At 37.5% G+C, this 446266-nt stretch overlaps 7 protein-coding genes, 1 long non-coding RNA gene and 3 pseudogenes across 16 annotated transcripts; 4 read left to right on the forward strand and 7 right to left on the reverse strand.

The window, feature by feature from the left end:
- Positions 1-10567: 10567 nt before the first annotated feature.
- On the reverse strand, positions 10568-16200 carry LOC118894161. Its single transcript, XR_005019661.1, has 3 exons — positions 16115-16200; positions 12607-12710; positions 10568-10604 (listed from the first exon to the last, which is right to left on the reverse strand). It is a non-coding gene; the product is annotated as an uncharacterized LOC118894161 (long non-coding RNA).
- An 86-nt stretch (positions 16201-16286) lies between these two features.
- RPL24 (ribosomal protein L24) lies at positions 16287-21018 on the forward strand. Its single transcript, XM_036849996.1, has 6 exons — positions 16287-16426; positions 16558-16633; positions 17171-17281; positions 19657-19793; positions 20210-20273; positions 20894-21018. The coding sequence occupies exons 1-6, from the start codon at positions 16422-16424 to the stop codon at positions 20972-20974; spliced, it is 474 nt and encodes a 157-aa protein (XP_036705891.1). The 5' UTR covers positions 16287-16421; the 3' UTR covers positions 20975-21018.
- A 2155-nt stretch (positions 21019-23173) lies between these two features.
- Positions 23174-53376, forward strand: ZBTB11 (zinc finger and BTB domain containing 11). 3 transcript variants are annotated; one of them, XM_036849993.1, is made up of 11 exons: positions 23174-24640; positions 30726-30961; positions 31595-31826; positions 40118-40959; positions 41161-41340; positions 44823-45068; positions 46627-46771; positions 47465-47582; positions 50199-50357; positions 50467-50642; positions 51215-53376. In XM_036849993.1, the coding sequence occupies exons 1-11, from the start codon at positions 24331-24333 to the stop codon at positions 51730-51732; spliced, it is 3162 nt and encodes a 1053-aa protein (XP_036705888.1). In that variant the 5' UTR covers positions 23174-24330; the 3' UTR covers positions 51733-53376. The 3 variants fall into 3 exon arrangements, with proteins under 3 accessions (XP_036705888.1, XP_036705889.1, XP_036705890.1); XM_036849994.1 differs by lacking the exon at positions 23174-24640 and adding an exon at positions 25171-25659; XM_036849995.1 differs by lacking the exon at positions 23174-24640 and adding an exon at positions 29548-29566.
- A 9175-nt stretch (positions 53377-62551) lies between these two features.
- LOC118894342 (PEST proteolytic signal containing nuclear protein) lies at positions 62552-86328 on the reverse strand. 2 transcript variants are annotated; one of them, XM_036850505.1, is made up of 5 exons: positions 86175-86328; positions 81158-81372; positions 78266-78340; positions 74749-74804; positions 62552-62680 (listed from the first exon to the last, which is right to left on the reverse strand). In XM_036850505.1, exons 1-5 carry the CDS (start codon positions 86299-86301, stop codon positions 62647-62649), a joined length of 507 nt encoding a protein of 168 aa, XP_036706400.1. In that variant the 5' UTR covers positions 86302-86328; the 3' UTR covers positions 62552-62646. The 2 variants fall into 2 exon arrangements, with proteins under 2 accessions (XP_036706400.1, XP_036706399.1); XM_036850504.1 differs by lacking the exon at positions 62552-62680 and adding an exon at positions 71779-73575.
- Positions 86329-96021: 9693 nt separating this feature from the next.
- Positions 96022-97757, reverse strand: TRMT10C (tRNA methyltransferase 10C, mitochondrial RNase P subunit). Its single transcript, XM_036849497.1, is given in 7 exon segments — positions 96022-96610; positions 96612-97224; positions 97226-97267; positions 97269-97420; positions 97422-97543; positions 97546-97674; positions 97677-97757. Coding segments are annotated over 7 exon segments (1263 nt in total). The 5' UTR covers positions 97732-97757; the 3' UTR covers positions 96022-96460.
- Positions 97758-116606: 18849 nt separating this feature from the next.
- LOC118894726 (putative protein FAM172B) lies at positions 116607-129159 on the reverse strand. Its single transcript, XM_036851228.1, has 3 exons — positions 128639-129159; positions 127495-127612; positions 116607-118465 (listed from the first exon to the last, which is right to left on the reverse strand). Exons 1-3 carry the CDS (start codon positions 128995-128997, stop codon positions 117371-117373), a joined length of 1572 nt encoding a protein of 523 aa, XP_036707123.1. The 5' UTR covers positions 128998-129159; the 3' UTR covers positions 116607-117370.
- Positions 128484-282143, forward strand: SENP7 (SUMO specific peptidase 7). 6 transcript variants are annotated; one of them, XM_036851222.1, is made up of 24 exons: positions 128484-128596; positions 140107-140159; positions 158926-159024; positions 187008-187105; positions 199923-200120; positions 208665-208859; positions 231036-231151; positions 242025-242206; positions 243980-244319; positions 245150-245307; positions 248563-248709; positions 252948-252981; positions 260436-260615; positions 261804-262066; positions 263763-263896; positions 265304-265420; positions 269540-269662; positions 273710-273802; positions 274435-274559; positions 275547-275599; positions 277249-277292; positions 277389-277457; positions 278114-278264; positions 280351-282143. In XM_036851222.1, exons 1-24 carry the CDS (start codon positions 128557-128559, stop codon positions 280486-280488), a joined length of 3150 nt encoding a protein of 1049 aa, XP_036707117.1. In that variant the 5' UTR covers positions 128484-128556; the 3' UTR covers positions 280489-282143. The 6 variants fall into 6 exon arrangements, with proteins under 6 accessions (XP_036707117.1, XP_036707118.1, XP_036707120.1 ...); XM_036851223.1 differs by having other exon boundaries at positions 245150-245301; XM_036851225.1 differs by lacking the exon at positions 208665-208859.
- Positions 138413-138496, reverse strand: LOC118895076 (annotated as a pseudogene).
- On the reverse strand, positions 175333-175782 carry LOC118894727 (annotated as a pseudogene).
- Positions 282144-284398: 2255 nt separating the features above from the next.
- Positions 284399-355884, forward strand: IMPG2 (interphotoreceptor matrix proteoglycan 2). The gene is made up of 20 exons (XM_036849694.1): positions 284399-284483; positions 284941-285192; positions 299705-299871; positions 302404-302435; positions 302540-302563; positions 309898-309947; positions 311054-311136; positions 316131-316292; positions 320471-320529; positions 322988-323008; positions 330205-330449; positions 331941-332026; positions 341472-341775; positions 342897-344191; positions 344807-345026; positions 349910-350120; positions 351428-351616; positions 352982-353180; positions 353673-353752; positions 355637-355884. The coding sequence occupies exons 1-20, from the start codon at positions 284399-284401 to the stop codon at positions 355647-355649; spliced, it is 3777 nt and encodes a 1258-aa protein (XP_036705589.1). The 3' UTR covers positions 355650-355884.
- Positions 355885-411379: 55495 nt separating this feature from the next.
- LOC118894030 lies at positions 411380-412179 on the reverse strand (annotated as a pseudogene).
- Between the last annotated feature and the right edge of the window lie 34087 nt (positions 412180-446266).

Here is a 446266-nt window from a genome sequence, read left to right on the forward strand (position 1 = left end):
GAAAGAAATAGAAACTATAATCTTCAGAGAAGATTTGAAGGAGGAAGTGAAACGGAGCTAAAGCTTAAAAGATGGGTAGACTCTAAACAGTTCAGGATTATATAGAAGACGAAAAGACAGTACAGGCTGCAGGTGGAGGCAGGTAATGAAACTAACCTGATAGCACCACACAATGTAGAAAGGGAGCTTCCAATTTCTACTGCCCACTCCTTCCTTCCCTCTTATTCTGAATTCCCCTCTTTCTGAAACAGCAGTGTCCAAAATCTCTGATAATTTCTGTTTGAACAAAATCCCCATAACTCACACTTCTAGGTTTCCAGGCAATTGATTCTGTGAGCATTCCCTCCTTCCTGAGTCCTCCTCCTATCTCTCTGACTACACCTGCTTCAATTCTTTTTTTTTTTTTTAACTCTGTTTCCCACTGTTTTAGTCTGAAGACAAATTTCTTAACTCTGAAGAGGGAATTAAGACTAGGAATTTTTTTTCTTCTAACCAAGAGACCCCTTACCTAGAAAGTACAGTCTTACTATATAGGTGTAAGAACAAAGCAAGCCTAAATTCTGTCTCCTACTAACCTTTGTTCCCTGGAACAGCTGGTGAGGACTGAGGCGAGTCTCCAGCTCAGGGAGAGAGAAAGGGTTTACAATTCTCTCCAATTTTGCAGGGTAATGACTTGGGAGGGGGGCGTCCTGGATGCCCAGAAGGTACCTGAGGAGCACAGCTACCTGCAAGTTTACATCAATAGCAGAACCAGAGTTTTGTCTGGTTTGTCTGACCTGGGATCCTGAGGAAAGGGCCAAAGGATTCTCTTCATGGGGTTAACTGAGTATAGTCATAGCTCTTAAAGAGAGTGGCCACAGATCCTGGGCACAGTCCCACATGCCCAAGTGTGCCAGCAACCCTTTAAAATCATACCATGGAAACTTTTGTGCTTCAGATACAGCTTTTGCATCTAAAATCAAATTGCTACACTTTAACTAAATTGCTTCATTTTGTGTATATGTTAAACCGTGCACTGCACACTCTGATCAATTTCCAATCAGTCTACTAACCAACACCATGAACTTCTCAACAAGGTAGCATTTTTTGGCAGGCTCAGGCCCCACAAGAAAGACTTTCCCTCCTGTCAGCACAGTGTACTTGATCTCTGCAACAGCTGATACCCCTGACTCATCTTTCCTATCTCTAATTCATCTGCCCACTGCTACTGGCATGATCTAAGTAAAACAACACCTTTTATCATATTAATCCCCTCCTCAAAAACTTCCCTCTTGAAATTTAACTTTCCAGGGCAACCATAATCTGGCCTCACCCTACTTCCCACCATTCATTCCACTAGTTTTCACTTGTGCTTTTGACTGAGGGAATGACAAAATGATACTTGTGTTTTAGAAAGGTTAAACTGCTCATGAAACAAGGATGAATTGAAAAGTAGAATAGTGGCAGGAAGGAGACTGTTGTAATAGTGGATGGTAACCTTTAACAGAGCAGTTTCAGGAGAGTATTATGTACAAGTTTAGATAACGTGAAGTTAAGAGACTAGGTAGACAGAAAACTGGAACAACATTTTGGATAGTGCAATTTATCTTGACAAAATAAAGGAGATTTTCTAATTAGGATGAAATCTTATGTTTGAAAGAAGTAAATATAATAATAACTTTGAAGTTTTAAAGTTTTAAAACTAAGAAGTTATTAATCTAAAGAATTTTGACACTAAAGATTTTGGAAATGTGCCTTTTTTTTACAATAAAGTATTTTATATGATTTATGTGATTTTTTTTGTGATTTATATGAAGGTTTAGGTGTACAAAATCAAAAGTTTTCTTCTCTGGTTAGTATTCATTGGTAGACTCTTATGGTCCTGCTCTCTTATCTATGACCTGTGACATGGATGGAGAGACTACCAACTGTGAAAAAACAGTTCATGGGTGTCAATGAAAAAATTAATCAACAGTCGACCTAAGAAAGAAGTGGAAAATTTTATTCCAGTCAACCTGATGATTGTAACCCAGAAAGCTCTGAGGACTATTCTGTCCATTAGAGGTCAAAGCATGGTTATGTTGCAGGAAGGGGGACCTCTTCCAGGGCCTGAGAGAGGGCTCTTGTCTAACACTTGGAAATGAATTGTCTGAGGAGACACACATGCTGACAAAGCAGGAGACTTTATTGGGAAGGGGCACCCGGGTGGAGAGCAGGAGGGTAAGGGAACCCAGGAGAACTACTCTGCCATGTGGCTCGCTATCTCGGGTTTTATGGTGATAGAATTAGTTTCCAGGTTGTCTCTGGCCAATCATTCTGACTCAGGGTCCTTCCTGGTGGCGCACGCATCACTCAGCCAAGATGGATTCCAGCGAGGACGATTCTGGGAGGTCAGTAGGACATGTGGACTTGTGTCTCCTTTTGACCTTTCCCGAATTCTTCCAGTTGGTGGTGGCTTGTTAGTTCCATGTTCCTTACCAGGTCCTCCTGTTTAAGATAACTCATGCAAATGGTTACTGTGGTGCCTGGCCAGGGTGGATGGTGTCAGTCAGTGTTTCCCCTAAAGTTATATAAGTTTTTGAGACAAATTAGGTATTATTGACAGTTTACACAATCCAGATCTACAGTACAAAGCGAGTACTTTGTACTCACAGGGGGCCATCGTGGCCCCTTACAAGATTAAGAGGGAAGGTTATCTTCTAAGGAGTTGTGACCTTGTGTGAGATTAAGAAGGAAGGTTATCTCCTAAGGACGTCTGGTTAATGCAGATGCACAATACACCCTAAAGGGGAGGGAGGAGGCCCAAACAGGCAGTGAAATTTTTATGTTTAAAATTTCTTGTCTTGCCATAAAATATGAATTTTATTTCATCACGGGTTATCTAGAAGTCCCAAATGAGCATTAACTTTCCTCATTATTATTTATCGTTATTTAATAGGTGTTACACACACAATAATAAAAACCAAACAGTGCACAAGGTTATACACATAGTTTCAAGTGTTTTGTCCCTGCGCTTATCTAGAAGAGGAGATGCAGCTCTTTCAAATTACCGAAGTGGTCTGTAAATCAAAAAGTTTAGAACCACAGTGAAAGAATTTCAGTAATAAAATTTACAACAATATTTGGATGGAGGGGCTAACTACTCTGCCTTTTTTATTTTTTATTTTTTTATTTCTGGCTGCATTGGGTCTTTGTTGCTGCACGCAGGCTTTCTCTAGTTGCAGCGAGAGGGGGCCACTCTTCATTGAGGTGCACGGACTTCTCATTGCGGTGGCTTCTCTTTTTGCGGAGCATGGGCTCTAGGCGCGCCGGCTTCAGTAGTTGTGGTTTGTGGGCTCTAGAGCGCAGGCTCAGTAGTTGTGGCACAGGGGCTTAGTTGCTCCGCGGCATGTGGGATCTTCCCAGACCAGGGCTCAAACCCGTGTCCCCTGCATTGGCAGGCAGATTCTTAACCACTGCACCACCAGGGAATCCCCTGCCTTATTATTATAAGGAGGTTCTAGCTGGGCTTCTGTCTAGACATTAGTGCTGAACAAATAGGAAGCTCTCTCTGGGAGAGGAAAATAAAATAGTTTGGGGGAACCAGTGAATGACTGTCTCCACTACCCCTCTGCATGTAAACTACCAGCCCACCATTCTCCAATGTAGTGAGATTTCAGGAAGGCGAACAGAAGAGTCTTAAAGAATTGATCCCAAATAGCATGAAATGTCAGGGCCAAAATAATTTAGAAGAGTTAGCCATCTCAAGATGAGATACTAAATATTTTATTTTATTTTCCCCCATATACCATATCAGCTAATATCTGAGAAAAAGAAGAGGTGAAAGTAAAAATAAATTTCAAGAATAAAGCCACTGTCACATATATACAATGGAATATTACTCAGCCATAAAAAGAAACAAAATTGAGTTATTTGTAGTGAGGTGGATGGACCTAGAGTCTGTCATACAGAGTGAAGTAAGTCAGAAAGAGAAAAACAAATACCGTATGCTAACACATATATATGGGATCTAAAAAAAAAAAAAAAAGGTCATGAAGAACCTAGGGGCAGGACACGAATAAAGACACAGACCTACTAGAGAATGGACTTGAGGACACAGGGAGGGGGAAGGGTAAGCTGGGACGAAGTGAGAGAGTGGCATGGACATATATACACTACCAAATGTAAAACCGGTATCTAGTGGGAAGCAGCCACATAGCACAGGGAGATCAGCTCGGTGCTTCGTGACCACCTAGAGGGGTGGGATAGGGAGGGTGGGAGGGAAGGAGATGCAAGGGGGAAGAGATATGGGGATATATGAATATGTATAGCTGATTCACTTTGCTATAAAGCAAAAACTAACACACCATTGTAAAGCAATTATACTCCAATAAAGATGTTAAAAAAAAAAAAAAGAATAAAGCCCCTGTGAAATAGTTTTCCGGTGACTTTGCCTAACTAACTGGGAAGAAGTTGACTTTTGTTTAAAAGAATAATCAAGGAGGGACTTCCCTGGTGGCATAGTGAAGAGCGCAGGGGCCCGGTGTTCGAGCCCTGGTCAGGGAACTAGATCCCACATGCATACCGCAACTAAGAGTTCGCACGTCACAACTAAGGAGCCCACATGCTGCAACTAAGGAGCCCTGTAGCCACAACTAAGACCCGGTGCAACCAAATAAATAAATAAATATTTTCTTAAAAAAAGAATAATAAAGGAATCCTTGACAGCTTTATTTCATCATCTCTTTTGAAGTGCTTCTAAAAGGCAGTGAAACCTATATAAGTGATTCATCATATTTCCAATTGAAAATTAAACGAATGTTTAAATTAAAAAATTGTAATTTTAATTTATATTTGGAAGACTCTGAGTGCTTAAAAGCTCAAAAATTTCATCTTTATAAGAGTGGTAGTTTTACTCTCTACCCCACCCCCCCCGACTTGATTCATTTTTTAAAAATAAGTGGTGTAGGGACTTCCCTGGTGGTCCAGTGGTAAAGAATCTGCCTTCCAATGCAGGGGACTTGGGTTTGATCCCTGGTCGGGGAACTAAGATTCCACATGCTGCAGGGCAACTATGCCCGCACGCCACAACTACTGAGCTCATGCGCCTCAACGAGAGAGCCCGCGTGCTGCAGACTACAGAGCCCACATGCCCTGGAGCCTGCACACCACAACTAGAGAGAAAACCCACACGTCACAGCTACAGAGAAGCCTGTGCACCACAACTAGAGAAGCCCGCGCACGGAATGAAAGATCCCGCACCCCTCAACGAAGATCCCGCGTGCTGCAACTAAGACCCAATGCAGCCAAAAAAAAAAAAAAGAAAAAAGTGGTATAATGGTTAATTTCATGTGTCAACTTGGCTGGGCCACAGTGCCCAGATATATCATCAAACATTATTTTGAATGCCTTCTGTGAGGGTGTTTCGGGATAAGATTTACATTTAAATTGGTAGACTTTGAGTAAAGCAGATTGCCCTCCATAATGTGGGTCAGCCTCATCCAATCAGCTGAGGATCTAAATATAACAAAAGACTGACCTCCCCGGAACAGCGTGGAATTCTCAGGCAGTCTTTGGACTTGAACCGCAACACTGGCTCCTTGCCGAGTTTCCAACCTGCCAGCCCACCCTGCAGATTTTGGAAACCCCAGCCTTCACAATCATGTCAGCCAGTTCCTTAAAATAAATCTCTTCATATATATATATATATATATATATATATACTATTGGTTCTGTTTCTCTGGAGAACCCTGGCTAATACAGGGGGAAGAGAGGTAATCAACTTCCAAGTAGCTTTTAAATACTAAAGCCTTCATTTTGTAATTATATGTGATGGTCCACCTCACTTGGGGCTCCACTGACATCAGATAGAGGTATGAAAAATTTAGTCAGATCTGAAAAAAATTTCTCTGAAGAGAAAGAAAATTCAGAGTATTGGTTAATTATGTGTCTCTCATATATGGCATACACCAGTGTAGCTGATATAAGTGATCTAACTACAGTAATTATCAGAATAGCTTTCCTACACAGTTGCTTGTGCACAGAACGTTACACAGGTTTTCAAACCTAATTTAATTTGCAAAAAATAATCTCCAGGGACTTCCCTGGTGGTGCAGTGGTTAAGAATCTGCCTGCCAATGCAGGGGACACGGGTTCGATCTCTGGTCTGGGAAGATCCCACATGCTTCAGAGCAACTAAACTCATGAGCCACAACTACTGAAGCCCTCATGCTCTAGGTCCCATGTGCCGCAACTACTGAGCCCACGTGCTGCAACTACTGAAGCCCAAGCGCCTAGAGCTCATGCTCCGCAACAAGAAAAGCCACCGCAATAAGCCCTCGCACGGCAACAGAGTAGCCTCCGCTCTCTGCAGCTAGAGAAAGCCTGAACGCAGCAACAAAGACCCAACTCAGCCAAAAATAAAATAAAATTTTAAAATAATAATAATAATCTCCAAAGGCGTCTAAATATATCTTTAGATTTTCTCTTTGTCCTTCAGGATATATTTTCTATTTTAAAATAATGTAGCATGCACCAACTTTAAAAAAATGTTACTGTAAAAATCTTAGACAATACAGGCAAGCAAAAAAGTAAAAATAACAATCTTCCATAATTCCCCTATGCAGAGATAGTCACTGTTAACATGTTGTGTTTCCTTTTAATTTATTTTTATCTATGGGACTATATCTAGATTCCCTGCCTCCCGTATTATTTTTTAACAAAAATGGATATATACTGCACATAGATTTGAGACTGCTATTTTCAGGTAATATGTTTGTAAATTTCCCTGTGACCTATTTTTGGTTATCTCATGCACTTTTAAGAAATTTACCTTTTCTTCCTTTCCAGTTAAGAGAGGATATTATTGAACAGAAATATATAAAGTATATTACTACACTGAGGAATTCAAGTATATGTCTTAACTTTTTCTCTTCTGAAATTGTACTTTCAAAACTTTGAAATCACTAAGATTTTCACATTTAACTACAACACAAAGTCTGTAATACAGAAGGAATATTAATAATCTCTTTAAGCTAAAATACAAATTCCCTTGGGACTGACATATACACACTACTGTTCTTGCCTCAGCACAAAAGAATTCGGAGATGAAGTGATAGGTAAGAAATGGATTTATTTAGAAAGAAACACACTCCACAGACAGAGCGTGGACCATCTCAGAAGGCGAATGAGCCTCGAAATATGCTGTGGTTAGTTTTTAATGGGCTGGGTAATTTCACAGGCTAATGAGTGGGAGGATTATTCCAATTATTTCGGGGAAGGGGTGGGAATTTCCAGGAATTGGGCCACCGCCCACTTTTTGACCTTTTATGGTTGGCCTCAGAACTGTCATGGCGCCAGTGGGTGTGTCATTTAGCATGCTAATGTATTACAATGAGCATATAATGAGGCTCAAGGTCTACTGGAAGTCAAAACTTCTGCCATCTTGGACCCAGTTGGTTCTAACCAGTCTTTGTCATGTCCTATGGCTATATCATTGTTTTAAAGGTTGTGCCCTAATCCCCTTCACTCCTGTTTCACTACTATATATAAAATAGATAACCAATAATGACCTACTGTATAGCACAGGGAACTCTATTCTGTAATGACCTATATGGGAAAAGAATCTAAAAAAGAATGGATATATGTATATGTACAAGTGATTCACTTTGTTGTACACCTGAAACTAATACAACATTATAAATCAACTATACTCCAATAAAATTTTTAAAAAATAAAATAAAATATAAATTTCCTTCCATGAAATAATAAATTCAAATGAAATAATAAACTCAAACATCTACTTTACATAGATATTCTCTAGCAAAGGTTGGCAAACTACAGACTATGGGCTGAATCCAGCCTGCTGCCTGATTTTGTACAGCCTACAGCTAATATGGTTTTTACATTTTAAGTGACTGGGGAAAAAAATAATAGTAATATTTTATGACACATAAAATTATATGAAATTCAAATTTCAGTGTCCATAAATAAAATTTCATTGGGATACAGTCATATTTATTTACCTATTGTCTACAGCGGCTTTTACACTACAATAACGGAGTCCTCATGACTGAGACCATATGTAGCATTCTTAGCTCTTATTAGTGCTGCTACACACTACAAATCACAGTAACACATTTTTACTTGACAGCATTTCATGTGCCATGTGTATCACCATACTCTGACATTTTATTATTAGTTTTATGACCAGCATATACCTAGCATGTCAAAACAAAAAAAGAAAATGGTAAGCTTAAAATATTCCATCTTTAAGATACTGTGAACTGCAGATTATTTTGTTAACAAATTAGATGGCAAAGCATTATGTTTATTATGCAATGAACCTATATGCTAAAAGAATACATGTTGACATTACCAGACTAAGCAGTCATCACAATATTCAAATCACAGAAAACAGAAAAGTTAGAAAAATTAAATAGAATATCTCATCATAGTAAAATTTCTTCACCAAAAAAAAAAAAATAAAGAGAGAGAGAAAGAAAATTAGGCTGCAACCAAAGTAATTTCCAAGTGGCTCATTTGTTAGGCAAGCAAGGAAAGTCATTTACTTATGGTATGTTAATTAAATGATGTTTGACTGCAGCAGCTGAAGAAATGTATCCAGAAAAAATAAACTTCTTTAAGATCATTAGCCTTTAGGTAAGAACAGCTGCTTAAAGTGTTGAGAACACTGGGAACAACATCAATAGTCAATTTAAATTATGTAGTGAAGGCTAGTTATTTTGAATCATTTTCCTTGGCTCTTAACGAGTTGACAGGTGTTATTGAAACTGCTCCTTTGTTCTGTTTATTCAAGGAGTCAATTTTTCAAGTGACTGAAGAATTAGCCTTTATGAATAGGCTGCATTGAACAGGTGAGAATATTTTTAAAGAAGTTGAGAAAACACTAATTCAATACACCTAAGTGGAATCTGTTTTAAAAAGTAGAAAAAGCCTTAGTTTGACAGATTTACAACACTTGTGAAAATGTAAGGTGTAAAGCCTATGGTTATAACATCATTGTATTATTAATTAGCAGATTCTTTGTGGAAAACATTTGAATCCACCATGTGTTGAGCCAGTGGTGTCAACAATAAACTTCATTTGTTCTTATGGGTTTACCATCATCAGCCCATGAATTTTTGTCAGAAATAACAGCTGAATATCCTGACTTGCCCTACCTCACAGTGTTTGATGACTTACCAGTGGTATCGTTTTATCATTATTATTAATTTTTTTTAGCTCAGGGCCAAGATTGAAATTTTTTCAAATGAAAAGAACCTCCCTTAACCACTATTATGGAACACTTACTGAATGGCTTTAGGATTCGTTTTTTGCTAATTTTGATCATGTGATGATGCTTCTTAACAAACTCAAGCTAAGCACAATGCAGCACTTACATGCAACACTTATTCTGTGGTAAAGTCATTTCAATAATCACTAACATTATTTGATTCAGAAGTTAAAACAAAAAGGAAGCTGTCCATTCTCAAACAAATTTGCCGTGGTTATATTTTTCGAGCTCAAATTACAGTTTTAGCAGTGTTGTTGATACCTCAATGCAGATGCAAAGAAAATTTCTATGTTTCAAGACCCATTTAACTGTGCATTTTGGAGCTTTCACTTAACTTTCAATTGGAAATAATTAATCTGACATGCTAAAAGGAAAATATCAAGAGAATAGTCTAATTCTATAATTGCCTTCCAAGAGATTAATATGTTCAATTTAAATCATATGTCCTTGGATTGATGGCAGTACCTGTCAGGGTGAAAAGACATTTTTCAAAGATAAAAGTTGTAAAATCTCATTATAGATCAGGATTAACAGATTAATATTTGCAATTGATTTTGATGATAGGGAAATGTTAAGAGAAATGTTATCCTCCCCCTCCCCAAAAAGAATTTCATTCTTTTCTTTAGTAGATCTGTTTTACAAAAACGTATTCAATATTATTATATTTTAAATTTTGTCAATGAATATATTGTGGAAATTGGTTTTCTCTCTTGTTATATAAATACTTATATAAACATTCTCAGTTTTGCCTCTTAGCCCATGAAGCCTAAAACACTTAATATTTCCAAACCTCTGTTCTGGAAGAAATAAAATCTGAGTAGGAAATTAGCCAGTGAAAGGGAGGAAAGATTCCAGCCAAAGAAGACAGCTTGGGCACATGCGTGAGAACCAATAGAGTATGTGAACAGTACTAAGCAGTTATTGCATTCTGACTCTTATAAACACCATGCTTCGTTCTTCTTGCATTTTTGAGCCAATCGGTAATACCAGTTTCTTCCAGAAGATGGCTCCCTTCATTTAGCCAAAATTTTATTATGAAACATTTCCAACATACAGAAAATTTGAAAGAACTTTACAGGGAACACTCATAAACCCACCACTCTGATTCTCTTGTCAACATTTTATTATACTTATTTTATCACATATATATCCATCTATCCCTCCCCTCCATCCATCTCGTTTTTTGATGTATCCCCCTATATACTTCAACAAGTATTTCATTAATTAGTGTTCAATATTTATTTAGTTTCCTGTTTTTTTAAATAATATTTACGGTAATTCCCTGGCGGTCCGATGATTAGGATTCCGAGCTTCCACTTCAGGGGGCACAGGTTCAATCCCTGGTCGGGAACTAAGATCACGCATGCCGCGTGATACAGCCAAAAAAAAAAAGATATAAAGTAAAATTTACATGCAATACTCAAATCTTAAATGAACATTCACTGAGTTTTGACCAACTGTGTTTAATTAACCCAAAATCCATAAAGACACAGAACATTACCATTAAAACAGAAAGTTCTCTCATACCCTTTCCCATTCAATCCTTCCTCTCCCACCCAGAAGCAACCACTGTTCTGATTTTTTTTTTCCACCATAGGTTAGATTTGTATCGTGTAGAACTTGATACATACAGAATCATACAATATGTACTTTTTTTTTGGTAAGGCTTCTTTCACTTAGCATAAGGTTTTGGGGACTCATGTTGATGTGTAAGTCAGTAGTTTATTCCATTTTATTTCTGAGTAGTAGTCCATTATATGAATATATATTATAGTTTGTCTATATATTCACATTTGATGGGGCACCGAGAGTGTTCCTTGTATGTATTATGAATAAAGATGATATAAACATTCTTGTATAAAGTGGGTTTTTTGTTTGTTTTAAAAATTTTTTTAATTACAAAATAATACAGGTGGTACTTATTCTTCCTATTTTCAGGATTGAATTGTGGGACTTAAATCTTTCAATCCCAAAACACTTTATAATTGTTTGAAACTTTTTATCATGGAAAAGTAATTAAAAGAGTACATAACAGGACTTCCCTGGTGGCACAGTGGTTAAGAATCCACCTGGCAATGCAGGGGACACGGGTTCGATCCCTGATCTGGGAGGATCCCCCATGCCGCGGAGCAACTAAGCCCGTGCACCACAACTACTGAGCCTGCACTCTAGAGCCTGTGAGCCACAACAACTGAGCCTGTGTGCTGCAACTACCGAAGCCCACGCGCCTAGAGCCCGTGCTCCACAAAGAGAAGCCACCATGATGAGAAGCCCATGCACCGCAATGAAGACCCAACGCAGCCAAAAATAAAGAATAATAATAATTTTTTTAATAAAAAAAAAAGAGTACGTAACTATATAGAGACTATTGTGATGAGCTCTCCTACACAACACCCAGTTTCAACTACTATCCACTTCTGGCCAATCATTTTTTTCATCCATGCCCTTACCCACTAGTCCCTCCCTCAGATTATTTTAAGGCAAACCCAGCCATCCTGCTATTTTATCTGTAAATATTTAGTAAGTATCTCTAAATATCAGTATAAGAACTCTTTTTTTTATTAAACACAGACAGTACAATTACAATATCTAAAGAATTAACAGTACATCTTAATATCAAAAATCCAGTCAGTATTCAAATTACCCCTATGGTCTACCCAGCTTGGTTGTTCAAATCAGGCCTCAGTTAAAACTCATATGTTGCAATTAATTGAGGAGGCTCTTAAATTTTTTTTTTTAATTTTTATTTATTTATGGCTGTGTAGGGTCTTCGTTTCTGTGCGAGGGCTTTCTCCAGTTGTGGCAAGCGGGGGCCACTCTTCATCGCGGTGCACGGGCCTCTCACTATCACGGCCTCTCCTCTTGCGGAGCACAGGCTCCAGACGCGCAGGCGGCATGTGGGATCTTCCCAGACCAGGGCTCAAACCCGTGTCCCCTGCATTGGCAGGCAGATTCTCAACCACTGCGCCACCAGGGAAGCCCTTAAATTTTTTTTAAACTATAGGCAGAGCCAGCTTCAAGTTGTGCAACCTGTGCAGTCACACAGGGTCCCTTGCTCAGGGGTATCCCATGCTTGGAGTTTAATGCTCTGCAGTCGCTGTCTTGAAAGTCTTAATAATCGTATCCTTGCATTTGTGTTTTTTAAGTGAAGTGTAATGGGACAATAGAGCATGTGCCTGGGGCTTGGCACCTCAGCTCTCTTGTGGGCCCACTCCCTGCAGCCTCCTCTCTTTCTAGGGATGGGTTCCAGAGGGCCACTGGTTCTACAGTCCCTTGACTCACTCCTTCCCCTCCCCCTCAGCTCTCTCCAAAGCAGGCAGCACCATCGTGCACTGTGCCAGTTTGATATCTACCCAGGAGGATGATGGAAGGAGATGGCTGGCTGATCTTCCCAGCAGCACTGAGGCAGTCTGTTGGTCCGGTGCCTCTAAGGAGGGGGACCTGAGAGCAGGTGGGCCTGGAATGTTCAAGCACAATGTCAAGTCACAGGGTAGGACCCTGGGCACCTATGAGGGGCTGCACTGGCCCAGCGAATGTCCGTGCCTGAGAGAACATGAAATTAAATAGCAATTGAAAAAATATCATGAAAGGTTGAGAGATAGATTGCAGAAGAAAGGAAATAGCTTATTTTAGTACTTTAAGGACATCTTTTTCCTGCTTTTTGACAAAGGGACCCCATACTTTCATTTTACACTGGACCCTGCAAATTATTTATATAGCTGGTTCTGTTCATTTGTTCTTCTCTCTCTCTCTCTCTCTATTTTACATGATGTTGAAGAAATTAAGTCATCCTGTAGATGCCAATTGCAACCATGTGGAGTCATTTCACATGTTCCTCTGTCCCCTATAATTTATATAATTGGTAGTTAGATATGAAAACTTGAAGACATCATAGTTAGCAATGTCCTCCAGGTGTCAGCAGAGTCTGGCTCAGCTGCTGAGCACCACCTCACTTAGGTCATGAACTCCCTGGGTCAACCCACATCTGCTGACTAAGCAAGGTGGGGGTATAAAGAGAATTGATCATTTGACTCAAAAAGGGATACTGTGACAGGCAATAATTGTTCCAGAGCTCCTGGCAGGGTTGACTGAGGTTTAGTTGGGCCAGTAATGCATTTGCCTTCTTCTGCCTAACATTGCTTCCTCCTTCCTTTCATAGGACCTGGTCCCTAATAAATACCTTTTACTCTAAACATAGTCTCAGTAAGTGCTTCCAGAGAAGACAGCCTGTGACAGTAGGTGATACTATCCCACATATTCTATTATCACCTATAGATCCATTACTCCTAAAATACATCCTATTCCAAACACTCCTCTAAACTTGTTTATCTTTCCACTACACAGCTCCACCTTAACATCCTGCGGGCATCTTGAACTTGGTCTTTCCCAAACTGACCCTTTCCTCACAAACACGCTCCTTCCTCTTATCTGTCTTCTTTTGACAAATGATACCGCTATTCACTAAGTCTCCATCTTCAAATTTTCCTTACCTCCTGCATTACCTATTGCTATGTTAACAAATTATTCCTAAAACAAAGTAGTTTAAAACAACAAACATTTATGATCTCACCGTTTTTTTGGGTTAGGAATTCAAGAGGGTTTACCTGGGTGGAAACTGGAAGAGCAAGAAACATGTTCTACCCCAGAGCCTCCAGAGGGGGCACAGATGGCTTGACTTCAGCCTAGTGATACTGATTTCAGACTTCCAGCCTCCAGAACCATAAGAGAATACATTTGTCATGTTTTAAGCCATCAAGTTTGTGGTTATTTGTTACAGCAACCACAGGAAACTAATACAGCAGGAGACTATGTATAAAAGGTGAAGAAACAGTGAAGAGAATGCTCTGTTCTCAGGAAGTATATAGAGGCCCAGAAAAGCACCAGTTTTGGAGTGAAGCTGTGTCTTTTGCCTATGAAAGAGAAAGGATAAAGTCTGCAAAAATTTATGAATGGTGTTGGAAACTGTGCTTTATGACACTATATAAAATGCTTTTAGGGGTTTCTGTATAATTTCTTCTTATCATAAGAGTGTTTTAACACAATGTAAGGTGTGATACATACAGAGTGTTATAAAGAACCCTGAAATGCCAGCTCCAGGAAAGAGTAAAAGAGCTAAAATCCGTAAGACCGAGTTTCCTACTTTTCCTCCACGGATCTAGTCAGACCAAAAATAATTTCGAGGACCGACAGAACAAAATCTTCCTAAAATGCTTGGGAAGGGACTATAAATTCTGGGGTTCTGTGAAGTAAACAGATCCAAATTCCTGCAGGTAGATCTTGGCTCCACCCTCTACTCACATCCAGCTGTGCCTTGTGGAGCTTGTAGAAGCCAGGACTATTCCAGAAAGATTTTTTTTTTAAGTGATCAAACTACTTTATCACCAGTAATTTAAAACAAAGAAAGTTAGAAGGATGTCAGAGTCAAGTTCAAAAACCATGGAAGCTGAGGTATCCATCTGCCTGTAGTCTATTTAGACAAGGTCTTCTAAGTATACCAGACACTCTCAACAGCTGGTCAGAGTTGGTCAGGCTGTCAAATTCCTTCCCTTTGCTTCTTTGGTTTTTCAATTCCATTCAGAGCTCTGTTCATTCGTTCTTGAGATTGTTTCCAACATATGTGCAGCTTTCTTAATATCAGTCAGCCACCTTGTTGGACTTTTCAAATCTCTTCAAGCACCTACTTGCAGAACTTTTTAGGGTGAGTTGCATATATAGAGAGTGTCCAGAAGAGGGAAATTTCCTACTCCACCCATTTAGAGTTCTTGTGGCTGGACTAATAATAAAATCAACACACAACAGATTAACAGCAGAAAAAGAAAATTAAACAAATTTAATTCATGTGCACAGAGATCGCATAGAAATAAGTCCTAAGTAAGAAGTTGCAAAAGCAGGCAACTTTTATATTTTTTAGACAAAGGAACAATAATTAGTAAGGAATTTAAGCAAAGTTTGGGCTTTGGGTAGTAAATTAGTAAAGAAGTATCAAAGTTTGTTTATACAAGCTTCTGTGCCCTGAATTCCCTATCTCTGGTAATAATGATGTCTTCCTATCTTCTGGTACAGTACAGCGAGAGAGTATGAGAGATTTATTTCCTGCTTTCAGGGGGACAGAGAGGAAGGTCAAAGTATCCCTCTTGCACCTACCGGTTCTTAAGTAACCTGAATGCAAAATATCCACTATGCCATTGAGGCATACTTTGGAGCAGCCTGACAGTGGGCTCCAACAACAGCATGAATCGATCATTAGATTTGTTTCCTAGTCAAGTACTCCAGCCTCCCACACAATTCAAGGATTGTCTTTTGCCACTCCCCATCATTTGCTGAAGTACCGAGCATTACAGAAGGGGTCAAGCGATCCAGGCATCGGCCTTCCCCGTGGGCCGGGCAGAGCTGCCTTCTGCAGAGAAGGGCTTTACCGTTTCCTGAGCAACCACCGGCCGCTACCCCCACACCCCCGCCACTAGGTAGCAGCCGGCAGCCTGGCAATCGATCTCCTCCGCCACCTGCAGTCGTCATCTGGCAATGCTTCGGCGCGTACTTAATAGAGATTTTGTAAACTGAATCAATGTATGCAAATGCTTTAGCACGAGTCCTGGCACACAGAAAGAGATCACTCAACAAACGTTGATTATAATTAATGCAAAACGCCATGAAGCACAATTCCATTTGCACGGCCTCAGAGACAGTTCAGATGTCCTTATTTTTTTGCAAATGTGGAAACTATTACAATTTAATTTTGTTAGTTAAGGAAATGGGCCAGCACAGAAGGCAAAATATGATTTTAGGTTTTACCTAAGGGGTATTCATCTATGCATCACTAAACTATAAGAGGGAGGGGAGAGAGGAGCCTCTTCTCTTTACCTCACGTTCCCTGCAGTAGGACGTAGCTCTAGGAGAGACGACAGAATGACTCAGAAAGCAACTGCCTGCCTGTCCCTCCCTCCCCGCCTGTAGAGCCTTAACGGCCTCTAGCGCCGTTACTCCAGAGGGAGCCGGCAGCCGGGGAACTCTAGACTTTTCGCCCCGGCGAGGTGACGTCATCACCGAACGCCGGGGTTAGGGAAGAGAATTGTGGGAGGAGATTGCTTTCCCACGACCTTATAAGGGCTCTTCCCATGATCCTTTTCCTTTTTTTCGCCATCTTTTCTTCTCGCCGGCACTAGCAGCAATGAAGTAAGCAGGAACCCTACATCCCAATCCGCTTGCATCTTCGGGCAAAGGGCCTCTCCGGCATCCCAGGCGTGGCTTCTCCTTTCCGAAGATATCCCCCACCCCACCTGATGGGCTTTCGCTTTTCGTTACAGGGTCGAGCTATGCAGTTTCAGCGGGTACAAGATCTACCCAGGACACGGGAGGCGCTACGCCAGGACCGACGGGAAGGTGAAAGGCCGCGTGGGCTAAACGCACCTTGTGCTTCTAAGGAAAGACCGGTCTCATTCAGTCTAGGCGGGATCCTTCACCACATCACTCTTGGTCCCTGAAAAGCTTGTTCCGGGGACCCTGTGTGCAATGAGTGTTAGGATCAGAAGCCTCTAAGGAAATCAGTCTTGAGCTTTGATCGAATGTAAATCAGGTCGGAAGTTAGGAGCTTGTGTAACCTTAATGTTCCAGTGTAAAGGCAGTGGGCCACCGGGGTATTTGGCTATTTTATGGGCACCGGGTCCTCTTGGAATCTCGGGAGGGACAGGAGTTAGTTGCCTTCCAGAATTTGACACCCAACTCTCTGCGTTATGAACTTAGGTTTGTCTGCTCGAGAAAAGACAGGGCGAAACGCAGAGACAGTTTCCTGCCAGTTCTGTGATACAAGCCTTTTGGTCTGTATGGGCCTCAATTTTGTAAAATGAGAGGATAGAATTAGAATGTTAATTTACTAATAATTTCAAGCTCAAGACTCCTACTTTGAACTTGTCACGACAGGTTTTCCAATTTCTTAATGCAAAATGTGAGTCGGCATTCCTTTCCAAGAGGAATCCTCGTCAGATCAACTGGACTGTCCTCTACAGAAGAAAGCACAAAAAAGGACAGTCGGTAAGTTAAATGCACTTTCATGTTGTTGAAACTCTGAGCATCATTTACTGCTTTTTAAAATTGAAATTAAATGAGACAGTATGTGAAAGTACTGCTAACTGTAAAGCATCAAACAGTGAAGTGAAAATGATTGATATAAAGAGTGCCTCCTTATACATCTTGGGCTCACAGTAAAAATATCGAGTTGAAATTTGAAAGCATCCCCCTTCCAGAGTTAGATAAATTACATTAAGCTCACTTGGGTTATAGCTCACCATGGAAGTGTTTAAGATGTTCAAGTGGGTGGCAACTAAATAGTTCTATGGAAACTTGGTATTGGTTATAATGCTTATAGAATTATTCCCAATGTAGGTATCATATTGTGGAGTCTTCCAGCATATTAGTTCTTAAAACTGGTTGTGTTTTTTGAAGTGGTCTTTTAGGTTGTTGAAAGAGATTTTTGAGAAGGGGTTTGAGTGCCATGGCAAGAGAATTAGTATTCAGGAGGCTTGTGAATATTTAGTGAGCGAGCACCTCCTGGGTGAAAGACATGGCTAGGGTATTATGGGAGTTCAGAGGAAGGAAAAATTCTAAATAGGGGGATGTGACATACCCAGTAGGATGGCCATTATCCAAACGGGGGTGGGGGTGGGAGGAATTACAGATGTTGGTGGGGATGTGGAGAAATTGGAACCCTGTGCATTGCTGAATGAAGATGGTGCAGGCACTGTGGAAAGTGGTTTGGCAGTTTCTCAAAAAGTTAAAGAGAATTACCATCATATGATCTAGCAATTCCATTTCTAAATCTGTATATATGCAAAAGAATTGTAAGCAGGGACTTAAACAGATTACTTGTACACTGATGTTCATAGTGCTGTTATTCACAATAGCCAAAAGGTGGAAACAACCAAATGTCCCATCAGTGGATGAATGGATAACAAAATGTGATAAATACATACAGTGAGATATTATTCAGCCTTAAAAAGCTGACAAGCCTGACATTATGCTAAGTGAAATAAGCCAGACACAAGAAGACAAATATTGTATGATTCCACTTTTATGAGGTACCTAGTTGTGGACAAATTCATAAAGACAAAGTAGAGGTTACCAGGCAGGACTGGGGGGAAGGTGGAATAGGAAGCTATTATTTAATGGGTGCAGAGTTCATTTTGAATTATGAAAAAAGTTCTGGAGATGGAAATTGATGTTTGCACAATATTGCAAACGTGCTTAATGCCACTGAATTACACACTTAAAAATGCTTTAAAATGGTCAACTTAATGTTATATATATTTTACCACAATAAGAAAAATATTTTTTAAATGGATTTGAGGTAAGAAAAATATAAACAGGTAAATACTGGCATTTTCTACAATAAAATATCACCTCTGTAAAAAGTTTAAAGTATTGGTAAAACGAGCATTTTGGTTAACCACAAATGTGCCCTCTTTCCTCCATATGTCCTGTTTAAAATTTTTAAGATATTTTGCATATCCCTGCTTTAATAAATAGTTTATTTTTTCTTGGACTTAGAGATGCACGCAAGATCTTTTTCCTCATAAGCACTGTAGCATAGGTTCCAGTATAGAATCTGCAGCAGATGTTTGAATTGTACTGTCTTGATTCCCAGACATTCCCTAACATTTGGTGGCTTTCCTGTCTTAAATCATCTTCTAACTTGACTATTTCTCCCAGTGTCAGTACTTGGAGTAAAAACAAAATAGAGTTGAGGTTTGATAATTTTTTTCCAAAAGCACATTCTTAATCATAAACAGTCTTGTTGAGATCACTTTTAAAGTACTATTCAGTTAACTTCCTTAGAGTTTAACTTTCTGTCTTTCTAAATAAAGTAGTAAATAATGGCCAGGATTTGTAATAGATGGTTTAACCAATCCATAATTGGAAAACTTATCTGTGTATTGCAGCATTTTATATATAGATCCTTTAAAAATATATATTTGTATGTATATTTCATTTCAAATAATTGCATGGATTATTTTTGGTTGATTTTTTTTTTTTTTTTTTTTTTGCTGCGCTGTGCAGCATGTGGGATGGATCTCAGTTCCCCAACCAGGGATTGAACCTGGCAGTGAAAGCCCAGAGTCATAACGACTAGGCCACCAGGGAACTCCCTGGTTGAATATTTCTGTGGTCTGAATTGTGTTCCCCCCAAAATTCATATGTTGAAACTGAGCCTCCAAGGTTATGGTTAGGAGGTGGGACCTTTGAGAGGTGATACAGTCATGAGGGCAGAGCCCTCATGAATGGGATTAGTGCGCTTATAAAAAAGGCCCAAGAGAGCGCATTTGCCCCCTTCTGACATGTGATATTTCATTTCTCCCTGACATTAATGAAGCAAGGTTGCTAAGTGTGGTCCCCATCTTTTTGTTCTGTAGGAAGAAATTCAAAAGAAAAGAACCCGCCGTGCAGTCAAATTCCAGAGGGCCATAACTGGTGCATCTCTTGCTGATATAATGGCCAAGAGGAATCAGAAACCTGAAGTTAGGAAGGCTCAACGAGAACAAGCTATCAGGTGAGGAAGCTTTCATTATGAGCATTTCAGCTATTGGAATGGATTTTAGGTTATGTTTGGGTTTATAGGCACAGGAATCAATCTCACGTTATTTTGTGTTGTGTTACTTGCATCTGTATAGGAATTGTCAAATTGTAAATACTCATGTTTAATAATACAGAAGTTTATACTATAGTCTAAACGATTTGTTGAAATTCTATATGCAATTATAAAGATACTATACAATTTCTAACAAATGTTAAGCTGACTTGGTGGTTAATGACATTTGTTAATAAATCCTTGGGATTTATCATACAAATAATTGCAGGTGGGGAAGGAATATGTTAATTCTACTTTTCCCAAACACTAGCCTCCTGTTAATAAGCTATACCCTTAAGGAGTAAAGTGCTTTGCTTAAGGTATTTTTAACCCAACAGGGCTGCCAAGGAAGCAAAAAAGGCTAAGCAAGCATCTAAAAAGACAGCAATGGCTGCTGCAAAGGTAATTGTGGGATTGTCTTGGATTTCTCATTTAAAGCAACAGAACGATTTATTTTTAATCCAAATTGTGGTAAATGAAAGTTTCGGTTTTTAAGGAATTTAGTGCAAGGCTCTAATGGTGTCCATAATTGATTTCTGAGTGATTCAGGTCTCCAGAGAGGTCCCTTTGCTAAAGCCAAATGAGTATGTTAGTGCTATATAGAAATGGGAAAGGGGAAAATAAAGGTGTTTTAAAGTTTATTTTGAAATAATTCTAGATTTTCAGTAAAATTTTCTATAATTGTACAGAATTTACCCAGCTTTAACAGTGTTAATTTCAATAACCATAGTAAAAATTTCAAAACCAAAAAATTAGCATTGGTCCTTTTTCTGTTCTTAGGATACAATTCGGGATCCCACACTGCATCTAGTTGTGTCTCTTAACTCCTTCAATCTGATATCTTTGTCTTTCGTTTATATTTCATATAAAGGTGGACTTTATAATATTAGGAACACAGATAATTAGGAAAGCAATCTAGGATACAAACAGAATCTGGGCATAAGAGAGCAGTGATTGGGGGGAAAAAAACAAAACAAAACCCCACATGGAATAATGCCACATAACATGTTGTCTTTTTACAGGCTCCCACAAAGGCAGCACCTAAGCAAAAGATTGTGAAGCCTGTGAAGGTTTCTGCTCCCCGTGTTGGTGGAAAACGCTAAGTTGGCAGCTTGGATTTTTAAATAAAGATCTGACTATAACTAGATTGTGGTGGAATTTTTACTCCTAAATTAGGCATGTTCAGCCTACACAGTAATAGCTAAACTACACAGTTAGGAATTTAAGAGCTAGGTGGGTTTTTTTGGATTTTTGTTTTAATAAATTATTTATTTATTCATGGCTTCATTGGGTTTTCGTTGCTGTTCGTTGCTGTGTGTGGGCTTTCTGTAGTTGCAGTGAGCAGGGGCTACTCTAAGTTGTGGAGCATGGGCTCTAGGCGTGTGGGCTTCAGCAGTTGTGGCGTATGGGCTCAGTAGTTGTGGCTCGCGGGCTCTAGAGCGCAGCCTCAGTAGTTGTGGCGCATGGGCTTAGTTGCTTCGCGGCATGTGGGATCTTCCCGGACCAGGGATCGAACCCGTGTCCCCTGCGTTGGCAGGCGGATTCTTAACCACTGCACCACCAGGGAAGTCCAAGAGCTAGGTATTTTTTAAAGAGTTCATTTCTTGGGAATAGTGCCTCCTAATGTAAGCCTCTTGGAGAGATGTTAAGCAAGATGATGTAAATAAAATAAGATCTATATGGTTAAATGCAAGCTTTGCCCAGCTGAGGCTATAAGGGCACGTTACAGACTGCATTGTCTAAACTTTTTTGTTACATAGCTACAAGTACTAGGATGTCGCATAGATTTTAGCCAGGTTGATTGCTAAAAGATGCATTTTTTTCTTCTGTCTGCAGAAAGTAAGCCTTCTTAATGAGTTATTTTCTTGTTAAATTACCCTTCTCCATAATAGACACATTTATTTCATATTGGGGATGCCTTTTGGTTCACTAGTATCTCACCTTTTAACCATTAGCTTATAGCTGAGTTAAAACTACTTAGAACTATCACCTGTATTTTAAAAACATATATGAAAAAAAAGGTCATGCAGCTGTGAACAGAGAAAGCTTAAAAGCCAGTCAAAATACCCAACGTGAATGCAGAGCTACATGTTCTTACTTTTGAACAGAATAAAATGTCCCCTTAAAAGCACTGCTTTTTTGGTCTAAATGCCTTAAAATGGAACTACCCATTCTGATTACCTTTGAGTCCTGAACAGCTTGCAGCTCAGGACAATATAAACACTAAATACTTGTTCTCACAGGACAGCAAGTTTAGCTTTTCTCAGGAAGACCACTGGACCGCGTGTAAAACATTTCACTGAAACATTTCTCTGTATTGGCCCAAAGGCACAGAAGAGAATCCCAGGTTTTAATGGGCTTCTCAGGGCTTTCATGGGGTGTGTTTTGATAGAAACTGATTTGGGTGTGGAGGGATTTCAATTAACTTAGTTTCTCTTAGCGATGTCCACAACTTGTTTACTTAAAATTTTAATCTACTTACATTTATTTTTTTTTTTAAGTGTTAGTTTTCTTTAAAGGTTTATTTTTAATTTTTATTATTTTTTTGGCTGCATCGGGTCTTAGTTGCGGCATGCGGGGATCTTTTGTTGCAGCACGTAGGCTCTTAGTTGTGGTGGTGGGTTTTCTCTAATGTAGCTGTGGTGCGCAGGCTCCAGAGTGCATGGACTCTAGTTTGGGCAGGCAGGCTCTAGTTGAGGTGGGCGAGCTCAGTAGTTGTGGCACGCAGGCTTAGTTGCCTCGCGGCATGTGGGATCTTAGTTCCCTGACCAGGGATCGAATCCGCATCCCCTGCATTGCAAAACGGATTCTTACCACTGGACCCCCAGAAAAGTCCCACATTAAATTTAGTTTTAAAGGAAGTCTATTTCACAGCAAAACTGGTGGTGCTGGCCCAGCACATATACATCCCTTGGAGGGTGGATTTGGAAATCCATTCTGGGTGCCCCACCCCTTGGGAGCAGGGGTGTGTCTCTATCTTCTAATTCCTCCCTCACCCAGCTGTAGTCTGTGGAATGAGTGGCCCTAAGGCCTGGTAGTTCTATCTTTCCTCAGGGCCTGGGAGCTCACGTACCTACAGCTAGAATATTCAACTGCCTCAAACAACCAGGCCGTTTGGAAATTCCTGCAATCCCCACCCCCCAAGTGCGGGGGTACTGAACGCATCCCGCTTTTTTGTATGTTTTAATTATTTCATTTATTTAGGCTGCGCTGGGTCTTAGTTGTGGTTCGTGGGCTCCTCTGTTATGGCATGCAAACTCTTAGTTGCAGCATGCATGTGGGATCTAGTTCTCTGGCCAGGGATAGAACCCGTATCCCCTGCATTGGAAGTACGGATTCTTAACCACTGCACCACTAGGGAAGTCCCGCATCCTGCTTTTTGAGCCCACTGTTTTCACCATCTGTCCTCACCTATTTCCAAAGGGTCACTACCTCACTCAGTGACTGCAGACTCTAGGCTGGGAGAGGAGAGGGTTGGCCCAGAGTTTTCAGGCTCCAACAAAGCACCGCGCAGTCTGAGCCGCCTCGGCCTTTTGTGCGTTCACTATATGTTGGGTGTAAAATGGAGAATTTTTTCCTCTAAGTTTATGTAAAAATATATGCAAATAAAGCTGTAAGAAAACACTGCTAGCTGCTCTTCCTCACCCCTTGCCAACATGACTACCTTCATAGGTAAAAAATCGTCAATACATAAACTGATCATTCCAGAAAAATGACTTCCATGGGTAGTTAGGAACAAGCAGTTGCTTAGAAATTACATTAACTCCTATCACGGAGGGACTTAGATATTATAACACTCAACTGGAAGCTACATTTCCACGTGAAAGGGCTTTCTTTGGTCTTACATCCAGTGGCTAATATTATACTAGGGGCCTCAAAATCTGGCGCTTTTATGTTGTCGGGTGTCTCAAAACGTAGGCGGGGTCAAAAAGACTCCTTTACACCTTGGGGTATCTCCGACGGGATTAACAACTTCCCACCACCGCCTCCTACACGTGCTCAGATCATGGGAAAGAAGGGAAAAACAAAAAGGGAAACTGCCAGGACTTAAGATGTCTGCTCAAAACCACTTCGATTTCCCAGGAAGGGCCTACCCGCTTCCAAAATGTCCGTCCGCAGTCCTAACGTCACTTGGTCGGCTAGATCAAGCCAGAAAGCCATTGCGCTCCAATCAGGGCTTAGCCCCCTCACCCACTGCCCTTGATTTCCGTCACTTCCGGTGGTGCAGCAGCCATTTTGTCAGTCGCCAGCGGATCCCGCGCGCTGGAGAAGTGCAGTTCCTCTTGGTTACCAACTCGTCCGTTCTCCCTCCGTGGTGCGGGCGCCCTCGAAGAGCACTCACCACAGACACAGCCAGTCCTCCCTACAGTGCCGCCACTGCTGTTGCATCCGCCCGGAACTAGTGCGCTGTCTTCCTCCCTTGCCACTGACAGGCGCCCTCGGGGAGCCGCCGTCAGCGATGTCAAGCGAGGAAAGCTACCAGGCCATCCTGCGCTACCTGACGAACGAGTGCGAGCCGTACGCGCCGGGCACCGAGGGTAATGTCAAGCGTAAAATCCGCAAGGCGGCCGCCTGCTACGTGGTGCGCGACGGAACGTTGTATTACCAGCGGCGGCAGCGGCACCGCAAGACCTTCGCCGAGCTGGAGGTGGTGCTGCAGCCCGAGCGGCGCCGGGGGCTTATCGAGGCTGCGCACCTGGGCCCGGGCGGCACTCACCACACCCAGCATCAGACCTGGCACGACTTGTCCAAGACGTACTGGTGGCGAGGTAAGACCTCGCCCGCGGTAAGGGGGAGGGCGGGCGGCTTGCTCCCAGGAAAGGCCCGCAGCCGGAGGCGAGCCCGTCTGAGCACCCGCAAGTGTGAGGGTCCGGCACCCTCCTCCCGGACGCCGCTCGCGGGCTCAGCTTAGCCCGTGCCCGGCGGCGGAGCAGCTGCCAGGCGGAGCCGAGAGGGTGGGGGACGCGAAAGGAGCCGCACTTCCCACAGGAAGGAGGCCGGGGAAGCTGGGGGCGGGCCCTGGCCCGGGGTGGGGCGAAGGGGGCTTCCCCGGGGGCCGGCCCAGCCGCGGGGAGGGGCCGGGACGCGCGGGGTGCGCTGGGCCCGCCTCCTTCGGCGGCGCGGGAGGCGGTGGCTTCTTCCCTTCGCTGACGCTTTCGGGCGGCCGTTGCAGGTGCTGTGTGTGGTGCGTTTTAAAATCCTGTTTGTGCGGATGGTTTGGGAGCGGCACGGTCCGCCCAGAGCCCGGCCGCTTTCTGCCGTGCGTTCCGCTAGGGTGTTGGCCAGAGGGTTTGAGCTTCTGCTGATCCGCTTGCCGGGGTTCGTCTTTGTGCTACTGCGGCGTGAATAAGGAATCATGCAGTTGTGTGCAGAAGTGATTTCGAGTGACTGTATGGAAACAGTCATTTGAGCCTAGTTTTTAGGACAAGAATTTTAATAGCAGGTAGTCTCAATTCTGGGTATTTTAATATTCTTCCCTTCGCTGTAGTGAAGAGCGATTTGGAAACTGTGAGGCACTATGTATACCCAGAAAAGATGCGGTTTCTGGGATTGTTATGGTCCTGGAGTGTGGCTGTAAAGTTTGACTCCTTGGGAACCAGGTTAGGGGAGGAGAGAAAGGGTCCTTCGGGGTTTTTGTTTTTGTTTTTACCTCCCTCACGCTCCAAAAAGTTGATGAATATTCAAACCGTTCGGTTATAATTAGTAAAAGTTTGCAGGCCTATAGAAGAGGTTTCTTCAGTAAAGATTCCGTATCGTTTTGCAGAAATTAACTTATGGAACTTAATCTGTGAGTAAGGAAGTTAGACTACTGAATATGAACTTTGCTGGATAGGTCTTTTTGCTTCTTAAATAATTCTTTCGTGTTTTCAAAAACAGTCCAGCTCTCTATGTTCTTCTTAAAAGCTTTTCCTTATTTTATATTTTAAACCAATATCTGAATTAAATTCCTATAAAGAGACATGACTGAAGGGTAAATATGGAGTAATTGCTGCATTTTGTTAGGATTGATTTGGTCAGACATAGTTTTGTTGAACAAATGTCTCAGGTTTAATATTTTATGACATGTTAAAACGATAATTATAGCTAAAGATAACAGGGATCAAGCTTTTACATGCAGGCATAGTGCTGAGCACTTAATTTATTTTTACATAGTATTTAATCCTCATCAAACCTTTTAAGATGGAAACATTTATGTCTGTTTTACAGATGGGAAAACTAAAAGCACCAGGAGCTGACCTTTGGGATTTCAAACTTTTCTTAACCACTATTATATGGTGCTAAATGGGCTTAGTGTTCAGAATTTTCCTTCCCTAAATTGATTATCTGTGAGTGATATCTAATCCAGTATTTTGTTTGTTTGATTTTTGTTTTAGTGGGCAGTGTCTTAAAAGACAAAAAAAACCCTGAGACTGTGTTGATGTTTATTTTTTTTAATGAGAGATACATTTGTGGATAAGTAGACTTTTGAAGTCCTTAATTGTCCAGAACAGCTGTTCTCTAAGTTTGGTACTAAACCCCTGAACAGGGAGGCCCTGAGATCCTTTCAGAGAATCCCCAAAGTCAAAATTATATTCATAATAATACTAAGGCATTATTTGCCTTTTCACTTATTGTATCACAAGTACACAGTGGCGTTTTCCAGAGGCTACATGACGTGATAATATGGCAATAGATTGAATGCATATATGATAGTCTGTCTTCTGTTAAATCACACATTAAAAAGACTTGCAAAAATGTAAAGTAGTGCACTTTTCTCACTAATTTTTTTATGTTTTGGTAAATAGTATTTTTCATATAAATGCTATTTTTGTTAATATGTAATGGGTTTATGATACTATTTTATATCATTATTTTTATTATTTTAATATTTCTTCATTTAAAATGAGAATTCATAGTCAGTAAGCATCAGAGGAGTTTGCCCTCGATTATTAGCTATTCATTTTGATGTTTATTACATTAACACTTTGCTCGTTTTACTTGTTTGTTATAGGCCTATTAAAATTAACAACATTGGGGACTTCCCTGGCGGTTCAGTGGTTAAGACTCCACGCTTCCACAGCAAGGGGCGTGGGTTCAATCCCTGGTTGGGGAACCAAGATCCCGCATGCTGCTCGGGAGTGCCAAAAGGAAGAGAAAAAAAAAATTAACAATGCTGCATAGACAGAAAAATAAACATTCTTGGACCTGGAACTGATAACTGATAAAACATTTTTAACTATCAGTTTTTAATGTGTCATACACCACAAATGGACCCTTTTTATAATAAGCATACTCCAAAGCCCTGGAGATGTTTATCTGGGAACTAATAAGATCTAATCAGTGTAGATACCAAGAAAAAAATGATTCCAAAGTCAGAGATAGTTTACTGGGATTTATTATTTACGCTGCTTTTTCTAGAATGTTGCCATCATAAGCACTGCCATTATATCCTGGTAATCAGGCAAGTTTGTAGCAACTTCACTTGTTTGAGCGCAGTGAAAAACTGGCTCAGTGCCTAAAGTTGACATATAGCAAATTTATTTCAGAATGTAAAATGTTAATAGTCTCAACCCCTTATTTTATCCTGTATTGTAGTTATATGCTGGAGTTTCCAAATAAATGACTCTCTCCCCTGCCTCAGTCAAATGCTGACTCATGGGGATCTACAATTAATGCAAAATGTGAGGAGAAAATTAAATTAGTAGGAAAAAAGATTAAACTAGGAAAATTACGTAATAGGTTAAATTAGCTACCTGCAGAGGTTCCTACCCTAAGAACTGATTTGTTTTATGGGGATAAATTGATGCTGCCGTTATCTAATCTAGAAGAGGAGGGTGTAATTTCTGAAAACCCAGCAAGAACTGGGTCTATGTTAATACAGCTGTAACTGACCACTTTGTAACCTCTTTGAAAAAAAAAAACAAAAAATCTGAATGACTAATATGCGTGGAGAAATAGAAATAGGAGCCACTATTCTCTGGGCCTCATCACTGATCGGGAGGGAGAGAGGTTCTTGAACAGCTAACAGGAGCAAATTGTTCAATTTGGCAGATCTCTAGAGTAGGGGTTCTCAACCCTGGACAGTTTTGCCTCCCAGGGAACATCTGACTATGTCTGGAGACAATATTGGTTGTCATAACTGGTGGTGGTGTTTGAGGGGCTGCTATTGACATCTGGTTAGGTAGAGGTCAGGAATGCTCCTAAACATGCCACACTGCACAGGACAGGACAGCTTACTCACCCCTCCCTGCCCCACAACAAGAATCATCTGGCCCAAAATGTCAACACTGCTGAGGTTGGGAAACCCTGCTCTAGAGTGAGAATCTGTTCCTCAAGTTGTTTTATCAGAGGTTGTTTACCCACTAAGTCTATGCTCAGTAAAGAACCTCTTAATGCTAATTTGGTATTTTATGTGGACTTTTTTTTTTTTTTTGGGCTGCGTTGGGTCTTCATTGCTGCGCGTGCGCTTTCTCTAGTGGCGGCGAGCGGGGGCTACTTTTGGTTGCAGTGCGCAGGCTTCTCATTGTGGTAGCTTCTCGTTGCAGAGCACAGGCTCTAGGCGTGCAGGCTTCAGTAGTTGTGGCACGTGGGCTCAGTAGTTGTAGCACATGGGTTTAGTTGCTCTGCAGCATGTGGGATCTTCCTGGACCAGGGCTTGAACCTGTGTCCCCTGCATTGGCAGGTGGATTCTTAACCATTGCGCCACCAAGGAAGTCCCCTACATGGACGTTTTTATGGAGGTTGACCATTGAGCATCATTTAACGCTTATGTAGTAGTTACCTTGTCTCAGACACTGTTCAAAGTGATTTATAAATATTAACATTTTATCATTATAACACGCTGTGAAGGTAAGTGCTGTTATCCCCATTTTGGCACAGAGAGGTTAGGTGACTTGGACATACATGGTCACAAAGTTAGTCAGTGGATTCAAATTTTCCTACATAAAGTAATTGCTACTCCTTGTGGTAATTACCCACTCTTAAAATAGTAAGTTAACTATGTTTATGCCTTTATGTCTTTTCAGTGATTAATTTGAGTCAGATTCTTTCAGCTTAATCAGCTCTGGGCCAGCTAAAGAGGTCAGGTTCCTGAATCTGTAAAGCTAGATTTAAGATGGATCCCATCAAAACACTAACACTCGAATTTCGAATTAAAGGACTTCTAAAATACGATAGGATGATTTTTCATACAGTTGATCGACTGTCATACATTAATACCTTTTTTTTCTATAAATTTATTTATTTTATTTTTATTTTTGGCTGCATTGGGTCTTCGTTGCTGTGCGCGGGCTTTCTCTAGTTGCAGCGAGCGGGGGCTACTCTTCGTTGCGGTGTGTGGGCTTCTCATTGCAGTGGCTTCTCTTGTTGTGGAGCAAGGGCTCTAGGTACGCAGGCTTCAGTAGTTGTGGCACGAGGGCTCAGTAGTTGTGGTACGCGGGCTCAGTAGTTGTGGTACGCGGTCTCTAGAGTGCAGGCTCGGTAGTTGTGGCACACGGGCTTAGTTGCTCCGCGGCATGTGGGATCTTCCTGGACCAGGGCTTGAACCCGTGCCCCCTGCATTGGCAGGCGGATTCTTAACCACTGCACCACCAGGGAAGTCCCGAGAATATAAATTTCCGAATTTATTAGTCCAGTGTGTACTTTTTTTAGTAAGTATGGGATATAATACAACTTGAGAAATACTGCTTAAATACTATCTGAAGGTTGAAGTGCAAGTAAGTTGGTATAATTTATCATCTTGAAACTCTTTTCAGGAATTTACTATATACCTCTGTATCATTTTAGCTAATTAACAGCCTTTTCATTTGCATTTTACTTGGGGGTTGTAGGGGAAGAAGTTTCTGTCACAGGGATGGATAAATGTATTCCTGGGTAAGTAGCATAATATCCTGAAAGTCACATGACTTCTGGAGGCCCACTTATGCAGTTTACTAGATGTGACTTTGGACAAGTTATCACTTAGGGCTTCATTCTCCTTGTCTGTAGGATGGGAATTAATTGTTCCTCCCTTACAAGTATGATGGAGAGGGGGGAGTGTGTGTAAAGTGTTCCTCCCTGCTTCCTACCCCATCCCAGCATGTTGAGTTGAAAGTTGAAATTCAAAATAGGGTTTTATGAGTGGCTCGTGTATAATCAACTTTTGATAGATTGTGTATACTGTTATTTAATAAAACTCTAAAAGCTCATAGCTTTCAAAGACAAGAGATATATTTTACACTCATTACAAGTTTTGATGTGGTCCTTTTCAGGTTGCAGATTGGCTCCACCTGTTTTTTTCATCTACATTTCAGGCTAAAGGACAGTATCCATCTGGGACATGCTGCTCTTTGACAGAGGGGACATAAGTCAGGGAACCGATGGGAAACATTGCTTCTTAAAGCTTCTAGTGACACATGGCATCCATCATATTCATTCATATTCCATTGATCAAAGCTAATTGCATGGTGAAGCCTGATGTTAGTAAGGTGGAGAGTTATTAGCGTGAACCACATTATTATATTACTGTTTATGAAGGTCAAAAACAGTTGAATATTGGCAATTTCATATAGTTCCTATTGCACGAGTGAGTTGAAACTCACATGGAGATGGATGGTGCTACATAATCGTACAGTGAGTAAATGAGTAACTAAGAGTGAACAACAAAACAGTCTGCCTCGGCATGGAGACAAATCGTCATTATAGCGTGTCTTTGAAAAAAAATGTATCTTAAATTCTAAATAATTCACTCTACATACTTCATGGGCACGTGTGTGTCTGTATACATGCACTTGAATATACATTAGTATACACAGATTAAATAATGAACAGTATAATCTTCAGTTTTCACATGAGAGCAGTATTAAATTTAACTAGTTAATTTTTGTTTCATTGTAGGTATATTAAAGCAAGTCAAAGATTACATTAAACAGTGTAGCAAATGCCAGGAGAAACTAGATCGATCCCGTCCTATATCAGATACTTCAGAAATGTTGGAAGAATTGGGACTAGACCTTGAATCTGGAGAAGAAAGTAATGAATCAGAGGATGACCTGAGCAACTTTACTTCGCCTCCAACTACAGCTTCCAAGCCTGCAAAAAAGAAGCCAGTATCCAAACATGAACTTGTATTTGTAAGTGGAACTTTCCATTCAGCTTAACATTTGTAACTAGTGTGTTAGTATTTATAGTCTTAACTGAATTTTTTCTGAAACCACTAAAACTGCTTTCCTTTTGGCACTGTCATTGTCATGTTGTTACATGCCCTAAAAGTTTGCTAATACTGCCTCTTCCTTAATCATAAATATTCCTGTTGTTTCTTCTCATCAGAATGTAACTTGTTCGTTTGTTGTTAATTACTCCTCCTCTCTTCTCTTTAATAGTATATTGGTACAGGTAGACAGAATACATTTCTGGAAGCAGTTTCTGGGTCATGCAGCAAGGTAAAATTAAGCTGACTAGGTCTTTGTTTTTTGCCTGCATTCGTTTCTTATATCATCAAATAAATTTCTGACTAATAAGAGGAGGCAGCAAGAAGTGAGGTGCAGATTTTCATTGGGTCAAGTAGAATGAACATAGCAGAAGACAGTGAGAACAATGTATCTTTTTATTTAAATACATAGGTAATAAAGAATATCAGGTTATTTCTTCATATTAATTAGTGGAATCTTTTATAAGGGAATAATGTGTCTTGTTTTAAATTCTGTTAAGGGTAAAAATACAGATGATATGTAATGCAACTCTTGGTCTCAAACTTATTTTGATAGGTTGACACCAAAGGAGTGGTGAAACGTTCTTCTCCAAAACATTGTCAGGCTGTCTTAAAACAGCTGAACGAACAGAGACTCTCTAACCAGTTCTGTGATGTTACTTTGTTAATTGAAGGAGAAGAGTACAAAGCTCATAAATCTGTTCTGTCAGCTAATAGCGAATATTTTCGAGATCTTTTTATTGAGAAAGGAGCTGTTTCCAGTCATGAGGCAGTGGTGGATCTTTCTGGTAAGAATTTTCTGATATTCGTGTTTTTTGTTCATAAGTATATACTGGAAGAGGGGTGTGTATATCTTACAAACTCAGGTTTTATGCTCAAGTGGGAGAAGCCCACTTACAGAACAGACTAAGCTGAACTGTAAGGTCCTCCGTTTTAGTAGGGTTTCCAAGATAGAGTTATGAAAAGGCTGTCATTTCCTATCACTACCCGTTAGGGGAGACGATTGTAGCAGTAGTAGAATTTCTGGGATCTACACTGTTAAAAACAGTTTGAGAGAAATCCATAATTGCACCAGTGTTATTACACTAAGTAAATATATTACTTTAAAATTGACTGCCTGAATCTTATGTTGTGCAACATGAAATTGTAGAGCACTTCTGTAGGTCTGTTGTTTTTCATTTTTTAAGATTAATATTCGTCATTCATTAGATTCGATAATCAAATTGTCAATATAGAATAATCAGAATTCCAGGTGTGGTTTTTTGGTTTCTTTGGGCCTGCTGCTGTTGTTGTTATTATTGTAAATGGATAATTTGACTTTCTTTTGGCCTCACTAGAATTTATGTATTGGCTTAGGAGTCAACAAATGAAAATTTAGGAAGCATTAAAATAGGTAACCTTATTTATACATTTCCTCATAATATTAATTTGCTGTAACTCTTGAATTACTGACACCACTGTGTGAAATGTCATTTCCTCTTTCTGAAACAAAAAAGTGACTTTATCCAGGTATATAAATACTTACCTAGTTAACCACTGATCCTTTTCTACCTTATACTGTTAAAACTCACCTTCTCTGGAAAGACAAATTCATATATTTTTCCTTAACAGTAGCTATATGTTTAATTACTAAAAAATATTTCTCAAGCATCCATTGTGTGCAAGGAACTGGCCTGGGCTATGGGGATACAGTGGTGAACAAAAACTTTTACAGAGCATAGAGTTGCATTACATTCTAGATTTGTGATATTTACTTTGGTGACTCAGAGGAGAAAATACATCTTATTCTGGGCCATCTGAATAATAAAACCTATCACAAGTGTAGTCTTGATGTGTTAGCTTTGGAATTTTTTCCTTATCTTTCATGCATCTGAAGCAGAAAGAAGAGTGTGTGTTGCTCTTTTCCAGTTTCTCAGCAGCTTATAATAGCAAATGAAATGTCTCCAAAATAACTGCAGCACAGCATCCTATTATTCCAACAAAATATCTCATTTATTCTTCACTCCATATGCTTATTTTTATATATTGTTCAGGAAATAGAGTGTAAACCAATAGCAGGTGAAGTAGACATTGTTAAAAGTTTTGTTTGATTTTTAAATATTCAGTAGATAGACTAATTGTAAAATATGTGTAAAGTATAAAAAAATGATAAAATCTACATCTGTTTTCTAATTACCTAGTTTAATGGTTGTTGAATTCATCAGTGTTTTCCTTTATGTTGTTTATGCTTTAAAAAAAAATTCTTCCCTACTCAGCCGTAAAGATATTTTCATATACTGTCTTATAGTTTTTCTTTCTTATTTAACTTTTAATCTATTTGGAATTTTTTTTTTGATGGTGTGAGATAGGTGTTTGATTTCATTTTTTCCCATTTTGTCTCAGAACCATTTAGTGAAAACTCCCTTCTCTTCCTACACATCGGCCATGCAAATTCTCTTAAAAAACACATTTTCACATGTTTGGTACTGATTATAGGCTTTTTTCCAATCTATTGGTTGTCTCTTCCCACAATATTATTGCTTGGTCTTAATTACCTTAGCTTTATAATAATGAAAGTCTCCCACCTTAATTATTCAGGTGGGTCTTAGTTATTCATAACTCTTTGCTGTTCCATATAAACTATTAAAGCAGCTTGTCTGCTTCCACAAAAAGAAAAAAAATGTATTTTGTTAGGGATTACATCGAATTGATAAAGTTTTAGAGGTTTTTCCATAAAAGTCTTTTGTTAAAGTCCACATCTTTTGTTAGATTATTCTAAGGTAGTTTATACTTTTTGATACTATTATAATTTTTTTCTTAAAATTATATTATTTCTGATTTATTTTTGGTAACTGTTGATTCTATATACAGTAGTACTGTATATAGAATCAACAAAGTAGTACTGTATATAGAGTACTGTATATAGTACTGTATATAGTAGTACTGTATATAGAATCAACAAAGAATCTATAGATAAATGTCTGAATGACTACTAGTCATTCAGACATTTATCTATACTCTTTGAGATTTTCCATATAAAACAAATATTGAATATATTAATATATTATCTGCTAATAGTACTGTTTTTTTTTTCTACCTTTCCAGTCCTTATATTTTGAACTTCTTTCTTCTCACTTTACAGTGCCGTTTAGGACTTCAAAAAAAAACCCAGCAGTTAAATAGGGGTAGTGATAGAGGGTTCACTTATTCCCATGGTAAAGAAAGACATGGGAATGCTTTTTTTTTCTTTTTTAACCATGAAGTATATTATTTGGTGAATGTTTTAAATAGATTACCCTTTACCCCCTTTAACATTAAGGAAATTTCCTCTGAAATAGGTAGATGTGGACTTAACCACATACTTTTTTCTGTATCCGTTGAGACCATCTTTATTTATTTCATTCTGTTAATGTGGGAAATTACATTGGTTTACTAATGTTAACTCAATTTTTCATTCCTGAGATAAATCCAGTTTAGTCATAATATATCTTTTGTACAAACTACTGTGTTTGGTTTAGAATGCTAATATTGTTAGCCTGTTTCCAAGTGTATTCATGAGTAATTTTCCTTTTTCACACTGTTTCTGTCATGTTTTGATATCAGAGTTGGTTTAGTCTTATAAATTGTGTATTCCCTCCAATTTTTTACATGCACTGAAGTAGTTACTATGAGATTAGAATTATTTGTTTCTTGAATATTTGGTAGAATGATGGCTAAAATTGACTGGACTTTTGGGGGAAGATTTTTAGCTACTAATTCGACAAGTTTAATGGTTAGGGAATTATTCTGTAGGTTTTCTATTTCATCTTGAGTAATTTGTAGAAAGTTTTGCCATAATATGTCCATTTTATCTAAATTTTCAAGTTTCTTGGCACAATTTTTTTTTTTTTTTGTCGGTGCCGTGCGGCCTGCGGGATCTTAGTTCCCCGACCACGGACTGAACCTGGACCTTCGGCAGTGAAAGCGCAGAGTCCTAACCACTGGACTGCCAAGGAATTCCAGCACAAAATTTTTAATATTCCCTTCTAAATGCCTCCAGTGACTGTAGATTTGTCTCTTTCATTCCTTGTGCCTTCTCTCTCATTTCTAAATTTTTTTTACTAGAGGTTTACTGACTTTTTTAAAAAAAGAAGTTGGCAGACTATAGCTTGTAGGCCAAATCTGGCCCACTGCCTGCTTTTGTAAATAAAGTTTTATTGGGAGACAGCCACATCCATGTATTTACATATTGTCTGTGGCTGCTTTTGAGTTTACAAGGGCAGAATTGAATAGTTGCTACATAAACTAGTGACCCACAAAACCTAAAATATTTGCTTATCTTGCTCTTTACAGAAAAACTTTCCTAAGCCCTATGCCAAAGCATAATTTTTTAAATGTTAAAAACCTAACTTTTATGCAAATACTATAGTACAAGGTTTTATATGATTAATTTAGGAAACCAGTAAGATGTTAAAACTGCTTCTAATAGAATTCTGAAGAAAAGATTTGTATATATTGTCTTTCAACCAGAGGAATGAATTTGCTCAAAATGAATTTGCTAATAGATTGGTTAATATCCTACAGAGAAATAAACTGTAAGTTTTGGAGTTATCTTTCCTACCCTGATAGAAAAAGCTTCTTAATCTTTCACATTTCATTTGCGTTTGCAATTACTTTTCTGTAAGTTAATTTTTACAGAGTTGTAAAATAGTCAATAGCAGTCAATCAGTGGTGCCTGCTCAACACTACTTTTTTTTTAAATTTATTTAATTAATTAATTTATTTATTTATTTTGGCTGCGTTGGGTCTTTGTTGCTGCGCGTGGGCTTCCTCTAGTTGCAGCGAGCAGGGGCTACTCTTTGTTGCGGTGCGCGGGCTTCTCATTGCAGTGGCTTCTCTTGTTGTGGAGCATGGGCTCTAGGCACGCAGGCTTCAGTAGCTGTGGCACGTGGGCTCAGTAGTTGTGGCACATGGGCTCCAGAGCACAGGCTCAGTAGTTGTGGCACACGGGCTTAGTTGCTCCATGGCATGTGGGAACTTCCCGGACCAGGGCTTAAACTGTGTCCCCTGCATTGGCAGGCAGATTCTTAACCACTGCACCACCAGGGAAGTCCCTCAACACTACTCTTAAAGAACACCTGACTACAAGGATATATTATACAGCACAGAAAATATAGCCAATATTTTATAGTAACTATAAATGGAGTATAACCTTTTAAAATTGTGGAACACTATGTTGTATACCTGAAAGTTATATAATACTGTACATACACTGTACCTCAGTAAACAAAAACACAATATTTTTGCCTGATAACCAAATTTTTCTTTATTGAAGTAGAGTTGGTTTACAATGTTGTATTAATTTCTGCTGTACAGCAAAGTGATTCAGTTATACATATATATACATCCTTTCTTAATCTTTTCCATTATGGTTTATCACTGGATATTGAATATAGTTCCCTGTGCTATACAGTAGGACCTTGCTGTTATCCATTCTATATATAATAGTTTGCATCTGCTAACCCCCAACTCCCACTCCATCCCTCCGCCACTCCCCCTCCCCGTTGGCAACTACAAGTCTGTTCTCTATGTCTGTGAGTCTGTTTCGTAGACAAGTTCATTTGTGTCATATTTTAGATTCCACATAAAACTGATATCATATGGTATTGTCTTTCTCTGTTTGACTTACTTCACTTAGTATGATAATCTCTAGGTCCATCCATGTTGCTGCAAATGGCATTATTTCATTCTTTTTTATGGCTGAGTAATATTCCATTGTATATATGTACCACATCTTTATCCATTTATCTGTCAATGAACATTTAGATTGTTTCCATGTCTTGGCTATTGTAAATAATGCTGCTGTGAACATAGGGGTGCATGTATCTTTTTGAATTATAGTTTTGTCTGGATATATGCCCAGGAGTCGGATTGCTGGATCATATGGCAACTCTATTTTTAGTTTTTTGAGGAACCTCCATACTATTTTCCATAGTGGCTGCACCAATTTACATTCTCACCAACAGTGTAGGAGGGTTCCCTTTTCTCCACACCCTCTTCAGCATTTGTTATTTGTAGACTTTTTGGTGGTGGGCGAGGGGGTGGCACTGCATGGCTTGTGGGATCTTAGTTCCCTGACCAGGGATCGAACCAGCAGTCCTCATCAGTGAAAGCGCGGAGTCCTAACCACTGGACTGCCAGGGAATTCCCATTTGTAAACTTTTTAATGATGGCCATTATGACCAGTGTGAGGTGGTACCTCAACTGTAGTTTTAATTTTCACTTCTCTAATAATTAGCAATGATGAGCATCCTTTCTTTCTTTTTTTTTTTAATATTTATTTATTTATTTGGCTGTGCCAGGTCTTAGTTGCGGCATGCAGGATTTTTAGTTGCGCCATGCAAACTCTTAGTTGCAGCACGTGGAATCTAGTTCCCCAACCAGGAGTCAAACCCAGGCCCTCTGCATTGCAAGTGTGGAGTTCCAGCTACTGGACCACCAGGGAAGTCCCTTGAGCATTTTTTCATGCACTTGTTGGCCATCTGTGTGTCTTCTTTGCAGAAATGTCTATTTAGTTCTTCTGCCCATTTTTTGATTGGGTTGTTTGTTTTTGTTGTTGTTGTATTGTGTGAGCTGTTTGTATATTTTGGAGATTAAGCACTTGTCGGTCACATCTCTTGCAAATATTTTCTCCCATTCCATAGATTGTCTTTTCATTTTGTTTATGGTTTGCTTTGCTATGCAAAAGCTTGTAAGTTTAAGTCCCATTTGTTTATTTTTGCTTTTATGTCTATTGCCTTGGGAGACTGACCTAAGAAAACATTGGTACAATTTATGTCAGAGTATGTTTTGCCTATGTTCTTTCCTAGGAATTTTAGGGTGTCATGTCTTTTTTTTTTTTAAATAAATTTATTTATTTATTTATTTATTTATTTTTGGCTGCATTGAGTCTTCGTTGCTACGTGTGGGCTTTCTCGAGTTGCGGAGAGCGGGGGCTACCCTTCGTTGCGGTGGGCAGGCTTCTCATTGCAGTGGCTTCTCTTGTGGAGCACAGGCTCTAGGCATGCGGGCTTCAGCAGTTGTGGCACGCAGGCTCAAATAGCTGTGGCTCGCAGGTTCTAGAGTGCAGGCTCAGTAGTTGTGGCGCATGGGCTTAGTTGCTCTGCGGCATGTGGAATCTTCCCGGACCAGGGATCAAACCCGTGTTCCCTGCGTTGGCAGGCAGATTCTTAACCACTGTGCCACCAGGAAAGTCCCGCCCCTTTTATTTTGATTAAAATGTTTTCCAGAGTGTGTGTAGTGTACATAAAAAGACTAGGAGTAAAAACAAAATACCAAAATTATCTTGTGGCAGTAAGATTATGAGTGATTTTTTTATCTTATTTTCTTTTGTGTTTTATAGCACTTTACAGTAAACATTTGACTTGTATCTTTGGGAAAAAATGGTTTTTGATATTTAAAGTTACTTGGAGCAGTGTTATTTCTTTCATGGAAAATTTTTCTTATGACTTCAACTTAGAAATTAAAAAGGTACTAGGTAAAAGACCAAAATACATTATTTTGTTGGTATCTGTTGTTGTTGTTGTTTTTTTAAGAAATATTCTTTCTTACCTCAACCTTATTTAACTCGGTTTCATAATTTGTAGCAGTATTAATATGACCTCAGCCTGCTTGATATCAGCTTTCCTAGGAATGGCTGAATTAGCTATGATGGTCATGTTGATGTGTAGTCTCCCCAGCTTTCAACCTGAATCCTAATAGATCTCACAGTTTAAGGTTTCCCTGTATGCTTGTTACTTGTTTATCCACTATTTGCCTATGTAAAAGGACCACATTTTATGTATCTGGAGTCAAAACTGAAAAACACAGCAAGCATGAGTTTTTTGGTTTTGGGGGTTTTCTGGCCATGCTGCATGGCTTGCGGGATCTTAGTTCCCTCACCGGGAATTGAACCCATTCCCCCTGCAGCAGAAGCACAGAGTCCTAACCACTGGGCCAGCAGGGAATTCCCAAACATGAGTTTTTAAAAGGTTGCTTTGGCTCCCTGTATTTTAATAAAAGATCTCTTAAGATAAATTATTATATGAGAAAAGCAAGGCACAGAAAAATATGTGTGGTATAACACCTACTATAAGAAGGAGGCATAAGAGTATTTGTTTGACTGTATAAAGACTCTAAAAATCTGTACAAATTCTTAATCATTTCTGGTTATGGAGATGGAGTTCGACTTATCACTGTGTAATCTTCTGATTTTTGAATCATGTGAATATTAAAAATGGGTTTTGAAAGTGAAGTACTGAGAACTTAGAAATAAACTGATCTTATTTTCTCACATAAAATGAGAACCTGATACCTCATGTGTATAGTAATTGTCTTATTCCTTAGAACAAAGATAAGCAAACTATAACCCAAAGGCCGCCAGTCCTCCTTTCCCTCCCTTTTTCTGAATTAAGTTGTATTGCACCACAGCCATGCCCATTTGTATACATATTATAATATATGGCTTCTCTTTCCAGCTACAATGGCAGAATTAAGTAGTTGCAATAGACACTTTATGGCCTGCAATCTTTATTATCTAATTCTATACAGAAACATTTTGCTGACCCTCTGCTGTAGACCTTGTTTTAAAGTTTTTAGTAGTAGAACCCTCTGTTCACAATCAAATTTTTATATGGACTTCTATTATTAAAATATACAGCTACACTTACTGCAGTGAGGTTAGGGGACAGGTTGGTTGAACCCTGCCTACTCACCTGCCTCCCTCTCTTTTTTTACCCTCCATTCTCCAGCAGATGATTCTTGAGGGGAATTTGAGGAACCCCCGGGGTTCTAAGGAGTACAGTTTGAAAATGACTGCCTTACAACAACTCTTTGAGGCAGTAAGTGTGATATTATTTTCTATTTTAGGTATTGAGAGACTCGGCTCATAGAAATTAGTCAGTCAAGGCTTAATAAGCAACCAGAACTCAAAACAAATCCAGGATATTTAATTGCAGAATAAATGGTCATCTTTGCCTTTACATTCTATTTTATATTGTCATAATCATACAGTAATTGTTTCTACAAGGTGTTTTAGTGGTGATTTGACTTTTTTGTCTTTCACCTTTCTTGTTTCACATAGGCTTTTGTAAGGCAAGCTTCCTTCCTTTACTGGAATTTGCCTACACTTCTGTGCTGAGTTTTGACTTCTGTAGCATGGCCGATGTAGCCATCTTGGCTCGTCATCTTTTCATGTCAGAAGTTTTAGAAATCTGTGAAAGTGTACATAAGCTAATGGAAGAGAAGCAGCTAACAGTATACAAGAAGGGTGAGGTACAAACAGTTGCATCTACACAGGACTTACCAGAACAGAATGGAGGTACAGCACCTCCTGTGGCTAACAACGAGGGAACCGCAACAACTTCATCCACTGAACTTGGGGATTGTGAAATCGTACTGCTGGTGAATGGAGAATTGCCAGAGCAGAATGGAGAGCTAGGACAACAGCCTGAGCCCCAGGTTTCTTCACAGACCGAAGCTGCTCTGTCACCTGTAGGCTGTGTCACTGATTCCCATTCTGAAATGGAGTCTGTTGATCTAGTAACAAAAAACAGCCAGACAGAACTAGAAACTTTAAACAGCAGAGAAGAGGACGCAGTCTCTAATACTCATCCTAAGCTTTCAAAAGAGAATGTAATCAGTAGCTCTCCAGAAAACAGTAATATGGGAAATGATACAGCAACAGAGGATATCTGTGCTGAAGATATTTCAGAGCATAGGCAGAACCTTGGCCAGTCTTTAAAAGATCAGGAAAATCTAGTTGAACCGACAGCACAGACAGACCATAGTCCCGATGATGATGATACTTACAGAAGCAGGCTTCGGCAGCGTTCTGTTAACGAAGGGGGATATATCCGACTACACAAAGGAATGGAGAAGAAGCTGCAGAAACGGAAAGCCATTCCCAAGTCAGCAGTTCAACAGGTAAGGTGAAAAAAGAGTTTACCTTTGTAGTTTTAGCTTTAAGTTGAAAGCATTCTGCGGTTATACTTATGGTGATAATTATCTTGGGGGGAAGGGGAGTGGATGCAGGAAAGCAATTTAATGTTTTAAATACCAATATTAAGATAATGTGAATTTGAGATAGTTAATTTATTTAGATTGTGTTTTCTGTTCTTTAATTAGGTGGCTCAGAAATTAGTTCAAAGAGGAAAAAAGATGAAACAACCAAAGAGGGATGCTAAAGAGAATACCGAAGAAGAAGCATCCCATAAATGTGGGGAATGTGGAATGGTTTTTCAGAGACGATATGCTCTTATAAAGCACATACTGAAACATGAAAGAGCTAGAGATTACAAGTGTCCAGTAAGTATCTGGAAAGCTAATTATAGATGGCTCTAACTTCATTATAAATAGAATCCAATTTACTGCTTCATTATTATCCTGCCATTTGTGTTCTCTCTTCTCTCTGTCTCCCTTATATTGCCGTAAGAGTTATCTTCTGATTTGTACATGTCATGTTCTTGCCAAAAAATGTTTACCTCTGCTTCTTCTTGATACCCTAGTAAGACAACAGTAAAATGATCTTTTTAAAAAGCTCATAGAAAGGCAAAAAGAACAGGAGACCTTAGCAACCAAATTCTGGATTCTGATAAATAGATGGAGTGTTTTTTGTTTGTTGGCTGTACCGTGCAGCATGCGGTATCTTAGTTCCCCGACCAGGGATAGAACCCGTACCCCCCTGCAGTGGAAACACAGGGTCTTAGCCACTGGGCTGCCAGGGAAGTCCCTAGATGGAGTCATTGATTCAGCAGATTTGAAAGGGCTCATTCCCAGGCTTTCAGTGTGGAAAGCTAAGAATCAATCCAAATTGTATTGCAGAACTACCAAAAGGCTCAGAAATTAATGGTACTAGCTACCTTGAAAGTAGAGATGAGTCTGGTTGTTAGAAAGTCTTTTTTTTTTTTTTTTTTTAATTTATTTTTGGCTCCGTTGGGTCTTCATTGCTGTACGTGGGCTTTCTCTGGTTGCAGCTAGCGGGAGCTACTCTTCGTTGCGGTGCGCCGGCTTCTCACCGCGGTGGCTTCTCTTCTTGCAGAGCACGGGCTCTAGGTGCGCGGACTTCAGTAGTTGTGGCTTGCAGGCTCCAGAGCACAGGCTCAGTAGCTGTGGCGCACGGGCTTAGTTGCTCCGCAGCATGTGGGATCTTCCTGGACCAGGGCTCGAACCCGCGTCCCCTGCATTGGCAGGCGGACCCTTAACCACTTTGCCACCAGGGAAGTCCCTAGAAAGTCTTTTTAAGAAGTATGGGGCTTCCCTGGTGGCGCAGTGGTTGAGAATCTGCCTGCCAATGCAGGGGACACGGGTTCGAGCCCTGGTCTGGGAAGATCCCACATGCCGCGGAGCAACTGGGCCCGTGAGCCACAGCTACTGAGCCTGCGCGTCTGGAGCCTGTGCTCCGCAACAAGAGAGGCCGCGATAGTGAGAGGCCCGCGCACCGCGATGAAGAGTGGCCCCCGCTTGCCGCAGCTAGAGGAAGCCCTCGCACAGAAACGAAGACCCAACACAGCCAAATAAATAAATAAATAAATAAATAAATAATAATTAAAGATGCTAATAATTTAAAAAAAAAAAAAAAAGAAGTAAGTAAATCGCTACCACCATGCCTTCAGCCAAAGATCCATCTTCTACTCTCTGAAAAAGATAAAACCCACAACTGCTCTAGGGAACACTGTGAATAGTGAGGGTGAATGTACTATATACCAAACAAGGGAATGTAAAAACGTATATACTGAATATTGAATCTTTTCAAGCTCTCTTTCCCTACTCAAGTTCCAGAATGTTAACAACCAAACCCTTAATCTTAAAATAGAAGGATTTCTTAAAGGTGAGAAATCCGAAGTCTAACAAAAGATCTAAAGATACTGCTCATTAAAGCCTGTGGTTGACAATTTACTCCTCTGCTTACACACAAGTTCCAATCAGTTTTTAAATGTCTTATTTTGAAATGTGAATAGACATCAGGTATACAGACTCACGACAAATATTTCAAGCAAAAAAACAACTTTGAGGAATCCAAGACTATGCAGTTAGAAGAAAACTCAAAGCGCCCCCCCCCACACACAACCCAAACCACAAACTATGATTTATATTAGAGATAAATTTAAAAATTACATCAATAAAACAACAACCATGTATTGTGTTTTTAAAAGGACACATCAAGAGAACAGAAGAGTTTTTCTTAGGAATAAAATACATAATAACACATATAAAAATATCAGAAAAGTTAGGAAATACAATTGACTAAATCACTCAGAAAATAAAGCAAAAGACAAGGTAAAAATGGGAGTGAAAGAAATTTTAGAGGATTGGTCTAGGTTGTCTTCTAATATCCAGATAATTCCAAACAGAGAGCATGGAGAGAAAGAAATCATTAATGCAATGAAAAAAAATTGAGAACTTGAAAATAGAAGTTTCCTTGTTAAAAGAGTGCATTGAATGTCCAGAATCATGGGTGAAAATAAATCTATACCAAGATATATTATGAAATTTCAGAATCAAGGTACAAAGAAAATCTTATAAATTACAAGAGAGAAAGGATAAGGGTCAGAATAGCTTCAGGCCTTTCAGCAGCAACAGTGGAAGTTAGAAGACAAAGGCACAATATCTTTAATATCATAAAAGGAAATGATTTCTAACTTGGAATCAGTAATCAAGCTATATTTATGATGGTAGAATAAGAACAGTTTCAGACATGCAAGGTCTGCAAAGTTTTACCTCCCGAACTCCCTTTCTCAGGAAGCTGTCGGCAGAGGTATTCCTCTAAAATGAGCAAGACATGGGAAACGGGAAACATGGGGTCCAATCTGTAGAGTCCAAGTGGGGGAAACAACCGCCCCAGTTTGGAACACCAACATAGTGCTTTGACAGCGATCTCCCACAAGGTGATGTGTTTTAAACCTTCTCTCGGTAGACAGTTGAGAGAAAGGTTTGATGATGAATTAGCGGTAAATACAAAGAGAAATAAAACGGAAAAGGAAACGAAAGGAAAGAGAATCATACTGTCTGTATGGTCCAGCTGTAATAACATGTACGTCATCCAAATAATGTAAGCACTGAAATTGATCTCATCAAAATGATCATAAAGCTGTATTGAGAAAGTATGGTAATGGGAAGGATCATGTACGTGTAGAGAGTGGAGAGGTAAAGGAGAGAGTCACTTCCTATTGTTCATATTACTCAGAATTACAGAGATAATCATTAAGAAAGAGTCAAAAAAGTAGAGGTAGTGAACCAAAAGGCCAGTTTTATTTATTAAAAAAAAGTTTTGTAGATCATGACTATATATAACTCTGATTTTAAAATAAAGAACAGAAGCTTTCAGGAGTACTCAACAAGTACAGGGTAAAACCCAAGCACTATCACAGTTTTATCTTCCTACTTTTTCCAGCCCCTATTTTTGCTCTTCCTAACGACTGTTAGTGCTCATATAATAATAGTATTCTTGTCTTTGTCTGTATCTTACCATTCCTTCAAGACCCAGCCTCGGTGATGACGCCTTTCCTTATACTCTGATTATTCCCTCTTAAGTATTGATCTTTCAGCTATTTACATATAAATCCTGTTTTTGTGGTTAGATTATAAACCTTTGCAGAGTAGAGGCTGGGTCTGTCCCTTTCATTTCTATAGTGTGGTACCTAGCATATTGTCTTTTACATAGTATATATGTTTATTGAGTGATATATAATTGTAACAAAGATATGGAAAGTTGAAGTACGAGTTGAGTTTCACTTAACATTTGTGATGGAAATACATTCAGGCAGAATTTTGTTTACTTTTTCTTTTAGTTGTGTAAGAAACAGTTTCAGTACAGTGCCTCCTTGAGAGCACACCTTATTCGACATACCAGGAAAGATGCACCTACTTCATCCTCTTCCAGTTCTGCATCTAATGAGGCATCAGGATCATCGTCTGAGAAGGGCAGAACCAAACGAGAATTTATATGTTCGATATGTGGAAGGACATTACCTAAATTATATTCTCTTCGAATACATATGTTAAAGCACACAGGGGTAAAACCACATGCATGCCAGGTAAAGCCATTATATTTATTTTGTTATTTAAAGAAGGTTGGAACATAACCGGTGATAAGACTGGTTGATTCTGGAGTCACATCACTTTTGTAAAATGTCATAGGAAGTCCATAACTTTTTCAGTTTGTTGCCTAGGTCAAGGGTGATTCCCAGTTCTGTTCTTTAATTTGTCTGAAGTTGTAACTTGAAATTAATCTATTTAGGATGTTCGGGAAACTTGCTAGGATTCAGAGTGATACTGGGTGAGAATAACCAGTTCATCATCTCAGTCATCCCTTAATGTTCAGTAGGACCAACCTGGCTTGGGAAGGAACCTGTTAGTTAAACACATCTTAGCAGAAATTCTGCCTAATCTATGTGTCCTTCTCTAGAACTGAAGACTAAATGCCAAAATGTGATTCCTGGGTAAAGAATCCTGTGATAAGCCAGCTTTGGGCTATTTGCAACAGTGAAAAATTTCTAGTAGCACCTATAGCCTTGCATATAAGGATGACCCACTATTTTTATTAATAAGTGGTTTTGGAACCAGTGAAATTTTTAATGTTTTTCTCTCTCTCTTTCGTTTCTTAAGCTTCGTATTATAAGAAAAAAGAATGTGAGAGAGTAGAATAAACCCTCATGTGCTCTTCACCCAGCTTTAGTAGTTATCAACACATGGTCAATCGTGGGATTTTTTTTTTTAATTTTTAAAAAATTTTTATTGAAATATAGTTGATTTACAGTGTTAGTTTCAGGTGTTAAGCAGAGTGATTCAGTTATTCATTTATTCATTCATCCATTCACTCTTTTTTAGATTCTTTTCCATTATAGGTTATTACAAGATATTGAGTGTAGTTCCCTGTGCTATACAGTAGGTCCTTGTTGGTTATCTATGGTCAGTTGTATTTTATGTGTACTGTCACTCACTCCCTTACTTCCCCCTCCCTTCAGTTATTTTGAAGCCAAGTCCTAAGCATCATTTTATTCATATATTTAAAAACTAAGTGTTAATTGGGCCTCTGGTCTTCTAGTGTAGCACTACTCAAAATGTGTGGTCCCTAAAAGATAAGTGCAAAGATGGAGAGTAGGCATGTAGAAACTGTCATGGCAATTTGATATTGTGACATTTTCATTGTGTTTAACAAAAATCTCTCTCTAATAGATTGGGGAAAGAAAAAAACTGGCTCTTCATCATAGAGAGTTTAAGAAGCACTGTTCTAGTTGGTATAGCAGGAATTGAGTATATTGTTCTTGATTAAGCTCCCATGTCTCTTTTAATATAAGGTATATTGTTTACCAGTCTCACAAAGGACAGTATGAGGTTCTTTGGGGTACTGTTTTGAGTTCTTCCAGTGATCTCATGGGTGTAAGAAAAATAGCAATATTTGTTAACTACTGAATCAGAAGATGATCAACCAGCTAAAATCCTTGGCCCTTGTATCAACTTTAACTTTGTCATTTTGTTTATAATTTAAGTTTTTAATTTAAAATAGCATACTAGATTCTGTGTCCTCATTCTTCAGAAACAGCCCTTATCTCTTTTTCTGTTTTACTGGTTTAAACACCTGTGCTCTCTTAGGTCTGTGGAAAGACTTTCATCTACAAGCACGGTCTAAAATTACACCAGAGTCTCCATCAATCACAAAAGCAGTTCCAGTGTGAACTATGCGTTAAGTCATTTGTTACCAAACGGAGTCTTCAGGAACATATGAGTATTCACACAGGTAATGAGAAACTTATATTGACATAGTTACATGTTATATACTATTAATTTACTAGTATATTGATTCTGCTGTAAGATGACTGTATGTGTGCAGTTTTTTATTAATGAGAGTAAAAGTTTTCTTGTTTTTTTGTGTGTTTTTTTTGAGAGTAAAGTTTAAAAGTTGTTCTTATATCTAGTTTTAGAGCTATCTTACTTGTGTAAAAATTTTGTTTCAGTCAGTGCAGAAAAATGTGTACTGAGTATTAAATCCAGGCACCTAAAGAAATGGTCTTGCTTTTAAAAAGTTAAGCAATAGACAGATGTAACTGTCAACGTGGTATTTGGCTTATAATTTTTATTAGAACTTTTAGTCCACGTATACTTATTTTCATGTGTTTAAAGCAGTTACGTGGAAAATGGCCGATGAAGGGTAGATAATCTGCTCTTGAACTTGTATACAACTCTACACTGTTATAACCCAGATGATCATGCAAGCCTATCACATTCTGTGGGTAGTAGTAGTAGCCGCGCTAGTACTCTAGTTGAGAGAAAATAGGGATTTTGACATAGTTTGTTGTTCTTAGAAGGTGGATGCCAAATGTTATAGCTTCCGTGCCCACTTGATACAATAACTTCTGAAATACAACGTAAAGCATTCTGTTGGAAGAGCACCTGATTGCTGGATTTGTGACGTGGTTTTTATTTTTTATAGGAGAGTCCAAGTACCTTTGCTCAGTTTGTGGAAAGTCTTTTCACAGGGGCTCTGGGCTCAGCAAGCACCTAAAGAAACACCAACCAAAGCCTGAAGTTCGAGGCTATCATTGTACTCAGTAAGTATTTAATATGTGAACCATTCAGCTAATTTCCTTGTGTTCTTACTCAGTTTATTTGTAAGTTGTTTCAAAAGAAAATATTTGAGGTGACTATAGTTGATAACACTGTATAATATGATTGAATTTTGCTAAGAGAGTAGGAACTTGAATATTCATATGTAATTATATGTGCACACACACACGTATATATATCTGAGGTGACGGATGTGTTAACAAATGGGAGGATTCCTTTCACAATGTATACATATACTGAATCACCACATTGTACACTTTAAATATCTCACAATTTTATTTGTCAGTTACACCTCAGTGAAACTGAAAAAGGAGAATACTTGAAGATAATATTAAACTGTTATTTGTTTACTCTTGATTTTAATCAGTTTGTTTTTGTCTAGATGTTCCTAATTATTTATGTAACAGTTTTATTTAGACACAAATTTCATACCATACAAATCACTCATTTTAAATGATTTAAAGAAGTTGTTCAAATGTGCAACCAGTTCTTTCCTACAGTAGGGACTGTAGGAAAGAAGGGTCCCTTGGTGCCAGCCAGAGATTCTTCCTAGGCAGTTCCTCGGAAGTACTGGGCCCTCTGCTCGTTTCTCCCTTCTTCAGATTCCTTTTTCCCTCTTTTCATTTTCCAGAGCCTCCTGAAATCTTTTTTATAATTGAAGTAAAGTTCATATAACATAACATTCATCATTTTAAAGTGTTCAATTTAGTGGCTTTTAGTACATTCACAGTGTTGTGCAAGCATCACCACTAATTCCAGAATGCCTTCAATACTCAGCCAGGCAGTTTACAATTCTGCCTTGGTCTTCTCTTTCTGTTTGTGCAGAGTCAGCCATTGGTGAGAGTATAGAGCCTTTTCAGGTCTTTTCTGAGCATGTGCCCAGCACTGGGCAGATATTTGGACTTCTAGATTCCTGGGAATATGTGAGAGTTTTTCAAAGCTCTTATTCCTCAAAACATCTCAGTCTCCAGCCTTTTCCTCCCAGGCTTTTGGTTTGGATGTTGTTTGCACCGAACTGCTGTTCCTTGCCTCAGCAGCTGTGGCTAATACATTTGCCTGTAAGTGTTTCCAGCCATCTACTCCCCTCTCCCCCCCACCCCTCCCCGAGTCTTCAGCCCTGGAAGAGTTAGGGTAAATACAAGCAAGCCCTTTGAGGGGCAACTTCAAGGAGTCACCAGATAGCTCAAAACTACAGTTCTGTGAGAATAAGTTCCTCTGGTACTAGGAACCCATAGCAGAAATGCAGTCTGTCTACTGAGCTGAGGAGCCCGGGGATGGGGCCAGGGTAAGCTGAAATTCCACAAAGCTCTCTTACCAAGATTCAGCAATTTTTTTCTTGATTAAATATTTACCTGGTCACTGTAAACTTTTAATTAGTTTCCAGAGGTCCAATAAAATTGATTCTGACAGTTTTTGCCCATTTGTTTACTGCTTTCACATAGGGATGGGCTTTTGGAGTTACCTACTCTGCCCTATATGCTGATGTCACTCTATAATCAGTCTTATTTTAAAACAAAGATAGTTTATTATTCGTACATTTTTAGTTGCAAGTATAAGAAAACCCAATTTAAACTGACTTGAGGGCTTCCCTGGTGGCTTAGTGGTTGAGAACCCGCCTGCCAACGCAGGGGACACGGGTTCGAGCCCTGGTCCGGGAAGATCCCACATGCTGCGGAGCAACTAAGCCTGTGCGCCACAACTACTGAGCCTGCGCTCTGGAGCCCGTGAGCCACAACTGCTGAGCCCACGTGCCACAATTACTGAACTCTGCGCGCCTAGAGCCCATGCTCCACAACAAGAGAAGCCACCACAATGAGAAGCCTGCACACCGCAAAAAAGTAGTAGTCCCACCGCAACAAAGAGAAAGCCCGCGTGCAGCAACGAAGACTCAACACAGGCAGTAATAAAAACAAATAAATAAATTTATTTTAAAAAATTAAAAAATAAACTGACTTGAATGAAAGTCGAGTCTAGGAGTCTGAATGGTTTAATGTAAACTGGTTTCAGATTCATTAGCACTTGATGTCTCTGAGACTCCGTATGGACAAGGCAGTGGCAATGATTTCAGCCTCACATCCTCTCACCTCCCAAATTGTCAAGCTGCTTTTCTCGTAGTTCCTATAAAAGCCCTGAGGTTCACTACCATTGGATCTGGTTAAGGCGTTTGGTTTTCTGTGAATCAATCACTGTGGCTAAGAGAATGCTGTGCTCTGATTGACCTAGGCCTAAGTCAGTTGCTCCATCCTTATGGTCAAGAGTGAGGCCTACTTCCAGCAGATGGACAGAGACTGGGAGTGGGTGAACAGGGATGTAAAAAGGGGAGATCAGATGGGGCTGAGGAGGAGACAGAAAATAATAACACCTATGATAACCTTTGGGAGCTGTGCAGGATTCTTTCTAAAATGTTTCTAGTACTCTGCAGCTAAAAGAACTTAAGATCCTGCAGCCTTGAAGCAAGATTGGAATAGTAAGAGTTGTTTTTGTTTTAAATTGGGATCATCTTGTGGAGTTCTAGAAACCCAAGAGTATACTGATTTCTTGGAAACTTCTTTTAAAAGAATAAGATGATCCAGTTGGGTGAATGAACTTTGTTATTGCAGATGTGAAAAAAGTTTCTTTGAAGCTAGAGATCTTCGCCAGCACATGAACAAACATCTTGGTGTGAAGCCATTCCAGTGCCAATTTTGTGATAAGTGCTATAGTTGGAAGAAAGATTGGTATTCCCATGTGAAGTCTCACTCTGTCACTGAGCCTTACAGGTGGGTAAATCTGAGGAGGATCTGAACTTGAGATATAAATGTACTTGGATTAATTATTATGGGTTCTGGTGCTTTGGAAAAAATAATTTGGGTTTTTCCTTTATTTTAGGTGTAATATATGTGGCAAAGAATTTTATGAAAAGGCATTGTTCAGAAGGCATGTAAAGAAAGCTACCCATGGAAAAAAAGGAAGAGCGAAGCAAAACCTGGAACGGGTGTGTGAACAATGTGGAAGAAAATTCACTCAGCTGAGAGAGTATAGGAGACACATGAACAACCACGGAGGTAACTATACTTCGTATAGTTTTATATATATATAACTTTCAATAGACTAAAAACCAGTCCAGTGGTGATTCTCCTTTTACCATTCCTCTTGCCTATTATCTCGCTTTCCTTAATAAGAGATTAATCCCATATTGTGGAAGATTTATTCAAGTGATAGAGGTTATCCTGAACCTGACTATCTAATTGTTGTATAGATAGACAGATTCCTGTTTTAGTGAGCTTAATATTCTATATCAATATTTTAATGCTGGAATGGACTACTTGAAGCTTCTGGTTTTTTATCCTAGGATTATAGGATTGCTGTGAAGGCTAAAAGAGACTATTCACAGAATCTCAGGATTGTCTCTCAGTAACTTCTGTCAATGGGAACATCTTTAGAGAGATTATATCCAGAATCTACTTTATTCTAAGAGAAACCATTCGGTCCTAATTAAAAGATCGCCATAGTCAAGATAGAAAGGTTTATGGGCTACTGTACTTAAAAGAAAAGCATTATTTATCAGGAAGCTGTAATATATTTTGGTACTTGGACCTCACCACACATACACCTCTCTTCTTTTTTTTTTTAATAGGAGTTAAGCCATTTGAGTGCTTAACATGTGGAGTAGCTTGGGCTGATGCCCGATCTCTAAAACGCCACGTCAGAACACACACAGGTGAACGGCCCTATGTCTGTCCCGTATGTAGTGAAGCCTACATAGATGCTCGAACACTCCGTAAACATATGACTAAATTCCACAGAGATTATGTGCCTTGCAAAATTATGCTGGAAAAAGATACCCTTCAGTTTCATAACCAAGGAACTCAAGTGGAGCATGCTGTTAGCATCTTAACAGCAGATATGCAGGAACAAGAAAACAGCGGTCCTCAAGAACTTGAAACTGTGGTAGTGACAGGAGAAACTATGGAAGCTCTCGAAGCTGTTGCAGCTACTGAAGAATGTCCGTCAGTATCTACACTTTCTGACCAAAGTATTATGCAAGTGGTTAACTATGTGTTAGCACAACAGCAAGGACAGAAGCTATCTGAAGTTGCAGAAGCGATTCAAACTGTTGAAGTAGAGGTGGCCCATATTTCAGAAACAGAGTGAATGTAGTAATGGAGATGAACAGAAGGGACATCTCACATAAATTGAACTCACAGAACATTTGTTTACAGTGCTATGTGGCTGTCCGCCTAGAGTTTGTATGTCAAGGCTCTGGGCTGTTTTGGTGGTGTTTTAACATTTCTAAACGGTTTGTCTGGCTAATGGGTTCTGTAGAAAAGTCCATTTACTGTAAAGAAATTGAAAACAAATCTATTTGATGGCAGTGGATTATCATGGTATAGTTTTTATGAATTAATGTTTATAAAGAACTGTACTAAATAAATTAAAAACTGTACAGTTTCATTTGCATTTTGACATTATTATATACTTTGAGTTTAAAAGGCTGTACTAATTGGCTTTTCTTCTCTTTTATTCTCAAAATATAGAGGTTCTGTGATTTCATTTGCCTTGTTTATGGATTAAAAATTCTAATATAAAACATTTTAGTGCGATACATAAGTATATTACATTTTTTTAAATGCTTCAAATCTGTGATTCTTGACTTACTATTTATTTTAACCCCTTATAAAGTCAGGGATTCTTTATTTTAAAGCACTTAATAAGTTACATGTTGTAATCAAGTTTGCACAGTGTACTTAATCTATATGGGGAACCCTTAAATGAATAGCTGATTTATTAAAATGCATGAAATGCCTATTAAAGCCTTACTCTACTATCCTTCAAGGCAAGTAAATTGACCATGAGCAAAGAACACTATTATTAAACTCTGTTGATGGGAAATTTCTCCTTGATAACATAAGATAATAAATGGGAAAAAAGAAGTTAAAACTAGGTTTGGTATGTTTGCAGCTTTTGTATCATGTTTAATTGTTCAATTTTGTTGAAAAACTGCAGTTTAGAAGTAGGATAGCGATATAGACATCTGCAGTGGTCCTGTGGATACCATGTAATTGTCAAGTAATTTCAGAATATTGAAAATTCTTCAGCCCTCATTACAGTATACTAGTTAAAGAAATTGATTATGGCCCACCAAATTGTTAAAAGTAAATTCTTCTTAAAAGTTGCCTGAGAGTTAAATTAATTTGTATGTTTGATTTTGAAATTCCCACCTCTTTAAGCTATCCAGTTTTCTCGTTTTTCAAAATAACCACGGGGAGATGCCACATTTCTCTCCTGGGAAACTGCCACTCAAGCTGTAATTGTTAAAATTAAACTTCTAAGTATTAGAAGCTAATATAAGTTGTAAAATTAAGATACAAGCAAATCACATGTAAGTCATTCCTAAAGCACAAGAAAAGAATGTGCCTTGATGTACATATATTATTAAGATGCTTATTCCAGTTTACTTTAAAAGTGGCTTAAAAGATGGAGAATAAATGTGATGCCATGCATGCATTATACCTGTATATGTAATATTTGCATTTGCAAATTTCCCATTGTTTCAATAGCTGTGTGGCTGACTTTCAGTTTTAAGTGGATTAACATACAGTCTATAACTTTATAATGGCTGCTTGTTTATCATATCTTTCAGTTAGTGAAAATGTATTTCAACCTGACAAAAATTTGGAATTGTGTTTTTATGTTCCCTTGTCACCATTGTTATTAGATTTAGTTAATTGTATAAGACCCATTAATGTATGTCATAAATATGTAAATAAAAGACGTTGAATCTTGTTTAAAGCATAAGCTTTGGAGTTGAACTTGTCACTATTTTCAGCTCATAAATCAGTTGCTGTTATTTGATATGTTATTGTGAGTTAATCCGTTTTTAAAGGGGAGGGGAATTGAACACATTAAAAAATAAGCATTGACGGAACACATAATACTATTAAGACTTATTACACTTAATCTTTTTTTTTTTTTTTTAATCATTTATTTATTTTTAGCTGTGTTGGGTCTTCGTTTCTGTGCGAGGGCTTTCTCTAGTTGCGGCAAGCGGGGGCCACTCTTCATCACGGCGCGCGGGCCTCTCACTATCGCGGCCTCTCTTGTTGCGGAGCACAGGCTCCAGACGCGCAGGTATTACACTTAACTGTACTACTTTTAATTTTGTGGTTAGATTAACTGCCATCTTTGGATAATTTAAATGTGTTTAGAGAATTACATAAATTACATGTAGAAATAAGTGTTAAGTTTCCAAAAATTCAGTTTTATATTTCCATGGGGAAAATTCTCTATTTCGTTTATAGTAATTCATTTTTAGAAGCACACATTGATTTGTTGTTGTCAGATGACTTCCTTCCTGATTAAATCTGCTTGTTACTGCTGTTTTATTAAAAGCCATTGGTTGTTTACGTAATTTCACAAGGTTACCTAAACTGATAAATTTAGAGTTAATCCAGACCTTCAGTGTCTTTTTTTAAAAAAATAGCTTTGACGTAAACCGTGCATGATGCTTCCCACTCATAATTGAATCAGGACATTTAAACCTATAATCTTCATGGAGGTTCCTAAACAGGGGTTTTACATCTGTTTGGAAAATAAAAACAGTCTTTGTCTCCCTTGATCTTACAAATTTATCAGTTATAGTTTGTAAAGGCTTGGAGCAAAGATGCATAGATAACTTGTTTAATTATTTTAAATATACCAGTCTTATAGTCTATTATCTGAAGTTTTGAAGTTGAATACTGCTGTTTATTGGATTTCTCCAGAGTTTTATAAATGTTAGAGTATAAGCGCATCTCCAGTAGGGCCTTATCTTTGGAATCCTGCGCCACCTGCCTACGCTGAAAAAGGGTCCTCCCAGATCAGTTTTATGTTTGCTTTTGTTAAGATTGTTCCAAGAGTATCCATGGCTAGGTACTATTTTCATATTAATTTCTCAAACTCTGGTTTCCTAGACCAGCAACTGTAAATTTGAACTTTAGACCAGTGTGAGAACAAGGTCATTGTTCTAAATCTTAAAGGGAGGCTGTTTGCCCACCTCGTGCCCAGTCTGGGACAGACAAGTATCTTTGCCTGGGTTGGTGAATGGAGTTTTTTTCTGGCTTGTTCTTTCACCGAAGGTGTAAGCTCTTCAGTGGTTCCAACCCAGCTTTGTGTGGAATTCTTAGTTCCAATCTATGTGGACCTAAATCCTGATCTCTTGTCACTTCTGGGCTTTCAAAAGCCAACGCCTTTGAAACTGACAGTCCCATCTATCACAAGGCTACTACAGTTCCAACTCAGTTTCCTCTGATTCGGGGACCCTAGCACATTCTGTTTCTTAAAGTCTTAGTACTACGATTTTCTTTTTTTTTTTTAATTTTTATTTGGCTGCGCCAGGTCTTGGTTGCGGCCTGCAGGCTCTTAGTTGCAGCATGCATGCAGGATCTAGTTCCCTGACCAGGGATTGAACCCAGGCCCCCTGCATTGGGAGCGTGGAGTCTTAACCACTGGACCACCAGGGAAGTCCCACTATGATTTCAAAGGAGTTTGTTTTAGCAGAGATGTATGGGTATTTTAGTCTTTTCCAAATCCTGGAAAACAAATAGTGTTGTTTCTTTAAATATTTTTCTCCTCTGGTTACTTTTCTTCTTTATTTCTAAGAGAAAGTTTTATTTCTACCCTCAATACCTGTCTCATTCTCTCCTTTTTCTCCATTCCTGATAACCTTCTGGGAGTTGCTCAACTTCATCTTTAACTGTTTTTTTAATTGAATTATCTATTGAATTCATTTTAAAATTTATATTTCTTATACTAGCATTTCCACTTAGTTCTTCGTAGGTGCTTATTCCTGCTTCTCTTTTCCATTCTTCTTTCCTTATCTTGTTGATTGGATTTATTGTGCTCATTTGAATTCTTACTGTGTTCTGTGTGCTCTACAAAAAAACATTACTTTCTGTGAATATACCACAACTTGACCTTTCTACCACTGATGGATGTTTGGGTTATTTTCAGTTTGGGGTTATGAAGAATGCTGCAAGGCCCATTTTTATCCTCTTGGTATATATATGAACATGCATTTCTGTTGGGTGCATAACTAAGTGGAATTTGAGTCATTCGGATTTGTGGATGTTCAACTTAAGCAGATAATACCAAAATATTTTCCGAAGAGATGGTGCCATTTTACATTCGTCACTGCTGGTTGCTTCACATGCTTGCCAAGTGCTGTTGGTCTTATTACTTAGCGCTCTGCAAGGTCTTCTAGTACAATATTAAATAGCTGTTGTGTTTGCCATCTTTGTCTTTTTCCAATCTCAGAGTGAAAATCTGACATTCACATGGTGGGGTAGATGGCTTCACGATGGGGGCTTATTGCCAGAAAAAAACAACCATGTGATTAGAGGGTTGAAACTTTCTGTCCCACCCCCTGACCTCCAAGGTAGGGGAGAGAAGCTGAAGACTGAGTTCACTCACTATGGCCATTAATTCATTAATTTAACCAATTATGCACTGTATATAATGCAACTTCAACAAAAACTTGAAGAGGCTCAGAGAGCTTCCTGGTTGGTGAGCATATTGAGGTACTGGGTGGGTGGCACACTCCAACTCCACAAGAACAGAAGCTCCAGCACCCCTCCCTCCCAGACCTTGCCCTATGGGTCTCTTCCACTTGGCTATCCCTGAGTTGTATCCTTTATAATAAAATTGTAATTGTAACTATAGCGCTTTAAGTGAGCTCTGTGAGTTGTTCTAGTGAATTATCAAAGGGGGATAGAAGCCCCTAAATTTATAGTTGGCCAGGCAGAATTGCGGGTGGTTTGGGGATATCCAAGACCTGCTGCTAGCATCTGAAGTGGGTGCAGTCTTGTGGAATTGAGGCCTTAACTCATGGGGTATGTGCTAACTCTGGGTAGTAATGTCAGAATTGAATTGTAGGACACCCAGCTGTCAGAGAATTGGTGCTGAAACATTCCATCCACGTAGAGGATTGGTCTGAATCGGAGTGTCAGAGATCAAGTGGGGTTAGAGGGGGTGATGTCCATGTGGGAGGTTAAGGCAACCTAGGCAATGGGTGGTTGGTTATATAGAGAGGATGAAATACGTAAACACTAAGGATGTTGAAAGCCAGCATTTTTGCTGTCAGAGAAGGGTGTCGCAAAGGTAGAGAGGGAGATGATGAAATATGAAGTATTGGTTAAATTGGCAGTTGTCAGACACAGAAATGCTGTGTAAATGTGTGTATATGTATATATGTGTTTGTGTATACATGCATATATTCTCAGGTTGTTTATTGAGATGGCCTGGGAGCAGTGATACCCACCAGAAGTGATTACACCTGGTACTAAGTATTGGTTTCTAAAAGCCATTCCCCAATAGAACAAACTAGGGCTTCTTGGGGAAATGGCTAATTTCAGGGCTGGGTCAGGAAAAGTACAAAATGAGCCTGGAAAATCTTCTGTCAGAAAGCAAGTAGATGCTCAAAGAATGATGGGGACATATCAACAGGGCACAGAAGTCCTCGAAGGGACTTCTACTGGCCAAACCATGGCAAATTGAGTGAGCATAATAATAATGATAGTAACAGATTATACACCATCAAATAAAATAGGAAACCATAAGTCCACTATCAGGAGTCCTTAAAACCATCCCCAGGTTCAGTGATTCACCATGAGCACTCACAGGAACCAGCACATACACATATACTCAAGGCTCTGATTTATTCCTGAGAATGGATATAAAACAAAATCAGTGATGGGAAAAGGCATATGAGGCAAAGTCCAGAGGAAACAAGCGTAAGTTTCCAAGAACCCCAGTGGAGCCATGCTTAATTCCTCCAGCAATGAGTTGTGACGACACACGTGTGAAGTGTTATCTATCAGCAGGCTCATTAGAGACTCAGAGCCCAAAGTTTTTACTGGTGCTGGTCACATAGGCACCCTCTGCATAGCACATTCCAAAATTCCAGACTCCCGGAAGGAAAGCAGTTGTTCAGCGTAAACCACATTGTTTGCATAAGGAGTTTAAGCACAGGGAGCCACACTTTTTAGGAAAGGTTTTGTATCAGTGTAGGGAACTGTTTACCGTCAAGTTTCCAGATGCCAGCCAAAGGTCAAACTTTGGCCTTAACAGTCCTCTTAGCAGGACTCTTTAAGGCTCAGACCTGCTATATTAACTCTTCTCTTCACAAACAGTAATACAAATAAATGAAAGAATAAATTGAGGGACTTCCCTGGTGGCGCAGTGGGTAAGACTCCGCTCCCAATGCAGGGGGCCCGGGTTCGATCCCTGGTCACAGAAGTAGCTCCCACATACCTGCCGCAACCAAGAGTTTGCATGCTACAACTAAGGAGCCCGCCTGCTGCAACTAAGACCCAGCGCAACCAAATAAATAAATAAATATTTTTAAAAAAATAATAGAAAAGTTGAAGAGGAGCAGGACATTTCCATAGTTCCCCCCACAAAATACTTATTAATATTACAAAGGAGAAAAGAGAAACTTCATGGGGGACAAGTCTGACAGACACCTTAATCAAGTAATCAAAGTGATCATGGTCAGTAATAGGATAAATCAAAATTGTGTACCACTTATATAGAATGCAATTAGAAGAATATAACATCATGTGATATTTCTGTCAAAAATGCATAACTTTAATCATGAGGAAGCATTAGACAATCCCAAATTGAGGGATATTCTACCACGTAACTGGCCTGTGATATTCAAAAGTGTCAAGGTCACACACACACACACACACAAAGACTGAAGAACTGTACCAGACTAAAGATGACTAACCAGTCATGACAACAATGCAGTACATGATTCTGAACCAGATTATTTTGCTGTAAGGCAATTGGTGAAACTTGAAAGCGGTAAAAAGATTAGATGGTGGTATCCTATCAATGTTAATTTCCTGACTGTATGCAGTTATGTAAAAGAATGTGCCTATTTATAAGAACACTTAATTCAGATGTGATGTGGCATCAGATTGACAAGTTACTCTCAAATGTCTCAAAAATTATTCTACTTGTAATTTTTCTGTAAGCTTGAGATTGTTTCAAGATAAAATTATCTTTTAAATGAGTTGGAGGATTGACTTCTGGTACGACAGATGAGGCACTCTGCTGATATGTTTCCCAACGAAACTGTAAAATTGTGAAAACAAAAACAACCATTTAAGGGGTCTGGAAATAGTCCTAAGGGCCAACAGCAAATGAGGAACATCTATTCAAGAAGAATCTATGAGAATTCATTAAGAAAGGCAAGAGTCTGTGGTATTTGCATATGATATCACTTATATGTGGAATCTAAAATATGACACAAATGAACTTATCTACGAAACAGAAAAAGACTCACAGACATAGAGAACAGACTTGTGGTTGCCAAGGGGGAGGAGAGGTGGAGGAGGGAGAGTGGTAGTTAGGGATAGTATATATAGGATGGATAAACAACAAGGTCCTACTGTGTAGCACAGGGAACTATATTCAATATCTTGTAATAAACCATAATGGAAAAGAATATGAAAGAGAATGTATATATGTATGTATAACTGAATCGCTTTGCTGTGCAGTAGAAATGAATACAGCATTGTAAATCAACTATACTTCAATAAAATAAATTTTTAAAAAAGTGTCTGTGGTATTTTTTTTTTAATATTTATTTATATATATTTGGTTGCACCAGGTCCTGGTTGCGGCAGGTGGGCTCCTTAGTTGTGGCATGCATGTGGGATCTAGTTCCCTGACCAGGGATCGAACCCGACCCCCCTGCATTGGGAGCATGGAGTCTTAACCACTGCACCACCAGGGAAGTCTTGCGCCTGTGGTATTTGAACAAAGACCACTCCTTCCCTTCCCTGTCTCAGCTCAGTAAGGTGGCAACGCCACGCCAGACTGCTGCATCCTAGAATACCAGGCTCCCTTCCCATCAGCTCCCAGTTGCAGAGTGGTCCTCCCAGGAAGTCCAGGCCGTCAGTCTTTCTCATCCTTTTCCCAGCTACTTGTTGCTGAGATAAGGCCTGAGCAAGTGTGGTTGAGAGGTTCCTTCTCAACCAGGAAGGAACCTCTGGGGGTTCCTTCTTCCACCCAGCCCCCACCTGTGGAACAGAGGTTCTACGTTGGGCAAAGTGAGCTGAGAAGACAGAGGCCCTGCCCGCCCTTGTGTCTGTTCATGAACTGGCGGTTCCGTGACAGGAGAGGCAGGCCGAGAAGACCTCAGGCTGCAGCCACCTCTTGGCCAAGAACTCAGCTTGCAGAGAAGGGGTGTCACTCAGAAACTTGCCATGGTCTTCACCTCCAGTTCCAGAATCCTGGCAGAGACTGCCTGGAAGTAGAAGCAGACTGCCGAAAGCTCCTAATCTCTTCCCAAAGGGCTGACTGCATTTGCAACTGAGTCTGAGGATATTGAGGCCTAAGGGGTCCTCTCAAGCACAGTGGGTGGCAGTTAAGGCAAGAGGCAATTGAGAGGAGATTCAAGATATAGGATAAATTGTAGGCCTGCTGGTTTGTAGGAGAGAACTAGGGAAAAAGACAGCTGAGGGGAACCCTCCTGGAATCAGAATGAATATCAAACACTGACCTCAGGAATTATTATTGCAGGGACTTCCCTGGTGGTCCAATGGGTAAGAATCCGTCTTGCAACGCAGGGGACGAGGGTTTGATCCCTGGTCGGGGAACTAAGATCCCACATGATGCAGGGCAGCTAAGCCCACGCACCACAACTACTGAGCCACATCTAGAGAGCCCACGTGCTATAGAGCCCATGCACCATAACTAGAGAGAAGCCCACGCACCGCAACTACTGAGCCCATGGGCCACATCTAGAGAGCCCACGCACCACACTAGAGAGAATCCTGCACACTGCAACAAAGAGCCCTCGTGCTGCAAGTAAGACTCGATGCAGCCAATAAATAAATAAATAAATAAATTTTTTTAAAAAAAGGAAATTATTATTGCAAAGGAACCAGAGTTTGACTGAATTAGCTAGTTTGAACACCAAATTATTGCTCTAATAATCTAATCCCAGGGTATTATTCAAAACAAATGAGCAATTAGCAAGCAATTAATGGAGTTTAACAGCTCAGTGTGATCATGGAAACAGAGGAAGAGAACAGTACTAAAATAATTGTCATCCCAAGGTGACTGTTGGCGTACTGAGAAAAATCAGAGGCTTAGACTATCGGAGGGAAAATAGACTTCACTAAAATAATCCAGCCAGTCACTAAACAAACAAACAAGCAAAAAACAATAACCAAGCCTTGGGAAGGGTGAGGGGCATGGGATCAGTACCCCGACTTTCTACAATATATTATCTAAAACATCTAGTTTCCAACAAAAAATTACAAAGTATGCAAAGAAGCAGGAAAGTATTCCCCGTACACTGGGGGAAAAGTAGGCAACAGAAACTGCCTGTGAGAGTAACCACCTGACAGATTTAAAGAAACAGAACTAAAGAAAGCCACTGTCCTAGTCTGTTTGGGCTGTCATAACAAAATACCACAGGCTGGGTGGCTTAAACAACAGAAATTTATTTCTCACAGTTCTGGAGACTGGTAAGTCCAAAATCAAGGTGCTGGCAAGGTAGGTTTCATTCTGAGTCCTCTTCTCTTGGCTTGTAGGTGGCCGCCATTTTGCTGTGTGCTCCCATGACCTCTTCTAGAAAGAATATTCTGGTATCTCATCTTATGAGGACAGTTTTTCTATCTGATCAGGACCTCACCCTTATGATCTCATTTAACTGTAGTTACTTCCTTTGAGGCCCCATCTCCAACTACAGGCACACTGGGAGTTAGGGATTCAACATATGAATTTGGGTCGGGGCAGGGGTAGAGGGGACACAGACATTCAGTCCATAGCAACAGTGACTAAACAAGCAAAGGAAGGTGTACATATATCACATCAAATAGAGACTAAAGAAAAAGGAAAAAAAGAACCAAATAAAATGATTTGAAAAGTAAAATAACTAAAACAAAGGAACTTCAAGATAATTGGACAGAGATCATGCAAACCAAAGAACAGAGAGGAAAAAGAATGAAGAAAATGAAGAGCCTCAGAGAAATGTGGGACATAATAAAATGTACTAATGTATACATAATAGGAGTACCAGAAGGAGAGAAGAGAGAGAAAGAAGCAGAAAAAAAATTTTTTTTGAAGAAATAATGATTGAAAACTTCCAACATTTATTGAAAAATAATAACCTACACATCCAGGAAGCTTCATGAACTCAAATCAGAATAAACAGAAAGAGGGGACTTCCCTTGCAGTCCAGTGGTTAGGACTCCACGCTTCCACTGCAGGGGGCTCGGGTTCAATCACTGGTTGGGGAACTAATCCCCCAGGCTGCGCAGCGCAGCCAAAAAAAAAAGAAGAATAAACATAAAGAGATCCACAAACAGACTCATCATACTAAAAATGCTGAAAGTCAAAGACAAGGAGAAAACTGTAAAAGCAGCAAGAGAAAAACAACTTGTCACTTACAAAGGCACCCCAGTAACAGATGACATCTCAGCAGAACAACGGAGGACAGAAGCAGTGAGATAACTTATTCGAAGTACTCAAAGGAATAAACTGTATACCAAGAACCTTACATCCAGAGAAGCTATGTTTCCAAAGTGAGGTTAAATACTTTACCAGATAAACAAAAACTGAGAGAATTTGTTGCTAACAGACCTGACTTTATAAGAAATACTTACAGGAAATTCTTTAGGCCAAAAGCAACTGAACTCAGATGGTAATTCAGATTCACATAAAAGAACAAAGAGCACCAGTAAAGGTAGTTATGAAATTTTTTTTTAATAAATTTATTTATTTTTGGCTGCGTTGGGTCTGGTCTTTGTTGCGGTGCGTGGGCTTCTCATTGTGGTGGCTTCTCTTCTTGCAGAGCACGGCTCTAGGCACGCGGGCTCAGTAGTTGTGGCTTGCGGGCTCTAGGTGCATGGGCTTCAGTAGTTGTGGCATGTGGGCTTAGTAGTTGTGGCTCGTGGGCTCTCGAGAGCAGGCTCAGTAGTTGTGGCGCACAGGCTTAGCTGCTCCGTGGCATGTGGGATCTTCCCGGACCAGGGCTCGAACCCGTGTCCCCATGCATTGGCAGGCGGATTCTTAACGACTGCACGACCAGGGAAGTCTGGTAGTTCTGAAATTATAGCAGGTTGTATGCACAATTATTCTCCTTTATTCCCTTAATTGATTTAACAAGCAGTTGTAATAAAGTAATGTGTAGAATGTATTACTGAGCCAATAACATATAGAAATGTAATATATGTGTAAAATATATGCCAATAACAACACAAAGGAGGTAAGAGCAAAAAGGTATTGGATAAGGGAGTGGCTATAGATGGTAAAGTAATAATTATAATAATGTATTGTCAGGGTTGTAACATTAATACATGTAACAGGTGTAACAGGACCACAGAAAAGGGGACAAGAGAACAGAATAGAGCTATATAGGATTAACCTTTCTATATATAACAAACTAAGCCAGTATAAATCTGAAGCTCATTCTGATAAGTTAAAGTGTATATGATAAACCCTAGAGCAATCACTAAAAACAAAAAAGAAAAAATCATTAAAGAACTTAAAATGCTACATTAGAAAATATTCACTCAATACAAAAGAAAGCAGTAAAGGAGGAATAGAGGAACAAACAAACAAACAAAAAACCCGACATATAGAAAACAAAAGTAAGGGTCTTCCCTGGTGGCGCAGTGGTTAAGAATCCGCCTGCCAATGCAGGGGACATGGGTTCGATCCCTGGTCCAGGAAGATCCTACATGCCACGGAGCAACTAAGACCGTGCACCACAACTACTGAGCCTGCGCTCTAGAGCCTGTGAACCACAACTACTGAGCCCGCGAGCCACAACTACTGAAGCCCGCGCGCCTAGAGCCTGTGCTCCACAATGAGAGAAGCCACCGCAATGAGAAGCCCGCACACGGCAACGAAGAGCAGCCGCCACTCACCGCAACTAGAGGAAGCCCACGTACAGCAGCGAAGACCCAATACAGCCAAAAATAAATAAATAAATAAATGTATATATAAAAAAAGAAAAAAAGTAAAATGGCATACAAAAATACAACTACATCAATAAAACATTAAATGCAAATAGACTGAACAATCCAATCAAAAGGCAGAGGTTGTCAGACAGAATTAAAAAAAAATAAAACCATGATCCAACTGTATGCTGTCTACAGGAGACACACTTTAGATTCAGAGATACAACTAGATTAAAAGTAAATGGATGGGGACTTCCCTGGTGGCACAGTGGTTAAGAATCCGCCTGCCAATGCAGGGGACACGGGTTCGAGCCCTGGTCCGGGAAGATCCCACATGCCACGAAGCAACTAAGCCCATGCACAACATCACTGAGCCTGTGCCCTAGAGCCCACAAGCCACAACTACTGAGACTACATGCCACAACTACTAAAGCCCACGCGCCAAGAGCCTGTGCTCCGCAACAAGAGAAGCCACAGCAATAAGCCCGTGCACCATAATAAAGAGTAGCCCCCATTCGCTGCAACTAGAGAAAGCCTGCGCGCAGCAATCAAGACCTAAAGCAGCCAAAAATAAATAAATAAATATCCCTGTATGAATGTGGATTTGCTATTTCTTCTGCTTTTAATTCTGGCAATTTTTGCTTTATACAGCTTGAAGCTATTATTAGTTGCATATCATATAGAATTGTTTTCCTGATGAGTTGAACCTTTTATCATTATGAAAGGATAAAGTAAAGTGCCTCTGGTAATGCTCCTGGATTTAAGTCTATTTTGACTGAAATTAAAAGAGCTACATCAGTTTTTTTGGTATTCATGTGGTACATTTTACCATCCTATTGCTGTCAACCTGTTCATATCCTCATACTTAAGGTATGTCTCTTGTAAACAGTATATGGTTGTCTTTTTTTTAATTTTGGCCACTCCATGCAGCATGCAGGATCTTAGCTCCCTGACCAGGGATAGGACCCTTGCCACCTGCAGTGGAAGCATGGAGTCCTAACCACTGGACCACCAGGGAATTCCCTATGGTTGTCTTTATAAAAAAAAGGTCCAGGCCACCAATCTTTGTCTTTTCATGGGAATATTTAGTCCAGTTATAAAACATGACATAATTACTGACATATCTGCATGTAAATCTGCCATTTTAGTTTGCTTTGTTTTCAGTCCTGCCTGTTCTACATTTCTTTTCCTTTTCTGCCTTTTTATGGTTTATTTTTACTTATTTTTTAAAAAGTATTTATTTATTTATTTTGGCTGCACCAGGTCTTAGTTGTGGCGTGCAGGATCTTTAGTTGTGGTATGCAGGCTTCTTAGTTGCAGCATGCATGTGGGATCTAGTTCCCAGACCAGGAATCAAACCCGGGCCCACTTGCATTGGGAACGTAGAGTCTTACCCACTGGACCACCAGGGAAGTCCCTACTTTTCTGCCTTTTTAAAACACTCCATTCCCCTCCTCCCATTAGCTTGTGCGTTATATATTCTTTGAACTATTATTTTAGTAGTTAGCCTAGACATCACATTAAAGTTCTTGGCACAGTGTCTTCTACTTCACAGGCATCCACTTCATGAGCTGTAGGCCATGTAAGTTCAGATACATATCAACCCTTTCAACAGATGTGAAAACAGACAAAAGAGGCAGATTTATCAACTCCCACACCAATGGTACCCAATACAATTAGGCCTCATGTTGACCCCATTTCCCCTTGAAAACCCTCTGTGGATTTCTGTCATCATCTGCTTTCCTAAATTCTGGCTGGAGGTTTTTCTTAAACTTTAAAAGTTATCCTGTATATATTTGTCCATTATTTTTCCTCTTTAACATCTACCATTCTCCTAGGTACCTAAGTCCAGACCCCTAGTCATCTGGATGCTTCCATTTCTTCTATCATTGATTCAACCACTGAATTCCTTAGCAATGTCTCTGATCTGTTACTTCTATTACATTACCGCTAATTAATGTTAACATATTACTCTAAGATTTTATAAACTCATGCATGTAGTGTATTACCATTATCTTGGTTTCCTAGCTCCCATGCTGGCCCTGTTTTCCTTTCTGTCTTACACACATTACTTCCAGATTAATATCTGAAATTGCTCTTAATCTTGAAGCTTCTGAGTTTTCTAATGGCTCTATGTCCATAGCAAGGAAATCACAATAGGAGTGAAAGTAACTAACTCTGTATGTGAAGAGATCACTGTTATCAAAATCTTTCTCCATTTCAGCATGGTGGCACTACCAGCAGCCCTTATTTTAAGGGTTGGCATGGCAGACTTCCCTGGTGGTCCAGTGGTAAAGAATCTGCCTTCCAATGCAGGGGACGCGGGTTCGATCCTTGGTCAGGGAACTAAGATCCCACATGCCGAGGGGCAACTAAGCCCATGCGCACCACAACTACTGAGCTCCCGCACCTCAATGAGAGAGCCTGTGTGCCGCAAACTACAGAGCCCACGCGCCACAACTAGAGAGAAGGCTGAGTGCTGACAACAACAAAAAAGATCCTGCATGCCTCAGTGGAGATCCTGCGTGCCGCAACTAAGACCCGATGCAGCCAAAAAAATAAAGAATAAAAAAATAAAATTAAATAAATAAATATTAAAAAAATAAAAAGTTGGCACAGAATAGCAGCTGCTTCTTAAGTTCCTCTACTGGAGAAAGCAAGGACTGTAGTAAAATTCATACTTAAGATTCCCAGTTTTCTTCCTTGGAGCATCTCATAGTCAGTGTCCACTGTAGAATTCAAATGAGATAGAATGAGAAGAAACACCTGTTTAAAATTACCTGGGAAAGGGACATTTTCATCTCAAAGTGGCCCTTTGAGAATATAACTACACTTAAATCCTGTTTTGGGAAACTTGTTGGTATGGTTATGTATGTAACTGTCTATACACAGATTAAATTAATATTCACACACAGCATTACGACAGTGTTGTTAGAATATTTGGGGGGTTTTATATCCAACTCAGTATTATTTATATTTATGGTTAAGAGACATACCTTGTGAATCTGAGTCAAACCACTGCTCACATCTTGTTTTTTTTTTAAAGAAAACTTTATTTTTTTAAAGAGCAGTTTTAGGTTCATGGCAAAACTGAGTGGAAAAGTACAGTGTTCCTATATACCCTCCTCCCCACATGTACACCTTTTCATTCTCAATTGCATCTTCAGTTAGATTTGCTTTAATGATTTGCAAGTATTTTATCATCTAATTAGTCCTTGCTTCCTTTCCATATTACTTTCTTTGCAGTACTTGATGTAAGTGTCCTGCTACTTGTTTTGATCTCTTTTCCTTAAAGTTAGGATATAATAGATTATATATTCCATAAATACTTAGAAACTTTGTTTTCTTTTCAGTCATGGTTACATGGGTAAATTCATAGTTTCTATTGATCTAACCAAGTTTTACATCAACTGTGGTTTAGTCATGGAATTCTAAAAGCAGAAGTAAAATAACTCCAGGTGTGTGACTAGCATAAGATCAGGACAATGCTGGATTCTGAGTGAAATTCTTTTGTGGTGTATTTGGATGACATACCAATCAGTGATATAGATGCACCAGCATTCAGAGGTAACTCTTCTTGCAGTAAAGTTATAGTGGTCATCCTTGATATTTTACATAGTACACAACAGTTTTTTTTTTTCCTAAATACTAAGCTATGTAAATTCAATGGATACCACAGATAAAATGGTCCCAAAGAGGACTTATACTTAGAAAAAAACCAAAAAGTATTTAGAACAGCACATTTGTATTATATTTAAAAAGTACAAGATGTGAATAAGAGTTCTATGTCCATGTGCAATAATTAAGTAGGTGTCTATTGTGATGTGGCCCAAGGTCTTTGGTCTGAAAAAGTTCTCACATATCTGAAGCCCTAGCATGACAGCTAATTTGCCTTATTTAGAGATACCTCTACTCCCCACTCAGTTCTCCAATTATCAAAGTAATGTAGGATCAATGTAGGAAATTTGGAAAGTATAGGAAAATGAAAACAAGTAAAAAGTGAAAAACTAAAACCAATAATTATTGCTGACAATGGATTCTTGTGGGGGTAAAGGGCTACAAATCGCCAGGGACTTTTCATGAACAAGTTGAATAAGGAATTTCCAAAATTTGTCTTCAGTGTGGTGATGGGCAGCTTGGTGTGCTGTTCTTCCCTGCAGCCAGCAGCTGTACCTCCTCAAAGATCTGAATTTCAGCCTCTGGGCCCCTCCTCTAAGATGTTGTCTTTCGCTTGTTCACTTATTCCCTTAGCCCTGTGGGTGGTGGTTTCTTCCTGCAGTTGCTACTTCTACTACACCGGAGAGTTCTCATGTTAATTCTATATATTACAGTTTCCCCTCATTGATAAAATGCTGAAAAAGCTTTCAACAAAATTCAACATCTATTTCTGATAAAAGTACTTAAGAAAATTAGGAATTGATGGATATTTTTAACATGATAAAATATGTAGTCCTAAAGCCAGGATCTTATTTAATAGTAAAATGCTGGAGACATTTCCACTGAGAAAAAGACAAGGATACCCATTTATTCTACTACTATTCAATACTGTATTAGAGGTATTAAGCAATGCAATTAGACAAGAAAAATAAATTGAGGCACAAAAATTGATAAAGTAAAGCCATCTCTATTTGCAGGTGATATGATGGTACACCTGGGAAATTCTTGAGAATCGATGATAAAACTCAAACAATAAGGAGTTTAGTAAGATAGCAAGACACAGAATTAACGTACAGAAATTGTCTTCATATCTTAAAACAATAATCAGCACAAAATGATAGAGAAAACCTCATTTCAATAGCAACAAAGATGATTAAATACTTAGGAAGAAGCTTAACAAGAAACAGGCAAAACCCACATGAGAAAAAATTTAACACTCCCCCAAAACAAAAAAGCAGACTGCTTCTGATTAGGATGGCTTAATATCATACAGATGTGTTAACTAAAATTAGATCTTGATCTCACAAATGCTCAAGAATATACTCCAAATGGATCAGGAGTCTGTTTAAATTTGAAAATGAAACAATACAAGCACTAGAAAAACAAGGGTGAATTTATCTTTAACCTCAGTATAGAGAAAGGCTTTCTAACTATTAACAAAACTGAAAGGCAATAGAGATGAATAAAATTCACTACATTACAAAAAAAGGAAGCTTTTTGTATTACAAAGAACACCATAATCAAAGCTGAAAGACAATTAATAATCAGGATAAACTATAACATATGTATAAAGAGTTAATATATGACGAATTCTTAAAATTTGAGAAAGGACCAAAAACCCAATAGTAAAGTGGGAATGAAATAAACAGACTATTCATAAAGATATTCAAATGGCCCTTAAACATATGAAAAGATATTCAACCTCACTCATAGCTAGAGAGATGCAAATTAAAACTACTCTAACATGCCATTTTTTAAAACCTATCAGATATGGCAAAAATTAAAAAGCATGACAAACACATTCTGCTGGCAAGGCTGTGGGAAAAGGCATTCATATATTTTTGGTGGGAAAACAAACTGGTACAATCTTTTGTAGGAGAATTTGGCGATATCTAATAAGAGTAGATATGCACTTATATTTTGACCCAGCATCCTACTTCTTGGAATTTACCTGAAGGAAGATACATCCCAACGAGAAAATACACCTGCACAGGTTATTCGATTACAGCATTGTAATGGCAAAACATTGTAAATGACCTAAATGCCCATACAAGTAAGAGTACTTGTATTGACTATGGTATATTCACACAGTGGAGTACTATGTAGCTGTTAAAATTTTTTTTGAGAAAGATCTCCATGAACTGGTATAGTTTCCAGGGTATACTGTAAAGTGAAGAAAAAAAAAAAGGATAAAAGAATAACTGTAGTATATTACATTTCATGTAAGAAAAAAGGAGAAATAGTAAACAGCCATCTATTCATTTATTTAAAAGGAAACACAGGAAGGATAAACCAGAAACCAGAGATGGATTACCTATAGGGAATAGGTGTAAACAGGATAGAAAGGACAGGAGGAAGAGAATGAGGCAGAAAGAATAGGAAGGAGTGACACTTTTTGTATAGTTCCAACTTTTAGACCTATGCTATTTCACATACAAAAAAAATTAACAAGGAATGAGCAGGAATTCATTATGAAACACAAACAAAACCAAACTGCATTACAAATGAGTAACACAATCATACTGAAAGGGGGAGCAAAGAACTAACCTACATAACTTCGTAAAATAGTATTTTGATTACGTACTCTTAAGACCAAAAAGGAAAGGAACTATATACAAATACTGCACTCTGGTTAGTAGTTTTTCATAGGGAAATATATGAATTAATTCTGAAACTTTATGTGTATTCTAGAAATTAAGCAAATAAGTGAACAGATTATACATAGTCAGATTTCTTACTGTTGGACAAGAGTATTAAGTAGAGAAAGGAGGAAGACTAGAATGAATCTGGTGTTGGTCTGGTAATGGAAGTATCTATATGAACTCATGGAGATACATACAGTATACACATACATACACACACACATATAGATCTAGAAATTGATATAGATGTATATACATACATACATTTTCTAGCTCTGTCAAGTAGGCTAGAAGCAATGACACTTCAGTACCAATGAGTACACTTAGTGCAGATTTTGGTTCTAAAAGGAACCATGGATGCTTAGAGAAATCACTGATTCCAGGGTTAAAGAAGAGAAAATATGAGTCCAGAATATCTTCTGGTGCCAGAAATTAAAGATGTATTTACAAAAAAGAATGGGGACATGTCAAAAAGACACAAGGGTCAATGGGGAGGGGTTTGTGTGGGCAAATCTGGGACATTTTGAGTAACAAAATATATGATAGTAGTGCGTTATAACCTATAGAATAACATAAGAATACATGGGCCCATTATCAATACAAAATTGAATAAAGAATGGAGAAGGAAATTTCCTCACAAAATTTGAACTACAAAGAATAGAAGATGAAAATAGAAAAATCATCATTCGGCAAATCCTAAACTAACAATTGTTTCAGTAAAGAACCATGGGGGAAACACCCAAAAAACAAAAACCATGAATGTCTGCCAATTAGTGGGCAAAAGTATGAGAATATGATACTTACAAGAATTTTCCCATAAGATACTAATTACAAATGGAAAATTTACAACTTTGACATTGGATATAGCTGGCAGATAGCACCCTAACCAAGTGATCAAAATTAACATCACTAGTAAGAGGACAAATTGACATCATGTGCTTGCTGATACACTGAAGACACATCCGTTTTGTCTTATTGTTGCCAAAAATGCATAAACTGAATTTAATTGTGAGGAAACATTAGGGAAATCCCAAATTGGGAGATCTTCTACAAATAATTGGCCTGTACTTTTCAAAAAGCCTAAGGTCATAATAGACAAACACTGAAGAGTCCCAGATTAAAGGGGTTTAAGAGAGATGACAACTAAACAATATGTGATAATGTAGTGAATCTTCAACTAGGGAGATGTTAGTGGAGCAAATGGTGAAATTTGAATAAGGTCTGTAGATTAATAGTGTAAGGTGATATAATATTTTAATAATGTTAATTCCCTGATTTTGACAATGTCCTGTGGTTGTATGTTATCATTTGAAGAACATGGAAATACTTCATTATATTTTTGCAATGTTTTTTGAGTCTGAAAGTTTTTCAAAATGAAAAGTTAAAAAAAATTAAAAAGAAGTATCTTCATCTCATCAGGGAAGTAACTTGAACAATCCCTCCACAATATATCAAGCTAACCTTGATTATTAGAGTTAAGAAAAAAACATTTGAAATTCATAGCCTTCATTTGTAATTAGTCTAACTAGAAACAAACCTTAATTTTAAAATGTAGTTCAATCTTTTCATTTACTAACACCTGACCTATAGGGCAGCAGCATTATAAACATTAAGAAAATATTTAGAGATAATGGATGGCAGACACAAGTAAGAGAATACCTTCTAACACTTAGGGATTTTCAAAGGTATGCCTCAGCAGGATTTTCTACAGCACATAATAGATGATACTTTGGCAGTAGAGGAAAGGGAGGATTTGGATTAGGTCTTTTTCTAACCTGAGATACTGTAATGTTCTAGAACTATGTGCTAAGTTAGGTAGACTCCAAAGAGCAATTTAAAATCTCCCATTACTCTGGCCAACAATCTGGGCAAGAGCATCAATAACATCTGTCTCTTCTTTGCTTAAAACAAACCCAGCAACAATTAAGTGTAACAGAAAATAAGAACACTGATAGAGTTTGACAAATTTATTGGTATTTTAGTAAAGACATTCATCTCAGTCGTTTTGGGATATTATTTCAACATAAACATTAAAATGAACAAAAATGGGAAGTTTGCCTACGTTAAAGCAAGTTAAATTCATGTATCTTGATATAATTAAACCATGTAAGTAAGAACTAATCGTTCTATATACATTTCCATTGTTTTACTTGGGGCTTACTCTAAACTCAAATGCAAGTGAACAAAGTATTAGGAATATATACAGGCTGCTTCTCTGGAGTTATTACCTATTAAAAGAGCTCAGCGAGTAGTTATCACCAATTAAACAGTCTGAAGCTGCCTCCAAATCTAACATTGTAAGAGTTTTCAAGGAAATCATTATACTATATGTTTCTTTTATGTGTGACTATGCTTTTAAAGATGTGTTTAACTGTCACATTAAAAAAAGAATTCATATACAAAAATACAAAATAAACACAATCCTACAACACAAAGATTAACAAAGTATATGTGGTCAAAGATTCCATAAAATATGTTTAAAGATGCATTTTCTTTCCTTTTATTTTCAGTATCTAAAATGTGCTTTTGAGAGGCCACTGGTTAATATGTGTACAGTTAAAAGAAACCATATTATTGTGCTAAATAAGAATTCCTGTAATAAGTTCAAATCAAATTGGATTTCACAAGTTAGTAACATAAAATGCTTTTGATAAAGTTACAGAAAGTGCATCTTTCTTATTTTCCATCTTCATACAATGTTGCCTTTTTTTTTGGTGTTTATATCCTTTAAAAAATAAGAACAGCCAAATATTTAACTATTATGTACATTTAAATTTTTGGTGGTGGTTTGTTATTTTAAAAGAAACAGCTTCCTTATGATTTGCCTGAAGATCTGGTGGAAATGCTTACAGGAACTAGCTAATAACAAAAATCAAGAGAAGCACATTCAAAATACTGATTTACTTTGGTAGCGAATGGTTGTTCTTTGAAGACTATCAAAGGTAGACAAGACCCTCTAAAGTGAAGTGGGCTATTTTAAATACTCAACAGTTTACATAAAATTTTAAAATGTTCTTTTTAAAGAGCTAAGCATCTGTATCCACTGATAGCAATGCAATAACTAGTTTATGATGATTCGAAACAAAACAAATGCCCATTAGGAAAAAAAAAAAGCTGTATTTTCATTTTTATCTAATTTACTTTCTCAGTCAATAGTCCAGCAACATTTTCCTCCCAATACAATACTCCCTTCTCTATAAGGCTGTTCCTGGGAGCCAGACTTTAGGTTAACAAGGGAGTTAAGTTAGAGAGTAACTGCCTACAGTTTAAATAGACAACTTTTTGCTTCCCTCTTAATGTGCTAGTAGTTGTGTCTAAAAAAATATGCAATTCTTAGAAAGGTACCATTTCTGATTTTTTTAATCATCTATAACCTTCGGAAACTAATCACATGAAACTACAAAATTAGCAAATGTCTTGAAATCTGTATATAAAACATAAATTACCTTTAATTTCAAATTCTCATTTATTAGTGTACCACTCAATCTTTAAAAAAAGAAAAAGAAAAAAAAAGGCGGCTCCAAAGATAGTCTTATACCATTCTTTAAAAAAGGAAACTGTTCCTTTTAACTTTACACCCACCCCATACCCCAATTTCAAAACACATCATTTAATTGTCTTGGTCATGGACATTTCCAAGATGAGATTTTATATTTCGCTCCCATAGCTTCTGGTTATCAGAAAACCCATGCTTTCCTTTATTGAAGGAATTTGGTCCTGCTGATGTTGGTGTATCCCTGTGTTAAAAGAAAGGAAACTTATTTAAAATGTTATATAATGACTTTCGGGCCATGTTTTTAACTCATTCAAAACACATTTGTTTAGCACCTATTATAAATGCAGGCCAAACATCAGAAGCCTCTACAGATCTTTTTAAAAATACCCTTTACACAGACCCTGTCCTAAAATTTCAGATTCAGTAGGCCTGAGGAGGAGCCAGGTAAATCTGTAGTTTTAACAAACATTTAAGGTGATTCTGATACGCAGCAACCACTATAGTGGCAACCACTAGAGTTTTAAAAACCGTTGCTTGTAACCCATTAACAGGGTCATCAAATCAATTTGGTGGTGGCTTGCCATCAGCATTTATAAAAAATGAAACAGAAGATGTCATTTTATGAACTTCTGTTTCAATTTTAAATGTTTAGATATATGAAGATATATGTATCCTGGGTGTTTAGATTTGGTTATAATGCCAGATGTATTTCTTACTTTAGGTCCCAGTCCGAAAGGGAGGCAGGCAGCCAGCCACTGGGACAGTTCCCGTTTGAATCATAGATGAAGTCTGAAGACTGATGCTTGAAGACTCAGCACTTAATTCTTTGGGATAATATATACATTTGGTAGAAGTGGGGATATAGTATAGGTTGTTTTGAAGCCCAGCTTTCTTATTAGCCTCTAAGTTATCCATTTACGCATACAAAGACAGGAAACTGAACATCGTGTTAACGTGAAATAAATGTTATTTCCACAATAACAGAAACAATGGAGGAAAATTTTAAAATGTTTTTGTCTTCTTTTTATATTTGGCATCTAAATTACTAAGGAAAATGGGACACATACAATCAAGATTAAGTGGTGGGAATATCTTAAGTGAGATGAGTGAAAGCCATTTTTTTATACCTGAAAAAAACTTTTAATTTAAATTTTATATCAGAAATATTTCTCATAACTGTTTATCTGAAAAAATTTAGACTACATGTATCTGAAAAAAAATCGCATTAAATTATTGTTATTTTTTCTTAAAATACTAATTTTCTTTTACCAGGAGAGTAATCTCAGAAAACAAAACTCTTTTGCCCAAATATGCAAGAAAAGCTTGAACACTAATAGATTATGTGCAATTTGCAATTTATTCTTGCTCTTAATTCACTATAATTTTCTACAATATTATACAAAAATTATAATACCTTCCAATATTTTTCATCCTCATCTTTGCTTCTGGAGGCATTTCCTCTGGTTCACTCTGGAGAAAAAAGTAAGATAGAAACAGAGATGACTGCATGTAGATAGAGCTGACCCTTGCACAATGCAGGAGGATTAGGGGCACTGCCTCCACAGCGCCACAGTCAAAACCCCGTGTGTAACTTTATAGTTGACCCTCCATAGCCGCGGTTCCACATCTGAGGATTAAACCAACCTTGGGATAGCACGTTACTGAAAAAAATCTGTGTATAAATAGGCCTGTGTAGTTCAAACCTGTGTTGGTCAAGGGTCAACTATATTGAAATCACTTGATTACCAATAATGCTAAATTTTATATCTATGTCTGAAATTTTGGTGAAAAGAGAAAATCATTTATCTTAACTACATTAAAAAAAACCCCTCATGCTTCTAGTGTGCTGATTCTGCATAAAGAAAAAAAATCTGGTAAAAACTTGATATTCTAGGGACTTCCCTGCCAGTCCAGTGGTTAAGAATTCCGTGCTTCCATTGTAGGGGGCGTGAGTTCGATCCCTGGTTGGGGAACTAAGATCCCGCATGCCGTGCAGCGTGGCCAAAAAACAAACCAACAAAACACAAGAACAAAAAAACCCCCCAAAACAAAAACAAAACCCCCCAAAAAACTTGATATTCTAGAACTAAAACTATTTGTTTACTATAAGCTACACGTTGTGTTAAATGCTTTAATATGCACTATCTTTGAAAACCCTAACAATCCTACAAGGTGGGTATGAGTATCATCGTTCACATTTTGTAGGTAAGGTAAACAAGGTTAACTTGTCCCAAGTCACAAAACAGCTAGACGCCAAAGCAAAGGCTCTTAACCATTTTACTGTATTGCTCCTTCTCAAAAATGTCTCCTTTACTGAAAAGACATCTTGAAAGCTCATTCTCTACTACTTTTCCAGTTACAGCTCGTGGAAAGATATATGACAAGTGTCTTTCAGATGTTTTTAAGTATAAATGTTACTGATGAGCTAAATATTATTTTTTACACAGTCATCTGCAAGATCCAGCTTAAAGGGATTTCTACTGGTCAAATCTGGGAAAATTTGAGCATTATAACCTGTTAAATAGAGCCTACACTTATAAAAGCTCTTTCTTATGGTAAGAGACAATTAATAAACATAGAAGGGATGAAAGAATGAAAAAAATCACCATTCGGCAAACATCATAATAATTGATTCTGGTAAGAATCATCAATGAATGTTAACACTCATGAGTGAACACTTAAGAAATTATGTATTTTCACATATTCTTTTTTAAAATTTTAGTTATTTATTTTTGGCTGCGTTGGGTCTTCATTGCTGTGCGCGGGCTTTCTCTAGTTGCAGCGAGTGGGGGTTACTCTTCATTGAGGCGCACGGGCTTCTCATTGAGGTGGCTTCTCTTGTTGTGAGCATGGGCTCTAGGCACGTGGGCTTCAGTAGTTGCGGCACGTGGGCTCAGTAGTTGTGGCTCGCGGGCTCTAGAGCGCAGGCTCAGTAGTTGTGGCACACGGGCTTAGTTCCTCCGTGGCATGTGGGATCTTTCCGGACCAGGGCTCAAACCCGTGTCCCCTGCATTAGCAGGCAGATGCTTAACCACTGTGCCACCAGGGAAGTCCCCTTCACATATTCTTAAAACATATCCCCACAAGATAAATTTTAATTATAAAAGATAAAACAGTAATTTGACAGTAGAGAAATCTGGCAGACATCACTTTAACTAAATGATCAAAGTTAACATTGCCAGTAATGGGATATACTGACAACATGTGCTCCTGATATGATGCATTGAGAACTTGGCATCACTTCTGTGGTACGCCTGCCAAAAGGAATGTGAATCTAATCATAAGGGAACATCAGACAAATCCAAACTGAGGGACGTTCTACAAACTAACTGGCCTGAACTCTTCAAAATGTTAATGCCATGAAATACGCAGAAAAACCCAGGAGTTGTCCAAATTAAAAGAGACTAAAGAGATACAACTGAAAAAGTATTTTTAAATTTCAAAATTAACTAAATGAACACACTCTTTGTACAATATATTTCAGGCTTAGATATATATCCAAGGTTAATTAATATGTTCTGCAGAAAAAGGAAGAACCAGATGAAGATTTTATTTCCTTTTTTTTTTTTTTTGGCTACACTGCGTGTCATGCGGGATCTTAGTTCCCTGACCAGGGATCAAACCGGTGCCCCCTGCAGTGGAAGTGCAGAGTCTTAACCACTGGACTGCCAGGGAAGTCCCAGATGAAGACTTTAGATGCATGTGTTCTTTTACCTAAGAGACAAGTTTATCCCTACCAGTCATTACCATCTTATAGCAGAAAGAGTGTTGTCTGAACCTGTCTAAAATTTCTTTAAAAACAGGGAAAACAGTAAGGTATGATGCAAAGAACATAGGACAAGAAACCAGAAAGCTCAGTTCTAGTTCAACACTTGTGCACAATACTTATGCACACTTAATTTCTCCATTTGGAAAATAAGAATAACCATATCACACAATTCACAAGGATATATGGAGGATAAAATAAAGTTGTGTGAAAAGATTCAAATTGTTAGGCGTTCAAAGCAAGCCATTACTATTATGTAGGTGCTTACTATTTCCAGCCTCTCTACTTCTGCACATGTTGTCCCCTTCTTCCTACATTGTCCTTTCCTGATTAACAATCTGTACAAACCAAAATGCTACCTAATCTCTCTCTTTTTAAAAATTAATTAATTAATTAATTTTTGGCTGCACTGGATTTTCGTTGCTGCAAGCGGGCTTTCTCTAGTTGCGGCAAGCAGGGGATACTCTTCGTTGCGGTGCGCAGGCTTCTCATTGCAGTGGCTTCTCTTGTTGCAGAGCACGGGCTCTAGGTGCACGGGCTTCAGTAGCTGTGGCTCGCGGGTTCTAGAGTGCAGGCTCAATAGTTGTGGCGCACGGGCTTAGTTGTTCCGCGGCATGTGGGATCTTTCCGGACCAGGGCTCAAACCCGTGTCCCCTGCACTGGCAGGCGGATTCTTAACCACTGCGCCACTCTGGAACATATACATATTGACTAGATCTTTTGGCAGAATCACCTGCACTATTGTTATTCCTCATGGGGATACAGGAAGAAAGCACTATAGCTGCCTTTTAAAGCTGAACACATGCATAATGTCTCACTGAAGACTCCAACTATAAAAATTATTGAAGATAGCAGTATTGAATTTTTCTTTTTTTAGATCCTACATATTTCACAGCACATATATATATTATTACTACTAATAAGCATTTGTTGATTTGATTAAGTTCCTTGCCCCCCTAAAGTCAATAATATTTTAAATAATCCCACAACCAAATTAAATAAACAAATATCCAGATTTTGCAATGTCATTTAAAAAAAAACAACAACTGTTCAGAGTTGCAAAAAAAGTTCACTAGTATCATTAGTACAACTTGACAATTTGCCACTAACATCTTTCTTAAAGAACTTCTTAAAGTAAAACAAACAAAACTAGGTATCAACTTACATCTTCATCTTCATTAAAAGCTGCTGCTACTGAAAGGGTTTTTGGAGCAAGAGTTGGAACGGTTTCCTTAGGTTTCTGAAGAAGAAACATTAAAAAGAGTATAATATAATGCTTACACACGCTTATTTAATGATAAAAATAATTTATCTTCAAAGATTCAACTTTATGTTTTCATAGAAACATATAGTAAGGAACTAAGAACAAACATTGGAGAAATCTACTTTCTTTTTGAAAATGTGGGTTATCAATGGGTAGATTTTACTTTATTAATTATATGTCCATTTGTTTTCATTCTGTAAAAGATTTTCTAGTTAGGGTCTATAATTTAATATCACTTAGCTAAAAGGTACCTGGTACAGGTAAGAGAAAATGAATATTAATACCTGCCCATAGTAACATTAAAATTAAGCACAGTGTGCCTTGAGAAAGACATGAAGACCCATCTTTCTCTACTAGCTAGCTGCCTACTGGACAGCGCCACTTAGAGCTCCCAGGGGTACTGCAGTGCTCTTTAAGTGCTCAAGCCAGAAAACCTTTTCTTCAACTTGCACATTTTATTGTAAGGTCCTGTTAACTAGATCTCTATTAAATAGACTTAAATCTCCCCCTGCCTTCCCAGCTTACTACCACACTACCAACACTATGGCCCCTTAGCATTACTTGCCTGAACTGCTGTTAGAAATACCATCTCCCCACCTTCTGTGTTTATTTTCCTCTAATTCTCTATACTGGTACCAGAGTAATGTTTCTAAAATGCAAATCTGTTTAAGGCTCAAGACTCTTTATAATGATTCCATGGCTCCTCTAGAACCCAAAGAATAAAACCAAACTATATTATGGAGTACAAGTCCTTTATGATTTGGTCCTGTGGTCTTATTTGGGGGGCTTTTTATCTCTGCATTTGCCTACCAAACACTTCCTAACTATGAACAATTTCCTGAATGCATCATGTGGCTTCACATCTAAACTGCCTTTGCATAAAAGTCTTTTTTTTTTTTTTTTTTTTGGCTGTGCTGCACGGCTTGTGGGATCTTAGTTCCCCGACCAGGGATTGAACCCGGGCCCACGGCAGTGAAAGCACCAAGTCTTAACCACTGTACCACCACGGAATTCCCTGCATGAAACTCTTTTTATCTGAGATGTCCCTTTGCCTCTTGCCTGCACTTAACCCAACTCTAGCATCACCTCACCAGTAAAATCTCTGAGCTGCTGAAACAAAATTAACTATCCCTTCTTGTATAACAGAAACACTTTTTATAAACAATGTTTGTTTCTGAAGAAATAAAAATGTCCATTTGGAAATTATGCATAGTGACTCTAGAAACACCCTTTACTCTTAAAGATGTCACGTATTTGATGTTGTACATAAACATAAGACACAAGTAAGCATTTGTTGGTTGTTTGACTATCTTTTCGCATCATATAATCAAAAGCAACAGTTTCAACTATTTTCATATCCTACACCTCACTTCGCCAAGATTATGTTTACACTTTGGTTTACTTTATGAAAAAAGGTTTTTTGTTTTCTAAAGATTAAAGTTTTACTGAATAGGCCTTTTCAAGCATAACCCTCCCAACTAAAATGATCAGCAATTACTAAATCACGTCAATGATCTAGCAAAAGTAGGGATATGGATATCTGATTTAGGAGGTGTGTTCAAGCACCGTAAAATCTATTATCAAGGGGAACACCTGTATGAGAAATGTACATGAGAACCACATGTTTAATGACTATCAAAAAAAGTAAATATCCATGCAGGTAGGCCTATGCAACTTTATAAAAAACATATTAAACCAAAAGAATCAGCTCAAATTGGGAGAGGAGTCATGAAGTAATGAAATTACAAGCTGAATGTCTTTTGTTCACACTAAATTTTTTAGAAAAAGGAAGAAAAGGAAAAAAGCAAAACAGCATAGGGTGGGAGTAGGGGTTCTGAGGAATGGTAGCTTTTTTAAAACTAGAAGTATAGCTCAAACACACTGACTCTAGTAGGAATCTGATCCATATCATATTTTTAAGATCTTTGAATGACATCTAATGAAGAAATCAAGCTGTATGCATCCAGGCAACTGAGAATTAATTTTCACAGAACAGACATGAACAAACAACTTAAAAGCAATTTTAGGATTATTCTCCTTACACAAGAATGTAACCATCTTCTAAAGCCAATAGCAATACACTATTCAAGTAAGTTTCTTTTTCTTAAAGATCTGTTTAGTTGAACCACATGAAATTAACACTTCTGTAGATCAGAAATAGTTAAATCTCTAAACTTCATACGCTTCAACCTAATACTTCAAATACTTTCCAGATACTCCAGGAAATTAATTAATAAGTGTTAATTCAAGGTTTACATCTTAAAACAAGGAATCAAAAGTTGATCTGTAAAGGACTACTATCATAGATTATAATACTCAATGTCCATTTGTAGCTTCAAAGTAAGGTAATCAGGAAGCTCTTATTAAGCAATACCTTACTAACATTAATCTTTTAAAATACAAATAAATGATTTCTAGATATTATTTTTAATATCACTGGAATTAAAAGATAAGAAAAATAAACTGAAACTCTAAAAATATTTTTGAGGTCTTGCTCAACTTAGGAAATTCTAAGGTATTATTACTTTATAAATCATACAGTCCCTATAATAGTTGTTCCTTCTCATATTCCAAACCCTTTTTAAAAACAGCTTTGTTGAGTTATAATTCATCCAGACCTTTCTTGAATATAGAGCCACTAATTTCTTAAATACTTACATGTAATAAGTTCATGCACCAATGTATCTTTTTATACATCTTTGTATACTTAATTTATCATAATCCAATAAAAGCAGGTTTCGAAAACAAATTTTCAGACCCATTACAAATATAATATATAAAATAACAACTCACACTTGAGCCAAGTTTGATGGATATGGCTGAGGCTTTCTTTGTCATCTGACTACCTATGGCAAATCCAAACTTGGAGATCTTTGTAGGCTTTGTTGGGAGGTCTGCAGCTTCTTCTTCAGCTGATCGCTTCTCAGCGCTGCGACTGGAATTTTCCCCTCCATTACTGGAAGAAACAGTCTTAGTTTTCACAGGTTTTTCTGCTTCTTCTTCAGGTCCTGGTGAAGTCGAAACAACTTACCAAGATGAGCTATTTTTACTGAGCAGATTGATGGGAGCAGCAACCTCAAAAAGCATCGTTATAAGGAAGATACCTCTGCAGTTGTCACCTACTGAACCCAACAGTCTCTTCCACTGTTTGTTAGAGTATACAGCAGGAACTGAGATTGTGTGGCAGTAGAAGAGGCTCCCATGAATTAACTAGCATAAAATACAGAGCAATTTAAAATTATAAATATAGAGTTCACAAAAAGTAAGACCCTTCAACTAAACACTGTAAGTTGTACAATAATCTAGTTATTTGTGGAATTTTTTTTTTATAAATTAAGATCTATAAATTCTATACAAACTGGTTTGCTGGCAGTTAGTCACATCATAGGATAATACATTTGACTAATAAAAAGTCTAATATTCTTCAATAATGTACTACTAGTTATACAAAGTACCCTGTTATGAACAGCCCATTATTACCCAAACTACAGTGTTAGTACAGCCTGGAGTAATCTTCTTGAGTGATGTGTTCTTCATGAACATTTCACACAATCTTTAGTTAGAAAGGAACTTCAAGGAAGACTTCAAGGTCATCCCCTCTTGAGTAACTGCATTCTACTCTCAAAGCTTGATTAACATCTGTTTAGGCTACTCTTAATATCAACAACTATATTTAGGTTTATATATTATTTTTTCTCATGAAAGAAAGATGAGCTAATGATAATTTCAAACAGAAGGCATACATATGTAGATATGGAATGCAAGATGTCTTTCAGTAATTTTGCTTCTTTATATTAATAAATGAAATCAGTTCTCATCTTGAATATCTTAGGTCTGTTACACATGAAGGCTATTTAAAAACATATTGGGAGGTAAGACAGAAGGCTGGCTGATTATTAAATATTTTATTTTCTTTCCCAAGTTTACCAATTTACTCTATAGAATGTATTCTGCTACACTGGATGAATAGTTTATGGAGAAAGAGAAGATTCTCTAAGGGATGGCCCTGACAACAGCTAAGAAAACAAGACAAAAAGCTAGAATGGGTAGAAAAGGGGAAATCAAACAGACTGACAAGTAATGAATTAAAAGACAGGATGTTATAGATCCCAATCTATATAGTTTTGGAATGATGGGGTAGCTAAATTAATAAGCACTTTGAACAGAACATTTTATTTTGTTTACAGGAAAATAAAACGAACTCTTTATTACCTTTAGACAAGAGGTGAAAGTTTTAATAACAATGTAGGGGAGAAATTAAGCAGGATTAGGTTTTGGGATTTCCCTAGGAAGCAAAGACAGCACTGGAATAGTTGTCTGAGGTGCCATTCACTTATTTAGACATAAAATTAAAAAGCACCTGAAGAATGTAAGATTGCTATTCAATATTTGAAATTTAGAATTTAGAATTTCTTACAAAAAAGACAGTATTATGCAAACATTTTTTCAAAGTCTACCACTAAAAGCATTTATGCTAAATTTTATTCTGTATTCTATGTATAGTTTTAATCAAGTATGAATTTTACAGTAAAACCCAAACAGTAATAACTACTTCTTCTTCGTGACTGACACACAGCTAAAACTGGAAACTCACTGGCTCTACGTATCAGAGCATATAGAAACACATAAAAAAGCCACTGGATTTACATATAGAAGCAATCTGTACACTAAAGGCACAAGTCTGTGTAAACACAAAGTCTGAAAAACATCAAAACAAATAGAATAAAGAACATTTAGTCTTGATTTTAGTGTAACTCTGCTCTTTGAACTGTGACTCAAGGGTTATAATTAGTCAAAATTTCTGGTTCTTTTAAAACCTATCTTTTCTTAATTCTAGGTCTCCTTTTACCCAGAAAATAATTCTGGAACAAAGAATCTAGAAAAATCAAAGCATAAATACGACAAAAAGTGAAAAACATAATTCTTACTATAACATTAATAACAAGAATCAAGTGCGACAACTAACTGAACTAGTATGTGCCAACACATGAAACACAATACTATCTGTCCAATCCTATGATGCTTAGGGAAGATTTCTATAGTGAATGCTTTAGAAAAATGTAGCATGAACAGGGGAGTTGGGAAAACTACTCTACCATTAATTAAGTAATCAACTGTCAGCAACTCAATTTTATTCACATCTGTGGTTCTGCCGTCTGAAGAGGCAAACTATCAAGACCATTAAAGTGTTTTAAAGTCCATTAAGTGTTTTCCTTTAAATACAACATGTACTACTTTAGTTTGTATTAATTCTAAGCAAACAAAATGTGTAGATTAATGTGAAATCAAATTACACATGGTACTAGCATTTTGGGGGAGGAGAGGTGGGCCTTGGAGTACAAAGGTACCTTACTTTGAAAAAAATTACCCAATAAGTTTTAAGTCCATAAGGATACCCTTCATGACACATTGGCATTCTGGTAACTTCTTCATCTGAAAAAAGGGTACATACCTATCTCTCTAACAGGACATATTCAAGAACCTCCTGGCACAATAAATGTCAATTTCATTAAAGTAGTTTTAGATAACCTAAAATAGCCCGAGGTGGGCATGATTACAATATGACTAGCTCTTCTCTAAAGCTTCTACTTATTTCAAGGAGCTACAAAAATTTAACCAAAGGGAGGGAAAAAAAATCTACCTAAAGCCTTACCCTTAATATTATCCCTTCTCTTTAAGGTGAGAGCAGGTAGTTCAAGTAAGTAGCTTCTCTTATTAACATAAATTCATGTTAACTATGTTAACTCATTAAAAAATACTTATATTTCCAACTTACTGGACTGTTCAATAGGAGTTAAAAATCAGAATAATCTCTAGGTAAGCCCCCCAAGACAAACTTGATACTGTTTTAAAACAGGGCCTATTTGCTGTAAAATTATCAATTTAGCAATATCCATGGTATGAATGTTTTAACTATGACTTCTTTGTACAATTTCATTAAAAATATCTGACATTCAAAATGGTTTACATGTAACAGTAGTATTTTCTTTCAAAGGAAGGCACACCCAAGGCAAATTATGTAGATGTTATTAAGGGATATTACTTATTCTAAGTCACCAACAAGGAGACAATAATTTTTGATAGCAATTAGCAAAGATAACTTTATATCACCCCTTCACAAAAATATGCTAAAGTAGAAACATCAATATTCATACTACAGAGCGAATTATCCCTAACTGAAAGGGTGGTGGACAAATTATATAGTGGAATTATGCTGACACTTAAGGTACATTTTTTTTGTTTTGTTTTGTTTTTTTGGCCACCCGGCATGCCTTGTGGGACCTCAGTTCCCCGGTCAGGGATTGAACCCCGGCCAGGGCAATGAAAGCCTGGAATCCTAACCACTAGGCCACCAGGGAACTCCCTTAAGGTACACTTTGGCTCACATTAAACACATCTCAGATACTCAGTCAAGACAGTTAGAAACCCATTCTAAAAGTTAAAAGGTAGTCTAAAAGTCAGATAAGATTCTTCAGGCTACAGATCTTTGTTTTTCCTCAAACTACTAATTTTTAAATGTAATTTTTCTTGATAATTTCCAAGACAATTTTTGACGAAAAAAAAAACCGCTAAGGAGGTAGCACTAAATGGTTTAAACTGTTGCTTCATAAACTATTTTACTAGTAAAACAACAATAACAACAACAACAAAAAACAAGACGGGAGGGGAGTGAGAAGGGGGAAAGGAGTTTGGGCTCAACTAATGGCACCGTACGTGTTTTTTAAAAAGGAATTTCTGGGTCCAAAGTAACCGAACATTACACTTTTCTCAATTTTTGTTCCCAAGTTAAATCACATTAAACTTGTTAGGAGGTCCTAACAGTTGCCTTCATATACTATTAATCTTCTGTATTTTCTCATATTAAATACTTTAAGGGATAAGACGTGAAGAAGAGTTAAGAGTGTGGTACTTAAAACGTTCTAAAGACATTATGCTCAGCTCGCACGTGTTAAGTCACTAGCCTTGTGAGGACAAAGGGGCGGGAGGGCTGGAGAGATTACAGGATGTTTCTTTTCCTTAATGCACAAGACCCAAATTTAGAGGAGTGGAGGTGACAGAATAAAGATAGCTGTAACCTGAGTTTACATCGTAACAAAATACAGGAAGAGTCACACTAGCCTATTTAGCCACCTAAATATCTGGCGTGCAGTTAGCTGGCAACAGCCTAGCACAGAAAAGGCAGACAGTTCAAAGAAAGGCAACTAAACCGTAACCCTAGACCCGGCAGATTAAACCAGGAGGCAGGCAACGGTATTCCTCTTTCCCTCCATCGCCTTGACCCATCCCATTACAGGATCAGAATTAGGCTTGAAAATAAAGGAAAGAAAAAGGCCAGGGTAGTCCACCTCCTCAGTGAAAAGGGAGCAGCAAACTAACTCCTAAGTGTAACTGAGAGGCCGGCACCGTCGGAAACTCGGCCTGCGGCCAGTTCCTGCCGCCACTGCTCGGTGACTCGCACTGAGCGAGCGCCCGGGTGCGTTTTGTGTGACTACGTCCGCACCGCCCTCCTAGTCCCACCCCGAGTTCGGTCCCCCTTTCTGGGGCCCATCTCCCTTCTCTTCGGAAGCAGGGCCTCCGCTGGGGCTAGGAGGTGACGAACAGTGACCGGCTCTCCCCCGGCAAGGAGGCGATGTGGGCCCGGATGCCACCGGGCCGCACCGGGCGTGCCCAGGGCTTGTCTGGGCCCAGCACCTGGCCGGGTGAGCGCCAGATCCGCTCTTCTCGCCCCGGCCTACTCCCCCCACCCCGGGGAGCTCAAAGAAAGGCCCAGAGCATCCCACGTAGCCCGCGACGCTGGGGTTATGTTCACCTCCGGCGGCTCCAGCTCGCTGCGGCTTTTCAGGTTTCTCCTCTCCCGCCTTTCCGTCCGCCATTTTCCCCGCCGCGGCCTCCCCTGCAGCCACGCCAAGGACGTCACGGCCCCGCCCAGCAACCATTGAGCTTCGGAGCCCGCCTTGGAAGCGGCAGCCTAGAGCGGCTCTAGAGAGTGAAGGGCCTCTGGGAAACGGAAATGGATATGATATCATCGGCGAGCATCCTCTGAGGGAAGGGCGGGGTAGGTTGAGCGGTCCGAGGACTGGTTAGGGACTTGACTAGAGGTGGGTTAGATTTTCATGGTTTACTGGCGGATTCAGGGAAGTGAGGGGAGGTGGGATCATAACCCTGGAAACGTTGGTGAGCTCAGGTGAGGTTTCTGCAAACTGGCCGACCGAAGCTAGCCAGGCTCTTTCATTCTGTCTGGTTTGCTAGATCACGTGTACCCACTCAAAAAAAAAAAAAAAAAAAAAAAAAGGACCGAATTCTTATTCCTACCTAAAAGCAAAATCAACGTTTATCGAGCGCCCTCTTGTGTCAGACGCTATCTCGTTTAATCCCCACAATAGTCCAATGCGGAATTGCCCTCTTTTAATTAGCTGTGAGAGTTGAGGCCAAAGAAAAATTTGTCTAAGGTCGCGTAGGCAAGTGGTAAAACTGATTTTTCTACAAGCTGCAATTTCTGTGTCAAGAGAAGTTACTTTGTTACGTGAAGACCACAGTAGTTTCTGCCTTAGTTAGAAACCTTTAGTGTATCCCCAGAGTTTGCAGAATGAAGTCCAAGCGTTATATTGGGCCCCAGCCTAACTTTTCAGCTTCATCTTCGCTTTTTCTCCATATTTATACTGCCCTCTTGCTATACGGGGTCGATTCCTTGCCTAGGGAACTGTAGTTTCTGGGTTTGCAGTACAATATACAGTGAGTGTTACAGAAGTTGGTCTTACGGAGTCAGAACTTGGGTTGGAATCCCTTTACTGGCTGAGTAAACCTTGAGGGTTTCTTACTGTCTACAGACCTATGTTTCCTTCTCTATAAAATAGAAATAATAATAGTACTTCCTCAAAGGGTGGTCCTGGGGATCAAATGAGATAATAAATTCCATATACCATTCTTTGATCATTGTATACTTCCCTCAATATGTGTTAAAAAGAAAAAAAAGTTCTCCCTAGGTGGCTCAAAAATTCCTTGACCACAGAGACCATTAAAAAAATTTTTTTTTTCTTCACAGCAGTTTGTATTGCACATTTCATATATGAAAGGTGCTGAGTATTTGTGAATGGATGACTCCTCAGGCTCCGAGTCTGGAGAATGCAGAAAGAATCAAAGTGTGTTTCCCACGACAGAAGCAGGGTGGTTTGCTGATACGGTGATTTGGTGATTTGAAGTCCCTGGTGCACCATGTATGACAGTATATGTAAAAGTGCCCAGCAAACTATTTTACATAGAATAGGTAATTCATGTTTGTTTTATTTTTCCTAGATGTGATCTTCAAAAGTTACTTAATTGCTGAGTCTCTTTTTTTTTTTTTCGCCCATACCAAGCGGCTTTCAGGGGTCTTAGTTCCCCGACTAGGGACTGAACTCAGGCCCTCTGCAGTGAAAGCGTGGAGTTCTAACCACTGGACCGCCAGGGAATTCCTGAGACTCTTACTTTTAATCATTTTTTAAATGGAGACATAGGGACTTGCCTGGTGGCACAGTGGATAAGACTCCATGCTCCCAATGCAGGGGGCCTGGGTTCCATCCCTGGTCAGGGAATGAGATCCCACATGCCGCAACTAAGGAGCCTACCTGCTGCAACTAAGGAGCCCACGAGCTGCAACTAAGGAGCCCCCTGCCACAAGTAAGGAGCCTGCAACTAAGACCTGGTGCAACCAAATAAATAAATAAATAAATGGAGACATAAACATGTGATTTTTATTTGTAATTATGTATGTATTTACTTATATATGCTTTTTTTTGAGTTTTTATGTGTATCCATTTATTGATTGCTGGGAATACAGCTTATTGAGGATACATGATATGATGCTTATATTTTTAAATGAGAAAAATGAAGTTTAGAGAGGTCACATACAGCTATCCAGTTCCATATATCACACTGCAGAAGTTAAGGATGCAAGATATTAATCCATTCACTTGTCTGTTCCATGAGGTCATATTGTGCATATCTTGCTCACCATTGTTTCCCTAGGACCTAGATTATACCAGTTTTCAATAAATATCAATTGAAGAAGTGATGCATGCAAGCTTCAGTAACCCCCAGCAAATGGGTTAATGGATGAAAAGGCAGTGGAGTGCAGGGCAAAGAGCAGCAGCATTGATTGCATCAGACAAAACCGAATTTAGATTATAACCCTGCCATTTGCTAATCTGTGAGTTTGAACGGATAAGGTAATCTTACTGAATATATTTTAACTATAAAAATGTACTAATACTTATAGGGTTAATGAGAGGAATAAGTGTGATAATACAGGTAAAATTTGTAATACAGTGCCTGGCTTGTGGCGGGCACTTGCTTAATAGTAGCTATTGTTTGCAGTCTCTAAAGAGCTATTCAAATAACGAGTAAACAAAATGGAATCAAAAATGAAAATGGAGAGTAATATAGACAACTATTATTATAATTTATGTGGGTTTTTAAAAAATTATTTATTTTTGGCTGCGTTGGGTCTTCATTGCTGTGCACGGACTTTCTCTAGTTGTGGCGAGTGCGGGCTACTCTTCGTTGCTGTGCGCAGGCTTCTCGTTGCGGTGGCTTCTCGTTGCAGAGTATGGGCTCTAGGCGTGCGGGCTTCAGTAGTTGTGGCACATGGGCTCATCAGTTGTGGCTCACGGGCTCTAAAGCACAGGCTCAGTAGTGGTGCACAAGCTTAGTTGCTCCACAGCATGTGGGATCTTCCCGGACCAGGGCTCGAACTGTGTCCCCTGCATTGGCAGGCAGATTCTTAACCACTGCGCCACCAGGGAAGTTTCTATTATTGTAATTTAAATGTGTAATTTGTGAGGTGATAGTTATAATATCCAACATATATTTTTGCTTACTATATGCCAAGCATAGTCTGCAATTTTTTAACATGAAATCAAGTACATTAAATCATCACCCTATGAATTAAGTGCTACAATTACTTTATTTTTATAGAAGAGGAAACTGGGACACTGAAAAGATAAGTAAGAGGTGGAGCCGAGCCTGGAATTCAGGCACAGAGCTACAACAAATTAGAGAGGAAAAGTGACTAATCATGGTTTCACTAACCTTGTTTTTGTTTTTTAACTTTCAAATTTCTTTACAGCCCAAATTAAGATGAAAACATATTTCTATTCATCCAAGTAATCCAAAACACTCATTCACTGGTTAGATCAGGGTTGGCCCCATGACCCTGTAATATTAAATTACCCAGTTGGGCTGGAGCTATCTGATGTTGTACCATGAAATACAGAAACAGCATTGCACTGGGTGTCAAGTGACAGCAGCTCATGGGCATTGTTTTGTGTGAGTGTGTGCGCTTACATTTTTTAATTTTAATTTTTATTTAATTTTTGTTTTTTTTCAAATTCTTTTCTAATTTATCACTAACCTTGGTTCTTAATTCAGCCTGTAATCCCATTATATTTCCCTATACCATTCTCAAGATTTAGTATACATCAGAATCATCTTTTTTTGGCTGCGTTGGGTCTTCGTTGCCGTTCGCGGGCTTTTTCTAGTTGCAGCAAGCGGGGGATACTTACTCTTCGTTGCGGTGCACGGGCTTCTCATTTCGGCGGCTTCTCTTGTTGCAGAGCACGGGCTCTAGGCGCGCGGGCTTCAGTAGTTGCAACATGCGGGCTCAACAGTTGCGGCACGCGGGCCCTAGAGGGCAGGGCTTCGATAGTTGTGGTGCATGGGCTCAATAGTGGTGGCACACGGGCTCTAGGGTGCTCAGGCTTCAGTAGTTGTGGCGCACGGGCTTAGTTGCTCTGCGGCTTGTGGGATCTTCCTGGACCAGGGATCGAACCTGAGTCCCCTGCATTGGTAGGCGGATTCTTAACCACTGTGCCACCAGGGATGTCCCTGAAAGGCTTCTTAAAACAGTTAAAACTGGTGCCACGGACAGAGTTTTTGATTCAGTAGACTCAGTGGGTGGGGCCCCCAAATTTACATTTCTAACTAGTTCGCAAATGATGAGGCTGCTAGTCTGGGGACCACACTTTGAGAACCATGACCCTAATCCACTCACTTTCCTAGACTATTTCCCACTTTCTCTGCCCTCCCCTCAATTGATGACTTTGATTCTTATTTTCAGTAAGAAAATAATAGAAATCAAAACAGAACTTCTGTATATTCTCACCATATCTGTGGTGTGGTACCTGCGTTTGTACCTAGATTTTCTGTCTTCTTTTCTGTTACTAATGCAGTAAATCCCATCTTTCTTGCTTATACAAGGTCTCACTCCACTGTTTTATCAGATCCTCCCCACCCCGCCAACTACTGGATCATTTCCAACAGCAAACATACATGCTTTATATCTCCCATATCTACAAAACAACTATAGCAAAATTAAAAACTCTTCTCTTGATCTCATAACTCCCTCTAGCTCCTTATTACTATTCCCCTTCATATAGTAACTCTTTAAAAGGATTGTTTATACTCATTGTCTCCAATATCTCTTTGGTATTTGGTACCTACTCTGCCACCATCCTGGTCCAACTCACTATTATCTTTCACCTTTGTTTCTGCAGTAGCCTCCTAGCTGGTCCCTCTCTCTCATCTCAATACAGCAGCCAAAGTGACCCTTTTAAAATGAATCAGATTGATTGACTTAATAAATTTTAAGGTGCTTGTTATGTGCCAGGCACTGTACCAAGTCCTGGGGATACAGCAGTAAATAAGATAGAAAGGGAGTTCCCTGGTGGCTAGTGGTTAGGATTCTGGGCTTTCACTGACAAGACCCGGGTTCAATCCCTGCTTGGGGAACTGAGATCTTGCAAAAATTGACACAACATTGTAAATCAACTGTACTTCAACAACAAAAAAATTTTTTTACAGACTTCCCCTGGTAGTTCATGGGTAAGACCCCACGCTCCCAATGCAGGGGGCCTAGGTTCGATCCCTGGTTGGGGAACTAGATCCCACATGCATGCTGCAACTAAGAGTTCGCATGCCACAACTAAGAGTCCACATGCCACAGGGAAGATCCCGTGTGCTGCAACTAAGACGCGGGTGCAGCCAAAATAAATGAAAAAGAAAGAAAGAAAAGAAAGAAAGGAAGAAGAAAGGAAGAAAGAAAAGAAAAGAAAGAAAAGAAAGAAAGGAAAGAAAGAGTAGGCAATTTTAAAAAATGTTAAAAAGGACAGAAAAAAAAAATCCCTGCCCTCATGGAGCTTGCATTCTAGTCATCCTGTTAAAATATCAGGAACGTGTCACTTTTTTGCTCAAGACCATCTGATCTTCCCATCTTATTCAGAATAAAAACCAAGTCCTTACAATGAGAGGCTTACATGACAGACCCCTAGCTACTCCTCTGACCTCATCTTTATCTCTCTTTACCACTCTGCTTCAGCTACATTAGCCTCCTTGTGTCTTGAACCCTCTCTCAGGGCCTTTGCACCATTGTTCCCCTTTACTGGAAATTCCCTTTCCTCGTATCGCCATAGCTCACTCTCACTTTCTTCAGGTCTTTGCTCAAATGTCATCTTCTCAGTCTTTGTGCAAATTAGAAAAGGGATACCCTGTTATTGGGTGCAATCTTTTAAGCACTTGGCTTAATGGCAGATAGTACCTGTGTATGAAGAAACAGTGCTTCTTCTAGCAAACATGGCCCTGCCCAGAGTGCATGGCTTGGAGAGGGTTGTATGGGTGTTCTTGCACAGTGAGCAACCTACTTAGAAGACAGTCCCCAACCACCTTGTATAAAATGGTATAATGCCTCCCCACTACAGCATTCCCCTTTCTCCCTTAACCTTCATATTATTACCATCTGACATTTTATATTATTTATGTCTTGTCTCCTTTCTGCCTGCAAGAATTTATATCCATGAAGGCTGGGAATATTTTGTATTCCCACTGCTGTATCACCAACACCTAAAATGCTTCTGGGCATGTAGTAGGTACTCAATAAACATTTGCTGAATGAATGAATGAGCCAATGAGGAAGATAACCTGCTAGACTGGGAAAAGTAAGACAATTGCTGTGATATGGAAATCAAGGAAGTTTTTCAGGAGGGAAGAGTTCAGTGAGATATTCATGGTCTTTTTTAATTAGTAAAAAGTGGCCACTGAATCTGGCTGGAAACAATACAACTTACGTAAGCACAGATCACAGTTTTATCAAGCAGTACTCAAGCTGCACAGTTCGACATGGCAGCCACTAACTACATGTGACTATTAAGCACTTGAAGTGTGGTTCGTGCAACTGAAGAACTGAACTCAATGTTATTTAAGTTAAAACACCGAAGCAGTTAGCTTTTGTTAAACACAATTCTGTCGTTTTGGTAGGATTGCATTTTACTTTAACAATTGAAAATTTAGCATTCGTATATTTTTTCTTAAAATGAAAAGGTTTATTTAGAGAGATACACACTCCATAGTATGAGCTGTCTCAAAAGGCGAGAGGTGGCCCCAGGGCACGGGGTCATCTAGGAAAATGAGAGCAGTGCTGGGAGACATATACTCCACAGAGTATGGGCCATTTCAGAAGGCGAGAGTAGCCTAGTATTCATATTGATGTGCTATAGGGCTTCCCTGGTGGCGCAGTGGTTGAGAATCTGCCTGCTAATGCAGGGGACACGGGTTCGAGCCCTGGTCTGGGAAGATCCCACATGCCGCGGAGCAACTAGGCCCGTGAGCCACAACTACTGAGCCTGCGCGTCTGGAGCCTGTGCTCCGCAACAAGAGAGGCCGCGATAGTGAGAGGCCCGCGCACCGCGATGAAGAGTGGTCCCCACTTGCCGCAACTAGAGAAAGCCCTCGCGCAGAAATGAAGACCCAACACAGCCAAAAATAAATAAATAAATTAATTAAAATATAAAAAAAAAATGTGCTATAACCATTAAAATACGACCAGATTCTGAATGCTTAGTTTGAAAAATTGAATATGAATGTAAAATCTCATTAGTTTTTAATAATGAATACAAATTGAAATAATAGTGTGGACATATCAGTTAAATATATTAAAATTAAGTTCACCTTTTATCTTTAACATGGCTACTGGGAATTTTAAAAGTACATACGTGGATTGCATTATATTTCTATTAACAGCAGTGGTGTAGAGGAAATGGAAACTGTGTTCTGAATACTTACTTGAAGGATCTGGCTTAGAAGTTGAACTGTGTAATACAGTAGGGATAATAGTAGCAAACAAAGACTTCTTTTTAAATTGTTTAATTATTAAAAGCTGGGAATTTGGTAGCATGTTTGAAAAGAGCAAAGGAGAGAACTAGAAATGTTACTACATGAAAACATGTCGCTAATAGGTAAGAAGGGGAAGATGATTAGACCATAGGAAACAAGTTACCTTCAAAGAGAAAGAATACTATAGAATAAATTATTGGGTGTTTAAGATAAAGAGAAAAGCTGTTACTTCCTAATTCACGCCCAGGAAATCAGACCATCTAGTTTGGAGAAACTGAAGCAGTATCCGAGGTTCTGCTAAATTCCAAATTCAAAAAAATTTGTAAAATTAAAATCAGTATGAGCTCAAACTGTGGATGAGCTTGCCACTGTGATTCATCTACATAAGAGAGCAGCAGTCGTAGAAATCAGTTACTGCTTGGCTATTGCGAAGGAAAATAATTAAGAAGAAAAATTCTAGTGTTGCACCACTGAAACACCTTAGCATATTTTTTTTTAATAAATTTATTTATTTACTTATTTCTTTTTGGCGGCATTGGGTCTTCGTTGCTGCGCACAGGCCTTCTCCAGTTTACCTTAGCATATTGTTACACAGAAATACGAATGTATTCCTCAAAGGGACACAATAACTTGCATATACCGTATTAGAAATTCTATATATTTTGAATATAGTCTGAATTAATTAGTTTATATTTACTTAGCACTTATGTGCCAGACACCATATTAAATGTTTTATATGAGTCAAGAACCATTTCTAATATCCTTTTTATAGATGAGGAAAACTGAAATTTCAAGAGATTAATCAATGTAGGCAATGTCAGAACCCGTAAGGGTGGAGCTGGAACCCAGAGAGCAGGGCTGGGACACAGGAGACTCGTGAGGTGCACTAGGAGCCTTGTTTGCTTTCCTCTAGTGCCAATCCTGTCAGGCAATCCTAATCCCTTTTTCTTAACCACTACGCTATTTTACTTTCCATGTATCTCAAGTATTAGCACCTTGCTACTCAGTAGGGTCTTAAGAGTTGAAATTCATTCATAATGCACTTCTCATCAATTCTAAGTTTACACATCACCTTTTCAAGGCCTCTCCAGATCCCCTGAGTTTAGGTTAGGCATCTCTTGTTTTTCCATTGCATTTTGTACTTGCCTTATTATAGAGGGCATAATTTATAGGTTAAAGTCAGACAGACCTTTTGAATTCTGAGACGATACTTAAAGGCTCAATTATTTTGAGTAAATTTTCCTTATCTATAAAAAAGGTGTTAATGATAGTACCTAAACTTAGTTGTTTAAATTCATGTAAACTGCACAGTAACTATTTGGCACAGAGTAGGTACTTAGTATTTGGTAAAAGATTGAGTCCTGCTTTAAGAAATGTATTGGATAGCATACCACATTCATGCTAATGTCCAATTCAGAAACCAGGTAGAAACATTTGGCCATACATTTCTATTTCCCATGTTTTCAAACATTTTAACGGTGCAAGAAGTCTACAACGAATATGGTTCCTAAGTTCATTTCTGTATGCTTGGCTTCCTTCACAGAAAAGGGCATGGCCACTAGAGCTTCCTACCTCTCAAAGTTCAACCACTACAAAGGAATTAACACAGGCTATCTTGAGAAGTCCAAAAATCTGTAAAAGGATTCTGACTGGCCTGTCTTAAAGTCAGATGCCCATCTCAAAGCTTGAGTCTTTTTTTTTTTTTAATTTTATTTATTTATTTTTGGCTGCATTGGGTCTTCGTTGCTGCACGCAGTTTCTCTAGTTGCAGCGAGCGGGGGCTACTCTTCATTGCGGTGCACGGGCTTCTCACTGCGGTGGCTTCTCTTGTTGAGGAGCACAGGATCTAGGCACACAGGCTTCAGTAGTTGTGGCTTGCAGGCTCTAGAGTGCAGGCTCAGTAGTTGTGGCGCACAGGCTTAGTTGCTCCGCAGCATGTGGGATCTTCCCGGACCAGGGCTTGAACCCATGTCTCCTGCATTGGCAGGCGGGTTCTTAACCACTGCGCCACCAGGGAAGCCCTGAGTGAGATGTCTTTTTTGAGATAATCAGTTGTGGCCAGGGGAGCAAGGTCTGTAAAAATATGGCAGCTTCCATTCAAATCACATGGCTGGAAAAAAGGAAGTATTTCCTTGAAAACAAAAGCCATCTACATTACAACAGGGAAGTGCTGTAGTAACACTCTTCAAATAAACCCTTTTCTTCTAAGAGGACAAGAAATGAGCTTTATCCCCACGAACCCATTTTTCATTACCCACCACAAACCCATATTTTCATTATACAGCCCAATCTCATGACATGCCAAGGGATGTCTTTTTTCTTTAACCAAGACTCAGTTAAACGATATACCTTAGTGCCTATGACATGCCCAGCACTGTACCCAAATGTTAAATAAATGAACCGCCACCTGAAGTTTCATCAATTTTCGATGAAAGGGTAGTTGTTGTCATGGCTAAAAGAACATTAAGAAAGGAAATGCAGTCTGAGACTCAAAGTAGTCATAAAAAAGCCACACCAATGGTACAATTATTTTACTGGGCTCAAACAAACATGGACAACTCTTTTTACTTTCTAAGATTCTTTTTACAGTAAACAAAATATATTTCCAAAGTTTTACAAGATATTTAATGGAGAAAGATAATACTTCAGTTAGTTTGGAAAGACAACCTTTAAAAGAAAGAGCAAGTGAATTCCATTCAGGATGAAACAGACTAACAGAACTGTATTCCTAAGTGGTGGTGGTGGGATGAATTGGGAGATTGGGATTGACATTTATACACTAATATGTATAAAATGGATAACTAATAAGAAGCTGCTGTATAAAAAATAAAATAAAATTCAAAAAAAAAAAAAAGAAACAGGGAGTGTGAGTATTACTGTGCTACGTCAGCAGAGGCTTCCTAAAAATTCAGCTGATTTTGGGAAAAAAATAAAAAGAACTGTAATCCTAATCCATTACTTTTTTAAGCTGTCAATATTCTCATTCAAGCTACCTTTTCTGTGTCTATCTACAGAGCCTCTTGGAAATGAATTAAAAGTCTTTGACTTCATTCTGTTGAAAAACTCTCGAGAATGCTGAGAAATCTCCAGATAACCAGTATGTTTTTCTCCTAGGAACGAACTTCAGAGCCTCTTCCCAACTACCAGTGTTTTTCAGACATAACAAAATACGTATCATTTGATCTAAGGTGAGATTTTTGGTGCCAGTGTCCCACTGCAAATATTTATCTAATGGAAGGCATTCTGTTGCCAGCTTCAGCCGTTTTGCTTTGGCTAGGGATGTGCCTGGCTGCATATTCTTATCAACAAAAGATCCCACTACATAAATTTTGTCATGCTTGAAAGTAGTCATAACGTTGGGAGAATCTGAAGTTAAATATATAATACTATCCTTTGGAAATAAATCTACATGAGACTTTTCTGTTGCTGTTAAAAGCAATTTGTTCCACTTTTCTCCATAACGTTTAACTAACTCTCTATAGTAGGCACCACCTGTTTTAAGACTGCAGAAATAAATATGGAAAGGATCAACATTTCTTCTGTTCCATCCTTCACTTTCTAAAAGTTGGGAAACAGCATTCTGCAGTTCTTTTGGTTTCATATAGTCGTCATAAGCCATGTCAAAAACCAAAGGTTGTCCAAACTGCATGGCCTGGGCACCCTTCCAGCCCATTGCAATATCCATATTCCTGTCCCAAAGTCGTAGAAACAGAAAGTTTGCTGTTTATCTTCCTAGTGGTTTCTGGTAGCTGATCTTTTTTATTGTTCTTTTGCTGCTATTTTCATTTCCTTTTTTATTTGCTTGGCTTTTTTCATTTTTTCCTTAATATATAAATATTTTAAATATTTTCTTTTTGATGATTTAGAAACACATTCCATAAACGGTTTGAGCTCTTCTTCACTGATGTGTTCTGGTTACTTCTCTGCGAAGCAATCTCCACATCTCAATTAATTCCCTGGTGGCAGCTAGAGGATCGTCATCCTTGCTACTTGAGACTGTTGAAACACCCTCTTCTTGCACACTAGATTTCATTGTAATTTCCACCTATCCAACTCCAGCTCTTCAGGAGGTGATGTACTCTCCTTATTAGGATAGGACACAGCTGGTATTTTGGAAGACATGTATCTCTGCAGAGTTGTTGAATATAAAACCCTTTTCTTCCTATGAGGGTAAATGGCACCAAAACTCTGGCAAAAGGTCTTAAGAAGGTGATACTGACACTCATTTTGAGGAAAACAGGCCTGTAAGAAAAGCCCTATAAAAAAAGAAAATGTAATGAAAGTTAAAAACCTCTCAAATAACTGTGCAAGTATAAATTTGAGATACCAAAATGCAATCGATTTCTGAAACATAAAGTGGAATCTTAGTCCAACTTATTTTTGCACCATTAATTTTTCTTAGACTCCTGTGGCCTAGAGCCTGTGATCATTCACTAGGCAAAAAGTTTAAAACTTATTTGGGTTCTTATTTTAGACATGAACTTCACTTTTGTTTTAGGCAAAAGGATACCTTGAAGATCCTTTTCAGATTTGTATCTAGGGACCCAGAAGATCAATGTTACCGGATAACAAAGCTATGTACCACTATATGGCTGAGATTATGGTGCTGTATTCTTCTCCACTTTCTATTAAGCCCAGATATAGACCCAAACACAAGATCCTTAACAAGCAATACATGAAGACAAAGGGCAGAAAAGTTACAGAAAGTGGCAAATAGTAAAAAGCACTTAGCAGCTGCTGTACCAATGCCCTTATATGTTTTCAAAACAGAAATACAGAGAGATCTACTGATTTAAAAAAAAATAAAACCTCCCTTCTCCAATTTAGACTTTACAGCAAATAATGTTATTGCCAAACAAAATATCCAAAATTAGGGCAAATATATATAAGCTCCACAATTTTATCCTAAAGGTCTGGATGTCCACAAAACAATGAAGATGCTTAAAGACGTGAAACTAGTGCTGGACTTGAAGCAAAAAAAGGAATTCAACTTTCACAAAATGCAACTAAAATACTTGAAAAGTTCCTTCTTTCCTTGGCTTCATTTAATGACGCTGCATGCTCCTGGGTCTCTGACCTGTGCAATGATGCTCCGATCCATTCCCCCCACACCCCCAACACACACAAGGTCGATGTGCTTCTGAGTTCTGTCCTTAGCCCTTTTTTCAATCTAAACATTTTCCCTATGAACTCTGATCTACCTCCTTGACTTTGATCACCATGTATCAGATGACACCTCAAATGCAACAAACTGAAATCTCTCTCCCTTCCCTTCCCAATCTGCTTCTCCTTCTGCATTGTTTCAGGGAGGACACTACTATCCATCATGTGCTGAAGGCAGAAACTGGGAGTCATTCATAACTGTCCCCTCTCACACCCCTCCATTCCTAATTTGGGTATATTCATTTAGTTTCTAAATACTTCTCTAATCCAGTCACTTCTCTTTAACCTCATTTTCTTATCTTTTTTTTTTTTTTGGAGGCAGGGGCTGCGCCGCGCAGCTTGCAGGCTCTTAATTCCCCGACCCAGTGATGGAATCCGGGCCCTCTGCAGTGAGAGCACGGAGTCCCAACCACTAGGCCGCCAGGGAATTCCCTCAACCTCATTTCTTAACTGTATCTCCTAGCCTCTAGATTTGCTCTCCCTCATCTCTAAGCCATTTGGAGCTAGTGCAGATCTGATCAATACACTCACATCATCCTCAATGTGTATTTTTAAACTCACTGCTGCCAGGTTAAAGTCTAAACTTATATATGTGGCTTATAAAGTTTTTCACAAAATCACCATTTGCTTACCTCTTCAGCTACATCTCTAGCTATCTGTCACCTCAAACTTTAGATCAAGTATTCCTATTAGTTCTTTTAGCACCCTGTACTTCTGCACCATAGTGCTTGTAACACTGCACTGTAATTGCCCTGGCTACTTATTAGCCCCACTATGTGGTAAACTTTATCAGGACAAGGACTGTATTTATACTAACATCGAACCCAATGTTTGGCAGTATATAGTTCACATTTATCATTCAAGTATTTTTCGATTAAATACTCCGGGTCAATGCTTCTCACATTTAAAACACGTTCAGACACCTTTTAAAGAAAATACATTTTCCTTTAGAATCCTCGAAATATTTAACCGAGAGTTCTCAGCCCCAATACGACAAACACTGATTACGGAAAAAGTCTTTTGAGTTTTGTCTTTGTAACTGGTAAATATTTTTAGGATATCAAAGAAACAAAACCCCCAAATATTTAAAAGGGGAACAAGGATATCATTTTGGGAAACACTGCTCTCGTCCCAGGTATTGTACTTATAGTTTATTAAATCACTGGGTTTCCTCTTACCTGTGGGCCTTCTTAGCGCACAAGTTCCAGTATGCGTATGTTAGATCTCCCGCGTCCTCCCACCTCACCACACACACTGGGAGACACGAAACCCGCCCGTACCAGGAGTGCAAAGACAGTGGCTCCCGCCGGTGTAAACCACAAGGAACCCCAGAGGACGCAGGATTCGGCCAGGAAATGCTGCCCACGGATCCGCGCTGCACCTGACCCACAGCTTAACTATCACTCTACACAGTATCCGTCGTTGACCCGAGACCCGCAGCCGGAAATCCCGCCCTCTCCTTCCGGCGCTGCCATATGACGTCACGCCAAAGGGGCAAGCCTTCCGGCCTGAAAAGCAGCACTGTCGTGCAACGCAGCCTGAAAAACATTCACTGACAGTAGCAATACAAAGACCGTTGAGACCACATTGTGAGGTTTGGGGGCTGAAGCCAGGTGAGAGTGGGTAAGGGATGAGTGGAATATGAGAAAATGGAGTCATTAAGGTTAAACGTTTTTATGAATCTTGGCAGAGGCAATATTCGGTAGGCTCAGCCTCCGGTGTGGTGTCCAGGAAATTTTTGTTATTTTTACTGTTCCTGGGAGAGACTTGACCAGCTGATAGGATTGTTAGCAAAGGAATAAGGAAAGAAAGGATGAGAAGGGTGAACTTCCTCAGAAGATTGAAAGAGATGGGATTCAGAGGACAGATGGAGGGAACTGGTCTTGGATAGGAGGAGGAAATACCACTTCCTTTGTAACAGGAAGAAGGGAAGAAACTTAGGTGGGGATGGAAGCCAGTTTGTAGATATGGCAGTTGTAATTTGAGAGTTCCCATTTCTGTGAAAGAGGTAGTCTGCTGAGAATCTCTGGAGAGCGAAGAATGGGAGAAGGTTTGAAATTATTATGAAGAGTGAATGTGACACACTCAGTGATGGAGAAGTTTTTCACATATTGCAGTATAGGGAAGTCATTCTGGCTTATACGTGGTTCTGCCTGAACTTTGTGTGAACTAAAACACAGCCTGACTTATGGCCTGTCAAACACTTATACAGCACATCTACTTTAACCATTAAGATAAAGAATGTCCTCTTCGAAGATAAGGATAAATAGCTCTCTTCCTGTGGCATCCATTAACACTTTCTTGAAGATAAGGTTCCCTTCCCGGACACCAGGGTTATGCTGTCTCATTGAGTACATACTAATCTGTCTCTTTTGAAACCTTGAAGGAATGTACCCCTGTCATGTTTGATGTATGTTCTTTGTTTTAATAGTAAGGTTTGAAACTGTGCTGAAAACCGTGCTTCAGTGGAGCAGATCCTTGGAGCTACTGAGAGGCTGCCTCCCAGGCTATAGTCCTCAGTTTGGTTCTAATAAAACTCTTTTCTATTCCTTATTATAGTTTGATTGTTGATTATTTGTGTCAACAATAGAAGCAGAAAGTAGAATTGTGTTTACCAGGGGCTAGGAGGGTGGTGGTGAAAACAAGGGGTTGTTTAGTGGGTATAAGAGTTTCAGTTTTGCAAGGTGAAAAAGTTCTGGAAATCTGTTGCACAACAGCACGAATATACTTAACACTACTGAGCTTTAAAATTGTTAATACGTGCTGTTGAATTGCACACTGGGGAAATAGCCCAGTATTTGGGATTAAGACTGTCAAGGCTGGCTAGGTCTGAATCATCGCTCGCTCTCTTGTCCAGTGGGGACTTAACAAAAACTTTCAGACTTCTGGTTTGGGAGGTTAGATAGGTTTGTCTTTGGATATGTAAACAGTTGATTGCTAAATTTGGTCAGATTTCTCCTGACTGGCTCTTCCTAAATTCTTAGGATACGTCCTGGTAAATTACACTTTGTGAATTAATTGTCATATATGTAATTGTTGCATTTTGGATGTACCTAGTTTGATAATTTTTAAAAAATATTTCCATTTAAGGTATCTGTTTGCAGGTCAGAAAATGAGAAAATGTAATTGTGTAATGCTCTGAAATGTAAAAAAAACAAGCTGTAAATAAAATCGACTAAATCCAAAAAAAAAAAATTGTTAATATGGTAAACTTATGTATTTCTTAAAATCACAATTAAAAAATGAAAGAATGAAGTGTGAGCTGACTAGGGAATGACAGTCATGTTGTTAGGCAGTGTTTATGGTCTAATTCAGTTTGGGGGTCATGAATTTATAGTGGTATCAGTCTATCTTATATGATCCCCCCCCCCATTTTGCCAACACTGCTAAGTGCTAAGAGGTCCAGGTACAATTAAGCTTATAGAAGGGAAATGGGGTAAAGTTGTTAAAGTTATTGGCATCAGAGTTGCTGCACGAGTGGCCTACAGAGCCTCAGGTGCATAATGAGAGGCCAGTACAGTAATGATAGAACATGGGATGAGAGACTGATAGAAAGTAAATACACAACTGGCCAGAGGTTTCAAAGGAGATGAGAAACAGGTTAGTAGGTGTAATTGAGTAAGCAAACTGAACTGATAGGACATTGCAGAAGAGTCAGGTATCATCTGCTTTCGTGAATGTTGTGGTGGAGCAATATGTATTTGGTAATGCCAAGATTCAGGCCATGACCACAAGAGTGTGTGGCAGGAGTACAGTGGGATGCGTCATGAGAGATCATCTAGGAATCACAGGGTATAATTATGGTATTGTTTTTGCTTCAAAACTCAATTTTGTACTCAGTATTTAGGAACATTTGAAGTTTCTCTTTTCCTTTTGGTGTAGGCATATCTGTCTTATGGTTTGCTAAAATTAGGGAGGCCTCTCCTTTCTGGGCCAGACACTATTTTGATTTTTAAAAATTTAATGAGATGAAAGTTTTAGGACACTTGAAAGTCAGAAGCCAAACAAAAGAATTTTCTGTCCTTTCATGCCTTACAAAATTTATCGCTATGCAATACCTTGGCCACTCCTCTCTCAGCCTGAAGGTGGTGTCTTCTATTATCTAATTGTTCTATGATTTAGGAACTGGGATGTATTATTTGGGAAATACAACTAAAAACAAGATCTCTCCCAACTCAGAAATCCTCTCCACAAAGGTAGTAGAGAAAGAAAACACTTATGTTTGAATAAGCATTAAACCAGAATGTGGTGGGCATCACAGGCAATCTGCGGAAGAGATTGTGAAGAGAGAAAGGGGAATCTCACCCCCTTATATAGCCAGATACACCCCATCACATATGTGTTTTCAAAGTAAACAATAGTCCTGAAGTAAGAGAACCTGAGAGCATATTTGTCATGCATAGTTCATCCTAACTTTACCATGGTAATTGGGGAGGTCACTTTTGTTAGTTAATTGGCTTTATCCAGAGAAAAAACAAACCTCATCTTTCTGACAGGACATAGTTTTGCTAACTGGAGAAAGGCGTCCACCAAAGTTAGGCTTGTGCCCTCTCACAAGAACTGTGAGATAGGGGAGCTATCTTCCTTGATCTTTGCATTTCAAAAAGATGGCTTCCAGGCTTCCCTGGTGGCGCAGTGGTTTAGAATCCGCCTGCCAATGCAGGGGACACGGGTTCGAGCCCTGGTCCGGGAAGATCCCACATGCCGCAGAGCAACTAAGCCCGTGCACCACAACTACTGAGCCTGTGCTCTAGAGCCCATGAGCCACAACTACTGAGCCCGCATGCCACAACTACTGAAGCCTATGCGCCTAGGGCCTGTGCTCTGCAACAAGAGAAGCCACCGCAATGAGAAGCCCATACACTGCAACGAAGAGTAGTCCCCGCTCGCCGCAACTAGAGAAAAGCCCTCGTGCAGCAATGAAGACCCAACGCAGCCAAAAATAAATAAATAAATAAAATTTAAAAAAATTAAAAAAAAATCAGTAGCCCTGAGAAAATTATATATATATAAAAAATGGCTTCCAGGTTCTTGAAGAAACATTCCTGAGTGGTGAGATTGGCAGGAGGCTTATTTAGACATTATAATTTAGCCATTATAAATATTTACATACATTTGAAAAGGATGAAGAAAGAAATTCTGAAAGAAAAGGGAGAGGGGGAGAAACGCCTTCCCTTATTTTCAACAAGGAGAATTACATCTCTTATTTTTAATTTGTATTTGCCCTTAAATTATGTGGTAGAAACTGAAAGTATTGGTCTTGAAAGGTAAGTGAGACACACCACTTCCTTTCCTACAGGAGGGAAAGACAAATGTTTCAGTGCACTTGGATCTTTGGGACCGTAAAACATGAGCTCAGTCAACAAACCCCTTTTGTTGCTTTCCTCAGGGGAGGAACTTTGGCCCAGATGATAATCCAGATGATAATCCATCATAACTTTTACCTCACATGATATAGACTTAACGTTATTACCTCCCTGGCCACCCCTAATCTTCCTAACAGTGGTTCACAAAGTGTGATCCCCAGACCAGCAGCATCAGTATCACCTAGGAACTAGTTAAAAGGCCAATTTCGAGGCCCCACCTACCAATTCTACTGAATCAGAAACTTTGGCAGTGATACCTAGCAGTCTTTAAGACCTCCAGGTTATCCTGATGTACTTTAAAGTTAGAGAACTGCTGCTTTTGAAGAAGCATTGAAAAGGAAGTAAGAGAATTTCTTGTTGTCTTCTTTAACAGAGACTTCCCACAGCGAATTCGCAATATGTTCTCTTTTTTTGTTAAAATTTAATATGTTTAGTCTAGTATTGGGAGGTGACACACAAATCTTGGTGTACTTCGCTTACAATGATCATAGCCTATTACCTCTATTTTCCACAAGAAGGGGAAAAGTTATCACATACTGATGTCACAAAGTCTTAGGATTTCCCTGCAGTCCTCCCTTATCAGTCTTTTCTCTATCAGGACACATCTCTGGTCTGCAGCTTATAGCCAAAAATCTGGAGATATCTTTTTTGTCTTCAAGCTGCTAAAATAGAGCAACATCGGAAGTCAGAGTAAGGGAATAGTTTAGGGTGACCCTAGGAGAGAAAATTAAAATAAACTTTATTTTCAACACAAGTATTTGTGGCAAAAATTCTGATGTCTTGCAGAGAAAGAGAAAACCAGTTTCTAAATACACAGCTGTTTATCAAAACAAGAAAAACTCAAAAAAAAAAAAACAAGAAAAACTTTAAAACAGGATAAAAATGCTCCCAGACCAAGATAGTCTTATAAGCAACAGTTGAGTTGAGCTGCTATACCATTAATTTCAGTTGGCATCATTTCTGATGTGGTACTCTAAAATATGTCTCCAAATTCTTTGACACTGTCTCACGAGGTGGAGTCTAATTCCTCTTCCCTTGAACTTAGTGACTCATGTCCAACAAATAGGAAAAAAGTAGACCAGTATGCAACTTCAGAGAGTAGGTCATAAAAGGCGGTGTAGTTTCTGGCTTGCTTATTCACCTGGATGATTCATCCTGTGGGAAGCTAGCTGCCATGTTGTGAGGACATTCAAGTAACAAAGACTCTCCTTGACCAGACTTTAGTTAGGCTCTTCTGAGCCCTCTCCTGGGATTAGTCCTTGACCTTGACCTTCTGTGAGATTGCATAGGTCAATCTTAGCAAGAATCCTGCTAAGTCATCCCCCAACCTTGATATCTTATCAGGTTTCTCACTCCTCACTCTTCATATCTAAGCCCTTGTCCTGTCTTTAGCAAGAATCTCTCTACCCTTGAGGTCTCCTTTTAGTTTTCCATCCACTGATATCCCCACCCTGCTTCTTGGCTATAAATTCCTAGCCATCTTTATTGTTTTGGAGTTGAGCCTTATCTCTCTTCCCTATTGCAATGTCCCTAACTACAATAGTCTTGAGTAAAGTCTTCCTTACCGTTTTAAAAAGTGTCAGGTTAATTTTTTTTTAAACATCTTTATTGGAGTATAATTGCTTTACAAAGGTGTGTTAGTTTCTGCTTTATACCAAAGTGAATCAGTTATACATATACATATGTTCCCATATCTCTTCCCTCTTGCGTCTCCCTCCCTCCCACCCTCCCTATCCCACCGCTCTAGGTGGTCACAAAGCACCGAGCTGATCTCCCTGTGCTATGCGGCTGCTTCCCACTAGCTATCTATTTTACATTTGGTAGTGTATATATGTCCATGCCACTCTCTCACCCTGTCACATCTTACCCCTCCCCCTCCCCATATCCTCAAGTCCATGCTCTAGTAGGTCTGTGTCTTTATTCCCGTCTTGCCACTAGGTTCTTCATGACCTTTTTTTTTTTTTTTTCTTAGATTCCATATATATGTGTTAGCATATGGTATTTGTTTTTCTCTTTCTGACTTACTTCACTCTGTATGACAGACTCTAACTCCATCCACCTCACTACAAATACCTCCATTTCATTTCTTTTTATGGCTGAGTAATATTCCATTGTATATATTTGCCACATCTTCTTTATCCATTCATCCGATGATGGACACTTAGGTTGCTTCCATGTCCTGGCTATTGTAAATAGAGCTGCAATGAACATTTTGGTACATGACTCTTTTTGAATTATGGTTTTCTCAGGGTATATGCCCAGTAGTGGGATTGCTGGGTCGTATGGTAGTTCTATTTTTAGTTTTTTAAGGAACCTCCATACTGTTCTCCATAGTGGCTGTATCAATTTACATTCCCACCAACAGTGCAAGAGTGTTCCCTTTTCTCCACACCCTCTCCAGCATTTATTGTTTCTAGATTTTTTGATGATGGCCATTCTGACCGGTGTGAGATGATATCTCATTGTAGTTTTGATTTGCATTTCTCTAATGATTAATGATGTTGAGCATTCTTTCATGTGTCTGTTGGCAATCTGTATATCTTCTTTGGAGAAATGTCTATTTAGGTCTTCTGCCCATTTTTGGATTGGTTTGTTTGTTTTTTTGTTATTGAGCTGCATGAGCTGCTTGTAAATCTTGGAGATTAATCCTTTGTCAGTTGCTTCATTTGCAAATATTTTCTCCCATTCTGAGGGTTGTCTTTTTGTCTTGTTTATGGTTTCCTTTGCTGTGCAAAAGCTTTTAAGTTTCATTAGGTCCTATTTGTTTATTTTTGTTTTTATTTCCATTTCGCTAGGAGCTGGGTCAAAAGGGATCTTGCTGTGATTTATGTCATAGAGTGTTCTGCCTATGTTTTCCTCTAAGAGTTTGATAGTGTCTGGCCTTACACTTAGGTCTTTAATCCATTTTGAGTTTATTTTTGTGTATGGTGTCAGAGAGTGTTCTAATTTCATACTTTTACATGTACCTGTCCAATTTTCCCAGCACCACTTATTGAAGAGGCTGTCTTTTCTCCACTGTATATGCTTGCCTCCTTTATCAAAGATAAGGTGACCATATGTGCATGGGTTTATCTCTGGGCTTTCTAACCAGTTCCATTGATCTATGTTTCTGTTTTTGTGCCAGTACCAAACTGTCTTGATTACTGTAGCTTTGTAATATAGTCTGAAGTCAGGGAGCCTGATTCCTCCAGCTCCATTTTTCGTTCTTAAAATTGCTTCGGCTATTCGGGGTCTTTTGTGTTTCCATACAAATTGTGAAATTTTTTGTTCTAGTTCTGTGAAAAATGCCAGTGGTAGTTTGATAGGGATTGCATTGAATCTGTAGATTGCTTTGGGTAGTAGAGTCATTTTCACAATGTTGATTCTTCCAATCCAAGAACATGGTATATCTCTCCATCTATTTGTATCATCTTTGATTTCTTTCATCAGTGTCTTATAATTTTCTGCATACAGGTCTCTTGTCTCCTTAGGTAGGTTTATTCCTAGATATTTTATTCTTTTTGTTGCAATGGTAAATGGGAGTGTTTTCTTAATTTCACTTTCAGATTTTTCACCATTAGTGTATAGGAATGCAAGAGATTTCTGTGCATTAATTTTGTATCCTGCTACTTTACCAAATTCATTGATTAGCTCTAGTAATTTTCTGGTAGCATCTTTAGGATTCTCTATGTATAGTATCATGTCATCTGCAAACAGTGACAGCTTTACTTCTTCTTTTCTGATTTGGATTCCTTTTATTTCTTTTTCTTTGCTGTGGCTAACACTTCCAAAACTATGTTGAATAATAGTGGTGAGAGTGGGCAACCTTGTCTTGTTCCTGATCTTAGTGGAAATGGTTTCAGCTTTTCACCACTGAGGACAATGTTGGCTGTGGGTTTGTCATATATGGCCTTTATTATGTTGAGGAAAGTTCCCTCTATGCCTACTTTCTGCAGGGCTTTTATCATAAATGGGTGTTGAATTTTGTCGAAAGCTTTCTCTGCATCTATTGAGATGATCATATGGTTTTTCTCCTTCAGTTTGTTAATATGATGTATCACGTTGATTGATTTGCATATACTGAAGAATCCTTGCATTCTGGGAATAAACCCCACTTGATCATGGTGTATAATCCTTTTAATGTGCTGTTGGATTCTGTTTGCCAGTATTTTGTTGAGGATTTTTGCATCTATGTTCATCAGTGATATTGGCCTGTAGTTTTCTTTCTTTGTAACATCTTTGTCTGGTTTTGGTATCAGGGTGATGGTGGCCTTGTAGAATGAGTTTGGGAGTGTTCCTCCCTCTGCAATATTGTGGAAGAGTTTGAGAAGGATAGGTGTTAGCTCTTCTCTAAATGTTTGATAGAATTCACCTGTGAAGCCATCTGGTCCTGGGCTTTTGTTTGTTGGAAGATTTTTAATCACAGTTTCAATTTCAGTGCTTGTGATTGGTCTGTTCATATTTTCTATTTCTTCCTGGTTCAGTCTCGGTAGGTTGTGCATTTCTAAGAATCTGTCCATTTCTTCCAGGTTGTCCATTTTTTTTTTTAAAGATTTATTTTATTGATTAATTGATTGATGGATTGATTGCTATGTTGGGTCTTTGTTTCTGTGCGAGGGCTTTCTCTAGTTGCGGCAAGCGGGGGCCACTCTTCATCGCGGTGCGCGGGCCTCTTACTATCGCGGCCTCTCTTGTTGCAGAGCACAGGCTCCAGACGCGCAGGCTCAGTAATTGTGGCTCACGGGCCCAGTTGCTCCGCGGCATGTGGGATCTTCCCAGACCAGGGCTCGAACCCGTGTCCCCTGCATTGGCAGGCAGATTCTCAACCACTGCGCCACCAGGGAAGCCCCCCAGGTTGTCCATTTTATTGGCATATAGTTGCTTGTAGTAATCTCTCATGATTGTTTGTAATTCTGCAGTGTCAGTTGTTACTTCTCCTTTTTCATTTCTAATTCTATTGATTTGAGTCTTCTCCCTTTTTCTCTTGATGCGTCTGGCTAATGGTTTATCAATTTTGTTTATCTTCTCAAAGAACCAGCTTTTAGTTCTGTTGACCTTTGCTATTGTTTCCTTCATTTCTTTTTCATTTATTTCTGATCTGATCTTTATGATTTCTTTCCTTCTGCTAGCTTTGGGGTTTTTTTGTTCTTCTTTCTCTAATTGCTTTAGGTGCAAGGTTAGGTTGTTTATTCGAGATGTTTCCTGTTTCTTGAGGTAGGCTTGTATTGCTATAAACTTCCCTCTTAGAACTGCTTTTGCTGCATCCCATAGGTTTTGGATCATTGTATCTCCATTGTCATTTGTTTCTAGGTATTTTTTGATTTCCCCTTTGATTTCTTAGTGATCACTTCGTTATTAAGTAGTGTATTGTGTAGCCTCCATGTGTTTGTATTTTTTACAGATCTTTTCCTGTAATTGATATCTAGTCTCATAGCATTGTGGTTGGAAAAGATACTTGATACGATTTCAATTTTCTTAAATTTACCAGGGCTTGATTTGTGACCCAAGATATGATCTATCCTGGAGAATGTTCCATGAGCACTTGACAAAAATGTGTATTCTGTTGTTTTTGGGTGGAATGTCCTATAAATATCAATTAAGTCCATCTTGTTTAATGTATCATTTAAAGGCTTGTGTTTCCTTATTTATTTTCATTTTGGATGATCTGTCCATTGGTGAAAGTGGGGTGTTAAAGTCCCCCACTATTATTGTGCTACTCTCAATTTCCCCTTTTATGGCTGTTAGTATTTGCCTTATGTACTGAGGTGCTCCTATGTTGGGTGCATAAATATTTACAATTGTTATACCTTCCTCTTGGATCGATCCCTTGATCATTATATAGTGTCCTTCTTTGTCTCTTGTAATAGTCTTTATTTTAGAGTCTATTTTGTCTGATATGAGAATTGCTACTCCAGCTTTCTTTTGATTTCCATTTGCATGGAATATCTTTTTCCATCCCCTCACTTTCAGTCTGTATGTGTCTCTAGGTCTGAAGTGGGTCTCTTGTAGACAGCATATATATGGGTCTTGTTTTTGTATCCATTCAGCCAGTCTGTGTCTTTTGGAGGGAGCATTTAATCCATTTACATTCAAGGTAATTATCGATATGTATGTTCCTATTCCCATTTTCTTAAATGTTTTGGATTTGTTATTGTAGGTGTTTTCCTTCTCATGTGTTTCTTGCCTAGAGAAGTTCCTTTAGCATTTGTTGTAAAGCTGGTTTGGTGGTGCTGAACTCTCTCAGCTTTTGCTTGTCTGTAAAGGTTTTAATTTCTCCATCAAATCTGAGTGAGATCCTTGCTGGGTAGAGTAATCTTGGTTGTAGGTTTTTCTCCTTCATCACTTTAAGTATATCCTGCCACTCCCTTCTGGCTTGCAGAGATTCTGCTGAAAGATCAGCTGTTAACCTTATGGGGATTCCCTTGTGTGTTATTTGTTGTTTTTCCCTTGCTGCTTTTAATATGTTTTCTTTATATTTAATTTTTGATAGTTTGATTAATATGTGTCTTGGCGTGTTTCTCCTTGGATTTATCTTGTATGGGACTCTCTGTGCTTCCAGGACTTGATTAACTATTTCCTTTCCCATATTAGGGAAGTTTTCAACTATAATCTCTTCAAATATTTTCTCAGTTCCCTTCTTTTTCTCTTCTTCTTCTGGGACCCCTATAATTTGAATGTTGGTGTGTTTAATGTTGTCCCAGAGGTCTCTGAGACTGTCCTCAGTTCTTTTCATTCTTTTTTCTTTATTCTGCTCTGTAGTAGTTATTTCCACTATTTTATCTTCCAGGTCACTTATCCTTTCTTCTGCCTCAGTTATTCTGCTATTGATCCCATCTAGAGTATTTTTAATTTCATTTATTGTGTTTTTCATCATTGCTTGGTTCCTCTTTAGTTCTTCTACGTCCTTGTTAAATGTTTCTTGCATTTTGTCTATTCTATTTCCAAGATTTTGGATCATCCTTACTATCATTATTCTGAATTATTTTTCAGGTAGACTACCTATTTCCTCTTCATTTGTTAGGTCTGGTGTGTTTTGACCCTGCTCCTTCATCTGCTGTGTGTTTTTCTGTCTTCTCATTTTGCTTATCTTACTGTGTTTGGGGTCTCCTTTTCACAGGCTGCAGGTTCGTAGTTCCCGTTGTTTTTGGTATCTGTCCCCAGTGGCTAAGGTTGGTTCAGTGGGTTGTGTAGGCTTCCTGGTGGAGGGAACTAGTGCCTGTGTTCTGGTGGATGAGGCTGGATCTTGTCTTTCTGGTGGGCACGTCCACGTCTGGTGGTGTGTTTTGGGGTGTCTGTGGCCTTATTATGATTTTAGGCAGCCTCTCTGCTAATGGATGGGGCTGTGTTCCTGCCTTGCTAGTTTTTTGGCATAGGGTGTCCAGCACTATAGCTTGCTGGTCGTTGAGTGAAGCTGGGTCTTGATGTTGAGATGGAGATCTCTGAGAGATTTTCGCCGTTTGGTGTTACGTGGAGCTGGGAGGTCTCTTGTGGACCAATGTCCTGAAGTTGGCTCTCCCACCTCAGAGGCACAGCCCTGATGCCTGGCTGGAGCACCAAGAGCCTTTCATCCACACAGCTCAGAATAAAAGGGAGAAAAAAATAGAAAGAAAGAAAGAAAGAGGATAAAATAAAATAAAGCTATTATAATAAAAAATAAGAAAAAAATTATTAAGAAAAAAGTTATTAAGAAAAAATTTTTTTTAATTTTTTAAAATAAATTTATTAATTTTTTATAATTAAAAATAAGGAAAAAATTAAGTAACAAATTTATTAAGAAAAAAATTTTAATTTTTCAAAATAAAAAAATGAAAAACTTATTACGAAAAAAATTTTTTTAATTTTTAAAAATAGGAAATAAGGAAAAAATTATTAAGAAAACATTTATTAAGAAAAAAATTTTTTTAAGTACCAAAAAAAAAAAAAAAGGACGGACCGAACCCTAGGACAAATGGTGAAAGCAAAGCTATACAGACAAAATCTCACCCAGAAGCATACACATATACACTCACAAAAAAAGGAAAAGGGGAAAAATTAATATATCCTGCTCCCAAAGTCCACCTCCTGAATTTGGGATGATTCGTTGTCGATTCAGGTATTCCACGGATGCAGGTACATCAAGTTGTTTGTGGAGCTTTAATCCGCTGCTTCTGAGGCTGCTGGGAGAGATTTCCCTTTCTCTTCTTTGTTCATACAGTTCCCGGGGTTCAGCTTTGGGTTTGAACCTGCCTCTGTGTGTAGGTCGCCTGAGGGCGTATGTTCTTTGCTCACACAGAACGGGGTTAAAGTAGCAGCTGCTTCGGGGGCTCTGGCTCACTCAGGCGGGGGGGCGGGAGGGGTACGGATGCGGGGCGAGCCTGCAGCGGCAGCGGCCGGCGTGACGTTGCAGCAGCCTGAGGCGCGCAGTGCGTTCTCCCGGGGAAGTTGTCCCCAGATCATGGGAGCCTGACCGTGGCGGGCTGCACCGGCTCCCGGGAGGGGCGGTGTGGAGAGTGACCTGTGCTCGCACACAGGCTTCTTGGTGGCGGCAGCAGCTGCCTTAGCGTCTCATGCCCGTCTCTGGGGTCTGCGCTGACCGCTGCGGCTCGCGCCCGTCTCTGTAGTTCGTTTAGGCGGCGCTCTGAATCCCCTCTCCTTGCGCACCGCGAAACAAAGAGGCAAGAAAAAGTCTTTTGCCTCTTCGGCGGCTGCAGACTTTTTCCCAGACTCCCTCCCGGCTAGCACAGAAGCCCAAGCCTCGGATCCCAGCCCCCACCCGCCCCGGCGGCTGAGCAGACAAGCCTCTCGGGCTGGTGAGTGCTGCTTGGCGCCGAGCCTCTGTGCGGGAATCTCTCAGCTTTGCCCTCTGCACCCCTGTGGCTGCGCTCTCCTCCGTGGCTCCGAAGCTTCCCCCCTCTGCCACCCGCAGTCTCCGCCCACGAAGGTGCTTCCTAGTGTGTGGAAACCTTTCCTCCTTCACAGCTCCCTCCCACTGGTCCAGGTCCCGTCCCTATTCTTTTGTCTCTGTTTTTCCTTTTTTCTTTTGCCCTACCCAAGTACGTGGGGAGTTTCTTGCCTTTTGGGAGGTCTGACGTCTTCTGCCAGCGTTCAGTGGGTGTTCTGTAGGAGCAGTTCCACGTGTAGATGTATTTCTAATGTATCTGTGGGAAGGAAGGTGATCTCCGCGTCTTACTCTTCCGCCATCTTCGCTAGCCACTACCCAGGTTCATTTTTTAATAGAAGCAGCCTATGGAAGAAGTCCATATAGCAAGTTACTGAGGCCTCCTGCCAACAGCCAGCCCAACTTTAGATCACTGCAGCTTCAGATAGTCTTTTTAAAAAAAGATAAATTTATTTATTTATTTGTTTTTGGCCACGTTGGGTCTTCGTTGCTGTGGGTGGGCTTTCTCTAGTTGTGGCGAGCCGGCACCACTCTTTGTTGCGGTGCGTGGGCTTCTCATTGTGGTGGACTTCAGTAGTTGCGGCACGTGGGCTCAGTAGTTGTGGCGTGTGGGCTTACTTGCTCTGTGGCATGTGGGATCTTCCCGGACCAGGGCTCGAACCCGTGTCCCCTGCATTGGCAGGCAGATTCTTAACCACTGTGCCAGCAGGAAAGCCCTTCAGACAGTCTTGAGTGTGCTCTTCTGAGGGATCCTGGACCAGAATCACCCAACTAAGCTGCTCCTGAATTCCTGACCAACAGAAGCTGTGAGATAATAAATGTTTGTTGTTTTAAGTCATCAAGTTTTGGGGGTAATCTAATATATAGCAATAGATAACTAATACATCTGACTACCACATTAAATAGTAAATTGGGGGTTATGAGAAATATTAACGTTCAGTTAGTTAAATATAAGACAAAATAGTTTTTATGGCAACACTTTTTTTTTTTTTTTACTTTTTTGGTGCTTTTCACAGTAAGTGCATTAAATACATTCTAGATAGACTATCTGTGTTGGTAGAGACTTCTAAAGCTCAACTTATTTACACAATGGGAAATGCAGGCTGGAAGAGTAACTGGTTTATTCAATGCTAGGAGTCATTTATTTTTATTTTTATTTTTTATATTTGGCTGCACCTCATGGCTTTCGGGATCTTAGTTCCTCAACCAGGGATTGATCCCAGGCCTGAGGCAGTGAAAGCGCCAAGTCCTAACCACTAGACTGCCAGGGGATTCCCCCTGGGAGTCATTTAAAATCTGCATATCCTGATTTACAATTCAGTGCTTTTCGTTTTTTTTCATTATGCCACTCAAGACATGGTCCAGAAAGAGAAATTTGAGATATTATGTCTATACTGTTAAGGAATTGTCATAGTCTGTTCGGGCTGAGTATCATAGACTGGGAGGCTTAGACAACAAATATTTATTTCTCACAGTTCTAGACGCTGGGAAGTCCATGATCGAGGCACCAGAAGATTCAGTGTCTGGTGAAGGCCTGCTTCCTGCTTCATAGATGGCTGTGTTCTCACTGTGTCTCACATTGTAGAAGGGAGCTTTCTGGGGTTTCTTTCATAAAAGTACTAATCCCATTCGTGAGGGCTCTACCCTCATGACCTAATCACCTCCCAAACACCCCACCTCCTAATACCATCACATTGGGGATTAAGATTTCACCATGAATTTTGGTGGGGACACAAACATTCAGTCCATAACAGGAATTATAGTGTTTACTAGGTTAAAAAAACACTAGGAGGGACTTCCCTGGTGGTCCAGTGGTTGAGAATCCACGCTTCCACTGCAGGGGGCACGGGTTTGATCCCTGGTTAGGGAACTAAGATCCCGCATGCTGCATGGAGCAGACAAAAAACAAACAAAAAACAAAACCCCCAAAACTAGGAATAAAAACACTAGGAAGACACTAGAAAGAGCTATGTACAGAAAAATTTGTATGTCCTATTAGATATGGCAGAGTCAGTTTTTCAAATGTAACATCTATAAGATGTTATGGAAAAGCCCAAACAAACTTCTTGGCCAACTCAATATTATACATAAATAGAGATGCAACAAGGATTTATTGTATAGCACAGGGAATTATATTCAATATCTTGTAATAACCTATAATGGAATATAATCCTCAAAAAAACTGAATCACTGTGCTGTATACCTAATACTAACCCAATGCTGTAAATCAACTACACTTCAATTGAAAAAAAGTATTAAGCATTTCTCAAACTACTGCCAAAATTATTTTGGTCCCCTGGCTTCCAAGCTTGTTCTCCTTCTAATCTATTCTCTAAACTGCAAATGGGATATTCTTTATAAAATGTAAATCTGATAATATTCTCCTGTCTAAAACCATCCAATGGCTTCCATTGTCATTAGAATAAAGTAAAAAAATTTTTTTTTAAAAATTTATTTATTTTTGGCTGCGTTGGGTCTTCATTGCTGCATGGGCCTTCTCTAGTCGCGGTGAGCAGGGGCTACTCTTCGTTGTGGTGCGTGGGCTTCTTATTGCTGTGGCTTCTCCTGTTGTGGAGCACGGGCTCTAGGCACACGGGCTTCAGTAGTTGTGGCATGCGGGCTCAGTAGTTGTGGCTTGTGGGTTCTAGAGCGCAGGCTCAGTAGTTGTGGCGCACGGGCTTAGTTGCTCTACGGCATGTGGGATCTTCCCAGACCAGGGCTTGAAGCCGTGTGCCCTGCATTGGCAGGCGGATTCTTAACCACTGCGCCACCAGGGAAGTCCTAAAGTAACAATTCTTAACATGGACATTGCAGCCTTGAGTAAGCTGCCTGTTTATTTCTCTAACTTAACTTTGCAGCTACAGACAAAACCTCTCTCCTTTACCAAATCAGAGTCTGGCTCCTCTGAGCCCTCCTCTTGACTGGGCTCTGACATTGGGCTCTGCCCTTGGTCTGCTTAGTCCAGTTTTAGTAGGAATTCTGCTGAGTCAGTTAGTGAAAATCTCACCTTTGGTATCTGAACGTCCTCTATTATATCTGATAAAATTCCTCATCCTCCACTGTCAATATCTTACCACCCCTGGCCCACCTTCAGTAAGAATCCTGTTGAGTCAGTCTAGCAAGAATATCTATTATCCCTAATGTTTTTACTCAGTAGTTTTCCATTCACTGACCCTCACCCTGCTGCTTGGCTATAACTGCCCCACCCCACCCTTGTCCTTGTTGTGTTTGGAGTTGAGCCCAATCTCTCTCCCCTACTACAAACCCCCATTGCGGCAATCCCTTTTGAATAAATCTTCCTTACTGTCTTTAATGCATGTCATGAATAATTTTTTCTTTAACACTACTACCCCATAATCTTTTTATTTATTTATTTATTTATTTATTTATTTATTTATTTATTTATTTATTTATTTATGGCTGTGTTGGGTCTTCGTTGCCGTGCGAGGGCTTTCTCTAGTTGTGGCAAGCCGGGGCCACTCTTCATGGCGGTGCGCGGGCCACTCACTATTGCGGCCTCTCTTGTTGAGGAGCACAGGCTCCAGACGTGCAGGCTCAGTAGTTGTGGCTCACGGGCCTAGCTGCTCTGCGGCATGTGGGATCTTCCCAGACCAGGGCTCGAACCTGTGTCCCCTGCATTAGCAGGCAGATTCTCAACCATTGCGCCACCAGGGAAGCCCCCCATAATCTTTTAGTTCCTGCTGAACTGGACTTCTTTCTCCTGCCTCAGGACTTTTGCACATGTGATTCCTTTGCCTATGACTTCGTTTTTCCAGATAACTACTACTGTTCTTCAAACTAGGCATCATTTTCTCAGGGAGTATTCCCTGAACCCCAAGGCTATTAGCTCTTATGCTAGATGTTCCATGACACCCTTTATTTATTAACACTCTTCACACTTGCAATTTGTTGTTCATTGTGAACTCCAAATAAGGTAAAAGGCAACGTTGGCCTTGTTTGCCAGTGTGCCCAACACTAGTATTGACTAGTACATAGTAGACACTCAAATATTAGCTGAAGGTATGAGTAAACACACACACGAGATCAACAAACTTAAACAAAAAAACTCACAAACATACAAAGAATGGAGTTGCTTATGATGTTTAATTTTTATGTTCACTTATATTTTTAATATAGCATTAATAATGCAGAAGTCAAAGATTGACTTAGTCTTTAATTTCTATCAACTACAGTTTTGGTGTCATTCTATAAAACTGAGAAATCTTTTCAAAAGAAGATCCTCTAACTAGACTACTCTTAATTTGACTAACACTGTAAAATATTAATGATAGTACTGACTGACTTCCTGGTTCATCAGTAGGCTACTGAAGAGAACATACTCACTTTTTAAAAAAGTTAACAAATCAAATTTCAAGCCAGAACATACTGCCTATGAGTTAGAAGTTTTCTTTTTCTTCTAGCATCTACATTAGCAAAGTTTCAGTGGGACAAAACAACATTAGATGGCAAAAAAGTAACTTAAGCACTTTGCTTTCTTTTTGTGGAGCTTCTAGTTACTATGGGCACTCGAGAGAAATTAATAGCTGCTTTGGCTTTCAAAGCTTTTCTAAAGTATTTAAAAATTGACTGAAGGCTAGAGGAAGGGGCTAAGTTGTGTTTTTCTGTACCAGCAGAAACCATGGGAAACTCCTTTTTCAAAACAGTAGCTGCAGGTTTATCCAAAGGCTTTGGACTTGTCACCCATTCACGGCAGTGGTGCTTTATCCATGCTAATAACTGGATGTCACTCCCCAGCTGGTGTCCCACGTGATGTTCAGAGTCAATAAGTGCAACAGCATATACTTTGCTCATTACTTCCCACTTTCTACGAACAAGCAAGTCCATAAAAACCAAGCCTCCATAACCATGTACAATGAAGGCAACATCCTTGCCTTCAGCCTTTGAAATGAAGTAATCCCAAATATAAGCCATGTGTTCTTCAGGAGTGTTGCTGCATCTTTTTGGAATACATTGGAGAGACTGCTGGAGAGATAAAAAGTTCTCAGTCTGAACCATTTTTCTGGAAGAGGACTCAACATTTTGTGTTAAAAGGCCTTTCCACTCTTTTTCTGTCTGTAGGTCCACAAAATTGTCATTGGGGTTTAGCACAATTACATCATAATGTGCCTGCAATGCCATTTGAATACATGGTATCTGACTTCCATGTTGGAGACCATGATGTATTACTGCCTGCTGACTCCACTGACCAGCTCTAAAGACCCCACGGTCTTGAAGAAGGACAAGAAGAGCAGAATGATGATTTGTTAATGCTCTCTCACTCATGAAAAAGAAGCTTTTTGGTTCCTTATCAGCCTCTGGTGGGATATATACTTTTTGTAATTTGCACACTTTTTCCAAAAGTTCATAAATGTATTGTTCAAGCAAGTGGCCAAGGGCCTGGTAGCGCTTGCTATTCCTCTCCAGGACATTTTTATAATAGTTAAAGACAAAAGGCCTATGTGTCTCAGTGTGTCTCAATTCAGCTTTTTCATTGAAGTCATATTTAAGTTCCTCTAGTAAATCAGATTGTTCGATAAATTTTCGGAAGCTCAGTTCCTGAGTCACTGGTAACCACTGAAAGTAAAAAGCAATATTATGTCAGTACCAGAAAAAATAAAATAAAAATTTCATCTTGCTAAAGTCTTCCTGTGGGAAATCATACTGAATTAAGTACTTTAAGAAGACATTAACATTATGGTAAAGATTTTAACTCAAAATAATTGTGAACGATGCAAAGTAGTGAGAAACTGAATACACTAAATGGCAATGGCCAGACCGTATATAAACCAGAACTCTGACCCACAACCTGCAGCAACTTGCCCAGGAAGCCAATCCCTTATCTGTTGATCCAATAAACAGCCCAGGAAGCCAGTCTTATAAGTCAGAATCTCAGGAAGTTAGACTGCTACCTCAAGTGACAATCTGAGAAGCCAAACAATAACTTCTGTTACAATGGGTCCAAGATGGCCAAGACTTGATTAATAACTTAGAGCTTCCCTAATTTTTATCCCTGCTTCCAACTTAGGACCCACCAGAGAAAGCCAATATGCACCCCTAAACAGCCACATAGGATGCCTCCCTTCTAGTTACCCTGCATTCAGCTTCCTCATGCCAACAGTGTCCAGTCAGGACATACCAGCAGCCTTCCCTTTTTTTTCCACTACAAAGCTTTCCCACTCCTCTGCCTGCCTTTGAGTCACTGCCAAAATGCAAGTGATGGTGGCTGACTCCCTTGCTATAGTGAGCTCAGAATGAATAGGTTTTGCTTTTCTCATTTGGTTGGTCTTTATCTCCACAGTAAGCATTCAAACATTTTTGCTATTAAATAAATGGCAGGGGATGGCAGTAGAAGTGAAATGTGAACCAGGCAGTGTAGATGATGATCAATTTATCTACTAATAGAAGATATGGTTATTCTGATATTTGAAAATAAAGAAAGTGACTGAGAAGTGAACTTAGTTATTGTCAACATAGCCCAAAGGGAAAAGAAAAGACTTTGAAGGGTTAAGTCCTGGGAAAAAAAAATCTCAAATAGACTCTATTCTGAGGCAAACAAACAAACAAAAAACAACAAAAAAAGTTAAGTGGCTTGTGCCAAACAACTGTTAAATAAATGATTGGGTACCGAGGCTATCTGACTCCAATTCATGTTCTTAACAAATTCATTAATACTCTCACACCTTAATTTCTTAACACTCACACTGGCAACCACAACCTACTTCCAATAAATAGCACTCAAAATGATTTTCAGTGCCACTCAAGCTGCTATCAAGGCTTAAGGCAAAATCAAAATGGTGCTTGCTTGCTTTGATTTCTTAACTCTTTTCTCACTTTCTGAATCTTATTCCCTGATTCCCAATTAATACTTTATGAAGGTGTTTGGTTGTTCAAAGCATCCAACCTATCTACACTGCTCTCTATTCTTTAAAAACTTTTTTCCCTACAGTGTTGCTGATCTCAGGTGCTATTATGTAATTAATATATTTTCCTAGAGTGTAAATGACAGATAGGAGCCTCTGGAATTAGACTGATTTAGGTTTAAATCCTAGCTCCAAATTTTACGTCGAGTGACTTTCAGCAGGTTTCTTAACCTCTATGAGTTTCAGTTTCTTCAACTTGTGAGTCTTAGTTTATGTTATCTAAAATAGCAATCATTATTACCCTCTATCCTGCTACTCTGCTTTATTTTTCTTCATAGCCTACATTACCACCTGATATATAATTGTTTGTATATTTAAAAATTATCTGTCTCCCCTCACTAGAATAAAAGCTCTATGAGAACAGGAACTTGGTTTAATTAACTGCTGTATCTGCAGTACTTGGAACAGTGTCTGACAAATACTATATAAATATTTTTTGAATGCATAAATGCAAAATAAGATAACATCATTTATTTCACAAGGCTGCTGTGAGAATTAAATTAACTAATATAGGTAAAAACCATTTTATGTACTGTCTCACACATGGAAGTTTCTGTAAAGATAGGATGATCTTCCTTTTTGAGAAGTGTGAAATATAAAAACATATATCTCTTGTCCAGCCTTCCTTATTCACTCAACACTGTGATTTTTACCCACATTAATAAACATAGTCCTAGGTCATTCATTTTATCAGTTTATAGTGTTCCATTGCTTGAATATGCCATGGTTTGTTTAACCATTTTCCTGTTGAAGAATATTTAGGTTGCTCCAATTTTCCACTATTATAAACAAAGCTATAACAAACATTCTTATAGCCATATTTTTGTGCACATATCAAGAGTTTCTTAAGGCAATATACCTAGAAGTGGAATTTCTAGGTCATATCAGCATCTTCCATTTTACCAGATATTGCCAAATTGCTCTCCAAAAAGGAGGGTCTATTTTATACTTTGGCATGGATGAGGAGGTTTGCCTAGAAAAGCAGTAATCTCTTAGATCTAAAAATACTTTGTTTATTCAGGTGCTGTGCTGGAAACTGCCTTTTTCTCTACTGAAATAAAGAGAAAGATACTGAATATTTAAAACTCAATGAACTAAACCTAAACCAACTAAACTAAACTAAACCAACGAACTAAAGAACCTTGTTAGCTAACTTTTCTTTCAATCAGAGAGTAAAATAAAATGAGTGTTTTCTAATAGCACATAGTATATGGCATTCAGTTACTCTTTTTCACCTTTAAGTGCTTTTGTACCTAGTTGTTTGAGAAACAATTCTCAGGGGAAAAGAATGGGAGTTTGCAAACTGGAAAACCCAAATGGCACACAGATATATAAAGGACAGGTATAGGTGGGGTGAACAGGAGCAAGGTGCAGAGTATCCTGTAGAATGAAAAGGTAGACAATTCTTTAGAATTTATTGTAGCATATTTTGCTTGGTTAATATACTCAAACTTGTAACTCTCATATCTAGCTGTCTACCTGATATATTTACTTGGATGTCAAATAGCCATTTCAAACTTAACACGTCCAAAGCACTCCCTTCAATCTACTCTCCCTCTAGTCTTTCCCATCTTATAAATAACTCCATTCTTTCAGTTGCTTGTGCTGCAACCTTCCTTCCTTTCTCTCTTTCACACTCCACATCTGATCAATCAGCAAATCTGTAGGCTCCCTTATTTGAAATATATCTCTAATCTAACCACTTGTTACCTCTCCACCTCTACGGCCCTAGCCCTAGTGCAAGTCACTATCAACACTAACCTTCATTATTAAGCCTCCTATCTAATCTCTTTGCATAAACTCTTATCTCCTGGTAGTCTGTTTAACACATAGCAGCTAGACCGATCTTTTCAAAACATCTAAATTGGATATCACACCCCTGTTCAAAATGCTCCATTGTCTCCCCTCTTACTCAGAATAAAAGCCTAAGTTCTTACCATGGCCTACAAGGTCTCCCATGACCCTTAGCTCTCCAAGGTCATTTCCCTCCATTTCTCTCACTTGCTTACTCATCTAGTTACATCATCTGGCTCTTAGCTCTTTCTCAGGTGTCATTTCCCACCACTCTCTTGCTTACTTCACTCTAGCCACACCTGGCCTCTTTGCTGCCAACTTGTAAAGCAAGCTCCTATTTAAGGGCATCCCCCTTGCTATGCCCACAGATTGGGACACTCTTCCCCTAGATATCTATAGGGCTTCATTTCCTTCAAGTTTCTGCCCACCTGTTATCTGATCAGAAAAACTTTCTCTGAGCATTCTATCTGAAAGGGCAATCTCCTCTAATCCTTCCTTACTCCCTGTCTATCTATGATGCTTCATTTTTCCCTCCCTTCCTCCTTCCTTTTCTTTTATTTCTTTTTTGGGGGGATTTTTTTTTTATTCAAACAGAAAGTCACAAAAATTATAATCATCCTCATCAGTTCACTCAGTTTTCTTCCTTTTCTTTTTTTTTGCACTTATTACCAATTGACATATACTTGCTTACTGTCTGTTCCCTCCCATTAGAATATAAGTTTGGGACTTCCCTGGTAAACCAGTGGTTAAGACTCCGTGCTTCCACTTCAGGGGGCATGGGTTCAATCCTGGTCTGGGAACTAAGATCCCACATGTTGTAAGGCACGGCCAAAAAAAAAAAAAGTTCCATGACAGCAGAGACAAGGACTTTGTTTTGTTTTGTTCAGTTGTTCTTGGAATAGTGCCTGGTGAATAGTAGGCACTTAAACATTGTTGTTAGAATTTTACAATTTTTGCTAAGGGCATAAGAAAGCAAAGAGAAAAATCCTCTAGCTTTATACACAGGAGAAAGATGCACACAAAGCTTTTGAAAAATTATAGAGGCTCCTTCTATAATTCTAAAGTTAATAAATGTTGATTTGTGATTATTCTTAGAGACTATCCTATGCATCTATATATATTTATTTTCTCTTTTGCAAATCAAGATGGTCCATTAAAATAAAGGAGAGAAACTGTTTTATATACTTCGTTTTCTAAAGAGTGGGTTGGAATAAGATAACTTAGCTTTAAGAATAAGATTGTGGGACTTCCCTGGTGGCGCAGTGGTTAAGAATCTGCCTGCCAATGCAGGAGACACAGGTTTGAGCCCTGGTCCAGGAAGATCCCACATGCTGCGGAGCATCTAAGCCCGTACGCCACAACTACTCAGCCTGTGCTCAAGAGCCCGCAAGCCACAACTCCTACGGGAGCCTACAGCCCGTGCTCTGCAACAAGAGAAGCCACCGCAATGAGAAGCCCACGCACCTACAACGAAGAGTAGCCCCCGCTCACTGCAACTAGAGAAAGCCCGCGTGAAGCAACAAAGACCCAACTCAGCCATAAATAAATAAATAAATAGAATAAGCTTGTCAGAGCTGCAAGGGATTTTATTGATATTCTTAACTAATATGTTTATTTTATAGAGAAGTGAGGCTTTCAAAGGTAAACTGACATGCCCAAAATAACTCAGGCAGCTCTACAAACCTGAGAGAAGATTCATTTTTTACCAGTGATTTTAAAAATGCACAGTATTTTTCATTCATTCACCAAAAATTTGGTGAGGGGATTTGTTAGTCACTTAGTTTTCTATATCGAATAATCTAGTCATTTTATGTTGAATGAAATTTTAAGAAGGGAAAAGAGTATATAATCATTAATAAGAATTTCAAGTTAGGTCCTTTTAGTAACCTGGATTAGGTGGTGACACTGCTGTTATAGCCATGCCTAGAGCAAAACATAATTATTTTAAATTATTTAACTAATTGTGGTAAAATACATTAAAAAATTTACAGTTTTAACCATTTTTACATGGGCAGTTCAGTGGCACTGAGTACACCCACATTGTGTGCAACCATTAATACCATCCATCCATCGAACATTTTTCATCTTGAAAAACTGTAACTCTGTACCCAGTAAGCTATGATTTTTCATTTCCCCTTAGCAGCAGCCCCTGGCAAATCTTTCTACTTTCTATGAATTTGACAAGAAGAGGGTGGGTGGGGCAACAGAATCACAGATGCAAATAATTTTAATTAGCTTACTTTGGTTTTAACGAACTCCTTCTCTAGGATCATAAAGTGGTTGTATTTAACAATATTTTACATTCTTTACAAGTGATCAGTAAGCTTTTATGAAAATATAATTTTACAACCTGAGAAGTTAGGGTCTAACCCCAGGTTACACAGTAATATACCCTATTACAGTAATTACAGTCCTTTGGTGTATTTAAGAAAGAGGTCCTGTTGTATATCCTATGACATTAAGAAGCACAAATGAGTGATACTTCACTAAGAAAATGAAAAAATATCTAAAGATACTTTTTTTCAATGAACATGTTTTTATTTACTTATATATTTAGAAAACCAAACTAAACCCAAACAAAAAACCCCTGGAAAACATCTTTTAAGAATTACTGTTTTGGTAAAAAGCAGCACTATTTTTATTTTCCCTACACATAAATGCAATTATGAGGGTTTTTTCAGAAAAATAATTATGCCTGTATAAAATTCCATTTAGTAAATTGTAGAAAATAATAGAGCTTATGAAATTTTATATGTAAAAGATTCAAAGAAGAGCAAACTAAATCTCTTCCCCCTACCTACCTCTCCCCAGGAAAGACTAAAGAAGATTAATTTAAGCCACCTGAGGCAAAGACAGAAACTAGGATATTAGTGATGGAAAGAAAAAAATCAGGTGTTAGAAATCTTGGGTTGCCCAAATTTGAGTATGTAACAGAATCTCCTAGGAAAGTTTCTTAGAAAACTAATTTAGTGAACTATCATAAAGACACCCTTGTAACTACCCCAGGTTAGCTTTGCGAGCCCCCCCCTAAAGTGCCTTCAAGTGCCCTCTCCCTCCAAGAGCAAGCACTCCAGACTTTTATAGAAATCAATGCTTTCTATTTCTTTATGGTTTTATCTCCTACGTACACAGCCCTAGGACCTATAGTTTAGTAGTTGAGTTTTGTTCTTTTTTTTTTTTTTTTAAACTTGATATGCCTTCCTGGGAAACTGAAATTCTGACAGCTAGGTTTTGGATTTACGGACTTTGCCCAATCCTAGATCCTATGCTTCTTGATTGGGATTATTCAGAGGTAAGTGGGTACCAAAAGATAAAGGATAAAGATGACGAAACTACCTAAAGCTTCAATTTTACTAAATAGTAACATAAAATGAAATTTTTCTATTAAAATCAACCAAATGTATTAAGGCATAGAAATGCTAAATAAATATCACATTTTAAGACAGAACACTCTAAAGAAGTTAGTGTTGGGGGGGAGGGATAAATTAGGAGTTTGGGATTAACATATATACTACTATATATAAAACATAACCAACAAGGACCTACTGTATAGCCCAGGGAATTATACTCAGTATGTTGTAATAACCTATAAGGGAAAAGAATCTGAAAAAAAAAATAGGTGTATACCGTGTTTTCAATCTTCAGCTGGGTCTGGGACACCAGGCCCTGTCCCAGATGCTGGGGACACACATAGTACCTGCCTTCCAGGAGCTCCCTCACTCCTGTGAGGTCCAGAGAGTCAACCCCACTAATTTCAGTCCTTAGCTCAACACTGTTGCCCCTGTACCTTACTCATTAAGAGCAAAATAAATTTGAATGCATGAGTTAAAAAAAAAAAAAGATGTATATGTATGTATAACTGAATCACTTTGCTGTACACCTGAAACTAACACAACATTGTAAATCAACTATACCACAATTAAAAAAAAAATGAAGAGCAAATCAAAGACTATGCAGCCAAAAAAATCAGAAAAAAAGTATTAGAGGTATGCCATGAAGTTAATACAAATATAATTTTTTCTGTAAAAAATATATTAATCTAACATAAAAACCGAAAAAGAAGATAGTGGTGTATGTACAGGATACCTGGGGCTGAGCCCCAGAGCCAAATGACAGTTTAAGGAACTTAGGTTATTAAAGGTTTGTTCTATAGCCTCCTGGACAAGAGATTACCCATCTCCTGCTTAAATACCTCAAGTTACTGCAGGTTTTCATAACTTCTAGGAATAGGCTATTACACTGTAGGGCAGTTAAAATTGCTCATTGTCTTAAAAAGGAAGATACCCTTGAAACAAAAAAACCTATAGTCATTTTTCATGAATCATGTGTTACTTCCTTTATATCTAGAAGAAAAATTCTTCACATAAGAATTCTCAATATTTTAAGGATAAGATTCAACTACTAACAAAAATGAGGCTAATAGCAACATGACACAGTGCTCCAAATATCTTTGCAAAATCTAGGCTTTCCAGGAGCCCATGGTAAGGAATTCCAGATTTTAATTTCTAAAACAGTTTAGGAAGTCAAGATGTACCCAGTGCCCAACGAAACCTGTTTATACTCAGATTGTACTTAAAGTTAATTCACCTGTGAAGAGAAGGGTCTTTTTTTAGATTTCGTTAAGCTCTCCTCAAAGAAATTGTTAATTAAGGGGTAAAATAAAGGGTTGATCAATTTCACACTGCCACTATGTCTTGAAACTACTAAAAAACCATACCCACTGCTTTTAATAGTATAGTTAGTCAAAACAAAAATGTAATGAATACCTAACTTAAACACTTTATATGCACTTTTAACACTCAATAAAGAACCATACTCATTAAGATCAAACCATTCCATCCTCTCCTATAAAATACTGGGCTGATGAATTTCTAATCTCAAATAATCTTAATTTAAAAGGCTCTATACAGTGTGAGCTAAACATACATAAAAGAAATGACCTTATCTACAAACATACTAAGAGAAGAGAATCATTCACTTTTTTTGGTCTTTCTTCCTTATTTTAAAATAAGGAAGCTTTCTCCTGAACATCATAAAACACTATAAAAGATTGTGTAATTAGTCTTTCATAAAAGGAAAAGTAAGGTTGTTAAATGACTCCCTCAAAAGTAAAAAACTGAACTTTTTAGTCCTATAGTTGTTTGCAATACAGTCAACTATGTAGTAGAGATTGTTAAAGCTAAAACAATAAAAATACTGGTTTAAAAAGCAAATTTGAAAATAAAAAGCAAATTTAAAATTCTTGAGCTTAAAGGCCATTTATCTTCAAATATGTTATTCAAAACCACCTCCAATTCAAAGAAACAGACTGACCCACTAAGTCTTTATTAGCAGAAATGCTGTATTTGGTTCAATGACAAGTTTAAATGACATATTTGCAAGCTGAATGATATGATTATTTCTTATAATTTCATTTCTCACAGGTTCACCTCTTCTAAACTTTAAAACTTCTTTTAAGGAAGCTGTCAGTTTGGACTGAAATGGATTAGGCCTACTTACAATTTCCTTTTTTATGTTTCCATCTCTTAGCTCTATTTCCATCATTTGCAGTTAGTTTGTTTCCTATAATATTGGCTGATGAATTGAGCCAGTATGATTCTTGAGTTAAATCATTCAATTAAAAGAGTTGATTTATGAGGAAACTTAAAATTCAGATATTTTTCAGTAGGCAGTGTTTTTATTTGTTAAACAGAAATAAACTAGAGCCTCTAAATGAAATCCTTCTAGTGAATTTCATTCTCATCAAGCCCTTAAGTATTTCTGCTTTTCAGCCATTCCTGCCCTGTAAGACACTCCCCCCGGCCCAACAGGCATCATCACCTGGAGGCTTACTTCTAGCTCCGCACAGACCACACTGTAATTAAGAAGCAAGGCTCAAGAAGCACGAACCTGGGCTCTGGTAATGAGTTGAACGAGTCCCTTTACCGGCCTTGGTAAAATGGGGGAGGACGAGCGGATGTTAAACTGTTGGAACATTCCAGTATCATTTTTCCTCTGGAGCGCTCTGCTGAATTTTGTTAAACTTATTGTGATTAAAGCTTACACAGTAAAAAAAAAAAAGTTATTCAAGTATGTACATTATGGCTAATAAAGTAGGACAGTTTTCTAAACTGATGGGTCCTATGAAAGGACTAAAAAAAAATCAGTCTACAAGTACTAGTCGTTGAGTTCGAGGTCAGGGTTATTCCTTTAAGTACTGTAATAAAAATTAGCGGCACAAATTCGTTTACACCCACCCACTTTCTAGCATCTCAGCATTTTATGTTTTAAAAAATTGAGCTGCAGCTTATCTTTTTTCCTGGCCTTTAAAAATGGTGAGTTTGAATTTTGAAGAGATCCTTTCTATTACTCTGACATTTTCTCCTCAGCTGACCTAATTGATTTCCACTCCAACTGCTAAATCAGCAGCTAGGTTATTGATTTTTGTCGTCTTAAAATCTTTTTTTCTGAGTCTGAGGAAGCGCCTTGAGGACAAATATATGGGAGAGTCCATGAGGAAAGTAGTAGCACAAAAGGACTAATGTTTTGTTCTCATATTGCCGGGGTACCCTCGCGGGATTCAGTGAAGTGGAGGAATTCCTAGTTTCCCCGGTTTAGGTTTTAGTCAACTTAATCTTCAAAGTCAACAAAGCCTTGACGATCTCGGGCTAAAACCTAGCACCAAGTCTCAGTTTCCAACAGGGGATAAGATAACGAAAAAAGCGTCACTTAATAAGCACTTGCGGTGGTAGCCCGCAGAGAAAACTACTCCCAGAAAGTGATTTCCGGGTGGAGGTGGGAGGGGTGGCTAATTTCCGGTCTGAGGGCCGGCGACGGCTCTTGCGCAAGCGCAGTTCACATTTTCCTGGCTTTTTTTTTTTTTTTTTCCCCCCCTCTCCCCTCCCCCTACCTTCCCCAGCCTGAGGGGTCTTGAGGTGACAGCGACTGCGATTCCAGCAGGAGGAGGAGAAGATGGACAAGGGGAAGGCCGGGCGACGGCGATCTTCATCCGGTGAGAAAGGGTCGGAGGAGGGCTGAGCATATTGTCTCCTACCTCGGGCAAAGGGGGGGAACAGGCGACGACGGGTGCTGCGGCCCGGAGCTGCGAGGGCTCCGGCTCCGGCTTGGGCTCGGGCGGGGGGGAGGAGAGGAGGTGAGGGGAGTGGGGAGTGGAGTGGGGTGGAGGGGCGCGCACAATGGAAGGTTCCCGGGTCTCTCGGGCCCCTGCGAGTCGAAGACCCACTCCGAGCTGTCATCAAAGCCTCGGCCGCTCTTCACCCCGTCACCCCTTTCATTTTCGTCCTTCTCCCGCGAGCACCCTACTTGGGTCTCATCGGCCTGCTGCTCTTCCCGGTTGGCTTGCCGCTCTCCTGCCACGCCTTCCTCGTAATTCCACCAATGTTCCAGTTTCATTTCCAGCTTCTCAGCGTCTTGGTCCTACTTTCCTCTCTTCCTTTGATTCTCGACTTTGGCTCTTTCTCCCCCCTGTACCTCCTGGCAGGTAAAAGCAGCAAAGAAGGAAAGGCGGGGCATGTTAATTGACATTTCGTTCCTCGTCTAAGTGCTGCAAACAACGTGTCTTGCTTGGTCTTCTGAGCCGGCCCGCTTAATAACCTTTTTCTTTTCTAGCCACCCCCTTCTTCCAAAAGCGATTCAAAAGTCGAACAAAGGATTTGAAGCCATGTTTCGTTGTGTTTTTATTCTCAGCGCGTTTTTGTTTTTGAAATTGTTTTGCGGCTTAAATGACTCTTCAGTTTTGGGTACTACATCTTAGAAATACAAAAGTGGAGTTGTAAGACGCGAGGTCGAGCCCCTCCCAGTCAGCAAGTTTTTGTCAAAGATCTCATCCGTTAAGGGTACCGCAGTTTCTGTGTTAAGTCCTGTGGACTTACCAGAGGAGGAGGGAACAAGGGCTCTTTAATAAGCTTACACTCTAGTACACTAACATTCAGTGAATCAATTATTTCATTTCATTTTCTTATTTATTATTGTGCCGTCTGTTGTTGCATAGACAGTCTATGCAGTCTATTTAGACAATTCTAAATTTATTTAGGAGTGCCCTTGTGGCAGTGTGCCTCAAACTTTTTTGGCCGCAAAGGAGAGTGAACATGGATCTCCGGGACATTGCCTGAAGTAGCTGAAAACCTGAAATTCCTCTTCATAAGCAACCAGTATTACCATTTGTGTGTGTGTGTATTCTAGAGATATTCTTTGCCGTTGAAAGTATGTGTATGTATTATATATATACATATATACACACATATGTATGTATGTATATGCCTCCAATAGATCGGTGTTTGTTTTAATATACTTTTTTCTCCCCTAAAACCTTCAAGTGAAATTGACACATAAGGAATATGCACAATGTTTATCTGGTGTCATTTGTGTGCTTCCTCACACAGAACTTTAGGGGTAATAATACCTCAGTTTAACATGCACAGCCTTTTTTCAATAAATGCATTTCTCCTTGGCTTAGTACATTGTTTTGGGGGTAAGGGCAAGATATTAGCCTTGTCCTTCAGCAAATCCCATCCTCTTTACCTGGTTACACTTAGATTTATTTATCTATTTATTACAGTTAATTTGGTGCAAGTAGTTGTGGGAAGTAAAATTTGAGAGTAAAATTGTTAATTCTTAAAAGACGTTGATATTTATGTGAGCTATCCCTCTGGAGAGGATTTCTTTTTCTGCTGACTTCCCTTTTGGAGCTGTCCTTTCTGAAAAGTAATTGTTAATGTATAGTAAAAACCATTCTCAGATCTAATATTAACTAGCTGTTCTCCAGTATTCATCTGGTTTTAAGAGATGAATATTAATTTTTAAGAATGATTCTTTTCTTAATAGCGTATATTTAATTTTCTCACATAGATTCTCAGAAATAGAACAATCAGTTGGCTTAAAGGGCTTCTGAATTCTTTGTGACATTTGTGTGCATGCAGTTGCCATTTCATTAGGAGGGTTGCTAACTGGAACTTGAATGACTGGAAGTGACATTTATGGTCGTGAGAATTTCATAAGTACCCAAAGGTAAAATTTTGATTAATAAAACAGGAAGAATTCTAAGTTAGAGGTATAAGGAAGGCGGGTAGCAGTAGAGAGAGAAAACAAGACATGAAGTTTCAAGTTTCCTCTGTGAGACCGCACTAAGTTTTCCTAAACTTTCTCCTGAACAAGGAAGAACTATGAAGGGTTGCATAGTGTATTGCTCAAAACTCCTTTAGTTGCAAGTAGCAGAAACCCAATTCCAGCTGGTTTAAGCTAAACAAAAAAACAAGCATTTGTGGACTCACGTAACTGACAACTGTAGGAGTTGGATGGCTTCTGGCATGGCTGTATCTGTTTTAGGCACTGGTTCTCAAGGTATGGTCTGGGAACCTCTGGGTTCCCTGAGTCCCTTTTGGATCTGTGAGCTTACACCATTTTTCATAATTTTAAGACATTGTTTGCCTTTCCCTCTTAATCTTCTACCTGTGTACAGGACAGTTTTCCAGAGGCTACATGACATGTATCACAGCAAATTGAATGCAGAAGCATATAGAGGAAATCATCTGTCTTTTATTAAGTCAGATGTTAAAGAGAGTTGCAAAAAGTAAAATAATGCCATTCTTCTCAATGTTTTGAAACTAAAGTTATTTAAAAAATATTTTAGTTATGTTAGCATGCATTGCGTTTATTGTTTAAAATGAGTTAATAAAGAAAAATTCTGTAAGTAGAAGAACCACAAAAACTCTGATTACCCTACTTTTCTGGAATGTGGCCATGAATCAGGAATCAAGCATAAAACACCTCTAAGCATGAGAGGAGAAATCACATGGTTTGTATGTTAAAGTTCACTCATGAGAAGCTTCTGAAGGCTTTCTTCCTATTATATTGAATCTATGTGTTTAAGTTATTTATCACCCCAATAAAGATGAATATCTTATTTCCAGGTTTCCAGCATATCAAAGCAGTGAATTAGATGGGGACACAGATAAAAAATTATTGGCACCAGAGACAGGTCTAGTGACAGTTGAATGAAATAATAAAGTGCATGGGTCATTCAAGGGAGAATGACCATTAGAAATGTTTAACAACAACAACAGAAGTATAACAGATATATTAGAGTCATAGATCACAACTTCCAAATGAATTTTTGAATTAAAACAGAAAAGTTGATGTAAATTTCAAGTTATCAACTGTTCAGGCAACAACCTTGGAGATCTGTGTTCATTCTCATTTGCAGTTAAGGATAGATAGTTTTTTATAGTACTTAGGTACTAAACAGCGTGCTAAGAATTTTACAAACGTTATAATTCTTTCAAAAACCTTCTGAGGTGGTTATTATTATTTCTGATATACAGATGAGGAACCTGGAATTTAGGGAGGGTAAGCAACTGTTAGCAATACAAGAAGCAGAACCAGGATTCAAAATCTGGTCTTTCTGATTACAAAACATATAATTTAAATCTTTTTTACTGTCATAGGATGTTAGTGAGCCTTACTTGGAAAAAAGGTTTCATGGACAAATAAATGGGACAACTGTAGTTATAAGAAGATATTATTTACTGCAGGATTTTTCAGAGCTTTTGCTATGCTACTGTACCTCTGCCTCTCCAAGAGATTGACTGAATGTGCATTGTTTTTCAGACTTGCTTGATTTTGAAACTCTTCCCTCCTCCCCCAGTTTCAGCTTGAGGATCTAGTGTCCCATGATGATACACCTTTCTTTTTTCAGTAGGTCTGGGTGATGGCTGCATATTATGCAGTGTCTGATGAAGCATAATTGAAGTTCAAAACCAGAATCTACAATTAATCATGGTAAAACTACTTTATTTGCAGTGATGTTAGCTGAAGCCATTGGAATGGATAGAATTACCCACAGAAAAAGTATGCAGTGAGAAAAGTCTTGAATCACATATATTTAATTTCAAAGTAAGGAGGAAGAGACACTGGTGAGCAGTTAGGCAGATTAGAAGGAGTTTGATAGGTTTGGGAAGCAAGGGAGAGTGAATGCAATGTAAATCAGAGAGTTAAAGCAGTATGAGGATGCTGGATTTGGCAATTAGTAGGTCACTTTTTTTTTTACCACTGATTTTAGTAGAGCAGTAGGGACAAAAGCCAGATTTCAAGAGGCTAAATGAATGAGTGGTGGTGAGGAAATAGAAGATGAGATGTGAAGGAAAGATTTTGGAACAAGCTTGAGTATGAAATTAGGTAGAAAGGATTATTTAAAAAAGACTATAAAAATCAGGTTTGTATGGCATGGGAAAGGGTTCAGTGGAGAGAGAACGATATCAGGTAGGAGATAATTGATAGGGTGAGGTCTTAGAAGAAATGGGGGAGGATAGACTCAGGACAGTTTGTTAAATAAGACTTGCATAAAGGTGGGAAGATGGATAAAGATACAGATAAATTTTGAGAAGTTAAGGATATTGCAATCATGGCTTCTAAGTGAAATAGGCAAGATCATCTTTTGAGAAAGAGGGACTTTCAAGTGGTATTGGGAGCTCAAAACAGAGTAGGAGGTCAATTAGGGATGAATAAAAGAGCTGTTAACTAATTTTGAAAAAGTATTTGTTAAAACACGTGTGAGTCTGTAGATAGTACCAGTTGTGGTTACTACAATTATGTGACTTTCTTTAGCAGTGCTAATCAGTCCAGGAGCAAGAATTTGGGGGGAATAAAAGAATTTAGTTTTACTTAGGGTTAAAGGGTATTATACGATGTGGGGGTAAAAAATGGGATCAGTGCGAGTGAGGAAATGGAAGGGTTAAAGGACAGTATGTTGTAGAATGAGAGGTTCACATTTGTGAGCTTGAGAAGTGTAACCCTGTTAAATCCATTTGTGAATGCATGTTGTTGAAATGGGAATGTGATGTGAAGAAGTTTGTTGGACTAGAGTAAATTAAGATGAGTCCATTGTATTGAGTGATTTGATTTATGAAAGTTTTAGAGCTTCGGTATGATGGTAGGTTTTAATGATAGAGAGGAAAACTATGAATCAAGTATCAGAATATTCTAGGAATGTTGGAGAGGGTCTTGGGTCAGTACATGGCAATTACAATATGGGTGAGGTAATAATACATACAAGTTTTGGGAATTTTAAAGGAGGAATTATTGCAATAAGGATGAATATTAATTGGAAGTGGTGGCTGGGGCAGGAGGTTGTTAATCCCTTCCCCTGTTTTTGTAAGTGGGAGAAGACTCTTCTTGAGAGAGTCTTAAAAAAATAGTGTAGTAAATAAAAAGATGTATGATGTATAATTTATGTAATAAAAAGTGTTCAGTTAAACTAAGGTGGAGGAAATGTTCAAGGAGAAGATTCAGAATTTAAGGAAATTGTATTGACTTTGGAAAGGAATTTGGTGGGCTGGGGAAGAGCTAGAGAAGAGTGTAGATGAAAACTATACCTCAATAAAAAGGAAAACAAAACAGAGAATATTAAAAAGACATGTACTCAAGGGTCAAATTAAAAAAAAAAAGAATGTAGTGGAAAGGGTAGAGTGGCATTACCTAAGAGATGAGAGAATAGCAAGGTAATAAGCTGTAGGGATTGAAATCTAGGGTGGTGAATGTGATTCCCAGGCCTGGTGATAGAAGGCAGAGGATTGGAAAGTAGATTAGAGGGGGGATATGGTAACACAGGGAGTGGGTTATGTATAGGACTGAGTAGCTCTAAAGATTCAGACTGGAACTTTGCTGTGATGGTGCTGTCTCAAACCTGCCTCTCAGATGTATAACTCTAATGTGAGTCTTCAATAATTTAGGAGGCTGGCTAATGTGAGCTGCTTCATCACATGTACCTATATTGATAACTCACTTCTTGGCTGCACTTAGCGTTGCACTGTCCTTCTACCCATTTCTCCCTGTCTAAAACTTGTTATCTAAAACTTACTTCAAAGCCCAGTTCAATTGTGCCTTTTCAAGAACTATCTCCTAATTAACTCAAACTTAAAAAATATTCCTATTTTTGAACTTCCATGGGTGTTTGCACCTCTTATTTGATGTTCACCAGATTCCATCATATATTCTAGCTTGCTGAATTGTTTAATCTCTGCTGTTATACTGTTAACTATGTGACAAGGACTGTCTTATTCATTTCCTATCCTCATAGCATCCAGCATGCCTAGAGTGTTCTGGTTAAGAATTCCACCTCTGGAATCAGACCAGTGATGGATTAACATGGTGACCTTGGGCAAGTTATTTGGATTTTTCATACCCAAATTCTTCATCTATAAAATGGAGATAATGCCATTACTGAACTCACAAGACTTTTGTAAGATTAAATAAAATAATTTGTGTAAAGTACTTAGCATAGTGCCTGGCAATGGTAATTACTGTTATTTAAAATAAATGTTTATGTAATATATGAATGAATGGTTCCACAAGCTCCTTGGGAAAAAGTCATGCTTTCTGATTATTTGACATATATATATAATGGGAATAATCAGAGCGATTTTTCTGTATGCTAATGTAAATACATTAAGCTTTCTTAAAGAGGGGTATTTTAGTATAAAATATTGTAATAATAATAGTTATTTATTTTGCAGTATTTGCCAGACATACTCTAAATACTTTAATATAGACGATCTCCCTTTATTTTGAAATATAGTTGATTTATTGTGTTAGTTTCAAGTGTACAGCAAAGTGATTCAGCTATATATATGTTTTTCAGATTATTTTCCATTATAGGTATTACAAGATATTGAATATTGTTCCCTGTTTTATACAGTAAATCTATTTTATGTGTAGTAGTTTGTATCTGTTAATCTCGTACTTGTAATTTATCGTTCTGCCCACTCTCTTTCCCCTTTGGTAACCATAAGTTTGTTTTCTATGTCTGAGTCTGTTCCTGTTTTGTATTCAGATTCATTTGTATTAATTTTTACATTCTGCATACAAGTGATATCATATAATATTTATCTTTTTCTGACTTATTTCACTTAATATGATATTCTCTAGGTCCATTCATGTTGCTGCAAATGGCAATATTTCATTCTTTTTTATGGCTGAGTAATATTCCATTATATGTATGTATATATATATATATATGTGTGTGTGTGTGTGTGTGTGTGTGTGTGTGTGTGTGTACACACCACATCTCCTTTATCCAGTCATCTGTTGATGGACACTTAGGTTGCTTCCATGTCTTGGCTATTATAAATAGTGCTGCTATGAACATTGGGGTGCATGTATCTTTTTGAATTAGAGTTTTCGTCTTTTCTGGATATATGCCCAGGAGTGGGATTGCTGAATCACGGTAGCTCTATTTTTTGTTTGTTTGTTTTTTAATTTAATTTATTTATTGTATTATTTTTGGCTGCGTTGAGTCTTTGTTGCTGCGTGTGGGCTTTCTCTAGTTGCCGCGAGCGGGGGTTACTCTTCGTTGCAGTGCATGGGCTTCTCATTGCAGTAGCTTCTCTTGTTGCAGAGCATGGGCTCTAGGCGCGTGAGCTTCAGTAGTTGTGGCACGCGGGCTTCAGTAGTTGTGGCTCGTGGGCCCTAGAGCGCAGGCTCAGTAGCTGTGGCGCATGGGCTTAGTTGCTCCATAGCATGTGGGATCTTCCTGGACCAGGGCTCGAACCCATGTCCCCTGCATTGGCAGGTGGATTCTTAACCACTGCACCACCAGGGAAGCCCCTCTATTTTTTGTTTTTATCTTTTAATTATTTAAAAAAATACTTATTTTATTTATTTATTTTGGCTGTGTTGGGTCTTAGTTGCAGCATGTGGGGTCTTTGTTGTGGTGCTCAGGCTTCTCTTCTCTCTAGTTGTGGTGTGCGGGTTCCAGGGCATGTGGGCTCTGTAGTTGTGGCGTGTGGGGTCCAGAGCGCGTGGACTCTGTAGTTTGTGACACGTGGGCTCTCTCGTTGAGGCATGCGAGCTCAGTAGATGTGGCCCTGTGGCATGTGGGATCTTATTTCCCCAACCAGGGATTGAACCCATGTCCCCTCCATTGAAAGGAGGATTCTTTACCACTGGACCACCAGGGAAGTCCCCATTTTTTGTTTTTAAAGGAACCCCCATACTGTTTTCCATAGTGGTGGTACCAACTTACATTCCCACCAACAGTGTAGGAGGATTCCCTTTTCTCCACACCCTCTCCAGCATTTATTATTTGTAGACTTTTCCATGATAGTTATTCTGACTGGTGTGAGGTGATAACTCATTGTGGTTTTGATTTCCATTTCTCTATTAATTAGCGACATGAGCATCTTTTCATGTGCCTTTTGGCCATCTGCATGTCTTCTTTGGAGAAATGTCTTCTTAGGTCTTCTGCCCATTTTTTGATTGGGTGGTTTGGTTTTATTTATTTATTTATTTTTTATATTGAGTTGTATGAGCTGTTTGTATATTTTGGAAATTAAGCTCTTGTCAGTCACATCATTTGCAAATATTTTCTCCCATTCTGTAGGTTGTCTTTTCGTTTTGTTGATGGTTTCCATTGGTATGCAAAAGCTTTTAAGTTTGATTAGGTCCCATTTGTTTATTTTTGCTTTTATTTCTTTTGGGAGACTAGACTATGTCACTTTAATCTTAGCAATTGAAAAGCTGGATATTCTCCCCTTTTTAGAGATGAGACACTGAGTTTCAGAGAAGTCACAGCTAGTAAGCCAAGATATAAATTTAGGTTGTTGGACTTTAATATTTTTACTCTAGAGCACTGTGCTATACCAGACAGTCACAAGCAGCGGTGCATCATTTATTAAAATGCTCCATTACCAATCTAGTATGAGATGGAGCAACTCAGTTATAAAACCCCTAAAATTCTGGGAAGTCACAATAGTAGTAACTAAAAGAAATGTGCAAAAACATTCTGCAAAGTAGGATAGAAGCATTTTTTTTTTTTAATTTTACACTTTATTTATTTATTTTTGGCTGTGTTGGGTCTTCGTTTCTGTGCGTGGGCTTTCTCTAGTTGCGGCGAGTGGGGGCCACTCTTCATCGCGGTGTGTGGGCCTCTCACTGTCGCGGCCTCTCTTGTTGCGGAGCACAGGCTCCAGACACGCAGGCTCAGTAGTTGTGGCTCACGGGCCTAGTTGCTCCGTGGCATGTGGGATCTTCCCAGACCAGGGCTCGAACCCGTGTCCCCTGCATTGGCAGGCAGATTCTCAGCCACTGCGCCACCAGGGAAGCCCAGATAGAAGCATTTTTAACTCAATGAGTCTGTCTGTGATTTAAGCAACTGATATTCCTTTTAAAAAAATACATATGTTTTATTAAATTGAAAGTTGACTAGAAAGTGAATTTATATAAGAAAGGTTTTCTTACCATTTATCTAAATGTTATATATTTTTGGTAGTCTGAGAAATGCTACTTTATTGAAAATTATTTAAATCTATCGAAAGCTTAAGTATAGAAGTTAAAATAATTTTTACATCAGTGATTGCTCGAGGAAATGCATATGGTGAAATACATGCTATTTTCATGAAATGAGAGAAATTATTTCAGCTATATAGATTTCTGGATAAGCTATAGCCCATTCGTTATAACTGTTATTTTAAAGGTTTTTTATTTTTTAAGTTGAGATATTACATACGGCACAGTACAATATCTTTAGTTTCATGATTTTTTATACTTGTATACATACACTTATATAACTATCACCTAGATCAAGTTACGGAACATTTCTAGCATCTCAGAAGGCTAACTTATATCCCATCCCAGTCAGTCCGTAGTTTTTCCCTGCTCGGGTATTTGCACTATCCTAACTAGTATCAACATAGATTTGTTTTACCTGTTCCTAAATTCCACATAAATAGAATCATACATTCTTCTGCATCTGTTTTGCTCTGAATGTAATGTCTGTGAGATGTATCCATGTTGTGCACAGCAGTAATTCATTCTTTTTTATTACTATGTAGTTTTCAATTAGCAATAATTGCACCTCGGATAAACCTCATTGGCTACGATACTGCCACTGTGTAAAGCTTGTAGTTTTCTATTGTAAAAAGGTTTATCCATGCTCCTGTGATGGACATTTGGATTGTTTTTAGTTTTTGGCTATTAAGAACAAAGATAACTTAACATTCTTATACATGCCTTTTGGTGGACACAGGCACTCATTTCTCTAGATTAAATATCTAGAAATGTAATTGTTGGACATTGAGTAGGCAGGTGTCTAACTTTAGTAGATACTGACTGGCAAAGTAGATGTATTCATTTACACTTCCACCAGCAGTATATGAGACTTCTAGTCTCTTACCAATACTTGGTATTGTCATTCTTTTTAATTTTACCCTTTCCAAGGGCTGTATAATGGTATTCTCTTGCCATTTTAGTTTGCACTTCCCTAGTAATAATGAAATTGAGCATATTTTCATATGTTTATTGGCCATTTGGACATTCTTTTTTATGGAGTACCTATTCAAGGCTTTTTCCCATTTTGAAGATTGGGTTGTCTTGCCTTTGCTTTATAGGAGTTCTTTATGTGTTCTGGTTATGAGTCCTTTGACAGATATATGTATTATACAGTATTATTAACTATAGTCACCATGCTGTACATAGATACATGAATTATAAATAATCTTCCAGTCTGTGGTTTGCCTTCTCACTCGATGAGGTTTGGTGAACAGAAATTTTTAATTTTAATGAAGTTGAGTTTATTAATCCTTTCCTTTATGGATTAGTACTACTTGAGTCTTGTTTGAGAGATCCTTGCCAACCCCAAGGTCATGAAGATATTCCCCTCATTTTTATTCTAGAAGCTTTATTTGTCTTTGACATTTAAATCTGTGATCAATTTAAAAATAATTTTTGATATAGCGTGATGTTTATTACTTATTTGTTTACCTTGTTTGGTTATCAAATTGTGTCAGCATTACTCATGGAAAAGATCATCCCTTTTCCACTGAATTGCAGTGGTGTGTTTGTCATAAATAGGTGATCACATTTGTGTGAGCCTCTACCATTCATTTTTATTATGAAATTTGTGAGAAATTTCAGTGAATTGTAAGTTCCAGGAAGACTTAGGCTATGTTTAATTTGCTCACTACACTATACCCACTGGCTAGCACAGTGCCAGACACATGGTAGACATTCAGTAATTATTTGCTGACTGAATGAAAGAATCATAAAAGAAAATCCCATAGAAGTCTGAAAAATGTTGGTGAGGAAAGACTTAAGCTGTTCTCTGTTGCATAAATGCTTAGATATGTAGCCCTCGCCTTCTGTTCTCCTCCCCTGTGGCCCCCCACCCACCATTATAAGAATTTATCTGGTCTTATAGTTCAACCAACATAGATCGAAGACCTACTGGATACTAGGATTTTTGCCAAGGAATTTTTTATTGAGTTCTTAGAACCAACTTTCTTTCTTTTTTCAATTGTCATCATATGTACATTGTTTAATTGAGAAATTTTGTGAGAATCTGCTACTCTTTGATTATTTTTGACCTTTAGTCCTTCAGGTTCTGTAAAATGTATCAATGTAAATTGTAAATGTAACAAGAAGTTAATTTGAAACAAAAGATAACTGAAAAGATTTATTCTGTTATGTTATCTCATTTAATGTTAAATGATAATTTTTACCATGTCTTTGTAGAAATTGTCACAGAAGGGAAAAGGAAAAAGCCTTCATCTTTGGAGTTACATAAGGTATGTATTAGTTTTGCTCTTAACCTTTGCATTATCTTTAGAGTTAATAATATTGAAAGTATTTTGGTATTTGTCTTTTTAATAAAATTTTAAAGAAAATACTGTAAATCCATAATTAATCAGTGTTTTTGGGGGAATGGTATATCCTAATTAACCAAGGGTTAACTAGGAAACCCTTTCTGGGACCAGCCTTGTTTAAATCATTGTAAAATTTTCCAGTATACTTTCCAAGTCTTATTTTAGATTTATATAGAACAGAACTCATTTCTTTGATGACTGAATATATTGGAGCACCTGAGGTTCATTCATTTATGATACTGTAGCTGTTGAAGAGCTGTATTCAAGTCATGTGCTGAAATTTACTGTTTGGAATATGTATGTCCTTTTAAACATACTTTTTTCTTCATTTATTTATTTCTTTTATATAAGCCAAGAGTAGCAAAACAAGTAAAATGAAGTTTCTATCTACATAGGAGGTGTTTAAAAAAATTTAATCTGTGTTTTTAGAAAGATAATCTTTTTTTCCTATAGAATTTTGTGATTTAAATGCCATAGTACCTTGATTTGCATTATAATAATTTATTAGAGACTTTTCTCTGAAACATTCTAATTATACACGGAGGACTTTAATTTGGTGTATTTTTTGGAACAAAGAAGGAGAAGAAGAAATCATAAAGGAGGGCTCTGAGAGGAATCAAGAGTACCTTACAAGACCACACAGAGAGCATGGCTTTGGATACTCTTTTTCTACCTTGGCTTACTTCAGACTTGTGGGGTGTGGTTTCTTCATTTAAAATTCTGGGAATTCCCTGGTGGCGCAGTGGTTAAGAATCCACCTGCCAATGCGGGGGACACGGGTTCTATCCCTGGTCCGGGAAGATCCCACATGCCGCAGAGCAACTAAGCCCGTGCGCCACAGCTACTGAGCCTGCACTCTAGAGCCTGTGCGCCACAACTACTGAAGCCCGCGCTCCTAGAGCCCGTGTTCCGCAGCAAGAGAAGCCACCGCCATGAGAAGCCCACACACCACAGTAAAGAATAGCCCCCACTTGCCACAACTAGAGAAAGCCCACGCGCAGCAATGAAGACCCAACACAGCCCCCCGCCAAAAATAAATAAATAAAGAAAAAAAAGAAAAAATTCTGGATTTAGGGAATTCCCAGGCGGTTCAGTGGTTAGAACTCCATGCTTTCACTGCTATGGGCCTGGGTTCGATCCCTTGTCGGGGAACTAAGATCCCACAAGCTGTGCCATGCAGCCAAAAAAATTCTGGATTTAGCTTAAGTGAGGTAGATGAGGGAGTTAAAAAAGAAATTTTACCTTGCTATTATACCCAGTTTTATTATTTATTTATGTATTTGATTTTTAAGAATTTTTATTGGAGTATAGTTGATTTACAAGGTTGTGTTAGTTTTAGGTGTACAGCAAATGAATCAGTTATATATATATCCACTCTTTTTAGATTCTTTTCCCATATAGGTCATTACAGAGTATGGAGTAGAGTTCCCTGTGCTATACAGGGAACTTATTAGTTATCTATTTTATGTGTAGTAGTGTGTATATGACAATCCTAGTCTCCCAGTTTATCCCTCCCCCCACCCCTTTCTCTTCTAGTAACTATAAGTTTGTTTTCTACATCTGTGTGGCAAGCGGGGCCCACTCTTCATCGCGGTGCATGGGCCTCTCACTATCGCGGCCTCTCTTGTTGCGGAGCACAGGTTCCAGATGCGCAGGCTCAGTAGTTGTGGCTCACGGGCCTAGTTGCTCCGCGGCATGTGGGATCCTCCCAGACCAGGGCTCGAACCCGTGTCCCCTGCATTAGCAGGCAGACTCTCAACCACTGTGCCACCAGGGAAGCCCTGTACCAGTTTTTAGGTGCCACATATAAGCAATATCATATGATATTTGTCTTTCTCTGTCTGACTTACTTTACTTAGTGTGACAATCTCTAGGTCCATCTGTGTTGCTGCAAATGGCATTATTTTGTTCTTTTTTATGGCTGAGTAATATTCCATTGTATGTATGTACCATATCTTCTTTATCCATTCCTCTGTCGATGGACACTTAGGTAGCTTCCATGTCCTGGCTATTGTAAATAGAGCTGCAATGAACATTGTGGTACATGACTCTTTCTGAATTATGGTTTTCTCAGGGTATATGCCCAGTAGTGGAATTGCTGGGTCACATGGTAGTTCTGTTTTTAGTTTTTTAAGGAACCTCCATACTGTTCTCCATAGTGGCTATATCAATTTACCTTCCCACCAACAGTGCAAGAGTGTTCCCTTTTTCTCCACACCCTTCTCCAGCATTTATTGTTTGTAGATTTTTTTTTTTTCATAATAAAGGATGAATTTTTCATATTAAGTTAATGCCAACCAGAAAACATCAATACAGGGCATATATATATACGGACTACAGCACACTTAACAAACATTATCTGTCTAACCCAAAGGTCACAGTTTAGCTAACATCTTGGCCACTGAGGCCATCTTCATTCAGTATTTATTTATTTATTTATTTATAACATCTTTATTACAGTATAATTGCTTTACAGTGGTGTATTAGTTTCTGCTTTATAACAAAGTGAATCAGCTATGCATATACATATATCCCAATATCTCATCCCTCTTGTGTCTCCCTCCCACCCTCCCTCTCCCACTCCTCTAGGTGGTCACAAAGCACCGAGCTGATCTCCCTGTGCTATGTGGCTGCTTCCCACTAGCTATCAGTTTTACATTTGGTAGTGTATATATGTCCATGCCATTCTCTCACCCTGTCACCTCTCACCCCACCCCCTCCCCATATCCTCAAGTCCATTCTCTAGTAGGTCTGTGTCTTTATTCCCGTCTTGCCACTAGGTTCTTCATGGCCTTTTTTTTTTTTTCCTTAGATTCCATATATATGTGTTAGCATACTGTATTTGTTTTTCTCTTTCTGACTTACTTCACTCTGTATGACAGACTCTAACTCCATCCACCTCATTACAAATACCTCCATTTCATTTCTTTTTATGGCTGAGTAATATTCCATTGTATATATGTGCCACATCTTCTTTATCCATTCATCTGTCGATGGACATTTAGGTTGCTTCCATGTCCTGGCTATTGTAAATAGAGCTGCAATGAACATTGTGGTACATGACTCTTTTTGACCTATGGTTTTCTCAGGGTATATGCCCAGTAGTGGGATTGCTGGGTCGTATGGTAGTTCTATTTGTAGTTTTTTAAGGAACCTCCATACTGTTCTCCATAGTGGCTGTATCAATTTACATTCCCACCAACAGTGCAAGAGTGTTCCCTTTTTCTCCACACCCTTCTCCAGCATTTATTGTTTGTAGATTTTTTTTTTTCATAATAAAGGATGAATTTTTCATATTAAGTTAATGCCAACCAGAAAACATCAATACAGGGCATATATATATACGGACTACAGCACACTTAACAAACATTATCTGTCTAACCCAAAGGTCACAGTTTAGCTAACATCTTGGCCACTGAGGCCATCTTCATTCAGTATTTATTTATTTATTTATTTATAACATCTTTATTACAGTATAATTGCTTTACAGTGGTGTATTAGTTTCTGCTTTATAACAAAGTGAATCAGCTATGCATATACATATATCCCAATATCTCATCCCTCTTGTGTCTCCCTCCCACCCTCCCTATCCCACCCCTCTAGGTGGTCACAAAGCACCGAGCTGATCTCCCTGTGCTATGCGGCTGCTTCCCACTAGCTATCAGTTTTACATTTGGTAGTGTATATATGTCCATGCCACTCTCTCACTTCGTCCCAGCTTACTTCCCCCTCCCCGTGTCCTCAAGTCCATTTTCTACGTCTGTGTCTTTATTCTTGTCCTGCCCCTAGGTTCTTTAGAACCATTTTTTTTTTTTAAGATTCCATATATATGTGTTAGCATACAGTATTTGTTTTTCTCTTTCTGACTTACTTCACTCTGTATGACAGACTCTAGGTCCATCCACCTCACTACAAATAACTCAATTTCATTTCTTTTTATGGCTGAGTAATATTCCATTGTATATAGTGCCACATCTTCTTTATCCATTCATCTGTGGATGGACACTTAGTTTGCTTCCATGTCCTGGCTATTGTAAATAGAGCTGCAATGAACATTGTGGTATATGACTCTTTCTGAATTATGGTTTGCTCAGGGTATATGCCCAGTAGCGGGATTGCTGGGTCATATGGTAGTTCTATTTTTAGTTTTTTAAGAAACCTGCATACTGTTCTCCTTAGTGGCTGTATCAGTTTACATTCCCACCAACAGTGCAAGAGGGTTCCCTTTTCTCCACACCCTCTCCAGCATTTATTGTTTGTAGATTTTTTGATGATGGCCATTCTGACTGGTGTGAGGTGATACCTCATTGTAGTTTTGATTTTCATTTCTCTAATAATTAGTGATGTTGAGCATCTTTTCATGTGCTTTTTGGCCATCTGTATGTCTTCTTTGGAAAAATGGGAAAAATGTACATTTAGATCTTCCTCCCATTTAAAAAATATTATTATTATTATTATTTTTATTATTTTGGCCACACCGCATGGCATGTGGGATCTTAGTTCCCTGTCCAGGGATTGAACCCCCACCCCCTACATTGGAAGCGTGGTGTCTTAACCACTGGACCGCCAGGGAAGTCCCTGTTTGTGTTTTTGATTGGGTTGTTTGTTTTTTTATATTGAGCTGCATTAGCTGTTTGTATATTTTGGAGATTAATCCCTTGTTGGTCACTTCATTTGCAAATATTTTCTCCCGTTTTGAGGGTTGTCTTTTCGTTTTGTTTATGATTTCCTTTGCTGTGCAAAAGGTTTTAAGTTTAATTAGGTCCCATTTGTTTGTTTTTGTTTTTATTTTCATTACTCTAAGAGGTGGATCCAAAAAGATATCGCTGCTATTTATGTCAAGAGTGTTCTGCCTATGTTTTCCTCTAAGAGTTTTATAGTATCTGACCTTACATTTAGGTCTTTTTTCAAAAAAATTTATTTATTTATTTATTTACTTTTGGCTGCATTGGGTTGGTCTTCATTGCTGTGTGCAGGCTTTCCCTAGTTGTGGCAAGCGGGGGCCACTCTCCATTGCAGTGCGTGGGCTTCTCACTGCAGTGGCCTGTCTTGTTGCAGAGCACAGGCTCTAGGCACATGGGCTTCAGTAGTTGTGGCATGCGGGCTCAGTAGTTGTGGCTAACGGGCTCTAGAGCACAGGCTCAGGAGCTGTGGCACATGGGCTTAGTTGCTCTGCGGCATGTGGGAGCCTCCCAGACCAGGGCTTGAACCCGTGTCCCCTGCATTGGCAGGCGGATTCTCAACCACTGCGCCACCAGGGAAGTCCCCATTTAGGTCTTTAATCCAATTTGAGTTTACTTGTGTGTATGTATACCTGGTTTTAAATACCTCTGTATTGACTGCTACTTCTTTTCCACTTAATACCTTCAGTGAAGTGAAATGCTTTGCTTTAGGACATTGCTTTATGCATCTTGCTCTGAAACTCCACCATTAGAAATTCATAATTTGTATTATGAATTTGTATTATGAATGTACTGATTAAATACATTTCTCTTATTTTTAGTTGTACAGCAATGTTTTTTAAAACTTAATTTTCAAGTAACTTTAAATTTACAGAAATAGTACAGTTTCCATCTACCCTTCACTCAGCTTCCCCCAGTGTTAATGTCTTACATAACCATAGTACAGTTATCAATATAAAGAAATTAACATGGGTATATTTTAAGCTATAGACATTATTTGGATTTCTTCAATTTTTCACTAATGTCATTTTTCTGTTTTAGGATCCAATTCAGGATCTCACATTGCATTGATTTCCTTAAGTCTATGACAGTTCTTGTCTTTTTTCTTTAATGACCATGACACTTTTAAAGAATACTAGGCAATATTTTGTTGAATCCCTCAGTTTGGGTTTGTCTTATGTTTCTAATCATGTGTGATTAGATTAAGGTTGTGGCTTTTTGAGAAGAATACCACAGAAGTGGTGTGCCCTTCTCAGTGTGTCCTATCAGGGGTACATAAGATGATATGTCTTATTACTGGTGATGTCAATCTTGATCACCTGGTTAAGATGGTGTCTGCATGGTTACTCCATTGTAAAGTTATTCTTTATCTTTAATAAATAGATATCTTGGGAGAGCTGTCTTGTGTTTTTTCCCCCAGTTTTATCGAGGTATAATTGACATATAGCACTCTATAAGTTTAAGGTGTACAGTATAATGATTTTTCTTACATACATCATGAAATGATTACCACAGTAGGTTTAGTGAACATCCATCATCTCATATAGATACAACATTAAAGAAATAGAAATTTTTTCCCTTGTGATGAGAACTCTTTGGATTAATTCTTTTAACAACTTCTATTTATAACGTACATCAGTGTTCATTATCTTTATCATGTTGTATGTTACATCCCTAGTACTTATTTATCTTACAATTGGAAGTTTGTATTGGGAGAGATATTTTGAATCTATGCAAATATACTGTTTCTTCTTAAACATTCACCCACCGTTTTAGCGTTTAGCAGTGGATCTTGCTTGCAACAGTTAAAATACGATATTCTATTGGTGATTTTCTATTTTCTTCATTCTCTCTATATTTATTAAAATTCTTCTGGAAGGGACAGCTGTCCCTCTTGTCTCACTTATTTATTCAATCATTTACATATATCAACATGGACTTATAGGTATTTATTTTATTGTGTGTGTTATAATCTACTACTGTCATTACTGGTTTTGTTGATCAAAGTATTCCAGCTTTGGCATTGGAAGTTCTTTCAGGATGGCTCTTGTGCCCTTTTGACATGCTCCTATGTTTGTTTTTTTTTTTTTTTGAGCTCTTCCTTACTTTCTGGTACTATAAGATACTTTCCAAGGAGCTCTGGTTTTTTAAATTCAAGAATAGTATTCAGAAACCCAGGTCAGGGTGCTAGATGTGCTCATTGCTGCTGGGGTGTCATCATTTCTAGGCTCTCTCAATAGACAGGACTAGAAGAATATATGTATACTAACTCATACATATATATACATATCTGTATTTATTTCTCTATCTGCTTATCTATATATCTAAAGAAACCCCCATGAGTTCAGTACTGTTACTTCTGATTCCAATCCAATACCACAGGGCTTATTTTAGCCTGCCCTCTTTCCTTATTTATTTATTTTTTAATATTTATTTATTTGGCCGTGCCGGGTCTTAGTTGTGGCATGCGAGATATTTGTTGCGGCACGTGGGATCTTTAGTTGCAGCCTGTGAACTCTTAGTTGCAGCACGTGGGATCCAGTTCTCTGACCAGGGATCAAACCTCCGGCCCCCTGCGGAGTCTTAGCCACTGGACCACCAGGGAAGTCCCCTTCTTTGCTTATTTTTAACTTTTCTATCTCTCAGTATCTACAGTATATTTTCTTATTTGTTCAACCATAATATGCACATAAAGTTGTGGTACTGCTCTTTAAAAATGTAGAATTTTTTAGAATATTGGCATATTAAATTCTTGTTAGCAGTTAATATTATTGCTTTTTCTCTCAAGGCAGCTAGGGAAATAAATCACTGAAAGGATTAAAGTTTTGATTGTTATAGGGACAAGACTCTGATATATTTTGAGTTTAAGTGTTTTAAAAAAAATATTTCTAAATCAATACTAGATTGTTGTGAAGAAATTAGAAAATTCAGTTGAACAAAAAGAATACCACCTGGACACGGTTAAAATTAACACTTAAGTGTATATCCTATTAATTTGTCTGCATAGCTGTATATCTATCTATAATAAACAAATATTTAAATATTAATGGTTGAAAACCACAAAATACTATTTTATAATTTATTTTTTCTACTTAACTATGTATTATAAACATTTTCTGAAATCAAGTTTAAAGCATTGCTCAGTAGATACTTATTGGGTGCTTAACATGTACTGGACACTATACTAGGCATAAGTACCAGGGAAGCAGTGGTAAACATTTTCAATGACTGCATTATATTCCACTGTAGGGATGTATCACATTTAATTTAACCACTATCCTGTCATTATATTTTTGAATTGTTTTCAATTAAAAAATTATAAATTGTACTGCAGTTATTATCCTTGTAGCTAAATCTTTGGAACATCATTATCTACTAATTATTCCTGGCCTTTTGATAGGTGCTGGAACTAGATTAACTCAAGGCTTATATCTCTGGATAGATGTAGAGTAAGAGTGTGAACACTTTGAATTCTGCTAATGGGGAGATCCATAGTCTTTGGCTTTTTAAATGAGGAGGTTGATACTGAAAACTAAAAACCAAGACTTTCATTCTTCTTTGGTAAGTCATAGGCATATCTTTGAGCAGACCCCAAATTTTCCCTAAATAATAGTTCTACATCTATGTAGTATCTGAAGAGATAAGTGATTAAGGTTCTGAAGTTCTGTATTAAGAATATGGCAGAGATCATTTCATCTTGTAAGAAGCATATGTTAGCAATGCATAACTTGTCGATAGAATCCAGCGTATTCACCCCCCCCCATTATCTTCTTTTGATAGCATTCTCTTTTTGAGGGCATACTGTAATGAATTAGGTATAAAATGAACCTCAGAGTGACTGTGTGAATTGATTTGCTGAAAGGCTTGTTTAGTGTTACATTTAAACATTAGTAAGTAAAATAAAATGAATGTTCTTGAGCTTTGTTTTTGGGAAGTTGTTAGAGTTCTATCAATGTATTTAAGTATAACTTGAAGGGAAGGGGGTTTAGAACCCTATTTTGCCTTAAAGGATTAAATTTCGATCTTTAAAGTATTAGGAGAGTATTGAAAATATTTGAAAGTATTAGGAGTCCGTTCTGATTCTTGTAATGGAATTATAATATAGGCTTTGCAGAATCATTAGTGGCTTAGAAGCTCTGTTGATTGTACACAATTGAGATCATGATTAAAATTTGTCAAAGAATAGATCAGATTGTTGTAAAGAGACAGACATTTTTATGATTTAATCATTAAGAAAAAAGTGAGTGTAGAAAAATTTGACAGAGTAGTTAGTTGTACCTAAAATCTGCTTGCCACGCATATACAATATTAGACCGAGAGATTTAGATCTGTAATTTATTGACCAGGAAGCTGCAGCAGAGGTTTTTCTGGAGCTTTAGATGTTTATTTTTTCTTGCTTTTAATGGTTGCATGGTATTCCTATTAAAAAATAAAACATTTGGAAACTGTAGGAAAACACAAAAATGAAAATAAAAATCACTCCTTATATTAGCATTCAGAGCTAGTCACTGGTAAACATTTTTGTGTGTATCCTTTCACATTTGTTTTCCATACATGGATTTTTTTTTTTTGCCTGATAAAAGAGAGATCATTGTGAAGATACGATTTTCTTTATTACTTATATTGGAAATAATTTCTTATATCATTTGTTATTCTGGAACATGTATTTTAATAACTACTGTATAGTATCTCATTATTTGTCTTTACAGTAATTTTATTTGTGTTCTTTTATTATCATTGTTTCTATTTTTTCTATACTATAAATAATATATAGTCTATGTTCCTGTTCATAAATGTTTGTATGTATATACAGTTGGTCCTTGAACACAATGTGTTCAGTCCAATGTGTATGTATATACAGTTGGTCCTTGAACACAATGTGTTCAGTCCACTTATACACAGAGGTTTTGAAAATAAATACTGTAGTACTACACGATCTGTGGTTGGTTGAACCTGAGGATGTGGAACTATGGATACATAAGGCTTGTTATAAAGTTACTCAAATTTTCAATTGTGCAGGGGTCAGTGCCCCAACTTCTGAATTGTTCAAGGGTCTACTGTACTTTGATTTTCAAACCTTTTGATGCTTGTTTAGAGTTTTAATAAATTTCCAGATTTCATATGTTTATACTTTTAGGGGAAGTAGGGAGCTCCTTTTTTTGAAGATAGGGTAAATTATATTTTGTGTCCATCCTAATGGAAGTATACATGAATATTTATTAGGGTAAATAATTTATTAACATTGAGTCTAATCCACTCACAGGTAAAATAATAAAAACTAATTACTGTAAAAAAAGAATATAAAATCTTCCACAGAAGACATCAGCAGTCTTTTATTTTTACAAAATACTCAACGCCTATACCCAACTCTTTTAAAAATATCAGCTGCTCTCCTTCAAGTTTGAACTTGGTATCTTTTTAGGTTATTACTAGGGCTGTGTAACAGATTATCCCCAAACTTAGTGGTTTAAACTTATTTGGCTCATGAATCTGCTGTCTGGGCAGGGTTCAATTGGAGATAGCTTTTCTTGGTTTCATTTGGAGTTAGCTAGGTTTGCTTGGGGGCTGAGGCCTGGAATCATCTTAAAGGATCACTCACTCACTTATCTTGATACCTGTGTTTGGAAGCCTCATGTATCTTGGTATATATCTGTTCTTTTTAGCCTTCTCATGAGATCTTTGCAGCACAGCAGCTTCAGGGTATCCAAGATTTTTTTAACCTATGGATTAGGGCTCCCAAGGCATGTATACTGAGAGACAGAGAGAGACGGAAAAAAAGAAGGAGGAAGGAAGGGAAAACACACAAATATTGATACATGAAAGCTAGGCTGAAGCAGTGTAGCTATACATAATGCTTTTTATGATCTAGGCTTGGAAGTCATAGGCCTACCCAGATTCAGGGGGAAGGAACATAGACTGCACCTGATGTTGGAGAACTGGTCAGTATCACATTGTAAGAAGAGCATGTGGTTGTAGAATATTGATATGGCCATCATTGGAAAATACAGTATGCCACAGTATCTAATGTAGGCTAAATATCCTACTCACAAAGGATCCATGGGTGTGAACAGCATGAAGCCCTTGTCTTACTCCCTGAAAAAACAACTGTTGTTCCCTAATTAAGAATATAAAGGAAATGATTGATTTAGAGATAATGTTATTTTTGCAGATGAAGAATTATAAAGAGGTACTTTTTATATAAATTAAATATAAATAATTAACATGTTACTGATGCCCAGGAGGATTAACTCCAGGGTACTAATGAAATAAAATACCCTTTCTTCACATTTATTTTATCCTCCTAACTTATGCTTTACTGTCATTGAAGTCATTTTATCGTTGTCGCTGGTTGTAGTTGATACAGTGCTTATTATATGTTATGTAATAAGCTGAACTTGATGCTTAACCATCATTTATAATGTGAAAGTTAAATTATTTTAAGTTCTAAACAAATGATTTCAAACTTGTGGCTACACTATATCCATCCATTCATTTGTTTATTCAGTGTATCATGAGCCATACACTTTGGAGATGTAAAGGTGACTAAGGGTACTCTCTTTAAGGACCTCCACAGTCTGGAGAAGAAGACAGACATGTAGACAAATAATTATAGTATGATATGTGTTAATACAAATTACCAAGTACTAACACCCAGAGAAAGGAACGCCTTGATGTGGGAGTGTTGACTGTGTGGATAAGAGAATAATTTTGTGCAGAATCTGAGGTATTTAACAGGGGAGAAATAGAGGGAAGAGCATTCTAGGTTGAAGGAGCAGTACGTACAGAGGTGTAGAGACGTATGCTTGAAGAAGGTTGAGCAAACTCAGTGGGGTTGGGGTGTAGAGTTTGTGATATGTGGATGATGTCAAAGAGCCCAGATTGTTAAGAGTTTTATATATAAGTAATGGGCCCTATTGTTGTATTTTAAGATTGTAACCATAATGAGATTTGTGTGTTAGAGACCTCTGGGGATAGTGTTTGAAAGATTAGAAGGGGAAGAAACTGAAAGTAAGAATAGTTAAGAAGTTATTTTTGGGGGAACCTTCAAGATGGCAGAGGAGTAAGACGTGGAGATCACCTTCCTCCCGACAGATACATCAAAAATACATCTACATGTGGAACAACTCTTACAGAACACCTACTGAACGCTGGCAGAAGACTTCAGACCTCCCAAAAGGCAAGAAACTCCCCACGTACCTGGGTAGGGCAAAAGAAAAAAGGAAAAATCGAGACAAAAGGATAGGGATGGGACTTGCACCTCTGGGCAGGAGCAGCAGATTAAATCTCCACAATCAACTTGATGTACCCTGCATCTCTGGAATACCTGAATAGACAATGAATCATCCCAAAACTGAGGTGATGGACTTTGGGAGCAACTGTAGACTTGGGGTTTGCTTTCTGCATCTAATTTGTTTCTGGATTTATGTTTATCTTAGTTTAGTATTTAGAGCTTATTATCATGGGTAGATCTCTTCATTGATTGGTTGCTCTCTTCCTTTTTTTATATATATATATATATATATTTTTTTTTTTTTTCCTTTTTCTCTTTTTGTGAGTGTGTATGCGTATGCTTTCTGTGATTTTTGTCTGTATAGCTTTGCTTTTACAATTTGTCCTAGGGTTCTGTCGGTTTTTTGGTTTTTTTTGGGTGTAGTTTTTCACGCTTGTTATCATTGGTGGATTTGTTTTTGGTTTGGTTACTCTCTTCTTTCTTTTTTTTTTTCTTTTTAATATTTTTAAAATTTTTATTTTAATTATTTTATTTTCTATTTTTTTCCTCCTTCCTTCCTTCCTTTCATCCCTCCCTCCCTCCCTTCCTCCCTCCCTCCCTCCCTCTCTCCCTCTCTCCCTTTCTTCCTCTCCTTTTTCTTCTGAGCTGCGTGGCTGACAGGGTCTTGGTGCTCCGGCCGGGTGTCAGGCCTGAGCCTCTGAGGTGGGAGAGCCGAGTTCAGGATATTGGCTCACCAGAGACCTCCCAGCCCCACGTAATATCAAACGGTGAAAGCTCTCCCAGAGATCTCCATCTCAACGCTACGAGCCAGCTCCACTCAACGACCAGCAAGCTACAGTGCTGGACACCCTGTGCCAAACAACTAGCAAGACAGGAACACAGCCCCACCCATTAGCAGAGAGGCTGCCTAAAATCATAGTAAGTTCACAGACACCTGAAAACACACCACTGGATGCGGTCCTGTCCACCGGAAAGATGAGATGCAGCCTAATCCACCAGAACACAGGCATCAGTCCCCTCCACCAGAAAGCCTACACAACCCACTGAACCAACCTTAACCTACTGGGGCAGACACCAAAAGCAACAGGAACTATGAACTTGCAGCCTGCGAAAAGGAGACCCCAAACACAGTAAGTTAAGCAAAATGAGAAGACAGAGAAATACACAGCAGATGAAGGAGCAAGGTAAAAACCCACCAGACCAAACCAATGAAGAGGAAATAGGCAGTCTACCTGAAAAAGAATTCAGAGTAATGATAGAAAAGATGATTCAAAATCTTGGAAATAGAATGGAGGAAATACGAGAAACGTTTAACAAGGACCTAGAAGAACTAAAGAGCAAACAAACAATGATGAACACCACAATAAATGAAATTAAAAATTCTCTAGAAGGAATCGATAGCAGAATAACTGAGGCAGAAGAACGGATAAGTGACCTGGAAGTTAAAATAGTGGAAATAACTACTGCAGAGCAGAATAAAGAAAAAAGAATGAAAAGAATTGAGGACAGTCTCAGAGACCTCTGGGACAACATTAAACGCACCAACATTCAAAATATAGGGGTCCCAGAAGAAGAAGAGAAAAAGAAAGGGACTGAGAAAATATTTGAAGAGATTATAGTTGAAAACTTCCCTAATATGGGAAAGGAAATAGTCAACTCCAGGAAATGCAGAGATTCCCATACAGGATAAATCCAAGGAGAAACATGCCAAGACACATATTAATCAAACTATCAAAAATTAAATACAAAGAACAAATATTAAAAGCGGCAAGGGAAAAACAACAAATAACATACAAGGGGATCCCCATAAGGTTAACAGCTGATCTTTCAGCAGAAACTCTGCAAGCCAGAAGGGAGTGGCAGGACATATTTTAAGTGATGAAGGGGAAAACCTACAACCAAGACTACTCTACCCAGCAAGGATCTCATTCAGATTTGATGGAGAAATTAAAACCTTTACAGACAAGCAAAAGCTAGGAGAATTCAACACCACCAAACCAGCTTTACAACAAATGCTAAAGGAACTTCTCTAGGCAGGAAACACATGAGAAGGAAAAGACCTACAAAAACAAACCCAAAACAATTAAGAAAATGGTAATAGGAACATAAATATCAATAACTACGTTAAATGTAAATGGATTAAATGCTCCAACCAAAAGACATAGACTGGCTGAATGGATACAAAAACGAGAACTGTATATATGTTGTCTACAAGAGACCCACTTCAGACCTAGGGACACATACAGACTGAAAGTGAGGGGATGGAAAAAGATATTCCATGCAAATGGAAATCAAAAGAAAGCTGGAGTAGCAATTCTCATATCAGACAAAATAGACTTTAAAATAAAGACTATTACAAGAGACAAAGAAGGACACTGCATAATGATCAAGGGATCAATCCAAGAAGAAGGTATAACAACTGTAAATATGTATGCACCCAACATAGGAGCACCTCAATACATAAGGCAAATGCTAACAGCCATAAGAGGGGAAATTGACACTAACACAATCATAGTAGGGGACTTTAACACCCTACTTTCACTAATGGTCAGATCATCCAAAATGAAAATAAATGAAACATAAGGTTTAAATGATACATTAAACAAGATGGACTTAATTGATACTTATAGGACATTCCATCCGAAAACAACAGAATACACTTTCTTCTCAAGTGCTCATGGAACATTCTCCAGGATAGATCACATCTTGGGTCACAAATCAAGCCTTGGTAAGTTTAAGAAAATTGAAATCATGTTAAGTATCTTTTTCAACCACAACGCTATAAGACTAGATATCAGTTACAGGAAAAAATCTGTAAAAAATACAAACACGTCGAAGCTAAACAATACACTACTAAATAACCAAGAGATCAGTGAAGAAATCAAAGAGGAAATCAGAAAATACCTAGACGCAAATGACAATGAAAACACAACGACCCAAAACCTATGGGATGCAGAAAAAGCAGTTCTAAGAGGGAAGTTTATAGCAATACAGTCCTACCTCAAGAAACAAGAAACATCTCAAATAAACAATCTAACCTTACACCTAAAGCAATTGGAGAAAGAAGAACAAAAACCCCCCAAAGTTAACAGAAGGAAAGAAATCGTAAAGATCAGATCAGAAATGAATGAAAAAGAAATGAAGGAAACGATAGCAAAGATCAGTAAAACTAAAAGCTGATTCTTTGAGATGAACAAAATTGATAAACCATTAGCCAGACTCATCAAGCAAAAATGGGAGACGACTCAAATCAATAGGATTAGAAATGAAAAAGGGGAACTAACAACTGGCACTGTAGAAATACAAAGGATCATGAGATTACTACAAGCAACCATATGCCAGTAAAATGCACAACCTGGAAGAAATGGACAAATTCTTAGAAAACACAATCTTCTGAGACTGAACCAGGAAGAAATAGAAAATATGAACAGACCAATCACAAGCACTGAAATTGAAACTGTGATTAAAAATCTTCCAACAAACAAAGGCACAGGACCAGATGGCTTCACAGGTGAATTCTATCAAACATTTAGAGAAGAGCTAACACCTATCCTTCTCAAACTCTTCCAAAATATAGCAGAGGGAGGAACACCCCCAAACTCATTCTACGAGTCCACCATCACTTTGATACCACAACCAGACAAAAGTGTCCCCCAAAAAATCAAACTACAGGCCAATATCACAGATGAACATAGATGCAAAAATCCTCAACAGAATACTAGCAAACAGAATCCAACAGCTCATTAAAAGGATCATACACCATGATCAAGTGGGGTTTATCCCAGGAATGCAAGGATTCTTCAATATATGCAAATCCATCAAGGTGATACACCATATTAACCAACTGAAGGATAAAAACCATATGATCATCTCAATAGATGCAGAAAACGCTTTCCACAAAATTCAACAGTGATTTATGATAAAAACCCTCCAGAAAGTAGGCATAGAGGGAACCTACCTCAACATAATAAAGGCTATATATGACAAACCAACAGCCAACATCATTTTCAATGGTGAAAAACTGAAACCATTTCCACCAAGATCAGGAAGAAGACAAGGTTGCCCACTCTCACCACTGTTATTCAACATAGTTTTGGAAGTTTCAGCCACAGCAGTCAGAGAAGAAAAAGAAATAAAAGGAATCCAAATCAGAAAAGAAGAAGTAAAACTGTCACTGTTTGCAAATGACATGATACTGTACATAGAGAGTCCTAAATATGCTACCAGAAAACTACTAGAGCTAATCAGTGAGTTTGGTAATGTAGCAGGATACAAAATTAATGCACAGAACTCTCTTGCATTCCTTTACACTAATGATGATAAATCTGAAAGAGAAATTAAGGAAACACTCCCATTTACCATTACAACAAAAAGAATAAAATACCTAGGAACATACCTACCTAAGGAGAAAAATGATCTGTATGCGGAAAACTGTAAGACACTGATGAAAGAAATTAAAGATGATACGAACAGATGGAGAGATATATCATGTTCTTGGATTGGAATAATCAACATTGTGAAAATGACTATACTACCCAAAGCAATTTACAGATTCAGTGCAATCCCTATCAAACTGCCAATGGAGGCTTCCCTGGTGGCGCAGTGGTTGAGAGTCTCCCTGCCAGTGCAGGGGACACGAGATCGAGCCCTGGTCTGGGAAGATCCCACATGCCGCAGAGCAACTAGGCCCGTGAGCCACAACTACTGAGCCTGCGTGTCTGGAGCCTGTGCTCCACAACAAGAGAGGCCGCAACAGTGAGAGGCCCGCGCACCGCGATGAAGAATGTCCCCCGCTCACCGCAAGTAGAAAAAGCTCTCGCATAGAAACGAAGACCCAACACAGCAAAAATAAATAAATAAATAATAAATTAAAAAAAAAAACCGAACAACTGCCAATGGCATTTTTCACAGAACTACAACAAAAAATTTCACAATTTGTATTGAAACACAAAAGACTCCGAATAGCCAAAGCAATCTTGAGAAAGAAAAACGGAGCTGGAGGAATCAGGCTCCCTGCCTTCAGAGTATACTACAAAGCTACAGTAATTAAGACAGTATGGTACTGGCAGAAAAACAAATATAAATCAGTGGAACAGGATAGAAAGCCCGGAGATAAAGCCACACACATATGGTCACCTTATCTTTGATAAAGGAGGCAAGAATATACAGTGGAGAAAAGACAGCCTCTTCAATAAGTGGTGCTGGGATAACTGGACAGCTACATGTAAAGGAATGAAATTAGAACACTCCCTAACACCATTCACAAAAATAAACCGAAAATGGATTAAAGACCTAAATGTAAGGCCAGACAGTATAAAACTCTTAGAGGAAAACATAGAACACTCTATGACTTAAATCACAGCAAGATCCTTTTTGACCCCCCACATAGAGTAATGGAAATAAAAACAAAAATAAACAAATGGGATCTAATGAAACATAAAAGCTTTTGCACAGCAAAGGAAACCATAAGACGAAAAGGCAGCCCTCATAATGGGAGAAAATATTTGCAAACGTAGCTACTGACAAAGGATTAATCTTCAAAATATACAAGCAGCTCATGCAGCTCAATATCAAAAAAACAAACAAAGCAATCCAAAAATGGGCAGAAGACCTAAATACACATTTTTCCTTAGAATGTATACCGATTGTCAACAAACACATGAAAAGATGCTCAACATCACTAATCATTAGAGAAATGCAAATCAAAACTACAATGAGGTATCACCTCACACCAGTCAGAATGGCTATCATCAAAAAATCTAGAAACAATAAATGCTGGAGAGGGTGTGGAGAAAAGGGAACCCTCCTGCACTGTTGGTGGGAATGTAAATTGATACAGCCACTATGGAGAACAGTATGGAGGTTCCTTAAAAAACTAAAAATAGAACTACCATATGACCCAGCAGTCCTGCTACTGGGCATATACCCTGAGAAAACCATAATTCAAAAAGAGTCATGTACCACAATCTTCATTGTAGCTCTATTTACAATAGCCAGGACATGGAAGAAACCTAAGTGTCCATAGACAGATGAATGGATAAAGAAGATGTGGCACATATACACAATAGAATAATACTTGGCCGTAAAAAGAAACGAAATTGAGTTATTTGTAGTGAGGTTGATGGACCTAGAGTCTGTCATAGAGAGTGAAGTAAGTCAGAAAGAGAAAAACAAATATCGTATGCTAACACATATATATAGAAAGTTTAAGAAAAAAAGGTTCTGAAGAGCCTAGGGGCAGGACAGGAAAAAAGACAGACGTAGAGAATGGATTTGGGGACACAGGGAAGGGGAAGCGTAAGCTGGGACGAAGTGAGAGAGTGGCGTTGACATATATACACTACCAAATGTAAAATAAACAGCTAGTCAGAAGCAACCGCATAGCACAGGGAGACCAGCTCGGTGCATTGTGAGCACCTAGACAGGTGGGATAGGGAGGGTGGGAGGGAGACACAAGGTGGGAGGGGATATGTATACGTATAGCTGATCACTTTGTTTTATAGCAGAAAGTAACACAAGAATGTAAAGCAAATATCCTGCAATAAGGATGTTAAAAAAAAAAAGTTATTGTGATACTTTCTTTATCTACTTTTTTACTGAATGAGAGAGGCTTTTTATAAAATTATATTCGACTGCCTATAAACCAAGCACTGAATTTATCACTCTTTAAAACTAATACCGAAATATTAATGCAAGTAATATAATGGTTCTGTTAGCTCATTCAGCTCTTATTTATATTTCAGTTAAACTGGTTATTTTCTCATTCTGGTTTCAGATAAAAAAGATGTTAAATGCAAAACCAGAGGATGTTTGTGTTAAGTCACCACTGTCCAAACTCAGAAGCTCAGAACGCTGGGATCTTTCTTTGCAGGGGGTAAATAAAAACTATTTCCTTTTAAGTATGTGGTGTTACTTGGTATGGTTAAAATAATTTAATAAAGCTGTATTTTTATTTTCTTATATGTCCTTTTTTTTTGTTTTCTAATTGCAGGTTTTAAATTTATTTCTGGCAGATGTTGAAGTGATGCTTTGAGGTTAGGGTCTTTTTCAGTTTAAATCTAAGAACATCTTATTATGCATGGTTGTTTCCTTCATGAATTTAAATCTCATTATTGTAATATATATTGTATTTTAAATTTATGAGAATATGAAGCTTATTAGAATCCTTTGCTCTTTTCTCTGTTTTGTAAATTTGAGAGGGTACATCTTAAAGGGTGACACAACTATATGTGTGTGTGTACATATATATATATATATATTTTTTTTTTATTTTAAATATTTATTTTTTATTGGGGTACAGTTGCTTTACAATGTTGTGCTAGCTCCTGCTGCACAGCAAAGTGAACCAGCCATATGTATACACATATCCCCTCCCTTTTGGATTTCCTCCCATCCAGGTCACCACAGAGCACCAAGTAGAGTTCCCTGTGCTATACAGCAGGTCCTCACTAGTTATCTATTTCATACGCAGCGGTGTATGAAATAGATTGACCCAGATGTCAATCTCAATCTCCCAATTCATCCCAGCCCAACACAACTATATCCTAAAAGATATCCTGATTATAAATCTGGACTAATTTTATCACTATTAAGTATTACTATTGAGTTCTCATGAATAAAGCTTAAGATAGCACTTTATAAGTTTTTTTTTTCTTGACTGGCACAACTCATGGTCAAGGTTTTAAAAATAGAATTTTTCTAAGATTTTCTAATTCTCCGTTTGAGGATATACGTATTAGTCTACTAGGGCTAACATAACAAAAGACCACAGGTCAGATGACTTAAACAACAGAAAGTTATTTTATCACAGGTCTGGAGGCTGGAAGTCCAAATCAAGGTGCTGGCAGGGTTCATTTCACTAAGGCCTCTTTACTTGGCTTACAGATGGCTATCTTCTTGCTGTGTCCTCATATGGTCTCTTTTCTGTGCACCCACATCCCTGGAGTTTCTTCCTCTTCTTATAAGGACACTAGTCTTATAGGATTAGGGTCCCACCCTTATGACCTCATTTAAACTCCATTACCTATGTAAAGGCCCTATCGCCACATACAGTCATATTAAAGGTTAGGACGTCAACATATGAATTTTGGCAGAGACAGTTCAGCTTATAACAGGAGAATTTTAGGATAACAGACTTTAAGTCACCTTGAATATATGTGTTTTTATGTTACAGACAAGAAAAATTAACCATTTATTATAACTTGTTCTCAGAGGAAAGATTTGTTGTTAGTATTAGTTGCTTTAACATTATTTATATATTTATTTATTTTGGCCGCGCTGCATGGCTTGCAGGATCTTAGTTCCCTGACCAGGGATTGAACACATGCCCTCAGCAGTGAAAGCACGGAGTCCTAAGCACTAGACCGCCAAGGAATTCCCTAACATTATTTAAAAATTTAATAATTAAATAATGCATTTGCTTTTTATACAGGGTACAAAAAAGGGAAATAATAAATGGGGCTATTTCCTAAATGCAGTCACTACTGACAGTTTTTTTTCATTCCTTTCAAGGAAAAGAAAGCATATTGCCCCCATACGACTCTATATTATTATTATTATTATTATTATTTTTTTTTAAACTTTTATTTATTATTTATTTATTATGTTTATTTTTTGGCTGTGTTGGGTCTTCGTTTCTGTGTGAGGGCTTTCTCCAGTTGCGGCGAGTGGGGGTCACTCCTCATCGCGGTGCGCGGGCCCGTCACTATCGCGGCCTCTCCCGTTGCGGAGCAGAGGCTCCAGACGCTCAGGCTCAGTAGTTGTGGCTCACGGGCCCAGTCGCTCCGCGGCATGTGGGATCCTCCCAGACCAGGGCTCGAACCCGTGTCCCCCGCACTGGCAGGCAGACTCTCAACCACTGCGCCACCAGGGAAGCCCTATATTATTTTTTGATCATTGCTTAAGAGGGATCATGAAATACATCTTGTTCTGTGTTTTGCTGTTTTTAGTTAGTAATATTGTTAAATTTTTTTCTTCTATTTTAACACATTTAGATCTATCTCTTTTATGCATTTTTTATTGGCTTTGCAATACTCCAAAAATATACTATATACAATAATTTATTCACTTAGTACACTGATATTAGACAATTTGGTTGTTTCTAGAGTTTTGCTGACAGAAACAATATTGCAAGACCTTCATTTTTCGTAAACAGGGAACCATTTTTGAGTGGGATTACTGGGTCTAAGGAAGTTTGTATATTAAATTTTAATGAATATTGCAAAATTGTCTCACAGAAGATTTGCACCAATTTATATTGCCACCATTGAGAGCTCCCATATTTCTACAGGTTTACTAGTACTGGATATTATCAGGCAGTAAAATTGTTGCCAGTAGAAGAAAAAAAATACGTTATTATTTTTTTAAGCTTTCTTTTTTTAAAATATTTATTTCTTTATTTTTGGTTGCATTGGGTCTTAGTTTTGGTGGAATCTTTCGTTGCGGTCTGTGGGCTCTCTGGTTGTGACACGTGGCTCAGTAGTTGCAGCGCGTAGGCTTACTTGCCCCATGGCATGTGGGATCTTAGTTCCTGGACCAGGGATTGAACCCGCTTCCCCTGCATTGGAAGGCAGATTCTTAACGACTGGACCACCAAGGAAGTCCCCAAAATACATTATTTTAAGAAAATTTTATCTCTGCATTTATATATTTTACTTTATGTTTTAGAATACTGAATGGAGTAAAAATAAGATATATATATCATTTTAAATACACACACACACACACACACACACACACACACACACACACACACACACACACAGTCTCTTGGAAGTAGATGGATGCTTTTTGTTGGGTTTGTTTTCTTAAGAAGTATCTTACTAAATGTGTTTTTTCCTTTACCCTTGGGTCATATAATCTTCCTTTAGTATTTGGCCTTCAAGAGGCAGACGTGGATCACCAGAGAGCTCTTTTTTTAAAAATAAATTTATTTATTTTATTTATTTATTTTTGGCTGCGTTGGGTCTTCGTTGCTACGTGCGGGCTTTCTCCAGTTGCGGTGAGTGGGGGCTACTCTTTGTTGCGGTGTGCGTGCTTCTCACTACAGTGGCTTCTCGTTGTGGAGCATGGGCTCTAGGCATGTGGGCTTCAGTAGTTGTGGCATGAGGGCTCAGTAGTTGTGGTTCGTGGGCTCTAGAGTGCAGGCTCAGTAGTTGTTGCACATGGACTTAGTAGTTGCTCCATGGCATGTGGGATCTTCCCGGACCAGGCTCGAACCCATGTCCCCTACATTGGCAGGCGGATTGTTAACCACTGTGCCACCAGGGAAGTCCCCAGAGAGCTCTTTTGGTATTAAGTCTCTATGTTATATAACCTGCCGTCTTCTCTTTCCTTAACTCCTTTTCATTTCAGCAATCTCCTTCTCCTGAGAAGTAATGGCTTATTTTCTCCTATTTCTCTCTATCCACTGAGTGAAACAAGGCCTCCTCAGAGACATATTTTCTTTTCCTATGACTAGTTTCCCACTCTAGTTGCATGTGTTCCTTAAGATAGTGATACTTAACTTTTGGAAAATCTACATCCTGCTTGAGATTTGAAGTGGCAAATGTGTCAGCTTTACCTTGCTCCCATGTTGCTTTAGACTTAACGGTATGTGTTAAGTGTGCTTCATAGTTTGTAGGGTTTGAGGCAGTACCAAAATCTTGCTTTGTTGATTCTCCCACACGCCGTAGGTTTCAATGAAAGAAAAAGGGATAAATGCCACTCTCCATAATCTTTAGCAGAATTTTAACTTACTTGTTTATTTCTGATATTAACTGAGATACAATTATATAAAGCAGGCTGCACAGATCTTAGGTGTATAATTGGATGAGCTTTGACTAATGTAACATATGCAACCAGTATCTCAGTGAAATAGAGCATTGTTGTGTGCCTTGAAAGTTCCCTTATGCCCCTTACCATTGTATCTTCTCTTTGCCCGCTGTCCCTATTCCCACGCTGTTCCTGACAACCAATTTTCTGATTTCTGTATTTGTAAGATAGTTTTGCCTATTCGTATAGTGTATACTCTTTTGTGTTTGCCTTCTTTTGCTTAGTCAAATGTTGTTGAAACTCATTCCTGTTTTCTATCTATCAGCAGTTGCTGTGAGCGGGGGCTACTCTTTGTTGTGGTGCATGGGCTTCTCATCGTGGTGGCTTCTCTTGTTGCAGAGTGCAGGCTCTAGGCACGTGGGCTTCAGTAGTTTTGGCATGTGGGCTCAGTAGTTGTGGCTTGTGGTGTCTAGAGTGCAGGCTCAGTAGTTGTGGTGCATGGGCTTAGTTGCTCCATGGCATGTGGGATCTTCCTGGACCAGGGCTCGAAACTGTGTTTCCTGCATTGGCAGGCAGATTCTTAACCACTGTGCCACCAGGGAAGCCCAGTTTGTTTCTTTTTACTGCTAAGTAATATTCTGTTATATGAGTATAACACAATTTATTTATCTAATTCTTCTGTTGATGGACTTTTGGGATTGGTTTTTTTTTTTAAATTTTATTTATTTATTTATTTATTTATGGCTGTGCTGGGTCTTCGCTTCTGTGCGAGGGCTTTCTCTAGTTGCGGCAAGTGGGGGCCACTCTTCATCGCGGTGCGCGGGCCTCTCACCATCGCAGCCTCTCTTGTTGCGGAGCACAGGCTCCAGACGCGCAGGCTCAGTAATTGTGGCTCATGGGCCTAGTTGCTCCGCGGCACGTGGGATCTTCCTAGACCAGGGCTCGAACCCGTGTCCCCTGCATTGGCAGGCAGACCCTCAACCACTGCGCCACCAGGGAAGCCCTGGGATTGGTTTTAATGGTTTAAATTTGCTTTGCCCTGGTGACTAATGGTGTTAAAATATTTTCATATGTTGATTAGCTGTTGTATGTTTTCTTTTTTTGTGAAGTGTCTGTTCATATTTTTTGCCCTTTTAAAAATATATTTTATTGGCAATTAATTTACATATAATTAAATTAATCCATTTTAAGTGTTCTCTGAATTTTGACAAAGGTATACATTTTTGCAGCCACCACCGTTATAAAGGGGTGTGTGTGTGTGTATTTGTATTTATTTATCGGTTTTTTTTCTTGGTTTACAGTCCTATGAGTTACAAGATCTGTATAGACTCATATGACTATCATCACAGTGAAGATACCGTACAGTTCTATCACTCCAAAAAATTCCCTGGTGCTGTCCCCTTTGTAGTTACTCCCTATCCCCATCCCTAACCCATGGTAACATTGTTGTTTTCTCTACCTGTAGTTCTGTATTTTCCAGAATGTCACATGAATGCAATCATGGAGTATGTAATTTTTTAATGTTTTGAGAGTGGCTTTTTCACGTAGTATAATGCCATTGAGATTCATCCATGTTGTATATATCGATAGTTTGTTTATCCATTCCCACATTAACCACTGAAGGACATATGGGTTGTTTACAGTTTTTGGCAGTTAGGAATAAAGATGCTATACATATTTGTATATAGGTCTTTTTTGTGAGCAGAAGTTTTTTAATTTGTCTAGGGCAAATACCTATGAGTGGGATTCCTGAGTCATATGTAAGTGTATGTTTAACTGCCAAACTGATTTCCAGAATACCATTTTACATTCCCACCAGCAATGTATGGGATTTCTGGATGCTCTGTAACTTTACCAGCACTTGATGCTGTCAGTTTACTTATTTTTTAAAATAATAGACTATTTTTTAGAGTTGTTTCAGGTTTACCAAAAAATTGAAGGGATAGTACAAACGGTACCCATATATTCATTCTGCCCTTCCCTATCCTCACACACAGTTTCCTTATTATTAACATCTTGCATTAATGTGGTACATTTGTTACAATTGATGAGTCAAATACTGATACATTTTTTTAATATTGAGATGTAATTGACATGTAACGCTGTATTAGGTTTAGGTGTACAACATGATGATATTTATTTATTTATTTATTTAGGGGATCAAACCATTTTATCTAGGGGCTTTGGAGGAGGGTTGAAAGGCTGGGAGGACAGTGAGATCTGACATCCTTCTCCCAGCCAGGAGCTCCCCCGGCTTCACCGTCTCTGAAAGCCATAATGACTGATATATACTTAAATTGCAAAATTATTGCCACAGTAAGTTTAGTAAGTTTAGTTAACATACATTACCATACATAGTTACAGTTTTTTTTTCTCATGATGAGACCTTTAAGATCTACTCTCTTAGCAGGTTTCAAATGTGTAGTATAGTTTTGTTAACTAATTTGCCATGCTGTATATTATGTCCCCAGGACTTATAACTGGACATTTTTACCTTTTGGCCATCTTCACGCATTTCGTCCAACTCTCAACCCCTGCCTCTGGCAATCACAAATCTGTTCTCTGTATCAATGAATTAAGATTCAAAAAAAATTCCACATGTAAGTGAGATCATACAATGTTTGTTTTTCTCTGTCTGACTTATTTCACATAGTATAATGCCCTGACAGTCTACCCATGTTATTGCTAATGGCAAGATTTCCTTCTTTTTTTATGGTTGAATAACATTCCATTAAAGTATGTGTGTATGTATATATGTGTGTATATATATATATATACACATACCACATTTTGTTTATCCATTCATCCATTGATGGACACTTAGATTGTTTACACGTCCTGGCTATTGTAAATAATGTTGCAGTGAAAGTGGAGTTGCCGATAATTTTTTTTTCAGGTAGTGATTTTGTTTTCTAAGGAAAAATACCCAGAAGTGGAAATGGAATTGCTGGATCATATGGTGGTTTTTAAAAATTTTTTTGAGGAACCTCCATACTATTTTCCATAGCGTCTCTACCAGTTTACATTCCCGCAAGCAGTGCACAAGGGTTCCATTTTCTCCTCATCCTTTTTTTTCTTTTGAAATATTTATTTGGCTGTGTCAGGTCTTAGTTGTGGCACGCGGGATCTTCTGTTGCAGCACACGGGCTTCTGTCTAGTTGTGGCGCGCGGGCTCAGTAGTTGTAGCATGTGGGCTCTCTCGTGACGCGCGGGCTCCAGAGCATGCGTGCTCATTAGTTGCGGCGCACAGGCTTAGCTGTCCTGCAGCATGTTGGATCTTAGCTCCCCGACCAGGGCTCAAACCTGCGTCCCCTGCATTGGAAGGTGGATTCTTTTTTTTTTAATAAATTTATAAATTAATATATTTATTTATTTATGGCTGCGTTGGGTCTTCATTGCTGCGTGCGGGCTTTTTCCTCTAGTTGTGGCTAGCGGGGGCTACTCTTTGTTGCAGTGGGCAGGTTTCTCATTGTGGTGGCTTCTATTGTTGCGGAGCATGGGCTGTAGGCACCTGGGCTGCAGTAGTTGTGGCTCGTGGGCTCTAGAGTGCAGAGTCAGTAGTTGTGGCACATGGGCTTAGTTGCTCCGCGGCATGTGGGATCTTCCTGGACCAGGGATTGAATCCGTGTCCCCTGCATTAGCAGGCGGATTCTTAACCACTGCGCCACCAGGGAAGTCCCACAAGGTGGATTCTTAACCACTGGACCACCAGGGAAGTCCCTCTCCTCATCCTTGCCTCCTCTTTTTATGTCTTGTCTTTTTGATAATGGCCATTCTACCAGGTGTGAGGAGGTAGTTCATTGTGGTTTTGATTTGCATTTCCATGGTGTTTAGTGATGTTGAGCCCCTTTTCATGTACCTGTTGGCCATATGTATGTCTTCTTTGGAAAAATGTCTATCCAGATCTGCCCATTTTTAAATTAGATCTTTTGTTTTTGCTATTGAGTTGTATGAGTTCTTTATATATTTTGGATGTTAGCCTCCTATCAGTTATATGTTTCAGAAATAATTTCTCCAATTCTGTAGATTGGTTTTTCATATTGTTGATGGTTTCCTTTGCTGTGCAGACATTTTTAGGTTGATGTAGTCTCACTTGTTTATTTTGTTTTTATTGCCTTTGCTTAGGTGTCAGATCCAAAAAATCATTGTTAAGACACTGATATCAAGGAGCTTACCCTTTATGTTATCTTTTAGGAGTTCTATATAGTTTCAGGTTTTATGTTCAAGTCAGTCAGTCCATTTTGAGTTGATTTTTGTGTATGGTGTAAGATAGTCGTCCTGTTTCATTCTTTTGCATATGGCTGTTCAGTTTTCCCAGCATAATTTATTGAAGAGACTGTCTTTTCCCAACTGTATATTCTTGGGTTCTTTATCACAAATTAATTGACCATATATGTGTAGATTTATTTCTGCGCTCTCTAGTCTGTTCAGTTGATCTATTTTTGTGTTTTTAATGCCAGTACCATACTGTTTTGATTACTATAGCTTTGTAATATAGTTTGAAATCAGGACGTGTGGTGTCTCCAGCTTTGTTCTTCTTAAGATTGCTTTGGCTATTCAGGGTCTTTTGTGGTTCCAAACAAATTTTAAGATTGTTTGTTCCATTTCTGTGAAAAATACTGTTGGAATGTTGATAGGGATTGCATGAATCTGTAAGTTGCTTTGGGTAGTATGGCCATTTTATCATTATTAATTCTTCCAGTCCATGAGTATGGCATATGTTTCCATTTATTTGTATCTCTTCAATTTCTTTCATCAGTGTCTTACAGTTTTCAGTGAATGGGTTGTTTATTCCTAGATATTTTATTCTTTTTACTGCAGTTGTAAATGGGATTGTTTTCTTAATTTCTCTTTCAGGTAGTTTATTGTTAGTGTGTAGAAATGCAATTGTTTTTTGTATGTTGATTTTGTATCCTGCAACTGTACTGAATTTGTTGATTAGTTGTAACAGTTTGTTTGGTGTGATCTTTAGGGTTTTCTATGTATGATATCTTGTCATCTGCAAATAGAGACAGTTTTACTTTTTTTCGAATTTGGATACTTTTTATTTCTTTTTCTTGCCTAATTGCTCTGGCTAGGACTTCTAGTACTCTGTTGAATAAAAGTGGTGAGAGTGGCCATCTTTGTTTTGTTCCTGATCTTAGAGGAAAAGCTTTCAGCTTTTTACTGTTGAGTATGACATGAGCTGTGGGCCTGTTATACATGTCCTGTCATACATAATTGAGGTATGTTCCCTCTCTACCTGCCTTGTTGAGAGTTTTTATTGTGAATGGATGTTGAATTTTGCCAAATGCTTTTTCTGCATCTTTTGATATGATGATATGATTTCATCATTCATTTGATGAATGTGATGTATCACATTGATTGATTTGTGGATGTTGAACCATTTTTGCATCCATGGAATAAATCTGACTTGTTCATGGTGTGTGAACCTTTTAATGTGTTGTTGAATTTAGTTTGCTAATATTTTGTTGAGGATTTTTGCATCTGTGTTCATCAGGGATATTGGCCTGTAATTCTCTTGTAGTGTCCTTGTCTGGTTTTGGTATTAGGGTAATGATGGCCTCATAAAATGAGTTCGGGAGTGTTTCCTCCTCCTCTGTTTTTTGGAAGAGTTTGAGAAGGATTAGTAATAATTCTTCTTTAAATGTTTGATAGACTTCACCAGGGAATCCATCTGGTCCTGGACTTTTGTTTGTTGTGAGGTTTTTGATTACTGATTCAGTCGTGTTACTAGTAATTGTTCTGTTCATATTTTCTGTTTCTTCATGATTCAGTCTTAGTAGGTTATGTTTCTAGAAATTTATTCATTTCTTATAGGTTGTCCAATTTGTTGGAGTATAATTCAGAGTAGTCTCTTATGATCCTTTATAGTTCTGTGATCAGTAGTCATATCTCCTCTCTATTTTTGATGTTTTTGTTTTGTGAGTTCTCTCTCCTTTTTTCTTGTTGTGCCTAGCTAAAGGCCATTTTTGGGTTATCTTTTCAAAAAACAGCTCTTAGTTTCATTGATCTTTCCTATTATCTCTTTAGTCTCTAGTCACTTATTTCCACTCTGATTTATACTTTCATATAAATGAAATTAGTTTTCTTGTAACTAATTAGTTCCCTTTTTGGCTTAAGGAAAGCCCTTCAACATTTCATGTGTGGCAGGTCTAGTGGTGTTTGTCTGGAACTTTACCTTTTGCTTGTCTGGAGCTCTTTATCTCTCCTTCAGTCTTGGAGGACAACTTTGCTGGGTAGAGTGTCCTTGGTTGGCAGTTTTTTTTTCTTTCAGCACTTTGAATATATTGAAACACTCCCTTCTGGCCTGTATAGTTTCTGCTGAAAAATCTGCTGATAGTCTTATGGGGGTTCGCTTGTATATAAGAAGTTGTTTTTTCTCTTGTTGCTTTTTAGATTGTCTCCTCGTCTTTAACATTTTACAATTTAATTATAATGTGTCTTGGTGTGGGTCTCTATAGATGCATCTAATTTGGAACTTTCTGGGCTTCCTGACTGTGGATGTTGGTTTCCTTCCACAGGTTAGGGAAGTTTTCAACCAGTATTTCTTTAAATAAGTTTTCTGCCCCGCCTTCTCTTTTTGGTACTCCTATTATGTGAGTATTGTTCTCCTTTATGTTGTCTTATAAGTCCCTTAGTATATGCTCACTCTTTTTATTCTTTTTTTGATCCTTTGATTGGATGAATTCTACTGCCCTGTCTTCGAGTTCACTGATCCTTTCTTTCATGTCATCTAGCTTACTGTTGATCTCTCTGTTGAATTTTTCAGTTCAATTATTAATATTCTTCAGTTCTGTGATTTGTTTGGTACTTTCTTTTCTTTTCGTTGAAATTTTCATTTTGTTCACGCATTGGTCTTTTGACTTTGGTGAGCATCTTTATGACTAATTTTTTGAACTATTTATCAGGTAGATCACTTATTTCCAGTCATTAAGGTGTTTTTTTCTGAGGTTTTATCGTGCTCTTTCATTTGTAATGTATTTTTCTGCTTTATTTTCCTTCATTCTCTGGTTAGTTTCCATGCATTAGATAAAACAGCCACCTCTCTCAGTCTTGAAGGACTGATCTTATATAGGACCTGAACCTTATCCTTTAATCCTGTCCTAACCCTTCGTTGTTTCTTAGACCTCTGTGATTGTCCAAGCAGTCTTCTTTGTTTTTAGTGGCTTCCAGTAGTTGAGAGTGTGACAAGACCTGTCTGTATCCCAAGGGGGAGGATCTTAGCACCTAGATGCAGGCTGATTGGAAGCCAGAACCCCAGGCAGCAGCTTTTAAAGTACACAGCTAGGGACTTCCCTGGTGGTGCAGTGGTTAAGAATCCGCCTGCCAATGCAGGGGACGTGGGTTCGAGCCCTGGTCCAGGAGGATCCCACGTGCCGTGGAGCAACTAGGCCCGTGCACCACAACTCCTGAGCCTGTGCTCTAGAGCCCACAAGCCACAACTACTGAGCCCATGCTCCGCAACAAAGAGAAGCCACTGCAGTGAGAAGCCCGTGCACTGCAACAAGGAGAAGCCCCTGCTCGCTGCAACTAGAGAAAGAGCCCGTGTGCAGCAACAAGGACCCAACGCAGCCAAAAAAAAAAAAAAAAAAAAGTACACAGCTATACCTCTTTCAGAGTAAGACTGGCAGACAGGTGTTTCTGTTTGTTTGCTCTGTGCTGTAACCTGGGGGGATAGCTGGTTAAAAACTGTTCTGCTCTTAGGTTTAGTCCTGTGGGACTTACGAGCATATGCCCCATTGGCCACCAGAGCCAGGTGATTAAGGGGTATCCCCTGGGCAGCAGCTGCAAAAACTGGTGTGCCAGTCTTGTGCATAAGCTCCTTTTTGGGAGATAAGGGCAACCTGGAGGTAGAGGGAGAGCTCAGAGATGGTGCCTACCTGCCTCCATGGTCTCTGGAGAGTGTTGCAGTTGGACCTGGGATGCATGTTAAATTAGAAGCCTGCCCTTCATACTGCAGATTTTGAGATAAACAAATAGGCCTCTTTTATAGAAAGACTGGGTGCATTTTAGTCTGCTGCCTCTATTCTGGGTCCTGGAGGGTTAGCCATGGTGAGTCCATGTGAGCCTTTTAAGAACTGTGTCTTAGTATGCCAAAGCCTTATGGGTCTTATATTTAGATGCAAGTTCTGTTGCCTTTTAAAGCTAAATGTTTTGGGGGCCTATCTCCTTGGTGATAATCTTAAAAGTTGGGGTGCCAAATGTGGGGTGCAAACCCATTGCTCCTTAGGGAAAAGCTGGGAGTTTTGAGTTCCTTTCTGGCTGTGTTCTGATCTGCTGGGGATGGTGTTTATGGAGAGATTATGTCTCAGCCTCTCTTACCAGTTTTTTTTTTTTTTTTTTAAAACATCTTTATTGAAGTATAATTGCCTTACAATGGTGTGTTAGCTTCTGCTTTATAACAAAGTGAATCAGTTATACACATACAATATGTTCCCATATCTCTTCCCTCTTGCATCTCCCTCCCTCCCACCCTCCCCATCCCACCCCTCTAGGTGGTCACAAAGCACCGAGCTGATCTCCCTGTGCTATGTGGCTGCTTCCCACTAGCTATCTATTTTACATTTGGTAGCGTATATATGTCCATGACACTCTCTTACCCTGTCACATCTCACCCCACCCCCTCCCCATATCCTCAAGTCCATTCTCTAGTAGGTCTGTGTCTTTATTCCCATCTTGCCACTAGGTTCTTCATGGCCTTTTTTTTTTTTTTTTTCCCTTAGATTCCGTATATATGTGTTAGCATACTGTATTTGTTTTTCTCTTTCTGACTTACTTCACTCTGTATGACAGACTCTAACTCCATCCACCTCATTACAAATACCTCCATTTCATTTCTTTTTGTGGCTGAGTAATATTCCATTGTATATATGTGCCACATCTTCTTTATCCATTCATCTGTTGATGGACATTTAGGTTGCTTCCATGTCCTGGCTATTGTAAATAGAGCTGCAATGAACATTTTGGTACATGACTCTTTTTTTTTTTTTTTTTTTTTTTGAACTTTTTTTTTTTTATTCACACACACACACACTGTATTTTATTTTTACAAGACATAAATAGACTGACACCAAGCATTGTACATGGATGACCACAACAAAAGCAACAATGGTTGCAATTACCAAACATGAAACACACTCATACTATGTCATAATATTGACATTCAGTCCAATAATCCTCCACTGTAACAGCTCCTTTACTTTGCAGTGAAAATTGATTTGTATATTCTTTGCCTCTGAGTCCTTGTGGGATTTTTTTTTTTTTTAAATTCAGACAGAAAGTCACAAAAATTATACTCATCCTCATCAGTTCACTCAGTCCCATGTAATTAATTTTTTTTTTATCTTGATCTTTTGTTAGCACTTTTATGAGTTCATCAGTTTTTCATTAGAGTTCTGAAAATGCTTATTCATTCAGTTCAGCAGTACAGTCAGTTACCAGAAACCTGTACTTGTCAGAGTCTTTTCCATGAATTTCTTGAAGATGAAACCCTTTTATAGGAACATATTTGCAAAATCATCAGAGTACACCCAGAACTGTCTGTAAATGACAAAAGACTTAAAAATGACCACGGTTAAAGATTTGATGAAAGTCCATAATAATGCAGTTGACAAGAAAATTAGTTATTTCTGAGATATACATTTTAAAGTAATAACTAGGATTATTACTTATAACATTATACCAGAACATATAAGATTTTTAGAAATTTCATGTAATGTCTGAAACATTTATATTAACATATTTCCATACATATTTCCATACAAATACAAATATAAGATTTTTAGAAGTTTCATGTAATGTCTGAAACATTTATATTAACATATTTCCATACATATTTCCATACAAATACAAATATAAGATTTTTAGAAATTTCATGTAATGTCTGAAACATTTATATTAACATATTTCCATACAACTAACCCAATGAAAGTTTAGTATTAGTTGTTTTGTTTGTTTTTTTATACTGCAGGTTCTTATTAGGCATCAGTTTTATACACATCAGTGTATACATGTCAATCCCAATTGCCCAATTCAGCACACCACCATCCCCACCTCATCGCAGTTTCCCCCCTTGGTGTCCATATGACCATTCTCTACATTTGTGTCTCAACTTCCGCCCTGCAAACTGGCTCATCTGTACCATTTTTCTAGGTTCCGCATACATGCATTAATATACGATATTTGTTTTTCTCTTTCTGACTTACTTCACTCTGTATGACAGTCTCTAGATCCATCCATGTCTCAACAAATGACTCAATTTCGTTCCATTTTATGGCTGAGTAATATTCCATTGTATATATGTACCACATCTTCTTTATCCATTCGTCTGTTGATGGGCATGTAGGTTGCTTCCATGACCTGGCTATTGTAAATAGTGCTGCAATGAACATTCGGGTGCATGTGTCTTTTTGAATTACGGTTTTCTCTGGGTATATGCCCAGTAGTGGGATTGCTGGGTCATATGGTAATTCTATTTTTAGTTTTTTAAGGACATGACTCTTTTTGAACTATGGTTTTCTCAGGGTATATGCCCAGTAGTGTGATTGCTGGGTCGTATGGTAGTTCTATTTGTAGTTTTTTAAGGAACCTCCATACCGTTCTCCATAGTGGCTGTATCAATTTACATTCCCACCAACAGTGCAAGAGTGTTCCCTTTCCTCCACACCCTCTCCAGCATTTATTGTTTCTAGATTTTTTGATGATGGCCATTCTGATCGGTGTGAGATGATATCTCATTGTAGTTTTGATTTGCATTTCTCTAATGATTAATGATGTTGAGCATTCTTTCATGTGTCTGTTGGCAATCTGTATATCTTCTTTGGAGAAATGTCTATTTAGGTCTTCTGCCCATTTTTGGATTGGGTTGTTCGTTTTTTTGTTATTGAGCTGCATGAGCTGCTTGTAGATCTTGGAGATTAATCCTTTGTCAGTTGCTTCATTTGCAAATATTTTCTCCCATTCTGAGGGTTGTCTTTTGGTCTTGTTTATGGTTTCCTTTGCTGTGCAAAAGCTTTTAAGTTTCATTAGGTCCCATTTGTTTATTTGTGTTCTTATTTCCATTTCTCTGGGAGCTGGGTCAAAAAGAATCTTGCTGTGATGTATGTCATAGAGTGTTCTGCCTATGTTTTCCTCTAAGAGTTTGATAGTGTCTGGCCTTACACTTAGGTCTTTAATCCATTTTGAGTTTATTTTTGTGCATGGTGTCAGGGAGTGTTCTAATTTCATACTTTTACATATAGCTGTCCAATTTTCCCAGCACCACTTATTGCAGAGGCTGTCTTTTCTCCACTGTATATGCTTGCCTCCTTTATCAAAGATAAGGTGACCATATGTGTGTGGGTTTATCTCTGGGCTTTCTATCCTGTTCCATTGATCTATATTTCTGTTTTTGTGCCAGTACCAAACTGTCTTGATTACTGTAGATTTGTAATATAGTCTGAAGTCAGGGAGCCTGATTCCTCCAGCTCCATTTTTCGTTCTCAAGATTGCTTTGGCTATTCGGGGTCTTTTGTGTTTCCATACAAATTGTGAAATTTTTTGTTCTAGTTCTGTGAAAAATGCCAGTGGTAGTTTGATAGGGATTGCATTGAATCTGTAGATTGCTTTGGGTAGTAGAGTCATTTTCACAATGTTGATTCTTCCAATCCAGGAACATGGTATATCTCTCCATCTATTTCCTACCAGTTTTTAAAATAAATTTATTTATTTATTATTTATTTATTTATTTATTTATTTATTTATTTATTTATTTATTTTTGGCTGCGTTGGGTCTTCCTTGCTGCGCGCAGGCTTTCTCTAGTTGCGGCGAGCGGGGGCTACTCTTCGTTGTTGTGCGCGGGCTTCTAATTGCGGTGGCTTCTCTTGTTGTGGAGCACAGGCTCTAGGCGCACAGGCTCAGTAGTTGTGGTGCACAGGCTTAGTTGCTCCACAGCATGTGGGATCTTCCCGGACCAGGGATCAAACCCATGTCCACTGCACCGGCAGGCGGATTCTCAACCACTGCACCACCAGGGAAGCCCCTCCTACCAGTTTTGATGTGGGTTTTTTCTCATTTGTGTGATAAGAGTTGCTCAGCTAGTTTCTGGATTTCTTTCAGAGGGAGTTGTTCTGTATGTAGCTGTAGATTTGGTGTGTCCATGGGAGGAAGTGAATTCAGGACACTACCTACATCATCATGGTGAACTGGAACACCTCTGATATATTATTAACTGAAGTCCGTAGTTTATATTAGGGTTCACTTTTTGTATAGTATATTCTATGTGTTTTGAAAAATGTATGATGACGTGTATCCACTATTACAGTGTAATTCAGGATAATTTCACTGTTCTAAAAATTTCTTGTTCTCCACTGATCTTTTTAATATCTCTATAGTTTTTTTATTTACAGTGAAAACTTTTATGTTTTGAATTAGCTAGCTGGACTCAGTTTAGATGATCCCAATTTTGTTGGCTACTCCAAAGCATCATAGTCAGGAGCCAGTAGAACATATGCCTTCTTCTTTCCATCAGGCCATGTCAACGTCAGAGCTTCTTCACAGCCTGTTTAATTTGGTGTTTGTTGGCCTTGCCATCCACAATGAACACCAGTGTGTTGTTGTCTTCTGTTTTCTTCATGGCTGACTTGGTGGTGAGGGAGAACTTGATGATGGCATAGTGGTCAAGCTTGTTTCTTCTAGGGGTGTTCTTCTGAGGATATTTGTGCTGCCTCTTGAGCTGCAGTGTTTTGGGCCGTCGGAAGGTCACCACGTCCAGATCTTCTTTTTTTTGTGGCTGTGAATACCTTTCAACAGTGCTTTCTTGGCCTTCAAAGCTTTTGCTTTGGCTTTGGCTTTGGCTTTGAGAGGTGCAGGGGCTTCTTTCTTTGCCTTTAGCGCCATCTGCGTGAAAAGCTCCATAGTTTTAAAATTTTATTTATTTATTTATTTACTTCTGGCTGCGTTGGGTCTTCGTTGCTGCGCTCGGGCTTTCTTTTAGCTGTGGCGAGTGGGGGCTACTCTTCATTGTGGTGCGCGGGCTTCTCATTGTGGTGGCTTCTCTTGTTGTGAGTATGGGCTCTAGGTGCACGGGCTTCAGTAGTTGTGGCTCGCAGGCTCAGTAGTTGTGGCTCGTGGGCTCTAGAGCACAGGCTCAGTAGTTGTGGCGCACGGGCTTAGTTGCTCTGCGGCACGTGGGATCTTCCCGGACCAGGGCTTGAACCCGTGTCCCCTGCATTGGCAGGTGGATTCTTAATGACTGTGCCATCAAGGAAGTCCCCATATTTTTTTTTTTTAAATCATATTGTCATATACTTGGAATCATACAGCCTTTTCAGATTTGCTTCTTTCACTTAGCTGTATGCTTTTATGTTCATCAGAGTGTCTTTTTGTGGCTTGTTAGCTCGTTTCTTTAAAAAAAAATTTTTTTTTTAGAAAGACTATTTTTTAGAGTAACTTTAGGTTCACAGCTAAATTGAGCAGAAAATACGGACAGTTCCCGTATATCCCCTGCCCCTACACATGCACAGACTCCCCCACTGTCCTTTGTTTTTATTGCTGAATGATACTCCATTATGTGGGTGTACCACAGTTTCTTTATCATCTATTGAAAGACATCTTGGTTACTTTAAAGTTTTCGCAATTATGAATAAAGCTGCACTAAACATTAATGTGCAGATTTTTGTGTGGACAGAAGTTTCCAACTTATTTGGGTAAATACTAAGGAGTGCAGTTGCTAGACTGTATGTTAAGAGTATGTTTAGTTTTGTCAGAAATTGCCAAAGCATCTTCCAAAATGGTTGTACCATTTTGCATTTCCACCAGCAACTAATGAGATTTCCTTTTATTCCACATCCTGGCCAACATTTGAGGTAGTCAGTGTTTTGGGTTTTAGCCATTCTAATAGGTATGTAGTAGTATCTCTTTGTTTTACCTTGTAATTCCCTGATGACATGTTTTGGTGAGCTTCTTTTCATATGCATATTTGTCATCTGTATATCTTCTTTGGTGAAGTGTGTGTTCACATTTTTGGCTCACTTTTTCTTTTTGGCTGTGCTGCATGGCTTGTGGGATCTTAGTTCCCCAACCAGGGATTGAACCCGGGCCCACAGCGGTGAAAGCGTCGAGTCCTAACCACCAGATCACCAGGGAATTCTCTCATTTTTAAAATTGTTTGTTTTCTTGCTTTTTAGTTTTAAGAGTTGATTGTATATTTTGGATACCAGTCCTTTATCACATATGTGTTTTGCAAAGAGTTTTTTCTAGTCTGTGTCTTAACTTTTCATTCTTTTAACAGTATCTTTCACAGAGCAGTTTTAATTTTAATGAAGCCCAAATTTCAATTTTTCCTTCTTGGATTGTGCTTTAGGTATTATATCTAAGAAGTAATTGTTCAACTGAAGGTCACCTAGATTATCTCTTATGTTATCTTTTAGGAATTTTATAGTTTTGCAATTTACATTTAGATCTGTGATCCATTTTCAGTTAATTTTTGTGAAAGGTATAAGATTTGTGTCTCTGTTTATTTCTTCATACACGAGTGGCCAGTTGTTTTAGTGTCATTTGTTGAAGATTAGCCTTTCTCCATTGAATTGCCATTGTTCCTTTGTTAGAAATTAATTGATTACATTGTGTGGATCCTTTTCTCAGCTATCTATTCTGTTCTGTTGATCTATTTGTCTGTTTTTTTGTCAATACCATGCTGTCTTGGTTACTGTAGCTTTATAGTAAGTCTTTAAGGTGGTAGTATCAGTTCTCTGAGCTTGTTCTTTAATATTGTATTGGCTATTCTGGGTCTTTCACCTTTCTATTTAAAATTTAGAATCAGTCTGTCGAAATCCACACAATAACTTGCTGGCATACTGATTGGAATTGTGTTGATTCTGTAGATCAAGTTGGGAAGAACTGACATCTTAACAGTATTGAGTCTTCCTATTCATGTGCATGGAATATCTATTTATTTAGATCTTTGATATCTTTCATTGGAGTTTTATAGTTCTTTTCATATAGATTTTATACATTTTTAAAGACTTGTACATAAGTATTTAATTTTTTCAGTGCTAATGTAAATGGTATTGTGTTTTTAATTTCAAATTCTAATAGTTCTTTACCTTCATGTAAGAAAGCAATTAATTTTTGTATATTCATCTTGTTTCCTGCACTGTTGCTATAATTGCTTATTAGTTCAAGGAAGTTTTTTTTTTATTCAAATTCATCTCTGGGATTTTCTACATAGACAATTATGTCATCTCAAATAAAGGTTTTATTTTTTCCTTCCCAATCCGTATCCCTTTTATTTCCTTTTCTTGTCTCATTGCATTATCTAGGACTTCCAGTATGAGGTTGAATAGGAGTGATGAGAGGGAACATTCTTGCTTGTTCTCAATCTTAGCATCAAAGCATATGGTTTCTCGCCATTAAGTGTGATGTTGGCTGTAGGTTTATTGTAGATATTCTTAATCAAATTAAAAATATTCCCCTCTATTCCTAGTTTTCTGAGAGTTTAAAAAAAATCATAAATGGCTTTTGGGTTTTGTCAGATGCTTTTTCCACATCTATTGATATGACCATTTCATATTTCTTCTTTAACTTGTTGACATTAATGGATTTTTCAAATGCTTAACCGTCATTGCTTATTTGAAATAAGTCTCACTTGTTTATGATATATAATTCTTTTTATACTTTGTTGGATTTGATTCTGTTGAGAATATTTGCACCTATGTTCATAAGAGATATTGTGTAGTTTTCTTTTTTGTAATGTATTTTTCTGGTTTTGGTATTAAGGCTGGCCTCGGGACTTCCCTGGTGGTCTGGTGGTTAAGAATCTACCTTCCAGTGCAGGGGACATGACATGGTTTTGATCCCTGGTCAGGGAACTAGATCCCACATGCCATGGGGCAAGTAAGCCCATGCTTTGCAACTACTGAGCCTGTGCGCTCTAGAGCCCGTCTGCCACAACTAGAGAGCCCACGCACCGCAACTACTGAGCCTGCACACTCTGGAGCCCAAGTGCCACAACTAGAGAGAAGCCTGCGTGCCGCAGCAAAGAACCCGTGAACTGCAACCAAGGATTCCACATGCCACAACAAAGATCCTGCATGCTGCAACTAAGACCCGATGCAGCCAAATAAATAAATAAATAAATAAATAAATAAATAAATATTAGGAAAAATAGAAAGGCTGGCCTCATAGAATGAGTTTGGAAGTGTTCCTCTATTATTTTGTGAAAGAAATTATAGAGAATTTGTATAACTGATTCCTTAAATGTTTGGTAGAATTCACTGATGAACCAAACTGGGCCTAGTCCTTTCTGTTTTGGAAGGTATTAAATATTGATTCAATTGATTCAATTTCTTTAATAGATATGGGTCTATTCAGATTACATGAGTTTTGATCAATTGTATCTTTCAAGGTATTGGTCCATTTTCATGTAAGTTTTCACATTTGTGGGCATTGAGTTGTTCATAGCATTTCTGTATTATTTCTATATAATGTCCATTGGACCAGTACTGATTGCCCCTCTTTCATTTTTGATATTAGTAATCTGTCTCTTCTGTTTTTTTTCTTAGTTAACCTGGGTAGAGGTTTATCAATTTTATTGATTTTTTTCAAAGAACCAACCTTTGATTTAGTTGATTTTCTCTGTTGATTTCTTGTTTTCAATTTCATTGACTTTTTTTCAATTTCATTGATTTCTGCTCTTTTATTTATTTATTTCTTTTCTTCTGCTTACTTTGGAATAAATTTGCCCTTCTTTTTTTAATTTCCAAAGCTGGAAGTTTGCATTATTGATTTTAGAATTGTCTCCTTTTTTAATACATGCATTCAATGCTATAAATTTCCCTCTAAGCATGTGCGCTTGAGAAGAATGTGTATTCTGTTTTAGATGAAGTATTCTATAAATGTTAATTAGATTTAGTTGGCTGATGGTGTTTTTCACTTCAATTATTTCCTTATTGATTTTCTGCCTGCCGGATCTGTTTCTGATAGAGAGATGTTGAAGTCTTCAACTGTAATTGTAGATATGTCTATTTGTCCTTGTATCAATATTTCTATCAGTTTTTGCCTTATGTATTTTGGTGTTAGGCATATATACATTAAGGATTATTATTTTTTTTGGCGAATTGACCCCTCTATCATTATGTAATATTCCTCTTTATCCCTGTATCCCCAAATTTGATACTGTTTTATCCTCTGATATCTCAGTCGGAAATTAATATAGCAACTCTAACTGTCTTTTGATGTCTTAGAATGGTGTTTCTTTCTTCATCCCTTTACTTTTAATCTGTTTGTGTCTTTATATTTAAAGTGAGTTTATTGTATACAATGTAGAGTAGGGTCTTTTTTCTTTTTTAAATCATAGATTGATTTGATTTTCAAATATTAAACCACTTTTCTGTCCTAGAATAAACCCTAATTAGTCATGCTGTATTATTCTTTTTATATATTGCTGGTTTTGATCTGCTGATTTTTGTTGAGTATTTTTGTCTGTACTTATCAGGGATATTGGTCTTTAGTTTTCTTGTACTGTCATTATATTGATTTGGTATCAGTATAATGTTTGCTTTATAGATTGAATTGGGAATTGTTTATTTCTAGTTAATGGAATAGGTTGTGTAGAATTCACTTTATTTTCTTCTTAAATGTTCATTTGAATGTCTAGGAAAACTCTGGGAAATTCCTGCTAGAATGAGAGCTTCAAAATTAGATAACTAAATGATTTGATCCTGTAGGGTAGGGGGTTAGTGGAAGGGGAGAGGGGCAGATGTGTTTATAAAAGGGTAGCAGAAAGGATCTTTATGACACAACTGTTCTATATCTTGAGTTTGGTTGTAGTCACAGAGATGTCTACATGTGATAAAATCGCTTAGGACTAAATGCACAGACACAAACACACACACACACAAGTGTGTGCATGTAAAACAGGTGAAATCTTAATAAGGTCATGGATTGTTTCAATGTCAGTTTCCTGGTGATGATATTGCTGTGCAGTTATGCAAGGTGTTACCATCAGGGAAAACTTGTTGAAGAGAATACAGGATTCCCCAGATAGCCTCTCTCCCCCCACCTCACCAGTTTATCCAGCTGTTCAGTAGATGTTGGTTACCAAATAATTTCAGCTTACGTTTTCTGATAAGTGTTTTCAGTGTTGACATTACATGTTGCTAATTTGGAAATTAGATGAAGAGTCAATAGGATTGAAATTCTGGTATAAAATTTAAATCCTGACCAATAATCTCAATTGGTTGGAAAGTCATCATCCATCTTTTATTACAGTAGGCTGTGACATGGATAAGTAGTTGTAAGCAAAGCTGATATTTTCTTCAGGATGCAGATTTGGTTCGTTTTTAGTATGTAAAGAAGTACTCAGTTGAGACTGTGAACACTGCACCACTTAGAATGGATGTAGAGTTGATTTGTCCAAGAAAAATTTTAGTCAAGTTCCTAGGGAACATTTGGTTTTAATTATCATAGTATTTTATTTTGGTGTCCCTGCTAGAATGAGAGCTTCAAAATCAGGTAACTAAATGATTTGATCTTGTCTCTAAGCAAAGTCTTTTATTCTTCTATAAGTTTTTTCATATTTAAATTACAATTATTCATACTATTTCAACCTTCCTATTTGTGATCAGATAGCTTTCAAAATATGTATGTGAATAAATTCTCATTCATAATCAGATTGTGGGAGAATTCTTTGTTATCTGATTTTTTTTCAGAGATAGCATATATATAGGTTCATAAACTAAGTGAAAAATTGTATCTCTGAAAAATACAAGTTATTATCCAGGCTGCAATTCTAATCCAACTTTTGAAAGAAAAAACATTCTAGTGTGATATTAAATATAAGAAACAATTTATCAAAGTCTAAGTGAATTTTTGTTTTCCTCTGATAATGTCTGTAGATACACTCCAGATTACCCTTGGCTGTGGTAGGATTGGAGATGGGCATTGGAACATCTTACTGTTATTTAGAGTTAATAAAATTTTAATCAATTCCCCTCCTCTCCTATTAAAGTTATCTTCATTTTGTCTCATTGTGTTTGTTTCATTTTTTGTAATAGTTTAAAACTTCTCATTCTTTTCCCCCTCTTTGGTGGGAATTATGTTTCTTTTCTGTACAGAATATGAGACTCAAAGACTAGTACTCTCAGCATTTTGCAAATATAGGCAAAACCTAATTACAATGTTATTAGTAAGGTAGAAAAAAATTTGGAAACAAAAAATGTGAAAGCTGCATTTACTGTGAGATTAGTGAAACAGTTGTGGGAAACTAGTTAACCAGTAGTTCTGAGAGTCTAGCTTGTGAGCTAAATTATTCCCAGTCCTGGTTGCAGTTTGATGTAAACAAATAATGTAATTCATTGTGAGAACTGTTATCAGTAATAGAGGTATGTAAAATAGTGTTACAGCAGAGATACTGATTTACTTTTCTAGAGAGTGAGGAAGGCTTCATAGGTGGTGTTGATCTGGGACTTAATGAACAAGGAGAACTGGGGAGGGCAAAGCACATTCTAGTAAGAGGAAACATGTACACAAAGATGTCAAAGGATCTGAATGGCATGCACTTTCAGGGAACTACATGTAGTTTAGTGTTGTCAGAATAGAAGATTCATGGGAAGCAGAAGTGAGAAAGAGAACTCAGTTCTTTTTTTTTTTTTTTCTCCTTTGGTAGTGGGGAATACTTAGGAATTTAAGCAGGAGAATGACATCAGATTTGCATTTTTGAAAGATTTAACTTTCATGATGGAGTGGCTGCTGGACTGGGGGGGAAGAAGAGACCATTTGCAGGGAATCCCATTAGGAGAACATTGCAAGAGTCCAGGTCAGAAGTAAGAGGCAGAACTAAGACAGTGATACTGAAAATGGAGGAAAAATGTATTTTTAATCTAGTTATATTGATACATTTACATTTTGTAGTGAAATGGGAGTGACATTGTGTTTAGGTTGATATCTTGATAGGAAAGATTTCAGAGAATTTGTGTAATTTAGAACTGCAGCATTGGAAGGAGCATAGGCTTTTATGTCAGGCAGACTTGGGTTAATTGGTGAAGTTTATTCTCTGAGCTTCACTTCCCACTTATAAAGTGATGAGTTTTATACCATGTAGGGCTGTGGTGATAATGAGATAATAATGCCTGGAGAATAAAAATGACAGTTTATTGAGGGCTATCATGGTTAAGACAGTGTTTTTCATTACTTAAATTTTTTTTTTACTTTTTCAAATGTATTTTCAATTATGGTAAAGCACACATAACATTAAATTTATCATCTTAACCATTTTTAAGGGTACAGTTCACTGGCATTTAGTATATTCGCATTGTTGTTCAACCATCACCACCGTCTATCTCCAGAATTCTTTACATCTTGCAAAACCAAAACACTTTACCCATTAAAAAATAACTCTCCATTTCCCCCTCTCCCATCCCCTGGCAACCAAAATTCTACTGTTTTCTATCTCTGTGTACTCTAGATACTTCCTATAACTTGAACCATAGCGTATTTGTCTTTTTGTTACTGGCTTATTTCACTTAACCTAATGTCATTGAGTTGGGAAAAACCCATCTTCCTCCTGTGTTTCTCCTTTACTCTCATACTACTATCATTTTCACAACACTTCTCACACCAGATGTGTGTGGGTTTTCCCCCACCGAGCAATCCTCTGGGACATGAACTGGGTGTCCTACAATTTATCTCAATTCTGACACTATCTATGTGGAGATGGTTTCAGATCTCACAGGTTGTGGGCTCAGTCCCAAGACTGCTCCCACCGCACTTCAGATGCCAATCACAATTCCAGGTTGTCACCTGTGCTTCTGACCAGCTGGCTATAAATCTGAGATTCCCATGACCCTCTCCTCAGGTTTGATTAATTTATGCTAGAGCAGTTCACAGAACTCAGAGAAGCACTTATTTACATTTACCAGTTTATTTAAGGACATGATAAAGGATACAGATGAATAGCCAAATGAATAGATACATAGGGCAGGGTCTGGTAGGGTCCTGAGTGCAGGAGCTTCCTTCCCTGTGGAGTTGGGGTGTGTCACCTTCCAGGTATATGGATGTGTTTACCAATCTGAAAGCTCTTTGAACCTCATATAATATTTTTGCTATTGTAATGGAGATTTGCTCACATAGGCATGACCAATAATTAATTCTGTTTCCAGTCCCTCTCCCCTCTCTAGAAAATGGGGGGCAAAGATGAGAATTCCAAGCTTGTAATATTGGCTTGGTCTTTCTGGTGACTAGCCCCTATCCAGGAGCCATCCAGGATCTCACCCAGAGTCGCTTCATTAGTACAAAAGGCACATCTATCACCAAGGAAATTACAAGGGTTTTAGGACCTCTGTGTAGGAACTGGGGCCAGAGACCAATATAAATATTTTTTATTATCTCATAGTTGTCAAAGTTCATGCATGTTGTAGCGTGTGTCAGAATTTCCTTACTTTTTAAGGCTGAGTAATATTTCATTGTATGTATATGCCACAATTCATTATTATAGGTGTTATTATTGGTGGGACACTTGAGTTGTTTCCACCTTGTAGCTATTGTGAAAAATGCTGCTATGAACATAGGTGTACAAATATCTCTTTGAGGAAGACAGTATATTTTAGCTATAGTTGATTTACATTGTTGTGTTAGTTTCAGGTGTACAGAAAAGTGATTCAGTTATACATATGTATACATATTCTTTTCCATTATGGTTTATTACAGGATATTGAATATAGTTGTCTGTGCTATACAGTAGGACCCTGTTGTTTATTTTATATGTATTAATTTGTATCTGCTAATCTCAAACTCCTAATTTATCCCTCCTCCACCCCCTTTCCCCTTTGGTAACCGTAAGTTTGTTTTCTATGTCTCTGAGTCTGTTTCTGTTTCATAAATAAGTTCATTTGTGTCATATTTTAGATTCCACATATAAGTGATATCATATGGTATTTGTCTTTCTCTTTCTGACTTACTTCACTTAATATAATCTCTGGGTCCATCCATGTTGCTGCAAATGGCATTATTTCATTCTTTTTTATGGCTGAGTAATATTCCACTGTGTGTGTGTGTGTGTGTGTGTGTGTGTGTGTGTGTGTATGTATACCACATCTTCTTTATCCATTCTTCTGTCGATGGACATTTAGGTTGCTTCCATGTCTTGGCCATTGTAAATAGTGCTGCTATGAACATTGGAGTGCATGTATTTTTTTGAATTACAGTTTTCTCTGGATATATGCCGAGGAGAGGGATTGCTAATCATATGGCAACTCTATTTTTAGTTTTTTAAGGAACCTCTATAGTGTTCTCCATAGTGGCCACACCAATTTACATTCCCACCAATAGTGTTAAGAGGGTTCCCTTTTCTCCACACCCTCTCCAGCATTTGTTATTTGTAGACTTCGTAAAAAAAAATTAATTTATTTCTTTTTGGCTGCGTTGGGACTTCGTTGGTGCACGTGGGCTTTCTCTAGTTGCGGCGAGCGGGGCTGCTCTTTGTTGTGGTGCTTTTTGGCCATTTTTATGTATTCTTTGGAGAAATGTCTATTTAGGAAGGAAGACAGTATTTTAAACTTATTACATATATAATCATCATATATCCTTGTGAGATAGTAACCATTATTACGTAAGGAAACTAACGCATAGAGAAGGTAAGTAATTTATTTGCCCAGATTCACACTGTTTCTCTTTTTTAAAAAAAAATTTATTTACTTATTTATTTATTTATGGTTGCATTGGGTCTTCGTTGTTGCATGCGGGCTCTCTAGTTGCGGCGAGCTGGGGCTGCTCTTCATTGAGGTGTGCGGGCTTCTCATTGTGGTGGCTTCTCTTGTTGCGGAGCACAGGCTCTCAGCGCGTGGGCTTCAGTATTTGTGGCTCACAGGCTCTAGAGCACAGGCTCAGTAGTTGTGGTGCATGGGCTTAGTTGCTCTGTGGCATGTGGGATCTTCCTGGACCAGGGCTCGAACCCGTGTCCCCTGCATTGGCAGGCGGATTCTTAACCACTGCGCCACCAGGGAGGTCCCCACACTGTTTATATATATATATTTAAAATTTTTTTAATTTTGGCTGCGTTGGGTCTCTGCTGCGCGCAGGCTTTGTCTAGTTGTGATGAGCAGGAGCTACTCTTGTTGTGGTGCGTGGGCTTCTCATTGCGGTGGCTTCTCTTGTTGTGGAGCACAGGCTCTAGTTACACAGGCTTTAGTAGTTGCAGCATGAGGGCTCAGTAGTTGCGGTGTGCAGGCTCTAGGATGTGTGGGCTTCAGTAGTTGTGTGCGCGGGCTCAGTAGTTGTGGCTCGCAGGCTCTAGAGTGCAGGCTCAGTAGTTGTGGCACGTGGGCTTAGTTGCTCCGTGGCATGTGGGATCTTCCCGGACCAGGGATTGAACCTGTGTCCCCTGCATTGGCAGGCGGATTCTTAACCATTGCACCACCAGGGAAGTCCTGTTTCTGTATTAACTAAATCAATTTTAACTTTGTTTGTAGTTGGATTGAACTTAAACACTGTTAGTAAGATATCTGACTCTTCCCTAAAGTTTTTCCATGCAGCAGTTCATAGGGAATCAGTTGTAATCCCTTCCAATTGTTTATAAATGCAGTTACTTCATAATCACAGACTCTGTTTAACTCGGCACGTAATTATTTTTATTTCCTTTAAACACATTCACCATTTCTCATAGTTATGTAAGCTTTTGAATCTTAAAATGTCTATTTCCTGACTAAAATTACCTTTACATTTTTAAATGTCTTTTTTCTTTTTCTTTTTTTAACGAATTAATTCCAGACCCTTTATTTATTTATTTATTCATTTATTTATTTATTTTTTGGCTGCGTGGCATGTGGGATCTTAGTTCCCCAACCAGGGATTGAACCCACGCCACTTGCAGTGAAATGTGGAGTCTTAACCACTGGATCGCCAGAGAAGTCCATACATGTCTTTCTTCTATTATTTATTGGACTTACATATCCTCACTAGCAAAAGATGCCAGGTATTTTGTAGATTGCATTTTTCCCCCTCTGTGAACCGTTATGACTTTGGCTGTTTACCTTGAATTTCTAAATAAAAAGAAAATTTAAGTGCGTCTTAATTGTCATATTGCTATATTTATTATTGAAATTCCCAATTCCATTTTTTTTTCTTAGTGGAAAAGGAGCCTAAGAAATAAGGTCCTCTCTGTAGACCATAAAAGTAAAAAGGGTGTACGTGGGCGTCCTGTCACTTCTAAGACATCACCAGAAAGGTAAGATACATGTATGTGTGTGATATAGGATGGGCTTATACTATGTATAGTGTGACCATGAATGATTCATTTAACCTTTTTGGTTCTCAATTTCCACAACTTTTAAAATACAGTGATTGAGTTCAGTGGCCTCTACGGTTCCTTCTAAGCTCTTTCTGTGATTCTAATTCATCTTAACTCCTTGTTTTTGTGTGTTTGTAACATCTTGAAAGCTTTAGCTAATAAAGCAAGAGTTACATATAGACTCATTAAGATGCTGGATTCATCATTTGTGCTCCATTTAGCAACTGTGGTCTTAAAGTCATAGTATTAATGAATAATGGATATACTGGAATTAAATATCTATGGGATTCAAATTACAGTTATTAGCAGCAGGAAATCGGAGCTGCATTTTAGTATTGGACATCAGTAAATGCTTAAAAAGTTGTTATTTTGCAAAAGGGTGTTATCTTTTTTAGAATAGTGAATGAATAAAAAGTGACAGTAACAAAGTAAAAATTACAATTATTGGGAGTTTGCACAAATTAGAAGACTAATTGGAGTTCTTTTTTTTTTTTTAGTTTATTTATTTATTTTTGGCTGCATTGGGTCTTTGCTGCTGTGCACGGGCTTTCTCTAGTTGCAGTGAGCAGGGGCTAGTCTTCGTTGCGGTGTGTGGGCTTCTCTTGTTGCAGAGCACAGGCTCTAGGCACATGGGCTTCAGTAGTTGTGGCACATGGGCTCAGTAGTTGTGGGATGCAGGCTTTAGAGCACAGGCAGTAGTTGTGGCACATGGGCTTAGTTGCTCCGTGGCATGTGGGATCTTCCTGGACCAGGGCTCGAACCCGTGTCCCCTGCATTTGGCAGGCGGATTCTTAACCACTGTGCCACCAGGGAAGTCCTAATTGGAGTTCTTGATTTTATGTCAGAGCACTCTGTAAGCTGTTTAGTCTGAATTCTCACCTTTCAAGTGAATTGTCCTTAGGAAATAAACATATCGGTGACTCCATATCCTTATCAATACTTATTTTCCCTTCCTCCTTCCCTTCCTTCCTTCTTTCCATAGTTGTCCTAGTGGGTGTGAAATGGTAATCTCATTGTGGTTTTGATACATATTTCCTAATGACATTGAGTGTCTTTTTACATGCCTGTTGGTCATTTGTATATCTTCTTTAGAGAAATGTCTGTTTAGATCCTTTGCCTGTTTAAAAATTGTGTTGTTTATCTTTTTATTGTTGAGTTGTAAGAGTTCTTTATATATTCTGGATACAGGTCCTTATCAGATATGTGATTTGCAAATATTTTCTCTCACTCAGCTTTTCACTTTCTTGATGGTGTCCTTTGAAGCACAAAAGTTTTTTTCACTTTGATGAAATCCCATTTATCTATTTTTCTTTTGTTGCTGTGCTTTTGTTGTCATATGTGAGGAACTATTGCCTAATCTGAGGTCATGATGATTTACTCTTGTGTTTTTGTCTAAGAGTTTTATAGTTCTAGCTCTTAGATATAGGTATTTTATCCATTTTGAATTAATTTTGGGTATGGCATGAGATAGGCATCCAAATTTATATTATTGTTTGTGAATATGCAGTTGTCCCAGCAACATTTGTTGAAGAGGTACGAATTTTTCTTGGTACTTTTGTTGAAAATCAGTTGACATTGATATAAGTGTTTATTTCTGGATTTGGAATTCTAGTCCATTGATCTATATGTCTGTTTTTATGTCAGTACCACTGTGTGCTGTACACTGTATTATTGCAACTTTGTGGTAAGTTTTGAAATTGGGAAATGTGTCTTCCAACTTCATATTTTTCAAGACTTTTTTTTTTTTTTTTAATTTTCTGGCTGCACTGTGCGGCATGCAGGATCTTAGTTCCCCGACCAGGGATCAAACCCATGCCCCCTGCAGTGGAAGCATGGAGTCTTAACCACTGGGCTGCCAGGGAAGTCCCTTTTCAAGATTGTTTTGGTTGTTCTGGGTTCCTTGCATTTTCAACTGAGTTCTAGAATCAGTTGGTCATTTTGAGCAAAACAGCCAACAAGGATTTTGATGGAGGATATGTTGAATCTGTAGACCAATTTGGGGAGTATTGCTGTCTTAACAAATTAAATCTTCTGATTCATGAATATATCTTTCCATTTATTTAGGTCTTATTCAATTTCTTTCAACAGTGTTTTGTAACTTTCAGTGTGTCTTGGACATTTATTGTTAAATTTTTTCCCAAGTATTTTCTTTTTGATGCTGTTGTGAATGGAAGTGTTTTCTTAATTTTAGTTTTAGATGGTTCATTACTAGTGTGTAGAAATCCCATTGATTTGTATATGTTGACCCTGATTTATATACTGTGACCCTGTTTGTCCTGTTCTAGAAATTTTTAGTAGGTTGCTTGGAATTTTGTATATACAAGGTCATGTCATCTGCAAACAAAGATGGCTTTACTGCTTCCTTTTCAGCTGGAGGCCTTTAATTTTTTCCCCTTGCCTAATTGTCCTGGCTAGAATGTACAATGTATAATGGAAGTGGTGAGAGTGGAAATATTTGTTTGTTCCTACTATCAGAGGGAAAGCATTCAGTATTTTACCATTAAGTATGATGTTAGTTATAGGTTTTTTATAGATGCCCTGCTATGGTTTGAATGTTTGTACAATATCTCCCCAAAATTCATATGTTGAAATCCTAATGCCCAATGTGATGGTGTTTGGAGGTGGGGCCATTGAGGGGGGTGCTTAAGTCATGAGGGTGGAGCCCTCATGAACGGGATCAGTGCTCTTTTTATAAAAGAGACCTCACAGAGCTTCCTGGTGCCTTCTACCACGTGAGGACACTGTGAGGAGTCCGCAGTCTGCAGCCCAGAAGAGGGCCTTCACCAGAGCCTGACCATGTTGGCCAGCACCCTGATCTTGGACTTCGCAGCCTCCAGAACCGTGAGAAATAAAGGTTTGTTGTTTATAAGCTGCTGAGTCTGTGATATTTTGTTATAGTCTGAACAGACTAAGACATGCCCTTTTTCATGTTGAGGAAGTTCCCTTCTGTTCTTAATTTGTGGGAGGCTTTTTATGATGAATGTGTGTTGGATTTTGTCAAATGCTTTTTCTGCATTTATATCATGTAATTTGTATCCTTTATTAATATAATGTATTACATAAATTGATTTTTAGATTTTAAACCAACTTTGCATTCCTGGGATAAATCTCACTTGATTCTGATTTATGATCCCACTTATATGTTACTGGTTTCAGTTTGCTAGGATTTTATTGAGGATATCTATGTTTGTATTCAGAAGAGAAAATAACTTGCTGTTTTCTTATGTTGTCTTTGTCTGGCTTTGGAATCAGGCTAATAATAGCCTTGTAGAATGAGGTGAAAAGTGTTGTCTCTTCCTTTGTTTTCTGGAAGAGTTTTTGAAGGATTGGTATTAATTCTTGTTTAAATGTTTGATAAAATTCACCAGTGAATCCATCTGGTCATTCATTGGTGGTGTGTGTGTGTGTGTGTGTGTGTATGTGTGTGTGTTTCTGTGAAGCTTTCCAGTTAGAAATTCAGATTTTTCCTTGTTATAAGTCTGTTGAGATTTTCTTTTTTTTTTTTTTATGAGTCTGTTTTGGTAGCTTTTGTTTTTCTAGGAATTTGTATATTTTATTTATCTAATTTGTTGCCATATATTTGTTCATAGTATTCTATTATACTGTTTAAAATTTCTGTAATATTGTTAGTGATGACCCGTCTTTCATTCCTCATTTTAGTAATTTGAGTGTTTTCTTTCTTTCTTTCTTTTTTTGTTCAGTCTACCTAGATATTTGTAAATTTTGTTGATCTTTTCAAAGAACCAACTTGTGGTTTCATCAATATTCTCTGTAGGTTTTCTATATTCTATTTCATTTATTTTCACTATAATCTTATTTTCTATTTCTTCTCTTTGTTTTGGACATAGTTTGTGCTTCTTTTTCTAATTTCTTAAGGTACATGATTAGGTTATTGATTTGAGATGTCTTCTTTTCTAGTATAGGTGTTTAGTTTTAAATTTTATTCTAAGCACTGCGTTAGCTGCACCTCATAAATTTTGGTATGTTGTGATTTTCTTTTCATTCAGCTCAAAAGTATTTTCTAATTTCTGGTATGATTGATTCACTTCTTTTGAAAGTGTGAATTGTTTAATTTCTATGTATTTTTAAATTTCAAAGATTTTCTTCTTTTATTGAGGTATAATTGACATATAACATTATATTAGTTTCAGATATACAACATAATGATTCTATACTTGTATATACTATGAAATGATCACCACAGTAAGTATAGGTAACATCCATCACTCACATAGTTACAGATTTTTTTGTGTGTGATGACAACTTTTAAGATTTACTTTCTTAACAACTTCCAAATATACAATACAGCATTATTAACCATAGTCCCCATGCTGTACATTATATCCTCATGACTTAGTTTTGTTGTTGTTAATTTTTAATTGAATTCCACTGTGGTCTGAGAACGTTTTGTATGATTTCACTTCTTGTAAATTTATTGAGGTTTATTTGTGGTCTGGCATATGGTCTTTCTTGGAGAATGTTCCATGTGTTTGAGAAGAATGTGCATTCTGTTCCTGTTTGTTAGAGTGGTCTGTGGATACATTGGTTGATGGTGTTATTCAAGCCTTCTGTATCCTTGCTGATTTTGTGTCTAGTTGTTCTATCAAGACTGGGGTTTTAAGTGTTGAACTATTACTGTTGAATTGTTAATTTCTCCTTTCTGTTAGTTTTTGCTTAATGAGCCTTGTGGTCCTGTTATTAAGTAGATGTGTATTTATAGTCAGTATATATTACTGATGAATTAACCCTTTTGTCAATGAAATGTCCCTCATTGTTTCTACAGACTTTTTCTTTTTTTGCTTTAAAGTCTATTTTGTCTAATACTGATAGAGCCATTCCACCTGTCTTAAGGTTGCTGTTTGCATGGTATACTTGTTTCCATCCTTTTACTTTGAACCTGTTTATTTCTTTGAGTCCAAAGTGTGTCTCTGGTTGAGAGCATATAGTTGGATCTTATCTTAGTCTGTTTAGAGTGTTATAACAAAATACCATAAGACTAGGTGGCTTATAAACAAAAAACGTTTATTTTTCAAAAGTGTTATAATTCCTGGGAAGCCCAGGATCATAGCACTCCCAGATTCAGTATCTGGTGAGGGCTTCCTGGTTCTTAGATGGTCATCTTTTTACTGTATCCTCAAAGGGTGGAACGGGTACTCTCTTGAACCTTTTTTATGAGCACTAATCCCATTCATGAGGGCTCTACCCTCATGACCCAGTCACCTCCCAAAGGCCCCACCTCCTACTGCCATCACTTTGGGGGTTAGGATTTCAAAATATGAATTTTGAGGGGAAACAAGCATTCAGAACACAGAAGGTCTTGTGTTGTTTTTTTTTTTTTAATCTACTCTCACAATCTCGACCTTTGACTAGATTATTTAATCCATTCACATTTCATGTGAATCAAGGTGTGCTCAAGGCTGTGCTTCCTTTGAAGGCATTAAGGAATAATCTGTTCCATGTCTCTCTCCTCTCTTGTTCATGCATTCAGTCCTCCATATTTACATGTTTTCCCTGTATGTCTTCATGTTGTCTTCCTTCTGTGTATGTCTGTTTCTGCCAGTTTTATAAGGATACCAGTCACAAGGTACAGGCATACCTTGTTTTATTGTGCTTCACGTTATTGCGCTTTGGAGATACTGCATTTTTTACAAATTGAATGTTGCAGGCAACCCTGCATTTAGCAAGTCTGTCGGTAGCATTTTTCCAGAAACATTTGCTCACTTTGTGTCTCTGTGTCACAGTTTGGTAATTCTCCCAATATATCAAACTTTTTCATTATTATTATATTTGTTATGGTGATCTGTGATCAGTAATTTTTTAAATTCAAGTATAGTTGATTTACAATACTGTGTTTCAGTTATACAGCAAAATGATTCAGTTGTATATTTTTTCAGATTTTATTCCATTATAGGTTATTACAAGACACTGAATATAATTTCCTGTGCTATACAGTAAATCCTTCTTGCTTATCTATTTTATGTATAGTAGTATATACCGGTTAATCACATTTTCTTAATTTGTCCCTCGCCACCTCTCCCTCGCGTTTGGTAACCATAAATTGGTTTTCTATGTCTGTGAGTCTGTTTCTGTTTTTTTTTTTAAACATCTTTATTGGAGTATAATTGCTTTATAATGTTATGTTAGTTTCTGCTGTGTAACAAAGTGAATCAGCTATATGTATACATATATCCCCATATCCCCTCACTTTTGCGTCTCCTTCCCACCCTCCCTATCCCACCCCTCTAGGTGGTCACAAAGCACCGAACTGATCTCCCTGTGCTATGCGGCTGCTTCCCCTAACTATTTTACATTTGGTAGTGTATATATGTCATTGCTACTCTGTCACTTCGTCCCAGCTTACCCTTCCCTCTCCCCATGTCCTCAAGTCCATTCTCTGTGTCTGAGTCTTTACTCCTGTCCTGCTCCTTGGTTCATCAGAACCATTTTTTTTTTTTTTTTTTTTAGATTCCATATATATGTGTTAGCATATGGTATTTGTTTATCTCTTTCTGACTTCACTCTGTATAACAGTCTCTAGGTCCATCCACCTCACCACAAATAGCTCAATTTCGTTTCCTTTTATGGCTGAATAATGTTCCATTGTATATTTGTGCCACATCTTCTTTATCCATTCATCTCTCGAAGGACACTTAGGTTGCTTCCATGTCCTGGCTATTGTAAATAGTGCTGCAATGAACATTGTGGTACATGACTCTTTCTGAATTATGGCTTTCTCAGGGTATATGCCCAGTAGTGGGATTGCTGGGTCATATGGTAGTTCTATTTTTAGTTTTTTTAAGGAACCTCCATACTGTTCTCCATAGTGGCTGTATCAATTTACATTCCCTCCAACAGTGTAGGAGGGTTCCCTTTTCTCCACACCCTCTCCAGCATTTATTGTTTGTAGATTTTTTGATGATAGCCGTTCTGACCCGTGTGAGGTGATACCTCATTGTAGGTTTGATTTGCATTTCTTTAATGATTAGTGATGTTGAGCATCCTTTCATGTGTTTGTTGGCGATCTGTATATCTTCTTTGGAGAAATGTCTGTTTAGGTCTTCTGCCCATTTTTGGATTGGGTTGTTTGTTTTTTTGATATTGAGCTTCATGAGCTGCTTGTATATTTTAGGGATTAATCCTTTGTCAGTTGCTTCGTTTGCAAATATTTTCTCCCATTCTGAGGATTTTCTTTTCGTCTTGTTTATGGTTTCCTTTGCTGTGCAAAAAGCTTTTAAGTTTCATTAGGTCCCATTTGTATATTTTTGTTTTTATTTCCATTTTTCTAGGAGGTGAGTCCAAAAGGATCTTGCTATGATTTATGTCATAGAGTGTTCTGCCTATGTTTTCCTCTAAGAGTTTTATAGTTCCTGGCCTTACATTTAGGTGTTTAATCCATTTTGAGTTTATTTTTGTGTATGGTGTTATGGAGTTTTCTAATTTCATTCTTTTACATGTAACCATCCAGTTTTCCAAGCACCACTTACTGAAGAGGCTGTCTTTTCTCCATTGTATATTCGTGCCTCCTTTATCAAAGATAAGGTGACCATATGTGCATGGGTTTATCTCTGGGCTTTCTATCCTGTTCCATTGATCTGTATTTCTGTTTTTGTGCCAGTATCATACTGTTTTGATTACTGTAGGTTTGTAATATAGTCTGAAGTCAGGGAGCCTGATTCCTCCAGCTCTGTTTTTGTTTCTCAAGATTGGTTTTGCTATTTGTGGTCTTCTATGTTTCCATACAAATTTAAACTTTTTTTTGTTTTAGTTCTGTGAAAAATTAATACTACTATTAATAAAGCTGCTGTGAATATTCATGTACAAGCGCCTGTGTGGACATGTTTTTATTCCTTTTGGTTAAATACCTAGGAGATGGGTTGCTGGGTCATTGAAAGTACATTTTCAACTTTGTTAAGCAACTGCCAAATGTTTTCCGAAAGTAATTGTGCCACTTTACATTCCCATCAGCAGTGCAGAAGAGTTTTACTTCTTCCACCCTCCTGCCAGCACTTGTATGGTCAATCTCTGTCATCATCCCTTTTAATGTATGTGTAGTGATATCTTATTGTGGTTTTAATTGCATTTCCTTGATGAATGATGATGTTGAGCATCTTTTCATGTGCTTATTGTTCTTTTGTATCTTCTCTAAAGTGTCTGTTGAAATATTTTGCTGTCTTCCCCCCTTTTTTGAAAAGACAAACTTTTTTTAAAGACTGGAAAGATGAGGTTAATGATATTGAGTGCCTTTTTATGTGCATATTGGCTATTCATATGTCTTTCTTGTGAAGTGTTCAAATATACTTAAATATATAGAAATTTAAAAAATTTTACCTTTAATTTGGAGGGAAAAGATTGCTGACTTCTGCCTTAGGATATTATTAGTCAATCAGATTGCAATAAAGCAAATTTATGAACATGAAATAAGTATTTTCACAGAGAATCCAAATTGTCTTTTTCACTTAGAGCCAACTATTAGAATTACCAGTAAAATCACCAATGGTGATTCTTATTTGGTTTGGGTGAATAGAAAAATGGCATTTTCCAACATTGGATATTTTCATATTTAAAATCATTAAAATTATCACTGGGGTATTTTCCCAAATAATTTAGCAAATTACTAATAGTCAGTAGTTTTCTCAGATGAAAAGTATACCTTATATATCCTTAAGATTTTAGAAGTATTTTCATTTGATCATTTAGAATTTTAAGTTGTACAGTTGTAAAACCTATAAAAGAGTAGTCCTGAATGTAAAAAATAATTTTTTTTCACTAACCAATAGATAGTTTTTGGCTAGGTAAAGATGTTTACCATTCTTTACAAAATTAATTGGTTCACATTTCTCTTTATATAAATAGTATAGTACTTGCTTAGTATAGAAAATAGAAATAAAGACAAGTAGAAAGAAAAAAACACAGCCAGTCACTCTTAAAATTTAAAGTAGAAGATTTTAGGAGACTAATAAGTAACATTCCATTAAGTGGCTTTATCATTGTTTACTTAACCATTCTGCTATTGCTGGGAATTTTTATGTTTTTAATTTAAAAAATTTTTTTATTTTTGGCTGTGTCGGGTCTTTGTTGCGGCACATGGGATCTTTGTTGCGGCACATGGGATCTTTGTTGCGGCATGTGGGATCTTTGTTGCAGCATGTGGGATCTTTCATTGGCGGTGCACAGGCTTCTCTCTAGTTGTGGTGCATGTGCGTTGTAGCATGTGGGTTTTTTTTCCCTCTCTCTAGTTGAGGTGCATGGGCTCAGTAGTTGCAGTGCAAGGGCTTAGTTGCCACGCAGAATGTGGGATCTTAGTTCCCTGACCAGGGATTGAACCTGCGTCTTTTGAATTGGAAGGAGGATTGTTTACCAGTGGACCACCAGGGAAGTCCCTATTGCTGGGAATTTAAATTTGCTTTTATTTTGTTGCTTTTATAAATAATACTGTGATGAATATCTTCATGCATAACTTTTTTTCCCTGTTTCATATTTTTTTGGTACAGGATTCCAGGCGGGATTATTTTGTTAAGAGTATAACAAACACGCAAGATGTTGTTAACGTTTTCCCACGTTTGCCTTCTCTCAGTCTCTTTTCATACATGTATGTAAGTGCATATAACATATGCACATTCACGTACACATTTTTTTCCCCAGAACCATTTGAAAGTAAGTCACAGAAATCAGGCACTTCACCTCTGAGTACTTTAGCCTGCACTTCTTAAGAACAAGAAAATTCTTTTACATGATAACCACAATACATTATGAAGAAAATTTAAATAATTTCATATTATCATGTAATATAAAGTCTAGAATCAGAATTCTCTAAATGTCCCCCAAAATGTCTTTTGTTAAAAAAAATCTAGGGTCAAATTGAGGCTCATGCATTTTATTTTTTGGTTATTATGTCTCATTAGTCTCTTAATCTTAGAATAACCCCTGCCTCCCACTGACCCCCCTAAACCATGACATTGACTTTTTTGAAGAGTTCAGGCCAGTTGTCTTGTAGAATGTCCTACATTCTAGATTTTTATAATTGGGTTTGTCCTCATGATTAGGTTCATGTTACATTTTTGGCAAAAGTACTTCATAGCTGATGTTATTTGCTTATTGCATCATATCAGGGGATACGTAATGTCTGCTTGTCCCACTGTTGGCGGCCTTACATTTGATCACTTGGTTAAGGTGGTAGCTACCAGATTTTTAGTTATAAAGGTGCCTTTTTCCTTCGTAATTAATAATCACTTGTGAACCTAATTATCTTTTTGCATTGTGCTGACACCAAGGTGGCTGAGCAGTGATGGGAAAAAAAAATCACAAAACACAGTATGTTTATGCCATTATAAATTTGTGGTTATTAACCCTACTGGATTCTGCAACTTCAAGATAATCATACTGTGTTTCTCTAGTCAGCTTGTGTTCCCCCTCTCCACAGTGATGATTTGAAGCCTTTTCTCTCCTCAAGCCTATGTTCTTTCACCTTTTGTATCACTTTGAAAAAATGATCTTGGTTTCTGGAAGAAGGAAAAGGGGTTCTTCTCCCACCATAAACCAGCACAGTGGAGCAGTTAAGAGTGCTGGCAACAGAGTTGAGAGTGTGTGGCTCTGGATCCCGCTCTCACTACTCACCCATTTTACTATGGACTTAGTTATTAATCATTCTATTCTTGGTCTTCTCAGTTGCAGAAGAATAATTACCATTGTACTTCACAGAGTAGTTGTGAGGATTAAGTGAAGTAAATCATTGTAGAGGTCTTAACATGCTTCCTGGTATACGGTGCATGTTCAGTAAATATTAGCTCTTTTTATGCTACTTCTTAAGAAACTTAATTATAAAGTTAATTATCCTGTCTCCTGTATCTTCAACCTCTCCTACTCTGTTGACGTCTTCCCATAAGCACTGAAACTTACACAGATATTTTCTATGTTAAGCTAACTAACCAACCAATAACTAACTAAGAAGACCTTTCTTGCATCTCACATTTATCTTCAGCTCTTGTCCTATATCCCCCTTTCGTAGCTGTTTGTCAACTGCCTACATTTGCTGTGTCTGTGTCCCTTTTCTTCTTTCCCATTTCTGCTCCCACCATTCCACTAAACTATACCTAAGTCACCATATCCTCTCTAAATTCATTATTACCCTTTTGTCTTGGTGTTTTCTTTATTCTTCATAAAAGATCAAAGTCATCTTTTAAAAATACAGCTCTTGTCTCATGATTCTCATGTTAAAACTAGGGGATTGATATTGTTGTTGACATTAAAGTTTCAAATCCTCAACATAGTCCACAGGGTCCTGCCTAACTGCCCATCCTTATCTTATACAAATTTCCTCTTCACTCTAAGCACTTGAGCCAGGTAAGTCCTTTAATTTCCTTAAAGAAGCTTTACTCATGTCTGAGTATTTACATTTTGTCCTCCTTTTTGAACCACTCTCCATTTTCCACTTGTTTCCTTTGGACAGTTTCAGCGTAAATGTCATATTCTCAGTAAAACCTTCCCTAATCTCGTTCAGAAGAAATGCAGCACCTGTGTTTCCTGTTCATATTGCTCATCATAGTTGTAATTAAATAACTGATTGGGTAATTCTTTGGAATGTAAGCTCCATGAAGACAGGAACTGTAACTCTTTTGTTTGTTGCTGAATCTCCAGATTCTACTAGTACAGTTGTTTTGTTAGAAGGTATTTGGTATTTGTTGAACGAAGAATGAATTATTATTCATTCATAGAAATGTCACTCATCTCTTTATTATTTAATGATAATTTTAAAATCTATAAACTTAAAGTGTTTGGAGTTTCAGTGAGTTCTATAGAGGTTCCTCTGAAGACTTGTATCCCGCTTCTTCCAGATGATCTGAAGATACAGCCCCAAGTGGCTGCGGCAAACAAGTGATTTCTTTGAGCTCTGTTTTATATTAAAAATACACGAACACTTTGCTTTCTGTTTCTTAATATTCTTAACATTTGTTAAACAAACAGTGCCTAAAATTGGTACTGGGGAATAGAATAGATACTCTTCTGATCACACATTTCCAATTCTTCCAGGCATTCCTCATATGACATTGTCTCACATCTACTTGGTAGCCTGTTCACAGTCCTGCAGAAACTATATTTCATGGTTCTAGAACTGAACACAGTTCTTCAAGTATTATCAGCATATAGATGTGTTGAATGAGTAATGGGCAAAATGTAGCGAGGCAGAGCTGGAAGTGCTTAGATTTATCAGTTTTACTTTTGAAATTGGTGTAGGAACAGTAAGTGTTTTAAGTTGACATATTTTTAGAAATAAGGTAAAATTAAATGTATCTTAAGACTATGTAGGGTTAAGATTGTAGATGTTGTACTGTTACCCTTAGTTTTAATTATGTTTTCCGAATCAAATACTAAAACAAGAATACATTTTTAGTGCAGAAAGCAGTTGCCTATGTGATGTGATGTGCAGATGTGTGTTGTTGTTCCAGTTACAGTGTGAGCAGGAACAGATTGGTTACCAGCAATCCAACAGCTGTACGTGTGTGTGAGACCACAGATGTAGTATACTAGATAGAATTCTGAAGAAAGACCCAATTTAAGTGAAATGTGCTTTAGTTTTTCATGTATATTTGAGAATGACTAGGCATATTTTTTACTTATGATATTTACTACTCTGGTTAATTTCTTGAAGAACTGAATTTAGAATTCCTGGAGGTTTTCATTTGTTATAATTTGTGATGAATTCATGTATTATATAATGTTTAGTACTGTATGCATTAATTATTTATGTGTGTAACAGGCAACTCAAAGTTGTGTTGACGAATGTCCTATGGACGGATTTAGGACGAAAATTCAGAAAGACCCTACCTAAAAATGATGCTAATTTATATGATGCCAACAAGGTGCAATCAGACTCATTGCCTTCGACATCTGTTGACAGCCTAGAGACATGTCAAAAATTAGAACCTCCTCACCAAAGCCTTAATTTATCTGAAAGGTATGTTGTTCAGTATTGATTTTGTTCAACTTACCGTATTTGAAATAATTTAAGTCCAATAGTCTTAAAAATAAGATTGTTGGAAATGATCTTTAAGAAAATCTGCATATACAGGTGTGACCCCCTCAAATCTTAAAGTTGACAGTCTTAATTTACAAAGTTAATGATTCTACATTTCATTAAATAGATTGACATAGAATTATTTTTAAAAACAAGTATTCTTAGTGCATTTAGCTTAATAATTTGATTCACATGTACAGATTTTTAGAGATTCACATATGATATAAAATGAAGAACTAGATATATATAGATGGGTAAGGACCTAGATTAAATATTTTTTGAAAGGTATGTTAAAGATGCAGAAAATAAAACAGGTATGTATATCTGTCTATCTGTAGATCTTTTTAATTTTCTGCATCTTTAACATACCTTTTAAATATTATTTAACCTGGGTCCTTACTACTTTTGACTTTATGAGCTTTCTTGTATTTTACATGCATTTTTTTTAAAAAAGGAGATGATTTTGAAATATTACTCCCAGATTTTTGATAATAAATATGCGGTTTAATTTTGAAAACTAACAGGTTTTGTTCTATATTTTTTAAAAGAATTATATATGAAGTTTGGGGCTAAAAATTAGGAATTAGCTCTGGGAATTTGTCATCTGTAACATATTAATAATATTTTTAATGTATTTCCACTTACAGTTTTAACCCTTAAATGAGTATTTTTTAGGGGAGGTATTTTGCTTTCAATTAGAATATCCTGTCATTAGCTGGATGGTGCTTTGGTTATTTGGTCTGTAATTTGATAACAATTTATAAGTGCTTTAAGCCAAGATCCAGTGAAAACCTGTTAACTATCAGCACAATTATTTTAAATATTAAAGAACTCTGTCAAAACATCTGAACGTAGTATTATGCATTAATTGTTTTTTAAAAAAGGACACTTTTTTTTTTAATACATCTTTATTGGAGTGTAATTGCTTCACAATGCTGTGTTAGTTTCTGTTGTACAACAAAGTGAATCAGCCATATGCATACATAGATCCCCATATCCCCTCCCTCTTGAGCCTCCCTCCTACCCTCCTTATCCCACCCCTCTAGGTGGTTGCAAAGCACCGAGCTGATCTCCCTGTGCTGTGCAGCTGCTTCCCACTAGCTATCTGTTTTACATTTGGTAGTGTGTATATGTTGATGCTTCTCTCACTTCGTCCCAGCTTACCCTTCCCTCTCCCCGTGTCCTCAAGACCATTCTCTATGTCTGCATCTTTATTCCTGCCCTGCCACTAGGTTCATCAGTACCATTTTTTTTTAGACTCCGTATATATGCATTAGCATATGGTATTTGTTTTTCTCTTTCTGACTTACTTCACTCTGTATGACAGACTCTAGGTCCATCCACCTCACTACAAATAACTCAACTTCATTTCTTTTTATGGCTGAGTAATATTCCATTGTATATATGTGCCACATCTTCTTTATCCATTCATCTATCGGTGGACACTCAGGTTGCTTCCATGTCCTGGCTATTGTAAATAGTGCTGCAATGAACATTGAGGTGCATGTGTCTTTTTGAATTATGGTTTTCTCTGGGTATATGCCCAGTAGTGGGATTGCTGGGTCATATGGTAGTTCTATTTTTAGTTTTTTAAGGAACCTCCATACTGTTCTCCATAGTGGTTGTATCAATTTACATTCCCACCAACAGTGCAGAGGAGGGTTACCTTTTCACCAAGGACACTTCTTTTAAAGAAGGCAAAAACATAAAAAGCTATGTAACAAGAATTTCTGTACTAGATCATATCTGATGTAAATTTAACTTTCTAAAGCACCTAAAATCTTAGAGTCAGACAACTTAGCTTCAGTAATTTATGAAGCAGTTTGCTCTCATTGTCCTGGAGTCCAGTGTTTTTCCTCCTTAGTACAGGTGAGCTATTCCTTTACTGTGCTGCTAGATCTAAATAAAGGGGGCTAAAGGAATGACCCTTCCAATCCCTTTGATTCTCTTGAAAAGAAGCTTTAGCTCTCTTCCAAATGACATCTGTCCCCTCATCCCATGTCTGTCCTCTTTTCAATTAGATCAGCATGATTGGAAAAGTGTAATGTTTCATTCTCTTGGAATAGTTTTTCTCACCAGAAATTGTTAGCAGCTAGATTATGTGTCCATGAAATTTAAATATAATGTAAGTAAAGAGTCCCAATAAGATTCTAATTTGGTTTTTACTGTGTGTGTGTTGTTCTGTTCACTTACTGGGATGAACTACTAGTTAGTCCAGACTTTTTCCCTCAGCTCCAGGTGTCCTAAATTTAACTTGTTCCAAAGTGGATGCATCGTCTTTGTTCTCAGACTTGTTCCTATTTCTGTATCTCCTCCCTGTCTGAATATATGACTCCTCTTTACACTTAGTTCTTCAAATTAGAACTTGGAAATTGTCCTGGCTCCTCTTTTTTCCTTATCCTTTGTATCCAGTCATTTATCATGTCTAGTTATTTGTACCTCCTAAATCTGTCTTGAAATGATCTTTTCTTCATCTTTATTGCCACTGCCTCAGTTCAAGCCCTGATAACTTTGTGCCTTTATTATTAGGATCGTAATTTGATTGGGCTTCCTGAGCATAGTCTTTTTCTTCTAGGTTATTTCTCTGTATTGTTGCTGAGGTATTCATTCTAAAAGGCAGATGTTGTCGCTCTCCAGTTTAACATCTTTCTGTGGCTCCACATAAACTTTAGGATAAAGTTCAAATTCCTTACCTTGGCATACAAGATCCGTGATGATTTCACTTTTGACTATCTCTAGCTTTGTGTCTGTCCACTCTTCCATATTCATGCTGTGCTTTAGATTTAGGAAACTACTGGTAGTTCACTGAATGTATAATGCAGTTTTATTCCTCTGAGCTCATGCTTTTTGTTCTCTTGGGAACAATTCTCCTTTTCCCCTTTACTGACTTATATTGAGCTCATTATATTTAACATTGAGATCATTTCTTTGATTCCACCTGCCACATCTGCATTTGATCCCTTTCTTTGTCTTGCTAAGCGGCCTGTTCCTGTATCATAGCACTCATCACACTATACTGTGATTTTTAGTTTCTCTGCCTCCCTGACAATAAGCTTCATGAAGGCAGGGACCCTACATTTTATTATTTTTCCTTGCACAGTACTGGGCACATACTAAACGCTCAATAAATGTTTGCTGACTATACGAAAGAGATTGCTTCTCAGCAGAGTTACATCTCCAGTCTCCTTGATTGAAATGTCTTTTCCTCCATCAGAACCAATTATCTGCTCTGTAATTTTGGTGACAATCAGGAGAAGAGATATCACAAGCTTCAAACAGGAAAATTGGAGAACTGTTTAGGGTATAGCTTTGGATAGATGTTTTCTTTGTGGGGCTTGCTATCTAGACTAGGAGACTGAGACTTTGACATGATGCTGTTTGTCTTATTTTCATTTTACTTAGCTAGGATTTCATTATTTCAGAAAGATGAAAGGGAGAAAAATTTATTTTTGGTTTTTAATTTTAACTTAAAGTTTAACTATTGAGTAAATCAAAATTACTCATTCATTCCCAGAAATGGCATTTTTTTACTTTTAAAAAATTTTATTTACTTATTTGTTTTTGTTTTTTAATTAAAAATTTTTAATTTTATATTGGAGTATAGTTGATTTACAATGTGTTAGTTTCAGGTGTACAGAAAAGAAGTGGCATTTTTTAGAAATTTTATTTGCATTCTAGGATCTAAAGGTAGTGATCTAAGTAAGTTGCCTTTTAATGAAGATAGTTTAGCCTTTTAATTTCCGGATAAAGTTGAGAAGAAAAACAGAAAACACATGATACCAATCAATCTTGTTAAATAATGAAGAAAAGGGTCAAGAGTTTTAGAAATATCAAACTAGCAGTATGTGGGATGCATACATTTTTTTTAAACAAGTAAATCATATTTTAGTTTAGGTTTTATTTCCGTATGTGGTTCATATCTGTTTTCCTGGGAGAATATTTCCAGATCCTTATAAACTTTGGACATTAGGCAAGAAAGAGCCTAGTGGGAGACATGTGCAAAACTTTTGAGACGGTAAACCATCTTTCTCCTGCTTTCATTTATTGGCACCAGAGATTATTAGAGAAATATCGACACAGTGTAACTATATTCTGTTAAGAAAAAGTTAGTTCCTGGTTCTTGGAATTCCCCTAAATGACTTAATTATATTTATTCATGTTTTTCTTAAGTTTGCCTATGTTTGAAGGTTTAGAAAATTACATATTCCAGATATTGTGGTGGTAAGGCTTTCTGGACACCCTGGTATTCTTGTAACCTTAAGACTTCTTTAAGCCAGTAATGTTTTAGTTGAGTGATAATTTATTCACTTAATATATAGCTTAGTGAAAGAAAAGAGCAAATTTAGGAAATCTGTGAATCTCTTTAAGAAAGTAATTCAAAAATTAAAAATTTTTTTCTTTGTAGCTTAAACTGATTTAGAAAGTACTATTTTGAATTATATCATCTGGGATAAGAATAGATTTATAGGAACCCTAAAAAAGACCTGGCGCAGCCTAAATAAAGAAATAAAGAAATAAAGAAATGACCATTGTTAACAAAAAAAAAGAAAAAAAAGTTTTGATCAAGAAAAAAAAAGTTACATAGCACAGTTTTAGAAAAGCATTCATCTAAATTACAGCAAAATAAAAACTAAATTAGTATTGTAATTTTTTTGCTTGTTATTTATAGCTTTATTACCAGATGTAATTGTTATCTTTCAACAAGTGTTCCATTGCTTTAAAAATTTGCTCTTAACATCAAGTATGTCTTAATAGCTCTTATCAGTTTTTCAAAGTTTTCCCCCATTTATTAAATTATTTCAATGTTATATTTACCTTGCTACCAATATGTGGGGGAGGAACTCACAATTTGTGATTGAAAAAATTAAGAACCAGAGAAAATAACCATGTAGACACACAATCAATAAATGATATTACTTCTCAGGCCAGTAATACTTTCTGTTTCATCTCACTGCATTACAAAATTTGTTTCTCCTTTGGTTTAACATATTATATTTTGAAGTGTGATTTCATAATATTAGCAAGTAAAGTTAAACAAATTCTGTTTTACTTCCTGATACTATTTGCATACTTGGGAAAAAATTGGATGGACTGTGTGAAATGACATTTTTCAGTCCTTCCTTATATATTGCGATAGTATGAGAGATGAAGTACACACCTTTATATATTTCTTGTGAAAATTCAGAATCTTTTGAAATGCTGGCTAGCCCTAGAATTTCCATGGCAGTGCTAATTTATAAGTTGTACACCAAAAGACAGTTTAGGTATTATGAACTTAATTATTACTTTATAGATTTGTTTTCTGTAAGGCTGTCATACAAAGCTCTCTGTTTCTTCAAGGTACACAAATTACATAAGTTGTGAATAGCTGATGAAAGATGTTTTGGGCTATGGTGCGTGTTATGAAGAGCTAGGGGTACTGTAGGCATTGCTATCTAACTATATACTTTTCTAATAAAATATTTTCATTAAGATTGCAGAGCATGATGAATTATGACAAGCACTAACTGAAAAGATAATTTATAAGTTTGAGCAAGACTTCAATAATAGGAAAATTAAAGTGAGCTTCCATTTATTGTATATTTACTATGTGCCAGGACTTGTGCTAAACTGCTTTACATCTATTATTTCATCTAATCTTAATAATTTTTTAAGGTAGATATTATAATTCTCCCTATCTTTGAGATGAAGAGATCAAAGATAAGAGGTATAAATTATGGTAAGTAACTTATCTAAGGTTATATAGTTATTAGGTGCTGAATTCAGAACCCAACCTTATGTTTGTCTGACTCCAGAGTCCTTGCTCTTAACCTCTGTGTCATACTGCTTTTCATTCTTCTGACCTTTAATTTTTTAATAAGTAGGAATTGGACTTTATTACATATTTTATGTGATGTCTAATTTATTAACCTTTAAATATTCTACTTAAAAATTTTTTTTCTTGTGGCATTTGTTCACATAGTAGTAGAGTGCTTTCTAATTGAAAGGTGTATCATGGTAGACATTCTGAGATAGTTCCTTGAACCTTCTGATAGCTTCAGAGGCCCTCTAGGGCTCTTGTGCTTTAGAGATGCGGGTTCTACTGCAGTTTGGTATATAATCTTTTCAAATGGTTTTTGGGTGAATTTTGAAATTTTTCTCTTCTAGGAAAGACTTTCAATTATTTGTTTAGCTTAAAAATTCTCATTTATCCTCTAAGATTCTTTTTTCATAGCTCTGCTTTTTCTTCCTTCAAAATCTAGCAGCAAAACAAACCATAAAAGAATAGAATGATCATTTATTATTCAGAAGCTAATTCTAATCTTTATAATTTTTCCCTTTCCTTGCTGATATTTGTATTTTTGTTGTTGTTGTTGTTGATTATTCTCTTCAGTACTTTTTATAGGACTAATCTTCTATGGACTCTTTCTCTCGTATTTGGAGAGACAGCTTTTTTTTTAGGGACTCAACATTTAAAAACACATTTAAACATACTATAGTCAGGCATTTAAACAGAGGTAGTAAATTATAGCTGATATTTCTTTGGTATTTCTTCCTCTGTGCCCCAAATTTTCTCTTTATTTAAACACTACGGTTCTTGGATTATTTTCATTATGAGCCACATTTTCGAATTCAGTAATGATAGGGGACCATAAAAAGAGTGTATCATCTGCTCTTAAAATGAGCTATCAACTAGTATATCAGATTCTCTCATCTCTTAAAAGTAAGTAAAATTTTAATTGTGCTAAACTATGTGGAAAAAAATAGTTCTTATCCAATAAAATTCTCTCTTCTAATATTCCTGCATTTTCCCTAAAGCATTGAGAACTGTAGTTGAGTTTCCTTTAGTGATTTATTTCACAGCAATTCCTAGTGTGAAGTCAGACAGAAGAAATCTTGAGACTCCTTACTTGTCCTGTATTGTCTCCATTCCTACTTTAATTCCAGGATTTTAAGAAGGGTTCTGTCAGGCATCAAATATACAAAGCAGACAATAATAAATAGGATTCTTAGAGATTTAAATCATGAGAGGAGATAGAAAAATATCTCTGTCCTCCTCTCCCCACAGTTAGTGGTTGTACTAAATGGCTAACTTTCTTTGCTTTCTTCCTTCACTCAAACTCTGAGTTCAGAGAGTTGTATTTACTACTAGCCTTGTTTTTAGATCATATACTGCTTAATCAACCCAGTACATATTTTGTGGAGGTTGTGTTGGAAATGGATATTTTTAAGGTTTCCTGAAGTATCTACAGAAAAGCTCAGTTATCTTGATGCTGTGGCAAGTTAGTATTGAGGATGCAGTGTAATGGAATAAAATTTAAAAAACCAAAAGATAATTGGCCCAGGTTCTTCTTCCAGGAAGAGTTGCTTATACTTGGGCAACCATTTAACTTTTCTGAGCTTTGAGTTCTTCATGTTTAAAATAAAGAGAAGGCTAAGTTATTTTAAAGTTCTCCTATGATTTGAAATTCTACGTTATCTGGAACATAGTGAAAAGAACACAGTGCCTCTATGTAGTGAAAATAGAGTACCTCTGAGACTACAGCAAATGTAACAAAGTACAAGGAAGCTCACATTTTTTTACTTAAACAAAAGTACTCTGGCCCTTTCTAGGTGTTATCTATTGTCTCTCACAAAAGGTCAATAAAGTGCTTCAAGTGACATATGGGTAGCAGTCAAGGGGGGGCATCTGATAAAGAGGAGATAGGAAACTTACAAAATACACTAATGTGAAGTAAAAAAATCACAATAATTTGGCCTGGGCCAGTCAGTTCAGGTCAGATAGTGGCCTTGAGGGCATCATTGTAGTGTGGAAAAGAACATCAGTTGTTTAAAGTAACAACTGGTTAACCAGGAGAAGATTAGGCTGTCCTCTTCTGTTTAAGGATGATGTGAAACCACCACTTTAAAAAAGTTTGGAGTGTTAAAAATTACCTTTACTAAACATTTGTTGACCCTTTTCCCTGGTGCTATTATATAAAGCGTGTTTATTACCATCAGTATATGTGCTGTTTCACTTAAGGACTCTATCATTACCATAGATGCAATCTGAATGATGTCTTCCTTATTGGATTTAGCATTTGTCATTTACCAATTATGAGTATTGTTATTTACCAAGGACCTTTCTGTTGAAGGAGAAGAATAAAGATTTATTGAATTGGTTTGTAGTATCTGTGTTTTTAACAACTACTGGAAAAGAAAAAGAAAGCATTTTTTGAGAAAAATTGGTTAAAATTTTAAGCAACCCCAATAGCATCCACTAAGTATAGTTAAGCTATTATAGTGGCATGCCAATCTATGCCAATTTATAAGATATAAGTATGTCTAGAAACAAAAAAAAGAGTGTTCATCCAACATTTTGAGTTCTTATGGGCTGATTTCCAGGGTGGTATAATTCTAATAGCTTACTTGTACTGAGTTGAAAATGCTTGAAAATTCAACTTCCTAGAATTTTTTTTACTGCAAATTTCAGTACAGTACAGTGTTTGTTATTTTATATGACAGGATACCCAGAGTTATATTGACGAATGTCCTGGGAACGGAGTTAGGAAGAAAATACATAAAGACCTCATCTGTAACTGAGGCCAGTTTGGGTGATACAGACAACTTGCAATCAGAGCAGCTTTCTTCATCATCTGATGGCAGCCTAGAATCTTGTCAAAATCTAAATCCTCACAAGAGCTCCTTTTTATCTGAAAGGTATGTTTAGTGATAACTTTACTCAAAATAAATATTTTACTTATTCTCATGAGCCTTCCTCTGTTCTTCCCCCACAGATATGCTACTGCTAAATGAGAGGCAGCTGTGCTCTGATGGCTAGTATAACTTTTCTCCCCTGGTGGCTGGAACGGCTATTGGAACCAACAGTCCATAGCTAATAATCAGTTTCAGACAGTACCGGTCACTCTACTTGTGTTTTGGGAAAATGGAGGCAGACTCTTAATGAAAATTTAGTTACCTATTTCAGTTTATTTGTCTGGTATAACTGAAATTCATTCTCCTGACATCTGTCTATTCCTTCTCCTTCTTTGTCCTATCCATCCATCTGGCTCTCTCTCTATCCATCCATCCATCCGTCCATCCGTCCGTCCGTCCATCCATCCCTCCATCTTTTCTTATTCCCTATTTGTATACTCATATTCTAGAACTGTACCTGGCCATTAAATATCTGCTGAATGAATGACTGAATGCATTCCTCACAAAAAATGGCTTGAGATAGCTGAATTCCATTAACAAACATGGCTTACTGTACTAATAAGAGAAATGATAATCAGCAGTTGCTTTTGTTTTAAGCTTTAGGAAAGACTCATTTGGGGGCTGTAAATAAGAAAAAAATTTGCAGTAAAAAGCTAGGGGATGTCAGTTAGTAAATAGTACTAGATCTTTTAACTTCCATTTACCGTGAACTTCTCTATTTTATTTTCTGCTTTCCACCAGTACAATAAATAGTTTTGATCTGAGTGAAAAATTATTGATCCAGTTTTAATTGTCCCTCTACCCCCAACCAAAAGGTAACTTCTGGTTTGTATTTCTCTTGTAAACCTAATTACATTAAAGAGTATTTATGGTTGCCTTTTAAAATATCTATAACAAATTTCTTAATTTCTAACACATTCTGTTTTTATAAACTCTGTTTATTTCTTATGAACTTATAAATTTTATGAATTTTTCTCCTTTTGGAAAATATTTTGTGTTTCACTTAGGTTCTACTTAGTAAATTCTCAGTGATAATTTTAACTTTATACTTTTTCTGAATTTGCTGAAAAAAAAAAGAGCTCCAGTGGCATTATCCAGTTACTAATACATTTAATGTATAATCAGAGATAGTAGAAATGCATTTATCATTTTGCACTGTAAGTGTTTATATTTGCCTCCTGTACTAGACCATGAGCTCCTTAAGGAGAGATCATATCTTATTTACATTTATATCCAGTGCTTAGCTCAATACATATTGAATTTTGTGCACTTGGGTTAATGTTCATGTCATTTAACCTTGATCTTTGGTTTCCTTAGTTGTAAAAAGAGAAATAATTTTGAATAATGTTTCTAACCTCACAAAATTGTATATAATCTTTTTAAAATCTCACTTGTGAGAATTCTTTATGACCATAAAATACCATACAAAAAAATGTTATTATTGAAGATACTTTCTGTAGAGAAAGTCACTTGTGTACTGTTACCATGGAATTCAAATGACATCAGTGCATTCATGCTGTTATGAAAAATAGCACTATTGGGCTTCCCTGGTGGCGCAGTGGTTGAGAATCTGCCTGCTAATGCAGGGGACACGGGTTCGAGCCCTGGTCTGGGAAGATCCCACATGCCGCGGAGCGGCTGGGCCCGTGAGCCACAACTACTGAGCATGCGCGTCTGGAGCCTGTGCCCCGCAACGGGAGGGTCCGCGATGGTGAGAGGCCCGCGCACCGCGATGAAGAGCGGTCCCCGCACCGCGATGAACAGTGGTCCCCACTTGCCGCAACTAGAGAAAGCCCTCGCACGAACCGAAGACCCAACACAGCCATAAATAAATAAATAAATAAATAAATTAAAAAAAAAAAATAGCACTATTGTGAGGATTCTGTGAAACTATCAAATTGTAATCTATACTTTTCAGGCTTTATACCAACCTGGGGCTAAGGTTTACTAGTAATAACTCTAAAATTTCTGGCTCTTTCTAAAATCTATTCAGTGAGAACTCTAGGTCTCCTAAAGTCCTTTCCAAATAGTAAGGAAATTTCCAGGTGGTATTTGATATGGACCACGGAAATTCATTCTCTTGGTGGTAATTTTCTTTCTTTGATTCTTGCATTTAGAATAGGCATAGACTTTGGAGCCAGACGCCTGGATTCAGATTTTAGCAGTACTGCTAACATGCTGACTTACCTTGGGCAAGTTACCTATTCTATCTTTAAAACAAGGATAATTATACACACCTTATAGGATTATTGTGCAGATTTAAGGAGATAACCGATGTAAAATGCCTAGAACTTGATAGGTAACTAATAAATGGTAGTCACAATTGCCACAGCCATACTAGTATTACCATGTGGTTTAAGGAGTACTGTACTCCTTAAACCAAACTAGTTCTCTCTTCCCTTAAAATGAGTTCATTTTGAGGAGAATCCAGAGTGCCCCATAAATTTTAAGTATGGCCATATCATCACTTCAGTAGATATGCCCCATTAAAACTAAATACAGGATGAACACAGGATAGGCTCGAGGACGGGACTCTTGTAACCAACCTCCTCCTAGTTTGCCTGTCTTAAAATCAGAAAGAGTAAATAGAAATTAGATCTTCTCAGAAGGAAACATGATGTTCTGACATTATTGTTACTGTTCTGTTATTGTAGAGAATGTGGCCAACTTTGTTACAAAGATAGAATGTCAAGTAGCAACTAGAAGTTGGTGGGTTGAAGAATGGGGGCTATGGCTGAAAACTGAGGAGGTTTCCTCTGAAAACCCAATGCTTGTGCCCTTGATGATACATATGGAAAAATGTTGTATGAAGGCTAAAAGTCTTACTTTAGCCTTAGCTTGTCTTTAGTGTTCAGAGCTGTTATTACCAACTTTAATGACAACCTGAATGTAATTATATAGGAAAAAAAGTCTTGTGTTTTATGCCAAAAATAAAGGATTAATAGAAAACACCAAAAGTGAATAGGAAATTTAAATTAAAATGGCCACCTTGAAGTAGCATATTTGTTTTTTCTAGATGCCAATTTATTATTTTAACATATAGATACTTAATTATTAACCTTTATATTATTCCTATAATAATTTTTAATTAATATTTATTAAGTCTTTACTATGATATTACACTGTGATAAATGCTATACCTGTATTAACTTATTTAGTACAGACTTGAATTGCAGCTCAGGCAATTTGCTTAACTTCTCCTTCTCTGTACCTCAGTTTAGCCCATCTGTAAGATAAGATAATACCTAGGTATGCTGGAGGAGTAAATGAGAAAATCACTTTTTATCTTTTAATTTGATAACTTTTTACATCAATACATAGAGATCTATTTTATCTTCTTTTACATATATCTACTTCCTTATGAGTGGACATTTAGGGTATTTTTCATTTTTTATCTGTATAACAATGCCATAATAAATGGAGTTATCTTTTTTTAAATTTATTTTTTAAATAAATTTATTTATTTATTTATTTTTGGCTGCATTGGGTCTTTGTTGCTGTGTGCAGGTTTTCTCTGGTTGCGTCGAGCAGGGGCTACTCTTTGTTGCGGTGCATGGGCTTCTCATTGCAGTGGCTTCTCTTGTTGCAGAGCACGGGCTCTAGGTGCGTGGCCTTCAGTAGTTGCAGCACGTGGGCTCAGTAGTTGTGGCTCGCTGACTGTAGAGTGCAGGCTCAGTAGTTGTGGTGCACGGGCTTAGTTGCTCCGTGGCATGTGGGATCTTCCCGGACCAGGGCTCGAACCCGTGTCCCCTGCATTGGCAGGCGGATTCTTAACCACTGCTCCACCAGGGAAGTCCATTAAGTTTATTTATTTAATTTATTTAGTTTTGGCTGTGTTGGGTCTTCGTTGCTGCACGCAGGCTTTCTCTAGTTGCAGTGAGCAGGGCTACTCTTCATTGCGGTGCACGGGCTTCTCATATTGGTGGCTTCTCTTGTTGCAGAGCACGGGCTCTAGGCACACAGGCTCAGTAGTTGTGGCTCGCTGGCTGTAGAGTGCAGGCTCAGTAGTTGTGGCGCACGGGCTTAGTTGGTCCGCGGCATGTGGGATCCTCCCAGACCAGGGATCGAACCTGTGTCCCCTGCATTGGCAGGCAGATTCTTAACCACTGTGCTACCAGGGAAGTCCCAATAAATGTTTACATATATGTCTTTGTGTACTTATTCTTATAAATCTTATAGTGCCATTCTCCTGAATTTTATCCAGAATTAAGTGATATCATTGAAATTTTTTGATGACCTGTTGGCAAAAATAAATATAATTGTTTTCAATAAATTGTTTTCATTTCAGTCATTTTGTATTTTAGTGAAGATGGATTTTGTATTTCTCACATGAGTTTCCTCTTTAGTCTTTGCATGTATTGGGGTGTTTCACTTGTTTCTTACTGATTTGTAAGAACTCTTATGAAAGGTACTAACTCTTTGTTATATGTGTTGCAAAAATATTTTTAGGTTTCCTATTTGTAATTTTACTTTGTTTATAGTAACTTCTGTAGTATTGATACTTAAAGTTTTATTTTGTAAAACCTGTCAGTGTTTGACCCCAGTGTTTTGGTTTATTCTTGGAAAGACCTCCTCAACCCCAAGTATAAAAATAGGTCAGTGAACTACAGTTTTAATTTGTGATTTTTTAAATGAGGTATTAGGCCCAGAATAACAGTCTGGAGATAACTTTTCTAATTGTTTTGATTCCTTTTTGCCTTTCTGGAGTCTGGTATAAATGTCTATGGATACATGGGTTGCTTCCACTTTTTTGCTATTGTGAATAATAACACTGTTATGAACATCAGTGTACAAGTATCTGTGTTTCTACTTTTAATTCTTTTGGGTGTATATCCGAAAGTGGAATTGCTGGATCATTTAATTCTATTATTAATTTTTTGAGTAACCCCCACACTGTTCTCTGTAGTAACTGCACCATTTTACATTGACACAGCAGTGCACAAGGGTCCTGGTTTTTTCATATCATTGATAACACTTGTTATTTTCTGTGTTTGCATAATAGCCATCCTAATGGGTGTGAAGCGATATCTCATTGGGCTTTTGATATGGTTGTCCCTAGTAATTACTGATATTGAACATCTTTTTCATGAGTTTATTGGCCATTCATGTATCTTCTTTGGAGAACTGTCTATTCAACTCCTTTGCCCATTGATGAATCAGGTTGTTATTTATTTATTTCTTTTATAACATCTTTATTGGAGTATAATTGCTTTACAATGTTGTGTTAGTTTCTGCTCTATAACAAAGTGAATCAGCTATATGCAGACGTATATCCCCATATCCCCTCCCTCTTGCATCTCTCTCCCACCCCTCTAGGTGGTCACAGAGCACCAAGCTGATCTCCCTGTGCTATGCTGCTGCTTCCCACTAGCTATCTGTTTTACATTTGGTAGTGTATATATGTCAGTGTTACTCTCTCACTTCGTCCCAGCTTACCCTTCCCCTCCCCGTGTTCTCAAGTCCATTCTCTGCGTCTGCGTCTTCATTCATGTCCTGCCCCTAGGTTCATCAGAACCATTTTTTTTTTTTTAGATTCCATATATACGTGTTAGCGCACGGTATTCGTTTTTGTCTTTCTGACTTACTTCACTCTGTATGACAGACTCTAGGTCCATCCACCTCACTACAAATAACTCAGTTTCGTTTCTTTTTATGGCTGAGTAATATTCCATTGTATATATGTGTCACATTTTCTTTATCCATTCATCTGTCGATGGACACTTAGGTTGCTTTCATGTCGTGGCTACTGTAAATAGAGCTTCAGTGAACATTGAGGTGCATGTGTCTTTTTGAATTATGGTTTTCTCAGGGTATATGCCCTGTAGTGGGATTGCTGGGTCATATGGTAGTTCTACTTTTAGTTTTTTAAGGAGCCTCCATACTGTTCTCCATAGCGGCTGTATCAATTTACATTCCCACCAACAGTGCAAGGGGGTTCCCTTTTCTCCACACCGTCTCCAGCATTTATTGTTTGTAGATTTTTTGATGATGGCCATTCTGACCGGTGTGAGGTGATACCTCATTGTAGTTTTGATTTTCATTTCTCTAATAATTAGTGATGTTGAGCATCTTTTCATGTGTTTCTTGGCAATCTGTATATCTTTGGAGAAATGTCTATTTAGGTCTTCTGCCCATTTTTGGATTGGGTTCTTTGTTTTTTTGATATTGAGCTGCATGAGCTGCTTGTATATTTTAGAGATTAACCCTTTGTCAGTTGCTTTGTTTGCAGATATTTTCTCCATTCTGAGGGTTGTCTTTTCGTCTTGTTTATGGTTTCCTTTGCTGTACAAAAGCTTTTAAGTTTCATTAGGTCCCATTTGTATATTTTTGTTTTTATTTCCATTTCTCTGGGAGGTGGGTCAAAAAGGATCTTGCTGTGATTTATGTCATAGAGTGTTCTGCCTATGTTTTCCTCTAAGAGTTATATAGTGTCTGGCATTACATTTAGGTGTTTAATCCATTTTGAATTTATTTTTGTGTATGGTGTTAGGGAGTGTTCTAATTTCATTCTTTTACATGTACCTGTCCAGTTTTCCCAGCACCATTTATTGAAGAGGCTGTCTTTTCTCCATTGTATATTCTTGCCTCCTTTATCAAAGATGAGGTGACCATATGTGCATGGGTTTATCTCTGGGCTTTCTATCCTGTCCCATTGATCTATATTTCTGTTTCTGTGCCAGTACCATCCTATCTTGATTACTGTAGCTTTGTAGTATAGTCTGAAGTCAGGGAGCCTGATTCCTCCAGCTCCGTTTTTCTTTCTCAAGATTGCTTTGGCTGTTCGGGGTCTTTTGTGTTTCCATACAAATTGTGCAATTTTCTATTCTAGTTCTGTGAAAAATGCCATTGGTAATTTGATAGGGATTGCATTGAATCTGTAGATTGCTTTGGGTAGTATAGTCATTTTCACAATGTTGATTCTTTCAATCCAAGAACATGGTATATATCTCTCCATCTTTTTGTATCGTCTTTAATTTCTTTCATCAGTGTCTTATAGTTTTCTGCATATAGGTCTTTTCTCTCCTTAGGTAGGTTTATTCCTAGATATTTTATTCTTTTTGTTGCAATGGTAAATGGGAGTGCTCCCTTAATTTCTCTTTCAGATTCTTTGTCATTAGTGTATAGGAATGTAAGAGATTACTGTGTATTAAGTTTGTATCCTGCTACTCTACCAAATTCATTGATTAGCTCTAGTAGTTTTCTGGTAACATCTTTAGGATTCTCTATGTATAGTATCATGTCATCTGCAAACAGTGACAGTTTTGCTTCTTCTTTTCTGATTTGGATTCCTTTTATTTCTTTTTTTTCACTGATTGCTGTGGCTATAACTTCCAAAACTGTGTTGAATAATAGTGGTGAGAGTGGGCAACCTTGTCTTGTTCCTGATCTTAGAGGAAATGGTTTCAGTTTTTCACAATTGAGAACAATGTTGGCTGTGGGTTTGTCAGATATGGCCTTTATTATGTTGAGGTAGGTTCCCTCTGTGCTTACTGTCTGGAGAGTTTTTATCATAAATGGGTGTTGAATTTTGTGGAAAGCTTTTTGTGCATCTATTGAGATAATCATATGGTTTTTATCTTTCAGTTTGTTAATAATAGTGTATCACATTGACTGATTTGCATATATTTAAGAATCCTTGCATTCCTGGGGTAAACCCCACTTGATCATGGTATATGATCTTTTTAATGTGCTGTTGGATTCTGTTTGCTGGGATTTTGTTGAGGATTTTTGCATATATGTTCATCTGTGATATTGCCCTGTAGTTTTCTTTTTTTGTGACACCTTTGTCTGGCTTTGGTATCAGGGTGATGCTGTCCTCGTAGAATGAGTTTGGGAGTGTTCCTCCCTCTGCTATGTTTTGGAAGAGTTTTAGAAGGATAGGTGTTAACTCTTCTCTAAATGTTAGAATTCGCCTGTGAATTCTGGGCTTTTGTTTGTTGGAAGATTTTTAATCTCAGTTTGAAATTCAGTGCTTTGTGATTGGTCTGTTTATACTTTCTATTTTTTCCTGGTTCAGTCTTGGAAGGTTGTGCTTTTCTAGGAATTTGTCCGTTTCTTCCAGGTTGTCCATTTTATTGGCATATAGTTGCTTGTAGTAATCTCTCTTGATCCTTTGTAATTCTGCAGTGTCAGTTGTTACTTCTCCTTTTTCATTTCTAATTCTTTTGACTCTTCTCCCTTTTTTTCTTGACGAGTCTGGCTAATGGTTTATCAATTTTGTTTATCTTCTGAAAGAACCAGCTTTTAGTTTTATTCATGTGTGCTATCGTTTCCTTCATTTCTTTTTCATTTATTTCTGATCTGATCTTTATGATTTCTTTCCTTCTGCTAACTTTGGGGTTTTTTTGTTCTTCTTTCTCTAATTGCTTTAGGTGTAAGTTTAGGTTGTTTATTTGAGGTGTTTCTTGTTTCTTGAGGTAGGATTGTATTGCTATAAACTTCCCTCTTAGAACTGCTTTTGCTGCCTCGCATAGGTTTTGGGTGGTCGTGTCTTCATTGTCACTTGTTTCTAGGTATTTTTTGGTTTCCTCTTTGATTTCTTCAATGATCTCTTGGTTATTTAGTAGCATATTGTCTAGCCTCCATGTATTTGTATTTTTTACAGTTTCTGTGCTGTAATTGATATCTAGTCTCATAGTGTTGTGGTCGGAAAAGATACTTGATACAATTTCAATCTTCTTAAATTTACCAAGGCTTGATTTGTAACTCACGATATGGTGTATCCTGGAGAATGTTCCATGAGCACTTGAGAAGAAAGTGTATTCTGTTGTTTTTGGATGGAATGTGCTATAAATATCAGTTAAGTCCATCTTGTTTAATGTTTCATTTAAAGGTTATGTTTCCTTATTTATTTTCATTTTGGATGATCTGTCCATTGGTGAAAGTGGGGTGTTAAAGTCCCCTACTATGATTGTGTTACTGTCAATTTCTCCTTTTATGTCTGTTAGCATTTGCCTTATGTATTGAGGTGCTCCTATGTTGGGTGCATAAATATTTACAATTGTTATATCTTCTTCTTAGATTGATCGCTTGATCATTATGTAGTGTCCATCTTTGTCTCTTGTAATAGTCTTTATTTTACGTTCTGTTTTGTCTGATATGAGAATTGCTGCTCTAGTTTTCTTTTGATTTCCATTTGCATGGAGTATCTTTTTCCATCCCCTCACTTTCTTTCTGTACGTATCCCTAGGTCTGAAGTGGGTCTATTGTAGACAGCATGTATACGGGTCTTGTTTTTGTATCTATTCAGTCAGCCTGTGTCTTTTGGTTGGAGCATTTAATCCATTTACATTTAAGGTAGTTATTGATATGTATGTTCCTATTACCATTTTCTTAATTGTTTTTGGTTTGTTTTTGTAGGTCTTTTCATTCTTTTTTGTTTCCTGCGCAAAGAAGTTGTTTTAGCATTTGTTGTAAAGCTGGTTTGGTGGTGCTGAATTCTCTTAGCTTTTGCTTGTCTGTAAAAGTTTTAATTTTCTGTCGAATCTGAATGAGAACCGTGCTGGGTAGAGTACTCTTGGTTTTAGGTTTTTCCCTTTTATCACTTTAAATATGTGCTGCCCACTCCCTTCTGGCTTGCAGAGTTTCTGCTGAAAGATCAGCTGTTAACCTCATGGGCATTCCCTTGTATGTTATTTGTTGCTTTTCCCTTGCTGCTTTTAATATTTTTTGTTTGTATTTAATTTTTGATAGTTTGATTAGTATGTGTCTTGGATTATTTCTCCTTGGATTTATCCTGTATGGGACTCTCTGCGCTTCCTGGAGTTGATTGAGTATTTCCTTTCCCATATCAGGGAAGTTTTCAACTATAATGTTTTCAAATATTTTCTCATACACTTTCTTTTTCTCTTCTTCTTCTGGGACCCCTATAATTCGAATGTTGATGCGTTTAATGATGCCCCAGCCGTCTCTGAGGCTGTCCTCAATTCTGTTCTTTCTTTTTTCTTCTCCCTGGCAGTTATTTCCACCATTTTATCTTCCAGCTCACTTATCCATTTTTCTGCCTCAGTTATTCTGCTATTGATTCCTTCTAGAGCATTTTTAATTTCAGTAATTTTGTCGTTCATCACTGTTTGTTTGCTCTTTAGTTCTTCTACATCCTTGTTAAATGTTTCTTGTATTTTCTCCATTCTGTTTCCAAGAATTTGAATCATCTTTTCTATCATTACTCTGAATTCTTTTTCAGGTAGGTTATGTATCTCGTCTTCATTTATTTGGTCTTGTAGGTTTTTCCCTTGCTCCTTCGTCTGTAACATATGTTTTTGTTGTTTCTTTTTTTTTTTTTTTTTTTTTTTTTTGCTGGGTGGTGCTGTATTCCTGTCTTACTGGTTGTTTCGCCTGAGACCTACAGCACTGAAATTTGCAGCCAGTTGGATAGAGCCGGGTCGTGGTGCTGAGATGAGGACCTCTGGGAGGCTTCACTCCGATTAATAGTCCCTGGGGTCTGAGGTTCTCTCTAAGTCCAGCAGTTTGGAGTCGGAGCTCCCACCACAGTAGCTTGGGCCCAACATCCAGAATGGGAACCAGGATCCCGCAAGCTTCGTGGTGTGGTAAAAAAAAAAAAAAAAGCAAGCAATAAAAAAAAAGAGGAGCAGTACAATATCAAAGAATAAAAAACAAAATAAAATTAGAAAGATAAAAAATATATTAGGAAAAATAAAAGTATAATTGAAACAGCCAGTCACTGGGGGTTCCTTCTGTTCCCTTAGGTGTCCATGGTCCCCCACCAGTGCCTGGTAAGTGTCCTAGTTATGTGGAGACTTGAATTCCCCATCATCCTAGTATGCCATCTTCTGTTTTTTATTTTTGAGTTTTAGGAGTTCTCTCTATATTCTGAATATTAATATATTATCAGAAATATGATTTACAAATATTTTCTCCCATTTTGTGGGTTGACTTTTATTCTACTGATACTGCCATTTGATGTACATAAGTTTCAATTTTGATGAAGTCCAATATATCTTATGTTTCCATCTTTTGCCTGTGCTTTGGTGTCATATCCAAGAAATTTCTGCCAAATCTAGTGTCATGAACATTTTCCCCTATGCTAAGAGTTTTATAGTTTCAGCTTATGCATTTAGGCCTTTGATGCATTTTGAGTTAACTTTTATGTAGGGTGTTAGGTGAGGGTCCATCTTCATTCTTTTTGCATGTGGATATTCTGTTTCTCCATATGCTTTGTTGAAAAGGCTGTCCTTTCCCCACTGAATGGTCTTGGCAGCCATGTGAAAATCATCTGACATATATGCGAGGGTTTATTTCTGGATGCTGTTCTATTACATTGATCTCTATATCTGTCTTTATGACAGTACCATGGTGTTTTGATTATTATAGCTTTGTAGTAAGTTTTGAAATCAGGGAGTGTGAGACCTCCAAATTTGTTTAAGATTGTTTTTGGCTCTTCGGGTTTCCTTAAGGTCATGTATGCGTTTTAGGATAAGTTTTTGTATTTCTGCAAGAAATGCTACTGCAGTTTTGATAAGATTGAATTCAGCGTGTAGATTGCTTTAGGTGGTATTGACATCTTAACAATATTAAGTCTTCCAATCCATGAACATGGGATGTGTTTCCATTTATTAATGTCTTTTTAAATTTCTTTCAGCCATGTTTTATAGTTTTCATTGTACAAGTCTTTTGTCTCCTTGGTTAAGTTAAGTGCTAAGTTTTTTTTTTCTCTACTTTAAGCTATTGTAAATAGATTGTTCTCTTAGTTTCTTTTTTTTGTTGTTGTTTATTAATTCTAACAGTTTCGTGTTTGTGTATGTGTGTGTGCAATCATTAGAGTTTCCTACATGTAAGATCATATCATCTGCAAACACAGATTATTTCTTTCCAGTTTTGATGCTTTTATATTTCTTTTTCTTGTATAAGTGCTCTGGCTAGAACTTCTAGTACTGTGTTGACTAGAAGTGGTAAAAGTGGGCATCCTTGTGTTATTCCTGATCCTAGAAGAAAAGCTGTCAATCTTTCATCATTGAGTTTGATGTTTCCTGTGCAGTTTTGATATATGGTTTTTACTATGTTGAGGTGGGTAGTTTGTTTCTATTCCTAGATTGTCGAATTTTATTTTTTAGTTATTAGGAAAGGGTATTGAATTTTGTGGAGTGCTTTTTCTGCATTAATTGACATGACCATGTGGTTTTACACTTTTATTCTGTTAATGTGGTGTATTATATTGATAGATTTTTGTATGTTGAACCATCCTTGCATCCCGGGAATAAATCCATGTAGTTAAGGTATATAACCATATGAGCCATTTGAGGTATTTTATTGAGGATTTTTGCATCAATATTCCTTGGGGATATTGGCCTATATTTTTATTGTAGTGTCTTTGAATTGATTTGCTATCAGGGCAATGCTTGACCTCACAGAATGAGGATGTATTCCATCATCTTCAGTTTTTTGGAAGAGTTTGAAAAGATTATCTGTTAGTTGTTCTTTAAAAGTTTGGTAGAATTCACTGTTTGAGGCTGTCAGTTCCAGGGCTTTCCTTTATTGGGAGGTTTTTGGTTACTGACTCAATGTCCTTACTAGTTATGGGTCTATTCAGATTTTCTATTTCTTTGTGATTTAGTAGGTTTTGTGTCAGTAGGAATTTGTTAATTTCATCTACATTATCCAGTTCATATGTTCATTGTACTCTCTTCTAATCCTCTTTATTTCTGTAGGACTGGTCATGATGTTTTAATTTTCATTTCTGATTTTATTAATTTGAATCTTCTCTTTGTTTTCTTAGTCCATCTATCTAAAGTTCTGTTGATTTTATTGATCTTTCTCAAGAACGAACTTTTGGTTTTGTTGATTTTTCTCTTTTTTTTCTCCCATTCGCTTTTTTTTTTTTAAACTGTTTGTTTGTTTGCTTGTTTTTTTTTAATTTTTTATTATTTATTTATTATTTATTTTTGGCTGTGTTGGGTCTTCGTTTCTGTGCGAGGGCTTTCTCTAGTTGCGGAGAGCAGGGGCCACTCTTCATCGCGGTGCGCGGGCCTCTCACTGTCGCGGCCTCTCTTGTTGCGGAGCACAGGCTCCAGACGCGCAGGCTCAGTAGCTGTCGCTCACGGGCCTAGTCGCTCCGCGGTATGTGGGATCCTCCCAGACCAGGGCTTGAACCCGTGTCCCCTGCATTGGCAGGCAGATTCCCAACCACTGCGCCACCAGGGAAGCCCTCCCATTCGCTTTTTATCTCTGCTCTTATCTTTATTATTTTATTACTTCCACTACCTTTGAATTTAGTTTGTTGTTTTTCTAGTTCCTTAAGTTGTAAAGTTAGGTTGTTGATATGAGATATTTCTTCTTTTTTAGTGTAAGCATCTATAGCTGTATATTTCTCCTTTAGTACTGCTTTTGCTTCATCCCATGTGTTTTGATATGTTGTCCTTTCATTTTCATTTATCCCTCAGCATTTTCTATTTCCTTGTGATTTCTTCTTAGACCCATTGGTTGTTTCAGAGTGTGTTGTTTAATTTCCACAGATGTGAGTATTCCAGTTTTCCTTCTGTTACTGATTTCTAACTTCATCCTGTGTGGTCAGAGAAGATGCCTTGTATGATATTTATCTTTCTAAATCTGCTGAGATGTAGTTTTTTGTCTTAAAATATAGCTATCATAGAGAATGTCCTTTGTACACTTGAGAAGAATGTGTATTCTCTTGTTGGGTAGGGTATTCTGTATATGACGGTTAGGTCTCGTAGGTTTATTTTATTTGTTTAAGTCCTCTAATTCCTTACATATCTTCTGTCAGGTTGTTCTGTTCCTGTTGAGAGTGGGGTATTGAAGTCTTCAACTATTACTGTGAAAATGTCTGTTTCTCCTTTCTGTTCTATCAATTTTTTCCTTCATATATTTTGATAGTATTAGGTGTGTAAGTATTTACAATTGTTAAATCACCTTGTTGTATTGAACCTTGTACTAGTATATAATGTGCTTCTTTCTCTCCTGTGAACTTCTGATTTAAGGTCTATTTTGTCTGATGTTAGTATAGCCGCCCTTGCTCTCTTTTGGCTAGTATTTGCATAGAATATCTTTTTTCATATTTTTACTTTCAACCTATTTGTGTCTTTGCATCTAAAGTGAGTCTCTTGTAGACAGCCTATAGTTGGATCTTTTTTTTTTTTTTTTTTGCCATGCCATGCAGCATGTGGGATCTTAGTTCCCTGACCAGGGATTGAACCTGCACCCCCTGCGGTGGAAGCACAGAGTCTTAACCACTGGACTGCCAAGGAAGTCTTGGATCATATTTTTTTAATCCATTCTGCCAGTCTTTATCTTTTGTTTGGGGTTGAGTTAATTACAATTAAAGCAATTATTGATAAGGAAGGACTTTCTGTGATTTTGATATTTGTTTTCTATATGCCTTATAGCTTTTTTGCCCCTTATTTCCTACATTACTGTCTTTCTCTGTGTTTACTTGTTTTTTTGTAGTGAAGCTTTTTGATTCCGTTCTCATTTCCTTTTGTCTGTATTCTATAGCTGATTTCTTTGTGGTTATCATGGGGATTACATTTAACATTCTAAAGTTATAACATGCTAATTTGAATTTATGCCAGCTTAATTTCAATAACATTCAGAACTGTGCTCCTTTATAGCTCTGTCCTCACATCCTTTCAATTATTGATGTCATAAAATGATATCTTTATGAATTGTTTGTTCAAAAGCATAGTCTAATAATTTAAAAAATGCATTAGTTTCTTAAGTCAGTGGTCCCCAACCTTTTTGGCACCAGGGACCAGTTTCGTGGAAGACAGTTTTTCCATGGACGGGGGTGGGGGGTGGTGGTTCAGGCAGTAATGCGAGCGATGGGGAGTGATGGGTAGTGGCAGATGAAGCTTCACTTGCCTACTGGCTGCTCACCTCCTGCTGTGCGGCCTGGTTCGTAACAGACCGTGTGGACCAGTAGCAGTCCGTGGCCCGGGGGTTGGGGACCCCTGGCTTAAATCATGTAGAAAATAAATGGGCAAGTAACAAACCAGAGTTACAATACCTGATTTTATAATTGTCTATGAATTTACTTTTACCAGTTATCTTTATTTCTTCATATGGCTTTGAATTACTGTCTAATGTCCTATCATTCCAACACAAAGGACTCTCTTTAGTTTTTCTTGTAAGGCTGGTTTTTCTTATAGTGGTAATGAACTCCCTCAGCTTTTGATTGTCTTAGAATGTCTTAATTTTGTCCTCATTTTTGAAGGACAGTTTGGCCAGATATAGGATTTCTTGTTGACAGTTTTTTCCTTTAGTCCTTTGAATATAACAATTCAGTGCCTTCTGGCCAGCATGCTTATTGATGAGAAATCTGCTCATAATCTTATTGAGGATCTTTTGTGTGTGATGAGTCACTTTTTGCTTGGTGCTTTCAAGATTCTCTCTTTGCCTTTGTCTTTGGACAATTTGATTATAACATTTCTTGGTGTAGGTCTCATTCAGTTTACTCTACATGTAGCTCCTTGAACTTTTTAGGTATTTATATTCATGTTTTTCATCAAATTTGGAATTCTTTGGTGATATTTATTCCAATAATATCTTTGCCCCTTTCTCTTCTCCTCTGAGACTCCAACAATGTGTATATTAGTCCATGTTTTGGTGTCCCATAGGTCCCTTAGGCTCTGTTTACTTTTCTTAAATTTTTCTTCTTTCTGGGCCTTCCCTGGTGGCGCAGTGGTTAAGAATCTGCCTGCCAATGCAGGGGGCATGGGTTCGAGCCCTTGTCCGGGAACATCCCACATTCTGCGGAGCAACTAAGCCCATGGGCTACAACTACTGAGCCTGCGCTCTGGAGCCCATTCTCTGTAACAAAGAGAAGCCACTGCAAAAAGAAGCCTGGGTGCCATGACGAAGAGCAACCCCTGCTCGCCGCAACTAGGGAAAGCCTGTGTGCAGCAACGAAGACCCAACACAGCCAAAAAATAAATAAATTTATTAAAAACATTTTTTTTTTTTCTTCTTTCTGTTCCTCAGATTTGGTCATTTCCATGGTCATATTTTCAGGTTCAGTGACCGTTTCTTCTTGTTTCTTCTCCCTGCTCAAATCTGCTTTTGAATCTCTCTAATAAATTTTCATTTCAGTTATTATACTTTTTTAGCTCCAGAATTTCCTTTTGGTTCATTTGTGTATTTTGTCTTTTATTGATATTTTCATTTTGTCATAAGTCATTTTCTTGACTTTTGTCCAAGATTTTTTTCTTTTTCTTTTAATTTCACCGCATCACGTAGCATGTGGGATTTTAGTTCCCTGACCGACCAGGGATCAAACCTGCATCCCCTGCTTTGGAAGCGCGGAGTCTTAACTGCTGTACCATCAGGGAAGTCCCTGAGGATCTTTAAGATAGTCGTTTTAATGTCTTTGTCTGCTGAGTCTGCCAACTGGATTTTTTCAGGGACAGGTTCTGTTGATTAATTTTTTTTCTGTTGAATTGGCCATACTTTCCTGTTTCTTTGTATGTCTTATGAATTTTTGTTGTTGTTGAAAACTTGACATTTGGATCTTATAAGATACCAAGTCTGAAAATCAGATTCTCTCCCTTCCCCAGTGTTTGCTGGATTTTTTCCCTTTGTTTGTTAGTTTTTTAAATTGTTGTAACATGTCCCTGTTCCAGGGATCAGCCTGATATGTAAACAAAAGGTCTTTTCAGGTTTTTTCTGAGCCTGTGTCTTTCCCCAGTTATGTCTGTGACTTTCTAAATTTCCTTGTACATGTGATTACGTTTTAGTGTCCTAGTCCTTAAATGTTTGGTTCCCATAAGGAGAAAATGGGAAAAATGAAGGGAGGAAATAAAACAAAATAGGTGCTAGTTCTTTAAATGTCTTGGAAATTGTTTTAGCAATTCCAAGAGGAAGGGGAGATTGTTGCAACAGTGGTGGTGGTTGTTGCAGCAATGGCTGCCTGTCTCTGTGTCTGCTTATCCACGATCAGAGATAGCAATCAGTGATCAGAATACAGATGCCCAGTATTTGGAGGATGAGGTCCTTATTGCTCATGTTGGTAATTGTAAGCCTGTGCAAACAGTTCTAGGAACTTGGGCATTGCTGCTTGCCTCCAAGCTAGGCATAGGTAACTGCTACCATCCAAATTGCCTAAATTGACCAAAATTAACTGCAATTTACTGTTGAAACTTTTGACTGGAAGTTGCAAGCCTTCTGTAGACTCCAGAATTCCAAAGTAGTTACATCATACAGATTCTGCCAGTGCAGTTGTCATCTAGGTGAGAACATGGTAGGTGTTTCCTACTCCGCAATCTTCCCTGAGGTCACTTGGTATGTATTTCATATTTTATTGTACAGGGATCTTTGATTTATTCTTGGTGTCTGATTTTTTAGTACTTTTATAGATGTAAAAATTTCTAAGTGAGGGGAGGGGAGGGAAGAATTGGGAGTTTGGGATTAGCAGATGCAAATTATTGTATATAGGATGGATAAACAACAAGATCCTACTCTATAGCACAGGGAACTGTATTCAATGTCCTGTGATAAACCATGATGGAAGAGAATATGAAAAAGAATATATATACATATAACTGAATCACTTTGGTGTACAACAGAAATTAACACAACATTGTAAATCAACTGTACTTCAATAAAATTTAAAAAATTTCTGTGTTGTTAAATAGTTTTGAAAATGGAGTAATTACTGTATAATATATTCTATGGTAAAGGAATGCTGTAGGTTAATAATTTTATATAGTTTTTTATTTCAAAATTTTTACCCACTTAAATAATACCATAATGAGTTGTTTTCTTAATTATAGTTATCATGGGTGAGAAGATTGTTGGTAAAGATTGAATTCATTCTATGGCTATTCTAATTAGTACCAAATTGGTTTCCCAATTGTTTATCAATTTGCTTTTAAAAATTAGTTTATTGATATGTTACTGACAGAACATTGTATTAGTTTTAGGTATACAACATAATGATCTCATATATGTATATATTGCAAAATGAGTAACAGTAAGTTTAGTTAACATCCATCACCTCACATAGTTACAGTTTTTTTCTCTTGATGAGAACTTTTAAGATCTACTATGTTAGCAACTTTCAAATATATAGTACAGTATTGTCATCTATAGTCATCATGCTGTACCTTACATCCCCAGGACTTATTTCTCTTACAACTGGAAACTTGTACCTTTTTACCACCTTCAGTCATTTCATGCCCCTGGCTCTGGCAGCCACCAGTCTGTTGTCTGTATCTAGGTGTGTGTTTGTCTGTTTTTAAATTTAGATTCCACATATAAGTGAGATTGTACGGTATTTGTCTTTGTCCAAGGTTCATTCATGTTGTCACAAATGGCAGGATTTCTTTCTTTTTTTATGACTGAATAATATTCCATCGTGTGTGTGTTTGTCACATTTTCTTTATCCATTCATCTATTGATGGACACTTATGTTGTTTCCATGTCTTGCCTGTTGCAAATAATGCTGCAGTGAACATGGGGGTGTGTATATCTTTTTGAGAGAGTGATTTTGTTTCCTAAGGATACATACTAAGAAGTGGAATTGCTGGATCATATATTAGTTCTATTTTTAATTTTTTGAGGAACCTTCATACTGTTTTCCATAGTGGCTGCAGTAATTTACATTCCCACAGCACTCCACATCCTTGCCAACACTTATTTCTTATCTTTTGATAATAGTCTTTCTCACATGTGTGAGATTATACCTCATTGTGGTTTTGATACACATTTCCCTGATGATTAGTGGATGTTGAGCTCCTTTTCATGTACCTATTGGTCATTTGTAGTCTTCTTTGGAAAAACTTCTGTTCAGTTTCTCTGCCTATTTTTTAATGAAATTGTTCTACTTTTTTGGTTGAGTTGTATGAATTCTTTATATATTTTGGATATTAACTCCCTTATCAGATACATGATTTACAAATATTTTCTCCTATTCCATGGGTTGCCTTTTAATTTTGTTGAAGGTTTCCTTTGCTGTGAAGCTTTTTGGTCCCACTTTTTAATTTTCTTTTCTTGCCTTTGTTTTGGTGTTTAATCCAAAAAATCATTGCCAAGATCAATGTGAAGGAACTTACTCTCATGTTTTCTTCTAGGAGTTTTATGGTTTCAGGTCATACATTTAAGTGTTTAATCCATTTTGTGTTGATTTTTGTATATGGTATAAGATATTGATGCAGTTTCATTCTTTTGCATGTGGCTGTCAAGTTTTCCCAACATCAGTTATTGAAGAGACTCTCCTTTTCCCATTGTGTATTCTTAGCGTGTTTATCATACAGGAGTTGACCATATATGCATGGATTAATTTCTGGCTCTCTATTCTGTTTCATTCATTTATGTGTCTGTTTTTATGCCAATACTATATTGTTTTGATTACTGTGGTTTTGTAATATAGTTTGAAATCATGAAGTGTGATTCCTCTGGCTTTGTTTTTCTTTCTCAAGATTGCTTTGGCTATTTGGGGTCTTTAGTAGTTCCATACAAATTTTAAGACTGTTCTATTTCTGTGAAAAAGGCCATTAGAATGTTGATAGGGATTGCTTTGAATCTGTAAGTTGCTTTGGGTAGGATGAACATTTTAACAAAATTAATTTTTCCAATCCATGAGTACAGAATATCTTCCCATTTATTTGTGTCTTCAGTTTCTTTCATCAGTATCTTATAGTTTTCAGTGTACAGGTTTTTCTCCTTCTAGGTTATATTTATTCATAAGTATAATTTTATTCTTTTCGCTATAGTTGTAAATGGGATTTTTTCTTAATTTCTCTTTCAGATAGTTCATTGTTAGTTATAGAAATGCAACTGATTGTAGTATGTTGACTTTGTATCCTGCAACTTTAGTGAATTCATTTATTAGTTCTCAGTTTTTTGCTGGATTTTCTAGGGTTTCTTTCTATAAGATCATATCATCTGCAAATAATGACAGTTTTACTTTTTCCTTTCTGATTTGGATGCCTTTTATTTATTTATTTTTTCTTGTCTAATTTGTCTAGCCAGGATTTCCAGTACTGCGTTGAATAAGAGTGGTGAGAGTGGGCACCCTTGTCTTGTTCTTCATCTTAGAGGTGAAGCTTTTAATTTTTCACTGTTTAATATGATGTTAGCTGTGGGTTTGTGGCATTGGCCTTTATTATGTTGTGGTATGTTCCTTTTATACCCAGGTTTTTGAGGGTTTTATCATGAAAGGATGTTGAATTTTGTCAAATGCTTTTTCTGCGTCTTTTGAGGGATCAGATGATTTTTATCTTTCATTTTATTAATGTGGTTTATCACGTTGATTGATTTTTGGATGTTGTACCATTCTTGCATCTCTGGAATAAGTCCCACTTGCTCATGGTGTATGATCCTTTTAACATGTGTGGTGGAATTTGGTTTCCTAATACTTTGATGAGAATTTTTGCATCTCTATGCATCAGGGGTATTTGGTGTATAGTTTTCTTTTCCTGTAGTGTTCTTAACTGGCTTTGGTATTAGTGTAGTGATGGCCTTGTAAAATGAGTATAGAAGTGTTCCCTCCTCTTAAAATTTTTGGAAGAGTTTGAGAAGGATTGGCATTAATTCTTCTTTAATTGCTTGGTAGAATTACCAGTGAAACCATTTGGTCCTGGGCTTCTCTGTGTTGGGAGGTTTTTGATTACTAATTCAGTCTCCTTGTTATTGATCTGTTCAGATTTTCTTTTTCTTCATGATTCAGTTTGGTAGGTTTGGTATGTTTCTAGATATTTGTCCATTTCTTCTAGGTTATATGACTTGATGTACAATTGTTTGTAATAGTCACTTATGATACTTCATATTTCTGTGCTACCAGTTGTTATGATTTTATTCACAAGTCTTCTCTCTTTTTCTTCTCTTTTTTCCCTTAGTCTAGGTAAAAGGTTTTTTGCCCCCAGAAAACCAGCTCTTAGGTTATCCATATTGTTGGCATATAATTACTTATTGTAGTTTCTTGATGATCTGTTTTGATTTATTTGAGTCTTTTTTTTCTTGGTTTGGGTAGCTAAAGGTTTGTCAACTTTATTTTTTAAAAAAACTAGCTCTTAGTTTTGTTTATCTTTTCTGTTGTTTTTCTTATTTCTATTTTATTTACTTCTGCTCTGATCTTTGTTGTTTCTTTCCTTGTGCTTAGTTTGGGCTTCATTTGTTCTTTTTCTAGTTCCAAGAGGTATAAAGTGAGGTTGTTTATTGGAGTTCTTTCTTGTTTTGTAATGTAGGTGTTTATTGCTATTGACTGCCCTCATAGAACATTCCATAGATTTTGACATTTTATGCTCACATTTTCATTTGTTTCAAGATATTTCTTGATCTTCCTTTTGATTTTTTCTTTGGCCAGTTGGTTTTCAGGAGCATGTTGTTTAACCTCCATATACTTGTGAATTTTTCAGCTTTCCTCCTGTTATTGATTTCTCATTTTATACTGTTTGGTTGGGAAAGATATTTTGTAGATTTTAGTCTTCTTAAATTTGCTAAGACTTGCATTGTGGCCTATCATGTGACTTATCATGGAGAATGTTCTGTGTTTATGTTTTATAAATGCATGTCAGGTCTATTTGGTCAAGTTTATGGTTCAATCCAATGTTTCCTTTTTGATTTTTTTTTTTTTGGTCTGGATGATCTAATGATTACTGAAAGTGGGGTGAGGTATTGAAATCCCCTACTACTATTGTATTATGTTTTCATTAGTAGTGATATTATGCTCATCATCCAAAACTTGTTTTTCACACAGTATTATATTTTATGTATTTAACCAGTAGGTTATATTTTAAATTATTTTCTCTGTAGGTAAAATTTGTAACTACACTCCAAACTTTATTTTGTACATAACTTTTGATATGTGAACCATGCTTGAAACATATTAACAATTACCTTTGACTTATTTTTTGATTACACATAAGTGTGATTATCATGTACTTGTGTTCGTGGAATTTTTACTTTTTAGACCTCTTCAATGTATTTAATACTTCTATTATTCTTTGTTCATTTTGCATGTGCACAATTCTGTGTTGTGCTTATCTTGTTTTTTCCTTCCAAAGAAACATGGAGAATTTAAAGGTAGAACAGGAATGAGAACTTATTTCTCAAGTCATATTTTAATATTCTTTTTACTGTTCAGATTACAGCCTCTGCTATACAGGATGCCATTTGTAACCTGTTATTTTTATCTTGAATATATGTCAGCTGGCTTCTAAATTCATTTGTGTTTAGAAGAATTGAGTATAATATTATTTTGTTTTGCAGGAGTTCACAACCAAGTCAGACAGACAATAATTATGCGAAGCAGGCTGCACACACTAAAGAAAAACGAAGAGATGATGATAGCATTTCTCTTGTAATGTCTGATACTCAACCTAAAGGTTTGTGAACCTCAGAAAACTGTTGCCAATTGAATTTTTTTCTGTTGCATTTTTAATAATATTTTTTTAACTAACTTTATTTATACATGAAAGTAAAGAGATTTTTTAGCGACACAAAGAAAATTGCTAAATTTACCATTTGTATACTGTAGTATACATCTCTTGATTTATTTACAAAATCCAGAAGTTAAATTTGAATATTATTATTTTCTTTCTTTTTTTTTTGTTGGGGCTGGGCATATAGCTATAAAGTTATAATGTTAGTTTGACTCTTTCTAAATGTCATTTCCATGGATATGTCTAGTAAATGATATTACTGCTAACTTGATTATTATTATTAGCTTCCCACTGTCTATCCTCCTACTATGAAATACATTCTTTATTCATTAGAATTTCTCTCGACTCTAGGAGGATGCCAATACAAGCCACTATTAGCCCAAATTTAAAGGTAAATACATCCCAGACTTCTGAAAATTCACTGTAGGCCTCCTTGCCTGTCGGGTTAATGAATTGACTTCTTTTCTCCTTTTTGTCTCTTCTTATAAAGACCGTAAAATAATTTATAAAAGTTTTCACCAAAACAAATTTATACATTAGTCAGATGAGAAACTAACATCTTCAAGGGTCTCTTGGATTATTGATAGCTTCAAACTAGTTGAGGTATTTTGTTTTCTGAATGATTTTATAAATTATTCACAAGAAACAGGATCCTTCAATGACACTATGTAAAAATTCTTTGTACTTCATTTGGAACACAGCTGTTTTCGCATTTTAAATAGTCTTTTTCATAGAGGAGGAAAACCTAAAAGGAAACTAGACTAATATCTTTGATGTATACAAGAAACCAGCTGCAGCTCTTATGAGGGCAATCTCTAAAGTATTGTGACTCTGTAGACATAATCTTTCAATTGGTCACTAAGTACTATCTGCATATAATGAAGGACACTTATTTATTTATTTATTTTTACAAATTGTCCTTTTCCCAGAAATAATTATCTTTAATTACAATATAAAAATATAAGTGGGCTTATACTGTACAAGTGGGCTCAATTCAGATACTATCGAGACACTGTTAAACCTTCATTGCTTTCCTGGGTAGAGTAGGAATAGTTAAATAAAAAGCTTTCTAATTTGTGCCCTTCAGTATTCCTTCAAAGTCACAGTAGAATTTTAGACTTACAGCAGGGAAAAAAATGCATGATAAAAGAAACACTTTATAGTTTCTTAGTATCCCTGAAGGTTCTCCTCTTAAGTAAAGTGTTTTTAAGAAAGTTAGCTATTGAAACTTTATTGAAACTCACCGTATTTTCATTCTATAGATAATTGTGTCTAATACCAATTGTTTAACATGAGCCCATAAATTAATGAGAGTTCTGAATTAAATCCCAGGTATACCATTGTAAACAGTTTTTTCTTCCAGTTTTTTTGAGATATAATTGACAGACAGCACTGTATAAGTTTAAGGTGTACAGCGTAATGATTTGACTTACATACATCATGAAATGATTATCACAGTGAATTTAGTGAGCATCCTTCTTCTCATATAGATACAGAATTAAAGAAATAGAAAAAAAATTTTCCTTGTGATGAGAACTCTTAGGATTTACTCTCCTAACAACTTTCTTATATAACACACAGCAGTGTTAATTATATTTATCATGTTATACATTACATCCCTAGAACTTATTTATCTTATAACAGGAAGTTTGTACATGTTGACTGCCGTCTTGCAATTCTGCCTCCCCTGCCTCTGATAACCACAAATTTTATCTCTTTTTCTGAGTTTCTTTGTTTTTGAATTATAATTGACCTACAACATTATGTTAGTTCCTGTTACATGACATAGTAATTCAATATTTCTATACATTTCAGAATGATCACGATAAGTCTAGTTATGATCTGTCACCATACAAAGATATTACATAGTTATTGACTATATTCCCCACACTAGATATACTTTTCTTTTGTAGTACATTAAGTTTGCCTTGTAGAATTTGCTTTTTTGAATATAATACATTGGAAATATTTAACATCTTTTTTTTATAGGAATTTGTTAGCTCTTTAATTTTATATGCTAGTAATATTTGTAAGTTAAATTGTATTTGTTATCAGGTAGAGTCTTGTTTTTACAATGTCTAGCTCTACCTAATAAATTTATTCCTGTTTCCCATGCGATAGTCTTGGCCCATGTGCAATTAGTAAACTGTTAGAAGGAAAACTCCTGTATAATAGAGTTTTTTTCAAGCTCTATTTCTTTCATCAGGTTCTTTTTAACTTTCAGTTTTATATTTATTATAGCTGATTAACAATGTTGTGCTAGTTTCAGATATGCAACAAAGTGATTCAGTTATACGTATACATGTATCTATTATTTTTCAAATTCTTTTCCCAATTAGGTTGTTACAGAATATTGAGGAGAATTCCCTGTGCTGTACAGTAGGTCCTTGTTGGTTATTCATTTTAAATACAGCAGTGTGTACATGTCAGTCCCACACTCCCTAACTGTCCCCCGACCCACACCCTTCCCCCCCGGTAACCATAAGTTTGTTCTCTAAGTCTGTTGAGTCTGTTTCTGTTTTGTAAATAAGTTCATTTGTATCATTTTTTTTTTTTTTAGATTCTGCATATAAGCGATATCATACCATATTTCTCTTTCTCTGTCTGACTTACTTCACTCAGTATGACAGTCTCTAGGTCCATCCATGTTGCTGTGAATGGCAATTACTTCATTCTTTTTAATGGCTGAGTAGTATTCCATTGCATATATGTACCACATCTTCTTTATCCATTCTTCTGTCAATGGACATTTAGGTTGTTTCCATGTCTTGGCTATTGTAAACAGCGCTGTAATGAATATTGGGGTGCATATATCCTTTTGGACCGTATTTTACTCTGGGTATATGCCCAGGAGTGGGATTGCAGGACTATGTGGTAGCTCTATTTTTGGCTTCTTAGGGAATTTCCGTACTGTTCGCCATAGTGGCTGCACCAATTTACATTCTCACCAGTAGTGTAGGAGGGTTCCCTTCTCTCCACACCCTCTCCAGCATTTATTGTTTGTGGATTTTTTCATGATCGCCATTCTGACTGGTGTGAGGTGACATCTCATTGTACTTTTAATTTGCATTTCTCTAATAATTATCAATGTTGAACATCTTTTCATGTGCCTCTTGCCCATCTGTATGTCTTCTTTGGAGAAATGTCTATTTAGGTCTTCTGCCCATTTTTGATTAGGTTGTTTGTTTTGATGATATTAAGCCACATGAGCTGTTTGTAAATTTTGGAGACTAATCCCTTGTTGGTCACATCATTTGCAAATACTTTCTCCCATTCTGAGGGTTGTCTTTTCTTCTTGTTTATGGTTTCCTTTGCTATGCAAAAACTTTTGAGTTTAATTAGGTCTCATTTGTTTATTTTTGTTTTTATTTCCATTACCCTGGGAGACAGATCGAAAAAGATACTGCCGTGATTTATGTCTGAGAGTGTTCATCCTATGTTTTTCTCTAAGTTTTTATAGTGTCCAGTCTCACATTTAGGTCTTTAATCCATTTTGAATTTATTTTTGTGTATGGTGTTAAAGAATGTTCTAATTTAATTTTTTTAACATGTAGCTGTCTGGTTTTCCTAGCACCATTTATTGAAGAGACTGTCTTTTCTCCATTATATAGTCTTGCCTCCTTTGTCATGGATTAATTGACCATAGGTGCATGGGTTTATTTCTGGGCTTTCTATCCTATTCCATTGATCTGTATTTCTATTTTTGTGCTAGTACCATACTGTTTTGATGACTATAGCTTTGTAGTATAGTCTGAAGTCAGGGAGCCTGATTCCTCCAGCTCCATTTTTCTTTCTCAAGATTGCCTTGGCTATTCTGGGTCTTTTGTGTCTCCATACAAATTTTTAAGATTTTTTTGTTCTAGTTATGTGAAAAATGCCATTGGTAATTTGATAGGGATTGCACTGAATCTGTAGATTGCCTTGGTTAGTATAAGCATTTTGACAATATTGATTCTTCCAGTCCAAGAACATGGTATATCTTTCGACCTGTTTGTGTCGTCTTTGATTTCTTTCATCAGTGTCTTATAGTTTTTGGAGTACAGGTCCTTTGTCTTCTTAGGTAGGTTTGTTCCTAGGTGTTTTATTCTTTTTGATGTGACGGTAAATGGGATTGTTTCTTCAATTTCTCTTTCTGATCTTTTGTTGTTAGTGTATAGAAATGCAACAGATTTCTGTGTATTAATTTTGTAACCTGCAACTTTATCAAATTCATTGATGAGCTCTAGTAGTTTTCTGGTAGCATCTTTAGGATTTTCTATGTATAGTATCATGTCATCTGTAAACAGTGAAAATTTAACTTCTTCTTTTCCAATTTAGATTCCTTTTATTTTTTTTTCTTCTCTGATTGCTGTAGCTAGGACTTCAAAAACTATGTTGAAAGTGGCAAGAGTGGACATCCTTGTCTTGTTCCTGATCTTTGAGGAAATGCTTTTAGCTTTTCACTGTTGAGTATGATGTTAACTGTAGGTTTGTCATATATGGTATGACCATATGTTGAGGTATGTTCCCTCTATGCCCACTTTCTGGAGAGTTTTTATCATAAATGGGTGCTGAATTTTGTCAAAAGCTTTTTCTGCATCTAATGAGATGATCATATGATTTTTATTCTTCAGTTTGTTGATGTGGTGTATCATATTGACTGATTTGCAGGCATTGAAAAATCCTTCCATCCCTGGGATAAATCCCACTTGATCATGGTGTATGATCCTTTTAATGTGTTGTTGGATTCGGAATGCTAGTATTCTGTTGAGGATTTTTGCATCTATATTCATCAATGATATTGGCCTGTAATTTTCTTTTTTTTTTGTAGTATATTTGTCTGGTTTTGGTAACAGAATGAATTTGGGAGTTTTCCTTCCTCTGCAATTTTTTGGAACAATTTCAGAAGGATAGCTGTTAGCTCTTCTCTAAATGTTGAATAGAATTCGCCTGTGAAGCCATCTGGTCCTGAACTTTTGTTTGTTGGGAGTTTTTAAATCACAGTTTGAATTTCATTACTTGTGATTGGTCTGTTCATAATTTCTATTTCTTCCTGGTTCAGTCTTGGGAGAGTGTACCTTTCTAAGAATTTGTCCATTTCTTCCAGGTTGTCCGTTTTATTGCCCTATAGATGCTCTCTTATGATCCTTTGTATTTCTGTAGTGTCAGTTGTAACTTCTCCTTTTTCATTTCTAATTTTATTGGTTTGAATCCTCCCTTTTTTTCTTGATGAGTCTGGCTAAAGGTTTATTAATTTTGTTTATCTTCTCAAAGAACCAGCTTTTAGTTTCATTAATCTTTGCTATTGTTTTCTTTTTCTCTGTTTCATTTATTTCTGCTCTGGTCTTTATGATTTCTTTCCTTCTATTAGCTTTAGGTTTTGCTTGTTCTTCTTTCTCTAGTTGCTTTAGGTGTAAGGTTAGGTTGTTCATTTGAGATTTTTCTTGTTTCCTGAGGTAAACTTGTATTGCTATAGAACTGCTTTTGCTGCATCCCATAGGTTTTGGATCATTGTGCTTTGTTTTCATTTGTCTCTAGGTATTTTTTGATTTTCTCTTTGATTTCTTCAGTGATCCATTGGCTGTTTAGTAGCATATTGTTTAGCCTCTATGTGTTTGTGTTTTTGACACTTGTTTTCTTTTTCTTTTTTCTTCTTTTTAAATTTATTTATTTATTTTTGGCTGTGTTGGGTCTTCGTTGCTGCACACGGGCTTCCTCTAGTTGTGGCAAGCGGGGGCTACTCTTCGTTGTGGTGCGTGGGCTTCTCTTGTTGTGGAGCATGGGCTCTATGTGCATGGGCTTTAGTAGTTGTTGCACACAGGCTCAGTAGTTGTGGCTCATGAGCTCTAGAGCACAGGCTCAGTAGTTGTGGTATGTGGGCTTAGTTGCTCCGTGGCATGTGGGATCTTCCTGGACCAGGGCTTGAACCCATGTCCCTTGCATTGGCATGTGGGTTCTTATCCACTGAGCCACCAGGGAATTCCCTACAGTTTTTGTCTTGTAATTTACTTCTGATCTCATAGCGTTGTGGTCGGAAAAGATACTTGATAATGATTTCAATTTTCTTAAATTTACCAAGGCTCTCTGTGGCCCAGCATGTGGTCAGTCCTGGAGAATATTCCATGTGCACATGACAAGAATGTGTATTCTGCTGCTTTTGGATGGAATGCTTTATAAATATCAGTTAAGTCCATCTGATCTAATGTGTCATTTAAGGCCTGTGTGTCCTTATTGATTTTCTGTCTGGATGATGTGTCCATTGATGAAAGTAGAGTGTTAAAGTCCTCAGTATTATTGTGTTACTGTCATTTTCCCTTTCATGGCTGTTAGCATTTGCCTTATATATTGAGGTGCTCCTATGTTGGGTGCATATATATTTACAATTGTTACATCTTCTTTTTGGATTGATCCCGTGATCATTATGTAGTGTCCTTCTTTGTCTCTTATACAGTCTTTATTTTAAAGTCTACTTTGTCTGATATGAGTATTGCTACTGCAGCTTTCTTTTGATCTCCATTTGCATTGAATACCTTTTTCCATCCTCTCACTTTCAGTCTATATGTGTCCCTAGGTCTGAAGTGGGTTTCTTGCAGACAGCATATGTATGGGTCTTGCTTTTGTATCCATTCAGCCAGTCTTTGTGTCTTTTGATTGGAGCATTTAGTCCATTTACATTTAAGGTAATTATCGATATGTAAGTTCCTATTGCCATTTTCTTAATTGTTTTGGGTTTGTTTTTGTAGGTCTTTTTTCTTCCCTTCCTCTCTTGTTCTCTTTTCCTCTGGTTTGATGACCATCTTTAGTGTTGTGTTTGGGTTGCTTTTTCTTTTTCTTTGTGTGTGTGTGTGTGAGTGTGTCTATTGTAGTTTTGGGGTTTGCTATTCCCATGAGGTTTTGATATAGTAGTCTGTATATGTACAAGGTTGTTTTAAGTTGCTGGTGTCTTTCCTGCCTAGAGAAGTTTCTTTAGCATTTGTTGCAAAGCTGGTCTGGTGGTGCTGAACTGTCGTAGCTTTTGCTTGTCTGTGAAGCTTTTGAATGAGAGTCTTGCTGGGTAGAATATTCTTGGTTGTAGGTTCTTCCCTTTCATCACTTTTAATATATCATGACACTCCCTTCTGGCCTGTAGAGTTTCAGCTGAAAAGTCAGCTGATAACCTTATGTGAGTTCCCTTGTATGTTACTTGTCATTTTTCCCTTGTTACTTTTAATATTTTTTTCTTTATCTTTAATTCTCTTCAGTTTGATTACTATGTGTCTCATTGTGTTTCTTCTTGGGTTTATCCTGCCTGGGACTCTCTGCTCTTCCTGGACTTGGGTGAATGTTTCCTTTCCCATGTTAGGGAAGTTTTCAGCAATTATCTCTTCAAATTATTTCTCAAGTCCTTTCTGTCTCTCTTCTCCTTCTGGGACCCCTATAATGTGAATGTTGGTGTGTTTAATGTTGTCCCAGAGGTCTCTTAGACTGTCATTTCTTTTCATTCTTTTTTTTTATTCTGTTCCGCGGCAGTGATTTCCACCATTCTGTCTTCCAGGTCACTTATCTGTTCTTCTACCTCAGTTATTCTGCTATTGATTCCTTCTAGTATATTTTTCATTTCAGTTATTGTATTGTTCACCTCTGTTTGTGTGTTCTTTAGTTCTTCTAAGTCTTTGTTAAACATTTCTTGCATCTTCTCCATCCTTGCCTCCATTCTTTTTCCTTGATCCTGCATCTTCTTCAGTATCATTATTCTGAATTCTTTTTCTGGAAGGTTTTTTATCTCCACTTCAGTTGTTTTTCTGGGGTTTTATCTTGTTCCTTCATCTGGGAAATATACTTTTGCCATTTCATTTTGTCTAATTTTCTTTCTTTCTTTTTTTTAAAAATAAATGTATGTATGTATGTATGTATGTATTTATTAATTTATTTATGGCTGCATTCGGTCTTTGTTGCTGAGCACAGGCTTTTTCTAGTTGGGGCGAGGGGGGGCTACTCTTCATTGCGGTGCATGGGCTTCCCATTGCGGTGGCTTCTCTTGTTGAGGAGCATGGGCTCTAGCCATATGGGCTTCAGTAGTTTTGGCATGCGGGCTCAGTAGTTGTGACTCACGGGCTCTAGAGTGTAGGCTCAATAGTTGTGGCACACGGGTTTAGTTGCTTCGTGGCATGTGGGGTCTTCCCGGACCAGGGCTTGAACCCGTTCCCCTGCATTGGCAGGTGGATTCTTAACCACTGCGCCACCAGGGAAATCCTTATTTTGTCTAATTTTCTGTGATTGTGGATTTCGTTCCGCAGGCTGCAGGATTGTAGTTCTTCTTGCTTCTGCTCTCTACCCTCTGGTGGGTGAGGCTATTTAAGAGGCTTCTACAAGCTTCCTGATGGGAGGGACTGGTGGTGGGTGGAGGTGTGTCTCATCCTTCTGGTGGGCAGGGTTGTGCTCAGTAAAACTTTAATCCGATTGTCTGATGGTGGGTGGGGCTGGGTTCTCACCCTATTGGTTGTTTGGCCTGAGGTGACCCAGTACTGGAGCCTACAAGCTGTTTGGTGGGGCTAATGGCAGCCTCTGGGTGGGCTCCCACCAGTGGGTACTTCCCAGAACTGCTGGTTCCAGTGTCCTTTTCCCCACAGTGAGCCCTAGCCACCACCCGCCTCCACAGGACACCCTTCAGTAATAGCAGGGAGGTCTGGCCCAGTCTCTTACAGTGTCACTCCTTTTTTCCCTGGATCCTGGTGTGCACGAGACTTTGCGTGTGCTCTCCAAGAGTGGAGTTTCTGTTTCTCCCAGTCCTGTGGACGTCCTTTGATCAAACCCCACTAGCCTTCAAAGCTAGATTCTCTGGGGACTGCTCCTTCTGTTGTTGGACCCCCAGGCTGGGAAGCCTGATGTGGGGCTCGGAACTTTCACTCCTGTGGGATAACTTCTGTGGTATAATTGTTTTCCACTTTTGGGTCACCCACTTGGCGGGTATAGGATTTGAGTTTATTGCTGTTGCTCCCCTCCTACCATCTTGCTGTGGCCTCCTCTTTGTCTTTGGATGTAAGGTATTCTTTTTTTGGTAGGTTCCAGCGTTTTTTGTCCCTGGTCGTTCAGCAGTTAGTTGTGATTTTGGTGTTTTCATAAAAAGGGGATGCGCTCGCGTCCTTCTACTTCGCCATCTTGAGCTAATCCCTCTTCAGGTTTTGCTGTAGCATTTATGTTTAGAAATTATAGCTTGATACGGTATTTATAAGTAGAAATTGTCTTTGACTACCTTTACAGTTTACAGAATTACAAATAAAATTTATTGTGCTTTTCAAAATACTGTGTTGATAATTTAGGGGTAGTTTATTTTCCTGGGGGGAGGGAGTTAAGAGCGTTGTCTTTGGAAATTGGAAGACTGTTGACAGTCTTGGAGTTTTTGCCCTCAGTCCCGTCCCCATGCCTGCCTTTTAAACAAAGACAAAGAGAAATTATGAATGTTAGTCATTAGATGTTTATAAAGCTAGAGTAAGAGCAAGAATAGTTTGAAGAGAAGGTGTATAGTGTTGAAGAACTTTGAGTGAATGGAGAGGTCAGGCCATTCAGTGTTACATAGATTTTTTTTTTTTTTTTAAATAGAGGGAAGGATTTTTAATTAATTAATTTATTTATTTATGGCTGTGTTGGGTCTTCGTGGTTTTTTTTTTTGTGCGAGGGCTTTCTCTAGTTGCGGCAAGCGGGGGCCACTCTTCATCGCGGTGTGCGGGCCTCTCACTATCGCGGCCTCTTTTGTTGCAGAGCACAGGCTCCAGACGCGCAGGCTCAGTAATTGTGGCTCACGGGCCTAGTTGCTCTGCGGTATGTGGGATCTTCCCAGACCAGGGCTCGAACCCGTGTCCCCTGCATTGACAGGCAGATTCTCAACCACTGCGCCACCAGGGAAGCCCCTAGATTTTAAGTTATGAATTCAAGCAAGCTGCTTTGGGACTTGCTTTATGTGAACTCTGAGTTGGTACTTGTATGGTGTAGATTCAGAAAGCAAAATAATTCAGTATAACCTTCAGTTAGTTAGGATAACCCTCAGTTAGTTAGGTAGAACCTTTTGGAAGGTATTTTTGTACAGCACATATATTTGATAACTGAAATACTAAGCAGGTTTGTTAATACGTGATATGGGTTTCAAAATAATGCTTTTTTGACTTAAAAAAGGGAGTACTTCCTTTTCTGTAGGGTAATAAATTTATTGGAGATTTAAAATTATAGAGTCTTGATTTTTTTTAAAAAAGAAATAAACTGTGAAGGAAATTGTTAGCCTTATGAATGATTATTTATCACAGTCACCTGCTGAGGAAAGGTATTTTTGCTCCTTTTAAAAGAGCAGTGATCAATACTCTACTCTTTCAAATTATTGTCCCTTTTCATTTAAAAAATATGTATATATAAAACTTACATTTAAAAAAGACAACTAATTGCTAAATTAGTTGTAATTTCTAAATTAGTTGTAATTTCTCAAATCACAGTGAATTTAAAAAACATTTTAAGAGACTAACTTTCAAAATTTTATTAAGACTTTTTTTTTTTGTATCATAGTAAAATGCAGTTATGTGAAAAGGAAAAACATGGTTTGGTTGCTTTGCTTTGGTTACTAAAGAATACTACCTTTTAATATTTTTCCCATATCTTATATTTTTGTACAATGAACATTTGCTTTGTGTATGCAGTTTAAAATGGGATATGTCTTTATATTCATCCATGTCAGTATGAGAAATTAGCAGTGGACTATGAAAAAACTAGCTTTGAAAGTAGTATAGTAATTTTGATGATTTTATTTGAGCTCTTCTAAATGGGATTCTTTCTTTACTTTTTGGTCATATTTATGTCTCTTCTGTTTTTTAAGACCTCAATAGGGGAAGTAGAGGTTGTGATCATCTTGAAGAGGGGAGCAGAAACAAGGATAATACATATTCTGATTCAAAAATGGAACCCACTCTGATTTCCAGGAAGAGAAAACAAAGGCTTAGAAGTAATTTACCTGGTTCTCTTAATCCTACTTCTTTGTATAAGTCAGCAGAGCAGACAGTAAGTAGAGGTATTTAGATGTCATATGAAATAATTTGTGCTATGATAAAAATGAATTGACTGTGGCCAAATAATGTTCTCCTGGCTTTCTGCTTTTATCATCATATTTCTTTCTTTTCTTTGCCTATTATTTTGATTCTGTTTATTTTTTAAAAAATAAATACAACTTTTTTTTGTAGTAGTACAGTTATGGGAACAAATTTCAAATACAGTCATCACTCAGTATCTACATAGTATTGGTCCCAGGACCCTGCACATACCAAAATCCATAGATGCTTAAATCCCTTATATAAAATGGTATAATATTTGCATATAATCTACATCTTCCTGTATGTTTTAAATCATCTCTAGATTACTTATAATAACTAATACAATGTAAATGCTATGTAAATGGCTATAAATACAATGTAAATGCTATGTTAATAGTTGTCTCTTCATGGCAGATTCAAGTTTTGCCTTTTGTAAATTTCTGGAATTATTTTTCTGGAAATATTCACCATTTGCAGTTGGTGGAACCTGCGGTTGGTGGAACCTGTGCATACAGAGGGCTGACTGTATTATGAACAAGTAAAAAAGTTAAAAGTATTTCTCTTCTGATAACCAGCCCTTAGTTAGTAGTTTGATGTATGTCCTTCAGACCTGTTTCCTTTTTTCCCCCCCTTATTATAACCAAATACTATTCATACTGTCCAGTCAATTGCTTTTTCACTTGCTCTGTGAAATTATTACCTGACTTATTTTATCAGTAGTAATTTACTTCCAATTTCTATAGACTTCTCTTTTTCCAGAGTTTAGGGAATTTGTTGTAGAGAATTACCATACATACATTAATGCATACATTACCTATTTTCAAAGACTTAGTATGCAGTTAACAATAAAAGTATGAGGAGACAGCTTTTTGAGTCCTGTGATTCACAAGGCATTTCAGGACTTTGCTGTGCCTTTGAGTTACAATTATAAACATGATTTAGATTTATACAGTAATAGAGATGTGAAGGCAGTGATTGATTTTCATAATTTTTCATATTGTTATCCTCTTTTTTTTAATTTTTTTTTTTTAATTTTTATTTTTTGGCTGTGTTGGGTCTTTGTTGCTGCGCGGGGGCTCTTCTCTAGTTGCGGGAAGCAGGGGCTACTCTTCATTGCGGTGCGCTGGCCTCTCATTGAGTGGCTTCTCTTGTTGCAGAGCACAGGCTCTAGGCGCGGGCTTCAGTAGTTGTGGCTCGTGGGCTCTAGAGCGCAGGCTCAGTAGTTGTGGCGCACGGACTTAGTTGCTCCGCGGCATGCGAGATCTTCCTGGACCAGGGCTCGAACCCGTGTCCCCTGCATTGGCAGGCGGACTCTTAACCACTGCGCCACCAGGGAAGCCCTGTTATCCTCTTAAGTTTTTAATTTTTTTGCTTTTTTGTTACTAAAGTCATATGATGTCAAATGGCCTCTTTTGCAAAATAAAACTGTAAAAAAAAATTCCTCTCATTTAAAGTTGACAAGACTGTGGGAGACCTCTGAGCCACTTGTAAATATGGGAGTTTCTCCTTCCCATCCTTTTGAAAAATGTTTAGGCATCTGATTGTACAGACCAAACTCTACATATTTGAGAGACACTGGCAAGAGTAATGTAGTATAATTCAGTAGTTTCTGCCCCTATAGTTATAGAAATGATATAATATTTTTACTTTTATATTCTTCTTTAGGAATTTAAACTTAAAAAAACTCTTTATGTTAGCCAAATTTGAAAAATGCTAATTTTTGTATGCATTTATTTATGTTCAGAAAGAACAAGAAAATGACCCAACAGTACCCACTGAGTTGGAAAAGTCAAGTGAAAACTATCAGGAGGACCCAAAGCTGCTTGAAGAAATTATGCTTGAACCCATAGAAAGTGATTTTACTAAACTAGCCTCACTTTGTAGTCAGGAGTTGGCTTTGAGTGCTGCTCCCCAAATCACCTCTGAATGTTCAACCACTAAAACTTTTGAGAGCTCTATTCCTACTGATACTGTGGGGAATTGTCCTGTGGTCGAGAAGGATGAGAATGAATTGAACACGATAGAAAAACCTGTTTTAAGTGAACATAGTGAAGGGAACCAATCATTTATCTCTGCTGAACCAAGTAAGTAACATGAGGATAATAATTTTCTCTCCTCTACTTAGTTGTTTTCTTTCTCCTCTCAAACAAATTTTGCTAGGCAATAAGTTATTTATTACATCATTGTGGAATATATTAACTTCAGAAAAAAAAAGACTTGGGGTTTTGGGACTTCATTTATTTTGTAATATTGATTTAGGTAAGGAATAGAATACTTGGAAGCAGAAGTAATTTTTTTTTAGATTAGTGTACTGTAATCTCATCAGTAGTTTTTTATAAGTTTCTGTAAGGACCATTATTATTGTCATTTTGGTTGATTAAGCTGAAGTACAGAGCGTTTAAGTGCTGTTTAATTATTGTCATTAATTTTGATTTAATTAATTAATTAATTTTGATTTTTAATTTTCCAGTATTTGATGCAGTCACATGGTACAAAAAAGGTTCTAAAGGATATCCAGTGACTGGTCTCCCGCATCTTTTCCTAGCCATCCATTTTCCCCTCCTAAAAGCAACTAATGTAACAGGATTTAAAGTACAATTTAGAATGATGGCATAATACATTATTAGAACTAGAATTTGGTCCTAAGTTCTCCTCATGGCTCTATCCATTTTTAAATATCTTCGTCCTCCAGAAGGTAAGGTTGCAGGTAACTGCCAAATAATAGCGCTGACCTGGAAACATTGTATGCGACTAGTATAAATTAGATAATGAATGATAGGCCAGTTTCTAAATTGAATAAAGTTAGATGATTCAGTTCAGTGGGTTTATGAAAGATATATTGCACGAATTACAAAGTTCTCTTTTTATATATGATTATTGTGACACATTTAAAAAATACATTTTACCTTTTTAGTTGTTGTTTCCAGTGATGAAGAAGGACCCGTTGAACATAAAAGTTCAGAAATTCTTAAATTACAACCTAAGCAAGATCATGCCATCTCTAATGAAAGTGAGAGTACTTCTGAGCCAGCAATGTCAGAACTACCACAGATTACATGTGAATCTGTACGGGTAATTTATTTCTGTCTTCTCACAGATTAACAGTGAAATATACACTATTGGCTAATGACTATTTTTTGTTTCCGTCGAGCAGAATATTATATAAAAATTATGAATTTTCTTAGTTTGAATTTTGAGACAACTTTCATATTAGTTTGAGGGAAGTATGTAGTTGTCTTTATTTGAAGTGAAAGGCTTAATACCATTTTTCTTCTGGCCATTTTTATTTTTTCAGTCTAAATATTCTGAATTGAATATTTATTCTTCTCTTATGGTTCTCATTGGACATTTAAGTACTTTATCAAAACATTTTCTAGAATTAAACAGTTTCCAGTATTTGTCTGGTCTTACAGTACAATGGTGACTTGGAATTATTCCTTTTCCTCACATGCTATTAAGGCAGCATGACAGAGGAAAGAACCTGACTTCTGGAGATACACAGATCTATGTTCAAATACTGGCTCTGTCATTTGGGCAAGTCCCTTAACTTCCTTAGCCTGAGTTTCCTTATATGCTAAATGAGGATAATAACACCTAATTCACAAGATTATTTTTTGAGTATTAAGTGAAACAACATATGAAAGCATTTAGAACAGTGTTACAAACCTATCAGTTTGGTAAGTGCTTTGTCTCTTCCTCTTATAGAAAACAGTAAGTGGAAGTGTCTGTTGGTTTAATGTCAGCCAGTGGTGTTTTGACATACATATAGCTCTAAAGTAAGGTTCAAGTTATTTATTGTCAGTATTCATTCATATTATCAGCTCTGATTATCCTATATTAAAGAAATGATTATCGGTAGACCACCAGTGCAGAATTATGGTTAACTTCTGTTGGTTGTTTTTGAATAATGTCAGAGGCTGTTATTCTATAGAGTGTGGTGAAGAATTTGGTCAGTTCCATGAAAACAGTCTGATGGGCTGATTAGTGTTTCACGGGTGTTTCTTTCTTTTTTTAAAAAAATTTATTATTTATTTATTTATTTTTGGCTGCGTCGGGTCTTATTTGCGTCATCTTCATTGAGGCATGCGGGATCTTTCATTGTGGCGCGTGAGCTTCCCTAGTTGTGGTGTGCGGGTTTTCTCTTCTCTCATTGTGGTGCATAGGGTACAGGGTGCGTGGGTTCTGTAGTTTGCGGCACGTGAGCTCTCTAGTTGAGGCTCGTGAGCTCACTAGTTGTGGCGTGCGGGCTTAGTTGCCCTGCGGCATGTGGGATCTCAGTTCCCTGACCAGGGGTCGAACCTGAGTCCCCTGCATTGTAAGGTGGATTCTTTATCAATGGACCACCAGGGAAGTACCTCACCAGTGTTTCTGTTGCATTTGGTACTCCATAGAGAGATTACCTCAGGAATTGTGTTCTGAATTTTTGTTAAAATGTAACAGTTGTTGCCCAGTTGGGCCAATAGCCTACTTGATGGCTTAGTTGTATTTGTAATTAAAACAGTGTTGATAATGAATTCAAAATTCTAAATGAATTACAGTTCCCTTGGCAGTATATAAATTGACAATACAGTATGAAATGACTGTGTTAAAGGAAAATGACATCTCTTGTAGAACTGACAGCATATGATCACAGCAAAGCAGCAAATAATGTAGAGATCTACCAAAATCTATAAGGCAGAATAAACCTCCACACCCTCCCTTGTTTCCAATTTTAAATGAAGTTATGAGAAACATAGATTGACCATTTTTAAGAGGCAGTTAGTCTTTACCAAATGTGAGGCCCAATAAGGAATTCTTTCTAATCCATCTTCTCACTTTATCACCTAAAACACACAGGCAGTTATTTGACTGATTAGAACCATCTGTAGTTGATTAGATTCCCCCTTTTTTACTTAGGGGAGAAGAAGAGTTCAGTAAGCAGTAAAAGCTGAGAATGATAAAGAAATTCTATTACGCAGGTAAATGGCATTGTGAGCTGGGTTAAAAATAATGAGTAATGTGCATATTTCAGGTGAGGATTAATCACATTTTCTAGAGGTAGGAGGAGAGTGAGTACACATGCATAATTGCTCTAGTAGTAATTTATTTGGTTATTAGTGATATTAAGGTTAAAGAGGGATAATGTGTAACAGCTAGGCAAATGTGGAGTGGAAAAAGTCATCTGAAAGCAGTGTAAAACTCCAAAGAGATGGTGGGAAATTGCTGCTGCTGATACTGCCTGGTAGTCTATTGTAATTTAAAAGCAGAGTTGTGAATTTTTTGGGCAGAAGTGGTATGATTTTTGAGGCTTTAGGCAGCTGGTTGGCTATCCTTAGCCATAGTGCATGTAGTAAAGTATATAGATTTGATGTAACAGACGGTTCTTAGGCACTTATATTCCTTCATTGCTCACTAAAAGTGCAATAGCTGAGAGCATTGTCTTGGTTTATGGAAGCAATTTTATGTGCTTGAAATAACCCTTGACCTGGAGTTAGAAACCTGCATTTGTCTTAGTTTTGCTTCTTACTAACTGCATTACCATGGGCAGGTCACTTAACCAATCCAAACATATATTAACTCTACTTATAAAATACAAAAAGAAAAAAAAAAAAACTTGCCCCATGGGGTGGTTGTGGTGATTAAGAGAGATAATGTATTTAAAACCTCATTTTAAACTAAACATTATATAAATCTTAATTTATTTCTGTTGAGTTAAAAATGAATAAAGCCTATTAGAGAATACTGACTTTGAAATGGCTTTGATACAGAGGAGGATGTATTTCTGGAACTTAGGCCTATGGAATTAATTTGGGAGTCAGCATTTTAGGGTAAATTTCTCAAAGTAAACATACTTTAAAAAAAATTTATTTAATCTATTTAATTTTGGCTGCTTTGGGTCTTCATTGCTGCACGCTGGCTTTCTCTAGTTGCGGCGAGCGGGGGCTACTCTTCGTTGCTGTGCGCAGGCTTCTCATTGCGGTGGCTTCTCTTGCTGCAGAGCACGGGCTCTAGGCGAGTAGGCTTCAGTAGTTGTGGCATGCGGGCTCAGTAGTTGTGGCACATGGGCTTAGTTGCTGTGCGGCATGTGGGATCTTCCTGGACCAGGGCTCGAACCCGTGTCCCCTGCATTGGCAGGCAGATTCTTAACCAGTGCACCACCAGGGAAGTCCAACCATATACTTTTTAAGGAAAAAAATCTAGATAACTATTTCTTCACAGTAAGAACAGTGTAAAATCCTTCACAGATTCATTAATAGTAATTTAAAGAAGTATTTGACTTTGAAAATCATCGTCAGCATTTATATAGTACTTAGGTTTATATGCATTTTACAATTTTTTCCTTGTTAGGCTTCATCTGAATTATGTCCATATAATCCTGTCATGGAAAACATTTCCTGTGTTATGCCTAGTAATGAGATGGATCTACAACTGGATTTTATATTTACTTCTGTTTATATTGGTAAAGTAAAAGGAGCTCCTAAAGGTTGTGTTACAGTAAGTATATTTAATTTTTTTTTTTTAGCTTTGCTTTTTGGACAAGGCATTTTCAGATTGTCTTCTCTTTGTTTAGTGCAAATGAAAATAGAATTGAGATTAATTTTATATAGGACATTTTGAATATGTCATTATACCTATTTTGAAACATGTCTTTAATTGTGAAATCTTGAAACCATAGAGGAATGCCCTAAAATCATATCTGTAATCTGACTACTCTAATGAGGATTATGTATGAAAAAAATCATATGTAACATTGATATTCTTTGGGCTCTAAAACTTACTTGATGGTAAAGTAAATTTTTCTTTAGGGTATAGTTAATAGCAAAAAGAAGAAATCTCATTTTGATGGTTTAAATTGTTCTCTAGATTCCCAAACTTGTTATTTAAGGATCTCCAGGAATAGTTCCTATTCTATTTTTCCACTTCTTTTCAGTATTAACTCCTCACATTTTGTGTATGAAAGCCATATTGGATTTTGCTCAGTTCTCTATATTTTCTCACTATTTTTCTGCCTGTTAAAATCTTTTAAGGCTTATCTGAAATACTTCCTCTTCCAGAAAACCTTTTCCTGATTTCTCCTTCCTAGCCATAATTAACTTCTCCTTTTACTATGTACTTACAGCACTTTGTTTGTACATCTGTTGTAGGATTTATTCTGTGTGTTTTTGTTTGTATTCTTGCCTAAACCTCTCCATTAGCCTTTAAGCATCTTGTGATGAAGAGTCGTGCTTTTACTCCCCTTTACACTTTACATAAATGGCTCAAACCTAAATAGGCACTTTTAAACATTAGTTGAATTGAATTGACTATGTCAGATTATAATTCAGGTATTTTCCTAGAAGTTTTGTTAATATTTCACTCTGTTATGGATAAAGCAGGGAATATAAAAATGGTAAGATATGATCTCTGCTTTCAAGGAACTTGTAGTCTAATGAAACAGGCAGAAATGTAAATAGATATTTACATTATAGTAAAATGTACTATGAAAATATGTATAGGAAGTGCGCATATGGGAGTGAGTACCTCTGTCTGGAGGAATCAGGGAAGACTTCATAGAGAGGAGAGCGTATGATTTAAGACACAGAGTAGATGTTTACTTGGTGACCATGCAGGGGGAAGACCTAACTAATCCCAGTAGAGTAAACATGTACAAATTCTGGGAAGTACCAATAACGGTAGCTGGTGATATAGTTAAAATTGCTTTGATTGAAGGCACCACAGCAATTCTGTTTAAAATGAATATTCTCTGATCACTAGTTTTCAGATATTAATAATTTTGTTATGCCCAGAGTGATTTTACAATTATTTTCTTTAAGGAATTTTGTTCACTTTTCACAATTTCCCCCCCAATTTTATAGCTTTTTCATTTTAAATTCAGGTTTAACCATTTTTTTCTGTTGAGTTCTTTGTAATGGCAAAATGTTGGGTAACCTAAATATGTGACAATAACTGATAAGCCGGGGGGGGGAATTTAATATAAATATTCAGCAAGGGGTTTTCATTAATTAATGTATTAATTATGCTATTATATGGTCAGTGGACTTGTTATGGGCAAAAACCAAAACCAAACAAAAAACTACAAATGAGTAAAGGAACAATTTAACGAACACCTGTAATCTTGACTATCCAGAGACAATTACCATTAACTCTACAGTGTACATCATTCCATATTCTTCATATTAGATACATATATATTTAAAACCAAAGGATATAACATTATACATACTGTTTTGTAGCTCACCATAATCATATTAAATTAATGTAATTCATGTACCTATTTTGGAATATTTGGATTGTCCTTAATTCCTGACCATTGGACATTTCAGTTGTCCCAGAATTTTGCTACTACAAATAATAAAGTATTGCAAATATTCAATAAATGTCATAAAGTAGGTCTTAAAAATTTGTCTCATGTCTGTTGGAACACTTAAACTATGATTAAAATAAAAAAACTTAAATGTCTAATTATAGGAAAGTAGTTTAGTAAATATATGCAGGTAAAAATATGCATGTGAAGAAAGGCTGAGAAGAATTCTGCAAAAATTAAAACAGGTAGGTTGCTATGGAGAGATTGTAAGCAATTTTAAAATTAAAAAATATAATGAATAATATAAAACAGGAAAAGGGTAAAAGTCTTAAAACTTTCAAGTTTTTCAAAAAACTGTGAATATATATCCTTTTTCAGACAGAGTTCATCATGCTCTGTAATTTAGAAATTAAAGAACTTCTTTTTTTGGGGGGGTAATATATTAGAGAATTAAAGTTAGTCATTTGCCAGATGTTTAATGGGTGTCTGCTATATTTTGTTATGGACACTGGAGATATTGTTCTCACTGTCATGACAGTTACAGTTTAGCTGAGCCAGGGAAATACCTGTAGTGGGAAACTCTTACATAAGTTAGAGCCGTTTTTTTTTTTTTTTTTCTATAGTGGGACATTTAAGTTATTATTACCTTTTTTTAGTGTAGAGAATGCTGCACATTTAATTTTTTAGATCTCATTTTTGTTAATAGTAGGAAAAATGTTTATTAAGTGTATATTATGTTCAAAGAACTGTACTGGCTGTTGTAAGAAGCTATAAAATAGCTCTTATGTTCAGCTTTATTTTTAAGTTTAAGTAGATGTGGTATGATTTCAGAGAACTTGGGATTACCTTATTGCCACAAAAACATCTTTCTGATTTTCTTAACTGGGGATTCAGTTTTTGCTGCAAATAGGACTTTGCCTTTGGGAGAGATTACATGTTGGCTTAGTCATCAAAAAAGGTGTAAATGAGTATGTGATCCTTGCCAAACAGAAAGGTTTGATAGGACAAGGGTGCTTATGGTGGGAGAATGAAACAATCATGTAGAAAGAGGCCAAAGATATATAGATACACTACTTCTAATTTGTAATTTCATAGTAATGACTATAAAATCTCAAAAGCAAACACTCCTTATATTCATTTTCTATAACTAGTTATTTACAATTGCTAAGATATATTTTATGAGATTAAAGACCCAGTGAAACATGCCTGAAAGGATTTAGCAAGGGGAAATATACACCAAATATATATAGCAGTTATGTGAAGGTGACATAATAATAAGGTGTATTTGAATAAATCAAGCTAGATAACATACTTAATCAGATGCTAGTGTCTAATGATAACAGCTCCCCTTGATTAAGGGTCTTATCAAAAACTGAGAGGTTCAGTACGTTACCTAAGTTTACTTACTATTTGTGTAAGTGGTAGAGATAAGAGAGGCAACATTTGAACCCCTTGCTCAGCTTTTAACTCATTTGTCCTTTTGCTCAAATTTTGCTTAAGTGGCTGACTTACACTATGAAATGTGAGTTTTATATTTGTGAAACTACAGTATGAAATCATTTTTAAATTAGCAAAAAAAATAAAATAAAATGGAGTCTTACTAAATCTGTGGTTTCACCAAACATTGTTTGCTACTTATTTGGAACTCTGTTGGTAGTTAATTTAGGTACCCATGTACCAAGGCCATTTTCAATTTTGTGCTCACAGACTGTATCCCTGATTTGGTCAACAATTTCATAAATGTATTGATCAAAAGAGAAACCTAACCACGTAATAAATAAATAGGCATGAATTAATTTGACAAACTTCAAAGGACATCTATTTTAGGTGGTACATGTAAGATTTAGGTACTCCACAACTCTTGAGACTTTATTTTAAAACCAACACTTAAGGAGGTCAGATATATACAAAAGATACCTAGAGAAAATTTAGCATCTTGTCACAGAAGGAGCAGAAAGAGCAGGAACCTTGCTGAATCCTTAGTCAGAAGGGAATTTATAACATGGAACAAAGAAGAATGAATGCTGGGAATGTCAGCAAAGATAAGGATCAAATCCTGCTTTGTGATTTATTTACCAAAGTCAGTGACACCCTGTGAGGTCTTTTGGCAGTTTCTTCTGGACTTTGTCTTATTTTTTTTTTAAATATTCAGGAAACATTTTTGAAAAGTATATTAAGTAAAGTCTTACTGGTTTTAATAAATGAGCATATTGAGAATTAAATTACTTGCACAGGGTTCTTAAACTTCCATAAAACTAAGTCTTTACAGTGAAACATCTTTTTGGTTTATTGAGAAAAAGGCTTAAGACTTTTAGTATAGACTTTGATTACGTACTTGTGGTTTAAAAAAGAAAAAAATTTTGAAAAATTTGAATAGTAACACATCTTGAGTGGTAACTCGTATTTTGCTTTTTTATTTTTCCTTTAGTTCACGACAAAGTATATTAAGATCCCATTTCAAGGTAAGCTATCATTATCTTATGACCTCTTTTCACTGTAGTTTTGAGTATAAAATAATTGGTCAACAAAAATTCTGAGATATTTCTGCAATTAGTCTTTCATAATTTTTTCCAGTGTAGAATTTATGTAAAAATAAGGTTAATAATATGTTTCAATTTAACACTTTTTTTAGCAGCTTCAAAAGGAGTTAAAATGTTTTATAACACTTAAAATATACAATTTTTATACTGTTGTTTTAATGACTTCAAGTAATATGAAGGGACTCATGGCAATTTCTTGAGATTAACAAAAGTAGTTTTGATAGCAAGATTTTTGATATATAAAAATGGATGAAAATAGAAACTGTAAGTAAAGAAGTATAAGGAAAATTTTTAGTGTTGCACACAAACATGTAAAATGGTTTTGCGTAGGGATTAAGAGAGATTTTTTTATACTGTTTCTTATCTGAGTAAGGCAATGTGGATTGGAAAATGGACCTATAATTTGTAGAGACTCAGACAAGTTTCTCATTCTCTTTCCAAATAAAAACCTTTCAGAATAAATAACATTAAGAGAACAAATAATAAGCAACAGAGAATAGTCTCTTTAGAGAATGAATTATGAGAAGAATGAACAAAAACAATATATACAAATAGCACTTCAGAAATGAACTGGGGAAGAGGAAACCTGTGTTTCAAGACTGAAGATGAGATTGAAGTAACTTTAGTTGGACTCCCCAGATACCCATGTACAGAATCCACAACTGTATGTTATAATAATGAATCTAATGATTAGGAAGCTACTATAAGTAGTAAGAATATGTAAGGCATATATAATATATAAAAATAAATATACTGATATTCCTAACTAGGAAATTTTAATAAGTTATTGTGGAATAATATAACATTAGCTATTTAAAGAAACCAAGGCCTGTGACTCAAGAGGAAATAATTTCATAAAAGATAGTGCTATAATCTGTAGATAAAGACCTGGGTAACAGAGCTACCTCTCAATTTCTTTTTCTTTAATAGAGGTATAAATGATGTACAACATTATATTAATTTCAGGTGTACAACATTATGATTCGATATTTGTATATATTGCAAAATGATTCCCCCAATAAGTCAAGTTAACATCCATCCCCATGCAAAGTTACAAAAATTTGTGTGTGATGAGGATTTTTAAGATCTATGCGATAGATCTTAAATATGCAATACAGTATTATTAACAATAGTCACCATGTGCTGTACATTATATCCTCATGGCTTATTTATTTTATAATTGGAAATTTATATCTTTTGACCCCCTTCTGTCATTTCGTCCACCCCCTGCTTCTGGCAACTACCAATCTGATCTCTGTATCTATGAGCTTTTTTTTTTTTTTTTTTTTAAAGATTCCACCTATAAGTTATGTCATACGGTATTTGTCTTTCTCTGGCTTATTTCGCTTAGCATAATGCCCTCAAGGCATGTTGTTGCAAATGGCAAGATTTCGTTCCTTTTTTTTTTTTTTTTTGGCAGAACAGTATTCCATTGTATATATATCACATATTCATTCATCCATTGATGGACACTTAGGTTTTTTCCATATCTTGGCTATTGTGAATAATGCTGCAGTTGACATGGGAGTGCATATATTTTTTTTCTAATTAGTGTTTTCCTTTCCTTTGCATAAATACCCAGAAGTGGAGTTGCTGGATCATTAAAAAATTTTTTTTGAGAACGCTCTGTTTTCCATAGTGGCTGCACCAGTTTACATTCCCACCAACAGTGCACAAGTGCACAAGAGTTCCCTTGTTACCACATCCTTGCCAATACTCATTATTTCTTTTCTTTTTGATAATATCCATTCTAATAGGTGTGAGGTGGTATATCATAGTGGTTTTGATTTTCATTTCCGTGACGAGTAGCAATGTTGACCACCTTTTTGTGTACCTGTTGGCCATCTGTATGTTTTCCTTGGAAAAATGTCTTCTCAGTGTCTCTGCCTTTTTTTCAGTCAGATTGTTTGGGGTTTTTTGCTATTGAGTTGTATGAGTTCCTTATATATTTTGGATTTTAACCCCTTATCAGATATATGACTTGCAAATATTTTCTCTCATTGAATAGGTTGCCTTTTAATTTTGTTGATGATTTCCTTTGCCGTGTAGAAGCTTTGTAGTTTGATGTAGTCCCAGTACATCTAACTAAAATCTATAGGTAAAGACCTTTGTAATGGAGCTACCTCTCAAATTCTTATGATACAAACAAACATCAAAAATGATATTTTAGGTTTTCATAGTTAATATTTTGTACTTTGTTTCAAATATTGCTTTCTTTATAGCTTTTCTATCCCAAATGAATATATATATAAACATATATATATATATATATATTTTTTTTTTTTTTAAATACTTTTTTGGCCACACTGCACAGCATGTGGGATCTTAGTTCCCCGACCAGGGATCTAACCCAGGCCCCTTGCATTGGAAGTGTGGAGTCTTAACCACTGGACTGCCAGGGAAGTTCCCAAATGATTTTTTTTTTTTTAAACATCTTTATTGGAGTATAATTGCTTTACAATGGTGTGTTAGTTTCTGCTTTATAACAAAGTGAATCAGCTCCAAATGATCTTTAAAAGATGATTTTAATTAAAAATTGTGGAAAAATACTCTTGTCGGTGGTAATGGGTTTACGATTTTATAATGGAAGAGGAAAATATTAGTCAGCTTCTTCAAATCCTGTCTGTGCTAAATTCCCATATAAAAAAAATTTTTTTTTAAAACAAGGCATGCAGGGACTTCCCTGGTGGCACAGTGATTAAGATTCCATGCTCCCAATGCAGGGGGCCCGGGTTTGATCCCTGGCCAAGGAACTAGATCCCACATGCATGCTGCAGCTAAGAGTTCTCATGCTGCAGCTAAGGAGCCGGCGAGCCGCAACTAAGGAGCCCACACGCCGCAACTAAGGAGCAGGAGAGCTGCAACTAAGGAGCCTGCCTGCTGCAACTAAGATCCGGTGCAACCAATAAATAAATAAAAAAATAAAACAAGGCATGCATGTGAAAGGTTTTTGTAGGTGGGGAAATGTAGGGGTCTAAATGTTTATTTTTCTGCAGCAGCTGTGGGAAAAAATTGATTTATTCATATTTATATTAGCTGTTGATTATGTTTGGCTGTGGCTTAAAGAAAATAGTTTATTTTTTCTTCACATTTAAGAATTCCAGAGGTAGACTGAACAGGGCTGATATGGTGTTTATTTGGTCATCAGAGGCCCAGACTCCTTTCATTTTCTTACTCTGTCATCCCTGACACATGACTTTCATCCTCTAGTTTGTCTCATGGTCCATATGGCTGCTCATACTCCAGCCATCATGTTTGTTTTTTTTTAATAAATTTGTTCATTTATTTATTTTTGGCTGCGTTGGGTCTTCGTTGCTGTGCGCGGGCTTTCTCTAGTTGCGGCGAGTGGGGGCTCCTCTTCATTGCAGTGCGCGGACTTCTCATTGCGGTGGCTTCTCTTTTTGCGGAGCACAGGCTCTAGGCGCATGGGCTTCGGTAGTTGTGGCACGCGGGCTCAGTAGTTGTAGCTTGTGGGCTGTAGAGCGCAGGCTCAGTAGTTGTGGCGCACAGACTTAGTTGCTCCGTGGCATGTGGGATCTTCCCAGACCAGGGACCGAACCCATGTTCCCTGAATTGGCAGACGGATTCTTAACCACTGTGCCACCAGGGAAGTCCAGCCATCATGTTTTAATGTTCCAGGTAGAGAGCAGGAGGAAAGGAAAAATGGTAGAAAGAATACATACCACCCTTTTAAGGAGTTTTCTTGGGTGTGCATACCACCTAACGTTCTGCTTATATTTTCTTAGCTAGAATGTAGTCAAATGACCACACATCTATTTGCAAAGGAAGCTAGGAAATAGAGTTTTTAAGAGGTGGGTATCTTGCTTCCTCATAAAATTAGGGTCCTGTTACTAAAATCCCTAACAGTAGGTAGGAAAAATGATAGGCAACTCCTACTTTCAGTGTCTGTCCTAGCCCTGTAACAGAATAAACTGAATGTTTTGGGAAAATTTGGTAATGAGGTTAATTTTTCTTGTGATGGTGTTAAATGCCCCCTGGCTTTTTTAAGGGAATCTTTTTAAAGCAGTCTTCCTAAAGAATATTTAACTTTCATACTAAGAGCTTGGAACATTTGGATTAGTAATAACTATCTAGATTTCACAGAAATAGTAACTATTTGGGGCTGTGAGCTGCATGAGGAAGAAATGCTGAGAAGTTTTTCTGAAGGTTCTTACTCTTTACTTTTAACTTAATCTGTTTGTCTTTGCTGCCAGTTTCACTGACAGTTTTCAGAATAGAGGAGTTACAGCGTTCATAGACTGGAAGAATTAATATTGTTAAAATGTCCATATTACCCAGAGCGGTCTACAGATTCACTGTAATCCCTGTCAAAGTTCCAATGGAGTCTTTCACAGAAATAGAAAAAAAAATCCTAAAATTTGTGTAGAACAACAAAAGACCCCAAATATCCAAAGCAGTCCTGAGAAGAACACAACTGGAGGCACCACACGTCCTGATTTCAAATTGTATTACAAAGCTATAGTAATCAAAAGAGTATGATATAGGCATAAAACACACACAGAGATCAATGGAACAGAACTGAGAGCCCAGAAATAAACCCACATATATATGGTAAATTAATTTTCAACAAAGGAGCCAAGAATATACAATAAGGAAAGGATAGTTTCTTCACTAAATGGTGTTGAGAAAGCTGGACAGCCACATGCAAAGGAATGAAACTGGACCTCTACCTCTACTATATACAGAAATCAACTCAAAATGGTTTAAAGACTTAAATGTATGACCGGAAACCATAAAACTCCTAGAAGAAAACATAGGGGGTAACCTCGTTGACATTGGTCTTGGCAGTTTTTTGCATCTGACAGCAAAAGCAAAGGCAACAAAAGCAAAAATAAACAAGTAGAACTACATCAAACTAAAAAGCTTCTGCACAACAAAGGAAACCTTTAACAAAATGAAAAGACAACCTACTAAATGGGAGAAAATATTTGCAAATCATATATCTGATAAGGGGTTAATACCCAAAATATACAAACAACCCTATTAAAAAATGGGCAGAGACATTTAAAAATGTCTAAAAAATAGACATTTTTCCAAAGGAGACATACAGATGACCAATAGACACATGAAAAGATGCTCAGCATCACTGATTGTCAGTGAAATGCCAATTGTCAGTGAGATACCACCTCACACTGGTCAGAATGGCTATCATCAAAAAGACAGTAGATAACAAGTGCCGGAAAGGATGTGGAGAAAAGGGAAACCTCTTCCACTGTTGGCACACATTAGGATTGTAAACTGATGCAGCCACTATGGAAAATAGTATGGAGGTTGGTCAAAAAATTAAAAATAGAACTGCCATGCGATCCAGCAATTTCACTTCAGGGTATTTACCCAAAGAAAACAAAACAGTAATTTGAAAAAGTACATGCACCCCAGTGTTCATTGCAGCATTGTTCACAATAGCCAAGGTGTGAAAGCAACATAAATGTCTTCTAATAGCTGAATGGATGAAGATGTGTTATATATATATATACAATGGAATATTACTCAACCATTATAAAAATGAAATCTTGCCATTTGTGACAACATGGATGGATCTAGAGGGTATTATGCTAAGTGAAATAAGTCAGACAAAGACAAATACAGTATTATCTCACTTGTATGTGGAATCTAAAAACAAAAGGGAAGCAGACTCAAAGATAAAGAGAACAAGCAGCTGGTTGCCATAGAGGAGGGTGGTGGGGAGTTGGGCGAAATAAGTGAAAGGGATTAAGAGGTATAAGCCTCCATTTATAAAATATATAAGCAATGAGAATGTAATGTACAACGTAAGGAGTATGGTCAGTAATACTGTAATACCTTTGGGGACAGATGGTTACTAGACTTACCATAGTAATCATTTTATAATGTATGCAAATACCAAATCATTATGTAGTAATGTGAAACTAACATTATATGTCAACTATATTTCAATTTAAAAAAGGCATACAAATCAAAAAAAAGAAAAAGAAAAAGGAGCCAGTAAACAGAGAGTAAAAGAAGAGGGAAGGTAGGTTAGGATAGGACATGACAGGATAGGAAGAGAGGAAGTCAGGAGGCATGCATACGGACAGGCGCAGAAGAGAAATAGAAATACAGAAAGGGAACAAGAAAAAGACCTGGAAGAATGGAATAAGGAAAGAAAAGAATAGAGGAAGGAAGGAGGAAATACGAAAGAAATAAAGAGAAAATGTTTAAAATGGATTAATTTATAAGAAAAAGGAAAAAAAATAGAATGGCTATCTTGGGAACATTAAGATGATTAGTTAATGAGTTTGAATGCTTATTGTAAACTGCTTTTCAAACTTTAATGTTTATATGAATTACCTGGGTTCTTGTTGTTAAACTGCTGATTCTGATTCACTATATCTAGTGTGGGGCCTGATTTCTGCATTTCCATTTGGCTCCCAGGTGATGCTCATGTCACAGGCTGAGGACTACATTTTAAGTAGCATGGAGCTAGGAAAACATGGGGGGAGGAGTAGTAAGAGATTTGTTTCAAATAGGTAACCATCTTGGGTTTATACTTAACCGATATTTGTATTCCTAGTTCAGCTGCTTGTTTTCTTAAGTTGGACCAGATGACCTCAGGACTTCTTTACACCAGTTTTCTATATTTCTTTGAATTAAAAAATAAGGTCCTCAGAGGAGATTCTTTTAGCTCGCTGAGAGGGAGAAAGAGTGATAATTCAGAGCAATTACCTAGAAGTTTTGAGAAGTAGAACCTAGAAAAATTTTAGAAGAAATGTCATCCTAGGAGTCCCCTGGTGGCCTAGTGTTAGGATTCTGGGCTTTCACTGCCATGCCGGGGTCCGGGGTTCAGTCCCTAGTCTGGGAACTGAGATTCCGCAAGCCATGTGGCGCCACCAACAAAATTTCATCCTAGACCATTCAGAAGCTCATATTACTTACTCTGGGGAATCTTTGGGTAATGGCTGGTCTGTGTAGTGGAATGCAGATGTTTGAGGAGAAGAAAAATAGGCGTTAAGTGGCTTATGATAGCATTTGCAGTCTTGGTTGATAGTATTAACCAAGATAGAATTATATAGTTTTTTCACTTATACTATGCTTAGTTTTCTGCATTGATAAGATAGTCTGAGATCATATAGTGTGAGAGGCTAAATTCCTACATTTAATTATCACTTAAAAATTGTTTGGCCCTTTCTAATTTATGTGATCTTTTTTACTGTAATAATACTGTTTAGGTATTTTAGCCAAGTTTACTGAAATGTACTGGAAATGATATTTTTGAAAAACCTTGCATATAATTCTTTTTAAAAAATACATTGTGTTAAAGAGGAGTCGTACAGTGCATATGGAGTGTATTCCTAAATAGATTAATTTATTACCTTGTTATCTTTTATTTATTACAGTGTCCCTGCATGAGATTTCATTGCTAGTGGATACTACACATTTAAAGCGGTTTGGGTTATGGAAAAATAAAGATGATGATCACAGTAAAAGAAGTCATGCTATCCTCTTTCTTTGGGTCTCCTCAGATTATCTTCAAGAGATTCAGACCCAATTAGAAAACTCTATATTAAGCCAGCAATGTGAGTATAAAAAGATATCTAAATTTCAGGATAATCTGAGAAGTCCTATAAATAAAGTAATTTTCCTCTAAAATAATTTAGTAGAATGTAATTATTTCACTGAATTGAAATTAAGTTCATTGAATTCAAAATAATCTATCCCTTGATATTATGTAAGATATTTTATTCATTTAATTTCTCCTTATAATTTTACTCAACCAATTAAAATTATCTTCTAAAATAAAAGGACTACCTTATCTTTTAGTCACTTGACATCCTTGGCTACCTGTCTTAAGAGTTTCTTGCCCTTATTTCATAATGAACTGTGACAGAACTCATCAGTGGCAAAGTCAAATAAAATACAGAAGTCTTTATCTTCATTTTCTATAGTTTCTAAAAAAGATAAATCAGTTTATTTACTTATGTATCATTTTTCTAAGACTGGGTTGAATACTTTTCTGATGCTCCCATAACACTTAATCTATCAATATGTAAATATCTTGAGATATTTCCCAACTTTGTTTAGTTTCCAACTCCTAAAGGAGTCTGGTTTAGAATTGGGTAAATCAAATTAGTAAGTTTCTTTCTTATCTCTTTAATCTCTCTGCCATTTCTCTCCTACTCCCTTGCACATTAAAGATGTTAAGTAGTGAACTAAATTTTATGTCTTTAAAATTACTTATTTTGCTGTCCTCATTACTTCCAAATTAATTGGGAAAATTCATGATTAAATAGCAGAGAAGTTGGAAAAATACACAAGCCATTTATAATCATTATGGGAGGAGAGAATGTCATTTGATGAGAGAAAATGATTTTGAAGGAAGTGTTTGGAAATTTTTTTAATTGGTAGATTTGATATATGAAGAAGGCTAGAGAAAAATAATTGCTTAGTCATCATTCATTTACTTATTCATACATTCGTTAACGAACATTTAAGAGCACCTAGTAAATGCCAGGTACCGGAGATGCAGCAGTCAGTACCATTGTGGAGTTTGTATTCTCATGTAGTAGGAGTCTAAAAATTGTGAGTTTTGGTTATAGGTTACTAATGGCCTGTTTTGGGATTTAATTTGCCTGGGTTATTAACTAACATACAAAATAGTTTGTTGAGTTGTATACCAACCTTACTGTTACTAATAATTATTTTAATTATAATCCCCTTGAAAAATAACACTACTGATAAAAACTGGTATCTTTTTTCTTTCATAGCAAAATCCACTGAATTCATTTTCCTTGAGCTACACAGTTCTATTTCACAGAGAGAAGAATTGAAATTGCAAGACATTATGACAGAAATAAGTACAGCCAATGGAGAATTAGAGCTTTCTTATCCGTTGTCTTGGGTTCAGGCACTTCCTTTATTTCAGAACCTCTCTTCAAAAGAAAGCTCTTTTATTCATTATTACTGTGCTTCAACTTGTTCTTTTCCTGCTGTTACTGCTGAAGAAATGAAGATGAAATCAATATCTCAGGTTAGCATATGATTAATATAATTAGTGAGGGGGAGGGAGGCAGTTCAATAAAAATTCTTTTTTTGAAATGAGCATGATTTCAGAATGCTGTGTTTTGTCAAAAGGGCACAGGAACCAACCTAAAGGAACTCCCAGTGCCAAAGCTAGAACAGTTAGATCAACAAAATCAGTAATGATAGCCTGTGATTATTATTAAAAAATAAGATATAATACCAATTAATCTATATTGATACAAATAAATAACTGAATGGATGAATGAAAACATAAAAAAAGGTGGGTAAGGGACAATTCTTTCTTAGAAAAGTGTTGCAATTAATAAATGTAAAAGGAACAAGAGAAATATAAAACCACCTCTAGAAAAATCATAGTTATGATTGTTGCAGGTAAGGTCCACGGAGAGATGCTAAATTTAATGGATGAAAACTTAAGGTAAAACAGGATATGTGCACAATATCAATCTCTCACCCCAAATATTAATTAATTACAAAAAGGAAGTAACTTTTTTTTCTCCACTGTAGTAACTTTACAGTGGAGAAACGTTGCAGACATCACCTTAACCCAAGTGATCGAAGTTAACATTACCAGTAATAAGATATATTGACCTAATGTACCTGTCACATCATGCACGGAGAAGAGTACATCATTTCTGTGTTGTTCTTCTCAATATTGTATAACCTCAGTCTAATTGTGAGAAAAATCAGACAAACCCAGTTACAAAGTAACTGACCAACAGTCTTAAAAAATATCAAGGTCATGAAAGACAAGGAAAGATTGAGGAATTGTAGGATCCTGAAACAAAAGAAATTTGTTAGTGGAAAAACTAGTAAAATCAGAATAAAGTTTGTAGTTTAGTTTATAGTATCATACCAACATTAATTTCTTAGTTTTAATAATTGTACTGTGGTTTAAAAAGATGTTACTATTAGGGGGGGTCTGTGAGAGGCTTATTTTCTGCAATTCTTTTATCAATATAAGTCTAAAATTATCTTGAAACAATTAATGGTAAGTTTTAAAATGCTGTGTTTATTTATATAGGAGGTTGCTAATATACATGTGGCTTATGTATCACTGCCAAATACCTCTAGAAAGAAAAGCGTTTATTAAGTTTGCTGTGACATGGGCGTGTGCACACACGCACACACATACACTCATGTGGGTTTGGTCTGGGGCTAATCTGTTTTTTTTTAAAGGTCTGTAGAAAGCCACATTAGTGGAAGTCAAGATGTAAGACTTCACTGTCTTTTGCATAATGTAAAAATTTTGCCTGGTAATTACATTGTATATACAAATTTGTATCATAGTTTTCCATTTAATAATAAAATATCAATTTATGTTCTTATAAACTCTTTTCAGTCTCTTGTTTAAATTTTTTCCTACTATTTATCACCTCTTTTGTTCATTTTGAACAAAATGAACACTGTTTTCAGATTCCTAAGTTAATTATAAAGCCAGACCTGTAAGTAACACTTCAGGTTAAACTTTGACCATTGTATAGTATCTTTTGATACAAAGTATTATTTTGATTTAGTTATATCTTTATAGAAATTCTAAGAGTATATATATAACTCATTGGTATGTATCAATATTTCTTTTAGTCACATTTTCTCTTACCAGTCTAACTTTTGACTTTGTCCTTTTGAGAGTTAATACGTGTTTATGCACGTATAAGACCTTTTTCTTTGCCATTTTCTGTCAGCCCTCAAATACGGATACAGCCAAGCCTACTTACACCTTACTGCAGAAGCAAAGTAGTGGTTGCTACTCACTTTCTATTACATCGAATCCAGATGAAGAATGGCGAGAAGTCAGGCACACTGGACCTGTTCAGAAGTATGTACTGTGTCATATCCCGTTTGTAATAGGTGGGCAAATTAGTAGTTTTCATTCACATTGCTGATTTTAAGTACTTTTCCTTTTTAAATGTTTTGAGTTTTACTTTCTTGCTGACAGTTAATAATAGAAATAATTATTAAAAAGTTAAAAAAATTATTAAGAAAACAATCAATGCCATTTCATTTAGTTTTATGTTAATAAGACAGAAATGGTAGCCAAGATGTCAAATGTGGTAAGATTAAAGCATTTATTGAAAATATTTGAATAGAAGTGTATGGTTTTTAAGATTATATATTCCGTATCTGAATATATAATAGGAAAAGTGAAATTGCTTATTAATGTGTGCCTCAATTTAGGGTACTTTATCAGAACTTCCCTTTCAGAAGTTACTTCTTTGTTCGTATTTCGTCTTTTATATGTCTTCTCATGGTGGTAAGGCAGCATAAGGGAGACTGTGCACTTGAGAGTGATTTCTATTCCTCTACACGATTCCTTTTCTCTGTTAAAAAAAAAAAAAAGGAAAGCACAGGATAGGGAAATAGCCAATAAAATAGTAACTTTCATTTTAGCACTTAAAATTTTCCTGTGTTATTTGATTTAGGTGCCATGGTTACCAAGATTAAATCAACTGCAGATGATTCTTATCTTCTTGAATCTTTCTAGTTCAACAAGTACATATTATACCTTATTATTGACTATATTTGTGCAATGAGTACCACCCTGTCTGTTCCAAGATCATAGTCAGAACTCATAACTGCTCTTATTTTCTGAGCTTTAAGAGAGGGTGCCAAAGGAAAAATGCCTAATTAGTTGTCATTTTGTTTTCCATCTCTTTCTGGTTGTACTCTAATTATTTATATCCTTTATATTCTCTTTAAGTTATGCATCGTAAGCACTTTTTTTGGGGAAACTTGCCTCCTAAGCTCCCATAGTAATTCTTCATTGTCCAGCTGCTGGTGTAGACTAGCCACCAGTAGGAGAGCATTGTTTTTGACTGTTGACTCTTTTAGTCTTGGGGATTCAAACTTAGCATTGGAAACTGGAGCGTAGGAGAATCTTCTATGGTTTATTACTTCAGTTTGTTGAAAGTTAAAAATTGTACAGAAGAGAGACGTCCTCAATGGTATTGTAATTGACTGTGAGATAACCTATTGATTAGACAAATACTGAGACTAGCCCACATGGGAAGGATTGGAAATGAAAAGATACTCAATGAGAGTACTATTAGTAGCTTGTGAAAACAAAGGAAGGGAAATATAATTGCTTGTATCATGTCAAATATTTTTTACCCTACACATTTTAGTTATTGAATACTACTGCCCTGTTATTGTCCCATATAACAAATCCCTTTGACACTAGAGTTTTCAATATTAATATATTTTAACTTTATTTTTACTTTTTAAGGTTGATTGTATATCCTCCACCACCTACTAAAGGGGGTTTAGGAGTAACTAATGAAGATCTGGAGTGCTTAGAAGAAGGAGAGTTTCTTAATGATGTAATCATTGATTTCTACCTTAAGTAAGTACAATGATAAATGATCTTGTCATTTGTTTTACAGGTTTTGATGTGAATATTAAATATCTTTATCTCTGAAGTATTTTAACTCTAGCTAAAAAGAACCTGCCAAAATTTCAGGTTTGAAAATTTTTGTCTACCAAAGTTTTCTGGTGTTGACTAATTCAGTTTCATTCCTTTACTTCCCATAGATACTACATACTTCAGAAGAGTTACTGTTGTTTTGTTTTGTTTGTTTTTGTTTTTGCTTGCTATTGATTGATACTTCTTTTTAGATTTTATTTATTTATTTTTGGCTGTGTTGGGTCTTCGTCGCTGCACATGGGCTTTCTCTAGTTGTGGCAAACGGGGGCTACTCGTCGTTGCAGTGTGCGGACTTCTCATTGCGGTGGCTTCTCTTGTTGCAGAGCACGGGGTCTAGGCGCGTTGGCTTCAGTAGTTGTGGCACGCAGGCTCGGGAGTTGTGGCTCACAGGCTCTAGAACACAGGCTCAGTAGTTGTGGCGCATGGGCTTAGTTGCTCCGTGGCATATGGGATCTTCCTGGACCAGGGCTCGAACCCATGTCCCCTGCATTGGCAGGCGGATTCTTAACCACTGCACCACCAGGGAAGTCCCTGATTGATACTTCTTGGACTATAGTATTATTATAGTGAAGGAAGTACTTATATAATTACAGATCACTTTGGGAACCAGAAAGAAACAACTCTGTAGTTCTCTATTGTGTCTTTAAGCGCTGTAAAAGTTAAGTGTCATTTTAAAAATCCATGTCACTATTCCATTAAAAATAGTTTTCAACGTTTTATATAGCCAAGCTGAAGGAATGTGTAAGAAAGAAACTTTCATGCAGCGGTAATTTGTCTCTAGCCCTCATTTTGTACTCTATCCCTATACCTACATTTCTAACATTTCAAAATGTCTCCTAATTATTTCACTGACCCTTCCCAAACCAATTTATTATTATCATATTATTTCAGCCCTATTGTTTTACTAATAGTGCTATCCTTATTCTACTAAGGATAGGCTCAAAAATCTCACGTTATTATCTACTCTTCGTCTTGGACATTGTAGATTTAATCTCTAGAAGTTCTGTTTGGGTCTTTTTTATATCTTTCATGTCTCTAACTTTTTGAACATATGGAATATAATTATTATATAACAACTGTTTTAATGTCTTTTTCGACTTATTCTAGCGTCCTTGTCAGTTCTGGGTTGGTTTCAATTGACTGATTTTTCTCTTCATTATGAGTGGTATTTTTTTTTTTTTTTCTTCTTCTTTGCATGTCTGGTGATTTTTTCACTGGGTGCTGGTATATTCCTATAAATATTCTTGAATTGTGTTTTGAGACAGATTATTTGGAAACAGTTTGATGCTTTTAAGGATCTTGCTTTTTAAGGTTTGTTAAGCGAGACCAACAAATTAATCCCCACTATGAGGAAAGACCCTTCTGAATACTCTACTCAGTGCTTCATGAATTATGAGGTTTTCCAGCCTGGCTGGTAGCAGCAGGCAGTATTCCCACAACCTGCGTGAATGCTGGGTACCATTCCCTCTACTTTTTTCAGATAGTTCTTTCCCCAGTCTTAGGTATTTTCCTTACGTACATGCAGTGATCAATATTCTGCTAAATTCTTGAGGAGGACTCTCTGCAGATGTCTGGAGTTCTCTGTCTATAGTGCTTTTCCTTTTCCAGTATTCTGATTTGCAAACTCTCGCTGCCTTAGTCTCTCCTGACTCTCAGCATCTCCTCAACCCAGGGAATCTGCCGTGTTCCACCTGGGTTATTCCTTTCTGTGCTGCAGCCTGGAAACTTAACAAGGCAGTAAGCTGAGGCAATTACGGAGCTCACCGTTTCTCAAGGGTCACTGTTCTATGTTGCCCGATGTCCAGTGTTTTGAAAACTATTGTTTCATGTGTTTTGTCTGATTTTTTGCTTGTTTCAGATAGGAGTGTAAATCTGATCCCTATTATTCCATCTTGGCTGGGAGTAAAGTTTTCATTATCATTGACTCTTCACCCTCCCTTCCTTCTCTACATACTCAGTTGCCTGAGTAGTAGATTTGGTCTCTCAAATTTGTTTATTCTCTTCTGTCATCATGATCTTTTTAGTACTACTTATCTTACCTAAATTGTTGTTCTTTTAAAACAGTCTCCTTATATCCTTTGTCTCTGTTTTCCTATCTGTTAAGTATATTATTACCACCATTATTATTCTTTACTCCATGAATGCAGTTCTCACTAGAAACTTTTATTAATTTCTTACTACCTGTCAAAATGAGTTCAAACACAGTCAGGCATTTGAGTGTCTTGATAATATGACACTAATTTGTCTTTTCTGCCATCTACTTATAACCCTGCACCTATTACATAGTCCAGCAAAACTGAATTATAAACAGTTTACTAAACAAAACCCATCCTTATTCACTCTTTTGCCTTAATGCCGTGTTACTCTTGCTTCGTGGAATATTCTTTTTATCTTAACCTGTTGAAATTTTATTCCTCTATCAAGGTTCCTCACAAGGGTTATCTTCTTGAAAACTTTTCCTGATTTTAAACAGATATTATTAACTCTCATAATACCTTATTTGTATCTCTTTTATGATTCATATAGTATTTTGCCTTATTTTAAAGTTATTGGGTAGCATTATGATTATTTTCCTTCTAAAGGTTGGGCATCTTATATCTTACTTATTTTTGTATCCCTAAATAGTGTCAAATTTATATTTTGCGAGATGAATTGGATCATCTTTGACGTTAATTTTGATATGTTTTATTGGAATTAACTAATAAAATTTTATTTCAAATTCAGTTCCAAGAGTATTTTTCTATACTTCCTTTTCACTGAACTGCCTGTATCTCTGACTCTTTGACTTCTTTTCACAGGGGATTCTACTTTATTTTTTAAACTACTTTCTATTTATTTTTAATATTGATGAATAACTTTCAAATAGGAAAGTGCACAAATTTTAAGTGTATAGCTCATGAATGTTCACATATGTGTGTACCCACGTTATCGCCATTCAGATTAAGGTAAAGAACACTTGCAGCACACCAAAAGCATTCTTTGTGTCGCCTTCCACATAGTATACCCTCCACTTAACCACATTAAAAAAAATTCAAGTTGTGTTTGTCTTTTATGCTTTTTTTAAAAAGCAATTCCTGGGCTTCCCTGGTGGCGCAGTGGTTGAGAATCTGCCTGCCAATGCAGGGGACACGGGTTCGAGCCCTGGTCCGGGAAGATCCCACATGCCGCGGAGCAACTAGGCCCGTGAGCCACAATTACTGAGCCTGCGCGTCTGGAGCCTGTGCTCCGCAACAAGAGAGGCCGCGATAATGAGAGGCCTGCGCACCGCGATGAAGAGTGGCCCCCACTTGCCGCAACTAGAGAAAGCCTTCACACAGAAACGAAGACCCAACACAGCCATAAATAAATAAATAAATAAATAAATAAATAAACCCAAAAGTTAAAAAATAAATAAATAAAGTATATTTCCCCATGTACAATAAAAATAATCTTTAAAAAAAAAAAAAAAAAGCAATTCCAAGATCATTTTTGAACCTTTATAAACTATTAACAATAGTAGAGTTCTCTAATTATGAGAGGTTTAATCACTAAGTGATTGAATTATAAACTTGTGTTGAAGAATTGTTTTAGTAAAGAAATGGACTAAGGATTTAGAGATTAGTCATGTCTCAGAGTTATTAAAATTTCTCTAGATTTATTTAGGAGCGTCATGGTTTCAGTTTTGTGTTTGATTGCATGATTATTTGATTAATATTTCCTTCTACCGTCACTCTTCTGGATTGTAAGCTCTACGGGGGCAGGAACTTTTTTTGCCCCCTCTCGTTTTATGTCACTAGTATAAATATGGTACTTGGCACATATTAGGAATTTGAGAAATATTTGTTAAGTAAATGAATATGTGGAAAATTTCTGCTTTAATTGATTTTGATAGAAGGTGAGGTAACTAAAGAACAAAAAAAAGCTGAAATCGGAGCAAATTGCAAGATTGCTTTGACTCTAATAGGACATAAAAATGAAGATTTTCTGAACACAGATAATTGGAGGAAGACCGGATAAAATCTAAAAATAATTTACTTTTGTGGTGTTGTTACTTTGCAGGTATCTTATATTGGAGAAGGTGTCAGATGAACTTGTTGAACGAAGTCACATTTTTAGTAGCTTTTTCTACAAATGCTTGACAAGAAAGGAAAATAATTTAACAGAAGATAATCCAAATCTTTCGTAAGTCAGTCTTTCAGTGTACTTAAGTTTTAAGAGGAAAACATACTATTTTGATGGACTTAGCGAAATAACTTCTTACAGTATTTCCTAGAGTGAGCAGTATTACCACCTTTGCAGGTGCTGGACCTGTTTGCTCTGAGAGGCATTTCTTACCCTTCCACTGTTCTGTTCCCTATCACAGGGAGGCTGACTCTTACAGGTTGCATTTCTAATTGCATGTTCTGTGGGGGATATTGGAGGTTGGAAGGCAAGGAAAGAAGAAGTCAGGATGTTTCTTCCTTACCCTCTTTGCCTTGGGCAGTTATTCTGGTAGTGGTTCTAGTTCCTCTGTGGGTCCTTCTTTCACTGGACAGACCTGATAGATCTCCAGCTTCCATTTGGAGGTACTACTTCTTCACTTTGCCCTTCAGCATAAGGGTGTAGCATTGTCCTACTATGCTAAGCTCTGGTTGCCTCACTGATTGCCTTTTGTGGCATTGCGCTTTTTCTATCACCACTGTAGCCAATTATTTGCATTACATTTTATCTGTCTTAAATATATAGGGAGGTTTATGTTTTCCTGGTTGGACCCTCACTAACATACTACTATTTAATTAAGCTGATGCAACATTATAAAAATACCATGTTCCTACAGTTCAGCTGAATTTCTGTCTAAGTATTTTTTTGATTAATTCTAAAACCTGTAGAGCAGTGGACAGGGCTAGGCAAAAAAGGAGGAAGGAGTAACTTTTGTATCTTAGCGGTAACTTGGGTAGTTGTGAGCCTGGAGCCACTTCGCCCCTCTCCCTGCCCCTAACACTTCGTGTGAGAATCTGTATGCTAGGCCCATGATAAAATTAAAAGAGTTTTTATTTTTTAAAAAGTTAATGTAAACATTTGTCTACCACTTTACAAGGTACATTTTTGTACATTGTTTCTTCCCATAACAGTGCTTTTAGGTATGTAAGGCATTTTTCAGATGAGGAAGCAGGCCAATAAAGATTGGCAGAACTCTGGTAAGTGACAGAACTGGTTGGTACTTAAATCTTTATCTTTTAACCTCTAATCCAGAGATGTTTTTGTTGTACTGGACTGCCTTTGAAAAAATGGCTGGGAGAGTTGTTTCATTCCTTTAAAATAATAGGAATAATAAGCAAGTAAGAAGATGATTAAATGGGTAAACTGTCTGAACTTGTTGTATTGTTGGAGAAGGAGAATAGGAATAGAGAGAGTATTAACATTTATTGAGTACCTGCTTGGAGCCATGACAGTGAACATAAAGTTATTTTGTTTGATTCTACAGTAGTCTTATGAGGTAAATGCCATTATTGTTATGAATTGAAGCTTAAAGAAGTTAGATAAGTTATCCAAAGTTGGATATAGCTTTCCAGTTTCAAAGTTCAAGCTTTGTCTGTTGTTTTTAGTATTGCAACTATATAGTTTACGGCCTAAATTGGGACACTTGAGAGAATAAAAGGAGGCTCTATTAATAGCTACACTGGGCAACCCATGTATACTGGGGCTGCCCTAGACAAACTGGGATGTGTAGTCATCTATATTTTGAGTGTCTTTATGGATTTGGAATTTGTGCTGGTAGACAAGGCCTGCCAGGGTCAACTAAGGAGAAAATCACAGTCTGAAAATATTCCTGATAATCAGGGTTAATGGAGAGGGATATATGGAAGGGGAAGATTTATTAAATAAATTTGATATTTAACATTTCTGATGCCCTCCTCTTCTATTTTATGAGTATAGAAACAGATGGTTGGCACCATGCACTTAATCCCACATTTTGTTTTAAGATTACTAGTCAGTGTGGAGATTATGCATTTGGCATACCCACGTAGAAACTGAGGAAATGAAAAGGTAGATTCTGCTGTATTAACAAAATTTTTTTAATTAAAAAATTAGAAAAAATTTAGATGTTGTATGAATGATCATATATAAACATAATACAAAACTGAGTTAGATGAGTGGCATCTTCCAGTGTAAGATAGATCTTATATGTATCTTATGCATAATATATATTTATATATACACATACACATATACATATGAACACATACATACATATACACACACACAAATACTCATACTAATGCTTAGCCTGATATGTATACAATTAGTATTCACACAAAGAATCCCTACAAGTCTGTTAAAAAAAAAAAAAAAACTCAGAAGCAACGTGACAAGGGATACAAAGCATAACTTATGGCCAATAAATGCTACAGGAAGCTGAAACTACTAGTGTTAGGAAATAGCAGACTAAATGATTCACAGAGTCATTACTGTGGTTTATGAGATCCTTCAAGATCTGCTTCTGTCCATGTCCCTAAACTCATCTCACAGCATTCTCTCCCCTCATTTATCACACTTCAGCTCAGCCTACCTCCTTTCAGTTTTCAAATATGCTTAAGCTCTTTCCTGTTTTCTGACAGAGATTTCTTCTTCTGGCACTTTTTAATTTATTTTACAACATGATCTCTAATTATTTTTTTATTTGTTTGTTCATTTTCTGTTTCTTGTTCTAAAATACAAGCTCCATGAGGTCAGGGACTTCATCTGTCTTATTTTCTACGCTATGCCTGGGGCATTTTGCTCAGTTCTTGGAACATACTAGGAACTCAAAATAAAAGATAATAATTTATGTTATTGAATGGGGAGAGAACTGTTAGACATTAGTTGAGGATTTTCCATACAGTTAGGAACAGAGAGTAACAGATTATATTGTGGCCCCCGTATTCTCTCCTGTCATCCTTGCCCCATCCAATATCTAATGTATTCCCAATAAAATAAGGTTAGCATAATCAGGAAATCTATCAAACAGCAACATAACAAGACAAAAGAAAACCAGGTGTCTATCCTTAAGATCTTTCAGATGGAAAACAAATTAAGAGACTCTGCACTAGGTAAAAATAATAATTTATAATCATTGTAATGGTTGGGTCATTTTGAGATAAGAAAATTTGGTAAACATATGACTCATTATTTTATGAAATCAATCTTTTGCATAGTGACTAATTCCTACTATATCTTTTAGCCCCATCTTGCTCCCAATGTCTACTCCTGTGAGTTTGGTTAGATATTCACATGGACAGGGATAGGGCAAAGACGTCTGTTTCCTGTGTTACTTGGTATGTAAATGTATAAGAACTTAATGATTTGTTTAATTTTCTGACTAAAAAGAGGCCCTTCGTGGGACTGAGCCAGAAGTCACATATCACCATCTCCTTCATGCCACTGTGAAATGCTATCCCTTTCCTAGAACCTTTTTTGACATCCAAACTTGGTTTGATATCTTCCTCCTTTAACTTCCCTAATGAGGTAAAGAAAAGGAATTCTTATTCGTGTGTCCCAGCCCTTTTCTTCATGTTTTTCCTAGATGCCATCACCATAATTCCTTTGTATCCTTTATGACACTTATATTTTAATTATTTGTTGTAGTTTTTTTCTGCCTTCATTATTTTGTAAATCCTTTTAGGGCAGTGTGAGTGATTTTCATTATTTGTTCTTAGGAACCTAATAAATATTTGTCAAAGAAATAAACGATGGATAATGGGTATGCTTAACTCATTGTCCTATAATATTCTTATAAATGAAATAAAGGGAGATGAGTCTCATCTTTAAAAATCTAAGACTATATACCTCATCCCTCCTCTTCCATTAAGTTTTAACACCTCCCTTATCACAGATATAACATTTAGACAATTTTGTTAAGGTTTAATGATAATATTTTATGTCAGCACAGGTGGAACTAAATAGAATAAATAGGTATAGCTATTTATATTCAGTTGCTGAGACACTTTTGGAATCTGTAAAGCATTTTATGAATTGCTGCCTTTCTTTTATCCATTACTTTATTGTTTATAAATAGTGATCATATTTAAAAACAGCCAGGAGTTAATAAAATGAGATAATTTTCTAGTCTGTTAAATATTATGTACCTTGAAGAAGATGGTTAAGTAAACTAAAGCTAGCATTTTTCAGTGTATAAAAAAGACCCCTGAAATCCTTATCTTAAATTTTTAATTTTTTATCTATCAAATATGTCTATCTTTTTGTTCCCAGAATGGCTCAGAGAAGACATAAGAGAGTAAGAACATGGACTCGTCACATAAACATCTTTAATAAAGATTATATCTTTGTGCCTGTAAATGAGTCGTGAGTATTTCAGATTATTTAAAAAAAAAAATCGGAGAGTGCAGAAAAATACTTTGTGCATTTTTAGATTAATAATCAGTAAAAAGTATGGGTAGATAAACCCAGGTATTATTTTTAATTTTTTTCTAAAGAAGTAGCTAAAATAATGAGTTTATCTTGGATTTTGGTTTGACAATACTTATGTTGTAAATAGTGGGGAAAAAAATGACAAATGCCCACAAGACTATAATGGCTTAGACATTCAGTTTATTTTGAGGTGGGACTCAAGAAAAGATTTTCTAAACAAAAAATGAAAAGCTTTTAGGATAAATTTTCAGATATTTAAGAGAACAAGCTCTTTAAGCACTAACAGAAAAAAGGTGATGCTATAAGTCTCTTTGTTTGTTTATTAAAGCAGATTCTCAACAGGAAACACTAATTATATAAAAGTAAATAAGTTTGACTTACTCAGATTTTACCCTAAGAAGTCTTAGTGCTTTTTAAATTAGTTTTGGAATGCGTGTTCAGATACTACAGTGGACTTCTTCAAAATTGATGTTTGTTATACCCACCTTCTCAGTTATAGTTCTAGAACATATTCTTCTACATTGTTTAGATTTTGTGTTATTAAGATTATACTTCTTTTTCAACAGGTCTCACTGGTATCTTGCAGTCATTTGTTTTCCATGGTTAGAAGAAGCTGTGTATGAAGATTTTCCACAAACTATATCCCAGCACTCCCAGGCTCAGCAATCCCAACATGACAACAAACCAATAGGTGATGAACTTAATGTGGATGGTGTTTTTAATAATGTTGGCAACAGTAAAATGATTATAGAGAACAATATGAAGTTAAAGGATAGTATAATTATTTCTTATCATTTAGTTTATTAGAAGAAATGTCTGAAATTTTCATGATAGATACCCAGACTCATGTATAAACAAAATGTAATTGTCAGGTTTTACTGTTATATCACGTTTTATCATAGCACTTTTTATAAAATAATCTTTCTAAGAATTCATGCCATGAATCTTCAGGCATAGCTTGAAATCTCCCCTTTTTTCTTTTTCTTAATATAAATTAACACAATTCCTGTTGACACTAGTAATTTGGCTAGGTAATATCGGGTCTCTTATAATTCTTCCATGATTTTTCTTATGTTACAACCCAAATCTTAAGTAAGCAAATAAGCCTACTTTCTTTGAGAAAAAAAAATCAAATTGTATTTTATAGCTGTAGCCTAAGCAGCAAGCAGAATTAATAATAGCCATTACCGTTAATACTGGCCAAAACCTATCTCTTGTGGGGGAGAAAGAAAAACTGATAAAGCAACTGATTACTTTCTATTTTGTCTAATCCTCCTATGCTGCAAAAGTGTATTTATGCAACACTCTATGATCATATGTTAGAAGAATTATTACTAGGCAAATTAACCATCCTCCACATTAAAACAGCAGAGATTTTGATAAGTTAGCAATCTATGAAGATTGTCTTTTTACAGGAAACTGGCCCCAGCTAACTGGTATTTCAAGTTTTGGCTCTGCGGTGTATGTATTGTGTGATGACAGCCAATTAAGCATTGTCAGTTTTATCCATCGATTGAATTTTTTTGTAACATTAACCATAAAAAAAAAATTAAATAGTTCCCAGGTATTTTTTCCCTTTAATTACTACTATGCATACAAATTACAATCTAAACTTATCTAAATACTTTGTATTAGACATAAAATAAACACACATAACTGTTTTGTTATTTCTAACTAGATAATGATCTGCATACTTCTTCAGCACTATCCTTGGGTACAGAAGATTCTCAAGTAAGTGTGTTATTATAAATGTGAAGGTAGGAAAACTCATGAATATAACAATTTTATATGGAAAATAGGGCATAGCTAGGTGGGCTATGATGGATATTGGTGTACCATAATTAAATTATGCTGTTTTATGATTCTTTGGAGTATTTCGTTGGGGTAGGAAAGAGAACAAGAGAAATTATCATTCTTTTTGCATCTGTTTAGCTTACTTTAACTCCCTAGGTTTGTTTATAGTTTATCTGATCATCTTGGTCGACTACTTTTTCAATTTCTATGGGAAAATGTACTTTTATTCTTCATTATGTCATCAGTTTTTGCACTCAGAGTAATTAATTACCTATATTTTATATTCCACTTTCTATTATTATAAATTGTTGGTAAAAATCATTCAAAGTAGACTCATGGTCAATCCATATGACTCCTGAGGCTAAGATAGTTACTGTTAACTTTACTTTAAATGGACCTCTAAACTGATATTCATGGTCTAGATTTGGTATCTTAATTGATTAAGGTAGCCACCTAATTATTTTTTAATACATACAGACAGCAGCAGCCTCCCTGGCATAGGCCTGTGTCTTTACTGTCACTGGTACAGGGTGGGCAGAAGGAAGGAGGTTTCCTTTTCTGATGTCACAGCGGCAGAATAGGGGAGTTCCTTCTTGCCTCTAGAGCCAGGTTTCCCAAATTGGGTTCCATGGAATACTTGTTCTAAGATGCAGTTTATGATAAAAAGGATTCTAAGGTCAGTTAAGTTGGGTAAACCCTGTGTCCTATTCCTCTCTTAGAGATTCACTGTTATATTAGAATAATAAGGGTACTGAGAAGTTCTGCATATTAAAGAAAGTTTGATCTATTGATTCTTAAATTTATCAACAAAAATAACAAAATACCCCATCTCTTGTCCCTTAGTATACATTAATAATCTGCTTCTTGTGCTTCACAGGGAAGAAGTCTGTCTCTATTGATATCATATACTGAGTTAAGAGAATGTGTATAAGGACAGGTTCAGTTAACTTCTTTATCTTTGCTTAAGATGGCAACTCTGAATAGAAATAATTCAAGTTCCAGGTTGTTTTTTAGGCCATGTTAAAGCTCCATAACTTCTTGAGGTCACATGTAAAAGTGTATAAACTACTGTTTCACCAGTATAAGAAAAGAAATCTATAAATTAAAAAAAAAATGAAGTTGGCTCACTTTAGATGATGAAAAGAACTCTTATTTGAAATTTTAATTTTAAAGTTATTTGAAACATTTTCTATTTCTTTTTTTTTTTAATTTACTTTATTTATTTGGTTGCGCTGGGTCTTAGTTGCAGATCGTGGGCTCCTTAGTTGCGGCTTGTGGGCTCCTTAGTTGTGACTCATTGGCTCCTTAGTTGCGGCTTGTGGGCTCCTTAGTTGTGGTTCATTGGCTCCTTAGTTGCGGCACACGGGCTCCTTAGTTGTGGCATGCTAACTCTTAGTTGGGGCATGCATGTGGGACCTCGTTCCCTGACCAGGGATCAAACCCAGGCCCCCTGCATTGGGAACACAGAGTCTTAGCCACTGCGCCACCGGGGAAGTCCCTGTTTGAAACATTTTAAAGAGTAACTGAATATTAATTTATTCACACTAGCTTTAATTGCAAAGTCATAAAAGTTCATGTTATTTCAGAGTCCTGAGATGAATGTGTCAGTACCAAAGAAAATGTGTAAAAGGTATGTACATGCTGTAATAATAGAGTCTTTTCAGATACTTAGGTTTGCTTCATATACAAATATATACATCTTGATTTCTTCCTGTGATTTTCATAGGCCATGCATTCTCATACTAGACTCCTTGAAAGCTGCTTCTATACAAAACACAGTTCAGAATTTACGAGAGTAAGTAATGACAATTTTACTAAAATCTCAATAATTTTTAAGTTGCCTTAAGAATTACTGAAAAGATTATATCAGGAATTATATTTTATTATTTATTTAGATGAGGCCTGTAAATCTAATTAATAACAAATATCCCCATTGTGTGTAAAATATTTCTCAAGGATTATATCAAAAGTAAATTTGGAATTTGTATTCACAATTGAACAAAAGACATAATTTTACAAAGGAGCATTGCAAATATTAGTGGTTGTCAAAAGTAACACTTTAGAAAAAAATAAGAACTCTTTCACATTCTTATTTTGTGTGTGCATGTGGGTCTGTAATTTTTAAATTTCCTATAGGATCTGGAAAAAACTAGCAACTAAAGTTTAAAAATAATTTGTTTAGTTTACTTTGTAATATAAGTGACTTATGTATATGAGTTGTGAAAGTTGAGTTGTTGAAAAAAGTCTGGCTTTTAGTTTGAAACTCATGATTTTATTTAAAGTAGCACTTTTGAAGCCTCATATTATAATTTGTGCTGTTAAGGTTTAAGTCTTTTGAAATGTGGCTGGAGTCAATATATTTGGCAGCAAATGTTTTTCCATTTTTGTGAAAGTGTTGCATAATAGTAAAGAAATTTCTACTTGAGTCACTCTACTTTTTGATGATTTAAGGTATTTAGAGGTAGAGTGGGAAGTTAAACGAAAAACTCATCGTGAATTCAGCAAAACAAACATGGTGGACCTATGCCCTAAAGTTCCTAAACAAGATAATAGCAGTGATTGTGGAGTATATTTATTGCAATATGTGGAAAGCTTCTTTAAGGTATGTAAAGACATAAATATGTTTTTTATTCACAATTACCAGCATATAATCACAAATTACTGGGCAAGCAAAGAAGCAGGAAAATGTTAGAGGTAATCAAGAAATAAGAAAAAAAAAAGGCATAGAACCATATATAACCCAGATATTGGAGTTAGAAGATAAGAACTTTAAAATGATTTGATTAATATGTTGGAGAAAATAGTCAAAGATAAACAAAATGGATGAAAATGGAATCTGCTAAAAAAAAAAAGTCAAGTGGACATTCCAGAACTGAAAATGCATAATGATATATCTGAAATTAAGAATTTACTGTATGGGTTTGATAGCAGACTGAATAAAGCAGAAGACAGATGAGGGAACTTTAAAAAAGGACAGTAGAAAGTATCCCACTGTAGCTCAGAGAGGAAAAAGAATGTAAAGAAGAGAACAGAGCATAAGAGACAAGTGTGATACAGTCAAAAAGTCTAATTTACATGTAATTGGAGTTGCAGAAGGATTAGGGGTGGAGAGAGAGAATAAGGCAGACACAAATTTGAAGAAAAATTTTCAAAACTAAAAGACTTGTGTATTGAAGAAGCTCAGAAAACCATAAGCTACATAAGTACAATGACAAGCATGGGTATTATTTTCTAGCTCATCAGAGACTCTATAGGAACTGTAGCAACGTTAAAAAGAAATTTTAAATAGGAAGGGATCACTCTGCTTTTTGAACTGTTAGCTCATTACTTCAGTCATAACTAGTATTATTTATGAAGATGGGTATAGCAAAAGGTATTTTTGACCAGAAGCTTGTTTGGAGAATCCTTAAAGGTACTTTCAAAGCATGAGGGTTATAGTATGCAGTTATAACTTTTGGTATAATTGGGGAGGATTGATAATATACAGTAGAACATGGTACACATTATGGAAACCACTAAACATGTTATGCTGTTTTTTTTTCCTTTTTTATTCTAGACTGGAACTTCATTATAGGGTGACAGTTCTGGCCTTCTAATACTCTTTCCAAAGAGATTTGATTTTGTTTTTAGATATCCAAAGTGCCTTATTACATAACATAGTCTGAGTGTGTTATATAATTCTACTTTACGTAGCCTCAGTCAGTAGAACATACTTCTAATATAGGTGGTAGCACCACTTAAGATTGTTGGGGGGAAAACGTCAGAACACTAAATCTTGTGTTTCACAAATTTGTGCACTAATATAACAGAGTGTGGATTGAAGAAAATAGGTTTCAGGTTGACCATTCAAAACCTGTGGAGCTTTGTAACTAGGCCATAAGAAAAACAATTTTAATTCTAATAAAAATACTTGCACAGTTAAATCTCCACTGAGATTTGCCCCTAGAATCACAGTCAGTCCTTCATTTCAGCTTTATACTCTGGGTCTCTTAATTTCTTCTTTAAGATGTAAGTCCTTCTTACATCTGGCTTCTAATAGTTTCATCAAATTTATAAACATGATCTAGGGGTAGTCTTATTCAGCAGTTACTCATTTATTTTTAAACACAGGCAAAATTGTCTTTGCAGTTGCAACTTGCAACTTCCTTATTAAGCTTAACATAATGGAAAATATATCAGTTCCTTAAGCCACTAAATTGGCTATTTCGTGGACTAAAAGAAGGTACTTCTTCAGGATTTTCTATTTTTTATGTGAGATTCTTCATTTACTGCTAAGGCTTCCTCTTTGTTTTAATGGTTTCAAAATATTAACATGTTGGAAAAAATTGTGTTCAAACCAGCCTGACTTCTACATTGTACTGAATCATTCTCTGTTTACTAATTCTCTTTGCACTAATTCACTTAAACATGCATTGTAGCAGAACATATGGTGTTTAATTTTGATGTTCAGAAGTTAGCAGTTTAATGAAAATGTTCTAAAATTGATTGCGGTGATGGTTGCACAACTCTGAATATACTGAAAATCATTCAGTTGAATACTTTAGGCAAATTGTATGTTATGTGAAATATATCTCAGTAAAGCTGTTATTTAAAAAAGTTAGCAATTTCTCATTTCTTATAAAAATGAGCTTAAAACAAATTTGAATTAAACTGCTAAAGTGATTGCACTCTGTCTTTTCTCTCATTAGGATCCTATTGTTAACTTTGAACTTCCAATTCATTTGGAGAAATGGTTTCCTCGTCATGTAATAAAGACCAAACGGGAAGATATTCGAGAGCTCATTTTGAAACTTCATTTACAGCAACAGAAGGGCAGCAGTAGCTAGTTAATCTGTACAAACATGACATAGATGTTCTATACGATTACTGGAAAGCTGCTTATCAGCATTTGTGTTAGCCAGCTCACAGAGAAGAAAATAACTTGCAGTAGTTTTATAAGTCACTGTACATTATTTAAAATATATAAGATATAATATTAGAATTGTTAGGATCTCATAGATGGAGTGGAAATGGGGGTGATATAGATAAAGTCATTAGATAGAAATTAAAATTTCATAAATATTTGATATTTTTCTGATTAAATATGCTTGGATGATGCAATAGCACATGTAATGTGGGAATGTTTTTATAGATAATAAAACTATGTGATCTGTACTTCCACATAACTGGGAGTTGAAGGGAGTTAGGTCCTCCCTGGTGCCAGCCCCAGTGCTTGTCAAATTTGTGACAAGTCACATTATATTGTAATTCTATTCTTTGCAGCTCAAGCATGCAATATGAATACTGTGTATTTTTTTTTTTTAAAGAATTTAGTATCAAGGCTTCAGAAAATGCCATTTACGGCATCCCTTCTGTATAGTGTGAGAGAAGACATGTTAGGAAGGTGATATAAATTCACTCTTTCAAAGCGCAGCTTATTTTTCTCAATTGCTAAGTGGAACCATTACTCTATTCTAATTGTTGTTTGTTTTCCATTTCTTTTGATGTCATGTGTGGGGATCTGAGAATTTAGTTCATTCATTCAGAGTGAAATTTGGAAGAAAAATTTAGCTATCCAAAATAGGTTTTTAAAAATTGTATATGTAGCTCAACTTAGTTTATTTGAGGTATAGCTATATAAATATTGGCTTCTGTCCTATTCTGACATCCCAGAATATATGTACACAGTTCCTGTAAGTATAGAAGATAAAATTGGTGACTTCATAACTTTAATTAAAAAAAATATCCTCAAAGTTTTCTATATTAGTTGTTAGGACTAAATACATAATTTTATAGCTGTTTACCCAGTATTCATCTGCAAAAGCCAGATTGCTCTCATTGCTTTTGTATTTTTAAACTGTAATTTTTAAGGACCTGTGATCCCCATGGAGCTTAAGTTTTTATTAAATGTTCAGGTAACAGTGCTGAATTGATGTGATGATGGTGGTATTACATATGATTAAACACTTCATAACCTTCTAATGTTATCAGGAATATTTTGAGGGGATGATTATATTGTATTTTCTTAGATAAGAAAAATGTTTTTTAATCTTCTGTTTTAAGCATCTCTTAGATTTACATTGTTAGTGTATATAAAGCAGTGAAGCAAAGGCAATTTAAGATGAAGCTAAAAGTCGGAACATTTTATTTCAAAATCCTGTGAATTGAGGTTGTCAGTTAAGCCTTAGTGTCCTTAAGTTTCTGTTAATCTTGTCAACATCTTTATATTGTTAAAGATATTTGTCCTTTGGAGATTTCCTATAAAGATGGTTATAATTACATGTTTCATTCCCAATTTCTGTGTGGGGGGAGGGGATTTTTTAGATGACTTAATTATTTTGTATATCTAATTTTGGGAAAGCAAGTATCTAATACATCTCCTTGTGACTTCTTAACTTTTTTGTTTGTATGTTTTTCAAAGACACCACTGTCCTTTGTCATGTTTTGAAGATTGTTTAAAATTCATTTTCCTAAATTCATATGGAAATAATGCTTTGAGAATATCAACATTTTATATTAAACATGTTTCCAATTCATTAAATTGAGGTGTAATTTTTTTCCTTAAGAAACGTGAGCCATTCTTAGAAATAGATTTTAAATTGTATGTTACTCAGTGCATGTCATATAATTGATGCTTAGATTAATTTTTCTAACTGTTTTAACAGACGTGTGGTAATTTTGATAGTTCAGGGAACATTTTTTGAGCATCTACTACTAGCAGGCAATGTACAAGGTAGAAAAAATGGAATGACAGCTCTTATTCCTAAGTCATTTATAGTCTAATGGGAGAGATGGACATATGAATAGTTTTAATATGCCTGTTAGAAACAATCATAGAGTTTTTTTGGAGCACAGGAGGGTGTTCAGCCTTCGGGGGTGTGTGGTGTGTGTTTGTGTGTGTGTGTGTGTGTGTGTGAGAGAGAGAGAGAGAGATAGTGAGAGGTGGTAGAGAGGTAGTAAGAGGGTTGTCACTAGACAGGGAAAGCCTTCTTAGAGAAGGTAACACTGTTTCTCACAACTCTTGGGATAAAAAAATGGTAGCTCTTTTTTTTAAGAAAAAGTTTAATACCTCTTAAAATCAGCTTTTGTGTGTGTGTGTGTTAGGGGGAAAATAGGTCTAGACTTATCATACAGAGCCCTTTCTAATTTGATTCCAATCTACATTCTATCCTCATCTTTCCACTGTCACCTACTTTTTAGTCATATAAAGTTATTCATTTATGCTTTAATTACTTTTGGCTTAACACCAAGCTTAAGCCCTTTCTTAATAGGAAATTATCTTGTGTTTTCTTTCTTTCAATACTATTTCTTTGGAAAAGTACTAAGCTAAAATAAATGTGAAATGTCAGTTGTATTCAACATATACATATATCTTTTATTGTGAAAATGACCTCCAGTTGTTGAACTGTCTGGACTGGGAGAACCGTGAGTAGACATGCGTACCCCGAAGCCCTCCTTACCAGAACTTTTTAACACTCTTCTGGAAAACCTGGGCCCCTTCTTCCCTCTGTAGAGTCTCTTGTAACTAACCTTGTCCTTATGGAAATTTGCAAACTTTGCCCAGGGGCTGTTAAAAGACTTGGTTCTATGTGTATGAGGCTTTCTTAGGCTGGTGTGGTTTGCACCCACCCAGGTGGCCTGTTCTCTTACAACTGAGTTGGTCCCTTTTGGGAACTGGAGAAATCAGGGTCAGGGCTAGTGTAGGATTCTGAAGAGAAATGTGCTTTAGATCTTTACAAAACATTTTTTTTTCCAGAGAACTTCGCCAGAGGTACATAAGATATAAATTCATTGCTATTTGATAGTAAATCCTAGCTTCCACAGGGATTTTGACTAATTTAATTCCTTTCTACTAGGTTTATTTGATAAAACCAACTGCCCTAATACAAAATTTTTATCTGGTCCCCCATTGTGGTAAAGGATATCCTTTCTTGGTTAAGAATTACTCATGTAGATAAAGACACTGGGCCTCATGTTTAATAGCAAATTAAGCAACAAAGTTATTATTATGTAGCTACCATTTATATTGTGTGCTTAGTAGGTGCCAGGTACTTTTCTCAGCATTTTCTGTGTGTTAACTAATTTAATGCTCACAATATCTCTATCATGAGTTAGCTTTACTATTCCTATCCTATTTTATAGATAAGGAAGGAGACGTAAGTGGTTACAGTGAAAGATTTTCAAGTTTTTTTAATCGAGGGAAATTTATAAGAAACGACACCAAGAAAACTAACTTAATTTTGTATGTAGCTCTGTATTTCGGACATAGACAGGTATAGTCAGTCTGGGCATTTTATGCTTAAAAATCATAGGTTGTAGAAGAACCCAGAGAACATGTGAATCTATCAGGTTTGACTAATAGATTGAGAAAAGTTGTAAAATTCAGTGAATTATATGTGTAACATTATTATTTTTTTTGGAAACATTTTTAAGTGGAGTGCTTATTAAAGGCAAGGAGAGTGTTAATAAAGAGCTTAGCTGGCTAGATTAGAGTAAAGAAATTGTCTCTCCCCATCTGTCCTAATTAGCTTATCTCTCCTGCTTTCATAGCATGCTGGTTATTTCAGAAAAGAAGTGAGAGGTACTTTGAAAGGACACCATTTTTATTTAGCCAATTTATAATGATTTTGGGATGGTTGTCAGTTTTTGAATGTAAACTGTTAAACATTAGACCTTTTCTGTAATAATTTGTTACTGGAAGTTTCAGGCCTTTGGGTGCTCAATTAAGGATTTTGGCCTCTTTTGGTTTTGGCTCAAATGATTATGTTTCCTCATTTTGGGAAGATTTCTCTGGGTATTCTGATATTTGTCCTGATAGAAGGAAACCTTCCATCATTAACAGGTATTTAAAAATCTACATTATTTTTTTCTTTAGATCTGCAGTATATTTTCTCTAAAAATAATATTATTTGATATGACTGCTGTAAGAAATTGAATCAAATATTACTCTAGTCTTTGATACTGCTTCATTTAAACTGTATGAAAATCTCTCCAGTAATATTGGTTTTCCTCTTCATTAGTAATTCTTGGTTCAGAGCTTACTTCCTCTTATTTCTTGTGTTGAAATTGGATGTATACTTGATTTCAATAACTAACAATCTTGAAATAAAGGACTAGGAATTAAATGGAGGAAAAATTGAATGCTTTACTTCTCCCTTCCTTAAGCACACATGTCTAAAATTTGAGCATTGAGTTCAAAATCCAAATGTGGTGCAAATGTCAGTTTTTCTTCATTTGTTACCTTTCATTCTATGTCTCCATTCATCATCAGAAGCTTTGTTTATGCTTTCACTCTGTAGCACAAACCTACTTATCTTTAGAAGAGAGCCAAGAACCCAAGAGTACAGTTTCTTTTCTCCTGGCTGACTCAGAATCCACAGACTCTTCTCTATCTATCGAAAAGAAACAACCTATGGACCACAGAGAAACTGAGAGACAGTGGTTGCTCAGAAGAAAGCGATCTACTCTGTTTCCTAATGGTGTGAAAACCTGCCCAGATGAAAATGTTACAGAGGCTATGGCAAACCATGTGAAATATTTTAAAGTCCGAGGTAAGCAAACATTCAAACCCTTGGGCTCCATGATAAAATTCAAACATAGTTCTAAAACAGTTGTTGTATTTGAACATTATAGTTCAAAATTTTTGATGCTTTGGATAGAGACTGAGCCAAATATTGTCTTTCTACTAGCCATGGAAAAAAGACTTGCTAAGAGTATGGTATTTATACAGCTTCAGAGGAAAGTTTACATTATTTTAAGAGAGGACATGGTTTAAAATTTTTGAAGCACTTCAAAAATACCAGTTTATGTTGCTGGATAAATTAATTATAACTTTTACTTCTGCATTACAGTAATTTGTCTAAATACACCCACAAAAGATATTAACTAAGATATACTTACCTATTTGGCTAATTAGTTATTTTATATACATGGAAATATGATCAATTTCTATATTTTATAGTTTAGCCATTCTACAGATTGAAGCTGATTCTAGTTGGTATACACAAAACTTTTTACCTCTCAAATGGTTGCACTTCTCACAATGGACCCTAAAGCAACAAAACTAGGAGTTTATTTTATTTTTATTTTTATTTATTTTCATTTTTAAAAATTAATTTTTATTGGAGTATAGTTGCTTTACAATGTCATGTTAGTTTTTTCTGTACAGCAAAGTGAATCAGCTATACGTATGCATATATCCCCTCTTTTTTGGATTTCCTTCCCATTTAGGTCACCACAGAGCATTGAGTAGAGTTTCCTGTGCTACACAGTAGGTTCTCATTAGTTATCTATTTTATACATAGTAATGTATATGTGTCAATCCCAATCTCCCAATTCATCCCACTCCCCCGTCCCCCTTGGTGTCCATACATTTGTTTTCTACCTCTGTGTCTCTATTTCTGCTTTGCAAATAAATTCATCTGTATCATTTTTCTAGATTCCACATATAAGCAATATTATACGATATTTGTTTTTCTCTTTCTGACTTACTTCACTCTGTATGACAATCTCTAGGTCCATCCATGTCTCTGCAAATGGCACTATTTCATTCCTTTTTATGGCTGAGTAATATTCCATTGTATATATATATCTACCACATCTTCTTTATGCATTCCTCTGTTGATGGACATTTAAGTTGCTTCCATGTCCTGGCTATTGTAAATAGTGCTGCAGCGAACATTGTGATACATGTATCTTTTTGAATTATGGTTTTCTCCAGGTGTATGCTCAGGAGTGGGATTGCTGGGTCACATGGTAGTTCTATTTTTAGTTTTTTAAGGAACCTCCATACAGTTCTCCATAGTGGCTGTATCAGTTTACATTCCCACCGACAGTATAAGAGGGTTCCCTTTTCTCCACACTCTCAGCAGCATTTATTGTTTGTAGATTTTTTGATGATGGCCATTCTGACTGGTGTGAGGTGATGCCTCATTGTAGTTTTGATTTGCATTTCTCTGATAATTAGTGATGTTGAGCATCTTTTCATGTGTTTGTTGGCCATCTGTATATCTTCTTTGGAGAAATGTCTATTTAGGTCTTCTGCCCATTTTTTGATTAGGTTGTTTGTTTTCTCGATATTGAGCTTCATGAGCTATTTGTATATTTTGGAGATTAATCCCTTGTCCATTGCTTTGTTTGCAATTTTTTTTTCTCATTCTGAGGGTTGTCTTTTCGTCTTGTTTATGGCTTCCTTTGCTGTGCAAAAGCTTTTAAGTTTCATTAGTTCCCTTTTGTTCATTTTTGTTTTTATTTTCATTACTCTAGGAGGTGGGTCAAAAAAGATCTTGCTGCGATTTATGTCAAAGAGTGTTTTGCCTATGTTTTCCTCTAAGAGTTTTATAGTGTCTGGCTTTACATTCAGGTCTTGAATCCATTTTGAGTTTATTTTTGTGTATGGTGTTAGGGAGTGTTCTATTTTCATTCTTTTACATGTAGCTGTCCAGTTTTCCCAGCACCACTTATTGAAGAGACTGTCTTTTCTCCACTGTATGTTCTTGCCTCCTTTGTCATATATTAGGTGACCATAGGTGTGTGGGTTTATCTCTGGGCTTTCTGTCCTGTTCCATTGATCTATATTTCTGTTTTTGTGCCTGTACCATACTGTCTTGATTACTATAGCTTTGTAGTATAGTCGGAAGTCCAGGAGCCTGATTCCTCCAGCTCCATTTTTCTTTTTCAGAATTGCTTTGGCTCTTTGGGGTCTTTTGTGTTTCCATACAAATTGTAAAAGTTTTTGTTCTAATTCTGTGAAAAATGCCGTTGGTAATTTGATAGGGATTGCACTGAATCTGTAGATTGCTTTGGGCTATACAGTCATTTTCACAATATTGATTCTTCCACTCCAAGAACATGCTATATCTCTCCATCTGTTTGTGTCATCTTTGATTTTCTTCATCAATATCTTATAGTTTTCTGAGTACAGGTCTTTTGCCTCCTTAGATAGGTTTATTCCTAGGTATTTTATTCTTTTTGATGTGATGGTAAATGGGCTTGTTTCCTTAATTTCTCTTTCTGATCTTTCATTGTTAGTGTTTAGGAATGCAAGAGATTTCTGTGCATTAATTTTGTAACCTGCAACTTTACCAAATTCACTGATTAGCTATAGTAGTTTCCTGGTGGCGTCTTCAGGATTTTCTATGTATAGTATCATGTCATCTGCAAACAGCAACAGTTTTACTTCTTTTCCAATTTTTATTCCTTTTATTTCTTTTTCTTCTCTGATTGCTGTGGCTAGGACTTCCAAAACTGTGTTGGATAATAGTGGTGAGAGTGGACATCCTTGTCCTGTTCCTGATCTTAGAGGAAACGCTTCAGTTTTTCACTATTGAGAATGATGTTTGCTGTGGGTTTGTTGTATATGGCCTTTATTATGTTGAGGTAGGTTCCCTCTATGCCCACTTTCTGGAGAGTTTTTATCATAAATCAGTGTTGAATTTTGTGAAAAGCTTTTTCTGCATCTATTGAGATGATCATATGGTTTTTATTCTTCAGTTTGTTAATATGGTGTATCACATTGTTTGATTTGCATATACTGAAGAATCCTTCCATCCCTGGGATAAATCCCACTTGATCATGGTGTATGATCCTTTTAATGTGTTGTTGGGTTCAGTTTGCTAGTATTTTGTTGAGGATTTTTGTGTCCATGTTCATCAGTGCTTTGGCCTGTAATTTTCTTATTTTGTGATATCTTTGTCTGGTTTTGATATCAGGGTGATGGTGGCCTCGTAGAAAGCTTGGGACTGTTCCTCTGTAATATTTTGGAACAGTTTCAGAAGGACAGGTGTTAGCTCTTCTCTAAATGTTTGATAGAATTCGCTTGTGAATCCATCTGGTCCTGGACTTTTGTTTGTTGGAAGACTTTTTACTTTATATTGAAGTATAGTTGATATAGTTGATTAATAATGTTGTGTTAGTTTCAGGTGTACAGCAGAGTGATTCAGTTATACATACACATGTATCTATTCTTTTTTCAAATTCTTTTCCCATTTAGGTTGTTACATAATTATTTTATTTTCAATTAAACAGTGTTATCCTTGATCTCATACCCTTTTATTATATTAATTCATTCCCTGTTCCTTACATTTACTAACCAGAATTGCTTAATTGACCATAATATGTCCCTTAGATATTTGAAGGATTCCCATACTTTGCTTTTTGCTGCTCAAGAGCCAATAAAAAGCCATAATATGGATGTGATGCTAGTAATTAAAGTGGATATAGATAATGAAATGATAGTGAAATCAAGCTTGTTCATTCATGCTTGTATTCAACAAATGTTTATTGATCATTTACTATTTTCCATGGACTGGGCTATATAAACCTTCAGTCTGAGCTGCTACTTTGTCTTCTTCTTTATTTTCCTCTATCTTATCCTTTCTGTCCTCCTTCCTTATCAAAGCAAATGCTTTTAAAATAAAAAATTTAATATCAGATATTACATATATTTATATGTTTGATTTTTTAGTTTCTTAAAGTGGCACAGTATGTTAGAACTTTTTTTTTCAGAGTGTATTTATATCTCTTGGTTGTATTTTGGGACTATCAAACTTACTAAGCAATAAGCTTTTCTTTCACTTTTTAAATGGAAATCCATTGACCTGGCCTTTTGTGAGTAGGGCATATGCCAGAAGTGGGAAATTCCAAAGAAAGTGGGAAGAGAAAAAGGAACTGAAGATGAATGAGAATGAGTGTGTAATTTATCAAAATATGATTTCTACTACCTGGATTTTTTTTTTTTAATTAATTTATTTAATAATTTTTGGCTGTGTGGGTCTTCGTTTCTGTGCGAGGGCTTTCTCTAGTTGTGGCAAGCGGGGGCCACTCTTCATCGCGATGCGCGGGCCTCTCACTATCGTGGCCTCTGTTGTTGCAGAGCACAGGCTCTAGATGCGCAGGCTCAGTAGTTGTGGCTCACGGGCCTAGTTGCTCCGCGGCATGTGGGATCTTCCCAGACCAGGGCTCGAACCCGTGTCCCCTGCAATGGCAGGCAGACTCTCAACCACTGCGCCACCAGGGAAGCCCTGGATTTTTATGTAATATTACTTTAAAATAGGTAAGAATACCTAGATAGCTTCTGGTTGAATAGTGAAGAGGAAATAACCAATCATTTAAGGAATATGATTATGCCTTTTAATTTCTTTGCCCTTGTGTTTATACATTCAAGAGACGCTATTGAAAAAGAAGCCAACCAAAAGAAAAATAAAGCATTCCTTGAATAATTGACTTTAAAATACAGATTCTGTGAATGAGATCATTGGAAAGGGACCTCAAAGCTAAAATGATTGACACAGCACATCAAGATTATAACAGTGTTGATATAGCTGTTACTGTCATGATAAAGAGTAAATATTTTATTTGTTATGTTTTGAAATTTAGGAAAAATGAATATTTCAACATAGGTCTTGATTTTGAAGAGATTTGGAAGAGATAATTGGATTATGCCCTTAGAACCAATTGTTTGGAGATTGGAGGAAAAGATCCACTCACTGTCCAACCAGAGATCTTTGGTCTTTCCACCAAGCTAATTCAGTGTAATGGTTTGCCCAATTTTTCCTTTGTAGATAATTTGTTACCAGTTGCTAGTTGTTATAACACATTTGAAAAATATCTCCATTTAAGCAAGAAGCAACTGAGTTTAACCTAATCATTTGTGAAATTAAAGAGATATTTAGGGTGCTTGGAGTAGGAAGTAACAGTATCCCCCTTTAAAAAATTATATTAGTAGTTGGACCTTTTAAAATATAGCTTTAAAAGGAAACCATAAACAAGACAAAAAGACAACCCTCAGAATGGGAGAAAATATTTGCAAATGAAGCAACTGACAAAGGATTAGTCTCCAAAATTTACAAGCAGCTCATGCAGCTCAATATCAAAAAAACAAACAACCCAATCCAAAAATGGGCAGAAGACCTAAATAGACATTACTCCAAAGAAGATATACAGAGAGCCAACAAACACATGAAAGGATGCTCAACATCACTAATTATTAGAGAAATGCAAATCAAAACTACAATGAGGTATCACCTCACACCAGTCAGAATGGCCATCATCAAAAAATCTACAAACAATAAATGCTGGAGAGGGTGTGGAGAAAAGGGAACCCTCTTGCACTGTTGGTGAGAATGTAGATTGGTACAGCCACTATGGAGAATAGTATGGAGGTTCCTTAAAAAACTAAAAATAGAACTAACATACGAGCCAGCAATCCCACCACTGGGCTTATACGCTGAGAAAACCATAATTCAAAAAGTCATGTACCACAGTGTTCATTGCAGCTCTATTTACAATAGCCAGGACATGGAAGCAACCTAAGTGTCCATCGACAGATGAATGGATAAAGAAGATGTGGCACATATATACAATGGAATATTACTCAGCCATATAAAGAAACAAAATTGAGTTATTTGTAGTGAGGTGGATGGACCTAGAGTCTGTCATACAGAGTGAAGTAAGTCAGAAAGAGAAAAACGAATACCGTGTGCTAGCATGTATATATGGAATCTAAAAAAAAAAAAAAAAAGTGGTTCTGAAGAACCTAGGGGCAGGACAGGAATAAAGACACAGATGTAGAGAATGGACTTGAGGACACAGGGAGGGGGAAGGGTAAGCTGGGACGAAGTGAGAGAGTGGCATTGACATACATACACTACCAAGTGTAAAATAGATAGCTAGTGGGAAGCAGCTGCATAGCACAGGGAGATCAACTTGGTGCCCTGTGACCACCTAGAGGAGTGGGATAGGGAGGGTGGGAGAGAGACACAAGAGGGAGGAGATATGGGGGTATATGTATATGTATAGCTGATTCACTTTGTTATACAGCAGAAACTAACACACCATTGTAAAGCAATTATACTCCAATAAAGATGTTAAAAAGAAATATATGGCTTTATTAGGGTATACACTGGTGAATTATAAACTGCACATACTTAAAGCATAGCATTTGATTAGTTTTGACAAATGTATTTATCCTTGAAGTTATCACTACAATCAAGATAATGAATTTGTCAATTACCTCCAAACATTTTCTCATGTGCCTTTATAATCCCTTCCTCCCTCAGCACCTCCCTTGACCTCAGTGCTGAGGCAACCACTAACCTGTTTTCTATTACTATGTATCGTTTGTATTTTCTACCCTTTTATATACAAATGTCTTCATACTGTGTACTCTTTTTTTTTTTTTTTTTTGTCTAGCTTCTTTTACTCAGTTTGTTTTGAGACTCATCCATGATTTTTTTGTGTATCAGTAGTTTGTTACCATTTACTGTTGGGTATTATTCCATTTTATGGATATACTGCATCTTGGGATATTTGGGTGGTTTTCAGTTATTGGTGATTACAAAGAAAGCTGTCATGAACATTTTTGTACAATTTTTTGTGTGAACATATGCTTTTTATATCTGTTGGTTAATAGGAGTGTAGTGGGTGAGTCACATGATAGCTCTATGTTTAACTTTTTAAGAAATTGCCAAAACTGTTTTCCAGTGTAGTCGTACCAAGAGCTGTATATTGGGATTCCAATTTTTCCACATCTGTGCAATGCTTGGTATAGTCAGTCTTTTTAAACTGTAACCATTCTAGTAGATATGAAGTAACACCTTATTGTGGTTTTAACTTGCATTTTCTTGATGGCTAATGATGTTGAGCACTTTTTCATGTGCTCATTTGCCATTTGTATATCTTTTTTGGTGAAGAGTCTATTCGAATATTTTGCTCCTTTAAAAAAATAATAGGATTGTTTGTTCTATTATTGAGTTGTAAGTGTTCTTTATGTGTTCCAAATATCAGTTCTTTGTCAGATATATGTTTTGCATAAATTTTCTTCTTAGTGTTTGGTTTGTCTTTTTATTTTCTTAACAATGTCTTTTGAGGAACAGAAGTTTTAAATTTTGATAAAGTCCAATTTATCAGGTTTTTTTTGCATCATGCTTGCTTTTGGTGTTGGATCTAAATTTGCTTAGCTCAGAATCACAAAGACTTTCTCCTGTTTTTTTCTGATAGAAATTTTATAATTTTTAGGTTTTACATTCAGGTCTATAATCTACTTTGAGTTAATTTTTGTATTTGATGTATATGGATCAAAGTTAAATTTTTTTGCTTTTTCATAGCCAGTTGTTCCGGCATCATTTATTAAAAAGATTATCTTTTCTTGCCGCTGAACCTTTGTTGAAAGTCAGTCTTCTGTATATGATGGGTCTATTACTTCACTTTTCATTCTCGTACACAGATCTCTTTGTCTATTTTTATGCCAGTACCTAATTGTCTTGATTACTGTAAGCTTTATAATAAGTCTTTGAATAAGATAGTGCAAGTCCTTCAACTTTGTTCTTTTTTAAATTTGTTTGGTTGTGCTAGGTCCTTTGTCTTCCATATAAATATTATAATCATCTTGCCAATTTGTACACAAGAGGCTACTGGGATTTTGATTGGGATTGTGTTGAATTTATTGATCAATTTGCAAAGAATTATAATCTTAGCAATATTGACTCTTCTGATCTGTGGATATATCCCTCCATTTATTTAGATCTCTGTCAGTTTCTCTCAACAGTGTTTTGTAATTTTCAGTGTATAGATCTTTTTTTTTAATAAATTTATTTATTTATTTTTGGCTGTGTTGGGTCTTCGTTGTTGCGTGTGGCTTTCTCTAGTTGCGGCGAGTGGGGGCTACTCTTCGTAGCGGTGCGCAGGCTTGTCCTTGCAGTGGCTTCTCTTGTTGCGGAGCACGGGCTCTAGGCACGCAGGTTCAGTAGTTGTGGCTCGCAGGCTTAGTTGCTCTGTGGCATGTGGGATCTTCCCGGACCAGGGCTTGAACCCGTGTCCCCTGCATTGGCAGGCGGATTCTTAACCACTGCACCACCAGGAAAGTCCCAGTGTATAGACCTTACACATCTTTTTATCAGATTTATTTCACTTTTTTCATGCTATTGTTAACACTATTTTAAAAAAATTTGGTCTCTGATTGTTCTTTGCTAGCATATAGACATACAACTGATTTATGTGTATTGATCTTTTATTCTGTAACTTTGTTAAAATCACTTATTAGTTCTAGTAGCTTCTTAATATATTCCTTAAGGTTTTCTACATGGGTGATTATTTCATCTGCAAATAAAGATATAGTTTTACTTCTTATGTTCCAACTTGTATGCCTTTTATTTCTTTTTCTTGCCTTATTGCACCAAATTAACTGTTCCTCATGCTTTGGGCTCCACGATTCTGAAAGGAAATTATATTACCCTAAAAAAAAGCCTTTGCTCCATTCTAGATTTCTGTGTACTAGATAAGATGCACAGCCTGAGTCCTAGTAACAGGATTAAAGACAGATTAAGTGCCGCCGGCATTTCCTTCTTCAGAATATTGTCATTACATTTACCCTTCCTCCACCTGTTTCCAGGACAAGTTTCTCTGCCAGAAGAGAGGCTTTTGTAGATTAGTTATCTTCTCAAAAATAGAAAGTTATCTCCAGTGGTATCTAAAGGCTACATGAAAATCATTTGACAAGGATAGGACTTCTGAACAAATAGGCCAAATAGTGAAGTATGTGGCGTTTGTCTGTGGTGGAGTTTTGCCCTCCTTAGTACCTCTTTCCTTGAAATAGTGCTGATTTTGCTCTTGTCTGTACAGCCTGTACTGTCCTATCTAGGTTTCCCCTCTCTGAGCTGCATGAATACTCCAGACTACCCCCCAATTCTCCTCCTGTATCAGAATGTAAGTGTTTTGAATTCTATTATTCCCAACTGGAAAACCATTGGATAAATTAAGGATGTGCAGTTGATCCTTGAACAACATGGGTTTGAAATGTGAGGGTCGCCTTCTACTCACATTTTTTTTCAGTAAATACATACTGCAGTGTTATATGATCCAGGGTTGGTTAAATATGTGGATGTTCAACCATGGATAAGGAGGGCTAACTGTAAAGTTATATGTGAATTGACTGCAGAGGGTCTGTGCCCCTAACTGCCACATTATTCAAAGGTCAACTGTATTACCTTTTTGGAGGGAATTGCATTTTTTATAGTTTTATTGAGATATAATTAACATACCAATTAATTCATTTAATGTATAGAATTCAGTGGTTTTCCAGTATATTCACAGAAACGAGTAACTATCATCACACTCAGTTTAAGAACATTTCATCACCTCAAAAAAACCCCTCACCCTTTAGATATCACTTTCTTATCACTCTGTCTCCCCGTCCCCTCCCCCCAGGACTAAGCAACCACTAATCTACGTTCTGTCTCTATAGAATTGCCTATTCTGGATTTGTCATATAAATGAGAGAATATAATATATGGTCTTTTGTGACTGGCTTCTTTTACTTAGCATAATGTTTTCAAGGTTCATCCATCTTGTAGCATGTACGAGTAGTTTATTTTTTATGGCCAAATAATAACATTCTATTGTATGGATATACCACTTTTGGTTTATCCATTTGTCAGCTGATGGGTATTTGGGTTGTTTTCATTTCTCTTGGGTGTATATCTAAGAGTAGAATTTCTGAGTCATATATTTAACCACATGAGGAATTTCCTGATTGTTTTCCAAAGTAGATGTACCGTGCCCACCAGCAGTGTATGAAGGTTCTGATTTCTCCACATCTTTGCCAGCACTATAATTTCCTTAAAAAAAAAAATTACAACCATCCTAATAGGTGTGAAGTGGCATCTTGTGGTTTTGATTTGCATTTGTTTAATGACTAATAATGTTGAGCATCCTTTTATATGCTTCTTGGATTTGAATATCTTCTTTCAAAGAATGTCTTTAAATCCTTTGCCTTTTAAAAATTTGGGTTATTTATCTTGTTTTCATTGAATCGTAAGCATTCTTTATATATTCTCAATACAAGTCCCTTATCACACAAATGATTTGAAAGTATTTTCATTTTCTTGATGGTGTCTTTCACAAAAGACAAAAGGTCTTTTTTTCACCATGCACAAAAGGTTTTGATTTTGATGAAGTCCTTTTATCTATTTGTTATTCTTTTGCAAAACTGTTTATGCTATCCTGGGTCCCTTGCAATTTCATATGAATTTTAGAATTAGCTTGTTAATGTCTGTAAAGAAACCAGGGTTCTGATAGGATTGCATTGAGTCTGCAGATCATTTTGAACATACAGTTGGCCCTCTGTATCTGTGGGTTCTGCAACCACAGATTCAACCAACTGTGGATTTAGAATTGCCGTGTACACACTGCTATATTTAAAATGGATAACCAACAAAGACCCACTGTATAACACAGGGAACTGTGCTCAATATTATGTAACAACCTAAATGGGAAAAGAATTTGAAAAAGAATAGATACATGTATATGTATAACAGAATCACTTTGCTTTACACCTGAAACCAACACAACATTGTTAATCAATTATACTCCAGTATAAAATAAAAAGTTTAAAAACAAACAAAAAACAAACAAAAAAACACTTGAAAAAAAATTCCAGAAAGTTCCAAAAAGCAGAACTTGATTTTGCCGTGTGCTGGCAACTATTTACACAGCATTTACATTGTATTAGTTATTATAAGTAATCTAGAGGTGATTTAACATATACGGGGGGGGTGTGCTTAGGTTACATGCAAATACTACACCATTTTATATAAGGGAATTGAGTATCTGAGGGTTTTGGTATCTGCAGGGGTTGGGGGTTTAACAATTAAATTAAATCTTCCAATTCATGAACATAGAAAGTTTTTCCATTTATTTACGTCATCTTTAATTTTTTTTCAACAGTGTTTCTTGGTTTTCAGAGTATAAGTTTTGTACTTTGTTAAATTTATTCCTAAGTATTTTATTATTTTTGATGCTTTTGTAAATGGAATTGTTTTCTTAGGCTCATTTTTTGTTTGTTCATTGCTAGTGTATAGACATACAACTGATTTATATGTATTGATCTTGTATCCTGACACCTTGCTAAACTTGTTTATTAGTTCTGTAAGTTTTTAAGTGGATTTCTTAGGAGATTTTTTCAGGAAATGACATTCCCCAGAGCATAATTTGTAGGAGGCAGCTTATGCTATTCTTCTGTGAATTCATGAGAGATGCCAAGGGAAGGCCTGCTATGAAACCTGGTATGATTTCTACACTTCTGGATGGTCCAGCTGCAGTTTTTCCTCACACAATAATGTTTTTCTAAGATTTTATGAAAATATTTTAAACATATAAAGTAGTTGAAAGAATAGTTTAGTGAACACCGTAGTCTTACCACCTAGCTCTACAGTTAACATTTTATATTTGCTTTATCACATATCTATCTATCCAACCATCCTATTTCTTAGATGTATTTCATAAATTAAAGATATCATTTCATTTCCCTGTAGAACTTCAGCATGAATATCATTAACTAGAGCTTAATATTTGTTTACTTTTCTGAAGGTGGAATTTACATAGAGTGAAATGCGTAAATCTTAAGAATACCATTTGGTGAGTTTTGACTAATGCACACATTGGTGTAATCCAAACCTCTCTTAAATTTGGGGATAGTGCCACCACAGAAAGTTCCCTTATTCCCCTTCCAAGACAGTCCTCCCTTCTCAACCCCAACTACCAGGTGACCACTCTTCTAATTTTTTTAAACCATAGCTTAGTTTCACCTATCTACGACTTTATATAAGTAGAATAGTATGAACTCTTTTGTGTAAGGCTTCTTTGACTCAGCCTTTTGAGATTCATTCATACTTTTGCATGAATTAATAATTTGTTCCTTTTGATTCCATTATGTGACCGTATGTTTATTTTCCTGTTGATGGATGCCTGGGTTGTTTTCTTTTTTAAGTTATTATGAATAAAGCTGCTCTACCATTGAACATAAGTCTTTCTGTGGATATGTGCTTACGTCTCGCTTGAAGGAATACCTAGGAGGGGGGTTACTGGGTCATAGGTTTGGTGTATATTTAGTTATATAAGAAACTACCAGTACTTTTTCCAAAATGGTTGTACTATTCTTCATTCTTGCCAAAAATGAGGGTTGTGTGTGTTCCACATTCTCGCCAAAATTTGATATTGTCAATGTAAAAAATTTTAGCCTCTCTGGTTCATGTGTGGGTGGTTCAATTTCCATTTCTCTGAAGAATGAATGACATTGCACTTTTTCACATACTCGTTGACTCTTTGTATCTCGTCCTTTGTAAAGTGTCTGCTTCAGTCTCTTACATATTTTAAAAATTGGATTGTTTGCCTTTTTGTTAGGGAGTTGTAGAAATCCTTTAAATATCCTAAATACCAGTTCTTTGTCAGATATATGTATTTTGAATATTTTCTGCCAGCGGTATGGCTTACTTATTCATTTTTATTAATAGAATCTTTGTTGAGCAGAAGTTTTTAGTTTTGATGAATTCTAATATCAGTTTCTTGTTTTTTCTTTTATAGTTGTTGCTTTCTGAGTCCTGTCTATGAAATCTTTGCTTATCTTCAGGTCATGTATATATTCTTCTGTGTTTTCTTTTAGGACCTTCAAAGTGTTAGCTTTCATATTTCAAATTATTTTATTATGTATATTGTGAAGACGTTATTGAGATTTATTTTTTCTCATAGACATATAGTTATTTGGTCTCACAGTACTTTTAATACTTTCTTTGAATCACCTCATTTCATAACCAGATCTTGTAGATATTCGCTCTTTGTTTGTTTTTACCAACCCAGACTTTCATCTTTGCATTGTCTTCTGGTGTGTACTAAGCTGTCATTTGGAAGTTTAAAGAGGAAGAAAGGGAAAACTTGAATCTACAAGTGGTCACCTCTGCCTCAGCCAGTCTCTGTTGGAGTCTTCTGTATGCTGTAGGGTCAAAAATTCTAAAGAACAGGATTAAGGATGTAGTTAGTTCACTGAAAAAGAAACTAAGTTTGCAACCAAAGGTTCATTCAATTTTACCCTGAAAAATCAGTTGATAGAGAAACTTTCAATATTCATATATTTTAATCTCTGTTAAAGCCTAAGAGCTGTTTTTAGTCTGAGACTCTTCTTCCATCAAATAACTGTTAGACAACCAGAATCCAATATGATAATAACATTTAATATTCATGTAGCACTATGTAGTTTATAAAATACTCTCACAGATAAATAAAGCAGTTACTATTCATCTCATTACAAAAGAGAGATGAGTACATTGAAATGTTGACTGGCTAGGTCAGTTACTCTCGGTTATCAAGCTAGTACACAGTGAGGCTAGGGCTAGAATTGAGATCCTTCTCACTCAGTGAGTTCAGGGCCTCTATCTTGATACGCTGGTGGATTAGCATTCAGTCCTCTTGAGATGAAAAATAATTTCCTTGATCTCTGTCCACTTAAATCCGTCTTTCTCCCTTACCACCCTCTTCCTCTTCTCTCTCATCCCATCTGTTGTGCGCAGTGCCCTGCATCAGGACACTGAAATGGTTACAGGATAGCAATACACTTAGTGCTGTATAAAATGTGCAGACAGCCTGTTTAGTGTCCTTTCCGAGTTGATGCTTTGAAATAACTTAGCAGATACATTAAATTAGCTTTCATTTTAATACAGCAGTATGTTTCTTCTGAATATCATTTTTCTTTTTAGTTCTCACATCTTTTTTTTTTTTTTTTTTTAGAGTAGCAAGTATTAAATTTATTTATTTATTTATTTATGGCTGTGTTGGGTCTTCGTTTCTGTGCGAGGGCTTCCTCTAGCTGTGGCAAGCGGGGGCCACTCTTCATCGCGGTGCGCGGGCCTCTCACCATCGCGGCCTCCCTTGTTGCGGAGCACAGGCTCCAGACGCGCAGGCTCAGTAATTGTGGCTCACGGGCCCAGTTGCTCCGCGGCATGTGGGATCTTCCCAGACCAGGGCTCGAACCCGTATCCCCTGCACTGGCAGGCAGACTCTCAACCACTGCGCCACCAGGGAAACCCCCATCTCACATCTTTTAAAAAATTAATAGATTTTATTTTTTGGAGAAGTTTTAGGTCTACAGAAAAATTGAGCAGAAAATCCAGAGTTACGTATACTGCCACCCTTCCACACACACACACACACACACACACACACACACACACTTTTCCCCTCTTATTGTGAGAACCCCAAAGTGCTTCCTGTAAAAATACCTCTCTGTTTGTTTTTCAGTATGCCAGGAAGCTGTCTGGGAAGCCTTCAGGACTTTTTGGGATCGACTTCCTGGGCGTGAAGAATATCATTACTGGATGAATTTGTGTGAGGATGGAATCACAACTATATTTGAAATGGGCACACATTTTAGTCAGTCTGTGGAACATAGAAGCTTAATTATGAAGGTAAATGTAGTAACAAGGGAAGAAATTACTGGACTGTTGTAGAAGCGCGTATACATAGCTCAGGCCTAAAGGAAGAAAGAGCAAATGCCAAATTCCTGCATTACTCTTTTTTGTTGAATTAGGTTGTTCACGTGACCTACCACAGGGTGGCTTAGTCTTTGTATCCCTAGCTCTGGCCATTATAATAAGCATTGTTAACCCAGCAAGAGCCTCACGCTTGTTTATAAATGTAAATATTTGGAAATAATACTCAGCAAAGATTTAGGCTAAGAATATAAATCTGTGAGAGTCAAACATTCTTGCCAGGGTTTTTCATCTTATCAATTCAGAGTGGTGCAAGCGACTCTAATTAAGATAGAGGATATAGGTCATTGGATAAATGTTTAGTAAAGTATAAATGTGATTCTAATTAATGAATTTGCTTACTTGTTTTCCTTGTTTTAGATTTAGTTTGCTCTTAGCAAAGGATAAATAAGCATGCATATAGACACATTTTCTGCCCACCTTCCCCTTTTCATGTTGCATGCATGTATTCATGACAAGAGAATGAAACTGTTTAGATATATGTGGTAGATTGCTCATGCTGTGTGATAGGCCCTTTATATCCTTCTTCCTTTTGTTCAAGTCCTACATGTCCTCAGCTCAGATGTAACCTCCGTTGTGAGGAATCAACCCCCAGCCTAGCAGATTTAGCTCCCATAATCCTTTGAACTCCATAATTCTTTATTCATTCTTTAATGTTGTACTTCTTACATTTTATTATTATTAGTTGTATATGTATATGTGGGCCAATATATCAGAAGAGTAGAATTGACAAGAGACCAGACTCGAGGGGTGGATAACTTAACAAGTTTATAGTTGATAGGAAACCATTGAAGGGTTGTAAGTAGGTAAGTCATGGGGGCTGATTGGACAGTTTTGAATTGTAAAACGGTTATTATGGTTTCTATACGCCCTGTGATAGATTAGAGGGGACAAGATGAGCAGAGATCAGTCACGACTCCAGGGCCGAGGGGATGAGAGTCCTAACTAGACCATGAGATAGAGAAAGGGAGCACAGGGGATATAAATAGGAAAAAGATTAGTAGGACTCTGTGATGGATTGGATGGGAGTGGGATAGGATGAAGGAATGGTCCGGGAAGCCTCCCAGCTTCTAGCTTGGATGACTACCACTGAGAACTCAGGCAGAGAAGCAGCTTGTAGATGCTGACAGGGAGAGTGAGTTTGCTTTTTAATGTGTTGTTTTGAGCCATTTGTGAAATGTGAATTGCTTGACATTTAGGTATGAAGCCAAGAAGAGTGGTCTGGGTTATAAATACAGCTCTAGGGATCACCAGCCTTGAGGTAGTAATTGAAATCATAAGAGTGGCTGAGAACGTTACTTAAGCAATCACTGGCTGTCCAAAATCTGAAGGAAGCTTGATTACCTTTTTTTTTTTCTTAAATTGAAATATAGTTGATTTACAATGTTGTGTTGATTTCTGCTGTACAGCAAAGTGATTCAGTTTTACATATATATACATTCTGGGGTTTTTTTAGCTTGATTTTAAATGTAACAACAACTGTTTACACATAGGTGGTGAATTTATGTGGTTGACACCCTTTATCAGAACTCAGAATGCCAGCATTTGTACAAATAACCACCATGCTGGCCTATAAAATTTTAAAGCTAATAGTATAACCTGATAAAATGATGATTTTCCTATATGCTTATATGTATCTTGAGAGAGATTAATTAAAGGAAATAAAATCACAGTTGAAGCTGCTGGATGGTTGAAATTAAAAAAGAAAAAAAAAGAGTGGCTGAGATTATTCTAGGGGAGTCTGTATAGTAAGAGCCATGAGTTATTTATAAATATTTTGGGAATTATTTAGAGTAATAGTCTCTCCATTTTACCGAGAGGAAATTGAGGCCCAGCACCAGAGAGATTTTGGGATTTACCTCCATAGCTAAGAAAGAGAAAATGGAATTCTTCTGATTCCAAATTAGTGTTCTTTTTATCGTATTGGTCTCAAAATAAAACCACTAATTTAGAGGAAACTTGGAGACAATTTGCTTTGGAATGCCCCAGAGGAATAATCCAACTATTTATCAGACAATTTATCTTTTTGTCTGAATTCTGGAGAATCAGATTTCATAGTTATTTTATCCACATGATTATATTGGTCTATGATGAGAGTTTCTATAAATGTATTAGATCACAAAACAGTTTGGTTCTAAGTCCATGGAAGGTTAATGTAAAACTCTACCAATCTCTTACCTGTAGATCTTTTTGGAATGATTAGCAGGTGAAGTCTGTTAATCTTTGCCCATTAAGACAGCACAGGGACTTGAGTGTCGGGACATTCTTGCAGTCACAAAACAAACTTGGCATCATTAATACCTTGCTTTAACTAGTTCTCTAGCCATAGAGAATAATAACATAGATTCTGTGTTAAGGCATTAGTGTTCTAGATGCAATACGTTTTGTTTACTGCTTATTAACTATCATTAATTCACATGGTCATTTTTATATCTTTGTTTTCCTTAGAAACTGACACACACAAAGGAAACTGTAAGCAGGTGAGTGTCTTTTTTCCCTAAGTTCATGCTTGGCAACAGACATGTATCATACCTATTCCCAGACTCATCCCACATTTGATGAATCCTTCCTGTTTTCTTGCCAGTTCCTGCAATGACCAGGCCTGTGGGTAAGTCTCAAATGCTTTTCCTCATCTTGAGGCCACTCCCTTTCCCAGATGACCTCTGCAGCCACTGTGCTAGTTTACTGTCTGACCTTCCCAGGAGCCAGACTTGGTCCTCTCTCTTGGGTGAGAAAATAGATTTTTGGAAATGGAATACGAAATGATCTACTCTTGTTGAGGCTTACAGGCTAATGATAATATTTATCTAAAATGGTACACCTTAGTGGAGGGTGGTTTACTAAATGATGGGTTGTGGTGTGGGTCACTTTATTGTGTAATGACGATTATGATGTTGAAGCATAGGAATAGCACAACCTTGATGAATCCTCCAGTGGTATGAGTCTTGGCTCTGTGGGCCTTTGGGCTTAGGATTAAGGTCATTTCTGGCTCCTGAACAGTAGCAGGACAAAGCAGATCATGGAAGGTGAGGGACTTTGAGCCTACAGGGACTAAAGATTTCCAATTCTATCCATACTCAAAATATCTAGATTATGCCGGCATGTAGGTGATGTTTTTTTGAAAAACATCACTAGGGCATGCAATTCAGGTCAGAGTCCAGAATTTTGCCTCAAATTAGATGGAAGGACAGATTGAAAAACCAACTAGGTGAGTCAGTGTCCAGAGGTCTAGCCTGGTCAGCAGAGTCCAGGCAAAAGCATAGCTGGAGTACACCTGTGGGTTGTAGTGGGGTATATGTAAATTTCAAATCAAACATGAGTAAACAGGAGGAAAGTGGGACTCCTTGTGGTCTCATTTCATACAGCTAACAGTACCACTGAGTCTATGCTGGGGCCTGGGATTGAGCTTCTGCTTAGATGTGGGGCCATGTGGTGCTTTAAATGTGGGTTCTTCACCTCTGAGAGCCAGAGCTCGGAGGTTACTTGTGATTGCCATTGCAACATGCAATGCAGTAGACTAAATAATCTTGTGGGTCTTACCAGTGCCAGTAATCTTCATGGTTGTACGTAATAAAAATGATAGCACATCTTACATATCTTATATGGTTAAGAAGTATATAAAAACCATAATAAATATGGCTCTTAACCTGGAAGAAGCCTTGGAGTTTACCTGTGAAAATAGACATTGGAAAGATTGTAGCTTGTGAGTTATTATAAAGTGGTGGAAGGAAGGTTATCTGAAATAGGATGGAAAGTTGTAACACCATATATGGATTGGTGTCATAACACATAACACATAACACATGAGGTGAACAGAGGTAGGTGGAAGATGTTTGAGGTGTAGTTTGTGTATTCCTACGTAGCTCACTTCAACTGGGTGCAGTTTTCTTCATTCACCTACTATTTCTTGTAATGCAATTGTGTATGTGTAGAGGAGAAATTCTTATTATGCTTAGTTTTCCTGATGTGTTAATCATGTTGAAACATTCATAAATAAACATCATAGAGAACTGACTGTGTCACCTATTTTTATTGATAAGGCACTGTATGTCCTAGATATACGAGGAGACTCAAAATACTATGCACCATCCTTAGAAAATAGGGCATGAGTAAAAATAGCAATACAGATGAACAAAAATATAACTAAATTTTGAGAATTTAAAAGTTGGTATCCTTCCCGTGAAACTAGAGCAGACCAGGTCAGGGTGGGATGAAAAGTTGTGGTACTTGCTGAAATGGTACTTGCTGAAATGAGGTGACCTGGAGTTAGGTAACACTGGGAGTGAAACCATGGAAGTGGTGTAGGAATTCACTAAGCCCCTCTTTCTTTAAGCTGAATATTATAGTCATCCCTTAAAACCCTTAATTTGCCCATCACTTTTCTATATTTAAATTTATTTTTATGGTTTTCTTGAGATTACTCTCATTTTCTGTGTTGAGATTCTTGTACTAGTTTTCTATTTCTGCTGCAACAAATTACCACAAGCTTTGGTAGCTTAAAAAAACACAAATTTATCTTACAGTTGTGTAGTTCAAAAGTTTGACATGAGTCTCAAGGTGTTGGCAGGTCTGCGTTACCTTTCTGGAGGCTATAGGGGAGAATCTGTTTTCTTGCGGGTTTTAGCTTCTAGAGGCTGCCCACACTTGTTGACTTATGACCCCCTTCCATCTTCAAAGTTAGCAGTGGCTGGTCGAGACTTTCTCATATTCTATCACTCTGACACTCTTCTGCCTCCTTCTTCCACATTTACATTGGGCTTACCTGGATAAACCAGGATACGCCCTCTTCCTTAAGGCCACCTGATTAGCAACCTTAATTCCATCTGCTACCTTAATTCCCCTTTGCATGTAACCTAATGTAGTCACAGGTTCTGCGGATTAGAACGTGGACATCTTTGGGAGACCATTATTCTGCTTACCACAATACTTGTCTGTAATTTAAATTGCTTCTTCTACATGAACTCTAACCTATCTGCTAACATATGGCTTGTACCAAATAGTCTGCTGTGTACCAATTTAACCTTCCCCCTACTACCATCTGGCAAGTCTATTAAAAAAAAAGCATTTTCCACCTTACTCAGGACTTCACATCCCATCTTACCTTTTAGACATCAACCTGTCATTGTTTTTCTCTCTCTCTCCTGAGTCTTCAACTTCTCCTGTTACTAACTGCTCATTAGCATTTAAACATGCTCAAGTGTTCCCAGGTTACCTGTTTTACAAAAAGCCCTCCTCCAGCGCTTGTCTCCAGCCAGACATCTTGAAAACATCTCCCCTTAGCTCCAGTCATAATTTATTGAAATACATTTTCTATCCCCTTTTCTCTTTCTTCTCCTTCTGGAATCCCTATTATGCATAGATTGGCATGCTTTGTATTATCCCATAGGTCTCTTATTTTGCTTTCATTTTTTTCATTTGTTTTTCTGTCTGCTGTTTTGATTGGGTAATTTCCATTATTCTGTCTTCCAGATCACTTCTTTCTTCTGCATTATTCATTCTGCTATTCATTGCCTTTAGCTCAGCTTTTGTCTCAACAAATGAATTTTCTCCTTTTTCTTGGTTCCTCCTTATAGTTTCTAGTTCCTTTTTACAGTAATCTGAATTTCTGTCGATAACCTTTCTTAATTCCTTCAGCATTTTCATTACCTCCTTTTTGAACTCAGTGTCTATTAGACTGAAGAGGTCTGTTTCATTGTTTGTTCCTTCAGGGGAATTCTCTTGGTCTTTTAATTGGGAGTGGTTCCTCTGCTTCTTCATTTTACTTATATTTCTCTCATTCTGTGAGTTTAGGAAAAACAATTATCTACTGTAGTCTTGGAGGGCTATTTATATGCGGGATCATCCCTGCATAGCTCGTGTGGGTTTAATATTTTTTGGTTTGAGGGCTGTTTTTGGTTTGAATGCTTGCCGTCTCTTTCCTCAGCATGTGCTGTCCTTTATCCCCTTGATAGAGGGTGTGCAGGTGCGTGGCCCTACCCACATGCTCTGAGGAAGGCGGGGGCAGCAGGTCCGAGCCGCCTCTCAAGTCCAAGATGGCAGCAGCAGCTCGCACCTGGAGCTCGTGTAGGCGGTGCCCTGCTGCAGAGAAAGAAGCTTCTATGGCGGTCCCGCCCCTCTCCTTGTGCGCTTCCCAACAATGGCACCTTGCCTCTGTGGTGTGCCCCCCAAAAATGGCACCTTGCCTCTTTTCCTAATGCCTCTGCGTATAATATTTTATTTAGTTTTCATCAGCACCCTTGTGCAGTAGGTAGGGCAGGAGGTGTTCCTATTTTAGAGATTAGTTCTTGAGGCCCAGAGCAACTGAGGTATTTTCCCAAGTTATACACAAAGTTGGTGATACATCTGGGACTAGAACCCAGGATTCCTAACTCCTTACCTTATGTTCTTTTGTTGTCACATGCTCATTACAGTTAACAGATTCTACAGCAAAGTATAGCAAATTGTAAAGGGGAGTAGTAATCTAGATATGAAAGTACTGTTGGCTTGTTTTACTGTATTTTTAAACATATATTCCATGTGGCTATGATATCTTTTGACACAATTCCATCTGAATTCCACTGACATGATTAGGTAGTAGTTGTGAGGAATAAATTATGAGCTGGATAAACTGAGAAAATGAGACAGTAGGGGATTGTTTGCTGCTGGTATTAAGCTAAAGGTCTTAGCTGACCAACTTCAAATTTGTGGGTTGGCCTAGAAATGAAGCATTTCTGTCTCCAAACCCAATACTACTCTGTGTTCTAGTTCTGTTGTGAGTCACATTTTAGGGTATCCCTGCAGGAGGCACACCTAATGAGAAAATGTGAAAGGATTCTTGTTACTGTCTTTTGAAGGAAGTGTGGGAGGATGAGGGATTAAGTGTTAGAGTGTTAGACAAACGATTTGAGTTACTGAGAGTTGCCTACTTACCATCATTAAAATAATGTTATTTTGAATTTAGTAAGTGAAATCTAGTTCTACTGAAGTGAGCAGATTTCTCCATTCTTAGTGTTTACTTAGAGAATTAGCTTAAATTTGATTTTAATTTGGGGGACAATTTGACCAACCCCAGATGAGGTCTGGTTTCTCTGCCATGCCATCCCAACTTCCTATTCTAGCTACTGTAGTATTGTGCTTTGTTTTACTTTGACCTCTTTGCTTTTCATACTTGATTGCTCTCCAGCTTTGACTGGGTTTCCCTTCCTCTTTCTTGGTCCTTACACATTTTGACTTTTAGGTCTTTTAGTTTATATACACCACTATCATTAAGACCAAGTAAAACCATCTTGGTTGCTCTTCTAGGGAATATGGGTCACATAAAGTCCATGTGATGTGGAATTAATGTGGGTAGGAGTGAGGTTTCTGGAATCAAATGGGCCGATTTTACATCACAGCTCCTTCATTGGCTAGCTGTGTGACCCTGAGCAAATTCTTAATCGCTTCTATCATTAGTTTCCTCATATGCATAAATGGGGATTATAGTGTCTTCCTTTTAAGATTGATGCCAGAATTAAGTGAGTTAACCAAGATAAAGCACTTAACACAATGCTTGACACGATAAATTTAATTGTAGTCATTCTTGCTATTATTATCATTAAAAAGCGAACTGGGGCTTCCCTGGTGGCGCAGTGGTTGAGAATCTGCCTGCTAATGCAGGGGACACGGGTTCGAGCCCTGGTCTGGGAAGATCCCATATGCCGCGGAGCAACTAGGCCCGTGAGCCACAACTACTGAGCCTGCGCATCTGGAGCCTGTGCTCCGCAACAAGAGAGGCCACGATAGTGAGAGGCCTGCGCACCGCGATGAAGAGTGGCCCCCGCTTGCCACAACTAGAGAAAGCCCTATCACAGAAACGAAGACCCAACATAGCAATCAATCAATCAATAAATCTTTAAATAATAATAAATCTTTAAAAAAAAAAAAGCGAACTGGATATGGTTAGGAATTTTAGGTATGGCCTTGGGTCATCAAGTCTTTGTGTGACCCTGAGAAAATTGCTTTACCATTTGCACCTTGATTTTTCATCTATAAAGTGAAGGTATTGGGAGGGATTCTGCCTTGTGGACAGTTGATAAATCCTATTCAAGCCTGATGATGTTAATGTCTCTTCCAAATGCATCTGAATCCTAGTATTTTAAGCTCCATCTCCTGAAACCCAAGAAGCCTCTTGGTGCTTTCTCATCATCCAGGTCTTCCTCTACTCATCATTCATCAAAATGACTTATCCAGATGTCCTATTCCTTTAGGTTCTTTTGGATGACAGCTCACTTAGTAAGCAGTTTCCTGCAAGTGGATGAAAAATAACCAATAGTGATAGGTTTGGTGTACTGGTTTAATATGTTATTCTTCCTAGATAGTATTTCTAAAACCAGAAGAATCCTTATGGGGAGATTTTTTTTTAACCTATATTTCTCAAATTTTCTACCAAAGCCTGGGGCTTTAGGGAACATGGCCCTAGTTGACTCCCTCACTCCAATTCCAGTCATGAAATGGCTTTGAAACTATCATATTTTATCTTAATATTCATTTAAACTCTATATTCTACTCTATAGCCACCCTTGTTTTAATATTAAGATGTTTTAAATTCCATATCAGTTTTTACTTAGCTCCCTGCCTATGCTTCTACTTTGGAGTAAAAAATTGATGCTTCAAGATGTGTGCCATGTTTATCTGATGGCTGTGAGCAACCCGCCCCCCGCCCCACCATGATCTAGTTTAGAGCAGCGGGACAATTTAAAGGAGTGGTTCTGAAGTGAAGATGGGACTCACTGAGACATTATCAAGTCTGAGAGGGAGACATTTTGACTGTGATAAAGTCTCCTTCGAAAGCTGACTTGTGGAAAGTTGAAGAGAGTTTTCAATTACTATAATTTAAATTGTATATTTTGGGGGTATATGGAAATTTGGACTTGCAGAAACCCACCTTCTTTTCTTTAGAGCAAGGGCTTTCTCAGATTATCCTCTGATCTCTTCTGATCTTTGCTTGCAGTTGCAGGGCAACATGGTTAAAAGATAGTCGGGGGACCTGAAACCTGAGAGCAATGTGGCCTATAGCAAATCATTTCTCTAAGCTTGACTTGTTTTATATTAAAAAGTTTTATGACTCTGTGATCTCTCCAATGAGATGAGATTTGGGCTTATATGTTTGCCTTAGCAGCCAGTGCTTTCGTGTCTGTACTACTTGTTGAGTTTGTAATCATGTATTTGTTATCTGTTTTCTATTAGATGGTAACCTTCATAGACCATGGGTGTTTTGTTCAAAACTGTATGTCAAGTGCCTTCTACACTACACTGGTTGGCCAATAGTATTTATTTATTTATTCCCAAAATATCTATTCAGTGCCTACTAAGTGGTAGGTTCTTTTTTAGGGTGGAGATACAGCATGAATATGGCAGGTAAGGTCCCTAATCTCATGGAGTTTAGATTCTTGAGGCAGTCTTATTCAATAGAAATTTCTGTGATGATGGACTTGTTCTGGGCTGTCCAATAAAGTAGCCATTAGCCACATGTGACTGTTGAACACTTGAAATGTGGCTAGTGTGGATAAAGTTCTGAATTTTAAACTTTAATTTTAAATTAATTTAAATTGCCACATACGTCCACTGGCTACCATATTAGACAATGCCATTCTAGAGGATTAGGGCGTGGACAGAGATCAAAAAGTAGATAAATAAATGAGCAGAATAATTTCCCATAGTGATAAGAACTGAGAAGAAATGAAACAGTGTTATGAAATAGTAAGTAAGGGAGTACTTTATGTAGGGTGATTCTAGTTGAGTAGCATCAAAAAATGTAAAATAAATCAATTGTAAAGACTATTTTTTTTTTTTTTAATTTGCTACTCAGTACTTTGGTTTGGGAATCGTTGTTTGGAGATCTGGTGAATCCTTTTTGGAAAACAAACCCCAAAATAACCCCTCACATTTCTATCATTTAATAACTCCAAACAATTTTTTTCCTAGCCCTGAATTGTCATCTCCAGTTCCTGTTGGTGATACGTCAACATTGGGAGGTATGCTTTTGTGCCTTTATTCACTTTTCTTCTAAAATTTATTATTTAATTGAAAGGAAGCAAATTTTTCAGCTCACATTTTAAAAATACCATGTGTTTCTCTCTGTGTGTTGTTTAAGAATCTCAAGAAAAATTAATTCTTTTTTCACTTATTTTATGGCATTATGATGTGGGTACTTAAGAATCTTTAACTATTAAGTATAATACAAAATCAGAAAACTGCTTAAAACAAATGTACAACCTAAACAATTGTTTTATGGCAAACACCCTGTGATTACTGCTTATGTCAAAAGGTAGGACCTTTCTAGCTCTACCATTTGTCATTTGTCTTGTAGAGTAAGAATTTTTTCTGATTGCATTCTGTGGTGTACTTTAACATTTACTTTGACCTCTATATTTCCTATAAATTAGTAGTTGCTTTCTTTATTTTTAATTTTTTTTTAAAAAAGCTCTTCTATGTTGGAAATTTCAAACATATACAAAAATAACACAATGAGGCCCAGCTTCAGTAATTATAATTTATGGGCAGGAGGTGGGATGAATTGGGAGATTGGGATTGACATATATACACTACCATGTATAAAATAGATAACTAAAGAGAACCTGCTGTATAGCACAAGGAACTCAATGCTCTGTGGTGACCTAAATGGGAAGGAAATCCAAAAAAGAGGGGATATATGTATACATGTAGCTGATTCACTTCGCTGTACATCAGAAACTAACACAACATTGTAAAGCAACTATACCCCAATTAAAAAAAGATTTTAACTTATGGCCAATTCCAACCTTCACCCACTTCCCCTATCTGAGAGTGTTAGTTTTATTAGATAGCTCCTTAAGGATAGGGACTTAGTATCCCTGGAGGCTTGCATAGAGCCTGACATATAGTACGTATCAATAAATGCTTGTTGAATGAGTCATATTTATTTCTTGTGCTGAGGAGACTCTGGATAAATGTGTCTTGAGGTTAGAAAGCACAGAATTTCTAGGATGAAAAAGTAAATGACTTTTAGAAATACCTTGGAAATCAGTTTCTTGTTTCCTGATAGGAATTCTGATTTAGTCATGGACTGAATTCATGCACATGTCTTTGTTTTTCTACTTAGGTGCCAGTCTCAGTGTTCCATATCCAGGGGTGACCTTCTATGAAGGTATCTCAGAGAGCAGCTTGGAGAGGCCAGAAGAGAGTGTGAGTGATGTTCTGTTTTGTTATTTAGTTTCTAACATGGAGAATAGGGATTAAGAGAGATTTATAGTCCATTGCCAGACTACACAAAACTTCAGGTGGTTCCTTTTATGGAAATGTAGATTCTAAAACCAGTACAAAAAATCTGCGATTCCTTAGAGAGCCAAGTAAATCTGCTTTTGGCAAGGAATGGCTTCAAATTGTAAATGAAATGACTAGGGGCCTGGGGAGCTGTCATCATGGTATGCCCACTGTCTTTTGTGGGCTGTGTACATAATTTACTGTGAGGGTTTTTGCTTATGTTCTTCTGTCTCTTAATAAATCAGGACTTAGTCTTCTTCAGAGGGAAAGTATATAGATTTTATGTAGTTTAAAGAAATACCATGCTTTTTAAATGCATCATTATTAATAGTAATCTGTCCACTAAACATTAAGTTGGCTTTCTATCACATTCAAAATTTTTAAAAAAGTATACACTTCCAGGAAGACAGAAACATTTTGTTAGAAATTTTGTTAAATATGCATAAATCCTAGATTACTTAATATAAGCAAACTCTGATTGAACGTACTCACTAGAAAGGTACAATTTTGTTACCTTACACCTTCTCTTACCAACTTAGACATTTTAACTTCTGAGAAGTCAGGTTAAGTCACCCCACTCTGCCCCACTAGTTTCCCTGTCACTGAACAAGGCTGGTGGTAGTTTGGGATCCTTGAATCAATATATTTACCCTTAGTACAACTGTGTCCAAATTAGATGGTACTAGAAAATATTGGCATTTGATAAATACTTGAATAAAAAGTGATACTGTAGTTCTGAACTTGAGGCAGAATAGTTATGATTTAGGTCTGGAAACATTTACAGAGTGAGATAGAATTCACTATAATAGAAATGAAGACATTGTGTGTAATCAATTGGAACATTCTAAAACAGAGAGGGTGATTTGAAGGTGATTTATAGAATCAGTAGGAAAACAAAATAGTACAGGGATACATGACAGGAATTAGATTGCCTGTACCTCTAGTTCAAAGTGAAGCCTAATGTACAATTTTACAGTTCAGTTTTTTCCTAACACATTTTCCGGATACCATTTTAGAAATTATATACTTTATTTCTGTTTTGTTAGTATTTACCCTGTGTGTTATTATGTGTATTTAATCTAGCAAAATTCAAGTTTTTCAGAATCTTTATCCTTATCCTGAGTAATATAGGAACATTAGAACATTAGAATGATTCAAATGATCACCCTACTATTATATATGCTATTTTTCAGTATTATTGTTCTTTCCCTTTTAGTTCTCTCTCTTTTTAATCCCACAAATTTATTTTATTATATTTATTTTATACAGTTAAAGTTTGTTTTACATTTACCCAGATGTTTACCACTTTATTTTCTTAAAACTCTTTTTTGCATTTTAGACCTCTCTTCTGGACTAATTTTCCTTCTGAAATATATGCTTCTGGTATTACTTTAGTGAGAATATCTCACTGGTTCAATCTCAGTTTTTGGTCACCTGAAAATTTCTTTATTATCCTTTTATTCTAGAAAGATACTTAAAATCTGTATTAAATTCTAGATTGAGTTTTTTATTTTCAAGGTTTTATTTCACTATCTTCTAACTTTTATTGTTGCTACTAAGAGCTCAACTAACAATTCAGTTCTTATTCCCTTGTGGGTAATCTTACTATTTTTTTGTCCTACTTTTAAGATATTGCTCTCTCTCTGTCTATCTATATCTAATGATGAGAGATAATGACTGAGAATTTCTCAAAATTTATAATTAATAATAAAGCTTCATGTTAAGGAAGTACAACAAATCCAAAGCAAAATAAATAAACATAATCAACTCTTATCCCCATTGTTGTGAAACTGCAGAATCCCATATACTATATAGTATAGTACTGTAAGTATACTGTAGTATAGTATACTGCTACAGGCATATCTCAGAGATACTGTGCGTTCAGTTCCAGATGACCATAATAAAGTGAATATTGCAATAAAGCAAGTCACACGAACTTTTTGGTTTCCTAGTGCATATAAAAGTTATGTTTAAACTCTACTATAGTCTGTTGAGTGAACAATAGCATTATGTCTAAAAAAAACAATGTACATACCTTAATTAAAAAATACTTTATTGCTCAAAACTGCTAACCATCGTCTGAGCCTTGAGGAAGTCTAGTAGTAACATCAAAGATCACTGATCACAGATCGCTATAACAAATATAATAATAATAAAAACATTTGAGATATTGTGAGAATTACCAAAATGTGACACAGGGACATGAAGTGAGCAAATGCTTTTGGAAAAAAGGCGCTGATGGACTTGCTTGACTCAGGATTGCCACAAACCTTCAATTTCTAAAAAATGTAGTATCTGCAAAATACAATAAAGGGAAGCCCAATAAAATGAGGTATGCTTGTGTATATAGTATCCCCAATACTATATCATTTAGTATTATATAGTATCCCAAATACTGTATCATATACTACTCTAACCATAACTATGATATAATAGTATATAATACAGTATTGAGGATACTGCAGTTTCACAAAAATGTGTATAGAAGAAATTTTCAGCTGTTACCTCGTATGATTAGATATATGTCTGACCTCCTCATTTTATACCTTCTGTCAGTTAACCACTGTTTCATAACTTTCTTTGTCTCTCTTTGTTGCATTCAGAAATGTCTTCCAGTTCACTTATTCTTCTTTCAACTTAGTCTAATTTGTTGCTCAAACTGTCTATTGCGTTTTTAAAATCCTTGCTTTATGTAGGAGTCTTTGATCTGACTTCAACACGTAGGGACCTGCTATTTATATTCTATCCCTTTGTGGTATTTAAAACTAAAGCCTAGGTCACAAGGGATCACTAGATATACTATGTACACATAGATTACTGAATCACCTCTCTGGATTTTTCTAACCTATCTTTTTTGATCCCTTGGGGCTTTCTTTGTTTTCTTACAAACCAGGTATGCATTAAAGACATTAAAAATATTTATTTAGCATTTTAGGCATTCTGTAGCAGTAAGGTTACTAAGGATATTTCTTTTATAGTAATAATGGAAGTGGAAGTTTCTGTTCAAATTTAGTGAGAGAAAATTTAATTTGGAAGAAGACAAAGTCTTGTACAAAATTCCTTAAGACTAAAGGTTTTTGTTAGTTTCAACATGACTCAGCAGTATGATGGGGAAGAAAGCTGAGTACTGAGGGGGAAAAAACTAGTAAAAGCAAGTGTACTTTCAGGCTGCATTAATAGAAATTAGAATCTACTATAAGGAAGGTGATGGTTGTACCATATTTTAATTGTACCATATTTTAATTGATCAGACCTCACTTATGTGTACCACACTCTAAGGAAGACATTAAGAGCTTGAGAAGGCTCTAGAGGAAAGGAACTAGTGAAAAATCAGGGAAGATGACAGCTGCCTATACTTATTTGAAGGGCTGTCTGGGGACTACACTTTTTATACGCATTCCAGGTTGCAGAACTGAGATCAGTGGGAATTTACAGGGAAATATATTTGGGTTTTATTAAGAACTTTACAACCATGAGAGAGCTTTTTTGGAAATGTAATGGCCTGCCTTTGAAAGTCTTTCCAAGACTTTCTCATCAAAGCCATTTAAACTGAGGATAAATAGATATTTTGGGGGGATACTGTAGAGAGAATTCAGGCATCAGAAAGGATGGTGAAATTTTCGAGGTTCTTTCCAGTTGTGAAGTTTTGAAAGTCTGTGGTTATATGATCCATCAGGGAAGAAAGATGATACAGTGAAAAAAGCCCGGCATTCTCTTCCTGACTCTGCCATTGGCTTGCTGTGAGCCCTTAGGCTAGCCATTCTTCCATCTCAATCCCTGTTTTTCTTGTGTATTAAAATGGAGGGACTTGGATTAGATGAGCACAAGTGTATCTTGCATGCAACAATTATCACTGTTGGGTTCTAGTAGTGATATTCTATTTTCCTCATTCCTTCTACATTTGTTAATTGGGATTCTTTGGTAAGGAACTATTGCCACTTCTCTCTCATTTATTTATTAAATTATTTATTTATATCAGTACAGACTCATGGATATTTCTTTTATTCTTTGGATTATAATCCACTATTTATTTTGTTGCTCAAATTGTTCCAGCTTTGGCTTGTGGAAGACCTGGATTTAGATGTTACAGAGTACAAAAAGTTTGTTGGTGTGGTTTCAGATTCCACATAGAAACTAAGCTTTAAAAAGCTTCCACTTATTGAGTTTGGCACAGTATCAGAAAAGATTATCCATGATTATCTGAAAAGGCTATTAATGTATTCCTTCCTTACCCAATACATATCTGTGTGGCTGGATTTTCTTCATGTACTTCAGCTAAAACAACATATTGAATGCAGAAGCAGGTATGAGAATCTAGCCATCTTCTATTAAGCCAGACTTTAAAGAATTTGTAAAAATATAAACATTACTCTTCTCACGAATTTTTTTATTTTGCAAAACATATGTTATTCATTTTTACAGGTAATGAGTTTCTTATTTTGAAATGAATTAATATATATATTTAAAATTTCTCTTTTAATTTTTTGTTTGGTGTGTATCTATAGATATAACCCACAAAAACCAAACTTCTTTGGGTTCGTCAATGAATTTTAAGAGTTTAAAGGGGTCCTAACACCAAAAAGTTTGAGAACCATCCTTCTAGACTATTTTTAGATGATAATTTCAACTCTTTTTCTTCTTTAAAAATGTTTTCCTTTTATTTATTTACTAACAAAATTTTCTATCCTTCTCTGAACCAGTCATTGTGTATTCAAAGGAATGTACAAATACACAGTAATTTTAATATTAGCCTGTGTCTTAAAGTCCACCAGTTAGTTTCAAAGTCAAATATTATATAAACAGTCGTCATCAGAAGTTGCCTTTGGCAGTGTCTGGCATATCACGGGTGATCAATAAATATTTGTTGACTGAATGAGTGAACATTGACATTTATTGTTCTTTCTCTAAAAATCCAGATTAGCAATGAAATTGAGAATGTGATAGAAGAATCCACAAAACCAGCAGTGGAGCAGGTTGCAGAATTCAGTATCCACCTTTTGGGGGAACAATACAATGAAGAACTACAGGATCCCTCCAGCTTTCACCACCAGCGCCTTGTAGAAGAGTTTATTTCAGAGGTGGGTGATTTTTTTGTATGTTTTTATTCTTTTTTTTCTTTTTGTATACAAGATAGTTTGCTGGGGTTGTAAATTTCCCATATTAACAACACTGGTTAAAGGTAGATTTCGGATTTAAGCTTTCCATCTATTTGATTCAGGGAGTGGTGATTTAGCCATTTCTTTAGAAAGCTCTCTGAAAAGTTCACTGAAAGATGAACTATTTCACTGAAACAAAATTTTTTATGCATTTGCCATCTGCTAACAAATAAATGCTATTTCCAACTTTGGCTGCACAGCCAAGGAAGAATGTGTTCTATGGCATGGTTTTTAATTATCTTTTTTTTTTTTTTTTAATTAATTAATTAATTAATTTATGGCTGTGTTGGGTCTTCGTTTCTGTGCGAGGGCTTTCTCTAGTTGCGGCGAGCGGGGGCCACTCTTCATCGCGGTGCGCGGGCCTCTCATTGTCGCGGCCTCTCTTGTTGCGGAGCACAGGCTCCAGACGCGCAGGCTCAGTAGTTGTGGCTCACGGGCCTAGTTGCTCCAAGGCATGTGGGATCTTCCCAGACCAGGGCTCGAACCCGTGTCCCCTGCATTAGCAGGCAGATTCTCAACCATTGAGCCACCAGGGAAGCCCTATGGCATGGTTTTAACTTGACAATATTTGGAGAAATGAGCATCTTTGAGAAACTGTATTTAGTGTGTTGTTTTTCTTGAGGGAACATTAAATTTAATTTTTTAAATTTTATATTTGCTCTTTTTTTAAGTTGAAAAATTTTGAACAGTTAATAATAGGTAGTATGGGGCACCAAGTTCAAAGAACAAAAGGACATCCAGTGAAAAGTAAATTTTCCTGTTATCTCTGTTCCTTGGTTGGAAATATTTTAAAAAAGGGGTTTCTTTAAAGAATTGTGCATTAAACCATCCCACAACTTTACTTTCTGGAAGAATTCTATATAGGGACTTGAACTCAAGAGTCTTTCAGTCAAAAATGACCCATTCTTGGCCCCCTTCTTGTGTGCCGTTGCTCTTGTATAGACTGTAAGGCACTGAGTGCCCATCTCCTCTCTCTGTCCAGTGAGAGGGCACATCGTTCCTTCCTGTTTATTTCTTTTCCATCGCTCTTGATGGAGTTCTCTTTGGCTAAGTTTTTCAGTTCCATTACCTTGGACTAATTTCCTTCTCTTTACACTGTTTAGATGAGAAACAAAAATGTGCATCTCTCAGCCAAGCAGCATTATTGCAGCCATCAGACACAGAGAATGTAGGCCAGACGATTAATTTCCTAGCTGTGTGGCCAAGTTGTGAGGCTGTATGGTGTGTGGAAGAAATGTCAGCCAGGCCAGTGGCCACCTGGCATCAGATAGTGTCTTGGATCAGCTGTTTGGTTCTCTCTGCCCTTGGATTAAGGAACCTTTAATAAGCCTCGGTGTTTGGGTAAACAATTGTGCTGAATGACTGCATATTTAGAGAAAGTCTAATAAACACTCTGAAAAAACATTTCCAGCAGGGACTTTATGAGGTATAGGTAGCTATTGGCTTGAGGTGATCTGAGGGTGATGAAGGATCCGTTCCTTCTCTGGCCTTTTTCTATATCCCTGTCCTTTTACCTGGAGTAAAATGTCTACGAATAGCCACTTCTTTGTGTGGAACTGCAGAGTCAGGGTCATGTCTCTGAAAGGTCCTGTCTCCATGTTTACTGCAAACTGAAGGAGGCCCTCAAGCTCTCTCGCTTCAGGACACAGTCACAGGAATTGCTCCTTCAATATTATTTCTGAGGTAATATTGCAAGACACAGGGAAAAAGAAAGCCTGCTTGGGAGGATTGAGGTTTGGGAGCTGTTAATTTTTTTTTTTTTTTTTTTCATGAGGAGAAGAGTAAGATAAACTTGGGACATCACCAAGAATGACATCAGAGAGGGAAAGGCCATTGTGATAGGCTTGGGAGTGTGGATACGTGACAACAGACACGGAATCAACACAGTGTCCCCGCATAGTGCTTTGTGTTCTGCAGCCTGCTCTATGTCGGTTTGCTAACAGCTGCCGTGTGGGTAATCATCTCCATTTTATAGATGAAACCCAGGAGGGCAAGTAACTTGTTCACGGTCATTTCAGCTTCTAGGAGTAGAAGGGAAAATCAGGTCTCCTCCTTCCTTTGAAAGTGTTCCTTCCTTTATATCAATACAGAGTCCGCTTCATTTTAATTCAGGTGAGAAGTTGTGGTGAGCCTCACAGTTTTCCCAGTCCTGGTCCCAATTTTAAAACCACATTTATCAGGGGAAAGAGGATGAGGCATGTAATTCAGTAGAAAGATTGGGGATTGAGCAAATTTGGATTCAGTCACTTACCAAATGCATGATCTGGACAAATTAGTTGACATCTCAGAGTCTCAGTTTTCTCAACCATATAATGGGAAAGATATGTATCTCTTGGTATTGTTGAAAGGATTAGAAGTAATATTATATCAAAGCACCAGGTACATAGCAGTCACTCAGTAAATGGTACCTGTTACTAATCTTGATGTTAATAAAGTGGAATGACTTTATTACAACTGGGTACCTGTACATAGCTAACTGGGTATGATGAATTAGAATACATATATGTGTTTGAATCAAGAGATAGCAAAGCCCCAGATGAGATGGATTTAGTATTAATAATAACATGCAGTTGTACAGCATTTTGCAATTAATGGACTACTTTCAGCTACATTCATTTTAATCTTACAAAAAATAATGTGGTTGGTGGGCAGGGCAGCATTAATCATATAAAAGAAGACTTGTGCCTGGCCACTCTGCCAGTAAAAACAGCTGGGACCAACCGTCAGTCTTTGGATTCCTAGTCCTGCAGATTCTATCCCCAGCCCCATCCTCCAAGAATTAATAGTACTTCTCAGTTTTCTTTCAGAGAATGAAACAAGGCAATTATTATAGCTAAAAAGTTTCACATGTTTGGATTCTTTATCTGCAAGGCATGAATATCTTCGGTGAACCAAGATTTTAAAAAAATCCCATTCTCCTGATTATATGTGGACTTGGTTTTAAAAGCAGATGCCCAGAGATGTCCCCAAAGTCCACTAACAACTTCTCTTGTTCTAGTGTCGGCCCCCTAGTGACTTATCTGGTGAGATCGTCACCTTCTGAAATGTTGTGGATAAAATGTTCGATTTTGTTAAATATGTATTTATGCATAACTGATTTTTTTAGGTATTTGGTCCAATCTAGCATTTCCCCCTGCTCTAGTCACTAAGCTTATATTGATTTATGTGGCTTGATTTTAAAAACTCACTGATAAAACTGGTTCCTGCAGTTGTGATGCTCATAAATTGATCTTTTGACCAGTCACTGCTTTATAACCTCCTTCGTGACAAGCAGTCAGCAAGGCCTAAGCCCAGGTCTGTATCTTTCTTTCTTATGTTAGCTGTGTTCACAGTCCCTTGTGTTGTAGGAGTAGGAAACAGATGCCACCAGACATTTTACACTTAGAGGAAATGAGCACCTGACTGTGTGTTAGTTAGCGTGTGTGCTGTGGCCAGATTTCTTTCTTTTTTTTCTTTTTTAACATCTTTATTGGAGTATAATTGCTTTACAATGGTGTGTTAGTTTCTGCTTTATAACAAAGTGAATCAGTTATACATATACATATGTTCCCATATCCCCTCCCTCTTGCGTCTCCCTCCTTCCCACCCTCCCTATCCCACCCCTCCAGGTGGTCACAAAGCACCGAGCTGATCTCCCTGTGCTATGCGGCTGCTTCCCACTAGCTATCGATTTTACGTTTGGTAGTGTATATATGTCCATGTGTGGCCAGATTTCTAATCCATATAATTACATTAAAAAATGTTATTACAGTTTCTTTGAAACCAGTCCTTTTTTCACATTTCATCACATAAGGGAAAAAACAGTGCTTTGCCAATAAAAGTGTGTTTTTTATAATTTGGAAAAAATTAATATTAAAGCACATCAAAACCTTAAAAAATCAAAATGAAAAAGGAAAATGTGGCAGTGATGTAAAAACTATTTTCTAACATTGTAACAATTATAATTTTCTTAACTTTCTGATCCACATATATCCATGTGTGTGTACAAGCTTCTAATGGTTGTAAACAGTGCACTTTATATTCGACTCTTAAAAGCATTTTTTCTATGTACTTTTTTTACATTTCTACATAGCTATAAAGTTTATTTTTATTTTTAACAGGTGGAAAATGCATTTACTGGGTTACTGGGCTACAAGGACATTCATGTACTTGACTTTAGGTAAATAGACTTTAAAAATGCACATGTTTTGTAGAACTCTTTATTTCAAATGGAATATCCTTTTGTGTTTATTATGTATACTCTAACAATGATTCAAAATGATGTGAATGCTGTAATTCAATACTATTTTGTTAAATTCATATTCCTTTTTAAAAAATTTATTTATTTTTTAAATTTTTATTGGGGTATAGTTGATTTATAATGTGTTAGTTTCAGGTGTACCGCAAAGTGAATCAGTTATACATATACATATATCCACTCTTATTTAGATTCTTTTCCCATATAGGCCATTACAGAGTATTGAGTAGAGTTCCCTGTGCTATACAGTAGGTCCTTATTAGTCATCTGTTTTATATATAGTAGTGTGTATATGTCAATCCTATAAATTCGTATTCCTAATGCTGGTTTTTCAGGTGAAGAAACTGAGTCAGGAAAAGGCAAAATAATATATTCAAGGAGATATATTAAATTGTAGTTGGGCCACGGTAAGAACTTAGGAATTCATGTCCCCAGCTTGCTGCTGACAAGTCACAGTGCTTTTATTTGGCACTGAAGGGAGCCTGGAGTCAGATTAGATGTGACCTCAGCGTGCTCCTAAAGCTCGTCAGTGCTACACTAAGGTGACTTTGATGTCTCAGTGTATGGCAGCTCTGGAAGGGATGTGTTCATCAACATAACAGTTCTGGGTAAATCAGACACCTCTTTTTTTTTTTTTTTTAAATTAAATTTAATTAATTTATTTATTTGGTTGCGCCCTGTCATTTGTGGCAGACGGGCTTGTTAGTTGTGGCGTGCATGTGAGATCTAGCTCCCTGACCAGGAATTGAACCCAGGCCCCCTGCATTGGGAGCATGGAGTCTTAACCACTGCGCCACCAGGGAAGTCCCAGACACCTCTTTTTAAGACATTTCTTCCCTACTTAAGACCTGCAGCATAATACTTGTGAACATTTATTGAGTGAATACTTTTGGCCACTTCACATTCCTGAGCTCACATAATCGTCAACTCTTTCAGCAAAAATATTATTATTAATACTTATCTTGCAGAGGAGCAAACAGGTTTAAAAGGATGAAGTATTAGCCCAAGGTCAGAGGGTTTTTAAGTTAGAGCATAAGAGGGGTTTTGAAACAAAGTGGCTGACTTTATAGCTCTCGCTCTTAACCTCCGTGCTAGACTGAGTCCTCTGAAGGTTTGGAGCAGGTGGGTGGTAGCTGCGGCCCACCTATTGGATGCAGGGGAGCTTGAGCATAATTAACAGTGTATGCATCTTTGGCATAGTCTTGTCACAACTTCTGGGTTTTCCAGAAATAATAGCAAGCACTTACGAGCGCAGTGTGCCAGTATTTATAGTAATTCATTTAATCCCAACAGCCATGCTGTGAAATAGTTACTGTTATCCTCCTTTTTTTCTGATAAGGAAACCAGAGCACAGGGAATTTAAGTATTTTATCTAAGGACACTCGGCTAATTATTGGCACAGGGGCCAGGGCAAGCATGGTAAATTGACCCTCCACCTACTCTCACACCATGAGCTGTCTCCCAGTTCAGCCTTAGCCCTTTGCACAGGATACTTGCCTCCAGCTGTGACTAAAGCTCACATGAGAGCCTGAGAAGGCGAGGCTTTTGAAGTCCTCTCTCATTTGGCCGCACTTGAAAGGCAGCTTGGCCTTTGGGATCAACTTGCCTAGGTTTAAATCCTGCCTTTGGCACTGCTGGCTGGATGGTTTTGGATAAATTAACAAGCCTTAACTTCTCCTTTGTATAAAAAAGATAATTTATACAATTTATATTAATCCTGCTTTATTAAAAAATACTTTTGAAATGCTTTGGATAAATTATTTAGTTGTTTTGTTTCTCAGTTTCTTTACCTGTAATATGGGGATGTTCATGGTCCTTAATAAGTTTTCATGAGGATTAAATGAATTAATTTTTGTAAAATGCATAGCACATGGGAAGTTCTACATTAAATAAATATTAAATAAATAAATAAATATTAAAGGCTATGCAATATCCTATAAGTTAGTCAGTCCTGACCTTTCCCAACCCCTTAGAACCTTACTATATACCATCTGATTTTCTTTTATTCATTTTAATACCACATAACACATTGTATCCCCCCAAAAGTATTCCCAATTTTGTTAGTGCGAACAGCTGGAGTTCTCTGCTGATCTACTGAAAAAGAGTTTATTTATAAAGAGATAACCATATATTAATTGTTTAAAAGTATTTTTAACAAGTTTGAAGACAGTAAAGACTATCGATTTTAAAATAGAATACTTTCTCCACCTTTGCTATCTTCCTTCAATGTATAGGAATTTGTCGTTATCTAGTATATACAAGCATTTTCATTTAAAGAAACATTTCAGAGGAAATACAGTAAGAACTTATACTTTGATGAATTATATGACAATTATAACGCTCTTAAACTCTGCTTAACACTTTCCATTTTTGTTTTCAGGTCCCCTAAGGAAAATGGCAGGTAGAGTAACTTTTGGCACTTTCTATACTGTCCACCTAATGAGGAGGTAGTTCAGAAAATATGGTAGCCCGAGGTCCAAGGGAGCGTGGCTTAATTCTTTTATTACTTCCAATATCACTGTTCATCTCCTTACAGATGAGTTGGCCAACATTTTTTTAAGAGTCAGATAGTAAATATTTCCAACTTTTTCGCACTATACAGCCTCTGTCACATCTACTCACCTCTGTCATCACTATCAGATGAAAGTAGATGTAAGCAATATATTGAAAATGAATGAACGTGGCTGTGTTCCAATAAAACTTATTCATGGACCCTGAAATGTCAATTTCATGTGATCTTCACGTCACAACATATTGTTATTTTGATTTTTTTCAACCATTTAAAATATAAAATCCATTAACTCATGGACATGGGCTGGATTTAGCTCACAGGCTGTAGTTTACAGACTTCTGTCATAGGCTGCTGACGACAAGTACTTTTATTTTATTTATTTATTTATTTATTTTTAAATTTATTTTTATTTATTTATGGCTGTGTTGGGTCTTCGTTTCTGTGCGAGGGCTTTCTCTAGTTGTGGCAAGCGGGGGCCACTCTTCATCGCGGTGCGCGGGCCTCTCACTATCGCGGCCTCTCTTGTTGCGGAGCACAGGCTCCAGACGCGCAGGCTCAGTAGTTGTGGCTCACGGGCCCAGTTGCTCTGCGGCATGTGGGATCTTCCCAGACCAGGGCTCGAACCCGTGTCCCCTGCGTTGGCAGGCAGATTCTCAACCACTGCGCCACCAGGGAAGCCCACAAGTACTTTTATTTTTTAATCTATTTTTATTTATTTATTTTTAGTTTTAAATTAAAAAAATTTTTTTAAGGTATAGTTGATTCACAATTTTATATAGGTTTCAGGTGTACAACATAGTGATTCACAATTTTTAAAGGTTATACTCCATTTATAGTTATTAGAAAATATTGGCTATATTCCCTGTGCTGTACAATATAGCCTATGACAAATACTTTAAAATATTGAGTTATACGTAGTTTAAAATTGTAATTAAAAACTGACATTAATGAAAACACTTTCAAGTATACTATTGTCATTGAATAATATAATCAAGTGTTACTTTAAGTGGTAAATGAAAGGGAGAAAGCTGATCTCTATCATAGTTCATTTGCGAAAACAGCTGCTCTCTGGAACTCCTTAGAAGCATAATATAAAAGCATAGTCGATCCCCCTTGTGAAGGTTGCTTGTCATTTTATCTTTGAACTCAAGTTTATTTAAAATTTACTTTCTCTTGAAAGATTGATAACCATAATATAGAAAACATGAAGCAAATTCATAAGCTAAGTACAGAGATGTTTAGAGATACGGTAATATTTCTTCACTGTAATTTCTTTTTAGAATATTTTTATTTTTTTATTGAAGTATAGTTGATTTACAGTATTATATTAGTTTCAGGTGTAGAACATAGTGACTCAGTATTTTTATAGATTATATTCCATTTAAAGTTATTATGAAATATTAGCTATATTCCCTGTGCTGTATAATATATCCTTGTAGCTTATTTATTTTATACATAGTAGTTTGTATTTCTTAATCTTCTACCCCTATCTTGCCCCTCCTCCCTTTCCTCATCCCACTGGTAACTACTAGTTTGTTCTCTGTATCTGTGAGTCTGTTTCTGTTTTGTTATATTCATTCGATTATTTTATTTTTTTAGATTCCACATATAAATGATAACATAGAGTATTTATCTTTCTCTGTCTGACTTATTTCACTAAATGTAATACACTCCAGGTCAATCCATGTCATTATGCCTTCATTTATATAAGATATAAATATAATATCTTATATTTGAAAAGGGCTTTCTGACTTCCTCATTTTCATTTATATTATTTTAGCAAATATTCACTAAGTGTCTGCTAATTGGGCAAACCTTGTATCTGCAAAAATGAATAACTGTTGGTCTCCATCATCTAGGAACACACAGTCTAATTAAAAGTGCTTTCAGAGATATGTCAAAGTACGGGTTCTTTTGTTTTTTCATTTTATTTTCTTATATCCCTGTAAGATAGTGAAAATGAGAATATTCATTCTCCTTTTGGAGGTGAGGAAATTTTGCCTTAGAGAGGCAAACTGATTTGCCATAACTTACATGACTAGAAGGTATCAGATATTTTGCCCAAAGTAATCAGGATTTGGGTTTCTGTACTCTTAGTATATGCAGACTGCTCTGTGTGTTTATATTATAGGTATATGTGTTGATGGTCAATATTCAACCAAAAGACCTGATTGTTTAATTGCTGCCCTCTTGGGGAGATTAGAATGTTAAAACAACCCGAATTCTGATGTTAATCCTGTGATCAAAGAATGGTTTTCAGTTGCTGAGTGCTAAGTTCTCTATAGGGACACAGACAACAATTCAATATGAAACCATTAGATTTTATGATAGAATTGTTAACCTAAGTACAATTTCCAAAATTGTTCAGTATTGTCAGATATTAAGCAGTTGGTGGAGTTTATTCATAACTTTCTGGTATCTTTTATTTTGAGCTGTGTGTGAATGAATGTGTGGCACAGAAATAGTCTATTTATATAATATGTAACACCCCTCTCTCTCTCCATAAGCATTTATATACACATGAAATTTTCTATTTGCTTTGTACCTCTTTCAAGATGCACACATTATTTTAAGTTAGTAGGACCCATTTGAAGTGAATCAACAAAATATCTGCCTGGTATACACACTTACTCCAGGCCTTGTAAGTATGCACTTCTTCCTAAGAGAAGTATGAGAGAAGAAGGGATGTCTGAGTTTCTCTGAAATATCTTTAGTTTGATCAGTTGTCACGAGATGTGATATCATTATTTTTTCTATTTAAAACCTGCACACGTCAAACAGCCAATCAGGGCATTAGAGGTGAGGAATAAGGGTAAATTTCACCTCCACATGATTGATGTCTCTGGAAATAGCAGTCAGACAGAGAAACTTTCCTCTATATAGCAGTTGTTTCAGTTTAGAAGATGAAAGGTGATGCTATGGTGATGGTTGGTTAACTTGGAGTTGCTGAGTGCAGAGAGCCAGCACAGCTTTCTTCAGTCAGATAATGTTTTGTCACCAGTGTGCATTCTGCGTCTTATGTACTTCCTTTTTCTCTTGGCTTTCTTTCATTCTGTTCCTCATCCTGAGATGTCTCTGTACTCCATTTACCATGCCAGAACTAAGTCTGTTCTGGGTCATGCTGAAGTTCTCGGATCTGAGAATAGATGGTTTTCTGATACCTTAAGCATTACTTTGAGTTCACTTTCCAGGACAAAAACTTGGTAATAAGTTGCAGTATCTCTGTGAGGCATTTTATCTTCTTTAAAGAATTTATCCTTACTAGACAAGGTAGATGATATTAGAAGTGTTATTTTTAGAAGTCCAAGGGAAACATTGGGAGACAAATTATATTTTGCCAGTAAAAAGTAAGGCTAGTGATCTAACCCAGACAGCCTGATTTGCACAGATTTCTTGATCCAGGAACATTTCTCTTGGTCTTCTCCCTATGCTATTTAAAAGTCATGCAAAGCACATGGTAGGCTCTCAGTAAAGGCTTGACTCTCCTTGTCTGATTTTCTTTGTAGCCCGGGAAGCAACTCAAGTGCTAACTGGCACAGCCTTTTCTTCTTCTCCATGTTTTCCCTTATCACAGCTTCCTTAGAGCCTTAGAGTCTTAGAGCCATATTAAAATGTTAATAGGTTGGGCACAGATCCCAAGGAGAAGCTCACCTTTCTGGAGATGTAGGCATGGTCCATCCCACAGAGCTTGGGAAGAGCCTGCACATCCTCACAGAGTTGGGTTCCGGCTGTGAAGCAGTGTCCCTAAAATCATTACCCAGAAGACACAAATGTATGAGGATAATATGAGTGCTCTTTAGGGTGAAAAATTACTCTTTCATATTTAGAGACTTAAAAACCCTTCAGATTAAGTCAGGAGTATCACATACTGTCATTTAAGTGGCACAAATTCAATGGTCTTATCTGCCTGCGTTACTGAATAAAATTGACCATTTGTTTTTTCATTATTTTCAAAAGTATTTAGTGAACTGCTATGAGCCAGGTGTTGTGTCCTAAATGCTTGCGACACATGTGGTGTGGTAAGTTCTGACTAGTAAGTGTCCCTCATACTATTTTATTTCACATTGGGGCCATCATTTGATTATTTTAGCATGTTTTACTGAATTTATTTCTTTACAAAAGGAGATCAGGAATTACTCATGAATCAACATATTCTGATATGAAAAATTAAGGGTTTGGTGGAATTTACAGATGACAAGCAGAAGTCTCGCCACTTAGTAGGGCATCCGGGTGTCAAAATGCTCAATTACCACTCTCAAGCTCCCTAAACCACCCTGTTGGAAGTGGTAGCTTATCAGATCTGGGAGGAAAACCTTACTGACCTTAGAGTGGGACAGGAACATCGTATCATGCCTGTCTGCTTCTGTGGCAGGTGAGGGGTAACACCTTCATGGCTTCCCCTGTAGGCCCTGGACAAGACCAGAACTGCCAGTGTTCCCAGGAAGGAGAGGTCTCTTGAGACCAATTTATGCTTACCAAACCACAAAATACAATGCCGATTGATCTATTTAAAGCAAGAAATATATCTGCCAACTGACTAATTATTGCATTGGCTTAGCTCATGCATTCTTTCCCCATAGGACAATCTGTAGGGAATTATAATCAAAAGTTCCTTTTGCAAGCTTGAGATCAGACAAAGGAAGTTGGCTGATCCTAATGGCCAGTATCAAAGTCATGCTAGCCTGTTGTAGCTGTCTCCAATCTAGGGATCTGTGTTACAAGGAAGCCACAATACACTGATCAGAAACTTTTCACTAATGGTAGCATAAATTAGTTGACTAACCCTTTTTCTAGACTCTATGAGACACTTCTCATTATCCTGACACTTTTTTTTGAGATATATGAATACCTTAATTAGGCTGCAGTTTTCTCTTTATATTCAGGCAGGTATAGATTTCTGTTAATTTGATAGGCACTTAATGCCAGGTACCAAGCCAAACATTGGAGACAGAAACTCAAGGAGAGACTGCAAGGCAGTCACTATAAATAGAATCTTTTTACAAAACAGCAAAGGCTATAATCAAGGAATATGTAAGTGAGCTCAGAGGAGGAAGTGCTTAATTTATTTGAGTGCTTTGCTTTGGGCATCATTTTGCTCCTATAGAATGTCTGAAGGTGGCAGATTATTTCCATTGCACATCTGCCTTCAGTGGTTTATCTTTGGGAGGGTGGTATTCTCCTTTCCTCTGGGGGATCTTGGTGTGGCTTGCTGGGTACTGCCTCTGATGGCTGTGTCTCATAGACTGGCTGGAAGCCAGAATGATGAGTACAGCAAAGCCCTTCTCATAATGACTTTTTTCTGGTAATAGTTTAATTAAAGTTACTGAGAGTGTGGCAAAGTAGTTCAGAATACAGGTGCTGGAGTCAGGTAGATCCGTGTTTGAATCTTGACTCTATCTATCCCTTATATATGGTGAAATTTTAGGCAAGTCTTTTAACTTCTTTAAAGCTCGGTTTCTTTCTTTTTTTTTTTTTAAAGAAAGAAGGTTGTTCTCTTCCACTTTATTTTTATTATTAGTATTTTTTAAATTAATTAATTAATTAATTAATTTTTGGCTGTGTTGGGTCTTCGTTTCTGTGCGAGGGCTTTCTCTAGTTGTGGCAAGCGGGGGCCACTCTTCATCGCGGTGCGCGGGCGTCTCACTATCGCGGCCTCTCACTATCGCGGCCTCTCGTTGTGGAGCACAGGCTCCAGACGCGCAGGCTCAGTAGTTGTGGCTCACGGGCCTAGTTGCTCTGCAGCATGTGGGATCTTCCCAGACCAGGGCTCGAACCCGTGTCCCCTGCATTAGCAGGCAGATTCTCAACCACTGCGCCACCAGGGAAGCCCAAAGCTCGGTTTCTTAATAATAATCTGAAGGTAATAAAACCTTCATAAGGTTTTTATGAATATTAAATGAGATTAAAGCCTGTGAAATAGCTGTCACATTGTAAGCACTTACAAAAATGTTAGTTTTTAGCTGTTAGATAAATCTGAGTTAGTCTAGAAGGAGTAATTCTATTGGCTTAAAAATTTTATATTCTGATGTTTCTTCAAAATGACTATTTAAGAAAATATCAGATGACATATCATCTCCTACTAATTATTTTCACTTTATCCTTTATTCCAAGAAATCTTCTCTTTGTTTGCTTGTGGAAAGATAGTGAAAAGGCCCCATTCCCAGACAAAGTTATTTCTTAGCACTTGTCAAACTTTTATTCAGCGCATTAAGGAGGGAACCAGCAGAAAAATGAGAGCTAGTTTCTAGAGCATTTGAAAGAAGTATATATAGTTAATTGGGAAAGGATTGTTAAGTTAGATACAACATTGCTAAATGCCCTACAGGTTAGTAAAATCATAAACTTTGGAGTTATCGTTCCTATCAGGCCAAAAAACCCATCACATCTTAGTAGTTTATTTTTACAATTCACTATTAAACTTTATAGGACTGTAAATTGTCTGTGCTATAAAACAAAAGTATGTCTCCTGAGAGACTTAGATAACTGTCATATTAGAAAATATTCTAGCATGATATTTTAAAAAACTCACATCATCAATTTGCTTTATCTCCAAATATTTCGTATTTTCCTTTCACAATAGGCAACTATGTTTTAGTTCATAGTAATTAAGCTTCTTCATTGCTTCACTCCGCATTGTGGAGTACGTAATTCATCCAGCAACAGTAATAAAGAGATATGAGAGGATTTCCCATTGTTGAGTAGAGTTAGAGGGTTTTGTTTTGTTTTATTTTTTTAAATCAGGTAGGAAAAAGGCTAATAGGGAAAGAAGGAAGCAGTCTGATAAGGGAAAAGGAGCAGTTGGCTTTGAAGGGGTGAGAACATGGGGAAAGAATACGCTCAGGTATTGTGCAGGGTTGACTCTGCGGCCTCCTTAGACCCCTTTCCATGTTCTTAGATCTATTACCCTCTGTTCTCTGGGAAGAAGGGGATGGCTAAAGGTTGCCCAGAGTCTTCAGAGAATGGTGATGGAATCCATGCGTTTTGAGACTCTCCCTCTAGGTCTACTGTTTGTTCTTGGTGGGTTCAAAGCTCCTTTCTTTGTGTTTCCTTGGCAGGACCTAATCTGTTTCTCTTTTCATCCATAGTGGCATAGATGTTCACTACACAGTTACCTTCAATGGTGAGGCCATCAGCAATACCACCTGGGACCTAATTAGCCTTCACTCCAACAAGGTGGAGAACCATGGTCTGGTGGAATTGGATGATAAGCCCACTGCTGTTTATACAATTAGTAACTTCAGAGATTATATTGCTGAGACACTGCACCAGAAGTTTTTGCTGGGGACCTCCTCTTTGAATCTGGATCCTGACTCCCTTCAGCTTATTGATGGTAAGTTGGATAACCATTAAGTCCTTGTAAAGTTTTAGTTTCTTTTCCAGTATATTCTGGGAAAACTAATTTCCAAAAATATATATGGTTCTGGCACTCTCTAGACTGCATGAGACAGAAGCCATCCTGATATGAATGGCTCTTTAGCCATGCAGGTAATTTGGGTAGATCAGTCAGGGGTTCCTGGTGGAAGAATGGCATGAGGATTAAGATATGCCATAGGCAAAATGAGGTTGTTTAGGAAACTAAACCCATAAACAGCATAGTGAGGTCTTCCTTTTATGTGGAGCTTGGCGTGGAGCTACTTCCTAGAAGGTGTCCTAAAAAAGAGGTCAACAGTTCTCTCAGAATTTCCAAGCAAGTTTAACAAAAGCTTTAGGATATCCAGTACAAACTAATTCAGGTGCTTTGACCTTTCAGTAGATGTATGTTTCAATTGCTCAGAATTTTATTCCTAAAATCCATTTCTGTTTGTTATGCCAGCTTCAGAGTTCTGAATGGCTGCAGCTTTCTAGGTGACTCAATCGTCTTAAAAGATATGTTCATCTTTGATCTCATGCTACTTGTTTTCCATAGAAGACAAGATAACTGAATACACAGTTGAAAAAGAATCTTGGAAAATACTTATATTTTCCAAAAATAGGGTCTTTGACTTCTGTTTGATCCCTTTATGTCAGTGAACAGGTGAATAAAGAGAGATTCTGCTTCTATTGTTGGTGTATGCACCAGATCACCTTTCTGACAATCCTTTCTTTTTAGCTTTTATTGATTCCTTCTCTCCTCCAGGCAAAATCATTTTCTTTTTTGTCTGTGTTCACATACATTATATAAATGTCCCTCGTATTGTTTTATAATATGTATTTATCTGTGACATAGGGAACACTTCCACAAAAGAAACTTGGCTTTATTAATGTTTATAGCCTCAGTCTCATCAAAGTCCATGGTAACTAGCAAGGATTCAGTAAATCTTATTGAATTAAATTATACAATCTACTCTGTTAACTTTATGGCTTAGTATTGGTATAGTGATAAACTCTCTGGTGTCTTACCCCATTTTTCAAAGGCACTTTCTGCCGAAAATGAAATAGTTTTGCACAGTTTTCTCCATTTTTAGCATCAACTAAATGAGTTGGAGTTTCAGTTCAACTTTCTTATTAAAATGAAAAAAAAAAATCGGTTTTAGAGCAACTACTTCATAGGAATCTTGAAAAGAGTAAAAAATTGCTTGAGAAAGGAAAGAAAATAATATAGGAGTGTCCTAAATGTAATGATGGGGAGAATATTTATTTTATGTTGGAGTCTTATAGTTTAGATTGTGCTAATATAAGTAAAATATTTGAATAAAGTATCAAGCATTTTCTAAGTGACTCCCCATTTGTTCTACCCAAATGTAAGCTATAAAAAGGAAAAACTTGGTTTTTAGTTGCCCCTGAACCTCAAATACAATTGTGTCTCAACTAAAAATGTTCTTTAATGTTACTCTTTCTTCAGTGAGAGGAGTTTTACTTCCCCAAAGTGAAGACCATGTTTGGAACACCCAAAGTTCAAGTCTTCAGGAAACCTTACCATCTATTCTGGTAAGTATGTTTCTGTGTTTTACTCCAAGAACCAGGCCCTCAAGCTTTTCTTCTTTGTACACTTACCTGCTTACTTTGGCATCATGACTTTCCCAAGCTGTTCCTATTACACATATTCTCTTACATCATCCTTGGGACATTATTCATAGTTGTCAGCTCATGGGACCCAAGTATTGGTTCAGATAATTCAAGCCTTCCGCAGTGGTTAAATGAAGTCCACACATTTGACATTGCCAAAGTCCACACATGGTAGAAAGCTTATTTATGGTTCATACTTGCTTGGTGATAATTAAGCTATAAGTGCCCACTGAGTTGTTCTCTAAAAGTTACCCAGAAATAGTTTTTATAGCCAAGATTATAAATTTGATGTACATAGATACAGAGTATACATTTTTGTTCCAAGGATTGTATTGAAGAAAATGTTTAGACTCCAAAGCATATTGAACAGTGTGTGTATGGAAAGGAGAGAAGGCAGAGTAGAAATACTGGCTAGTTGACAGGGATGGTATATCAGGCCTGCACTTTTTTTTTCATATTTAAGTGCATTTATTTCCAATGTTATTTATCCTTACATGTGTGTTTTTTTAAATTGCACTTTGAAGTTGTAGAATTTCTTTTTTTTTTTTAACTGGCTTACAGTTGCTTTACAACGTTGTGTTAGTTTCTGCTGTACAGCAAAGTGAATCAGCCACACGTATACGTATATCCTCTCTTCCTTGGATTTCCTTCCCATTTAGTCACCACAGAGCAGTGAGTAGAGTTTCCTGTGCTATACAGTCTGTTCTCATTAGTTATCTATTTTATACATAGTAGTGTATATATGTCAACCCCAATCTATCCCACCCCCACCTTCCAATCAGGCCTCCTTTTAACCTGGGCAGAAAGCATTCCCATTTGCACAGAAACAGCATGGAATGAACTTTCCTATTTGTTCTTACCACTTAACTCCCCTGGACACTCTTCTGCCCCCTTCAAACCTCCACTTGCCACGTCATCTACAGGGAGGCATCCAGTAGAAAAGAAAGTGGCTTCCTCAAGTGCAGGTAAAACAACAACCACAACACCTGTAGAGACTAAGCTGTCTACAACACGACTACACGATCTTTTATTATCACATGGTCACAGAATGGAGATTCCCTTCTTCTTCATTCCCTGCTCCTTCCACCCTCTTGAGACTTCTTTTCTGTCTCATATGGCAAAGAAGAAATTAATGTTAATTAATTTCAAATACTTGTTTCCTGGCTTTAATCCAGCAATTGAAATTTAGAAAATCTGCCCCAAATTGGCTTAACCAATATATACAGCCATTACTTCTGCTCAGGTATAGAGCAACTCAGTTTTGAAATGTGGAGTCACTGGAAATACTCTTTTTCACCAAGTTCCATGTTGGAGAAAAAAGGTTAGAGGGGGATTGACATCAGAGATTACATTCATTTGGTGTTTGTTTATTCATTCACTTACTAATTCAAGTATATTTATTTTGTGCTTTTCATGTGCCAAGTGCTGGGGAAACTAAGATGAATAAGGTGTGGCCTTGCCTACAAGAAATTTCCAGTCTGGTGGTTGTAGACAGACTTCTACACAAATAAAGTAGTGCTGTCATAGGAGTTCATCCAAGGTGCGGTGGCAGGGAGTGGTGATCCACTGTGAACATGGCACATTCCGTTCTTCTAGTCCCATTCTACTCAGGGCTTCTGTAACCACAGATCTGTGATGATATCTTAGAACGATGTAAAGACAGGAATTTCTGCATAAGCCAGGGGTTGCAAACTGGAGACCAGCTGACTGGATCCAGCTATAGGCATGTGCTTTGGGGCCAATTTTTATTTATTTATTTTATTTTTATTTTTTTATATTTTTATATTTTTATAAATTTATTTATTTATTTTTGGCTGTGTTGGGTCTTTGTTGCTGTGCACAGGCTTTCTCTAGTTGCGGCGAGCGGGGGCTACTCTTTGTTGCAGTGCACAGGCTTCTCGTCGCGGTGGCTTCTCTTGTTGAGGAGCACGGGCTCTAGGCATGCGGACTTCAGTAGTTGTGGCTCGTGGACTCAGTAGTTGTGGCTCACGGGCTTCAGTAGTTGTGGCGCATGGGCTCTAAAGCACAGGCTCAGTAGTTATGGCACATGGGCTTAGTTGCTCCGTGGCATGTGGGATCTTCCCGGACCAGGGCCCGAACCGGTGTCCCCTGCATTGGCAGGCAGATTCTTAACCACTGCGCCACCAGGGAAGCCCCCAAATTTTTTAAAAAGCCGATATTTAAAAGTAAGGAGATTTTTGCATAAAAATGCAGATTTCCAACTTCTTTTGAAAACCGGAAGATCTGATATCATTAGGTTTACATTTCCCGTTGCAGAAAGTGGCTAGAGCTTGGCTGAAAGAAGCTACCCCTTTAATTATGGCAAACACTGACTACCAGGACTCATTTGTTCATTTATGTTGCCTCTTCTGTGGTCCTATTTGCATTTAAGCCAACTCCTTAGTTTTTCAATTTGAGGAGACATTGCAATGTTAATGGGTGATAAAAAAACATGAAAGAAAAGAATGATTAATTAGAGGTGTCTGATTATTGCTTCTCCTCCTCCCCCTCCTCTCCCTCCTCCCCCTCCTCCCCCTCCTCCCCCTTCTCTCCCTTCTCTCCCTTCTCCCCCTTCTCCCACTCCTCCCCCTCTATTCTTTAATAGAAATGAGATTTTTTTTTTATCAGATTTTATTTTTAGAAATTATTTTAGAGGTAAGAATGTTGGGATATTGAATTTGACACCTTTTGGCCTCGTGGTTTGGAAAATCACTTGTTGCACAGTATGCTTCCTATAGCACTTAGCAAGCTTTTCAATTGGCATTAGCAGAAGTGAAACTGGCCAATATAATATTGAACCTGTTAATATACTACATTGAACTAAAAGAAGAATTCATGAGTTGAATTTGTTACTATGGGAACATCTATTCATATAAAAATAAATAAAGTGCTATTCCTGGCATGTATGTGTTCATCTTTCAAAATATATGAGAGAGCTTCATTGCCCTGCCCTTTTTTTTTTACTGGGTACTTGTTTGGAATAGATGGTCTTCCTTCTTTATTTAAAAAGTCAAGTTGTTTACTTTCACATTTTATGTTGTTTACTTGTGGCTTAATTTTAATTAAAGATATTGTGTATTGTTTTAACTTTTATGAACTGAAAAGGAGTTTAGTTTATAGGTATATGAAATCATGTATATTACTTGAGGATTTCCTTTTCATTGAGGATTCAGCTGCTTTCCTAATGTGTGTCAGATCATAGGCTCTGTCTGATAAAACTCAGTTTCTTAAGTATAGGTCGAAGAGCTTAGCTGTCTCTCTTAGAATTTCGAAAAAATACACACTTAGAATTTACAAGGATGTAAATATGCCTGACTCAGCTGGAAGCACAGGTGGCTTTAACACATCTCTATAAGTGGTTTTAGGTAATTCAGAGGAAAACAAGTGAATTCCCTGGTATGGTGTGACTCTCATCATCGTACCAACATTATTGAGGGACAGAACTTAGTATTGAGTATTGAGTAAATGGCCTTCTTACTTTTCACTGAATACATATATAGTTTTAGATAATAGAAAAAAAATGAGAAAGAAAGAAACTTTTCCTCATATACAAACAGCCTCCATATTCAACATAGCAGACGTTTAAATATTAGAAAATGGTTTTTCCTCCTTTCTCTCCTTTGTGTTCACCTGGGTCTTTTACATTTGTGCATATATGCTAACCTGAATGAGTATAGACTGCCAAGTCTGCTAGCTCCGGTTTCTCCTCCGGAAATCCTTTTGCCCTCTGGGTTTATACACTTGTATGTATTCCACAATGAAGAGTTTGGTGTAGTGAGTGAAGCATGGGGACCGAACTCTAGAAACTCAGAATCTGGTTCTGACCTTTTTTTCTCTTATGTTTTGTGACTGTGGACATTTCACTTCTACGAACCTCAGTTCCTTATTTTTAATAGGCAAGTTTGGACTAAATGATTCTTAAGAGTCTTTCTAGTTATAAAATTTGATAGTTTTGTTACATTCAAGCATATATGCATGCTCAACCCCACTTCCTAACATAAGATTTTTATAAACCAAAGGATGACCTTATAAAGCACTGAGCCTTTGGCAAAACAAAAGCTTCTATTTGTTTTACTTCTACATTCTGGACTTCAGTTTGTTGTCTTTTCATTTATCTGGAATTGAGCTGTTGCTCTCTCCATCTGGTCAATTCTTTTTATTCCCCCTAGCTTTATTGAGATATAATTGACATCCAACACTGTATAAATTTAAGGTGTGTAGTATGATGATTTGATACACATATATTGTGAAGTACTTATCACAATAGAGTTAGTTAACACCTCCGTAACTTCACATAATTACCTTTTTTTTTTTTTTTTTTGGTGGTAAGAACATTTAAGATTTACTCTTTAGACAAATTTCAAGTTTATAACACAGTACTGTTAACTATAGCCACCACATTGTACATTAGCTACCCAGAACTCATTCAGCTTATGACTGCAAGTTTGTACTCTTTAACTGACATCTCTCCATCTCCCCATCCCCAGACCCTGGAAAACACCGTTCTACAGTTGTTTTTATGAATTTGGCTTTCTCAGATTCTACATATAAGTGATATCATACAGTATTCTTCTGACTTATTTCACTTAGCATAATGCCCTCAAGGTCCATCCATGTTGTCATGAATGGCAGGATTTCTTTCTCTCTCATGGCTGAATAATATTCCATTGTATATATGTAACACATCTTTTTTATCCATTCATCCGTCGATGGACACTTAGGTTGTTTCCATATCTTGACTATTGTGACTAATGCTGCAGTGAACATGGGAATACTATAGATATCTCTTTGACCCACTGATTTAATTTCCTTTAGCCATATACCCAGAAGTGGGATTGCTGGATCACATGGTAGTTCTATTTTTAATTTTATGAGGAAAAATTTTTTTTTCCACACACCGTTGCCAGCACTTTTGTCTTTTTGACAGTAGCCATTCTAACAGGTGTGAGGTGATATTTCATTGTGGTTTTGATTTGCATTTCCCTGATGATAGTGATGTTGAATATCTTTTCATGTAGCTATTGGCCATTTGAATATTTTCTTTCTGTTTTTCTCAGACCTCCTATGGATACACCTTCTCCACACTTCTTGCTGCCTGTTGTGGCAGAATTCTTAAGCTTGTATGCCTTCTCTTGATCCTGCAGTGCACCAGGCTAAGTACTGACAGCTTTCCTTTTGCTTTCCCAAAGGAAGTGCAAAAGCTTAACTTTGTCGTCTCTCCCTGGCCTATAGATAGATTCAGGCTGGCTTTTTGGGCCTGCTCGCTAGCTGTCTGCCAAAGTTAGCTCTCCCTGCCATGGGGAGTGCATACGAGGAGCTGGCCTTGGGGTGGAGGAGGTGCCTATGGGAGTGAGGTGCCCATGGGCCAGTTGAGGGGGATCCATGGGCAAGGTGTCTTGGCAACTCGTGGTCAAGCCTCCTGGTGGAGTCAGTCATGCAGTTAGTAGGATCTGCATCCCTGTGATATGTTCAGAGTCCTGGCTGCCGTTCTTTCAGCCACTTCCCATCTCCTGGTCGTGCAGCTTACAAGTCAGTTCTCTGGATAGAGTGAGAGAGAAACAGACCTCTTTAGCAAGGTCCTGCACAGCTGGGGAGGCCAGAGACTCACTCACATGCTCTCACTTTCCACTGTGCAGAAATCATGTACAGAGAGGGTTTCTCTTGGCCCTGAGCTGTGCTGCCTTGAGGGAGGGATGAGGTGGGTAAAGTGAAACTGTTCCTCTTACACTCGCCAGTGTGTCTAAAGTTGGACTTTTTTGCTCAAATGGTGTGTTTGGAGCTTCTCTGTTGCACTCCTGGACTTCCACAAAGGCTCTGTCATTCATGGGTGGTTGTCTAAGTCATTGTTCTCCAGGGGCTCCCAGACTGTGTCCAAGAGGGGCTGGAGCCAGTTCACAGGCCACCTCAGGGTCCACAGCCAGGACTGAGGTCTGTATGCTTCTTACCCAATGCATGGGTGGGCTAGACTCCTTCTGGGTCCCTTGGTGTATGATGCTGGATCCCACAGCTCCCACAAAGGCACTTTTGTCCATGGAGGATGCCAAATTGTTACTGTTGAAGGGGGAATACGAGTGGGAGATGTCTTACTCAGCTGACATCACTCTGGCCCATTCTTGAGGACCCAGAAAGTTTTAGACCCTCTAGTCAGAAACGTAAGGCAACTTTGTGTGTCTATTTGGTGCTAGGTTATATAGGAGCGCTGTGTACACAGGTCAGTGATTGCAAGCTGCCTTCACTACATAGAGTTATATAAGGTTAACTTCGCTCCTTGTGATGATGTACTCTTAAAATATTAAAATTTACTAGAAAAATGCCAGAAATCTTTCCCCTGATTAGATCATCTTTTTGGCCTTACTCATGAATCAAGTCTTGACATCCTCATGTTCACTTCTGACGAGAGAATTCCCAAGAGGTAATTTCTTATCCTGAAATGGTTCTTTTTTTTTTTTTTTAATAGATCATTTGCAGTTACATCCAGTCTTTTGAGGATGGTCTTCCTCTTTCTTTGACATATATCTTGCTTTTCTCTATATATTTCATTTCATCAGACTCCGGTCACAGACTCCAGTCTAGTGCTCAGATGTGTCTTCTTCTATTCCATTTTTTGACCAAAGTCACACTGGCAAAAATATTCACTAGTACTGCACCATCCACTTTTCATTACTTCCCTCTTAACTGTCTAGATTCTTTATTTCTAATCAAATTTAGCAGAATGATACCATTTTTGGTCCATGTTGTTGTTATTTTAATTGATTCTCATTCTTCCTTTTCTGGCCATTTGTATTTCATTACAAATTAGGTAATCATCTTTTGACAGAAGTGATTCAAACTTTTATGGATTTTAAAAATACATTGCACTACAAAACATGGCACGGCCAGGGTTTCAATAGTAACAGAACCACCTGTTCTGTTAAGGGGTTAAGGGAGTGAAAAAGGGATCTTGAAGTATGCTGAGACTAATAACAGTGAGAAGCCATTCCCATCCATTGGATTATAGGGCAAGGGGAGGAAATGCAGTTACCAGAGCCCAGTGAGAGCTGAAGTTGCAATTGTAGAGGGACACAGCTACATCTGCAGTATTGAGGCTTGGAGGGAACTGGGAAGAAATACCCGAACCTCTCACTCTTCCTGTCCTTTGATCTTCTGCTTCTAAAAGTGTACACTCAGACAGAAGACAGCTCATAAGGGAGCAGGGTGATGAAATTATCAGGGAAGAGAAGGAGATAGGGTGGTGGCAGATGAAAATAGCCAGCAGGATGGCCCACTTAAAATAGGACCTAATTAAAAGAGCATGAACAAGGTAGGAAGTGTTGGTGTCACTGAGTTCCACAAAAGAAAATTAGTTACTTAGTGCTTTTAGTTTAGAAATAGTAGATGAAACTGAGAGTATCTCCATATATATGCAGTGGTCTACTGTGCATTTGTCACTAGAAGAGGGGATAAATTGGGTCATGCTCAGTGACTTCTTGCCTCATGTTCCCTCCCTTGTGACTGGGGGAGTGTGCTGTCTAAGGCTTCCTCACATGGACCCTTGATGGAGAGACAAGGGGAAATGTGTAGGCAAAGCATGAAAGACTAATTAGGTCATGACATTGGGTTGAGTCCCTCCGTAGGCTAGTAGGTTGTTTTATTTCCTGGCCGTGGACTGAAGTGTAGTTAGCCACCTTAAAATTGTGTGCTTTTGTTTAAAAATCACATTCGGCTTGAGAGTATATGCCAGTGAAAATTCACTACCCTTGGCAGGAATCTCCTGGAAGAGCAGGGAGAGGATTCTATTCAGTTTCTTAGTTTTCATGGGCTTCATTTTGTTTATAGCTATTCCATGAATTCTAGTCTTCAGGCAGGTTTATGCCTGTGGAAAATTTCTTAAAGGTTCCAGGTGATGAGAAATATAATGATTTAACAACTAAAGAAGTATTTTAGAAACCCAGGCTGGAATAATACAACCAGCACATGATCAAGCTGCATCCTCTACTGAGAAGCTTTTAAAAGTACCATGTCTAGGTCCTACCCTCAGACCAGTTAAGTTAGAATCTCTGGGGTGTGGGGTGTGGGCATTGGTGTCTTTAAAAAGCTTACATATGATTTTTTAATAAATTTATTTATTTACTTTTTTTTTTTTGGCTGCGTTGGGTCTTCATTGCTGTGCGTGGGCTTTCTCTAGTTGCGGCGAGCAGGGGCTACTCTTCGTTGCGGTGCGCGGGCTTCTCATTGTGGTGGCTTCTCTTGTTGCAGAGCACAGGCTCTAGGCGCGTGGGCTTCAGTAGTTGCAGCACGTGGGCTCAGTAGTTGTGCCTCGCGGGCTCTAGAGTGCAGGCTCAGTAGTTGTGGCCCACGGGCTTAGTTGCTCCGCGGCATGTGGGATCTTCCCGGACCAGGGCTCGAGCCTGTGTCCCCTGCATTGGCAGGTGGGTTCTTAACCACTGCACCACCAGGGAAGTCCTTGCATGTGATTTTGATGCTATTTAGAGTAGAGAATGATTGATCTTTTCTATTTTCCTTTTTCAGTTTTTATCTAGGAAATATTTTGTGAATTCCTTCTATGCATATGACACTTCTTATTTTTTGTTATTCAGCATAGATTGGAATATATAAACTCCTATCCAGTGTTATGGCTGTTTTACCAATTAACATCATTAAACTTTTTTACATGGGCTAACCTTCACAGGATTAAGTAATTAGTATGTTCAATGGTTGTGTTTCTGTCTACTTTTCTATTCCTGAAGCTAAACTTTAAGATACGATTAGTACTACATTAGTAAAAAGTCACTGGAAAGAGAAAATTTTATTTTGTAAGTGTGATACCAATTCACAGATGTTCCTATTTGCTCGAGGTAAGAGACCACATTTTGATGTGTTGCCATTTCTTATCAAAATAAAAGACCTTAATTTAATACCTTTCAGAGTGATGAATAAAATTACTGATTGTTCTTTCTGCTGTGGGCAACGTGCTTAGGTCTTTGACAACAAATTACAGATATTAGTAACATCTATGTATTTAAAGTATTTAAGCTAATAAGACAGAGGGAAAGGAACCATCTAAAGCAAGGCAAACAATATTTTCTCTCACAAACTCACTTTGTTTGGGATCTTTTAAATATATTATCTCATCTATTCCCACTTTCCAGGTGAGATTCAAGTGATACATGATTTTTCTCTAGATTTTCCAACTAGTAAGTGGTTGAATTAGGATTTAATTATGGATCTGTTTGATTCTAGAGCCCATACTCCCCTTCCCTCCCCCAATATTACATTGCCTTTTTGTCCCTAGAAAATTCAGGAAGGTAGATAGATAGATGGTATTTAAAATTATTTTTATGTGTTTCTTTTATCTATGATATGATTTAGCCTCTTTTTGCCCCTCCAGGATAATACCCCTCAAGCTGAATGGCCCTCAGCAGATGAATTCACCACAAGCAGTATTTCACCACTTGATTTCAGCTCTGGTCCTCCTTCAACCACTGGCAGGGAACTCTGGTCAGAAGGCCCTTTGGGTGATTTAGTGTCTGCACCCAAATTAGCTTCTCCCTCGGCGGTGAGCCTCAGTTCTTCCCCAGAGGTTTTAGAGGTTAGCAGCTTGACTCTTCATTCTGTCACCCCAGCAGTGCTTCAGACTGGCTTGCCTGTGGCTTCTGAAGAAAGGACTTCTGGGTCTCACTCATTAGAAGATGGTAAGGAATTCTAATGACTTTTTGTACTTCTTCATTGTATCAGAGGACAAAGGTTTTGAAGAGAGCGAGAGACTAGGGTTAGGAGAAAAGCATGGCAGCATTCATTAGGAGGAAATGTCTTGGGAAAGTTGTGTGAGAAAGGGAACAATCAGCTTTAATTGGTTGGAAGGGAGAGTCCAAATAGGTAAATAATTAGAAATGAACTTGTGGGCTGGGATGGGATCACCTAATAGATATTTTGAAGGTCCTGTTAAAGAATTTATAATTTAATTATATTACTATTTAAGAACTACTCTACTTACTTGAATATTTGAGTGGTAAACAAACAGCCTCAAAGAAGATTATTCCAGTATCTTTTAATAGGATTAATTGGGGGCCAGTAGAGATTTTTAGCTTGCATTAGGCTTGAGAAGGGGAAAACCTGAACTAGGGCAGCTACAGCAGAGATTAAGAAATGAAAGTCAAGTAGCTGATTTAGCTGTTGTGGGATGTGACTCAGGGATGGAGTGTATGTGAAAGAGGAAGATGAACAAAGATATAAGTAATGAGTCTAGGATTTTGAACATTGGGTGAACCTGAAGGCTGATGGATAATAAACATAACAAGGGGGAGTTCCCTGGTGGTCTAGTGGTTACGATTCAGCACTTTCACTGCTGTGGCCCGGGTTCAATCACTGGTCGGGGAACTGAGATCCCACAAGCTGCACGGCGCTGCCAAAAATAAAAAAAAATAAAATAAACATAACAAGAAGATGGGAATTCCTTGGGAATTTTCCTAGGGAATTCTCTTCTTAAGTTTTTACTAGATTCACTCTTTGTTGTCAGTGTGGCTACCAGCAGTTCTTTATTTTCAGGGAGTAAAAATGTGTTTTGAATTTTTGAATTTTTTCAGTACCTGATGTCTTGTTATCCTCAGTTAAGGCAGTTATAATCATGAGTGACTGTACCATATGACAAAAACATAATCATACCTTCTTGTTGTTTGCTGGATTTGGCAAAGTAAAAGTCAGCAACTGTCTTTTGTAATCTAATGGGGAAAAATGGGTAGCTGGTTTTATTAGGAGGACTGGGAATATATTTTGGCATCTATGTAGATTAATTAATGGAAAACTCTATTTTTAGGATTAACTAAAGTTAAAGGGTCAGAAGATTTTCTTTCTATTGATCCACTGCCTTCAAGCCCATTTAGTCGTCCTGTGCCAAAAGAAAAAATACCATCCATGGAAGACTCTGGGGTGTCTTTGACATCCTCACCATATCCGGTCTCTGTCACATTCGATATTCTTGCTAAAGAAGTAACACCTTTTGGCATGGACTCTTTGGCCTCCAAAGTCAAAGGCCAATTAGAAGTGAGCACTTGGATGCCAGACACATCTATGGAGAAAGAGTTCATATTTGAGAGTGGTTTAGGTTCAGGGTCTGGGCAAAAGGTAGGTCTGATTACTTGGCCATGGAGCAAGACTTCATTAGAGAAGAGCACTGAACCATTTTCCAAGTCATGGCTTGAAGTTGAGGATTCAGAGGATTTACTTTTGCCAACTGAGGATATAGATGAGAAACTAGTTATAGATGACAGAATAGATTCCATAGATCAAAGTACTGAGCATTCAAAATATGGGCATTTTGATAGATCCAGAAGCTTTGCAGAGGATGAGACCCTTGGTGGACCTACTGTGTCCATCTTTGCAGAGACCACAACTCAATCTGCATCTCCAGTTCTATCCAAGCACACATCAGAAGTACCTGACATTGACTATTACTCAATTACCAAATCACCTCCTCTACTGACATCTGCAGCAATCTCTGCTTCTACTGATAAACCAGTTCAAGAAGAACCCTTTCTAAAGGAGGAGGAACAAACTACAGAGTCATCCAACCGTGAATGGTTTGACAGCAAGATTTCAGTAGTGAAGCCGGATGTGCAACCTTTGTGGACCATATTGCCAGAATCAGATGTAGTTTGGGCAAGAACTTCTTCCCTAGGGAAACTGTCCAGAGACACATTGGCAAGTACACCACAGAGTACTGACAAGCTCTGGTTGGAAGCTTTCATGACACAGTCTACCAAATTGCCTTCAACCACAAGTTCCACCCTGCTGGAAGATGAAGTCATTATGGGCGTACAGGATATTTCATTAGAATTGGACCAGATAGGCACAGATTACTATCATCCTGAGCTAATCCCAGAGGAAAATGGCAAGGTTGGTGGTTATGTGGAAATGTCTACAAGTATTCACTCCACAGAGATGGCTATTGTGGCTCAGCCAACAAAAAGCGATGACTTGAGTCATACCCAAGCCGCAGGAGCTTTGGTGGTTTTCTTCAGCCTCAGAGTGACTAACATGATGTTTTCAGAAGATCTGTTTAATAAAAACTCTTTGGAGTATAAAGCCCTGGAGCAAAGATTCTTAGAACTGGTAAGCATAAGAAGTGAAATACGGACATTAGTGAATAATCGTGTATGAACCACCCCTCTTTCCCCCCAGAGCATAAGATCTGAGCCAAGGAAAGTGTGGTCTGCTATGGATTTTCATTTCCTATCATCTACAAATACTGTAATGGCCTAGGGTTCATAGGAAAATAATGAGACAGGTGGATACAACAAAACGGAAAACACAAAATGGTATGAGCCACACTTGGATATTGTATTCTTGGATATTGTAACTTAGATACTGGATATTGTATTCTATAATTTCTGGGACTGATACAAGTTTGAGATTTATATTCACATTTTATTGTGAGACCAGTGCTTTGTGGGTACCTGTAATGCCTTCACTGTCACGATCCTTTAGTGAAACAGAGAGAATAAACTCTCTGATGTCTAAAACTGTCTGTGAGTTCCATGGGGTTCTTAAATAACACTGAAACCTCATGACTCATAAATAATTCACAATTCATACTTTTGTTGATGAACAGTTTAACATAAATAGAATACAATTTGGAAAAGTGGAGGGGTTCATCTTTGTTTTCAGTATGTATTGAACAAAATGCAAAACTTTGTCAATAAACTGACCAATTTTTGTGTATTGTAGCTGGTTCCCTATCTCCAGTCAAATCTCACTGGGTTCCAGAATTTAGAAATCCTGAACTTCAGAAATGGCAGTATTGTGGTGAACAGCCGAATGAAGTTCGCCAAGTCTGTCCCTCCTAATGTCACCAATGCTGTATACGTGATTCTGGAAGACTTTTGCACCACTGCTTACCAAACCATGAACTTGGCTATTGATAAATACTCCCTCGATGTGGAATCAGGTAATGATATTAAATACTATGGTGGTTTCTTAGTGGAACCTGGTTATTATTCTTGTGTATTTTCTTCTACACTGAGTCAAGATGAATTCGATACTTATAGGTAAAAGAGTACTATATCTGACAAATTTTCCACATCTTGATAATTAGTAAAATATCTCTTCCAAGGATGTCAATATCATTCTCTTCTCAAAAGGATTGTCCACACTTGCTGTCTTTACATGTTTACCTCCCATTTCCTTTTCCACCTGCTCTATCTGGCTCTCTATTTTACTTATCCATGGATCTGTTCTTATTACATCTCTACGTTGCCAAGCCCAATAGCTTTGGCCTTTCTTGCCTTCTATGTTATTTTCCTATGTTGTTTTATCAATTTCCATTATTGTAAGCCTAATATAAATGTCAATAACTCTCTACATTTTTATATGCAGATCAGACTTATCTTCTGAGCTCCAGAATCAATATGTAACTATGTACTTGATTATCTCAACTTGGATATATTCTATGTATATCAAGCTTAGACTAAACCCTTAGGCTAAGACTGAGCCCTTGTTTTCCATATCTCTGTACCTTCCAACTAAATCTACCTCTCTCAGCTTTACTGTCTTGATAAATGGAAGCTGTATCCACTCAGCTACTGAAGCCAGAAACCTGGAAAGTCATTCTGATATCTCAGTTTCCATCACCCCTAACTTTCAGTCACTCACCAAACTTACATTGATTCTGAATTCTAAATATATCTCAAATCTATGTGTTTTTCTCTGTCTTCACTTCCCCTACCTTAGGCCAAGCTATCATCATCTCTCATTTGGACCAGTTTCTCCACTACCTCTCTTTTTCCCTCACTCCCATATCCTCCCATTCATTCTCCAGACAGTAGCCAGGGTGCTCTTTCTAAATAATCAGATTATTTCACTTTTCTGCTTGAAATACTTTCAATGGCTGCCTGGTTCAGTAGCCACAGGCCTGGTCGCTATCTTCTTCCCCAGTATCGGCCAATGAAACTAACTTCTTTCCTCACTATGTTCTAGTCAAACTAGCTCATTTTTGGTTCCTTAGATTTCCAAAACTTTTCTTGACTTGAAGCCTTTTGCACATACTGTCTTCTTTGCCTGAATCTCTTTCCCCTCTTGGCTGACTTCTGCTTACCCTTTATGCCTCAGTTCAAATGTCTCTTCCTCAGGACTTTCACTGATTCACCCATAATCTAGGTTGGTTCTTTTCCCTCTGTAGAGTTTATAACTATTGTAATCATGGTAACTTATGCACATACTTGCTAAATAGCTATTTTGCCCAGTTGAACTGTCCACAAGGACTGAGACTTTGTCTGTTTTATTAACCACTTGGTAGCCAAAACCTTGCACATTGTCTTGCATGTAGAATGTACTCAAAAATACTGTGAATGAATGAAATGAACCATTGTTTTTATTTGGAAGACTTGGATGCAGATGGTACTGCTGCATCCTCAAACCTTTGTTCTTTTTTACCTTCTATATACCGGAGGACAGTGGTTTTGAGTAGGACTAAGGCGGAATGTCTGGGTTTGTATTTCTCCAGTGCTTTTCACTCTCACACTTGTTTGGAAGTCAGCCCTATTCTTTAACCGGGAAAGAAGCAAACATTCTTTCCTTTGAAATCCTTGAAGGACTGTTATTCACTGAAAGTGAGGAAGATGATTTAGCTAATCCCCCTATAGCCAAATCTCTTGCCACTTGAGTTCTTTAAGGACATTTGCACGTTCTTTGCCATGTGGTGTAGTGGAAGAAGCAATTAATTATAATTTGGAAGGCCTGGTTTCTTGCCTCTGCTCTGCCATTTATCATTTGTGTGATGCTAGGTGAGCTGTTTTATCTCTGAGCCTTACGCCCTCATATAGCACATGGGGATAATGTTACCTGGCCTATGTATTTCATGGGGCTATTCTAAGGATTAAACAAATAGCATGTATAAAAACATTTGACTAGCCATACAAATGCAAGCAGTGATGATCATAAAACTTTTGCAAAAGTCTACCCACTTCCTTTTAAAGGGAAGTACATAAATAAGTGCATTTACCTCAGTTTTGTATGTAACTCACATGTCAGCTGTATGCCAAGTCATCCAGGTTTATAGGGTCACCTTGTTCCTTAATATTCAAATGAATTTGCATTAGTCCCTCCCGTGTACAGTGTGAAACCTGCATCCATGGCCCTCAACCCCTAATATCTCTAGGAATTATCAAGGAACTTAACTGTCTCTTAATCATCTCCAGCTCTGATTTCCTCCTGCTCAATTTCCAATCTCACATTTGTCTTGACCCTTGTGGTTGTTCTTTATGTTAATCCAGCACAGATCATGGTCCCATGTTTTTACTTTCCCAAAGTACCTCTAACACAAGGCAGTTGATTCCATCAGATATTTGTTGATGATATGAGGACGATGGAGGGATTTTTATTGTAGCACAGGAGATGGGTTAAAAATATTACTGTTAGGCGTAAATATCCAGAAATTTCTCAGCCACCCTTTCAAAGGTGTCTTGTAATGGCCAATTTTTTCTCCAGGACTAAGTCAGCTACCATGTTACTCTGGCCACTCTGGCTGTATTTCCAGACCTTCTTCACATTTCCTCTACTCTCATTCTCCGGGACCCATCAATCCTTCTGTTAGCCTGTCCCTGGAAAACCAGAGTGTAATTCATTCCACGGTTTAGATCCCTGTCTCCCATCCCAAGATTAGCTCCAAGTCTACCTTTGTTTTCCCATAAAGTCATTAAAGTACTCTTCCAAACAAAGAGCTATCTATTCTGGGCCTCCACCTTTAACCTGCACAAAAGACTAGAAATCGACTTTAAAACTCCAGTCTTTTATTCACATGATTAAAATATTGGTCTTGGTCTCTCTCCTTGATCTGGAATCAAAAGGGTGCAACATGTATCTTTTTCCTCTTACGGATTCTGTTTTTCCTTTCCCTAGACACTCACCCACACCCATGGAATGGTCACAAAGTTTTAGAATTTTTAAATAGAATTTTCCTATTTCTTGTATATTTTTAGTTAAAAGCCTTCAGATTAAACTATTATTTTATCTGAAGGTTGGCTAAAGATAAGATTGACTTGTCTCTTGCTTAATTTGTTTTAACATGTAGTATCTCAGAAATTCTTGAATTTCCATCAACAAAGGGGGACTGTGCAATATCATCCTTCCCACCCCCTATATACACTTCTATACCTCACTGCTAGGCCAGGATTAGATTATTTTCTGATTAAAAAGTCACAGAATGAATGCCAGGGTAAGGATTTGAAGACTTAGGAAATACACAGTCGAATCCTGCTGTGTAGTTCCCTTGTAGAAACTGCCATCTGTCAGCACATTTGTGTGCTCTTCTTGTTATATGAGCATCTTATTATTGGTCTCCTGTATTAGTTTCCTAGGGCTGCTGTAACAAAGGACCACAAACTGGGTGGCTTCTAACAACAGAAATTTATGCTCTCATAGTTCTGGAGGCTAGAAATCCAAATCAAGGTGTTGGCAGAGCCGTGTTCCCTCTGAAAGCTCTAGGAAAGAATCCTATCTTGCCTCTTCCTAGCTTCTGGTGTTCACCAGCAATCCTTGACACTCCTTGGCTTATAGATGCATCACTCCAATCTCTGCTTCTGTCTTCATATGGCCTTCTTCACTGTGTGTCTGTGTCTCTGTGTCCAAATTTCCCTTTTCTTATAAGGACACCAGGTATTGGGCTAGCGGTAACCTAATCCAGTGTGACCTCATCTTAACTTGATTACATTTACAAAGACCCTATTTCTGAATAAAGTCATATTCTGAGGTTCTGGGTGGACATGAATTTTGGGGGGATACTGTTCAACCCAATATCTCTCCCCATTCCTACATAGGGCTAAGAAAGATCAGCTGCAGAGATCCTACAAACTCCAAGGCCACAGATTCGTGCAAAATGTCTTTAATTTTCACAGTAGCAAGGAAATCATTGACTCTGAGAGCAATATTAATTTATCTGGAAACTGAGAGACTATGCTCTTTGTTTTTTAACCTCCCCTTTGTCTTCTGGCTAATTCTTGTGCTTTTTCATACAGATGAGTTTATGGGTCATTTACAGTTATTTCCTCTATTTGTGGTATCTTTGTCACCATTTGCAATTCAGAGATTGCCATTCACCAGTGAAGAACATACAGTGGAACCATGGTAGGATGGAAGGCCCATCCATGGTCAATGTCTTTTATCATTTTTGACTGGTTTGTGTCCTAATTAATTTTTTAAAATGTCACTTTCTCTCATCCCATCAATGAAAAATGAAATTACTGAAGCTAAAATACTGTTGGGAATGGCCTGAGGAGGTGCAGGGCTGATTTGTTTTTCTAACATTAGCTTTTGCTAATCTCCAATGCTCTTAGGCTGCTCTTATGGGCTATACCCATCCCTGAGGCTTCCACCAGTTCTCCTCTGTATACTGTCTCTCCATCCATGTTCTCGGTGGGGCGGGGTGGGCTGGGGGTGGGGCATGTGGCATCATGTGCAGAGTGGAGGAGGATGACAGAAGGATAGGGTTGGTGGAAATGAACGGTACATGAAAACTGTTTAATTTAGATCTACAATTACATGGATTTTAAAGCTTCTACATGTTTCCTACGTAAAACAGGTAGAGGCTTACCCAGGTCATTGGGTTTTATGGTTTGGCTCTGAGTTTCAGAGAAATTTGACAAAAGCTCATCAATCAAGGATGAATCAGAAATTTTTCGTGGTGTGGATGGTGGTGTTGTATTTCATTGATTCAGGAAGGGGGTTGGATGTTCACAGTACTTTGGATGGGGGAGCCTTAGTGGAGGGGTTTCATGTACCCCAATTCCTGTGTTTTGCCTTTCCTTGTATCGTTTTCTGGTTTGCTTGATGTTTTAGGTGATCAAGCCAACCCTTGCAAGTTTCAAGCATGCAATGAATTTTCCGAGTGTTTGGTCAACCCCTGGAGTGGAGAAGCAGAGTGCAGATGCTACCCTGGGTACCTGAGTGTGGAAGAACTGCCCTGCCAGAGTCTCTGTGACCTACAGCCCGACTTCTGCTTGAATGATGGAAAGTGTGACATCATGCCTGGGCATGGGGCCATTTGTAGGTATGCTGTAGTTAGAGACTTTGGCTTCACAAGATTAGAGATACTTCCTCTGAAGAAAAGGGATCTGTGCCTATGATGTTAGGATGATCACGACAATATTTATTATAGAAGTTATATCTAGGAAATAGATGGGTGCCGTCTAGTCCTCTTGTGAGGACTGAGTCAGTTCATAGGCCTGAATTATACCCAGTTCAATAGATTATTTTATCTTATGCACTTAGGGAGCTGTAAGAAAAACATTGCCTAGTGTCCTACGGAGAGTACTTAGAGTAGTTGGGGATTTTTGTGTTATGGTTCTTAGTGGTGATAACAAGGCAATTGTGATCAAATTAGGTTTATGCATATGATCAACACTTTACACTGTATCTGAAACAGAGGAGTTTTATTGTTCTATTTGAATTATGTTCTTTACAGCTTTGGGCTGCTCTTGGTCCTACTGAATATTCAAAAATAAAGAAAAGCAAGTATTTAAAATTGTGACAAATATATTTTAAGTATCTAAGATCTATTTTTTAAAGGTAGAACCAAAGAAAATGCAGCAGGCAAATGAGCAGATTCAGGTAGCCTTCCCTGGTCACTCCTTAAAAAGAGCAGAGCAAATCAACCTCCCAACCACATCCAACCAAAGTCACATGGTGTGAAAGGAGAGAATGCTGAGAATAAGCTGGGGAAACATCAATAAGAGGACAATTTGTGAATTTCAAAAAGGGCAAATGTTGGCATAGATGCCAAAAACAGAAGAAATAGGTGGAAATGATTCACACTTTTCTATGTGTAAAGTTTAGCTAGAAAACTAAGAGGAAAAATAGTCTCTTGATTTCCAGAGAAATGAATATGATTTTGAAAAGCAGTGATTGCTGCTCTGGGAATTGAAGATATTTTTGCACAAGTGGGTGGCCTTGGGGTTTGGAGGATCTCTGCAGTGTGATGGAAGGATGTGAGGAGTCTAGGGACCTGGGTTCTAGACCAGCTCTGTTGCTCGCTAATTGTGTGATCCAACACCAGTTGTTTTCCTTCCCGGGCCTGTTTTTCATTATCCATAAATAAGGAAGTTGTCTTTCTTTAAGTCTAGTCAGTCTTTTATTCAGTCTTCACAAGTCGTCATTGAGGACCTCCTGGGTCTGTGCCAGGTCTCATGCATAGCCTTAAATCTTACCATTTAACCTGTATATTTACCTCTTTACTGAAGCTTCACGTGGTCAGCATTTCTTTCTCTACCTGTTCTCAGTCCCACTGTAGGTTCTGCTGTTAATTGTTACTTTCAGCAGAGTGATTCCACTTGGGGGCTTGGTCGCCTCTCGTTCCAGGTGCCGGGTGGGTGGGAACTGGTGGCATCGAGGTGAGCGCTGTGAGGAGTTTGTGTCTGAGCCCTTGGTGATAGGCATCACCATCGCCTCCATGGTTGGACTCGTCCTCATTTCTTCTGCTTTCGTCTTCTTCATCATCAGGACTCTTCAAGCTCAGTATGTTAGGAGAGAAAGAGAGAGACCCTTCAGGTAAGTAAGGACAATTGCTCTCTGATGGACTAAAATATTCCTTTTATTCATTCATTTTGTACTTCCGGTGTGCCAAATACTGGAAAGGATCAGCGTGGAGGGGAGAGGGCTATGAAGTTGAATAAAGACACGGTCCCTGTCCTCAGAGTGTGTCAGATTGGAAACAAACATAAGCAACAGTTTGAACAAGCTGCTAGGGTGCCTAGATGAAGAATGAATTTGTTTTGCCTAGGGGAGGACATCTTAGAAGTTTTAATGACTGCTATGGTATTTAGCTGGACCGAAGAGTAGATGTTTGCTGCAGGGGGTGGGTGGGAAACTTTCTAGCTAGTTGAATGAACATTAGCACAGTCAGGGAGGCATGCATGAATCTCACTGCACACTGAAAGTCATGGTGGGGGGAGGGGTTGGAAGGGTGATAGAGATGAGGGGAGGCCCTATGTGAGGACCAGATCTGTTAGTTCATTCCCCTTTGGCTCATTCCAGTGGTAATTAGCCAGACTTTAAATCTAGATAAGAATCAGACAAGAAATGGAATCTGGTTCTCTTTTGAGTTAAGCATAGCTTCATTAACAAAGGAAATAAAACTGGTTCTACTTGCTAGACTAACGATCGAAGGACCTTTTGGGTTGTAATATGATCACAATCCCCGGCTGTACTTTGCTTCTGTGCTTCCAGGTCTGCTTCAGGTCTAGGTTACCTCCCCTCATCCTCTGGCTTAGGCCCAGGAGGCACCTCTCCTAGGTTCCTAGAGCACCCAGGACATAATTCCATTATTGTTCTTATACTTTTTATTGGGTTTGACTTTGCATTAGACCGCAGTCTCATTCTGGAGAGATTCCGACAATTCTTTGTATCATCAACATCTAGAATGTTCCTAGGCATATAATCAATGCTCAGCACATATTTGTAGACCTGAATTGAATTTAATTGAAACCCATTCTCCCCTGTATTTTTATTTCTAGTAGATTCTTTGTGTGGTTACACACTGATTTTGATTTGTCTACCCTGGGAATAATGGAGCTGTATTCATTTAATGAAATACTATTGGCAGACATATTTCCCCATCAACATTTATTGGGTGCCAGGCATTGTGGGGCAAATAAAGATGAAGGAGACATGGAACAGTTCCACAGGCCCTTACCAGATAGTTGAGGAGATAATAATGATAACACGTGGTAAATAATTTTTGAGATTGATCTGGATATTTTTCATAGTCACCTCTCCTTGTCCCCCATTTGTATCAAGTTAGCCTCTTTTTCTTCCTCAACAGAAATCTTGCTCCAGGTAAATAGTCTTCCAAGTAGTTGAGCATCCAAAGAAGAACCTGATTCAATCATGCTTTTCTTTCTGTGGCTCCAACAGGCAGCCTGACAGCCTCTCATCTGTGGAAAGAGCTGTAAAGCATAACCCTTTGTTTGAAAGTCACGGGGCTGATCTCGAGCAGTACGAAGGACCCTACCCTCAGCGGCCCTTCTACAGCTCCACAGGCAGAGAGGTGATTGCTGGTCTGAGCAGGGAAGAAATCAGACAAATGTATGAGAACAGTGAGCTTTCCAGAGAGGTAGGAAACTTGGTTTTTCTGTTGCTGCTCTGCTGGTGTGTGTGTGTGTGTGTGTGTGTGTGTGTGTGTGTGTGTGTGTGTGTTTTCATGTGTGTACAGTAGGTTGCAAGAAAGGTTGAAAATTATTTCATGATTAGTTTTTTACCTCATGCTATCTCCCAGTCGATGTGATATGTAGAGGGTATACAATTCTGCGCTGTACCTTATTTCCCACCCAGTGGGTCCTTTATCATTAATAGCAAATGCTCTCTCCCTCCACCCCCACTCCTTAGAAATATATGTCTGGGTTATTCAGAGCAGTTCGTGTAGTAGCCACACCTTCCATTTTTCTGAAAAGGCCATTGTTTTCTATAGCTCTCCCCTGGATAGTTCAGAAAGCCACAATCTCTTATAAAAATTAGACCTCTTTTTTAAAAAGCTGTTAAAGTTTTTCTAATGCAATGTAGAAAAACTTTCTTTTCCTTTTCTTTCTTCTTTTTTTTTTTTTTAAAGGAAATTCAAGAAAGAATGAGAATTTTGGAATTGTATGCCAAGGATCCTGAGTTTGCAGCTTTTGTGAGAGAACATCAAATGTAAGCGTTTGAGAGAGCGCCCCTACCCAGATTCTTAAGTTTGCCTTAGAGTAGTGCCACAAGCATGAATACTTAATTCCTGTCCCTGTGACGTGGGTTTTGTTGGTAACCAATGTTTGTTGAGTTCTTTTCAGTTAATACACATCCACACAGATTACCTCATTTATTCCTCCTAATGCCTTTATAAGTTGAATGTTTCTTATTTAAGTTTTATGAATGAGGAAAGGAAACCTCAAAAAGATGGAGGGACTTACTCAAGATCACGATGACAGCAAATGCCGGAGAAGATTGAAAACAAAGACACTCTGTTCTGGCCTAGAGCTTCCTGGCTCTGTCATATTTTCTTATTAATATAGATGTCACCCATTTGAGTAGCCATAAATCCTCACATATTTTCACATATACTTCCTTTTCCATCTCTGTAGATACTTCTAAGTATGCTTTGAATGAGACAAATCTCATTAAAGTGTGTCTCTTGCTTTTATTAAGTTCATCTTTTCTTTTTTTTTAAATTTTTTTTTATTGGGCTATAGTTGTTTTACAATGTTGTGTTAGTTTCTACCATACAGCGAAGTGAAGTAGAGTTCCCTGTGCTATACAGCAGGTTCATCTTACTTTTCAATCTACCTTTTTCCATTACTTTTTTCAGCATGCATTTTGGGCAAGTGTCTGTAGTTTTTTTCCCCTCGTTCCTCAGGATCCATAACCAGACTTAGGTTACAAAAATACAATAATCTTGTAAAGAGAACATTTATAGATGTTACTTGAATTTAGTGGGTGGGATTATAATTTGGCTTTGATATTTGGTCCTACAGCTGCCCTCACAAAGGTGCTTCCTCATGGATGGGTCTCACCCAGGCCAGATGATGGCACCAGGTTTTTAGAAGAGAAAAACCAGAGTAATTCATGCCTGCTTATAGAAGAAATTGATCAAGGGTCAGGATAACACATGTGGTTCTGATTGGAGCCTCTGCCCCTTTGCTCCAAATCCCCTTTCTCTAATAGGCAGCCCCCACACATGGTTCCTCTCATAGGAAGGGACGAATTGACATCAAAGGAAACTAAAGAAGACGCTTTTCTAATTCCATTTGCATGGTAGAGACTCCTTTAAACATCTGACTTAGCCCATGGGAGTTGCTGCCAACCTTGCTTGAATGCTATCAGAGCAATATTACTGGGACTGTGCCTTTTAGACCAGGATACCTGCTAATCTCTGCATCTCTAGCCAGCAGATGGCCTAGGGCTCCACTTCCGTGGTATCCAATAGAAAGAACATGACTGATGTTTTTTATCTTTCCTAAGACCCTTTTATAAGCCCCTCAGAGCCATCTGCGTTCCAGGAATTACAAATGCATCTCATCTAGGCTAAGAAATCCGAAGAGAGGATCCAGGAGAGCCTAATTAGGGACAAACAGATGGACTACATGTTTCACTTTCTTCTGGTAAACTGTTTGGCATTAAAATATATATTAAAAAATTCATGTAACAAAGAAGATTTAAACAAGAAGATCCAGTGAAACAAAAGAATGTTCACACAGACACTATAAGGGGGTTGTTCATAGTGGGAAGATGGCATTGAAAAAATGTTAGGTACATAATCCATACAACATTTTCAGTTTTCACATAGTCCAGAGTTTTCATCTACCAGTAGCTCAAGAAAATATTAATGGACTTGATTTAGGATTCAGTAAAAGTATTACATAGTCTCTGTAGATTGGATTCTTTTTTTTTTTTAACTTAGCAAAGCACAGGACAGCTTTCCTGCAAAGAAAGAAGGTATTGGTGATTTTAGGACTATAGCTTGATGATATATTACAACAAAAGTGCATTTCAGTACATTCTGGATTTTTTTCAATTAATTACTCTTTGTTTTTTTCATGGCAGGGAAGAGCTTTAACCAAAACTCCTATTTTACAACTGATTAGAAGCCTAGAGAAGATGGAGATCACTCATTACCTATGTCATATAATTAACTTGGATTTGGAACTCTGTTGGAAGAAGAGTTTTCTATCAAAAAAACTAAATTTGGGACACAAATATTTTTTTTCTAGTTTAAAATTTTAGAATATAGTAAGAGATGTGATGGTTTTTATACCCACAAAGACCAAAAGCTGTATTTAAAGGGAATCAAAACTGAATGGGGCTTCCCTGGTGGCACAGTGATTAAGAATCCACCTGTCAATTCAGGGGACATGGATTCGAGTCCTGGTCCGGGAAGATCCCTCATGCCACGGAGCAACTAAGCCCGTGCACCACAACTACTGAGCCTGCTCTCTAGAGCCCACAAGCCACAACTACTGAGCCCATGTGCCACAACAACTGAAGCCTGTGCGCTTAGAGCCCATGCTCCGCAACAAGAGAAGCCACCGCAATGAGAAGCCTGCGCACCGCAACGAAGAGTAGCCCTCGCTTGCCGCAACTAGAGAAAGCCCGCGTGTAGCAATGAAGACCCAACACAGCCAAAAATAAATAAATAAAAGAAATAAATTAAAAAGAAAAATTAAAAAAAAAACTGTATGAATTCTGGAAAGTATTCTATAAGGAAAAAGCCGGGCCTGGGAGTTGGGGCTGCATATGCTGTCTGCTTCTGAGTCTCTAAGGGTGTCTCTTAATAACTACGCCTCAGGTTTCCCAGCAGGAAGATAAGGTGAGACTCTTACAGGAGGAGGTAGGCTTAGTAGCTGAATATTTTGTAGCATGTTTGTTATTTTCAGGTGGAATGAGAAGACTTTGAAGTAGTCTTAACATAGTTTATGGTCAGACATTCACCTAACTAAAATATTAAGGCTTTTTTGGATCAAACTGCTGAAGAAAAAGCAACCTTTTTGCTGGAGGATAGATTTAGGCCTGCGCTTTGTGCTTCTACCAGAGTTTTAAAATTTCCTGAGCCTATTAATCAAAACCACATTATTATGTTAATCATGTTAATATCCTATTTTTTTAGCTGTGAAGGACAACACATATGTATAAAGTTTAGAGGGTTCTCCTTAGACTACAGATGAATTTAATCAAGTGGACAGGGAAGGAGTGGGTGTCGGGTCAAGAGCACAGTGCTAAGAATATACTTTGCTGATTGATGGGTGGGCTGAGTCAGAACTAATGTGTTCCCTGACTCTGCTGCTGATACCTGACCATGTCCTGGGCAAATCTTGGCTCTCCTCTAGTTCCTGGTGTATTAATTTTGAAAACAACACCGAATTTCCTCATGTAGTATAGGTTAGCTTCTCCTTTGTGAATACCTTGTATCTAAATTCACTCCTGCTTGTATGAAACATGGCAGGACTTTCATTGCAATTAAAAACTTTTTTTTTTCCTTTTTTCCTTTATAGATTGGAAAAGGCCACATCTCATATAAATTTTAACTGAAAATGGAAGTTTTCCTCTCTCCTAGTACTTTTTGAATGGTAGCTTTGGAGGGGGCACAGAGAGGGTAAAATGACTATCACTCCTAATAATAAGTTGTGTATGCAAATACGTTATTATTGATACAGGTGTTTTATGTTAGATATCTTCATGTTAGTCAAAGACAATCTTAAACATTTTGATTTCTTTCTGACCAGATATAACTAACCAGGGATAGATTGACCATAAGCTAAAATACTTGGTTCACTTTTTTTTTTCCTCAACTTGATGACTGCCAATTTCACTCATTATGAAGACACCAGAAACTAAATCTCTGGGATGAGTACATGCCACAGTAAAGCTATTGAAAAGTATTGAAGGTATCCAGGTATTTTGCAAAGTATGTATGGGTCACAGGTTTTGTGAGTGTGTGTTTGTATAGGTAGGTAGTTCCCTTTTCCCAGGATTCTCTTTCATTCCCTACTCATATAATGGATTCTCTAAAAGTTCAGCATAGGTACAAGCCACTGCTGGGGCATTTTCTACTGGGCCCATTTGAAAGGGAATTGATAATTATCTTTAAAGCGTCATAAATATTAATGACATTTGTCACTACTTAATGCTTAATTTTATTTGTAAAACTTCCTAAGATTTCTGTTGAAGTTTCTAAACTTTTTTCCCTAAACTTATTTGTGTTAGATGAAAAAGAAAATTTGTTTTTATCATAAATTAACCCTAGAAGGCAACCTTTTGAATGAATGCTTGCTGGCAGAGTTCTAGATTGACATAAAGTGGATATGGAGCAGGTCACCATGTGGAACACTTAGGAGAAGCACAAACTGGGCTGAAGGAGGATTGTTCTTTTCCAGAAGCCAAGCAGAGAAGTGGGAATTTGAGAATTCTGACACGTCTCTGTCTCTAATTTCCGTTTGTATGAACTTTTCATGCGAGAGCAAATCTCTTGGCTCTATATGAATGTCTGCTCCACGTCTATTAAATGGAAGGAACTCCTGAACTCTCAGGGAGAGACCTGAGGGCCTCAGTTCAGGAATAAAGACTTTGGCCCAACTTTGTTATAACTGAACAATAGTGAGAAACATCAGAGAATGACATTTCTATGGTGAAGATCCACGGATGAACACATTTAAAGGGCTAAAAGAGCTATCAGTCTGACAGGACAAACTACCCCAAAAGAGCTTCTTTTTATTTTATTTTATTTATTTATTTATTTTTGACTGCGTTGGGTCTTTGTTGCTGCGCGTGGGCTTCCTCCAGTTGCAGTGAATGGGGGCTACTCTTCGTTGCGGTGCACAGGCTTCTCATTGCGGTGGCTTCTCTTGTTGTGGAGCACGGGCTCTAGGCGCGTGGGCTTCAGTAGTTGTGGCGCACGGGCTTAGTTGCTCCGCGGCATGTGGGATCTTCCTGGACCAGAGCTCGAACCTGTGTCCCCTGCATTGGCAGGCGGATTCTTAACCACTGTGCCACCAGGGTTAAGAGCTTTTTAAAAAAGCTCTCCCCAAGGTAATTTAATGGCATGTAGTCATCTAAAAGTATTAGGATAAGCTCTTATTTAGGCTGTGTGATTGAGGAATGAAATGTTCTGATTATTAGGACATTCTTATTGATCTAGCAATATAATATTTAATACAACTGTCACCTTATTTAAAAATAATATAATGCAGTGCATGGTAAAGAACTCAAACTTTTTTTTTTTTTTGGATTCATAGATATCACCTTTATAGTTGAGTATACAACCTGATTCTTATTTTCATGGGTTGTGGATAATGGGGAATTTATTTGATAAATAGGTCTCCATTTCCACCATGGCAATGTTTTACGGATATTTGTTCACATTTATGTGCCCTGAAGTCCCATTTACTTTACATAATAAAACAAGTGCAGGTTTTACATGATTTTATTCCCACCTCTTCTTTTTTTTCCCTGCAGTATCTGGTCATCATGGCTTGGCTGTTCCCCTCCCCCTGCTTTTTACCACATAGTAAATTTTAATATAGTTGAACAACCTTGACTTAATATTCCTTCTGACAAAAAGATGAAAATTGCATAAATATTCTTTGTAGGCTCTCAAACCATGTTGGCTCAAATACCATACCTGATTTAGTTATTTACTTGCATGCTTGTTTTATAAGTTTGCCTTCTTCCATTTCATGAGTTTTAGGCAGCTGATATCTTTGTGTCATTTCCATGTTTTCAATAATGGATACTTTGACATCTATCAGCCCGTGAATTGAATTTTCATTTTGAAATGGGAAAAGAAGGTAACATATTTACTCCATAAGAAAACTGCTGATTTAGGAGAATAACTTATCTTTATTAAATTGAGATATTTTAGCCAAGGAAAATATGGGTCTTTTTTTTTTTTTTCCCTCTTAAAATGTTTCTAACAATTCCCAGTAGGATGGGTGGGGCCAGCCTTTCAGATTTACAATCCAGCTGCAGTGAGTTATGCATCCTAGCTCATTCTATTCCCAAGTGTGCAATGAATGTAGAAAAATGGTGTGAAGGTCACAATCCTAAAATCAGTTGCATTGTGTTCCACAGAAGATCCTGGCTGGAGGTGGGAAGGTGAGAGGGTACTAGAAAGTAATTGAAGTAACGAATCTACCTAGAAATTTCCTTGAGTCATGCATTTTGTTAAACCTTATACTATCCCTATGAGTTAACAAGATACAGGTTAAATCACTCCCCTCAGGGTAATAAGACACAAGTTAGAACACACAATTTGTAGCTACAGCCAGGTTTAAATGATTCCTTATCCTGACTTTTTTTTCTTCACTTATATATAATTGGTTCTTTAGTGATTAAGGGAATAAATAGGAAAAATGTAACCATGATATCAGAGAATAAAGGTATAATTATTTATGTATTCAGACTGTGTGATGATTCTGAAGTGACCATAATATATGTTCAATGTGGAGTATGGATAATGAAGGATTTTTCTTTTTCATCTTGTTTATAATGACACTGTACATAAAGTATGGGTCAGATAAGCTCATGTTACTGTACTGTTTGCTTGAAATGCTCTAGTCTTAATACTAGCTAATTAGAAATAAAAATTTAACAGTCTTTATGTATATGAAAGGTCTTTTTTCTCATATATATAACCGTGCCATTTTCATTATTAATAAACTTCTCTTTCAAGAATTTCCCTACTTTTTTTTGTCAATTAGAATAAAACATTGTAGATTGTAGCAGTAGTTCAGTTGTAATTACCACTCAAAGATACACCCACCCAATGTGAGCATGGTGTGGGAAAGATAATCATTCTTTGATTAACCTTTGTGTAGTGAGGATCCTGGAGAATTGGAGACAAACCCAGAGCCCGATTGTTGCCCCAAATTTTGTTGATAGTTAATAATGCTGAGTTATTATTTGGCCTCTCTTGAACTTTAGTCTTTTAAAGTCTTAGAAACTTTCATTTTTCCCTCCTTTGCTTAAGGCAGGGGTGGAAGGAAAGCTGATGGAGTTGATTAAAGAAAGACTAGGGGTGAGTAGCTAGCACCAGCTGTCCTGTAACAAGAGATGGAATTGGTGACCTGTCTAAAAGAGAACAAGAAGACACAAACATGGTATAACAGCAGTATGATGCAAATTTGCATGGGAAGGTCAGCTACCACTTACTTAAGCATCAGCATCAGAAACCTCAACTTTATGGGTTTTTTTTCCCTACGTTTGCATGTTGTTTTGCTGGCAAGAGGCCGTGAGGAAGTCCTAAATCAGTCTTAGGAAAGAGAAGGATGGTCTTGATTTGACTCTAAAGACTGTATTAAAAAAACACAAAGTTGGAGAAATGTGTCCAATAAATACCTATTGATAGATTAATTAGTGACCTAATTTTAGAAGAAACAGTGAGTAATAACCCTGTTTTTAATAAGTCTGGTCAGGACAAGCCCGAGTTACTCTTAGGTCATGTGTTCACCATGCTGGTCCACTTTCTAGGTTCTTCGGGATGTATGTCTCTTCTGAGCTAGTCCTTGATGGACTGTGTCCCATGACGTTTAAGTTATCCTCTCACCAAAACACACACATATCTTGTGTTCCACTTTTTTTTTTTTGTACAAATGAATCTATGCTAATATAATAATCAACATTAAGGAATCATGCTTTTCCAAGTAATATGAATGTTGTATGTAGGATTTCTGGGAGTAATTTATTATTCCAAATGAATAACTCTAATTGTCAGTATTGCACTCACCATGGCAGGTTTGGGGAAGAGTCTGCATATTTTAAGCAGGTGGGCCTTTGAAGAAGCCTCCAAAAAAACCCCCTGTCTTTTATGCCTTTTTCTGTACCATTTATATGCTTCCACTCCGCTATTCACCAAGGCTGTGTTGTAATTTTTTATTTATGTCATTGACTTCCCACTAAACTGAATTCTTTGATGTTGTGGCCATATCTTGCTCATTTACTATTCACGAAACTAAAGAGTGCTTGAAGCAGAGTTGTTCTACGATATTTATTCAGTTAGCTTGAGATAATGGGTCATATGTGTTTAATGACTAGCAAGCAGATTAGGTGCACCTGTGAGTGGTTTACAAACCATTCTTAAAGAAATAGTTTATAGAGATTTAAAAAGAACCCTAAATGTTTCAAGAGATCAGATTCATACATTTATATCAATCTTATTCTCATTGAGTAATTCGCAGATCATAAAGTAGTAAGCGTTTTACAAAACCCTATCAGAATGTATGGACTACTACATTGAGATGTAATAAACTGTCTGCATTTCTTAACCACAGCCTCAAGGAGGAAAGCAGGATGAAGAGGTGGAATAGTGTGGGGAATGGTGCTGGATGGTAGAGAAAGCTTCAGGTGCTATGGCTGGCAGAGGAGCGAAGACTGGGGAGCTTGTGGAGACAGGTGGGTTTGTAGGAACAAATTCAACTCTACTTTCTTTTGGAGTGGGGAGTATGACACATAGAAGGCATCGTTTAATCTTAAAAAACAGTTTTTTAAAAAAAAAGTAATTCCTTTTTTAATTCTTTGTTGTGCAGGGCAGAATAAAATAAAGGCATGAGGGAGCAGGGCACGGATGAAGGTGTGACTCAGTTCTTCCCATTTTTTTAAAAAAACACTACCATGAGGAAGGATGAGTAGTTGGTTAAACCTGTCAGTTTTATTTAAGTTCTAGTAATTATGTTTTGTGAAAGTTAGAGATGGTGCACTTTCAAAATTGATCTTCTTCATCCTGTACATAGCAGCAACCAATGTTGGTATTACCTCTCAGTTTCCCAACATTTACCATGAGGGGAAGATTGCTTGTCTTCCTATTTAAGTAACTTAATCCCCAGAGTGGCTGGTATCCCTGTGCCCCAAAGGAAAGGCCCTGAAGAGAGAAGGCATCACGCCAGGTTCCTCCAGGATGAAGGTTCCATCCTTCCCCTTCTGTGATGTAGGTGCTTGGAAGCATCTATTTGGCTCCCTGCTCCTAGGGGATGCGTATTAGTTTTGCTCAGTGTCACATAATTGTCAAATACTCAGTGAGGGTGGTATTGCTGCTCCTATGAAACCGTCAAAAGTTTATGTGATAACAAAACAAATGTTAAATATTTTCTTTCCTATAATGAATGCGGGAAACTCATTTTTGATTCAGATTTTAAATTGCTATTGCTTGGAAGGTACAGAAAGATGAAATAGATTAGAAAGATTTCAAAGTTTGAGGAAAGACTAAATTGTATTGATCTAAAAACAGATACTAGTTTAATTTCAAATTGCTTTTTAGCGATAATTGGTCAAGGTGACCCTCTCCCTGCCTTTTTTATTTTGCTATGGACACGTTTTTAAAGTTTTTATACAGAAAGCTTTTGTGAAATATTTTTTTTTCTTAAAGAATCTGTGGTTTCTGGTGTCTTAGTACCTTATGAGAGAAGGTTGATGATCTAAATTAAAGAAAGAATAGTTCTTTACCTTTTCTTCTTTAATACTATTTGGGTTTGGAATGCCACAGATAAAATGAGTGTTCTACCACTCTACCATTTAGTAGACAATTCTACCATTTAGTGACAATTTCATTTTAGATGAATAATCAATCAATAGTTCATGTTGCAGTTACTACTGGGAAAATGGATTTAATGGCCTGTTTCCAGGGCACATGATACTCTTGAAAGTATCTAGATAAGGAGACTGTTGGGTTGGAATTGCCCCTTTAAAATGCTGCCTGTTTCTTTTAAAAATGTAAATGTAAATATAACTTATTTCTGGAGAAATTTATTTTCCTTATGAAGTGCTCTCCATGACAGTAGTGGAATGATCTCTCTTCCTCATAAAAGAAAGTTCAAAAACACATGTTGAGGATTGGAAATACCTTCTTGAGCCAGGGAAGATTTTTTTTCATTGCTCCACTTTTTCTTATTTTACTTTCATATTTGTCAGTGATGTTTCAAGATCAGAATTTAACTTGGAATTGCGAAGCTGCGAGCTTAAATGGACTTTCCATTAATGAACAGGTTTAGACATTATTCTATTTTGAGGACAGTCTTTAATTTTGGCTCAAAATATAAAATTGACAGTTTGGAAAGATCTATAAAGTCAGGTGATTCTTTTCAGTTTTATTAAACCAAGATGGAGAGAGCAGGTTTATAATAATGTTAGTGAACATGTTATAAAAACACTGGCTTTGCCAGTATTTCTTCAGTGCTGAGGTGGGAGCCACACTGATTGATGGCATTTCATCATTTCTTCTTGTCCCTGGCCTGTGATACACTGTGCTGCTCTCCACGTACACGTTTACATCAGGACCTCACACTGACCCCCACTTGGGAGGGCTCAGCTGTGCACCAAGTGAGGGCCAGGTCCTTGCTGTCTGTTCCAGAACTCACTGGGGAAAGATGAGAGTTACATGGCAACCTGCAGAGACAAACATGTTAACTTGCAATTTGGTTGCTCCAGGGTTTACATCTAATTGTCTTAGAAAGTTTTGTCCCCAGTACAGTTTGATTTGGAATGGAAGGTTGGGTTAAATTATTACCTAAAATGTTCATTGTTGAGACCACCTTTTATTACTGAATTATGTCACTCAAAAGATGATGTTTTTAACCTCTCAACTTTTATACAGATTTAAGGGGCAGATAAGCTCATTCCCAAATTATAAAACTATTCCTCAGAAGCAGAAACAGCAAGTAAAATATCTTGAGAACTTTCCTGCTTCAAGTTGCCTTTTTATTTTCTAGGAGACTGGAAAATACAGTAATTCTAGCCAACAAAGGTGTCATGAGACTCGATTTTCTAGTATTAGTCTACTTGCCAAAACTTAGACTGTGTCATACAGAACTCACAAGCCACCCAGGCCTGGAAACCTAACTCCTGTTTCAGCCATCAGTGGGGTGGGAGGTGCTTTTATGTTGATGGGTACATGGAATGTCTCTACCTTGCCCTTCCCCTTAATGTGCTTTCTTGTCCCTCCACATGTTTTGAGTTTCTGATGGCTTGTAGCTCTGGCATCCTCTTCTGCCCCAGCTGTAGTGACCTGTGTGTACTCACGGTTACTATGTGAGCTCAGCATCTGTGCTTCAAAGTCATCACCTTCACAGAAAGCTTGTCTCTGAGGCTGTGCAGCACAGTGTCGGGTAGACGGGAGAGCGTTTGGGCTAAATGACTGCAAACAGAGGCTAAAAGTACATTCTGTTGTTAAAGTGGTGAGTAAAGATATGGCAGATAAATAATGACATCTTTCCTCCTAGCCCCTAAACTAGACACTCCTCTTAAGATGAACACTAAAAAAAATCAGCTGGTCTACACGTGAATATTATCATCAAATTTACATTCCCAAAGGAATTAAGTTTTTTGTAACAATATTGTGGTTCTCTTTGATATGCCTGTCTTTGAAGGTCTACTACTTGTTTGAGGGTCCTACGTGATTCTGGAATTATTGAAAAATATGACCACAGGCAACCCTCATTGACCCATGGTAAAATTTTATACCTTCCTAACATGGGTTTGGAAAATGCAAAATAACTTCTTTATTTGTCTAATCAAAACATAAAGGTAAATATAGGTGAATTTGCTTCATGAAAAGTCACCTGGTTATCTCAGGATTAATCCACTGTCTCATCTCATTTATTCCTGAGGATAAGAGAACATGCCCTTCTAAATCTCCAAATACCTTTTCTCCAAAGAGTTCCAGAATGGTGCAGAGTGGAAAATAAAGATTAGAATAAGTCATAAACATTAGCTAATTGGGGGCAAAAAGGGAAGAAGGGAAAGCAGGCTATGATAAACACACACTTTACAAACTTCCAGCCAATATTTGAACGAAGCTTCCCTGAAGATGTTAGAATCACATTTTTATTACTGGATTATGATAACCAGGGGTTGGGGGCTTGGTCAAGGAGAACCTGGAAGGGATCAGGAACATGGTTTCCTGTCACACGTGATGATGAGAATCTGAAACACAGGTGGTGATGGGGGCAGAGGAAGGAGGTGGGGAGTAGGTTCAGAAAAGCTAGTAACTGAGCCGTAGATAATGGTTTCAGAATCAGGGTGAGCTGAGGTCAGCATACAAGCAAGACAAGGTATTTGGCAAATACCAAAGGCAGGTATTTCGGAATACCATTTACTGAGTGTGTTTGGGCTGAGTGCTTTATATGTATTATTTCTTTGCATTATTTTCATAACTGCCTTCAGCAGTATTTCCAACCCATTAATGATATTAAATTATTCAGCATTATAGCAGTTCACAATTTTAGGGCGTCACAAACAGCCCTTTACATACAAAATTTAACATGATGGGTTGGGAAAAAGAAGAAATGTCAACCTTTCTGAGTTGCCCCCTTTTAGGGACATTGCCCAATTAGTGATGCAACGTTAATGTTGAACCAAAAGAAAGGCTGAGAAAATGCATGTTTTTGTTTTTTTAAGATAGTTTTAAAATTATAAAGTAATAAATACTTATTTGAGGAGAATTTTATTTATTTATTTATTTATTTATTTATTTATTTATTTATTTATTTATTTATTTATTTATTTATTTATTTATGGCTGTGTTGGGTCTTCGTTTCTGTGCGAGGGTTTTCCCCAGTTGCGGCAAGCGGGGGCCACTCTTCATCGCGGTGCACGGGCCTCTCACCATCGCGGCCTCTCTTGTTGTGGAGCACAGGCTCCAGACACGCAGGCTCAGTAGTTATGGCTCACGGGCCTAGTTGCTCTGTGACACGTGGGATCTTCCTAGACCAGAGCTCAAACCCGTGTCCCCTGCATTGGCAGGCAGACTCCCAACCACTGCGCCACCAGGGAAGCCCGAAGAGAATTTTTAAAATACAGAAAAGTGTAAAGAAAACAAATCATCCCACAGTCTCTCTCCAGATACAGCTATCGTGATTTTGATGTTTTCCCTGCTGGTGTTTTTTCCCACACATACGTCTCTTAAGTAATTAGGACTACACTCCCCTTCCTCCTTTTAACCTAATATTATACAAAGAGCATTTTTATTAAAAATTCTTTAATCACATAATTTTCAAAAACATTTCACCACAGAGATCAAACTGGTGGTGTGTGGCTAAGTCTGGCCCGTAGACATATTTTGTTTGGCCTTTGTGATGTTCACAAATATTTGAATTACTTGCCAATATATTTTAAAGTCAGGAGATTTCACGTCACCTAGCCTACTTCACTTGTCTGGGTGACCTGTCTGGCCACTTTCAGCACGTGCTTTGAGAGTTCTGGGATGGCTTTACCAAAACTTACATTAGCCATTCATTCACGTATTGTGATTACTTTTAGATTATTTCTGATTTTTAAAATTGTCTGAATGAATAATGGAAGGAATACCATTGTATTTTCTGTATTTCTGAATGTTTCTTTAAGAAAGATTTTTAGAAGTAGATTTATTTCATTGAGGTTTCAAGGCTTTTCTTATCACATTTTCTTGGCAATCAAACCACAGAACCTTCTTTCCATTGACCAGTCTCCTCGTGTCTGTAAGCAGGGTCTTGGACTGACTGCATGGACGCTGGCCAGGCTGGACCTGCTGCTGGCATGGAGGGGCTCTCCGTGGCCAGCATGAGAGCGTGTCCAGGCCTGACTTTCCATTCACCTCTTTGCTAGAAGCTTGGTGCAAGTTAATTTGGCCAGAGTGTCCTTTAATCTATTATTTTTTAAATCCGAGGTGAATTAGTACAAGTCAGTTTTGTGATATTGACTTACTTTTTACTTGAATATAAGATCTTTTTTTTTTTTAAGTTATCTTTTTAAAAAAAGTTAATTAATTAATTAATTAATTTTTGTCTGCATTGGGTCTTCCTTGCTGCGCAGGGGCCTCCTCTAGCTGCAGTGAGTGGGGGCTACCTTTTGCTGCGTTGAGCGAGCTTCTCATTGCGGTGGTCTCTCTTGTTGCGGAGCACGGGCTCTAGGCCCACAGGGTTCAGTAGCTGTGGTGCACGGGCCCAGCTGCTCCGCGGTGTGTGGCATCCTCCTGAACCCGGGCTCGAACCAGTGTCCCCTGCATCTGCAGGCGGACTCTTAACCACTGCACCACCAGGGAAGTCCCAAGATCATTGTTAAAAAATGAATTTTTACTTCAGTTACTTAAAAATATTCATAATTTTTTATTCTGAGTTACAAACTTTTGGGTGTTGAGTATATGGCCATACTTTAATGTTTAGAAAAATATATGTTTTATTTGATAAAAGTTTGTATTGAACTAGGATTTATAAACACTCTATACAAAATGAGAAACCCATAATAATTATATATAAAATATCAGTATAGAGCGATGAGTAATATTCATTTGATCTTGATACTTTTATTAAAGGAGAAACTATGTTTATCTCTTCCCCTCAGTTCATCCCCGTTACTTTAGATTATATCTCAAGACTCACCTTTCTTCAGAGATTTTCCCAACTCATTGCTTGAAGAATATTTTTAAAAGCAACCATTTATTAAATACTTGCTACACACTCAGCATATTGTTGTGGGAAAGGCAAAGATGTATGAAGCACAACCTTTGCTCTTAAGGAGTTGCAATCTAGTTGGGAAGACAGGGCACAAACACAGAATAAAATCAAGTACAAGATTGGGTGGAGCAGACTACCTCTAGTGCTCAGGAGAGTCAGAGGAAGAAAGAATTCATTGTGGGGTCAGTAGGCTGAACCAGGCAGGTTAGTCCTGAACATGGCCCTAGATTGAATTTAGGTTCTGGTGGACATTGTGGGTGAGTAGTACAAGAGTAGCTGTTTAGGGCAGGTGAGGAGACTGGCCTACTTGGGCAGAGCATTTAGGCTGGGAAGCTGGGGGCAATACATTCAGATGGGTAGGAGGGGCGGTGGCTATAAGATGTGGAGCACCAGACAGAGCGTTGTAAACTTACTCTGACAGACACTGGGAAGCCTTTGGAAGTAAGAAACATGCTGATGGCAGCACTTGGAGGACTCTTCTTTCCCTTTCCTGGGACTTTTCTTTCCCTTTCTATCAGAATAGAAAAGGAATAGAGGCAAGGAGGACAGTTAAATGGCTGTTGCCAAAGCCTAGGCATGATGTGAAGAGGGTAAGGATGTGGAATATTTTAGAAAAATGAATGCATTGAAGAAATTTTATATGGGCAAAGTTGCCAATATTTAAAGAATAGTTGCATATGGAGTAGAGGAAAAGGAAAAAAAAATCAGATGACTAAAATTTCAAGTTCTAGGCACAAGGAGCATTATGGAGTCTTTAAATAGAAACAGAAATGCTTAGACTGTGTACTACTTTATGGCAGAAAGGGTTATATGTCCAGCTTTAGAAATGGTTTCTGCTTGTCCATCAGCCCATTCTTCTTTTGAGGTTTTGTTTTGTGTTGTTTATATTAGAATGCTAGGTGGCAAATTTAAAGGTGAGAAGAGAATAAATGGTAGGTTAACAGTTTAGTCTTGAAGGATATAAGGCTTTATTCTAAGATTAATGAATCATTTATGTTCCAGCCTCATAATGTAACCAAGACAAACATCATGAGTTTTGTTTTTATTGTTGTTCCCATGTGAACCGGTTAGCTTTGCTCTGCTCTTCGGCAACAGACTTTGCTTCTAATTGTGAACTCACCAATTTCAAATTTATGCTGTTGAAATGGGGGAAATTGGGAGTTTAAGAGAATGAATAAATGCAAATGAATTTGCTTCCAAAACATGTATGTGAGCATCCATGCACCCACATGTGCACATGCACTGCATGCATGTACACATACACACATACATACACAAATCCAGGTCTATGCCTTACCTATAGTGGGTTAGTGTATTTTTTTAGAGCCTTGACCATATATTTCTTTATTGACTTATTTACTCTTCAACGATAGATGTCAAAGAAGGAATAAGAAACACTCCTTAGGATGTTCATTCCTTAGAAATGAAGAGAATAGTGTCTTAATGTTTAAAAGGTTGGGTTGGGTTGGGTTGTAGAGCATGGGATAGAGATAAACAGGTCTTCTTTTGCTGCAGACGTTACTCTGGGGAATTCTACCTCAAACATTATAACAAATGATTGCACACACTTAAAAGAAATTTTGAACTCCTTGGCAAAGAAATTAAGTAATAAGATTAATTCTTTTAATAAGCCTGTTGGAATCTATTTTTGAGGCTGTTCCTAGGTTATCAGATGAGTATAAAAGGGACATCAAGTATTTCTATTACCGTCACCAGTTGTAAAAGGCAGAAAACAATGATTTCTTTCTTCACATTTGTGGGTGAGATGACCTCTTGGTTGGTCTATGTGAAAAAGCATCAACAAATAGTAATGGTAGCCAAGTTTCCCTGGGAGGGAATAATGACTTCCCAGCCCATAAACATGGAATTACCACATACCTGTCAGCAGCCTTCATATGATATATTCCTAAATCCCTCTCTGTAGGGGTTTGGATTCCAAAGGAATGGCAAGAGAAAGGGTGAGTTAAGGCACTTAGGGCCAAGAGAAACCAAACAGTGAATTGATTCTTTAAAGTGCAACAAAGATACCAAATTGGTTAAGACAAAGTTAATCATAGAGTACAAATGGTAAGAGAAGGGTTGGAAACGCCCAAACTGGGATAGAGTGGTGCAAGAGCAAGATTAAGGAACAAAACAAGGGGATACCAGGTTTATAGAGTAGGATCACCTGTGACTTGTTTTTATAGACTGCCGGCTGAATGCTGCATGGGTAGTTTGGTTTGATTTAAAGGATAGAGTGGACGACACAGGATCTGGAAACTTAATTGTAATGATATAGCTTTACACTGATTTGATTCTGGTCTCTTGTGTTGAAAGTAAGCAAATAGTAGATGTAGCAAAAAACTAAGACAGTATATTATAGTTTGTGTGGAATGTTCTCAGCCAGATCTGGGAGAAGGTAGTTACCATAGCTGCTGAAAACTGTTCCATTGTAAGTCAGTGGAACTTCTTCCTGTTGCTGAACATGGAGAGGCTTTTTGGTTAACTTAGTTGGCCAGGGTGTTCTCACAGTCCAGACCAGGATGTCCTTAGTCTTCTACATCATTCATTCATACTGGTACTTTCCTTGTGTGTGTGGTGATAAAAACAGAAATGAAAGTATCTGACCAATCCATGTATTACAAATGGCAAGAGCTATGAAGAAAGAGTGGGAAAAGCACTAGTTGGGGAATGGGGCTGGTTAGGACTTAACTTTCCGCCATGGATCAGCCACAAAATAACTAAGTAACCTTGGTCAAGTTACTTCTTTGGGTTTGAATTCCTCATGGAAAAAGGTAAGAAGGTTAAAAGATTGGCAACTCAATTAGATTGATTGGTACTCATACAACGGAGTTTGTTGTCTCCCTACCTTTAAGTGTGTTTAAAAATGTAATAAAATGTAAAAAAAAGTTGGAACGCACATAAAAAAGACACAAATGTCATCCTGCCTCCCGTCCAACTAAAATGTGGAGGTTGAACCAGATGATAAGGTCTCTTGTATTCTAAAGTCGGTGACTCATTTTCTAGTACTGCAAGATGGAACCAGGATTGTTTCAAGCTGTTTTGAGTAGGAGTCTTATGCAATCAAAAATGTCTTCCATGGAATGATTTTTCCAAATCAATATTACATTCTTGATTATCCTTCCTTGGTCAATTTACATAGAAATGTATGTGTATTTCATGGGCTATACTGAGTGGCCTGGCATGTTTTACAGTGATTTATAGTCTTTTCATATCAAAATCAATGTCAGGTCTGCAGACGTAGTTTGAAGGTAATATATTCATGTGAACACTTTCAAAACGGGCTAGAAACAACAGCCTCTTGGATAACTGTGTAACTTCCCGTGAAAGACATCCTTAATGGAAAGGTGATTCTTGCTCAGTCTTTGTCAAAATTTAAATTTCTCCACCAGTTTTTCTATCCACACCCAGCTTAAGATATGAGACAATTAACTAATGATTTGATCAGCTTGCAAAGGTGAGTTGGATAGTTTTTCTTACATAAAGATTTCCAGCAAAGGGCTGCACTTAATATGGTAATGTTAGTGGTATCAGTGAGCAATTCTGTCCTTTGAGGTTTATATGTAAGTAGGGTTCATGGGTACTGAGTAAAAGACTCACAGTAGCCTCCATAGTAATAGAAGCGACAGAAAAGGCTTATTTTTAGAGAAAAGACCTACCAACAGCTTGATGATAGAATAAACAGTCAAGGCATGATGTTAGGATTATTTTGGAAATTCTTGCCTTCTGTGATAACCACAAAAGCTCCTTTGTCAATTTGAGTGCAGTTCTTTTCAGTATGGGACATTATTTATGAGCAGGGCTCCATGACAGCCGGTATTTTGTGGCAAAGCTCAGTTCCAGCATTTTTAGATGGAATGTCAGTAGTAAGAAACAGAAATTTATATTCATACTAATATGCTAGCCCAGAAGTCTATTGACATTTTGGAAATTGTCCTCCAGCAAAGATCTCCCAAGGAGAGCCTTTCTTGTTAGGTAATGATGACTTGGCAGTACCTGACTTTTGAGAAAGGAGAATACGGTAGAAATAAAGTAGCAGCAGGAAGCCTGAAAACTAGTTTTGTTTTGAGAGAATGAGTACAAGTTGCATAGTTATGGTTTTATATATCTCTTGCTTTTACTTGTATTTTGAAATATTGTATGGCTGCCTCTAAAATTTAAACTTTGATCTCCTCATCATTGGTCAGAGAACATGATGTAGAAAAAAGGTCAAAGAAGTCATACTCAGAAAATCCAAGTTCAAGTCTTGACTTCTTCATAGGCTACATGATATTGGGGAAGATAATTTACCCCTGTGAGCCTCAGTGTCCCCATCTGTTAGTTGGGAATCATGGTAAGACCAACCTCACAGGTATTAAATGAGATAATATTTATGAAAAATTATATAACAAAATGCAAAAACTGTATAATAGTAATTATTGATTATATCATTAGCAAATCTGGAATCTTAGCAAGGTTTCTATAAAGCAATAGAATATTTAAGGGGCAAAGGGAATTTCTAAGGGAAGAATTCCTTAACTGGGAATGCTCTTCACAGATTGAGAAATATTTGTGTGTTCATTATAATGTCCTGTATTTGTTGTTCTACTTGGGCATGGTCACACTTTGCAAGGATCTTAAGAAGAACAATACAGAGTTGATGCATTAGGAATATATACTACTTTAGGGCCTCATTCTCATGGCTCATTTCCCCTCAGTCTTGCTTACCATCATTATTTGTTCATGGTATAACCAGTGTGATCCTCTGGGTACATACAATTGATATCCAGGTTCTGTTTCAACCAACCTCCCTCCCTCCCTCCCTCCCTCCCTCTTTCCCTTACTTTTTCGTTTTGAGAAGATTAAGTGAATTGAAGAAAAGGCTTGATCCAGGTAGGCTGACACCATTTCCTTCTTTTGTACATTTGGAATTCTTCCAGAATATGTTGGGGAATTTGTTAACAGCTTCTATAGCTAGACTATTTCACTATTATGCACAGAGCAGCACTAATTACTAGTACTGTGTAATTGTTTCTCTCAAGGAAATACCTCTTATAAGGGGTCTTTTCCATCTGGAGGAGCCATACTGTATAATCTCACCTCTGGTTTTAGCCATGTGAACAGGAAGAGCTTTGTAATCCCTTACAAAGAAAATGGCTGGTGATCTCAGCATCTTTGATATACAGGTTTATGAAAAAATGTTGTAAAAGTTATCTTTATTGAGTGTGGTTTTATCACTGCTGGAGTGACTTCCACTTTACTTATGGACATTTATAAGTACTGTTCCAAATTCAGCTTTATGTTGGGCAGTCTGCTTGGCTACATTCAGGACCCCTCACTGCCAGGTGAAGGGCTGTGAAAATTCTTGACATTATTCTGGTGACTGTTAAGAGCATACCTCTGTCAGGGTGGGCTTTCCTTCCTCTTTTAAGCTTCCTTGCATATGTAAGCAGAGCACTGTATGACCTTGCTCAGTGTGACTGAGGGCTGGTGTTTCTTAAATGATATTCAGATGCCCTGTGTTCTGCTCACCCTGCTGGCTTCTGCGGGCAGCATTTATGTTAGATCTTTCCCCATTACTTTCTATGAGGTGTAATGATTGTGCAGCAGACCTTTCCTTTGGTCATTACAACTGTCAGATTGGTTTCGCCAAGTGGTCCTGACTAATGAACTCTGTGTACAAGGTACTCTCTTAACCATGTTGTCTAGGAAAGTCTTCTCATTTTGCAAAATGACTCTGAACCTATGCAACCCTAAACTCATGGCACAGAGGAACAGAAACACAAAACTATTGAGCCTACTAATGATTCACCACATATATCACAGTAATAATAAGTAATAAACATCAACAGAGTCAATAGGTACTAGGGTGGTTACCATTTTGTCTCACATTTCCTAACTTATTCTTTCAAAAAATGGTCAGAAAAGCATATAAAAGTTTTTTTGATTATCACTGGCCAAATGTAACAGACTGTATATAGATACGCATGTGGGTGTAGATGATTCCTCAGTAAGGACATAAATGACAAAGAATTACAACAAATGACACAAAGAATTAGAAAGTTATATGGAGATCTAGACAGACACTGTCTTAGGAAAAGTGTTTTTTTTTTTTCTCATCTCCTCACCAAAAACCTCATACACAGTTTATAGAAAAATAATGGGCTTCAAGAATATCATTAGGAAATAACAAATTATTGCTGAGGAAATTAATCCTGATGGAAAATATATGCTTTCTTGTTTTTGCAGTTTGGGTAGGTTCTGTGCTCTGGGTACTGCACGTACTGTTTGAAGCAGAAGGAAATTGTTGTTCTGAAGTTTAAAAGAGTCAGATTTAGTCATGTGCAGGGGTGGGAAGTTGAGTGCTCCCAGAGCCTCATGTCTCTGGAAGACGTGAAAGAACAAGAGATTTTGCCAAGATTGACTTTGCTTTTAGACTTTCCTTCACCACATTCCAGAGCAGAGAGCATGTGGTGTTGGAACCGACCCACTGGCAGGATGTTTAGGATCACATGGCAATGTGTTGTGGGTTAACACGACGGGCAGTTCATGGACTGCTTTTATTTATATCCCATTGTGACTTTTTAGGTGGTTTGGAGAGTTTTGGTTCTTTCAGAACAGGTTTTATTCAGAGTATAAAGTATTAAAACTTTTCTCCTGCAACGAATGATAGTTGAAATACTTTCTCTAATTGCCTAAGCGACTCCATGGCTATAATTTAAGCCCATTTGGAAGCTGTCTTATTTCTGTCATGCCATCAGGTTACTGTTTACTTGCTCATCAAGTTTTTATTGAGTTACTAAAGGAAAATTAATATTTTGGTAAGTACTTGGACAAATGTATTAAAGGTTAATAAGTCTGGGGTTCTGAAAGATACCTCAGTTTTATCCAGGGAAGAGCTTAGGCACTAGAAGAATCAGAGCTGGTAATCACACAAATGTGCTCTTCTGGTAAATGAGCAGGTGTTGTTAATTTTGACATAACACGGCTGGACTGCAGTATCATGCCTCTTCCATGGGTATGAATCGAACTACTGGAAAGTAGTTCATCTGGAAAATGTGGCTGTGGAGAATGTGCAGGAGCACTCACAGAGCCATGGCCTGGGAGCCTAGGAGGGGAGGTCACACGCTGGGAACCAGGAACTTATCCAAACTTGATACTGTGCGTTTAGAATACTGTATTCACCCAGAAACTTAAGGTCCACTGAGTGACGTTTCCAGTATAATCACAAGAATTCTAAAACTTCCAGGACTAAATATTAGCTAGGCCCTTTCCTGGAGGAATTGCCACACAGGTAGAGAAGGAGCCATGAGCCCAGGTCAGGCCTAGCCCTGAGTACCTTCATTCAGCAGGTGTTTATGGAATGCCTGCTCTATGCCAGGTGCTGGGCGAGGTGCACGGGGAGCAAAGACAGATGAGCCATAGTCTGACCTTGGGGCACTCACACACTAGGTGGGTGATGGATATGTTTATAACTAATGATGAGAAACTGAGCAACCCTGCCATAAGGTTATGAATGAAGTGCTGCAGGGCACAGGAGAGAGAAAGTGAAGTGCTAGTTAACAAGGGTGAAGAATTGTTGCACGGGAACGGTCCTTACGGGTTACCTAGTTCTACCCAATGAGGATTCTCACCGCTGCTTCCCTGGCAGATGGTCATTTAGCCTGCGCTCAAACCCCCCTCTAGAGGCAGCTCATTGCATTTTCAGGAGTCTCTGTTTAATTAATTGATTCAAACCAATATTATGTGAACACTTATCAGGCATTGTGCTGAGTCTGTCGTACCTGTTATCTCATTTAATCCTTACCCAGGAGTAGGTACTTCTAATATCCCTCTTTTCAGATGAACAACTGAGGCTCACAGAAGTTAACTAGTTTGTCCAAGTTTATATGTTCAGCAGTGGCTGGAACAAGGTCTTAATTCTATTGCCTGACTTCAAATCTGTGTTCTTGATCTACCTGATACTCTCATAGGTTCCTATTCTTTCACCTGCTGAGAAAAAGATCGAGTGTAATTTCTCTTCCTTGTGACAGCTCTTCAGATATTTCCAGGGAACGTGTATGTGTCCCTGTGTCCCTTCCCCCCGCATCCAACTCTTTTCCCATCATTCTAAGTTCTTTCAAATGTTCCCCCAAAGACATGCTTTTCAGACCTTCCACCATCCTGGTCCCCTCTGGGGGCTCTCCTGTGTGTTGATGAATTTCCTAAGATGGAGTTTGCAGCATTACCGCAGCATTCCTGCAGCAGTAGAAGAAGTAGAAGTAGCAGAAGTAGCCTGTCTCCCATTGAGGAAGATAGGCATGACATCTTTTTACCTGAGACGTATTCATGTTAGCAGCAGCTGCATCACTTTTATGACTCAGGCTTCGTTTGTTGTCCATAAAATTCATAGGTCTATTTTTCTCCCCCCTTTTTGGCCTTAATTACATTTATTTATAACCATGCGTCATTTGCAGCTTATTTGTTTTGAATTGTGCTCAGGTCACATGATGACCTGAAAAGAGATACAGCCAGAAATATTTCGTCTTCACATAGGTAGAAGCTGGGAGGGTACACTCCAAAGAGGCGGTGGCCAAGCAGTTTGCAAGGACTTTCCTTCACCCCCTCGACCCCCGTGAGTTTTTCTCACATACAAGAGGGCATCCAGTCGACTCCTGATGAGAGCCTGGGTCATTGTGCTCTTCGGGGAGGAGAGGATATGTTCTCCCCAGGCACATGGCTGAGGCGCTTCATCTTGTCTCATGGGATCTTGTCTTCTTGAGCTCCTCGAGAATAGGGAAGCTGGAGGATAAGGGAGTGTGCTCTTCTGGCAGGAAGAACTTGGCTAAGTGTCCTAAAAGACCTGGTCCAAATACTATTTTAGAAAGATCGCTTAAACATTCATTAGAGGCTTAATTGCTGGCATTGGTCATCTTAATGTTCATTAGTGGCTTGTATAAATGTTCTAGTGGTAATTAATATTTGAAAACCTGGATATCTAGTCTTTTAAAAGTTGCGGGGCCTCTGGTAATCCTGAAGTGCCACTGAAAGGTTTAGATAATTTAGAAAATTATTAGATTTTTCAAGGGGAACTAGATTTTAAATAAACTCTAGGTGCGGTTGATAATATTTCAAAAACTTTTTTACAGTTACTTGAAACTGAGTGGATTTAAGCATGAAAGTGTGTATTAGGAGCACAACAACAAAAAAGCCATGTAATAATGAAATGGCAATTTTTTTTACACTGATTAAAATTTAAGGAATATAGTTCATTTTTCCAGGGCTTTCCCTAGTAGAAATAATCACCATGGAAAATGACTATATTTCATATCAAATGTTATGCTCTGCATTCACAAGTTATTTAATCAAGCATAGAAAAACCATCTTTATGAAGCAGATTTTGATGCTTAGGTTTAATATTTTGAAAAATGACCTTAGTAAGTTGTTTGAAAGTATTTTAGAGGGGAGCTTTCAATCTGAATTCTGAAAGAACAGCTCTTGCTCATGTTTATCTTTGCATTTCTTTATTGGAATAATCTGTTCTAGATCAGTGATTCTCAAAGTGTAGTCCCTGGACCAGCAGCATTAGTACCACCTACGAACATGTCAGAAGTGCAGATTCTCAGATCCCGCCATCCCCGACCTGCTGAATAGGAAGCTAGGAGAGTGGATCACACACTATGTGTTTTAACAAGCCCTCTAGCTAATTCTGGTGCTTGCTAAGTTTGAGAACCACTGATCTAGATTGTTTCAGGCTTTGTAGAATTATTCAATATTCCACGTGGTGGCCAAATTCTGTTAGAACGGAATGAGGAGAAGCCTCTACTTCTACTGCAGTTATTACAAGTGGTCAGAGAACTTGGTCCATATAAGAGATGTGTGCATGGCAAGGAGAAATCTCACTGCTGTTTTTTTCCCTCACTCATATAAAAGAATGAATTATTTTCTCTTTCTTTAGGAAATCAAACTAGATTTCCTGGAATGCCTAGAACTTATCCTGATAGAAAAATGCTTAACTCGGTAGTTCAGTCAAACTCTCTGCCCTAAAATAAAGAGAAATACCCCAAGAAAAGACCCCCGAAGATGAGGAAATTCTTACCCTTGAAGGGCTGCATGAAACAGCTTAGTGACCTAAGTCTGTGTAGCTGGATAGAGCTGGGAGAACTTTTATTTCATTGCCCTGAAAAGGAATATTCTGCTCAAATAGTTAAGGTTTTTCTCTGATCTTAAAGACCTCCAAAGACAAAGAGAGTCACAATTAATTATCGTTTTATTATTAAATTTGAAGTTAATAGCCATAAATGTCAGAAGATGCATTTTTACATTTCCTATGTAAGTAATGTTAGGATCACATGGCAATTCAAATATTGTCTAAAATCATTTTTCACAGTTGGCAGTTCTGACACATCAGTTGCCAAATTCTGTTGTTCCAGGCTTGGGAACAGATAACCCTCCAGGGCTTATGAAGAGGGAGAAGTGACCCTTCCCAAATCAGTATAGACCCCTCTCGTCCCAACGCAAATCTCTTTAATCTGAATGGTGGGAAAGAGGAAATCCTTGGAGTTGGGTCACTAGCCTGTGTATGTGTGTGTGTGTGTATGTGTATGTGTAAGGAGGTGGTGCTTCCTCTCTAAAGCTAGTGAGAGTCACTCATAAAGCCTGCACATACTCATGATGGAGTAAAATGAGTGAAGTGAAATGATTTCATATTTAACCCACTGTCTCCAGACTATGCAGCAAACCATTTTAAAAGGTTTAAACTTTTTAAAAATATGTAAGTTTTATTGTATTTTAAAATTTTATATAGTTGATTTACAATATTATATTAATTTCAGGTGTACAACGTAGTGATTCAATATTTTTACATGTTATATTCTGTTTAAAGTTATAAAATATTGGCTATCTTAACATGTGCTGTACAATATATTCTTGTAGCTTATTTATTTTATACATAGTAGTTTGTACCTCTTAATCCCCCAGCCCTATCTTACCCCTCTCCCCTTCCCTCTCACCACTGGTAATAACTAGTTCTCTATATCTGTGAGTTTGTTTCTGTTTTATTAAATTCATTTGTTTCAATTTTAGATTTCACATATAAGTGATAACATACAGTGTTTTTCTTTCTGTGACTTATTTCACTAAGCATAATACCCTCCTGGTCCATCCATGTTGTTGCAAATGGCAAAATTTCATTCTTTTTTATGGCTGAGTAGTATTCCATTGTATGTATATGTGTTACTTTTTCTTTATCCAGTCATCTGTTGATGGACACTTAAGTTGCTTCCATATCTTGGCAATTGTAAATAATGCTACTATGAACATTGGAGTGCATGTATCTTTTCAAATTAGTGTTTTTATTTTCTTTGGATATATACCTGGAAGTGGTATAGTGGCTATACCAATTTACATTCCCACCAGTAGTGTACTAGGGTTCCCTTTTCTCCACATCTTTGCCAACATTTGCTATTTGTGTTCTTTTGATGATAGCCATTCTGACAGGTGTGAGGTAATATCTCATTGTGGTTTTAATTTGCATTTCCCTGATGATTAACAATGCTGAATATCTTTTCATGTACCTGTTGGCCATCTATATGTCTTATTTGGAAGAATGTCTATTCAGGTCTTCTGCCCATTTTTGAATTTTTTTTTTTTGATATTGAGTTGGATAAGCTGCTTATATATTTTGGGTATTAATCCCTAATTGGTCATATCATTTGCAAATATTTTCTCCCATTCAGTATGTTTTCTTTTCATTTTGTTGATGGTTTCCTTTGCTGTGCAAAAGTTTAAAGTTTAATTAGGTCCCATTTATTTATTTTTGCTTCTGTTTCCTTTGCCTGAGGAGACAGATTTTTAAAAATTGCTACAATTTATGTCAAAAAGTGTTCTGCCTGTGTTCTCTTCTAGGATATTTATGGTTTTAGGTCTTATTACATTTAGGTCTTTAATCCCTTTTGGGTTTACTTTTGCATATGGTATGAGAAAATGTTGTAATCTCATTCTTTTACATGTAGCTGCTCAGTTTCCCCAGTACCACTTACTGAAGAAGCTATCTTTTCTCCATTGTATATTCTTGCCTCCTTTGTCATAGATTAATTGGCCATAAGTTTGTGGGTTTATTTCTGGGCTCTTTATTCTATTCCATTGATCTATATGTCTGTTTTTGTGCCAGTACCATCCTGTTTTGATTACTGTAGCTTTGTATTTAAGTTTGAAGTCAGGGAGCATGATACCTCCAGCTTTGTTCTTTTTTCTCAAGATTGCTTTGGAATACACTACCAGATATAAAATGGATGGCTAGTGGGAAGCAGCTGCATAGCACAGGGAGATCAGCTCAAAACTTTGTGATGACCTAGAGGGGTGGGATAGGGAGGGTGGGAAGGAGGCTCAAGAGGGAAGGGATATGGGGATATATGTATACATATAGCTGATTCACTTTGTTGTACAGCAGAAACTAACATAATATTATAAAGCAATTATACTCCAATAAAGATATTTTAAAAAAAAGATTGCTTTGGCTATTTGGGGTCTTTTTGGTTCCATATAAATTTTAGAATTATTTGTTCTAGTTCTGTAAAAAATGTCCTGGGTATTTTGATAGGGATTGCATTAAATCTTTAGATTGCTTTGGGTAGTATGGAAAGTTTAACAATATTAATTCTTCCAACCCATGAACATGGGATATCTTTCCATTTCTTTGTGTCGTCTTCAATTTACTTCATCATTGTTTTATAGTTTTCAGAGTATAGATCTTTCACCTCCTTGGTTGTTTATGCCTAGGTATTTTATTCTTTTTGATGCAATTTTAAATGGTTTTTTTTTCTCTTTGTGATAGTTCATTATTAGTGTATAGAAAAGTAACAGATTTCTGTATATTAATCTTGTATCCTGCAACTTTACCAGATTCACTTATTTCTAATAGTTTTTTTTTGGTAGAGACTTTAAGGTTTTTTATATATAGTATCATGTCATCTACAAATATTAACAGTTTTACTTCTCCCCCTCCAGTTTGGATGCCTTTTATTTCTTTTTCTTGTCTGATTGCTGTGACTGGGACTTCCAATAATATGTTAAATAGAAATAGCAAGTGTGGGTATCATTGTCTTGTTTTTGAATTTAAGGGAAAGGCTTTCAGCTTTTCACCATTGAGTATGATGCTAGCTGGGTTTGTCATAAATGGCCTTTATTATGTTGAGATACGTTCCCTCTGTACCCACTTTGATGAGGGTTTTTTTTTTTATCATGAATGGATGTTGAATTTTGTCAAATGTTTTTTCTGTGTCTATTGAGATGATCATATGATTTTTACCTTTCCTTTTGTTACTGTGGTCTATCGCATTGATTGATTTGAGGATATAGAACCATTCTTGCACCCCTGTCAAATGATACTCAAATGGATTTTTAAGAACTGAATTATCACTGTATTACCTAAGGATTATGCTTGTCCTAAATATCATATGCATTTTTAACTGAAGGGTTATTACTCATGATTACATGTATAAGCTATAGTCATATAGTAAAATAACAGTACATTTTATAATAACTGATTAAGATTTTTTTTTTTCTCTCACGGAGCTTCTAAGAACTTTTTCTTTCCTTTCCTATTTTTAGCTGCTATGACATTTTAGATACTATAAAATGTAGGATTTACCTGCTGTCTGGGATAGTGTCTAGCCAAGTTGACCATTCTTATTCTGTTAGAAGATTCTTCCTTTTACTGAGCTGAGGCAATTCTTCTTATACACCATCTCTAGGATAATGGGAGTCTATAATTATGAGAGGCTCATAATGAGTCTATGGCTCTCTGTGGAGGTAGAGAGAAGAAAATATTATTTCCATTTCATAGGCAAGGGAACATACATAGACAAAAGCACCACAAAAGTGTGGACAGGATTTAAATTGTAAAGTAAAGATTTTGATTTCCATAGTAAAAGTGGACCAGGGTTTCCAAATCAGTGTCTCCTAAAACCATCACTTTTATTTGGCTAAACTGAGAAAAAAACAAAATGTGTTTTTTAGACCAGTGCTATCCCAGTAGAAATATAATGTGGGCTATATATGTACTTTTAGGTGTTCTAGCAATCACATTAAAAATGTAAAAAGAAACAGGTGCCATTAATTTTAATAATGTATTTTACTTAACTGAAGGTACACAGGATAGTATGATTTCACCATGTAATCATTATAAAGAATGAATGGAATATTTTACATCCTTTTTTTTTGTACTAAGTCTTCAAAATCATAGCATACCTCAGTTCGAACTTGTCACATTTTAGATGCTCAATAGCCACTTGTGGCTACTGGCTACCATATTAAACAGCACAGCTCCAGAATCTTCTTTTTCTACCCTTGCTGGCTGCTCCAACTCCCTTTCCCACCCAAAATACAAAATGTATTTGCAGATGTTGAGTTCCCTGTCTCTGGAAGTGTTTGAGCAGAGGCTGGGTAACCAATGCTTGGTGGGAATATTGTGAATAAAGACCATCAGATGGATTTTTGGACAAGAAAAGCCTTAAAATCCCTTGCAACTCCAATGTTCTGTGATACTGTGATACTGAGAAGTGAGTCATGGAATTATGAGTTTGGAAAGAACTTCCTTCCATATTAGCCATGCCATTTTCTGTCATTATCTCCTGATTTGTTATTTACCTCTTCTGTACTTCTAATATGGATAAAATGATCATTTGTAGAGTACTATGTAGTTTATAAACCACTCTCATAAACACTAATGGTTAATTCATTTATTTCTCTACCGATTCAGTAATGGTGTATTGAGTCCCTACAATGTATTAGTCTCCGTGCCGGAGCTGGAATGCATTAACTGCAGTGTGTGGAAGAGCATGACCCTGGTGCTCGGAGTATTCAAGCTATCCTGTTCCTACTATTCCTTATCCATGGCTTCTGCAATCCCTTTCCTCCTTGTTCAGCTTGAGTCACTAGGAACCACAGATGTGCTGATATGAATATAGCGGTCTGACTTTGTTTTCTGATATGAACTGTGAATCCCTCACCAAAGGGCAGTTTTCAGTGATGAGAAAACTGCAGGTGGGTTCTCTGCTCCTCTGGTGTGATTAAGCCATTAGAAATAAGGTATCTTTTTTTTTTCCAGCATTAAAGAGAAGTAGAATCTGCTGTCGTTTAGCTACATGTCACCTGGAATTGTAATTTCCATTAAAAACTCCTTTGCTGTCAGCCAACTGCCAGGTAGACACTTAATCTCCTTTGACTCTATGCTGCACTTTTTTGTGCCCTATCCAAAAATTCTGAAAGAATTAAAGCTGCTTCTGAGCCATGGTTTATCAATTATGATGCTCCTGCTTTAGAGAAAGAAAAAAATACAGAAACTTCTGGTGTCAGAAAAACTGGTTCTTGTCCTGATAGTAAAAAATCAGGATTTAAGACCAAGGAAAACTATTTATAGAAGTACTTTAGGGATTTGGTTATAATTCTGCCTAGTAAGTTTGAAAATTCTCCATCTCACTCTTACTTAGTTCTTTAATTGTCCTAGAGTATTTTATAAATTCAGTTTCTAAATTCTACTGTACTCATCTTTACTGGAATGTCTTCTAACAGTTTCATGTTACCACCAGAGAGCAGCAGAGATTTATAGGTAGTTAATGAGTACCCTAAATACCAAAAAACACAGAAGCTTGGCCACTTGATTTGATCTCATTAATTAAATGGCTAGGAGGAAAAAGAGGCAGCTGATTCATAACCAGAACTTTCACTCATTGGCTTGTCTCCCCACCCTTTCACACTTACTTTCTCTGAGGTATGTGTATAAGTATGTGATTTTAGTAATTTATGACATTGGTTGGGGAGAGTTTTTTGACTTTTCTAGAGGCTTTGGGGATATGGGTCAAAATGCAACTCTTATTCCACACTCACATGCATAGATGGAACAATGAATCTGAAGGCAGTGAATCCAAAGTTGTAGGAAGTGCAGTGCTGTTCCTCTAGAGCAGGAGGGGTCATCAAACTACTGCCCACAGGCCAAATCCAGCCCAATGCCTGTTGTTGTAAATAAAGTTTTATTGGAACACAGGCACAACATTTGTTTATGTTTTGTCTTTGGTGACTTTCATGTGACAGTGGCAGACTTGAGTGACCATAGTAGAACATATGGCCTACAAAGCCTAAATTATTCATTATCTTGCCCTTTACAGAAAAAGTTTCCTAACCTTACTCTACACCATATTTGCATTTTAAATTTAAATTATGGAAAATATGGAGAAGCTGAAGGAGTCCTGGAATGGGACTTTCAACAACTATTTTTCTATTCCTAATTCTGCTATCTGGGTGAGTCTTTCACCATTTCTAGCCCTAGAGTCCTCATCTGCAAGTAGGGGTGGGGTTGGGGGGAGGTTGAACTTGGTAGCATCTAAGATCCTTTCCAGATCCAGAGTTCTATGACTTTTTTGGTTGCCTTTGTTCTTACATGAATATGCTATATAGTGAACAAGTTGTTTTATTTTTAAAGTTTTTTTAATGAACAGTTATTTCTTTTTTTTAAAGAATCATTGTTATTTTATTTACTTTATTTACTTATTTATTTATTTTGGCTGCACCAGGTCTTAGTTGCAGCACCCAGGATCTTTTAGTTGCAGCATATGGGCATGTTTTAGTTGCAGCATGTGGGCTCTTAGTTGCGGCATGTGGACTTCTTAATTACGGCATGCATGCGGGATCTAGTTCCCCAACCAGGGATTGAACCCAGGCCCCCTCCATTGGGAGCACGGAAGGGGAAGTCGCATGAACAAGTTGTTTTATGGGGGCATCATTTTTCTTGGTCTATGTTCCCCAGGCTCCACTTTTAATCCCACAGGATTTGTCAGATGACTGGGCCACTTTGCACTACACATCAGGGAAGTCTGGTGCCACACCTACATATCCTTAGAAATTATGTTAATGTCACCTAAGAGAACAAGGGAAAGCATAAGGTCAGTGCTTAGTTTCCTAACTCTAGCTAAGCAGGACTATATTTTTCTTGTTTTGAAGTCTCCATTTTGACTACATTCCTATACCTGCCTTTTTTGACAAGCTCTTTTTTTTTGCAGTAGAGTTATTAAATGTTGTACTAAATATTAACTCAGCAATGTCTACAATTTTGCCTTTTAACATCTTGTTGGAATGTCTGGTAATCTGAAGCAGTATTGATTTCCAAAATGTAAACATGAAGAAAAGTATGTGAAGTAAAAATTTAATACTATAGATAGTTTGACTCCATATTTTAGTTTATTATTCTATTTTTGATTGATTTATTTATTCATTAATCTAACAAAGATCCACTTAGTACTCTATTTAGTGTTGGGAATATAGCAATGATAAAGCAGATGATTAAGTAGAAGATGCTCACTGTGAAAAATGTGGAAAACAGAGCAAAGTGTAAAATAGAACCTAATTTAGTTTAAGTATTTGTACCCGTGCATTCTTTTTTCAAAATGTAAATATTTATGTAGCTAACATGCTTCAATATCAAGCCTAGTGTTTGTGTTTCTTGATTTATTTACTGTTAATCTGTAGAATATTTATTAGCAAGATACCTTTTTAGGCATTTGAAAATCACTGTTTAGTTTTTTATGCCTCACATTTCTGATGTCTAAGAGGTTTTACAGTACAATTATTTATAAATGTGTTATTGCCTATAACATCTGAAGGGTCTTTAAGTCTGTGTTGGTAAGATGCTACTCAAATTCTCTGTCAAAGAGAGAGGGAGCTTACTTTAAGAGGCAGACATTATCATCTAACCATGTGATCCTTCATATGTGGATTTGAAGCTGTTGACACCCTTAGCCACTCAAATCCTTTTTGGAACAATTGGCTGGACAAGTCACCTACAGGAACACTCCTTTCCTAGTTCTTTACACGCTCAGAGATGTGTGTGGAAGATTTGGAGTTGAAATAGTGAGTTTAAATCTCTGCTCTGCTACTTCCTAACTGGGTAATTTTGGCTGAATCACTTAACTCTCTCTCCTTTGTCCTCATCTATAGAGTAGAGGTAAAATACCCACCCTGCCTATGTCACAGGGTTGCTGTGTAGGCAAAAAGACAATATGAGGGTTTAAGTAAAAGCATGCTATTAAACCCAAATAACCAATGCCTAGGCTGGGGTTAAAATGAAGCCCAACAGTCAGCATGTTACCACAGCTCATAAGGATGGATAATTGACTTTGGAGCCTTCAGACCAATTTAGTCAGTTGGACTGACTAGCTTTGCCAGTTGAAGTTTACAAATTCACTAAAATGGACTATCGAGTTCTTCCATTGGTCAAATCAACAAATACGTGTTTGGTATTAAATATGTGCATGCCACTGGGCTTGTGTCGTGGAAGATATAAAGAAGCTCTCTGCCTATAAGAGCTTATTATTTAGAAGGTAAGGATGTCAATCAAGTGTACAGAAAACAGAAATCACTTTAAGCTTTCAACAGAGGGGTTTATTTATCTCTTTTTACTTTGAAACAACCATAAACTTTCATGATCTTGTCACTTTTGAAGATTCTAGGCCATTTACTTTGTAGAATATCTCTCAGTTTGGCTTTGATGTTTCCTCATGATTAGATTCAGGTTACATAGGAGTGATGCTGTGTTCTCAATGCATCCCATCAGGTGGCACACATTTTTGGTTTGTCCTGTTATCGATTATGTTTCCTTTGATCACTTTCTTGTAGTCTGTCAGACTTCTCTACCATAAAGCTAATCTTTCCCCCTTTATAGCTACTATTTGAAGAGATAGTTTACTTTGAGACTATGTGAATATCCTGTTCCTCATCAAACTTTAATTAATGAATCCATTCATATCAGTACAAAATCTTGTTTTCATAATTTGTTTAATGAATTATAATGTTACTATCATTATTTTGATGTTCAAATTGTCCCTATTTTATCCAGAGGGAGCCACTTCATTCTGGCTTCTGTGTCCTTTTGACATGTCCCCTTTATTATTTGAGTACTTTCTTACATTCTGACCCCAAAAGATATTCCAGGCTCGTCTTAATCTTTCCCTACCACAGCACTGAAATCAGCCGTATCTCTAAATATCTCTGACTCCTTTTAGTGGAGAATGACTTACAGAGACCAAGACCTGGCTCTGAGTGTGCTCACTGCCTTTGGGGTGTTGCTGCTTTCAGATTCTAACAGAGGAGATTTATACAGGGAATTGATTAAACTGTTGATGGGGAAGCTGGAGGCAAATAGGGGTCAGTAAGGCAACCCAGAGAAACCACTAACACCCTTAGGCTAGAGGGCCAAAAGGGGGATGTAGTGTGCTCAGGAGGTCAGGTCATCTGGAAGAAGTTTGAGAAATACTGGACTGTCTAGAGGGAACCTGAGCCATGGAGGATGTGCATCGGCTACAAGAGAAGCCACGTGAAGAGGAGAGGTGTTTCCCTTCCTCTTGCACTCCCATCTACTCTCAGTACCTCCCGTTGGCCTGACTTGGCCAGAATCCACCTGTCACAGGATCCTGGGAAACAAAGCCTGCAGTCAGCCCCCTGAGATGGAATGTAGAGGGGTGGAAGAGATAAAGATAGAACTGAGGGTAAAAGGTCCAAGACTCGCACAAAAATATATACATCCTTGCATTCCTGGTAATTGCCATTTGAACAAAACAAATAACAAGTGTTTTTGTGACTTGAGATGGTTAACATCTTCTCTGATGTGGCCACTTAACTTTAACACGTTCCCAATAATCCTCACCCTGCCTTTTAGAACCCAGGCATTGACCGGGTCACTTATTACTACTAGGGGGCAGATAACTGCACCTTAACTCGTGCTCTGACTCACTCTCCCCTTCCTGTTTCCAGGCAATCTCTATTTTGTGAGAAGGGAGCCTTTAGGCTCTAGGCTGAGTCATAGAGTCCAGTTCACCTCTTTACGAGATATTTTTATCTCGCATGTTTTTGATTGAATTATGTCCCCCAAAAGATGTTGAAGTCCTAACACACCCGAATATGTGACTTTATTTAGAAATAGGGTCTTTGCAGATGATCAAATTAAAATGAGATCATTAGGGTGGGCCCTAATCTAATACAACTTTATAAAAAGGGGTAATTTGGACACAGACACACCCAGACACACACACAGGGGAGATACCATGTGAACATCATGGCAGAGATCAGAATGATGCATCCATAAACAGAAATGCCAACCACCAGAGCAAACCACCAGAGTCCAGGGGAGAGGCGTGGAACAGAGTTTCCCTCACAGTCCTCAGACGGAACCAACCCTGTCAGCACCTTGGTCTCAGACTTCTAGCCTCCAGAACTGTGAGACAATAAATTTCTGTTGTTTAAGTCACTCAGTTTGTAATTCTTTGTTGTGACAGCCCTAGCAAACGAATACACTGTATTAGAGGTAGATGTCAGGTATTCAGTTATCTACTGATCAAGTGCTACTTGGTCTCCAACAATGGAAAGTGGTGTAGTAAAGGGGCTGGAAGGAGTGCAGGTGTGACCTGAAGACCTGCATTTTCTTCTTTACTTCTGCCTGGGAACAACTTGGTTAGTATTGAGTTTGTCGCTCCCTGTTCCTCCTCTGCATTCCCTGGTGGCAGGCCTGCCTTTGCCCATTGCTGACAAGGCACCAGTGGCTGGTCAAAGCTGATAGCCAGCTCTCTTTGTGATGGTGTTCAGGCCTGGCCTCTGCAGCTGGTCAAAGGCTGGGAGCAGAGTTTCCACATGTCATTTTACTTTCCTCCTATGTGAGCAAGCTTGGGTTCCTGCTGTAGGCCTCAGGTTTATGTAGGTCTGGCATTGGCTCAGCACTTGGATGGAGGCGCAAAACCATATGTAAACAATATGTTGCTGGTACAACAGTCAAAATGCTACCGTCTGTTCATGGGACAATGTTCCTGCACTCTTGGATACAGATAAAGAAAAAAAATGTTGTTATTCTGGTTGGTTAGTTGGTTTATTTGATTATTTTGTCTATATATAGAATGTCACCTGCTAAAGCCAACTAAAGGTCAGCCTTTAGGTTTTCAGTTTATATTGGCCAAGTTTCTCATATAGGATTAATTATATACATTTCAGAAGGTTACTCATCAAATACTGGAGATTAAGATCACATACCTTAGGAGATGACACATAACTGAAAGTATGCAATGTGGCAGACACAACACAGTTCTAGAGAGTTGACTCAGAAATCTCCAGGGAATTGATCTTTATGGAATTTGGCCTCAGTATTGAATATATTACTGACATATGCTATGTGTTATTTCATGCTTGTAATTATATGTAATTTGCTACACAACGCTTTGTTGCTATTAACCCTAAACATTTTGGCTTATGGGGATTTGAGATGACGTAGAACTTTTACCTCCAAGTACTTACATGTGAAACATGTCACTGATGTTAGGAAAGGTGACAGGACAAAGGCTCGAGGGTCTTGAACTGAGGAATAAGAAGTGAGGCCTAGAGCTCTAAAAAAAACTATTTACTTTCATGACCATTTATATGACCCAACTTAATGGCTCCCTATAATTAATAATGACTATTTCTTTTATTTTCTCTGTGAAAGTAGGAAGTGATTTTCAAATGCTGTCAATCTGTATATTTATTATAAGTGAAAATATTTATTTCTCTTTTTCTTTTTGCCTAGCCCTTCTTTCTTTTTTGAACCCTCCACCCCGTTGTTCATAGAAACACATGTGGGATGGATGGATGGATGGATGGATGGATGGATGGATGGATGGAGAACATCATCACGTCATCCGCTTTCTGAGTTCACAGATTTTATCATTTGGTATAGGTAGAGCAAAATCAAATGCCCTGTTGCTGTTTCTCTCACACTGTACCTGAACTCCTGGAGGAAGTTCCTCAGGGAACAGAGCCTCAGGATAAATATGTCACCTCTTGTTGGAGTATCAACTTTACTAAGATGTTTGGGAAATAATATAATTTTTATATTAAAACACTGAGATTTATTATAGAGTAGAATATGTAATCTGCATGACTTAAAACCATAGGACACAATTGTGCCTGACTGCTTTTTCCAAGATATAAGCAATAAAATGTAATATTTAGAGTAGAAATTCTGGACTCATGTGAACCACTTAAAACCTTGCTAGACCTTGGGCAAGTTACTTAACCTCTTTACCTCTCAGTTTCCTCCTGTATAAAATGGGGCTAATAGTCATATGCAACTTACAGAGTTGGTAGAACATTAAAGGTGCTTAGCTTAATGTCTGGCACATAGTAAATATACAAATTTTAGCTGTGCTGCTGCTGGTGACATGGTCAGAGCCTTGGAGCTAAAACTTGATGCTTCTCAGTCACTAGGGGTAGATATGCAGCACTGCTCTGGAGAAATTAAGCCCACTTCTGCCGTCTCCTTTTTGGGTCTGGGCATTCAGAACATGCTGAGGAATTAGCCCTAAGCACAACTGTGAAGAGACAATTGTTGCTCTTGAATTCAGAGTCAGTGGTGCTTGCTGGATGGTACATAGTCTCTGGGCCACTAGGAGTTAAACATTATCACAAAGAGAGAAACTTGGACCAGATGGCTGGATTGGTCAGTGAGCGGGGAAAGGATGAAGCGTCGAAGTCTTTAGTTTGAGGGGCTACAAATGGTGCTGCTTCCCTCAAGAGCAGCATATGGGGCTGAAGTCAAAGGATTAGATCAGGATAAGAAATATGAGGCACAGATCCTGCTACTCTCCTCTCCTGTGGTCTTACAGACCTTACTAATGGATTACCACACTTTTTTTTAACAGAGCTCAGGTGTGGCTTCAGAATCCTTCTCAATATGATGCTCTGGGTAGACACTAGTAAATGATGATCACTTGAGAAGTTTCTTTCTGGGTAGCTCTTGAGAAATTCTAGGAGTTTTGGACTCTATTAGCAAGAAAAGTTAGCAACAGAAGTGGCTTCAAAGACTCATCTGCTTGAACGAAAGGCCTTCCATGACTCACCATATTTTAATCTCTATTTCTCCCAAACAACTCTTTTAATTCAGCTTTCAGGATGAAAAGCAGTAGGATAAAACTAATGCATATGGAAGCTAGAATGATAGATACCGATGTCCTAACTTTCCCACTATATTTGCATTTTGAGAAGAGCTAATAAAAATGAGAGGATGTTATGCTGGAATTCTATCCCATGTGTTTTTTTTATAAACTCCTGCCTGATTCTGTCTAGTTGGTATTTTCTGTTCTCAGATGGGGAGGGGTATATACAGGCTACACCAATGCACAGTCACTCATACCAGTGCCAAGAGAGGCTCAAGGGAGAAAAGCTCAGGTCATGGGTGAGAAGGGTAAGGCCACCTCCCTGTGGTCAGTGGGTGGAGCACAAACAAGAAATATTTTTACTTTTTGCCCATCATTTCCACCAGCTTCATTGAATTGAATCTCCCTTCCCTGCTGTGTAGTAAAGAATTTAACTTTGCTCAGAGAGAGGTCTGGCCTTTGACCTTGACTCCTGGGAGGTAATCTCTAAGCCTTTGAAATATTCTGCCTGATAAAAGTTTCTTTGTTTATCTGGGGACATTGGGCCACACCAGATAGTCTAACAATGTGGTTTGTGGTGGGGACTTTGGGTCGAGTGGTATCAGCTCACTCTCAAGAGGGGCTGGAGGTGGAGGTCAGCCATGTGAGCCTCAGTAAAGGCTCTGGATACCAAGGTTTGGGTGAGCTTCCCTGTTGGTAATACGCAGTGTGTACTGTCACACATTATTAATGGGAAAGTTAATGTTGTCCGTGAATGCACTGGAGGGGACAACTGGAAGCTCTGTGTGTGGAGCTTTCCTGGACTCTGTCCCATGCATCTATTCAATAGCTATTAAAATGCTATTTTAATCTGCATTAACACAGTAAGACTGTAACAAAACAAAACCATGTGTATAACAGCTTTCAGTGAGTTTTTTGAGTCCTTCTAGTCAATTATTGAATCTGAGGTAGTCTTGGGGATCCCTGAACTTGCAGTTGGTGCCTTAAGTGACAGTGGTTTTGGGGACTGTCCCCTAACTTTACACCCTCTGAGTAACAGATTCCTTCCTGATATATTGGCTAGATCATTAACTTTCCAGATCCTTTGGTTAGTGAGAATCTATCAGATTCAAAGTTCTAATTTTAAAGTTGCAGTCTCCTCCATTACTAGCCAGATTTGTGGCTGGAGGAACTTGAGGTGGGATGGGTCTTGGTCTTTCTTTCTAGTCCTGTACCCTTCTCATTTTGACGGTGTGTGATCTTCTTCTGGATTTCCCCCTTCTCCTTCTGGATTTCCCCCTTCTCCTTCTGATTCCCTAGCTCCTCAGGTGGATTGGGACCCTGATAAAAGAGAAGGAAAGGGACAAATATCACACTGTGTTGGTTGACTTTGCCTTTCCCTGGACCAGTGCTGATGCCTTCTATGTGGCAGGTGTCACAGGTGCTGGTGCCCTCGTGGGGGAACATGACTCTATTCTCCCGGGGTTTGGTAGGGGGATGCTTACTGCACTGTGTCCTGCCTACACCTCTTCAACCCCCTTCAACTGCCTTGTGCTTGTTCCCATCTCCCTGGGGACAGGGCATTGAGAAGATGGTGTAAGTTACATTACTCAGGGTCACTTGAAATCATTATTAGGGTTCACTGTGGCTCCGCTCTACCCTATCATCTCTTCACTTCTGTTTCTTGCTATGGTAGGTTTAGGGTAGATGAATGGTTCTTGGTGTTAGGACCACTTTATTCTCTTAAAATTATTGAGGACTCTGAATGTCTTTTGTTTGTGTGAATTATAGCTCTCAATATTTACCATGCTAGAAATTACAACTGAGAAATTGAAAAATATTTATTAATTCATTTAAAAATAACAATGATAAACCCATTACATATCAACTTAATTATTTTTAATGAAAAATAACTATATTTTCCCAAACAAGCGTCAATGAGAAGAGTAGCATTGTTTTTCATTTTTGCAAATATCTTTAGTGCCTGGCTTAATAGATTATAACTAGATTCTAATATTCTCCATTTAGTCTTTAAAGTTGTGATCTTTTTAAAACTGAGATATAAAAAAAAAATCTGGCATGACACAGATACACAGTTGGAAAGGGAGGAATATTCTGATAGTGTCTTCAGGTAATTGTGAGTAGTCTTCTTTTTTTTTTTCTTTTTTATTTATCTTTTATATTGGAGTATATTTGATTTATAATGTCGTGTTAGTTTCAGGTGTACAACAAAGTGATTTAGTTATACATATACCTATTCTTTTTCAGATTCTTTTCCCATATAGGTTATTACAGACGTGAGTAATCTTCTTAAATACCATACCAAAATTTGAAAGTGGTAGTTTCTTAGAGGTTGGTTGCAATGTGGAATTTAAAACCATATCAACAAACTTTTCATACTATGTTGCATTAAAACCCATTGATCCCTCTTGCACATTGAATAATCATTAACCCATGCATGATTTCATAATATGCAGTGACTACTTGAAAAATATTGGTTCACCTAATCAGACCTTCCAACTGTGAACATATTTTATTATGCAATATCCAAAGTATCACATACCAATCTCATTAGAAAAGTCCTTAAGTATCAGGAAGTTGTCAAGTTCATTGCGGTAGACACAAATTTTCCAAAATTTTAATTTTCACTGGAGAACTTGAATTTTATTTTTGGTAACAAATACTATGAGCTGTTTTCCTAGAAGTGACAGGCTTATTTTACTGATTTTGAGAAAGTATCTGCCAAATACCCAAGTCTGAAAAATGATAGTTTGTCTATTATTCATTCTTTCAAGTAAAAATAATGTTTACGGAAAGCAGAATAATGGTCCACCAAAGATGTCTGTGTCCTAATCCCTGGAACCTGTGAATATGTTACTTTGCTAGCGAAAGAGACATTGAAGACGTGATTCAGGTAGGAATTTGAAGACAGGACGACTGTCCTGGATGACCAGGCTGGGCCCAGTGTAATCACAGGGGTCCTTATAGGTGAATGAGGGAGGCAGGGAATTTGGAGATGCTTTCCTGCTGGCTTTGAAATTAGAAGAAGAAGCCATGAGCTGAAGAAAGCAGATGGATTCTGCAAGCTGGAAAAGGCCTCCCAAAAAAACAAAAAAAGGAATTTTTTTCTTAGAACTTCCAGAAGGAATTTACTGCTGACACCTTGAGCCCAGTGAGATCTACATCAGACTACTGCCCTCCAGAAATGTAAGATAGTAAATTTGTGTTGTTCTAAGTTTGTGGCATTTTGTTATAGCAACAATAGGAAACTAATACAGTATTCCATGAAAAGAGCAGCTACCTCAGCTCACGACTCCATCTCATAATACTTTTCCTGAAGACAACAGGGTACTTCAGTATGCAGCTGAAGTGCTTTACGTGTACTTCCCTTCATTTTCTTGCAGGATATTAAGAAGACAGGTAATCAAGTGACAGGGTATAATAAAATTAATAACTTTTACTACTTCATCCTGGACATCCTTGTGGGTATCATTTTTCTCCTTCTAACTGTGAGTGGTGGAGGTTAAGAATACAATGATTAAGTTTGGTGCCACTGCCTTGATTCATGCTAAGGCACCCGTGGGTTTTACTCTCCACTGCTTTCGTACTATCTGTGCAAAAATCAAAACAGTGAGAAGGCAAGTAATATCTTAGGATTCTTATGAAACGAGTTTTGACCTTGTGAACCCCCTGAAAATGTTTAGGAGACAGCCAGGGGCCCACAGTGTGAAGACTGCTGAGGTTAATCCTCGTATTACAAGACATTCACTTTTAGCAATACTGCTCCTGCCTCTCAAGGAAGGGGAGGAAAAGCCAAAAACCTCTCCATAGACTTCTAGAAAATTCCCACTCCTTCCCAACTGTCTTTTTATACCCACAGGAAGGGGGTGGTACTGGATTGATGGCTGAGGGTAACAGGATTGGCCGTTGAGAGGGCATTTGTGCCTCAAGCGTACAGAATATCTTTTCTCTCAAATTTGAGGTCACTCAGTAGTCAGTTCTAAAGGCTCTGGATTTTGCATTGGGGCTCAAGTTACAAGTGGCAGTTCTATTTTCAAGAGAATTCCCAGTTCTGCTTTTAGTAAAAGTTAAATACTCCAAACCATGTTGTGCTTTAAAAACTGAATACAAATCAGGAAGCAATTTGGAAAAAAGTTTTATTATAACCCACTATTAGCTCTATCCAGAAGGCCAGATGTGCTCCTGCAGAAGTGAAAAAGTCAACTGGTACAAATGAAAAGTACTCTCAGGCCTTAGAGTGTCCTGAGCTCCTGTAAGAGCAATTGGGGGCCTTTGAGTTCCTGTATTTGGCCTTCTGAAGACAGCAGGTGCCAAATAAATGTCACTAACTGACTGATGGAAAGACTAGGAGAGAAATTGGAGCCACTTGATGGTGGCAAACTTTTAAGTAGGAAAAGCTGATTCATCCCACTTGGACCCTTCAGGGAAGCAGTAGGATTGTGTGCCTACAGGCTAAATTTGTGTCTGGCTCTTCTACTTTCTTGCTATGTGATTTTGGACAGTTAACTATTTTGAGCATCATTTCAATCTCCTGTGATATAAAGGTAATAAAATTACCTGATGTTTATTATGGGGGCATAATAATCTAGTGGTATACATTAAAGTATATATTGCACCATGTCGCTCAAATTTTAATTCCAATATAATCTTAACTTAGATAGCTTTCAGGGCAAGTGCAAGGGCAGCCTGACAGTGAGGAGCAGGGCAGAGGAGGGAGAGTCAGGCCCAAGAGCCCGGACACCTTCCTTATCCCTCATCTCAGTCCCCAAATTCTAAGCTGAGACTCTGCTGGTTTTGTTTTCATGACTCTGGGGGTGGTTTCAATATCTTTTCATAGTGCATTCTGGACACCACCTGCAACAGAATCACCTGGGGTGATTGTTAAATATGTAGGTTATACCCTCCTGCAGGCAGATTTCTGGCCCTCCCCTCCAGACCCACTGCAGCAATCTCTGATGCTGGAGTTGACACGTCCCAGGAGATTCTGATACACGTTCAGTTTGAGAGCTGCTGCCTTAAGCGCTTTGTGAGTCAAGGTCCTCATCTATAGAAGAGCGTGTTTTATTAGATGTCAGGTCTCCTGCATAGCGTCAGAAGAATCAATTTCACTTATTTTTTTTCATGATTTCAGAACTGTCATTCTTTTACCCTCAACCAAGCTATCAGCTTATTTATTTTAAAGATTAAATGTATAGGTCCATGGTGGAGAATAAACAATGAATGGAAGTAATTTTTATTTTCTGTAATGATTTTTTAGAAATGGAAATATTCACTGCTTTTGCTCTGGCCAAAATATTCATCTGCTGATGAATTAATTTGAGATGCAAAGCACGAGATGTAACTAACAGAATCGGCAAACATGCAGGAAAGTCCATCTCGTGGTTAGGTCTGTTGGAAAGAGACCTCAGACATCCATGGAGCAGCACAAGTATGCTTAGGTTGGAAAGGAGGACATAGGGGCCTGCTGACAGTAGACCAGAGACTGTCTGAATGCAGTCAAAGGAAATTGGATCCGAGCACATGCTTTGCTTCAGCCTGTGGAATCATTCTTTTCTCATTATCATCACCAGATGATAGTTAGGTCTTCCTTGGCACATGAGGCCGAGCTGGACCTTGCGCTCACAGAGTGATCAATTTTCTGGAGGTAAATTCCTCTGCTGCCAGAAACAAGGGACAGTTTCCAGATGATTGCTGCTCTCTCCTCTACAAAGCCCAGTTTTCCTCGTCTGATGACCATATGTCCTGGATTTTCTTGCCAAGACTCAGTTTCATGTAATTTTATTCTTTTCAGTAAAATGAATAAACCTCTAATTAAATCTGACATAATTGATCCTCATTTATAAGACTATAAATATATATACATTACACAAATAAATTCACAGATCAGAAAAAAAAGTCTCCCTTGTCAGATCAGACTTTCCAAATTTGGTTCAGAAATCATGGTCATCTAAGAGGTCAGGTGAAAGGCAGAAATACTCAGTGTTGCTAAAATGGGTAGGTAGAACTATTTAACAATGAACATATCAAATGGATACAGGCCAGTCCTGTCTGCAAAGACAGCATCAATTTGTGTATGTATAAATACATCTGCTTTTGGTTGATGTTCTTCTAAAAGTGGTTTTGTTAGCAGAGTACATTTTTTACAGCTGGGGAGCCACTCATGGTTAAGATAATACTGGCAGATGGATTTAAGAGAAGCAGCAAGGCATGCCCAGCTACCATTGGAATCCTTTTCACGGATCTCCCTTTGCTTCCCATCTATTGCTTTCTTCTGCCAGTTTCATTTTTGTGGGCAAGACTGACCAGCTCTTGTTGGTCTGAGTTCCTTTTATGCTCTTATATCCTGGACAGCATGTCAGATACTTTTTGTTTCTTCTTCTTTAGATATGAACTGAACAGTTGATAAAAGTTGAATCATCGGTTCCAAGTTTCAGCTCTAATTCAATTTTAGTTCCTATCCTTCTTGGTGCTCTTAGAAACACTGAATAATTTTCCCTTTTGCTGGATTTTTTTGGTGACTATGATCTCTGAACCCAAAATTGAAATTTGTGATCTGACAAGGGATGTATTTTTCTGATTCGTGCATTTATTTATTTGAAATGTCTTATAAATGGGGACAAACTATGTCAGATTTAGTAATCAATTTAATGAATCACTTTTTTTGTTGCTGCGTGTTGGGCAAAAAGCCCCTTCAATTCTTGGCGTTTGTAGGTCTCTGTTGAGGTGACCCTTAGCTGTTCACATGGCCCTGGGCCCTCTGCTGATGCTGGGCCACACCTGGGACAGAAATACTTGTGAGGCTGTCCATGGTCTTTTCTGCTGCAGTTTTTCCCTCACTGGCATCTGACCCCCTCCCAACCTGAGTGGGTCTACCAGGAATCAGAAAGTAAGCCCCCTTTCTCTTTTTTCTTCCATCCCAATGCCAAAAGAATCCTTCTCACATCTAAGGGGCAGAGATGAGATTCTGCCTCCAAATTTTTGCCCAAGGTATTGCGGCTATGCACCTAATCTTCTTCTCACTCTGGAATACAAAACCCAGAGAGGCTGACTCTCTACTGCTGTTTTCTGTGCTGCCAAAAAACTTTCCTTGAGGCAGCCAGCTGGCTGGATACGGGGACAACAAGGAACCGTAACATATCTTAGTATTTCAGAAGTACTGCACTGAATTGCTATGCCTGTGAGCTCTTTCTTCATATCTTCAAATTCCCCTTGTGTAATTTTTCACAAGTGTCTTCCCTCCCTCTGATACATACTCTGGAAACTATGAACAGATCTGCAGCCCTGACTGAGGATTTTCTGAGGAATCTCCTTGCAAATAGAGTTTGTTTACTGCTGACTGATATAAAACCTTCCAGACACCATTTCCTTCATTTTGGTTCCTTTTGCAGAACTTACATTTTTGGAAGAAAATGTAAAAGAAGAGTGTAAACTTTTATGGGTTGAATCATGTCCCTTCCAATTGTATGTTGAAATCCCAACCTCCAGTACCTCAGAATGTGACCTTATTTGAAAATAGGGCTGTTGCAAATGTAATTAGCTGAGGTCAAATGGGAAGAGTGGGCCCCTAATTCAATATGATTGGTGTCCTTATAAGAATACGGCCATGTGAAGACAAGAGACACAGCGAGGACATCATATGAAGACAGAGAATTGGAGTGATGCATCTGTAAGTCAAGGGATGCCAAAGATTGCTGGCAAACCACCAGAAGCTAGGAAGAGGCAAGGAAGGAGTTCCCCCTACAGGTTTTAGAGGGAGCATGGCCTTGCTGACATCTTGTTTTCAGCTCATGGATTCCAGGACGGTGAGAGAAGAAAATTCTGTTGTTTCAAGATGACCGGTTGTGGTACTTTGTTATGACAGCCCTAGGAAATGAATACATAAACCACTGATTTAGAACTTGATGTTTTTGGAGTTTTTAAAAAAATCAAAGGACAACATACAACAGCAAAGTACATAAAGTAAAAGTACACAAATTTTAAATATATTGTTCAATTTTTTATATGTACATTTCAATAGTTTCTTCCATATACCTGTGCAGCTGTCATCCAGACCAATAGATAGAATATCTCCAGGACCCAAGAAGGCTCCCTTGGGCTGCTTCCCAGTCAGTCATCTTCCATGACCTCAAGAGGTCACCACTATTTTGACTTCTCTCCCTCTCTATTAGTTCTGCTTATTCTTGAACTTTACATAAACAGAATCATAAATATGCGCTCTTTTGTGTCTGACTTCATCTGCTCAGCACAATGCCTATTGATTTATTCATGTTGTTGTGTGTGCCTGCACTGACTTCAGATTTAAGAGTAATACAGTTCTCTATACTACTTTGGACAGAAATGAGCTCTTTCTTGCTTTTACAAGGTTTAGTTGCTTTCATGAATTGATTTAATTTTGCGATACAGTTTAATGAACTGGAAATGACTGGAGCTGTCAGCATAAGAAGGTTATGGTGACTGATTTTTTAAAAAATTTAATAGACATGTGTTTAACATCTGCCACTTGGTAGAATGAAATTAGAAATTGTAAATGACTTATGCAAGAAGAAATATGCTTGTAAACTGCATATATCACCAAAATGGCCCATGTGGAGATCTTGCTTAATTCTAGAAAAATTCAGGAGGAAAACAGAAACATTTGGTTCAGGAAGCATAGTAAATTCCCTTTGACCCAGCACTTACACTTCTAGGAATTTATCTCAAGGAAATAACTAGATGTGCAAAAAGGTTAGCTACAAGGATGTCATATTTATTATTGCTAATGGGGAGAGAAGAGAGAGCGAGAGCAAGGGAACTGGTGTGGGGAATAATCTAAATTCTTGGTAAATGAGGAGGATTGGTTAAATAAATTAAGGCACATCTGTAAGACAAAATCAATTTATTGTTTTGTTCTCATCTCTTCTCAAATTTAGTGCCTTTTCACTTACGTTCAGTGTGCAATATTTTACGGTGCTTGATTAAAAGATACACACTACTACATATAAAATAGATAAAAACAAGGACCTACCGTATAGCACAGGGAACTATACTCAATATCTTGTAATAACCTATAATGGAAAAGAATCTGAAGAAGTATGTATAACTGAATCACTTTGTTGTACACCTGAAACTAACACATTGTAAATCAACTATACTTCAATAAAAAAAATTACCTATGTGTTTTAGAAGAATGTTTAATGATGTAAGCATGTTGCCTGTATATGTTTATTGGTAAAGTTGTTACTAAACAATAAGCACAGGATGATTTCATTTTTATAATAACATTATGTAAATACAGAACAAAGACTAGGAGGCTAAATAACAACATGTAAATTAATAGTAGTTACTTCTAAGTGATAGGATTATGTGTGATTTAAATTTTCTCCTTTGTGCTTTTGGTTTCCCAAACTTTTGATATTGTTTTGTTTTCATTTTTAAATTTTTATTTATTTATTTATTTATTTATTGGCTGCACCACAGGGCATGCGGGATCTTAGTTACCCAACCAGGGATTGAACCCGTGCCCCCTGCATTGGGAGTGTGGAGTCTTAACCACTGGGCTGCCAGGGAAGTCCCTTGATACTATTTTTGAAATAAGAAAACTATTTCTTAAAAAAAAGAAAGAATAGGAACTAACCACCTGTTTTAAGGCTGTGTACACTTTGCAGCAGATGATTTGATCTGAAAGCATGGTTTCTAATGAAGCTTTGGTTCATAAGAACATCCAACTGAGATTATTTTTAACATGGCTCACCTCTATTGTACATTGTTTCATACAAGCAAAGCATAACTTTCCTTTTTTTTGGTTATATGTTTTGGAATGTCTCCAAATAACCCTACTTTTTAATTGCAAAAAAAATGCAACATATATATTCAAGTCTAGTGTAACATATGAACCTCATGAGTGAAAACTACTTTTTATTTTAACTTGATGTGAAGAACTGGGTGGGAAGATCAACCTACATGACCCACCCCACTGCTGTGCCTGCTTCTGGAAAGAAGAGGCTGTCTCCATCTTGGAACCCGGAATGAGTATACTTAGTTTTATTGCAGGGGAGGATGGATTGAAAGGGGTAGGGAATAGGAAGAGGGGGTTTTAGGCATTTCAGCTTTGAATAGTTCAAAGCTGGTCTCTAGACTATAATTTCAGATTGGGATTGAATGTGAAGAACTGAGACTACCAGGTACTGTGGAAGCTCAGGAGTCTAGGGCAGAAGGCTGGGGGTAAGGAATATATGGACAAATGACCATGCGGGTACCTCTCGATTTGAAATCTGAGGCTGCGCCTTTGCACTCTGTCATCTCTAATGCCTCTTTTTTTGGTATCCTTTAAAAATATTTTGTACATCTCTCTTGTCTCTTAGAGATGAAAGCAGATGTCTGGTTTGGTAAGACTCTTTTTCACCATCTGGTGTTCACTACAGTCCTATGAAATTTATCGGTTTTGTTCTCATCTGCCCTCAAACTTAGTGTATTTCCACTTAAGGTCAACAATTTATTCAAGTTGCAGCAGAAGAAAAATATTCTATCTTCAGTCTTTCTCTTGTGTCCATTAAAAACTCAGGTTTGCTACAAGCCTATCTATGGAAAATTTATTTATGAATAAATAAATTTATTTATTCTTCACATTTAATTTCTTCATCAAACACTACTGTTCTTCATATCAGGACTAAGAAAGCAGAAATCCTTTTTGCTCCCCATTCCTGGTCTATTTTGTTTGTTTTCTGCTGTTGTAAACTTTCCTCCTCCCAGTGGACATGAGGTTTCTCATCCATTTCCTTCAGAGTCAGAGGTGGGGCCTATGTATTGAGACTGGACCACAAGACATGGGCACAAAGCTCTATTATAATGAGCTGCCAGATGACAAACACACATGCATTTAGATGTGCTTTCATCCACCAGAATTCTCAAGAACCACGATGTGGTCACCACCTTGTCTGTGTGTGACCGGGAGTCCAAGGATGGCTGACCCTGCTGTTTGATGACTGCAGGTCTCTTTTCTGTTGGTATCAGTTTCATTGGCTGGACTGATAATTACTAGTGAGTTGGGGACTCAGTCTTAGGGGTCCTTCCTCTGCAATCCTGCTCTTACAAAGTGCTTGTGGCAAAGGACCCTCTATATGCTATTGTAAGACATTCTCCGTGGGTTTTAGTTATTTAGAATTCAGACAAGGAAATTTGCTTGACCTGCTGTAATCTTTTTTTCTGTGAGTTGCATTTTTTTTTTATGTTTTTACCATTGATGTCTGCTTTTGTAATCTTATCTCTTCTTTTTCCAATTGATTTTCCAGTGAATGTGACCAAGTTTTTGATCATTTTCATGGTCTATGGTTGCCAGATTTAGCAAATAAAAATATAGTACATCCAGTTAAATTAGAATTCCAGATAAACAACAAATAACTTTTAGTATATACCATGCAATATTTGAGATATTTGTACTAAAAATTATTTTTTATTTTTTGAATATATATGTGTATACATATACATATATATGTGTGTGTGTGTGTGTATATATATATATATATATATATATATATATGTATATATGTATATATATATATATATAAAATCTGAAATTCAAATTTACCTGGGCATTCTGTAGTTTATCTGGCAACTCTATTTCCATCTGACTTCAGAGCCTGTCCCTACTTAATTAACACCTCAAAAAAAACCACTCAGAAGAACAAGCCCAATCAGCTGTTTTTTCCCCTTTCTGATTACAAGTTATTGGTGCAGAAAGGTAAAACTTCTGATGGAAGTGAGTCTTCTGGGATTATCTTTGGAATTTTCAATGTTCTACCTGACCTCTGAGACTTTGTACATGATGCTCTTTATGTCTGGAGTTGCCCCTTCCTTGTCCCACCTCCCAGGACTCTCTCTCTGCACCCTGGCTCTTGCTCTGCCTTGCCTGCCCAGCTCCTACTCCTTCTTTTAGTTTCCGTTCTGGGGCCGTTTCTTTCCTCTGAGAACCATTCCTTGACTACACACATATGGGAGGAAGCGCCTCTCCTTTGCGTGCTCACAGCATCCTCAACTTCCCCACCAGAGAACCTGCTTATGGCACTTGGTCTATGAGGAGAAGACTGTACCTGTCTAGCCCATCGTTGTATCCTCAACAGTGCCTAACTGTTGAGTGAATGAATGACTGAATACATCTGGAGGACTAGGGGTGGGGAGGGGTGAATAGGTAAACTGAAGAGTCTCCAATAATAAATTTCATAGGAGAAAATGAAGACAAAAATGCTTGATTCTGGGAGAATGGTACAAAACCAGAGAGGAGGGATGATCTTAAACAGAGCAAATGCCTTTCATCCATATAGTTCTCCAGCTCAGAGTCATGGAGTCACACTTAAGTCCTAAGATAAGGTGACTCCAAGAAAGAGTCAAAAGAGAAACCTCCACGGGTATAGACTGTGTCAGTCAGCATTGGCTGTGTAATAGCAGCCACTCCAGGCATTAAGGTGGTGATGGTGTAGCTCACAACTCTGGAGTCCTCCAAAGCAGACACTTTCACTTTATTTATTTATTTAGTTAATTTATTTTTTATTGGGTATAGTTGTTTTACAATGTTGTGTTAGTTTCTACTGCGCAGCGAAGTGGAGTTCCCTGTGCTATACAGCATGTTCTCATTAGTTATCTATTTCATACGTATTAGTGTATATATGTCAATCCCAGTCTCCCAATTCATCCCATCCCCGCTTTCCCCCCTTGGTGTCCATACGTTTGTTCTCTACGTCTGAGACACTTTCACTTTAGTGAGCTTGAGCAGGACAGAGGAAAAGGGCAGACATCCATAACAAATACAAGCCTTAGTTCCTGTAGCCCCTTAAGACTCCCAGAATTCTTTGAGAGTTATTTTGAGGGAACCAGAGTTTTGGCAGAGTTGATGGAGAACAAAATCAACAACTCCTGTTTATAACATATGTGACCCTCTTTTTACCCCCCGTTGGTGTGGCCTGGGAGATATCGACTGTGTTCATATTTGCTAGCTTCTTTGTTTAGAAACTCATAAATAAAGATGATGGCTAATTCTTCCACATGCACTCTGCAGGGTCATTTATAGTTTCTCTCTGCAATTAAATTGCAGGCTCTGAAAGGAGTGGAGAATTAATGAGGCAGATGAAAATCTGATAAATTGGCCTTGTCCTCCCTTGGAGCAGGGTTATGACTATATGTCACATAAGGGTGTTATTTACTAGTATTTTTAGGAGAAGTGATTTGCTTCTTATAATAGAAGACCTTTCAGATAATTATCTATGCTTGCTTCTTATTAAAATAGCCTATAGTTGCACAAAATAGGAAAATTATGACCCCTTTTCCTGCTGTGAATTTAGGTAAAAATGAGTGAATAGAGGACAAGATTGCATGATCAACACATTCTAATGTCACTTGGAATGGTGTATTTTCTCTCCTTATTATAATAATGCAATGCCAACAGTTACATCTTCCTACTGAGGCAGTAAATGGAAGGAGAAAATGTTGTTTACAACAAAATTCTTTATATTTGCTTTTGGCTATAATTGAAAGGGAAATAGTTGTAATAGGTGGGCAGAGAGGGTTAAAATCCCTATGGTGAGAGGAATTAGTCAGCATCTCACTTTCCTCCCAAATCTATTTGCAAATATGAATTTACATAGAGATTGTGGGCCTTTTGGAAAAAGAGACTGGAACACTGACCCCCTCCCCACTTCCCCAGGTTCTCTTGACCTGGGCCATACATCATAGCCTCCTGGTGTCTAATCCACTGATCCTAGACCATTCCCAGCCAATCAAACCAGAATCTCTAGGATGGGCAGGCATCACCTTTTAAATAAAAATTTCCAGGTGATTCTAACATGCACTCAGGTTGAGAACCACTATTCTAGAATGTACAAAATTATTTGTAGACCTGGAGTGTTGACAATAGAGATCAGACTTCAGGAAAGACTGTAGGTCCCTGAGAGACAATTCACTGTGAAGGCCTGAAGACCCAGCAAGGTGGTGGCTGGTGACATTAGTGCCTGCCAGCCATCTAACCAGCTCTGTGCGTGTGTGTGCTATACCCACAGACAGAGCAGGAGGGCCCTGCATATCATAAACGTTGACACACCATGAGGCCAAAGCTTTTTTCCCAGTGTCTTAGAAGAGTTTGTTTTTTTTTTTGATACTTGGTAACCTATTGAATGAATAGAAATTATGGAAAAGGAAATAATGAGACAAACCAAGCCCTTCAAATGCATACATGCTTGCGTGTGTGTGTGTGTGTGTGTGTGACACAGAGAGAGAGAGTGAGAGTGAGAGAAGGAGAGGGAGGGAAAGAGGGAGAAATTGTGAGAGTCTTTTGAGACTCAGTTTTTCTGGGAATTCATGCTGACCATGTATAAAATAGAAGAGAGGGAAAACTCTCACTGTGGCAGTTCTGTAGCTCCAGTGGCTGTGACCCATGGTGGGGAGGATAGCAGAAAAGGGTTAATGAATTGTGGAGTCCTCTCCATGGGACTCATGGTGGCTGGGTGTGAAATCTTTGCTCAGCTAGTCTTGGTGGTAGGTTAAAGAGTTGTTTCATCAGGATCTAGTGGCCATTCCCCTTTGGATTCTGGGATAATTTAGGGGAGGCAATGACTTCTTGGCTTGGAGAATCCCTAAGATTTTTTTGATCACGTGGATTCCACTATTCCATGGGAGGCAGACAATGTCCTGGCCCAAGTCTGACTCAGAGAGGGGAACTTCCATGAAGACTTTGTCTTGATAATGTAACTTCCCAGTTCCACCCACTTAGTCCCATTATAACTCATATTGTATTAACAAGAGAGGCCAGAGGAGGAAGTGTCTTGTGTGTACCTTGTCCTAACAGCATCTTTGACAGTTGGTCCATAACTGCATTCAAGGTTCTTCCCTGCAGCCAGTTAGCTTTCCTACATTTTGCAAGGAGTTGGGTCATGGGTTCTTACCTGAGACTCCTGAAAATAGGTACATAAGAAGATATGATGATAACAGAGTTTATCTAAAGCCATTGGCTGGGGACAAAGAAGGAAGAAAAGAAAGATAATTTGCAAATATCCATTCAAAGCCATTCCACTCTGAGAAAATGTTTCCTTCATGCTTGCATCACAAAGGAAGATTGGAAGATTTTTCTTGAGGTCTGTTTCATTCATTTTATTTTACTATTAGTCTTCTCTTTGATTAATATCAAGCTCAGCAACCTCAGACCTCTGCAACCTAAATGCATCAAAGATCTTCGATATCACTATTACTATAATGCTGTAGGAATTATAGCTTTGCTGTGGTAACCTTTCATAGATCCCCTTTTTATTTCACAAAACAACGACAAAGTGACAGTAATAGCTTTTTGGGTGGAATTTTAGCCCTGAGCAGCACAACAGGGGAATGACCTGGGATCTCATTCATTCCATTCTAACTGGGTTATAGCAGTTCAGCCTGTGAGATGTAGAATCTGGGGAGGAGTCTGCAGCAAGGTCACTGAGATTTGGTTTTTAATATCGGTGGTGCTACAGCTGTGAGGCCCATTACCTTGGTTTATCTGATGCCATGCAGTAATTAAATATGTCTTCGTGCTTGCTAAGTTTAAGGTTACATAAGTGCAGCATAAGAATCTGCATTCATGGAACTTTCAATTTGTTTAGGGAAACAAGACATAGAACCTTAAGTAGTATGAGAAGAGTGTATATAATATATATTGCGATGAACAGTTAAGAGCATAAGTGGGTAGGAAGAGCTGGAGAAAATTGCTTGGAATAAGTAGGACTGAGAGAGGTCCCGAAGGCTAGGCAGGATAAGTGGAAAGGTGAAAGGTATGACATTTGGGGTGACGGACTAGTTAAGCAAAGGTGTGGAGGTGGGAAACAGGTTGATGTATTTCAGGAACAATGAGGAGACTATTAGCTACAGTATTCTTCTCTAGGGCTGCTGTAACAAAGTACTACAAACTTGGTGGTTTAAAACTCTAGAAATGTATTCTCTTACAGAGGCTAGAAGTTTAAAATCAAGGTGTTACACAGCCTCACAAGAGCTGAGGCTTAGCCTGCAGCTTCACATGGAGCCCTTAATATTTAGATTCATTTAATGTTTCAGCATTTTTCCTGGGAATAACTAGAAATAACAAAATTTTTTGAGAACTAGTGTTTTCTTGGAAGTACCACCAAAACCTAAGTGCATCTTTCTCAAAATTAAATTTCATATTATTGCAACAATGGAGCAATACAAAGGATACTTTTTTTAAAAATTAATTAATTTATTTGTTTTTTGGCTGTGTTGGGTCTTCGTTTCTGTGCGAGGGCTTTCTCTAGTCACGGCAAGCGGGGGCCACTCTTCATCGCAGTGCGCGGGCCTCTCACTATCGCGGCCTCTCCTTGTGGAGCACAGGCTCCAGACGCGCAGGCTCAGTAGTTGTGGCACACGGGCTTAGTTGCTCCGCGGCATGTGGGATCTTCCCAGACCAGGGCTGGAACCCGTGTCCCCTGCATTGGCAGGCAGATTCTCAACCACTGCGCCACCAGGGAAGCCCAAGGATACTTTTTATTATGAAAAATATTTGTCCATAAATTGTGCCATCTTGGTGTTTAATATCATCATTAAAGAGCAGAGAGGTTTTGCACAAAAAAGGAAACCATCAACAAAATGAAAAGGCAACTTACCAAATGAGAGAAGATATTTGAAAATCATATACCTGATAAGGGGTTAATATCCAAAATATATAAAGAACTCATACAACTCAATAGCAAAAAAACAATCTGATCAAAAAATGGGCAGAGGATGTGAATGCACATTTTTCCAAAGAAGACATACAAAGGGACAACAGGTACATGAAAAAGTGCTTGACATCACTCATCATCAGGGAAATGCAAGTCAAAACCACAATGAGATATCACCTCACACCTGTCAGAATGGCTATTATCAAAAAGACAACAAATAACAAGTATTGGTGAGAACATGAATAAAAGGGAATCCTTGTGCACTGTTGGTAGGAATGTAAATTGGAGCAGCCAATATGGAAAATAATATGGAGGTTCCTCAAAAAATTAAAAATGGAACTACAGTATGATCCAGCAATTTCACTTCTGGGTATTTATCTGATGAAAATGAAACACTAGCTTGAAAAGATATATGTGCACCCTTGTGTTCATTGTAGCATTATTTATAATAGCCAAGACATGGAAACAACTGTGTCCATCAATGGATGAATGGATAAAGAAAATGTGATTTATATATTATTCAGCCATAAATAGGAATGAAATCTTGCCATTTGTGACAACACAAATGAACCTTAAGGGCATTATGCTAAGTGAAATAAGTCAGACAGAGGAAAGCAAATACCATATAATTTCACTTATATGTAGAATCTAAAAAAAATCTATAACTGAACTCATAGATACAGAGAATGGATTGGTGGGTGGAAGAAGCAAGGTGGTGGAGGGTGGGTGAAATGAATGAAGATGGTCAAAAGGCACAAACTTCCAGTTATAAAATAAGTCCTGGCAATGTATAGCATGGTGACTATAGTTAATAATACTATACTGTACATTTGAAAATTGCTGAGAGTAGATTTTAAGTTCTCATCACAAGAAAACAACTTTTTGTAACTATGTGTGGTGATAGATATTAATTAGACATTGTGGTGATCATTTAGCAATATATACAAATACTGAATCATGTGTACACCTGAAACTAATATAATGTTATATGTCTGTTATAACTCGAAAAAAGAAGGAAATGAATAGCTAAAAGTACACTGGAGAAGTATTTTAGCAGGAGCGACTACAGTAGTGGTTCATGGTTACTTCTGCCCATTTCCTTTCTTGAGGTAAGGAGAATTTATAAGCTGTTAACTTTGTATGCTCTGCATAAACTGTTAAAATTTTCAGGTGTGAATTTAGCTTATTTTTTTACCTACCAAAGATTCCAAAGAGAGTGGAGAGATTAACCAGAAAAGTTTATGTCAAAAGCAACTTTTATTAAAATGTCATTAGCAGTAGTTCAGTATATAAAGTTAATAACTTCTTTAATAAAGCTATTCATCATTTATAGATCCCCCACATATTTACCTGAATAAACAACTCTGTTTTCCCTTCAGTTTCACTTAGTGTTAGGGGCAAGCATAGATTTTTTTCCTCTGGCTTATGTTTATAAAATAACTCCTTTCAATCTGCTTTATGTGCATTTACACATATGAAAAGAAGTAAAAATATATTACAGAGCCTTTATTCTTATATATTAACTATGTGAAATTTAATTTTCTACCCATCAAAATATTTTCCCCTTTAATTAATTATCAATTAAACTCTCTTGTTCTTCTTGTACTATACACCTGAATTACCTTCCTACCTGCTATAAAATTCTATGAAACTTTTCATTAGGTGTTAGGAAAACATTATTCTGGATCCAGACCTCCAAAAACTTTTTAAAAAAGCAATTTATCATCAAAATTTAAAAAAAAAAAACACTTTTGTGCTTCAAAGGACACTATCAAGAAGATAAAAAGACAATCCAAAAAGGGAAAAAATATTTGCAAATCATATATCTGATAAGGGACTTGTATCTAAAATATAAAGAGCTCTTATACTCAATATAAAAAGGCAAATAATCCAATTAAAAATGGATGACGAGTTCAAATAGACATTTCTCTGAAGAAGATATACAAATGACCAATAAGCACAAGAAAAGGTGATCAACATCATTAGACATTAGGGAAATACAAATCAAAAATCACAAGATACCACTTCCCACCCACTAGGATGGATGGTTATAATAAAAAAGACAGACAGTAAGTGTTGGTGAGGATTTGGAGAAATTGCACCCTTGTATATTGCTTATGGGATTGTAAAATGGTGCAGCCATTTGGGAAATCGGATTGGCAGTTCCTTGAGTGGTTAAACGTGGAGTTGCCATATGAACTAGCAATTCCTCTCCTAGGTATATACTCAAGAGAACTGAAACATGTGGCCACAAAAAACTTGTACACAAATGTTCATAACAGCATTATTCATAATAGTCAAAAAGTGGAAATAACCCAAATGCTTGTCAACTAATGAATGAATCAATGAAATATAGTATTGTTTGTACAATGGTATATTATTGGGTCATGTTATGGACTGAATGTTTCTGTCTCCCCTACTCCCCCCACCGCAACTCAAATATTTAAGCCATTACCCCCAATGTGATGATATGAAGAGAGGAGGTCTTTGGAAGGTAATTAGGTTTACTTGGGCTCATGAGAGTGGAGCCCACATAATAGGATTGGTATCCTTATGAGGAAAGGAAAAGACATTAAAGCATCTTCTCTCTGCCATGTGAGGATCCAGTGAGAAGTTGGCCATCTGCAAGTCAGCAAGAGGGCCCTCACCAAGAACCAAATCTCCAATCTGCTAGCCCCTTTTTCGTGGACTTCACAGGCTTCAGAACGATGAGAAATAAATGTTGTTTAAGTCACCCAGTCTATGGTATTTTGTTATAGCTGCCTGAAATGACTAAGGTCATGAAAAGGGATGAAGTTCTGATACATGCTACACGTGGATAAACCTTGTTAAGTGAGAGAAGCCAGACACAAAGCCCACCAAAAAAATAAAATAAAGTAAAAAAGAGAGAGAAAAGAAAAAAAGAACAAAGAGGGAACAAAGGGAAAGAGGGAACAAAGAGGGAACAAAGAGGTGCATTAGAACCACCCCAAAATCAGCTGATAGAGATTTAATTGGCATTGCCAGTGATTTCTGTCGTAGGAGAGGAGTTAGAAGAGCAGTCAAAGTAGACAACTGTTTGCACCTGCAACACCACTTTGTGTCTGCCTCTCACAGGTTGGGTCAGTGGCATGTGCTTAGACATGTGAACCAGGAAGAAATTTCAATAAACAGAGGCTGAAACTGGTGTGGTAATACCTGAATGTTGTGAACATTGCTTTTTTTTTTAGAAAAAAGTGATCCAACAGGCTGTTTTTATTTTGAAAAGAAAATTTTTTTTTTTTTATCAAGAAAAAGAGTCCAAGGAATTAAACTTAATCCAATAGACAGTTGGCCCTTGAACAATGTGGGGTTAGGGGCGTGGACCCTCCACTCAGTGAAAAATGCATGTACAAGTTATAGTCAGTCCTTCATAGTTCCTCCGTATATGTGGTTCCTCCATATACGTGGTTGCACATCTATGGATTAAATCAACCACAGATTGTGTAGAACTGTAGTATTTACTATTGAAAAAAAATCCACATATAAGTGGACCTGCGCAGTTCAAACCCTTGTTGTTCAAGGGTCAACTGTACTAGCTTCTTAGTTCTAAAACACTTGCAACAAAAACCAATTTTCTTTTAGTGTGGAGGGTAGCATTTCCTAATTACTGGAATTCCTTGACCCATGAATGAGTAAGGGCAAGTGTCATGAGGCCTCTTAAAGTTAAAAAAAAATTTTTAAGTCTTTTATTGTGGTAACATATAGCATGAAATTTACCATTTTAGCCATTTTTAAGTGTACAGATCAGTGGCATTAAATACATTCACATTGTTGTGTATGAAGCTACTTTTGAGATGTACTTTTTACTTGGTCATTTTTTTCTTTCAAAATATAAGAGTGACACTCAAAGTCTCTGCACATCCAGTTAAGTGAGGTCAGTATCCTTGTAGAGAGAACTCTGACACCAATAAGATAATGCTGAATTACTTCATTTACTACTTGTTAGGTAGGTAAATTCTAGATTAGCAAATTCTGGATGAAAAAAGATTTCAGGTTCCAAAGATCTGTCGTAACCAACGTCAATGGAAAATTCTTTCTTTGAAATTGCCTTGATTCTAGTATACTGTTTTATCTACTTGGCCCCTCTGTGTCATACTTGTTAAATTCTTTTAGTAAATCTGGGCAGACATAACTGTAGCACTCCTTTACTTCCATAGCTGTTTCCAGGGATTGCCCTAGAGGAATTCCTACTTCTTGGCCTCTCAGCAGTTGCTGAATGAAATACAGTACAGCTCACCTTGTGACTGGAATGTGCTTACCTCAGCTGCCAATCACATGTCCTGTAACCACAGAAAGGACAGGAGTGACAGCACCTTAATACCAGTCACTATCAGTTTTCCTACATGTCTTGTTGCTCAGGATGCTGTTAATGCAAGCACAGCCCGCATGGCTATGTACAAGCCTGGAATATTGAAGTACTCAAACCATATTTCAGTAGTATATTCTATTTTCAGGAGCATTTAGTGGAGATTTAATCAAAAGAAAGTAATGACATTCAGGTTGTGCTTTAAGTATTGAGAGAACATTTGCTCTATAAACCTTTCCATTAGGTGACAGCCTTAAACTATACCATGATGGACCGGCCACTTCATGGTACCTGTGGCTTTTTCTATTACTTCATTCTTTTTCACCTCTAATTTTGTTTATTTGGCCTCTCTTTTTTTCTTAGTGAGTCTGGCTGAAGGTTTATCAATTTTGTTTATATTTTCAAAAAAAACCAGCTCTTAGGTTCATTGATCTTTTCTATTGTGTTTTTTTTTTTTTTTTGGTCTCTATTTATTTCTGCTCAGATCTTTATTATTTCCTTCCTTCTGTAAACTTTGGGCTTTTTCTAAGTCTATTAGATGGAAAGTTAGGTTGTTTATTTGAGATTTATCCTGTTTCTTGTGGTAGGCCTGTATCACTATAAGCTTTCCTCCTAGAACTGCTTTTGCTGTGTCCTATAGATTTTAGAACTTTGCATTTCTATTTTCATTCATCTCAAGGTATTTTTTGATTTCGTCTTTCATTTCTTTGTCAATTCACTCTTTTCTTAGTAAGATGTTAGTCTCTACATGTCTGTGTTATTTCCATTTTTCTTCCTGTAATTGATTTCTAGTTTCATACTGTTGTGGTTGGAAAAGTTGTTTAATGTAAATAATTTAAATTTTCTAAATTTATTGAGACTTGTTTTGTGGCCTAACATGTTATTTATCCTGGAGAAAATTCCATGTGCACTTGAAAGGAATGTGTATTCTGCTGGGGTTTTTTGTTTGTTTATTTGATAGAATGTTCTACAGATATCTATTAAGACCATCTGGTGTAATGTGTCATTTAAGGCCACTGTTTCCTTATTAATATTCTGTTTGGTTGATCTGTCCACTGATGTAAGTGGTATATTCAAGTATCCTACTATTATTGTATTACTGTCAATTTCTCCCTTTATGTCTGTTAATATTTACTTTATATATTTAGTTGCTCCTATATTAAATGCACATATATTTATGAATGCTATATACTCTTCTTGGATTGACCCCTTTATCATTATATAATGGTCATCTTTGTCTTTTGTTACAGACTTTATTTTAAAATCCGTTTTTTCTGATATGAGTATTGCTATCCCAGCTTTCTTTTCATTTTCATTTGCATGGGTTATTTTTTTCTATTCCTTTACTTTCAGTCTTCTGTTCTTCCTTGATGAGTTAGTGTCTTAATTCCTTCTTCTTCCCAGTAAAAGCCAATTCTCATAGCCTTCATTCATACTAAGTGTAAATAATGTCAAATACATTATGGTATTATTCTTCCAAGGGTATTTACATTTTCTAAATTGAAGGTATAATGGCTTAGTATGGCATTTGAATAATTATTTTCACAATGAGAAAAGATTCTTTTTCAAAAATAGATTGTTTTGTTTTGAAATTCTTATTGACATTTAAAAATTTGAGAAATATTATGCAGTGGTTTGACATACATTAGAACTCTGGAGAGAGAATAAAACTGTTAGCAGAAAAGAGAAGCTATCTATGGGCTTACACAGGATAGTATCTCACTTTCTTCTTTCCTCTTCTTTTTTGAAGAAGTGGCAAAGAATGCTTGCATCCCTTTTCACCTTGGCTCTGAAGGACATGTTTTATGTGTTGGCAAGTCTTACCCTTGCACATAATGAATTATACTAATAGTAACCAGAATCTCATAGCATTATTAGTGTTTGATTTGATTCTGGGGAGAATTAACCAGGTACCACTCCACAATCAAACAGCAAGCAATGGCATTTAAAGTAGTTGCCTGTCTGTAGGCAAGGTTGGCCATAAATTCCAAATATTTCATAGACCACCCACCCAGATAACTCTGGTGGGACACACACATACACAGGGAACCACCACTAAGAGACAAGCACTCAGGATTAGGCAGGTCATGGTCACCAGCCACTGGCAGGCTTTGGCAAAAGCATCAGTTGTCATTTTCTACTATGGGGGTTTGCTTTGTGTCCAGAGCCCATATCAAACACATTGCTGCAACTAAGCAGATTGTCAGCCACAGTAAGTTTCATGGAAATGTTTTCCTGCACTTCTTTGATGCATATAAATAAAGTGAAAATCCTGCTTTTCTTTCTTCAGAAACTGAAATGTAAAGATTATAAGGGACAGGTATGATCACAACATAGCAGTTCTTGAAAACATATTCTATAGCTTAAACCATATCGTTTTCTTCCCATGAGTGAATTGTCTAGCAGTATAAGTTTCTGAAAAGCCTGTATAATCAGAATTCCAGAAATACCTGAACCCAGATGAATCCTACTACAAAGCATGTTGGGACTACATATCGTAGTCCCCTTGACAGGGGCACATATATAATTGATGTTGAAGTTTGGTCTTAGGTTGTTTGTCTTCTTATTTATTTCCCCTGTTATTTCTTGGTGAGAGGGAGGATCTTAACTCTTTCTTCTTCCCAGTTAAAGCCAATTCTCCTTCTGTTATTTTTAGTTTGAAGTTGTGATATTTACTCCCTATTTTCCTTTCAAATGGGAAAATTGGTGAAAATACTTTGTAAACTATGATGTGCCATTCATTTTTTAAACTATCATGATTTATAGGGTTTTTAAAATTGCATTTGGCACTATTTACAGAAAGGATTTTTTTAGTGGTTATGGATTATGTTTCTGGTAGTATCTCACCCAGAAGATGTCTCTTGTCCAGGGCATATGTCTATAAGAAGCAAATTATTCCTTCTGCTTGCATTGCTACATGCTTTGAAGGGAGGGCTCTACAGCTACCAGCAGAAGCCAGAGCTAAATCTGTGATTCAAATAATGCCAACAGCACTTCTGCTTAGATAATTATATGAAGCCAGATGGGATTAATTAGGAACACTGTATAGTCACAACCGAGGCACCAGCTTTGGTTCCATTCCTGTGGCTCCCTGGTGCCACTATTAATCTCAGAATTTTAGGTAGTGATGGTAGAGTCCAGACTCACCACCACCATCAGGGAACTTTGAGGAGAGTTTTAAGACACTTTGAGGAGAGTTTTAAGGGCCTAGGCTTCTCCCTGCTACTGCTGTTTTGCCCACATTTGCAAAAGATTTGGTTCAGTAGGAGGAACAGAGCAGAGAGAAGCCCTGTACTGAGGGCAAGTGATGGTGAAAGGGCCAAGTTTTCTGCATGGTGGTCAGGCTGGGGTGGCAGCTGCTGCTGCCACCAGTTTTATCCAGGTTTTCCTCCCAGATCTGTGGGAGACCTAGTCCTCTGACCCAGCCTCATGTCTCGAGAGGTGGGACCTGGACGGAATGGGCTGAGGCCAAACCAAGAATTTTGGGCAAGGAGAAATTTATGTTCCTGTTAAAGGCAAGGTTGACCTGGGATGCAAAGAAATGTCTGAATCCTGCAGTCCAAGCAGGGAGGTGGAGAACAAAAACTCTGATGTGAAAGGTTAACAACAGAGAATGGGAAAGATGGAATAAACTATGCAGACCCTGGAAAACCCTTCTGAGGCAACAAAGCATCCATTCCTTCAATGCCTTTTGGCCTGAAATGTGATTGATGTGAAAGCAATGTTCCTTTTACTTTAGGTTTTCATTGCCTGTAGCTCCTTACCTCTGAATCGTTGGATCTGAGACCTTGTTGAGCTATGTAAGGACTTAGAAGCCCAGTCTTTTCCTTCTCACCCTCACCAGGTGATATTTGATGCACTTGTCTGGCGAGTGTTCCTAATGTAGAGGTCTAGACATCAAGCTTTAGGAGTAGAAACTCCCATGAAAATATCATAGCAGGTTTGTACATTAAATGATTATTTCTAAAGACAAATATGCACATACTAGTTCATGTGTGCAATCAGAATAAATTTGTTAATGATGAGGAAGAAGTTAATGTAACTGAACTGTGACCCAGTTTGCCCCTGACTACCAGGGGACGCTCCACCTAGGATGAGGGGGAAGAAGGCAGGTAACCCAATCCTAGGCAATGTGATTCTGGACCTTTAGGTAATTAGGCTAATGATCTATGCTAGCAGGAGTGCTCTTAGTAAGATGTCCTTGAAAACTGACATGAAAGCTAGGGTCTAAAGCAGAGATGTATCATAAATAAAATGTTCCCTTACTCTGTGAGATAACCCCATATATCCTCCGTTGGAGAGCTCATCTATCATTTTGGACCAGAGAGTGAGTGCTCATCATAAGAAGGGGAGCCACCTCAATATCCCCAAATCCTCTCTGCTTTGTCTGAGCCCATGGATTACCTGACTCTTTTACAGCATTATGAAAACTTGATACTGGGTAAGATCTTGATTTGTGTGAGTCTAATCCTTTGTATTAGCACAGGCACTAATCAAATAGAGCAAAGAAAACAAAGAAAATGGTACCAAGTACATGTGCCTGTCTTCTAAGATCCACTTTCTATACTTAGCTCTTGTTAAAAATTTTAATTTATGGGGAAGAATAAAAAATTAAATAAAAGAGAAAAAATTTAAATCAGGTTCTTTAAGTATTCAATGGATTAATTTTTTTCTATTTTTTTTATTGTGGTAAAATACATATAACTTAAAACTTACCATTTTAAATTTTAAGTGTACAATCCAGTGGCATTAAAAACATTCACACTGTTGTGCAACCATCATCACTATCCATTTCCAGAACTTTTTTGTCATCCCTGACAGAAACTCTATAGCCATTAAATAATAACTCCCCAGCCCTAGCACCTGGTATCTTCTATTCTTCTTACTGTCTTCATGAATTTACCTACTTCAGGCACCTCATGTAAGTGGAATCATATAATACTTGTCCTTTTGTGTCCAGCTTATTTCACTTAGCATAATGTTTGCAAGATTCATCCATATTGTAATATGTATCAAGATTTCATTCCTTTCTAAAGGTCAATAATATTCCATTTTACATGTATACCACACTTTGTTTATCCATTAATCTGTTGATGGACATTTGGGTTGTTTCCTCATTTTGGCTAGTGTGAATAATGCTGCTATAAACATTAGTGTATAAGTATCTGTTTGAGTCCTTGTTTTCAGTTCTTTTGGGTATATACCCAGAAGTGGAATTGCTGGATCATATGGTAATTCTCTATTTCACTTTTGAGGAACTGCCATACTGTTTTCCACAGTGGCTATGCCATTTTACATCCCCACCAACAATGCAACAAGGATTCCAATTTCCCCACATCCTTGCCAACACTTGTTATTTTCTAGTATTTTTTTATGATTTCTACCTAATGGATGTCTTACCTATCTTTTAGCCAAATCTCATTATTAAATAACAATAAATTTAATAATATTTTACTGCTTACTAGCTTGTTCCTACAAGCAGCTAGTTGCAACTTTCTGGCCAGTCTTGCCTCTGGAACAACCTTGCCCCTGAAACAAAACTGCCGAGACTGAACTGCTTAGCTGTCTCTTTGGGGGATCTTTGCTGATGTCATTTCCCTCTTGTCACCTCCAGCCAACCTCTTTGGGAAACTGATGGGTGAATAATAGAGAAGCTTGTTGGACAACTTGGAATAACTAGCATTACTTCATTCAACAAAAAGAGTTTAGGAATAATAAGTTTGCATCAACTTTCTTTACAGGATCTTTCTATAGTGTGTCATCTTACTCAGCTTTGACTATTCATGCAGGTGAAGAGGGATTTGACATATCTGGCCTGATCCATTGCTCTGTTCATTATTCTCTTCTTCTTGGTATGGTTTACCTTCTAGAAACTTAAAAGGTATATTTGTGTAAGGAAGGTGATTTTTATTTCCTAACGTAATGATTATTGATATTTCAAATACAATATTCAGTAAATATCATTGAGGAATTTATATTACTGATTGCTTAAGCCATCATTGCCTTAAAAGTGCATGCACATTCTGAATGTCAGAGATTGGTTTTTTCATTATTGTTGTTAGTAAAAGCAGTATCTGTTCACTTTAGGTCTTTAGGGCCTGTCTGCTTCTGTTACTGCTGAAGCCCAAACATTCAAACTGCAGTTGGCACTACAGAGATGGGAAGCCAGGCTGGGGCCTGTTCTGCCTCCTGGTTGTTGATAAAGCTGTCAGCCAGGTTGCGGGGGCAGAATTCTGGCAAGACTAGTGTTCAGAATATCTTAAGCTTAGCCAACTGGCAATGGATGTCGTCCAGGAGATGAATATGACACCCTAATTCCCTGCTCCATAAAAATACACACATCCATCATAATATTTCATTTTGATTTTTCTGTGATACACTGTGGGCTGCAGAAATCTCTAAATAGGATCAATTAGGAGAAGCTGAATGCAATGTGACATTTTTAACATTTTTTTGTTTGTTTTATGTTTTTTGAATTATTGAATTTTGTTTCATTTATTTTTTTATACAGCAGGTTCTTATTAGTCATCCATTTTATACACACCAGTGTATATCTGTCAATCCCAGTCTCCCAATTCATCACACCACCACCCCCACCCGCTTTCCCCCCTTGGTGTTCATACGTTTGTTCTCTACATCTATGTCTCAACTTCTGCCCTGCAAACCGGTTCATCTGTACCATTTTTCTAGGTTCCACATATATGCGTTAATATACAATATTTGTTTTTCTCTTTCTGACTTACTTCACTCTGTATGACAGACTCTAGGTCCACCCACGTCTTTAAAAATGACCCAATTTCGTTTCTTTTTTGACTAATACTCCACTGTATATATGTACCACATCTTCTTTATCCATTCATCTGTCAGTGGGCATTTAGGTTGCTTCCATGTCCTGGCTATTGTAAATAGTGCTGCAATGAACATTGGGGTGCATGTATCTTTGTGAATTACAAAGGTTTTCTCTGCATGGGATTGCTGGGTCATATGGTAATTCTATTTTTAGTTTTTTAAGGAACCTCCATACTGTTCTCCATAGTGGCTGTATCAGTTTACGTTCCCACCAACAGTGCAAGAGGGTTCCCTTTTCCCCACACCCTCTCCAGCATTTATTGTTTGTAGATTTTCTGATGATGCCCATTCTGACTGGTGTAAGGCGATACCTCATTGTAGTTTTGATTTGCATTTCTCTAATAATTAGTGATGCTGAGCAGTTTTTCATGTGCTTCTTGGCCATCTGTATGTCTTCTTTGGAGAAATATCTATTTAGGTCTTCTGCCCATTTTTGGATTGGGTTGTTTGTTTTTTTGATATTGAGCTGCATGAGCTGTTTATATATTTTGGAGATTAATCCTTTGTCCATTGATTCGTTTGCAAATATTTTCTCCCATTCTGAGGGTAGTCTTTTCATCTTGTTTGTAGTTTCCTTTGCTGTGCAAAACCTTTAAGTTTCATTAGGTCCATTTGTTTATTTTTGTTTTTATTTCCATTACTCTAGGAGGTGGATCAAAAAAGATCTTGCTGTGATTTATGTCAAAGAGTGTTCTTCCTATGTTTTCCTCTAAGAAGTGTCCAGTCTTACATTTAGGTCTGTAATTGATTTTGAGTCTATTTTGGTTATGGTGGTTAGGGATTGTTCTAATTTCATTCTTTTACATGTAGCTGTCCAGTTTTCCCAGCACGACTTATTGAAGAGACTGTTTTTTTCTCCACTGTATATCCTTGCCCCCTTTGTCATAGATTAGTTGACCGTAGGTGCGTGGGTTTATCTCTGGGCTTCTATCTTGTTCCACTGATCAATATTTCTGTTTTTGTGGCCAGTACCATATTGTCTTGATTACTGTAGCTTTTTAGTATAGTCTGAAGTCAGGGAGTCTGATTCCTCCAGCTCCGTTTTTTTCCCTAAATACTGCTTTGGCTACTTGGGTCTTTTGTGTTTCCATACAAATTGTGTAATTGTTTGTTCTAGTTCTGTGAAAAATGCCAGTGGTAGTTTGATAGGGATTGCATTGAATCTGTAGATTGCTTTAGGTAGTATAGTCATTTTCACAAAATTGATTCTTCCAATCCAAGAACATGGTATATCTCTCCATCTGTTGGTATCATGTTTAATTTCTTTCATCAGTGTCTTATAGTTTTCTGCATACAGGTCTTTTGTCTCCCTAGGTAGGTTTATTCCTAGGTATTTTATTCTTTTTGCTGCAATGGTAAATGGGAGTGTTTCATTAATTTCTCTTTCAGATTTTTCATCATTACTCTACAGGAATGCAAGAGATTTCTGTGCATTAATTTTGTATCCTGCAACTTTACCAAATTCATTGATTAGCTCTAGTAGTTTTCTGGTGGCATCTTTAGGATTCTCTATGTGTAGTATCATGTTATCTGCAAACAGTGACAGATTTACTTCTTCTTTTCCAATTTGTATTCCTTTTATTTCTTTTTCTTCTCTGATTGCCATGGCTAGGACTTCCAAAACTATTTTGAATAATAGTGGTGAGAGTGGACATCCTTGTCTTGTTCCTGATCTTAGAGGAAATTCTTTCAGTTTTTCACCTTTGAGAATGATGTTTGCTGTGGGTTTGTCATATATGGCCTTTATTATGTTGAGGTAGGTTCCCTCTATGCCCATTTTTTAGAGAGTTTTTATCATAAATGGGTGTTGAATTTTGTCAAAAGCTTTTTCTGCATCTATTGAGATGATCATATGGTTTTTATTCTTCAATTTGTTAATATGGTGTATCACATTGATTGATTTGCATATATTGAAGAATCCTTGCATCCCTGGGATAAATCCCACTTGATCATGGTGTATGATCCTTTTAATGTGTTGTTGGATTCTGTTTGCTAGTATTTTGTTGAGGATTTTTGCTTCTATATTCATGAGTGATATTGGTCTGTAATTTTCTTTTTTTGTAGTATCTTTGTCTGGTTTTGGTTATCAGGGTGATGGTGGCCTCATAGAATGAGTTTGGAGTGTTCCTTCCTCTAACAGTTTTTTGGAAGAGTTTGAGAAGGATGGGTGTTAGCTCTTCTCTAATGTTTGATAGAATTCACCTGTGAAGCATCTGGTCCTGGAACTTTTGTTTGTTGAAAGATTTTTAATCACAGTTTCAATATCATTGCTTGTGGATGGTCTGTTCATATTTTCTGTTTCTCCTGTTCAGTCTTGGAAGGTTATACCTTTTTAAGAATTTGTCCATTTCTTCCAGGTTGTCCATTTTATTGGCATAAAGTTGCTTGTAGTAGTCTCTTAGGATGCTTTATATTTCTGCAGTGTCTGTTGTAACTTCTCCTTCTTCATTTCTGATTTTATTGATTTGAGTCCTCTCCCTCTTTTTCTTGATGAGTCTGGCTAATGGCTTATCAATTTTGTTTATCTTCTCAAAGAACCAGCTTTTAGTTTTATTGATCTTTGCTATTGTTTTCTTTGTTTCTATTTCATTTATTTCTGCTCTGATCTTTATGATTTCTTTCCTTCTGCTAACTTTGGGTTTTGTTTGTTCTTCTCTCTCTAGTTTCTTTAGGTGTAAGGTTAGATTGTTTACTTGAGATTTTTCTTGTTTCTCTAGGTAGGCTTGTATAGCTATAAACTTCCCTCTTAGAACTGCTTTTGCTGCATCCCATAGGTTTTGGGTTGTCGTGTTTTCATTGTCATTTGTCTCTAGGTATTTTTTGATTTCTTCTTTGATTTTTTCAGTGATCTCTTGGTTATTTAGTAACGTATTGTTTAGCCTCCATGTGTTTGTCTCTTTTACGTTTTTTTCCCTGTAATTCATTTCTAATCTCATAGCATTGTGGTCAGAAAAGATGCTTGATATTATTTCAATTTTCCTAAATTTACTTAGGCTTGATTTGTGACCCAAGATATGACTTATCCTGAAGAATGTTCCGTGCGTACTTGAGAAGAAAGTGTAATCTGCTGTTTTTGGATAGAATGTCGTATAAATATCAGTTAAATCTATCTGGTCTATTGTGTCATTTAAAGCTTGTGTTTCCTTATTAATTTTCTGTTTGGATGATCTGTCCATTGGTGCAAGTGAGGTGGTAAAGTCCCCCACTGTTATTGTGTTACTGTCTATTTCCTCTTTTGTAGCTGTTAGCAGTTGCCTTATGTATTGAGGTGCTCCTATTTTGTGTGCATATATAATTGTTATATCTTCTTCTTGGATTGATCCCTTGATCATTATGTAGTGTCCTTCCTTGTCTCTTGTAACAATGTTTATTTTAAAGTCTATTTTATCTGATATGAGTCTTGCTACTCCAGCTTTCTTTTGATTTCCATTTGCATGGAATATCTTTTTCCATCCCCTCACTTTCAGTCTGTATGTGTCCCTAGGTCTGAAGTGGGTCTCTTGTAGACAGCATATATATGGGTCTTGTTTTTGTATCCATTCAGCAAGCCTGTGTCTTTTGGTTGGAGCATTTAATCCATTCACATTTAAGGTAACTATCCATATGTATGTTCCTATTATCATTTTCTTAATTGTTTTGGGTTTGTTTTTGTAGGTCCTTTTCTCCTCTTGTGTTTCCCACTTAGAGAAGTTCCTTTAGCATTTGTTGTAGAGCTGGTTTGGTGGTGCTGAATTCTCTCAGCTTTTGCTTTTCTGTAAAGCTTTTGATTTCTCCATCGAATCTGAATGAGATCCTTGCTGGGTAGAGTAATCTTGGTTGTAGTTTCTTCCCTTTCATCACTTTAAATATGTCCTGCCACTCCCTTCTGGCTTGTAGAGTTTCTGCTGAGAAATCAGCTGTTAACCTTATGGGAGTTCCCTTGCATGTTATTTGTCATTTTTCCCTTGCTGCTTTCAATAATTTTTCTTTGTCTTTAATTTTGCCAATTTGATTACTATGTGTCTTGGCATTTTTCTCCTTGGGTTTATCCTGTATGAAACTCTCTGTGCTTCCTGGACTTGGGTGGCTATTTCCTTTCCCATGTTAGGGAAGCTTTCAACTATAATCTCTTCAAGTATTTTCTCGGGTCCTTTCTCTCTCTCTTCTCCTTCTGGGACCCCTATAATGCGAATGTTGTTGCATTTAATGTTGTCCCAGAGGTCTCTTAGGCTGTCTTCATTTCTTTTCATTCTTTTTTCTTTAGTCTGTTCCGCAGCAGTGAATTCCACCATTCTGTCTTCCAGGTCACTTATCCGTTCTTCTGCCTCAGTTATTCTGCTATTGGTTCCTCCTAGTGTAGTTTTCATTTCAGTTATTGTATTGGTCATCTCTGGTTGTTTGTTCCTTAATTTTTCTAGATCTTTGTTAAACATTTCTTGCATCTTCTCGATCTTCGCCTCCATTCTTTTTCCGAGGTCTTGGATCACTTTCACTATCGTTATTCTGAATTCTTTTTCTGGAAGGTTGCCTATCTCCAGTTCATTTAGTTGTTTTTCTGGGGCCTTATCTTGTTCCTTCATCTGGTACATAGCCCTCTGCCTTTTCATCTTGTCTATCTTCTGTGAATGTGGTTTTTGTTCCACAGGCTGCAGGATTGTAGTTCTTCTTGCTTCTGCTGTCTGCCCTCTGGTGGATGAGGCTTTCTAAGAGGCTTGAGCAAGTTTCCTGATGGGAGTGACTGGTAGTGGGTAGAGCTGGCTGTTGCTCTGGTGGGCAGAGCTCCCATTTTCTTTTTTTTTTAGTAGAAAAACTGCTAAATGTCTTGGGCCTGTCTTTCTGGCACTTTACACGAGTAACTGGTTTTATAAAATAGATTTGATGGAATCAAATAAAAATTTAGTTCCCTCACTTGAGAAACTAGGATGTTGAGTTGAAGTAAAAGTTTCTAGAGACATTGGTGATTTTAATATACTCTAAAGTGGTTTGTCAGCTATTCAAAATGCTATTCAAAGTGTGGTCCAAGGGCCATCAGCATTACCATCACGAGGATCTTGTTCAAAAGAAAAACAAACAAACAAACTTAGGTCACTTCCCAGACCTGCAGGAAGAAGAATCTGCATTTGAACAAGATCCCTAAGTGATTTGTAAACACATTAAAATTTGAAAAGTGCTTGTTTAAAAGCGTACAGTTGACCCTTAAACAACGTGGGGAAATAGGGGTGCTGAACCTCCACACGGTTGAAAATCCCTCGTATACGCGGTTCCACTGTATCCATAGTTCCCTATTCGCTATTCAATCAACGTATCCATGGTTCCGTATTCGCTATTCAACAATGGCAGATCGTGTGGTACTGCAGGTCTTTCTATTAAAAACATCCAAGTATAAGTGGACCTGCTCAGTTCAAACCCTGTTTGTTCAAGGTCAGGAAACTGTATTTTTATTGAAATTTAGAGGAAGATTTCCTTTAAATCAAGTCAAGACTCTTTAAAATGCACAAGATGCTCCTTCTCTCCTCTTACCATGTAATTGAGTAAAAGAATACCCTAAGATGAATTTTAAAATACTGTGTCTTCATTAAGTGGCTATTAATTAAATTTTGGTAGTATCTTTTTTTTAAACATCTTTATTGGAGTATAATTGCTTTACAATGGTGTGTTATTTTCTGCTTATAACAAGGTGAATCAGCTATACATATACATATGTCCCCATATCTCCTCCCTCTTGCGTCTCCCTCCCACCCTCCCTATCCCACCCCTCTAGGTGGTCACAAAGCACCGAGCTGATCTCCCTGTGCTATGCGGCTGCTTCCCACTAGCTATCTATTTTACATATATTTGGCAGTATCTTAATTGAAATACTATTTCCAAGGCCTTCAAAATTTCTCTATAATATACTCTACGTCAGTTGTAACAGTAAAGTGAGTTTTCAGGGATATGCTCCATTTCATGTAGGTTAGGGTGGATTATAAATTGATACACCTTTCTGGAGTATAGCCTAATTTCAGCTCCTTCACAGCCTCTGGAGAGAGACTGAGGAAGGTTATGAGACACATTAATAGGTTACTGTAACATCTTTATTCTTAACTAGTTTAACAAATATGAAGATTTAATTTATTTAAAAATTTTAGGTTTATTAATTTTTAAGTTTCATTTTTAGATTTTGTTTATTTATTCACAAAATATTTATTAAGGGCTGGAGGATTTTTTCCCCTATTCTAGAAGTGTTTTAGAATTCAATACAAATACAATTTGAGTGAAATAAAAACTTAGCAAATTCATTAAGTATGGAAAAAATATATTTTACTTCTTGTCCTATTACTACTCAATACTGTGTTTTCTATAGAATTGTTGTATAAAACAATCATACATTAAAACATACATATCAAACAAGGTAGTATTTAATACACATCTTTTAAATTTGGAATGGGAATTTGCATTTCACAATATTTAGAATTTTCACCATTAGGTACATGTACATGATTCATTGCATTTAATATGAAAAGTGTTTCATTTTTATTCCACAGCTTCAATAAATAGCTCTGACATTAGAACAAATGTTTATGTCCACGTGTAAAGTCTGGCAATACTGTGGCTTGACTTTTCCAACTATTTTTCCCACTAAAAGTGTCTAAGGATGTTGAATTATTGAAATATCTTTGCTACTTCGATTTGGTAAGTGTTTCATAGTATGCTTTGCAGAGCAATTTCCACGTCTTAGGAGGAGTTTATTAGCTCATGAGGGAAAGTAAAGTTCTAACAGGTACAGAGTTGCTTTGATGTTTAACTAGAAGATCAAAAGTAAAATTGAACACCATGTTCCCTTCCTCATCTTTTTTTTTGTAATTATCATCATGTTTTAGCAAAATTAAGAAATCTCAGGTTGTTTCATGTGCTGACAGTACTGTATTGTGGCCCTAAACATGTACACACACATATGTCCTGTTCTTAGAAATAGAGAAGAGGATATGAGGTCATTTGTGATGAACATTCTGGTCCCAGATTATTCTAGAGTGTTTGCTGACAAAATTCACACTAGAAGAGTCATTTGGCCACCATTACAGGTGTGTGTGAGCTGCTTGTTTTTAAGAAAATATTCACAGACATTAAATTGATGCATATTTCAAGATATTTTCATTGTTTTGTGCAATGGACAATTAAAGGCTGATGTGACTAGAATTTTTGTGTTTAGAGAAGGGATAATTCATAAACATTCCCAAGTAGAGTAGCATGGTTTTATTTGCTCTCACAACCTTTCCTAATATCTCTTTCCTGGAAAAAGTAAAGCAGCCAGACAAGCATAAGTTAATTGCTCAATTTCATATTGTGAGACATTACAAGTTAGAAAACAAATTAAGGAGTTTTCAGTTCTCACTATTTGTAAACTACTTAATGTTTACCATGTTGAAAAACCCTGGAATCTAGCTTTTTCTAACATAGTGGGGCTCAATGTTGAGAGTATGAGGAAGCCCCAAATATGAGAAGGCATGGAGAAAACCTGTGTCCTAGTGCACACCTCGACACTTCTTGTATCATCTCACCTGAGGAGGATGAAATATAATTCATAACCTCTTGGGTAATAATGAAGTTACTGAGCACAGATTCCTTGACTCTTCATATTCCTGTGGCTTGCTGGGGTGGAGGTCATAAAGGTGTGACAGTGCAACAAACATGAGCTACAAGCTTTCAAGTGTTGTTCATCTCTAACTCAAGGTTGTTCAGCTCTAACCCTCTGCACATAAATATTGCCAGCATGCCAAATTTTTGTATAAACCCAAACAAGAGAAAGACACAGTCAGTGTGAGACACCTAGAGAATCAACAGGCATTTTTTTGGTTGTGCTTAAAAAATAGTTTTCTTAAGAAGATCCACATTGCTGATATGAATTCCAGAAGTGGAAAAACAATAGTTCTGGAAATCAACCACGTAAAGACAGTCAATAAGATGTATTACTATATCTTGTCCCTTTAGGAACACTGCCACTTTCCCCTCAGGTCCAACTCTTTAAAGTTAATATAGTTTAAAAATTGAATTGTGGGAAGGACTAGGTGACATTTGATAATTAAATATATATATATATGATGAAGCAGGAAAAAACCCCAAGAAGGACAATCACATTGTTTTATTTCATGGAATAACAGCTGGGATGTTCATTTACTGTCTTTTCTAGGCTAATAAAATTTATTCTAAAACAGCCTTCCAAATACCGCTATGAAAGCCAAGAATATATATATTTTTTTGCTAGAAATCAAATGACTTCTTGCAATACTATTTTATGGAATCTGCTGATTATTTTACCATTTGGGCATAGAGATATAGTCTCAAGAGCTGTAGAAATTTAACTACACCAAATTCAAATCACCACTTCTTATGCTGTGTAGTTGAAAACATACAACTTTAAATACATCTTCATATTCTTGTTCACTAAAATCAACCCACAATTATTTAGAAAGTGATCAGGTGACAATTATCTGGTGTTTTGCCTGGTTTTGGGTGTTCATCGTTTGCCCATACTTACCACTGTTTGTTTCTGAGCCCCAATATTCCCCTCTCACCTCTTCATTTTTCCCTAAAAGACTGTTGGTATAATGAGGAGAATATGCCAGACCAGCCACTGATATTATATTAATTAGCCTGTCCAGAGTATGATGGAGGATGAAAATACTAGATAAATTAAATGTTAAAGAGCTCTCTTTGGGGGTGACATGAAAAGTCATACATTAACTTTTTTGAATAAAGATATTTGGAACTTTTGCCAGATGAATCTGGTAAGTACAGATCTGGATTTTATTACTTTTATTTGAGTTTTCATGATTACGTGTGCAGATAGTCCCAAGGAGAGTATCTGTCTGTCTTCTTGGTGTTGTTGATTTCAGCATATGTCTCTTCATTAATTAAAACAGTAATAATGATAACAGTGAAAACTAACATTTATTTAGTGTGCTTACTACCATGGTGGCCAGTAACTATCATATTTTATGTAAATAGAGTAATATCCTTAAGATATTTACAATAGTGGGGAAAATCAAGGTGAGTACTATTATTATCCCCTTAGAAGAGGTGAGGAAACTGATGCACAGATAAGTTTAGTCATTTTCCCAAGGTTATACAGCTAGTAAGAGGTATAGTCAGGATTTAAATCCAGAGCATGTTCCCTTCACCGTTAGGCTGTATAGCCATTCACTTGTGGGCAAAGCACATGGTGTTTTTTACCCCTGGCTTGTATGGGTATTGTCTGCTGGCATACTGTGGAGATTCATAGTGGACATTGTCAAGGGGATGATAATAAATAGAATAAATTTCCTGCGTGATATTCTTGGAATGGAAGTCATAGGATATCATCAACACGGTCACATGGTGACCTCAGCTCCTCTTGTCCCTCATTCAGACTGTCAGCTCATGGCAGGTGAGTCACAAGTAGGCTCTCTGTGGCTAATGGCATGTGCATGGATATTTCTGGTTCATACTGCCTTGGACAGTGTGCTAAAGATCAAGCATGTGGACACCGTGACACGGTTTCAGCCAGTCTTCCAGCTTTTGCTTGGCAAAGTCTCAGGAGGTTAGACCAACGATTTTGAAATAAAAATTATGAAAAGAAAAGAATTGGTTTTGTCATTAACCTTTTCGGCTTAGAGATTCACTTTTCTTTTGCCTACTTAATAGCTATTGGGTAGACTGTGGTGTAAATGACTGTAGAATTTGTCAAATTAAGAATGTTAACCTTCTATTTTAATACAATATCACTCCCCTGCCCCAAACCCTTTTTTCTCTAGCTTGGCCTTTTTGGATTCAATTCAGCCAAAGTTATTCACCAAGATTCAATATAAGCGAAGCTCTGTGAAAAATGTCATGGGTATTTTGATAGGGATTGCATTAAATCTTTAGATTGCTTTGGGTAGTATGGCCATTTAAAAAATATTAATTCTTTCAATCCAAGAGCACAGGACATCTTTCTATTCTAGCTTCCGCTTAAGGAATATTCATTTTATATCTACCAAGTCATGTGTATACATTTCTTTCTTGCCCAAGGAACTTATTAGTTAAGGCAAAATTGACTGTTTCTAGGCTTAAATGATTTCATTGTTGAAGGAAATAGACTGATTATTTAAATAAATCAATAAAACCTATTTTGCACGACACAAGACATACAGAATGTTAAGGGTCTGAGATTTTTCACTTTTCAATTAGTGTTGATATCATCAATTCATTTTTTAAACTGTAAATGGTGTATTCTGATCACAGAGTGCATGTTAGAAAATGGACTACTACCAGCAATTTCTGGATTTAGGTATTTTTCATCTAAGAGGGTGAGTGGTCTTCTAGTTCTAATTCTACATTCCTAAGAAAGGACTCTTATAGATCAGGTGAGGGAGCTGGTGTCCAAAGATGATCTCCCAATGAGCTGTATTTCCTGGTATTCACGCTGTATTAGTTTCTTTTTTAAAAAAATAAATTTATTTATTTTATTTAGTTTACTTTTGGCTGCATTGGGTCTTTGTTGCTGTGTGCGGGTTTTCTCTAGTCGCGGCGAGTGGGGGCTACTCTTCCTTGTGGTGTGCGGGCTTCTCATCGTGGTGGCTTCTTTTGTTGTGGAGCACAGGCTCTAGGTGCGTGGGCTTCAGTAGTTGTGGCATGAGGACTTCACTAGTTGTGGCTCGTGGGCTGTAGAGCGCAGGCTTAGTAGTTGTGGCGCACAGGCTTAGTTGCTCCGCGGCATGTGGGATCTTCCCGGACCAGGGATCAAACCCGTGTTCCCTGCATTGGCAGGCGGATTCTTAACCACTGAACCACTAGGGAAGTCCCACGCTGTATTAGTTTCTTATTATTATACTTAAAAACAAATTGCCGCAGATTTTGTGGCTTAAACAACATAAATTTATTATCTTACAGTTCTGTAGTTGATAAGTCCAACATGGGTCTCACTAGGCTAAAATCAATATGTCAGCAGGGCTGAGCTCCTTTCTGGAGGCTCTAAGGCAGAATCCATTTTCTTGCCTTTTCCAGGTTCTAGAGGTCACCCGCATGCCTTGGCTCATGGCTCCCTTTCTCCATCTTTAGGTGAGCAATGACAGGCCAAGTCCTTCTCATACTGCCATCTCTCTGGTTCTTTGGAGCGAGAGAATTTCTCCAGTTTGAAGCACTCATATTTTAGATTAGGCCCACCTGGATAATACAGGATAATCTCCTTACGTCAAGGTCCATATCCTTTTTTAAAAAATATATTTATTTATTTATTTGGCTGCGCCGGGTCTTAGTTGTAGCATGAGAGATCTTTTTCTTTTTTCTTTTCTTTTTTTCTTTTTAGTTGTGGCATGCATGCGGGATCTAGTTCCCTGACCAGGGATCGAACATGGGCCCCCTACATTGGGAGCATGGAGTCTTAACTACTGGACCACCAGGGAAGTCCCTCAATGTCCATATCCTTAATCACATCTGCAAAGTCTCTTTTGTCATGTAAAGTAACATATTTACAGGTTCCAGGGATTAGAATACAGACATCACTGGAGGGCCATTTTGCTGCATATCCTAATGCCCTTATATAAGCCCCTTCTCTGAATCTGAGCTGTCCTTGTGACTCTATCTTAAATAGGAATGATTGTATGTGACTTTTGAAGCCTTGATAATTCTACCTGGGCCTCTTGCAATTCTAGTTTTTGGATACTCCCTGTTGGAACTCAGCGCCTATGCTGTGAGAGGTTCAAACTGCATGGAGATGCCAGGTACAGAGGCTCTGGCTGACAGCCTGAGCTGAGCTCCCCTTGATAGCCAGTAACAACTACCAGGTATATAAGTGAGACTTATTAGACGTCTAGTTCAGTCAAGCCTTCATATGACTGCAGGCCTGGCTGATATGTGACTGCAAGTGCGTGAGAGATGCCAAGTGACACTTCCAGCTGAGTCCAGCAACCACCTGAACATTGAGAGGGAATAAATTATTGTTTAAGAAGGCCACTAGGTTTTGTTTTCAAAACTGCATAACCAGAAAGTCAAGCTGGGATGAGATTTCTATCCTTTGACAAATCAACTTTGGTCAGGGGTTAAGATTGTATCTGTCATTTTTTTTTTTTCTGAGAGACACCCTTAAGTAATATTTTTCAGAAAGAATGAGTGAATAGTAAATTTTTTGAGTCCTTGCACATTCAAAAGTGTTTCTCCTTTGTCCTCACATTTAAATGACACTTTGGTTCTATATTGAATTCTAAGGTCACAATTCTTTGATGAATTCTTTAGAGATTATACCATTTCTGCCTAGTAGTAAGTTTTACGTAGCTGCTCATGGTTTATTTTTCCTGTCAGTAATATGTTTGTCTTTTCATTTGTTAGGTTTTTCTCTTTATTTTTGAAATTCAGAAATCACACTAGAACATATTCTAGGTATATTTCCTTTCACTATGTCTTCTGATTATCAAGGTGCTTTTTTGCTCTGAACACTGAAATTTTTCTTCAGCTCAGAAAAATATTTTTTTTTCCTGTGATTTCATTTACAAACATTTCTCTTCCTTTACTCAATCCTCCCCAGAACCCCTAAGATGTGGGGCTCAAAGTGTGGTCCCTCCAAGCATCACTTAGGAATTTCTTAGAAATGGGAATTCTTGATCCAAGAATTCCCCAAGACCAACTGAACCAGAATTTTTAAGGATGGGGCTCAGAAATGTGTGTTTTAAGAAGCTGTCCAGGTGATTCTGATACATGCTAAACTTTGGCTCTAGCAATCCACTGAACATTGAGAGATAATAATAGATCATTGCTGTGAGGTTAAATAGCCAGACTGAGCTGTTAACAAACAATCTCCATTAGCTCTGTCTATTCTTGTATAAGCGTGATTGCAGAGTTCATTTTCTGTTCTAACTCTGATGTTTCAAGCTTAGCACCCTTTATCCTGATGACATCCCGTGTTAGATCCCCTTCTTCTGTGGCTTTGAAAGCATTCTATGCATATCCCTATCACATTCTTGTCACATTGAATTTTAATTTGATTTGCCTGTCTTTCCCACTACATGATAAAGTCCTTAAGGCGGGGATGTCTTAGTGTCTAGTAACGCTTAATACACACTCAGTCAAGGTTGGTTCAATGACTGACTCATTGACCATGTCCAAGATCAGAGAATTTAAATCAGACAGGGTGGACTGATAAAGCAGGGGCCTAAATGATGACAGCTGGTGAAGGATCCAATAGCTAAGCTGCCCTCAGAAAAGTTTTGCTTGGCAGAAGGTGTAAGAGGCCCAGAGGAGACATATATCAGTCAGACCCCTAACAGGAAAGAGATGGAACACTCAAATTAGGACATTTCCACAAAGCTTTATTTATAAAGGGACTATCTATAAAGGTGAATGTTCTGGAGTGTAGGGCACCACAGGAGATCGTGCGGCAACCTGGGATTAGTGGCAATTGGGCTATTACCACTGTTGGCCCAAATAGATAAGGGTGGGAACTGTTCCCAGAATTCAGAAAGAGTTACGTAGCGGAGGCCTTCCTGAGAGAAGTGACCCTTGGTCAAGGGACACAGCGAGGCAGGGATTCAGGGGGAATAACTGCCCCGTCCTCACTCTCCTCCCTCCCAGCAACCTCTTTTGGTGGCGCTCCACTGGCTGATCACAACTGGAAGTCTGAGAGAAGGAAGCCTGTTGATAACAGTTCGTCCAGGCCAGTGTCCCCGGGTAGAAGGCAGGATGCAGAAGGACGGAGAGTGGACTTGGAGGAGGAATAAAAGATGGCCAGCACAAGAAATCAGGTATGGGGCTGAGTCTAAACAGTGAGGATGAAGATGGCTGTTTGCCAGATTAGAGGGATATGGGGAAGGGAGTTATTAACTCCCTATATTATTGCTGCATCACAAACAACCACAAAATCTAAGTGGCTTACGGCAACAAGCATTTACTTAGCTTATGCGTCTGTGCGTTTTCTAGTTTGGGCCCAGTTGGGGTGGTCTGACTGGAGCAGCTTGTTCCATGTGTCTCTACTTCCTGGGACCATCAAGCTCCCCCCCATGGATGCTCTTCCCACAGAGATGGCAGAAATGCAAGGGACCAAGGCCAATTGTGCAAGTGCTTTACAAGCTTTTGGTCATGTCATGCCTCAAAATGTTCTATTGGCCTAAGCAAGTCACATGGCCAATCTGGGCTAGAAAAAGCATGTGCTTATCCTCTTGTTAACCTTTTGAATATTGGTTAAGGGAAATATTCACAAATGATAGAAAATTCTCTGATGGATTTCGTGGAATTTTCTCTAGCACTGCCTCTCCTCAAAGCTATACAGTTATCTACCTAAAAAAATTAAATATATTAACAGTAGATTCTGCTGCTAATTCCTGCACATTCAGTATCTCCACAGAACCTAAATTAAAATATAATTCAACACTCAGGAGAAGAGCAATTTTTTTTTCTGCATTCTTCTTGGAAATGTCCACAACACATGTATACATGTAATATTCTCTAGCTGGCAAATAAATCCACTAGTACTGCTGTTAAAAAATAAAAAGGACCTTTTAGGAAGGTACATGAAATTTTGGGATGCATATATGCCTGCCTGGATTTCAAATATAACTTGGCAAATACACTGGATTTTAAAAATGTGAAAATGAGTAACTTTGAGTTCCTGGTTGAGGATGAAACCCAGAGGTGAAAATATTTGTTTTGTTGCTTTTAAAGGCCAGAATGTAATGATACAGTAAATTGGCATGGTAAGATGAATTATTACAGGTGTTTATTTACTTATTTTTATCATTCATTTAATTGACTTTTATTGAGCTCCTGCTGACATCAGAACACTAATATTAGGTCAATCAATGGTGGTTAAAGAGATTAATGAGACATGATTTCTACCATTAAAAAATTTATGATTTTGCTGGGAAGATAAAATGTTAATAAATGTAAATAAATGTAAATAAAAGTATAGGCAAGAATAGCATAGAGACTAGAGTATATATTTTTATAGCTCACTGTAAGCTTTCTGGGAACAGGATCTGTGGCTTGATACCCAACGCATTGTATTAGGTATTTACTAACAGTTGAGTGTGAACAAGAAATGATTCATTCTAATGGAAAGACATATGGTAAGTTTTTTTTTTTGTTTGTTTGTTTTTTTAATTAATTAATTAATTAATTAATTTATTTTTGGCTGTGTTGGGTCTTCGTTTCTGTGCGAGGGCTTTCTCTAGTTGTGGCAAGCGGGGGCCCCCCTTCATCGCGGTGTGCGGGCCTTTCACTATCGCGGCCTCTCTTGTTGCGGAGCACAGGCTCCAGACGCGCAGGCTCAGTAGTTGTGGCTCACGGGCCTAGTTGCTCCGCGGCATGTGGGATCTTCCCAGACCAGGGCTCGAACCCGTGTCCCCTGCATTGGCAGGCAGATTCTCAACCACTGCGCCACCAGGGAAGCCCCAACATATGGTAAGTTTTATGGAAGAAATGGTATTTGGGCTGAATTGCAAAAGATGGGTAAAATTTCAACAAGTGAAAAAGATGGGGAAGATAATAAGGGCTTTCTAGTTGAGGGAACAACTTAAAGTATGGACATGTAAAATGTCCTAACACGTTTGGGTAATCGTGACTAGCTGGATATGGCACAACATAGGTACCTAAAGAGACATGGTGAGTGATAGGGCTAAGGGGGGGGGGGTTTAGAAAGGTTGTGTGGGAGCCTGAAATTGAGGCTGAGGAGTTTTCACTTTGGTCTGTGAACACTCGGGGGCCACTGAAGCCATTTAAAGAGGGAATATAAGCATGTAACCCAGGTGGCTATTTTAAAGTTGGAGTGGAAAGCAAGAGTCCAAGCTGGGACCAGTTAGGAAGCTTTAGCAACACACCAAGCAAAAGATTAATTTTAAGAGCCAGATTAGGGCAGTGGCGGAGGCAGGGGATAGGAGGAGATGGGGCGGGGAGCAAATCTCACTGAAGCACAGTTGAAAGGCTTTGGTAACCAAACTGGTGTGGGTTGAGGAGAATTCCTTTGACTCCAGTAGTTCACGCCTGGGTGACTCTGAGGCTGCTGGTGCCATTACTGAGAAAGGGGACTCAAAGGAAAAGCATGTTTGGTCTGTCTTCAATTTTGCAAATTGAGCTTGAAGTTCAGAGGGCACAACTAAGTGTGAATCGCCCTCGGGCAGTTGGAAATTTGAATCTGGCCCTCTGGAATGTGATATTATGGGTTGCAGCCTGAAAATCTCATCTGGTCTAAATTTGGAGTGACCAGATTATTTTTGAGTGGCAAAATTGCGAACATTACAAAGACTTTCTAAACAGGTAGTAAAATTTTTATGGGACATTATGACCCTCAATATTTTTCTTTGATTCTTTTTGCCACGCCATCTGAATCCTTTCCTTCTCCTCTTGCTGCTTCCCGAAGGCCATTAACCAGGGAAGGAATGCTTTTCTTTCTGAGGCTTTTGCCCAATTTGGTGAGGTCCAAAGGGACAATATGTTAGGTACAATTTGAAAAGTTTTGCCCCATCCTTAAGCTGGATCTAAAGGTTCAGGACCCTGTATCTCTGAGGTATATGCCTCTGCTGTCTAGTTCCATCTGGGAGGTGTTTACTACTGTCTGTTAGGCTCACCATGACTGGTGAGCCATGATTCACCTGCCTCTAAACCAGGACAACCAGATGGCATTGCATAGTCAGCTTCTAACAAAAGCAAATTTTGAATATAAAACTCTGATTTCAAAAACAGTCCTGGACACTGTCCCTTCCCTGCAGCCCCTGCTCTGAGCCAATGTCTGTCCTAATCCTGTCTGTTTTGGGGCTTTGCTATCCGTTTTTGTCTTTACTAAACAGTTTTGCTCAGCAGACTTAGCTTTCCTGTTTTCTTTTGTTTTTCAATTGTAGTAAAACATATATAATGTAAAATTTACCATCTTAACTATTTTTAGGAGTACCTTTCATCCGTGATAAGTACGTTCACATTGTTGTGCAACCACTCTCCAGAACTCCTTTCATCTTGCAGAACAGAAACTCTACCCATTAAACAATAACTCCCCACTCCCCCACCCACCTCAGCCCCTGGCAATCACCTCTCTACTTTCTGTCTTTGTGAATTTGACACCACTAGGTACCTCATATAAATGGAATCATATAATATTTGTTTTTTTGTGATGCTTTCCTGGTTTTGATCCATCTCCTGGGATTTGAACTCACCTTAGGCTTTGTCACTTATTAACACGATAAAGGCCTGGACCCCAGAATCCCACTACCATTATGCTGGGCCTGTGCTACTCTCCCTGAGGGAAAATTATATGTCATGAGACAATGTTTCAGCTACATGTAACTCCCCATATCCAGTTTGCTTCTCATCCAATCATGCAACTGGAAGGAATGCAGCATTCAGACCCCTGCCTTATGGCAAAATGTGCCCCCCCTGCCCCAGCTCTGCAGACAGATTACATACCAATGGCAAGAATGCAGGATCCTGCAAATCAAAAGAGTCTAAGAATGGCAACTCAAAGAGTTAGAATATCGACAATGAGAAAAAAACCACACCAGGAGTTTGGTATTTATATTTATACTTTTCTTCTGAAGACAGTAACACACTTACCAGATATTATCTTAACAGGGAGGCAAGTCCTTCAGAAAATTGCAGTCTGACAAATTAAACTCCCCTAAAAATGTCCCACTGGATGGCCTTATCTGATTTGAAACTGAAGCTGTCACCCTTGAAAACTTGGAAAGGGACCTTGGTCATTGATGGCGATCTATGGTGCCAGAGGAGTTTCTTTAAGCCAGCGCTGTGGTGGATCTGGGCCTGGGGTGTGTGGGTACTTCAATGTCATGGCTCCAGCAAGAATCTGAAGGGTAAGTGTGTTTACCCAGCTCAAACCCATGCTGGGCATGGGAGAGTGTATCTTGTTTTCTGAGCTCTCCAGATAAAGCCTTTACTACCTGGGCAACTCCTCATGCCTGACTGGCTCCCTGTTGTATCCCCAGCTCTTATCACAATGCCTTACACACAGCAGGAATTCGGTATATATTTGCCGAATGATAAAAAAGAATACACATGAGGTCATTCTTCTTTATTTTTATTTATTATTTTAATTAAAAAATTAAAAAAAAAACTTTATTGCAGTATAATTGCTTTACATTGTTGTGTTAGTTTCTGCTGTATAACAAAGTGAATCAGCTATACATATACTTATATTCCCATATGCCCTCCCTCTTGCATCTCCCTCCCACCCTCCCTATCCTACCCCTCTAGGTGGTCACAAAGCACTGAGCTGGTCTCCCTGTGCTATGCAGTTGCTTCCCACTAGCTATCTATTTTACATTTGGTAGTGTATATACTTCGTCCCAGCTTACCCTTCCCCCTCCCCATGTCCTCAAGTCCATTCTCTACGTCTGTGTCTTTATTCCTGTCCTGCCCCTAGGTTCATCAGAACGATTTTTTTTTAGATTCCATATATATGTGTTAGCATACGGTATTTGTTTTTCTCTTTCTGACTTATTTCACTCCGTATGACAGATTCTAGGTCCACCCACTTCACTACAAAGAGTTCAATTTCATTTCTTTTTATGGCTGGGTAATATCCCACTGTATATATGTGCCACATCTTCTTTATCCATTCATCTGTCACTGGACACTTAGGATGCTTCTGTGTCCTGGGTACTGTAAATAGTGCTGCAGTGAATATTGTGCTACATGTCTCTCTCTTTTTTAATTTAATTTAATTTATTTTTTATACAGCAGGTTCTTAGTTATCCATTTTATACACATCAGTGTATACATGTCAATCCCAATTTCCCAATTCATCACACCACCATCCCCCCCACACCACTTTCCCCCCTTGGTGTCCGTGCATTTGTTCTCTACATCTGTGTCTCAATTTCTGCCCTGCAAACCGGTTCATCTGTACCATTTTTCTAGGTTCCACATATATGTGTGAATATACGATATTTCTTTTTCTCTTTCTGACTTACTTCACTCTGTATGACAGTCTCTAGATCCATCCACATCTCTAAAAATGACCCAATTTCGTTCCTTTTTATGGCTGAGTAATATTCCATTGTATATATGTACCACAACTTCTTTATCCATTTGCCTGTCGATGGGCATTTAGGTTGCTTCCATGTCCTGGCTATTGTAAATAGTTCTGCAATGAACATTGGGGTGCATGTGTCTTTTTGCATTATGGTTTTCTCTGGATATATGCCCAGTAGTGGGATTACTGGGTCATATGGTAATTCTATTCTTAGTTTTTTAAGGAACCTCCATACTATTCTCCATAGGGGCTGTATCAATTTACATTCCCACCAACAGTGCAAGAGGGTTCCCTTTTCTCCACACCCTCTCCAGCATTTGTTGATTGTAGATTTTCTGATGATGCCCATTCTAACTGGTGTGAGGTGATACCTCATTGTAGTTTTGATTTGCATTTCTCTAATAATTAGTGATGTTGACCAGCTTTTCATGTGCTTCTTGGCCATCTGTATGTCTTCTTTGGAGAAATGTCTATTTAGGTCTTCTGCCCATTTTTGGATTGGGTTGTTTGTTTTTTTAATATTGAGCTGCATGAGCTGTTTATATATTTTGGAGATTAATCCTTTGTCCATTGATTCGTTTGCAAATATTTTCTCCCATTCTGAGGGTTGTCTTTTCATCTTGTTTGTAGTTTCCTTTGCTGTGCAAAAGCTTTTAAGTTTCATTCGGTCCCACTTGTTTATTTTTGTTTTTATTTCCATTACTCTAGGAGGTGGATCAAAAAAGATCTTGCTGTGATTTATGTCAAAGAGTGTTCTTCCTATGTTTTCCTCTAAGAGTTTTATAGTGTCTGGTCTTACATTTAGGTCTTTAATCCATTTTGAGTTTATTTTTGTGTATGGTGTTAGAGAGTGTTCTAATTTCATTCTTTTACATGTAGCTGTCCAGTTTTCCCATCACCACTTATTGAAGAGACTGTCTTTTCTCCACTGTATATTCTTGCCTCCTTTATCAAAGATAAGGTAACCATATGTGCGTGGGTTTATCTCTGGGCTTTCTATCCTGTTCCATTTATCTATATTTCTGGTTTTGTGCCAGTACCATATTGTCTTGATTACTGTAGCTTTGTAGTATAGTCTGAAGTCAGGGAGTCTGATTCCTCCAGCTCCATATTTTCCCTCAAGACAGCTTTGGCTATTTGGGGTCTTTTGTGTCTCAATACAAATTGTGAAATTTTTTGTTCTAGTTCTGTGAAAAATGCCAGTGGTAGTTTGATAGGGATTGCATTGAATCTGTAGATTGCTTTGGGTAGTATAGTCATTTTCACAATATTGATTCTTCCAATCCAAGAATATGGTATATCTCTCCATCTGTTTGTATCACCTTTAATTTCTTTCATCAGTATCTTATGGTTTTCTGCATACAGGTCTTTTGTCTCCCTAGGTAGGTTTATTCCTAGGTATTTTATTCTTTTTCTTGCAATGGTAAATGGGAGTGTTTCCTTAATTTCTCTTTCAGATTTTTCATCATTAGTGTATAGGAATGCAGGAGATTTCTGTGCATTAATTTTGTATCCTGCAACATTACCAAATTCATTGATTAGCTCTAGTAGTTTTCTGGTGGCATCTTTAGGATTCTCTATGTATAGTATCATGTTATCTGCAAACAGTGACAGTTTTACTTCTTTTTTTCCAATTTGTATTTTATTGTCCTTTTATTTCTTTTTCTTCTCTGATTGCCATGGCTAGGACTTCCAAAACTATTTTGAATAATAGTGGTGAGAGTGGACATCCTTGTCTTGTTCCTGATCTTAGAGGAAATGCTTTCACTTTTTCACCATTGAGAATGATGTTTGCTGTGGGTTTGTCATATATGGCCTTTATTATGTTGAGGTAGGTTCCCTCTATGCCCACTTTCTGGAGAGTTTTTATCATAAATGGGTGTTGAATTTTGTCAAAAGCTTTTTCTGCATCTATTGAGATGATCATATGGTTTTTATTCTTCAATTTGTTAATATGGTGTATCACATTGATTGATTTGCATATATTGAACAATCCTTGCATCGTTGGGATAAATCCCACTTGATCATGGTGTATGATCCTTTTAATGTGTTGTTGCCTTCTGTTTCCTCGTATTTGTTGAGGATTTTTGCATCTATATTCATCAGTGATATTGCTCTGTAATTGTCTTTTTTGTAGTATCTTTGTCTGGTTTTGGTATCAGGGTGATGGTGGCCTCATAGAATGATTTTTGGAGTGTTCCTCCCTCTACAGATTTTTGGAAGAGTTTGAGAAGGATGGGTGTTAGCTCTCCTCTAAATGTTTGATAGAATTAACCTGTGAAGCCATCTGGTCCTGGACTTTTGTTTGTTGTAAGATTTTAAATCACAGTTTCAATTTCATTACTTGTGATTGGTCTGTTCATATTTTCTATTTCTTCCTGGTTCAGTCTCAGAAGGTTGTGCTTTTCTAAGAATTTGTCCATTTCTTCCAGGTTGTCCATTTTATTGGCATAAAGTTGCTTGTAGTATTCTCTCATGATCCTTTGTATTTCTGCAGTGTCAGTGGTTACTTCTCCTTTTTCATTTCTAATTCTGTTGATTTGAGTCTTCTCCCTTTTTTTTCTTGATGAGCCTGGCTAATGGTCTATCAATATTGTTTATCTTCTCAAAGAACCAGCTTTTAGTTTTATTGATCTTTGCTATCATTTTCTTCATTTCTTTTTTAAATTTATTTCTGATCTGGTTTTTATGATTTCTTTCCTTCTGCTAAATTTGGGGGTTTTTTGTTCTTCTTTCTCTAATTGTTTTAGGTGTAAGGTTAGGTTTATTGTTTATTTGAGATGTTTTTTGTTTCTTGAGGTAGGTTTGTATTGCTATAAACTTCCCTCTCAGAACTGCTTTTGCTGCATCCCATAGGTTTTGGGTCGTCGTGTTTTCACTGTCATTTGTTTCTAGGTATGTTTTGATTTCCTCTTTGATTTCTTCAGTGATCTCTTGGTTATTTAGTAGCATATTGTTTAGCCTCCATGTGTTTTTATTTTTTTTCAGTTTTTTTCCTGTAATTGATATCTAGTCTCATAGCGTTGTGGTCGGAAAAGATACTTAATACGATTTCAATTTTCTTACATTTACCAAGGCTTGATTTGTGACCCAAGATATGATCTATCCTGGAGAATGTTCTATGAGCATTTGAGAAGAAAATGTATTCTGTTGTTTTTGGATGGAATGTCCTAAAAATATCAGTTAAGTCCATCTTGTTTAATGTGTCATTTAAAGCTTGTGTTTATTACAGCTTATTTATTTTCATTTTTGATGATCTGTCCATTGGTGAAAGTGGGGTGTTTGTCCCCTACTATGATTGTGTTACTGTCGATTTCCCCTTTAATGGCTGTTAGCATTTGCCTTACATATTGAGGTGCTCCTATGTTGGGTGCATAAATATTTACAATTGTTATATCTTCTTCTTGTATTGATCCCTTGATCATTATGTACTGTCCTTCTTTGTCTCTTGTAATGGTCTTTATTTTAGTCTATTTAGTCTGATATGAGAATTGCTACACCAGCTTTCTTTTGATTTCCATATGCATGGAATACCTATTTCCATCCCCTCAGTTTCAGTCTGTATGTGTCCCTAGGTCTGAAGTGGGTCTCTTGTAAATAGCATATATATAGGTATTATTTTTGTATCCATTCAGCCACTCTATGTCTTTTGGTTGGAACATTTAGTCCATTTACATTTAAGGTAATTATCGATATGTATGTTCCTATTACCATTTTCTTAATTGTTTTGGGTTTGTTATTGTAGGTCTTTCCCTTCTCTTGTGTTTCCTGTGTAGAGAAGTTTCTCTATCATATGTTGTAAAGCTGGTTTGGTGGTGCTGAATTCTCTTAGCTTTTGCTTTCTGTAAAGGTTTTAATTTCTCCATTGAATCTGAATGAGATCCTTGCTGGGTAGATTAATCTTGGTTGTAGGTTTTTCCCTTTCATCACTTTAAAAATGTCGTGCCACTCCCTTCTGGCCTGCAGAGTTTCTGCTGAATGATCTGTTAACGTTATAGGAGTTCCCTTGTATGTCATTTGTTGCTTTTCCCTTGTTGCTTTCAATGTTTTTTCTTTGTCTTTAATTTTTGCCAGTTTGATTACTATGTGTCTCGGCATGTTTCTCCTTGGGTTTATCCTGTGTGGTACTCTCTGCGCTTCCTGAACTTGATTGACTATTTCCTTTCCCATGTTAGGGAAGTTTTCAACTATAATCTCTTCAAATATTTTCTCAGTCCCTTTTTCTCGGACCCCTATAATTCGAATGTTGGTGCATTTAATGTGCCCCAGAGGTCTCTGAGATTGTCCTCAATTGTTTTCATTCTTTTTTCTTTATTCTGCTTTGTGGTCGTTATTTCCACTCTTTTATCTTCCAGGTCACTTATCCGTTCTTCTGCCTCAGTTATTCTGCTATTGATCCCTTCTAGAGAATTTTTAATTTCATTTATTGTTTTGTTCATCACTGTTTGTTTGCTCTTTAGTTCTTCTAGGTCCTTGTTAAACGTTTCTTGTATTTCATCCATTCTATTTCCAAGATTTTGGATCACCTTTACTATCATTACTCTGAATTCTTTTTCAGGTAGACTGCCTATTTACTCTTCATTTGTTAGGTCTGGTGGGTTTTTGCCTTACTTCTTCATCTGCTGCGTATTCTCTGTCTTCTCATTTTGCTTAACTCACTGTGTTTAGGGTCTCCTTTTCACAGGCTGCAGGTGCATACTTCCCGTTGTTTTTGGTTTCTGCCCCCAGTGGGTAAGGTTCGTTCATTGGGTTGTGTAGGCTTCCTGGTGGAGGGGACTGGTGCCTATGTTCTGGTGGATGAGGGTGGATCTTGTCTCTCTGGTGGGCAGGATTGTGTCCAGTGGTGTTTCTGGGGGTGTCTGTGAACTTACTATGATTTTAGGCATACTCTCTGTTAATGGATGTGGTTGTGTTCCTGTTTTGCTGTTTGGTATGGGGTGTCCAGCACTGTAGCTTGCTGGTTGTTGAGTGGAGCTGGGTCTTAGCATTGAGACGGAGATCTCTGGGAGAGCTCTCACCGATTGATATTATGTGGCACCGGGAGGTCTCTGGTAGTCCCATGTCCTGAACTCCGCTCTTCCACCTCAGAAGCCCAGGCCTGACAGCTGGCTGGAGCACCAAGACCCTGTCAGCCACACAGCTCAGAAGAAAAGGGAGAAAAAAAAGGAAAGAAAGGAAAAATAAAATAAAATAAAGTTATAAAAAAAAAAACAAAAAAATAAAAAACAAAAAGAAAAAAAAAAAAGAAAAGCGCAACCAAAACAATAAATAAATCCACCAATGATAACAAGCGCTAAAAACTGAACTAAGATAAACATAAAAATCAGGAACTGGTCAGTCGCATGCAGAAAACCCCAAGTCTACAGTTGCTCCCAATTCCACCGCCTCAGTTTTGGGATGATTCTTTGTCTATTCAGGTATTCAGGTGCAGCGTACATCGAGTTGATTGTGGAGATTTAATCTGCTGCTCCTGAGGCTGCATGGAGAAATTTCCCTTTCTCTTCTTTGTTCGCACAGCTCCTGGGGTTCAGCTTTGGATTTGGCTCTGCCTCTGCATGTAGGTCGCCTGAGGGCGTCTGTTCCCCGCCCAGACAGGAGGGGGTTAAAGAAGCGGCTGATTAGGGGGCTCTGGCTCACTCAGGCTGGGGGGAAGGAGGGGTATGGAATGCGTGGCAAATCTGCAGTTTCAGAGTCCAGCATGACATTGCAACAGCCTGAGGCGTGCCTTGTGTTCTCCTGGGGAAGTTGTCCCTAGATCACGGGACCCTGGCAGTGGCAAGCTGCACAGGCTCCCAGGAGGGGAGGTGTGGATAGTGACCTGTGCTCGCACACAGGCTTCTTGGTGGCTGCAGCAGCAGCCTTAGCATTTCATGCCCGTCTCTGGTGTCCAAGCTGATAGCTGTGGCTCGCGCCCATCTCTGGAGATCATTTAGGCAGTGCTCTGAATCCCCTCTCCTCACGCACCCCTAAGCAATGGTCTCTTGCCTCTTAGGCAGTTCCACACTTTTTCCCAGACTCCTTCCCAGCTAGCTGCGGCACACTAACCCCGTTCAGGCAGTGTTCATGCAGCCAACCCCAGTCCTCTCCCTGGGATCTGACCTACAAAGCCCGAGCCTCAGCTCCCGGCCTCCACCTGCCCTGGCAGGTGAGCAGACAAGCCTCTCGGGCTGGTGAGTGCTGGTTGGCACCAATCCTCTGTGCGGGAATCTCTCCGCTTTGCCCTCCACACCCCTGTTGCTGCGCTCTCCTCCGTGGCTCCGAAGCTTCCCCCCCGCCCACCCCTCGTCTCCACCAGTGAAGGGGCTTCCTAGTGTGTGGAAACTTTTCCTCCTTCACAGCTCCCTCCCAGAGGTGCAGGTCCCGTCCCTATTCTTTTGTCTCTGTTTTTCCTTTTTCCTTTTGCCCTACTGAGGTATGTGGGGATTTTCTTGCCTTTTGGGAAGTCTGAGGTCTTCTGCCAGCATTCAGTAGGTGTTCTGTAGGAGTTGTTCCACATGTAGATGTATTTTTGATGTATTTGTGGGGAAGAAGGTGATCTCCACGTCTCACTCCTCCACCATCTTGAAGTTCCTCCCTCTTCTTCATTTTTAAATCTCCAAATCTTTCATTACTCAATCTGCAATTTGATCCCCTATCATCATTAACACTTAGGAAAATAGCTTAATATGCTTAAATAGTATTTTCAAGTTCCAAAGAGATTCAAAAGGTACAAATAATGTCTGGGACCTGTATCTGCCATCCAAGTAACTTCGGCTACTAGGTCCCTGGGATTTCTTGTGATCTCCCACTGGTTTAACAGTTTGTTCCCATTGCTGAATAAAATGTACTACTGGAAAAGTTGGTGTAAGTATTTTAGTTGTAGGAGAAAGAGACAGAGAGAGAGAGAGACCTGGTGTCAATTGTCTGTTTTTCCTATTTAATGGAAATACCAGGAACGGGAAGTACACTGGGGCTGGGTGCACACTAGATTCAAGGAACTGGTTAAGATAGATAACAATGCCTTTGCAGAGAGTCAGGACCCAGTTTCACTTCCAACTATGATATTCGCAATACAGTCCGACCCCCCAAATGTGGGCAAAGCAGTTCTCAAGGAGGACTTGGAAGGTGGTTGGAAACTCTGCAGAGGGAAGCAGAAATGTGACCTGGAGATTGTGACATATTGTAACAATGCAATGAGGCTTTCATGCTTGGAGCAGAGGCCAATGCTAGGAAATAACCTTGGATATTGAAAGTAAGGTCAATTCATAAAAAGTCTGGAAGTCAGGCCTAGAAGTTTAGAGTCTGTGTAAAGATAGTGGGGGCTACAGTAAGTTCGGATACAGTGTTGTATAGCTCACTTCTGGTTGACATAATTTCTGTTTCATCACTCCTGGAAGTATCTGAAATATGGGATAGACACTCATCCTAGATTTATACTGATCAATCTAAGTATGATAAAACTAAGTTAATTAGTGTTTCAACTAATTAGACACTGAAACACACAAGGCCACTGCCTTCCTTGGACTCGTCTTGTATGGGTGATAGGCCTAGTTGATGATATATAAATTCATAAGTTAGCTTCGGTGGGGGTTTCTTTTTTTTTTTTTTTTTTTTTTTTTTTTTAATTTATTTATTTTATTTTTGGCTGTGTTGGGTCTTCGTTTCTTTGCGAGGGCTTTCTCTAGTTGCGGTGAGCGGGGGCCACTCTTCATCGCGGTGCGCGGGCCTCTCACTATCGCGGCCTCTCTTGTTGGGGAGCACAGGCTCCAGACGCACAGGCTCAGTAGTTGTGGCTCACGGGCCCAGTTGCTCCGTGGCATGTGGGATCTTCCCAGACCAGGGCTCGAACCCGTGTCCCCTGCATTGGCAGGCAGATTCTCAACCACTGTGCCACCAGGGAAGCCCCGGTGGGGGTTTCTTAATACCAAAACATGTTTTCACTCTCACCATTTGAGCTTTCTTGTTCTTCAAATGCAAGGATCCAGGAGCTTTACTGGGTAATTACAGGGTAGTTTTGTCGAGGCCCTCTTTGCTTACACTGACTCCTGTGGATCACATGCTCCTAAAAATGTTTTCTGACCCTTCCATTGATCATATGTTCCCTCTGTCCTTCCTAGCTGTCTCCCAACCTGATGGCTTGCCTCTAATACACAAGGACATCTCGCTTGTTGAGGTGACAGCCTCGTCACTGCCCACCCATGGTGAGTCAAGGCTTAGCCCTTTCCTGGGTATTTTCACCTTGGCCCAGCCTCAGCCTTGGTTAATATTTTGAGTTCCTGATCTCTTCATAAGAAGTCTTGGCTAGATCTCAGAAGCCTCAGATTTATTTTATAACAACTTGGTGCAGGTTTGGTCCCAGACCAGTCAGAGATTTATGCCAGTCCTGATAGCCAGTGTTGAAGAAAAATAGAGATTCAGCATTGGTGTCCCTCCAAGGGAATTCCTGGAAGGGTGACTGAAAGGGCGAAATGTTGGTCTTACCTCTTCCTTAAGATGCTTGTTAGAAGGCCAGTTTGGTGTTTGGATTAGATTCCCCAAAGTGAAGTTAATGCCTACGTCTACTTCAGTACATTCGCAGTTTTATCGTCCAGCAAAG

Source organism: Balaenoptera musculus, chromosome 4 (genome assembly GCF_009873245.2).
Source record: "Balaenoptera musculus isolate JJ_BM4_2016_0621 chromosome 4, mBalMus1.pri.v3, whole genome shotgun sequence".
Classification (NCBI taxonomy): Eukaryota; Metazoa; Chordata; class Mammalia; order Artiodactyla; family Balaenopteridae; genus Balaenoptera; species Balaenoptera musculus.

Bases quoted from the DNA above. Each gene is read 5' to 3' on its own strand.
- SENP7 (XM_036851222.1), top strand. From the start codon at position 128,557: ATGGACAAGGGGAAGGCCGGGCGACGGCGATCTTCATCCG. The intron at 208,860-231,035 runs GTATGTTTAGTG...TTTGTTTTGCAG, and splicing joins AGCTCCTTTTTATCTGAAAG to GAGTTCACAACCAAGTCAGA. The intron at 278,265-280,350 runs GTATGTAAAGAC...TTCTCTCATTAG, and splicing joins ATGTGGAAAGCTTCTTTAAG to GATCCTATTGTTAACTTTGA.
- IMPG2 (XM_036849694.1), top strand. From the start codon at position 284,399: ATGATTATGTTTCCTCATTTTGGGAAGATTTCTCTGGGTATTCTGATA. The intron at 320,530-322,987 runs GTAAATAGACTT...TTTTGTTTTCAG, and splicing joins ATTCATGTACTTGACTTTAG to GTCCCCTAAGGAAAATGGCA. The intron at 323,009-330,204 runs GTAGAGTAACTT...TTTCATCCATAG, and splicing joins TCCCCTAAGGAAAATGGCAG to TGGCATAGATGTTCACTACA.
- LOC118894726 (XM_036851228.1), bottom strand. From the start codon at position 128,997: ATGAAACTGGAACATTGGTGGAATTACGAGGAAGGCGTGGCAGGAGAG. The intron at 127,613-128,638 runs GTAGGAGACAAT...AACAAAATTCAG, and splicing joins GTTCCCCCCCTTTGCCCGAG to CAGAGCGCTCCAGAGGAAAA. The intron at 118,466-127,494 runs GTTCGTGCTTCT...TTTTACTTTCAG, and splicing joins AACTCATTACCAGAGCCCAG to TGGTTACCAGTGACTCAGGA.
- LOC118894342 (XM_036850504.1), bottom strand. From the start codon at position 86,301: ATGGTTGCTGGGCGGGGCCGTGACGTCCTTGGCGTGGCTGCAGGGGAG. The intron at 81,373-86,174 runs GTGAACATAACC...CGACTTCACCAG, and splicing joins GCGAGCTGGAGCCGCCGGAG to GACCTGAAGAAGAAGCAGAA. The intron at 73,576-74,748 runs GTATTATAATTT...CTTTTAACACAG, and splicing joins AGGATGAAAAATATTGGAAG to GGATACACCAACATCAGCAG.
- RPL24 (XM_036849996.1), top strand. The intron at 16,634-17,170 runs GTGAAAGGCCGC...TTGTCACGACAG, and splicing joins ACGCCAGGACCGACGGGAAG to GTTTTCCAATTTCTTAATGC. The intron at 20,274-20,893 runs GTAATTGTGGGA...GTCTTTTTACAG, and splicing joins CAGCAATGGCTGCTGCAAAG to GCTCCCACAAAGGCAGCACC.
- ZBTB11 (XM_036849993.1), top strand. From the start codon at position 24,331: ATGTCAAGCGAGGAAAGCTACCAGGCCATCCTGCGCTACCTGACGAAC. The intron at 41,341-44,822 runs GTAAGTATCTGG...TTTTTCTTTTAG, and splicing joins CTAGAGATTACAAGTGTCCA to TTGTGTAAGAAACAGTTTCA. The intron at 47,583-50,198 runs GTAAGTATTTAA...TTGTTATTGCAG, and splicing joins CGAGGCTATCATTGTACTCA to ATGTGAAAAAAGTTTCTTTG.